The 555,142-nt window shown below is 33.2% G+C and overlaps 9 protein-coding genes across 23 annotated transcripts in view; 6 read left to right on the top strand and 3 right to left on the bottom strand.

Moving 5' to 3' along the window:
- The window catches only part of LOC114345068 (zinc finger protein 271-like), a 58,832-nt gene extending 37,102 nt beyond the window's left edge, over positions 1-21,730 (top strand). For 5 of the 8 annotated variants that reach the window (XM_050646413.1, XM_050646416.1, XM_050646412.1 and 2 more), the window contains exon 7: positions 19,015-21,730. In XM_050646413.1, the coding sequence (XP_050502370.1) occupies positions 19,015-20,321 (1,307 nt within the window). In that variant the 3' untranslated portion in view covers positions 20,322-21,730. Of the gene's footprint in view, positions 1-18,582 lie in introns of all 8 variants that reach the window. The other 3 variants (XM_028295939.2, XM_028295934.2, XM_050646418.1) reach the window with 2 other exon arrangements.
- An 11,849-nt stretch (positions 21,731-33,579) lies between these two features.
- LOC114345149 (zinc finger protein 271-like) lies at positions 33,580-52,196 on the top strand. The gene is made up of 5 exons (XM_050646425.1): positions 33,580-33,669; positions 33,822-33,968; positions 35,291-35,419; positions 40,783-40,902; positions 48,834-52,196. The coding sequence occupies exons 2-5, from the start codon at positions 33,824-33,826 to the stop codon at positions 51,296-51,298; spliced, it is 2,859 nt and encodes a 952-aa protein (XP_050502382.1). The 5' UTR covers positions 33,580-33,669; positions 33,822-33,823; the 3' UTR covers positions 51,299-52,196.
- A 5,053-nt stretch (positions 52,197-57,249) lies between these two features.
- LOC114345034 (MOXD1 homolog 1) lies at positions 57,250-150,938 on the bottom strand. Its single transcript, XM_028295866.2, has 9 exons — positions 150,704-150,938; positions 96,424-97,085; positions 75,065-75,220; positions 70,673-70,846; positions 68,883-69,168; positions 68,170-68,432; positions 67,937-68,053; positions 64,704-65,330; positions 57,250-60,232 (listed from the first exon to the last, which is right to left on the bottom strand). Exons 2-9 carry the CDS (start codon positions 97,054-97,056, stop codon positions 60,032-60,034), a joined length of 2,457 nt encoding a protein of 818 aa, XP_028151667.2. The 5' UTR covers positions 97,057-97,085; positions 150,704-150,938; the 3' UTR covers positions 57,250-60,031.
- Positions 150,939-183,133: 32,195 nt separating this feature from the next.
- LOC114344918 (uncharacterized) lies at positions 183,134-223,612 on the bottom strand. Of its 2 annotated transcripts, XM_050646426.1 has the most exons (8): positions 223,046-223,611; positions 217,102-217,379; positions 209,041-209,412; positions 200,833-201,459; positions 195,251-195,394; positions 191,681-191,841; positions 183,744-184,094; positions 183,134-183,239 (listed from the first exon to the last, which is right to left on the bottom strand). In XM_050646426.1, the coding sequence occupies exons 1-7, from the start codon at positions 223,533-223,535 to the stop codon at positions 183,872-183,874; spliced, it is 2,295 nt and encodes a 764-aa protein (XP_050502383.1). In that variant the 5' UTR covers positions 223,536-223,611; the 3' UTR covers positions 183,134-183,239; positions 183,744-183,871. The 2 variants fall into 2 exon arrangements, with proteins under 2 accessions (XP_050502383.1, XP_050502384.1); XM_050646427.1 differs by lacking the exons at positions 183,134-183,239; positions 183,744-184,094 and having other exon boundaries at positions 191,681-191,837; positions 223,046-223,612.
- Positions 210,736-211,159, top strand: LOC114345024 (mitotic-spindle organizing protein 1-like). The gene has a single exon (XM_028295848.2). The coding sequence runs from the start codon at positions 210,823-210,825 to the stop codon at positions 211,042-211,044; it is 222 nt and encodes a 73-aa protein (XP_028151649.1). The 5' UTR covers positions 210,736-210,822; the 3' UTR covers positions 211,045-211,159.
- Positions 223,613-227,071: 3,459 nt separating the features above from the next.
- Positions 227,072-385,052, top strand: LOC114344906 (V-type proton ATPase 116 kDa subunit a 1). Of its 5 annotated transcripts, XM_050646420.1 has the most exons (15): positions 227,072-227,338; positions 243,117-243,293; positions 248,806-248,934; positions 328,454-328,551; positions 346,919-346,960; positions 349,071-349,197; positions 353,905-354,081; positions 356,953-357,165; positions 362,511-362,801; positions 366,180-366,526; positions 370,337-370,470; positions 372,237-372,472; positions 377,788-378,022; positions 378,278-378,449; positions 384,192-385,052. In XM_050646420.1, the coding sequence occupies exons 1-15, from the start codon at positions 227,222-227,224 to the stop codon at positions 384,295-384,297; spliced, it is 2,601 nt and encodes an 866-aa protein (XP_050502377.1). In that variant the 5' UTR covers positions 227,072-227,221; the 3' UTR covers positions 384,298-385,052. The 5 variants fall into 5 exon arrangements, with proteins under 5 accessions (XP_050502377.1, XP_050502380.1, XP_050502378.1 ...); XM_050646423.1 differs by lacking the exon at positions 346,919-346,960; XM_050646421.1 differs by lacking the exons at positions 328,454-328,551; positions 346,919-346,960 and adding an exon at positions 297,142-297,266.
- Positions 385,053-388,697: 3,645 nt separating this feature from the next.
- On the top strand, positions 388,698-428,294 carry LOC114345014 (poly [ADP-ribose] polymerase-like). Its single transcript, XM_028295839.2, has 5 exons — positions 388,698-390,131; positions 401,964-402,486; positions 413,749-414,566; positions 416,988-417,224; positions 420,863-428,294. The coding sequence occupies exons 1-5, from the start codon at positions 388,820-388,822 to the stop codon at positions 421,060-421,062; spliced, it is 3,090 nt and encodes a 1,029-aa protein (XP_028151640.2). The 5' UTR covers positions 388,698-388,819; the 3' UTR covers positions 421,063-428,294.
- A 5,950-nt stretch (positions 428,295-434,244) lies between these two features.
- LOC114344972 (pre-mRNA-splicing factor Slu7) lies at positions 434,245-455,666 on the bottom strand. The gene is made up of 6 exons (XM_028295793.2): positions 455,228-455,666; positions 451,470-451,660; positions 447,502-447,813; positions 447,127-447,408; positions 445,063-445,210; positions 434,245-434,732 (listed from the first exon to the last, which is right to left on the bottom strand). The coding sequence occupies exons 1-6, from the start codon at positions 455,543-455,545 to the stop codon at positions 434,316-434,318; spliced, it is 1,668 nt and encodes a 555-aa protein (XP_028151594.2). The 5' UTR covers positions 455,546-455,666; the 3' UTR covers positions 434,245-434,315.
- A 12,090-nt stretch (positions 455,667-467,756) lies between these two features.
- Positions 467,757-533,515, top strand: LOC114344984 (glycerol-3-phosphate dehydrogenase [NAD(+)], cytoplasmic). 3 transcript variants are annotated; one of them, XM_028295817.2, is made up of 7 exons: positions 467,757-468,037; positions 468,200-468,377; positions 492,993-493,133; positions 502,455-502,709; positions 506,933-507,270; positions 511,997-512,089; positions 533,300-533,515. In XM_028295817.2, exons 1-7 carry the CDS (start codon positions 467,766-467,768, stop codon positions 533,316-533,318), a joined length of 1,296 nt encoding a protein of 431 aa, XP_028151618.2. In that variant the 5' UTR covers positions 467,757-467,765; the 3' UTR covers positions 533,319-533,515. The 3 variants fall into 3 exon arrangements, with proteins under 3 accessions (XP_028151618.2, XP_028151603.2, XP_028151611.2); XM_028295802.2 differs by lacking the exon at positions 533,300-533,515 and adding an exon at positions 529,177-529,383; XM_028295810.2 differs by lacking the exon at positions 533,300-533,515 and adding an exon at positions 521,145-522,450.
- The last annotated feature ends 21,627 nt before the right edge of the window (positions 533,516-555,142 follow it).

Below are 555,142 nucleotides of genomic sequence, written 5' to 3'. Positions count from 1 at the left end.
AAAGTCTCTGGAAAACTTCTATAATGTTTATTTTATTAAGTTAGTTCTTTAAGTTAGTTATTTTAAGTTCTAGCTGCAACAAACCATTTCTTTTTCTCTTTTAAATTGGCTGGAACGGTCATAAACATCTTGTCAGAACTGTTTTTTGATGTATTTACACACCCAGAAACAAAACACCTATTTGGCTTCATTTTTAATAATCAAATACGTAAAAAACTGCGCACATTCAAATACACTTCGTAAATAAGTATACAAAACTAGTCGTCGATCAAAGACGTTACGACTGCTGACGTCACAGACCGTAGTCTCGCTGCAGGGTACCGTTTTTCTAGCCTCCAAGAAAATCAACATTATGAACTCATTTATCTTAAAAAATATACATTTTTAAACAGTTTTATGATTGTTACGTTTTTATATACCTTGTAATCTATTGAATTTAACTATATTTAAAAATTAGTGAACATCCCTATTTTGTTTATAATGTTAAACACTCATAAGGAATTTTTAATTTATTTTTTACGTGGTTTGTGTGACAAAATAAGACTTTTCATTTAGGTATTCAGTTAAAGAAACGTGTCAATCAAGAGATTTTTATTCGTTTTTGCCCAGGTGAGTTAATTTAATGCAATGATTAGAACGTAAACAGTTTTGAGGTTATATTTATTTTCAACCACTAAGGAATAAAAACCACCTGAGTAAAAACGAATAAAAATCTCTTAATTAACACGTTTCTTTAACGAAATACATACCTAAATGAAGTCTTATTTTGCCACACAAAGCACATAAATGAAAAATTCCTTATGACAATTTAACCTTACAAACAAAATTGTTTGGAGCCAATATAAGCTCCTCCCAATTTTGTGACAGTTGTGACGTCAGACTTAGGCTGTCCATAGGTGTACCTCAAATTTTGTTCAATTATGACTAGCAATTTACGAGATAATTGGCCGTTTCCAGACTTTTGGGACACTCTGTATAAAGTTTTGACTGAAATTCCCAGAAAACGGACCCAAGCAATTTGATGTTTGTAAGGTTAATGATACTCCATTGTTAGGTTATAAACTTATTGTCAATGCTTCTACCAACTATATCAATAGCAGGCAATACACCTTTCCAACATATGGTGAATGTATCGCCTACCTTACACCTCTCTTCCTAAGTCTAACAAACAAAATAAAAGTTCACATGAACAGAAAACACAACCCACAACCCAGATTAAACATATTACAACTACATCATATATTCTTTCAAGTACGAAGGTGTACGAGAAGGTCTACCACTACGAGTATATTTTGTATTTCCTTCCTCTCCCCCAACATCACTACTTACACTTTCAGTCTCTGAGTAATCAGTAGTAGCTGTCGAGGTTGAGGGAAGTTCCAGATTTGAGTTACCGAATCTGGGATTTGGATTTACAGAATTTTTAGCAATTGGTATATAACTGTAACTAAGAGTTTTATTCTTATCTATAAACAAATCGTTTTTTGGATCCTCTGCCGACTTCTCTTGACTAGTATTAAGAATTCTAATGAATTTTCTGTTTCTTACTATTTGTGTACCATTAGATAGCTTTATTCTATATGATCTAATATTAACTTTTTGTAAAATTTTTCCCGAACGCCAGAAATTGTCACCCGGTTTGATTTGTACTTTAACCCTGGAATTGATTTGCAAATCAGGAAGTTCTTTAACACCTTTTTTATCAAAATTAATTTTTTGTTTGTATTTATTATCTTCTAAAAATTTATCATATGTGGATGTGTCGAATTGTTTAGTTTTATCACTAGTTAAGTGTGGCATTCGGTCCCTATTCATTAGAATTCTTGCAGGAGTGTCACTATTATTTAAAGGAGCATTTCTTAAATCTAGTAACGCTAAATATATGTCCTTGTTTTCGGCAGCGCATTTCTGTAAAGTTTTTTTAATTGTTTGAATTTGCCTTTCCACGAATCCATTGGATTGTGGATATCTGGGTGAGCTAGTTACATGAGTAAAGTTCCATTTTTTCGTGAATTCTTTAAATATATTACTTGAAAATTCTGGACCATTATCTGTCATTAGTTCTACAGGAATGCCTTGCCTGGAAAATATTGTTTTAAGTGCTAGTATTACATTTTCACTTATTAAGTTTTTATTTAAGTCGACAATCTCAAAAAATTTTGAATAATAATCACAAGCTATTAAAAATACACTGTTTTTAAAATGAAATAAATCACAACCTATTTTATACCATGGTTTTTTTCGTATGAATGAGGAATCATGGGTTCAGGCTTTTGCGAATTTTGATAAGTTTGACATATGTTACAGTTTAAAATCATGTCCTTTATTTGGTTGTTCATGTGAGGCCAACTATATCAATAGCAGGCAATACACCTTTCCAACATATGGTGAATGTATTGCCTACCTTACAATGTTCACATTCACAATACGCGGAATTCTCACTACTCACCGACAAATCACTGTAGAATGGTGCCTTTCAGTTAAAAATTGTCTTAACTATTACAATATACATATTACCAAAAATTAATAAACAGCTAAACTGTAAACAGTTGCGAAAAGTTATAGCTTCTAAACATTGCTTTTACTGCTCAGAAGAATATACCTACGGCCATAGCCACCTTTACTTTACAAGCCATGAAGAGAAAAAGGCAACGTCGCAATTGATGACGTCCGTAGTCTGACTTTCGGACTACCGCTTTCGAAACTACGATTTTAAAGTACAAATTCTGGTAAAATTTATAGTATTTTTTGAGTCGAACAAGAAAATATTATTAATTGGAAGTTTGTACAAAATAATATTAAAAGTAATTCCTTGTAAGTAACGTTTATTATACAAGAAAAAACCAATAACAAGAATATAAACGAGATTCATTTTTTTCGAATCCTAAGAAAACCAATAAGTATTATTCAAAAATTTAAACGCAGAGTGAAAGATTACGTTAGGACCAAGGATCCAAAGTCCCTGAAAACTTCTATGTTTATTTTAATAAGTTACAGGGGTGAAAAACTAAGAAAATTTAGTGTGATTTTTAGTTTCACATATGTCATTAAAAAAAACTTTTTATTCATTCTAAGGGATTTTTGGCCCTCGGTAATAAAGTAATCTTTTATTCTGCGTTTAAATTTTTCAAAAATACTTATTAGTTTTTTCAGAATTCGAAAAAAATGATTACCTTTAAAATACAGGCGTCAAATTTTTTCATTTTGTTCCTTTCCCCTTAAAGTTTGTCGCACTTATTTAGAAACACCCTGAATTGATAAAGAACAAATCTAGTTGTTAAACATAAGCGAATTAATAAAAAAAAACAGAATATTAAGAAAACCGGAGTCTATAGTTGGGTTTTAATTTCAGTATTTTTTAAATGCCCGGTACACCATAAAAATTCAACTATTTAGCAACAATATTATTACAGCGGTATTGTTAAAGAATTATGCTATAACATATTATAAAAATCACTTAAATCTGCCAACAGGTTTAGGAAATATGAGACAATAAAAATGACAAAATTTTTAAGTGGACGGATTTCTATATGCACGCAAGTTTATATAAAAATATATCATATTGAACTAAAATCATCTTAATAACATACCTTTTAATGTTCTTTATAATTTGGAGCACGAAATATTGTAAAATATTTCAGTTTCTCTGTAAATAAATTGAAAATTATTTAAAAACAAATGAGAACTGTCAGAATTAATCGGTCTACCAATAGATGTTGCCAAGTTTTAACTTCATGGCTTGTTAAGTAAAGGTGGCTATGCTACGGCTCATTGCATAACATCCACTGAACTACTTACCGCGACTGTGCCACAAAATATTTTCTGTTATTCTATGTACTTGTTTGTGATATTTATAAGTTACGTTTTATATTGCTATTTTATATACTTTGTATTTTTGACTTGCTACAAATACATTTTTGTGTAACGTAGTTAAATAAATTTAACTAATTTTTTTCTTTAAAAATGTTTAATGATTTCAGTAATTTTCAAAATGTGTTAATATAAGACTTTAGATATGTTCTTAAACCTAGAATTAATTCATTTAGTCGAGGCAATGAAGCATTTTGGCTCGCAATTTTTTCGTCCAGCATGGATTTCCTTGAAATTTTCACAGAAGGTAGGACATAGTCCAAGGATCATTTTCTATATCATGCTGCTGTACGCTAAAACCTTGGGGGTAGTTGCCACCCCATCTCGGGGGTGAGAACTTTTTATTACATTTTAACCATGTAAATCGATGTAAAAACTAATTTTAAGAAAAAAATGTTTTTTACATTTTCTTCGTAAAACTAATATTTTTCGAGTTATTCGTGGTTGAAAGTAACAGTTTTTCGACGGAAAAATCGACATTTTTAGAGGGTTTTTTGAGAATAACTCGAAAAATATGCATTTAATCAAAAAAACTCTAGATATCAAAATTGTATCTTTTAGTAACACAAACGAAACTGTTTTTCTATATTTTTATGACCAATACAAACCGAGATACGGCATGTTAAAAGTTAGCTTTTTCGTCAAATGCATAATTTGAAATAATCAAATCCAAATAACAGGAAAACTTTGCATTTTTCCAGGAAAACTTACATGATATTTTTTCAAGCATACAATAAGATCTTTCAAAAAAAAATTATAAAAAGTTTCTAGCATGAAAATTGAGCAACTTATGATAAAAAAAAGTCGGTACCTGTTTTTCTCTACGAAAAAAACAGTGAAAACAACCCCCTAATCACCCTTGTAACTAAAAATTGGTCTTCGCCTTTCTGTAATTCCTTTTATACGTATATTATCAATACACTTAAGAAGTTTGACCTATTTAAAAGGCCTAATTTTAGAAAAATTGGAGTTTAAAAAAAATTGATTTTTTGCCCTTTTGCATTTTTTATCATTATCTTCAAAATATCTCCGAAAATACTGGAGATACAAAAAAAATGATAGACTACTAAATTGTAGCTTTTTTAATAGATAAAATTTTCTTATGCCTAGATTTTCATTACAGTGAACAGTTAACGAGATATAGCTGTTTATCTATTTACGAGCAAACATCCCCTTATTCGAGCCCTTTAAACCCACCTCAATTAAAAATTAAGGGATCTTACGGAATTTAATTTACACAGTCTTATTACTCTTTAAAAATCTTACAAAACTATTATTGAAAAAACTTTGTATCACCAAAAATGAAGTAGCTATGTTTATAAAACTAATTTTTTTTTTTTTGGAAAATTCGAATAATCTCCTTATAGAGCATTTTCAATGTACCTATATAATACCACAGAGCCGGTTCTTATACTAGATGACTAAAAAACTATTTGTATGTGTATTTTTATATATTTATAAATTCGTATTTTTGTGTAAATAAATGTTTTTGTAATTCTTTAATTCTACTTTTTTTTCTGCATAGATCTATTAAATTGTCTACTTATAAAAATTGCAATGTTATTAAGGGTGGTTTTTAAGGGTTGAAATATTATGATATTATATCCTAAAGCATAAAATAATCATTATTTAACCAGTCAAAACCAAATATTACCTATATTAAAGTTTACAATGTTTTTATACAGTATGTCCCTGTAAGTTGTATCCATATGGAAAACTTTTTTATTATTAATTTTACGAAAAAAAGTTATTCTTTATAAAAAGCTCTGCATGGTCCAAAACCCAAGATTCAACCATCAGATATCAAGTTTTATGAATGTTATACGAGGTATGTCAAAAAGTTTGAATTTCACTCAAGAGTAAAGTAGCTTTATTTTTCACAATATTGAAAATTGCTATTAAGAAAAGTTGTTTGGAATTAAAAACTATATTCTAATATGCAATTACATCCTTCTAATAATTGAAAAAATTTTTTTTGAAAAATTATGGATAACTAACATTATTTTCAGTTATTTCAATTCTAATAACTCTTTTATTATTAATTTTACGAAAAAAAATGATTCTTAATAAAAAGTTCTGGGTGGTCTAAAATCTAAAATACAACCATATTATATCAAATTTTATGAATTTTATACGAGGTATGTCAAAAAAGATAAATTTAGATCAAAATTAAAGTACCTTTATAGTTAAGAATATTTCAATTAGAAGGATGTAATTACATACTAAAACATAGTTTTTAATTCTAAATAACTTTTCATAATAAAAATTTTCGATATTGTGGAAAATAAACGTATTTTACTCTTGAGCGAAATTCGTATTTTTTGACATACCTCGTATAAAATTGATAAAATTTAACATAAGATGGTTGTATTTTAGCTTTTAGACCATGCAGATTTTTTTATTAAGAATCACTTTTTTTCGTAAAATTAATAATAAAAGAGTTATCTGAATTGAAATAACTGAAAATATTGTTAGTTATCCATAATTTTTCAAAAACAATTTTTTTCAATTAGAAGGGTGTAACTGCATACTAGAATATAGTTTTTAATTCCAAACAGCTTTTTACAATAGCAATTTTCAATATTGTGAAAAATAAAGCTACTTTACTCTTGAGTGAAATTCAAACTTTTTGACGTACCTCGTATAATTTTCAAAAAATTTAATATTTGTTGTTTAAATCTTAGGTTCTGGACCATGCAGAGCTTTTTATGAAGAATAACTTTTTTTCGTAAAATTAATAATAAAAAAGTTTTCCATATGGATACAACTTACAGGGACATACTGTATAATTTTTGACAATAAGGGTAGTTTACACCCCTAAAAATAATCAACGCCCTTGAGCATGATATAGAATATGAAGTACAGGGTAAGATGATCCTAACCCCAAATTTTTATGTAAATTGGGGCAAGCCGAAATTATTCTTTTAGGATAAGTAAACTTTTCATAAATAGCTCCAACAAGGGTGGTTTTAAGGGTTGAAATATTATGATAGTATATCTTAAAGCACAAAACAATCATTATATTATATCTAATAAGAACCAAATGTTGACAATATTAAAGTTTAAAATGTTATTTTGTAATTGTTTACAATTAGGGGTGGTTTTCACCCTTAAAAAGTCAAAAGCGTACAACGGCTCAATATAGAAAATGAACTAGAGGGTGTAATGAGCCTAATCCCAAATTTTTGTACAAATCGATGCTGGACGAAAAAATTGCGAGGTTTTGCCATTTTTCCAGCTTCATTTCCTCGACTAATTATTTACATTTTCATTATTATCTTATATAGTCCAGAAAGCCACTGCGCATCCGCTAGGAAAAATATTCTAATTCGGATTTTTTGCACAATCTTACTCAAAAAGGACTCCTTTTAACAAATTTGCATGTTGCCAGGACCAAAAGGTGGTCAAAAATTTTTTAAACGTTTTTTTTTTGTTTTTTTCCTAAAGTTATTTTTTTTGCATGGAAAAAAGTTTTTTTAGGTTTTCTGGATCATTCCAAACAGAAAAGGTCTTTAGTGACTTTTCTCTAAAAATGATAGTTTTTGACATATAAGCGATTAAAAATTGAAAAATTGCGAAATCAGCCATTTTTAACCCTCGAAAACTATGTGAAAACCGGAAAATTTTAATGTTGCCAAGGTAGGTACATATTCTTTAAACGTCGGTTGATGAAATCCCGAAGAGTTTTTTGCAATACACTATTCAAAACTCCTTTGTTTTTTAATTGCTAATCAAGCGTGCGCGACACTATTTTCCACCGACAGTATGGTGCAAATGAAAGGAATAAAATTCGTTATTTCGTAAACCGGCGACTTTAAGGAAAAATCCCGAAACAGGTCGATTTTTATTTTTAATTTATGATATTATGGCATATATGGTATACTAGTGACGTCATCCATCTGGACGTGATGACGTAATCGATGATTTTTTTAAACGAGAATAGGGGTCGTGTGCTAGCTCATTTGAAAGGTTCTTCAATTCTCTATTCAGTAATATAAACATTTACATAATTATTTATACAGGGTGTCCAAAAAATTTTTATTAAATTAAATTATTTGACAAAAAAAGAAGTAGAAGGACACCCTGTATAAATAATTATGTAAATGTTTACATTACTGAATAGAGAATTGAAGAGCCTTTCAGATGAGCTACCACACGACCCCTATTCTCATTTAAAAAAATCATCGATTACGTCATCACGCCCAGACGGATGACGTCACTAGTGTACCATATATGCCACAATATCATAACTTAAAAATAAAAATCGACCTGTTTTGGCATTTTTCCTTAAAGTCGCCGGTTTACGAAATAACGAATTTATTCCTTTCATTTGCACCATACTGTCGGTGGAAAATAGTGTCGCGCACGCTTGATTAGCAATTAAAAAACAAAGGTGTTTTGAATATTGTATTGCAAAAAACTCTTCGGGATTTCATCAATCGATGTTTAAAGAATATCTACCTACATTGGCAACATTAAAATTTTCAGTTTTTGACATAGTTTTCCAGGGTTAAAAATGTCCGATTTCGCAATTTTTGAATTTTTAATCGCTTATATGTCAAAAACTATCATTTTTAGAGAAAAGTCACTAAAGACCTTTTCTGTTTGGAATGATCCAAAAAACCTAAACAAAACTTTTTTCCATGCAAAAAAAATAAGTTTAGGAAAAAAACAAAAAAAAAACGTTTAAAAATTTTTTGACCACCTTTTGGTCCTGGCAACATGCAAATTTGTTAAAAGGAGTCCTTTTTGAGTAAGATTGTGCAAAAAATCCGAATTAGAATATTTTTCCTAGCGGATGCGCAGTGGCTTTCTGGACTAATAAGTACTTATTGTAAAACTAAAACTACTGTTTTGTGACGAATAAACGAAAATTATTTTATTTTAGTCTATTTTATTCATCATCATTTTTAGGTTTCTTCATTATCATTATTATCTTGGGAGTAATAAGAAGTATTCGCCTTAAAAGTTACAGGCTACGTTAAATATGAAGTAAATGTGGAAGATATAAACTGTTTACTTATTTACTAATTTGATTGATTCTTTAATAATTTATAGAATTTAAAATAATAATAAAAAGTTAGGCATTAAAAAAAACAAAATCATTTAAAGTGATTAGAACTCTGTTAATTCGCGGATAACTTGTCACTTCAACAACTTGGAGTAAGTATAATCGGAGAATACAGAAAGCGAATGATCAGAGAACAACGAACATAAATGGAATGGGATTAGAGATTAATACCAAAGATACCAAATTCATGATTCAATTCAGTTTTCAATTCAGTTTATTGATGTCAATATACATAGTATTTACATAAGTCTCATGATGATCTCCAGAAACTTGGATAAACTTGAAAACTCCACCATAACACTGAATACCAAGTCCACTGAAGGGGTTAGTAAATTGAAATACCTAGGAACGTGGCTTTTTGAAGACTGGGCATCAGACAGGGAAGTAAAATGTCGCATTGAGCAAGCTCGACAAGCTTTCGTAAAATTCAGGAAGGCACTGACCTGTTCAGAGTTCGATCTTCAACTGAGATTAAGGTTTACTAAGTGCTACGAACGTATGGTCGGACGCAAGAAAATGTCCTTGCTCCGAAACGTAAAGGCTGTATGACACTATACATTTTCTTGTATAATTTCTAATATCTTTTCTGATATGTCAAAAAAATGCATAGTGTCATACACAGATACAAGAAACGATACAAGAATTTGAGTCAGACGCAGATTCTTAATTGTATAAGAAATGCGCAAAGAGCAAAAACGTAAAACCTGCTGGTAAAACATCTAAAAAATGTCATAATTACTTACTCATAATGACGGATGGCGGCTGAAATGAAAATGGGATCATGTATTGATGAATTTATTTGTGTTTTTGTAGGTATTATTTATAAATCTTTTATTGATACTTAATACCGTTTGGTATGGACTACTGTTCTACTAATAACCATATATTTAGCTCCTAGTAAAGTTCAAACTATAAATTTAGGATTCATGGTGCATAATTTTTTAATAGACGAAAATATAATAGTTCCTAATTTGGATCAAACTGAAGATAATTCTAATGCAAATATTTTAGCACAAATATCAAAACAAAATAAAAACACAAATAATCAACCTCAAACAGTCAACGTAAAATTCTGGTTAACATTAAAATGTTAATTAAAAGTTTATAAATTTTATAAAATCTTTAAAATCAGCTGTATCTGTAGATGCAGTACTACCATAACGTGACACAGGGTGACAAACAAAATTTCGACCAATCACGTGCCGAATTTCATACAATTTTCGATACAAGAACTTGCATAGTGTCATACAGCGGGCACAAATGTACATACGTACAATACACTGGGCTAATTAGCAAAATACAATTTTTGCTCTATAACTCCAAAGATTTTAACTTTAGACCAAAAACACTCAAATAAACATTCACCGCAATTAAATTCTGCATAGAGACGTGTTTTTTCCGATTTACTTCGACGAAAACTTTCCCCGGAAAAAGCGGGTTTTTCCAACAAAATCTTTAATTTTCAACCAAACTTTTAGATAAGTAGTTGTTAATCAATAATTAAATAACTTGGTAACGTAAAAGCCCTTTCCGTATATATTATAATTCCAGAAGTCTATGGAAATTGAATGAACAGTTTAACAACAATTAAAATGTTAATTAAAAATTTACGGTCGCTATAATAACGACAATAATTATGATGCATAAGAGTAACTATGCTTTTTTCATAAAAAGACACTATACCTGTCTAATGTACTTTATAGAATTGAAATTGGACTATTTAAGCGGCCTCAGGAATATTTTAAAATTATAAACAATTTTTTGGTTTATAAACAAATAGAATATCTCGGGAAATAATTAACTAAATTAAATTGTGAAAACGGTATTCGAAAGACAGCGGCAGGACGCTTCTTTTAAAAGAAAAAACGTTTAATTATAACGAGTGGTTCCTGAGATACAACCGGGCAAAGTTGACCAGAATTTACGGCAAAGATATAAATAATAGGATCATAATTTTCAAACCATCACCTTTTTATTTTTGTCCTCTTTCTCCACACCAATTTTCATATCTTTAAAATCCTCATAACATATATTATTATAATAAAAACTATCTATAATACGTGTGAAAATTGCCAAAAATAGCAAAATTCCAATCAAAAATTAGGTTGGAGAAAATGTAACCATCAAAATCGGTATACGTTAACAAAATGCATTTTCTCGGCTTCCCATGGAGCAATTTCCTTCATTATTTTTTTGTTCCCTAATAACTCGAGTAGAGCCATCGAACTAGTGCATTATTAAATGTCAAACTTGCTTTTGTTTTGTTATAATAGATTAATTTATTTATACGAACAGAAAATTACATATTTTTTCCAGTTGTAGGCTTTTTTTGATAAACTTACTACAAGTGTACCTTTTAAAGTTAAAAACATAAATATTCTCATTTGAAAGCTGTATAATTATTTAAACAATTTTTATTTAAACAAATTAAAATATTAGACTATTAAAACTACAAAACAAAAGCAAGTTTGACATTTACTCACAAGGCTCTACTCGAGTTACTTGGGAACAAAAAAAGAATGAAGGAAATTGCTCCATGGGAAGCCGAGAAAATGCATTTTTTTTAACGTATACCGATTTTGAACTTCGAGGGTTACATTTTCTACAACCTAATTTTTGATTGGAATTTTGCTATTTTTGGCAATTTTCACACGTATTATCGATAGTTTTTATTGTAATAATATATGTTGTGAGGATTTTAAAGATATGAAAATTGGTGTGGAGAAAGAGGACAAAAATAAAAAGGTGATGGTTTGAAAATTATGATCCTATTGTTTATATCTTTGCCGTAAATTTCGGTCAACTTTGACCGGTTGTATTTCAGGAACCGCTCGTCATAATTAAACGTTTTACCTTTTAGAAGAAGGGTCCTGCCGCTGTCTTTCGAATACCGTTTTCACAATTTAATTTAGTTTAATATTTCCCGAGATATTTTATTTGTTTATAAGCCAAAAAATTGTTTATAATTTTAAAATATTCCTGAGGCCGCTTAAATAGTCCAATTTCAATTCTGTAAAGTACATTAGATAGGTACTATAGTGTCTTTTTATGAAAAAATCATAGTTATTCTTATGCATCATAATTATTGTCGTTATTATAGCGACCGTAAATTTTTAATTAACATTTCAATTGTTGCTAAACTGTTCATTCAATTTCCATCGGCTTCTAAAATTATAATATATACGGAAAGGGCTTTTACGTTACCAAGTTATTTAATTATTGATTAACAACTACTTATCTAAAAGTTTAGTTGAAAATTAAAGATTTTGTTGGAAAACCCCGCTTTTTCCGGGGAAAGTTTTCGTCGAAGTAAATCTGAAAAAACAAGTCTCTATGCAGAATTTAATTGCGGTGAATTTTTATTTGGGTGTTTTTGGTCTAAAGTTAAAATCTTTGGAGTTATAGAGCAAAAATTGAAAAAAACACGATTTTCGGGCGCCATTTTGTTTATAAAAAAAGTAGCACACTATCTGCGGACTTTGCATATCTATATTATTAATATATACAATCATAAGATTCGTAAATAACTTTTCCCGAAAATGGCTTATTCTCCGATAATCAGCCCAGACTACAAGAAATGATACAAGAAAATGTATACAAGAAACGATATTAGAAATGATACAAGAAAATGCATAGTGTCATACAGCCTTAAGGCAATCGACAGTGATTAACGACATACATATCTGATACACATTGCAAGACACAGAAAGTTAACGGAAAATTTGATCGCCAACATCCATTAGTGGATTTGCATCTAAAGAAGAAGAATATGCCCTAACGAACTATAAAACATTGATTTGATGTCCATAACAGTCGGATCGATTGGTATTCGCCCTGTTCGAATAGAAAATACCTTAAAGCTCTGCTGTAATCCTTGAAAAAACTTAAATACAATTAAGGTGATAAAGTAGCGATCAACAGGTAGCCAAAACGCGTTCCAAGATTGCGGCTGTAATTTTGAATATTTTTTCAACATATTTGGCACACGCAGTCGTAATATAATAAAGAATGGCGGTACAGAGCCCAATTTGAAAAACATATTAATATGTGGAAATTACTCTGTAATTAAATACAATATTAAAAAAACGAGCCTGTACCGCCATTAAGAAGAACAAAAAAATACACTTTCTTCAAATAAACTTTTTTATCCGATGCCTAGATTTTGTGTCATTTTGGAACTGCTAATGAAATAAAAAATTTTAGTAGTTCCAAAATGACACAAAATCTAGGCATCGGATAAAAAAGTTTATTTGAAGAAAGTGTATTTTTTTGTTCTTCTTAATGGCGGTACAGGCACGTTTTTTTTTAATATTGTATTTAATTACAGAGTAATTTCCACATATTAATATATTTTTCAAATTGGGCTCTGTACCGCTATTCTTTATTATATTACGAATACGTGTGCCAAATATCTCGAAAAAATATTCAAAATTACGGCCGCAATCTTGGAACGCGTTTTCGCTACCTGTTGATCGCTACTGTTTCCTCTTAATAGCCCCAAACGAATTTGAAAACTTTCTAGCTTCTTTCATGATAGTTATGTAATGTACCTATCTTCTACTTTGTGCTAGATAGATATGAAATTTAATTTTATCTTATTGCATGCATACCCACAATGCATCTCTATTTGTATATGCGCAATGGACACAAATATCCTCCTCCAAGTATCTCTGTGCATGTTTGCTTCTCTCCACCTCTTCCTTGACCTTCCCACTGGCCGACGGCGACGTCCCCACTAATTCCACTAAGCGTTCTCGTTCTAGTTGTGACTCTTCCAAGTTGTGCCTTACCTTTTTCGCTTTCCGGTGACACAATTATAATATATCCGCTTGTTTCAATTGCGTTGCTTCACCAGACACGAAGTTAGAAAACTATAGGTTCTCCAAGTCGTGCGTTACCTATTTCGCTTTCCGGTGACACATAATATATATCTGCTTATGAATGTTTTTTTGATATTGATAACTATTTCCGAAGTGAAAGTCGAAAGGTCAAGTAAACTTGATTTCAAACTCGAATTGTGGCTTATGCCCAAATAAAATAGTAAATCTTATTTTTAATACATGTTATTTTTAGTACAATGAACTAACATTTTTTAAAAAGGTCCGCATGTACATTTTTTTATTTCAGCTTCTATTTCCGTTCAGATCGGATTTAAGTTGTTTCTTTAAATTAAATGGTTCTTTATTGAGGATTCCACAATAATGATTTTCCACGGTAAACATCAATAAGTTAGATATTTCCTTCCGACAGTTCCGACCATTCCATTACTAACAAATATTCAACTCATGCCCGCCAAAACCAACAAACCACTCGCATACCCGTCCAAATACGTATTGCGAACCATCAAAGCGTTTGTTGAAAAACCGGCAGAATTTAGATCGGGGTGCGCCATGTGCGTGCCGTTTGTGCGTCACTTGAAAACACGTACTAATCTGACGAATACGCTGCGCGCGAGCGGCTCGCACACCGAGCAGAGCGCATATGTATATCCGCCTTTAAGGTGACCTGTCCATCGCAATTTTTTATTTTTTGCATAATTTGCCTATCAGAAACACTTCAGCTGCCTTAAATTTTATTATGCTTTAACCTTTAGTCTCTCGCCGGTACTTTTAAGTAGGTAAGTACAGTGGAACCCCGATAAGTCGGCCCCCGATAACCCGGAACTCCGGCTAACCCGGACCGATTTTTATCAGACAAACATTTCAACAATAAAAATGTATTGCTGTTACAGAATCTCGTGAACCTAATTCATTCATTTGGTGACGTCAATATACGAACGAAACGATTGATGAATCCGACATTACTGAAAATATCAGGGTGCAGATGGGACCCTGTCGCGCAATTCGCAGCAAATAAAATAGTCGTATGTTTTTGGCTTCATTTTATTTCGGTTATACATACGCATTTTCAAGGTTCACGAGGTTTTGTACCAACTCTATGTAATATAATATTTGAGAGATAATGGAACCGGATTGAACTACATATACATAGTAAAAATGACTCATGGTACACCACATTCATTGTCGAAAACAACATGCACCTGTATTATCCTTTATTTTTTTGAAACTGTCTGTGTTAGCATTGTTTAGAAAAGACTATTAAAATTCTTTTTTTAACAATGGTCTTAGTCATCACTTTTATTAAATAACATAACATCAGAGACGGTATTGTGTGTAGTAAAGTCGTATTATTGTTCGCTTCCGTTTTGTAATCATTCGTAAATTTATTCAGATTTTGTGTTTGCGTGTCTTTTGTCTATAAGGGCAACAAAACGTAAAAATGTTGTAGTGACAATGGAAAAGAAACTAGAAGCATTAAGTAGAATTGATAAAGGTGAATCTTGCAGCATTATATTATGGTGTCGGTACATCTACAGTATCGGATTGGAAGAAAAATAGAACTAAAATCGAAGAATTTTTTTTTTCAAAATGATAACAAAAGACAGTTTAATCGATGCAAAGCTAATAAAGCTAAGAATGAGACTTTTGACGACGCTTTGTATGTGTGGTTTTGTGTGGAATGCGAACGTGGTTTACCAGTGTGTGTGACAATTATAACGGAGTTTATCTGTAAGCATACCATATTTTATTAATTTTTACCATTTTCTCCGGCTAACCCGGATTTTCGATAACCCGGATCGGCCGCGGTCCCAATTAATCCGAGTTAACGGGGTTCCACTGTACCACCAAATTCGGGTACCCTTATATTCGAAGTGTTGAAGTAGATTTTTTTAAGAATAATCAGTAAGCGAATACATCTACCTGGGTCTTGAAAAACCTGAGTGTTGGATCTTGAAAAACACTAAAATAGAACAATATTTATTTAAAAATCAGGGTTTACGATCAGTGTATCCTCCCTATAGCCCGATCAGGAAACGCAAAATTTTACGAAAACCTCCAAAAAAATAAAGGAAGGATGAAAATTTGGCAATAGGTAGTTGAAATTGTCTATTATAATATAAGAAAAATTTTACAATTCTACATCCCCTCCATTTTACAAAAATTGGAAAATACGGGGTGAAAAATTTTTTCTCGGGGGTGAAAAAATATACGTTCAAAATAAGTCCGGAATTGGATAAAATTACTAATTCTAAGTAACTTTTGTTCTATAGAGTTTTTTTACTAAGTCGATACTTTTCGAGTTATTTGCGAGTGAGTGTGTTCATTTTTAACCAAAAAAAAATGTTTTTGGACGGTTTTTCGGAGATAACTCAAAAAGTAAGTATTTTAGAGAAAAAAATAGTCTTAGTAAAAATACAGCTTATAAAAAATTTGAAAAAATGGTGTATACGTGAGGTCTGCAGACCCAGTAGAAGCTGAGTTGCAGCTAATGAAATGTAGGTTCTTCTTCGTCAAATTCCAAATCGAATATTTCAATGTAAAATATCCAAAAAACGGAGCACTTTTCGGGGAAAATTAATTACAACTTTTTTAAAGTGTTTAAAAAAGGTTTATTTTTGTTTTTTAAAACAACTTCTAACATTAAAAGTAAGTGAGCTATGCTCAAAATATTGTTGGTCCCTTTTATTTTTTGGTAAAAAAATGGCGAAAATCACCCCTTAATTAACTTCTCAAATAAAATTAATCGTTACTGCTGTACAAGTTACTTTACTTATGTATTATTTATATTATCTATAAGTTTTATTGGTTCAAAGTGCTCAGTTTTGAAAAAAATTGGGTTTAAAATAAAACATTTTTTTTAAATTTTGATAAAAATCGTAATTGTTTATGGAATTAACTTAAAAACAATTAGGAATACCAAAAATCTCAAAGAGTAATAAAATGTACGTTTTGCTTTTCTGAATATTTTTGACTTTTTGTTTTCTTGTTAGATAAAAATTGGTTATGCTATGGCTGTTCAAAATTTGCCTAAACTCGTGATTAGTTACTCGTTCAAGCCATTTTAACTACAGCTTTTTCAAAACGAAGCACTTTGAACCGATGAAACTTACAGATCATATAAATAATACATAGACAAAGTAACTTGTGAAGTCGTAATGTTAAAATTTATATGTGATGTTAAATAGGGGGTGATTTTCGCGATTTTTTTACCAAAAAATAAAATTGACCAACAATATTTTGAGCGTAATTCACTTACTTTTAATATTACAAGTTTTTTTTTAAAAACAAAAATAAGCCTTTTTTAAACACTTTAAAAAAGTTAAAATGAATTTTCCCCTAAATGTGCTCCATTTTTGGGTTATTTCACATTGAAATATTTGATTTGGAATTTGACGAAGGAGAACCTACTTTTCATTAGCAGCAACTCTGCTTCTACTGGATCTACAGACCTCATATGTATACACCATTTTTTTCAATTTTTATGGGCTATATTTTTGCTAAGAATATTTTTTCGCTAAAATACTTACTTTTTGAGTTATCTCCGAAAAACCGTCCAAAAACATGTTTTATTTTGTTAAACATGAACATATTCACTCGCAAATAACTCGAAAAGTATTGACTTATTGAAAAAACGTTATAGAAGAAAAGTTGTTTATAATTAGTCATTTTATCCAATTCCGGTCTTATTTTGAATGTATTTTTTTCATCTTCGAGAGGGGGGTATTCCCCTCCATTTTTGTAAAATGGAGGGGATATAGAATTGTAAATTTTTTCTTATATAATAATAGACAATTTCAACTACCTTTTCCCAAATTTTCATCCTTCCTTTATTTTTTTTGGGGTCAGAATGTTCTTTGATCGGGTTACTATATTCACGTATGGTTCACAGACGCGTGGACACTCACCAAGGTCAATATGGATAAAATAGAAAGGTATAATGAGCGATGGAAAGATCAATGCTCGGAGTGAGACTTATAGACAAAAAAAACAAATAAATGGATTATAAGCAAAACCAAAGTTAAAGACGCAGGAGAACATGCTGCCAAATTAAAACGGAGCTTCTCAGAACACAATGCTCGACTGAAGGATAAAAGATGGAATCACGAAATAGAACAATGGAAACCGTTATTAGGAAGGAGAAGCAGAGGAATGTCACAAATGAGATGGGCTGATGACATTAAGAAGATTCTAGGACACAACTAGAAACAAGTGGCGCAAAATAGAAAACACTGGATTGAATTGGGGGAGACCTATGTCCAAAGTTAGATTACTTAAGACTGAAGAAGAAGAACACAATAAGATTTATAGGTACCTACTCTAAAGGATCGTTGAGTGAAATGAATGTCGACAACGAATCAAGTAATCTGTTAACATAGGTACTCAGTACCAAACAGGCGACGCTAGGAAAATATTTCAACAATGCATCGCAGATTACCAATATGGAACGCTGTCATTTTGTACTCTAATAAATACAGAGTATGATATAAAACAAAAATGAAAATAATCGGTTTCGTTTTGATTCAATTCCAGTCTCTTGCAATCATCTTCTTGCGAAGCCTCTTTGAAAAAGGGTAGCCCCCGAAACACGGTGTCAGAGGACGGCAAGAAACTCGAATTGAATTAAAACGAAACCGATTATTTTCATTTTTGGACTTAAAAGTACCGTTGGAAAGTAACTGCCAAAAAAAATCTAAAAGTGATGGGAGACTAAGGGTTAATTTGATTATTACATATATTTGTTTTTACATTCAATTTCTCATATTCTTACATATTTATATATATAGTTGGTGTATATTTCAGGTTATCTCCATGAGGAAAACAAAATGGAAATGTTGGAGACACTAGTTGAACATTCATCTTCCGAAGGAAATTATATGGGTCGACATGCTGAAGGAAAAACATTAAATAAAAATATGGAAGTCGTGACTGGACAAAGACCTTACAATTGCGAAATTTGTTTAAACCAGTTTAGTGCAGCCAGTAGTTTGAAAACACATTTGAGAGCGCACACTGGAGAAATACCTCACAAGTGTGAAATTTGTTTTAAACAGTTTAATCAGAAAAGTATTTTGAAAACACACTTAAGAACCCACAGTAGAAAAACGCCTTATAAATGTGAAACTTGTTTAAAACAGTTTTTTACTAAGGGTAACTTGAAAAGACATTTAAAAATACACGCTGGAGAAAAACCTTATAAGTGTGAAATTTGTTTTAAGCAGTTTAATGAAGCAGGTAGTTTGAAAATACATTTGAGAGTGCACACTGGGGAAAAACCATACAAGTGTGAAATTTGGTTAAAACGGTTTAGTATAGCGAATAGTTTGAAAAGGCATTTGAGAAGACACACTGGAGAAAAACCTCTCAAGTGTGAAATTTGTTTAAAGCAGTTTAATGAAGCAGGTAGTTTGAAAATGCATTTGAGAGTGCACACTGGGGAAAAACCATATAAGTGTGAAATTTGTTTAAAGCAGTTTAGTGCACCAAATAGTTTGAAAATACATTTCACAACGCATACTGGAGACAAACTTCACAAGTGTGAAATTTGTTTTAAACGGTTTACTCAAGTATGTAATTTGAAAAAGCATTTGAGAGTGCACACTGGAGAAAAACCATACAAGTGTGAAATTTGTTTTAAACAGTTTAGTGCATCAGAATATTTGAAAATACACTTAAAAAGGCACACTGGAGAAAAACGACACGAGTGTGATATTTGTTTTAAACAGTTTATTGACACAAGTAAATTGAAAAGGCATTTGAAAGTGCATACTGGGGAACAACCATACAAGTGTGAAATTTGTTTTAAGCAATTTAGTGAAACGACTACTTTGAAAAGACATTTGAGAGTGCACACTGGAGAAAAACTTCATAAGTGTAAAATTTGTTTTAAACAGTTTATTGAAACGTATCAATTGAAAGCACACTTAAGAACGCACACTGGGGAAAAACCTTACAAGTGTGAAATTTGTTTAAAGCAATTTAGTGAAGCGGGTCATTTGAAAACCCACTTAAGAACGCACACTGGACAAAAACTTCATAAGTGTGAAATTTGTTTAAAGCAGTTTAGTCAAGCGGGTCATTTGAAAACACACTTAAGAACACACACTGGAGAAAAACCTCACCAGTGTGAAATTTGTTTAAAGCAGTTTAGTGAAGCGGGTCATTTGAAATCACACTTGAGAACACATACTGGGGAAAAATCCTACAAGTGTGAAATTTGTTTTAAGCAGTTTAGTGAAGCAAGTAGTTTAAAACCACACTTAAGAACACACACTGGAGAAAAACCTTACAAGTGTGAAATTTGTTTAAAGCAGTTTAGTCAAACGGGTCAATTGAAATCACACTTGAGAACGCATACTGGGGAAAAACCTTATAAGTGTGAAATTTGTTTTAAGCAGTTTAGTGGAGCAAGCAGTTTGAAACCACACTTAAGAACGCACACTGGAGAAAAACCTTATACGTGTGAAATTTGTTTTAAGCAGTTTAATCAGAATAGTAGTTTGAAAAAACACTTGAGAATGCACACTAGAAATACCCCTTAAATGTGAAATTTGTTTTAAGCTGTTTTCTCACAAACACTGTTCGAAAATATGATAGTTATATAAATATCAAAATATCAGATATACGTACAATAGAACCCCAATTATCCGTACGCGTATTATCCGTGCTGTGATTTTCCATTAGTCAAATTCAATTTGTGAGGGTTTATCGAAATAGCTTCACCATAAATCACTCTAAGGGCCGGTTGTTCGTACGCTAATCAACAATGATCATTATCAAATATTTAATTACTGTCACCAACTGTCAATGTCAACTTTGTTTGGGTTGCTGAAAACATAATTAATTACAATAATTATGAGATTTATTAATCGATTATGTTAATAATTGTTATGTTAATTGATTAACTAATCTCATAATTGTAATCAAATATGTTTTCAGCAACCCAAACAAAGTTGACATTGACAGTTGGTGACAGTAATTAAATATTTAATAATAATCATTGTTGATTAGCGTTTGAACAACCGGCCCTAAGGAAACTATATACGTCGTGAGGGAGACGCATAATGCAATATCGATAGCAACAGTGCTCAGGGAAATAATGTCATCTGCTTGTCATCTGCCTGTTGCTGACTTCCAAAATAGCAATAACTACAGTAAGACACAAAGAGTTATTTTAACAACTGAACAAAAGCTACTAGATTTTAAATAGAAGTGAAAAGGGTTAACATGTTGCATCTTTATCACGAATCTATGAAGTTGGCGGGCAAACAATACCGCATCTCAATAAATCTCTATGAGTTTACAAACATTTTAATCTCAGTTTGACAGTTTTAAAAACATATCTGCACGGAAATCATTGTAAAGATCGACTTTTCAACAAGTCGATAAAGCCCTTTACAACCAAGTGGTTTCTACAGGAAAGAACGGAGAGCGTAACAATCTATGGACCAATGTTTGCTAAGCAAGCTGATTTTCACGAACACTTGAAAATCAAAGAACCTTTTAAACTGATTCATCTGAAAATGAAAGTCGAGACGAAAAAAACGATGTGACGGTAGCGATCTAAACAGCAATTAATTAGGAGGATGAGGAAGCTGCCAATATTATATACTAGACTATTTTGAGTAACGAGAACCTTCAGACCTTGTTGATATTTTGAACTTACGAAGAATATGTCAGAGGACAAAAAATTCTATTATTTTTAACACAGGCCAAACTGACTGTTCGAACCTATAAGATTAATTTTTTCTGTTATGTTTTTATGACAAGTACATAATAAATTTATATGTTCGGATTATCCGTGTTTTTCAATTATCTGTGCCATGTCCGATCCCGTGGAGCACGGATAATCGGGGTTCTACTGCATATCCAAATAATGTTGATATTTATTTTGCACATTCGGTATTATGTGTTTTCATGTAATATGTAATGTAATAAATAATACAAAGAACTTTAAATAATTTTATTACAGTAGGAAAAAATATGTTTTCATTACAAAAAAAAAAACAAAAATTAATTCTAAACTTCTGATTTTGATTAATCAACAGTGTCTGGTGCAGATCCAGTCGAACTTAGAATATTTGGGTCCAGTCACTTGATCGAAATATTTAAATAGGAAAACAAGCTTAGCTGTTTTTTGACACCCCAACCTTTTTCGAAATGGAAAAAAACGCACACATGGGAAACACCATACCAGTGTGAAATTTGTTTGAAACAGTTTAGGCAAGCGGGTACATTGAAACTACATTTGAGGATACACAGTGGAGAGCAGCCTTACACCTGTAAAATTTGTTCTATGAAATTCAGTGTAGCAAGTAATTTGAAAATACATTTGAGACGGCACACTGGAAAAAACCACACAAATGTGACACTTGTTTTAATCAGTTTACTACAAAAAGCCAATTAAAAATACATTTGAGAACGCATACCTACTAAAAAAACTTTTTTTACAACCGTGTTAAAAATGCAATGTTTAGCACTCCCTAGGAGCGTTAAAAATGCTACTTTACAGCACTAGTGCTTTAAAATTTTTAAGGCACTGCAGTTAAAAGTGAATTGTCAAATTGTGGAACGTCATAGCTATTTGTATAACAAGGGAGGAAAGTGCTACTTTTCCTCCCGAGAATGAAGTTTACTGCCCGACGCGTAGCGGAGGGCAGTAATCATTCAAGGGAGGAAAAGGCACTTTACTCCCATGTTATACATATGGTTTTTCCACCTTCCTCAAATAACAAGTAATTTTTTCATTTTTACTTAATTTATTTATGTAACTAACCAACAAAATTTATTAGAACTAAAACTAACAAGTACGTACAATATAACTGTCAACTGTCAAATATAAGTCAAATTAATAATGTAAACATTGTTAAATCAAAATAACAATTTACTGTTTTTTACCATTCTGCACAATACAGAGTGTTTTATAAATAAACGTTAAAATGTATAGAAACTTACGTAATAGAAAATAGATATTGTACAGGGCGTCAATAAGTTACATTTCATGAATGAAATACCATGACGTCACTTTTACTTTTCCTCCCTAGGGAGGAAAAATATTTTCCTCCCTAGGGAGGAAAAGTACAACTTTGCTCCCTACAATCAGGTCCGGAAAAGTATACTTTCGGTAGAGGTAGGTGGAAAAAATATTTATATTTCATTTATTAACATTAATATAAATAGTACAACTTGCGCAATTTGAAAAAGGTGGTTTAAAAGGTTTTTTAAAATTTAATTTAAACTGTATTATTGGATTTTTAACACGTTTGTAGAAAAAACAAGTTTATGTAACGGTATAATATTTTCGCTAAGAATCTTTAGACATTCCCCTCGAGTGTAGACAACCATTTCTACCTTTTACGGGTAATAGGTTTAATGGTTTCAGCAATTAACAAAAATATTGTATTTTATAAATTTATAACGTTTGTAGAAAAATATTGTATAATATACGTGTTAAAAAGTACATTTTTAAGGCACTCATGTGAATTGAAGAATTCGCTTCGCTCATTCTGCAAACTTTCACATGCGTGCCTTAAAATTGTACTTTAACACTTATATCATAAATAACTTTTTCTACAATCGTGTTAAAAATCCAATTTTTAGCACTCCATAGGAGCGTTAAAATGCTACTTTAAGTTAAAAATTTTAAGGCACTGCTGTTAAAAGTGAATTGTCAAATTGTGAAACGTCAAAATATTTATATTTAATTTATTAACAATAATATTAATAGTACAACTTGCGCAATTTGAAAAAGGTGCTTTAAAATGTTTTTTTAAATTTAATTTAAACTGTATTATTGCATTTTTAACACGTTTGTAGAAAAAAAACTATTAAAATTTGTTAGAATATACAACAATAAAAGATGTTATTCAATAGTTGTTATGATTTACGTATTGACAGTATAGGCAGTTTTGATGTGATGTCAAGAAAAATATAAAAATGGAATGTCAGTCAAGTTCAAGTAAAAGTTTTTGTAGATATTGTCCTGTAATTGAGAATGAATTATAATTGTTGATATATAAGACGTTTGTAGAAAAAATATTGTATGTTATACGTGTTAAAGTGCATTTTTAAGGCATTCATGTGAATTGTAGAATTCGCTTCGCTCATTCTGCAATTAAACGTGTACTTTTAACATATATCATAAATAACTATTATAATGTCCAGTTGCACCAACAAATAAACGATTGATTTGCATTTCCCGTTTATTTTAAAATATAATTGTCAAAAAACTGTCAAATTAAAAACAGAAATTTTAACGATTCTCCCAAAAAAATATTAAATTTTAACCTTTTTCGAAAGAAAAGAAAAGTGTTCTGTTATTATATTTGATGGTAAAAAATTTAATATTTTTCGGGAGAATCGTTAAAATTTCTGTTTTTAATTGACAGTTTTTTGACAATTATTATATTTTAAAATAAACGGGCAACCCAAATAAAAAAATCAATCGTTTATTTGTTGGTGCAACTGGACATTCGTGTGAAATTTGTTTTAAGCAGTTTAGTGCAGCCAGTAGTTTGAAAAAACATTTGAGAGTGCACACTGGAGAAAAACCTTACAAGTGTGAGATTTGTTTTAAGCAGTTTAGTGCATCAGAATGTTTGAAATTTGTTTTAAACAGTTTATTGACACAAGTAAATTGAAAATGCATTTGAGAGTGCACACTGGAGAAAAACCATACAAGTGTGAAATTTGTTTCAAGCAATTTAGTGAAACGGGTAAGTACTTTGAAAAGACATTTGAGAATTCACACTGGAGAAAAACCATACAAGTGTGAAATTTGTTTTAAGAGGTTTAGTGAAGCTTGTCATTTGAAATCACACTTAAGAACGCACACTGGGAAAACACTTTCTTCTTAAGGTGCCGAGACCGCTTGTCGATCGTTGGTTCTCATGTGGACCAGCATATGAACGATCATTGTCTTATTTACAGCCGCACGAAATAGTTCAGTGCTAGTTTTCCCAAACCATTGGCGTAGGTTTTTAAGCCAAGAAGTTGTGCGGCAGCCCACACTTCTTTTTCCCATTACTTTACCTTGCATGATAAGGTGAAGTATGTCGTATTTTTCTGGGTGACGCATTATACAGGGTGAGTCATGAGGAACTGTACATACTCCTACCTCGTATAGAGGCCCCTATGGGGAATAACAAATGACCATTAAAAAGTGTCTGCTCCCATTGTTTAATAATATACAGGGCGAGTTTCGAATTTTGACAGAAATTTGTATTCGCCATAATTTTTGAACGGTCAGATCGATGTGTTTCTTATTTTGGTCAATCGTTACACTATTACCACCTATTCAACTGATTTATTCAAAGTAGAAAAAAAATCAGGTCCGGCTTTAAAAAATTAGTTCGATTTGTTTTTGGAAACATTTTCACCCTGTATACGCTTTTTGAAAACTCTAATATAAATTTTACAAATTAGACAAATAGGCAATTAAAATGGCCTATTTATTTTTTTCCCCACACGATTGCTTATTTTTTTATAAAAAAATCAAATTTGACTATGAATTAAAAGTTTGTTAAAGTGAACCATAGATTAAAAAAAATACCTTTTAATACAAAAATTAATTTTTTTTAAACAAATATTTAATTTATGTTACCACCCAATCAACTGATTTATTCAAACTAGAAAAAATCAGGTCCGGCTTTAAAAAATTAGTTCGTTTGGGTCTTAGAAAAAATTTCACCCCGTATACGCTTTTTGAAAACTGTAATATGAATTTTACAAATTAGACAGATAGGCAATTAAAATGGCAACGTTTTTCTTAAAATTAAAAGTTTCACCATTTTTTTTTTCTATAACACGTCTAGATCTAAAACTCCCCATAACACTTTTTTTGGACTCTATAGTTTAACATGGACGTGATCAAATAGATAAATGTTAAATTTTTTCACTTAATTTTTGCGATTTAACTTTGCAATTCACGAATCTGCCCCTTTTATTTTTAAAAATTCATAACTTTTATGAGAAATGGTTTATCTACCGGTTTCGAAACTTATTAGTCTCTCATCAGGAGGCACATATGCTGCTCTCTCTGATCCAACCAAAACAAACACCGGCGTGCAGTCACGGATTGCAACGAACAAAATGGCATAGATGCCCTAGTGGCAACTGCTAGCAAAAGACTAAGTTTTCAATCCAATGGCATATAAAACAACATAATGTTATTCTACACCCCACCAGACTGAAAACAATGGGAACCTTCTCTGGTTACACCTCCGAGGCTTCTACAATATGCAAGCCATACGGATGCTGAGACTAAGGAAGATGAGGGAATTCTACAATTTACAATTCACGTCCCATCTACTCAGCGCGGTAAAGTTCCAACGAGAAGTCTTTGACTTTTGATTGTGACTTTTCATTATTGCCATGTTAATATAAACATGGCAATAATGAAAAGTCACATTCTAATGTTTTGACAGTTCTCTTACGTCAAACATTTTGACCTACGTAATATCGCTTTTGTAGTAAAAATACTATAACACATCGCTAAAGAGTTCTAAAAACAACTGTTTATATATAAAGTAGACTAAGGCCCGGTCTTTTCACCTCCGAATAAAAGTTATTCGGAGGTTTATTTGACAGATTTACATATGTAATCTGCCGGATAAACTTCCCAATAAATAGTTATTCGGAGGTGAAAAGACCAGGCCTAAAAATCTAAAAATTAAAGGAATAATGCAGAAACACAAAAAATCGCCGATATACTTATTAACCTATAAAATGACAGAAGTGCCAAAATTTCATAAATGTCATTAGTGTCAAAATTTAATAACAGTGGAGTCAGGGCCCCCGCAAGGCTGATTGGCGCCCGCGTGCGGGACATATTTTAGCGCCCTTTAATAATGTCAAATATTTAATTCAAAAGAAAAGTTTTATTTATTTTAAGGGACCGTCGGCCCTCGGCAATAACCTTATCTTTGATTCTGAGTTTAAATTTTTTTAAAATACTTATTAGTTTTCTCAGGATTCGAAAAAAATGAATACATTTAAAACACATTGAAAATTTTGGCAGCCGACATTTTGCGCCTTTCCCGTTAAATTTTTTAACATTAGTGAAGCACCCCGCATATTAAATTAAAAATATACATTTAAGTAAATAAATAATAATATTTTGTCATTTCAAAGTTTTCAAACAAATTTTATACACGGTGTCTACATAACTAGGAAACATATGGAAAACTATTTTATTATTACCTATTTTTACGAGAAAAAGTTATTCTTCATAAAAAGTTCTGCATTGTCTAGAACTCAGAATGCAACCACCAAATATCAAATTTTATGAGACTTATACGAGGTATGTCAAAAAATATGAATTTCGGTCAAGAGCAAAGTAGGTTCAGTTTTCAGAAAGTTTTGAAAAGTTATTATGAAAAGTTGTTCAGCATTAAAAACTATGTTTAAATATGCAGTTACACCCTTCTAATTGAAATGAGGCCCTTAGAACACAAGGAGTATAAGTGACAATTTTAGAAAATCGGATTGTAAATACAAAAATGGACTCCCAAACACTTATAAAACATGGTGCATTCAAACTTTCTACATAAACTAACGATCAAAAATGACATGTCATTGAAAACATGCTTAGTAGTTCCTAAACTAAGTCGGTTCGCTAAACTCAGACACAACTGACTAGTGATTTTAGTAAGTAATTTTGCCAATTTGGTAAAATTAGCAAAAAAATAATTACTAAATAGTTAATAATTACTAAATAGTTTGTAATTTTGCCATAGCAATAAACAAAAAAATTACCTAATAAAATCACTAGCCAGGTGTGTCTGAGTTTAGTGAACCCACTATACCTAGATTTTTTAAATTTGTCTAGAACTTTGAACATTGTTTTCTCAAATCTTATCACTTATACCCCTTGTGTTCTAAAGGCCTCAAATATTGTGATCTAGAAAGGTACTTTACTTTTGATCGAAACTCATATTTTTTATATATATCTCATATAAAATTGAAAAAATTTGATGGGATTTGATGGTTGTATTTTATATTTTAGACTAGGCAAATTTTTTTAGAAAAAACTTTTTATCGTACTTTAATTGTACTTTTCAACAACGCCCTTTTCATTTATTAGAAATAATGTGATAAGTGTTTTATTATTAATAATTAGCCCTGTTCAGTTATTACAAATAATGTGATAACTCTCTCATTATTATTAATTAATTAACCAATAACAATAAAAGAGTTACCGCATTATTCGTACTAAATGAAAAGGGCGTTGGGTATCTGTAATTTGACAAAAAAAATTCAATTAAAAGGATGTATTTGCATATTAAAACATAGTTTTTAATTAATCCCAAACAACTTTTCATAATAATTTTTTCGATATTGTGAGATATAAGGTACTCTTGATCGAAATTCATATTTTTGATACTCATAAGATTGACACAATTTTATATTTGGTTCCATTTTAGTTTTTAGACTATATACAAAGCATTTTATGAAGAATAATTTTGTTCCGTAAAATTAATAATAAAAAAGTTTCACATATATAGTTCCAAGTTACGCAGACACAATGTCTTAATTATTTTCTTTTTTTTTTCAAAATAAATTGTAAAAATGTCACTTATGTGGACCATGTCACCAACATTGAGGTCCTACAGCGCATGACAAAAGAAAAAGAAGTGCTTAATTTAGTAAAACAACGTAAGCTTGAGTACCTTGGCCACGTGATGCGGAACGAAGAAAAATATCGAGTTCTTCAACTCGTCATGCAGGGCAAAGTATTTGGCAGGAGAGGACCGGGACGCCGTCGTATCTCGTGGTTGAGAAACCTCCGACAATGGTTTGGGATAAGCTCCGCGGAGCTGTTCGCAGAGCAGTCAACAAAACTATGATAGCCTTGATGATCGCCAACATCCGGACCGGATAAGGCACTGTAGAAGAAGAAGAAGAAGAAATTGTAAATTGTGGATTTTATTAGAGGAAACCCGATTATAACTATTTAAAATGAATTATTACTATTCTATGCAATGATTATGATACTTACCATTTTCAAAATTAATTTAACTTCCACACCACTTAAAATAACAACAACTGTACTCATTTACTGAGTTTTGTACTTTTTTCGTTAACTGTACTCTTTTCAAACCTGTACTCTGAAAGTACTCATTTTTATAATTTTATACTCATTGTGAATGGATAGATGAATGGCTAGTGAACTTTAGAGCATTAAATTGTTTCAAATGGACCCTTCTAAAACTGTAAATTTGTCTCGCACCATTTGCCTCGCACCATTTGCCTCACACCATTTGCCTCGCACCATTCGCCTCGCACCATTCGCCTCGCACCATTCGCCTCGCACCATTTGCCTCGCACCATAATCTAAAGTTACTATATATTATAAATTAACTTTAAATTTCTATAATGTTAATATACTTTGGATGAATACATAAGACAAGTCATGTAATATAAAATAAAATTTTAAACCTTTCACTGCAGGAAACCAACCGTTCACCAGTAATAGTAAATATTGTTTGTGCCTAATAAACGCATAGACGAGAAGGGAAAAGATACTCAAGTCAAATACATAATCACAATTCATAGAGTATTTGTTTACTTAAGGATAATTATTATAAATTCGAGTAAAATATTCACTTTATACGAGTAAAACTGCTTGATCGAGCAAGTTGTCGTTTTTGTTGGAGCAAAACTGCCAAGTTGCGTTTATGGGTGTCAATTTATGTTTCTACTCGTCAAGGAGTGTGATTTGATGTTTATTTGAGTGTCGCTTTAGTTTACAACATAAAATAGATTTGATGGTACGCCAAGCCTAATTCAATCTACTTCAAAGAAAAAAATTAGTAAGGAACAACAAAATGTAATATTTATATTTTTGACGGAGTAAGTTCAACATTTCAGGACGGGAATAATTATTTTTTAGTAATAACACAATATTTGATTTTTGAGATTTCTCTAGCTGTTCGTGAAATAATTAAAATTGTATATAAAAAATGAATATCTCATTTAAACTAGATAGGTATTTCTTATTTACCAAACGTTCGGTTTGGCGCCCCTTTGGGGTTACGCCCGCTTGCGCCGCACGCGTTGCACGCACGGTTACGGGGGCCCTGAGTGGAGTAAACTTGTCTGCGGTTGGACCAATTAGAAACAAGCATTACGCCGCGGTAAATTTAAATCACTCCTCTTGGTTAAAAAACAAAAGGCATCAAATGTTAATGAATGCATAAAGATGAAACATAATTTGAGTCTTCTTTAACCCATAAGATGTCTTAGTGGTAAAAACTAGTGCTTACTTTGGCAAAAAACCCGTGTCAATAATTTATATTCAACGTTTAACGACTTCGAAATCAAATGACAAATTCATTGTTTTCCTTTAGTTATCGTCCATGTTTGAGATTTTGAGCGCCCTCTGTCGGAATATAATTTTGCGATTAGTCACTACAGATTTTGTGGTCATATCAATGAATTCTGCTTCATTTCACTTACGGATGATTGTTCAATGGATTTGGATTTTTATTGTGGGCAAACTTTATTTTTATTGTAATTTTCATCATGATACTATAAATAAAGTTATTTCTAGTATCATGATTTTCATTTAAAACATGTCTTATTTTTGAAAGCGACCGCCATTATCCGTCATTAACTGACAACCGTTTGCTGAAAAAAGAAGAACAGCTGGGTTTGACGTATGGAGACCTGTAACGTTGCCATAGTTATAAAATATATCTTATGAAAAAAATTAACAGATTTTTAATTATTAAATATTTTAACATTTTATTCTTAACCACTTTTACTTTTAACAAAAAATTACTGGTTTGTTTAGTTTGATAGCAGTTTTACGTTAGATATCTTTAGGTTAAGTTTCGTTACATGGGATTAAACTTTTCAAATAAAATTTTTAGACCTTTTAAAAGTTAAAAATGTTAAAATAGGCAGCAGTGGAGCAGTCGAGTAGTGTTGAATTCGGGGCTACCATGTCTAGGGATTTTCCCCGAATCTAGGGATTTTTTGAAGCTTTTGGAGCTCTGGAGGGATTTTTTTTTGAAATCTAGGGATTTATTAAACTGTGCTGCCGCCATTTTTTGTTGTTATTAAATATCTTTTGTTCAAATATTATTATTATTGTCATTATTTATTGTTCCCTGACATAAATATTCCTAAGTAAACATTAAAACATTACCTAATCAATAGAGAGTTATTGCCAACGTCTTTTAAGTCGACCTGTAATAAAAGATCCTTTATTCTGACATATAAGCATGCGCAGTATTGCGTCTTTTATTTTTGTCTTTTAATAAAATACAGGCCGCCTGTATTTAAGGAAAATTAGAGGACACCTTTATTTTAATAAAAGTTCCTTTATTTTGACATAACGTGTCAAAAATGTGAAGAAAGGTCTAACTTCACTTGTATTTTGAATTTATCTTGTCGCTTCTTTGGATTGATAATTTATGTATTGTGGGATTGATATTTGATTAAACTTTCATCATTAAAGTTGTATGTTGGGTTTTATTTATTAAAAACAACTCTAAGTAATATTCTGAGATATAGATTATTGATGTTTTGACCCAAACGAATATAGAAAAGAACATTTTATTGAAGCTTGAGTTATTACAAGAAGTTGTAAAAAGGAATATTACGTAAATAATTTCAAATTGTTACTAATTACAATGATAAGACTTAAAATATCAGTAACTCATTTATTAAACTCAATATATTTTACATTTTTCTATAGAAATAAATATTTATTGAAGATATAAGAGATTGAAGATATAAGATCAATACATTTTAATGAAAGTTAGGATTTGTTAAAATTCTAGATTCAAAACAGAGTTCTATTCAACAGATATATAACAACAGGTTAACAAAATAAAACAAAGGTTCAAGTATTTATTTTTGAAAATTTAATCTTTTATAGATTAGAATCTATAAAGTTTTTAATCAAAAGTATTAATACACTTTCATTTTCATGCCATCTTCTTCTTTTGGTTCTTATCCGTTTCGAATGTTGGAAATCATATAGCAATCGTAACCTTGCTAGCTGCGATTCGAAACAGTTCCATTGATATTCTCCCTCTACCAGGTCTTCGCTTACCTTTGACTGTACCTTGCAATATGTACTGCAGCAGGGAGTAACGGTGCTGATTTATCATATGTGTCCCAGATACTGCAGTTTTATGCGTTTAATGGTAAACACAATCTCCAATTCCTTCTTCATTCCTCCTTGTTCGTGATCCATTTCATGCCATCAGTATTTGTTTATTTAAACATTGCCAAAAAAATTAATAAAAACCAGCATAAAGCTTAATTCTTCTATTATCTTTTTGTATATCGGGAAGTTTATCTGACAGATTAGAGGTCTTTTCATTTTCAGATAACTAATTATTGGGAAGTTTATATAACAGTATCCTTAGTATCTGTCTTTTCAGCTCCGGATAACTAGTTAACGGGAAGTTTTTCTCTGTCAGATATCTATTAGTATCTAATCTGTCAGATAAACTTCCTGATAACTAGTTATCCAGAGGTGAAAAGAAAGAAACAGAGGGCCATAATGGATAAAAGATCAAACGCCAATAGCATGTATGTATATATTTATAAATTTATTATTTAAAACCTGCTAATGATCATAAAATACTTAAAATCAGTCACCAATATAATATTTATATTTATTTATAAATTTATTAACAAACTGCAGTCCAATAAAAATAAAATTAGTTTAAGCGCTAGCTTTAAATGTCGAACAATAATTTTAAACAAACACACACACAATTTAGTCGCATTAGATTAGCTCCTGGTTGAAAATGTACTGCCACAGCTTCTATACTAATATCAACAGCACACTCATTTGCCAGTATTTCAACGTTTTCTCTATTATGTACTACTGCAATATGTAAAACTGAACAAGCTGATATTATTCTTTGAATAAAAGGTAACTTGCATCTCATTACATATGGTAAAATGGGAAATCTCTTCACAATACCAAATGTTCTTTCAATAACAATTCTTGAAGGGATTTGTGATGGATTATAAAAACACAACTTCTGTCTGAAAATTCTGGAATGGTGTCATTCGGTAGTTTTAGTTGAGGAATGGATATCCACTATTCCCTAATAATATATTCTCCAGAAATTCCCCATTACATATACCCATAATGCAAAAGTATTTAAAAACTCCTAAAATAGTATTTCCAATTTATTGCACTTCCATATTATTGAACGATGAGTATTATGGGATATATTATGTTGTTCTCTAAACATCTTTAAATGACAAAATAATTAAATTTAACGTTTTACTCTTCAATTATCTTATTTTAATTTATATCGACAAATGGAATTTTATAGGTTATTTTTATATTTACAAAAATATTTCATGTCATTTGTCAAAATAAAAGATTCTTTAACTGCGTTTGCAATACCACTCTTTTAGACCCATCCTGTATTTGTCCTTTATTAAAGTATCCTGTAATAAAGGATCCTTTATTTGCCGGTGGCAATAACTCTCTAATGATTAAAGTGGATTCAACACAGTGTTTAATAGGTTATAAATTAAATTGACAGCTGTCATCTGTCAATTTCTTCTTTTTTTAGGTAAAATTAATACGATTTAGGGATTTCTAGGGGAAATTGAAGCTCCCGTCTAGGGATATTCTGAAATTTCATCTGGCAACCCTGGTTGAATTATTTATTTTTATTAAGTGTTTCAGTGTTTATGTTTATATTTATATTTATTATTGTGCTAATTTGCTAATGCCACATCATCGACAAAAATTGCAAAAATTACATTAAAATTTTTAAACAATAATACTAGATATTTTTTCATAAACTAATAGTAAAAAATCAGTGATATTATGTTTTGGTTACGTTTTTTTTATTGAGACATACTTGAGATGCATTGAGATATACACTTTAGTTGGATTTTCAGGTAAATATTTTTGGTTATATTTTTTGATAATTTTTTCTTGATATTTGGGCACTTTTACTAGTTTCCCCCAAAGAAAACAGTAACATTTAAGCTTTTTTCACATTAGGCTAAATCCACAAAATTATTCCCTAATTACTCCTAATTTTTATTAGCTATGGCCAACAAAATCCTGGCTATGGCAGTAAAAGCTGAAATTAAGGATCCGTTTGTTGAAGACGACCCAAGATATATACAGAGTCAGTTGTCTACATCCTTGGATCTGGGGGACCTGAAGAATGAAGCAGATTACAATAACTCAGGTAAGACAAATAAGTAGGTACCTAAACAGTAAAACCTTGATACAACTGACCTCTATTTAATGGACTTCGGATATCTCTCTATATTGAATTTCCTCCTTATGGAGTATTGTGCTATCGGACTTCAGATATAAGGGACAAAAAATTTGATCAAATGTAAAAAAATTGAAAACGTTCTGTTAATATTATACATGCTTAACCTGCCCTATACCAAGATACACTGCATATCAGTGGTCCTCTTTGACCCCAAACCCTACATTTTACAAATACTTTCAAAATTAGATATGATGCATTATCTGCCTGTTTCATATTAAAGCTTTAATAAGGCATGGTTCACCTCAGATATTATCAAAAACTGATTTTTTAAAGAATTTATACCTGCAGTGAGAAAATTTCAAGACAAGAAACTGGGAATACCTCCGGAACAGGTGAAAAATGTTTATTGATTTTAGACAACGCTCCTGCTCATCCCTTTGAAAATATTCTACTTTTAGAAGATAGCAACTTTAATTGTATGTTTTTGCCAAAAAATACATCGCTTATTCAACCCATGTATCAGGGAATAATTTTGGCAACCAAACCAATATATGGCATAAAGTCTTTGGATGAAGTAATGGTTGTATAATATGATGAAAATAATGCAGAAATACAAGACAGCAGTGTACCTTGCAAAACTTAAAGTGCTTAAATTTAAAATCAACAAATTTTAATTTAGCTGCAGCATGGAAATATTTGAAAGAGCAAACATTAAAAAACGGGTGGAAGAATTTGTTTGATGGCCAAGATGTAGACATAGATTTAGAAGGATTGGAAGTTCCTGATTGCTGTAGGACAATACATAATAATGCCGGAGAAGAAGTAGCATAGTAAGATGTTTGACAATGGCTAGAAGTAGGTAATAAAATAGTAAAAAATGAGGATGGGAGTGAAGATATCGAATAAGACAAAACAACACTGCCAAAAATTTAGTTCAGAGGTAACAGTACATCACGATTGATGATCTAATAACATTTATTGATTATTAGTCAGATAATAAAGTTCAACTGTATTTATTATACGCATTATCGTTATTTTAGAAAGTTGATTATATAAAAACAACAAACTTCAAAAGTGCACACAAAACTTGATTCTTTTTTCAAAGCAAGATTACCGATAATAAGAGTATTGATATCAAACAGCAACATAACTTCATGACAAATGTCTGAAAATATTATTTACAAAAATTTTTGTTTTTGATTATGAACTTTCACCTTTAACGGACGCCTTTAAGGTTTTACTGTAATACGATCGAAGGAGACAATGTGGTGTAATTCCTATTTTTTTAGTTATGAAAATAAAAGGTAGAATTAAGGAAGAATTCGTTGAAAGCAGCGCCAGATATATAAAAGATCAGTTGTCTACATCTTGCGATCTGCGAGATTTGAAGAATGAGGCTAGAAGTGAAGATCCATCAGGTAAGACAAGCGATACATCATCATTCTCTTTGCCTTATCCCTATGCAGGGTCGACTTTACTAATTGCATTTCTCCACACAATTCTATCTTGGGTCATATCAATGTTAATCTCCCTTACACCAACATGTCCTGCCTTATCATCTCCCCCAGTCTTCTTTGGTCTTTCTCTCCTACTCCTTGAAGGAATCTGCACTTCAGCTATTCTTCGTATTGAGTGATTAATGTCTCGACATTGAACATGAGCAAACCCTCTTAACTTATTCTCTCTCATTTCATATTCATATTTATTGTTAGTAGGATTTCTATTTCAATAAAGAATTTCAATTTTCAATTTGGCATCAATTGGTGCCACACCTAGACTTCCCTAATCCTATTCATTTCTAATTTTATTCTTTTTTGTCAGTCCTGTCATCCATCTAAGCATTCTCATTTCCACCACATGCATTCGTTGTTCCTCTTTCTTTTTCACTGCCCAACATTCAGTTCTGTATCCAAATGTTCATTTCACCATCCAAAGATACCATTTTATTTGTAGTAACTCCATCTTTAAATGAACATTCAAAATACTCTGTTTTTGTCCTACAAAGTTTTAAATTTTTTTTCCTCCAGAGCTTGTCTGTACTGTTCCAGTTTTTGTTCTAAGTCTCTTTCACTATTTCCTATTAACACTACATCATCAGCATACATTAAGCACCATGGAATGTTCCAAAACTAATGAGAATAAATAAGGACTAAGCACCGAGCCTTGCTGCAATCCTACTTTCACATGAAATTTATCAGTCTCTCCCACAACCTGTCCTAACACTAGTCGTTACTCCCGCATACATATCTCACAATATTTACATATTCACCAGGGACTTCTTTCTTATTGAGTGCCCACCACAGATTCTCTCGAGGAACTCTGTCATATGCTTTCATAAGATCAATGAATACCGTATGAGCATTGGTTTCTTTATTTCTGTGTTTTTCCATCAGTTTGTGGGCGTACTGGGAAAATCCACTAACTCACAAAAGTCAAATTTTGAGAAAAACGCATTTAAACATTATTATACCTTATTACTTACCTCTTAAAAATCGGGTACACTGGCTGTTTAAGTTTTAGTACCTGGATATGATTTTGAAGGATGTTAACCACAGGTGGTGTGCACATACATGTACATAAAATTTATTTGGAAAAACATTATTTTATTCATGAAAACTTAGAAAAAGTTAGTTGATTTTCTTTGTCATTGAATGTACCGATTTAAGCAGGGTGGCTGACGAATTAGGAGATATAGGGTTTTTCCTGTTAACATATTGATGTTTGTGGATTTAATGGTATTAAAATGTCAAAATTGAAAAAAGTGGAGTTAGTGGATTTTCCCAGTACGCCCACGAGTTGCCTTATAATGAAAATTGCATCTGTTGTTGATCTGCCCTACATATAGCTAAATTGATTATCGAATATTTCGGTTTCCTCACATATCCGTCTATCAATTACTCTCTCCCATATTTTCATGGTGTGGCTAAGTAGTTTTATAGCCCTGTAGTTTGTACATGGGAAAACCTGGGCGGAAATAAAGATTAGTGCAAAGAATAGGACAGAATGGAGGCAGACAGTTGACGCCCTATGCTCCGCATGGAGTGAAGAGGAATAAGTAAGTAAGTAAGTAGTTTGTACATTGTTGTATGTCTCCCTTGTTTTTGTAATCAAGTAGGTACTAATATACCGCTTCTCCATTCGTCTGACATTTGACCAACTTCCATAATTCTATTAAATAGATCTGCTAGCCAACTTGTTCCTGTCTCTCCCAATGCTCTCCATACTTCCCCGGGAATATCGTCTGGTCCGACTGCTTTTCCTATTTTTATTTTTTGAAGCGCTTGAGCCACTTTATCGTTTGTTATTTTGGTGACCGTTGCTGATACTGTCTCCGTTAACTCCACAGGCTGTCCTGTCAAATTCTTCATTTAATAAACTGTCAAAGTACTTTCTCCATCTCTTTTTGACATCCTTTTCGTGAATTTTTTTATTATTTTCATTTCGGATACATCTAATCTGATAAAAGAATAAGACAAGCGATACAATCAACGAATATATACTCTCCTAGAAGAAGAGATTCATTGGGAGAAATTGTCACGATTATTTGTCACTTCAAAAGACTCCTGTATTTTGAAGTGTCAAAAATCTCCAAGCAAAGGCTTGGGGAAAAGTGGAAAAGGAGTACGAACAGAACGATAACTTATGCACCCAGGGTTAATAAAATTTCAATGCCATTGATATGCTAATTTTTTTTCGCAACAAAATCTTTATTTTTATTATATTAAATTGTTAAATTTATACTTTTAAAACTTGAAAAGGTATGAATACTTCAAAATTAAAAGTATGTTTTTATTAGATACATATAAAAAATTTTATAACTTTGAATTAAAAATGGGTTTGTTCAAACACGAACATATTACGAAAGATCTATATTCATTGATACAATCGTAGGAGATAGTGTCGCACCTCCGTTCAAACAGTGTTACAACTCAAAAAAATAAAAACGATTTTATTGCACCAACATTTTAAAAAAAGTATAAATTCCTATCTCAAAAAGTGTTACGTGTATGGTTCAAGTATTTATCGCTAGATGATACTAGTGTCATTATATGGTTAACTAAAATGAACGATGCACCGAACATAAACAGTGTCACATATTGGCTTGTGCAAGGCAGTTGTCCATCTTAGATCTCTATAAACCATCGTTTGTCGAGATAAGATAGTATATTTGATTGCTTTATTCAAAACAGTCTGCGAATGTGCTCAAGAAAAGTGACACCTTTATTTTTCTTTTTGCGGTATTTTTTATTGAAGTTTGTTACTTATATTTAAAGTTGACTAAAAAGTAGATAATTAAAAAGTATAACCCTGTTAACCAGATAACAATAATGATATTATATTCTGTATTGCTAATGCCCCTTTCATACTTTACGACTTCGGTCGTCAAGACAAACGGTTGTAACGACAGTTTGTCGTATATTCCTTTAGTCCAATAAAGCACTGTACAGAGTCTTTCACACAGGACGACCACGATTAACTGTCGTACCGTTGCTATTTGGCTGTCGTCCACACTTATCGACAGTTAGTCGTGTAGTACCAGTAAATCCAGTGGCACGAACATAATGGAAGAAAATTATAGATGGTGAATTTTTAATTGTGTTGGTACAAAATGGACTGGTGTTGTGGCATAAAGCGGATCACAAATTGAGTTCCATACCTGAATATAATTATTTAACCCATTATCTTTAGTTCCTAATGTTGTGAAAACGCATTATGTATCACTATTTGAATAAAATGTGTTTGCTACATTTCATTTAGAATAGAACATTAAGTGCAAATGTAATAAAATATTTTGAAATAATTAACACAGTAGGTAATTTATTTTAATTTAATAAAAATATTGAAAAAAGTCGAAAATTCCTTTTTCATATTTTTGTCAATGTAATTTCTATAAATATTGATGTTTATATGGGATTAGCTACAGTTATGTTATAATGATAAATACACATTTTTACCTAAAATACTTAAGAGGAAACAGTAGCGATCAACAGGTACCGAAAACGCGTTACAAGATTGCGGCTGTAATTTTGAATATTTTTTCGAGATATTTGGCACACGTATTCGTAATATAATAAAGAATGGCAGTACAGAGCCCAATTTGAAAAATATATTAATATGTGGAAATTACTCTGTAATTAAATACAATATTAAAAAAACGAGCCTGTACCGCCATTAAGAAGAACAAAAAATACACTTTCTTCAAATAAACTTTTTTATCCGATGCCTAGATTTTGTGTCATTTTGGAACTACTAAAAATGTTTATTTCATTAGTAGTTCCAAAATGACACAAAATCTAGGCATCTGATAAAAAAGATTATTTGAAGAAAGTGTATTTTTTTATTTTTCTTAATGGCGGTACCGGCTCGTTTTTTTAATATTGTATTTAATTACAGAGTAATTTCCACATATTAATATATTTTCAAATTGGGCTCTGTACCGCCATTCTTTATTATTACAAATACGTGTGCCAAATATCTCGAAAAAATATTCAAAATTACAGCCGCAATCTTGGAACGCGTTTTGGCTACCTGTTGATCGCTACTGTATCACCTTAAGAAGCAGCCGCTGTCGACTGACTATGATCGTTGATTTGATTGAAATATTATAGGGGTTCGAACGAGATTGAAGTATTCTCCAATACAGAGTGTTCCATCGAAAATTTGACCCCCACCTCAGTATCTCAGAAACCAAGAGTTTTTTCAGAATTAAAAAAACATGTCAATTTGTATTGAGGGGGGGACGAACTTTCATGCAAAATTCGTTCCCTTTCCCTGCCCCGCATCAGCCCCCCAGTTTTTTTAAATAGCAAGTGAAGTCGAGTGGCACATCATTTGAAAGGTATTTGTTTTCTCTACAGGAATAACCTTAAAGATAATTTTGGATTTAACTAATTTATAATATATTTTTTAAGTCCAAAATTATCTTCAAACTTATTACGTAAATTAAAAAAAAATAGTGTCGTTTAGAGAAAAAAATTACCTTTCAAATGATGGGTCACTCGACCACACTTGCTTTTTAAAAAAAAAGTAAGGTCGATGCGGGGCAGTGAGGGGTTATATTTGAGGGCATGAATTTTGCATGAAAATTCGTCCCCCTTCCATTAAAAATTGACGTGTTTTGACTAACTTAGCACCGACGGATTTAGATAGTAATTTAAATTTTGCATTTTTGCCGGGTTTGCATAATAATTCTAATTGGAAAAATGCGTGTTTCTCATAATGTATTAATAGATGAGGAAATGGTGCCATATTTAGGAAGACAGATGTACATAAAAGGAAAACCAATTTGTTTTGGGTTCAAACTATGGTTGTATTTGTGTGTATGTATAAAATTAAATGCCCTATTGCCCGATTCATTGTACGCCGTGTGCTCTCTACGACAATAAGATGAATACTGTCGTAAAGTGTGAAAGTCAGATGAGCACGACAAACGGTCGTACGACCGTTTGTCGTGACGACCAAAGGAGCGTCCACTTTAAAAATAAATAATATTTCGTAGATTTTTCGTTATTTTGTCTGTATAGTGTCACAACTCAAAAAAATATATATATTTTAATATTTTTAGTAGAGTTAATATGTACACTATTTTGTAGAGCTTCAAAAATGTTTGTAACCCACTAAAACAGTAGTTATTGTTCTAATTTTAATAGTTTTTGAATTAAACCTGGAAAAGTTCTAGCACAAATTTTAAATGTTGTTGTCTTGATACTTTGCTTTTTTGACTTATGACACTCTTTAAGCAGAGGTACGATGTGGTGTAACTCCCATTTTGTTTTTTTAGTTATGGTGGTAAAAGGTGAAACTAAGGACGAGTTGGATGAAGGTGATTCAAGATATGTTGAGAGTCAGGAATCCACCTCCCTTGATCTGGGAGACTTGAAGGATGAACCAGATGAGTCAGGTGAGATACGTACAAAATTATAAAAATCTAGTACTACTGCCGCCAGGGGGGTACAACGACCTTCTTTATTTGGATGGACTTACCCAAGTTTGTTTTTTATGTATTTCGACCCCGTAGAACACTAACTTTTTGGGTAACAGTTGGTCCGGATGTCGATAAGATTGTTATAAACAAAAAATTTGCAAAATTACAAAAAAGCGATTTTTGTGCAAAACAAAACAGTTTTTTGTATTTTTTCTTTGTATGTTTTGTATAATTTGACTTGAATTTTCAAATGCTGTAAGCACAATTGCTATTTTATTTTTTAATCAAAAGTTATTCGGGTTAAATAATTGCAATTTTTCGATTTTTTGAAACTTCAACCGCGTTTATCTCAAAAACTATGCATCCTACGAAAAAACTTGTAAGGACATTTTTCTGTAATTTTGCAAGTTTTTTGTTATAACAATATTATCGACATCCGGACCAACTGCTACCCAAAAAAATTCGTGTTCTATGGGTCAAAATACAGAAAAAAACTTGGGCAAGTCCATCTAAATAAAGGTGGCCGTTGTACCCCCTAGCGACAGCACTATAGTTTTATTCTTTATTATGATTTTAAATACACTGAATAAGTTTCATCTTTAAGCACTTGATGCAGACATTAACCTGTTGAAGTAAGAAGTAACAAACTGTAACAACTATAGAGGAATATCTCTACTGAGTACAACATATAAAATTCTAACAGCCCTCATCAAACAAAAACTCACTCAATTCACAGAGAAAAAAAATTAAGGACTACCAGCAAGGATTCAGAGGAGGCAGATCCACTACAGATGCGATCCACATAGTTACACAAACAATCGAAAAATGCCACGAACACAACATAGAACTCCACATTCTCTTTGTAGATTTCAGACAAGCCTTTGACTGTATTGGAAGAAATAAATTATTTATTGAAATGAAAAATCAAGATATATGTACCAGCAAAATTAATCAGATTAACAAAAATGACCATGGATGGATCTCGAGCTAAAGTAACAACAGAAGAAGGTAGCACAAAATCAATTGCAATAGAAACAGGAGTGTGACAAGGCGATTCCCTGTCAACCACATTTTTCAACATTGCAGTAGAAGGAACAGTCAAGGCCAGCAAAATTAAAGGAACTATAGCCCACTCCTCAACACAAATAGTTGCATATACAGATGATTTAGTTCTTATGGAAAGAGACAAGGAAAGATTAAAAGAAGCAGTAACAATCCTGGCAAAAAAAGCACGGAAAAGAGGTCTAGAAATTAACGAAGGAAAAACAAAATATCTACTCTGCTCTAGAAGGGAAAATAACAGGACGAGAGAAATCAAAATAGAAAACTACACTTTGGAAAGAGTCCAACAATTTAAATATTTGTGAATGGCCAAAACAAGAGAAGTGAAGAAGTAACGGAACGAATACTAGCAGGCAACAAAACATACTGGAGATATCATAGGCTTCTGAAGGACAAGAACTTATTCCAGAAATACAAAACTGAAAATATACAGAGTTGCAATCAGACAGGTAGTTACGTACGCAGCCGAGACAATGTGCCTCACGGAAAGAGATGAAGAAAAATTGAGAATATTCGAAAGGAAAATCCTCAGACGGATTATGGGCCCGATAAGAATGGACAACGGAGAATTGAGAAGAAGATTGAACCATCAACTAAGAGACATAATGAAGGGAGAAGATATAGTTAGATTTATTAAAGCACAGAGGCTGAGATGGCTGGGGAACATAAAGAGAAGGAAAAACGATCTACTGATTAAGAAGATCACCAGATGGAAACCAGAAACTGAAAGACCAAGGAGAAGACCCAGAGAGAGATGGGTGGACCAGGTCATGAGAGATATCAAAATTCTGGAAGTGAGAAACTGGAGGGAACTATGCACATATCGAAATGAGTGGAAGAAAATTGTAACGAAAGCCAAGTCATACAACAAACTTTGACAACGTACAAGTGGAATGCGGAGTGATTCACCGCAATAAGCGAATCCGAGAGCTCTAAGTAAGAGCGGCAAACATTCCAACCGGAATGAAAAGCCCTGATGATGATGATTATGTGCAATGCGATCCCCGGCTCACGGGTGAGACGCTGGTCTATGGGAAAAATCGATGTGGCTCGTATATGAGTCGGTTGGTAGCAAACCTGTTAATTTCGAGGTCTTTTCTCTAAAAAAATGATCCATTTTTTTATAATTTGATTATGCATGTAGAATAATGAAAAAAAATTATTTTAAGGGGCGTAATAAGTGTATTTTTCATCATAATCCAACCAATTTACGTCCACTGCTGGACATAGGTCTCCCCCAATTGTTTCCACACTTCACGGTTTTGTGCTGATTGTTGCCAGTTTTTACTAATCCGCCTGATGTCATCTGTCCATCGTGTAGGCGGCCTTCCTCTACTGCGTTTATATTCTCTTGGTCTCCATTCCATTAGTTTTCGTGTCCATCTTGAGTCCTTCAGCCTGGCGACGTGTCCTGCCCAGTTCTATTTGAGCTTGGTGCCACGTTCTATGACATCTGTGATACCGGTTCTTTGTCTGAGATCTTCATTTCTTATTTTGTCCCGGAGGGTTACGCCCAGCAATGATCTTTCCATACGCCTTTGAGCAACCCTCATCCGACGCTGTTGCCTTGGTTAGAGTCAGTGTCTTGTAACAGTCATGCTACGGACCATTTAAAATTAACTACATTGATTTGCTATTAATTCAATTAAAAAATACAGTTAAATTAAAAAAATTCAATTAAAAAAATTCAATTAAAAAAATACAGTTATTGTGGGTCAAAGGACACAGCGGAATTATGGCTAATGAACTCGTGGATTCCTTAGCTAAGCAGGCTCTAAAAGAAGGGACATATACAGTGCGTCCATAAAGTAACGCATAAATTCATTATTTCGTAAACCGGCGACTTTAAAGAAAAATCCCGAAACAGGTCGATTTTTATTTTTAATTTCCGATTTTTTGGAATATATATCAAACTAGTGACGTCATCCATCTGGGCGTGGTGACGTAATCGATGATTTTTTTAAATGAGAATATGGGTCATGTGATAGCTCATTTGAAAGGGTATTCAATTCTCTATTCACTAATGTAAACATTAACATAATTATTTATACAAGGTGTTCAAAAAAACATTTTTTAAATTAAAATAATTGAGACAAAAAGCAGAATGTATGTAATTTATCTAATTCAAAATACGTTTTAATGTTGTCAGAAAACAGGAAAAAATGTTTTTTTGACAAATAAATATTGTTTTTCGCTTAAATTCAATGTTAAAGCTGCCACCCACCTGCCTCTTGCCAGTTTGAACATTTCGTTTAAGCGAAAATCAATGTTTATTCGTCAAATAAATTTTTTTTCTGTTTTCTGACAGTAGTAAAACGCATTTTGAATTAAATAAATTACATACATTCTTCTTTCTGTCTCAATTATTTTAATTAAAAAAATGTTTTTTTGCACACCCTGTATAAATAATTATGTCAATGTTTACATTAGTGAATAGAGAATTGAATACCCTTTTAAATGAGCTATCACATGACCCATATTCTCATTAAAAAAAAATAATCGATTACGTCATCACGCCCAGATGGATGACGTCACTAGTATGATATATATGCCAAAAAATCGGAAATTAAAAATAAAAATCGACCTGTTTCGGGATTTTTCGCGAAAGTCGCCGGTTTATGAAATAATGAATTTATGCGTTACTTTATGGACGCACTGTATTGACTATAAATGTACACCTGAAGAAATTAAAAATATTAGCACTATGTAATATATATAAAATAATCTGGAGCAAAGAATTTGAGGAAATTAAAAAAGGTATAAAAAACCAATACAGAAGTAAAAACTTCGAGATGTATTCTGGTATAAAATCGTTTATTTAAAACTATAAAATGTCATGGAATGCAGAACGTTTTCGTTCTAAACAGAACATCTTCAGTGCATCCTGCCGAGTATTTTGAAACTAGCACACTGTAAATAGTGTTAACATCATCATATATGGTTTACATCATGTAATATGTTAAAATGTTATGACTACAAGTCGATGTTAATAGATAAAGTGGAACACATGCTAAAAGGGTTCAGTTGGTCTGTGCCAATTCAATGGGCACAGACCAACTGAACAATACTAACTTACCTTAGTACAAATATGCACCTAAAAAAAGTTACAGCCCTTTGAACTTACAAGATAAAAATCGATTTTTTCCGATATATCGAAAACTGTTAGAGATTTTTTAATGAAAATGGACACGTGGCATTCTTTTGGTAGGAACATTTTAAAAATAAATTATAATTAAATTTGTGCACCCCATAAAAATTTTATGGGTTTTTGTTCTTTTAAGCCCCCCCAAACTTTTTTGTACGTTCCAATTAAATTATTATTGTGGTACCATTAGTTAAACACAATGTTTCTAAAACTTTTTTGCCTCTTAGTACTTTTTGGAAAAGCTAGTTTTTATCGAGATATTTTGAATATTTGTCAAATCCACCACATATTTGTATACTGTTACGTACGACTGTAGAGACCTGGTAATAATGTGAATTTTTTTTTATAAATTACATTTTGAGGTATATTTTGAACCATATTAGAAAAGAAGCCACATCTCGATAAGGGGTGCCTCATCGGAAAAATACTAAGAAGCAAAAAAGTTTTAAAAATATCCTGTTTAACTAATGGTACCGCAATAATAGTTTAATTGGAACGTACACAAACATTTGGGGGGTTTAATGGCACAGAACCCCCATAGAATTTTTATGTAAACATATTAAAAAAGAAGCCGTATCTCGATTAAAACTCATTTATCGAAAAAATACTAAGAGGCAAAAAAGTTTTAAAAATATTGTGATTAACTAAGGGTACCACAATAATAATTTAATTGGAACGTACCAAAAAGTTTGGGGGGGTTTAAATGATCAAATCTCCCATAAAATCTTTATGGGGTGCACAAATTTAACTATAGTTTATTTTTAAAATGTTCCTGCCATAATAATGCCGCGTGTCCATTTTCATTAAAAAATCTCTAATAGTTTTCGATATATCGGAAAAAATCGATTTTTATCGTGTAACTTCAAAGGGCTGTAACTTTTTTTAGGTGCATATCTATACTAAGGTAAGTTAGGTTCAATCGAACTATTTTTAGTCCCAGAATATGTGATTCAATTTATGACCTGTATTTTTGTTACACCCTGTATATTATCACAAATTAATAATACAGAATTAATGCAATTATTTATAGAACATATTAAAAATATAAAAATCGAATTATAAACTAACTAACGTAAAGACCGAAATTAAAATCTATTATAATATATAAGTAAACCTGTGTTTTTGCCTGATGTGGTATTCCCACTGACCAGTGGTCATTCCTTATAAAGTATGTAGAATAAGTAGGATAGAAAATGTTAAGTAGATAGGTATAGGAAAATATATTGTAAAATAAATGAGCAAAATTGGTGAATCGGCGAATGAGCCTTCAAGGGCCCGTAGTCATACAACTTCAAAGAAAAAAAAATTAAAATTAATAAATAAAATTAACAGTACAGTGGAACCCCGATAAGTCGGCCCCCGATAACCCGGAAGTCCGGCTAACCCGAACCGATTTTCATCAGACAAAACAAACATTTTTATCACTTTGACTGAGTTTTTTACCAAGAAATAAACAATAGATACTGTATACAACTGTAAGTAATATGTAGGTACTGTGCATGTGTATTTCATGTATTTTACTAATTTTTACCGTATTCTCTGGCTAACCCGGATTTTCGATAACCCGGATCGGCTGCGGTCCCGATTAATCCGACTTATTGAGGTTCGACTGTATTAATATCCCTCAATAAATTTCGTTTCGACCCACCAGCGATCAATTTAGAAAGTATTTTTACCATCAGAGGGCTTGTGTCGCCGCGTGTTATTTCTGATACCGGGCAGTACCAGTCAGTTCTGGTCAGAATCGCATAAAGCGCGTGCCGTGTGCAGCAAAAGTTATTTTTTTGTAAGCGACGAAGATCTAGAATCCATTCAAAGATACGCTATTTAAATGGAATAAAAACATCATAAATACTAGCTATCCAAAAACCCAAAGTTTAAATCAACAGTAACCAAAGATATACCAATTTAAGTATTAAAATCACACCGTAATGATGACCAAGTAACAACCGTAAGCTGCACACAGCTTCTAGGTAAACCTTCGATTATTATTTCTTATTGAAAACAGCCTAAATTCATAATTTATGTTGTAACTTTGGTATCTAGTTTTCGAGGAACAGGATAATTTCATGTAGTTTTTATGTAAATTTTCCATTTTAAAATCATTTTTTGTCCATTTACTTATCAGTTTTTTTTTGTATGATCGAATAAAAAAAGATACCAACGGTTTCGAAGTTTTATCGCGCAGATACATGTGAACGCGCATGCTTCTTTAAATGCTTGGACTGACAACTACTCAGTTCGTCACAGATTTAGACATAACCTAATGTTTTTGTTTGGGAAGAATCAGTAATGTTTTGTTTGGTCTGGTACGGGAAAGCTAAACTGTTGCAATTACTCATGAAAACTTTTAAATATTCATTATGTTACTTTGTAGACTTCGCCGCATCCCACAGTCCAAATCCTTGGAACGTTGTAGAGCATCCTAAGGCAAATTGTTGAAGGCCTTACCTATATTTACATATCATATCACCAGGACACCAGTAATTTGGCTTCGTTTCAAACAGCCTTCCAAACACTTTAGATGTTGTAGTGCTAAGAGGATTTCACCCTAAATAGACCTGTCTTCGTGGGAATAACAGTTATTCCCACGAAGACAGGTCTATCTGAAAATGTCTAAAGTGTTTGGAAGGTTGTTTGAAACGAAGCCAAATTACTGGTGTCCTGGTGATATGATATGTAAATATAGGTAAGGCCTTCAACAATTTGCCTTAGGATGCTCTACAACATTCCAAGGATTTGGACTGTGGGATGCGGCGAAGTCTCATAAAAAACTGATAAGTAAATGGACAAGAAATTATTTTAAAATGGAAGATTTACATAAAAACTACATGAAATTATCATGTTCCTCGCATATTAGATACCAAAGTTACAATATAAATTATGAATTTAGGCTGTTTTCAATAAGAAATAATAATCGAAGGCTTACCTAGAATCTGTGTGCAGCTTACGGTTGTTAATTGGTCGTCATTACGGTGTGATTTTAATACTTAAATTGGTATATCTTTAATTACTGTTGATTGAAACTTTGGGTTTTGGATAGTTAGTATTTATGATGTTTTTATTCCATTTAAATAGCGTATCTTTGATGGATTCTAGATCTTCGCCGCTTGCAAAAAAAGAACTTTTGCTGCACACGGTACGCACTTTATCAGATTCTGACCAGAACTGACTGGTATTGCCCGGTATCAGAAATCACACGCGGCGACACAAGCCCTCTGATGGTAAAAATACTTTCTAAATTGATCGCTGGCGTGTCGAAACGAAATTTATTGAGGAATATTAATACTGTTAATTTTATTTATTAATTTTAATTGAATTAATCGAAAATCAATGTAGTTAATTTTAAATGGTCCGTAGCATAACTGCTACATTCTCCCTCATCTCCAGCAAAAAAAATCTCAACCATTGTTGAGTTGGCGCCCTTCTTCTTCTTCTTCTTTCCTTGTTGTACCTTCGTATCATTTGTCTCTAGCATTCTTATCTAATTTCCTTCCATTTTTGTATCAACAGGTCTCATTTTCTTCCTTGTTTCTATCAGTTTATTATCCCATCTATTTGTTTTTATACCTCTAAATCCAACATTCAGTGTATTGAAGCTAGCCCGAATACTCGGACGTTGGCGTGTAAAAGGTTAAACATTGCATTACATGTTTCATTAAAATAAAAAAATATAAATTTTGTTTTTTTTTTATTTCAGGCTTTCTTGAAGAAGAGCATACATTAGAAACTATGAAGAAAACTATATCGGGACCTTCATGTAATAAAGAACAACGTATGAGCCAATCTGTTGAGGAAAAAACGATAAATTGTGAAATTTGTTCTAAGCAACTTGCCCATAAGTCATTAAACCGACACATGTTAGTTCACACAGGAGAAAACCCTTACAAGTGCGAAATTTGTTTTAAGCAATTTTCTAGGAAATTTTGTTTGAAAAAACATTTGAGAGTGCACACTGGAGAAAAACCTCACAAGTGTGAAATTTGTTTCAAGCAGTTTTCTCATAGAAGTACTTTGAAAACACATTTGAGAGTGCATACTGGGGTAAAACCTCACAAGTGTGAAATTTGTTTAAAGCAATTTTCTAGGAAATTTTGTTTGAAAACACATTTGAGAGTGCACACTGGAGAAAAACCTCACAAGTGTGAAATTTGTTTCAAGCAGTTTTCTCATAGAAGTAGTTTGAAAACACATTTGAGATTGCACACTGGGGAAACACCTTACAAGTGTGAGATTTGCTTTAGACGGTTTAATCACGAAAGTAGTTTGAAAACACATTTGAAAGTGCACACTATGGAAAAACCTTTTAAGTGTGAAATTTGTTTTAAGTCGTTTGCTTTGAAAAGTTCTTTGTATAAGCACAAAATGGCCCACACTGGAGAAAATGATCACAAGTGTGACATTTGTTTTAAGCAGTTTTCTCAGAAAAGTGATTTGAAAAGACATCTGAGAGTGCACACTGGGGAAAAACCTTACAAGTGCGAAATATGTTTGAAGGCGTTTGGTCAGAAATTTTCTTTGGATACACACATAATAGTTCATACCGGAGAAAAACACTACAAGTGCGAAATTTGTTTTAAACTGTTTGCTAGGAAAAGTTCTTTGTATACACACAAAATAGTTCACACTGGAGAAAAACCTTATAAGTGTCAAATTTGTTTTAAGGCGTTTGGCCAGAAAAATGATTTGAATAGACATCTGAGAGTGCACACTGGGGAAAAACCTCACAAGTGTGAAATTTGTTTTAGGCAGTTTTCTGATGGAAGTACTTTGAAAACACATTTGAGATTGCACACAGGGGAAAAACCTTACAAGTGTGAAATTTGTTTTAAGCAGTTTAATCACGAACGTAGTTGGAAAACACATTTGATAGTGCACACTGGGGAAAAACCTTACAAGTGTGAAATTTGTTTTAAGCAGTTTAATCGCGAAAGTAGTTTGAAAATACATTTTAGTTTGCATACTGGGGAAAAACCTTACAAGTGCGAAATTTGTTTTAAGATGTTTACTCAGAAAAATTCTTTGGATGCACACCACATTGTTCACACTGGAGAAAATCCTCACAAGTGTAAAATATGTTTTAGGCAGTTTTCTCAGAGAAGTAGTTTGAAAACACACATTAGATTGCACACCGGGGAAAAACCGTACAAGTGCGAAATATGTTTAGAACAGTTTACTCAGAAAAATTCTTTGGATACACACAAAATAGTTCACACTGGAGAAAATCCTCACAAATGTGAAATTTGTTTTAAGACGTTTTCTCAGAAAAGTAGTTTGACAATACATTTGAGATTGCACACTGGGGAAAAACCTTACAAGTGCGAAATATGCTTTGAGCAGTTTACTCGAAAAAGTTTTTTGGATACACACAAAATAGTTCACACTGGAGAAATTCCTCACAAGTGTGAAATTTGTTTTAAGGAGTTTACTCAGAAAAGTAGTTTGAATACACATTTGAGATTACACACTGGGAAAGTACCTTACAAGTGCGAAATTTGTTTTAAGCAATTTAATCAAGAAAGTAGTTTGAAAACACATGTGAGAGTGCACACTATGGAAAAACCTTATAAGTGTGAAATTTGTTTTAAGCAGTTTTCTCAGAGAGGTAGTTTGAAAACACATTTTAGATTGCACACTGGGGAAAAACCTTACAAGTGCGAAATATGTTTTGAGCAATTTACTCAGAAAAGTTCTTTAGAATTACACAAAATAACTCACATTGGAGAAAAGCCTTACACATGTGAAATCTGTCTTAAGCAGTTTTCTATTAAAAGTGTTTTCAAAAGACATTTGAGAGTGCACACTGACGAAAAACTTCACAAATGTGAAATTTGTTTTCAACATTTTAGGGAAGCAGGTACTTTGAAAACACATTTGATAGTGCATTCTGGAGAAAGACCGTATAAGTGTGGAACTTGTTTAAAGCAGTTTGTTACTTCAAGTCATTTGAAAAAACATTTGAGAGTGCACACTGGGGAAAAACCTTATAAGTGCGAAATTTGTTTTAAGCAGTTTTCTGATGTAAGTAGTTTGAAAACACACTCGAGATTGCACACTGGGGAAACACCTTACAAGTGTGAAATTTGTTTTAAGCAGTTTAGTCAGAAAACTAGTTTGAAATTTCATTTGAGAGTGCACACTGGGCAAACACCTTCTTCTTCTTAACTCTGCAGTCGTCTCTTAGTCCCTGCCTTCAAATAAATTAAGTCCATCACAGTAGATTCCTAAAACGAGTCGACCTTTCAGCCTGTACTGGGTTCATTTGCTGACGAGTCTTTGCATGTGCGGTATCAGCTGTTGTTTTCGAAACCTGGTCTCTCACAACGTGGTTGCTACTCACGTGCTAATATTTTATAAGATCACATCCCAGGGAATTATAATATATCAATAATTAATGGCTACCTTATAAAGTACCCCACACAAACCTTATGGAAATTAGATCCCAGTGGATTTCGTTCATACTTTGGGAAAATATTCTTTGAAGCATCCTGATAAAAAGTTCTCATGGGCACAACTGAATCGTATGAACGATTTTCAAGATATAGAGGCACAAATTCGGAAAATTATAAGATTTACTGGATATTCCAATTCCCTGAGTTACTGAGTACTCGTTGCTCCCTGAGCAACGTGTAGAAGTTTGGATCAAGGAAAAGTACTAGCAATCTAGGATTTTTTCCTGGCTATCCAATGTCAACCTTTACTTTGACCTTAACCTTCAACGGACGTTATCTTCGAGATTTTCGTGGGTTTTCGGCATTAAATTGATCTAAACAGATTACTCATGGGTTTTTGGGATCGCTAAACACGAATATGTCATCAGAATTGACCTCCGGGTGACGTGGTGGCCAGGCCCACTGCAAGGGACGTCATCTTCTAGAGTTTCGATGGTTTTTGGCATTTAATTGATGCAAATGAATTACTGGGGGGTTTTTGAGGTCGCTAAACACGAATATGCCACCAGCACCGACTCCCGGAGCACCTGGTTTCCAAGGTCAATGAAAGGGGCTCCTGTAGTTTCGAGGGTCTTTGGTACTATATTAATGCAAACGGATTAGTTATAGGTTTTTGGAGTTGCTGAACACGAATACGTGAACAGCACAGACACAAGAGCACCTGGTTCCTAAGACAGGTTATCTTCTGGAGTTTCGGAGGAATCAAATGGATTACTCTCGTTTTTAACTCCAGAATATAAGCTGTCTTAGGCATCAGGTGCTCCTGTGCCTGTGCTGATCACGTATTCGTGTTCGGCAACCCCAAAAACCTATAACTAATCCGTTTGCATTAATGTAGTACCAGACCCTCGAAACTCCAGGAGCCCCTTTCATTGACCTTGGAAACCAAGTGCTCCGGGAGTCGGTTCTGGTAGCATATTCGTGTTTAGCGACTTCAAAAAACCTTCCAGTAATTCATTTGCATCAATTTAATGCCGAAAACCCTCGAAACTCTAGAAGATGACGTCCGTTGAAGGTCAAAGTCAAAATAAAGGCCGCCATTGGATAGCTAGGAAAAAATCCTAGAATATTAGTAGTTTTCCTTGATCCAAACTTATACATGTTGCGAGGTAACCAGTAACTCGGGGAATTGGAATACCCAGTAAATCTTATAATTTTCCGAGTTTGTACCTCTATATCTAAAAATCTTTCATACGATTCAGTTGTGACCATGAGAACTTTTTATCAAGATGCTTCAAAGAGTATTTTCCCAAAGTATGAACAAAATCCACTGGGACGTAATTTCCATAAGGTTTGTGCGGGGTACTTTTACTGAAGAAGATAATCTTGTATCTCGGAGAACTTTCCTATATACACATATCAATTAACTGACACCTGCACATATGCTCAGAAGGTCAGCTAATATTCACTTGCCTGAGATATCTAATGAGGGAAGGACTGAGAGAACTGACTGGTGCCCCAGAGCCCAATTTACAACCTGAACCAGAGAAACGGGAGCTACAGGTCGTTCTGTAAAGTGCGGCTGAAAAAAAAATAAAATAAAAAACTAGATTCTTTTGTAGCAAGTGTAATGTAAACAGCCTAGTTTTATTTTTTGTTTCATTTTTTTTTCAATTATATGTACATTATTGGCATTTTTACAAGTAATCATATACCTAAGTTACATAAGAAGTTTCATGTATTAGTACGTATAATAAATATTTTAAAAAAGAAAAAAATACGTTTGTTCTTTTTTCCCCAAATAAAAGGTTAAAACAAAAACACGGAATGAGAGACCGTAGTCACGACCGGTGTAACTTTTTTCACGTCACGACTGCAGGATTAGTTTTACCTTTTGCCATCTATTGGCATTTCTTGAAAGCTGTAGAACGTGAACTGACAATGAGAATTGCATTTCCAACAAGACCGAAGTTCAAGGCTGAACCTCAGTCAATTGAACTATAGGTTAACTCGGGTATGAGAAATCGCACCCTGGGGAAAAATTACAAGTGCGAAATGTGTTTTAAGCGGTTTAGTCGAACATGTGATTTGAAACCACATGTAAGAGTACGTATGGGGGAAAACCCTACAAGTGTGAAATTTGTTTTAAGCTGTTTACTCAGAAAAATTCTTTGGATTTACACAAAATAGCTCACACTGGAGAAAATCCTTACACGTGTGAAATTTGTTTTAAGCAGTTTTCTATTAAAAGTGTTTTCAAAAGACATTTGAGAGTGCACACTGAAGAAAAACTTCACAAATGTGAAATTTGTTTTCAACATTTTAGGGAAGCAGGTACTTTGAAAACACATTTGATAGTGCATACCGGAGAAAGACCGTACAAGTGTGAAACTTGTTTAAAGCAGTTTGTTACATCAAGTCATTTGAAAAAAACATTTGAGAGTGCACACTGGGGAAAAGCCTTACAAGTGCGAAATGTATTTTAAGCCATTTAGTCAGACAACTAGTTTGAAATTTCATTTGAGATGTGAAATGACTGTGAAAAGCAATAGTTTTAAGTACCTAGGATCGGTATTACAGAGTAATGGGGAAATAGATGGAGATGCATGCAGTAGAATTAGGATTGGATGGATGAAGTGGAAGGAAGCGAGTGGTGTGTTGTGTGACAGAAAAAATCCAATGAAGCTGAAGGGAATATGCTACAAAACAGCCATAAGAACAGCTATGATATATAGAACTGAATGATGGGCAGTTAAAAAGAAGAGGAATGCATGTAGCGGAAATGAGATTTCGTAGATGGATGAGTGGAGTGATAACCAAAGATAAAATTAAAAATGAGTAGGTATATTAGGGGAAGTCTAGGGCTGGCTATCATCACAGCTATCCGTTCCTTATTGGCGGCTGCTCTGAAAAGATCTACTGAGCTGCAACTATACCACTCTCTTAAGTTGCCCATCCACGAAATTCTTCCTCTACCTATGGATGTTTTACCCTTAAAATTTCCCTGCATTATGAGCCTCAATATCTCATATTTCGCACCTCTGGTAATGTGACCCAAATATTCCAGTTTTCTTGTTTTGATGTTTTTATAACCTTGCAATCCTTTTGTAGCCTTCTTAACATTTCTGCAATTGTAACTCGTTGGATCCATGGTATTTTCAAAATCCTTCTATAGCACCACATCTCAAATGGTTCCAACTTCTTTATATTGTCTACTTTTAGTGTACAACTTTCCGTTCATTAAAACAAAGGGGTGGCACCAATTGATGCCAAAAAGAGAGAACATAGGTTAAGATGGTTTCGCCATCGGCCATGTTTAACGTCGAGACGTTAATCACCCAATATGAAGAAATGCTGAAGTGCAGATTTCTGGAAGGAGTAGGAGAGGAAGGCCAAAGAAGATCTGGGGAGACGCTTAGGCAGGATATGTTAGTAAAGGGGATTAATATATTGATGATACCCAAGATATAGAAACTTATGAAGAAATGTAATTAGGGAAGCCGACCCAGCATAGAGATAAGGCAAAGAGATTGATGATGATGATACGTTCTTGATTTAATTGGATGTGATGTGAGAATTGCTTCCCTGATTCGACCAATCTTACTTACTTACTCCGTGGCGTTACAATCCTTCGTGGATTTTAGCCGATTCGACAACATACCTCCACTCTTCTCTGTCTTAAGTAATCTCTATCCAGTTTTTTGCGCCCACAGCTTTCAGGTCTCGTGCTATACTATTCTTCTTCTTCCCATACCAGCCTTTCCGTTATTTGGTCAAAATGTCTTCTGAGGTGTCCTGCCCACCGGAATCTTCTGGACTTTATTTCTTTTATGATGTTGGCGTCTGGGTAAAGTTCTTCGAGCTCTTTGTTAGTTATTATCGTATATTGTCCTGCTGCTTCATCAAGCACAGGCCCAAAGATCTTCCTTAGGATTTTTCTTTCCCAAACACGTAATCTCTCTTCGTTTGCCTTTGTTATCGTCCACGTTTTGCTTCTATACATCACTACGGATAGTATGATCGTTTTATATAGTATATAGTTGTATCTTTGTACGTCTTGTTAGTTGTTTCGATTTCATAAGGTTTTGAAGTCCAAAAAGACATCTGTTGCCGGCCTGTATCCTATTGTTTATTTCCAGTGATCCGTTATTTTCATTGTTGTTCCAAGATAACTGAAATCGATCATTCGCTTCTTCAATATCTACACATCTACGTCTGTAGTATTCAATTATTTCATTTGCATAAAATTTTAAATGATGAATAAATTAGGCAAGAATTGTAATAATGATAATAATAATATCGTCCTCAAACAAAACAAAAAGTACGAACACACCTCACAAAAGCACCACCCTAAAAGTGCAGTAGAACGAACGACATTACCACGGTATTTAGGAGGAAGAGGACTTATGGATATAGGGGAGCAATTAGATAATCAGATTGCTAATTTAAGGACTTATTTTCAGATGCAGGCTGAGACATCTACTCTACACCGCGCTATTTGCGCAGTAGATGACACAACACGGATCAAACTGAGGGAACCAGAAATGCGCATAAACCACCTTACTAAGGACGAAAAAATGCGCACCTGGATGGGCAAACCTCTGCACGGGCGACATCCGAATGAGGTCAGCCAAGACTATGTCTACTATATGGTGTCGAACTATTGGTTGACATCAGGACAAATGTTCTCCGAAACAGAAGGTTCATTATTGGCCATTCAGGATCAGGTTATACCAACTGAAAATTACCTGAAATATATCGTCAAAGACCCTCAGATCCAGAACGACAAATGCCGATATGGATGCCGAACCCAAGAAACCATCCAACATCTTACAGGGGGCTGCCAGGCATTTGCTGCAACTGAATACAAGGAACGGCATGATGCAGTGGGAAAAATCCTTCATCAAGAGATAGCTATCAAGCTGGGACTTCTCCAAACGGACCATCTCCCATATTATCAATACGTCCCTGAGAGTATGCTTGAGGATGGCAACTACAAGCTATACTGGGACCGTACTGTGCTCACAGAGCAAACAGTGGCACATAATAGACCAGATCTCGTACAAGTTAATAAATTAACAAGACAAACAACACTAATTGATGTGGCGATACCTAACAACAATAATCTACGCAGTAAATTTACTGAAAAGATCGCCAAGTACAGAGATCTAGAAATTCAAATACGAAGAAAATGGAGAATGCAAAGTACCCAGACGATACCTATTATTATGTCTACTACTGGAGTCATTCCGAAGAACCTCCTCGAAAACATAAAAAAGCTGGGTCTAAATGAACACCTTTATAAGACCATGCAGAAAGCTGTACTACTTGCGACGGCCAGATGTGTACGAAAATTTCTGGGAGATACTCCAGCATATCAAGTCACCTAGGGCTCGATAACACGGAAAATGTCCCACCAGAGCTCAATCCTTTTGATACCGTAGGTATCTGGGATGAGTCAATTTTCCCCTTAGATGGAGTGAGATCCTCTCGGACACATTCCGGCGCCATTTACACCTTTGACTCTGTTTCAAGTAACTAGTGTCGATGTACACACTAGCCCAGGGGGACCGACTCTCCGAGGCACGGTGAACAGCTCGTATCATTTTTAGAAATGAAAATGGATTGTCTGTACCGGGGCTCGAAGCCGGGCGCTCTGGCTTATGAGGCCAGTTATCGTGCCGCTGCGCTACGGCTGTTCAGAATTGTAATAAAAAAAAAGAATAGTTCTAATATTTTAATCAAATCTCAAAAGGTACAAAACATATTGGTAATACAAAATATACACACTAAATCTTAGTATAAATTAAGCTTACGGATATAAATAATTACATACGGAGTGATTCATTTTTGTAGAACTAATTACTTTGAAATGTTTGTTTCTTTATATAAGCCTTAAATTCCAGTTGTGATTTAAAAAATATGAAATTTGAAAGATTCTAATGTCGAAAGTGAATTGGATAAAAAGAACGATATATTCATTTGCGATAAAAACTGAAATTGCAGATGTAAAGCGTCGTTTTCACGCTACGTCTTATTGTACGTTTTGTGTGTCATGCAAAACGTACGACAAAACGTACGTTTTGCCCAGTGTATAAGAAGAAATGAAATGAATCGAAATGAAATCCAAGGTCAGATCGAAGATGTGATGTGAAAAGCATAAGCGCCGGACTTCACTTGCGATTTGTAGTCGCGCGATTGTTTTGTTGTGAAGATTGAACACATTGTTTGAAAAACGTTAATATTTATCTATACACTTGATAAAACGTACGTTTTGTCGTACGTTTTGCATGACACACAAAACGTACAATAAGACGTAGCGTGAAAACGACCCTTAATAAACAGTCACGCATGCATAAGTAGGTATAATTTGGTAACTGATCTACTACCGAGATGAAACGGCTCAGGACAGGGATTTGTGAGGTGAACTGCGGGAGGCCTACGTCCAGCAGTGGATAAGTATAGGCTGAATGATGATGCTGATTAATTATTGTAAACCAGAATATTACTTGAAGATCTACAGAAACAAATCACTACGTATGATTAACTCACAGCACAGATTAACTACCTAACTTAGGGCTCTTATATCATAATTGTTTGGTACGATCGGTATGTACAGATTACTTATTTACAATTAAAATTATAAAACGTTAAAAGTTTATCAAAAATATACAAAAGCTAACAATAAATAGATACTTTTATAGTGTAAGTAGTTTTAGTCACATTTTTGTTACTTTTAATATTCATTTTTTCTCAGTCTTGAGTTTACACGAAAACATTAAATGTTTTTTAATTAATGGTTTGACATATTTTTAAATTTCAAAAACAATCAAAGATTGTAGATAAATTGTCAAAGTTGATGTAGGTTATATTTTTGTAATATAATCCCAGAAACAGACGAACCACTCTGTGGTGTTACAAAGTAGCTTCCGATGATTAGGCGTAAATTAAACGTGCCATTCCACACGAGCCATATCCTCGCTGCTAGTGGCATCCACTACAAAATCGTTGGCGCTAAAAAATCGCCTGTCTAAACCACTTTGTGGCGCCACTGAGTAGCTCTGCAGAGTGGCTCGTCTGTTTCTGGGCTAATATACAAATACCTCCAAAAGTATTGGTGTCTCTATTAATTTTTATATTAATAGTTGAGTGCCAAGTCATCATTTTTTACATGTAATATTTTATTAGCTTGTCATAAAATAGGTAGGGGAAAGACGGGCAAAACGGGGTACCCCCTTTTTTTTTTCAATATCACTCGCTCGATCTATACGACGTTAATGAAATTATATTATAGACGCCTGTTTACGCCTTCTGTCATAAAGCAGATATAATTAACTGTTAGTCGATTGTTGTAAACAGTGCAGGTGCGTTTTTAGTTAACCAAGTTATAATATCGGCCGAAAAATAATCCATCGTTATTATTACTAAAACAATTTATTATTTAATATTATTACTTCCAACTAACAGTGAATGTGTTCTAGAGTATTCGTTTGTCATTATGTTAAAAAATAAATACTTGTAATAATTTAAACAGGTCATAATCTCAAAATCTGCTCTTTGGGCAAAACGGGGTACCATAGGTAGGGTAAAATGGGGTACCCTTTTTACCATACCTATTGGTAGTCTTAACCCTTTTTACCATACCAAGTAAGATAGCCGATGATCAAACCAAATCACAGACGAGTAAGAAATCGCAATTGAATAAACTAAAAAAGTAGTCAGATTCAGAAGGCGAAGATAGTGACACTGACTGGCTCTGCGGAAACTTTTATTTAAGTTCCACAGAAGTATGGATAAGCTGATCCAGTTGCCTTAAATGGGCTAAAAATTAATGTGCAGGTGTAGAAGATGAGGATGACGATCAGTACTTGTATGCGAATTTTGTCAATAACTTTTTCTTGGTTTTAATTTGGTACCCCATTTTACCCTATATGACGGGCATAATGGGGTACTTTACATTTTTTTTTTGTTTTTTTATATGATAAGAAAATCTTTTACTTTTTTTTAACTTTAAGTTATATTAATAAATAGTTACTACTATATCAATGGTATTTGGCTTATTTCCAGACCTTAAAAGTTACAGATGTGTTTTAAATCCTAATTTAAACCTTAAGTACCCCATTTGCCCGGGTTTCCCCTACATTTGAATTAAACAAGAGTATTAACCGCCAAGGTGTTGTGCGGAAACTTTTTGGAGTGTGTGTAAAATAAGTACTAGGTGAAAGATATTCATGCACCAAAGCTAACATAAATTCCGAAAAATTATAATAAATTATTTGTAATAAAAAAATGTCCTTTTATTCTATAATTTTCTTTATTAGTAGTACTTTATAGAAGCAGCTAAATATTACCAAAATGTGAACTTGTGCAATTAATCCAAAAATGTGAACCTGGATAAATAAAATCATAACAAAAATATCAAATATCTTAAAGATACTTTTTTCAGACTAATAGGAGATTTATGTTCGCTTTTAAGTGCTTAAAACAAGGCAAACTGTTTAAAAAATTATACAAAACCCGTTATTAATAGTGACACCAACAGTGAATAGTAAGTCAATGTAGCTCTTGTCATCATCCAAACTTTTACAGATGAGGAAAACGCACCATTTTCTTGAGATGTGTACGATGTCTTAGACCTATAACTACATTGGATATTTTCCCTCCTTTCATACTGCTGAAATTCTGGAAGCTTCACGATAAGTTCATTCTGAAAAAGAATTAAAGATATGTTTTAAGATGATAAAAAATGTTTTAGAAACTAAAGAAGTAAGGAATAGACATAATCAGTCTCGACGCTAGTGTATAAGGTGCCCGCCTGCAAAACTAGAATAGGCGTCTTTTTAAATCAGTGTTTTCTGTAACACCAGCAGAAAGAAAGCTCATTTTGGCGCTCAAAAACAGGGGAGCCCACGCAGTGCATCCCTTGTAGGCTCGTTATCGCCGCCCCGTATTTAATTGTTCAAATGATGAATTGATTGCAATTGTGAGTCCATTTCAAAGGGCAAAAAGTACTACATAAACGTATGTGTGATACATTGTGTATTAGTGAGACAAAACTCAAATCAGTTTTGAAAAACAGAAAAAGTTGTAAGTTTGAAATTCGAGACATATTTATACACGGTATTAGTAAATAAGTATGACAAACTTTCAGGGGTAATTCTACATAAAAAAAAGAATGTGTGTGTACTTTGTACGCAGGTAAGAAATTATACTTCTATTATAATATAATTTCAACGAAGTAAATATACCTACTTAACAGTTGCAATACAAAAAATTAACAATAATTACCAAAAATGAACCAAAACTTAACAATGCCAAATATTAAAAAAAAAAAAGAAAAAATATAAATCGTCCGGGATTTGAACCCGCAATCTCGCGATTTTTTGATCTCTGGTCCAATGCTCAACCAACAAGGCCATCAAGCCACATGCCAGTTACCTTTCAGATATACATAATTATACATCACGGTGACAAGTGAAATATAAAAATAGATGTTTTATTATTTTACGCCCAAGGAAGACAAATCCAAAGACACAAAATTATAATAAAAAACCTTTTAAACCACCTTTTTCAAATTGCGCAAGTTGTATTATTAATATTAATGTTAATAAATGAAATATAAATATTTTGACGTTTCACAATTTGACAATTCACTTTTAACTGCCGTGCCTTAAAAATTTTAAAGCATTAGTGCCTTAAAGTAGCATTTTTAACGCTCCTATGGAGTCCTAAAAATTGCATTTTTAACACGTTTGTAGAAAAATATATTTAAAAACACTAATATATTCTTTCCACACCTTTTCTGGACTGATACATACATAAATTAAAACATTTTGAAGTATAACTTCAAAAATATAATATGAAAACTATTCAAAAAGGCAGTATAACTATTAACTAACCTTTGTTGTTTCTCTTCCGACAAATTTTAAAACGCAACAACCATACATAACCGAACCGTCAACCGTCCAAAGTACAGCTGCGCTACAGCTGCCATATTGGATAATTTTTGACATGTCATTTGAACATCCAATCAGAACAAAGTTATAATGCGCATGCGCCGTGATCGTAGGTTTTAACATATAAAAATTCACCCTCATAGCGCGCGTAAAGAAGTATAACTTCAAAAATAATGACAGTTTGTTTTATAAACATATGTCCTCAAATGCTTCATTTCCGAGATGCGGGGCGTTAAAAGTTGTCTTACAAACTGACGATTCATTTATTGCTCTAAAACGGGTTGATTTATGCAAATGAAATTTGGTGGATTTTAAGACGTAGTTATTGCACATTTTTTGACATACAATTAAGAATTTTATATTCATCATTGACGCGTGTACGGGTAATAGTCTGAAATTTTTTAAAGAAAAAAAATAGTGCGTCACTGAAATATTTCAAATTAAAAATTATGTTTGAATTCCTCGTTCAATTTTTGACAAAAAATATATCTTTCCGTTTGCTCATACGACTCTCTGTCTTCATGCAAAAAATAAAACATCTTAACGCTTACGAAGTATTCAACGAAGTTTCTATATAAATGTGTAGAAACTTATTTCAAATACTTTGTAAGCGTTAAAATGTTTTATATCTTTTTTTGTATGAAAACGAAGCGTAGTATGAAAAAAAAGAAGATTGATTTTTTGTCACAAATTGAATGAGAAATTCAAAAATTATTTTTAATTTAAAATATCTCAATGGAGTACTATTTTTTTCCTTAAGAAAATTCAGATTATTACCCGTATGTGCACCAATGGTGAATAAAAAATTCTTAAAATAAAAATAAAAATGTATACCATTTTTATTCAGTTGCAATGCGAAGGCAAGACAATCTTACTTTTCAATTAGAATACGGAGTGCAATCCAGCTCTCTGAATTGCGATTTTCGATTCTTATTGGAATCTCATCGGAGAGAGCCAGGCTTGTTCTCCATATCCTAACTGACCAGCACCGAGAGCTTTTCCCACACATTGCAACTGAAACAAATAGGGTAGGTGACTAGCGTCATCTGGCATTTGAAAGATGAAGTTTTTCAATCCTAATAGCAACATGAATAATATTGAAAATATTAAAAACATTACTAAAAGATTTTTAAATTGAAAAACTTATTGGTACACTTTCCTGGTGACACCTCCAAGGCTTCTACAATTTGCAAGCCAAATGGATGCTGCAGTGAAGACAAAGGGAAGGAATTCTACACTATGCAATTCACATCCCCGTCTGCAGCTTGGTAAAGTTCCAACGGAAAATGCACCTAGTTACTCTACGGAGTAATACGACTATAAAATAAAAATAAAAATGTATACCATTTTTATTCAGTTGCAATGCGAAGGCAAAACAATCTTACTTTTCAATTAGAATACGGAGTGCAATCCAGCTCTCTGAATCGCGATTTTCGATTCTTATTGGAATCTCATCGGAGAGAGCGCAGGCTTGTTCTCCATATCCTAACTGACCAGCACCGAGAGCTTTTCCCACACATTGCAACTGAAACAAATAGGGTAGGTGACTAGCATCATCTGGCATTTGAAAGATGAAGTTTTTCAATCCTAATAGCAACATTAATAATATTGAAGTTTTTCAATCCTAATATAATCTTGAATCTAGAATCCTAATATGATCTTATAAAATTCTTAATTGTATGTCAAAAAATGCGCAATACCTACGTCATAAAACCTACCAAACTTCATGTGAATGCCTTAGTCGGTTTTAGAGCAATAAATAAATCGTCAGTTTGTAAGCAAAATTTTAACACCCCGTATCTCGGAAACGAAGCATTTTCGGACATATGTTTATCGAGCAAACTGTCATTATTTTTTCATGTCATATTTATTTACTAACACCCTGTGTAAAATGTGTGAAAAGAAAGACAGTTTCTATAGAGATGATATTAAAAAAAAAGAAGACAAAAGTAAGTTCTGAAGAGTTTTCAAACAGATTGGGTTTAGGTTCAAAATGGAAGATAATATAAAACCCTTGTATGAAAGGATCGAGTTTTTAAGAAGCTATAATCATGTTAAAATGGCACATGCTTCATTTGCGTTTATTTAAATGAAACGTGAATTTTTGTTAAAGGTGGAATAAAACGAATTTGGCAGGATGAGAGTACAAAATCCATGAAACACACCGATACTGAGGGAAAGAGATAATTTAATATAAAAAAAATATACAGAAGTAAAATAGTAATAAAACCATACAGAAGTAAAAAAAAACCATACAGAAGTAAAATAATTTAATATGGCATGCGAGTGGAAAGTTATTATTAATTATTAAAATATTAACTATTTTTAATGGGAAATAAGCCACAATTTTACTAAAAAATGATGTTATTAACGTTTCGACGTCCAAATCGGATGCCGTTGTCAAAATACAAAAAATTTTAATTATTAATTATTTACATTAATATTTTTTGTATTTTGACAAGGCATCCGATTTGGACGTCGAAACGTTAATAAAATATTTTTTTTAATAAAATTGTGGCTTATTTCCCATTAAAAATAGTTTATTACAAAAATGCCACAAGAAAATAGCAGAACAAATTTAAAATATTATTTGAATAATTATAAATTTAATTATTTAAATTATTAAAATATTTTTTCTACAACCGTGTTAAAAATGCAATTTTTAGCACTCCATAGGAGCGTTAAAAATGCCACTTTCAAGCACTAGTGCTTTAAAATTTTTAAGGCACTGCAGTTAAGAGTGAATTGTCAAATTGTGAAACGTCAAAATATTTATATTTCATTTATTAGCATTAATATTAATAGTACAACTTGCACAATTTGAAAAAGGTGATTTAAAAGGTTTTTTAAATTTAATGTAAACTGTATTATTGCATTTTTAACACGTTTGTAGAAAAAAAGAAGTTTATGTAACGTTATAATATTTTCGCTAAGAATTTTTAGACATTCCCCTCGAGTGTAGACAACCAGTTCTACCTTTTACGGGTCATAGATTTCATGGTTTCAGCAATTATTAACAAAAATATTGTATTTTATAAATTTATAACGTTTGTAGAAAAAATATTGTATGATATACATGTTAAAAAGTACATATTTAAGGCACTCATGTGAATTGCAGAATTCGCTTCGCTCATTCTGCAAACTTCACATGCATGCCTTAAAATTGTACTTTTAACACTTATATCATAAATAACTATGTATTAAAATAACTTTAATACTTACAATAGCTAGAGTGTCGTCTCTCTTCCTGCAGAAAGTCAAGTGCAAACCTTCGTAGAAATATTTTTCCATCGTTTTGGTAAAAATTGTCTCGTTGTAGGGCATATTATGCAAATGTTCCGTGAAAGTTAAATTTCTAAATTCTTGAGGTTCTTTAATAACTAGCTTATCAAAAACAGCGTGCCATTCATCTTGATAACCTTCAATTACATAATCTTTAGCATTCTTGAGAGCAACTATAGCCAAATGGTTGGCTTCTGACGACAATTCATCGCCTGGCTTAGTTATAAACGGATTCAACGTAGATGTAGCTGGTTCCCCGTCGATTCTTCCCTCTAGTAACGCTTTCTCGATTTGGTTCATATCTTTACCATAGAACTCTTTGATTCCTAGATTTTCGAAGAAATATTTAACGGGAGGCATGGAGTAGCAACCAGCAAGCTGGGTCCTTGGATAATGCAACACAAACGCCAAACACATCTCATCCTGGGTCGAGTAGCCTCCTAGAGTTGGTTTGCTTCGGTTCAATGTCGAATAGGTGCACTCCGTTATGAGGCCATCTCCTGGAAGTATCGGGATGTCTTGTGATAAGGATCGTGATTGCTGGTAGTTGAAATCGTATCGGTTATCCTAAAAAATCATGATATCATTCATAGATGCTCTACATATAAGAATAGTATGGTAAAAAACGTTTTACTTAACACATTCACTGCCACTTATACTGTCACTTTCGTATAGTGCCAATACGTAAAGAATCCTATTTAATTCCACATGTTATGAACGCCAAAAGACGTCGATGGCGCCTGACTCAGGCACGCAAAACGCCTTTTGTCGTCAGGTGGCAGCGAATATGTTAATATCAGGCAAAACAGTAAATATATTGTTTAATAAATACAAAAGCAGGGTGAGCCATATGTAGCAGACAAAAGAGGGCAAAATGAAAATTAGTCAAATGCCAATATGCAGTCTCTTCCTGGTAGGACTACTTTATCGTAGTGTGACCCTCTTAGACCGCCGAAGATTCCGGCCTATTTATTATAATTCGAATATTGTAAACAAACCTTTCATTATTACTTCGGTTGATTTATGGGCTTGCCGAATGTACTAGTAAATTTTTTAACACACTAAACGCCACGTGAGTTGTATTTAACTTTCACCGTGATTGGCCCAGGCGTTATGCGAGTTAAATATAATTCATAACATTGAGATTCTAAACATAGAGCCTGAAGGACAAAACAAAAAGTTCCAATTGGGCGGTTAATGTGTTAAGTTATAAATATTGTCGAACCTTTTTCGAGATTAATCGATATTTTGTTTCTTATTCGATAGATTTCTGGAACATTGTAATAGTGCATAAAAGACGCATTTGAATTAGTCAGAGATTCAGTTTTTGTTTTTGTAACGCCGCGGTAGGGTTTTGAAATTATAATTATCAATTATAATTACTGTGCATATATAATATTTGTAAGTATTAAATAAATTAAATAAGTTTGTAAATAAAGAATATGAATCAAGTGTTCTTATTTAAAAATCAATAAAGTCAATTCAAATAATATAAATTATAATCAGTAAAAGTCAGTAGCGTAACACTAGTTTTGACCAAAGCCTTTGAGCAAACCTAAATAAATTATATTTTCCGCTTTTGACTGAAGTGTTTCTAGTCAAACCTAAAAGTTCATAACTTTTCAGTTAAAAGTCACTGACACTATGTATAGGTACCTACTTTAAGAATTGGCGCTTCCGTCCTAACACAAGCAAAACTGAATCCTGTCTCTTTCACCTGTCAACAACAACCTCAACACTCACTCTCAAAACTCACTTTCAAAAGTCATCTTAATAAACGTAGGCGGTAAACTGAGAACAAGAAACAATATAATAACAAAACTTGCTGGAACAACTTGTTGGGGTGTTTCTGCAGATAGACTTCAGTTCAGACCTCTGCTATAGCTTTGATTTTTTCAGTGGCAGAATATTGTGCATCAGTATGGCTAAATAGTGCACATACAAACAAAGTCGATGTTCAACGTAATCAAACCATGAGAATAATCAATGCAATAATAAAATCAACCCCAGTTAGATGGCTCCTTACTTTGAGCAATATTTCTCCACCAGATCCACGCCGTACAGCAGCATTAGTGAGAGAGTATCAGAAAATTATAGGCAACGTACAATAAACTACCAATCCATCTAGATATCATCACAAAAGACAACCAGCGACTGAGATTTAGAAATCCTTCTATCAGAACTGCCCAAAAATTGGCGATAATTATGATATACATTGGCAATGTTCAACAAGATGGATGCCAACAATAGAATCAGACTATATTCAGATATCCACCCCCATCCAAACCAACTCAAGGTTTCATCGGATCAAATCTGCTCAGGTCCATCTAGGTGAGGCTTAATCGCATACATACCGGACATGGTAAATGTGCTGATTCGCTGTTCAAATGGGGCCATGTAGAAAGTCCACAGTGCGATTGTGGATCATCTAGCTAGACAGATCATAAGCTATTGTGTTTCAGACTGCCCAAATCGTGCCTACCGTGGAAACCTCCAGGACTTTGTGGCAATTGAATCGCTGTGTAACTAAGACGTAAATATTTATATGTAAATTTATCGTACTGTAAAAATACATACTCTAAATAAAGTCAAACGTCGAACGAAAAATAATTTGTTTCGGGTTTTGCCTAGATGATCCTAGAAGCGACTGACAGACTTTACTGTACTTGTAACATGTTTAAACAGGTTTATACATATCCTTGGTGTCATTAGCTTTGTTCGTGCAGACAATCCATGACTGGTTTCTGACTGATTCGCATGCGCAGTACCGTTTTCAAGCGCTTGAAAACGGAACTGTGCATGCGAATCCGTCAGAAACCAGTCATGGACTGTCTGCGAATAAAGCTATTATTAAGTGCTGTGAAGAAGCAGTGGAGGATCCAGGGAGGGACGATGGGGACGATCGGCCTCTCTCCAAGCAAGTGATTTAATTATTTTTTTAATTATATATTATAAAGGTTATATTCATTTATTTAACATTCATTTATTTAAATAGAAATTTATGCAATCGACCCTCCCTCTTAACGATGCTGAATCCGCCACTGTGAAGAACTTGTGCATACAGCTGAAGACAGAGAAATGTTTTTAACATACAGGTACGATGTACGATTGTGGAATGCCTAACGCCTAAATGTACGATTGTGGATTTAAATGAATAATATTGTTATATTTACCTCGGCCAATGGTGTTAATTCCTTCATGGCTCGGATATGCCTTAATTTTAACTTTTTAGCTGCCAAATGAGAGTGTAGCATGACTGATACGACATTTATTCCTTCTTTTGGAATAACCTGAAAACATTTTTTTTATTATTTCCCTTAACATCTAAAACACACACATAACTGTATTTTTAAAGTTAACTCCAATAATTAGACAAAAAGATTTATCTTTATGACTTTCTTCTTACCTCTTTAGTGCAATCAATGCTGCAGTATCCAGCAGTCTTATAATCTTTTTGATAAGGAGGAATAAAATGTAAGGTAGATGGCGCTACACCAGTTATCAAGATACCTGCTTCGTTTTCTCTTAGTTCGCTAGTGTAATGTAGCCTTAAACCGGAAGTATCGAGACCGCTCTTCTTTTTCGGATTATCGAAATGAACCTCCAGCATATAGAAAGAATGTTTCTTCTCTGCTAAGGGTACACCGACATGGTTTGGAAAGTTTTCACCTAAAATGAAATATATTTAGTTTTGAATATTGTGACCATAATATACTTTTATCGTCTAGAGTATGCCTATGTATTCAACAAAACGTGTTCTTATACCGTCAATGACAGTATAAAAGACCGAACATAAATTCATTAGTGCATTCTCTGTGTGTTGAACGGAGAATGACTAACCATCGAGAGAGGTGCGCTGAATATATTTCGAAGCCTTCCGAACCCTGTCGATTTGGGGAGTTGAGCGAAATCGACGAATCCCTAACCTATCCAAAGGCTATGCGCGTTGAACGTAGTTATCATTCATTTTGTCATCTGGCGCGTTCAGCCAGATACCTCCTTCATTATACATTTATTTCGCGTTGGGAAATAAATGCGACTACTAATTTCGAACAAATACTGTGGCCGAAAAATTCTATAACAATTTTTTTAAATAGGCTTATATAATGTACTTATTACCTTTTGATCCAATGGCCCAAGCAACCAGAGGCGTTAAACACTTATCCCATAAAGACGCCGTGTTAGAATAGCAAGGTTTGCCCTTCTCTTTAGAAAATTGTTCCCATATAGCTACATCTTCATTAACATCCAATTCACATTCATGCATGACCATGTGGTGTACCAGATTTGAATGTTTATCTCCAATGATGGGTTCGAATCCAACTATGTGGTGTTTTGAATTTAATGTTGGCGCTTTGAAAACTTTGCACCAGTACATAGTGCTTACTTCCTCAGTAATCTTAAACTAAAAATTAAAAAAAGTATGTACAATTGGCATGCTTATATGCAAAATTATTAAAATAATTTCATAGTTTTTAGGACTGTATTATGGGTGTGGTTCAAATTAATTAGGAGAGGTAATTAAATGTCATACAGACAAAAGGATAATCAAGTTTATAAAAAGGATTACCAATTTAACTGTTATTTCACTCGCGCATCGATAATCGTCACGTATGCAGGTTTCACAGTCGGTGGTTTATCGTGGATAAAACCTGGATGTATTTTCTGGCTGCCTGTCGCGGATACACTGTTTGCTTTTTAGACTAGTTGAAAGGAAGGAAAAGAGTTTTTTATTACGAGAGGCGAAATCATAGAGCTTCGCGGTACTGCTTTGTTGAGCTAGTCGTTGTCACTTAGAGACGACAGCACGTATGTTCTTTTTGAGAATCAAAATCAGAGAGATAAATTTGCTTCTGTTCAGTCCGAGAAAAAGTAACACAGAGAGTTTCGTACAGAGTTTTTCTTTTACTGTGTCTAAAAATGTCTCTATTTATGAGTGGGAATTTATTTTCCCTATTTTCCCTAATTAATCTCTATTTATAATTTATTCTCTGTTACTTTTGTATCTTTTTTTGGAACATTAATAAAGACCTTTATTATTATTATCCAGATTTAGCCATACGGCTCACACTCCCTCTAAGGGGAAAATTGACTCATCCCAGATACCTACAGTATCAAAAGGATTGAGCTCTGGTGGGACTCTTACCTTGTTATCGAGCCCTGTAGGTGACTTGGTATGCAGGTGTATCTACCAAAAATTTTCGTACACATCTGGCCGTTCCGAGTAGTACAGCTTTCTGTATGGTCTTCTAAAGATGTTCATTTAGACCCAGCTTTTTTATGCTTTCGAGGAGGTTCTTCGGAACGACTCCAGTGGTAGACATAATAATAGGTATCGTCTGGGTACTTTGCATTCTCCATTGTCTTCGTATTTGAATTTCCAGATCTCTGTACTTCGCGATCTTTTCAGTAAATTTACTACGTAGATTATTATTGTTAGGTATCGCCACATCAGTTAGTGTTGGTTGTCTTGTTAATTTATTAACTAATACAAGATCTGGTCTATTATGTGTCACTGTTTGGTATGTGAGCACAGTGCGGTCCCAGTACAGCTTGTAGTTGGCATCCTCAAGCATACTCTCAGGGACCTATTGATAATTATGGAAGATGGTCCGTTTGGAGAAGTCCCAGCTTGATAGCTATCTCTTGATGAAGGATTTTTCCCACTGCGTCATGCCGTTCCTTGTATTCAGTTGCAGCAAATTGCATTGCTTATTATTATTATTAATAAGGGTTGGATCTTTAATGAAGTAATGATTTGAAATCGAGGTTGGTAATTATGGATTTGATACAGTGACATATATGTCTAGGTAATATTATTTTTCGCATGTGAAAAATTGAACAAAGTATATCGAAGAGAAGAACAAAAACAGACAATACAGTCATGATATACTGGTAGTAATACTTACATCATCAAAAACGACATCCCAATGACTGGAATGACCAATGCTCATTTTTGCCACAGGAGGTGGACCTAGTAAATGAACACTTTGGTGACCTCTGTTTTCACCGTGATAGACCATTTCTGCCCCTCGTTGGGGATCATATTCATGAAGAGCCCATATTATTCGTACAGTATCACCCTAAAAATTACAAAAAATTACTATCTGATTGTAAAATTGAACTTATCATCAATTAGTTACAATATGTAAATGCCAAAAAGATAAAGATCAATAGGTATGTATTTTGTCAATTAAAAAATTATTCTTAAAGAAAACTTTAAATTCCAACATAATTCTAGCACTCTAGGCTATACTAAATCTCCATATCACAATAAGTACTGATGAAATTTGAGTAAAAAATTCGAAATACTAGCTTTAATATTTGTGGATTAGGAAAAGGCCTTTGACCATAAATCAACCAAAAATGTTCAACCAAAATCAACCAAAAGATCAATAGGTATGTATTTTGTCAATTAAAAAATTATTCTTAAAGAAAACTTTAAATTCCAACATAATTCTAGCACTCTAGGCTATACTAAATCTCCATATCACAATAAGTACTGATGAAATTTGAGTAAAAAATTCGAAATACTAGCTTTAATATTTGTCGATTAGGAAAAGGCCTTTGACCATAAATCAACCAAAAATGTGGGAAGCCTTGACAGAATGCCGAATTGACTATCGGTATATAAATATATGCTGAATTGACGATCTGAAGCGTATTGTTGGCAACTGGATGCAAGCCGCACAAAACAGAGAAAGATGGAAAGAACTGAGGGAGACCTATGTCCAGCAGTGGACGAGCACGGGTTGATGATGATGATGATATAAATATAATTAAACACATATTATACCAAAACTCAACAGCTAGTGTTAGAGTGGTTGATCGTCAAACTCAGAAATTCCCGATACAACAGGGGGGATACCTCAGGGGGACACCATATCACGGAAACTGTTCACTATGCTTTTGGAATATGTGTATAATGTAAAGGGGCAAAACTGATCGACAAGGGCATAAACATAAACTGAGAAAAGGTTAACTACCTGAGGTTTGCAGATGATATTGTGCTAATAGTTGATAGGATAAATGAGGCCAAAGAACCTTTACATCAGCTCTTCCATGATACTATAAATAAAGAGATAGTATTTTCCCGTAGCTCAAATACGTCAGAGTTCGCGCATTGATTACGTAACTGGAGACCGGAAGTTGAATTTGAATTCTTGTTAAAGTTAAATGGGATTTGTATGCATTATGTGATGAAATTATTCAATTAGCAAAATAACATTAAACTTCAATGTATTCGAAAAGAATTTAGTGTCGAGATTCCAGTCAAAATAACTGTCAAAGATAAAATTATAAAATACAACCGCGAGCAATTCAAAGTAATCGGATATTACGAATGATTACGAACCATTACGAACTTGCCGGTCTCCAGTTACGTTACGACTTCCGGATGTGCAATATATTAATTACGAACTTGCCGGTCTCCAGTTACGTTACGACTTCCGGATGTGCAATATATTAATTACGAACTTGCCGGTCTCCAGTTACGTTACGACTTCCGGATGTGCAATATATTATCTTGTTATTTATAGTATCATGAGCTCTTCCATTCCTCGTAAGAAGGGGCATTAAAAATAAATATATCTAAAACCAAGATAATAACAAATCTTATACTCAGCGAAGAGAGGAAGTACGAACAAGATCCACAGACCAGGTAATGGTCTATAAATATCTACACTCAAACATTAGAATCGGTATGGTTGTATATTGCAGGCGGGTTGGCTATTCTTTGAATTATCATAAATAAATCCTCCTTTAGTATTCCACAGGAGTTAACACCGATAATCCCCTACAAGTACCTGCCTAATACTACTTTTCACGGCAGCTGCAAGAGCTGCAACGTTGTCAAAAGTCAAAAATATTCTCATTTAGTTTGCATGGGCTATCCTTGTAGACTGCATCTGCATCGCATGTTTGAAACACGCTGTAAGTCACGAAATTTGCGCAGAAAAAGATGACCAAACCATTCAGCTTCTCTGTCGTATAAGAATGACTTAGGCAGCCTTCGGCAAGTTAAACCACGCTGTCAAATCATCCGACATACCAATATGTCTTAAAAGAAAAACCTTAAATCAGTGTGTTTTGTCAGTGTTGATTTACGGAGCGCAAATGTTGACCATCACAAGGAGTACAGTGCAAAAGATCCATGTGGCTCAAAGGGCGGTGGAACGTGCTATGTTGAGCGTTTCACTACGGGACAAGATACCAAACCGCCAGCTACGACGAAGATGAGAAATGGCTTATGCTGCAGAGAGAATAGCCACAATGAAGTGGAATTGGCGAGTCACGTGGAGACTCAGAGATGGTGCCTACCTAAGCTGAGGTCGTCCAGCAACTGGACTGACGATCTAAAACTTCGCTATAGGATGCAAGAGTCACAAGATCGAAACAGATCGAAAATTATCAAGGAGATTTATGTCCAGCAATGGACAAGTATTATATTGTCACCAATGTTGTTTAATCTTTACGCTGAAACAATCTTAAATGAAGTGTTGGAAAACGCAAAAGAGGGAATACTCATTAATGGTATGCTTATGAACAATATGAGATACGCAGATGACACCTTGTTGCTGACTGGATCAATTGAACATCTTCAAGCGTTATTGAACCGAATGGTGGCATTCTGCGCGATATATGGACTCAAACTCAACGCAAGAAAAACAAAGTTTATGGTTATTAGTAAACAGGCAGCCGTAAATAATAATAACTATAACGTAACAATCGGTAATGACTCAATTGAACGAGTAAGTAATCTTGTATATCTGGGTACTCATATTAATGAAAGCTGGAACCCTAGTACAGAAATAAAAAGTAGAATTGCCAAAGCAAGAACAAGTCTTATGAAATTTAAGAAAATCCTGTGCAGTCATGATCTAAATTTGGAACTTCGCATAAGAATGGTCCGATGTTATATATTCCCAGTACTACTTTACGGGGTCGAAGCATGGACACTGACAGAATCGCTTTTAAAAAACCTAGAAGCATTTGAAATGTGGATCTACCGCCGTATCCTGAAGATCAGTTGGGTAGAAAGAGTCACAAACGAAAGGGTTTTGCAACGTTTGAATAAAAGTTGCGAAGTAGTGAACACGGTTAAAAGGCGCAAATTGGAATACTTTGGTCATATAATGCGTCACCCAGAAAAATATGACATACTTCACCTTGTCATGCAAGGTAAAATAATGGGAAAAAGAAGTGTGGGCCGCCGTACAACTTCTTGGCTTAAAAACCTACGCCAATGGTTTGGGAAAACTAGCACTGAACTATTTCGTGCGGCTGTAAATAAGACAATGATTGTTAATATGCTGGGCAACATGAGAGCCAACGATCGACAAGCGGTCTCGGCACCTTAAGAAGAAGAAGAATGGACAAGTGAAAATTGCATGATGGCCGACAATACAAAAGCATTCAAGCGACAAGCTTGAAAACATTCTTTAATAATTTGAGTAAATAGTTATTTATGAAACAGTTCGTGAAGTATGCTTTTTGCGAACGCACGCGTGTTTAGAGTACGAGCGACAGCGGAGCGAGTGCTATACATCGCGTAAGTTCGCAAAAAGTAGGTACTTCACGCACAGTTTCATACAATATTTTATCTACGATAAACAAATAAAAAAAACTGTAACTTTTCGTCACTGGAATTCATTTCTATTCTGCAATTTTTAGACCTTTGACATTTAAAAATTCTAATTTCTTTCAAACCACAAAACTGTCAAAACTTTTGTTGTAATTTATTGCCCAAATGTCATCACCATGACAACGCGAGTTAAGGATATTTGATTATAACGACATACAGTACAGTACATGTCTATTCTTAATTCAGATATATACTTTCCAGTTTACCTCACCTCACCTTTGCAGTGTACGTCAACTTAGGTAACAATAAAAGTTAGGTTATATAGAGATGTTGGTGGTGGACATATACAGCATATTGTTTAATTTTATTTATTATTGTTACTTTTAATTTTGTTAATTTTTTTATTTTTGATTAAAGTTCTGTGTTGAAAGGTTTTGACTGATTTTTTATGTTTTATAATAATCAAAATTAATTGATAAACCAATGATATAAATTCAGATTAAAACAAGACCAATAATTGTGGATCCCTCGTTATGAAAGTGTGCCAAAAAACAGTGCGAAAAAGTAAACCCCACATTGTTACTTCACGCACACTTTAAATCCTTGACGCACTGCTATCTATAATGACAGTTTTCACAAACTAAAAACTTATGCATAATATGAGATAGAGTAGATAAAATATTTTAGCATTATTAAATTAATATGAATAAAAACTTACTGATAAAACGTAATCGTCCGGGTCGCAGGTGTCGAAAGCTCTTCGAAACTCAATGACCGTATGTGTATCATTTTGGAGGCCTCTCATCAATGTGTAATTGTCGATTTCATCTCTGACAGGTGCGCTTCCTTGGCTAGTAGGAACACCATGACAATCCTGAAAACAAAAATAATAATGTATATACATATTTTCAATAATGTGTTTCAGCAAAAATGGTAGGGGAGCCCAAGCGGGGATTTTTGCAGTTACTCGAGCGCGTCAGATTATCATATGGGGAGAAACTTGATACCCTGCAGATGTACCTCTACTATATACCTATTGGCTCTTAACACAGATAAGTTCGTTAAGGGGGGCCCGAAAAAAATATATACTTATCCTTAAAAAAACTCGAAATTGTCAGATTAAGATAAGGTAAGTTAAGTACATGCAAAATAGTGTATATTTAAAAAATCCGACGATTTGAGCGGGGTTTAAAGAAATGGGTGAGTCAAAAAGTTTCACAAAAAAAAAAGAATATTTCGTGAAATGAACGTCAGATCGAAAAACTGAAAAATACGTCTTCAATATTTTTCAAAAATCTATTAAATGATGAATCAGTGGCGGATCTAGACATTTGCCTTGGGAGGGGAAATTTGCCTTAGGGGGAACTTTCAATGAAACACCAACGCAAAGACATAAAAAAAGTTAAACTAAACTACATAAAAGATAGTGCCTATCCGTTTCGGATGTTGGCAACCGTCATGGCAATCTGTACTTTGCACTTCCAATGGAGCACCAACTTAAAGACAAAAACAAGTTAAACTTAAAAACTACATAAAACTACATAAAAGATATCATTAATAAATTATAGGCATTAGGTTTCCTTAATGTTCCTAACACACGGATTTTTTCGGTTAAATTTGTCAATCTGTGGTTTCAGTTTCATGTCAGCTAATATATTATGATGTTTCAACAATTTTTTTTAATGTTGGACCTTGTTAGGGGGGGGATTTCCCCTTTTTCCCTCCCCGTAGATCCGCCACAGTAATGAATCCTTGAAGTTAACCAAATATATTGAAAATTGCTATACGCTCTGAGCTTCGCTGGTGTCGCTCCTAGCGGATTACTAATGCAACTTTGACCGATAATTTTTAAATTTATTATTTAATTGTTATCGCTTAATATTTACAACGCAAAAAAGTAATTAAGTAATTAAATTGTAATCGATTTTTTAAAGATTTTGCTAATCATTTTAACGTTCTATTAATGAAATATTAACTTCTTACTTCGGATACTTTCACAATTATCGTGTAGACGGCGCTTAGATTAATTACATATTACGAAATATTAAAAAAACTTAAATTCAGTATTTAAAACGTAAGTACATATATTTAAGGTAAACATGTACACCACAGCTTTGACCAACTAATATTATTTCCTATTAATGTTTTTAATTTCAATGTTTTAAATTAATAACTTTGACATTTACCTATGTCAAATTTCCAGTAAAAGCTTACAGACTTGTCACTACTGGCACTCGCGAATTTTTAATTATCCCCTCTACCTACGAGCTCATAGCGTATACCTAACATACCTAAAACGTCAATCGGGAAATCACATTTAGTTTATGTATGCAATTCTTATTAGGTTATGCATTTTATATCCGACCTAATTTTGTTATAAATATTAATATTACTTTATGTAGTCAATAAAAATCCGTTTCGATTTCTTTATTGCATCTTCAATCGCATTTTTAATCGCATCAAGCAACTACATACCTACCCGGGCGAATACCTTCTAAATTATCACCACTTTAATAAGCGTAAATATACATTTCCAGCTAAGGTTGGACAGCTTTATGGTTAATAGCTACCATAAAAATAATTTTAGGCATTTGCTACCACAACACTTTACGGTTTTGTGGTAACGCAACGCAACGTAGAGTTGCGGCCGATGAAAATTACTTTTCACCATTTTAAAACGCGATATTGGTATTGTAATAGCTCGATTTATCTTACAATATACTGTGTGAATGTTGTCTGATTTTAAATTGGAATATACAGGGTGGAGAATACACTCAGTGACATTAGAAGTTTCAGTTACACACAGAAGGAATAATTTCTTGAACTTAATTTTTTGGCAAAAGCAAAAGAATGACTATATTAAAGGCATTCTATTATGATAACAATATCAATGGTTTATCTTTTATACCTTTTGTAAAAATAAAGTTTTTTCTTTAAGAGGATCGGTACGTATTTTCCGCTGCAATGCTATTCAAATGGGGATTCATTTTTTTCGAATCCTGAGAAAACTAATAAGTATTTTTGAAAAATTTAAACGCAGAATGAAAGATTACGTTATTAGCGAGGGCCGAAAGTCCCTGAGACCTTCTATAATGTTTATTTTAATAAGTTACAGGGGTGAAAAACTAAGAGAAAATTTAGTGTGATTTTTAATTTCAAATATATCATTCAAAATAAACTTTTTATTTATTCTAAGGGACTTTCGGCCCTCGGTAATAATTTAGTCTTTCATTCTGCGTTTAAATTTTTCAAAAATATTTATTGGTTTTTTCAGGATTCGAAAAAAATGAACACAATGCCGTGGTAATATTTTTCAAAATCTTTGTCTTACAACGCACTCAGCCGAATATAATATTGTCAGTGTCAGCATATATTGTCAGTCAGACACTGACAATCAGTGACAATTTTAAATATTTGACATTGCATCGGGAATATGTTGAGTTATTGATTAAATATTATTGATATATAGTGTATTTGATAAATAATTGATTTAAGAGGTGAACTTAATAAAAAGTTATTTATTGTGTATTATTTGTGGAAGATGCAAGCAAAGAATACATCAGGATAATATATTCTGTGATCCAAGTATTTTGTTGTTAAAGATGTTCAAAATTGTAAGCGTTCCATAACAATATATTATTAAAAAATCACTTTAACACTTTTCCTCTTTTCTCGATTGAGTATTAGTCTTTGTTGTAAAAATAAATTTTTACAATCACTGAATACATAGTGAAAAAATTATCACATTTATTAACTGAATTAATAATTTGCAATTATAAAAATAACAGTTATCCAAGAACATTCAAAACCCATCTCTTTAAATTAATGATGACGTTTTCAAGTAGAATGACATTCTAGTAATGTTTACATATCCATACCAGTGTGAATTTTACTACACGTAATTTGCCGTGTAAAGACAGAAAAAGTAGGGGATACACGTAAAATATTTGCGAATTATGTACCCATAGCCTTAAATGAAAATGAAAGACAGTTTATATTTCATTCCGCTTCAGAAGTAGTGATGTTGAAAAAGTAACTATTCGTTACAAAGTACTCGTTACTTACGAATACCGAAGGTAACGATTACTATACAGAGAGGTAAATCGCTACTTTGATTACTTTGATTACTCTGATTTCTTCGTTACTTCGTACCAATCGTATCAGAGCGAGTGCCTATTTGAGTATGGTATCTACAATCGGTTGATATCGGAATCGGACGGGTATTCCACGAGTGTTCGGTATCAGTACAGTTAATTAAAATTTTATCTATGAAGGACGAAGGCTATGAAGAGTTTTACAGGATTACAGGGCGCTGAGAAGTAGCTGAAACAGACGGAGGTATCTCATTTAACAAAGCATGCACCCAGAAACAGATGTCTATACGATTTGTCGAGGTAGATAATTCACAGAATTTCACAGATGTTAGTTCTTTTGAAAATAAAAATGCAACATATTAGATTTTAATAATAAATACACACTATTCTTATCAGGCCTAGAAAAAAAAATAGCTTAGATTGACCGGAAAATATGTAGACTAATATTTCTAGACTATGATCATCAACTTTAATTTTCCATGTAGGTATGACATTGTTTTTATTAGACAAGGGCATTTAACACTAAAAACACAGGAATAAATCTATTGTTAAATATAGTAGGTACATAGAGACTTGCAACTTTTTGCATTGTATTTAGGATTAGGATGACGTCTGGAAAAAAAGTCTACAATAAAAAAATAGGAGGAAATGCATTATTACATTTTAAAGTGTATAAAACACATCGAAAAATGCATAAACATGTTAAAATCAGTATATTAAGGGCCAGACTTTCTTACCTCGGGGTATTTGGGGTCACTGAACACAAATTTGCAATCAGAACCGACCTCCGAAGCACCTGGGTGCCCAGGGTTACTGCTAAGGTACTCATCTAGAGTTTAGAGGGTTTGTTTTTGGCACTTAATTGATGCAAACAGATTACTCGAGATTACTGATATTGTGGAGCAGCAATGACAGAACAATTACATATCATTTAATTTCTATCCATTAAATAGATCGGTGAAGGTCGTTATATCGGATCTTATACTTATACTTACGAAATACTGCGAAATGCGATTCTCGATATGATTACCGGTGCTCAAATACAAGAGTAATCATAGTAATCAAAGTATCCTACTAATACTAATACAAAATATGTGCTGAGAAATGCGATTCCCGATATGATTACCGGTACTCAAATACAAAAGTAACAAAAGTAATCAAAGTAACGAATACTTTAAATTATTACTTTATACAATAGTAACGATTTGTAACGAATACTCGAAAGTAACTATAATCAACATCACTATTCAGAAGTGAAAATCTTGGAACCGTTAAGAGAGGGTCTATGATCTACTCTGAACCGAAAAGAAAACAAACTGTTTCCTTAAGCAAAATTATACAAATAATTCGCTCTCAGACGAACGATACCTAAATAAGAAGACTAGGGGGAATCTAAGATTGCATTCCATAACCTGTCTATTTATCTAGGTAAAATTTCATCAAAACTTGGTTCCCTGCACTCAGATAGGAGTAAAACTAAACTGAAGTAACACTAAATCCACAAGGGAATAATTTTCCTGTAGCTGGCTGTATACCATTAAGGCGGATTGACATTACTAGTGAATAACGAACGTGGCTCACGCTTACGTAGTTAAAGGCGGGTTGACATTACTAGTGAATAACGAACGTGGCTCACGCTTACGTGTTTTGCCCGTGCTATTGGTAGATATTTTATTATCTATTTTCAAACTTGAGTAGTACATTTGTATTTATGAAATGCATAGATACAAATGTACTGCTCGAGTTTGCAAATAGATAATAAAATATCTAACAATAGCATGGGCAAAATACGTAAGCGTGAGCCACGTTCGTTATTCACTAGTAATGTCAACCCGTCTTAACCCGTGCTACACGACTAATGTAAACAGATGTTCGTGCAGCACGATTGTCTCACGAATGATCTACACCACGCCACGATAGATATTGTGCAAGACTTGATTGACTTTATTTATTTTTAATTACTTACATCTAAACAAATGAAAAACACTGAATTTATATCCTTTATTTTACAAACTACGATATCTAATTTATTTTACACGTTATTACACTAAATCTAATAATTTATCTAATTACAAAATATACCGCGCCCGTAACATCAAACTACACCGACGTTTTCAAATTCACAACTGAACTGCTAATTCCAAAAATCCCTATTTTTACATTATTATAATGCTCTAGAAGTAAATAACAAGATCTCGAATAATATGTATTTACAAGTTTAAAGAATTTTCTCCAAAAGTCGAGAAGAAATAGAACATCATAAATCATAAAAAAAGGTTATTTGGTAAACAAATTCGGGTCTGTTAGGCCAGGAGCTGAAAATAGTCGGTGGGCTAATTATGTCACAATATTAAACATGTTAAATATTTCACGCTCTAAAGACAGTCGTAGAGAGTTAATATTTGATTAAGCACGTGCTTTTACCCTCAAAAATGAGCATCTGCATGAACGGGAAACTTTTATATTATGTTACATTTGTAGAATCTAGAGATCTTGTTAGATCTGTAGAATAGATTTGTACGAACGTGATCCTGTACTCTGGAATGATTCTGACGCAAGGTATAAAATAATGACGCACGAAACGCAGCAGTAGAAAGAACTTGAAATTGAAAATTTTACAGCAAAACATGTACTAGAGAAATGATAACTATTATTTCGCAGGTTGTAATAGTAGCCTCTAATTACTCTAATACAAATGACCATGTCATGTCCACTACTAACACATAAAACTCTTGTGCCCAGTGTAAACACAATAACGTTTCTAACGAAACGTATTGCACAGAAGCGTAGATAACGCTTGTTTTTTAGTGTGAACCACGTTCGTTATTCACTAGTACCTAATGTCAACCCGCCTTTAATCACAAAAAAATTTATTGAAAAATCCTTTATAAAAAGTACCTATATAATTTTATTAAAATCTCTTCAATGCTACTTCAAATCAAAACGTTTTCGATATAAAAATATCATCGTCACTGTTAGAACAGATTAATTCTATGCTGCCTTGGATAGTAACGGGATGTATGAAACCGACATCACTCTCAAATCTACATATAGTAAGGCCTACAATAACTAAAAAAGTAGGCAGCTACCTGGATCTTGGAGTGTCCCGAACATGGTCTATTTCTAACTTATTACCCTGGAGTAATAAGGAATGTTTTCATGAGATGCACGATATTTTTAATATGCGAACATCTTTTATGACAATTGATGACAAAGCCGGTATCGTTTTATTATTACGTCAAGGCAGCTGTGAGATTCCCACGGTTGGAAGTCATTATCGGCCGAAGTCTCTTGCCTTGTCCTACAGTCGTCTTCACCAATAAACGCATCCCTCTGCCGCGGCCGTTTAACGAAAAAACATATGCTGGTTTTCTTCCTCGGGTTCGAGCCATTCTTCAGCAACGGGCCGGTTCTACACCGCAGATGTTTTTGCACCTGGCACCACGTGCCTTTTCGTTTCTTTCCTTTCTCGACGATTTCTAGAACACTTTTTAAAAGTCGGTTACTTCGACTTCTTCAAATTTATGTACTTATTTTTTATGTTACCTAAAGAATTTGATCCCGGACGATTTATTTTAGACAACAGATTCTTCTTTTAACCGATGTAGTGATACCTTTCCGTATTTTAAAATACCTAGTTTGTCCATATTTTAAAATATTGTGACTCGAATTGTGTTTGTAGAGACTTTCAAAGATTGAGCAAATGGAATATGCACAAAGTATATCATTGAATAGAACATTCAATTACACTTTGTAATCATTTTCTTCGTCCTAGTTTATTACTCGTTACTGAATATAAAACCATTGATTATAGTATTAGAGGGAGTACCTCTCCAATACTACAATCAATGATAAAACCCTGATTTTTTGGTTACAGTAAATATATAGGATAGGTATTCTACAATTGAAGGGCTTAATGTGAAACAATGACAAGCCACACATGAGTTCAAAAAGATTTAGTGTTATTTTTGGTTAAAGTAATAGTATAACAAGCCACTAACAAATTATCTCAGCCCTTCGTTAAAGACTGCCCGATAAATCTATGGTCACACTATTGCATAGGCCTAGTTTGTTCTAGTATCTACTCGATATAATGACAAGCCACATCAAAATGGCGAACATTGGCGGAAGCCTTTCGGATAATTATTGAGTTCTGACGATTCTAGAAAGAAAAATAGCAAAGTTGACTTGACGTTCGATGACAGTGACCGTGACCCTGACTATGTACAATCTAGAAGTGACGCAAGTAGTGAAAATCCAGCATTATGTTTTTGACGTTTCGACTTCCAATCCGAAAATCGTTCTCAAAAACGAAAAATTAGAAAATCAACTGATGTTGGATTTCCTTGCAAATATAATCTTAGGTTAATATAAAAATCGGAAAAACGGAAAAAACGCAAAAAACGGAAAAACGGAAAAACTGTAGGTCCAGACGAAATACCTGCAGAATTACTGAAATGTCTAGACGATGAAACTCTACCTGTACTACTGGATCTGCTTAATGAAGTATATAAAACCGGAAAAATACCTCAGGAATGGTTGGTGTCCACCTTTGTAACAATACCTAAAACAATATATGCCAAAGATTGTTCAGACTATAGGACAATATCACTAATAAGCCATACCCTCAAAATATTTCTAAAGGTGATTCATGGAAGATTATACAGAAAGCTAGAAAATGATATGGATGATACCCAATTTGGGTTCCGTAAAGGACTTGGAACAAGAGAGGCATTGTTTGCATTTAATGTCCTCTCTCAATGATGCTTAGATATGAACCTGGATATTTATTCCTGTTTCATCGACTTCGAAAAAGCGTTCGACAGAGTCCGACATGAAAAACTAATAGAATTAGAGATAGACCAATATAAAGATAGACGAACAAGAGTCCGAGAATATTGATATAAAGAGAGGGGTAAGACAGGGTTGTGTACTGTCGCCGCTACTGTTTAACGTGTACAGTGAAGCCATATTTCAGGAAGCGATAGCGGAACTAGGTGATGGAATCTCTATAAACGGAAGAACAGTAAATAACATAAGATTCGCTGATGACACCGTTATAATGGCAGACACCCTTGAGTTGCTACAAGAATTGTTAAATAGAATTAACGATTATTGCATTCGATATGGACTCAAAATAAACAAGAAAAAAACTAAATTTATGATTGTCTCAAAAACACAACATGGAAATGAAAGGTTAATACTAGAGCAAACCCAAATAGAAAAAGTAAAGACATACAAATATCTGGGAACCTGGGTTGATGACAAAAATGACCAAAGCAAAGAAATTAAAGTCCGAATTGAAACTGCAAGGCAAGCATGTATAAAAATGAAGATACTGCTTACAAACAAAGACCTTCAGTTGCCTCTCAGATTGAGGGCTCTAAGATGCTACACATTTTCTATATTACTATACGGAATGGAAGCTTGGACATTGAAAAGGCAACATATAAGAAAAATAGTAGCGTTCGAAATGTGGTGTTACAGAAGAATGTTGAAAATTCAGTGGGTTCAAAGGATTACCAATGTTGAAGTGCTACGACCTTTAAATAAGGAGTTAGAAATTATGAACAGTATAAAAACAAGAAAACTAGAATATTTGGGTCACACTACCAGATGAGAGAAATATGAGCTGCTAAGAGTTATTATGCAAGTAAGGATCCAAGGAAAAAGAAGCATAGGAAGAAGACGCATCTCCTGGCTGAGGAACCTTAGAGAATGGTTTAACTGTAATTCATTACAACTGTTCAGAGCAGCAGCCAACAAAGTGATCATAGCCATTATGATATCCAACCTCCGCTAGGAGATAGAACTTTAAGAAGAAGAATATAAAAATGTAATTATCATTACAACCGATAGTGGCTTAATTCCATCAAAAATATAATTGTCAAACATACAACAAGAAAACAGTTTCTGAACATTTTTATGTTGATTACTTCTTACTATCATATTATTTGTCGACTCCATTATGATATCCAACCTCCGCTAGGAGATGGAACTTTAAGAAGAAGAATATAAAAATGTAGTTATCATTACAACCGATAGTGGCTTAATCCCATCAAAAATATAATTGTCAAACATACAACAAGAAAACAGTTTCTGAACATTTTTATGTTGATTACTTCTTACTATCATATTATTTGTCGACTGATTGAATTTACGTAAAAATGAGAAGAATTCAATTTGATGTCAATTCTTAAAAAAATAACGTATTCAAAATTTTAAAAGAGAATTTTCCCAAAACGTTGAAAATTCGGATGGCCCGGAAGCATTGTCCGGGACGCCGGGACATGACTTCGTAATTCGGGCCATGTCCCGGATTTTTCGGGCTAGTTGGTCACACTATCTATAGATAAAAGGTGCTGAAAACGATGAACGTAACTTAAAAGAGAGGATTTTGAAACGTTTGATCTATTGCCTATTTATATTTATATTTGCTTTATAATTCCATATTAATTTTAAACATATATCATAGCATTTATCAAAAAAAATCTTTCAAAACCACAGCAATAAATTTAAGAGACTAAACTTAGTTAAATTATTTGTAAAAAGCGGACATTCCCATAAGATTTCTTGGTCCAGATATTGTTTAATTCTGTCGTCTTTACAACTCAGGTCTTTAAAAGCCATCCTACGCATCTCACCGCTTAACCGGTCATTTTAATTAATTAGTTGATTTGTAGATTAATATAATAAACGTGTTAAGACTTCAGCTGGCGGCAGCTGTTTTTCCAAGAAATTGGACCTGGCGATGGCGGTCGGACTGACATGCCGTAATTGTTTTTAAGATGAAATTGGTCTTTTTTATTCTATCAAGGTTAAATTTCTTGACATTTTGTCCTACCGTTGCCATGATTTGGTGATAGAAAGAAAAAAGTGAACTGCTTTAAGGAGTTTGAAATGCGGGTGTAATTAACACATATTATTATGAATTATTATGTACTTTGAAATTTATATTTCCTCTTGATGCACTGGCAAGTGTGAAATATTTTCTAACGGTCTTATAAAGTTTGCTATATCTACCCGTAACCGTAACTGCAAGTTGTTAAGATCCTCTGCATGTTATTTTTTTGTGGATTTTAGACAAGTAGGTATAATATGGTAGAGTAGAGAGAACATTTGAGTATATCAAAAAAATTGATCAGACCAGTAAAAATGAGACTAAATAACTCTACCTGTGAACTATACCTGTTACTTACGTAACAGATAACATAATGTTGCCATCATCATTCTCTTTGCCTTATCCCTATGCGGGGTCGGCTTCCCTAATTGCATTTCTCCACACAATTCTATCTTGGGTCATATCTCATATCAATGTTAATCCCCTTTACCAACATGTCCTGCCTTATCGTCTCCCCCAGGTCTTCTTTGGTCTTCCTCTCCTACTCCTTCCAGGAATCTGCACTTCAGCTATTCTTCGTATTGGGTGATTAACGTCTCGACTTTGAACATGACCAAACCATCTTAACCTATGCTCTCTCATTTTGGCATCAAAGTGTTGCCACACCTAAACTTCCCCTAATATACACATTTCTAATAATAGATATACAGGGTGATTGATTAGTGGGGTAAAGCTCAATAGATCCGCTATAGTAATAGTTAGCAATAAAAGTTAATAACAAAAATTTTAGCCACCTTTGAGCTTCACATTAGAAAATTAGTTAGACTGTTGCAGGGTGTTCGATAACACAGTGGCAGACCAAACTTATGTTTTTTTAAATAGAACACCCTATATTTTATTTTAAATTCAAAATCCTGTTGACATCTTCGTCACAAAAATAGGTTTGTTATGTTATACAGGGTATTTACAAAGTTATAACCAATTTTATATGAAAATCGTAACAACTCCCTGTATAAATAAAAATACGCAAAACAGCATTGGTTTATTAATGCCATATTTTTTTATGTAAGTGTTGTCAAAATTTTCAAGAATTAATGATATTGTTAATTTTCTTTATATCAAATACAGGGTGAGTCAAAACGCAAGTACATTATTTTCTCAGTAATTTTAAATGGAACACCCTGTATTTTATATCACTATTGAAAAGTACCATTACCGTAATTTAATTTTCAGATAACATTCCCTTATGTCTAAATTTATAAGTTTTCGAGATATTTTCATTTTTCAATGGACCAGTAGCGTGGCCACCCAAATCACCAGAATTTAATAAACTGGACTGATTTTTTTTGGGATTACGTTAATAATGAAGCTTATAAAATACCTTCAACAACAAAGGATGAGATGAAAAATAGAATACAAAGTGTATTTCGATGTGTTAATTTACAAATGCTTCGTAGAGTAAGTAGCTCATTCAATGATCGTTTTTAGGCATGCATAAGTGTGTTAGGAGGTAATTTTGAACACCTTATGTAAATAAATATTAAAAATATTTTATTAAAAGTAGCTTCTAATTTTTTCAAACATGTTTTTTTTTGCAAAATGTATTACTGATAAATTATTTTTTGTTCTTTATTTGTTTCATTGTTACATTTACATACAAAAGTAGTGTTTAATTGTCTTCACAAAATATTGTATTTTGTGTTTTTTGTAAAATTTATTACTAATTTTCTTTCTTTATTTGTTACATTTACGTAAAAAAGTAGTTCTTTAAACGTTTCAAAAATGTTGCATGTTGTGGTTGTGTTTTTTTTTAATTTATTACTTATAAATTATTTTTATTTCTTTATTTGCTACATTGTAACATTGATTACCAGATTGATAATCAGTAATCGTCAATTGTCAATTCAGTCATGGCTTACTTAAAATTTAGATAAATTTAGACACCTAAAATAATTTGCTCTGAAAAATGAAAATATCTCGAAAATTAATAAATTTGGACATAGGGAATGTTATATAAAAATTAAAGTACGGTAATATTACTTTCCAATAATGATATAAAATACAGGGTGTTCCATTTAAAATTACTGAGAAAATAATGTACTTGCGTTTTGACTCACCCTGTATTTGATATAAAGAAAATTAGCAATGTCAATAATTCATGAAAATTTGGACAATAAACAAAAAAATCTGGCATTAATAAATCATTGCTCTTGTGCTTATTTTTATTTATACAGGGAGTTGAACTTGTTACGATTTTCATACAAAATTGGTTATAACTTTGTAAATACCCTGTATAACATAACAAACCTTTATATTTTTGTGATGGAGAAGTTAACAGGATTTTGAATATAAAATAAAATATAGGGTGTTCCATTTAAAAAAACATCAGTTTGGTCTGCCACTGTGTTACAACTAATTTTGTAATGTGAAGCTCAAAAGTGGCTAAAATTTTTTGTTATTAACTTTTATTGCTATCTATTACTATAGCGGATCTATTGAGCTTTACCCCACTAATCAATCACCCTGTATAATAGAATATCGTATGGGGCGTCAATAAGTTATTTCATCAATGACATACCATGACGTCACTTTTACTTTTACTCCCTAGGGAGGAAAAGTACAACTTTAATCCCTACAATCAGCTCAGGAAAAGTACACTTTCGGTAGAGGTAGGTGAAAAAATACGTTTCTAGATAGGACAAACTCCAAATACATAAATCAGTAATTAGACCCACACTAACATAGGTATTCCTGCGAGGCATGGACATTAAATAAGAGGGAAAAGGTTGGAAAGATGGGAAAGGAAAGAAAGGAAGAAGGAAGACAGAAGACGGGTGGGAGAGAAGAACCAATAACGAATTAATGGCTTTGTACAAAGAACGTACCGTCGCCAGGTTCGTCAATTTGCGAAGGATCAGACGGTTGGAATATGTAGAAAGAATGGCAGCGAACAGAATGCCTAAACTAGTTATGACCAGAAATGTAATAGGTCCCAGAAGAAGAGATGTAGAACCAGAACGAGGTGGATTATTATTAATGTGGATGATTGGACACATGAAGGTGAGGGACGGGAGAAAAATTAAAAAAACAGAAGTGAAGGGAGAAATATTGTTCATCAAGTCCTTCAGAGTAGTTAGAAATTTTGTATATACTTAAGTGTGAGGTTTGTTTAAAATAATTGTAATTAGTTGTTAATCTTATGATTGTATTTTCTAAAAATGCACTAGTAGGTCTGGATCCCGCGTATGAACAAAATGTTGATTAATAGCAAGCTGAAAACTTATTAACAGCTTAAGGGTGTCTAGTTGGATAAACTTTGATATATGGGAACACTGGAACAGGGGCAGTTTTAATTGTGGAACAGGTTAAAAATTTGGAACGGTCAGACCACGAAAACAGCACATTTATTTTGTCCGACAGAACAGAATTAAACTCTCCGAACAGAGATTAAACTCTCATGCAAAAATCAGACTGCTATTTATCACCTGTCATAATTCCTGTCATTTGACATATTCTACATTTTCCAGTCATTGAAACGCCCATTTGATGATAAATAGCAGTCTGATTTTTGCATGAGAGTTTAATCTTTGTTCGGAGAGTTTAAGTCTGTTCTGTCGGACAAAATACATGTGCCGTTTTCGTGGTTTGACCGTTCCAAATTTTTAACCTGTTCCACAATTAAAACTTCCCCTGTTCCAGTGTTCCCATATATCAAAGTTTATCCGACTAGACACCCTTAAGCTATTAACAAATTTTCAGCTTGCTATTAATCAACTTTTTTTTTCATACGCGGGATCCAGACCTATAGATCTTACTAGTCTAGACATCAGATAGGTGTTAACAAAATAACATAATAACAAATAAAAAAAACTGTGGATTTAACTGAAACTTTAAATAATAAATCTACTAATTTTCACAATAAACCAGACACTTTTTGACTGTTAGCCTTTTGACATCCATTAAATTGTTAATTTCTCATAACCTACTTTAGGCTTGTTTATTAAACTAAGCAGAAAATAAGGATTTAATGATGAAAAACATCGCTAGTTATTAACGTACCTAATTTTTTTATTATCCAACATAAGCAAATGAATCAAAAAGGAAAATGTTAATAAAGCCTAAGGCTACAATTGAGTTTTAATTTAAATATTTTTTATATGCTAGAATATTCCACAGGGTGTTCCGAACTTTAAGAAAAAAACACAGTATTATTGTTACACCCGGTATAAAATGACCTTTACCTGTCTAGCAACAATAATATTACATAGATTTTCTTAAATAATAAGGCAAGCAAGCAAGCATAGTGATTTAACCCAGCCTGAGAGACTTGCTCACCCCTAGAGAATGACATTCGGGTGATACAATTCATTGGGGCGAGGAGGATTAACTCCCGTAAGCAGGAATCACTCAATAATAAGGCTATAACATACTAAAAAAATCACTCAAATCTGACAACAGGTTTACTAAATTCGAGACTTCTAAAGTGTAGAATTCAGCAAGTGAGTCGATTATTTTGCTCTCAAGTGTAGTTGGCTCCTAGACTATAACAGCCTGTTGTGCGTATCAATAAAAAATAAAATAATCTCCAAATATTATTTTTGCTAAGATCTCTGGGTCCCTAGAGAAAACTTGTCAGAACGTCCATGTGCATCGGGCGTCTCGAAACTCCAAAATATTATTAACACCGGTGAAGGAAATATAAAAAACGCCAAACCTGGAACGGATACGGCGGCAGGCAGCCGCAGGAAGTGGAAGAAGGTACTATATAATATGTGAAGCTGGTTCGCTGGTTATCTCGTACACCTTGTGCACCATACCGTGGTAAGTACATTTCAGCGGTTTGCTCTTTTAAATACAGGATGTGAGATAAAAAAATAGATATCCGATTCTTTTTACTGGTAAAATAAATACCTGTAATTGGTAGTGGAAGTCTTTATTTAGACCTAATTATTCCGTATTGATTTGATTAAGAAAACGATCTTCTCATGCAAATTGATTGGCTGTAAGGAGAGCAGATAATGGTCCCAACGATTACTGTTGATGAGAAATGTCCTTATGAAGTTGAAGGTAAACGAAAAGTAGAGCTTATTACAATATAAAACAGCAGGAAATTTCAAAGACCAGTTTAATATATATAATCTTTAGACCTTCTACCCTCTCGGGTGTAGGTATGACTTGTGCTCTATTAACAGTGCACAAATCTCTTCCATTGCTTCCTGTCCTGTGCCATAGCCTTAGTTTCGTTCCATGATATTCCTTTTTTGTCAAGAATCCTTGCCGTTACTTCGTTCCATGTCTCTCTCGGCCTTCCTCTACTTCTTTTCCCCTGCACCTTCGTTTCCCATATCTTCTTAACTGGTACTTCTGTCAGTAGTCGTTGTAAATCCCCCACCAACTTAATTGTCTTTTTTCAATATACTCCATCATTGTTTCGGTTTTCAGTTCTTCTCTTATGTAGTTATTTCTTACCTATCCCTTCTAGTGACTCCTTGAACTCTGCGTAGATACCTCATTTCTGCAGCCTGTATCTTACTTTTGTGTTGTCTATTTAGTACCCAGGATTCACATCCGTACGTAAGTACTAAGTACTAAGACCAGTTTAAATTAAAATAAATTTTATGAATAACCGTATCCTCCTTTTAATATTTTTTCCATAAAAATGAGTATCTTTTAGAACTAATTTCATTTTCCAAGAAGCAGTACGTAATGAAAGTTCGACTTTTCAAGATCCTTGACAAAGGATAAGATATTTTTCATATTTCCTTATATTTTTATCTTAGTCCCAGCCTATCTTAGGTTTTGCACCTTTATCTCGTACACTTTGTGCACCATACCGTGGTAAGTACATTTCAGCGGTTTGCTCTTTTAAATACAGGATGTGAGATAAAATAAAATAGATATCCGATTCTTTTTACTGGTAAAATACATACATACATACATAATCGGTTGCCTCTTTTACCATTAGGTGTCGAGGATTCCTCCTTTATATAATACTCTCTGCAAATTTACGCCACTTCTTCCTATCTGCTTCTAAAACTTTTGCTTCTTGCCACGATGTTCCTCTTTTCTTGAGTATTTCGTTTACACTAGTGTTCCAGCTTTTCCTTGGTCTGCCCCTCCTGCTTTTACCCACTGCTTTGGCCTCCCATGTCATTTTCACTTGTCTCTCACCACTCATTCTTATCATGTGTCCAGCCCATTTTAACTTCTTTTCTTCAACTTTTTCGTTGAGCGATTTTACCTGTAATTCATGTCTTATATCATCGTTTCTTCTTTTGTCTAATCTTCTTGCTCCCACCACTTTTCTTAAGTATCTCATTTCTGTAGCTTGTAATCTTTTTTTTGTCTGTCATTAAGTACCCAGTTTTCTGCCCCATATATTGTAATTGGCATATATACAGTTGTTTGGGAAAGTATACAACGTATTTTAGTATTTTAGTTTATTAGTTTTTTATAGTTAAGCATATGACTACTTAATTATGTAATAACAAATACCCTCTTAGTTTTCTTATAATAAATATATACATAGTTTAACTCCATTTTATATAATAGATTTCATAGTTAAATCCTTCTTTGCTACACCACTGGTTGTTCATAAATATTTTCTTGTTGAAAGAGAAAACGCACTCACTTTGACAAAAGTTTGCTTTTTAATAACTTCATCCATAACGGAAATAAATAACAGTGGGCTCAACACTCCACCTTGTCTAACCCCGTCGTTATTAGAAAATTCGCCGGAGATTAAGTTACTTGTCCTGACCTGGTTTTTTGTGTTGACATACAAACTCTTTATTACACTTACAAGTTCTTCATCTACTTCCTTGTTTATCAGGCTTTGCCATATTCCTTCTCTATTGACCATGTCAAACGCCTTTTTATATCTAAAAACGCCAGGTACAGTGTATCGTTTTTTAACAGTGTTTTTTCAGTAATTTGCTGTAGTGTGAATATATGATCTTGTACGCTGTGTGATGGTCTAAATCCACTTTGTATATCCGCCAGTCGAGGCTCAACTATTTCTCGTAGTTTCTTTTCTAGGATAATTTCGTAGATTTTCAACGCTGAGCAGAGAAGTGATATACCCCTATAATTACTGCACTCTTTCGTGTCTCCCTTTTTGTGTATAGGCAGTATTATTGAAATGTTCCAATCCTCTGGGATTTTTTTGTTTGTCCACGCTAAATTTAGTAGGTCATATAATTCTTGTTTACCCTGTTGTCCAAGATATTTCAATAATTCAGCATCTATTCCGTCGATCCCTGCTGCTTTACCAACTTTTAGTTTTTCTAGTGCATCTTCAACTTCTTCCATCTTTATTTTAGTTTCATAAACGTCTTCTTGCCCTCTTTCAGGTGTTTCGTCTGTTATCTGTGTGCGATTCTCTGCAGTTGTATTTTCATTGTTTAAAAGTTCCTTGAAATATTCTCTCCACCTTTCTATAATGGGCTCATCCTCAGTTATTATATTTCCGTTTCTATCTTTTATCTGCTGTAGTTTAATTTCCGTTTTACTTCTCATATTCTTTAATACTCTATAAAATAATTTTGTATTTTGGGTACTATTTTCTTCCATAGTTCTTCCAAATTCTTCCCAGGCGTTCTGCTTTTCTTGTTTTATCCTTACTTTAACTTTGTTGCGCTGTTCCTTGTATTTATCGTATGCCTCTTGATTTCTTTTTTGTATGTACATTTTCCATAGCCTTTTCTTTTCTCTGACTTCTTTTTTAATATCGTTGTTCCACCAGCTTGTCTGCTTTTTATGATTATTTCTTCTGGTATACCCGCAAACTTGCCCTGCTGTTTCTAATAGTATTGCCTTAAATCTGATCCACTTTTCTTCCACATTTCTACTTTGTCTTCTCTTTTCAATCCTTGCAAACTGTTTTTCTGTTTTTTCTATATACTCATTTCTTGTTTGCAAGTTTCTCAGCTTATAGGTTCTTATTCTTCCGCTATAGTTTTTGTTTTGTATCTGTTTTCGGTCCTCGACTTTGTTGTTATTTAATTGTTTATGTTTAATTTAAATAACTGAATATAATGTTGGTTATCGATAATAATTTAAGAAAAATTTTCAATTTTTTTTTAAATTAGAAGATTATAGTTGCATATTAGAATATAGTTCTTGATTCCAAACAACTTTCCTTTATAACAATTTTCAATATTGTGAAAAATAAAGCTACTTTACTCTTGAGCGAAATTCATATTTTTTGACACACCTCGTATAATGATGGTTGACTCTTAGGTTTTGGACCATGCAGAGCTTTTTATGAAGAATAACTTTTTTTGTAAAATTAATAATAAAATTTTTTCCATATGGATACAACTTACAGGAACATACTGTATATATGTACAATACATTATACAATACTATAGTAATAAAATTGATGTATTTTTTGTAAATTCCAGTAATTTCAGGGGGGCAAATGCCCCCCTGACCCTGTCAAATGACGCTCCTGTCCAAGCATTAGAAATCAATTAAAAATATCTATTCCAAACATCCATTAGTTTACGCAATACACGAAGCAACAAATCGTCTCACTTCTTCTGAAACAAACATAATATTATTCTGGATTCCTTCACACGTTGGCATTTTAGGTAATAAAACTGCTGATTTTGCTACAAAGGTAGCAATTACAACAAATCAGACATTAAATTCGTTCAACTAGCAACAGATTTAAAACCACTTTTTAGGTCCCAAATTAACAAATGTTGGCAGAATCAATGGAAGGGATCAAATCTCGAAACTGCACAAAATACAACCTATCATCGAAACCTTTCAGCTACCTAGGTTAGGTAGAAGAAACAAATTAGTCGTTCGCAAGCTAAGAATTGATCGCACACGGCTGACATATGGACACCTCCTGGCTAAGGAGAAATCACCTATGAAAAGTGTAGTGGATCATTAACCGTTCAACATATTCTTAATACACAATGTATCGAATACGACCAAGATCAAAGAAAATACTCTATACAAGGTCTTACGAACTTAACTTTGGTCAAACGATCATACCTTCGAAGTGGTTAACGAATTTAAATATCAAGGAGCAACAATCATCTTCTTCTTTTCTTCTTCTTTTTAGCCTTCTATCGTCCACGTTTGGACATAGGCCTCTCCCAACTCCTTCCATCGGTCTCTATCCTGAGCAACATATTTCCAACTATCCTGAGCAACAATCATCAATGATAACAAAATAGAACGAAAAGTTGAAACGCGAATAAAGGCGGAAAGCAGATATTGCTTTGCAATGCAACATCTAATGTAGTCAAAACTTCTCTCACGAGGTGCAAAAATCTAGATAAGTATATAAGACCATAATACGACCAGCCGGGACCAGCAGTTGCGTATGGAAGCAAAACATGGATGGTAACAAAAAGAGAAGTAAATAAAATGCTGGTGTGGTATAGAGTGATATATGACCCTTTCAGAGATAGCGAGACAAACGAATGGAGCCGCAGACACAACAATGAGTTAGTTTCTCTTCGGAAAGGAACATCTAATCAGATATAATAGGCCAATAGATGGGCAGGATATGTGATACGCAGTAACGACAATCGTCTTAAAAGCAATGTGTTTTGGGAAAGACCAGATGGGAGAATATCTGTAGGACGACCTAGAAAACGGTAAATGCAGTCAGAGAGGATCTGGAGAAAATGGGAGTGAAATAAAGGGAAATACTGGCACAGGACCGACCAACATGGAAAGCAATAGTAAACGTGGCAAACACGAAGAGTTGTTACGCCATTGATGATGAAGATCTTAGAATGTGATCCCCAACCAATTAGAACATCTTCAGAGTTTACTAGATTTTCTTCGAGAAACGAAATTGTATTATAAAATTTAACGTTCTCTTTATTGTTAATTATACTTTAATTTAAAATTTATATGTAGTAACAAAATATGTAACAATCAAATTAAAATAAATGACATCTTGTAATACACGAGTATTCAAAATTAATTTTATTCACATCTTTCCAATAGTCTCAAATTATTTTAAGATTATCTGATGATCCATTTCGCTTACGAATTCAATTTTAATGACACCTATAATAACGGTGGCTTCCGGTGAACAGAGGCGTTAACAGTAAAAGACCCGAAATAAATTTAGGTGATTTATATGTGGTATTGCCCAATAATTGGATAGAATCTGCTCTGAATGGGGCAAATGACCATATACAAAAAGGCAGTTAAAAATAGTTTAAGGAAATCTATTATTTTAAATTCCTAGATGAGCGCTTTTAGCCTTAGGATATCATCAAAGTTATTATGCAATGCAATATACTTTGCAATAATGATTAGAAGAACACCTAAAAGTGTTCAATTTGGATTCAGAGCAGGACTCAGAACGAAGGAAGCATTTTTCAGTTTGCAAGTTCTAATACAGAGAGCCAGGGATGTCAACTGCGATGTGTATGCATGTTTCATTGATTTCGAGAAGGCATTTGACATGAGAAGTACCACACGGGAAACTAATTGTTATCCTAAAAACATCAGGACTCGATGGTAAGGATATAAGACTGATCTCAAACTTATATCTCCAACAAAAAGCAACAGTACAATTCGAAAATGAATTGTCCGAGATCTTCACAGTCGGAGAAGGAGTTAGACAGGGTTGCATACTGTCACCAGTATTATTTAACATTTACTTTAAAAAAATTTTAGAGAATCGGATGAACCAGAAGATGGTATTGCAGTAAATGGCCAACTTATAAACAATATTAGATGCAGACGATACAGTATTGCTGGCAGATAGCGTGCAGGGGCTCAAAAGGATGATGATGTAGAAACATGTAACAAATACATACATAAACGTCAATTTTACAATAAGCGATACACCGTTATAAAGAGTGGAAATATGTTACTTGGGCTGCAACATAAAGGATACTGGAGATCGTAGCTACGAAATACAAACTTGTATTGAAAAGGCCAGAAGCTCTTTTAACGGTTTTAGGAAGATTCTCTGCAACTTCTTAATCATACACATAAAAATTCTTAGATGTTACGTCTTTTGTGTCCTCCTATAAGGACTAGAAAGCTGGAGTCTTATAGAAAATGCCATAAAATGATTAAAGCTATTTGAAATGTGGTGCTACCGACGTATGTTAAGTTATTAATGTTAATAATAATGAATCATTAACAACTTACCATTAATACTGCAACTCCAGTCTTATCGTCCACCCACCCAAGGATAATATCAGCTTTCTCCATCTTCCCATCGGAGCTAAATCCCAATCCAATGTATCCCCTAGTTTTAGCCTCTACTCTGAACAATATCTCCTGATGTCTAGGTTGCCATCTCAATATTATCCTACCTTCTCTATCCAAAGTTTCCGAATGGGTCCAAGCAATGTCACTTGAAGCGTCTCTTTTTTCTCTATGTTTGGATTCTTCGTCTATATCAGGTAGTAAATCAAAATCTTCCACTTCTGGACTTTCTGATCCACTATCTACTACACTACGTTTTCTTAGTAAATGTCTATCATTTTCAGGCTTTTGAGAGCCGCTGTTTTCCTTTGGAAAACTGTCAAGTAAATCAAAGAATACGGTGTCTTCTTGACTTTCCTTGAAATATTCATCAATATCATTGAATCCATGAAGTTTCCTTCTGCTCTTCGGATGATGATACTTTTTATTATACCTTTTATCTAAATTATAATTTATACTATTTACACTTTCCACATGTTTGACGTATTGATCTAGCAAATCTTCTGTAGCATTTGTTGTGATTTGTAGAATGAAAATTAGGAATATTAGAAGATCTGACCATTTAGGTGTCATTTTTGTGACTGAGGACTAGTTGATCATATCTGAAAAATAAAAAAATAGTAAATTTGGTGATAAACTATGATAAACTTTGTCATACTACTACTACTCTGGGTTAATTAGCAAAATGCAAGGAAAAGTTATTTACCAGCAATTTTATTGCTGGAATCAAATCTTATGACTGTATATATTAATAATATAGGTATGCGAAGTCCGCAGATAGTGTGCTACTTTTTATCAATAATTAAATAACTTGGTAATATGAAAGCTCTTTTCGTATAGATTATAATTCTAGAAGCCGATGGCAATTGAATAATCAGTTTAGCAACAACTGAATTGTTAATTAAAAATTTACGGTCGCTATAATAACCACAATAATTATGATACGTAAGAATAATTATGATTTTTGTATAAAAAGACACTGTACCTATGTAATGTACTTTACAGAATTGAAATTGGACTATTTAAACGGCCTCAGGAATATTTTAAAGTTATAATCAATTTTTTGGCTTATAAACAAATAGAATATCTCGAAAAAAATTACATTAAATTAAATCATGAAAACAACACTAATGGTAGGGGAGCAAAGTATGCTAAATGTGCAGTCACTCGAGCGCTTTGGGGACCTATTGGGTTGTGAAGAGTAGGTCCTAAAGCCAAAATAAGTTAAGTAAAGTTTTCCATTTTAGTGGGCGCTTGCCATTTTTTAATTTAATTTTCCATTTCCAACAATTGTTTTTTCCGATTATAACGTCATCTATCCATAATTCGAAAAAATATTTCGAATAAAAGTTACTTATTTTTACGTAAGGAATCCAATCCAAATCTGTAATAAAAAATGAGGGTTCCCATTTAAGATTTTAAAGTAACCCCCCACCCCACCTCCGTGGGGGGTCGTGTTTGGTGCCATTCGATAGATTTTTCAAAAATATTGAATAAGTGTATTTTACAGTTTTTCGATCTGATGTTCATTTCGCGAAATATCGTGGGATTCGTATTTAAAATATTAAATTTACCCCCCACCCCTCTCCGTGGGAAGTCGTGTTTGGTATCATTCGATAGATTTTTAAAAAATATTGAGCACATATTTTTTAGTTTTTCGATCTGTCATTCATTTCGCGAAATATTCGATTTTTTCTTGTGAAACTTTGGGACTCGCCCATTTCCTTACGCCCGGCTTAAATCGTCAGATTTTTGAAATATACACTCTTTTGCATGTACTTAGCTTACCTTATCTTAATCTGACAATTTCGAGTTTTTTTAAGGATAGATTTTTTTTTCGGGCCCCCCTTAACGAACTCCCCTGTGTTAAGAGCCAATATATGGTAGAGGTATATCTACAGGGTACCAGGTTTCTCCCCATATGATAATCTGACGCGCTCGAGTAACTGCAAAAATCCCCGCTTGGGCTCCCCTACTAGTCCAGGGCGCATTTGTTTTGAGATGGACGTTGAGAGGTGACTCAAATTTTTTTGCAGAAATTGCTTGAAAATAACTCAAATAATAATATTTGAGTTATCCTCCCACTCAAAAAGGTCCGGAACATTGTTTAAATAATTAAAATGTAAAAAAATTAAGGAAAAATTTGACTTTTTTCTTCATTTTTTGATTATAACTTTCAAAGTATTCACTTCCGAGAAAAGTTATACTGACATAAAAGTTGCGTAATTAAATTTCCTACAATATAGAATTGGCTACAAATTTTAAAAATTATCACCCTTGTTGCAAAATAGCAATAATTGCGAAAGAAACCATAAAAAACAAGTATTCGCATTTTACGCTTTTCAACCATTTATGCTACACGTAGGACCTTCATATTTTACCCTGAAAAACTTTATGATATAATAAAATAACACTGTAAATTTTATTAAGATCGGTTTAATAGATTTTGAAACATAAATTTTGCAATCCAGCTTTCGCAAAAATAATTCATTTTTTTTTTAATGTTACAGGACTGAAAATAAAGCAGATAGCCAGTTGAATTTTTTTTGCTTATAGAAGTGTATCGCAACTTTCATTTCCAATTTGCAAAATTAAAATCGATTAATTACCACGGCGTCAGGAAATTTTTTAAATAAACATTAATTTTTAGTGCTACGCGCAGGATAGCGGTGTTCGATTCACACAAGTTGATTTCCACCAAAATTTCTTCCAATCTTTATCTAATATATTATTTTCTTACTCTATATTTTGTTGTATTTTAATATTTTAATTCCACAAAAATCAAACTAATTTTATTATTTTTTGTGAAATATTGTTTAAACAATTGCATATTTTTAAAAATAATAAACATTTATTCTCTAAGTTAAAATATATGAACAAAGAAAGTTTTTGCTAAAAAAAGTGTTATTTTAAAAGACAGAGAATGTGTTTTTATTTTGCAATAAACAAATTTATTTATTTATATCGAAATGTAATAAAAATTAAAATGTATTAATCATTATCAAAGGTCATTGGAATGTCCAATCAGAGCAAACTATCCGCTGTCCTGCGCGTAGCACCAATAATTAATGTTTATTTAAAAAAAATCCTGACGCCGTAGTAGTTAATCGATTTTAATTTTGCAAATTTTAAATGAAAGGTACAGTACACTTCTATATGCAAAAAAAATTTCAACTTGATATCTGCTTTATTTTCAGTCCTGTAACATTTTGAAAAAATGATTTTTTTTTGCGAAAGCTGGATTGCAAAATTTATTTTGCAAAATCTATTGAATCGATCTTAATGAAATTTACAGTATTGTTTTACTGTATCATAAAGTTTCTATGAGTGAAATGTGAAGGTCCTAAGTTTAGCATGAATGGTTGAAAAACGTAAAATGCGAATACATGTTTTTGTATGTTTTTTTCGCAATTATTGCTATTTTGCAACAAGGGTGACTATTTTTTAAATTTTGTAACCAATTTTATATCGTAGGAAATATAATTACGCAATTTTTATGTCAGTACAATTTTTCTCGGAAATGAATACTTTTAAGGTTATAATCAAAAATCGAAGAAAAAATCGAATTTTTCCTTCATTTTTTGACATTTTGATTATTTAAACAATGTTTCGGACCTTTTTGAGAGGGAGGATAACCCAAATATTATTATTTGAAATATTTTCAAGCAATTTCTTCAAAAAAATTTGTGTCACCTCTCAACGTCCAAATGTACTAGTATTTTTACAGATGCGCCCTGGTCTATACCATAAGGGGAATCATGCAGGGAGACAGCCTCAGCCCATTTCTATTCAATATGCTAATGGATGAAATAATAGAAGATGTGAAATCGCTATAACTAGGAACTAGGATACAGACTTGGTCACAGTAGAATCAGTATAGTGTGCTATGCGGATGATGCAACTTTGATTGCAGAGGACGAGGATGACCTAAAAAGACAATTTTATCGATTCTACCAAGCATGTCGATGACTCAATATGAAAATATTTACGCAGAAAACAAAATGCATTACCATTGCGAAAGTTCCAATTAGATCGTGGTAGAGGGGAAACCCATAGAACAGCTCATAGAAAGATCCAGTTAGCTCGTGGTAGAGGGGAAACCCATAGAACAGCTAAACCAGTTCAAATATCTAGGTGTAGATTTATGAAGTTATCATGACTCAGTCAGAGACCTAAGGCCGATGCCGCAGTGCAGGAGGTTTGGTAGGATGGTGGATGGTAGATACCCGCCTGGCGACAATCCAGCTACTTATATCACGAATAATACAACGACGGTAGCCGCAGTGGCCTTCCTGTACCATCTACCCATCCGGTGGTCCGCCAGGCGTCTATCCACCCATATCAGTCGTGTTTGATAATCCATCCGGGTAGCCTCGCTATAAATATATTACATATATGGAGGAAAGCGTAATAAGTGCTGTTTATAAAAGAAGGGCAATCATTTTTTGCATAATCACATTTGTAATACACCCCAGAATAAGGTTCAAGAAGTCGCCCACGAGAAAAGTCCAAATTTTTTTTAATCAAATTGCAAAAATTATTATTTTTGGTCCGAACAAACCTTTTTTAACTTTTTTAGAGCATTCTGGACAAAAAAGGTCTCTCGTAATTTTTCTCTGAAGTTGATGGTTTTCGAGTTATCAGCAATTTAAAATTTGAAAAGCGCGAAAATGGCTATTTTTAAGACTTAATAACTCGGTTAAAAATTATTACTATGAAAGTCAGAAAGTGACTAAATCAAATTTTAAAGCCCCCCCTACATGAATTAATGTATTACTAAGCTGTTATTTTTAAGTATTAATAATAAGCCGTAAGATCGTATTGACGCGGCTAAGTCCGAGTAAGATTCCCCATTGGACTGCCGGAATGGTATCTCTCTCGCACTCACCATAGACGGCCGCCTAATACGTGCTGGCGCTTATTATTATTACATAAAAATAACAGCTTAGTAATAAAATAATGACAAAAATTTTTTTTACATTATTTGCCATTATAATTGTCGAAGATAGTAACATTTTTTTCGCAACTTTAGAGAGAGGCATGATGTCTCCTCAGCAGTCAGTTGGACACTGACTTCATTTCACTCTATTCACTGCGTCCAGGATGCAGCGACCCTCCACCATCCACCTTTAAAATCCACCATCCAAGCCACCATCTAGCATCCTGCAGTGCGGCATCGGCTTAAGAGGACAAAAAATAAACACGGCCGATGTCATGTCCGGATGTCTGAGGGATGTGGTCTCGAATAACCCATATAGGACTTATAGGAGAATGGACAGCAAAGTTAAAATTTATAAAAGTTGCATCAGACCTGTTATGACCTATGGTATTGAATCAAGAGAAGACACCAATAAAACCAAAAGCATGCTACGAACAGCCGAAATGAACACACTAAGAGCAATAGCAGAGAAGACGAAGATGGGGTAGGCAAAGACGAATAGAATAGTTCAGTCATGTAAAAAAATGGAGGAGCACAGACTACAAAAAATTGCGCACCGGCGAGACCACCAAAAAGATGGAGAGATAGCTGGCAGTCTACCTCTCAAGAAATACTACAACGTCGGAATTAAAGAGATCGACAGATCTACAACAATTATAATAAGAAGAAGAAGTATTGACGATCTTTCACGATATGAGTACGGGTACTTGTGGAAAGAATTACATCGGTCAGATTTACTTTTTGACATATCAATAGCATTACTTATTATGCAGGACCATCAGAGTCCAGCTGTACATGCCTCTTGAAGCCTATTGAAATACACTGTGCTTTATATACAGACATATATAAGTTAACCTGTATAAGTACTTAATATAAACTTTATATAATTTCTAAAATCCATAATTTCTTCCATTAATTAGGTACCTCATAGAAATACCCCTTGGCTTCGATGTCGATTGGTTTGCAGATATGTATTAAACTGAACGTGATTGTACTTATACATACATACCGTGATTATAAATGTGCATAGAATCTACATTAAGTTTCAATACAATATATCATGAGTCACAGTACTGCCAAACGGTACTAACTACACATATTGCATGTTTGAATGAAGTTCCTGGGAATCAGTACAGTGGAAGTTCTAGTCGAGAATAATAAACAATCATACATTAAATTTGTAGCGAAATAGTTACTGTGTTGTTGAGTTATTTATTATATTCGGTATCTAATAATAAAATGTAAGTTGGTCAATGAAACTGTATAAAAATACTATTGAGAATAACTAGTACCTACATCGTATATCTTATACATACGTATGTAATATCGGTACTGCTTTTTAAAAGGTTTCGTTAGGATCGGCAGTTTTTGCATAATAATTTTTGCAGTCCAGAGTCCGCAAAAAGTTGAAAATTTGCAAAATTATGCTGGCTCAAAATAAGCAGCTGAGCAACACTTATTTAGAGTATATTTCCAAGTAATGCTACAGAATGGGGATGGGGATGGGAGTATATTCAAACAGACCAGGTTCTACTGCCTGGCTGTAGTTGCAAAAAATGTAAAAAAAGAATGCACAAAAACTTGCAGTTGTGTCAAAAATGGGTTCAAATGTTCTGATTATCTACGCTATAACAGTCAGACATGTAAAAAAATTAAGTTAGGTTTTAATAAACTTACGAATAATTTTATACACTTTATACTTACATATGTATGTATTTAATGATAACAACTTAAGTAGATTGAAGGGATATAAGTTTTTCAATAATAAATTATTAATAAGTTTCTGTCTTTGTATTTCAAATTTACTACAAGAATAAAAATGTGATCTATAAGTAAGTAAGTAAGTAAGTAGATATCTTATAGATAAGTCGGAAACCACATTGCAGATTTCATAAAGTTTGGTTCTACACCGATTTTATATAAGTGATGAGGGAAGCAGCTTGCATGTCCGAATTTGGTAAACTTTGATCCGATTGTTGAAACCGGAGTTATAACAAATTTCGTGAAAAATAAATACAAAATATCATTCGATGGGGCTTTTCCAAATATAAGCTTTTATAGGCGTTATTAACTTTCAAACCCCCCTCATTACTGTTTCAGCTTGAAAAAAAAACTTTCCAAAAATTACTTTTAGTCCAGGAAGCGAAGCTTTTCACCTCGCAATTTTTACAGAATGGATCGATTTGCTTGAAAATTTGAGAATAAGTAGTGGAGAGTCCAAGGATCAAAATCTATATGATGCCGAAAGGAGCTTTTACCAAGGGGGTGATTTCAACCCCATCTCGGGGGTGGAAATTTTTGACCGCAAATGTTGATAAAAATATTCATTTTAAGCAAAAAAATGCTCTATACATTTTTTTGATAAAATTAATAGTTTTCGATTTATTCGCTATCGAAAGTTAGTTTTATATCGAAAAAGTCAATGTTTTTTGATAACTAATTTACGATTCACTCAATTTTTGCCGTAGAAAAATTTTTTTCAAACCAAGTTCTTGGGATTTAAATAACCTATAATTTCATATTTAAATATTTTTTCGTATCTCTGATGTTAATCTGTCTATTCTGAAAAAAATGGCATTTTTTACCAAACTACAAAAATTTGTTATTCGCTTTAACTCCAGTTTTTTAAAAACTAATGATTCTAAGCCAGTAAAACTTCTAGAATCTATTAATAGTAAATAAATAAAGAATAAATGAATAAGGCCAATGACTAAAAACACCGCTAACTTACATTATTATGCTTCCAATTGGATTTCTCCCCCTTTTTTTTATTCAAAAAATATATTGACTTTTTAATTGTAACTTTTTTATTTTTTATCTTAAAAAGTTTGTTAAAAAGAATTTTGTAGGGTTTTCCAAGATCTATAAGACTAATAATTTTGAATCTTTTAAAATTCTCAGTCGCAAAAAGTGAAAGAAAGGGTTGGTAAAGGTGGTTTTTGCATGTTATTACAAGTTTTAATTATCAATAGCTCACTCAATTTTTGACGTAGAAAATTTTTTTACAAACTAGGTGCTTGTGAATTAAAGAAGCTACAATTTCATATTGAAACATTTTTTCGTAACTCTGATGCTAATCTTTCTATTCTGAAGAAAAGGACATTTTTTTCCAAACTACAAAAATTCGTTATTCACTTTTAACTCCATTGTTTTTTAAACTAATCATTATAAGCCGGTCAAACTTCTATAACCTATTAATAATACATACAATAAATAAAGAAGAACAAATAAGGTCAATGACTAATTTTAATTAGGGTGGTGATTAGGAGGATGCTTCCGGTCACTTTTTCGCTTAAAAAAATAGGGACTTACACTATTTTCATTGTAAGTCACTTAATTTTTGAGCTAGAGACTTTTTGTTTATTTCTGGAGATCTTTTTAAATACTTTAAATTAGTTTGAATAAGTTATCCTCGAAAAATGCATAGTTTTCCCATCTTTTGACTTTAAAACTACAATATTTAGCATCTGACGAAGAAGAGCTAATATATAATAAAGTATAGCTCGAGTACTGTTGGTCTTAAAGAAAATATAAAAAACAGTGTTTTGATAAAACGGAAACTTTTGGAGTTATTAGCAGAAAACTTATTAAAAACATTGATTTTTTCGATATAGGTAAAACTAACACTTTCGATAGCAAATAAATCGAAAACTATTAATTTTATCAAAAAAATGTATAGAACCTTTTTTACTTAGAATTAATGTTTTTACCAACTTTTGTGGTCAAAATATAATAAAAAATTTCAATCCCCGGGATGGGGTGGCAACCACCCCCATGGTAAAAGCGCCTTTCGGCATCATATAGATTTTGATCCTTAAACTATCCACTACTTATTCTCAAATTTTAAAACAAATCGATCCATTCTGTAAAAATTGCGAGGTTTTTTATTTTTTATTTATCTATATTTAAAAATTTCACTACAAAGTTGCGAATTAATTTATTCATAAGTATTTTAAACAAGGTTAAGGTATAAACTTTGAAAGTTTGAATAATGGAAGTTAAGTCAATAATCAAATTTATTATTACGTATTTTTTTATGGGAAATAAGCCACAATTTTACTAAAAAATGAATTTATTAACGTTTCGAAGCCCAAATCGGGTTTCGTTGTCAAAATACAAAATACTATTAAAATAAAACAAACATGTTGCTAAGTAAAAAAATTCTTCTAATAATTTATTTAATCTGACTCATTTATATTGGCAATTCAGACGTATATTATACATTTTAAAGTAGAAGACTTTAAAATGATATCGCCAATATTTATGAGTTGCGTTCCTGGGACGACTTTACTAAAAGATAGTTCATTCGATTACATGAAATCAATCCCAACTCAAGAATATCCGTCGCAAAAAAATCATAGCATGTGATCTGTCTTTAAAAAGACAACCAAATGCAACGATGACAGTAAAATTCTCGCGTTAGAGATTCCGTAGTAAATCACGAGAGAAAAAGTGAAACATCAAGACCATTAAACGTTAGAATAAGTGAACATCAGTCTTATATTAAAAACAGAGAATTTGATAGATCTCAGATATGTCAACACGCATGGGATAATGAACATAGAGTTCAGTGGAGAGATTCAAGTATAGTCCTGAAAGAATCAGATAGTAAAAAGAGAAAAATCAAAGAAGCGGCTCTAATTATGCTAAATGAAACCAATTGTGTCGCAAATTCCTCGGTAGAATGCAGTAGGATGTGGTTACCCATACTGAAAGAGGAAGTCAATAGAAAGAAAATACCACGATTAGTAAGTCAATAACATATCGAGTTAGTACAAATTTTATATTTTAGTATTACTTATTGTATATCTATGTAATATTAATATTATTTATAATTTAAACATATTAAAGTCAGAATTTGGTATTAGTTTTTTGAAGGTAGATTAAATGTAAGGCCAAATACTTACGATGTCAGGATAGTATCACGAGGTTTTTTTCCTGGTTTTCCCTCGTGATTTACTACGGAATCTCTAACGCGAGAGTTTTACTGTCATCGTTGCATTTGGTTGTCTTTTTAAAGACAGATCACATGCTATGATTTTTTGCGACGGATATTCTTGAGTTGGGATTGATTTCATGTAATCGAATGAACTATCTTTTAGTAAAGTCGTCCCAGGAACGCAACTCATAAATATTGGCGATATCATTTTAAAGTCTTCTACTTTAAAATGTATAATATACGTCTGAATTGCCAATATAAATGAGTCAGATTAAATAAATTATTAGAAGAATTTTTTTACTTAGCAACATGTTTGTTTTATTTTAATAGTATTTTGTATTTTGACAACGAAACCCGATTTGGGCTTCGAAACGTTAATAAATTCATTTTTTAGTAAAATTGTGGCTTATTTCCCATAAAAAAATACGTAATTATAAAAATGCCACAAGGAAATAGCTTCAGAACAACATCAAATTTATTAACACTTTTTATGAATGTTAAATAAAAAAACAAAGCAAAATTGTCTTCACATGATTGTCATCAGCTACCCCTCATATCCTGTTAGAATCTCCAATATCTGTATAAGCTTTTTACGTAAAATCAATAATTTTTTTACGGATAGATTGGTGTATAACCAAATTTGGTCTGCGAATTGTCAACACTCAACTACTTGTTCATGGGATAATGACCAAGGCTAGTCTATCGATGGTAATGTTAAAACACTAGTTATTGATCAAAACCGGTAAAATGTTATTAATATACTGTTTAACAAGTTAATAATAAGGAGTGATCCATGCAGTGTATCATTACAACGTTCTGTATATTATAACGATTTCCTCTTTCGTCAAACTGGTATTACTGCGCATCCGGTCTTTTTTTTTTAGATGTTTTTCTATTGATACCTGAGAAATTGTATTTATTAGAGAATAAGTTATCTTTGCGCCTAATTAGTATAGTTATTAAAGATGAAAACTCAATGAAATGTTACACAGTGTACATATTTGTTGTACAATTTGAATCATAATGATTTTTTTTTATAATATATTATGATAGCATAACGGAGAGAACAAAGGCTTATTAATTTTTCCTCATTTGGAGTTAATTTCTCAATCTATTTTTAGTTTAACTTATACTTTATTTAACTCCGTTTTTCTTCTAACTTCTATCAATTTTGAAATGTTATTAAATCGAGAGACAAAAAAAATTATGCAACATCCTTGCGCCTGCGTCTGTCCATATCGTTCCTTTTCTCTCCAATATTTCCACTATTTCATCCCATGTCTGTCTTGGTTCCTCCTTCTTCTGGTTTTCAATATTTTTGTTTAAGCTAAAAATCACAAAAAGACAAAAATGTACATATAAATATATAAAAACAACTATGTCTTGATTTAAATAAAAATACATACAATAAAGCAAATCAACTGCAGAGTACTGAACTTAGTAGTCTATAGAGTGTATACTGAGACATTTTGCCATTGGGAGTGACCAAGCGGAGAAGAATTGGGAGAGACCATTGGGAGAATTGAAATTCTCATCAGATTGGTCACTCCCAATGGCAAAATGTCTCAGTATACACTCTATAGACTACTAAGTTCAGTACTCTGCAGTTGATTTGATTTATTGTATGTATTTTTACTTAAATCAAGACATAGTTGTTTTTATATATATGTACATTTTTGTCTTTTTGTGATTTTTAGCTTGTAATTTGTAATTGTGAAGACTTTATGTACTGGGCCTGAAGATGCGGCAGAAATTGTAAGCCTCTAAACCGGTTGCCCCATGATTGTGTAACAACTATTTAAAAAATACAAAACTTTAAGATGGGGAGTATTGACTCAATTTCTATATCCAATAGTATAATATAATGGCAACCCTTTTATCATTTAAAAATAATTTATTTACAAGAAATCTAAGATGGGAACAGGAAACTATTGCATTGAATATATTATAACTGAACTTCGTACAGAACAGCTCATTAGATTTATATGTAGTAACATATAGTAACAAGAAACTATAAATTCAAATTTATATTGTTCGCAACTAACGAACAAACTCTGTCGGTCATTGATATGAAAAGAGAATCTTTTGTCTGAAAATCTTCACACCTCGAAAAAAAATCACAACAGTGTTATTCAGAGACACATAATGCAACAATAGAGCAATAAAAGTAACAATAATGAGTAGGTATTGTATTTCTTTGCATGCAGAGTGAACTTCATGGTAGTGCAACTTCCGGTGTAGTGGTAGTGGAATAATCGATGCATCGCATCGCCGGAAGTCGCTACGAAATATTTTGTACTTTCGCGTGGAAAACGAACGTTGAGGGTATATTGTTCTCAATGAGTGTCTAGAAAAACCCACCCATAGTGTGGATATATAGAGTTAACTATAAAATATTATTCTTTTTCTTCATGTGCCATGCTCGATTATCGAGCCAAATTGGTTATAGTAATTTTGTTGAAGGCAACTCAGAAAAGGGATGCATAGGATCTGTTAAACCATTCTCTCAGGTTTTTAAGCCACGCTTAAGGGTTTTTGCCCTATTCTTTAGTTTATCTTACCTTGTATTATTAAATGGAGCATATTATGTCACTCTGGGTGTCGCATAACATGACCAAAATATTAAAGTTTTCGATTTTTAACTGTTCTGACGACTTCCGTGACTTTTTCCATCCGATGCAAAACAACTTCGTTACAAACTCTATCCACCCAACTTATTCGTAGGATCCTCCGATACACCCAGATTTCAAAGGCTTCCAGTTTCTTGAGAAGTGTATCCGTTAAAGTCCAACCTTCGACTCCGTACAAAAGAATAGAGAACACATAACATCTCACTAATCTAATTTTCAGATTCAAAGTAATGTTGTTTTCACATAAAAGTTGCTTTATCTTAAAGAATGAAGCTCTGGCTTTTTCTATAAGTATTCTAATTTTTAGAGCGCAAAATTTTTAGAAATATCTCTAAACCACGACTCATCAAGCTGATGGTTCGGTAGTCACTACATCTTTTCGCATTTGCTTTTTTAGATATGGTCACAAAAGTCGACAGCAGCCAAGCCGTTGGTAAAGCCAGTTTGATAAACTTTATTAAAAAGATGAAGGAGAGATCTTTTACCTGAACTTTCGAAGAGCATTATTATTTCACTCGGTATTTCATCCGGTCCCGTCGCGTCGCTTTTCTCATCATTATCCAGCCCCTTGCGTCCACTGCTTGACATAGGCCTCCCTCATTTATGTCCAATGCGTTCTATTTTGAGCACTTTGCATCCAGTTTTTTGACATTTTCTTGAGATCGTCAGTCCAACGAGTAGGGGGTCTTCCTCTACTTCTTTTGTCTAATCTCGGCCTCCACTCAAGTAATCTCGTCGTCCATCTTTCATCACTGATTCGGGCGACATGTCCGGCCTGGTTCCATTTAAGTGTGGCAATTCGGGAAATTATATCGGTAACTCTTAGCTTTTCTGGTCTTTTGCTAATCTTATTGCTTGTTCAATTTCGTACATAGATATGTCAGATCCTGTAACTACTTCGTTTACAATTTACGAAGCAAATTACGTAACAATTTAAGAAGCGCGAGGCTTTAGAGAAACGTAAACAATTTCAACTTGTTTTATTTTTCACAAAAATCAAATAGTTTGATTGTTAACAAATTAGATATACCGTATTAGGTTTCTCTAACGCTAATAATTACATTGGCGAGTTTTTCACGGTCTTCAGCTAATCAGAATAGTTGTTAGGCACCTCATATTCTTGTCCCATCGTCATTGTTCTTGAGCCATGACATCTGCTTTCTTCCAATTCCTCTTGATTTTACCTATCATGGTAGCTTCTAAGCTGAAGAATTCTGTACCAGCCTCCCCTAAGAACATGCCCTAGGTACGAAATTTTTCTCTATTTAATAGTTTTCAATAATTCTCGAATTGCATTTGCTCTATTTAACATAGCTTAATTGGTTTGCGTCGCTGTCCAGGATATTCAGAGTATTCTTCTATGCAACCACATCTCAAATGCCTCTAGCCGATAGATCGTATCAGCCTTCAGAGTTCTTCAGAGGCATTCAGACAAAGAGATTGGATGGGCTGTGGTGACAGGCGACGGAATTATTTCCTGATGCAGGTGCTCATAGGACACGGGTGTTTTAGGGCCTACCTTACTAGGTTCAGAAAGGCTGACATGGATGAATGGCTATACTGCAGACACCCAGACGACCCAGACACCGTGGCACATACGATATTATGCGTGCAACAGATGGATAGTAGAAAGGAACAGAAGAGAAAGAGAGAGAGGTGTGAATTTTTTGACAGTGAGAGAAATGATTAAGGGCCGGTTGTTCGAACGCTAATCAACAATGATCACTATCAAATATTTAATTACTGTCAAAACTGTCAATGTCAACTTTGGTTGGGTTGCTGAAAACGCATATGATTATAAATTATGAGATTAGTTAATCAATTAACATAACAATTATTAACATAATTGATTAACTAATTTCATAATTGTTCATCAATAATTATGTTTTCAGCAATCCAATCAAAGTTGACATTGACAGTTGTGACAGTAATTAAATATTTGATAATGATCATTTTTGATTAGCGTTCGAACAACCGGCCCTTAGAGAATGATTGAAAATAAATCAAGTTGGACTAGTAGACACAACTATATCCGGGCAGTGATCAAGAAAGAAAAAGAAGAAGAAAGACAGCTGGACCAACGACAAAGGTAAGAGGGAAAGACTTAGAGCATGGAAAATTTTTTCAAAAATTTTTCCATGCTCTAAGTAAGGGGAAAGATGTAAGTTGAAGAGTGATGTCGTTCTAGTTCTAAGAACGATGCATGACTTCCACGAGCTACCTGGAAAGGGGCTCGTTCCTCTCAAAAATATAAATTAAAAAATATTATATAAAAAAAATGCGTGAAGGTAGTGATTCGTGAATGATGCTAGGCCTTAAAGCGGCCATTCTGCTTCCGGATCGCTATATGACAGATGAGGGTCTGTTTTTAGCAGATAGGCGTTCGGCGTAGCTTCGACGACGATAGGGCGTTTTAAAGTACCTTGAGAACTACTGCCTTCACTACGAAAAATCAATCCTGCACTAAAGGTCAGTGAGGCGGCGTTCTGGACTGAAATGTCTTTTGAAGATTCCAGACCCTCTCTCTATGACGACGAAAAAAATAGAGTATTACTGTTATTAATCTTATTAGCAACTTCATTCAGATATCTGGGCATAGATATATCAAGCACCCACGACCCAGTAAAGGACCTGAGGAGTCAGATCAACAAAGCATTGTCAGGACGTCTGCGGGAGATAGTCTGGTCAAATCCGTATATGCTCACAGATAGTAAAATTAGAATCTACAACACTTGCATACGACAGTGAGAAATACAGACATTAGAGAGCAATGTAACATTCAAGATATTATAAGATGGAGAAGGCAGCGCAAGAGGATGTGGTACAACTATGTAAGACGAATGGATGAGAATAGACTCCCAAAAATTGCCCTAGAAAACAACCCGCCCTGTTCAAGACCCCCGGAAGACCACCTTAAAGATGGAGGGATAGTTGGCAATCTAGGCAATCTACCTCCCAGGAAATTAACCAGAGGCAGCTTCAGAATGAAACAGATCGAAAGATCTTCAAGAAGTAAAAGACGAAGAAGCTACTGCACGAAATTTCTTATGCATATTGAACATGCCATGTTTCTTTTCTTAATATTCCATTTCTGAACATCGCTCCGCCATTCGTTTTTCTTTTACCGCTCGTGTTTTTGTTTTATTTCTCATTGTTTTCGTCTGTTGTATTTTGTTCTTTGTTCTATAAGGTCTAGTTGTTCTTCTATCGTCCATTGTTGTTTCTTGAATCTATTAGTTACACTATGTCCTTCTAGTATCTTGGTCATATGTTCACGAAATAATTTCCGTTTTTCAACATTTTCAGTTGTTCTCATTTCCTCCATGTAATTGTTTACATCATTAAATTCTTCATTAAAGCAAATATACTTAATATATTAATCAGAACGGTAAAACTGTCCTGTTTGTAATTTAATTGTGAATGGACATGCCACAACAGATACTCCATACATACACGAATTTTGAAAAGATCGTTTACAAAAATCTCACACACCACTTGTAAACAACTGTCATTATACCTACGTTTTAAGAAATTCAATTTTTATCCCATACATATGGATGATTTCAAAAAACGTTGACTTCGTATTCAAAACTTTAACTATTAACATTATCATTTAATGTAGCTCACGTTTCTTTTCGTAGATACGTACAACAAGAACAGAAGACCCATTATTATGTAAAGGAGGTACCAATTGGAACGTTTAGAATTGAATCTAAATAATTAAACGGAAGTTCATTTGAGTTTATAATTTTTCAAGTAATTCAATGAATGTGTGTGCTTGAAAATAAATCTAGACAACGAGTGAACACCTAAGCCATGCCTTTATATGAAAAATAGCTTTATCGTCGAATCCTGAAGATATCTTATTGTACAGTAAGGGAAAAACCCCTTACTGTATAATATAATATGTATCAAAAAAATGTATATAATTTTAAGTAATTTAGGTTGTTACAAAAAGATATTGTTTCTAAATATGCAAACAAAACGAAGGTTGATTAACGCAGTTTTGTTTATGTAACCTCGTAGAGGCTCACGTATAGTTTACTTTTCAAAGTCCAAATTATAGGGAGATATAAATAGCCCACAGAGGGATTATCATAAACCTACCACGTTACTAATCAGGGCATTTTATTAAGAACAAAAAAAGATAAAGAGCTGTTATCCTCAATAAAAACAGCCAAAATCGAATAGCTCGATCACACAATGAGGAACAGCGAAAAATATGGATTGCTGCAACTAGTCTTACAGGGAAAAGTAGAAGGCCAACGCGGACCAGAAAGGCAGAGGATTTCCTGGCTGAAGAATCTACGTATTAGGTGGTTAAACACTACAACCACAAATTTTTTCAGAGCAGAAGTCTGCAAAGTACTGATTGCCGTAAAAGTCCAAGAGGCAGCGCTGAAAAATCTCTTTCAATTTACTAAAGCTAGATTTTTCACAGTTGATTACTGTGATTGTGTAGAGAAACATACTGCGGTAGGTCAAGCGAAACGTAGAACAGGGGTTACTGAGAGGGTATCAAAGTTGCTTTCCTACGAAGGTAACTACTTCGTCTTCGTAATTATTTCCATTTACTAAGGCTGAAAATCAGTACACACATTCTAAATTAAATATAAATAAAATAAAATAAAAATAAAATAGTAAATTATTATAGTCGGTCAGCTGTATGACGGGACAGAGCCGGTCGGTCGGCCCCAATGAATGTACAGGGTTATTCACTATATTTTGACCCCCTTGTAAACTGCTTTATTTACAGAATTAGAAAAAAATGTAAAATACAAAAGTTATTCGATTTTTAAAGTACGATTTTTTGACATATATATCGTACTAGTGACGTCATCCATTTGGACGTGATGACGTAATCGACTATTTTTTAAATGGGAATAGGGGTCGAGTGCTAGCTCATTTGAAAGGTTATTCAATTCCCTACTCAGTAATATATACATTAACGTGATTAGTTATAAAGGGTGTCCGAAAAATTTTTTTTAATTAAATTAAATGTTTAACTAATAATTCAAAAAAAATTTAGGACACCCTGTATAAATAATGATCTTAATGTTTATAGTACTGTATAGAGAATTGAATAGCCTTTCAAATGAGCTAGCACACGATCCCTATTCTCATTTAAAATAATAGTCGATTACGTCATCACGCCTAGATGGATGACGCCACTAGTACGATATATATGTCAAAAAATCATAATTAAAAAATCGAATACCTTTTTTATTTTACATTTTTTTCTAATTCTGTAAATAAAGCAGTTTACAAGGGGGTCAAAATATAGTGAATAACCCTGTGCATTCACTGGGGCCGACCGACCGGCTCTGTCCCGTCATACAGATGATCGACTATAATAAATTTTATTTATATTTAATTTAGAGTGTGTGTACTGATTTTCAGCCTTAGTAAATGGATTTAATTACCTTCGTTGGAAAGCAACTTTGATACCCTCTCAGTGACCCCTGTTCTACGTTTCGCTTGACCGACCGCAGTATGTTTCTCTACACAATCACAGTAATCAACTGTGAAAAATTTAGCTTTAGTAAATTCAAAGAGATTTTTCAGCGCTGCCTCTCCGTCTATAATGATCGCCAACATCTGAAATGGATAGGCACTACAAAAAGAAGATATAAGTTTACAAGCTAAAACGTGATAAGGAATATGTTCTGTATGTTCAAACTAGTAGGGCAAAAGTTTTAGCGCTAACGAAAATATCGACAAAACAATTAGTTTAACTAAATGAGTGAGGTACGTCCAATGTTTGTTGCTTGGAAACTCGGTAGGGCACTTACAGACAAGAGAAAATGATTTATGAACTTTATTCTTTGTGGATCTTTCTATAAGTCAAGAAAGGCTTAAACAAAAGTTTCGCATAGAGGAGAAACGAGAGAAGAACTTAATATTTAAATTGAAGGAACAAAAATAGAACAAGTTAAAACTTTTAGAATAATAATAATAGAAGAAACAGGATCTCTAGAAGTAGAAATCAATAGCAGAGTAAAGAAAACGTTACAACTGTATAAGACAATGAACAAAAAATTTATATACAGAAAAGAAATATTACGGAATACAAAAATGAAAGTTTTCAAAGCAGTTTATATACCTGTTCTCACTTTTGTTCTAAGTTTTTAAGAAGAGTTACAAAATGGATAGAATAACTAGAATAAGGAACACAGATATAAGGAACGAACTGAAAATACAATCCACATTGGACTTTATACAGACTGTTTAGTTTTAAATTAGATATACAGCCTATATATGGCAACATCGTCGAGTACGAATCGCCGTACCGTCGTACAACCGCCGAGTACGAACTAGACGGTCCCCGTTTCCAACCAAAACGATAAGATAACAGTGTATTTTTTAATTCGCGCTGATTCATTCGGTCATTCGTTATTCTACAATGACGGCAATGTTGCCGATTTTAGCACTTACATCAGTTGGGTATATCCAATCCAAAACTAAATAGCCTGTACCAGTGGCGGCTCGTCAGAGGAGGCAAGGGAGGCTCAGCCTCCCCATACATTTTTTACACACTCTACACTGTTTTGTTTATCATGAATCGCGAAAACAACAAGTACAACTCTCACTATTATACAACGTGTAAAATCCATATTATCACTAATTATCCATACGTACGGAGCATTAGCATTAGAACGCATGATCGCGTCTCAGTTTTATTACATATTATTGTAGGCAGGACCCTGGGTTATCCCGAGATGCATGAACGGAGCACGGAGCCGAGAAGCCCAACAGTCTCCGTTGCTAATGCTCCGTGCAGCGCAGCAGGCGTTTAAGGAGACCCGGTCTCCTAACAGTGGCATCTACGGTGCCATCACACGCTGCCCGGAGATATGCCAAGGGAGGCAGAATAGCTTCTCGGCTCCGTTGCGTGGTTGCGTGCGTCTCGGGACAACGAATTTTAGGGTCCTGACTAAAAATAATGAAAAATCTAAAAGTGCGAATTTTGTTATGAAATTTGGTATGTGGGGTTACAATAATATTTGGAACAACTTGCTCAAATAACTTTTTCCGATATCTCTAACTCAAAGCAAAATATAGGTAATTTATGGTGTTTTTGAATTCGCAGTAGGCCGCGTTTAGAATTAAAAAAATTAAGTTGAGTATCTTAAAAAATTTGAAACTTCATTATGTATGGACTGCAAAACTTCAAATCTGTATTTATTTTGATATACGAGGTATCTATTTACAAATAGATGGAATTGTTAACAAATACACGACACAAACTTTGGTATTAAACTTTTACAATTAGACTAACTATTTTTAAAATGATATGATATCATGAAATTATGAATTAGGATGATATTATGAAATGTAAATAAAAATGGTCAAAAAATGGGGCCTTAAATTACATTTTTTGGCGCATTTTTTTGCTAGTGCAAATTTGTCTAGATATTTTACAGTTAGGTATAGCCTCCCCTATTGTAAAAATCACGAGCCGCCACTGGCCTGTACATATAACAGAGACACCTAAGTTGGTGGGGTCATTTACACCGGATGAAAGACACCACATAGAAGAGTGTGGGAAGCAAAAATATTGTAAAACAACAAAGGGGAAAATCAAGATAGACATGGGATGGAGTAATCGGAAAGATATTGGAGACAAGAAGAGTAACATGGATAGCCGCAAATAGGTTGACACGAAACCGCAAAGAATGGAAGAAATTTGTTAGGAATTAAATTAAATCTTACACCATTATTGAGTAAAAAGCTTTTCGATTATATTATATAGTATTTTTACTACAAAAGCGATATTACGTAGGTCAATATTTTTGACGTAAGAGAACTGTCAAAACATTAGAATGTGACGTTTCTTTATTGCCATTATTTATGAAAAGTCACATTCTAATGTTTTGACAGTTCTCTTACGTCAAAAATTTTGACCTACGTAATATCGCTTTTGTAGTAAAAATACTATTAATATATGGTATCTATTAATAATTTTGTACAACTAACGATATTCTCGTCTTTTCCGGCATTTGTCACTTATTGAATAGGTGTCGGTATACTTTTATAATAATGTTAGGGGAGCCCAAGCGGGGATTTTTGCAGTTACTCGAGCGCGTCAGATTATCATATGGGAGAAACCTGGTGCCCTGCAGATGTACCTATATCATATATTGGCTCTTAACACAGGGGAGTTCGTTAAGGGGGGGCCCGAAAAAAAATCTATCCTTAAAAAACTCGAAATTGTCAGATTAAGATAAGGTAAGTTAAGTACATGCAAAAGAGTGTATATTTCAAAAATCTGACGATTTTAGCCGGGCGTATGGAAATGGGTGAGTCCCAAAGTTTTACAAGAAAAAAGCGAATATTTCGCAAAATGAATGACATATCGAAAAACTAAAAAATATGTGCTCAATATTTTTAAAAATTCTATCGAATGATACCAAACAAGACTTCCCACGGAGAGGGGTGGGGGTAAATTTAATATTTTAAATACTAATTCCGCGATATTTCGCGAAATGAACATCAGATCGAAAAAGTGTAGAATACACTTATTCAATATTTTTGAAAAATCTATCGAATGGCACTAAACACGATCCCCCACGGAGGTGGGGTGGGGGGTTACTTTAAAATCTTAAATAGGAGCCACCATTTTTTATTGCAGATTTGGATTCATTACGTAAAAATAAGTAACTTTTATTCAAAAAATTTTTTCGAGTTATGGATAGATGGCGTTATAATCGGAAAAAACGATTGTTGGAAATGGAAAATTAAATTAAAAAATGGCAAGCGCCCACTAAAATGGAAAACTTTACTTAACTTTTTTTGGTTTTAGGACCTACTCTTCACAACCCAATAGGTCCCCATAACGCTCGAGTGACTGCACATTTAGCATACTTTGCTCCCCTACCATAATTCTTTTCTGTTGACCTTACTTTTTTTTTGTCTTGAGTTTTAACTTCATATTATATTCTGAACTTTTTGTAAGTGTCAATTACATATTATTTCAGGTATATTTAATTATTTTTGTTCCAAATTATTCTGTTAGCATCTGGTAGCATTTTCTAAATATGTAGCTTGAATTAAATATTGTGTAGCCTGAATTAAGACACGAAATAGAAATCAGTTTTCAGAAAGTAGAGATAGCCATAAATTCACTCAAAACCAGAAAGTCACCAGGACCAGACGGAATAACCAACGAGCTTCTAAAATACGAAGGAGAAAGTATAACCCTAGAGATGACAAAACTTATACAAAAACTAATATTGCACTGCAAGATACCAGACACATGGAGAAACAGTATAATGATACCAATGTTCAAGAAAGGAGACAAAGAAGACCCCAACAATTATAGAGGTATAAATTTACTGAACACCGCACTTAAGCTAACCACAAAAGTGCTAACCAACAAAATCAATAAACTAACAACTTTATCAGATGAACAACAAGGATTCAGATCCGGAAGATCCTGCGTATTATAGTTGCCGTATTTGTACTGAGACAAATCACAGAAAAGGCTATTGAGTACAATAAACCAGCATATTATCTATGTTTTATAGACCTGACAAAGGCTTTCGATCGCGTCCAAGTCGAAGACGTCTTACATTTACTGTATAGAAGAAACATACCAATCAATATTATACACATCATCGAAAACATCTATTTTCATAATCGAATACAGGCAAAGATAAATGGAAAACTAACGCCAGTGGCGGCTCGTCAGAGGAGGCAACGGAGGCTGAGCCTCCCCATAATTTTTTTACACATTTTATGTCATATCTGGGACATAATATTTCTAGAATTATTGATGAAATGTCACTGTTTTGTTTATTTTGAATCACGAGAAACAACAAGCGCTCGTACTAATATAAAGTGTAAATGATTGCACACTTTTGTAACTAAACGCATCTGGAATGCATCAATATGCCCACCTGTATGCTGTGAGCAGCTCCTCATATCCCTACCAAGGGAGGTAGAAGCCAGACTCGACTCCGTTGTGTTCTAAGTTACGACAAACGTCTCGAAACCAGCTATATAGTTTCCTATGCGTACAATAATACTCGATAGAGAAACGTAATATTATATCGCTTCACGTCAAACTACCCAGAAATATATGCCAAGGGAGGCAAAACCAGAATTAGGCTCACTTGTGGTTTTATTTATATTCTATAAGGAAGTTAATAGTCAGGGTATTTCTTGGTGTGATTTTATCATTTTATTTCTTTTAATTAGTGTTTGGTGAATTTTTGTATTTCATATATTTTCATTTGTGTTGTTATTGGCTTGGTAAGGTTATTTTTACAATTTACGTACCGTTGTTTGTTTATATAAAATGTATATAAATGAATAATTTTAATACTTTAAGTATATTATAATAAAGCTTATATTATTAAAACCTTAGAAAGACCACAGCCAAATTTAACTATTATTAAATCCTCAGGTAATCGTCAAAATCGTGCATTTAATATTAACTGGTATAATAAATGGGACTGGTTAACCGGGTCTATTAAGAGGGAAAAAGTTTTTTGTGTAAAACAACAAACAAAAAGTTTTTGTGTAACAAAATATAGTAACTGCTTTAGATACAGCTCAAAAGAGGCCATAATTACTTACAATAATTAGGTTTTGGAGAATAGGATGAATTTAAAAAGGCTTATCGATATAACACTATATTTGGCTTCGCAAGAATTAGCTTTTCGCAGACACGATGAAAGTGATGATTATTCCATTAATCGCAGCAATTACAAGGAACTTCTATCATTGTGGGTTAATTGTGACTAAAAATTCGAAAAATTTCGTTAATTTTAGATTTAATCCTGTTTTTATAAAGTTCTTTTAGTAACAATAATATTATTATTAGTTACAAAAGCTATTCTACATCTCAGTTATCAATGCAAGCATGCGGTAATAAAAGAGGGAGGGTCCCCGTAAGGTGAAATGTAAATAAAAATGGTCAAAAACAAATGTAGCCTGAAATTACTTTTTTTGGTACATTTTTTTGCTAGTGCAAATTTGTCTAGATTTTTTATAGTTAGAGCCTCCCCTATTGTAAAACTCACGAGCCGCCACTGACTAACGCAGTTTATACCAGTACAAAGCGGAGTTAGCCAAGGTGACTCATTAAGCCCACTGCTCTTTAATATTATAATAATGGACGAAATAATAGAAACAGTACGTAAAGGTCATGGTTACAGAATGGGGAATAAAGAAATCCAAATATTATGTTATGCAGACGACGCGACGCCGCAATAATCGCCGAGACAGAAGACGATCTCCAAAGATTAACACACATCTTCAATACAACAGCCAAGAGATACAATATGATAATATCAGCAGAAAAAACAAAAGTATGACATCTAAATACCCACTACGATGTAAAATCGAAATTGATGGGAAAATAATAAAGCAGGAAGCAAGGTTTAGATATCTGATAATAGATATAACCAGTTACGGAGATATTGAAGAGGAAGTACGACAACAAAGCTTAAAAGCAAGTAAAGCGGCGGGATCTCTTAATGACACAATCTGGAAGAACAAACACCTAAGACAAGACACAAAAGCAAGAATCTATAATGCAGCAATTAGACCTATATTGACATACACGGCGGAGACAAGACCTGACACATCTAAAACGAGACGACTACTAAAAACAGCAGAGATGAAAATAATCCGACGAATATCAGGGAAAAGTCTGTTGGATAGGGATAGAAGCGAAATCATAAGATCATGCAATGTAGAAGACATAAATGGATGAGTGATAAAACGGAAACAGGAGTGGAACGAACACATTAGTAGAATGACAGAGGATAGTATAGTACGAATAGCACGAGATGAGTCACCAAATGGACGAAGAAGTGTTGGCAGACCAAGAAAAAGATGGTGCGATAACTTAAACAATTTAGGAGGCTAATATTGAAGAAGAAACAGGCTTTAAAGCCTACATACAAGAAGGAAGAAGAAGAAGAAGAATTAAATATTGCTTTCTGTGTACATTTGTATTTTTAAAGGTTTCAAAAATCCATTAGAAATTAAATAAAGACAATAAAGTAGCCCAAAAACAATAAAAAAATAAATCTTCAAGGTATATTATTATCTACTTAGTGTAGACGCATTTATTTAATTAATTTAACTAGCAATTACTTTATTTTAAATGGTCAATTAGTTTTACGGAAGGAAAGGGGCTGAGCGAATGAAGAAAGATGAACTGAGAATGATATTGCAACTTTTGAAGATGGACAAGTCTGAGACCGAGCGTTACCTTTATTATTCGTGTTTCGGGCCGTTTTGTTTATAAACATAAACTCATCACGCAATTTTAAGCAAAAACACACGATAGTGTTTAATTTGCATATATTTTAGCAAAAATTATAGGCTCTCATTCACTAAGAACCTTCTTTTCCCAAGAACAACAGCTCTTCGGATCTGGAAGATTATCGAACTGGTTTTTAAAAATTATGTTTTGATTTTAGAGCTCATACGGGAAGTTTAAAGTTTTAATGAGGATTGCGTGTTAAGAGTCATTTAATAGGACTAAATGTGCATGGTCGTACTAGAAAGGAAATTTTAAAGATGTTAATATTCATGGTATAAAGAAATATTTAGAAAGTGTAGCCATTACAATGTAGTCACATTTCGAAGATACGTCCTACGAGTAATACATAGCAGAATATACACGATATTAGAGGGGAGAATTAGCAATACTCAATTCGGATTTAGGAGTGGTTTTAGTAAAGTATTAATACATAGATGCAGATATATAAATGAAAATGTCTGTACAATCAATTTTAAAAAGGCTTTTGATAAGGTCCGACACAACAAAATGTTAGAAATATTGAAAACAGCTGGATTGAACGATAAAGATTTACGAATAATTACAAATCTATACTGGCATTAATAGTCCTGTCGCCAGGGGGGGTACAACGGCCTCCTTAATTCAGATGGACTTACCCAAGTTTTTTTATATATTTTGACCCGTAGAATACGAATTTTTTGGGTAACAGTTGATCCGAATGTCGATAAGATTGTTATAGACAAAGAACTTGAGGAATTACATAACAGCGATTTCTCGCAACACAAAACATCTTTTTGTATTTTTTGGGTCATTTTAAGCAAAAAATATTCCTACAAGTTTTTTCGTAGAATGTATAGTTTTCGAGATAACCGCGGTTGAACTTTCAAAAAATCGAAAAATTGCAATTTTTGAACCCGAATAACTTTTGATTAAAAAATAAAGTAGCAATGCTGCTTACCGCATTTGAAAGTTTAAGTCAAATTATATCGGTTTTGATTATTTGCATTGCTAAAAATTTATTATTTTATTGTTAAACAAAGTTATAAACACCTAGTATGCGAGTGATGTTTTCAATGATTTCTCATTTAAAATCGAACGAGTAGGTAGAGTAGCTACAAGTGCAAGCAAGGCAATTTCTACGTAGCATGCGTTAAAACGCATGTATTAGGTACGGGAAACGCTATGTGTTTATAGATTTGTTTAACAATAAAAAAATTAATTTTTAGCAATTCAAATAATCAAAACCGATATAATTTGACTTAAACTTTCAAATGCGGTAAGCAGAATTGCTACTTTATTTTTTAATCAAAAGTTATTCGGGTTCAAAAATTACAATTTTTCGATTATTTGAAAGTTCAACCGCGGTTATCTCGAAAACTATGCATTCTACGAAAAAACTTGTAGGAATATTTTTTGCTTAAAATGACCCAAAAAATACAAAAATATATTTTGTTTTGCGAGAAATCGCTGTTATGTAATTCCTCAAGTTCTTTGTCTATAACAATCTTATCGACATCCGGATCAACTGTTACCCAAAAAATTCGTATTCTGCGGGTCAAAATATATAAAAAATACTTGGGTAAGTCCATCTGAATTAAGGAGGCCGTTGTACCCCCCCCCTGGCGACAGGACTATAAGTGGCTAGAATAAAAGTTAACCAAGAACTGTCGGATGAAATAAATATAAAAAGAGGAATGAGGCAAGGCTGTATACTATTGCCTTTACCCTTTAACTAGGATTCAGAGAAAATATTTAAAGAAACCTTAATGGTGACAACAGAAGGTATTATTGTGAATAAAGTATGAACAATATTACATGCTGACAATACCTCAGTGTTAGCTAATTGCGGAGAATATCTTCAAGCCTGATGAACAAAATAAAACAAACCTATGATCAGTATGGATTGTAGACTAACTAGATTTCTAACTCAACGTTAAGAAAACTAAACATATGATAGTTACCAAACAAAATTATATACAAGATGATGATTGGACAGAGTAGAGAAAATCGTATATATTGGCAGTAATATCAATAAGAGCTGGAATCGATCCACAGAAAAGCCGAATAAACAAGCTCGAGCTACCTTTTAAAAATAAGAGTATTTTGCAGCCACGATCTTAGTATTGACCTAAGCATTCGAACGGCCTATTGCTATATCTATCCAGTCCTACTGTATGGAGTGGAAGCATGGAGTCTAAATGAGGCTATACTTAAAAGCTTGGACGGCTTTGAGATGTGGGTATAAAGATGATAATCTCCAGGCGAAGATTGTGTAGTTACTGATGCAATCAAAATCGGAGGCACTGGTCTTCTTAAGAAAATAAAAAACCTTTTTATCATGTGCCTTTTGGACAATAATATACTCGACAAATGGCACAATGCCGAAGTAATTCTATTGTACAAAAAAGGAGATCCCCATGAATTAGAAAACTACAGACCTATAAGCCTTCTTAGTCACTTATACAAACTCCTTGCAAGGGTAGTAACGAATGGTCTTGAGAAAAAACTTGATTTCTACCAGCCAATAGAGCAAGCGGGATTTCGTACTGGATTTGGAACAAATGAACACCTACAGAGCATTAAAACGGTAATAGAAAAGACTATCGAATACAATCGACCACTCATTTTGGCTTTTTGTAGATGTGCGAAGAACGCAACTATGTCGATGAAACTACATAAAAACACGGATCATATCCCAATCGGCAGAGGAGTCCGACAGGGCGATACCTTATCGCCTAAACATTTTACTGCAGTACTAAAATACGCTTGTAAAAAACTTAACTGGGAAGAGAGAGGCCTGAATATTGACGGTAGAAGATCAACAAATTTGACATTCGCAGACGACATAGTTTTGTTCTCTGACAACCTCAAGGAGATATGTACAATGCTACATGAACTTCAGTTAGTGTGTGCCAGTGTAGGTCTTAAAATAAACATCTCCAAAACAAAATTCACGACAAACCTAGTACATTGTGGAAATATTAAGGAAACAACGAAGAAATTGTGGAAATATTAAGGAAACAACGAAGAAGAGCTAGTGGAAAAATACATATACCTTGGACACGAAATAAAGATCACAAGAGACAACCAAACATGCGAAATACGAAGAAGAATAAACCTAGCATAGACAGCCTATGAAAAACTCAAAGACATCTTTAAAAGTTATATACCAATTTCTTTAAAACGTAAAATATTTGACCAATGTGTGTTGCCTTTGATGATTTATGGTACCGAAACTTTGACATTGACAGCTACAACTTCTAAAATGCTGCAAATAGCTCAGAGGAAAATGGAAAGGTCAATGCTGAGTATATCGCTTCGTGACCGAGTTAGAAATAAAGACTTAAGACGAAGAACAGGAGTTACCGATGTAATTTCCCGAATTGCCATCCTGAAATGGAACTGGGCCGGACACGTCGCCCGAATCAGTGATGGGAGGTGGACGAGAAGTTGGAGGCCGAGATTAGACAAAATAAGTAGAGGAAGACCCTCTATTCGTTGGACTGGCGATCTCAAGAAAATGTTAAGAAATTGGATGCAAAGTGCTCAAAATAGAGCACAATGGACAAAAATGAGGGAGGCCTATGTCCAAGAGTGGACGGCAAAGTGTTGGAGGAGGATGATGATGCTGATACAGACGAATACTAAGAATAAGCTGGGTCGACAGAGTTAGAAATGAGGAGGTCCTTAGACGCCCAAACCAAGCAACACAACTGGTCAATATAATAAAAAGACGCAAGCTGGAATACTTCGCTCACATTATGAGATTCCCTGAAAAATGTGAAATTTTACATCTGATCATTTAGAGAAAGATCCAAGGTAAACGTGGTCCTGGTAGAAGATCAACATGGCTGAAAAATATAAGACTCTCTCTCTCTGTCTCTCAAAGATCTCTATCTCTGGTCGTTTTTTTAAATCATGTATAGTTCTTTTGCATATTCCTGTAATTTGGTCGTTCTATCTTGTTGGGGATCTTCCTCGTGATCTTCGGCCTTCCACCTTTCCCTGAAATAATAAGTCTTTCAATGTTTTCTGTGCCATCTCTCATGCATGTTCAAAGTATTTTGATTCTTGGAGATGGACTTCGTTAGAGAGCCGTTCGCTGACCTACAGCTTCTTTAAAATTGAGTTATTTGTCCTGTGATCGTCCCACTGAATTCGTAACATTTTTTACCAACAGAGCATTTCAGTGGCATCTACATTTTTCTTCTTTCCGTTTGTTTTAGTGTCCAAAATTCACATCCGTATCTGAGTAGTGGGAATATTAAGCAGTTGATCAACCTCATTTGTAGAGTTTGTGAAATTTGCGAGTCCTTCCATATTTTGGCCATCTTTCCTACGGCGACTTTTGCTAGATCACATCTACGTTTTATTTCTTCCTGTAGTGACCCTGTGTTTGTGATCAATGATCTCAGGTATAAGTATGAGCTCACAACCTCAAACTGGCCAATTGTGGATATGTGTAGATTGCTATAATGTAGTCTATCCACTATCATGATCTTTGTCTTTGAGATATTTAACTGAAGACTAAACATTTCACTATTGTTTTCAAGCAGTCGTTAAGATCAATTAACTCTTCATGACTTTTTGTAAGAAGGGCTGTGTCATCTGCATCTTTTTGATATACCCTTTTCTCCTTCTTCAAGCGCTCTTCTCATGACATGCTCTCTATAATTGTGGTGACAGTATATATCCCTGTCCGAGACCTTGTTCTGGATGAAATTCGTTTGAGAGTGTGTCAAGCATTTTAACTCTTTCAGTAGTGTGCTCGTATTATTCACTTGTAAGTGAAATTAAGTGGTACGCCTACTTCTTTTAGTCTCTGCCATAAGTGTTGTCATTTGACCCTGTCGAACGCTTTGCGATAATCTATAAAACAAACGTATAGTGGGATACTGAATTGAAGTACAACGACACTGTTATCTTAAAACTTTTATGGATCTACGCCTATGCGAATCAGAATCAAAGAGTTGCTAATCTGAAAAAACACACCCTTTGTCGATATTTACCGATGAATACATAATTATTACTTATAAAGGCTACTGAATACTTAAAATTAAATCGTGCCCTAGGAGGAATTATTCGACAGAAACTATCTAATCAATTTTCAAGTCTAGTAGCTAGAGGAGTAATTATGGTAAATGCTACTGAATTTTTCAGATGCAACAAATTATTTTAAATTATAAGGCTCAGCATTTTATGACTTTCGGCGCTTAATTATAAAATTAATTCGATTAAATCCTGGTGGTTAGATATTCCCAGAAAACACTTTTGTCGTGGTTAAATTTATATTATTATTTGTGTAGAATTCTAGAAAAAGATAGACTTCTTCAACAGTAAATATTATAAATATGACAAAACTAATATTGAAAAAGAGATCAGTCATACAAAGGTCACAATAGCGAAAAGGTTGTTTTGTGAATCTATGATTTAAAATAATAACTTTTCCAAGACAGCAAGATTTCATAAACATGTAAGGCATTTTATGTTAAATTTGAAATGTCATAAAAATTTGGCATGTGCAGGAATGGTACACGTTTATATCTGTTTAACAAATTTAAAGCCTACAAGATTCTAGTCTTGGCTATTTTATATTTCCCACTATAGCAATGTCTCAGAGGGACATAGCTGTAATGGCGTTGTGTCAAAAACTTATGCTAGGTATGAACACTTGGAAAAGCCTAAAAATAGAACAAGAGAAAGTCGCCAAAAAGTAATAACGGCTCGCCACGATCGTTTTATTGTCCAAACAGCTAAATTAATGAGACCCAACAATTTCTCATCTACAGCTCCAAAGGCAGCTTTTGGAACCTACAGGTGTAAGCCTTTTACTTGAAACACTAAGAAAAAGAGTTTGTGTCCAAGAACTATACAGCAGGAGACAATTACGGGTTCTCGAATTATCCAGTTAGTACAAGATTGATCACCTAAACTGGTGTCTTCTGCAACATTTGAAATTAGCAAAATGTGATATTTTCAGATGAAGCCAGGATTTGAGTAAAATCAGATGACCGACGTATTCGTGTACTTGGAGGGCGAAGAAGACATGGAAGAACGGAAACTGACAGATCTGTTCACAGATATAAAGGAGGAAGTGTCATATTCTGGATAAGCAATACGCTGAGAGAAGGAAAAATAATGTTCTTCCTACCTTTGCACAATCTATAGACAGCTAATCTAGAGTAGCTGTCTGTAGATTGTGCTTTGCCTCTGAATCGAAATGAAACATAAATTGTCTTTTAATTCACTTCTATCTTTACTCAGATTGTGAGTAATAAGAATCTTTTTTCGTACCTTTTCCTAGACGAATGAAAGCAGAATGTGACTGCATATTGTAGAATCCTTTCCGCTTTCTATATTCTTCGTCTAAATGCCTTGTAAATTGGGGAGGGCAGAGATTTAGGATGTTAACAGAAAGAAGTTCTAACAAGGAAAGTTTCAGATTTAAATGAGTGTTAATTATTATATTTAATAATGGATTCTGTATCTGGGATTTTCCTGTTTTCTTTAATAGATGTCGCGGCAGCGTTCTAATGGTGGATTTCAATATATTTTTGAAATACCCCTTAAAAAGACAATCTTGTTTCGTTTTGAGTCAGAGGCGGGCAAGCATCTACACTGATGAAGTTCTAAACAGAAACAGCTGTCTGTAGATTGTGTCTTGCCTGTGAATCGAAATGAAACGTAAATTATCTTTTAATTCACTAATAAACATTATTCGTTGTACATTGAAATTTTTTATGGTATCGACTTTAAAACAAATAATTTCAAATTGTTATTTTAAGATTTATTGTTTTCTAATGTACATGTTTTCGTGATTCAATTGCTTAAAAATATACAGGGTGCGCCAAACCTCTGGTATTCTTTGATTACGGCTAAACTATGAGATATACAAAAAAATGTTTATAACAAAACTAATGTGTATCAAAGAGGTCTATATTCTCAAATTATTTTTGATTATACAGGGTGAGTCAGAACGACGGTATGAACTAAAGTTTTATTTTATTAAATTGAACACCCTGTATATTAAATCATTTTTGAATATATTATTTAAAAATATGAAAAATTTGTATAAGGTCTTATAGGCCTAAAGTTAATAATTTTTGAAATATTTACATTTTTATTGAAAAAAATGGTAATATTTATAGGGTTGTGGATTATGGTTCCAAAGAAATAAAAATTTAAGTGATAGGTCAAAATTTTTAAAATATAGTGTTATTTTTAAATAATTTAATATTTTTTACTTTTAGGCATAAAATATACAGTGTGATCACTATTTGCAAATACAAAATTTTCTCATTTTTTTAAATGGGACACCCTGTATATTAGTTTTGTATTTTGTAGTAAATATTACAACCTTTCTTTTGGTATAAGGTTGTATGTACCTAGCATGTTTCGTTTTGTAGATATTTTAAAAAAACTATAGATTTTACGTTTTTGCGGATTTTTTATTTAAAAATTTTTTTGCAAAAAAAATAATTATAATCTGGTTTTAGAAACATACACTAAAATATAAAATATGAAAATAAAAACGTAATTAAAGATTAAAATAAAACGTATGCTAGTACAATTCAATTGAATTTAATAATTTTAAATTATTTTACAAAAAATATTTTACCATTTTAATGAATGCATAAATTAGTTACTAAATTAAATAAACAACCAAATTTTAAATCAACCGTAGTAATTTTTCTACTACAGCAACTTTCCTGTACCAAATTAATTGTTAGTTAAATTGTATTTAGTTAAACTTTTAATTTACCTTTTAAATTTACTTACATACATCATACATCTTGAGAATATAAAAATTATTATAAAGTATTCTTTAAAACAGCTGGTGTCACAAAAGCTGGTAATACTTTTGTAGTTGAAATTTTTGTAACAATTTTTTATATTTTAAATTTTAATTTTTTAACCGAAAATTTTTTGGATATGACATTTGTTTTGGGCGAAACCATTAGAAATTATTACCAGCTTTTGTGACACGAGTAGGTACATAGATACTACTTACTTCTTAATATACTTCTATAACGTTCATTTGTTTCAAAGCATACTTTATACGTTCTCAAGATGTAGGTAAATTAAAAAGTTATTAACTGATCTTACTCGTAAATACAATTTAACTAACAATTAATTTGGTACAGGAAAGTTGCTGCGATAGAAGAATTACTACGGTTGATTTAAAATTTGGTTGTTTATTTAATTTAGTAACTAATTTATGCATTCATTAATATGGTAAAATATTTTTTGTAAAATAATTTAAAGTTATTAAATTCAATTGAATTGTACTAGCATACGATTTATTTTAATCTTTAATTACGTTTTTATTTTCATATTTAATATTTTAGTGTATGTTTCTAAAACCCGATTATAATTATTTTTTTTGCAAAAAAATTTTTAAATAAAAAATCCGCAAAAACGTAAAATCTATAGTATTTTTTTTAAATATCTACAAAACGAAACATGCTAGGTACATACAACCTTATACCAAAAGAAAGGTTGTAATATTTACTACAAAACGCAAAACTAATATACAGGGTGTCCCATTTAAAAAAAATGAGAAAGTTTTGTATTTGCAAATAGTGATCACACTGTATATTTTATGGCTAAATGTAAAAAATATTAAATTATTTAAAAATAACACTATATTTTAAAAACTTTGATCTATCACCTAAATTTTTATTTCCTGGGAAACATAATCCACAACCCTATAAATATTACCATTTTTCTCAATAAAAATGTAAATATTACGAAAATTATTAACTTTAGGCCTATAAGACCTTATACAAATTTTTCATATTTTTAAATAATATATTCAAAAATGATTTAATATATAGGGTGTTCCATTTAAAAAAATACAACTTTGGTTCATACCGTCGTTCTGACTCACCCTGTATAATTGAAAATAATTTTAAATTATAGACCTCTTTGATACACATTAGTTTTGTTATAAACATTTTTTTGTATATCTCATAGTTTAGCCGTAATCAAAGAAAACCAGAGGTTTGGCGCACCCTGTATATTGTTTACCTTCGTATGTTGTTTTTTTAGAAGGTTGTAACTAATAATGGATGTTGTAAGTTCTTAATCTGCAGATATATTTGGTTATATAACTTTCACAAAACTATCAGACTAGCCATTTGCACTGTTAATACTATCTATAGTAATAATTTCCGTAATATTTTAGACAAGGGACACTCAGTGTTAGCCGTTGTAACATTTTTTTCACGTATGTAATTGCGGTAGTCGCCAAGATAGTCGTTCAGTTGCAAAAAAATATAATCTACTACTTTAACAGAAGGTAAGGTTGCGGTGATTTAAACGATAATTAAAGTAGTAACTGCTCGATTACATTGTATTTTCCTGCTTTCTTGGGAATACATTCTTCATTGCAATCGAGCGTCAGATAGCGTTGCCACGCAGATCACGTAGCGTCGATACACATTCCAAATACAAAGTCGTTACCATTTACCAGGATCTAAAATCGGCGACAATTTTGTTTGGATGGATTATTTATGTGAAGAAGTGGCGCTAGCATTCTATCAGTTTCCACAAATCGGCGAAAAATGTTACACAAGGAATATAAAAGACACGATACTGACTGCGTATCATCATTACTCAACTATTAGACCAGGGTATTTAGCACTAAAAACACCGGAATAAACCAATTTTTAAATACAGCACCTAGAGACTTACAACTTTTGGCAGTGTGTTCAGGATGATGTCAGGAAAAAAAGTCTACAATAGAAAAATGGGTGGAAATGCATAGTTGTATTTTAAAGTGCCTAAAATTCATCCAACAGTGCATAAACATATCAAAATTAGCATATTAAGGGACAGCAGGGCCCCCGCTACTATATGTGCAAATTGTGCACATATATTATTGAAAAAAAAAATTGCGAAAAAAAATTATTTTAAAACAAAAGTTGAGAAATTCAATAGGATCAGGTATAAATACACACGGAACATATTTAAATTAAATAACAGAGATCTTTTAAAACATTGTTTTGTCCTTGAAGAATGACTGACAGATCAGGATAATAAGCATATAGAGTCAAATCCTTATTTGTTTAATAAAATTAAAGCGTTAAAGCGATCTTTTTCTGGAAGTTAAACATTTAAGGGCAATGCTTCAAGAAAGATTGCCTGGGTTAGCATAGCAAAATTATCAATTGAACAAGAAATTTTTGATGATATAAATTTTAGTGATGTAATTAATGAATTTGCAACAGCAAATTTTCGTAAAATATTGCTATTACAATCTATTTTTTATATCTCTATTGTACCTATACCCCAGTAAATGAACGTGAATTTTCCTGGTCACCACATAATTGCAAGAAAATTTGGATTTAGGTTCTACTTCTCTTCACTTAAAGTGAAGGGGAGTGAAAGATGCCCCTTTTCGGGTGTGAAAAAATACTAGGTCTAAAATAAGTCCGGAAATGGATAAACTGACTTATTCTAAGCAACTTTTGTTCTATACAGTGGCGGCCGGTCAGGGTCGGCAGGGTCGGCAGTGCCGACCCACACATTTATGGACACATTGTAAATTTTCTAAATATTTAATTTAATCAGAGTTGATGATATTTGTTTCTGTAAAATAAAAAAAAATCTGTGAGATAATACAGACTAAATTTTATTCATTGTTTTTAAAAGAATTCGATCAATCCGATACGTTAAGTGATCCCTACGCGTAAGAAACTTTTCAAATTAATAAATCCCAGCCATGCATCCGATTGCGATTGTGTGAATTCTTATTTATAAGATCTGCTTCGACAAGGACGGCGAGCCGTCTCTAGATTTACGATTTACTTGTAAGAAGTGATGTGGAATATTAGCCGATAGGCAACCAATTATACATTTCACCACAATTTCACCCGTATTTGAATGACAGAGTTCTGCAGTGTACCAATCTGCCGATCGGTGATGGGCAGACACCACAGCAGCAGGCAAGCCACGTACCCTGCTAATAGTACGCTCGATATGAAATTAACTATGAAATAAAGTAGCTTTTGGAATTTTAAATCTCGGTTAGTTTTCACTGTAGCAGATTTTCGTAAACAGCTTTTGGAAGTTTTTAATTTTATTTTATTAATCAAGGCGACAATTTTGCAAGTGATGATATCTCGATCCGTGAAGCAATCGGTTTGAAAACTTTACTAAATAATTATTCTTTTAATATTTTTTTACATATTTTTAACAAGTGTTTACCCAAACTGATGTGATATTCAATGTTGTTCAAAATCAGTCAACTGACATTATTTATTCCAAAAATAGAATAACAAAGCTGGTAAAAAATCTCAGAGATAGTAATTTTCAATATATATGCAGTGACGTTTTGAATTTGCTTGATATTTCCGAACACCCCCAAAAAATACAAAAGTATGACACAGATCTCGAAAAACAAGTATATTTTGAAATTTTTGATACTATTATTACTTGTGCAAATAGATACTCATTTTTTCAAATTTTGAAGATTTGCAAAAATATAAAAGTTACGCCAAAATTTTTTTAAAATATCTATTAGACACGTGTATTAAAACTATGCATCATTCTTTAATCAAATAAACAACTAAGGAAATTAATTAAAAGTTTTATATGCTGATCCAAATATTATCGGAAGATGGGATAAGTTACAAAATATGTATGTATAATTTTATATACTGCAATTCATTGCAACCAACTGTTTCCGAAATTAATAAATTATTATTATGAATTCTCTCATTGCTACCAACTTTTGCCTTAAATGAACGGGATTTATCTTGTCTCAAAAGTGTCAAAACGTATTGTCGAAACACCATGAAACAAAAGAGAATGCTTTTCTCAAATGTCAATAGAAATAAAACTATTAAAATCTCTCCAACACATTAATAAATTTTACGATGATGTTATAACCCATTTTGCTACGTCCAAAAAACATAGACTAAAGTTAGTTTATAAACATGTTTAGTTTAGGTTCTAAATATAAAATATGTGAAAAAACAAAAAAAAAATAAAAAAAATAAAAAAAAAACAAAAATTAAAAATCTTCTATGATAATTGAAGCCTTTTAATTAGATGGTATACCTATCTGAGGAGACAAAAACCTTGCCGACCCTGACCCTAAAGCCACGAGCCGCCATTGGTTCTATAGAGTTTTGCAACTAAATCAATAGGTAGTTTTCGAGTTATTTGCGAATGAAAATGTTTATTTTTCTACAAAAATACCACGTTTCTAGACGGATTTTCCCAAATAACTCAAAAACTAATTAATTTATCGAAAAAATATTGTTATAAAAAATGTAGCGTATAAAAAAAACAAAAAATTGTATATTCATGAAGTCTATAGACCTAGTAAAAGCAAAATTGAAGCTCATAAAAAATACGTCCTCATTCGTCAAATTCCAAATCGAATATTTCATTGTGAAATAACCAAAATATGAAGCACTTTTCGGGAAAAACTCATTAAAACTTATTATGACTTCCAAAGTTTAGTTTTTTCCCTTATTTCAAAAACCTACCTGAAATACCTACCTACCTTCAAAAAAATAAATAAATAAAAATGAACCAAAACGCCTTAAAGGGTGCCAAATTCCTTTTTTGCACACAGGCGCCAGTAGCCCTTACGGGAACCCTGAGGGCCAGACTTTGTTACTCGGGTGTTTATGGGGTCGCTAAACACGTTACGCCATCAAAACCGATCCTCTGAGCACCTGGTCACTCATCGTCAATATTTTGTGTTATGTCCCAATTATTGACATAATTCCCACAGGCATACGTATAAAATTATGTTAAAAAATATGAATGTCATAAAAGTTAAGTAAATCTGATAATTATGTACAAATCGGCAACACTGTCGATTTTCTACATGTCTGTACTACGCACAAAATGGCCGACGATCTGCGCAGTAATAGTGCGCGAACTTTTCCCGCCTACTAGTGTGTCACTGCTGTTGCGTTTTCTATGCTGTGACCTGGTGCTTAGAGTCACTGCTAAGGCACGTTATCTGGAGGTTCGATGATTATCGGATCGGCACTAAATTGAAGCAAACAGATTACTTGGAGGTTTTTGGGGTTGCTGAAAATGAATAAGCCATCAGAACGACACCCGCTGCACCTGGTGTCTAGGGTCACGTCATCTTCCGGAGTGTCGAATGATTTCGGCATTACATTGATGCAAACCGATTACACGGGGGTTTTTGGGGTTGCTGAATTTGCCCTCCGAACCGACTCCCGGAGCACCTGGTGCCCACGGTCAGTCACTGCTAAAGAACGTCATCTTCCGAAGTTTCGAAGGTTTTCGGCACTGAATGCATGCAGATAGATTACTAGGTGGTTTTGGGGTTATACGGTGGTTATACGGTGGTTATATGGGGGGGATGGGTTTGGCTGAATACGAATACGCCATCAGTACTGGCCCCCGGTGCACCTGATGCCCAAAAACCCTCTACACTCCAGAAGATAACATGCCTTAGCAGTGACCTTGGGCACCAGGTGGTAGGGGGGTCAGTTCTAATGGCGTATTCATATTGAACGACCCCAAAAACCGCCTAGTAATATATTGCAGAGAGATGAAAGGGCTGAATAAAATCGGCTAAAATTATTTTTATGCAAAAATACTGATGTGTCACTGAGAAAATCGGAAGGCGTTTTACTTAATCGAGTTCAAACAATGAATGGCAATAAGGTAAAAAAAATGTTTCGAATTGTTAGAAAAATGTTTGAAAGATTATGAACTTTATAACAAGCTCGGGCACATTTTCAACATGGATGAGTTAGTGCTACAACTAAATTGGAGTTGTGTTAGCTGCGAAAGGTTCAAAAAATGTGTCACAACGTTACTTCAACAGAAACAGGTGAAACTATTACACTAAACAATAGCTTGTTGTAATGCAGTACGAAATTTTTGGTCACAAGCCTGCGTGATGAAGAACAAAATAAAGAAAGATGAGTACACCGGCAACATGCCTCTTGAGTCTGAGCTCTGAATGTTAATAAAATCGGCATGCTAGAATACCATTATTTTTCTGGCGTGGCAAAGTATCACTTTCTTTCAAGGAAACCTGATCGCAAAGTTCTATTAGATATCTAATATTGGACGGCCACGCTTCTCATTTAAGTTCGGCTGAAATGCTTGAATTTGCGAATCAACATAAAATTACTTTACTGTGCATTCCGAGCTACACAAACACAACTCACTACCTCCAGCTGCTTCACAGGACTGTGCTTAAGGTTTAAGTCTGTGAAAAAACACTTCTCTGCCTGCCAACTTTGGATGAAAGTGCATCCTGAACAGCGCATCACTCACCAGTTTGGTAAACTTCTACAATCATCCTGGGAAAAATTTGCTACCCCTAAAAACGCTTCCGATGGATTTAAAGCTACAGGGATTATCCTTTCAATCCCAATGAGATTTCTGACTACGCCTTCATGTAGCGGATAATAATGCAGTGTCCTGAAAGACAAGACAGGAATGTCGAATGTTCGACTGATCAAAATCAACAAAACGTCGAAAATACAGGACTACAACTAAGCACATCAAAGCAATCTGATAAGATCGTTTCGCCATTTACAAAAGTCATTTAAGATATTTCACCTGCGCCAGAACCTGTTAACGAAATTAAAAAAGATAAGAAACTTTTAAAAGATAAAACGCCTATAATAGTTATTTATGATATAAGTGTTAAAAGTACAATTTTAAGGCACGCATGTGAAAGTTTGCAGAATGAGCGAAGCAAATTCTGCATTTCAGATGAGTGCCTTAAAAATTTACTTTTTAACACGTATGTCATACAATATTTTTTCTACAAACGTCTTATATATAAACAATTATAATTTATTCATTCTCAATTACAGGACAATATCTACAAAAACTTGCTAAAATTGCAGTTTTAACACGGTTGTAGAAAAAAGATATTAAACACAGGAAAAATGAATCGTTATTAAGTAGTGAAATAAAGAACAACCAATATTTTCTAATAAAGCATCTGAAAACGCAGGTTTTGGTGAGAATGTGTGCGTTGGTTGTGGCGAGGATTATAATTCTATAACAAAAAAAAAAGAATGTGTGTGTACTTTGTACGCACGTAAGAAGTTATACTTCTACTACATATTATGTGATTTTTAAGACAATACCAAAAATTAAAAAAAATAAAAGAATAAAACGCACACAAACACATTGAAAAATTCCACAAAGAAAAAATTATTTCTGAACGATAATAATTGTTGGCAAAAATTTTAAATACGCATTTTCTGAAAAAAAATTATATAACAAATATACTTACAATCATAAAATGCATAAAAAAATAAAAAAATAAAAACTTGCATCGGGAATCGAACCCGTGAATTTCGTGGCGCTTTGATTCGTAATCGAAGCCTAGACTCACTCGTCCAATTCCACATTATTTGTCATGTGGAAAAATAGGGTAACTGAACGTTTTACTGTTTGACAGTTGTTTTGAATATAATTAAATTATGTAGTGTAAATTTTGTGGAAGAAAATATTAAAATATAACAAAACAGTAAGAAAACAATATATTACATGAAGATTGGTAGAACTTTTGTTGGTAATCAAATTAAGTATGTAAATCAAAGCACTACATACCTACTAGACAAATAAATCTACGCCAAAAAATCATAATTTAAAAATAAAAATCGGACCTAATTTGTAAAAAAATAAATGTAGTATTCCAACCTAATCCAAATGTATAATTACAATATGATTATAATAAAAACTACTTACCAAATTAGAATGAGTTTTGCTTGTCCAAAATAGTCCAAAAGTCCAAAAATATAGGTATATGAAAACTATTTAAAAAGGCAGTATAACTATTAACTAACTTTGTTTCTTTTCCCACAAATTTCAAAACGCAACAACCATAAATAATCAAACTACGTACAGCTGTGCAACAGCCGCCATATTGAATAATTTTTGACATGCCATTTGAACATCCAATCAGAACAAAGTTATAATGCGCATGCGCCGGGATCATAGGTTTTAACATATAAAAATTCACCCTCATATCGACGGTAAAGAAGTATAACTTCAAAAATATGATAGGATTCTTTGCGTACGTTGTGAGTTTTGTCATCAACATTACATGGACTTATATAGTCCACAATTTCATTTATTCCATATTGCTATAAGGAGTGAAAAGATGGACTCTCGAAATTATAAGTATGAGGCGTATAGAAGCCCTTGTGATGTGGGTTTTTCGAAGGATGCTAAAGATCTCTTGGACAGAGCACGTGACCAACAACGAGGTGCTGAGAAGAATGGGGACTGAGAGAAACTCCTTCTTCTTAACGTGCCCTATCAAGTCCCCTTGACGTTGGCGATTAACATGGCGAAACTGTCTCTGTCTCGAGCTATTCTAAATAGGTGTTCTGCTTTCTTTATTCCTGTCCACTCCCGGATATTCTTCAACCAAGAGGCCTGCTTTCTACCAATTCCTCTGCGTCCTTCGATTTTACCCATCATAATAAGTTGAAGAATATTATACCGGTCTCCCCTTACTACGTGTCCAAAATAGGCCATCTTTATATATTTGATGTTATCAAGCAGCTCGCGGGTAGCATTTGCTCTCTTAAGGACTGCCACATTTGTCAGCATAGCCGTCCATGGTATTTTCAGAATACGTCTGTGCAGCCACATTTCAAAGGCCTCCAAACGGTTAATGGTGGATATTTTTAATGTCCATGCTTCGACACCATACAAGAGGACTGACCAAATGTAGCATTTAATCATGCGCTTTCGAAGTTGAAGTTGCAAGGTATCATTACAGAAGAATGACCTCATTTTTAAAAATGTGGTGCGGGCTATCTCGATTCTACATTTTATCTCTTTATCTGGATCTAGTTGTTCAGTAATATGGCAACCAAGATATTTAAAACTGGGTACTCTTTGAATTATATGACCATCAACATATAAACGTGAATCTTGATGGGCCAAACTCTCTTCCCACTGTGTCAATGGCATTTAAAAGGTGTTGTAATCCATTCATATCATCACTTAAAATAACTGTATCGTCTGCATATCTGATTGTGTTTATCAGAATTCCATTAACCTTCACACCCCATTCCAAATTATGCAGCGCTTCCTTAAATATTCTATCTGAATACAAATTGAACAACAGTGGGGACAGTATACAACCCTGTCTGACACCTCTTTGTATTTTGCATATTTCTGTTGATTTTCCATTTATGCAAGCTGTCGCTGTTTGACGCCAGTATAATTTTTCTATGATTCGCACATCTTGACTATCAACTCCTTTATCCTTTAATATTTTAATTAATTTGTGATGTTGTACTCGATCAAAGGCCTTCTCATAGTCAATAAATACAGCAAAGACGTCTTTCCTTTGATCTCGGCATTTCTGCAATAACACATTTAGTGCAAAGAGTGCGTCCCGGGTTCCCAGTCCATTTCTGAAGCCAAATTGTGTTTCATCCTGGTCTTCTTCACATTTATCTCTGATTCTACTGTGGATGATACGTAGAAAGATTTTCAAGGTGTGGCTCATAAGGCTTATCATTCTATAGTCGCTACAGTTTTTCGGACGTTGTTTTTTTGGTAGGGTTATGAATTCGGACTTTAACCAATCTTCAGGGATATCACCAGTCGAATAAGAATAAACATCATTGAAAAGTTTGACTAGTATTCCAATGTTTTCCTCATTTATGAGCTTTAACATTTCTGTAGGTATGTTGTCGGGACCAACGGCTTTCTTGTTTTTTGCCAATTTTATAGCATGTTGTATTTCTGATTTTAGTATTTCTGGTCCTTCACCTTCATCTAAAGTGTCCAGTTCTTCGGGTCTATCATCATTATACAGTTCATTTATATAATTATACCAGGTAGTTCGAATTTCGTGTTCATCTATTATCATTTTTCCCGACGAATCGGTTATAGTATGTGGAGTTTTCTTATAATAAAGACCAGCTACTTCTCTAACTTTTTTAAACATATTAAACGTATCATGTTTTTCATTCAACTTTTCTAATTCCTTGCATTTATCCTCCATCCATTTTTCTTTAGCTACCTTTATTTTTTGTTTAATTAGTTTCTGTTTTTCTTTGTATTCTGTTTTGTTATATTTCAGTTTTCTTCTCTGCTCCATCAATTCCAGGATTTCATCAGTCATCCATTGTTGTTTTTTGTGCCTCTGCATCGTTGTTGTATATTTTTCCATTACTTTCCAGGTAAGATCTTTAAACGTGTTCCATATTTCTGTATTGTTTTCATTTGTTGAATTCTTTAGCTGATTATTCAGGTCATTTTCTATTAGCGTTTTGTTGGATGCTGATATATGTAATTTTGGTGTTTTGGGGCTTTCTTCGACTTTTTTGAGCTTCACTTGGATGTCAGCTATTAGAGGGTTATGGTCTGAACCGATATCGTAAATAGAACGTAAATAGTAAATAATACATCGTAAATAGAGAACTCCTAAATATCGTAAAAACAGAAAAATGAGTTATCTAGGACATATTTACAGATGAGAATGATACAACTTTTTACGACTCATAATGGAAGGGAAAGTAGAATAAGGAAGAAGAGGTCCAGGAAGAAGAAAATGCTCCTGGATGAAGAACGTAAGAGACTGAACAGGCATGGACACACTAAGAACCGTTCAAGATAGCAATTTGATGTAATTATAGCCTGCTTTCAGTAATGGAGAAGGCAGAAGGCATCTTAAGAAGAAAATAGTTTATAATTATTAGTAGGAAAATTAAATTTTCGCCGCATGTAGTGAAATTTTCTCAATATCGGCAACATCGGTGTCGGTATTCTCGCTAAGAAATCGTATTTCGAGCTGGAGAATTCCCATTTAGCATCGAGAACTTATAACCACAATAAAATCAAATTCTTGAGATCTTTACTGGAACGAAACCAGTTTGTTAAATACCTTTCTTGTGCATTTACAGCGACCGAAGTTTATAATTAATTGAAGACGAGAGCATACCTCGTTCATCTCAGGATTCCTGCTTCTTTAACTCCGACGACAGAACAGATTTTAGATAATTGGCTGTAACATCGCCTCGTCTGAATCTTCGAAGAACGAAACAAAACGTCCTTTCAAAAGCGAACTATTTTTAAATCTAACGTAAAAATAACATTCAGTGTTTCTGTGAATAAAGCTTTAGAAATGTAGAAAGTGATTTTACACTCCTGGACTAGAGATTTAACATGTCTGAAAAAACGGGAAAAATTGGGAAAAACAGGTTTTTCCGTTTTTTAAATGGGAAAATTTAAATATTTTTTCATTGAGACTTGAAACGTGAAAAAATACCAATTTTAAACTCGTTTAAATATATTTTGTAAAAATAATAATAATAATATCTAAGATATAAGTACAAACATGATAGTCCTGTCGCCAGGGGGGGTACAACGGCCTCGTTAATTCAGATGGACTTACCCAAGTTTTTTTTATGTATTTTGACCCGTAGAACACGAATTTTTTGGGTAACAGTTGATCCGGATGTCGATAAGATTGTTATAGACCAAGAACTTGAGGAATCAAATAACAGCGATTTTTGGCAAAACAAAACAATATTTTGTATTTTTTGGGTCATTTTAAGCAAAAAATATTTCTACAAGTTTTTTAGTAGGATGCACAGTTTTCGAGATAAACGCGGTTGAACTTTCAAAAAATCGAAAAACTGCAATTTTTAAACCCGAATAACTTTTGATTAAAAAATAAAATAGCAATTCTGCTTAGCGCCTTTGAAAGTTCAAGTCAAATTATGTCGGTTTTGATTATTTGCATTGCTACGAATTTATTGTGTTATTGTTAAACAAAGCTACAAACAACTAGTGCGTGAGTGATGTTTCTATGATTTCTCATTTAAAATCGAACGAGTAGGTAGAATAGGTACTAGTGCAATCAAGACTATTTCTACGTTACATGCGTTAAAACGCATGTAAAAGCACGGGAAACCCTACGTGTTTATAGCTTTGTTAAACAATAAAAAAATAAATTTTTACCAATGCAAATAATCAAAACCGATATAATTTGACTCAAACTTTCAAATGCGGTAAGCAGACTTGCTATTTTATTTTTTAATCAAAAGTTATTCGGGTTCAAAAATTGCAATTTTTCGATTTTTTTAAAGTTCAACCGCGTTTATCTCGAAAACTGTGCATCCTACGAAAAAACTTGTAGAAATATTTTTTACTTAAAATGGCCCAAAAAATACAAAATATTGTTTTGTTTTGCCAAAAATCGCTGTTATTTGATTCCTCAAGTTCTTGGTCTATAACAATCTTATCGACATCCGGATCAACTGTTACCCAAAAAATTCGTGTTCTACGGGTCAAAATACATAAAAAAAACTTGAGTAAGTCCATCTGAATTAACGAGGCCGTTGTACCCCCCCTGGCGACAGGACTATGACGTATATACACTCAAAAATTATAATTATTATCTACTAATTCAGTCAAAAACTGAGCTAAATACAGGTTCGGCATTTTTTGTTTCAAACATAAATCATATTGAAAAGTACAGAATCTCAAATTATTGTTCCATTTTTACCGCCGAGTCCTTTGCTATTGAAAAGGCACTAAAATGATGTGCAACTCAAACATGCACGAATGTGGCAATAATTTCAGACTCAAAATCAGCATTACAAGCTATTAGCAGTCACCCAATAAACCAATTCCGAAATGCCTTAATTTTGAACATTAAAAAATTAATTATGGATCTTAAACAAATTAATGTAACTGTTTCGTTTATTTGGACGAAAGGACATTGCGGAGTCGAAGGTAATGAAATTGCGGATATAGCCGCAAAAAGTAGTCACAGTTGCCACCATATTGACAAAGTATTTAATTTAAGATTTGAATAATGCTCTCAAACCTAATATCAGGAGGAAATGGGAAACTGATTACAAAAGAATTGCAAATAGATCTACAAACCATTATTTCAGAATTCACCCTACACTTCCAAAAAATATTCCTCATTTCACCTTTAATTATAATAAAGCACAGATGCCAGTATTAACTCGTTTAAAATTGAACCATGCTCGCTTTGCATCTCACTTATATAAAATTGGAATACTTAACTCTCCTGTCTGTAGTTGTGACAATGTATCCATTGGTGATCTAAATCATATATTTCTAGAATGTTCTCTGAACTCTCAATCTTCTTCAATTCCGTATCAAGAATCAATTCATCACGAGTGTCCATTGCCACTAAATATTACAGCTCTCCTTTCTTCCTCAGATAAAGCGGTACTAGATTCGACCATTAATTTTATCAGAAATTCAAAAATAGCGGTATAGTTTAGAAATTAATAGACAATATGAAATCATTTAATGTACTTAATTAAGAATTTACATGTTTTGTGGCAAATAGATTTTGTCTGATGCCAGGATCTCTCTCACACACACACATCTACTAATTCAAAGTATCAAAACCGAAACTTCAAACGTAGAAAGTACATTATTTGACCAAAGCACTCAGTGGTATATTTTAATCTGAGTCTGAATTTTCAGACCAAGCATATGATTCAGACTCGAACCCTGCCTCATCATCCTGGACGGATAAAACAACATGATTTTTGTCAGTTTTTTCTAAAAGTGGATCTGGGGCCTGTTTCATAAAATTGACATGTTTACAAGTTACACGTTTACAAGTGACAAGTGTTGGCTGACAAGTATTTAAAAAATTTGTTTCATAAAATGATTGTTGACACTAATAGTCAAAAAATATTTTTGACATTTGTTTTCGACAAGTGTAATAATTATTTAACTTCAAACTCACGTCAAAACGTCAAAAGTATATCAAAACGTTATGTTTCGCGAATTGGGAAAGGTAGAATTCTTGCGTGCGATTAGAGAGAAGAAAGACATTTTATTTGGAAAATTTAGTCCCACTTTAACAAAGACGTTGAAAAGTGAACATTGGGGTGAAGTAAGAAAAATAGCGCTTGCAATGGGTCTCATCAATGAAACCAAGCAATATACCTAGTGCCGTGATGTACTTTGGCAAAATTTATGAAATCGTGCAGTGGAGAAGCTGGACAATGCCAGAAAACCAGGCACAGGAGGAGGCGCGATTGCCAAAAAGACGGAGATAGATCTGTTAGTGTACGAGATTTTGGGAAAAGATTCACCAATTTTGAATGGAATTGAAGAAACATCGGCAGAAATGGAACCAATTCCAAACTTTTTTGATAATGTGTCCACCAATAGCCCGGAGCGAAACGTAAATCTTTTTAATAATGGATCTTTAACCGCCAATAGTCCGAAACCAACTGTAATAAATAATGTAGCTTCATCCTCATCCACGGAAATCATGACCAACAAAGGAAAAAGAAAGCGTTCTAGTAAAGAAGATGACAACAAGAGTACTTTAGAAGATTTAAGGAAAAAAAATAAAGCTACAAGTATAAAAATTAAAGGTATTATAAGACATTTTTCTAATTTAAAAAATGATTTTCAGGTTACGTATTTAGAAATCCAAAATCATAAAACCGCACTGGAAATTTTTGCTCTGGAAAAAGAACACGGACTTCAAAAATCTAGATTTACACAAAAGTTTTATAACACAAATGTGCCTCTTGTAGAATATCCAAGCGAAGAAGAATTTTAGTTATGTTTTTATACGTTTGATAGTTTAAATAAAGTTTAGTATTTCTATAGTCTTAACTTTTTATTGAAACAATTGGATTAATTTCATAACATTTCTTTGAAAATTTTGCCGAAAATGATTTATAATTTGGATTAATCGTCCTTCATTAAATATTGGTCCATTGTATGGTTGGACATTATGGTTATCATTTCTAACTTCGAAATTTTGGAGCCAGTTTTCATCGTCAAAACTTCTAGAAATATTGTAGAGAGTAACACAGCATTTAATAATTCTTGACGCAAGTAATGGGTTTACACGTAAATAATTTAGGCAAGGAAATTTTTCTTTCAGAATTCCGAAGCTTTGTTCAATAAATCGGCGAGTTTGCTTATGTCGTTGAACAAAGACTACATTTGCAGGATCGGCAGGATTTCTTAAAATTGGAGGAATTAACCAGTCTCTAAGCGGGTAAGCACTATCACCCAAAATAATAGCCCCAGGAATTGGTCTCCATCGTAAAAATAGTTAATGGGAATTTATTTTATATGCACAGATTTTTTTCGATATTAATAAGTAAGTACCTTGTTCAAATTGTTGAAATATTTGAGAATTTCGAAGTATTCTTGAATCATGGACACTTCCGGGCCAGTTAGAGTTAACATAATAAAACATGTAGTCAGGGCCACAAATTCCCGTAACGTTAATGGAGTGATTTCCATTCCTATCAACAAAGGCTTCTTCATGATGTGTGTGTGCATCTATCTTTACTAAGGTTCCATCTACGCAGCCTACAACCATTGGCATTCCGGCAACTTCGTTGAAACGATGAACAATGTTTATAATATTTTGAGGAAAACGTACTACCCTTGGAAATAATATATCATGTACGACATTCACTACAGCTTTTACACATCTGCAAACAGTGGCTTTGGATATGCCATGCATATCTCCTATTCCATGGTATTGTCCACCATTTCCAAACCAATGCAGTGCAATTTGTAATTGTTGCGAAGGAGACAAGGCATAATTTCTGTTCGTTGGATGTATTAAGTGGGGACCAATTTCTGTTATTATTTCCTCCATTTTTATAGAATTCCTTCGAAATCTTTCGTTGAACTCCATCAATGTATTAGAATTAAAATTTACTCTTTGACAAAATACACGTCTTCGTCGTCGATGTCGTACTAACACGTTGACTTCGTCCTCACTGTCGCTGGACCACATTTTTTATGAGAAAATACGACTGTGACAGGATAATAAGTTCCTGTCACTTTACACTAATAAATTCTAGGAAAAAATGATAACTTTTCATTGATTTATTTTTTATGAAACAAAAACCTACCAACAATTGTAAAACAAACTTGTAAAAATAATACTTATTACTTATCACTGATAATCTACTCTTGTCATTTTATGAAACACAAACTTGTCAAAAGTCTTGTTCGGCACTTGTCCGACAGGAATTGTCACTTTTATGAAACAGGCTCCTGGTCTAGCATCGTAAATGAATATCTGTTTTTCGTTTATAACCAAATTTAAATGAATAGCAACAACTTCTGAATTTTATCCTGTGATAATATATTTCGTTTGCTTGTATAAATGTATGAGGCTGTGTAAAGACCAGTTTCTTTCTGAAGAGGCTGAAGATGGAGATCCATTTAAAATTCGGGAGGCAATTGGCGTAAGTGGCTGCGATGTACATAAACCTAGCCACCATATAACGGGATGAGTATTATTCGCACTATACCATAAAGAATTTAGACCAAAAGAATCCAGTTTTTGTTCTAAATTGGGCCAGATAAAGATTGACTGCAAAGTGAATCTACTTAGAACAAAAATCGTAGCGTTCTTCAACATATTTTAGCAAGCTTTCGATAAGAGAACTAGTCTGGTCAACTTGTTGGAGAATATTTAATATTGTGTCTTTTATAATTAAAGACAAAAGGCACTTATGATAATATGGATCTATCCAATTCTACAAATTTATCGATTTTAATACGGGATGCAGAATTTGTTTAGTATATTGTAACAAATTTCAATTTTTCCGTATTTTTCCTGTTTTTTCCGGAAAAAAACAGGTTTTTTCCTGTACTCAATTTTTCCGGAAATTTTAAATCTCTATCCTGGACACAAAAATCTGGAAACTTGCTTAAGTGTTTTAAATGGGGAGGAAGTAAACATTAATAATAGAAATCGTTTAATTAAGAAAGTAATAATAGGAAAAATAAGTAACCCAAAAGTAATAAGTAACGCAAAAAAATTAACACTGTTCGAAAAATTAAACAAAAGAAAAACCTAAATTTTAATTGCCCACAGTTGGCTGTTCTTTAGGTTTTGTATCGGGTATTGCTTTCCCTATATCTGCGGAGGATTTCAAGATACACCTAGGCATACTTGAAATACCTACGTTGCTGAATCTGTTTTTGCAGTATATGTTCCCATTCTTCATTCAACGCCACAGTCAGCTGTTGAATTGATTCTGACAATGGTTGTCTCTTTCTATCCTTTTCCCTAAAATGTCCCAAATGTTCTAATAGATTCACGTCAGGACTACAAGCGGGCCAATCCAAAACGGAAATTCTGACAGTATTTAGATAGTCCAGACGATTCGCGCATTATCCTGCATATGTGGACGTGTATTATCCTGCATAAATAAAAAAATATCGCCAACCAAACGGACGTAGGGGACATTTTCCTCCAGGCACTGTCGTATGTATATGCTGTTAGTGTTCCATGTTTGATGAAAATTAATTCGGTGCGTCCACTGAAAGAAATACCCGACCATACAATAACATCTACGCCATCAACCCGCGTTCTCGGTGAAATACAGCAAGGTGCAAATCGTTCTCCGGGTCTCCTCCATACACGTACGCGTCCGTCTGGAGTACGTAAGCAAAAACCGGACTCATCAGAAAACATTACAACACTCCATTGCTGAACAGTCCAGTCTCTGTGATCTTTCTTAAATCTCATCCTGTTAGCTCGATGAGCTGCTGTTAATTTAGGACATGCTACTGGCTTATGAGAACTTAACTACTTTAATGCAGGACTCTTACAGTTCGTACAGAAATATGATTTCCTCGAGCTTCTGACAAATGACTAAATTGACGTTAAAGGACGGTTCTGTATCGAAATCTGTAAAAATATTTATTACGCTGATCTCTGCACGATTTTCTGCCTGATCCTGGTCTTCTAAAAGATCTTCTTATAGTGTATTCTCAAGTCTGACGACACTTCGCAAGAGCAGCATGGACGGTACTTTTGGCAATATTCAAATTATTTGCATTTTATAACGTATACAGCGACCATCTTCACGTAATGCCACAATTTTTGCACGCACAAACTACAGGAGTATAAAACTACTTAGTTACATCATGAAAATTTGGGGACAGTCATTGATAGACGGATATGTGAAGAGATCGAAATATCCGATAATCCGTTTATTCAGAGCAGATCAACAACAGATGCAATTTTCATTATAAGGCAGTTGGTGGAAAAATACAGGAATAAAGAAACAACGGCTAATATGTTATTCGCTGATCTTGAGAAAGCATATGATATGAGTTTCTCGAGAGATTTTGTGGTGGGCACTTACTAAAAAAGGAGTCTCCGGTTAAGATGTTAAAATTGTGACAGATATGGATGCAGGAATAACAAACTAGTGCTAGGACGGGTGTGGGAAGGACTGTTAAATGTCATGTGAAAGTAGGATTGCATCAAGGTTCGGTGCTTAGTCCTTTATTTATTCTCTAATTTTGGATCAGATAACAGCGAAACCACTGGGGCGGATCCAAAATTTTTGGGGGAGGGTCATGCATCTTAAGGGTGATTACTTTTCTCTGATGCAAGGTCACTTTTAGTCTTACCACTACCACCAATAGGATAAGTGAGTTTTCAAATATTTCTGGGGGGGGGGGGTCATGACCTCGTGACCCTCCCTGGATCCGCCACTGAGCGAAACTACAGGGTAATATATCCCCTGGTGCTTAGTGTATGCTGATGATGTAGTGCTAGTGTTAGTAAGAAATAGGGAAAGCGACTTAGAACAAAAACTGGGCCAGTGGAGACAAGCTCTGCCTTGGAATAAAGGTTTAAAACTTAGTACGACAAAAACAGAGTATGTATTTGGAATGTTCATTTAAATATGGAGTTACTACAAATAAAAATATTTTTGGATGGTGAAATGATTGTGAAAAGCATACGTACCTATATAGGATTGGTATTACAGAGTAATGACGAAATAGATGGAGATTTATTATGTATGCAGTAGAATTAGGGTTATATGGATAAAGTGGAAGGAAGTGAGTAGTGTGTTGTGTTGTTACAGAAAAATTCAAATGAAGCTGAAGGAAAATTCTATAAAACAACCATGAGACCGGCTATGTGGTATGGAACTTAAGGAGAGAAGAATGCATGGAAATGAGAATGCTTAGATGCATGAGTGGAGTGACAAAAAAGGATAAAATTAAAAATGAGTATATTAGGGGAAGACTAGGGGTGGCACCAATTGATGCCATATTAAGAAAGCATAGGTTAAGATGGTTTGGTCAGGTTCAGCGTCAAGACGTCAATCACCCAATACGAAGAATTGCCGAACTGCGGAACCCTGGAAGAAGTAGCAGAAGAAGAAAGCTAAAGAAGCCCTGAGGGAGACTCTTAGGCAGGATAGGTCGGTAAAGAGGTTTGAAATTGATATGGCCTAAGATAGAAACTTTGGAAAAATGCAATTAGCGAAGCAGACCTCACATAGGGATAAAGACAAAGGGAGATAAATGACTGTGCTTCGATTCACCGATCCAAAAAAAAACAGTTTTATAAAATGTTAATATCGCATAAAAAATATATAAAAACAAATATTAGTAAATATTAAAGAATAAGAGCATTGGAAGAACTAAAGGTAAATATTTTCTTAAACGGATTTACCGAAAATCGCGTATTTTTGGACTTAAGGAAATACCAAATTTTAACGATTTCTAATGCAGCAATCTGCGGATCCGATTTTGGGGGGATTATGAACTTTTTTTGGGAGAGTCTGTGAGAAAATTTCTTAAAATTAGGGTTAGAATGATGAGTTTTAAGTCACTTTTCACGAACTTTTGAGTGCCATAAAGACATTAAAAACTTATCGTTATTAAAGTGTTCTTATATTAATTTGTCTAATAACGAAAAATCAGCATTTTTTTATATTCTCGGGGGATGGCCTGGCCTCCTCTCTGGATCCACCCTTGGCAGCATGTTATAAAAAGTAAGAAAATTGACAAAAAAATTAAATGTAGATTAATTCAAAATTGACAATACAAACAACTAATAAAATACACTAAGCATCAAAATTAACGCACCACCTTAAAAATGGGACATTTTTGATGTCTCGTATTTCCTAAACCTGTTGTCCGATTTTAGTGATTTTTTTAATATGTTATAGCTTTATTCTTCAAGTATATCGATGTAATAATATTGTTGCTAAACAGGTAAGTGTCATTGTATACCGGGTGTAACAATGATAGTGTGCTTTTTCCTCAAAGTTTGGAACACCCTGTGGAATATTCTAGCGGATATAAAATATTGAAATTAAAGCTCAACTGTATCCTTAGGCTTTCTTAACATTATGCTTTTTGATGCATTAGCTTACGTTGGACAATAAAAAAGTTAGGTACTTTAACAACTAGCAACGTCCTTCATCAATACAGGATGTTTCTAAATAAGTGCGACAAACTTTAAGGGGTAATTCTGCATGAAAAAATAATGACCATTTGCTTAATAAACATATGTCTGCAAATGCTTTGTTTCCGAGATACGGGATGTTGAATTTTTTCTTACAAACTGACAATTTATTTATTGCTCTAAAACCGGTTGAGATATGCAATTGAAATTTGGTAGGTTTTAAGAGGTAGTTATTTTTTGTCTGGGTACCATTGGCGTGCATACGGGTAATATGACCCGTATGCGCGCCAATGGTGAATATAAAATTCTTAATTGTATGTCAAAAAATGCGCAATAACTACCTCTTAACACCTACTAAATTTCATTTGCATATCTCAACCGGTTTTAGAGCAATAAATAAATCGTCAGTTTGTAAGAAAAAAATCAACATCCCGTATCTCGGAAACGAAGCATTTGCGGACGTATGCTTATAAAGCAAACGGCATTATTTTTTCATGCAGAATTACCCCTTAAAGTTTGTCGCACTTATTTAGAAACACCCTGTATGGATGAAGAACGATGCTAGTTGTTAAAGTACCTACCTTTTTTATTATCCCACATAAGCGAATGAATCAAAAAGCAAATTGTTAAGAAAGCCTAAGGCTACAGTTAAGTTTTAATTTCAATATTTTATATACGCTAGAATATTCCACAGGGTGTTCCAAACTTTGAGGAAAAAACACACTATCATTGTTACACCCGGTATACAATGACACTTATCTGTTTTAGCAACAATATTATTACATCGATATTCTTGAAGAATAAAGCTATAGCATATTAAAAGAATCACTAAAATCGAACAACAGGTTTAGGAAATACGAGACATCAAAAATGTCCCATTTTTAAAGTGATGCGTTAATTTTGATGCTTAGTGTAGTAAGTTATCAATAGTTATCATAATAATATCAATATATCAAATGTAATATAACAATATTTATAATTATTATCAACAGGAAAGTTAGAGTAGAATTGATTTAAACTGTTTTGTGTTATCAAGAGTTAGTCTATTTTTGTTTATACATACATACTATGTATAAGTAAATACCATGTTATTAGAAAATTGAATACATTGGGAAGAAACAAACAAAACTAGCTACTATTTTATGACTTTCGAATTAAAAAAATATACAATAATATAATTTAATGTAAAATTGTCAAATTGTAATTATTAAATATATTTAATTAATACATGTTCGAAACTTACCAATGCAATACTTGTCTAAAACTAATCCAAAGCACTTCGAAAAATACTTTAACCAATTTAAGTCTTTAATTTTACCGCACTACCGGTTTTATTCAAAATTTATTTATCGAAAAATATCGTTTCACCGCTCAACTCGAAACTCAGAAAACACTCATCCTCTCATGAGCTGAAGAACTGAACAACTGCCAACTGCTTGTCGGTGCGTGTAGTTTCTTTCTGTTCTTGTAATATCTGGCTTGGAGGCCGGTGCCTAGGGCGAACTCTCTTCCGTCCAACCGGCAGTCAGCTACCTATACAGATGGGTTGTTGTGGTCCTCCGAAGTTATTTGCACCAGTATTCTGAAAAAAAACGAATTCAGCGACAAAAAAAATAAAAAATCAATGAACTTTAATGATATAACCATAAAAGATAACAAAAGAGAATTTAACTCTTGCTTTCTTTCCTTCTCGCCTTTCTTTTACCCTATAGCGGTCTCGGATTTGGGCTAGCTATTTTAATTTCAATTTAACCATCTCTTCCATTAATTTTCTGTCATTATTTTCAATTCTTCGAGTGATTTTTGTTTAACTTTTCCCGCCTCTACTACTTGCTGTATCCATTTTTTCTTGGTCTGCCCCTTTTTTTTACGATAGTCTTTGCTTCGTGGACTTTTCTTGTAATTCTGTTGGGTTGCATCCTCATCACATGGTACACGACAATTAGACCGAAAGCAGTAGACCGAACTCATTAGACCGAAAAACACTTTACCGAAACCTCACTAGACTGAACAGCATTAGACCGAAATGGTAAATAAATTTAAAAAGTTTGCAGTAAATTATGCGTAGATTTTGTATATCTGTCTTTTTGTTTATTGTATTTTTTTTTGTATTATTTTGCATATAGACTGTGTAAATTGTTACTCTGTACAGTCCCATATGAAATCATTTTCATCCGTTAAACAAATTAGTGAAGGTAAAAATAAATTAAGGGTAGAGTGACGTTAACACCATTTTATGTTTATAATAACCATCCAAATAACATTTAGTTGTAATAACATTAGTCTTATCTCTTTTACTGAGACAAGTAAAAAAAAACTGCTCTTTGGTCTTCTGCTGTTCGGTCTAGTAAGGTTTCGGTAAAGTGCTTTTTCGGTCCAATGAGTTCAGTCTACTGCTTTCGGTCTAATGATTTCGGTCTCTTTACAGTAAACCTCATCACATGCCTATATCAGTTCATTTGTCTCTTTGCTATTTTATTCACTATTAGTTCTTGGTTAGCCATTCTCCTAAAGGCCGCGTCTCACCATCAAATAATTTGATCAAACAGTTTGAGCAAACTCCGGAAGTACGTCAAAGTGACGTCACAATTGCAGTTTTTTTGAAATTCTAAAAATCTGTGCTCTCACTATCAGTCTAGTTTGATCAAATGTTTTGTATTGAGTTGTCTAACTTTTTTGTCCTTTATTTAAAATTAATTTTTATTTATTTAAAATTAAAATTTTTCATTATTATCCACAATGAACACTCAGGATGTGACGTCACTAACTGTCACTTTCAGTTTGCTCAAACCAGTTTGATCAAATTATTTGATGGTGGGACGCGGCCTTCATAGTTTCGTTGCTTAATCTATCCCATTTTGTCTTAGTCGGTATCACGGTTTCTCGTGTAAGTTCTCTCTTTCCCAGCATTGGGTCTAACGCGTAGTATAACTAAGTTAACAAAATCTCTACAAACAATACTTATTAAAAAAATTAATGGATGACACACGGCATTTTGAAATTGATGGAACAACGTTGACTTAGAAAATCGAATGAAATAGAATGTATACATTTACAGAGAAGAATTAAAAGGGATATAAAATTAGCCAAAAAATGGGCGAGAGAAAGGTGCGACGAAATGGAGGATGTGATATCTAGGAACCATTATAATAGTCCCCACTATAATATAAAACTTTACTTAACCTTTTTTGGTTTTAGGACCTACTCTTCACAATCCAATAGGTCCCCATAGCGCTCGTCTAACTGCACATTTAGCATACTTTGCTCCCCTACCATTATATAAAAAGTCATTTGTGAGACAGCCATATGGAATAAAAATCAACAGTACTACTAAACTAATTAATGTAATTGGATACGCGAACGATACAATACTTCTTTCAGAACATATTGAAGGTCTCCAAATTCTGCTTGATCGTATTCACGAAGTACGAGAGGAAATGGGCATTAAAATAAACTCAAACAAAACGAAATTTCTAGTCTTTAGTCGTAACCAACATCTAGATGCACAGTTTCAATTAAATGGAGTCCACATTGAAAAAGTTCGCAAAATTACATATTTGGGAACTGTGCAATAATCTTTCTTTGCAATAATCATCTCAGTTTAGAACAAAGAAGGCAAAGAATGGTTAAGTGCTATATTTGGTCTGTACTTTTGTATGGTGTAAAAGTTTTGATAGGTACTTAAAATATGAAGCATGAACAGAATTGAAGCACTGGAAATGTGGATTCATAGACAGATGTTAAAAATGCCTTGAACAGTAATAAAGACTAATTAGGAAGTGTTAAGGAGAGTCAACAAAGATAGAGAATAGAGATACTGTTAAACACCGGAAAATGTCTTATCTGGGATATATAGTGATCCTTAAAGGCAAGATAGAAGGCCGTAGAAGTGTAGAAAGAAACGAAATTTCTTGAAATCCATTCTAATACTTTCTTTGGGATTCTGTGATTGGACATCTTTTGTAAATGGCTACACCATATTTTATAATTTGTCTGATTTTTATTTATGAACCTTTCTCGTCTTGATTTTCTCACTGCTGGTCTTCAGTAGTCTATTTCATATTTCTGTCCAATATTGCATCTTCGAGGATTCTATCTTTTCTACATCATTAAGTATTTGTATATTAGCGTCAAGTACGTAAGGTAAGGTACCCAAATACCGTCCCCCTAAGCAAAATCTTAAATTCTGAAATTTGATTTAGAGTTAAAATAATAGAAACAACTGATTTAAGCAACTCAACTCTATACCTAAGAGTTTTGTTAGTACGATGCTAATAAATAAATTTTTGTTAACCAAAAATAAATAAATAATCAAAATAAGGCAAATTTAGGTTATTTAAAAATGGTATCCCAATTCCGTCCCCCAGCCATTCCCAGATAAAATCTATGATTTTTTTTGTAAAACATGATTTAAACAGTATTCATACTGATTTTATTAAATTTATTGAGATAGGAACATGTTTATACATTTTATACATAAGTTATATCTATTTACACATCCAGACATAAATCATAAATACAATTTTTGACTTTGGTTGAAGATGAACTCATCTCAGGACACCACGAACACCTGATTCATTTTTCTCTTCACTTTTCTTGTCAAAAACGTTTTCCACAGCACATGGTGCATCTTCAACACTAGAACTATTCTCATTATCGGTTGACACAGTAGACACAGGAGACGTCAAAGGGGACGGCTATAGGGATTTCATAATATAAAATATGGCTGCGGCTCGTGACGAAACGAGTAGAACTGCATGGCTGTAACAACACAAATATAATATTCAAAGAGCATTTACTATGTATTATCAATTGCTAAATAAGTCAAAACTTACCTTGAAGAGCTAATATAAGTATTTAAAATTTAATACACACTGTAGCAGCAAGTAGCAAGCTACTACAAAAATTATTTATGAAAAATTAAAGAGTAACTGAACAGAACAAAGAATCTACGCCACTGTCACTAGTAAACTGAATCGTTTTGAAGAATTTCCTTATAGTCCAGGGCGCATCTGTTTTGAGATGGACGTTGAGAGGTGACTCATATTTTTTGCAAAAATTGCTTGGAATTAACTCATATTATGGTGTATTCCACGAATATACGTCTGTTTTGGATTATTGCGACAACGAATATTTTAGTGTGCAACATAAGAAGTACGAAAGTATTTTGCTCTAATAATTACTTCAATAAACAACAATACAATTTGCAATTTACTTTCGTTCTTCATATCTTGCACAGTAAAATATTCGTTGTCGCGATAATCCAAAACAGACGTATATTCGTGGAATGGGGTATATAATAATAATTGAGTTATCCTCCCACTCAAAAAGGTCCGAAACATTGTTTAAATAATCAAAATGTCAAAAAATGAAGGAAAAATTCAATTTTTTTCTTGGTTTTTTCATTATAACTTTCAAAGTATTCACTTCCCAGAAAAGTTGAACTGATATAAAAGTTGCGTAAATAAAATTCCTACAATATAGGATTGGTTGAAAATTTTAAAAATTGGCACCCTTGTTGCAAAATAGCAATAATTGCGAAAAAACCATAAGAAACAAGTATTCGCATTTTACGTTTTTCAACCATTCATGTTACACTGAGGACCTTCATATTTTACCCAGAAAAACTATCTGATATAATAAAAATACTACTGTCAATTTCATTAAAATCGGTTTCATATATTTTGCAATCAAGCTTTCGCAAAAAATATTCATTTTTTCAAAATGTGACAGGACTGAAATAAAGCAGATAGCAAGTTGAAATTGTTTTTGCATATAGAAGAATACTGTACCTTTCATATTCAATTTGCAAAATAAAAATCGATTAATTACCACGGCGTCAGGAAATTTTTTAAATAAACATTAATTTTTGGTGCTACGCGCAGGACAGCGGTGTTCGATTCACACAAGTTGATTTCCACCAAAATTTCTTCCCATCTTTATCTAATATATTATTTTCTTACTCCATATTTTGTTGTATTTTAATATTTTAGTTCCACAAAAATCAAACTAATTTGATTACTGTTTGTGAAATATTGTTTAAACAATTGCATATGTTTAAAAATAATAAACTTTTATTCCCTAAGTTAAAATATATGAACAAAGAAAGTTTTTGCTAGAAAAAGTGTTATTTCAAAGGACTGAGTATTTGTTTTTATTTTACAATAAACAAATTTATTTATTAATATTGAAATGTACTAAAAATTAAAATTTATCAATAATTATCAAAGGTCATTGGAATGCCCAATCAGAGCAAACCTATCCGCTGTCCTGCGCGTAGCACCAAAAATTAATGTTTATTTAAAAAATTGTTGACGCCGTGGTAGTTAACCGATTTTAATTTTTAAAATTGCAAATGGAAAGTGCAGTATTCTTCTATACGTAAAAAAAATTCAACTTGCTGCCTGCTTTCTTTTCAGTCCTGCAATATTTTGAAAAAATGAATTTTTTGCGAAAGCTGGATTGCAAAATTTATTTTGAAAAATCTATTAAACCGATCTTAATGAAATTTACAGTATTCTTTTATTATATCATAAAATTTTTCTGTGTAAAATATGAAGGTCCCAAGTTTAGCATAAATAATTGAAAAACGTAAAATGCGAATACTTGTTTTTTTTATGGTTTTCTCGCAATTATTGCTATTTTGCAACAAGGGTGACAATTTTTTTTTAAATTTTAACCACCTCTATATTTTAGGAAATTTAATTACGCAACTTTTATGTCAGTACAACTTTTATCGGAAATGAAAACTTTTAAAGTTAATCAAAAAAGAACAAAAAAATCGAATTTTTCCTTCATTTATTAACATTTTGATTATTTAAACAATGCTCCGGACCTTTTTGAGTGGGAGGATAGCTCAAATATTATTATATGAGTTATTTCCTAGCAATTTCTGCAAAAATATATGAGTCACCTCTCAACGTCCAAATGTGCCAATATTTTTACAGATGCACCCTGGTCTATTAATATCTCGCAAGGTTGCATTACTGTCAGTAGAAGTTACAGTGGGGGACGAATTTAGGACAGGGGGCGGATTTTGGGCACTTTACCTTACATGTTTAATGTTCTGGCCACTTGCTAGTTGTAAATCTTGTTGTATTCCTCCAATGCACATATAAATATATATATTCTGCTTTACCTACGTTGACTTCTAGGCCCCAAATTTTATATTCGTCTACCATCGATCGTCCGGGTCATATATTTTATAACGTTTATACAGGGTGTCCCGAAAAGAATGGTCATAAATTATACCACAGATTCTGTGGTCAAAAATAGGTTGATTGAACCTAACTTACCTATATACAATAGTGCACACAAAAAAAGTTACAGCCCTTTGAAGTTACAAAATGAAAATCGATTTTTTTCAATATATCGAAAACTATTAGAGATATTTTATTGAAAATGGACATGTACCATTCTTATGGTAGGAACATCTTAAAACAAAATTATAGTGAAATTTGTCCACCCCATAAAAATTTTATGGGTGTTTTGTTCCCTTAAACCCCCCCAAACTTTTGTGTACGTTCCAATTAAATTATTATTGTGGCACCATTAGTTAAACACAATGTTTTTAAAACTTTTTTGCCTCTTAGTACTTTTTCGATAAGCTAGTGTTTATCGAAATATTTTGAATAATTTTCGAATCCACCATATATTTGTATATGGTTAAGTACGATTATAGAAACCTGTTAATAATCTGAAAATTTATTTATAATTTATATTTTTAGCTGTATTTTGAAAACGAAGCCACATCTCGATAGAAGGTGACTTATCAAAAAAGACTAAAAGACAAAAAAGTTTTAAAAACACTGTGTTTAACTAATGGTACCGTAATAATAGTTTAATTGGAGCGTACACAAATATTTGGGGGGTTTAAAGGAACAAAACCCCCATAAAATGTTTATGTAAACATATTAAAAGAGAAGGCGCATCTCGATAAAAACTAGCTAATCGAAAAAATACTAAGAGGCAAAAAAGTTTTAAAAACGTTGTGTTTAACTAATGGTATCACAATAATGAATCAATTGGAACGTACACAAAAGTTTGGGGGGGTTTAAGGGAACAAAACTCCCATAAAATTTTTATGGGGTGGAGAAATTTCCCTATAATTTGGTTTTAAGATGCTCCTGCCATAAGAATGATACATGTCCATTTTCAATCAAATATCTCTAATAGTTTTCGATATATTGAAAAAAAATCGATTTTCATTTTGTAACTTCAAAGGGCTGTAACTTTTTTTATGAGCACATTTGTACTAAGGTAAGTTAGGTTCAATCGAACTATTTTTGGCCCCAGAATGTGTGGTAGAATTTATGACCAATCTTTTCGGGACACCCTGTATATTTAAACCTTTTGCTACAATGCTTTGATGACAATGTACATAACGTTGTATCGTTATCTAAAGTTATGCCATGCCCATGTTTTGGCATTTCTTTTTCCCAGTAGTTAATGCTTTTTCCAATTGTTGATCGTCCTGCTTTTAATCTACTTTGTTACTCTGCCCCCTTTTCGTTGTATTAATTTTAAATTTTATTTTTTATTAACTGTCCGTTAATTCTACTTAGTGTATTTGTTACAGCAATTCCCCGGTGATTATCACAGTTTCCTTTGTCCCGTTTTTTGTATATTGTCGATATATAGGATATTTACTTTTCTCTTGGCACTTCCAATTTATTGATCCAATTCTGAAACAGACCTTTCAATGTAGAGTATGGCTTATAGTTCTGTTTTTTATTCGTTTCTGTTTCTTAGAAAGTCATTATTAAATACTACAATTCGTATGAGATTAAAAATTCTATTATGTTTTTCTTTTACAAGAATATACCAAACGATTTTTTTTCTTGGATTGATCTCCCCTCCGCAAGAGAGGTTGTGTGAACCATCTCAAGGCTCGAAAGGATAATACTCATTCATAATCTTATAGAATATATTGCGTTACTACGATACAAACGATTTGATTTACTAATGAATTACCTTTTCAACGAAAAAATCCTCAGAAATAAACTCAGGCTCAGGACATTACTTTGAGTATGTTATACGAAAGACAGTATGAAACTAAAAAAAAAAACAATATGGAATGTTGACAAAAATATTCTAGAAATAATCGGCTAATGGGTTAATACTAAAATTTAGCCATCGGGAAATAGTAAAAGGAAGTAAACGATAAATGTTGATATTAAACTATAACGTAGTTCTTTTTCTTTAAGTGCCGTCTCCTAATCGAAGGTTGGATATTTATCATCATCACTATCTTTACTCTATCTACCGCTGCTCTGAAGAGTTCTATAAAACTGCATTTAAACCAGTCCCTTAAATTCTTCAACCAGGACACTCTCCTTCTTCATATACTCCTTCCTTCTCTTATCTTTCCCTGTATTATCAGTCTTAGAAGTTCATATCGCTGTTCTCTCATTACGTGTCGCAGATATTGTAACTTTTTTGAAGTTATACTTCTTTAGTCGCGATTTCATTGAGGGTGAAATTTTATTAATCTGCGCGCATGCGCACACAGGCAGTATGGAGTTCGTTACTAAATGTTTTAATTTATTTATTGATCAGTCCAGAAAAGGTGTGGAAAGAATATATTAGTGTTTTTAAATATATTTTTCTACAAACGTGTTAAAAATGAAATTTATAGCACTCCATAGGAGCGATAAAAATGCTACTTTAAAGCGTGCTTTAAAAATTTTAAGGCACTGCAGTTAAAAGTGAATTGTCAAATTGTGAAACGTCAAAATATTTATATTTCATTTATTAACATTAATAGATATTAATAATACAACTTGCGCAATTTGAAAAAGGTGGTTTAAAAGGTTTTTTAAAATTGAATTTAAACTGTATACTGCATTTTTAACACGTTTGAAGAAAAAAACTATTAAAATTTGTTAGAATATACAAAAATAAAAGTAGATGTTATTCTGATTTACGTATTGACAGTATAGGCAGTTTTGATGTGGTAATGTCAAGAAAAATATAAAAATGGAATGTCAGTCAAGTTCAAGTAAAAGTTTTTGTAGGTATTGTCCTGTAATTATTGAGAATGAATAAATTATAATTGTTGATTGTATAAGACGTTTGTAGAAAAAATATTGTATGATATAGGTACGTGTTAAAAAGTACATTTTTAAGGCACTTATGTGAATTGCAGAATGAGCGAAGCAAATCTTTCACACAAAACTTTCACATACGAGCCTTAAAATTGTACTTTTAACTTTTATATCATAAATAACTATTATTATATTTTTTGTGTATTTGGACTTGTCTACCTCGGGAATAAGATAATAAGTAATATTTAAAGTATTTTATAATTCAGTTCGTCTGTTTGTCACTATGTCTGAGAAATCTTGTAGCCCGGATAATCAAAAGGGTATAAACACCAGAATAGAATTTTCTGAAGTAGCGGCTCAGTGGTAGAGCGTTGGACTGGAGATCAAGAGGACTCCGGTTCGAATCCTGGTGTTTTTTAATCTTTTTTTAATTTTTGGTATTGTTTTAATAAAAATGTTTGGAAAGTAGTAAGTAAAAATTAATTTAATCTTTAAATAAAATACACATAAACTGTCCGAAAGTATATTTATTTCATTGAAATCATATTTAGAAGTATAACTTCTTACGTGCGTACAAAGTACACACACATTCTTTTTTTTATTTTTATTGTGTTTATTATTTCGCATTCTTTGCCCATTTCCCGTAATACTTCCGTGTTAGTTTTCTTCTGTGTCCATGTTATTCTAAGCATCCCTCTGTATATAATACCGCATTTCAAAGGACTGTAGCTTACTTATTTATGTGTTCTTGCTTCAATGTAAAGCTTTCAAGTCCATATTGCAGCATCGAAAACAAATAGTTTTTGCTCTCATTCTAATCTAAGTTCTTTCTTGCTATTTCTCTCCTGGCTCTTATTTCTGTTGTTTGATCAGTAAGTATTGTCTGAAATCCAGGTTCCTAGGCATTTGTATTTATCAACCATTTCTACCGGTACATTTCCCAAATGTATGTTTGTTTGTATATTTATCTTCTTTGTTATTATCATCATGCATTGATCTTTTTTATGTTCATCTTTTGTTTAGCAGTAACAGTAGTTGTAGTTGTTCAGCAGAGCTTGCCATAATCATGGTGTCAGGTGTCATCTGCATATGTTATGTTATGGAGAAGCCAGTGGCGGCTCGTCAGAGGAGGCAAGGGAGGCTCAGCCTCCCCATAAATTTTTTACACACTCTATACTGTTTTGTGTATCATGAATCGCGAAAACAACAATTACTCTCACTATTATACAACGTGTAAATTCCATATTATCACTAATTATCCATACGTACGGAGCATTAGCATTAGAACGCATGATCGCGTCTCAGTTTTATTACATATTATTGTAGGCAGGACCCTGGGTTATCCCGAGATGCATGAACGGAGCCGAGAAGCCCAGAATTCTCCGCTGCTAATGCTCCGTGCAGCGCAGCAGGCGTTTAAGGAGACCCGGTCTCCTAACAGTGGCATCTACGGCGGCATCACACGCTGCTCGGAGATATACCAAGGGAGGCAGAGTACTTTCTCAGCTCCGTTGGGTGGTTGGGTGCGTCTCGGGACAACGAATTTTAGGGTCCTGACTAAAAATAATGAAAAATCTAAAAGTGCGAATTTTGTTATGAAATTTGGTATGTGGGGTTATAATAATATTTGGAACAACTTGCTCAAATAACTTTTTTCGATATCTCTAACTCAAAGCAAAATATCGGTAATTTATAGTGTTTTTGAATTCGCAGTAGGCCGCGTTTAGAATTAAAAAAATTCAGTTGAGTATCTTAAAAAATTAAAAAATCTTAAAAAATCTTAAAAAATAAAGCTTCATTATTTATGGACTGCAAAACTTCAAATCTGTATTTATTTTGATATGCATAGGTATCTATTTACAAATAGATGGAATTGTTAACAAATAAACTACACAAACTTTGGTATTAAACTTTTACTATTAGAACTATTTTTAAAATGATATGATATCATGAAATTATGAATTAGGATGATATTATGAAATGTAAATAAAAAATGGTCAAAAGATGTGGCCTTAAATTACATTTTTTGGCGCATTTTTTTGCTAGTGCAAATTTGTCTAGATATTTTACAGTTAGGTATAGCCTCCCCTATTGTAAAAATCACGAGCCGCCACTGGGAGAAGCAGTAACCTAGTACCTGTCTACAAAAACAAGGGAGATATACAGGAGTGTACAAACTACAGGGCTATAAAACTGCTTAGCCACACCATGAAAATATGGGAGAGAGTAATTGATGGACGGATACGTGAAGAGACCGACATATCCGAGAATCAATTTGGCTTTATGCAGGGCAAATCAACAACAGACGCAATTTTCATTATAAGGCAGTTGATGGAAAAATACAGGAGTAAAGAAACAAATGCTCATATGGTATTCATTGATCTTGAGAAAGCATATGATAGAGTTCCTCGAGAGATTCTGTGGTGGGCACTCAATAAGAAAGGAGTCCCTAGTGCATATGTAAAGATTGTGAGGGATATGTATGAGGGAGTAACGACTAGTGTTAGGACAGGTGTGGGAGAGACTGATAAATTTCATGTGAAAGTAGGATTGCACCAAGGCTCGGTGCTTAGTCAGTATTTATTCTCATTAGTTTTGGACCAGATAACAGCGAAATTACAGGGTAACATTCCATGGTGCTTAATGTATGCTGATTATGTCGTGTTAGTAGGAAATAGTGAAAGAGACTTAGAACAAAAACTGGAACAGTGGACACGAGCTCTGGAGGAAAAAGGTTTAAAGCTTAGTAGGACAAAGACAGAGTATTTGGAATGTTCATTTAAAGATGGAGTTACTACATATAAAATGGTATCTTTGGATGGTGAACTGATTGTAAAAAGCAATAGTTTTAAGTACCTGGGATCGGTATTACAGAGTAATGGAGAAATAGATGGAGATGCATGCAGTAGAATTAGGGCTGGATGGATGAAGTGGAAGGAAGCGAGTGGTGTGTTGTGTGACAGAAAAATTCCAATGAAGCTGAAGGGAAAATTCTATAAAACAGCCATAAGACCGGCTATGATGTACGGAACTGAATGTTGGGCAGTGAAAAAGAAAGAGGAACAACGAATGCATGTGGCGGAAATGAGAATGCTTAGATGGTTAAATGGATGAGTGGAGTGACAAAGAAGGATAAAATTAGAAATGAGTATATTAGGGAAAGTCTAGGTGTAGCACCAATTGATGCCAAAATGAGAGAGCATAGGTTGAGATGGTTTGGTCATGTTCAACGTCGAGACGTTAATCATCCAATACGAAGAGTAGCTGAAGTGCAGATTCCTGGAAGGAGTAGGAGAGGAAGACCAAAGAAGACGTGGGGAAAGACGATTAGGCAGGACATGTTGGTAAAGGGGATTAATATTGATATGGCCCAGGATAGAATTGTGTGGAGAAATGCAATTAGAGAAGCCGACCTCGCATAGGAATAAGGCAAAGTAAATGATGATGATCTGCATATCTTATGTTGTTAATAGATCTTCCGTTAATTCTTAATCCTTCACTTTGAGATACTAATGTTTTCAAAAATGGTTTCACCATAAACATAAATAGTAATGGAGACATAACTCCTCTCCTGATTTCAATTTATGGACTGCATAAGCGTAACCAGGGGGGGTTTTGGGGGTTATAACCCCCCCTCCATTGAGATGTACTTTGAGCTCTATACGCTTAACACCATACCCCTCGGAGACCTTCCAGTAGTTGTAACCCCTCCTTTTCAGTAGTTGTAACCCCCTCCCTTAGGATTATCCTGGTTACGCCTATGCTGGACTGAGTTCGTTATCTGTTATAATTTGTATTCTTTGATTCCAGTTAAGGTTTGTTATTATCATGTTATATGTTATGTTATTTACATAATATTATTATTATCATATAACGTAGAGTATCAACGTATAAAATAGTTACATATATATAATATACAGTAGAGCGTCGATAATCCGAACTAATTGGTACAGGGGTAGTTCGGATTATCAAATTGTTCGGATTATCGAACATATGTTCAAAATACATACAAAGCTCATAAACATAGTACATAGGTACATATGTTTTAGTTACAAGCAGGCGCGGATCTAAGGGGGGGTCAATGGGGTCAATTGCCCCCTCCTTGAGACTTCGCCTGGTGCCGCCTTTTTTTAAGAAAGAGATAATTACGATTGAAAATAAGTAGTGGGTTTTGTGTCCTGTTGATACCTGAATAACGGAATGAAACATAAAACAGAATTCCTTCTTCAAAGTACGTGTTCTCGGTCTTACTGTATGGTGTCGAGTCTTGGACTGTGAATAAAATCGATCTACTTACCTAAATCGCCTGCAGGCTTTCGAAATGTGGTTCTATAGAAGAATTTTAAAAGTATCTTGGGTGAAGAAGATTCGAAACTCCACAATAATACTAGAACGTCTCAGCAAGACTACTGATATTATAGAAGGCATCAAGAAGAGAAAAGTGGAGTATTTTGGTTATGTGATGAGAAGTTTCAAATAAAGGTTGCTACAAAATATTATGAAAAGTGAAAATAGAAGCAAACGCAGTCCAGGACGAAAAATCAATTCGTGGTTGATTTAGGGTGGCAGTGAATAAAATTAAGATAGCTATGATAGTAACCAATGTTCTGAAAGGACATGGTAAATGAAGAAAAATAAAGTAACTGCCCATACCGAAAAAGAATCCTGCGTACGCGAGTGACGGAAATTTTTTTATTTCATTGCCCCCTCCTTGCAAGGTTGCTGGATCCGCCGTTGGTTACAAGGAATAAAACACCTGCATAATAAACAAATAGGTACCTATATTGTATGTATTTCTGCATAAACAAAACAAAAATCCGCGGTCATATTTTATCCATATTGTCATATTAAATCCAAAAATTCGGTCCGCGATCATGTTTTTTAATTTTGTAATTTTTTTTGCGTTCGGATTAGCGAACGTTCGGATTACCAGGGTTCGGATTATCGACGCTCTACTGTAGTTACATGTATATAATATAGTTACAAAAAACTATAAGTACCCGCAACAAGCCGGAAAGGCCCCGCAAAAATGGATAGATGACGTAGAGGAACATCTTAAAACCATGAACATCCGGCAGTGGCGAAGGAAAGTATCCGACAGGGCAGAATGGAAGAACATTGTTAAGCAGGCCAAGACTCACAAAGGGTTGTAGCGCCATTAGAAGAAGAAGAAGACATTTTTTTACGTACGTAAAACGAACAAGAAAGAGAATTATTGCATGAATTCAGAATGTGACTTTTATTAAGCCATATTATGTCAAGGCAGTTAACCAAGTAAGAAATAAAAATATATACCCTCATTGTATTTTTATTGCTTTGTATAAGTGAAATGAAAATTGCTAATATAAAAACAAACTACATCCACGACTGTACTCTATTGTAAAAAAGTAAAATGCATGCAAGAGCTGGAATTATATTATACATCTCTAATTATAAATATTATTTCTTCAACTTGAGGGCAGCTAATAATAATTGCTATATACAGCAATTAATTCTTGAATGGTTTAATATTTTATTTTGTAATCCTTCGATTATAGGTATCTTTCTCAAAGGACTGCAAGGCCGTTTGACCTTTTGTTCAGAATTAACAGTAAAAACTAAAGTGTGGGAATCTGGTCCGAAGATAATATTACATTGTGTTGTGGGATGAAAGAAGGGTTATTTGTTCCATAAGTGATCCTTTCGACCTTATTGTTGGTACGAAACAAATCTCAGAAACAGGTAGAAACATGATGCTGACAAAGAGTCCCAACGATGAGAAAACAATACCAAAGTTTTTAAGTCTTCGATCAAATTGGTATTATACCTACTGGTGTTTTCCCAGGTCTAGGTCAGTGTTAAGTAATTTAATTCATATTATCTATTATCTGATCCGTATATTATGTTTAATCTGATTTGAAACTGAATACGATACGATCACAGTGGCTTTCCTTTGTATAATGAGATATTTGTGTACCTATTTACAAATAAGTTTATGGGAACTAATACTAGTAGATTAAAAACATTTACCAAGGAAACAAACTTTATTATAGCCAATCAAATTAGTAACAGCGTAATGACAAAAATACTTTTATAAAATTCGCAACAATAGTTATGTACATTATACCTACCACTGGAACTACATATTACGTGGTAGTAACTAAGATACGGGAGAAAACAAAAAAGAAGAAAAAGCCTGATGCAGAAAAGGAAAAACAATTAATAAAACAGAGACTACAAAAATATATAAACTAAGAAACAAAATATGGCCAAAATATTTGAGAAATAAGTTATTCTTGAGAAAGAATCTTAAGAATCTTGAGATCTTGAGAAAGCATATGTTAGAGTTCCTCGAGAGATTCTGTGGTGGGCACTCAATAAGAAAGGAGTACCTGGTGAATATGTAAAGATTGTGAGGGAGGTAAAGGTGTGTATGAGGAAGTAACGACTAGTGTTTAGGACAGGTGTGGGAGACACTGATAATTTTCATGTGAAAGTAGGATTGCACCAAGGCTCGGTGCTTAGTCCGTATTTATTCTCATTAGTCTTGGACCAGATAACAGCGAAACTACAGGGTAACATTCCATGGTGCTTAATGTATGTTGATGATGTCGTGTTAGTAGGAAATAGTGAAAGAGACTTAGAACAAAAACTGGAACAGTGGAGACAAGCTCTGGAGGAAAAAAGTTTAAAACTTAGTAGAACCGTAGGACAAAGACAGAGTATTTGCAATGTTCATTTAAAGATGGAGTTACTACAAACAAAAAAAGGTATCTTTGGATGGTGAACTGATTGTAAAAAGCAATAGTTTTAAGTACGTGGGATCGGTATTACAGAGTAATGGAGAAATAGATGGAGATGCATGCAGTAGAATTAGGGCTGGATGGATGAAGTGGAAGGAAGCGAGTAGTGTGCTGTGTGACAAGAAAATTCCAATGAAGTTGAAGGGAAAATTCTATAAAACAGCCGTAAGACCGGCTATGATGTACGGAACTGAATGTTGGGCAGTGAAAAAGAGAAAGAGGAACAACGAATGCATGTGGCGGAAATGAGCATGCTTAGATGGATGAGTAGAGTGACTAAAAAGGATAACATTAAAAATGAGTATATTAGGGGAAGTCTAGGTGTGACACCAATTGATGCCAAAATGAGAGAGCATAGGTTGAGATGGTTTGGTCATGTTCAACGTCGAGACGCTAATCACCAAATACGAAGAATTGCTGAAGTGCATACTCCTGGAAGGAGTAGGAGAGACAGACCAAAGAAGACGTGGGAGGAGACGATTAGGCAGGACGTGTTGGTAAAGGGGATTAATATTGATATGACCCAAAATAGAATTGTATGACCCAAAGAGAATGATGATGATTTGAGAAATAAGTTATCAAAAAAGTCAGAACAAGAAAAAATAAATGATAAATAACGATATAAACAACCCATGGAACAACTGTAAGATTTTTACCATTGAATGCAGCTAAAGAAGTATGTAAATACTACTATTCCGTGGCGTTACAACCCTTCGTGGGTTTTAGCCGACTCGACAATATGCCTCCATTCCTCCCTCTCTTGAGCAATTTCCATCCAATTCTCCACACCCATAGCTTTAATGTATCCTGGTGTATTATCTCGCCACCGGAGTCGAGGGCGTCCACGTGAACTTCTTCCAGATGGGACTTTTTCCCATACCAGCCTTACTGTTATTTCGTCAGAATGTCTTCTGAGGTGTTCTGTCCATTGAAGTCTTCTGGACTTTATTTCTTTTATTATGTTAGCATCTGGGTATAGTTCTTCAAGCTTTTTGTTAATTATTCTTCGTTTGCCTTTGTTATCGTCCACGTTTCGCTACCATACATCACTACGGGTCGTATGATTGTTTTATACAGTTGTACCTTTGTATGTCTTCTTAGTTGTATCGATTTTATATGGTTTTAAAGGATAGGAGGGCATAAAGACATCTGTTGGCTTATATCCTATTTTTATTTCATGTGATCCGTTATTGTCTTAAGTTATTGTTGTTCCAAGATACTTAAATTTTGTGACGCGCTCAAAGTTAAATTCTTCGATGGTGATGTTCTGTCCGATCCTATCTCTGTTTTGGTTATTGCGGTTGTTGGTTTTTTTGGTTAAAGAAGTATGTGTAACAAGTAAAAAAGACTCCTTGAAGAAACGGACAGCGTCATGGACCGAAGAAATAAAAAAAGCAAGTCAAGTAAAATTAAAGAAAAAAGCATGGATATAATATCTGCAAAAAAACGAGAAATACAATAACAACTATAACAATGAAAGAAAAAAGACTAAATTTTCAATATAATAGCACATAAAACAATATTAAAAATATTACTCTACATCCCACCAGATTGAAAACAATGGGAACCTTCTCTGGAACCTACGAGACTTCTAAAATTTGCAAGCCATAACGGATGCTGAGACTAAAGATGAGGGGATTTTACAATTTATAATTCACGTCCCAGCTGCTCAGCGCGGTAAAATTCCAACGAGAATAGTTCCCTTCGTACTCCAATCAGAGTAAACATGTAAATCAAAAACGAATAACCATTTTCAATTTCGTTGCAACACGAAACTACAGCCGCATCATATTCTAGTTCAATTAGAGAGTGCAGCAAGCACCTCTACTTGTTTCGAAACCTATTAGTCTCTCATCAGGAGGCACATCTGCTCTCTCTGACCCAACTAGGACAAACCCCGGCGTGCAGTTACGGATTGCAATGAACGAAATGGCAGGGATGCACTAGCGGCAACTGCTAGCAAAAGACTAAGTTTTCAATCTCTAGCACATAAAACAATATTAAAAAAAATATTACTCTACATCCCACCAGATTGAAAACAATGGGAACCTTCTCTGGTTACACCTCCGAAGCTTCTAAAATTTGCAAGCCATAAAGAAAAAAAGGTAAAAATATTAATAACATCAGCAACGAGAGATAATGGAGAAAAATTCGGGGATAAAATGGAAGAGGATAGCAAAAGTAAACAGGTGCTGACATAGCTTCCGATCACATTCCAGTTTATGCTGAATTCAGTTTAAATCTAAAACTATCTAAACAGAGCCAAAATAGACACAACATCCATCTCTCTCGTGAGTACCTATATATAATATGTCTCTGTCTTAGTCCTTTGGTGTTTAAATACCAAAATACGTTTAAGACTGCTTATTTGTTCTATTAGTTATTTTAATAGAGGCATTTATAGTTATTTCGTGTTTAACCGTGTTTCGTGTAAAACTCCAAGAAAAATTTATTATTTTAAAAGAAAAAATGACGGAAGCGGAAGTTAACATATGTGCGCATAATATAATATTTATACATATTTAAAATAAATAAATATAAGAACTGCTTTCTCTACAGCATTCCAGTGTGGCACAAACACTACCGGTAAATGTGGCATTATAAAAAGTTATAAGTATATAAGTAATCCAAAGTTTATTTTAAAAGCATATCTAGTAGCTCAGGTAATAAAATATATCTCTTAAAAATCGTTGAAACTTTTTAGTTGGCCTAATTTAAGGAAGAAATATAATGGCTTAAGTTGTGAATTTGAAGGCGTTTATGCTATTTCTGTTCTATGTTTAGAGCATAGGCGCAAAATTTCAATGGGCCAATGTTTTTTTAAATGCATTCATTTTTTTTCGAATCCTGAGGAAATAATAAGTATTGCCTAGGGCCGAAAGTCTCTGAAAACTTCTACATATGTTTATTTTAATAAATTACAGGGGCGCAAAAGAAGAGAAAATTGAGTGTGATTTTTAATTTTAAATATCTCATTCAAAAGAAACTTTTTGTTTATTCTAAGGGACATTCGGCCCTCGGTAATAATATAATCTTTAATACTGCGTTTAAACTTTTTAAAAATATTTATTAGTTTTTTCAGGACTCGAAAAAAATTAATGCATTTAAAAAGAATTGGCTCGAAATTTTGTGCCTACGCTCTTAAATAAATTCGGCTGTAAAAAATCATAATACGAAATGCAAATATTGCATAACAATATTGGAATAAAAATCAGTACATCTTTATTCAGACAAAATAATTATAAATTTTAACAAACTCACAAAAATAGAAGATAAAATCTGAAACAAAATTATTGACAAAAAGAGATCATAAAATATGATTCATTAGATATCTGATCTGGACTGATTATAAAATATATATAAAAGCATGCAGATTTTGAGCTGAAACGTCTTTAACTAAAATAAAAAAAACTGCGTAAAATTTGTACAATTAATAAAACATGTCGTGTCTATTAGGAAAGTTATTCCCACGGGATGTAGTCAATAATATGTTCCCAGGATATCCAGTTAGTCCAAAGAACCAATCGCTTCTTGCCGTAAAACTTCAGCAGTAAATTAGCAACTAATTCCTTGCGGTTCACTATTCTAGTTTCATGTTTCATCGTTCTTGGCCGATATCTCGATTTTTCCGGGGGTGAGTGGGCGCTGAAGTATGATGGGGTAGTTGGGAGGATTGGCCAATGTACCAATCAACAGCAATTAATTAGCAATAAAATATGTCGGCAATTCGTTCTGTAGCCCTTTTCATTTCCGGGATATATAGTCGGAAAAATGAAAGGATACCCATGAACGATCACATCAATCAGATATTTTGTATTTGCTGTTTTTTTTCATAAATAACAAACGAGAAAGATAGATTATTAATAATCTGAATATGTGCTTGATGTGATCGTTTATGGGTATTCTTTCATTTTTCCGACTGTAGCTATGCTAGCTTTACCGTCAAGCTAGCATAACCATTGCGTCTCGGAAACGGTTATAACAATAAATTTTTTCTTTCCGTAATAAACTAGCAATAAATTATAATTTTGGTCTGAATTCGGCCTTATAAAAGGATATAATAATAAACTTTACTGACATGTTTTTAACTCAAACAGAGACTAAAATAAGAAAAAAGGATGCTTAGTAGAAAACTTTAGAAATAGTCAAACATATTTTTCAATTGAATAATTGAGAACTACCAATATAAAATTGGCTAAATAGGTCTGGATCCCGCGTATGAAAAAAAAGTTGATTAATAGCAAGCTGAAAATTTGTTAATAGCTTAAGGGTGTCTAGTAGGACAAACTTTCATATATGGGAAAACTGGAACAGGGGAAGTTTTAATTGTGGAACAGGTTAAAAATTTGGAACGGTCAGACCACGAAAACGGCACATGTATTTTGTCCGACAGAAGAGACTTAAACTCTCCGAACAGAGATTAAACTCTCATGCAAAAATCAGACTGCTATTTATCACCAAATGGGCGTTTTAATGAGTGAAACATGTAGAATATGTCATATGACAGGAATTATGACAGGTGATAAATAGCAGTCTGATTTTTGCATGAGAGTTTAATCTCTGTTCGAAGAGTTTCAGTCTATTCTGTCGGACAAAATAAATGTGCCGTTTTCGTGTTCTGACCGTTTCAAATTTTCAACCTGTTCCACAATTAAAACTGCCCCTGTTCCAGTGTTCCCATATATCAAAGTTTATCCTACTAGACACCCTTAAGCTATTAACAAATTTTCAGCTTGCTATTAATCAACTTTTTTTTCATACGCGGGATCCAGACCTAAAACTAGAGTAACCAAATCATAAACTTGAAAAAACGGGACACATCTAAGGAGGGTTTGGGGGCGATACCCTCCAGCTAAAGGGGGGCCCGAGGAGCCTCTATCGGGACGTAATCGCATTCAATGCTCTTTTTAGCTAATTTGAGACCTATAAATATTTTTCAATTTGCCCATGAATATGTAATTTAATTTAAATTGTGAGGCATATAATAAATAAAAGCAACAATTTTGCAGGGAATACTTATTTATTATAACATACTTCAAAACATCATTAAGTAAAAATCTTTAGGATATTTTTCTTTCGTTCCAGCTAATTTTAAAACCTCTTTCTCTTCCATTAAAAAGTTGTAAAACTCGAATAGTCTATTTTTAAATTTTAGAGAACTTGCAATATTGCAAAAATGGTATCTACTCCCACCTTGTTCCTTTCCTCCGTCCATTGAATGTTCATAAGGAAGCGAAAAGATTCTTTCAGTATTACCATTATGGGCAGGGATCGCAAACACATGCTAGCATATCTTCAAAAATTCAGAGTGTTGTTCTGGCCTCTTATGCGTTTTAAAAAAAGCAACCCCATGTTTCGTGACACAGGTGGTTTTTTAACTTCATCATTCCATTCTTTAATTTTTTCACTTGCAAAATCCACTAATGGTGCCAGTTGATCAAGTAGTAAAGTATCATTTTTTATGTCAATGTTTCATTGAAGTAGCAGTTAACTTCTTCAATTTGTTCCCAACTGGGGATCTCCTTCAAGAGCATTCATTTAAACTTTGGGAAAGTAGAGAACGGTACATTCCATGTTTCAAGATACTGTATGCAGTTTTCATAAAAATCATTAACCCAACGTAAATAAGGGACATTTAGGTGTCCCGGGAGACTTATTTTGGTACCCCGGGTACGATCGTTAAAAAATGGGACAATCCCGTTTTTACGGGACGTTTGATCACCCTACCCTAGACTAAATCCACAGTTCTTGGCTCTAACAAAAACTAAAATACGAAAAACCGATGCTTAGAAAACTTTAGAAAAAATGGTCTACTCATATTTCTTTCATTAATCATTTTCAATTTCAATTGATAAATATTGAAAAGCAATAGGTATACACGCTAAACCCAGCAATACAAGCGAATCATTTATTATTTCATTTTTAATAACTTCCTACTTATATTGGCATTGGCAAATACCGACTCTTACGTCTTACGTCATAGGTGTGTTTCATTGTAGGTAGATACAAGAATGATCTCTGTGAGAACCATACAAGTTTAATCTGTGAATAAAGGTAAGACGAACGATTGATTTGCCAAAAAGAAAAATGCCAATGGGCCATATACCTGGACCCTTTTATGTGTAGTACACAATAACTAGACCGACTTCTTAAAGAAAAGAATTCCACACCATACAGTATGTTGCATGAGAAAACCGGATATTTTAACAAAATTCTGGTAAACTTCTGTCAAAACGTCTTGAAATTTTTAAGGGATTGCTTATATCTGTGAAATTAGTCTAAACAAAACATCCAAAGACAAGGATTTTTTTTTATTCTGTCACTATTTTTCAATAAATTATTCAAGTCTAGAACTGTAGAATGTTTACACATACACTGCCTTCATTATCCTAATGGACTTAATATGGATCCTAATGGAATAAAGTAATAATGGTAAATAGTGCAGCCGATATGTGAAACAATTGTGCGTTTAATGATAGAAGTATATAATTTGGACCACATATACTACACATATAAAGGTTCAAATTTAGATATGAGGCCATCTCAGATTTTGCTTTTTACAAAAATGGCGGGCATTCAAAATGGCGACTATACATATGTGACTAATAGCACGATAACTTTTGAACGAGAGGTCAGATTTCAACCAAATTTGGTATATAGGTTCTTTTTTGATGTATAAGATCGAGGTCTTGAACCGGAAGAATCGGTTTACAAGAAATTGTGTTTTTCCTGGTTTTTATGTAAAAATATGTTGTTTTTTTTTCAATTTTTTCAACCTGTATGTATAAATTTTTCAAAAAGTTAATATCGCCATTGAAAAGAGCCTTAAAAATATTTTTTAGGAAATATTTTGAACTTTTTAGTTATGTTAATTAATTACCATTTAATAAATACATAACGTATCTTCACATGTACCTATGTGCGGCAGATTCGTGCAATTATTATAAGAATTATTGTGCATTTAACGGTAGAAGCATATAATTTTAACCACATATACTACACATATAAAGGTTCAAATTTAGATATAAGGCCATCTGGCCATCTCAGTTTTTGTTTCTTTTACAAAAGTGGCGGGAATTCAAAATGGCGACTATATATATATATATATATATATATATATATATATATATATATATATATATATATATATATATATATTATTTTAATAATTATTATATATATTATATAATATTTTATAATTATTCATTTTATATATATATATATATATATATATATATATATATATATATATATATATATATATATATATATGTGACTAATAGCACGATAACTTTTGAAAGAGACGTCAGATTTCAACCAAATTTGGTATATACATAGGTTCTTTTTTTGATGAATAAGATCGAGACCTAGAACCGGAAGAATCGGTTTACCAGAAGTTATGTTTTTACTGTTTTTTTTTTATGTAAAAATATGTTGTTTCTTTTTCAATTCTTTCACCCTGTATATATAAATTTTTCAAAAAGGCAATATCGCCATTGAAAAGAGTGTAAACATATTTTTTAGGAAATATTTTGAACTTTTTATTTATGTCAAATACCATTTAATAAATGCATAACGTATGTTCACATGTACCTATGGTAGGGTGACCAAACGTCCCGTAAAAACGGGATTGTCCCGTTTTTTACCGATTTGTCCCGGCGTCCCGAAAAAGTCTCTCGGGACGCATAAATGTCCCGTATTTGGGTTGAGTTCATTTTTTTATCTGACTATATTTTCTCTCTTTGATTTTTCTTCAATTTCGGCTTGTTTTCACTTTTATTTCTCCCTCTTTTGTTACATTGTGGCCCAGTATTGTTCTCATTATTTTTCTTACAAATTTCAGAAGGCTATCTTTCTCTTTCTTGTTAATCGTCGTTGTTTTCATCCCATGTAACAACAGGTCTTATTAAGGTCTTATATAGAATCATATTATACTTAAAGTCTTGCTTTTCAGCAGATTTCTATTCATTCCATATGTTTTTGTGCCTTTTAGAATTCTTTTTTTATGTAATTCTCTTCCTCCGTATTTTAATCCACTGTTATTTCATCTTCTCCTGCTGCTTTTCCGTTTTCTAGATTTTTAATATTTGTTTTAGTACGTCTTTTTCTGTGAAAATTTCTACTTCGTCATTATCTTGTACGACCTTACTTCTTCATCGCAGTGTGTTTTCTTCATAGTCAATAGCATTTTTTCGTAATATTCTTTCCATATTCTGCTGCTTTGTTTGTCTTCAAACTCGGTTTCTCTTTTTTGGTTTTTTAGTTCTCTTGTAATGCTGGGCGTATTTTTTGTTGCTCTGACTTTTTTTGTAAAATTGTTGTAATTTGATGGTTTTCTCTGTCTTTTTCAATATGCTCCAGCGAAACCAGTCATTGTTCTTCTTTTTATTTGTTGAGTTGGCTTTGTTTCTTGCTATTTTGTATTCTTCCCTATTTTGTTCTGACGGGTTGTTGATGCATGTCATTCTGTCGGAGTTTTTTAGTTTTCTGTCTACAGTAAAACCTCCCGGACCTCCCCATATCCGGACGGTTCTGCGCCGTCCGGATCTACCGAAATCTACCGAGAAAGGCAGTCCTTTGGACAACGCACTAAAAGAAGAACTAAAAGATGGCGAAATAATGTATTATAGAATCTATAAAACGTGTCTATCGACGAAAGTTATTGACGGCATTGATTACTGGAATGTATCCGGATCGGTCTGTCGTCACATTGATCCGGATATGGCAGGTTTTACTGCATTTCTCAGTCTTGATCGTATGTAAATTACACATTCAAAGGTAAATTGAAAAGGATTTATAGCTCCCAAATTAGTTTAAAGACCATGTTTCCCTCCTTGGGAAAACCCTCCTTGGCAGTGCCGCACCAGGGTGGGGGGTTTGGGGGTTAAACCCCCTTTCCCCAGGACATATGAAAAACATATAAAGAATAGTAGGAAAATGTAACTTGCCTTTCACAAAAAATGCAAAAAAAATTCGACGCCAAAGCCAACCCCTCTCCCCCCCAGAAAAAATTCAAGGTGCGCTACTGCTCCTTGGATGTGTCCCGTTTTTTCAATTTTTATGATTTGGTCACCCTAACCTATTGGCGGTAGGTTCATTTTGAATGCCCGCCATTTTTGTAAAAGACAAAATCTGAGATGACCTCATATCTAAATTTAAATCTTTGTATGTGTAGTATGTGTGGTCTAAATTATATGCTTCTACCATTAAATGCACAATATTTCTTATATTATTATTTGCACGAATCTACCGCACATAGGTATACCTCGTCCAATTTACTTACCGTTGCACGTCATCCGCGCTATAGCCTGTGACACGATACCAACACGAAATATTTAGGCGGTGGGTGTGTTCTTTTTTAGAATCAAAATGATTCTAAAGGGGAACACACCTACCGCCTAGATATTTCGTGTTGGTATCGTGTCACAGGCTATGGCGCGGATGACGTGCAACGGTAAGTAAATTGGACGAGGTATACCTACATGTGAAGATACGTTATGCATTTATTAAATGGTAATTAATATAACTAAAGAGTTCAAAATATTTCCTAAAAAATATTTTTACGCTCTTTTCAACGCCGGTATTACCTTTTTGAAAGATTAAAATATACAGGGTGAAAGAATTGAAAAAATAAACAACATATTTTTACAAAAAAATCAGGAAAAACGCAACTTCTGGTAAACCGATTCTTTCAGTTTAAGAGTTCGATCTTATACATAAAAAAGAACCCGTATACCAAATTTGGTTAAAATCGGACTTTTCGTTCAAAAGTTATCGTGCTATTAGTCACATATGTATAGTCGCCATTTTGAATTCCCGCCTTTTTTGTAAAAGGAAAAATCTGAGATGGCCTCATAGAAAAATCAAACATATATTTTACCTATTGGTCAAATTGCGACATGCGAGATATCTCGTAATATGATTTGGAGAATAAAATACAATGACACATCCAGTACTCAACATAAACCCAAAAAAGGATGGGTTTAACCTCTATCTCAGTAATAAATAATTATTATTTTAAATTGTATATATGACTGTATTAGTTATATAGTCGATTGAAACGGTTATATTCGTACGCGTAGATTCTTTTGATCTGAGCTTTTTGTATATTCATGCTCAACCGAATAAAAGAGATGGACCAAAACAATTTTGTCAACCGATATGATCGTAGCTCAAGTGGAAATCCAGTCGCAATAATTGTATACAAGCACTCAAAAAACAAGTGCACGGTGATTCTGTCCGGTGATTAACAATTGTTTCTTCCCTCCGGTGGGCACGTGCCACCCCATCTGTTCCGTCGGAAGTTTGTGCAGCCAGATGTGTCGGCAGATGTTTAGAAGCCAGAACTGTACCTATATATAACTACTTCCACAGGCGTCGAAGACATTATTTTTAAATTTATTAACGTATCTTATTTCAAATGCTACGTGCAATTTCTAAGACTTCCTAAGCGGATTACCTGGCTGAAAAGTAGCGATTGAATAAGGGAGAAAAATGTGGCAGGCAATCGACAGAGAGACGTATCTATTGCAAAATCAATACTAATTTTAGCAAAAATCTAAAATATTTGTTTGGTTTAACTCAGTGGCGTGCTGGCCATATAAATGAATCGGTGCAATCACCGAGAGGCCGCGGCCTCTTGAGGCCGGTCAAATAGGTTTTTTCACAAAAAAATTTAGACGTAACAAAAGAAATATTTTTTTAATTTATAATCGAATGTTAATTTTGTTAATATAGGCGCTTAACGCGCGTTTTAATAACACACGATTACTAATACGGATGGTGTTCACATGCTAACCCGCGTTTTAAATCATTAAAACGCTCGTTGGCATGTGAACGGTGTCAAGTAGTATGTAGTAAATGTAAGTAAATGAATAAGACTCTACATAAATAGATTGCTACAGATAATCTTTATTTTCATACATACAAGTATGTATATTTATGGTTTTCCAATTTCTTTCAAACATGTATGTATTCTGCAGAATAAAAAACGGAAAAACGTCTTGCACATTTTTGACCGAATTATTGGAAGTATCGAAAAACAATCTGATCAAGACAAATCGTTTTATGATGATATAAGCACTCTAATCCTAGAAGCTTTGATACAATGAAAAATGGTATACAGTGGTACCTCGACATACGAGGGTAATTCGTTCCGCAATCTTGCTCGTATGTCAAAGCAATTTTCCCCATTGAAATTACCTGAAATGTCATTGTTCCGTTTCAGTCCCAAAAAAACACCTCAATAGTTACTCGTACACCTTGCCCATGTTTTTCAATGATTTCACGTTCTTCGAACCCATGGTTATAAAACTAAATGTGAAACAACTTTATTAAAAATACTTCGAAAACAAGCAATGCCGACAGACTGAGGTCTAGGTCTATACATAAAGTACCTTTAACGACATTTAAACCATTTACTGAAAAATAAAAAAAAATTATCCTACCATATCTGCGACTGCAATTAGATAAAAACTTGTGGATTCTGCTGATAAATGATATTAATAATATTATAATATTTAATAATTATTATTATTAAATAATAAATAAATTCTGATAATAAATTTTATTAAAAAATAGGATTTGGCAAAATACTGAAATTATAGAACATCGACTTAATAATGAATATATTCAGTCACAGAAAATATGAAGGATGATATTATTAATCTAAGTGATAATGAACATGAACTAACAAATGACAATTTTGTTGATATCGTGAAAACTTCACCTCCGATATCAGTTATTATTTGTAAGATTGCTTATTGTTAAATAAAAAAAATATAGCAAATTATAAAAAATCATTGAATCCAAAGTTTTATGTTTGATTTAAAAATAATTTGTATTTTTGTTTTTTTGATTTTATAAATAACAAAATAAAACATCCTGATTATAGAAGGTAACATGAGGAAGGGAGGCCGCTTTTCTATAAAATCACCGGGCCGCTTGAAAAGTTCCAGCACGCCACTGGTTTAACTGCAAATCAAATAGTCCAATCGTCAAAGACGAAAATGCCACCAAACCTCTAAAAATCATCTGAACAAGCTGAATTTTGCTGAATGTCAAATTTGAGCCCCCAAAAAATATGCAAAAAAGTTTGCCACTCCTACCCCTACCCCCAGGCTTCCCCTGAATTGAAACCCCGTTTAAGAGGAAAGCCCGAGGTAGGAGTGACAAACTATTTTGTAGGTATCTTTTTTTGGGGTCCCAAAATTAGCATTCTCAACAAAATTCAGCTTGTTCATAGAACAAATCACTGACAAATGGACTAAAAAGAATGTATACTTGCCATCAAGTTATTGCAGAAATCTTATCGGTAGCTCATTACAAAGTCTTTTGTCTATTGTCCCTTTAATTATTACACCTGCTATTCAGAATGTTTACATCTCCAAACTTAAGGACGCCATACAAATTCAAATGACTTGTGATATGATTAAGTTAAAGGTTTTCTAAAATAACTTGATAGCAAGTATACATCATACAGGGGTTGAAATAGATACAATATAAAAAATTTCATGTTTTAGTTAGAAATCAACAAATTTTCTTTAGCTGAATCATGAATATTGTTTCGCGCCTAGGGTCTGTTCAACCTTCAACTTTACCCAGTTTCGTGAGTATTGTCCTTTTCATGATCATTTTTCAGTGCGTAACAAATGATAGGAAAAACGGTAAGTCCGTGATAATACACATTTATGACATTTTTTCTAACATGACATTTTAGTTAAATCTGACAGTTGTCACATTTTATTTTCAATTTGGAATAAAAACAAATCAAATGTGTTTCTTGCATTTATAAAATGGTATTTTCTTTGATTTAGTCTTATAAATTATACAGATTATATTTGTAATATGATTATCTATTAAAAAAAATATTTTTTTATTATGGCGCCATCTATCGACAACTAGAATAACTAGAATAAATGTTATAAAAATGTCACCGACGAAATGTAATCACCGAGGTGCCTTTTTTTCTGTCACATACAATTTAATGCGTTAGAAAGAAATCGAAAAACTGTAACGCACTGAAAGATGATCATGAGAAATACTGTACTTTCTCTACTTAACGAGACCTAATAAACAATGCTCTTTGGACATTAGTTATTCTTAGGTCGATGCCACATTATGCGTTTTGACCGGATGCGGTGAAAACGCATCCGTTTCCAACGCAACCGGACCGACCTGTCACACTATGCGTTTAGTCTGGTGCAGTTTGTAAGCGCGTACCGATGACTCAAAACGCATCCGTTTCCAACGCAACCGGACCGATCTGTCACACTATGCGTTTTCACCGGATGCGGCGGAAACGCATCCGGTCAAAACGCATAAGGCCGATGCCACATTATGCGTTTTGACCGGATGCGGTGAAAACGCATCCGTTTCCAACGCAACCGGACCCACCTGTCACACTATGCGTTTAGTCTGGTGCATTTTGTAAGCGCGTACCGATGACTCAAAACGCATCCGTTTCCAACGCAACCGGATCGATCTGTCACACTATGCGTTTTCACCGGATGCGGCGGAAACGCATCCGGTCAAAACGCATAATGTGTCATCGGCCTAATGTGGCATCGGCCTTAGGAGTTCATTATATTTTAGGGGCCGTTTAAGTATTACGTAACACAGGTTGGGGGAGGGGGGGGTCAAAAATCTTCAAAAATTGCGTTACGTACTACTTAAACGCCCCATTACGGTGCGTTACATAGAGGGGAGGGGGGCTCAAAAATTTTCAAAAATCGAGTTAAGTAATACTTGAACGCCCCTATACATGGTCCACCAATGGAATTCTAAGCAGCCTTTTGAAACACCACATTTCGAAAGCCTCCACACGATTCAGAGATTTTACTGCAACCAGGTCTCACTTTAGTCAACACAGTAACCAAAAATACATTTAAGTTATCATCGCTTCCACCAACAGGTCCTGCAGCCCGTTTTCACAGTCTCCAATTTTATCGTCAGGTTCGGTCGTGGCTCGGCAAGCCAAATCCAAAATTTCAAAATTCCAGCACTCCCCGAACTTCTGAAATTAATTTTGTGCAGATGCAAGGGAAACTGTGGAAGTAACGTGTGCTTGCCGAAAAGCAGGCTTCAAATGCTCTGCAGTCTGACTCAATTATTGTTCTGGTGAAACCTTCACTCTCTGGTGAGTATCATCTTCGAAATATCAAAAATAATAGGAAAATTTGAAGAATTCGAAGATACAATGACGCCAATAATTCTAATACCCGTTCTTCCGCAAACATTCACCTCCGATACTGAATTAAATCCAGAATCGCAACCTAGACCATCAAAGAAAATGAAAATATAATAGCTGAAAAAAAAACAACTTTTTAAATAAGTATCTAGATAATTATGCTCAATATTATCTCGCCTGGAAATTGTCCATGGATTAGGCCTAATGGGGATACCACGTAATAAACGCGCCTCTAGATTCTCTAGCTCAGCGGTGCTCAAACCGTCGATCGTCAAAGTTTTTGAAGTCGATTGCGATTTATGGAAAAAATACACATGGAAAAGGTGGAGACTGCGCTCACTTGTGGATGATACGAAGTGCCATGCACTTCATGAAGTGCATTTACATCCAAGTAAAATTAAGATGAAAAACATATTTAATTACAACTCTCGGTAGTTACAACGTTTTATCAAATAGAAATGTGAAATAAAGTTTTTTTATTTTCAATTTTTTTTTACTATACTCAACGAAAAAGGTACGTAATATCAATAAATATGTTAATTCAGACAACAAACGCAATACTTACAATTTGTCCAATTCTTGGTTTTATTGGAACAGCAAAGCGATGTTTATCAATTCATTATTTTCGTTAGTTGAGCCAATGTATTACGTTTATTGAATGGATGAACATTCATTATGTATACCATAATATCACTTTATTGTTATTACGAATTCTGTTCATTGAGTCAACGAACACTATTCATTGAAACAACGTCGTTAATTGACCGACGAAGACTATTCGTTGTGTCAATAACAGTGTTATTTTTCCTAACGTATTTCGTTTATTTCTACAATTATTTCCGTTTATTCTTACAATTAATTCCTTTCATTCCCACAATAAATACGGTTATTCTTACAAACAATTTTTTATTCAATTTTACAATCAGTTTCGTTCATTCCTACTATGAACGTATTTTATATTAATAATTACTGAATGCATTAGCCCAATGTATGATATTGATTAATAATAATTTTTTAAATCACCATTTTTGTCCTCAACCAAATGGACTTTACACTGTGTGATTTCTCATAATATGAGAAATCATATGATTTCACTTATACGGTGCGCTGGAATAAGTGTTACACCCCCCTCCCCTTATTAACTTATTTATTTTTAGCACATAAGCAAAACGCTCGGACAGGTCGATTTTTAAAATAATCAAAGTATATTATTACATCAATGTTTCGAACTTTACCCTATTACTCTTCAGGTGACAGGCATATCTTTGATTTTTTTAAATGGAAAAGTACATCATGTGGCATCATTTAAAAGTGTTTGAAATAGTGATTCCAAAAATGTATAACACTTTAATCTTTTTTGAGACCGCAGGTGCAAAATTTCGATCGAATTATTTTTAAACGCATTCATTTTTTTGGAATCCTGAGAAAACTAATAAGTATTTTTGAAAAATTTAAACGCAGAATTAAACATTACATTATTACCGAGGGCTGAAAGTCCCTTAGAATAAACAAAAAGTTTATTTTGAATGGTATATTTGAAATTAAAAATCATACTAAATTTTCTCTTTTTCACCCCTGTGACTTAATAAAATAATCATTATAGAAGTTCTCAGGGACTTCAGACCCTCGATAATACTGTAATATTTTATTCTGCGTTAAAATTTTCAAAAATACTAATTAGTTTTCTCAGGATTCGAAAAAAATTTAAAAAGAATTCGACCGAAATTTCACGATAATAGACACACGAAAACTTTCTTCTACTACGGACTACACTTGGAAACGAAATGAAATTATTATTCGGCACTTCGGCAGAGGTAATAGCATTGTTTAACAAAGAATTCTTTTTTAAACAATGGTAACACAGAGAAGCTAGGGGTATCACGATAAGGAAAAGCTGTTACATTTCAAATGGTCAAGCAAAACATTTATTCCCAGAAGAATATTTGTTCAAACATTTTTAATTATTTTTGTTGATACCTTTTTTATTTTCTATCTTACGATAAGAAGTAATCCGAATAAAGTTCTTGAGCCCCGTTTTCCAATATGATGGTTGGGGAACAAGGGTAGCGACCTCACAAACTTGAAGTTAAGCTTATACTTACCCACCTAACACACCAAAAAATGTTATTGTAAAATGATCAGAAAAAAGTTATAACTCCAGAAGAATATTTGTTCAAACATTGTTAATTATTTTTGTTGATACCTTTTTATTTTCTATCGTACGATAAGAAGTAATACGAATAAAGTTCTTGGGCCCCCTTGTCCAAGATAGTGGTCGGGGGACAAGGGTAGCAACCCCACAAACTTGAAGTTAAGGTTATACAGTATACAGGCAAACTTTTTTTATGTGTTAGGGGGGTAAGTATAAGTTATATTTACCCCCCTAACACAGAAAAAAAGTTTGCCTCTTCTGAAAAATGCACGCCAAGGTCTAAAAAATATAAAAAATATATCCCTTCAATGGACTATAATGGCAAACACAAAAGCAGCCAACTCTATATCCTCACCTTATTCTTGTTGTATAATTAATCACACCAATGCTGCACATGGTTGATCTAATTGGCTACAATATTAGAAATTACCTTTCTATTTTTTGAAGCCACCGTTTAATCTTCTTCGCAGTTTACGAACCGCCACTGTTTATAATCAATTAGGAATTCAATTTAAAAAATTTTAATAAAACCTTAGTACAAATTAATGAAACAAAACAAAAAACGTTACTTGGTTTTACTACAAGAATAGCAGGCATCACAATATTCAGAGCTGAAAAATAAAATAAGATTAATTTAAAATGACATGTGGATACACTACTTGTGTCTTTTGAAGAGAACATAATATATAGGTAAAGAAGGGAGTGATTATGATTATCCCTATACAGTAGGGTGCAAATGTATGGAATAAATTCGTTATTTTGTAAGCCGGCGACTTTAAGGAAAAATCCCGAAATAGGTCGATTTTTATTTTTAAATTATGATTTTTGGCATATGTAATATGTATATCATCATACTAGTGACGTCATCCATCTAGGTGTGATGATGGTGTCAAAAAATGCAAGGATGATATTAAATCCCATTTATCTAGGATTGAGGTACATGGGAAATGCAAGCACAAGATCAAGATCGTAGAAGATGAAGGGCTATTATAGTCGATGCGGCGAAGACTTATCCGAGTTGTAAAGCCTATCAAGAAGAGGAAGATATTAGTAATACAGTCAGCAAGTAAATTGAGTAGGTAATGTAATTCCTGTAACTTAACAATTTATCTTACCTGCCCTTTCACAGATTCTCCCTGTATATACACATAAATTTAACATCCTTTGGATCAACCATCTTTTTAGTTGGAAAACTTGATTTTTCTGTTTATTGAATAAATGTATAAACAGCATCGAATTGATACTATCTGTAAATCCATTGATCAGTCTCGGATTCAATGTGACTTTCTCCGAGAAAAATTTTTGAATGTTTTATTTTATTTATGCTCATATTTAAACTTTGGTTTATTAACTGAATATCTGTATCATCTAAGGGAAGTGATCGAAGACTGGGAGCGTAAGGGATGCTTTTGTTCGAAAATTCGTTTAGGACTGCTATTCTCCCACATTTTGCTGGCCGACTAGCCCTAAACAAACAAAGTATGTTTCATTTAAATATTTAATTATAATATTTGTAAAATGAAAGATAGCTTATGTTTCATTTCGGTACAGAGATGATGCATCATCTCAGTGGCGTAACAAAATCCGTCGCCCCCCCCCCCGCAGAATTGGAAAAATGGGGCCCCTTTAAAAAATTACTAAATGCGACATGTGTATCAAAAACTTGTATATGTGTTATAGCCCTTTAAATGAACGTGAAATACGGCGATACCGTGAAATTTTCAATGTCACCACCGAAGTGGTCCAGTCAATACTTTTAGAGTTATTTACGAGAAAAACCACGTTTTCAGACGGTTTTTCTCAAATAGCTCAAAAATTAAGTATTAGTAAGTAGCCAAAAATGTAGCTCATACAAAAATGAAGTCTACCGACCAGGTAAATGCAAATATGTAGCTCATGAAAAATTGTTCTTTTTCGTCAAACTCCAAATCGAATATTTTTACGTGAAATAACCAAAAAATGAAGCCTCTTTCGGGGAAAGTTTTGTTTACTTTTTATAAAAATTTCTATCATCAAAACTAAGCGAGTGACGCTCAAATACAGTTAAAGACTTTTTTGGTAAAAATCATTGTGAAAATCTCCCCCTATTTAGCACTCCAAATAAAACTAATCATTACCGCTTTACAAATTACTTAACTTTTTTTCTATGACCTGTGACCTGTAAGTTTCACGGGTTCAAAGTGCTTATTTTTTGATGGGTTCTATTTGAAAAGGTTCTAACGAGTCCCTTATTACGAGTGTATGCATATTTTGAACAGCCATATCTTAACCAATTTTTGTCTTACAGAAAAACAAAATAAAACAAAAATTTTTATAAAAGCAAAACCTACATTTCTTTACTTTTTGAGATTTTTTGTATCACTAATACTCAAGGGCGGATCCAAGACCGATTTTCGGGGGGCGGGCATGAACTTTTTTTATAATTCATAATTCATGCATAGCTTAGGTTATCTCACACTTTACCTCGTTCAGCACAACCGTTACCACCGTTCAGCACAAAAATAAAAATATTTTTCTCGTAGCAAGCGGGACAGGTGTTTATAAAAACTTTTTTACTATAAAACCATTTTTTTTTAAATAACAACTTCGAACCGATCAAACTTTTACACATTTTTCACATTTTTTTCAGCAAAAAAAAAGGGTCAACTTTATATTGAGCGTTACTTGCTTAGTTTTGATGCTAGAAGCTTGCTATAAAATGCTACAAAAAATGCTATAAAAAATAAAAATAAAGCTCTTTTTTAAACATTAAAAAAATTTCAATGAGTTTTCCCCGAAAAATGCTTCGTTTGTTGGTTATTTCACGTTGTAATATTCGATTTGAAATTGAACAAATAAGAACAATTTTTCATGAGCTAAAACTTTCCTTTTACTGTGTCGATAGACTTCACGAATATGTAGATCATTTTTTTTTGTTTTTTATAAGCTACATTTTTGCTAAAAATATTTTTCGATAAATTTTTGATAATATATCTGGACCTCGGAGGTAATTGAGGTAAACTACACTATGTCGACATGGCGTTTTTCTGAACAAGTTTTTTTAATCCACTAGTTTTATTAGTTGGAGTATAGAAATTGATTATATATTATCATTAAAATATAGACAGATTTGTATTACCATTCTAAGTGCTCTAAACTTTGTTGCAAACACACGCTACCCACATAACAATTTCATGTTCTTAGTAGATTCATAGAACATACTTTTCAGAAAAAGTATATACTTAGAATATGCGTAATTACCATTGCGAATGTGCAGAGCATATACTGAGTATATACTACATTACAGTACTTAAACGTTCTATGTATATACTTAGAATGTACTACCGCACTTCTTTTCAGTATATACCAAGAACATACTTTTTAGAAGATTCTAAGGAGGTGCTATAAACCTTCTATTTATATACTTAGAATGTACTATCGCACATATTTTTAGTATATGGGAAGAATATTCCAAGGAAGTGCTATATACCTTCTAGTTGCATACTTAGAATGTACTAGGGCACATATTTTTAGTATATGGGAAGAATATTCCAAGGAAGTGCTATATACCTTCTATGTATATACTTAGAATGTACTATCGCACATATTTTAAGTATATGGGAAGAATACTCCAAGGATGTGCTATATTTCTCAGAAGTATGTTTTCAACATCACCCAATCTCATCCTAGGTTCTACTAATATATTATATTTACATATTCTATAATTGCATATGAGAATGTATAGTTATTACATTCTACAATATTACGTAAAAAGTAAGTATAAAATATATAAACTTTAGTTAGTTATATAGGTACCTATGTATAATAAATATTATATGGGTAAGTAGCCTATATATAAAATATAAGTAATATATTTAGTTATTATGTGCACATCAAAATAAAACTGCTGCTTATATAATTATATAATTAGTCCTGTCGCCAGGGGGGGTACAACGGCCTCGTTAATTCAGATGGACTTACCCAAGTTTTTTTTATGTATTTTGACCCGTAGAACACGAATTTTTTGGGTAACAGTTGATCCGGATGTCGATAAGATTGTTATAGACCAAGAACTTGAGGAATCAAATAACAGCGATTTTTGGCAAAACAAAACAATATTTTGTATTTTTTGGGTCATTTTAAGCAAAAAATATTTCTACAAGTTTTTTAGTACAATGCACAGTTTTCGAGATAAACGCGGTTGAACTTTCAAAAAATCGAAAAACTGCAATTTTTAAACCCGAATAAATTTTGATTAAAAAATAAAATAGCAATTCTGCTTAGCGCCTTTGAAAGTTCAAGTCAAATTATTTCGGTTTTGATTATTTTCATTGCTAAAAATTTATTGTGTTATTGCTAAACAAAGCTACAAACAACTAGTGCGTGAGTGATGTTTCTATGATTTCTCATTTAAAATCGAACGAGTAGGTAGAATAGGTACTAGTGCAATCAAGACTATTTCTACGTTACATGCGTTAAAACGCATGTAAAAGCACGGGAAACCCTACGTGTTTATAGCTTTGTTAAACAATAAAAAAATAAATTTTTACCAATGCAAATAATCAAAACCGATATAATTTGACTTAAACTTTCAAATGCGGTAAGCAGACTTGCTATTTTATTTTTTAATCAAAAGTTATTCGGGTTCAAAAATTGCAATTTTTCGATTTTTTTAAAGTTCAACCGCGTTTTTCTCGAAAACTGTGCATCCTACGAAAAAACTTGTAGAAATATTTTTTACTTAAAATGGCCCAAAAAATACAAAATATTGTTTTGTTTTGCCAAAAATCGCTGTTATTTGATTCCTCAAGTTCTTGGTCTATAACAATCTTATCAACATCCGGATCAACTGTTACCCAAAAAATTCGTGTTCTACGGGTCAAAATACATAAAAAAAACTTGAGTAAGTCCATCTGAATTAACGAGGCCGTTGTACCCCCCCTGGCGACAGGACTAAATAGCCAAATATATAATATAATATGTATGTAAATTACTAAAATTTATAGGTATCTATATACATTATACATACTTTTACTTACTAGGTATTTAGGAAATATTAAGTACCAATATGAATTTATTATTTTCAAGCTGCTTTTTATGTTCTTAAAATGTTTTAGTCCTTGTAGCTAGAACTACAATGGCTTCGTCCGCACAGGCAGCGTAGACATAAATGCCTTAACTGTACTGGAAACTATTTTCATATTTTGCCTTTTTGTTACCTACCCCCTTCCCTTGTGCAGGTATAAAATATGCAATGCAAGGGTCAGTATAACAATGAATGGCCGTTTCCGGATTCCCGAAAATTATAGGTAAAAATATTTTTATGGTATAAACTCAAATCAAAATGGTGTATTCATTTCAATTGAAAACGAAACGAGAATTTCTCATTTTTCTTCAATAGAATTAAGTTTTAAACTTTTTTACCATACAATTAAAACGGTTTAAAAAATGATGAATTAGAAGGTTCAGTAGTACCTACCAAAATACCTAAATTTTATTAATTATTCTTAACGCGAAGTTGATAATCTATAGGCTAACATTATTCTTCTTCCTATAGGTACATACAGTATATTCTTTTTAAGATATTTTAAAAGTATATACAAGTATGTGTTAAGCATATACTTTTGCATATACTTACGCATATACTAAGAATATTCGATTAAGGTATATTCTAAGAATAAACTTTTACGAACATTTCGAGATACTACGTACACGAATGTGCTCAGTATATTCGGTGCAAGAATATTCTTCGAAGCACATGCAAAGAACATGAAATTTAGAATGTTTTTTATGGTACATGCTATGCTTGTACTACGCATATACTAAAAAGGATATACTTCGACGAATGTTGGCAGGATATGCTTAGAACATGATGCGAACATCATTGTTATGTGGGTAAACACAGTTGCTCGAAATGACATAGTGTAGTTTACCTCCGAGGTCCAGATATTTAATTAAATAAAATACTTATTTTTTGAGTTATTTGCGAAACACCGCCTCAATACGTGGTTTTTTTGTTGAAAAATAAACATTTTCACTCACTTGAAAAGTATTGACTTAGATAAAGAAGCTCTATAGAACAAAAGTTGCTTATAATTAGTCAATGTATCCATTTCCGGACTTATTTGAAACGTATATTTTTCACCCTCGAGAAGAGACTCTCACCTCCGAAGTAAAAGCAACCGACAGGACAACTCCAACATTGAAGTGTAGAATAAGTAGAATCTAAATCCAAATTGCCAAGCAAATACGTCTTGACTCGTGACGCTGATAATTACACTCCAAAACGGTCATTTACTGTGCTATTAGTGTATTCGTGCACTGTTTATGACATTAGACTTTATTACGGTTGTCTTGTCCGACGGTGGTGGGGAGACTTATCATTTTTGACTTTACGTCACAAGAGTTTACATTCCCATATTTTTAAATGATTTTCGATCATTGAATGTGTGTTATTGTGTATATATGTGTATTATTTGTGTTATTATGAAATAATTAGACAAATAGTACACATTTTATCTTATACCGGGTGGTGAATCGTAAAAAGGGCCATAGGAAACTCAATGTAAAATAGTGAATTGTTGAATTCCTGCTTCCCTAATTATTTTACATCAAAAGTCATGAGAGAATACTTGTAGAGAATTAAAATCTGTATTAAAATCAAAAGTTAAAATTGTTCTACGATTTAAATGCATTCCAAAATTTTGAAAAATATGATACATTTGCCACAATAGGTATGCGTGTAAAAGTAAGGCCACACGTTACTATTTAACTGACAGTGCTCACACCATTGACTGAATAAAAAAATCTTTATTATAGGGCTTTTCATTCACAGTCATTTGTTTCGAGCTTCTGCCATGTGTCACATAATATTAATATATCTACGTCATACGTTATTGGTATTGCTATGATACAAACCAAAGACATATGACGTAGATATATTAATATTATGTGACACATGACAGAAGCTCGAAACAAATGACAATTGATGAAAAGCCCTATTAATCCTTTCTCCGCAACTTAGGGTTTCTTATCAACTGTATTGTTTTTAAACAATAGATGATAAAATAAAAATATTGACAGTTCAAAAATGTGAACATTATTGCATTGTGTGTGGCCTAAGTTTGGGCTGAAAACTAAAATGTATTACATTTTTACAAAAATTTGGAATAAATATGTTTAATTACGTAGACCAATTTTAACAGTTATTTCCAATACAGATTTCAATCCTCTACAAATAGTTTCTAATGTCTTTTGATGTACAATAATTATTAGGGAAGCTGGAATTCAACAGTTCAGAATTTTACATTGAGTTAATGCAAAATTTTGACGCATGTCAAAATTCTCAATGTGTTTTAATTGTATTCATTTTTTTCGAATCCTGAGAAAACTAATAAATATTTTTGAAAAATTTAAACTCAGAATGAAAGACTACATTATTACCGAGGGCTGAAAGTCCCTGAAAACTTCTATAATGTTTATTTTAATAAGTTACAGGGCTGAAAATAAAAGAGAAGTGTGATATTTAATTTCAAATATTTCATTCAATAGAATCTGCTTGTTTATTTTAAGGGGCTTTCCGCCCTCGGTAATAATGTAATCTTGCATCCTGCGTTTAAATTTTTCTAAAATACTTGGTTTTCTCAGGATTCGAAAAAAATCATATTACGATTCAAATGACAGTAAACTCTCGTGACGTAATCTCACCCTTAATGTTCATTGGTTAGTCGATTTAGGCAACCGTAGTAATGTCTAAGAACCGTGGTTTATGACAACTTACATTTTTCGTCTTTATTGGTATAGAATAAAATAGAAAGAAAATTAATAAACCACTATATTATTACATAGTATTATTCTATGAGATAAACAACTTTCTTCGGGCACTACTATCAGCGAATATATTTATCTACAATGTTATTAATACATGCATACAATACATAGGTACAGCTGGTTCCTAAAAAAACTGATACGACTCTTAGTAAGATTTGCTCATTTTGAGCAGTGTATGATTGGTCTGACATTATATTATATTTATTATTGCAGACAAATAATAAAATAAACAAACAAACAGCCATTTTTTGAGGTTGAAGTTATCTGACAAATTTTAAGATTTGGCAGTGACAGTGACAGTATGTAAATAATAAGTATTTATCCTTCAATATAATAAAATAAATATAATTAAACTCATATTCCTTATATCACACCTCATCAAAAGCTTTTTACAAGAAGATATGTCAGCGATTTTGATATGGCTTAGAGCCAGACTACATCAAGATCGCTTATAAATCGTGCTGGTAATTGCCTTGCAGCGAGACCAAGAACAAAAAGAAGAAGAAGAAGAAAGTACACTGCTCAATTTTCTACAAAATACGCTTTAAGAGTCGTATCAGTTTTTTTTGGAACCAGCTGTACATACGATACATTGTATCATCCGATGGGCAACTTTATTTTCAATACTGCATTGCTTAAAAAACGTTGCCTATGTATGCGCACAATAATATAACAATAACACATTTTTACATTTATTAGACGACAAGATGGGCCCCTGATATATTGGGGCCCCCCGCAAGCTTCATGCTGCGGGGGCCTTTGTTACGCCCCTGCATCATCTCTATACGTACGTTTCGGTCTCTTCAGACGTCCTCAGTTGGGCTACATGAACACCTCTGGGCCTAGATTCCGTGCACTGTAGATATCTACATGTCGCTTTCTATCGATATTTGAATATCAAAATATTTGAATTTTTAGCTTTAATTGAATTATTTTCTAGTTTTGCTAGGTTGTACTCTAATTGATAAACTAGAGCAAAACTAGAAAATAATTCAATTAAAGCTAAAAATTCATATATTTTGATATTCAAATATCGATAGAAAGCGACATGTAGATATCTACAGTGCACGGAATCTAGGCCCTGAATCGAAACGAAACCAAACTGTCTATTTAAGCTGAATTATAAAAAATCATTCGCGTATCTGATGCTCTAGCGACATCTATTACAGAAATAAGAAGTCCCAGATGTAAACAATAAATCTAAAACTTCTTATGGAACTATCATAACAGCATAACTAAATACCTGATTAAATTGTCAACTCCAATATCGTTTAACCTTGCTTGAACTTCTTCGCTAGGATGGTGCATATCTGTAGTATATAGTTTTGTTTTGATATGATCTAAGTCGATTTCCATGGATGAACAAATTTTTGTGCGGAATATTGGAATTACTTTTTCAGCTACCTTAAAGAAAGTTATACTTTAAGAACATGATTAATAAGCATCTCTTCATCATGAGATTTAAATAAAAGCGCTGAAGGAAAGCCAGATATGGAACCCGAAACTTCGAACTACATACAGTGAAAACCGTTAATAATGGACTCCAAGGGACCTAGAGTTTTGTCTATTATAGCCGATTTCTATTAGAACTAATACGAGTAAATCTTTTATAATGGACTGTCTACTATTCCTAATTTTTATCGTTTGTAATGGACATTCCATTGGGGTTCAAAGGAGTAGTGATGCGCAATACAAGAGGTGTCGCTTGCTGGTAACATCTCTAGCCACTCCTACTCAATTCGTATCCTCACCTCTAAGAAGTGTGACTTAATCACACGGGTGGACCCCGGTAAACCTCAGCAACCCTACCCGAGATTGGGTAACGAATCCCAGTGGAAAGTAGGGTCAGGGTCGACGTGGAAGGGAGAAATGGCCCTCCGAAAAGGAGGTTGGGCGTAGGGCTAACAACCCTAACCTAGAAAACACACATGTTACGAACGTTCAAGGAAAGAAAACCGGACTGATCAAACGACGACGGCTGCGCGAGAAAAAGGTACACGATTTAAGAATTGCGACATGGAACATCCGATCCCTATACAGACCGGGAGCCCTCCAAAATCTGCTCGGTGAACTGAATAGATATAACTTATTAGGTACGTTTGAACGAAAAATCCTCAGACACATATATAAGGGGGTGAAGGAAAATGACGTATGGCGCAGAAGATTTTGAACTATACGCAACATACAACGAACCCGACGTTATAACATCCATAAAGATCGGACGTCTGCGCTGGATGAGCCATGTTGAACGGATGTTGGAGACCGAAACACCAAAACATATAATGAGGCAAATACCAGTAGGGAGAAGATCAAAGGGAAGACTCAAACTTAGATACATGGAACAAGATCTGAAAACACTTGAGATTACCCACTGGAAGAACAAAGCAAGGAACAGAACAGAATGGCGGAAAATCCTAGAACAAGCCAGGACCCAAAAGGGATCTCGAGCTACTGATGATGATGAATGGACATTCCATTATAAATGATTTTCCAAAAATTACACGATGTATGTTCTATTAATTGACAAATGCAAGAATACTAGAAAATCGGATTTGATTGCACAATATGAGGAACAAGTTTTGACGATCTATTACAACCGATTTTTACAGGGGATAGGGGCGGGAATTTGTGTCTATTACAGTCGATTTTTACACTAAAAACGATTGTCTATTACAAATGACTCCTATGCATTAACTCCATAACATTCGGATGGACTGGATTATTTGTCCGCTACAAGTGATAGTCTACTATAACTGATTCTATTATAAACAGTTTTCACTGTAGTTTTGGGACATTTTGAACATAGTTGTGTAAACTTATTTATTTATTTATTAAGCTCAACAGGCCTTGAAGGCCTAGGGCTGAAAGATTTAATGATTCTTTACAATTACTATTACATATCTATATAATGCTATATCCTGTACTCTATCTCTATACTACTATATAAAATATTACATTTGTTTATACATATAAAACACTTAATACTACACTTAATATTCCTTATAGTTTTTCCATACATTTCTTCACCACTTCCTTCCATTGTTTTCTGTCCAAAGCTTTTTCTTTCCAGTTTACAATATTACTTTTTTGTAAGTCTTCATATACGCTGTCCTTCCATCTCCTTCTTGGTCTACGTATTCTTCTTTGTTGTATTGGTTTACGTGATAGAACCATTTTTGGCATTCTTTCCTTTCCCATTCTTTCAATGTGTCCTAAGTATCGGATTCTCTGTGGTTTGATTGACGTCGTTATTTTTGGTTCATTATATAGTTCTTCCAGTTCCTTATTATTTCTTCTTCTTCATTGACCATCTATTTTCACGCCTCCATATATTTATTGCTCTTTGTATTTTCCTCTCCCATCTTTCTAAAAGGTCTATTTCTGATTTTTTTAGCACCCATGTTTCACATGCATATAGGTATGTAGCTGTAGGTCTGATAACTGTTTTGTAGATTCTTATTTTTGTTTTTCTTGAGACATATTTAGATTTCATTAATGGTCGCAACGCTCCATACTTTTTGTTTCCTTTTGCTATCCTTGTTTTTATCTCCTCTTCTCCATGTCCCTTTTCATCTACTTTTACACCCAGGTATGTAAATTCTTAAACTCTTTTAAATGTGCATACATTTTTTCCTTCTATCTCCAATGTGAAATTGTCTTCTTTTTCTTTATCTGTTTCTCCCATTATCATGTATTTTGTATTTTCCTTATTTATGAGAAGACCAAAAATTTTGGCTCGTTTTATTATATTGCTCATTAATTTTGTTAGCTCTTTCTTACTTGTCGATAATAATGTGTAAACTTTAACGAATTTTATTCATGTAGTTATCGTGTGCCTCTTATCCAGTTAGGGTAAATGGCGTCTACGTGATCTTTATATGTTGTCTTAATTTTGATCTTAACCAAACCAGCTTTGTGGCATCTCTACCATCCGATTTACTTAGATTGGTAATATTTACTGGGCGAATTATAAATACCCAAAAATATTAATTTAACAATCAAATAACTTAGTGTACAAAAAGTTCTTAATGTAAAAAATTGCTACTTACAGAATCTAAATTAAAGAAAAGTGGGAAAGTGGCTAGGTTGTCAATGCCGTAGGGAACATCCCAAACTTAGAAATTTGACCTTTAACTTCCGGTTCTAGAGTTTCAACCGGAAATACTGTTTTAAAGACGCCGAAATATTACAAGCGATATATTATTTGACGCGCCTTAGCAAGACGAAAACAAACATGTACTTCCGGTTAAAAAGTTTACATTATAGTCGCAGAAATAGTACATATGATATGTTTTTCTTTCTCCCCTTCCTTTTATCCTATCAGAGTGTCGGATTTGAGCTGGTTATTTTAATTTCCATTCACTCATCTCTTCCATTCTTCCTGCCATTATTTTAAATTCCTCGAGTGAGTTTTGTTTAACTTTTTCTACTACTTACTTGCTGTATCCATTTTTTCTTGATCTGTCTCTTTTTCTTTTTTCGATGTTCTTTGCTTCGTGGACTTTTCTTGCAATTCTATTGGGTTGTTGGGTTTTGACGTCACATGCGGTCAAAATGTTATGACCGGAAGTTGGCAAAAATTTATTTTCGTATATTAGTCGACGCAAAGTTATACGAAGAGTTCAAATATCCACTTCCGGTTAATCCGGTTCTACTTTCGATCACTTTGGGTGAAAACTTAGGACTTGCGAAGTCCAATTGCTTGAAACTTCTGTAATTACGCATTTACTGATGTAGCTAAATTGTCAGCATATTTATTAATTCTAAGTGATAGGTTTATTACTTAAATACAAAAGATATAAAAGCTTCATACCTTAGAATTTGACTGGTTTAAGGATGTTTTTGATTTTTCAACACTTGTTTGTGAATCGGCAAGTATATCGTCAATATTTATAACTGGTGTTGATTTGACCCCTTTTGCTTTTACGGATAAGGAGATTACTAGGTCTTGATTGCACTAAAATATAGATAAATAAACAATCCGTCCAAGTATAATCCACAAGACAATCGAATGCAACAGAGAACCTGATGCTCTCAATAGGTCAGAACCATGCCATTACACGCCCTTCGATTCCAAAACTAAACATAATCACTGTAGTTAAAATATTCTGTAAAGCACCACCTATACATGAAAAGGAAGAATACAGGGTACCGCGTATGGAGAGAAAAGCACTACGTATGTCAAAAGCTGACAAGGGCAACGCAACCGCAATCATGATAAAAGCCAATAACAGAAGAAAATTGAAATGGACCCTACACGAAACCAACAAAAGATCCAACTAAATCAATACAAAACAAAATATACAAAAATTTGCACAGGAACAACTGACAGACCACCAAAGAAGACACCAACACCACACCACAGCACGACACCACACCCATAACAACCCCCAAAAATTCACAAGGAGAAAACGCACACCTGAGACCAAATTTGCAGCAGCAAATTGTTTGGGACTCCGTATGGTTGTGGTGTTCTGCTGTGGTGTGGTGTTGGTGTTTTCTTTGGTGGTCTGCCAGTTGTTCCTTAAATTTGTGCAAATTTTGTATATTATGTTTTCCAGTGATAGGGTCCATTTGTGACCAATTCTTGAATTTCTCCTAATATTGACTTTTGTCCTGCGTAAAGCTTTGAAGCTTTTACGCAGAACTATATGCCAAAAAAGAATTAAAAAAATACCAACTAACCAAATAATAATTCAATTCGAAACAAAAGTAAAAAATGTGAACTCAGAACTCAGAACTTCAATGGGATAAGCAAGGCATAGGTGAAAGTGGCCGTAAAGGAAACGAAAAATAACAAAGCTACAGGTAAAGATGGAGTTATAGCGGAAATGCTAAAATATGCAAGACAACCAATTATTATTAATCTACTCAATCTACTCCAAAGAACAAGCAGGATTTAGGAAAGGTTTTAACACCTGTGACCACCTCTTGACAATGAAGATTCTTATAAAAAAACCAACGAATATAACATACCGATTTCCATCGCTTTTGTTTACTTTGGAAAAGCCTTTAACAATGTTGAGCGCTGGGCTATAAAATGCCCACTACACAGCGGCAGAATAGACTACCGATACACAGAATTAATACTCAACATCTACAGAAATGCTACAACCAAAATAAAACTGCACGAATATAAATATAGTCCGTCAAGAAAGTATCCGGAGTTTTATATTTTTCCTAATTTTAATAGATTTTCTTTTTGTAACATTTTAAGACAAAAGTAATGCATCAAGTAGGTTGTTCCGATAGTAGGTTATGGACACACCATCTGTCAAATATTGTTGTTTGTAAACAGACTTGTGAAATAATAGGTGCGTTCGCGGGTACAGTTGACAAATTGTCGCCGACAATTTCTAACCTCAATTAATAAAAATAATACCGTTAATAGATAAATATACAAGGTTTATTTACATTTAATTAATATTAATAACTAATTATTAAATTATACTAGGTAAATATACCTTGTATATTTATTTATTAACGATATTATTTATATCATTTTAAAGTGCGCATGCGTTTTGCTGCTAATTTGTCGCCGACTAGTCATCGACAGGCACCCGCGAACGCACTTACTGTCGCAAGTAGAAAAAAGAAAAGTGGTGGAATATTTTTATAGAAATGGTGTCCGAAACGTTAAAAAATTAGTGAAATTGACTGAACTGGGAAAAACTGCAGTGTTTGAGACAATAAAGAGGATAGAAAATGGCATAGATATGAGACATAGACCAGTTTCGGGTAAACCGCGTAAGATTCGCGGAAACAATTTAAATGCTTTTAGTGGCTTTATGACGACAAAATCCGCTCCTAGGGTTTCTAAAATTAGCGAACAGATTTGGAAATCAACGAAGAATAAAATTGTGCCCAGAAACTGTCCGCATGTATCTAAAAAAGCAAGGCTACATATCAAGGAATCAAAAAAAATCCCTATAATGTCACCTCTGCAAATGCAACGAAGAATACATTTTTGTCAACGTTTTCGAGAAGATGATTTTAATAATGTCTTTATATCTGATGAAATTTGTTTCCAGCTTGGTGCAAATCATCCAAAAGTCCTATCAAGAGAAAATGTTACCGTTCAAATTTCCAAATTTCCCACTAAAATAATGGTTTGGGGAGCAATATCTCAGCGTGTTGCTAAACCTCTCTGTATAGTTAATGGTACTGTTGATAGTGCGAAATATTGTGGCATCCTAAATGGTTTTCTTCTTGAAACGGCTCATGTTTTATATTCAGAGGGGTGGCGTTTGCAGCAAGATAATGCAAGATGCCATACTTCTGCTTATACTCAAGCTTGGATGCAAGAACACGAATTGACAACAATTCCGTGGCCAGCAGCATTTCCAGATCTTAGCCCCATTGAAAACATATGGGGACTGATGAAGATTGAAGTGGAACGAGCAGTGCCACGAGATAAAGAAGGTTTGATTCGGTCAGTTTTACAGGCCTGGAACACCATTACCGAAAATTATGGCCTTGACCTAGTTTCGGGTGTACCTGGACGTTTAGTTAAGTGTTTAGATTTAAATGGAGGTTGTATAAGTAAATGAGGTGAATTATTTGTTGAAATTTTATATTTCAATTGATAGAAATAAATACCGTAAAATTATAATTCTGCTTTCTTTTTTACGGATACTTTGTAGGCGGGCTATATTATGGGAAAATAAAGGAATCAAAATAAATAGACAATACTTGAGTCACCTTAGATTCGCCGATGATATCGTCCTGATAGCCAACAGTAAAGAAGAACTGAAAGATATGCTCGAAGAATTAGGACACCGAGCAAAAACAGTAGGTTTAAGAATGAATCTAGGCAAAACAAAGACGATTACAAACACAGAACAAGACACTGCTATCACAATTCGAGGAAGTGAAATAGAACAAGTACGATAATATCTTATATATTTGGGGCAAATAATAAAAGCGAGCAGAGAAAATCAAACAGAAGAAATTAAAAGACGTATAAGATTGGCATGGGCGGCATTCTGGTCTTCAACTGGTCTTCAACCAGTGTGTGTTACTGTTACCAGTAATCACGTATGGACACTAACCAAAAATAATATGGATAAACTTATAAAAACACAGAGAATAAACGAAAGACAGATGTTGCAAATGCGCTTGAAGGACAAAAACGAATATAGTGGATTCGAAATATGTATTACAAAGTTGAAAGATATAAGAATAGAAAAGTAGCCGAATCTAAATGGAAATTTGCGGGGAACAATATCAGACACAGAGAGGATAGGTGGATCAAAGAAATACTACACTTGAAAACCATACGAATACAAAAGAAGTAGAGGAAGACCACAGATGAGATAGGTTGATGACTTGAAGAGGCAAGCCGGTCCAAGATGGATGAACTTAGCTCAGGACAAGCACCAGTGGAGACAAAAAGGATGGATAACATGGGCTACATAGATAGATAGATAGATATATTGACTTTAGTCCATGCTTGCGGTTGCGTTGTCCTATGCCCTTGTCAACTGGTGGTGTTGTTGTGGACTCATCTTCTTTTGGAGCTTTAATATAATTGAATTCTTCTTTGCTGATGTTGGTTTCTGATTCAGTGCTTTTCTCCAGCTTATTTTTGCACGATACCCTGTGTTCTTCCTTTTTATGTGTGGAGGGTGTTTGGCAGACTTTTCCACTGCACTGATTATGTAAACGGTGAACTACTCCTATCGAAGACAATAGCAGTAGTTCACCACCCGATATTACTAACTGCGACGGACCCCTAATAACACGCTCTGAGGTAATAAAAGCCATACAATCATCAAAAGATGGCAGAGCGACTGGTCCTGATGAAATTCCAACTGAAATATAGAAGCTTATAAATGGTAGCAATGTTTTAGAGGCTATAACCTCGTTTTTCAATACCATTTATACCAGCGGACAACTTCCTAATGGCTGGTCTAATTCACTGATTATAGCTCTACCTAAGAAGACAACAGCAAAAACCTGGGCTGATTATAGAACCATCAGTTTGTTAAACCATTTATTGAAAATTTTTCTGAAGGTAATACATGGTCGTATCTACAATAAATGCGAGGAATACCTGGATGACACACAGTTTGGTTTCCGTAACGGGTTTGGAACGAGAGAGGCATTGTTTGGAATGAACGTACTTGCTCAAAGATGTCGAGATATATCTGTAGACATATACTGTTGTTTTATTGACTTCCAAAAGGCATTTGATCGTGTTAAGCACTCTATATTGATCGAAGCTCTAAAAGACATTGGCTTGGACGGCAGAGATGTTCGAATAATTGCAAATTTATATTGGAATCAAACAACATCAGTTTTAGTACATGCTGTGGAATCACAGGCTCTTAATATTAAAAGAGGAGTACGGCAGGGATGCCTCTTGTCACCACTGCTTTTCAACGTTTACTCCGAAAGAATTTTCAGAAAAGCTCTTTCTGAAAAACAAGAAGGAATACTTGTGAACGGTGAAGTCATCAATAATTTGCGATGTGCGGACGATACAGTACTCCTAGCTTCTAGTCAAGAAGATCTACAAACATTACTTGATAGTGTCGTTGAGAGTTGTAGGGAGGCAGGTCTGGATCTAAACATACGGAAAACCAAAATACTCGTAATAAGTACACAGAAGCATATAAAACCGTCTATATATGTAAATACATAATACCAAACTTGAGCAAGTTGATAAAATCGTTTACCTTGGACAGCAACTAAATTGTAACGCAGAAAGTCACGGCGAAATTAGATCTAGGATAGAGCCGGCTAGAGCCGCTTTTAGAAGGATGTCCAAGGTGTTATGTAACAGAGACCTAAAATTGGCATTGAGGATCCGCCTACTTCGCTGCTACGTGTTCTCGGTCTTACTTTATGGTGTCGAGTCCTGGACTGTGAATAAAATCGATCTAAATCGCCTTGAGGCTTTCGAAATGTGGTGCTATTTTAAAAGTTTCCTGGGTGGAGAAGATTCGAAACTCCACAATACTAGAACGTCTAGGCCTACTGAGATCATAAAAAGAATCAAGCAGAGAAAGCTGGAGTACTTCGGACATGTAATGAGAGGTCCCAAATATAGGTTGCTACAAAATATTATGCAAGGAAAAATAGCAGGTAAACGCAGTCCAGGACGAAGAAGAATCTCATGGTTGAAGAACTTGCGAGATTGGTATGGTGTTGATACAAGCATGCTATTTAGGGTGGCAGTGAATAAGATTAGGATAGCTATGATGGTAAACAACGTTCTGAAAGGACATGGTACATGAAGAAGAAGACTGAGTATGTCCAGTTTTGAAACTGAAGGGCGTGTAAGGCATGGTTGGGACCTTTTGAGAGCATCAGGTCCTTTGTTGAGTTCGACCATTTTCTGAAAGCAGTTTCAGAACGTTGTTAAAATATTTGTTATTTAAATTTACTCACCTCACTGGTTGTAAGATGTAAATTTACTGTATCGTTAAGTTTAATGTTTGGACCCTCAACTATAGAACGACGTGGTTCCTCCGGATCAAATATAACATGGGAGTGGTTAGATTTATCAAGTTTTTGATGCGAAGGTTCATGAGTAGAGACATGACTTGGATCTCGAGGAGGAGGAGGAGCAACATAACTCGGATCTCGAGGAGGAGGTGGAGCAACATAACTCGGATCACGAGGAGGAGGTGGAGCAACATAACTTGGATCTCGAGGAGGAGGTGGAGCCACATAACTGGGATCACGAGGAGGAGGTGGAGCAACATAACTAGGATCTCGAGGGGGAGGGGGAGCAACATAACTCGGATCTCGAGGAGGGGGTGGAGCAACATAACTCGGATCACGAGGAGGAGTTGGAGAATGATCTATTTCCGCTTTACTTGGTTCTTTAAATGAGTGAACACTTGGTCCAACTGGTTGAACATCTTCTTCTGGTACAGAACCATCGCATTCTTCACTTTCATCAGTCATCACGGCGTGTAGACATTCAGGACACTGACGAATAACAACATGAATGTCGCCATCTTCTTCCGATTTTCCTTTAATACATATTACCAATTTACTTCCAGTTTCTCCCTAAAATATAAATAAAATTAAAAAGCAGGCTACTAAAACCAAAGCGTCTTAATTTTTTTTATAACAATATGAACTTTCTGCAGCCATCACCTTGTACTAAAGGTGCCTCTCTTCTAGTGATGTTGGCGACCACATTGACCCATCTTATTCTATTCACAGTAGCTTGAAATAGATCAGTAACTGATCTAACTGACACAGGAAATTGACTGGTCTAACGATAACTGATATCGTTAGAAAACGTGTAAAAAGGTTGTGTTTTATCACCCACCCTTTTTAATCTGTACTCCGAAGAAATCTTTAGGGAGGCTTTGGATGACAGACAAGCGGGAGTAAGGCTAGGCGGAGAAGTAATCAACAATATTAGATACGCTGACGATACAGCCATTCTTGCTGAAAATTTACAAGATCTTCAGACACTACTAAATCTAGTCAGTGAAGCAAGTTATCGGAGAGGTCTTAAAATCAACATTTCAAAAACAAAATGGATGGTAGTTGGAAAGATTAATATAGATCAGGGTCAGCTTTCTCTTGATGGAGAGGAGTTAGAACGGGTGAATCATTTCAAGTACCTTGGCAGCTGGTTAAATGTAAATTGTGACTCTGATGAAGAGATAATAACTATAGGATCGAAATATCACGGAAGGCTTTTATGATCTGGAAACCGGTTTTATGTAACAGAAACCTGTCGATGAATATTCGAAGGAAGGTCCTGAAATGTTATGTGTGGTCTATCTTATAGTATGGTTGTGAGACATGTTTGGTTGTGAAACCAGTTTTATGTAACAGAAACCTGTCGATGAATATTCGAAAGAAGGTTCTGAAATGTTATGTGTGGTCTATCTTATAGTATGGTTGTGAGACATGGACGTTAAAAACCACAATGCTAAACAAAATAGAAGCATTCGAATTGTGGTGCTATCGACGAATCCTAAAGATATCGTGGGTTTCGCACACTTCCAATGAAGATGTTCTTCAAATGATGAATTTAGAACGTCTGTTCATAAGCATCATAAAGAGGAGAAAAACAGAATACTTCGGCCATATAGTTAGAGGACCTAAATACCGCTTCGCCTTATAATACAAGGAAAAGTTGAGGGAAAGAGATGGATTGGTCGAAAGAAACTTTCATGGCTGCGTAATATTAGAAAATGGTGCAGCTGCACAATAGAAGACTTATTTCAGCAGCCGATAGAGAAAGGTTTCAGGAAATTGTAAACATGATGACAGCCAACGTCTGAATACAGACACGGCACCTAAAGAAGAAGAAGAAGCTTCGACGACAATTTTCCGATATCGTTCTCGATCTTGCGCGGCATATAATAATTCATCTGCTGATAAGCCAGTCCATTGACGAAGTTTTCGGAGCCATGATTATTTCTTCCTGCCAATTCCTCCTTTTCCGTCGATATTTCCGTTGAGTATTAACTGTAGTATCCCGTATCTGCTAATACCTCTCATTATATGGCCCCAGATATTCAAGTTTTCTATTTTTTGTCATCTTCATTAAGTCTTCACCTTGACCTACTCTGTTTAAGACTTCTCTGTTTGAAATCCATTGAACCCATGATATTCTGAGCATTCTACGATAAGACCACATCTCGAAGGCTTCTAATTTGTTCATCATGTTAACCTTCATGATTCAGGTTTCACATCCATATAGTAATACAGGATACACATAACATTTTAGGAACTTGATTCTTAGTTGTAAGTTCAACTGAGAGTTGCTCAGAATAGATCTAAGTTTCATAAATGCTCCTCCTGCAATTTCTATACGAGTTTTAATTTCTTCATCCGGAATTTTGATTCCCATTGTCTCTTTTTTTCCATTCTCAATTTTTCCAACACTTCATTTTGGGTAAAATCAGCTCTCCTCTAGCTTAGATTCCGTACCATTGCCATTTTCAATGACAACCATCACGTGAAGATCAATAATAAGAAAACTTACAGAACAGGACCGCCGCTACCATGTGTGCAAAGTGTGCATCGCACACGGGCGGCCGATTATAGGGGCGGCCAAAAGCAGGCCACTGAATTAAATAGTAATGATTCAGATATTTCTATAAACTCTAATATTCCAAACAATCTAAACAAAAATGCCAGAAAATGTTATTTATTATATGAACTGCCCTTTTGCAGCTGTAGTCATAAAGTAATTCCGGGAATGCTTTTTAGTTCAAAGTGGCTGGCGGTTTTCGGACTTTAGGTAAAGATATTTTTATCTACGTGGCCCATATGCGATTTTTTCAAATTCTGAACATTTATGATTTGTTAAGAGAGTACCATACGACAATAGGATACTTTCCGAGAATTTAGATAAGTGCTTGTTAAGTTGCTCTCATTGAGTAATAAAAAAGTCTTTTTTATTACCAGATGGTTTAAAAAAATATTTTTTATTACTCGACGGTTGCTGTTATGATATTCAGGGCCGCGCCGTCCACGTGTGCAATGTGTGCGGCGCACAAAGGCGCCAGCAATTAAAGGGCGCCACTAGAGTAGCTACAAAGTTACTAGAGTTGACTAAAGAAATACCAAATTTAATTTTCCAGCTTTACAAGTAGAATGAATTCTTTTCATTCATATTAGATTGCACTCCCGATATTGAACATATGAAGCAAGTAAGCATTAACATTAGATTTGTCCACTTAACGACTGCTCTAAAAAATTAAAAATACGAGAACATTTTTTAGCTTTTTGTCCAATTTTCGACATAACAGGTATGGGTTTGAGCTCTTTTATAAAATATTACAGAAATTAAAAAAATTTGATTTATATATCAATAACGTGAGGGGTCAGGGCTATGTGAATGCCTCTAATATGCGTGGCAAAAATAACGGTCTGCAAAAGATTATTTTAGATCTGAATCCACGAGTCTATTATATGCTATGTGCTACTCACACGTTAAATTTAGTAGTTGATGATGCTGTGAAGTTCAATCACAAAACAATCGGTTTTTTTTAGTGCAATCAAAGAATTATATAAATATTTTTCAGCTCCTATCAAGCGTTGGGATATCATAAAACAACACTTCACAAATCTGACTTTAAAACATTTATTTGATACACACTGGTCCAGCAGAATTAATGGTTTAAAGCCATTGTATAAAAATTTGCCAAAAATCTATGTTGCTATATGATATAACAAATTCGGATAAATTTGATCTTGATTCAAAATATCAAGCTAGATGTTTAGGAAATAAAATATCAACATTTACCTTCATATGCTCAGTCCACATGTAGTCTGAAGTTCTGATGAAGGTCTGAAGTTCTGAAGTTAACTTCGTTAGCAAAATATTATAATCAAAAACAATCAGCTGGCCTTAAATGGTTTACATACCAGGGTAAATGATGTTATTACTACAGTTATTACTACAAATTTAATGATGTTATTACTACAGTAAATGAAACTGCAGAGAAACTTGACGTGGAGCCTAGTTTTCAAGCAGCTACACGGTTAAGGTACGGTGTCGAAAAGCAAACGGTTCGATAACGAACATAATAGTAGGGGAGGAAAGTATGCTAAATTTTCAGTTACTCGAGCGTTATGGCGACCTATTGGATTGTGAAGAGTAGGTCCTAAAACCAAAAATTTAAGTTTTTCATAAAGTGGGGGACTTTTCATTTTTTAATTTAATTTTCCATTTCCAACAATCGCTTTTTCCTATTATAGCGCCATATATCCATAATTCGAAAAAATGTCTTGAATAAAATTACTTATTTTTACGTAAGAAATCCAAATATACCTACAATAAAAAATGTGAGCTCCTATTTAACATTTTAAAGTAACCCCCACCCCACTTCCGCGAGGGGTCGTGTTTGGTGTCATTCGATAGATTTTTCAGAAATATTGAATACGTGTATTTTTCAGTTTTTCGATCTGATGTTCATTTCGCGAAATATCGCAGTTTTCGTATTTAAAATTTTAAATTCCCCCAACCCTCTCCGTGGGGTGTCGTGTTTGGTATCATTCGATAGATTTTTGAAAAATATTGAACACGTATGTTTTAGTTTTTCGATCTAACGTTCATTTCGTGAAATATTCGCTTTTTTTAATCTTTGTGACCCGCCCATTTCCTTACGCCCCGCTCAAATCGTCAGATTTTTGAAATGTACACTGTTTTGCATGTATGTAACTTACCTTCTCTTAATCTGACGATTTCGAGTTTTTATAAGATTAGATTTTTTTTTCGGACCGTCCTTAACGAACTATCCTATATTAAGAGCCAAAATCTGGTAGGGGTACATTTACAGCAGGGGTGGGCAAAAGCCGGCCCGCGGGCCGGATCCGGCCCTTTTGTTTATTTTATCTGGCCCATTGAAAAATCCAACAGGCAATTTTTGTTATTCTCTTAGTACTATATAGTATGCGTATAACATCATTTTAAATTAATTTGTAGAAATCGTTGAGCTATAAAGAAATAGCAAAATAAAATCTTTCATTAACTGACTTATTTAATGACCATTATTTTAATATTCTTCTTCTTTTAGTGCCGACTCCACTAATGAAGGTTGGCTATTATAGCAATGGTTATAATAACCATTGCGAATTCGTCTCTATCTTCTGCTGTTCTTAAAAGCGTCCGTATTTTTAACCCGGTCCAGTCGCGAATGTTTTTCAATCAGGATATTACTATCAGGACCGGTTTTTCCTTTTATTCTACCGCTCATAATCAGCTGCAACAACTCGTACTAATCATTTTTAAGTATATGTCTCCAATATGCTGCCTTTCTCCTTTTAATGGTGGCCAAAAGTTATCTATCTCTTCCTATTCTGGACAACACCATATAGTTCATAATTTGATCGGTCCGTGGTATTTTCAAAATTCTCCTAAAAATCCACGTCGCAAAAGCTTCCAGCTTTCTCATTAAGTCCACATTAACAGTCCAAGCTTCAGCACTATAAAGAAGAATATAGTGGATATAAGATTTTACCATCCTATAACGGATTTGCAGATCAAGTCTTTGGTTACTCAAAGTTACTCTTTGGTTACATCTTCAAAAAGGCTAATCTTGATTGCTCTCTTCTTGATCGAATTTCTGATTTCGGATTTAAATCTTTCGTAATCCAGACTAGAAAAGATTTTTCATTTTGCCCACTTGTTAAATATCTTCTTTTTTTATCGGGATTTGTTATTTATAATATAATATCGCACCTTGAAAACCATATGGCAATATCTGCAATTTTTTCATGAAATGACCTTTGAATGCAGTCTAATAGGAAAAAAAATCTATTTTTTAATGCTATATAGCAGCGTCTGCAAAAAATTTTAAGTTCGGCACCAGAAAGATACATCCCTATGGCTTTTGTCAAAAATCGGTTCTTCTTTTTATACCATCAGGCATTATCTGCAGTAGTTGATGCTCTACGGTTCTAAAATTGGAAAAAAAACCCCAGATCTATATGGCAATATGTGCAAAATGTGACCCACGCTCGTAAAATGAAAGCAAGATCTACTAAGGAAACATCCTTTGAATGCAACAAAACAGAGTGCTGCATAGAGATTTGATTGCAACACTGGAAATAAGCGACAAGACTATAACAAATTGATATACAACGTCGCACTGCAGATCCCAAAAGAAAAGCGAATTATAACCGACAGACATTATATAAGCGACAGATTATAATATGCAAGACTTTGATTAAGTGTTAACACTAAAAATTTGTAATAAATAAGTACAATCAATAAAAAAACTGTTATTTTATATGAATTTTTACTCTACCATGTGCGAGAATTGATATATTTTTTAATACCATATGGCCGTATGTGCTAAAATACCTATTTCCTGTGGGAAATTTTACGTACTTCTTAATTCATATAAAAATATGTAAAATTAAAGACAATTGTGCCAAATACCAGGTTTGCAGCTTAATTTTTGGAATTACAGTAAATAAAATTAACTTTACAAAAACTTAAAATGCTCATAACTCAATATTATGATTTTTGCAGTTACTGCCCTATGGTTTTCAAGGTGCGATATAATGGACCATATTTTTTTAAAAATTATGTAATATATTTTAGCGGGCATAAATTATTGTTTGCATGGTTACATCTTCAAAAAGGCTAATCTTGATTGCTCTCTTCTTGATCGAATTTCTGATTTCGGATTTAAATCTTTCGTAATCCAGACTAGAAAAGATTTTTCATTTTGCCCACTTGTTAAATATCTTCTTTTTTTTATCTGGATTTGTTATTTATAATATAATATAATGGACCATATTTTTTTAAAAATTATGTAATATATTTTAGCGGGCATAAATTATTGTTTGCATGTACACCCAAGTAAGACAATAATTTATTATTACTATTATCTATTATTAACAGTCAAATTTCTTTGTCCAAATGCTTTAAAATCATACTAGTAATGATAGTATTTTTGTCAAAAAAATTTCTTGAACAGGGAAAAAACTCCACCAAAAATATTCGTGGGTGCAGTGTATTTAATACACCTTTTATTACATATAATACACCATTATTTATATACACCTTAAAAGTATTTGCCCACCCCTGATTTACAGGGTAAAAGGTTGCTCCCCATGTGATAATCTGACGCGCTCGAGTAACTGCAAAAATCCCCGCTTGGGCTCCCGTAGCATTAACATTGTTTTATTTAACGAGACGATTAAAAAAATTGCCTATTTTTTGGGCGTCATTAAATGTTTTGCACACAGGCGCTACCACATGCTGGCGCGGCACTGATGATATTGTTCCTTTATGCTTATGTATTGTTATGGATAGGGTTATAGTTCAGTCTAAGTTGAGAATTTAATGATTTTAGACACGCTTTTCTTTTGCACACTACTGTATTTCAAATAGGCCTGGGTCCCGCGTACCAAAAAAAAGTTGATTAATAGCAAGCTGAAAACTTGTTAATTGCTTAACGGTGTCTAGTCGGGCAAACTTTGATGTACCGGAACACTAGAACAGAGGAAGTTTTAATTGTGGAACAGTTTAAAAATTTGGAATGTCAGATTACGAAAACGTCCCATGTATTTTGTCGAACAGAGCATCCAATTGATTTGTTACCCTTTCATTAAACTCTCATGCAAAAATCAGACTGATATTACTAACCAACATGATTCCTGTCATTTGACATGTTCTTCGTGTTCCACTCATCAAAATGCCCAGTTGGTGATAAACACCAGTCTGATTTCTGCATGTGAGTTTAATGAAATGGTAACAAATCAATTGGATGTTCTGTCCGACAAAATACATGGAACGTTTTCGTAGTCTGACGTTCCAAATTTTTAACCTGTTCCATAATTAAAACGTCCCCTGTTCCAGTGTTCCCATACATCAAAGTTTGTCCGAATAGACACCCTTAAGCTATTAACAATTTTTCAGCTTGCTATTAACCAACTTTTTTTGGTACGCGGGATCCAGGCCTATATATTTAAATATAGTAACGTCGAGATCAGAGCAATTATTATTCATATACGCGTATGGTGCCCTGCATATTTCTTTAAATACTAGTACCTACGTTGAAACGACTAAAGTGTTGGAAGGGGGCGGTAAATATTAAGTTGCACACGGGCGGTCAACACCCAAGTTTGGCAGCTTAAATATGACAATAATTATTAGCTTACATTCTCTTTCCATGTAAATTCCAAAGGTTGATCACCCGGACAATTCTCCAAACAGCAGCATCCTTCGTGCTGCATATCATAATCAGTTTCTTCATTATACAAATATGTTTCAACGTTCTGTCCAGAAATACCGCCTTTCCTCCCATTGACCGCTGAATAGTCGCCATTCTTCGCATTGACCGCTGCATTGTTGCCATTCCTCGCATTGACCGCTGAATTGTTGCCTTTCCTCGCATTGACCGCTGAATTCGATTTGGGTTTTTCAATTGTCACAGACTGCACGGAATAATCTTTTTCCAGAAAATGACGAACCTTATCCAGATCTGCCATACATTTTACAATAATTTTTTTTGCTCCTGCTGCGTCGACCACCTAGAAGGAAATATAAATTTAATATTAATATAGGTTGAAGATACAATCATCAGATAAATTAGGTCAAAAATATGAAACAAAAAGTCATTAAAAAAGAAACAATATGCATAATAACAATAAAAATTATGCCACCTTCATTCGGTCTTAAATTTCTATGAGCTAACATTGTTTGATTGTTTTCATTGATTGTAAACACTATAGTAAAAGAGGGATACGTTTATTTTCTTGTGTTTCCAAAGGATCTGGTTGAAAAAAAAGAAGAGGTGGATTTCATTACTAAGGTAATGGTAATGTATAACTGAACAAATTTAACTGAAATCCTCAAGGTCACTTGAAACCGCATCAACGAACGTCTGTCTGTCTGTCATGAGTGTCATGTCTTCTCTTCGCGGTTGCAGATAAATGAGTTTTACTGTAAATGTAGTGAAGAAAACGTATTTAACGTATGTAACGTATTTAACACGCTATTATACGGTGTAGAGGCCTGGACTCTCAAACAGACCAACATAAAAAATGTTGAAAATTTCGAGATGTGGTGTTACCGTCGAATGCTGAAGATAAGTTGGGTTGAAAGAATCACAAATCTTGAAGTAACACGAAGGATAGGAAGAGACCCAGAAATTTTGTTATCGATAAAACGAAGAAAACTCGAGTATTTGGGTCACCTGATAAGAGGTCATAAATACGCATTACTTCAAAATATAATGCAAGGAAAAATAGAAGGAAAACGGAATCCAGGCCGTAGAAGAATGTCATGGATGCGGAATTTGAGAGAGTGGTTTGGCTGCACCACTAATGAACTTTTTAGGTCAGCTGTAAACAAAGTCAGGGTAGCCTTGATGATTTCCAATCTCCGATAGGAGTGGCACAAGAAGAAGAAGAAGAAGTGAAGAAAAAGAACTGAGTTTATCGCCCATTCCCCACGGCATACAATTTTCGCCACCAAGAGAAGAACTGTCGAAATGTCTTATTTCTATTTCTAATGAGGGTGGCAAAGAAAGTATGCTCGTCGTGATATACAACACTAAATGCCTGAATGTGTATTACTGGTTGCATAATAATTGAGAATATTTTCGTTAAAGATTCCTTCACAAAAAGATTTAAGCTTCGAATTTAACGTTTTATATTGATATTCATTAAATTATAAATAAGTCGACTTTTTTAATGGAAGAAGAATAACATAACATAACATAACTTTATGATCAGCTTAATGCTACTTTTTGGAATCCCTTAAAAAATACCCATCTCCTAAGCCGCTGAATTCAGATAAACTGTCAAAATTGAAATGACAATTGACAATGACAATATAACTGTCAACTGTCATTTACTTATAATGTCAAATTCGACAAACAGTAAACAAAAAAATCAAAATTAAATCTGTTTTTGTAACGTATTTAAAAATTCTTCAACATGAAAAATAGGAATGTCTCTACTATAAAAGAGGCTAAAGAAACTTTTCAAAGTCTACTTGAATTGTCGAGGTTGTTATGTACGGGATTAGAACCAGAGACATTGGCAATTTGCGTGAGACTTTGTGAATCTGGGGTTAATCCTGAATTACTTGCAAAGGTCATTAAAGAACTCAAAAGTGAAATCCAATCAGCAACAGGAGAAACTATGGACGAAACTTGAGATATCCAGTAATTATTGTAAAATTGATAACATTAAAAAACCTTTAATTTTAGTGTTTAACTGCTTGTTTGTTATTTCAGTATATGGACTAATAAATTGTAAGTAAAATTGTAAATACTGCCTTTATCATATACTGTATTACCAGTGAATATGAAAAACAATTATTTTTATCCTTACTTTTAACAATTAACACAATTAAGTTACAGTAAGGAGTCTAGTTTACTTGTAACCCCCTAAAACCCACGACATCTGTATATTGTAACACGATATATAATTTACTTGCAAATTACATACAGTCGGAAAAATGAAAGAATACCCATGAACGAACATATAAAACACACTGTATTTTCCTGTCACCGTATCACAAAGGAAATTGTCCAGTGCAAGTACATGTAACAATAATTATTACATGTACTCTTGCTGGCCAATTTTTTGTGTGACGCGGTGACCGGAAAATACAGCATGTTTTATATGTTCGTTCATGGGTATTCTCTTATTTTTCCGACTGTATCTAATGAAAAAACATTCTCATATACATTTGAATCCCGATTATCCATGATTCTGGATGCAGCATGGAAAATTGAAAAACATTTCAGTTATAATACCGTAATTTCGGGTGACTTTGGCCCGCCAGGGTGACTTTGACTCATTTTGGGAAAAAGATATTTTAGTAACTAAGGCATTTGTGCAATAAATTATCAAGTAAATTTCATTGTACCGCACCATCAGTACCATATGAACTGTTTGAAAATTTTAATAAATTATGCTAATACCTGTTATGTTACGAAAAAAACGAATTTCTAAAATTTGGTCATTCCACATAAGATTTTTTTTTTTATTTAACCCGCCGTTACACGCGTCTTCAATTGTGACGTGGTTGCACGCGTATGAGCGTCGCCCTCACCTACATAAATTCGACTTATTTCGAGGAAGAATGAATGTCAACATGTAAAAATATAAAGTGGGTTGTACTCACATTATAGAAAGTCTCGTAAACCAATTTTTTTTTATTAATTTAACAAAACAAAAGTAAAAATAATATAGATCAAAAGCAAGTTTTCTTAATTTTCAATTTCAGTAAGCCACTGAAGAAATTAACGTTCTTTACGCGAATTCATTTTACTAAAAATACAAATTAAAATTAAAAACTGTTCTGAAGTTATTTCTTTGTGGCATTTATGTAACTAACTATTAATATTTTGTATTTTGATAACGACGTCCGAGGTGGAATTCGAAACGTCAATAAAATCAATTTTTCAAGTTAAATTGTGGCTTATTTCCCAATTAGAATAGGTAAATTTAAAAATGGGTTCTTAACCAGTGGCGCACCTAAAATTTTCCTCTGGGGGGGGGGTTTGCTTGGGCACCGAAAGTTTTTTGTATTATTTGTGAAAGACAAGTTACATTTTCCTACTTTCTTTATATATATTTCTATATGCTCTGGGTGGGAGTTTAACCCCCAAACCCCCCCTCGGTGTGCCACTGTTCCTAACCTAATCCAAACAATAATATTTTAGTTAAACCTACCTAAATATTAAATAAAAACCTAAAAGTTTCTTTGAGATAATAGAAACGTGATTTCACTGTGATTGCACGCGCAGTGAGGAATTCCCTCACTTGAAGAGGGATGTCTCTTCTTTCAACTATCACACAGCACACTGGCCGCCTGAAATATTCTATAACTTTTTCATACCCTCTCATAAACCATGCTAAAGGCATTCCTGGGTGCTTAAGGTTATCGTATTAGTTTACACAATTTCATTGGTTATAAACAAATATGGTGAGGGATTTCCTCATAGCGCGTGTAATGGCGGGTTAAACAATATAAATACACCTAATCTACAAGATTAATCAGTATTTTTTCTTTAACCTAATTTCCCTAAAAAATGTTTGTAAACTAGATGTCACCTGGTCCATCCTAGCTTTTTTTTACATGAAATGTCCACTTCTTTGTTGTGGCTACACAGCACAGCACTGACTCTGCTTTTCACTAATTGCTCACGTATTTGTTGTGGCTACAATACAATGCACAACACTAACTAAGCCCGGCACAACTTCACACATTACACGAGCTCGAACGGTTTAGTCCTCTTGAGTCTTCGCATCTGGGGTTCGTTGACAAGAAGCTGAAGTGCTTCATGGTTGGGATGCTTATGGAGCCTGTCTTCATGTCTCCTGGCGACTTTCTTGATTTCATTTGGAATAGATTCGATTTTAAGATCTCTACACAAATCATCGTTCCGAACATACCAAGGAGCACATACAATATTCCTTAATATTCGGTTCTGGAGCGTTTCTAAATTTCGGTAATTACTTTTTTTGGTACAGCCCCATAATTGTAGGCCATAGGTCATAAGATTTTTTGACTGGAAAAATTGGTTGGAAACCAATAATTCTTCCAAGAGTAAGATTAATTGCATAGTGGCATATTGAAAATCTGTGAATTCTTAACCTCCGTGCATCGTTATTTCAGTCTAAACATAGACAGTAAGACGGTCGGATATTCTTTTGCAAGGTGCTACAAAATTTAACGGTTTTCGGGTGACTTTGTCCCAGTTTGTTGATTGTTGGATTTTGGTCATTGGTTGCTTCTATATTAAATTAAAGTAAGTAAATGCTGATTTTAAATTTGCTTTTAGCCTTGTAACAACTGCAGGGTTTATTAACTTGCAGATACTTCGTCTAATTCTTCATCTAGTGAGAGCTATAGGGATAATGAAGATCTACATAAGCTTTCCATTGGAGTTGGAGACTTCGTAATTGTATCTGACTACTTTGACAGCTTTCCAGGAAAATTCGATGGATTTGTAAGAGGTAGTAATAACTGTTACGGTTGGGTGCAAGTAATGGTACTGGGTGAAAGAAGTATATGGCAATGGCCCGAAGTCCCCGTAAGAAAATCCTACCACTTGGCTAATGTTGATTTTACTGAGCCATTGGAACTTGGAGATAACCGATATTTCTTTCCAGATTAAAAAAAAAGCTTGTAAATCGTTTTATTGTTCATTTTTTGTTAAGAAATGATCTTTTTTGTTAACCTAGGGTCCTATATAAAGTTTTATGTTAGTTTTAGTTTTTCCTTGTTTGAAATTTAAATAAATTTTTTTCACCTAACAAAATGTTTGTTTCTGATTCATCTGGTAGGGTCCATTAGCCCAAACAATAATAATCACAGAGAATAAATATAAAATGTAGCTTGAGACAAAGTCACCCGACACTAGCGGGTGACTTTGCACACCACATTTTTATTTTTTTTATAATACAGGAAGCGGTTCTTTGTGTTTTCGTGTAATTTTTCTAAAAGAGTAGTTATAGACTCAAATACACATAAATAAAGAAACATACTTTTAAGTATTCAAAAAACTGAAATCTACATTTAAACTTCGAAAGTGAGTCAAAGTCACCCGAAATTACGGTACCAACATTTATTTCTTATACAGTATACTCTCTCTATAACGAACACGAGGTTTCGCTTATAAGAAGGTACATTAGGTGACTGTGAAATTCCTATTGAACTATAACACCTTTATAACGAGGTATACTTGGTTATACATAACGAGGGACAATGAGATCAATGAACATGTTTCTTTACCTGTTTTTGGAGCAGTGATTGCTATAAATAAATATTCCATTTGCCTTTTTACAGTAGGTAATGCCTAAAATCTGTGTGCTTATCGAGACCAATTATGTAATAATTACCACTGCCTGTCAGCTTCATCCTCTTCATCTACCTACTCTTTATCAAAAGCGCCATTCAAGTAATATTTTACATCTTATATTGCTCAGAATGGCTTTACTATAGAAAGTAAGTGTCTTAGAAAACTAGATATTCATATATGTATGTACAATATTATTGTTGTCTGATATAACAAGATCAGCTTATAACCAGGTAATTAGTCTGCCATTTCAGTTCTGGTTACAGTCGGAAAAATGAAAGAATACCCATGAACGAATATATAAAAGACGCTGTATTTTCCTGTCACCGTGTCACAAAGAAAAGTGTCCAGTGCAAGTACATGTAACAATAATTATTACATGTACTTGCGCTGGCCAATTTTTTGTGTGACACGGTGACAGGAAAATACAGCGTGTTTTATATGTTCGTTCATGGGTATTCTTTCATTTTTCCGACTGTATATAGGAGTCATGATACATATGTACAGGGTAATTCACTATATTTTGACCCCCTGTAAACGGCTTTATTTACAGAATTAGAAAAAAATGTAAATACAAAAGTTATTCAATTTTTAAATTATGATTTTTTTATCATACTAGTGACGTCATCCATCTGGGCGTGATGACGTAATCGACTATTTTTTTAAATGAGAATAGGTCTCGTGTGCTAGCTCATTTGTAAGGTTATTCGATTCTCTATTCAGTAATACAAACATTAAGATAATTATTTATACAGGGTGTCCAAAAAATTTTTTTTAGAATTAAATTAATTGCCACAAAAAGAAGAATGTATGTAATTAATTTAATTCAAAAACATCTTCTACTGCTGTTAGAAAACAGAAATAAAAGTTTATTGCACAAATAAACATTGCTTTTTGCTTAAATTTAATGTTTAAACTGCGAAGAGGCAGATGCGTGGCAGCTTAAACATTGAATTAAAGTGAAAAGTAATGTTTATTTGTTCAATAAACATTTATTTCTATTTTCTAACAGCAGTAGAAGATATTTTGAATTAAATAAATTACATACATTCTGCTTTTTGTGGCAATTAATTTAATTAAAAAAAATTTTTTTGGACTCCCTGTATAAATAATTATCTTAATGTTTATATTACTGAATGAAAAATTGAATAACCTTTCAAATGAGCTAGCACACGACCCCTATTCTCTTTAAAAAAATAGTCGATTACGTCATCACGCCCAGATGGATGACATCACCAGTACAATATATATTATTTCAACAAATCATAATTTAAAAATGGAATATCTTTTGTAGTTTACATTTTTTTCTAATTCTGTAAATAAAGCTGTTTACAGGGGGGTAAAAATATAGTGAATAAACCTGTACACACATGCATATTATGTGCCTACTATAAACAGATAACAGAAAAAATAAATCTCATCACTTTGAACTAACTCATAGTTCAATATTCTGATGTATTCTTTGCAAGTTAAAAATATCGACAAGCTGCGAAGGTTCTCGTTGCTCAAGTCTAGTAGAATATTGGCAGTTTCCTCAGCTACCTGATCATTTACTCTTTTGATCGATCCATCCCATCATTTTCTTAGACGTAACTCTCACTTTCATGAGTCATTTTGAAATGTTCTTTTATTCTCAAGTATCTGAAAAATCTTTGTCTCAAGTATCTGCTTTCTTAGCACACATTGGTCCAGAGATTGCTACATCCTCCGATCTTTACTGTAGAAACCACTTAGTTGGAAAGTGTTTCATTAAGTTATCGAAAAGATGATCTTTTTAATTTCGTTGAAGATATGTTTTTAAAAGAGCGAGACTTAGATATGAAATTTTGTAGAATTTTATATTATTTGCTGACTTCTTAGATTCGTGATAATGGCGTCATACTTTCGCCTTTCCACTTCTGTTTAAAATCTCTAATATTTTTCATATAGCATATAGATTTTTTATTGAGTAGTTTAGTTTGCAGTGACTGTGTTTCGATAAAACCTCAAAAATGCAATTTGAGCAATGGTGGAATCGGGGTTCTACTGTACCTGAGAATGTTTCAGTTGCAGTGTGGATGAGACCAAACAACCTTATTGAAATCTGTATTTACTGTAATCACAAATAACACCAATGGAGAATGCCAATAGTTTGTTTGAAAGCACTCGATATTTTGTCGTTAATGGAAGACATTCTTAAGTTAAGCTTGGGTCATACTAGGTTTCTCTGAATTGTTCCAATTTTAGTATATGTACAGCCGAAGTGAGTGCACCTTTATACAATTTGTTGCTAGTCACAGGGGACCCTATGAGAGGTTTAACCATACTATTAGCCTTACAATATCACTACTCAGACCTAATAACTACGCTAATTTTTTTTGAGCAATAAAGCTTATTACTACAAATACATACTTATACATACCTCTTCCATATTACTACTATTATTAGTACTGGTAAATCGTGAGGAACTACTTAAAATTGCTTTCGATCCATTTGTTGGAGTCATTTTTAATGCTGATGGCTTCTGTTGTGATGGAATTTTGGAATTCGAATGATTGGCCATTACTACAAAATCTGTGCTTAAAGGCATTGTTAGTGTTGTCAGTATTTCTTTGGTAATTTTTTCTGGTTCAGATTGACGTAAATCTTCAGAACTTCCTGTTGAAACTGTCCAAGACTTGCACTGTGAGGACTTGTTATCTATAATAAAAAAGTTATTAAGGTTATTAAAATGAATCGAACATGTGTAAAGACTGAAATAGTTTTGTACACACTTATGACTACTGAAGGACAGGGAGAAGCTTACTTTTGAAGTGTGTAAAATATATAAATCCTAGCTGAGAGCTTTCGGCTTATAAAGTCATCTTCAGAGCTATGGTCAATAATTTCAAAATACCCCTATGAAGAGAGAGTGATCCCATGTAAGATTTAAAAAACTTCTTGTTCTTATGCAGTTTTTTATTGTTAGAAAACACTTTGTCTGACTTTTGGGAAAAACTTGCCTAATGGTGTTGTCGGTTGTGGTTGAAACATTGAAGACATCTAATACGGGCACAAAGGACTCTCACACAAAAGATACATTTCAGATTACAGAGATTTGATCATGGTAAGGTCAAAAAAACCTGAACAATTTGCACCTTACTATAAAATACCTAGTACCTAATCCTTTAACACCCAGACTGTATGGTTTATCTAAGATACATAAAGAGGGAATCCTCATTCGTCCAGTTGTTAGCTACATAAACACTCCTGTTTCCATTCTTTTAAAATTTATACTCAATCTTATTAACAACATGACGAACTTCACCCCTCGATTCTCAGTCAAAAACACAAGTCATCTTGTCAACAATCTCCAACAAATCCAGCTTTGTCCAAACATTACCATGCTTTCATTTGATGTTAGCAATCTTTTTACTTCAGTCCCAAAACAAGAAAATATTAATCCGGTACACTCTCTTCTAAGAGCAAGTTCTATTATAGGTACCACATCTACCACCAATTCAATTACTGCAATTTTGGCTAAGAAGAAGAAGATCAGATCAGAAATAAGCACCGCCAGGAAACTCAAAAATGGTCTGGCACAAGGCACGGTACTCGCACCACTGCTTTTTAGCCTTTACATTGTAGACATCTCGACAACATCACCACAAGTTGACTATAACGATGACTGCGGGCTTTATTAATAAAAACAATATCACTAGAAGAAGAGTTGGTATGAAATATAACGATGCGTGCTAGAAAACTAATGCTATTTCTTATACATTTTCTCTGTAATTCCTTATTTAAACTAAACTCATTTATTTTTGAAGTTATACTTCTTTAGGCGCGATTGAGATTGAGGGTGAATTTATATTGATCTGCGCGCATGCGCACACCGACAGTTTGATATTAGTCTTTATACGGGCTCTGATTGGGTGTTGAAATGATCTGTCAATAATTGTTCAATATGGAGGTTATCGGTAAACACAAATGTTGTATAATATATTAGTTTTTATTGTTGTGAGGACAGAAATAAAATCAAATTTATAATTATAGTGACTTTTTAAATAGTTTTGAAAAGCCACAGGTACGTAATTCTAAATGTTTCACTTGTATTCCAATAAAAAATTATCTTCATACCTATTGGGAAAATGTAAAAAAAAATAATGTACTTACCTAGTACTTGCTATGCTATACCCCTAGTAGGCAATGCTTTAATTTACATAATCTGATTACGAACAAACTTTCTACAAATTTTCATCTAATGTATCGTTTTCTTACTCTATATATTGTTGTATTTTAATTCGACAAAAATCAAACTAATAAAAATACATATAAGCAAAATGTCAAAAAGTTGTTCAGTTTGTGTATATTCCCACATGACGTATACGCGAAGGTAGTGCAGTTTGAAATCGCTTCGACTCTCGTACGGCGGGATACACGGGAAGTAGGTTCAAGCCGAATGCAAGTTATATCATTTTTTTATTTTTTTATTAGATTTTATGATTGTAAGTATTTAATTAAAATTTTTGGCAACAATTATTGTTCAGCAATCATTTGTGGCATTTTTCAATGTGTTTGTGTGTGTTTTATTCTTTTATTTTTTAATTTTTGGTATTGTTTTAATAAAAATTTTTGGAAAGTAGTAGAGAAACTGTTTAAAGTATATTGATTTCGTTGAAATGATATAATAGAAGTATAACTTCTTACGTGCGTACGAAGTACATATATTCTTTTTTTTTTCACCCATTTTGAAAAAATGTGAAAACATTGAATTATCCACGTCCGTGCGTACCTACCAAGGAAATTCTAATCACATTTAACAATCAATCATCTAACTCTTCCGTCATTATACTAAATAGAATGACAAAGTAAATGAGGTGTCGAATGAAAGCTTAAAATAACGAATATTCGTATAAAACGAATATTCGTATTCGCATTCGTGAATATTCGCATATTTTTGCATATTCGCATTCGTGAAAGTTGTGCGAATGTTTTGCGAATACGAATATCAGAAAAATATAATTTGAAGATATTAGGTTAATAAATTCAAAATCTATTCACTTCTCATCTTTTATTTTATTGAGAAAAGGTAACTTAATCTCGTATAATCACATTATCAGCCTTCACGTCATTTTATTATTTGGTATTATGTAATAAATCATAAATTTCAGGTTAATTTACACACTATAAAGATCAATTAACTTCTCATTATAAATTTAGAAAACATTACAAAAATACAAACAAATTTTAAAAACTGAATATCCGCATTCGCGAATTTCAGTGGCAGATATTCGCATTCGTATTCGCGAATGTTCAAAAAATGACATTTGTTACATCACTAAAAGCTTATAACCCAAGGATAGTATTAAAGGTGAGAAATTTAACCTAGGACTTCAGGTTTTAGAGTTGCAACCGGAAGTATACTTCCGGTTAAACAGTATACTGTTTTAAATTCACCGGAATAGTATAAGTGATAAATTATTCGACGCGTCTTAGTAAGACGAGAATAAATATATACTTCCGGTTTCATGCCTGTCTGTCCGCGAATATAACCCCTCCGTTATTACCTAAAACAGATAAAATGACAAATAAGGTGTTGAATGAAAGCTTTTGTTGAATGAAAGCAAGGAGGGCATTAAATATGAGAAATTTGACCACGGACTTCCGGTTTTAGAGTTGCAACCGGAAATACTGTTTTAAAGTCGTCGTAATAGTACAAATCATATATTATTCGACGTACCTTAGCCAGACAAAAACAAATATGTTTAAATACTTCCGGATTCATGCCTGTCTGTCCGCGAATATAACTCCTACGTTATTAAATCAGATACTTTATCAGAATAATTACATATTTCCGGTTTTTTATATGACTTCCGGTTAAGAAACGGTAACCGGAAGTGCCACATTATAGTCGTAGAAAGATTAAATGTAATATATGAATCATCGCTTATTGAAAAGTCGAGCTCGAATATTTAGTTGTTTTGATGTTGTTTCCGGTTAAAAGTTATGACCGGAAGTTTGTCAAAAATTACTCAAAATTTATGAAATCGTTTATCAATCGACACAAAGTTATACGAAGAGTTCAAATATCGACTTCCGGTCACGTTGGGTGACCTACGAAGTCTAATAGCTTGTTTTGCAAATAGAATATAATCTGGGATAATGTATGTACAGTAGGACCCCCATCATGCGGAGCTCTATTAACCGGGGTTCCAATTAACCTGGGTGACAAAAAGCAAATTTTTTATGTTATTTTTTATTTATGTATTTATTTTTTTGTACAATAGTGCAAGTGTTTTATACAATATACATGTATATATGTATAATTTTATACATACATACAATAATTTAATATACACATGTAAGTACATACATATATGAAAAAACGTTTGTTTTTTAATAAAAGTGATTTTTCGGATATATTTTTTTAATAGGGAACTTGCACATAAAAATATTTTTGCATAAAATTGTTAATTTATGTTTCAAAATGATAAATTCAAAATATTACGTCTTAACAATTAATAGTGTACGTACAACAACTGATTATAATTCCGCGCCCGAAATTACCGTTTCAAACAACTTTAAAAGCGCGCGCTTGGGTCTGACGTCACCAACCATGATATTTACCACTGTTCTCGTTTGGCTACTGCCTAGTGCCAGACGTGCACTCTGCAGATAATATCTTGTAAAAATTTTCATGCATTCATAATATTATTTTTAGTTTAGGGAAATACATTTTTATTTTACACATAGGTTTCTCAAATGCCAAATTATATTATAAAGTTTGAACAAAATTAAATACCTACATTAATATCATATTTCTTAAAAAATGTAAGTACATATATACTACTAAAAAATTACTTATAAAAAGAAAAAGAAATAATGTTTTATTATAATTTTTAATACATTTATTTTTAATAATTATCAGATCCAAATAGATGCGGGAAAATATTTACACTCCAAAAGTCTTGTGCTATACTGATCAAACTGTCGATAAGATCTGCGTCCTATAGGGCTTTTCATTCACAGTCATTTGTTTCGAGCTTCTGTCATGTGTCACATAATATTAATTTATCTACGTCGTACGTTATTGGTATGTACCAATGATACAAACCAAAGACGTATGACGTAGATATATTAATATTATGTGACACATGACAGAAGCTCGAAACAAATGACAATCGATAAAAAGCCCTATTCTATCCAAATATAAGTAAATTTTGAATTATTTTTAAAGTGTGTATCTGGTACGCAAAATCAACACTTTTTTTTCAAATAGAAACATTATTTGCAACTGTACTTTTGCATTGTACATTGTAACATTGGTTAATTTGGTTGTCTATTGGTTATTAAATGTTCCAAATATATGTACTTCTGGTCGTAATATTTTGTAATAAACAGAACTAAAACCTATAATTTATAAATATTTTAAATTCATAACAAAGAAGAAAGAGAATAAAAATAACTTAAAAATAAACAAAACTTTTAGTAATAAAAGTCAGAGTAACTAAAAACTATTGTTATAAACAATCTACTTATTTGGCTCCTCGCATTTCTCCAATAGAATAACTTTCACTGCTTTTTATAAAATTTGCCACCATGAAGACATCAACTACTGTAGATTGTCAGATTAACTTTTTGAAAAACCCTAGTTAGTCATATTATACATTTAAAAACACTACTTTATAAAGTAGCACTCAAAATTATCAATTTCAGTTTGAAACTAAATATACTCATTATGGAACTATACCTACAAGAACACAAATAGCTTGGAATTTCCAATTAAATAATATGATTAAAATGTAATTAATACAATCCCCAAAACAACCTTTTTTTGAACTTTTATTTACAATCAACTTCTACATGAGAGTTTTAAGTAAATGTGAATGAATTTGTAAATAATTTCGAAATATCCTAGCGGCTTTGTTGTCGACTCATAGAAATCTAGCAGGTAGACGTGGGTCGTGACGTCAGACCCGTTTACGCGCCTCTGAAGAAATTTGAATTTTATAGCTTTTTCAATGTCTCGTAATAAGCCTATGGGTTAACAATATTTGTTTTTTTTGCATGCATGCGTTTTATGATCATGTTACCTTATATTTTTTAATATTATTTTAATATTTAAAAATATATGCAAGTTCCCTATTATCCTTCTTGTCTATCACATTAAGTCAATAAAATAATGTATTTCCATTATCCGGTGTTTTCGATTATCCGTGAACCCCCAAACCCGTCATTACCCCGGATAGGTTCTACTGTATGTATATGTAGATTAAAACGGTAATAGTAATAGCATTACCAAAACCTGGCGGGAGAGAGTTAAAGAAGGTATCGAAATATTCTATAAAAGAAAAGAATTTAGACGTATATAAAACAAAATTTACCAGAAATATCTTCTTTAGAAGAAGTATCATTTCCATCTTGAGGTATTTCTTGCAAAAAATCTATAATTTCTCCTAAAAGTTTGTGAAGATCGATCAACTGCAGCAATATAGGTGTATCTATATATATTTTTCCTCCCTTGTTCACTTTAACTTTGGCATCAAAGTTAAAACTCTGCGTTTTAAAAGACGGTTTCTTTTGTTTATCCAACTTCAGGATCTCTTCGACTTCTTTCAATAGCCGAGCAGCCCACATGGCGTCTTTATATTGATCTATAGTCAAGTAGTAAGACTTCCATTGCTGACCCTGTTTTACGTCTGAGTTCTGAGAAGCTGTTAAAATATCGTTTACGACAGGTTGTAATTTCCTTCTTGCCATATATAACTTACTTGTAACGCTTCTGAAACTTCGAAGTCGTGATTTTGCAATTTTATAAACTCTATTTGAAGAATCTGATGAGTGCTGAGTGCAGGATTTTAAATTTTGATTCATTTTTGAAGTTTTACTTTAATTTTGAAATGTTAATGACCTGGACAGGTTAACTGAGATTTTAATTTTCGTGTCATAATACTTCAGTCGCCAGACTTATTTTGACAGTTGTATCTCCTTTACAGCATCCAAATTTAAAATACGAGGACTCTAATATACAAGAAGAAAAAAACGCTAAACGCCGTAAAAATGAGTGGCGCATAAAATATTCCAGCTACAAAAAGATCTGATATGAATGTTACGTGGCGCGAAATTGAATTTGAGTTTGACGCAAAACAAAATTTTAGTTTTATTTTAAAATATTTTTCAATAATATTTGCTAAATTTGAAAAAAAAACGCGCCACGAAAGAGTAACTTTGATACAGTTTGAATTTTGAAACTCTTTTGTGGCGCGTTTACTTCAAATTTAGCAAATATTATGGAAAAATATTTTAAAATAAAACTAAAATTTTGTTTTGCATCAAACGAAAATCCATTTTCGCGCCACGTAACATTCATCAGATCTTTTGTAGCTTGAATATTTTATGCGCCACTCATTTTTACGGCGTTTAGCGGTTTTTTATTCTTGTATCAGGAGTTTTTCAAAGGTATTTATAAATTAAATGTATGAAGTTGAATGCAATGTTCCTCTATTACACGTCAAGCTTTATAAATTGTCACCTTTGTTACATTATCTCCCAAACGATCTAGTGTCCATCGAATGTACACTAGATTTTTTTCTATTCGAAATAGATTGAAAAAAAAAATATTGAGATGGCCGGTAAATGAAGTCGGATTGCCCGTTGCCAGATCAAATTTAGCGTCGTAACCACTACAACTACATAAACCATTTGGGGAATAATCGTTAATTGGATTATACTTTTGTATCTTAATAACTTCTAAACGGCTTAACCGATTTTGATCAGTAAACATGAGTTTGAAACGTATTAACCAGTAGTATCTGATGGATCTAAGGTCAAGTATGATAACTGAAGCTATTACAGGAATTATTGAGCTTTCGAAACCGTTTTTCCCACAGGAAATAGATTTTATCATATTTATGAAGCCTATAACCTAAAAATTCGAATTTTCCCGGATATGAGGTATACATCGTTAGATTCGTCTTGAGTCCTTCTACAAACCCTAAGTTATTGGCGCAATTCGTACGTTGAAATGTTGAGTAATTGTCGAAAAACCAAAATTTTCAAAGTTTAGTTTTTCAGTTTTTCGGCTATACTGAGCCGTGTATATGTCTGATCCTGACGGCTTAGACACAATTTGAAAGCTTAAGTCAACACTATTGATTTGATGTATTTGCGGTTCTCCTGCCTCTTCGTGATCCGAATATATATACCCCCAAAAAATATGCCGTTTTGTACCTACCAAGTCCTATAGCTGGCTTATGGGTGGTCAAAAGTAACAAACTACACCGGTTCTAAATCGGCCCTGACCCCCTCTTTAAACACACAAAATTATCAAATCGGTTTAACTTTCAAACACACATACATATCCACAAACATTTTCCCTTTTTTAAATAAAAATTGAGTCACATTTCTAAGCTCTATAACTTTTGAGTGGTATAACCGATTTTCAAAGTTAAACATGCGTTGGAAAGGTAATGATCTATGCTATCAGAAGCCGCAAAGGTCGGGCTTAAATTTTTGAAATTTTTGGGAGTTTTGGGGACGAGAACGAAAAACAGGCTTTAAATGGGAAGGGCCGTAAAATCCACACCCTTGGACCAAAATGGAGAAGTAACATGGATGGACGAGTCTTTTCCTAAACTTTAAGATGGGATTTGGCCCAATTTTCAATTCAGTCAGGTTTAGAAAATCGAAAATTTCGTGTACCTATATATAGTGTCGCTTGTAGGGGTGTTGTGCGCCACTGGTGAGAACTGCCGTTCTCTGTGGATGCCATCGGGATAGTGTTTAGATTTATTTGGTTCAAGACAGCAAACGTAGAATATACATGATATATCGGAGAATACTTATAATCCCTTAGACTGAGTCACAAGATTTGTGACATCTAATGAGGAGGTCCTCAGAAAAATGAAAAAGAACGGAGAGATACCAACCACCACCAAATTCGAAAGTTCAAATACTTCGGACATATGCGAAATGAATCCAGATATGGTCGTCCTACAAGCCACCTATGCAGAAAAATTTTTTGGGAAGCGAGGTCCAGGAAGAAAAAGAACATCATGGTCGAAGAACCTTAGAACCTGGTTCAATACAACATCTGTGCAGCTTTTCCGTGCTGCTACCATAGACATAATAAGAATAGACAAGGCATACTGAGAAAAATAGCGTAACGCGCGGGCAGTCGATCGGTGGTCTATCTATCTATCTCTTTTATACAAGCGATCCGCGCATGTGACAGACAAACATGGCTAGCTAGACCACTCAAAGTGAATATTGACCAATCCTTATGACAACCAATCCAAAGTGATCCTTGACCCTTGATGTCGTCGTTACATCTTGATGCACAGAGCGTCCCATACCTTGCCTGGTCTATTTTTATTATGTCTATGGCTGCTACAAATAAGATAAACATTGCCATGATGAACGCCAACATTCGTCACGGATAGGCGCATCAAGAAGAAGAACATAATGATATTAAGGTTATATGGGCCATTCCACGAATATACGATTTTTTTTTATTCTCGCGACACCGAATATTTTTGTGTGCAACATAAGAAGTACGAAAGTAAATGGGTCTAATAATTATTCCAATAAGCAACAATGTAATTTGCAATTTACTTTCGTTCTTCATATTTTGCACAGTAAAATATTCGTTGTCGAGATAATCCAAAACAGTCGTGGAATAGGGTATAGAATATTTATAATAAAATGAAATAAACGACAACAGTTTTACTAAGGGGAAATAAAAAGAAGCTAGATATTAAAATGAGATGAAATCATAGGCAAAGACGAAAAGAATGGTTCAGTCATGTAAAAAGAATGGAGGAGCACAGAGTACCAAGAATTGCGCTAGAAGGAAAACCAGCAGGCAAGCGTCCACCGAGGAGACCACAAAAAAAAAATGGAGAGATAGCTGGCAGTCTACCTCTCAAGAAATACTTCAACGTCGGAATTAACAGATCGACAGATCTACAACAAGACAGAAGCAGAAGATAAAATCATTATGATTATTAAAATGAGATAAAATTAAGAGGAAATCATTTATTCGTAACAGATAAACATGGAACCCATAATTAATTGATATGTAAGAAAAATTAGAAAAAAAAAGTATAAATAACATGCATACCTACATTCAACATAATATGAGAATTGAAATGACTGAAATATAACGGCGGATATTAAAAACATTATTTACGACACTAATACATAAAAAATGTTATTCCTAGGTATAAAAATTATAATAAAGATGTCCCAGATTGATCTGAGGAATTTTCAACTTATTGATGAATTAGTCCCCTGTAATCCCGTTGGAACCTACGCTCATGGTATAGTAAATGTCAATATCTCAAGAACGGTGCCAAGCGCAAAGAGTAAAACGTCAAAGGCGCAAGCTCGAGAGAAAATTTCTTGTACGCGCGCATATACCGATGTCGAGGCCATTGTCATTCGGCTACGGGCCAATAGGGGATGTATGTTTGAGTATTTTTAGTGCTAGTTAAATTTTACTAAATTTTATCCCAATTTGATTATAGTTTAAAGGTCCAGTGTTTAAAAAGATCGGCGAAATGGGCTCGTTATTTCGAAGTGCGGAAATGACTTTGTGCCAACTGTTCTTGCAGAGTGAGGCTGCTTACGCCTGTGTCTCGGAACTGGGAGAACTAGGATTGGTACAATTCAGAGATGTATGTTATACCATTATTTAACTACCTATTTGTATAAACTAGATGATTTGAATGTTTCTATACAATATGTTTTTGCTTTTACCATTATGTGTTAAGAAGTAAAAACATTAAAAGATCATTTTACAAGAAAGAATTGGGGTGTGTACCTATATATTCCATTTTTTGATGATTTTAAAGTCTCAACCAGGCTAATATTGGTTATTTTAAAGAAATTTATATCATCAACATTTGCTATGATAATCTAGTGATCTAATTATCCAGTCTAGTGTATAATTATCTAGTCATTTGCTTAAAAAAACTGTTAATATGTATGTAAAGATTGTAAAACTTTCCCAGCAATTTCTACAGCTGTTGGGCTTATTATAATGTCTTTAATAGAAACTGGTGAGTTATATGCAAAAATGTAAGAAATACCATAAAAATTACACAGAAAATGACAATTTTATTTGATATGTGATAAGGAAAACACCTCCTATAAAAGTGACTCATGAAAATTGTAATGTATAAGAATCTCCTTTCAGCATTAATTATAGATACAAGAATTCCCTTTCAACATTAATTTAAACAACATTTTAGATGTAAAACATGAGGGTATAAGACCATCAAGTTTTCCAACACTAATCTTATTTTAAATGACTAACAATTTACAAAAATAAATGTAGCACTGCAAACTAAAACTTAAGTATTTGGTCCACTCAAACTTAACATTTCTGAACTATTGGAAATGGCAGATTCATAAATGAATAAAAATTAGGATACAGCCATTAGGATACAATTACTTTGTATTTGTAAAGACAATGAAGTCGACTGTACTAAGTAACAAGACATTACCATACACTCTACACATTACACTAGAATCTGATTGCGAAATCAACTGCACTATGCCAATGGCTTAGTTGTTGAGGCATTTTAACTAAATAAAAAAAAAATGACAGATTCTGCTAAATTCAGAATTTTTCTGATTTCTTAAGAGTAAACAGCGATCAACAGGTAGCAACAAAATATAACTTCGGGAGATAGTATCATAAACTTTGGCAACAGTGCTAATCTTTGACATTATCTAAGATTAATATTTTGACAATATCATAGTCGCGCTAAATGGAAGTAATAGAAAACGATTTTATTATTAATAAATAGATATTTATAAAAATAAACCAAAATGGGTGAAAATTTTATGTTAAGATCGGTATTTAGAAAGGTATTTGCATGAAATATCTAATAATAATACAATAATAAATAATCAATTTTTGTTGTGAAGCGAAACAAATTTTCAATTTTCGCATAATTTTGGCACGGTTTTTAATGGACTTTTTCTTGGAAGGTTTCACTTTATTTTTCGTTTGATTTACTTTTTTCCATTTTGTTAAACTATTGATAATATTTTTAGAATAAAAAATCCTCCTAAAACTTTATATACTCACATTAGAATTCGAAATATTTTTACATAAAATATACTTACCTACCTACATATAACTAAAACTCACAATTAACAACAATATATTCTTTCAAAAAGGCCAACAACTTATACAACAACAACAAATATATAATAAATTAACTATCAATAAACACTACTTTCCTATGAAACAACAAAAACGAATTCTTAAATTAACACACTACTGCACTGAACAGATATCGATAAAGATGACAGAACAGATTAGAGAAAATCTGACGCAGGTTTGTCAAAATGACAGTGATAATTTCTCTATGTTGCCTAATTAGTTATTTAGTTATAATAAATATGTTCGATTTCTTGTTAGAAATAACAAATTTTAGTAGTTCCAAGATAACACAAAATCTAGGCATGGGATAAAAAGTTTATTTGAAGAAAGTTTATTTTTTTTACCAAACGATGTCTTATTAAAAAAATCTCAAAAATTTAATTCAATTGATACAACGTCTCAAAAAATGTAATTTTTGAAAACTTCATAGTTTTACAATTACATTACAGTTTTATAGGTGTTTTTTTTTTAAGCTCAGGATGTAGTCTTTAAAATGCACTAAATTATTTTACTTTAGAAATGATATAAACTATTTCTTTTTGAGAAAATTAAGAAAGATAACAAAAATTTAATACAAAAACAGAAAATTACCAGCTAAAAAATGTTTATACAAAGTGATCAAAACTTTTTTCTGTAAAACTTCTCTAAAATACATTTAATAATAAGCTTCAACAATAATAAAAGTTTAACACAAAATTTTTTTTAGCTCTTATACAGTATGTTTGTGTAACTTGGAACCTATTGATAACTTTTTTATTATCAGTCTTACGAAAAAAAGGTATTCTCTATAAAATACTCTGCATCATATATAATCTAAGATGCAATCATCAAATATAAAATTTTATTAATTTTATACAAGGTATGTTAAAAAATATGAATTCCACTCAAGAGTAAAGTACCTTTATATTTCACAATATCGAAAATTGTTATAAAGAAAAGTTGTTTGGAATTAAAAATATGTTTCAGTGTTCAACTAGGTGCATCCTTTTAATTAAAATATTGTGAATAATAAAGGCACTTGACTCTTAAGAAAAATTAATATTTTTTACATACCTCGTATAAAACTGAAAAAGTTTGATATCTGATGGTTGTATCATAGATTTTAGACCAGGTAGAGCATTTTATGAAGAATAACTTTTTTTTCATACAATTGATAATAAAATAGTTACAATAATTGTAATAAAATGATGATGGGTATCCGTAATTTGAGAAAAAATTGAAAATTTTTTTTAGATTAGAATAATGTAATTGTATATTAAAACATAGTTTTTAATTTCAAACAAGTTTTCATAATAGATAATTTTTGATATTCTGGAATAAAAAGGTACTTTACTTTTTAAAACTCATATTTTTGACACAACTCGTATAGAATTGATAAAATTTGATCATCATCATTCTCTTTGCCTTATCCCATGTGGGGTCGGCTTCCCTAATTGCATTTCTCCACACAATTCTATCTTAAGTCATATCAATGTTAATCCCCTTTACCAACATGTCCTGCCTTATTTTCTCCCCCCAGGTCTTCTTTGGTCTTCCTCTCCTACTCCTTCCAGGAATCTGCACTTCAGCATTCTTCGTATTGGGTGATTAACGTCTCGACGTTGAACATGACCAAACCATCTTAACCTATGCTCTCTCATTTTCACATCAATTGGTGCCACACCTAGATTTCCCCTAATATACTCATTTCTAATTTTATCCTTCTTTGTCACTCCACTCATCCATCTAAGCATTCTCATTTCCGCCACGTGCATTCGTTGTTCCTCTTTCTTTTTCACTGCCCAACATTCAGTTCCGTGCATCATCAATTGATAAAATTTGATATCTGGTGGTTGAGTTTTAGATTTTTGACTATCCAGAGTATTTTATGAAGAATAACTTTTTTTCGTAAAACTGATAATAAAAAAGTTTTCCATGTGGTTCCTAGCTACGCAAACATACTGTATAGTCGGTTCGCTAAACTCAGACGCAACTGGCTAGATATTCTAGTCGATAATTTTTTTGTTTTTTGCCAATTTTGCAAAAACTGGCAAAATTACTAACTATTTAGTGATTATTAACTATTTAGTAATTATTTTTTGCCAATTTTACTAAAATTGGCAAAATTACAGTATGCTTGGAACCTTCATAGTGTAAACACACACATTGAAGACGAGTTCATTCATTACAAAGCAATTAGTGAGCAGGTTGTTAACTAGTTGATTTATACAAAAAATAGTTAAGAATCATGGCTTCCGAGAGCAGCGAAACAGAAGAAGAGGAAGAAATGGAAATGGATGATACCGGACAGTGGACAAAAGTGAAAAGGAAAAGGAAAAAACATTTGGATAATCCAGCAAAAAAAAGAATTACACAACCACAACTATCTCAACAGCAAGTGCAAGATATAATAATTGGACCCAGCGTTGCCAGGCTCAAAAAATTTATTTCCCCAAATAGTGTTTTAAAAGTTGCCAGATTTTCAACAGAATTCCCCAGATTTATAAGGTTTGTTCTAACTCGATACAAAACCGCTCTTGAACCGTTACGCGCATGCGCAATAAAGAAAATTTATGCGCAGTTACACATTTCTCGTTACTGCGCATACTCGTAACCGTTCAAGAACGGTTTTTTTAGGGAACCCCAGGGAATATCATTGTTCGCGGTAGTCACAAGTCACCAAACTGTATTGAGTGTGGCCTATATGTGGAATCAGTCACCACGATCTTGTCGTTGTAAAACATTTAATATTCACATAATTACTGGACTTTCTAAAATAACTATTTTTTACTAAATTTAATAACATATTTTAGCTAGTTTGATTTCCCCAGATATTAGTCATTTTAAAAAAGTTTTTCCCCAGTCCCCAAAGTTTATCAATTTTCCCCAGTTCTGGGGAAAATTCCCCAGACCTGGCATCCCTGATTGGACCACAATCTTCTGAAAACATAACACAACAAACTCAGCAAAACTCACAAAAAGATATCAACACTCCAAGTCATCAAAAAAAGGTAACTTACAACAACACACAAAACTATTCACTTCAAATGAAAACCATCAGTAATAAAAACTATAAACAAATTTTTTTTTTAACAACTCATCAAGAATTATCAAGGTTACAGTTGGCTAATTATTGGAGTGTTGGAGATCCAAACTCTTCTGATGTTATAATAAAAACTAGAAGTGGTTTTATTTTAAAAAGTAATCAGGATAATAAACACATTAAAACAAAGCTGAAATCATTAGTCCAGTCAAGTGTGGTCAAAGAATACAAAGAAACAAATTCTAACCAAAATCCATCAACACCACATAAATCACAAAACACAACTTTCGCCTGTGTTATATCATCAGTAGAATTGGATATTGAGGATACACATATAAAAGACCACCTTACCAATATCGGAATAACACACAGATACTGCAAAAGAATTACATCAAGAAAAACCGGAAAACTGACACCTCTGATTAGAATAATTACGGGAGATTACTCATCATTTCAAAAACTATTAAGCGAGGGAGTGTTCTTTAAGAACTACCACTATCCTGTTTATCCCAGTCAACCACCCGAACCTTCTTCTATCCCATGTTCTAAATGCTTACTATATACCCACACTACAGAGAACTGCACCACATCAATAAGATGTAGGAAATGCCAAGGAAAACATTCAACACAAATGTGCACCTCTCCTCTTCCAGAAAAGTGTTTGTCGTGCAACGCCGAAGACCACCAAGCATGGTCACCTAAATGTCCTAACAGACCAACTAAACCTATCGAAGGAATTCCTAATGCGCGAATTAAGTCTATGAACAAAAAATCCTCCGAAATGCCATCAGAAATTACTGGTACGAGCAGAATACATTCACCAATGACATATCATGATCATATTATTGAAACATATACTAACAAACTAAATAATCCTAAAAATAAAGATCGTCAAGAAATCATAATTAAGCTAAAAAAGAGATTTGTACATCTATATAACATTGATACTACCCCAGTATTTAGCGGAAATTGACTATTTATACTCATGTTCGATCTGGAAAAACCAACCAATGACTCACCAACTATGCCACAGGAAGGCCTTGCAATATTTCAGGATAATGGCTCATAAGGTGAGGTTTCTTTATTCAAATATCAATAGTTTTCAACCAAAGAAATATTTAATATACAACTATTTACAAGCTAACAATATCGATAGTTTTATGTGTGTGGAAAGCAAAAATAAAGATTTTATTAACCCATATTGTGACTGGTCTATAATCCAACAAAAAGGAAATATATTAAACCAAAACTTCAGAGGAGGCAGTCTTATACAATCCAGAAAAACATGGAAGATGGGGAAAGAAAATCCTCCACGAATAAACAACCCTCTTAATAACTGCATTCATGTCTCATTTCCTTTTAAAGACTCCAAATTACATATTTTCGTAGTCTATATTCACAATTCCTCACTAATTGAAGAAATTATCTTCATTAAGGCATCCCTTTATGATTATTCAATAATAATTGGCGATTTTAACCCAAAATCAAGCCCCTCACGTATGAAGCAAATCAGAGGTTTTCTTCAAAGTTCTAATTTTTGTCAAATACCTACTCCTCCTACGTTTATAATGGCAGGTAACCCAAGCACAACTCCAGATATATTATTTTGTTCTAAAAATATTATAAATAATATCACAAATATACTTGTAACTCCAGATCTGGGAAGTGATCACTTGGCATTGCAATTTGATTTTAATCTACATCATGATCCTGACCACATTAATGAAATTAATCTTCCCAATATAGCAAAATGTAATGTACAAAATGTAAATAGTAGAATGAAAGAATTTTTGAATATAAGGCATGACATTTGCCCAAATTACATTAAAAATTTCAACACTATGTTGTCTAAATTAATAATAGAAAATTCGCCCAAACAGAAGAAATCACCCTTTAATTACAATCTTCCACCCTTCATTTTGTCTCTGATTAAATTGAAGAGACAGTTACTCAGGCAGATCCAAAAAAATGAGACACATGCATTAAAATCACAATTTAATGAACTAAACCAAGATATTCACAAACTTATATCACAATTTAAACAACATAAATGGATCCTAGCATGTAAAAGTATAAACTCCATGAAAGGAAAAACATACTGGAATGAAATAAAAAAACTGTCTAAATATAAATCGTTTAGACAACAGATTTCAGAACTGATATATGATGGCCAGACATATAGTACAGATGAAGAAAAATGTAGTGCTTTTGCTAGATACTTTGAAGAAACCTACAAATTTGATGAGGATGACAATTTTGATAGAGATACCTTAGAGGAGGTGGATAGTTGGTTTGGAAGTTTTTATGAAGATAGTCGTAATCTGAATGCTCTTCAGGACATCACAGAAGATGAATACGACGAGGCTCTATATAAAGGAAAAAATACAGCTCCAGGCAAAGATTCCATCAATCGTAAAATCCTTAGACAACTAGATCCAGATATTCATAAGGAGATAATGAGCATATATAACTATTGTATCATGAATCATTTCTTCCCTGATGAGTGGAAGACAGGCATTGTAATAGTTATCCCTAAACCTTATACTAACCATCAACTACCCCAAAATTACCGTCCAATCACCCTTCTCCCAGTAATTGGAAAAAATTTTGAGAAAATTATCCAAGGAAGATTATATAATGAATTAAACCAACATATTCCAGCACACCAGTTTGGATTTAGAGAAAAATCATCTACAATCCTTCCTCTTTCAATAATAACATCCAATATACAGGCAGCAACATTGCAAGGACTAAAGGCCGCTGGAGTTTTCTTGGACATCAAGAAGGCTTTTGACTCCGTTTGGCATAGAGGATTGTTATATAAACTTCACAGAATGAAATGCTCCCCTTCTCTAATATGGATTATTGACGAATTTCTTAGAAGACGCAGGTGTATAGTTAAGATCAATGAAACATATTCCCATTCATTTTCAGTGCAACAAGGAGTTCCACAAGGTTCACCACTCTCCCCTCTATTGTATACTCTCTATTGCAGTGACATATGCGACAATAGACTAACCAACACTAATTTGCTACAATTTGCTGATGACACTGCAGTGATATCATATGGAAAAAATTTAATAAAGACAATGGACTTATTGCAGAGGCAGGTGGATGACACAATATCTTGGATGAATAAATGGAGATTAACAATAAATCCTTCTAAAACAAAACTAATAATATTTAACCATAGAATCCAAGATCACTCACCAACTATAAACATATGCGACAATATTATTAAACCCTCCCAAACTGTTAAGTATTTGGGAATAGAAATAGATAACAAATTGACGTTCAACCACCACACAGCAGTTATAAAAAGGAAAATTATAACTAGAGCAAAACACTTCAGAAGTTTAACATACAAGAATGAGGGAATTACGATTGAAACAGCAGCCAATATTTATAAAATGATTTGCAGGCCCATGCTGGAGTATGGTTCTGCAATTTTCTATAATTCTAAAGGCCCTGCCAAAAATAATATAAAAGTGGCTGAAACAACTAGCCTTCGACAAATTACTAGAATGCGTCATCCTGATAATCCACTTCACAATCCATCCAACAGAATGCTGTACGAGCAAACTGGAATTGAACCTATTAATGAGAGACTCAATAAGCTGTTTAATTATCTCTTTATTAATGACAGTAACAAAAATTTGATTGAGCCCCACATTGTGAAGATACCAGAGGACAGTGCCCGTAGATGTCCAGGAAGAACTCTTTTTGAAGAAATCTGCTACACATCAAGACAATAAACAACTTTATTCAAGTCATCATCTGTATTGTAACTAATTGTCAGTGATATTGTGATTACCGCCACATACAAATATTTTTTTTTTTAATTATTGTATTGTATTAATATTAACAAAAAACATATATTGTAATAATGTATATTAATTGTGTAAATTGGCTGAAAGACTTCGGTCGATGGCCTTTTGGTACATTGTATCAATAAAGTATGTCTCTCTCTCTCTTGGCAAAATTACCGAATAAAATATCTAGAAAGTTGCGTCTGAGTTTAGCGAACAGACTATATAAGAGCTTCTGTATAAGAATTTTCAAATTGTAATGCCATATTCGGATTCAGCATAACCAAAAACAAAATAGAAACATATTTGATCAAAGTAAAATGATGAATTCAACAATATTTTTAAAATTATTTATACAAAACAATTGTTATTGTTTAAAAAATTAATAAACAATTAGCGGCCAAATCTGGGAGTAGAACTTTTTACTTTAATATGTATATAAACTAACAAAAAAAGGTTTAGAAAAATATAAGTTTGTTTGAATTATTCCGAAACAATGCATGTTTTCATTCTAATTGCAGTCCCCTACAAAAACGAAAATGGTTATTTTGTGGGGTCAAGGGACACGTAAAGGGGAAAGATTATTGGTCTTGTTGAGCTAGCAAAGTGACTATGGACTTCCTCTTAAGGCAAGGATACGACAAATAACGATGAAAAGAACTCTACAATATCCAGTCACATTTCATGTATTCGTATGGGAATTTCAGCGAAAGTTGGTTCCGTGTACTCACAATCTCATTAAGCCGGGAAAAATGAAAGACAGCTTATATTTCATTTTGATTCAGTGATGGTCAATCCCCTCAGAGGTGTTCATGTAGCCCCTCTGATGAGGTCTGGAGAGACTGAAACATACGTAAGGATATGATTAATCATCTCTGAACCAAAATAAATCATGAGCTTAGCTATCTGGTACTCTTCGGAACTAAAATCGTGTATTATTAGAAAGAAGACAGCACACAGGAGACTTAAAGTGTCCAAGCTGCCAAAAACCAGTTACCTTTACAAACAGTTCTCAGAGCTCCGATCTCAGTCTCAGATACTTGCCAAGCGTGACTATTTAAACTTTACATTGTCTACTGAAAACTCTCTTCCCGGCGGTCTGAATAAGTTTTGGTCTTTTATCAATAACAAAAGAAAATCAAATGGAATTCCTTCTGAGTTATCTCACAACGGTAAAACTGGTTCATCTGGTAAAGATATTGCGAATTTATTTGCTGATTTCTTTTCATCAGTTTACTCCTCTGTTGTTGTTGATTTCCCCGAAGACATCACTTCTTCACCCTTAAACCTATCATCATGTAAACTATCCATCTCTGACATTTACTCTAAATTGTGTAACCTCAATCCTTCTAAAGGCCCGGGACCTGATGGCATCCCATCAAGCTTGCTCAAGTACTGTGCATTTAATTTAGCTCGGCCATTATTTCTCATCTTTAACAAGTCTTTAGCTAGTGGAAGCTTTCCAAATGTTTGGAAGACCAGTTTCCTATTGCCCTTACACAAAACAGGTGACAAAAGTCTTGTGTCCAACTATAGACCTATTAGTATCCTAAACTCTATTCCTAAACTATTTGAATCACTTGTCTGCGATTTCCTTACACCCTCCTTGAACGGTGTTCTATTGGAACAGCAGTTTGGTTTCAGGCGCCATAAGTCAACTGAACTCAATTTGCTGACATATACTAACTTCTTACTGAACGCCTTGGACGAAGGACTACAGGTGGACGCCCTGTACACCGACTTCTCTAAGGCTTTCGACAGAGTTAATCACAATATTCTATTAGAAAAATTGCAGCGATTAGGGATACATGGTTCACTTCTGCTGTGGCTTAGGGAATATCTTCTGGACAGAAAACAAATCGTCAAGCTCTACAGCTATTTTTCCTATGAAATAGTTGTCCCTTCGGGCGTACCGCAGGGATCTCATCTTGGACCTTTGTTGTTTAATGTTTTTATTAACGATATAAAAGACTGTTTCCAATATGCGAAATTTCTTTTATTTGCTGACGATGTTAAGTTTTACTGCCACATTAGGAATCCACTAGACTGTTTAAGGCTTCAGTCCGATTTGAATCGGTTGAATGAATGGTGCAGCAACAATGACATGGTTCTCAACTCCTGCAAATGTTTTCACATTTCATTCACGCGTTCGAAAAGTCCTATCTCTTTCACATACAAAATAGGTGATATAAATATCACAACAGTCACATCTATAAAAGATCTTGGAGTTACACTTGACTCTGGACTATCTTTCAATATTCATATAAGCAATATCATCTCAAAATCGCTTCAACTGTTAGGTTTTATTAAAAGATGCTCCCAAGACTCTAAGCAGTTGAGATCGTTTAAACTGTTGTACTGTGCAATGGTGAGGCCAATCGTGGAATATGCATCTTGCGTCTGGTCACCCGCCTATGAGACATACAACTGTAAGATTGAAAGGATCCAGCACCTATTCCTTAGGTTCGTCGCATTCAAAACAAACCGTAGAGACTGGAATTATATGGATCTTGAACTAGAACTTAACATTGACACCTTATCAAGCAGATGGAAAAAGAAGGACATGTACATGTTGTATAATATTATAAATTCAATTCACGACTGCCCTGAGCTCCTGGAGGAAGTAGGTTTACATATTCCCTCCAGAATCACACGTTCAAGATCTACGTTTCATACTCCCATCAGCAGAACTAACTTCACTGCAAATTCTTTCATCTCAAGGGTTTCTAGACAGGCAAATGCTTGCTCCAATTGTGTGGATTTCTTCGCGATTTTTAAAAACGCTAAAGGATTGCACCCTCTAGTTTTATGTTCTTGAATATTTTAAACTTGTGATTATATATCTTTACCTGTTATTTTTACTTTTTGACTTGCTTTATTGTCGTAGTGTTTATTGTATCTTATTGTATTTTACGTATATTTGTAATATTTTGTTAGTTCTTCATATCTTCTGTAATGTTTTATTGCAATTAGCTTTGCTCGTAAATATATATAAATAAATAAATAAATGAGCTGTCTTTCATTGGCAGATTCCATGTAAATTTGGTTCTGTAATATACAAGTGTAAATTACAAACCCTTGGAATTTTGAGAATCAACACCGATTTTAATGAAAATTTGGATTTAAGCTCAGTTGACCCTCTTTTTCAAAATCTACCCTATGCCGAACTGGGCTTTTGCCCTGGAGGTGAAAACAACCCCATCTAGGGGATGAAAATTTTTTCAATCAAAATAACTATTGAAGTCAATTTTCTTCTATAATTAATCCGTTCTTTAACGGTAAAATATTGCAAAACCTCTAAATTTTAAAGAACCGCTTGGATTGACATGAAATTTGGCATACACATAGCTAACAAGTCAAAGAAAAAAAGTGATATTGTGCCGATATGTGCTTTTGCCCTGGGGGTGGTTTTCACCCCCTCTTGGGGGTGAAAAATATTCGTCCAAAGAAAGTCAGGAAATGGATAAACTGGCTAATTTTAAGTAACTTTTGTTCTATAGAGTTTTTTCACTAAGTCAATACTTTTTGAGTTATTTGGCAGTGAATATGTTCATTTTCCAACAAAATAACCACGCTTTTAGACGGTTTTTCGCAAATAACTCAAATATAGTCGGTTCGCTAAACTCAGACACAACTGGCTAGTGATTTTAGTTAGTAATCTTGCCAATTTTGGGAAAATTGGCTAAAAACAAAGAAAATACTGACTAAAGTCACTAGCCAGATGTGTCTGAGTTTAGCGAACCGACTATAGTAAGTATTTTGTCGACTATTTCACTAGACTGTTTTTAACTGATAAAACGGCATAGCAACGCTTCGTTTCCTACACAAAACTCCTTAACGAAGTGAAACCTCAGCGACAAAATTAGGACAGATAATAAATAAAGATAAATAAATGAAGAAATAAAGAAATAAAGATTATATTTCGTTGATATGGTGCATTAATTGTCTCGTGAAATAGTCTTGTCGAATATCATTCGAGAGAAAATTATTTCCGGCAAAATTTTCTCCTGGTTTCATTCAAGTTCGTTGCCTTTTGGTAATTTTCGCTTATGAAATTTTGACAAAATCACTCGACTGACGTCTCGTGATTTAAGTCAAAATTTAATTCGAGAAAATTGCCAGGCAACAAACTTTCATACCAGTCGAAAATATTGCCGGCAAAATTTTCTCTCTTGTGATATTATATACGAAAAAACATTCTTAGCAAAAATATATCCTGTAAAAAGTTTAAAAAAATGGTGTATAGATCACGTCTCTACACCTAGTAGAAGCAGAGTTATAGCTAATAAAAAATAGGTTCATATTCGTCAAATTCCAAATGGAATACTTTAACGTGAAATAACCAAAAATGAAGCACATTTCGGGGAAAACTTATTACAACTGATTTAAAGTGTTTAAAAAAAGCTTTATTTTTGTTTTATAAAAAAAAATCTAGCATCAAAATTAAACACGTTACGCTCAAAATAAAGTTAGTCCCTTTTGGTTTTGGTAAAAAAATCGAGAAAATCACCCCCTAATTAGTATCTTAAATGAACTTAATCGTTACGACTTCACAAGTTTCTTGACTCGTGTATATATTGTTTATATGATCTGTAAGTTTCATTGGTTCAAAGTCCTTATTATTGAAAGGGCTGTAGTTAAAAGGGGTTGAACGAGTCACTGATGAAATACATGATATTCAGAAAAGCAAGTCTGACTTTTTTTGTTTTTCGAGATTTTTGATATCTCTAACAATTTTTAAGTTATTTTGAAAAAAAGCATATTTTTCAAAATTTAAATTTTTAAAAATTTTACTTTGAAACCAAATTTTTTCAAAAATAAGTACTTTAAATCGATGAAACTAACAGATCATATAAACACAACATAAGTAAAATAATTTATGGAGCGGTAACGATAAATTTCATTTAAGTTGCTAATTAGAGGGTGGTCTTCCCGATTTTTTTTTGCAAAAACAAAAGGGACCAACTTTATTTTGAGCGTAACTTGCTTAAATTTAATGCTAGAAACTTTTTGTAAAAACAGAAATAAATATTTTTTTAAACACTTTAAAAAAGTTATAATAGGTTTTTTCCAAAAAGTGCTTAATTTTTTGAATATTTCACGTCGAAGTATTCTATTTGAAATTTGGTGAATATGAATCTATTTTTCATTGGCTATAACTCTGGTTCTACGAGATCCAGAGACCTAACGTGTAAACCATTTTTTTTACTTTTTTATAGGCTATATTTTTGCTAAGAACGTTTTTTTTTCGACAAGATACTTACTTTTTGAGTTATATGCGAAAAACCGTCTAAAAATGTGGTTATTTTGTTGAAAAATGAACATATTCACTCGCAAATAACTCGAAAAGTGTTGACTTGGCGAAAAAGCTCTAGCTGTATAGAACAAAAGTTACTTAAAATTTGCCAGTTTACCCATTTCCGGACTTATTTTGGACATACATTTTTTCACCCCCAAAAGGGGGTGAAAGTCACCCCCAGGGCAAAAGCACACATCGGCACAATATCACTTTTTTTCTTTGACATGTAAGCTATACGTATGCCAAATTTCATGTCAATCCAAGCGGTTCTTTAAAATTTAGAGCAAAAACCGTGAAAGAATGGACTAAATTTTTTTTTGCAATGTTGATACTTTCCAAGTTATTAGCAATTGAAACTATGCATTTTTCATTGAAAAAACTCACGTTTTATAACCGTTTTTCATGAATAACTTAAAAAAAATTTATTATATATAACAAATCAGTAAGAACAAAATTACAGCTAATAAAAATACAATCCAATAAGAACTGAGTTTTGCTCTTTAAAAGATGGTTATTTTCGAAAAACGTCAAAATGGAGAATCTTCAATGTCAAAGAACTCGAATGTGGTGCAGTTTTTTGGGAAAAATTAAGAGATATCTTTTAAAGTTCATTAAAAAACCTTTCAAATGAGCTCTGATAAAAGTTTTTGCATACGAACTGACGATTTATGAGAAAAATAAAGTCGTTCCCTGCTTTTCTTTTTTTTTTTTTGAAATGTAACAATTAAACCCTTGTCATTACAATCCTAATAGAAATGAATAGCTTCCCACTTAAAATTAACTTTATTTAATTATAATTGATATAGTATTTTTACTACAAAAGCGATAGTACGTAGGTCAAAATTTTTGACGTAAGAGAACTGTCAAAACATTAGATTGTGACTTTTCATTATTGCCATGTTTATTATAAACATGGCAATAATGAAAAGTCACATTCTGTTTTGACAGTTCTCTTACGTCAAAAATTTTGACCTACGTAATATCGCTTTAGTAGTAAAAATACTATACGATCCATGTGATTTGACCCGTTTGGAATGCTTAGTATAAAAAAGATAGTTGATTAAACCGAAAATGACATTTTTATAATTAAAAAAGTGAACTTTTCTTAAACAAATCTAAAAGTATTCATAATATGAAAAAATGTTTCAAATATTAGGTAATTGTAGGATTTTTTTACTGAAAATTTTTATTTTTGTTTTTGTGTCATGAATACTTTTAGGTTTATTTAAGAAAAATGCACTTTTTTTTTTTAAATCATAAAAATGCCATTTTCGATTTAATCAACTATTTTTTCTAAACTAAGGATTCCAAACCGGTTAAATCACATGGATCGTATCAGTTATACCTAAATAAAGTTAATTTTAAGTGGGAAGCTATTCATTTATATTAGGATTGTATGACGAGGGTATAATTGTTACATTTCAAAAAAAGCAGGGAGAAACTTTATTTTCGTCTTAAGTCAGTCAGTTCTTATGCAAAAATTTTTTATCAGAGCTCATTTGAAAGTAAAAGATGTCTCTTAAGTTTTCCTAAAAAATTTCACCACATTCGAGTTATTTGAGATTGAAGGTTCTCCATTTCAAATTACTTCGAAAATAACCATCCTTCAAAGAGCAATAACTCAGTCGTTATTGGGTTTACATAGGTCTTTCCGACGCGAATCTCTTTGGTTTTTTATTAGCTACAATTTTGTTCTTAATGATTTTTTCTATAAAATTAAACTGATTAAGTTATTCATGAAAAACGGTTATAAAACGTGAGTTTTTTCAATGAAAAATGAATAGCTGCAATCGCTAATAACTTGGAAAGTATCAATTTGCAAAAAAAATTATAGACCAAAATTTACTCAGAATTAGTTAATCTATCAACTTCCATAATTTTTATCCCCTAGATGAAAAATTTTCACCCCCAGGGCAAAATCCTGCTTCAGCGTATGGTAGATTTTGACAAAGGTTCTAAATACTACCTAAATCCAAATTTTCAAGGAAATCGACCTTGATTCTTAAAATTCCACGAGAAAATGGCTGTTGACTGGACTATAGGTACATACTTACAGTTTATATTGCAGAAATAAAACTGTACAGAAATATTCAAATCTAAAATGTTTACTTTCAATTTTATTTACTAAAACAATAATATTTGTTCACAGCTAAATCCTGACGTAAATGCTTTCCAACGTAAGTTCGTTAATGAAGTTCGCCGATGCGATGAAATGGAAAGGAAACTCAGGTATCTCGAAAAAGAGATTAAAAAGGATGGAATCCCCATGCTGGATACTGGGGAAAATCCCGAAGCTCCACAGCCAAGAGAGATGATTGATTTGGAGGTAAGTTTTAAGACAAGGTTGCAAGTTAAGTCTATGGATAAAATGAAAAATCACTAATGTGTCTTATAAACTGATTCACAGTCAGTTTAATTGACGGCTATTATTTAATTTAGCATGCTAAAAGAATTTGTCAGTTGGTTGATAAACTACAAAGTAGGAAGCGATTATTTGCATATCTGAAAGAACGGATTGAAATCCGTTCCAAACTGTTGTTGTACATAAGGTGTATTAGCGGAGCAAATCCTGAACTCACCCAGAGGGAGAACACCTACGCAGTACAAAATTGGGCGTGCGCGGAGGTTGAATTTTTCCCTCTGAAAATCTAATGCGCAGGCGTTCTCCCTCTGGGCTAGTTCAGGATTTGCTCCGCGAATACACCTAATGATTCAATTAGGTGGCTAATAGCCTATTCCACTGCGACCTTACGAAAATTTTACGTCAAAGTATTTGGACATTAGTTGTTTGACCCACGATTAGTTTACCGTGAGTATACTTTGCTATAAAATATTACTTTAGCAAATTAAAATAATATACGATGACACTTTTCGATAGAACTCTTTATTGATTGCTATACGTGTTTACAGATCTAATTTTCGCTCGCTACTGAATACTACTAAAATTACAAAACGACTCTCGACCAGAAATCCCTGGTGGTGGGGAAAACAAAAATGTCTATATCTGTCCTACACAATTTCACTTTGGAAAAAACGTAATTACAAAACCGTTCATCACTGTCCTTCTCATAAGGGGACATAACCGCTTGACTCGCCTAACTTTCCAAATACCTACTTTCTAAAGAGGATTATGATACAAGTGACAAATGTTACCCAGAATGTATTTTAATCTTTTAAGAGATTTCTGGAATATAATTTACCCAAGCTTTAAGAATGGTTTGATATGAATTTAGATCGTAAAATAAAATCGAAAAAACTAAAATTAACTAAACTATAAGGAGACGGAACATTAGTTGACAAAGTTGGATCATTGAATGAAAATTCTTTGGAATATAAAAATCTATGCTATTCACTGTTCTTCACTCTGATTAGTTTTAAATCACCCGTTTTTACAAATTCTTCCTACTTCACTAATTTGATAGTGAGTAAAGTCTAGACAAAACAGTCAAGGACAAATTTTATTATACTTGTTTTTGTTTTTATTAACAGATATAATATTGCAATGAATGAATATTTCAATTTTTCATTTAAAAAGTAATGAGGTGTTCTGAACTATTAGTTTATTATTCATGTCAAATTTTTGTTAAGAATTGCTTGTAATTACCTTATACATATAGGGACAACACGATATCTTGATCAATTATTCCAAAGGAGGTAGACATTATCTTGGAATATAAATGTTCAGCCAAGTGAAGGTCGAATACATCTAATTAATCAAGTAAATCGAGTAGTAGTTTGTCTGCTTTCTAAAAAAAAAACAAACACCACAATATCTTGGTTATTTAACTTCGATAATGCGGAGCTAGATATATCAGGAAGATATATCAAAAAAGGTTTATACAAAAATTATCATATCATATCACCATCATCATGGCTGTACTACAGCACTCAGTGGGTCTTGACCTCCTTCAGTATGTCTTTCTATTCTTCACTATCAAATGCCTTTCTTCTCTATCTTCAAAATAAATTTTCAAATGCCTTATATTTTTTTAATCTTTTTGGCGTACTCAAAATAATCCCCTGTTATCCCTTTAAGGGATGTGAATTGTACAGTATATTGTACATTGTGAACAAACAGTGTATACGACCTGTACAATATATTGCCCATTGTGAGTAAATTCTTACGACTTTTAGCTCTTACGACTTTGCAAAACAAAATACAATTAAAAATCGTAAATGTGTAACTAATTATTTATTTGTATGAAATAATAAAAAACACTTGTTTTATTTTAATACATAATTGTGTACATAATTGTTTAATACATAATGAAAGATATTGTTCGATGTTCTGAACATTCTTTTGCATTGGATTTCTTTGGCAGTGTAACGAATGTAGACAGCAGCCACTCTTGAGGTATAATACCAGTATTGTATACTGTGTTAAATAATTGCAATATTATACCTATTGATTCATCATTCAAGAGCTTTAGTAATTCAGCAGGAACCTCATCGGGTCCATTTGCCTTTCCAGTTTTGGAATTTCTAAGTGCCATTTCTACTTCACATTTTAGGATTTCAGGTCCCGCTTCACCATTTACCTTGTCAATGTTATTTCTGTTGTCCTCAAACAATTCTCTTATGTATTCACTCCATCTATTAATTTTTTCTGTTAAGTCTACAATAATATTTCCGTCTTTGTCCTTAAGCAAACTTATTTGATGTCTTCTTTGGGTTCCTGTAAGTTCTTTTACTTTTTTATGTATATTGAATGTGTCATACTTTCTTTCATAGTCTTCCATTTCTACACATTGTTCTTTAATCCATGATTCTTTGGCCTTCTTTATTATTTGCTTTATATTCTTATCAACCTCTCTGTATTTTTCTGAATTATTCTTTGTCATCTACATATGGATTTGTCATCTACATATAATTGGAAAATGACCAAATCCATCCATCCTTACTACTTCTGCTGCTGCTCTAGTTTTTGTTGTTTTGTTTTTTTTCTGTGTCGGAGATGAAGTCGATTCTCTTGTATAGAAGACGTCCGCGTTTTCTGGAGGATACTTTGTCTGATTTCATTTAAACTTAAGTGACGTATGACGAAGAATAACCTTCTTCCCTCTTCCTTGTCATCAACAGCAGAACGAATAACTTCCCCGTTGTCTGTACTGCTTTCCATCAACTCATCAGTACTAACTTCTTCCTCTCTAACCCCCCAACCATAATCGTCATTGTCGTCATCACTAAGTCCGTCAATATCTAATAAGACCGCCTTTCTGACAGCTTTCTTTTACTCATTTTTATATTTCAATACTGCAAAATAAAAGAAGTATAGATAACTGTAAATAATGCATGGTTGTGTACTATACCGGTCGACCGACTCCATATTTATATTCATACTGTACAATATACTGTACACTAATGTTTACTCAAATATAGAAAAAACAAACTAACTGAACGGAACGTGCACTGTAAATGCAGTAAATACAAGTGTGTTTGTCACCAACAAAAATATATCTGAGATTTACAACCAATCTGTAAACTAGTAAACACCACCTTACGTCGAGACACTGAAGTAACCATCACAACAACCTAGTTCTTTGAATTTCATTTTTTTTTACTTAAAACGGCTAGATGGAAACAACGATTTGAAATTAAAACTAATATATGTATGTACACTACAATGAACATTGTGAATAAAGTGGATAGAAACATCGGGTCACGTCATTTGGATGTCAGTAAAGTGATGTACAATATATTGTACACCGTGAACGAAAGGGCTAGATCTTCATCTGGGCCTTCTGTTGCACTCTGTTCCTGGGGATTTATTGTTGGCTAGTTTTTGTATCGCCTGTCGAACTTCATCAAAACTTGACAGATAGATTATTTTGTTAGTTATTTTCTCCGTTTACTGATTATTGTTTTGTCTAGATTGTTCCTCCCAGCAATTCAATATATCTTGCTTCCTTCCCAATAGAGTTTTCCCTGTGGATTGACAATTAATTGTTTTTGGTTCATACCTTGTTCTTGTGAAGGCGAAAAGTCGGTACTGCCACACTCGCCGACCGATGTGATTCCCTATAGGCTATACATAGATCTAATTCGGGATTCAATTCGAAAACAACACTACTGCCAAAGATATTTTTGACCTCCAAATTAGCTCCAAATTTTGCTCATATTCCAATCCACGCTTTTAAGACGCAATTAAAAAAAACAAGTGATTGTTACACATGTGTGAATGAACACAAATTATAACATTATTCGCGGTGTGCAAGTACTTGGAAGGGAAACGAGAAACGACCGTGCGCGAGTCGCGGAGAAATATTGCAACTATCTTAAATAATTCATATTGTCAATTGAAATTGTCAAATTGACGTATATTTCATACCTTCTGTCATTGAAGCAGAAAAATTATATATTGCTCCACAATATTGATATGATATGCAATTATTATATAAAGGTAAATTTAATTAATTGTATTTTGCTTGCAGTACTGCATTTTAATAACTAATTTTATTTACTACATACAATTGTTTACGTTTGCATAACATAACCTGCATCGTATTTTTTCTTCTTATTATTTTTTTGGACTATGGCCTTGACAATTATCCAGCAACCAGGACTAATATAATTGGCCAATATAATTAAAAGTGCGAATAAAAGTACAGAGCGTAGAAATAGAGGTCGCTTTGCCGAACTTGCGAATTAAATGGAATTAAAAAAATAAAATTTTTTGAATCGTTAGATAGTCCTGTCGCCAGGGGGGGTACAACGGCCTCCTTTATTCAGATGGACTTACCCAATTTTTTTTTATGTATTTTGACCCGTAGAACACGAATTTTTATAAACAAAGAACTTAAGGAATTTCATAACAGCGATTTTTCGCAAAACAAAACATTTTTTTGTATTTTTTGGGCCATTCTAAGCAAAACATGTTCTTACAAGTTTTTCGTAGGCTGCATAGTTTTCAAGATACATGCGGTTGAACTTTCAAAAAATCGGAAAATTGCAATTTTCGAACCCGAATAATTTTTGATTAAAAAATAAAATAGCAATTCTGCTTACCGCATGTGAAAGTTCCTGTCAAATTATACCGGTTTTGATTATTTGCATTGCTAAAAATGAATTTTTTTATTGTAAAACAAAGCTATAAGCACATAGTGCTTGAATGATGTTTTTAATGCATTTCTCATTTAAAATCGAACGAGTAGGCACGCCTACAAACAGATTATTTCTATGTAGCATGCATTAAAACGCATGCATTGGGCACGGGAAACACTACTTGTTTATAGCTTTGTTTGACAATAAAAAAATTAATTTGTAGCAATAATCGGTATAATTTGACTTAAACTTTCAAATGCGGTAAGCAGAATTGCTATTTTTATTTTTTAATCAAAAGTTATTCGGGTTCAAAAATTGCAATTTTTTGATTTTTTTAAAGTTCAACCGCGTTTATCTCGAAAACCATGCATCCTACGAAAAACTTGTAATAACAATTTTTTGCTTATAATGAACCAAAAAATACAAAAAAAATGTTTTGTTTTGCGAAAAATTGCTGTTATGTAATTTCTTAAATTCTTTGTTTATAACAATCTTATCGACATGCGGATCAACTGTTACCCAAAAAATTCGTGTTCTACGGGTCAAAATATATAAAAAAAACTTGGGTAAGTCCCCTCCAAAATAGAAACTTATGCGAGAAATGTAATTAGGGAAGCCGCCCTCGCATTACATTTGACAAGTAAAAAACATTGTATTTTGTATTTGTATTTAACAACAAGCGTTGTATTTGTATTTATCAACACGCGTTGTATTTTTCATTTCATATCCATTGGCTTCAATTTGTATGACACATTTTACCCTAGTTTCATCGCGTAACTAAATTTTTTTGTCTTTAGGCCACGTTTGAAAAACTTGAAAACGAACTCCGGGAGGTGAACCAAAATGCCGAAGCTCTCAAAAGAAACTTCTTGGAACTGACTGAACTCAAACAAATCCTACGTAAGACGCAAGTTTTCTTTGACGAGGTAAGTCTACTATTTCTCTATTTCTCTATTTTTTCGAACCATCCCAAATTTCTGCTCACCTAGCATGATAGATATTTTTTTATAGAATCGAATTTAATGTATTTGTGATTTGTGTTGATGATGTAATATTCATATGTCCATTCGTTTACGTTAATTAGAGTATTTAACTGTTAGGGATCAGAGAGTACTTAGAGATCAACAAAAAGCGGAAAATCTAATTCCTTTATCTACTATTCATAAGTTGTGATTAAAGTAGGACATATTGAAATAGCTGGTTGATTAATATGAAAGAAATAATTTGCCAGAGTTAATAAATTATCATATGTACACAGAAAACGCACTTATCCCTTTTAAAATATGTTAATTGGTGGGTAGAGATTCAGCATCGAAGCTCATTGTTAGGTAGTAAATCGGCGAGGCGCGCGTCGTTTGACATCGCGACGGCTAAGAAAGAATCCTTTCTTAAACTCAAGATATGGCTGCTATGACTTATTGCGAAGATATGCCGTTTCATAGGGACAAACTCCCCTTTCCGTGTGGTCCAGTGAACTAGTCCGAAATACTTCGAAGAAAAGAGAGTGTCGAAAAAAATTAAAGCTATTGTATTGCGTATGCAATTCTTCTTTTTCTTCTTAGCCTTCTATCGTCCACGTTTGGACATAGGCATCTCCCAATTCCTTCCATCGGTCTCTATCCTGAGCAAAATATTTCCAATGCATTCCGGCTACTCTTTTAATATCATCAATCAACCCATCTCATATGTCTTTTACTTTTGTAAGGGCTCCAGTGTTGTATTGTTGCGTTCCAACGTTGGTCTTCTTGTCTAGGAGTGTGGCCTGCGAAGCTCAATTTAAGTTTGGCAACTTTTGTTGTTATGTCCTCGACTTTTGTTTTTGGTCTTAACCATTCGTTCCTCTTTTTATCTGACAGTCGTATACCTAACATTGCTCTTTCCATTGCTCTTTCTGTTGTGGGTAGTTTATTCATATTTGCCTTGGTTAGGGTTCAGGTTTGACATCCATATGTCATGATAGGAAGGGTGCACTGGTTGAACACATTCCTCCTCAGGTATTGGAATATTTTGTGTTTTTTAAGTATCCAACTAAGTTTGCCAAATTCTGCACATGCTAGTCGTGCTCTCCTAATAATTTCCGCACTTTGGTTCTCTTTGTCAAGTTTCAGGATTTGGCCTAGGTCTGGGTATTCGTGGACTGTTTCTATTTCACTGCCATTTATAATAATCATCTGTGTTTGTCATTATTTTTGTTTTTTTTTTATATTCATTTTTAGGCCAACGTATTGGGAGCTGCCTGCAAATTCTTCCATCATAATTTGCAGTTCCTCGAATGAGCTCGCTATAATCACAATGTCGTCAGCGAATCTGAGATGGTTTAGCTTGTTGCCATTAACGTTAATGCCATTAGTTGACCAATTAGTAGTTTTGAAGACGTCTTCTAGGGCTAGGTTGAAAAGCTTTGGCGATATTACGTCTCCTTGTCTCACTCCTCTCTTACTGGAGATGGGATTTGTTTTGTATTTTCGTCTAGTTGCATCTTTGCGTATGCAATGCTCTTTTGAAATGCAGTAATTTAGATACGCTTTCAAGAAATGTGATCCTTGTAGAGCGTGGGCTTTCTAAGCAATTAATGGCAAATGGTTCTCTGCACTTGACAACAATTATGACCGTACCAATTTACTGAGAGGAATTTCAGGTATGCTTTAAGTAAAAACAGTTATATTATTTTAATAACGGTGATTTTCATTGCAAATTGAGTGAAAGTTATAAGCTTCTTATTAAACTATTAAAAAACTCTCAAACAATATGAAGCTTTGGTTACTTCATTAATCAATGGATTTGACAGATAATTAATTAACGTAAACTATCAGTAGTTTTATATTTAGATCCATTTTTGGTTTATTCCTTATGTAATATATTTACTTTTTATTGAGACCGGCAGAATGACTATAGTCCAAGCCAAAAAAAAAATTGGTTTTTGTTACATAAGAGCAAGCCCAAGTACATTACGTATTTTAACGTCAATCTAGGATTACTTGTATCCCTAGATAATTCAGCATTATATTCTAAATCGTTATATAATTAAACTTTAATCTCCTGTACCTGTTTAATTATATCTTATTATTCCAAATGGCTTTTTAATTATTTTAATATGCCCCAAGTGTAAAACTGTACATAATGAATATTACAAATTCAACACATGTTATTACCTATTGTTTAGATCATCAGTATAGTTTTATGTTTTTCTAAGTAATTGTTGATGTTTTATATTTTATACCATTTGATGTAAGTTTTTTGACGATTTAGTTAAGAAATTTTGAAGATGCTGTATTTAAAGATATGTTACAATACTAGCAGGATTTGTGCTATCAGTTTTTTTTTCGCTGGCTTCCTGCTTTTTAAAGAAAAATTTTTAAACGGATATTTGATATTTTGGACAGTTTTTGTTTTTGCGTTGTTGTCTAGAATGCTCTTTTTTGGATATAATACAAATGCCTAGCATAATAATATATCCTTTTGCTTAAATCAATTCAAACAAGGTACATCTTCACACAGTGGCGGATCTGGACATTGTCTAAGGGGAGGGTGGGCGTGGGTACTTCCCATGAAACACCAACCAAAAGACAAGTAAGATACACAAAAACAGCTTAAAAGACGTAAATAATAATACGTATTAATTAAGTTCCCTTAATTTTTCTAACTAGCGGGTTTATTGGGTTGAATTTGTCTGTGTCAGGTTTAAGTTTCATGTCAGTTAATATATTTTTAGGTTTCAACAATTTTTTTCTTTAATTTTGGGCCTTGTTGGGGTGGGGTGAATTTTCTCATGTTCCTTCCCATGTATCCGCCACTGTCTTGGCAACATCTATAGTTCTTTATAGTATCGCCGCAAATAGGACAAATATTTGAAGGATAAATTGGTTTATAACAGTTTTTATTTGAACAATAAACTCTGAAAAGGTTCCAATACATTCAAATGTAAACAATAGAAACCTTATTGATCTTGAACTAGTTATGTTCTATACATTTATACACATAAATTTTATACGAATACAGCGGACAGAAAAGAATAAGTAAATTTTGCAATAGGTATGAAGCTATACAGCGCGTTAGAGAAAACAGGCCACCCATAAAATTTAAGAAATTTTTGATCTTTTTGTTTTTTTCTTATTTATTATATCAAATAGCCAGGGAGATAGTGTCAAATTTGACCGGAGCATTTTAGCATGGCTGCTTTCTTTTTATTTAGTTAGGTATTCCAAAGCTTATTAACAAATGATGTGCCAGCTGGCCCAAAACCGGGGATTTTAGACAAGAAAAGGTAAAATATGAAACTTGATGGAAAAACGCTACAACTTATGTCAAATATTTATCTACGTGACTTACAATTCTTAATAGCATTGCTGACTTCTCTCCTAACTTTCACTCAGGCAATCAGGGTTCAAATCCTGGCGTTGAATTTTTTTTTTTGTTTTTAAAATTGACATTTTATTTTAAAAAATAATTATTTTTATAATAAGGGCGTTATTCAGCGGAATACTGGATTTATTGTGTTTTGATTGATTTGCACACTTTCGATAGCTATTTTCTATTGGATATATTCCGTTTGGAAGGAATTGGCTGTAACCGCTGGACATATTTCATGACAAAGTTATTTAGTATTAATTCAACTCGCTCCTCATACAGACCAACATCCAATTTTACATACCTATTATAGAGAACAGGGAAATATTTATATTGCTATTAAAAAATGGGGGTTGGTGATAGATCAGTGAAAAATTAGGGTTGTATGTATCTTTTGGTTCTACATCATATTACATTAAGAATAAACAGTTTGTCCAAAAAATAAAAAAAATGTCGGGAGGGGGTGGGGAGGGCAACCCCCTTTTTCACTTAGATTGGTCGTACTAACTCAGGAAGCTTCAGGGGTTCATTTACAACAACTTTGCTTATTAAGGTCAGTCATAATATTTATGATCAAATGCATAATTCTATTTCATAAGTTCTATGCATAATTCTATAAAAGACATACAGATTTTTTTATATTGTCTCGTATAAATAATACAAAGGTGGTATTATAAAAATAATTATTTTTCAAAATAAAATGTCAATTTTAAAAACAAAAAAAAATTCAACGCCAGGATTTGAACCCGGATTGCCTGAGTGAAAGCTACGAGAGAAGTCAGCAAGGCTATTAAGAGTTGTAAGTCACGTAGATAAATATTTGACATACGTTGTAGCGTTTTTCCATCAAGTTTCATATTTTACCTTTTCTTGTCTAAAATCCCCGGTTTTGGGCCAGCTGACACATCATTTGTTAATAAGCTTTGGAATATCTAACTAAATAAAAAGAAAGCAGCCATGCTAAAATGCTCCGGTCAAATTTGACACTACCTACCTGGCTAAAATTCAATCTATTGTGTATTAAGTCACTTACTATTGTAGCACATAACCCGACATTATCATTAGTAACAAATAGGAAACACGAAAAAATTTGAGAAAATAATGTATTGAAAATTTCGATGTACCATTGCAGTTACAGTTATAACAACAATTAAATTATATAATAGTCAAAAGAGTCAAGAATCACCAGTTTCAATAATGAATGTTGCCACCACGGTTCTGGATGACATTCATCATTCGATTTGGCATAGAACTGATCACGTTTAAATGTTCCTTTGGGGGAAAGTGGTCCATTCCTTGGTACTAGTACACTTTACTTTAGAAGATCTAAAATAATCATTTTTTTCAAGAATTTTTTTCTCAGAACTTTTATTAGAAATGAACATAAAACTTTTTACATATTAATATCTAACTCTTAGAGAGTACAAAAAATATATCTTTTTTCATTTATGCACGTACACTAATATTGTAGAGGGCGCAAAAGTCGAGGCCTCGAAATATGATGGCGGACAGTTAATCTCAGGATTGGGATACCTGAAACAAAAAAATCGTACTGCATTTGAAAAAGGAAGGTTTCTTACGTGACAATTTATCACAATTTGACCAAAAATTAAAAAATAAACATTTCTTAACCATTTAAAACTGAAGACAAATGGGCGATTTTTTTACAAATTTTTTTCAAATTTCCGTAAAATCTTTTTTTTTTGCGGAATTTTTCACTAACGGTGGTAAATTGTCACGTAAGAAACCTTCCTTTTTCAAATGCCGTACGATTTTTTTGTTTCAGAGATCTCAATCCTGAGATTAACTGTCCGCCATCGGAACTACTTTTCTTCGAGGCCTCGACTTTGTCTCCCTCTACATTAGTGTACGTGCATAAATGAAAAAAGATATATTTTTTGTGCTCTCTAAGAGTTAGATATTAATATGTAAAAAGTTTTATGTTCATTTTTAATAAAGGTTCTGAGAAAAAAATCTTGAAAAAAATGCTTATTTTTGGTCTTCTAAAGTGTACATAGTACCTTATAGTCATTCGAAGCTCTTCACTTGTTCTTGGAGCAAGTATTCAACGTCCTACACGTCTTTTGAAGCTCTTCACTTGTTCTTGGAGCAAGTATTCAACGTCTTACACGTCTTTTGAAGCTCTTCACTTGTTCTTGGAGCAAGTATTCAACGTCTTACACGTCTTTTGAGAAGGTTCCATGTATGCTAAATAGGATTAAGGCCTGGACTTTGAGAAGGCCAGTCCATTTTTGGATTACCAACATTTCCAAGATACCTTGTTACAATGCTTGCCGTGTGTGGTCTCACATCATCTTGTATTAGCAAAAAACCATTGCTTATAAACCCAAACCCAGCATATGTCGATTGTCTACTAAGACTATAGTTACAGCTTACTCTTTGACTCCGGTTGATGGACTATGCGATCTATTGTTATCGAAATCAGCTTAAGATCGATTAAGGTCTACAATGTTGCCGTTTTTATTTCAACTCACTTATTAATTTAAATATATTAGATCATTCCAATGCCCTTAAAGAGACTGAGATTAGGTTTTTTAAATACTAACTAATTATGAATATCCCTTATGAAGTTTTCATAATAGTCCAGGGCGCATCTGTTTTGAGATGGACGTTGAGAGGTGACTCATATTGTTTTAGATATTGCTTGGAATTAACTCATATATTAATAATTGAGGTATCCTCCCACTCAAAAAGGCCCGGAACATGTTTAAAAAATCAAAGTGTCAAAAAATGAAGGAAAAATTCGATTTTTTTATTCGTTTTTGGATTATAACTTTAAAAGTGTTCCCTTCCGAGAAAAGTTGCGTAATTAAATTTCCTACAATATAGGATTGATTAAAAATTTTAAAAATTGTCACACAAGTATTCGTATTTTACGTTTTTCAACCATTTATGATACACTTAGGACCTTCATATTTTACCCAGAAAAAATCTGTGATATAGTTAAACAATACTGTAAATTTCATTACGATCGGTTCAATAGATTTTGCAAAATAAATTTGGCAATCCAGCTTTCGCAAAAAAAATTCATTTTTTCAAAATGTTGCAGGACTGAAAATAAAGCAGATAGCAAGTTGAATTTTTTTACATATAGAAGAATACTGTACCTTTCATTTGCAATTTGCAAAATTAAAATCGGTTCACTACCGCGGCGTCAGGAATTTTTTGAAATAAACATTAATTTTTGGTGCCACGCGCAGGACAGCGGTGTTCGATTCACACAAATTGATTTCCACCAAAATTTCTTCCAATCTTTATGTAATATATTATTTTATTACTCTATATTTTGTTGTATTTTAATATTTTAATTCCACAAAAACCAAACTAATTCGATTATTGTTTATGAAATATTGTTTAAACAATTGCATATGTTTAAAAATAATAAACTTTTATTCTCTAAGTTAAAATATATGAACAAAGAAAGTTTTTGCTAAAAAAGTGTAATTTCAAAGGACAGAGTATGTGTTTTTATTTTGCAATAATCAAATTTATTTATTTATATCGAAAAGTACTAAAAATTAAAATGTATCAATCATTATCAAAGATCATTGGAATGCCCAATCAGAGCAAACGTATCCGCTGTCCTGCGCGTAGCACCAAAAATTAATGTTTATTTAAAAAAATTCCTGACGCTGCACAGTGTGTCGTTGAGCCTAGCTAGCTGGACAAAAGTCATGTTCAAAACTAAAAGAATTATTATTTGAATATTGTAAAGAATACATCAAAACATCCTATTCTAATATTTATTTGTGTCTAACACATCCACCGTGTGAGTAATAACGTCCAAAAGTAAGTATTTTGATTGTAATAGAATAAATCAGTTGAATTCCGGACATTATTTCAATCGCACGAAATTAACGTTTCCCCTAATTTATAAAGATTAATTGTTGAATATGAATAATACTTATATTGGTAAGTGCTAATTTTTATTAATTTAACAAAACTATCTGATAACCAAACACTATTAAGAAAAGGTTTTATCTCACAATAAAACACTGAAAAACGTTTGTTTTCTATACTTCCACAAAATTTATTACAACTATGTTATTACTACAGCTGTTTCGGCAAAGTGCCTTTCTCAAGTGATATATTTTACAATGTGTTTGCCTTTTTAAGTCTTTAACTGAAGAGGTTGAGGAGTGGGGAGCTGTTTGTCTCGAGTTGGTCATTCAGAATTATATCTGTATTTTTCAATTTATTAATTTCCATTGATTCTAAAAGTGATAGCTTAAGGCGTTTATTTTGAATTAATAAATTGAAATGGAAATGGAAATTAATAAATTAATGGAAATGAAATGGAAATTAATAAATTGAAAAATACAGATATAATTCTGAATGACCAACTCGAGACAAACAGCTCCCCACTCCTCAACCTCTTCAGTTAAAGACTTAAAAAGGCAAACACATTGTAAAATATATCACTTGAGAAAGGCACTTTGCCGAAACAGTTGTAGTAATAACATAGTTGTAATAAATTTTGTGGAAGTATAGAAAACAAACGTTTTTCAGTGTTCTATTGTGAGATAAAATGAACTTCCATCAAGTAACGGTCGAATCCATCAATTATTTAAAAGTTTTTATGATGAATGAAGGAAATTTTCTTCGTTTTGAAACTTTGGAAGGGTGGGAAATACTTGTACCCTTTTGTACCCGGGCTAAATTTTTTATATGTCATAGCTACACCTATCCCATTGATAATAAGGCCTATTATAAACTGCACACGCTTGCAGATCATTTTTTTTTGAGTAATAGCGTCCAAATGTAAGTAAGTATTTTTATTGTAATAGAATAAATCAGTTGAATTCCGTAGATCATATAAATCACATGAAATTTAAGTTTTCCTTAATTTATAAATATTAATTATTGAAGGTGGATAATATATATGCTAGTAACTGATAATTTTTTCTAATTTAACAAATCTATCTGATAATCAAAGAATATTAAAAAAAGTTTGTATGATGAACGAAGGAAATTTTCTTCGTTTTCAAAGTGTGGAAGGGTGGTAATGACTTGTACCTTTTGTATCCGGGTTAAATTTGCAATTTGTCATACAGTAGACTCCCGTAAGTTCGGCCTCGGTTAGTTCGGTCTCCGCTTAGTCCGGCCGGTTCTCTGAGCATTAGTCACACACTTTGCACATCAAAAATCATTAGAAAAGAAAATTCAGAAAAAAATTACTGACTTTTTTTAAGTGTTAAAAAAGCCAAACCACCAATGTGCAATAATATTTTTAAATTTTATTAGGCCTAGAGTTCTGTAAGTATTGTTTTATAGTATTTTTGTAATGGGCTATCTTTTCATATACATATTATGTTAAATATATGTCAGAGTATTGCTCTGTGTTGTCTTCTACTTAATGTACAAGTGTTTTGTTTTGTGTTTTTGCTGGATCCATACAAACATTAAATGGGCATTTTTTAGATAAGCATCAGTTAGTTCGGCCACTTTTAAGTTCGGCCTAGGGTCCGGTCCCGAGGTGGCCGAACTTACGGGAGTCTACTGTAGCTGCACCTTTCCCATTAATAATAATAAGACTTATTATAACCTGCATACTCGAGCACATCATTTTTTCTAGAGCACTGTCTTCCGAGGAGGGAGTTTTTTGAAGAATGGGTAAAATGCTCAACAAAAGGAGAAAAAAATTGTTTTCTGTTTGAGTTCCTTTCTACAAAATTTAATTTTAGAGACCTAACAGAGGACTCTGACAAGAAAATCAGAATGTGGATAGCAAATTATGCCTCCAAAATTTCTGATAAATGGGTTGCTGCGGGAAGATCAAAACAGCGTTTTTTGGCAACTAATGAAAGTTGGTTGAATGAGCACATCAAATTTGAAGCTCAATGTACTGTGCCGCGATCGTCCATATTATTTCAAGGTTCCGGTAATATAGGAAGACCACGGAAAAATTTTGACGAGGCATCGTTTAAAACAAAAAAACGTATAGTTGAGGACCTCGTTGAATCACGCAGTGTGGGGGAGTTGGTAACTTCTTCAGAAGTAGCAGTTCGTGCAGTAGGAAAAAGAAACGTTGTTAATTCAATTAGGAGCGTAAGTGAATGCTCAGTAGGTGCTACATCTTCTAATTATAAAAAATCGAATAGCTTGCAGGATGGTAGGCAATTAAGTGGAGATGAAGCATTAGCCTATTACATAGACTCCAAATCTACAACGCATTCATACAAGCAGACTAGGAAGTGTCTACCATAAAATATGCATTAAATATAGAAAATCTTTTAATTTTTTTATTTATTCCCGTGACGAAAGCCTCTGATTTAGTCTTTGACTAATAAACATGATTTATTTTATTATCAAATTACTAACTGGTAGATACAAATGTAAATAAGATGAAAATTAATTTTGTCCACCTAGCTTGTTATAAGCGACACACTGTGCGCTGTGGTAGTTTTCAATTTTGCAAATTGAAAATGAAAGGTACAGTATTCTTCTATATGTAAAAAAATTCAACTTGCTGTCTGCTTTATTTTCAGTCCTGTAACATTTTGAAAAAATGAGTTTTTGTTGCGAAAGCTGAATTGCAAAATTTATTTTGCAAAATCTATTGAGCCGATCTTAATGAAATTTACAGTATTGTTTTACTTTATCATAAAGTTTTTCTGGGTGAAATATGAAGATCCTAGGTGTAGCATAAATGGTTGAAAAACGTAAAATGCGAATACTTGTTTTTTATGGTTTTTTCGCAATCATTGCTATTTTGCAACAAGGGTGACAATATTTAAAATTTTTAACTAATCCTATATTGCAGGAAATTTAGTTACGCAACTTTTATGTCAGTGCACTTTCCTCGGAAGTGAATACTTTTGAAGTTATAATCAAAAAACGAAGAAAAAAATCTAATTTTTCCTTCATTTTTTGACATTTTGATTATTCAAACAATGTTCCGGACTTTTTTGAGTGGGAGGATAACGCAAATATTATTATATGAGATATTTTCAAGCAATTTCTGCAAAAAAATATGAGTCACCTCTCAACATCCAAATGTACTAATATTTTTACAGATGCGCCATGGTCTATAAAGGCTGTATGACACTATACATTTTCTTGTATCATTTCTAATATCGTTTCTGATATGTCAAAAAATGCATAGTGTCATACACAGAAACAAGAAACGATATCAGAAACGATACAAGAATTTGAGTCAGACACAGATTCTTGTACAAGAACTGCGCCAATTTCTGCGCAAAGAGCAAAAACGTAAAACCTGCTGGCTGCTGGTAAAACATCTAAAATGTCATAATTACTTACTCATAATGGCGGCTGAAATGAAAATGGGATCATGCATTGATGAATTTATTTGTGTTTTTGTAGGTATTATTTTTATAAATCTTATGTTGATACTTAATATACCGTTTGGTATGGACTACTGTTCTACTAATAACCATATATTTAGCTTCTAGTAAAGTTCAAACTATAAATTTAGGATTCATGGTGCATATTTTTTTACAAAATACAAATAGCTCCTAATTTGGATCAAACTGAAGATCATTCTAATGCAAATATTTTAGCACAAATATCAAAACAAAATAAAAACACAAATAATCAACCTCCAAACAGTCAACGTCAAATTCTGGTTAACATTAAAATGTTAATTAAAAGTTTATAAATTTTATAAAATCCTTAAAATCAGCTGTAGATGTAGATGCAGTACTACCATAACGTGACACTGGGTGACAAACAAAATATCGACCAATCACGTGCCGCATTTCATACAATTTTCGATACAAGAACTTGCTTAGTGTCGTACAGGGCACAAATGTACGTACAAGAAATGATACAAGAAACGATATCAGAAACGATATTAGAAATGATACAAGAAAATGTATAGTGTCATACAGCCTTAATGAAAATACAGTGGTGACGTGTCAGTTGCTCAACGATAGCGTTAAAACATAGGGTTTGACACTTCCACTGGAATATAACCTATGTACATAGTACATAATTTTCAACAGTGCGTTAGTTGGTGGTATTAAAAAAAATCCACATGATCGCTCTCGCTCTCGCTGTTGATTGTCGAAAACCAAGTTCTTCCATTTGATCTTGTTACCGATTTTAACTTTACTTGATTTTTAAATTGATTGATTCTACATAAATTTGCATCATTCTGTTTCTGTTTTAAACATTCCCTCTAGTATTGAAATAACTGTTATTGAATGACTGATAATTCGCCTCATGGAAATCCCCAATATATTGTATTTAGTTTTTTACATTTCTATTTCAAGTGTTTGCAACGTTCATTAATTTATTTTATGGTATTAGCAACTCTCCCAGAAAAATCCTGCTACTATTGTATCGAAAAGAATGTTTTAGGTTCTCATATATAGGGTGCTTAAAACTATATTAATTAATATAAGGTTAACCTTTTGTTCATAAAAGTAATTTAAATGTATGATAGATTTCAATATTTTTTGCTCAATTTCCGAACAACTTTTTTCGAACAAGAATTTTCTTATCTATTTTTGTTTGTTTAAACCTTCTAACAGTGAGTTTTTCGACCTTCGTCAACTTTTGAATTAGAAGACTATACATATTTAGGAAAGCTTTTTTGGATTATTAGCAAAGATCCAGTAATAATTGTTAACACTGACTTACGATTTTCAAAACATTTTTCAAAGTTTTCTTCTTATTCTTCTCTTAATCCCTTTTTCCCTGGGTTTTTTTGGGTCGGATTTTTTGTTTTGTTGGTGTCTATATTCTCTTTTTTCATTGCTTTGTATTTCCCGATATCATTTTCATTTCTGTGTAATTTTTCCTTCTGGCTTTACCTGCTTTTATAATTTTATTTAATTAACTTCTTTTTCGTCCTCCGTTTCGTTAATTTACTCTCTCAGCTTCTAATCTTCTTTTTAACTTTGTCGCCTCCCATCCTCTGTTGTTTACAATAGTACCCCTGTTGGGGAGGGAGTAATGTTTTTGTTTCCTTGATCGAGTTTCCATATCGCCTATTAATTCTTATATACAATTAATAAATCGGCAATGGTCTCCAAGACACCTGGTGTCCAGCAGGTGATTCGTCTTCTGGAGTTTTATAAAACTTCGATACAAGATCAGTTCGGTATGGGCACCAGGTGCCTCGGAGACCATCGTCGACATGATATTCGTGTTCAGCGACTCCAAAAACCTCCGAGTAACGACTTTGTACTATTTCGTATCGAATTTTCACAATTAGACAATAGAATTTAACAAAAAAGTTATTGTACCTTCAGATACAAGCAAAATAAGCTTTCATCAACATTTATTATAATTTTAGAATAGTCGAAAAGCTCACACCAAAAAATAAATTCGGTAAAACAAAGAAAAACAATATCATTGTTGACGTATTCATTTTTAAATCCATTTGCGACTGGTCTATTAATCGATTTTTCCTCTAACAGCTTTAACTACTTTATTTTAATGGCTTGGTTGATATGTTTTTAACAATAATTTTTACAGGCCCAGGGACGGCCCTGTTTTTTTATGTATTAATTATGTAGACGTTTATGCGACAACGAATGTTTATGTATATAGTGGAGTCATATAAAATTTCGTGTTCTCGTGGTGCTCTTCGCTTTAGTGTACAACAAAAGAAAAACAAAAATATATCAAATTGTAGATAACTTTATAAGTACATTGAATAAGCGTCTCAGACGTCTCAGAGGAGTCCCAGCAAGTTTGTTTTTAATTGTTTACCCAAACTGTAGAATTACCTCAGTAAACGACACCGAAAAGCCAGTCCAACCAGAAGTCAATAGAAAATGCGTGCCACTTCGTGGGCATCGAAATTTTTACGTGTCATGGTTTTTTTATTAATATTTAAGTAAGACAAGCGTTAATTATTAAACTAAACGACATAAATATTTGAAACGTATTTCTGAATATGAGTTTTTATGTAGTTACTACAGCGTTTCCCAAATGGTGGGTCGCGACCCGGTACCGGGCCACGAAAGCAAAATGCCGGGTCGCCTGGCTTTGACGAATAAGTTTTTTTATAAATAAAAAGAGAGAATTAATAGCTACCATAAAGAATATGTTGTTGAATTTTCTCAGAACGCTCAATCTGAAAATGTCTCAATCAAAACCTTGTACATATTGGCTTTCAGCATCTCGGATAATATGTAATGAAAAGCAGGAAAAGCAAGAAGTGAATTCGCTGGCTCTATCAAATAATTTGAAGCGCATAATTGTGGAGATGGCAGATAATATTGAAGAAACTATTATATGTCACTTAAAGGACTATAACTATATTTCCTTGCAACTTGATGAAGATGAAAGTACAGACATATCAGATAATGCTAATCTAATATATTTTGTAAGACACGATTTTTAAAATACTATTCACGAAGAATTTCTATTTTGTAAATCTTTGTCAACAAGAACAACAGCTGAAGAAATATTTAATGTGATTTCTAGCTACATTAGTGATAATGGAATTAAATAGAATAAATGTGTGGGACTTAGTAGCGATGGATCACGGACAATGGCAGGCACTCATACTGTCATTTTTCCGGGGATCAAAGCCTTAGCAACAGAATGTATTTGGGTGCATTTAGCATCCACAGAGAGGTATTAGCTGTCAAAAAAATGTCACTGACTTTAACAGAATCTATGAAGGAGAGTTTAAATTTTTTAAACTTCATAAAATCTCGCCCACTGAACTCACAAAGTATTCTCTTCTTTGTGCAGAGAAATGGGAAGTGAATATGAAGATCTTATTTTGCACTACGAATTGCGTTGGCCATCAAAAGGGAATGTTTTAGAAAGACCTATTGAATTGAAGAAAGAAATTTCAATATTCTTAGAAGCACATCCACCAACTTCTAGAGATGCAATGTTTCAATTTAAAGGGAGTTTTCATGATGTCAATTGGTTAATCAAGGTAGCCTACCTTTGTGATATTTTTGACAAATATATCTTGAACAACAATTTAAATATGGGATAACAATGTAGCAATGTAACTGTATTTAAACTGTAGCAAAACTGTACAGTAGCAACTTAAAATTATGTACAAGAGAAGGTGGAAGCTGCAAGAAAAAATTTAATTTGTAGACACGTCGCGCGGAAGCAGGAAATTACAAAGCTTTTGCAAAGCTAACGGAACTACAAAAAAAAAATAATATCGTAAATTCATTGTCGGATGAGATTTCAGCGACTTTCAAGAAACACCTGCTAGGACTGAAAATCCTGCAAAAGGCAAATCCGAAGGAATACTTTCCCCCATCCACAGCAACAAAGCGTGGATAAGGTATCCATTTACAATGGACGTATGTTAAGTCAGTAATTGAACTATCGTGTGATAAAGCACACGCAGACATATTAGAAAAAATACCACTGACAGATTTTTGGCTGTTTTGCCTCCAGGAGTAGGTAACCAGTTTTAGCAGAAAAAGTGGTAACAATTTTAATTCCTTTTGTTACGACTTATAATAAGTGTGAGGTAGGGTTTTTAACACTGCTTTTCCTTAAAAATAAATATATAGGAACCATTTGGAAGTCGAACCGGACCTAATATTTGATTATTATTTTGTTTTATTACATTTGTGTTTGAGCAAATGATTCTTTATTAAAATATATAAAACTGTAATAAATATTTAAATATGTTTTCTTGTACACACACCGTGGCAAAAAATAGTGGGTCACAAAGGATAAGCACAAAAATAACCGGGCCACGGAAAAATAAGTTTGGGAATGATTGAGTTACTACATATATGTGCAAAAGATTTGCCCGATCGGGTTGAACATTTTCATATTCAATTCGTAGTTTTTTCACAATATTGAAATTTATAAAATACCTAAAAAAACTGTCACTCGAAGGAGTGCCGACAGAAGTGAAAACATGTGCTCCGTTAGTACAACGTGTTACCACCGATAGAAAGTGAACTTGCTTCGCAAGCGCCTTCGGGTACACACTTTATGCCTCCTCCAAGCATTATAACTTCGGTCGAACTTATACGTAATTCAACGTATAGTAGGATAAAATATTACTAATATCTCGCCGTAGCGATGACGATCGTGAGTTCAATGCTTTTTCCCCATCCAAAAAGAGGTGGTATACCTATATTATACAGGGTGTCCAGAAAAGATTGGTCATAAATTATACCACAAATTCTGGGGTCAAAAATAGGTTGATTCAACCTCACTTACCTATATACAATAGTGCACCCAAAAAAAGTTACAGCCCTTTGAAGTTACAAAATGAAAATCGATATTTTTTCATATATCGAAAACTCTTAGAGATTTTTTATTGAAAATGGACATGTGGCATTCTTATGGCAGCAAAATCTTGAAAAAAAAAATTAAAGTGAAATTTGAACACCCCATAAAAATTTTATGGGGGTTTTGTTCCCTTAAACCCCCCCAAACTTTTGTGTACATTCCAATTAAATTATTATTGTGGCACCTTTAGCAAACACAATGTTTTTAAAACTTTTTTGCCTCTCAGTAATTTTTCGATAAGCCAGTGTTTATCGAACTATTTTGAATATTTGTCAAATCCACCACATATTTGTATATGGTAAGTACGATTATAGAGACCTGTTGATAATCTGAAAATGTATTTATAATTTACATTTTTAGGTATATTTTGAAAAAGAAGCCACATCTCGATAAAAGGTGACTTATCAAAAAAAGACTAAGGCAAAAAAGTTTTAAAAACGCTTTGTTTAACTAATGGTATCACAACAATAGTTTAGTTGGAACGTACACAAATATTTGGGGGGTTTAAAGGAACAAAACCCCCATACAATTTTTATGTAAATATATTAAAAAAGAAGCCGCATCTCGATAACAACTCGCTTATCGAAAAAATCCCAAGAGGCAAAAAAGTTTTAAAAATATTGTGTTTAACTAATGGTACCACAAGAATGAATTAATTGGAACGTAGACAAAAGTTTGGGGGGTATAAGCTAACAAAACCCCCATAAAATTTTTATGGTGTAGAAAAAATCTCACTATAATTTTGTTTTAAAATGCCTATTTTCAATAAAAAATCTCTAACAGTTTTCGATATATTGAAAAAAATCGATTTTAGTTTTCTAACTTCAAAGGGCTGTAACTTTTTTTATGAAAACATTTGTACTAAGGTAAGTTAGGTTCAATCGAACTCTTTTTGACTCCAGAATGTGTGGTATAATTTATGACCAATCTTTTCGGGACCCCTGTATACGCGTTGCGTGCGTATTTCTTTACAGGGTAGCGAGAAAGTATGGAAACACGGTCATTTCTCGGAAACCGCTAGACCGATTTTTATAGATTTTACATTGTATTTTACATTTTATAGTAATTACATTGTTGTCACATCTTCCGTTTTTCTGGAAATCTAATAAACTTTCTTATTTCAAATGGAACACCCTGTATATTTTTTGCGTTTTAAAGTCCTTAAGAAATACTGATTATGTTTCATGTGATATTCCCTATACCTAAATGCCATAGTTTTGGAATTATTGCTACATTTATTAAAAAAAAAATTGAAACACATTTTAAAAATCACATTTTTTCGGCCCGTGTAGAAATTATTTTAGGTTCTTTAGATCATTGGGAACAAAAAATATCTTTTGTAATTTTCCTCAAAAGTTAATGGTTTCCGAGTTATAAACAATTTAAAAATGAAAAAAATTGAAAAATGACATTATCAAGATTCAAAAACAAAAGAAAAAAAAATAATTTTTGAAATTACAAAGTACCTAAATTCAAGCTCAAACCATCTTCTATCAGCTCCCTATAATGATTTTTGGCATATTTTATTCTAAAATATTGTTTTTTTTTAATTGTTAATAAAGCGCATATGAGAGGACGGGTGATCGGACTGCATTAACAACTAAAAACCAATGTTTTAAAATTACATAAGACCAAATTACTTATCTGTTCCCGATAAAATAAGGTTTGAACTTGAATTTAGACACTTTGTGGTTTCAAAAATATTTTTTACTTGTGTTTTTGAACCTTGAAAATCGTCATTTTTCGATTTTTTTCAGATTTAAATTGTTTATAACTCGGAAACGATTAACTTTTGAAGAAAATTACAAAAGACCTTTTTTGTTTCCAATTATGCAAAGAACCTAAAATAACGTCTATCCGGGCCGAAAAAATTGATTTTCATAATTTGGTTAATTTTTTTTTAATAAATGTAGCAGTAACTCCGAAATTATGGCATTTAGGTATAGGGAATATAACATGAAAAATAATCAGTATCTTGTAAAAACTTCAAAAAGAAAAAAAATATACAGGGTGTTCCATTTAAAATAAGAAACTTCATTAGATTTCTAGAAAAACGGACGATGTGACAACAATGTAATTACCACTATAATATCGGCCGCATTAGAAGACCCGTACCCACCAAAACCTATAAAAATCGTTCTAGCGGTTTCCGACAAATTACCGGGTTTCCATAATTTCTCGCTACCCTGTATACATACACATAATACACTGTGGGCCGAAATAAATGAGTACATTTTTTAGTTGAAAATAACGTTTTTATTTTTTGGGCGATTTAATTTCTTTTTGCAGGGCTAACTGCCTAACATGTCCTCAACATGACTGCAGATTTGGAAGCAAAAATAACGTACAGGGTCGGACTTATAAAAAAACTTATGTAACGGCGGATTTGAGCTCGTTGCAAATGAAAACTATCGTAGCTAAAATTAAACTGATATGCCCTTTTGCCAGGTTAACTATCCAGAAAACTTAATAAAAGGGAAATTTTTCAAAATTACCGGATTCACAAAATATCATTTTTTTATTTAAACAATGTTCAGAACACACCTTCGCCATAAGATTTTAAAAAATCCCAAATTTGTAAAATATTATTTTTTACTTAAATTAGGAAATCTTATTCGAGTACTTTTCTAATATGTTCACCACAACGAAACCCTCTTAACACTAAATTACATCTTTTCCATCGTTTTTGCTTCATATTAGCAGTAATTTTTGTTAATTGTCTTAAGAATTTCTCAAACTCTCAAATATGTCAATTTTACTTATTAAGCCATGACTGCTTAGGTTGCCATGGAATTTGTTTGACATTTATAGTTAAATAAGTAAATTGGCCAGTTCATGATGCCACTTTTAAGCAAAGAGGACAGAATATTAATTAAATATTACCGTGAAAAATATAATTATGGCGCAAGAAAAATTGTAAATGCATTTCCTAAAAAAAGTTGGCATATTGGAGCGAAAGGAAAGTTCTTAAGACATCTAAGGGAAGAAAATATTGCTAGGGTAAGGGTTGTCTTAGGAAATTTGGAACCTGGCCAATCTGTTGAAACAAGGAAAATCTCAAAAGAAACTAGGATTTGCCGCACTAGGATCAGTTCGAAGAATCATTAAAGAAGATTGACATCTTAAATTATTTAAAAAAGTTTATTACTGTCAAAGACTTACTGCCGATGTAAGGGAAAAACGACTGGAAAGATGTAATTTGAGCTAAGAAGATTCCGCTCTCTTGAAGACATTAAAAAAATATGGTTTTCAGATGAAAAAATGTTTTATTTACGACCTCCTAAACATACCCAAAATAATAGGGTGTATTCTGACGTACAATTTAAGAGAGAAATTCCTCTAGAGCATGTTTTAATTGAAAAAAGTCATTTCTCGAAAGGCGTCATGGTCTCTGTTGGAGTATCCATGTTGGGAAAATCTCGTCTGATTTTTGTTGATGCCGGGGTAAAACATGTTATGATTACACTTTCCAGCAGGATGGTGCTTCTTCGCACACTTCCCACATTACAAGGATATTCTTGAGTGAAATTTGCCTGGACTATATTGAGCCAGAGATGTGGCCACCTAATAGCCCAGAATTAAATCCGGTTGACTATTCAATTTGGGGAATTTTCGAACAAAATTTGTATGACGGACAACAATTTGAAATCATCGAAGAGCTCAAAGAAAGAATGCAGTTTGTTTGGAACAATTTTGAACAGGGTATAATAAATGGGGCTATCAATTTATGGCGCAGACGACTTCAAGAAGTGGTAAACAATAATAGTGGCCACATTCATAATATTTTAGTCTAAGTTTTAAAATTATTAACCTGCTTTCATAAATGTGTTATTTGTTAAAATGTTATATTTTTCTAATATAATAAAAATATGATATTTTGCGAATACGGTCATTTTGAAAAATTTCCTTTTTACTGAAGTGTTCTGGATAGTTAGCCTACCAAAAGAGCATATCAGTGCAATTTTAGCTAAGACAGTTTTCATTTGCAACGAGTTCAAATGCACCGTTACATAAGTTTTTTATAAGTCCGACCCTGTACTTAAGTTTTGCTTCCAAATTTGCAGTCATGTTGGGGACATGTTAGGCTATTAACCCTGCAAAAAGAAATGAAATGGCCCAAAAAACAAAAAAGGTATTTTCAACTAAAAAATGTACTCCTTTATTTCGGCCCACAGTGTATATAAATATACTAATATAATTTATTTAGGCGAAGCGATGATGATCACGAATTCAATGTTTTTTCCCCATTCAAAAGTGCACAACGTCGCTGAAGAAGTTTTCACTTCAAAAAAGTCGCTTTTTTGCTTACCTGTTAATAAAAAACCATTAGCCCAATAAATGACCGTTTTGGAGTGTAATTTCCAGGGGCAACTCCGAATTGCATGAAAATTTGGATTTAGGTTCTACTTACCCTCCACTTCAAAGTTGAATTTGTGCCGTTGGTTGCTTTTACTTGGAGGGTGACATTTACCCCTTCTCGGGGGGTGAAAAACGCGTGTTTAAAATGAGGCCGGAAATGGATAAATTGACTTATTTTAAGCACCTTTTGTTCTGTAAAGTTTTTTACGTAAGTCAATACTTTTCGAGTTATTCGCGATTTAAAATGTTGATTTTTCGACAAAAAAACTACGTTTTCAGACCGTTTTTCCCAAATAACTGAAAAAGTAAATATTTTGTCGAAAAAAATATTTTTAGCAAAAGTGTAGCCTATGAAAAAACGAAAAAAATAATGTACCAGTAAAGTCTACAAATTGAGTAGAAGCAAAGTTGTAGCTCATGAAAAATACGTTCTTATTCGTCTAATTAAAAATCAAATAATTCAACGCGAAATCACCGAAGAAAGAAGCGTTTTTCGGGAAAACCTTATTAACATTTTTAAAGTATCGAAAAAAAGCTTATTATTTGTTTTTTATAAAAGTTTACAGCATCAAAAATAAACGAGTTACACTGAAAAAAATGTTGGCCTCTTTTTTTTGGTAAAAAAATCGGGAAAACCTCCCTCTATTTAGCACCCTAAATGAAATTAATCGTTTGGCTTTACCATCTATTTTAACTGTATGTGTATTGTTTATATGATCTGTAAGTTTGATTGGTTTGAAGTGCTTATTTTTGAAAAAATTTGGTTATATAGTAAAAACTTGGGGGGACTGTCACCCCCCAAGTAAAAGCAACCAACGGCACAATTTCAACTTTGAAGTGGAGGGTAAGTAGAACCTAAATCCAAATTTTCATGCAATTCGGAGTTGCCCCTGAAAATTACACGGTATCGCCGAATTTCCCGTTCATTTACTGGGCTACATGACGCAGTCAAAAATTTTTCTAGGCAAATATTCTAGTTGAAAGATATTGTATCAAATTGGTATCAAAGGTATGGTATCAAAAAGGTATTGTCAAATTTTTCTATAGTATCGAGATATCGAATAGCACGGGTTCAGTTATGTCACTTATTCCGCCGATATCTAGTTAGACTCTAGAACCACTCCATTTCAAGATTTTACCACTTTGCTTAGATTATTATCATTATCAATTAATTTATAATTGACAATAGTTTCCAAAATATTTCACAATATTATCACCTAATGAAGTGTTTCACGAAAGTCAAAACTTTATTTAAATTAGTTTTCTTACAATTTACAGTCAATTAACCCTTAACTACTGACGTGGATGTTTCAGAACGTAGACAAGACACTGATGTGCGGTATGTCATACCGTTGCCTATTCTCTTTTGTTTTCAATATGAATTTGTCTTATATTACTGTATTTGTTTTTTACATCAACTACGGAATTATTCTTCACACTGCTGTAAAATAAAATACTGCTCCAAATAAAATAAACTTTATTTTTACAAGCAAATTATGAACGCATGTATAGTATTAAAAAAATGGTGGAGGTTCTTACAAAATCCTTTATAAACTGAATTACAAAAAAAACATGAGTATTGGTATCTCAAAAATAACAAAATTATGCTTTCCTCTTGAAGGTAGAACAGCTGGATTAACTTGCTGCCATACTAATAGCGAAAGAATACACTGGACTCTGCTTTTAACTATAGAAACTTAAACCCTGACATGCGGTACGTGATACCGCAAGAAACGTAGCTCAAAGACTAAACGTGTATTCACATGGGCGGTTTGCCAACGTTTGACGCCGCGGTTTACCTGAAAAACCCAACCGCCGCGGTTCAAGTAACATAGAAACAAATGTAACCGCTCAACATCGTACATATGGAACCGATCCGTCGTCAAACCGCGGCGGTTGTAGGTTTACTAGGGGAGGAATGAGACCGCCAGTCAATCGCTCTCATGTGTATGATGCAAACGTCGGCTAACCGCGGCGTCAAACGCTGGCAAACTGCCCCCACGTAAACAAGCTGTTAACCATACTAAAACTGCAGCGGTTGAGAGATGGTTGGGAGCAGGTACACACCGCTTGAAAGTACACGGGTCTAGGAAAGTTGGTCGAGAGCACTTCGTCGACAACATTTGGTCGACAACATTTGGTCGACAAACAGTTGGCCGAATGCACAATTCGTCGATAGTCCTGTCGCCAGGGCCTCCTGTATTCAGATGAACTTACCCAAGTTTTTTTTATGTATTTTGACCCGTAGAACACGAATTTTTTGGGTAACAGTTGATCCGGATGTCGGTAAGATTGTTATAAACAAAGAACTTGAGGAATTAGAACTTGAGAAAACAAAACATTTTTTTGTATTTTTTGAGTCATTCTAAGCAAAAAATGTTTCTACAAGTTTTTTCGTAGGATTCATAGTTTTCGAGATAACCGCTGTTAAAAGTTCAAAAAATCGAAAAATTGCAATTTTTGAACCCGAATAACTTTTGATTTAAATATAAAATAGCAATTCTGCTTACCGTATTTGAAAGTTCAAGTTAAATTTGATCGGTTTTGATTATTTGCATTGCTAAAAAATTATTTTTTTATCGTTTAACAAAGCTATAAACACATAGTGTTTCCCGTACCTAATACATGCGTTTTAATACATCCTACGTAGATATTGCCTCGCTTGCACTAGTACCTACTCTACCTACTTGTTCGATTTTAAATGAGAAATCATTGAAAACATCACTCACGCACTAGGTGTTTATTACTGTTTATAGCTTTGTTTAAGAATAAAAAAAAAAATTTTAGCAATGCAAATAATCAAAACCGATATAATTTGACTTGAAATTTCAAATGCGGTAAGCAGAATTGCTTTTTTATTTTTTAATCAAAAGTTATTCTGGTTCAAAAATTGCAATTTTTCGATTTTTTGGAAGTTCAACCGCGCTTATCTCGAAAACTATGCATCCTACGAAAAAACTTGCCAGAACATTTTTTGCTTAGAATGACCCAAAAAATACAAAAAAATATTTTGTTTTGCGAGAAATTGCTGTTATGTAATTCCTCAAGTTCTTTGTCTATAACAATCTTATCGACATCCGGATCAACTGTTGCCCAAAAAATTCGTATTCTACGGGTCAAAATACTAAGGAGGCCGTTGTACCCCCCTGGCGACAGGACTATCGACGAACATTTGTTCGAATGGATTTTTCGTCGACAAACTGCTATTTATCTTTAGGATAAAGGGGTTAATGGTGACAAACGGTGGATTATTGGTTTTTTATTTTGTTAACTGGAATATTGTATTATACACATCTAAATTTATTTTTTTGGGGGTTTTGTTAATTTTTTTTCTAAATCTTAATTATTTTTAAATTCAATGAAAAAATTGGCTGCGGTGGGAGAGTAGACAGCAAATATAAACCGATATTTTAATTAGTGATGTTGTACCGTTCTTCTTTTTGGTGTCGGCGCACTTGCGAACGGAGCATTTCCGGACAAGTCAAATTTGGGGGCACTTGTGGACAAGACGAAATTTGCAAGATGCTGAGGTAAATAAATTGTTAGGGAATCGAAGCATTTCCGTACAATGTTTTCGACTGCAATAATCAGTCAATATCAATAAAAAAGTAAAGAAATCGTGAGAATAAACTTCCCTTCACACTTTATCCAAGGCTTAGGACTGGCAATCTATAAAATAATTTTTTTATATGGTACAACGAAATTAACTTTATATATTGGCGTGTTTCCGCCATGTATTATTCCCTTTGGGTCTTTGTCGACGAAAAATCCATTCGATCAAATGTTCGTCGACGAATTGTGCATTCGACCAAGTGTTGTCGACTAATTTTCCGTCGACGAAGTGTTCTCGACCAACTTTCCGACACCGAAAGTACACAGGTGGTGGTGTTCTAGAAATCTTTTATAAACCACGTTTTACAACAAAGTATATTTTCGGAAAGGTATGACATACAGCTTGTCAGTGATTAAAAGTTAAATAAAGTTTTGTAGTATTTTTCTTACATCTTACATCATATTAGTAATTATCGTTGCCAATTCCAAGTCTTCTTTTTCTTTTGGCACCATAACCTGAACGGGTCTTTGCCTGTCATAAGTCGTTCCATTCAGACCTCTCTTGTTCTCTTAGGCAAGCCGCACACCAAAGAAACATGAAACGAAAAACATGAAACGAAAAACATGTTTCATGTAAAGAAAACACTGCTAAACAAATCTCAAAGTCCGCCTACCAATGAAACGTGTGTGATTCATGCTCATGACACATTTTTATTTTCGGAGAGTTTCATAAATGGCCGGACATATATTTGTTTAGCAGTGGTTTATTTCCATGAAACGTAATTTACGTTTCATGTTTCTTTGATGTGCGGCCTGCCTTAGGCAAGCCGCACACCAAAGAAACATGAAACGAAAAACATGAAACATAAAACGAAAAACATGTTTCATGAAAAGAAAACACTGCTAAACAAATCTCAAAGTCCGCCTATCAATGAAACGAGTGTGATTCATGCTCATGACACATTTTTATTTTCGGAGAGTCTCATAAATGGCCGGAGGTATATTTGTTTAGCAGTGGTTTATTTCCATGAAACGTAATTTACGTTTCATGTTTCTTTGATGTGCGACCTGCCTTATTCTCCATTGTCTTACGTTTATAGTTTTCAAGTCGTCTTCCATGACATTCAGCTATTTCGTTCTGGATATTCCTTTCTTTCGTGTTTCTGTCGGCTCCCGTTGTTTTTCTTTGCTATAATGTCGGCTTTTATAATATATTCTCGTCTCTGGACATGTCCCAGCCATAACAGCCTCTAACTTTTTGCAAATCGTACCATATCATGATCTTGATTCAATTCACTAATCTCTATGGGATTATGTAGTAGTTTCTTCTGTTTATCCATGAATTCCAAGTCTAGTTGGTTTTTCTTTGTTGCTTTAATAATCTATTCTCGTCTATGGACATGTCCCAGCTATAACAGCCTCCAACTTTTTGCAAATCGTAGCATATCCTGCTCTTCATTTAATTCACTAATCTCTATGGAATTATGTAGTAGTTTCTTCTATTTCTCCATGAATTCCAAGTCTAGTTCAACAGACTAGAACAACTTGTACTATACTAGTACGTGGTACTACTTAGTTCATAATTCATCAATCAGCCCTGATTTGTCCATTGTTGAACATAGACCTCCTTCCGATATTTCCATCTTTTTCTGTTCTGCGCCTCTGTTATCCAATTATTGGTCACAATTTTTTTGGTCACAAGTTATCGGTCCATCGTGTTCTCTTCCTCGGCTTCACTTGTCTGCCCGTGGTGCCCACTTAGTTAGGTTTAGTTAATTTTATAATTTTGAATATGACGCCATATTATAATAGCTTAAATTATTATATATTTGTCTATATAAATATTTTAATTTAAAGTACGTCACTAAACCTTATACAATATACTTATAAATTATCATATTATATTATCATTTTAGGAGGAACTTTTTTATTGATTACATTTTAATGCTGTTTACATAACAACTATCACATTTTTATTAGTTCTAATGATTCACTAACAGACAAACTATAATGGAATTTGGTTTAGATTAAGTATAAATTATTTTGGTTAGAATTTTTGTGATTATCTCTACTAAGTACCTTGCAATGAAGTGTTTTACGTAACTTACTATAATTGCAATACAAACAATTTCAGTACATATATATTTTATAGTGTATAGAGTAACGCCACGCTAGCAGACACACACGTACCTATGTAATTGCTAGGCTTATGGCTAATCCGGCCCGTTCTCACATGTAACTTTCATATCTGTCATGTCATGTATGTCATGTATTTTATAACTTTTACAACTTTAATACATGACAAAAATAACAACGACAACTATAAAGTTCAATTTACAACTGTTCTATAAACTGTAAACTCTCGATAGGCTTGTTCCAACTCGATACAAAACCGTTCTTGAACGGTTACGATTATGCGCAGTAACGAAAAATGTGTTACTGCTCATAATTATTCGTTATTGTGCATGCGCGTAACAATTCAAGAACGGTTTTGTATCGAGTTGGAACAAACCTTATGTTTATATACATTATCTGACGTTCTAGACGTCACTAGACACTTCTAGATTATTCAATGGCATCTCATATATTCTCCAACTTAATATTTGTTCTTTACCGTCAAAGGACTTTTTCTATGTAGCATCAATCTGTTTACTTCTCGACATAAAAGTAAACAGTGCAACAAGTGAAGGATCCAGGACTGTATTAGCTCAATGTGCATTTGTGTCAACTAGGGTGGCAAAAAAATGTTAATTTAAAAAATAAACATTGCTTTTCGCTTAAGCTTAAACTAAATGCTCAAACTGCTAAGAGACAGGTGGGTGGCAACTTTAATATTGAATTTATGCGAACAACAATATTTATTTATCAAATAAACATTTCTTTCTGTTCTCGGACACGTCCTCACTGTATAATATATAAGGAAGTTGTTAAAAAACAGTTCATTGTAAGAATTTGAGCAAGATAAATTATAAATACTGACCAATATAATATAAATTAAAATCTAAGATTTTGCCGATGAGTGTGTTAGACAAGGGCAGATCTCTTTCGAGGTGGATGTGAGAGGTGACATTCGGATTTTTGCAGAAAAAGTTAGTTGATAACTTGAATAATAAATAATATTTGACTCATCATCCTTCTCAAATACGCCCAGAACATTAAAAATAAAAATTAAAATATTTAAAAATTACTAAAAATATCGATTTTTTCCACTTTCTTTCCCTATAACTTTAAAATGATTATCGATAAAGATGATTAAATTTTCAATGACATATGACTGTTTAAAATGTCTTAATTTATTACGCTTGCTACAAAATAGCAAAAAAAGGGGGGAATTAGGCTGATCTTATTCAATGTTTTTACCACTTGGGTTGCACTTAGGACCTTCGTTATTCGCTTAGAAATTTTTTATAATGTACTTAAGCCGTCCAGCAAATTTCATTAAAATCAACTTAATAGATTTTGCATAATAATTTTGCAATCTATATATTTTTTTTAAGTTGATTTTTTTTAAACTTTTAGAACAAATGAAGAGTACAGGGGAAAAACAGGGAATATCACATTTTATACATATTGAGATAAACACCAATAAAGGTTTAATTCTTGTGATATCTAAAAACTACTTAGGAGATTTTTAGCAGAATTCTAGCAATTGTTAGTGTGTAATATTAATTTATATTAACTTATTAATTTAATAATGCACCACAAAACTGCTAACATTCCTTATTTTTGTCCAGTGGCGTGCGGACAATCCTGGTTCTTCGCCTGGATACAAATTATTAAAAAATTTATATAGACTGATCTTTCTGGTTATTGTTTTGAATAGATAGTCTAGTCGATAGTACTCAATTTTTACTACCACATGGCGAGAAAAGCCAAAATTCATGAAAAAGTGACATTTCTTGATTTTCCCGTTAACTCTTCAAATGTATACTATTTAGAAGTTTGCCAATTTTTTTACATATAAAGAGACACTACATATCTACTACATCTTACATAATAATTGAAATCGGAATATTTAGGCGGCTTCAGCAATGTTTTAAAGTTATAAAGAATTTGTTTGGCTTTCAAACAAATAGAATAGCTCCGTAACTATTATATTTAATTAAATTTGGTAAGACGCTTCTTTTAAAAGAAAAAAAGTTAAATTGCTACGAGTAGTTCTTGAGATACAACCGGTCAAAGTTGATCGGTATTTGCGACGAAGTTATAAACAATAGGATGGTAATCTTTGAACTATTACCTTATTCTTTCAGTCCTACTTCTCCCTACAAATTTTCATATATGTTACACTCATAACACATATAGTAATAAAAACCGTTAAATAAAAACCAAACCAAACCAAAAATACAAAAAAAACTAGGTTGAAGAAAGTTAACTTTTGTTCTGAACGTTTTTAAAAAATTTCAACTTTTTTAAAAGATTTAGATTGGAAAATTATAATGCAAAATCTATTAAGTCAATTTTAATAAAATTTTATGGACGGTTTACTTAAGTAGGTTGTATTATAAAAATTTTCTAACGGAGTAACGAAGGCCCTAAGTGGTTAAAAAACATTAAATGAAAACGACCTTGTTTTCCCCTTTTTTTTTAATTTATTGCTATTTTGCAGCAAGGTTTATAAATTACGACATTTTTAACCAGTTGTTTATGATAGTAAATTTAATTATCTTTATTTGCTCCAAAATGAACGCTGTTAAAGATATAAGCAAATAAATTAAAAAATTGATATTTTTAGTAATTTTTAAATATTTATTATTAAAGTTATCACCCAACTTTTTCTGCAACAATCCGAATGTTACCTCTCACATCCACAATATATGTTCTTTAGCAGATCAGCCCTGGTCTATAAATATATGATTTTAGCGTGTACTTAAGAGCTTGTGGTTATATGGCTTCACTAATATGTTAATTTCGATAGGATTCTCAGGAACATCATTTCACAAATTCGAATTCTACGGCCGATATACAGATTGAGAATCAAACTAGGACTAATCCTAATCGCGATCAGCCTTTCATTTTTTTGTAAGTGAAAACAAAGTTGTTTTTTTCTTTTTCTGAGAGATGTGAGGTTGGTTTTCTAACAATCTTATAAATACAGCATCTTACCCTGCATGGTATGTTTTGTTTTTCTGTTATTATTTTCCGTTTCAAATAATAATAATAACAATAACTTACCAACAACGAACGTAAATGTTTTTGCTGTGTTAACTGTCTCTACTTTCTTTTACTGTCTTCTTGAGCTAACCTAATAGGACGTAGAAAGTAGTGAAGACTTTATACATGATTTTATGTTAGTGTAGTGTATGTAGTGTAGGAACCTATCAGCAAAAAAGCGTTTGTCAATATTTAAAGTCATATTTAACCAAAGTATGTATTCAAATTTTGAGGTAAACACTTAAGTTTTTAACTGATATAGTATTGTGTGTCAATTTGAAACGGTACCACCCTCTATAATTTGATCCCGATAGAACGTATAGAAATATGCAAAACCACGTCAAATTTATTTGAGGGGGTCATTTTGTAAACCAGTTTTCAACTAAATTACATCAACCCTTTAGCGGGAGCGGACACAAACCCCAAAATCTTTAATGGAAAGGGGGGTTGAGTGATACCTCATTTTAAAGGTCGTTCAACTGCCTTTTAAAAATACCACATACAATATTTTAGTACTTTTGGAAAAATCAAATAAAATCATACCTATACTAAATTTACAGTCAAGATGCAGTAGAAATAAACAAACCAAGACACTTTAAATGCTACAGGAGCACTCCCGAATCATAATTTACAATGTATAAACTTTAAAAATCATTATTTGGGATTTACAATGTATATACATTGTAAATTATGATTCGGGAGTGCTCCTAGTAGCATTTAACGTGTCTTGGTTTGTTTATTTCTACTGTATCTTGATTGTAAATTTAGTATAGAGATATTAAGTATCGAGTTCAGAACTCTAAAATTTTTTTGGGGTATGGAACTCCAAATTGAATTTTTTTTGAAGTATTGGAGTACTTTCGAGTATTTTTGAAAAAATCAAGTAAATCCGTAAAGATATTACGCATCGATTTCAGAACTCTAAAATTTTTTTGGAGTATTGAGTGTTGAGTGCAAGATTTTTCCAAAAAAAACTGAAAATAAATATAATGTATGTGGTATGTATTTTTGAATAGGTAGTTGAACGACCTTTAAAATGAGGTCTGCCAGAGGGTTGATGTAATTTAGTTGAAAACTGGTCTACAAAATGACCCCCTCAATTTAATTTGACGTGTTTTTTCTTATTGTTAGATTTTCTATAGGGGCCAAATTACAGGGGGTGGTACCGTTTCAAATTGACACACTGTATATAATGCATTTCCTTTCAATCCGAACTCTCCACCATTATTGTTTGTGTGCGGGTTTCGAGTTATTCAACTCTCACCAGGAACACTTGTGATAGACAAGGCGAAAACGGCCGGTTCGTTGGGAAAAATATTCCTATGAGATTTTTTTTTGCATAATTACATTCGTGCAAATTGCAAAAATCAATATTTTTTGCCCGGACAATTTTTTTTAGGTTTTTTGGGGCATTCTGGATAAAAAAGGTCTCTTATAATTTTTCTCTAAAGTTGATCGTTTTCGAGTTATAAGCAATTTAAAATTGAAAAAAACGAAAAATGGCGATTTTCAAGGCTTAATATAATAACTCGGTTAAAAGTTATTATTATGAAAGTCAGAAAGTGACTAGATCAAAGTGTAATGCTGCCCCTACAAGATCCTGAAGAAATTTTACTCATTATTTTATTACTAAGCTGTTATTTTTAAGTAGCGCCATGCACGTGGTAGCCGGCCGTAAATGCTGAGTGCGAAAGTACTTGCACTCACATTTACTCGCACTCACATTTACGGCCGCCAACCACGTACATGGCGCTCATTATTATTAGTTAAAAATAACAGCTTAGTAATAAAATAATGACAAAAATTTCTTCAGGATCTTGTAGGGGGGACATTAAACTTTGATTTAGTCACATTCTGACTTTCATAATAATAACTTTTAATTGAGTTATTAAGCTTGAAAATCGCCATTTTTCGTTTTTTTCAATTTTAAATTGCTTATAACTCGAAAACGATCAACTTTAGAGAAAAATTATAAGAGACATTTTTTATTTAGAATTGTCCAAAAAACCTACAAAAAAATTGACCGAGCCAAAAATATTGATTTTTGCAATTTGATTAAAAAAAATTGTTAAAAAAATTGAACCACTTTTTACGTGGGCGACTCTTTGAACCTTATTCTGGGATGTCTCACGAATGTGATTATGCAAAAAATCTCATGGGAATATTTTCCCAACGGACCCGCCGTTTTCGCCTTGTCTATGATAGTTCAAACTGAAATGAAATGCAATCAATTTGGACCGTTATAGTAACAAAACAGGCCCGAGTACGCTAGCGGCGACCTCTATACGCCAGCAACAAGAAGCCAGGAGACCTTTTAAGTGAGCAGTTGTATGTAACAAATTTTATATTTTTATTTTCCTCTGCCTCAAAGGAAGATGTACAAACTTCATTTCTTAATATGTATTATTATAATAATTATAATAATATTTGTAGAAGTATAGAGTAACTTATGAAAGTTTATGTTACAAAAAGATGTACATTTTCTGCAGAAATTTCTGCGTTAGTGCAAAAATGAATTTTTTTCGAATTTTCACTTATTAAAAAGGTATTTATTTATACTTAAAAATATAAAAATATTATATCTGTTAAGGAATAGAAAAATCTTCAAAATGGCGCTTGCTAAAATTTTTTAAATAAATTAGTTGCTCCAAAAAAAGCAAAATATAGCCAAATCATTAATTGTTTATACCTTATTTTGTAACAAATTAACTCGCCGTTTTGTGATTGCTCTCAAAGAAGGGTCTTGTAGGGCTCAAAAGTTCAGCTCGATCCATCAATTAGTTTAAAAGTTATCCAAATTGTTTATCCCAGAGGTAATTTTTTGTAGTAACAGCACATAAAATAATGAAGATATTGTAAATCTACGGGAGCTATATTTTCATATAGCACCAATAGATTTACATTATATTCATTATTTTATGTGCTGTTACTACAAAAAAAATGTAACGACTTTTACTTTTACCATGCACAAAAAAATGGGGAGAAAAATATAAGTAACCAAAATTTTTTTCAAAGTTACCTATTGTTATTTTTAACTTACAAAAACAATTAAATAACTTTTCAATAATTGTTTAACTTTTTAAACTATTACTTTACACGAATTTAAACAAAACAAAAAGTTATTCTAGGACCGTTCTTCTAAAAGTAAGGATTTTTTCAATTCGCATCTATTTTGTTCATAATAATAATTAGCAAACGTAATTAGCCTCAGATAAAGACTTAATTTTCCATAATTCCCTCAAAAAACGTATAGGTTTTCTTACTAAATGTATATAGTGAAGGGCAAAATTATGGAATAAATTAATTTTTTTAATTTTTACATGGAATGTTACTTGAAATGTTCATACTGGTGACCACCTGGGCGTGATGACGTAATGAATGATTTTTTTAAATGAAAATAGAGGTCGTGTGCTAGCTTATTTGAAAGGTTATTAAATATTTGCTATTCAGTAATATAAACATTAAAATTATTATTCATATAGAGTGACAAGAAAAATATTTAATTTTTGAATTATGTATGTCATTTATTGTTAAATACAAAATACATTTTACTGCTGATAAAAACAGAAAAAAATGTTTATTTGACTAATTAAAATTTGAAATTTGTTTTTGGCTAAAATTAAATGTTCAAATTTAATTTTGCGATTAAATTTTGCTGATTTCGCTAGAGTAATGAAAAAAGTTAGCACACATTGCTTGATAGCAATTTAATAGGTACTTATACTAGTTATTTGTGTATCAATATTGTCATAACATATCAAAAACATTTATGTACCACCAGATAATATTTTTTCCGATTTATTTTTACTTATTAATGCCATCGTTGCAGAATGTTTTGAATTTTTGTTAATATTTATGTAGATAAAAATGACACTAATATACTTGCTAATTTCAGAGTGCTCCATATTCATATAATTGGCACAGTTGTTTCACCCTAATATTTTCAAAATTTCAAAACATTCCCCATGTATAAAGTCAATTAGGGTTGGTGATGACATTATCTAACAATTTTCTTTTATATTACTAACGCAAATCAGTTTACAGCTGCTTATTGGATTTTTTTTTACTTTTTTTATAAAATGACGCTCGTCAGCCTGGTACCACATTGCCCTTTTTTATGCAAATTATTTATATTGTAATGAATCTATACATACACTCAGTATTTTTCGTGTTGTTTTTGTCTAATATCTGTCGGTGGAGGGACCCAATGTTTGTATTTAACGTATACTGTATGCATACATTTTTTTAGTTACATAAATGTATATTAACTAGTTATTTACATGATGAACTTTTAAGTACGGATTTTTGATATACCTAGGCGATAGAAAAACAAATAAACGTTCGGTTTTATGACTACTATGTAAGTCTGTTAAATTTTCTTATGTAAATATATTTTGACCATCGAATCGGTATTAACGTATTTTATATTTTTTTAATTGCAGAGAATGTGAGAATATTCTGCAAATATAAAAGTTACTGAGTGCTTTTGGTATGATACGATGTGTTTCGATATCATGTCTTTCAAAACCCTTCTTCTAGCTCTTTAACATCTTGACCAACGTGAGACAATTTTTCGTATTGTTTCACTGTTCAGTTTAAAGTCAAGCGTCCACAGACCCGCATCGTACGCAACGGATTTTAGTTTGACAATCGATAATGCGATCCGTACGATGCGGATCAGTGGACGCGGTTACATAAGTTTCTGTACAAGGCAAACTAAAATCCGTTGCGTACGATGCGTCCGATGCGTACGATGCGGGTCTGTGGACGCTTAATGATTTTATACGTTTTACGACGTCTTTGGATTTTCAATCTACAATTCTATCGATCATTCTGTGTACTCCAGATACCTTTATCTTAGCTGCTTATCAGTGCGTTCCTTCTAGGTCTTCCTGTTCTCCGTTACTTCCGGTTTTTTACCCAGGACTTGTTTTGGAATGTAACCTCTATCTATGTATGTGATCTTATGTGCTGATAGCACACCAGCTGTTTGCTTTGGATTTCTTCTGTGATATCTTCTTTAATTTCCATTATTTATAATATGTATTTGCACATTAGAGCATTTCCTATATATCGTAAATAAAGTTGGCGATAGACAGCTCCCTGCTTTAATCCTTTCGTTACTTGTTTTCTGGTGTTAGCTGGTTACCAATAATTTTGATCTTTGTGTGGTACATAAAATTAGTCTTAATACCCCAGGCTGTGGGTGAGAAAACGTGATATATTTCAGGAATTTTTGAAACGTATGAGGTGTTGAAGCCGCCCCTGTACATCCTATGAGTTTTTAACTTGAAGGTTATTGTTGCTAAAGACAAAATAAAGATTCAAAACTAAATAAAAATTTTCTACGACCAACTGAAGCCAAGATAATTGTTTTTGTTTTCTTAAATCGTAGTGATTTTATTTATAACAATTAAGAAATTATTTCACAGTCATTCGCTAAAAAAAGACTTATATTATCTTAAAATAAAAATTATTTGAACCGAAAATTACATTTAATTATTAAAAATGATTTTTAAAGTGTAATGAGATTTATTTTTCGTTACGACTATGATTTATTGTGTCGGTTGCCCTTAGCAACGGCTAGCAACTTATAATACATTGTATCACGGTTTTTGCTTTAAATTTTAAAGCACCGTTTGGATTGACATGAAATGTGGCAAACACAGAAATAACATGTTAAAGAATAAAAATGATATTGGGCCTCTGTGTGCTTTTGTCCTGGGGGTGAGTTTCACCCCTTATGAGGGGTGAAAAAATATATGTTCAAAATAAGTTCGGAAATGGATAAAACGTCTAATTCTAAGCACTTTTCGTTCTATAGCATTTTTTTCACCAAGTTAATACCTTTCGAGTTATTTTTGAGCAAATACCTTAATTTTTCAACAACAAAAAAACGTTTTTAGGCGGTTTTGACAAATAACTCAAAAAATAAGTGTTTTATTGAAAAAAAATGGGTTTTAACAAAAATATAGCAAATTAAAAATTGAAAAAAATGATGTATGCATGAAATCTCTAGACCCAGTATAAACAAAGTTCTAGCTAATGAAAAATATGTTCATATCCGTCAAATTTTTTAAGTGAATTATTTCAACGTGAAATAATCAAAAAATCGTGCACTTTTTGGAGAAAAATCATTTTTTAAAGTATTTAAAAAACATGTGTATCTGTTTTTAAAAAATGTTTATAGCATCAAAAGTAAGCAAGTTACTCTGAAAATAAAGTTGATCTCTTTTTTTGGTCAAAAAACTTTGTCAATCCAAGCGGTGCTTTAAAATTTAAAGCGAAAACCGTGATTCTATGTATTATAAGTTGCTAGCCGTTGCTAAGGGCAACCGACACAATAAATCACAGTCGAAACGAAAAATAAATCTCCACTACACTTTAAAAATCATTTTTATTAATTAAATGTAACTTTCGGTCAAAATAATTTTTATTTTAAGATAATATCAGTCTTTCTTTAGTTAATGACTGTGAAATAATTTCTTAATTGTTATAAATAAGGTCACTACGATTTAATAAAACAAAAACAATTATCTCGGCTTCAGTTGGTCGTAGAATATTTTTATTTGGTTTTGAATCTTTATTTTGGCTTCAGCAACAATAATCTGCAAGTTAGAAACTCATAGGATGTACAGGGGCGGCTTCAGTTCTAAATGTTTATGACGAAATTTGCCCCCCTTATTTTCAAACCCGAAATAAGAGGTTGAAAAATGTTATACGCATTTATTTACATCAGAATAAAATATAAGTCTTTAGAAGGAGAGTGGATCTTGGATTAACTCTGTACGATTTTTTTTTTCGAAAAGTTGTAGCCTTGGACATTTGACCTCTTGGGATAAACAAATTATAATATCTAAGCAATAAGTTCACAAATCGGGCACTACAATTTTTATGTTTAGTAATGAAGGATCTTCATTTTAAAGCCTTAAAAAATACATAAAAGTTATTTTTGCAATAAATAACGCAATTGCAAAAAACGGCAATTTTGGACCTTTGGCAGGCTGTTTTGCAATAATGTATAAACGAAATTAAACTTGCAATAGCTCAAATTGTAGGTTTTTTAATTTACTACAATTTTCTATTTAAACCTTTTTCTCTAAAATGAATATCCTAAGCTGCAAAATTAAAAATCTTTAAAAATTGCAAATTTAACAAATGAAAATCGTCATAAATAAAAAACCGCACAAAATTTTTGGTTACATTTTGGTATAAGTTATTCCTGGCATCGTCCTTTACAACACCTGATAGGTTTCAAAAATTCCTGAATTATATCCTGAAATCGACCTATTTTTCACCCACAGCTTGGACTATAATTGCTCATATGTTAACATTCGTCTATTTTAGTGCCTGCCAAAATTTTACCAGCGGCACAGTGTCATATGCTTTTCAGCGGTCAACGAACAGCATGTGTATTTCCTGGTTTCGTGTAATATTTAAAATTGCTTGAATGAGAGCGAAAATGTGATCAATTTTTCGATCTGCATGCTCGAATATCAGCTTATTGTTCTGTCTCATGTTCTTCATAATCCAGCCTCAAAAGTCTACTGCTGAACATAGGCCTCCTTCTCGTGTTTCCAACCTTGTCTATCTTGCGCTGGCTTCATTCAGTTTTTATTTAGCCTTCTTAAATCGTCAGTCCATCATGTAGGTGGTCAACCGACACTTATCCTCTTCCCTTTTTCTCGATTCCAATAACCTCTTTGTCCACCGCCCATCTCTCATTCTAGCTATGTATCCTGCTCATCTCCATTTTAGTCTGGCTATCCTTTTGATGACGTCAGTCACCTTGGTTCTTCTCCTGATTTATTTGAGTTGTTCCTCTTAAAAATAATAATATAATACATTGCTTACTAGCATTCAGTAACTTCATTATTTTCTGCTGAACTAGGCCTCCTTCTCGTGTTTCCAACCTTGTCTATCTTGCGCTGGCTTCATTCAGTTTTTATTTAGCCTTCTTAAATCGTCAGTCCATCATGTAGGTGGTCAACCGACACTTATCCTCTTCCCTTTTTCTCGATTCCAATAACCTCTTTGTCCACCGCCGATCTCTCATTCTAGCTATGTATCCTGCTCATCTCCATTTTAGTCTGGCTATCCTTTTGATGACGTCAGTCGCCTTGGTTCTCCTAATTTATTTGAGTTATTCCTCTTAAAAATAATAATATAATACATTGCTTACTAGCATTCAGTAACTTCATTATTTTCTGCTGAACTAGGCCTCCTTCTCGTGTTTCCAACCTTGTCTATCTTGCGCTGGCTTCATTCAGTTTTTATTTAGCCTTCTTAAATCGTCAGTCCATCATGTAGGTGGTCAACCGACACTTATCCTCTTCCCTTTTTCTCGATTCCAATAACCTCTTTGTCCACCGCCCATCTCTCATTCTAGCTATGTATCCTGCTCATCTCCATTTTAGTCTGGCTATCCTTTTGATGACGTCAGTCGCCTTGGTTCTCCTAATTTATTTGAGTTATTCCTCTTAAAAATAATAATATAATAAATACATTGCTATTACTAGCATTCAGTAACTTCATTATTTTCTTTAAATTTTCGGATAATCGGATAAAAATTTGAAATAGAAAAATTCTTAATAACAGGTTTACATAATTAGTCTGTTCTTGTACTTAGTTTTTACAAAAATACCTTTTTAGTTTGTTCGTTAATTGAACTTACGTGTTTTTAATTAGAACTTGACTACTACTCACTATTGAAAACTATTATTTTATACACGCCAATTGTATATTATATTTTGACATCACTTTCCATTAGCAGTTCGTGGTTTGGTACATGGTTTGATCAAAAATATTCTACACAAGCCATGTTATTAAAGAGCAACATAGGGCTATTCGAACAAGTTATATTAATATTGCAAAATTTTTAATTGTTTTATCACATCGAAACGTTTTGAAGATATTAATCTTGATCTAAACAAGTTTATTATTTGTGTCACAATTTTGACAACTCTTTGGACAAGTGGAAGGAAAACCATTCCAGATTAGCTCACACCATTCTCATTTCCTAAAACTTGGTTAAGAAACAACATTCTCCACTAACGTATCGGCTTCAATAATGTATCTTCGTGTTCTCAGTGGTTCATCTTGTACAAAAACTAGCTCAGTATAATCTTCGATTTAATATTCAGAACCATACCGTTAGCTATTTTCCCCCATAACTAAAAGTATACTCTATAAATCCTTCCTCCTCTAAACATGTTTCCTTCTTCTTCACTTGCCATGTCAGATTGCGAAACCTTCTCGATCTTCTGTCACGTGGAATTGTCCTGCAATGTTTTTTAGCCAAGATTCCTGCTCTCCTACACCTCTCTGTCCTTCTTTTTTGCCTTTAAAACTTAGATGTAGTATTCTATATCGATTTCCTGTCAATATATGTCTCAGATAAGACATTTTGTGGTGTTTAGCAGTCTTTAATAATTCTCATCTGTGTTGATCCCCCTTAGTACTTCCTCGTTAGTTTTCCTTACCGTCCAAGGTATCTTCAAAATCTGTCTATGAATCTACATTTTTAATGCTTCAATTCGGTGGGTCCAAGCCTAATACTTTTAGGGTCGACACTTCTGCTGCATACCAGAGTATAGACCAAACAGAACACTTATTCTTTGACTTAGTTTTAAACAAATATGGGAGTTGCAACGAAATGTCTTCGCCTTCAGAAAAGTAGGTTTAGTGATTGCTATTTTGCGTTTTATTTTAATGTCTGGATCTAGTTGGTCCGTTACGATAGTTCCTAAATATGTAATTTTGTGAACTTTTTCAACTTAAACTCTGCATCTGAGTAGTTTTAGTCTTTATTTGCGGAAAACGGTTCCATTTTCATGTCTGGAATTTTTTGATCGAACCTTGTATACACACGTGTATACAATATAAGTATCCTCTTAGTTACAACAGCTTAAGTGACCGATCCTCGTTTAAAAAAAGACAAGCTTATGATTAAAATAATAACCTAAACCTAAAATACATACATATAACTAACTATTTCCATATCATTTGTAAATGGTAGGCGATTTTTAAACCAATCATTTCATTTTTATAGATCGACTAATCAGTTATTAACTGCGACAAATTTAATCTCATTATATATCAGAATTATCCATTCCAAGCTCAACAATACTGTAATGATCGAGATAAAGGACGGTTGTAATAATTTCATTTTGAGCGTCTTTCATACCGAATGAATCTGACTCATTCTCAATCAACGTCAATCACTTACGAGTATACCAAAATATAAGTATACTTCTCAAATTCCAACAGGAACTTCAGAACAAAGCACAACCATCACAAGCACAACGCTTGAATCAAGATCTGATTAAATTATCCTCACCACACGATAGATATACAATTTTTGAACGATAGCCACGATAGTCCTAGGTGATCTCAATGCAAAGATTAGAAAGGGGCAAAGTGGAAAGTGTGTGTAGTACTATGGAAATTGCAACCCAAGGAGGTACCGTATATAACAATTTTGCTAAGAGCAGAACTTGATTATTACTATACCCCAGGCTGTGGGTGAAAAATAGGTCGATTTCAGGATATAATTCAGGAATTTTTGAAACCTATCGGGTGTTGTAAAGGTCGATGCCAGGAATAACTTCTACTAAAATGTAACCAAAAATGTTTTGCGCTTTTTTTATTGCGATTTTCATTTGTTAAATTTGCAATTTTTAATTATTTTTAATTTTGCAGCTAAGGATATTGATTTTAGAGAAAAACTTTTTAATAGAAAGTTGTAGTAAATTAAAAAACCTACAATTTGAAGTACTGTAAGTTTAATTTGGTTAATTGGTTATTGCAAAACAGCCTACGAAAGGTCCAAATTGGCCGTTTTTTACAATTGCATTATTTATTGTACAAATATTTTTTTTATTTTTTAAAGCTTTAAAATGAAGATCTTACAATTCCAAACATAAAAAAAATTGTAAAACCAGATTAACGAATTTGTTGCTTAGATATTATAAATTGTTTATCCCAAGAGGTCAAATGTCGAAGGCTATAACTTTTTGAAAAAAAAATCGTAGAGAGTTGGTGAAACATCTAATCTCCTTCTAAAGAGTTATATTTTCATATTCTGATGTAAATAAATGCGTAAAACATTTTTAAACATCTAATTTTTGGGTTTGAAAATTAGGGGGCAAATTTCGTTATAAACATTTAGAGCTGAAGCGGCCCTGTACATCCTATGAGTTTTTAACTTACAGATTATTGTTTCTGAAGATGAATCGAAGATTTATAAAAAAATAAAAAATTTCTACGACCAACTGAAGCCGAGATAATTTTTGGGTTTGAAAATAAGGGGGCAAATGTCGTTATAAACATTTAGAGCTGAAGCGGCCCTGTAGATCCTATGGGTTTCTAACTTACAGATTATTGTTGCTGAAGACAAAACGAAGATTTATAAAAAAATAAAAATTTTCTACAACCAACTGAAGCCGAGATACATAATTGTTTTTTTTTTTCTTAAGTCGTAGTGCCTTTATTTATAACAATTAAGAAATTATTTTACAGTCATTGACTAAAGAAAGACTTATGTTATCTTAAAATAAAAATTATTATAAAATATAGTTACATTTAATTATTAAAAATTATTTTTAAAATCGGTGCTTTTGCGAGCGGCCGAATTTTGCAAATCGACCGGCTCGCTTCAAATCCGCGCCGTCGGAAAATTTTTACGTAACTTGTATTAAATTTTGACAGAAAACAATTTAATGATATTACCATTATAATATACAGTCTATTTACCACTGTATTTGTTTTTCTTGATAAACTTTTATATGTGAAATTTCATTTCTGAAGAAATAATATTACAAAAATGATACATATATATGAAATATATAACTATATTTTTAATTTTTTCATTGTTATATAAATATAATAATAATGTTTTTTCTTACTATAATATACAATATAAAACTTTTTCTTCTTGTAGTGACTATTCTTTTTGGATTTCACATATAAAAGTTTGTCAAGAAAAACAAATACAGTGGTAAATAGACTGTATATTATAATGGTAATATTATTAAATTGTTTTCTGTCAAAATTTAATACAAGTTACGTAAAAATTTTCCGAGCGCGCGGATTTGAAGCGAGCCGGGCGATTTGCAAAATTCGGCCGCTCGCAAAAGCACCGATTTTAAAAATAATTTTTAATAATTAAATGTAATTATATTTTATAATAATTTTTATTTTAAGATAACATAAGTCTTTCTTTAGTCAATGACTGTAAAATAATTTCTTAATTGTTATAAATAAAGGCACTACGATTTAAGAAAAAAAAAACAATTATCTCGGCTTCGGTTGGTTGTAGAAATTTTTTATTTTTTTATAAATCTTCGTTTTGTCTTCAGCAACAATAATCTGTAAGTTAAAAACTCATAGGATGTACAGGACCGCTTCAGCTCTAAATGTTTATAACGAAATTTGCCTCCTTATTTTCAAACCCAAAAATTATCTCGGCTTCAGTTGGTCGTAGAAATTTTTTATTTTTTTATAAATCTTCATTTCATCTTCAGCAACAATAATCTGTAAGTTAAAAACTCATAGGATGTACAGGGCCGCTTCAGCTCTAAATGTTTATAACGAATTTGTCCCCTTATTTTCAAACCCAAAAATTAGAGGTTTAAAAATGTTTTACGCATTTATTTACATCAGAATATGAAAATCTAACTCTTTAGAAGGAGATTGGATGTTTCACCAACTCTCTACGATTTTTTTTTTCAAAAAGTTATAGCCTTCGACATTTGACCTCTTGGGATAAACAATTTATAATATCTAAGCAACAAATTCGTTAATCTGGCTTTACAATTTTTTTTTATATTTGTAATTGAAAGATCTTCATTTTAAAGCTTTAAATAATAAAAAAAATTATTTGTACAATAAATAATGCAATTGTAAAAACGGCCATTTTGGACCTTTCGCAGGCTGTTTTGCAATAACCAATCAACGAAATTAAACTTACCATAGCTCAAATTGTAGGTTTTTTAATTTACTACAACTTTCTATTAAAAAGTTTTTCTCAAAATCAATATCCTAAGCTACAAAATTAAAAATCATTAAAAATTGCAAATTTAACAAATGAAAATCGCAATAAAAAAATAATCGCACGATATTTTTGGTTACATTTTAGTAGAAGTTATTCCTGGCATCGTCCTATACAACACCTGATAGGTTTCAAAAATTCCTGAATTATATCACGTTTTTTCACCCACAGCCTGGAGTACTAACACATCTGTCAAGCTGCCAAACAGACGACTGTATACATAGCGATCTCCCGCAGGTACTTCGGAAAAAGTAGTTAGGAACCAGAGAGATTACATTATGATAAATGACAGATACCGTAATGCTGTTGAAAGTAGTGAAAGCATATCCTGGAGCAGGCGTGGCCTCAGATCACAACCCACTTATCGCCAAGATTACACTCATACTTAAAAACATTAAAAGATATCAAAGAATTCCTACAATAGGCACAAGCAAGTTTAAAGAACTCAACGTAAAAGAATACCTCCAACACGAACTGCATATGAACATATACATCAATGATATTGACGAGCACATAATATATTGGCTCGTATGAATAAAAATGAGCATGTAGTGTATGCTGCAAATGTTTAAGTACATACTTCACTCTACAAGTTTAAAAATTTAATAGAGAGTATCTACTCTTATGTACTGTGAGTAGAAACTCATCACATCAACATATTTTTATTCATATGAAATGGAGTATAAAATTATACTTTATGCTCATACTCATGGGAACATACTCGTGAGTTTATACTCCATTTTTATTCATGCCACTAATTGTCTACTAGAATTGTGTAAAGAAGTACTAAAGAACTCTAACATGAAGTAAAAACCACTTCTATGCAATTGGTATATTTATTAAAATTTAAAAATCCCAATGGATTGAATAAAATGTGTCCAATTCAGAACGTTTTCACACCTATCGGTCCATCATCAGTGAATTTGAATACTTGCTAAATAGCCCCAGAACCAAACAATGGTTGAATTTATAATTCGATTTACGTTATGTCAAATTAATATTGAAAAGGCTAAAAGCCGATGTTAAAAGATATAACCTCCGGGAACATGGTGAAACCCTACCAGGAAACTTAAACAACCATCTTAGACCAACGTTGACTACCAAGTCGTAGGGTTTCACCATGTTCCCGGAGGTTATATCTTTTAACATCGGCTTTTAGCATTTTCAATATTAATTTGACATAATGTAAATCGAATTATAAATTCAACCATTGTTTGGTTCTAGGGCTATTTAGCAAGTATTCAAATTCACTGATGATGGACCGATAGGTCTGAAAACGTTCTGAATTGGACACATTTTATTCAATCCATTGGGATTTTTAAATTTTAATAAATATACCAATTACATAGAAGTGGTTTTTACTTCAAGAGTTTTTTAACTATATGGTATACAGCCAACCTAGGGAACTTCCCTTTAGGAAGTACTAAAGACTTCCGCAAGGAGAAAAGAGGAATGGACGAATGACGAGAACTCAATATGGTGGAACAACGGAGACAATATAAGAACAAAGATGTCAATAAATATAGGGAGAGTAACTACAAGACCAGGAAGATGATAAAACAGGCAAAATAAAAATACGTTGAAGAGAAATGCAGAGGTCGAGGATCTTCAAAAAAGATACGATCTATCTAATCTGCACAAGAAAATTAAAGAAATGGTAGGACTCAGGAAAAAAAACAAAGTCTCACTGGTGCGCTTCTGGATTGACACGGTATCACTATAACACATACGGATGAAAAAAGTACAGGGCTAGATAGAATACACCGACGAACTGACACTTCACTTAATATACTGATAAAAAGGTGTCTGGACGCCAATCTAGATATTATGCATGTTTTATTGACTATAATAAAGCATTCGATATAGTACGGCATAAACACTGATAGACACCATAACGAGGAGAGAATTGATTTAGATTCATTTAGTCTACTTGTAGAAGAATCCCTTATTTTCTGGGATCAAACATGGCCTCATTAACGTTTATTAAGATGTGATAACAATACTTACTGAAATTTTCCTGATCTACTCTATCAAGTTTATATCTTAGCGTTGTTATTTATTGTAAATTCCTGATTTGTTTCCTTTTCTTTGTTGAAGTCTTTTCTTCTGTTTATTCTTAGCATACGCTGATTACATTTACATAATAGGGTGTACTTAAGATGGTGAGCAATATTTCATAGCATTGGAAACGGCGGTGAAATAGGTCGGTCTAGTCATCAAAGGAGACAAAATCAAGTACATGTTGGTGATCCTGTAACAAATGAGGAACGGGAAACAGTCATTGGAAAATCATCTTTGAAAGTGTTGACAGCTTCACATACCTTGGCTCGCTGTTGACTACTACCAACATTACAAGCGAAGAAATTAAAAGACGAATAATTCTTATAAATAGGTCATACTATGGACTTCAAAAACAATGCCAATCAAGAAGCATCCAAAGAAAACTAAAATTGTTGTATACAAAACACTGCTGAGGCCGATGCTCACATATGGGGCAGAAATATGGGCCCTGACGCAAAGGATGAAATACTTTTGGGAATCTTCTTCTTCAAGTGACATCTCCGCGACAGTCTCTCAGGTTGCGCAGTCATATTCTAGGTCTCCCTATGCTTCTCTTTCCTTGAATCTCTCTTTGCATAACCAGTTGGAGCAACTTGTATTTCTCTCCACGTGTAATTTGTCCAAGATATTCCAATTTTATTGTTTTGATTGTATTTAGAATTTCCATTTCTTTACTCGTCCTTACCACAAACTTTTTGTATGTGACCTACTGTCCACGATATTTTCAGAGGTCTCCTCTACCAAAGGGTATATTCGAGCGTAAAATACTCTGCAAAATATTTTGAGCTACAAACTGCCAAGGGCAGTAGATGTAACTTCTAATTATACCAACTCTTCAATGAACCAGACGTAGTAAAAGCGATGGACTGAACACATAATCCGAATGCCAGACAGCCCGATCGCTAAAAAGCTACTAACCACAGGAACACGTGTAGAAAGAAGAAGCAGAACCGACCGCGAGTAAGTGGTTAGATGGAATTGAGACCAACTTAGTGATATTAGATGACAACAGGTCGTCAGAAGCCGAATAAAATGGCGGTGAATCTTATAGCAGGCCAGGATCCACAAAGAATTTTTAAACAGAAAGAATTGGAAATTTGAAAAAAAAAAAAGAAACTAATTTAAAAATGAAAACCAAGGAAGTCATCGTACTAGTACTATGTAACAAAATTATCGAGTGAGTGATTGAATATTGTTCATGGAAAGACACAATGGTGACACATACAACTAAAACAAATCCTAAATTAATATTTCAAATATTTACTTTCTTCTAAATTATTCATTGAAATATTTTGACTGTGATGTATGAGGTCCAAGAACTTCAAGGTGCTAAATAGTTACAAAAACAGGTATTTTTATGACACCTAAATAAGTGGTATTGTTATCACTAATGAGTCAATTTGTACAGTTTTTTTATTAGTTTTACACATTTCTTATTCAAATTACTAAGATACTTTCTTATACACTGCAAAAAATACGTCGATGCCAAATAATGACCCTTCTAATTATTTTCATACATTTTATCGTTTTTGTCAAAGTGTGTGCAAAGTGGTAAATTGGCAATAAGACTACTTAACTGGAAATGGCTTCTGACGCTGTACAATGGTTCGAATGTATCCGAACGAGCCTACTAATCGGCCAGATTCTAGAGCTTCTGATTTTTGTCTAACGCTTTGTAAAAAACGTAAAATAAGAGGGTATTTCTGTTTTTATTTTTATAAACCAAATTATTTATTTTTAACACAATTAACATATTGATTTTCACACAGAATAGGATAATTGGAACATTTGCTATATCTGCCACCTCTATTTTTTTACATATCTTTTTAATTGTATTCTTATGAAATTCTATATATTTTGTCAATCTACGTTTCGGATTTGAACGTTTCGTATTATTTCCTCAGTTTTTATGTCATAAGAAACAATCTCTTAGTCAATCATGTCTTATCAGTGTATCTTCCTTCGGACTATTCCCCCTATGTCTCATATTCTTGGTTTGTGTGACTGTTCTGTTAATTTTTTCTTGCTATTATTGTACTATTAAGGCATGTATAGACCTGGAATCGAGATTTGTAGATTTTATCTACAGGAACCGACAGGTAAAAAAGAGGAAAAAGAACATTTATTCGTGTGCATCAAAATCAGACAGATCGAAAAAAGCGTCTGTTTATTAGTAGGGGCGGAATCAGAGAGAGATTTTTGGTATTGTATCACGTGTTAACTAGTGACTATCACTAAGAGGAGAGAACAAAAACTTCAGTTTTCTACGAAGACGATAATCAGAGAGATGGAAAAAAGCGTTTCAATACGAGCGGCGGAATGAGAAAGAGATTTTTAGTTTGCGTTATCTAAGAAATGTCTTCATTCTGAATTTCTTTGAGACTGATTTTGTTCCTACTTTGTTATTTGATATTTGATTGAAACATAAAGATTGTAATCGGTTAAATTCAAATTTTACACGGGTATTTCCGATCTGAAGGTCACACTCTCGATTTACATGGTCAAGTATTTTTAATCTCATTTTTCACAAAAAATTCATTACTTGCTTCCTACCTTTGTTTTCGTCGTTGTCGATGTTCTCTTTTGGAGTATTCTAGTTCAGTTATCTAGGACTTATTCGATTACAGTTCATTCTAATTAATAAAAAAAGGATCTGATAACTGCATTAGATTTTTACAGTGGACATGAAGTTTTGTCGATGTTTGTCATTCGCTGATAATATAATGTAATGCTTATTTTTGGTTTTAATTGACTAATTTGCTTTGATCGTTTCTCATTTGATAACCAAAACATTGTAATAACCTCTCGACTAATTACTACCATTACTAATTTTAATTGGGTTAGGTGATAACTGCGATAGTCATGTTGCTAATATGGGACTGTAAATAATTATTGTATCCCTCCTTGTCTAGGGCCAACTAGGCCACCCTGGTCTTTTCAATTCTGATGAATCCACGTAAGTTTTTTAATGTATTTTTAGCCGCTGATTACGAATTTCGAGGGTGGATTTCGATCCGAGTGGTCAAACAATTGTTATAAACATAAACTCTTTATAAAGCTCTAGTTCGTAAACTAATAAAGATAAAAAAAATTCAAATGAAATTTGTTACTTGAATAAAAATAAAGAAAATGTCGTTTACTAAACTTCAATCCAATAATTAGAACTCGATATATTGTAAAATTAGTACAAAATTGTACCATTTCGCTGCGAGCCGATCTTGCGCCTCAGAGCGCGCTATTAAAATGTCGATGTCTTATCCAAGAATAAACCTACAAACATTTTCCCACTATCTAAATGTTCCTTTTGAGTTATTCTATCGTTCCTGTTAATTTAATAATTATAAACGTGTATTGCTTAAATTTGCTTAAAACCCTTATAAACAAACAACTTCAAACGGGTATACCTTTAATACAAATAAAGATAAAGTAATTTAACAAATTTTGTTTGAAATTCTATGAATTAAGCTTTAAAATGAGAATTTGTAAAGCTCATTTGCACGAGTAGATGCAGTTACGATCGAAAAAGCTTCGAAAAATACTTATTTTGGCAGCCATATTGCACTAATTTTACAATATCTCAACTTCTAATTGAGACCATGAGAGCCAGAGTGGCCTAACTGATTTTAACATTACTTTACATAATCAAAGAAAATGATCAGAAGCTATCAATGCCCGATTGTTTTAGTAGTTTTTTGTCGACCAATAATCATTATTGGTCAACATACAATTACTAAAACAATCGGGCATTGATAGCTTCTGATCATTTTCTTTGATTATGTAAAGTAATGTTAAAATCAGTTAGAGCTCTGGCTCTGGCTCTCATTACCTCAATTATTGGATCAAGGTTTAGTAGACGCCATTTTCTTTTTTTTTGTCAATGAACAAAATTTATTTGAAAATTTTTTATCTTCTTGTTTACGAGCTTAGAGCCTTACAAACAATTAAATTGTTTAAATTGTTTGACCACTCGGATAGAAAACCACCCTCGAAATTCGTAACCAGCAGCCAAAATTACAAAAAAAACATGGGTAAACGCATTAGAATTAAAAAGGTCACGATACCCCCTATCTAGACTCTAGACTATTTATGGAAATTAATATAATACAGTAATAGGATTTAAGATAAGTTTTTTTTTTTAATTTTTGAGTTATACATTGGTTTTACATATTTATGTTTTAATCTTTATTTTTGTTTAACCCTTGCAAGTACCCTCTTATTTTATAGTCTATTGCCATTAACTGCTTCTAATAACTGGGTCAGCTTAGCTTTTGTCCTTTGATCTTGTACTAACATCCGCTATAAAGCAAAGAATAAAATAGAGAGAAAAAAGTACGATAGTAAAGATTAGGGTAGAAGGCAATGTGTGTTCGTGTGTAACCAGGCTGAACGCGCTGACACGTCGTGTGGCTCTTCCCCGCAGATGGCCGATCCCTCGCGAGAAGAAGAACAGGTCACCCTATTGGGCGAAGAAGGCCTTCGGGCTGGCGGGCAGGCCCTGAAACTAGGGTAATTCTTTGTTTTATAAATATTTTTCGAATATGTAACCGTTTCGTATTAGTCAAAATACCTAGGGGTTCGTAAAAGATGAGAGAATTTTATTTGTATCAGTTAATAAATTAAAATGCAGTTTTAAAAATGGTATATATTTTTTTCATATGTATGTATAAATTTTATCAATTAACAGTACATTCTTCAATTTATATTGGTTGTACCACGTTCAACGGAATTGAACTTTCTGGAAAAACAAATGAGAATTTTAGAATTGTTTAGTAAAAAATAGTTCAATAACCACTAAAGTTTGAAACTAGGTATGTATGTATAAAATTATAGAGATTGAATAATAAATAATTTCAACTTTCAGCCCCACGTTGGGCGCCAAATATATATAGCATGATATTATTTAATCTCAGGGATTTTGGGCTTTTTTACAAGAATGCTATGATGGTGGATAAAGATGTGTATTCGTATATGGTTACCGTACACAATTTTAAACTGATACTGTTTTGATATTTTATCTACATCTGTACACTTTAAATAATATAAACACACCCTAGACAACAAAAAATACATTATTGTCAACACACTTAATAATCCGATAACTTACAGATTGACGATACCCGATACCAAACCTAACCAGGGGTTAGGTTAGTTACAAGTTGTATATTTCTAAATGATTCGTTATAAACGCTACTCAAAAATCATTGCAGCTTATCATCGCTTAGAAATTAATTTTCTAACCAATGATAGGCCCAGACCCAGATGAAATTAAAAATATCAAAGAACTATTAGGACATGGAGTCGAACAAATATGGAACTTAAAAATTATGAAACAATCCCTTACTCATGTTTTTGTTGATTTAAAGAGCAATGGGAATAATAAGATATAAGAAACAAATGAATAATTTAAAAGCTCAAATAAATCACAATAACAGCTCTTCTAATTACAGAAAAAGGGAAAACCATATATTTTGTCGTAAACTGTACAATCACCTCGCTTTTGGCGATCACACAATGATAATTATTATGAATTTTGTTGCTATCCCCTGCGTATCGGAGGGGGGACGTAATAGAAAAAAGACACAAGTCTCAAGCTATATTTGACGAGTAGTAAATTTTTCTGAAAAGATACATCAAGATACATTACAGAAAAGATACATAACAGAAACAGAACAACTGTTTCTGTGATGTATCTAACATTTCAAAAATATTGTTATTTACCTATATCTATGTATAAAAAATACGCTGTACTGTTGTGTACTGCTAATAAGTCAAATGTGTAACATATTACGAGCAAGGGAGTTATGCCACAATTATTTTTTTATCCCAGACACAACATTGGTGCGAGTGGTTTATTTATTCAGTGACAAAACTGTTGGCCAGGTATCAAGAGTTGCTGAAATATTTACGATGAAAAACTATCTAGCAGCCAAGTAAAATTTATTTTTGATTTATACATTTTTTAAATGAAGTAATAATCATCAAAGCTAAAACAGATTTGTAAACTACTTTTAAAATATGACATAAGGAGCCAACTAAAAAAAATAAATGGTTTTTATAACATAGACACTTATTACAAGTTGGGAAATCGTATATAGCTAATAGCAAGTTTGGAGGATGAGAAAATACAGTGCTAACGTAATCACTGATAGACTTTTATTTGGTAGTTCATTCCTTTATTTAGTAGTTTATTTAAACTACCAAACAGCCAAATTTAAAATGGCTAATACCAAAAGTATGATTTGTGTACATCGTACAAAAATAGTTTCCAGTATTCCAGTATATCCAGTGTACCATGGTCTCAATGAAGAAACGAATTGGGCAAGGTAAGCAGGTGACAAACCAACAATTAAACTGCGTGTTGTGAAACACAAAAATCAGAATCTACATGACCATAGTGGAGAGCACAGAGATATGTCAACAATAGATCTGGCTAGTCATATGCCACTCAATGCATCGGGTGTAACGCCGATATCAAGTACGGTGGTCTAGATATCTTTGTCTGTCGTGCGAGTGTGAGCGTATCTACCAAGAGGTGGGAGTAATGGAACGACAGTGACACAGAGGCGGCAGCGATAATATGCTAGAGAGAGAAAGCTAAGCGCCGGTAGAGAGAGATAGATAGACCACCAACCCGAACTGTTCCGCGTTACGCTATTTTTCGGACTGGCCTAATCTATTCTGTTATTATATCTATGGGAGAGCATCGCAAATTATGGAGCTGACGTCGGACAAATGACAGAAGTAAAAAAGTAACTTACTGTCAATGGAAATGGGGTATTGAAGACGTTGGAGTAGGCTGTAGGCTAACACTTAATGAGTGACAAAATAAGAAATGACTAGATTCGGAAAAGACTGAGTAGTGAGACAAAAATAATAGACACCATTGAAGCTAAGAAGTTTAGAGATGTTATGGACTGTATCTATTCATATATAAACCATATGAATAGAACAGTTGGTCAAAGGAAAATGAGTGAAGACCAGCGCCGATAAGAAGAGGACGCCCGAGAAAGAGATGGCAGAAAAGCATCAGACAAGCCATGAACGAAAGGCATCAATAGGATGATGACTGGTGGAAAGGATGCGAGAAGCGAGTATGATGTAAATATAATTGCAATAAACAAACATAACGGGATATGATAGCAAATAAATACCGAAAAAAATATTTTACTAAACTAAGCGAATAATAGTCGTGACAATATTATGTCTAGAATTTGTCAGTATGCCGTCACCTTTTACGTTTGATGTATTTTAATCTAGATTATAAACAGATTAGTTGACATATTTCAATAAACAATTGCAATAAGTTTAAGATTATGGATTAGTTGCTATAAATTATAAGGCGTAAAGTATGATTATAGTTCTAATCTTATATTTGTAATTTCTATGGCACAATTTAAAAAAACGGATAATCTAAAATATGAAGGGATTATTAAAAGACAGACTTATTTATTGTGAAATAAATACTACATAAATAAAATTGAAAATGTTTCATCATAGCAAGGATTCCTGAAATTGAACTAATTTTGATTGAGCGCATTCTGCACCAAGTATTTTATCCATAATCAAATATATCCGAAAGATAAAACCAAAATCTGCAACATACGCATGGAATTCAGAAGAAAACAAGAATTGTGAAGGTTCTCTGCATCTTAAATATGCATAAAACTACTTAACAGTGGCTTGAAAATCATGTACTCGAATTTATTAGTAATGAACATTGGCCACCAGGCAGTCCAGATCTTAATCCACTTGACTAAAAATTGTGGTCAGTATTAGAGGTCGTGTCTGTCACCATAATGTGGAGTTTTCACAGAAGAGAGGTAATGGGCAGAAATAGTCAAACAAATTACATGACGCCACTGCATCCTTCATTATCATGCAACCTCTTCCGTTCACTGCTGGACATAGGTCTCCCTAATTTTTCGCTATCTTTAATATGCATAAAACTACTTAATCGAATTTATTAGTAATGAACATTGGCCACCAGGCAGTCCAGATCTTAATCCACTTGACTAAAAATTGTGGTCAGTATTAGAGGTCGTGTCTGTCACCATAATGTGGAGTTTTCACAGAAGAGAGGTAATGGACAGAAATAGTCAAACAAATTACATGACGCCACTGCATCCTTCATCATCATGCAACCTCTTCCGTTCACTACTGGACATAGGTCTCCCTAATTTTTCGCTATCTTTAATATGCATAAAACTACTTAACAATGGCTTGAAAATCATGTACTCGAATTTATTAGTAATGAACATTGGCCACCAGACAGTCCAGATCTTATTCCACTTGACTACAAATTGTGGTCAGTATTAAAGGTCTTGTCTTTCACCATAATGTGGAGTCTTCACAGAAGAGAGATAATGGACATAACTAGTCAAACAAATTACATGACGCCATTGCATCCTTCATCATCATGCAACCTCTTCCGTCCATTGCTAGACATAGGTCTCCCTCATTTTTCGCCATTCTCCACGGTTATATGCGGCTTGTTGTCATTTCTTGGATATTCGTTTAATGACGTCCATCCAACGTGTTGGTGGTCGTCCTCTAATGCGTTTGTCTTCTCTTGGGCGCCAGTCAAATTAGACAACTAATTGAATTAACACTGCATCCTTACGAAGTATAGAGGAGAATATCCAAATATTATTTGACTTCTCGAATACAGTAGTTTACAAGTAGTATTACTTTCGTTAGTTTTATCAGAAGTTGTCGTGACATCTAATAGTGACAAATAAATGTCTTGAACATTAATAACTGTAAAATTAAAAATGTATAAACATTTTCAATTTCTTTGCAACACGAAATTGCAGCAACTGCATAATACTCTGGTTAAATCGGAGAGTGCAGGAAGTGTCTATACCGGTTTCGGAGGTCTTTTCCCCCCTCATCAGTAGTCCCATATCCTCTTCTCTCCGATTTCTCCAAGCATCACACTTTAGGCCTTTCCGAATTGCAAAGAAAGAAATGTCACGGATGAACTAGAGTTATCTACCGAAAAACAAAGTAAGTAATCAATCGAAGTAGCACAGAAAACGACAATAAATATCGTTCCCATACCACCAGATTGACAACAGGTGGAATACTTTCTTTGGTTACACCTCCAGGGATTTTCAAAATTTATTCAACTTTTTCAACAGGTCACTTTAGCGATTGTTTAAAATGTGCTAAGGTTATTCCTTTATATAAAGGTGGTGACCACGATTTACCTGCTAATTATCGTCATATCTCTTTGTTACCATCGCTTTCAACGGTTGTTGAAAAATTGGTCAAAATCCGAATGATGACTTTCTTACAAAAACACGATTTACTTTCTTCCTGCCAATTCGGTTTCCAGTCATTAAAAAGTACATATGATGCCATCTTCGAATTCATGGAAAAACTATACTTAGACTTAAATAACGATTATGTTGCTGCTGCAGTTTTCTGTGATCTATCTAAAGCCTTTGACTGTGTCAATCACAAAATACTTCTTAATAAACTGGAAAGATATGGTTTTAGAGGCACTACTCTATAGTGGTTCAGTTCATATTTGGAAGACAGATGCCAGTCTGTATCAATCAATGAGCGCTATTCTAGTAATATATTTATTAATTGTGGCGTACCCCAAGGCTCTGTCTTGGGTCCTATCTTTTTCTTGATATATTTTAATGACATAATTAACCTCAATATTAATGGCCAGTTTACTATATTTGCAGATGATACCACAATTTTATGGCAAAACAAGGACTCTAAGCTACTGAACAAGATTATTAGTAGTGATATGCTAAAAATCCTAGAGTGGTGCAAAGCTAATCATTTGACATTTAATTTTTCAAAAACCAAATTAATTTCTTTTAAGAATGATCTAAACAACATTACTCTGGGTAATGAAGGCATTTGTTCTGACACTGTTAACAAATTTTAGGTCTCTATATTGACAATAAACTTAAGTTTGAGCAACACACTGTATATTTAAGCAAAAAGATATCATCGGGTTGCTTTGCTGTCAAATGAGTTGCACACCATTTGGATTTCAAGATTGCAAAAAGTGTTTATGTGGCCCTGATTGAATCTAATTTGAGATACGGTATTGCCTTTTGGGGTAGCTGTTCTCTTCATCATTTTAGTAGAATCTTTATGCTGCAAAAGAGAGCACTTAGATATTTATGCAAGGTCAAGTTTGGTACATCATGCAGGCCTATGTTCCGGAAACATGGTATCTTGACGCTTCCCTGCATATATATCGTTGAATTAGCGTGCTTAATTTTTAAAAAACATAAAGAGGATATTCGGACAGATTCCCTTTATAACACTCGTCTAACTTACGTTATTCCACTTCCAATTCCCTCTACTACACTAATTAAAAAATCATTTATTTACACTGGAAAGAAAGTGTTTAATCACCTACCACTCAATATAAGATCCTCAAGCAATATTTTTGTATTCCGAAGAGCAATCAACAAGTTTTTATTATCTAAATGTTATTATAGTATCGAGGAATTTTTTGAGGACAGTTGCGCTAATTGATGGCTTTTTTATTATATTTTTTTTTATTATGGAAATTTTATAGTTAGTATTTTAATGTATCTTGAACTGTGTTTGTACTATACCACGTTCTCTTTTATAAATGTATACTCATTTTTAAAAACAATAAATTCACAACTCATCTGCTCAGCGTGGTAACACTTCCAACAAGAAAGATTCCTTGATACTCCTACAAAAGAGTAAATGAATTAAAAATGTATAAACATTTTCAATTTCTTTGCAACACGAAAATGCAGCAGCTGCATAATACTCTGGTTAAATCGGAGAGTGCAGGAAGAGTCTATACCGGTTTCGGAGGTCTTTTTCCCCTCATCAGTAGTTCCATATCCTCTTCCAAAGAAAGTATTCCACCTGTTGTCAATCTGGTGGTATGGGAACGATATTTATTGTCGTTTTCTGTGTTACTTCGATTGATAACTTACTTTATTAATAACTGTGTTTGTTTTATGATCACAGCTTTAGTTCATGTGATTATCTAAATAGACGATAGTAGATTTTAGATGGTGGTTAGATATTGGGTCTCCTATCTTGAACAGAACAACTGTATAAGTCTTGAAATAACTGATGAAACATTGTTGTCAATCTAGCTATAGTGGTTTAAACAAAACATGCTTGCCAACAATAGGTCCCTACCAGAATAAATCAAAATGTTCTGACTGTACCAACCTCAAAACCAACATCAAATTCCAATCACAACTTACCAACACTATTTTTTTATGTTAAAAACCAAATTGGTTATGTGTAGGAAGCTTAATTCCTCATAGGAAACCGCAAAAAATGTTTCCCAGAAGTAATAACAATGAATATTTATATAGTAGATATCGGTTCCCATTTTCCATCCTGTTTTACTGACCACGATATTACTTTTTCAATAATTTAAAATAAAGAGTTAATAAATAAAAAATACAATTTTGAAATTTTCTTTGACATTGTCTCAACAGTGATTATATTATTTGAAATAATTTTACCACAAACAGAATTTTGTGGAATTTTCTTCTGAGTATTAAAAAGGATCGATATTCAATAATGATCTTGGCATTCGTCATCCTCGTTTTATTGAGCATTATTGTCAACGAAATTACTTTTTCAACAATTTCAAACAAAGAGTCTGTAAATAAAAATAAAAGTGTGGGATTTTTTTACGATTGTGTCAATAGTGTTTTTGTTATCTGAATTGTCACGACACGGGATAATTTAACAACAAACAACTACACCGTGAACATAATTCCACATAAATAAATATGTGCTAAATAATGGTTTCAACGGTATGAGATAAGTTGGGATATTATCAGGGCCAGAGCAGTAAATTACGTGAACTATTAAACTAATTCAATATCATTTAACTGTACCGCAAGGTTTTCGGCTTGTTTTTATCCCATATATTGTAAAAAATTAAAAAAATTGAATTATGGAAGTGAGGGCATTTTGTCTATCTTAACGGGGGGTATCGTTTGCCTTGGTACTTTAAGAAATTGTAATATACCTATTAAAACTGCATTTCTTCAAAGCTGTATTACTATTTGTGTATCTTTAAAATTCTCTCATTTATTATAGATTATTAGCAACGCGCACAAAATTAACCGAATGAGTTTTTTAAAAATCTGTCGTTCTTACAGCACAATATGCGATTCTACGTAGCGGATGTAACAACTAGCGAAAGGACGACATTGAGGCAAGACCAAAAAATATTGATATTCAGTGTATTCAGTAAAATTAACCTCAATGTTAGAAAAAATTTAACAACCGACTAGATAAATGAATTTGGCCAAGTTTTAGAACCAAATGGGCAATAATAATAAAAATAATGTAGTTTTGCTTATAGACGGAGAGGCAGCGCCGAAAAATCTCTCTGAATTTACTAAAGCTAGTTTTTTCACAGTTGATTACCGTGATTGTGTAGAGAAACATACTGCGGTCGGTCAAGCGAAACGTAGAACAGGTGGTACTGACAGCTTGTCAAAGTTGCTTACCTGCGGAGGTAATTAAATCCATTTACTAAGGCTGAAAATCAGTACACACATTCTAAATTGAATATAAATAAAAGTTATTATAGTCGGTCGGCCCCAATGAATGTACAGGGTTATTCACTATATTTTGACTCCCCTCTAAACTGTTTTATTTACGGAATTAGAAAAAAATGTAAAATACAAAAGTTATTCGATTTTTTAATTATGATTTTTTGACATATATATCGTACTAGTGACGTCATCCATCTGGGCGTGATGACGTAATCGACTATTTTTTTAAATGAGAATAGGGGTCGTGTGCTAGCTCATTTAAAAGGTTATTCAATTCTCTATGCAGTAATATAAACATTAAGATCATTATTTATACAGGGTGTCCAAAAAATTTTTTGAATTATTAATTAAACAATTAATTTAATTAAAAAAAATTTGGACACCCTGTATAAACAATCATGTTAATGTTTATATTACTGAATAGGGATTTGAATAACCTTTCAAATGAGCTAGCACACGACCCCTATTTTTATTTAAAAAAAATAGTCGATTACATCATCACTCCCAGATGATGACGTCACTAGTACGATATACATATATGTCAAAAAATCATAATTTAAAAATTGAATGGGTTTTGTATTTTACAATTTTTTCTAATTCTGTAGATAAAGCAGTTTAGAGGGGGGTCAAAATATAGTGAATAACCCTGTACATTCATTGGGGCCGACCGACCGGCTCTGTTCCGTCATACAGCTGACCAACTATAATAACTTTTATTTAGATTCAATTTGGAATGTGTGTACTGATTTTCAGCCTTAGTAAATTGATTTAATTACCTCCGCAGGTAAGTAACTTTGACAAGCTGTCAGTACCACCTGTTCTACGTTTCACTTGACCAACCGCAGTATGTTTCTCTACACAATCACGGTAATCAACTGTGAAATAACTAGCTTTAGTAAATTCTGAGAAATTTTTCAGCGCTGCCTCTTGGACTATTATTAGACAGTTGGTTTTCGTTTTGATCCAGAGCTGACCACAGGCCTCTTTGAAGAACCCAATAGAGTGAAACGTACCTAAGAGGATGGTGGTTGTCTCGGACACAGAATGAAATATTACCTGTCTTTCATTATTTTTGTTAATTTGTAGCTTAGTTATTGCAAAAATAGTTACAAAAGTCGATTTTTTGAAAATAATTAATGACTTTTCTTAAAATGCATTTAATTTCGTGTGAGAATGGGGAAAATATCACAAACACTTAGTTATAAAAATTTCAAGAGATTTCTATTGATAGTATTGAAATTGTTTATCCCAGAAAGCTTTTATCTACAACGTTATATGCGTTATATTATTATGCGTAGACTATTGGGTTTCACGAATTCTGGAAAAATAAATTCGCGAAAAAGGCTTATGTTATCAAATTAATCATTTAAAAATTAAGAAGTTTATGTTAAATATTGTAAAATAATTTTGCAAAAATACTGTGATTTTAAGCTCATAAACATTTAAAGTAACTCGACGCATCAGCATGTAGTATTTTTACACAAATTTAAATAAACACAATGTTCTACGACCCTTAAACCCGAGTTTGTCCTTTTTTGTCAAAAAATCACCGTGACTTTGTTCTTAAATATTAAGAAATTTCAAAATAATTCCTTTAAAAATGATGTGCTAAAAATAAAGGTTTTAAAAGCGATTTTACTATTTTATTATTTCAAAAACTGAATTCATAACTTCAAAAGAAAAGTCGCAATATCTTCGGTTTTATTATTGTACTTCTTTAAGTCAAAAAATTTGGCCAAATGGTTTATTTCTCGGTTAATAATTGTCGTCTTAAAAAGTAACCAACGATGTCGTAGTTAGTTCTAACCTGAAAATTGATTTTTCCGAAATATTTGCGGAATATCTGTAGATCAAGAAAAATATTTGAAGGACCGTTATGTGCTACTCTATTAACTACAATAGTTGAAGGCAATATTGAGTATATACACTCACCGGCACAAAAAACGGGCACCCCAAAAAATGGGTCATTTTTAATGACTTGTATTTCCTAAACCTGATATCCGATTTAAGTAACTTTTTTAATATGTTATAGCCTTATTCTTTATCAATATCGCTGTAATAATATTGTTGCTAGACAGTTACATTGTCATTGTATACAGGGTGTATGAATCAAACTGTGTTTTTTTCTCAAACTTTGGAATACCCTGTGGAATGTTATAGCTTTTATAAAATACTGAAATTAAAACCCAACTATAGCCTCAGGTTTTCTTAACATTCTGTTTTTTGATTCATTCGCTTATGTTGGATAATAAAAAAGTTGGGCACTTTAACAACTACCCCTGTTTTTCGTCAATACAGGGTGTTTTTAAATAAGTATGGCAAACTTTAAGGGGTAATTCTGCATGATAAAATAATGACAGTTTGCTTTATCAACGTATGCCCGCAAATGCTTAGTTTCCGATATAGGGGGTGTTGAAATTGTTCTTAAAAACTGACGATTTATTTATTGCTCTAAAACGGTTTGTGATATGCAAATCAAAATTTGGTAGATTTTAAGAGGTAGTTATTGCGCATTTTTTGGCATACAATTAAGAATTTTATATTCACCATTGGCGTGCATACGGGATATATCTAAAATGTTCATACCCGTATGCACGCCAATGGTGAATATAAAATTCTTAATTGTATGCCAAAAAATGCGCAATAACTACCTCTTAAAATCTAACAAATTTCATTTGCATATCACAAACCGTTTTAGAGCAATAAATAAATCGTCAGTTTGTAAGAACAATTTCAACAGCCCCTATCTCGGAAACGAATCATTTGCGGGCATACGTTTATAAAGCAAACTTCATTATTTTATCATGCAGAATTACCCTTTAAAGTTTGCCGTACTTATTTAAAAACACCCTGTATTGACGAAAAACAGGGGTAGTTGTTAAAGTGCCTAACTTTTTTACTATCCAACATAAGCGAATGAATCAAAAAACAGAATGTTAAGAAAACCTGAGGCTATAGTTGGGTTTTAATTTCAGTATTTTATAAAAGCTAGAACATTCCACAGGGTGTTCCAAAGTTTGAGAAAAAAACACAGTTTGATTCGTACACCCTGTATACAATGACAATGTACCTGTCTAGCAACAATATTATTACAGCTATATTGTTAAAGAATAAGGCTATAACATATTAAAAAAATTACTTAAATCGGATATCAGGTTTAGGAAATACAAGTCATTAAAAATAACCCATTTTTTAGAGTGCCCATTTTTTGTGCCAGTGAGTGTATTTCATATTTACTATATTTAGCGATATAGACAGAAATGAAAATTAAAAATTTGACTTGTGTTTAAGAATTTTTGCTTTTGCAGGTTAATTATATACTATTTTGTAAACATATTTTGTTAGAACAGAAATTCGAAATATGCTTTGCAAACACTCCTTTTGTTTCATTACTGTCTATTTAAATACATACGTTTTCTAGTATAATAGGATAAATAACTTATTAAAACTGGCGCATTACCCCTATTCCTTCGTGTTTGTTACTATTTGTTCTTTTTTGCTATTCCTTTGTTGCTTCTTACATACTGGTCTTGTCTATTATAAAAGGCTAGGTATTTCCTCTTTATGTACATGTGGTTTTTTCTTGGGTTGTTTTAAATGACTGTACTATTGTAGACTTGTTTTTTTGTTTTGTTATAATCGTCCAAGGAAATAAAATTTGTCATGTGTCACTGACCCGGCCAGGCAAACGACAGTTGTAAAACAAAATAAAAATAGACGGTTTCGTTTTGATTCAAGTCGAGTCTCTTGCCATCTCCTGACACTTGTTTCTAGGTTTACTCGTTATCAAAGAGGCTTTGAAGCGGCAAGTGAAGCATTTGAAACAAATTTAAGAGTAAGAATCGTATAAGTCATATAAAAACCTTCAAAATGGCGTCTTTAAATGTTTCTTTCCTTCTATTTGTTGCTTAGAAAATTGCAAATTAGGTCAAAAAGTTTTAATGTGCCAAATTCGAAAGGATTGCCTTTTAACGGAATCGTCTACAAAGCTTTGAAACTAGCGGCAGCAACTTTGGATCTGTTAACTGTATCGCTGGTTTTGTTTGAGGATTTTGAAGTTTCTTTTTTTAATTTGTATTTACTTTGTGCGTACAGTAGATACGAATATGCATTATTTAAAAAAATACATTGTTAAATAAAACCTATAATTTATTTAATTGTTAATAACTAAATGCAAAAAATCGACTGCAGGAAATATTATAGGTTCTTGATATAGAGGACCATACTACTCAAATTCAAAACAACTTTCGTTTCCCTGGCCGAGTCAGTGTCACAAACAGGGCACTATTGTTGCTGATGTCATTGGACTATAAGTTGTTACTTGAATTGAATTTAAGAAGTAATAGAGTATTAATTTAAAAGGTTCATGCAACAACAAAATGACCTTTTTTTAATATAAATACCGCTTTGAAAGCGTTGTGGACTTTATATTTTTAGTTTCGCTTCTGTTCATATCGTTTGTGGGTCTCGTAGAAACTTAGGCTACACTACTACTGTACAAAAACAGTGTTAGCCCTTATTTCGTACGCTTTTCTTTCTAAGTATAATATTGGCTTACCTCTTACTAACAAATTATAAGATAGTGGTTAAAATTATCAAGGACACGTAGTATTTTATTTTTTTTTTCACGGATGGATAGAGATGCTCGGTACAATCATAAATAGCAAGAAATATTCAAACCATTGAACGAAAACTAGTACGTCATTACTATTTTTAATCCAAATCAAATTGTTCATCTGAATTGTTTCTTTGTAGATTCAATACGGTAGAAATTTATGGATGTAATACAATGGTTCAATTATTTTTTATGAGCAGTAACCGAAAGTATGTTGTTTTCTTTTAATTATTAGATAATTATTTTTAATCTTCTGAGCAATAATTTAGAACTTTAATAAATTTCAAAAGGAGAATTTCAGATTGTGTTTTTTCGCGAAAAGATTTTGCATTTTTAATTTAAAACGGATAATAGATTATCCAAACTGAAATCGGTAACAATCGTGCAGTAATTATTAAGTTCACTTAAAGGGGGTAGGCGCAAAATCTTGGTCCAATGCTATTCACATGCATTCACTTCTTTCGAATACTGAGAAAACTAATAAATATTTTTGAAAAATTTAAACTCAGAATTAAATATTACATTATTACCGAGGGCCGAAAGTCTCTCAGAATAAACAAAATGATTCTTTTAAATAAAATATTTTAAATTAAAAATCACACTCAATTTTCTCTTTTTTTTTCACCACTGTAACTTGTTAAAATAAACATTATAGAAATTTTCAGGAACTTTCGACCCTCGGTAATAATGTAATCTTTCATTCTGCGTTTAAATTTTTCAAAAATACTTATTAGTGTTCTCAGGATTCGAAAAAAAATAATGCATTTAAATTGCATTGGACGAAGGTTTTGCGCCTACCCCCTTAAAAAATCAATAATTGAAGTTTTTTAGACTACTGGTTAGGTTAGAGGTATTCTCGTAAAGCTCCTTTATATTTAGAAGAAATATTTTATCGTTGACCCTAACGAGTTTCGCTGCAAAATTATTTCCATTAAATGTCAAGTGTCAATCCGACGTCAAATTGATACCCTTCATTCCTTGCTGTATTATAAACACTAAAGGTTCCCTGGTTCACTTTATAGAAATAACTTTAGTCTAGCGTAAAACAACGAGATCCTTCAACTTTGTGGTTTTCGTCCATAACGCGCAATGCTTTATTTTTCGTCGTCCAGCTCGAGACATCAGTCAAAATAATCCTGAATAAACTTATCACCACTCTCTCCTAGGTGATTTTAGGCACTGAAGCGGCTCTTGAATTAAGTTTTTGTAATGTTCTTCAGTGCCATGGTCGCATTTGTTTGAATGATCTGTATGGCATCGAAAGGTTATCCTTCGAATGGCATTTTCAGTTTTGGAAACACGTAAAAGTGTCAGGGTGCTTGTCAGGACTGTATTGTAATTGGCAAGAGTGTGTAACCTTTTATTTTGCCAAAAACTGTTGTACAAAGTGCCGTTCAATGAATGTGTTGGGTCATTGTTATAAAGATACCAGTAACCACTCTTCCAAAAATTTCCAGCACTCTCAGACCTCCTTCTAGAACTGCCCATTTCCAGAGTCACTAACACTGATGTCACGTTTTACAACTACAATGGAATGTCCGTTGTCGATCATATCCTATGTAGGTACAGATAGATTACTGGAGAGATTCGATAACCTTTGACCATTTGCCTTTATTAGTAAGTGTCACAATTACTGCTATCTATAGACAAAATTATAGTAAAGCTAGTTGATTAATAATTTCCAACATTTCATCAATCAAAACCTCCCTAAGTTAGATAACATGTCAACAATCAAACAAGTTGACACAGGGATTTCAAAAATTGAAAGTCTTCTTCAAGAAGCTTCATCCCTATAAATACTCCATATACTCCAGTGCTCTCACCAAGAATTTTCGCAAAAATTTGAACAAACCAAAGATTAGTCAGGGCGTATGAAGATTTCGTGATCCCTTCATCAAAACAGACTATAACCGACTCTCGACGTCAATCAGGCTGGAAGTTAACAAGCTGAAACATGAACAGTTGATGCGAGTTAGAGCCGGCTTGACTACCGAGAGGTCAAAAAATTCTGGAACAAACTCAAAATCCCAACCAATCAAAATACACAGCCCCACTCACATCTCAAAGTAAACGTCATCATCAACAACCCAGGAAACAAGTCAGATGCTTTCAATAGCTCATTTCAGTCTGCACTTATCTCCCCATACAACTCTAACTCAATTAGCGACCGAACCGAGAGTGCTGTGGTGCTAATAAAGATATATTCAACAATCCTGTACTATACATGAAAGCCTTCCCTCATCCTATGGTGGCTCCGCAAGAGGGCACCGTCAGGCAGATCTGTAACATAGGTAAAAACACGTCTCCATTATCTCTTTTAAACACGCTAGGTAAAGTCTACAAGATGATCCTCAAGGAGAGACTTGTAGAATTCCTAGAAGAACATCACATTATCACAAACTTCCAATTTGGATTCAAAGCTGAACACTCCATTGTACAAATGAACACCATAGGCATTTTTATAGATGTCCAGACTGCCTTCGGTCAAATCTGACACGCTGGCTTGATTGAAACACTCCACCCTGCTGAAACCACTCCAAAATCCAGATCATTTTATTCAGACATACTCGCGCGAGGAACCAGAATGTGCTCCTTGGATAGAGGCTCAAATTCAGACCATCGGTCTCCTATTTGGGAGTTCATTTTAGTCGAACTCTCAACTGGAACATCGATGGCATCGAAGACACAAGACACTCTAGACAGAATAAGAAAAAGAGCTAATCTGGGTGTATTGTCTGGCAAATTTGGAAATACTTCTTCTAAAATTATCCTGCTTACCTGACAATACATCAGGTAACCTGATAAAAATTATACCTATGTCTGACATATCATATTTAAAATATTTAATCTGATATTACTTCTAAATAAAACAGACGTCGCCTTGAGCTATATTTCTTCTCATAAAGGTAACGGTAGCGGCTGAGTGTTAGTTGTATTTTTAGTTTCTGAACATTAACAAACAAAACACGAATGTAAAATTCTTTTTGTATTTTATTGTTTATTTGTGTATTGATACAATACGGACAATGTCAATCTCAATGTAAATTAGTTTTTTATCATTGCTATTGAAATTATGTTATAAAAATATATAAAAGTAATTTAATTCAAAAAATATCGACTCGGTGCCTTGTTTGGTTTTAATTTTAATAAAGAAATAATATTTATTCTGAAAATATCGAATAAAGAATAAAGGGGATACATTATTTCGGATTGGAATGAAAAGTAACTGAATGGAATGGAAATTCTGAATCCCCGCACATTATGTAGACATTGATTACTAACAGTATAAGCACGCAAGTGGTTGATTTTGAAAGCTTATTTGGTTTACATACATGCTGTTGTTGTGTAATGCTTGTGAACTATATTGATTAATAATTCTTCATCAATTTTAATAAACCTACAAATATAAAACCATGGTAATGTAAAATCAATATTTTAGTTGCTATTTGAATCTATTTCGCCACAGATTCCATTATTTTACAGGAACATCTGCTATGTGTGCGTTGCATGTCTTCGTATACACCTTGAATAGTAGATGGGGCTGCGGAATCATGGAAAAATACGCTCATTGAGCTATCCAAGCGATTATGTTCCTATCCATTCAGTATTGTGTTACGTTACCTGTTTGTTCAAATCCCGCTTCTGACACCAATGTAGTGATTTTAACAGTCTTAATTTATAAATGAATTGGATCAATGATGAAATCACTCAGGGTGTTAGAATTGGGATCTGAATAGACAGGTAACCTAACAATAGCTAAGATCCATGTTAGTCCGCCGTATGATTAATTAACATGATTTTCAAACATTCAGTTTCCTTGATTTCATTCCGTTCTATGATAATGTGCGTTCCTGCTTAAAACTTTGTTGATGATAGTTTTTGATTTGACAATATTCTGAAGTTCTGATTTGAGTGGATGACGTACTTCTACTATTGGGGCTCGATAAAGATAGTCGTAACTTTTCATAAACGAAGCATAACATATTTAAATAAAGTAAAGAAACACAGACTTACTCACAATCATTTAATAATACTTTGACGACTGGTTTCGATTTCTACACTATTCAGATCATCATCAGGTCGGCGTTACAAGTAGTTAAATGCTACAATTAAAAAATCCAGAGTTAGAAGATTGTCTGGTTGTATCAAAATGCAAATAGAAAGCCAAAATTTTGAAAAGTATGCAACTGTTGACATTTCAGAACAACAAACTGATACATACGTATGCACCCGTATGAGAAACAGATACTCATAAGCATTGCGCAAATAGATGTATGCGGTTTATGACTATTTGTTGAATAAGTTTAATTTTAAATTGTTAAAAATTATTATTAAAAACTGATTTCTAAAACATAAAGACTATATAATTTTGATCTACTTACATGCCGTTACAAGGGATGCTTTGTAAGTACATCGATAACATGTTCATACGTCCAACTTATGCCAATAGGATAGCTAGGTAGGGACTAGGCAAGCGGACATGCTTCGTAGGTCAAAAAATAGTGAAATGGAATGGATCCTGAAGGCAGATGTGTTGTGAAACAGAGAAAGATGTTTTAGTAATGAGAAAGACAACGTTCGAGGGGGAATGTTCTTAAATGCAGCTAAGTTCTAAATAGATTTATTGTAAACAATTGTAATATTGTGAAGGTCTTTGCTCGTAGATGTTTTGAGCTATGGGCAGAGGTCAAAGTAAGGAAAATGACAAATAGGAATAAATATTCAAGTTTTTATTGTTCCCAGTCACAAGACTACGGGATGTTATTAGATTAGTATCATTGTAGGTGCCTAACACTTGGAAATCTATGGAATGTAGAGGATTATAAGAAAAGTAGTTAGATAAAAAAGATAGATAAAAAAGATTGTCAAAATAATATTGGTTGAAAAACTGTAAAATATTAAAGGTGATCTGAAAAAGTAGGGGTTTGTTTGAGCTATTGTATGATAGTGTATGTTCAGAAAGAAATCTTGAATAAATAGGGTGTAGGCACATACTTGAAAATTTTTTTAAAATAAATAAATAAATTAACACAGAACACATACGATTTTTATACCTACACAGACAAAACAACAGGTGGTATAAAATTTTGGATTGGAAGTGGCACTACATTTCTATAAATTCACTAAATAACTGATTTTAATTTTATAAAACTCAAATTTAGTTTTTGTGTTACTTCTTTCAGAGGGAATTGTGACAGTATTTAGACATATGGAGGTTAACTGAAATGTCAGTCACTTCTTCTCAAATTTTTGTTAATGGTATTTGAATATTTGTTCCAATTTGTCATTTTCCTTACTTTGACCTCTGCCCATAGCTCAAAACATCTACGAGCAAAGACCTTCACAATATTACAATTGTTTACAATAAGTCTATTTAGAACTTAGCTGCATTTAAGAACATTCCCCCTCGAACGTTGTCTTTCTCATTACTAAAACATCTTTCTCTGTTTCACAACACATCTGCCTTCAGGATCCATTCCATTTCACTATGTTTCGACCTACGAAGCATGTCCGCTTGCCTAGTCCCTACCTAATAGCTATCCTATTGGCATAAGTTGGACGTATAAACATGTTATCGATGTACTTACAAAGCATCCCTTGTAACGGCATGTAAGTAGATCAAAATTATATAGTCTTTAGGTGTTACAAATCAGTTTTTAATAATAATTTTTAACAATTTAAAATTAAACTTATTCAACAAATAGTCATAAACCGCATACATCTATTCTGCCCTACTAGGAAAAAAGACCTTAAGTCCAAAAAAAATTGAGATAAGGTCATATTAGGGTTTTATAGGTGGTTTTCTACCTTTTTTTGAGGCTAGAAAGCGGTAGCTCCACTTCTTCAATGAGAAAAACGCTAATGAAATATGCCTTATGTCCTAAATTGTCTGCCATTCTAGTGAACAAAGCCTCAACTGCAACTTTTGAATAAAGAAAGCCTCAAGTTACAGTCGTTTTTGACTTAAGGCTTTTTTACTTCAAATTTCTATTATTGCAAGAGAAATTGGAACCACGCCTTAACTTACATCAGATAAAAGAAAGCCTTATATCCACTTGCCAGTGGAGTTAAGGTTTTCTTTTCTCTGATGAGTTTCTTTACAAGTGGCTTTTGATGCTGTTTTTCACTAAAACTAACAGGTGTTTCTTTTATGCTCAGCTGTTTCCCTCCATTATTAGGTATATAATTTTGACAGTGATTACTTAGTTACTAACCTCAATTATTCAAGAAGAGTGTTTTGTTATGGTGTCGTGGGTTGTATGAAAGTTTTACGCTTTTTTTTTGTAACTTGTGACATAAATTAATTTACAACGTGACATTGGACATGTGTAGTTCAAGATCAAGTTATATTTTGAGTTTAGTGAAGGATCTAAAAAATCGAAACGAAGATGATCCTGACGATCCGTTGCCGCTAGCAGCTATTATGTCAACTTCAACAACTACTCCTGTTGTTAACTTTGATTGTAATAATAGTGAGGAGCACGACAACAGTTATGTTTTAACTCAGCTTTCACCAGTTCAACTTACTAATTTCGACAATAATTCAGGTTCCCATGACCTCGACGTTCAGGATGGCCTAGGCGTAGGGATTGTTCAGCCTATTAACTTATTGCCAGAAAGCGAAGACCAACCTGCTGAAAATATACAACCGGAAGACACCCGAGAGGTAACTAAAAAAGGGACACCAAGAATTAGAAAAAAGTCAGTTTTAAGCAAACAAGAAAAACATGAACAGAAAAAAGATAAATATATTAAAAAACATGACTTGTATCCTCCTTGCCAAGCTTGTAGACTGAAATGCATTGAAAATATTCCAGAAGTAAGAAGAAAACAAATCAATTCTGTGTATTGCGCAAAAAGTTGGCTAGAGAGAAGAAACTTTATGTTGATTTCGACAACTAGGCATGGGGTTAAGAGGCGAAGAGGCAGTGAAAGTTCGTCAAGAAAGTTTTCATTCAAGTATTATCTAACAAACCAAAATGAAGAAAATGTCCAGGTGTGTAAGACATTTTTTTTGACTACTTTAGGCTACTCTAAAAACAACGACACAGTTCTTCACAATGTGTTGTGTGTTAACAAAGATCCAACAAATATTGCTCCTGATGGTCGAGGGAAATGTACTCCGCCAACAAAAATTGACCGAGAAGTTGTAAAAGCACATATAGAGTCATACAACCCATCCATTGCACACTACCGCAGAGAACACGCTCCACTGAGGCGCTACCTCCCTAGTGATACCACCATAAATAACATGCATCAAAACTTTGTGGCCAGACATCCGAACTTGAAATGCTCCTATGATTTGTATAGGGCTATTTTAAAAGAAATGAATATATCGTTTACCAAATTGGGAAACGAAGAATGTGAAACTTGTGAAGTCTTTATTAACCATAACACTGACCACAGCAAAGAAAAAACACTGACCACAGCAAAGAAAATTTAAACTCCGAATGTAGTACTTGCAACGAGTGGTCTGATCATATTGCAAGAAGTAATGATGCAAGAAACCTCTACAAAACCCATGCAAACACTAATATAGATAAAGACCACATATATTATTCATGTGACCTGCAAAAAGTTATTATGTTGCCTAGGATGGAAGGTTTCAAAACTACCGTTTTTACTAAACGCATAGTTGCATTTAATGAAAGTTTTGTGCCCCTTGGCACTAACTGCAAAAATGGTAGGCCAATTGCAGTAATATGGCATGAGGCCATATGTGGACGAAAGAAGGAGGACATAATTAGTTCCTTTGATACATTTTTCAAATATTTCAGAGATGTTCCCCTCATAACACTCTGGCTTGACAACTGCTCCGCACAAAACAAGAATTGGTGCCTGATGACCTACCTTGTTCACATTATTAACTCTTCGGAGTCAGCCACTCAAACCTTTGAACTGTACTTTTTTGAACCAGGGCACACATTTATGTCGGCCGATTCTTTTCACCATCAAGTAGAGTTGTCTCTCAGTCGCCATGGCAAAGTATATGACTTTTCAGACTTTGAGAATGTTGTTGGAGCAACTTGTTCTGGGAAAACAGTGGTCAAATCAATGCAGCATGAAGATTTTGCAGTATGGCCTTCTTGTGTCTCTAACTACAAGCTGAATAAATTTGTGAATCGACCCTACCTGAATGATTTAGTGTACATCAAAGCCGAACGTGGCAAAGATACATTGTTGTACAGACTTTGCTACGATGAATATTGCCCCCTTCAGGAACTAGACTTTATGACCAAAAAGGGAGCTGAAAAGGCGAAGAGCCCCCCTATTTTCCGAACTGCACCTCGAGGCATCTGCTCTGCGAAGAAACAAGATTTTATTACAGAACTGCTTCCCTTGATGCCTGAAAATAGGAAACGTTTTTGGTTGGACTTGCCTGAAAGTGATGTTCCAGACTTGTGTGTTTCAGACGACATTCCTAGTTGAGAAAAGGGTGTGTGTGTTCCTAACTGTAAAACATATTTTTTTTGTTTTGGCCTAAACTTTTTTATGAACGCATTGTTATATTATATAGATACAGGTCTCAAAATTTTATTCATTTTTAATGTTGACACAAATCCTTGCTAAAGTTGTTTTATTCTAATAACTTATAATCCTGTATTTTTAATGTAGCATACCTTGAATTTTATAGGCCTAATTACAATAGTTTCACTCTAACTCAAGCTAAATATTATGATTTTTTTGTTAAAATACGTTTGTGTATATTTCAATTAGCAAATAAGCACTATTTAACTTTTTAAGAAAGCATTATATTATAACAAACATTTTCAAACAAGACTATTAAATGTAGTTTTAGATTTCAATTAAAAATAGTAAAATGTGTTCTTTCTTAAATAGTCCGTCTCTAAGTATATTTTGAGTAACATTATATAAATAAATTTTGCAAAAACTCCTGGGTGTTTACCTTTTTTAAACCCTAAATGTTTTTTTAGTTTTAAAGTAAAATACATAATGAGCCACCATGGGAGTTAAGGTTTTTATTTTACGGTTTGCACTACTGTTTGGAGGTAACAAGGCCTTAAGTACCATTTTTATGCCCAAAAAAAGCCAAAAACAATTTTTTTTAACAAAACTTGTTTTTTATTTATTTTTATTAAATTATTAAGGCCTTTAAACGTACATTTTAGAGAAAAAAGGTTGTGAAAAAGTATATTTCACGTTTTATTGAATATCTCCGTTTCAAGTAAATTGGAGTTAAGGCTTTCTTCCTAAGCAGGGCAGTATTTGCGCATGCATGCTTATGAGTATCTGTTTCTCATACGGGTGCGTACGTATGTACCAGTTTGTTGTTCTGAAATGTCAACAGTTGCATACTTTTCAAAATGTTGGCTTTCTATTTGTATTTTGATACAACCAGACAATGTTCTAACTCTGGATTTTTTAATTGTAGCATTTAACTACTTGTAACGCCGACCTGATGATGATCTGAATAGTGTAGAGATCGAAACCGGTCGTCAAAGTATTAAATGATTGTGAGCAAGTCTGTGTTTCTTTACTTCATTTAATATGGACTCACATATGCAAACCATTCAATATTTTCATAACATATTTCTATCTGCTAATTCGGTAATATCCAAACAATCCTACTGGAGGAACAACTAAAATTAATAGAATTTTTCACATTAGGAGAAGTATGTATGTATGTATTAGAATATAGTTATTCGTCTACTATGGGTAACAGGCCTCCAAGTTCTGTAGTACTGCATTATACACATTATGACGATTACATCACAAGATCATTCGCTGAAAAGTATCTTTAATGAGAACTGATTTCCTGCTTCTTATCTATAGACCAGGACTAATCTGTAAAAAAACGTCTATTTTTGGATGTGAGAGATGGCATTCGGATTTTTGCAGATAAAGTTAGGTGACACCTTCAATAATAATAATTGACTTATGCTCCTTCTCAAATATGCCCGGAACATTAATAAAAAAATTAAAATATTTAAAAATTTCGAAAAACATCGATTATTTTCTGCTTTCTTTGCCTATGACTTTATAACGATTCGTTTTGGAACAAAGTCGTAGAGAAATAAAATAAAGATAATTGAATTTTGTATGATATACGACTGGTCAAAAATGTCTTAAGGTATTAGCTTTTCTGCAATATAGCAATAAATACAAAATAAGGGGGCAAAATACGCCTGTTGTTATTCAATGTTTCTTAACCACTTTGGTGGCACTTAGAACCTTAGTAATCCACTAAATCCTTACGAAGGAGAACAGATAGAGGAGGAGCAGGTCGTTCCATTCCACTCTTCTGTTTCTTACCCAGTTATTAATGTTGTCCACCTTGCATCTCCGTCGTATATCTGTACTTCTAGCTCTGTCTCATAGTCTTACCAAATATTTTTCGAAGGGATTTCATCTCAGCCGTTTCGAACAATCTTTTTGTCCTCTCTGTGTCAGATCGTGTTTCTTCCACGTATGTCTTTCATTTCTTCTGGTAAATTATACCTTCCATTTTCTTTTCCGATATTTTTATTTCTCCATATTGTGTCATTCAGGCAACCTGCGTCTCTGATTGCTCTATTCACTTGATCTTCCACTTCTGTTTCGATCTTCCCGTAGCTAGATAGTGTGATGCCTAGATATTTAAACTCCGTCACTTGTTTTATTATCTGACCCTCCAGCTCCAATTTACATCTTATTGGATTTCCTGTTATATCCATACATTTTGTCTTTTTTGGGGAAATTAACATGTTAAATTTTCTGGCAGTTATATTAAATTGGAGCAGCATACGTTGAAAATCCTCTTCACTTTGAGAGATTAGTATTGCATCGTCTGCATAGCAGATTATTTTAAGTTGTTTTTCTCCCATTTGGCATCCTTTTTTAGTTCTTATTGTGTTGTTCTGGTAGATATTTTCGATCGTTTTAATTATTCCTAGAGGTACCTCTCTTGAGTATAACAAATGGATAACGTCCTTTAATTTGATCCTGTCAAAATCTTTCTTAAGGTCCACGAAACATAAATATGCTGGTTTGTTGTATTCCAACGATTTTTCTTGAACTTGCCTAATTATAAATATAGCGTCGGTGCATGATCTTGCCTACATAAAACCCTGTTGTTCTTCTGCTAATGTTATAATTTCATTCAGTTTGTTTGTTATCGCTTTGGTTGTTAATTTTAATGTTGTGTTTAATAAGTTAATTCTCCATGTCCGATTTGTCTCATTTTTTGAAGAAAATATTTGATCTCCATTCTTGTGGTATTCTGTTGATTTTTAGTATTAAGCTCATTATTTATCGTACTAGCGATTAACATGAACTATATACTATTTAATATATTTTCAAAATTAAGAATGAGTGATATACCTGTCAAGTCAACTCCATAAATAGGAAATAAATGGATGATGTCAATGACTATATTTGCATTAAGTATGTATGTTTGTTTCCATATCTGCTCTACTTAATACACTTCTTATACTAAGTCTTAATACTCAACTTTTTCTATGTAAATACGTATTTAAATCATTTCCGTTTTTTTATACAATGAGGTCATTTCATTTTAGACCTTGATGAAATTGGAAAGAGCGATTTGCAGCTAAATGACAAAATACAAACTTTTATACAATTTATTCATCATTTAACAGTTAATACGAAATATATATTTATGAGTAAATAATTTCAATAGCAATCTAGTCACTTTATACATATTAGTCTACTACCAATAATACATATCCATAAATGTTAGTTTAATGTTTTTCATCGCTTAATTGACAAAACCTAGATAGTAAGAAACGATTTTGCAATCTTTTTGCTTTTTTTTTCAACGATACGTGATGTGCAACAATTAGTACATCAACAATGCGTGTGCAACAATTGGTACATCAACAATAACAATGCTTGGCGACAAGAATAGCCAACTCGGCGATTGCAATATTGTTCATTCGTATCTAGATATATATGTAAAAGTTATGCAAATAGTAAACTATTAGTGATAGTCCTCATGCTAGGTGTTGTTTTCGTTATTTTTGTTTGCTTGGTGATGGCTTATTTGTTAATTTTATTCTTCTCTTAAATAGGCTAGGGCATTTAGGAAAAAAAAACGATTTTTAAATACAGCACACCTATCGACTTGCAATTTTTTGCATTGTGTTCAGCCTGACGTCGGGAAAAAAATCTGCAATAGAAAAATGGGTGGAAATGCATAATTGAATTTTAAAGTGCATAAAATCCATCCAAATGTGTCAAAATCAGTATATTAAGATCCAGGTTTTGTTACTCGGGGGGTTTTGGCTCGCTGAAAATGAAAAGGCCACCAGAACCGACCCCCCGCAGCACTTGGTGCGCAGGGTTACCGCTAAGGCACATCATCTGCAGTTTTGAGGGTTTTCTCCACTAAATCGATGTAAACCGATTACTCAGGGGGTTTTTGGGGTTGCTGAACATGAATATGACAGATCTGAATATCTGTCAGACCACCTAGCGCTCAGGGTGACTGCCTTGTACGCCATCTTCTGGAATTTTGAATCTTTCCGACACTAAGGCCCGGTACTTTATGTCTCCGTTAAACCTCGGTTAGTTAACCGGGGTTTAATCGGGACCTCTTTAGGATCTCTTGCGTTGTAATAAATGCAATTATAATTATTATCATACTTATTTATAATTATAATAATAATTGTAATTGCATTTATTATAACTCAAGAGGCCCTAAAGAGGCCTTGATTAAACCCCGATTAACTAACCGTTTAACGGAGACATAAAGTACCGGGCCTAATTGATGCAGAGTACTCGAGGTTGCTGATTACGATTATGACGTAGGCCTCTGTAGTATCTGTCTTTAGTGTCGAAAACCCTCGAAATTCCAGATGACGTGCCTTAGCAGGGATCCTGGGCACCAGGTGCTCCGGAGGTCGGCTCTGATGGCGTATTTATGTTTAGCGATCCCCAAAAAAACACTGAGTAACAAAATGTGGCCCTTAATATACTGATTTTGACATGTTTATGCACTTTTGAATGCATTTTATGCACTTTAAAATGCAAGTATGCATCTCCACCTATTTTTCTGTTGTAGACTTTTTCCAGGCGTCATACCGAATACAATGGAAAAGGTTGGAAGTCTCTAATAGTTCTAAATACCCTGGTCTATTCTCTTTCAACTGTTCAAAGTTTTAAAAAGCATGCCTGTTTTCGATACACTTTTTTTGAAAGATAAAATATATAGGTTTAATCATTTTGAATAATGAATTCTAAGAAGAAATATTTGTAAATTTGGGGATTCTCTGATTGATTACCTTGGAAAACACAAGGTTAGGCACGTATAAGATTTGGGTAACATGTAAATCTATTTCTAAATAATACTGTTTGATTTGAATTTGCTACACCTATTGTAAGCTGAAGAATCTTGAAACTAAAATAAACATTAATGCCGAAATTGATTATAGAGAAAATAATACTTAACCATAATAAATTACGTTAATCAATAATGTTATAATCTTTTTTACGGCTCATTATAAAAGCTGTTTTTTTTTAAATAAAACATCTCTATCTCAATTTTATGTCTTGTTTAATATGAATATGCATGTAGTCATTCTTTCGAGATACGAAAAAGGAAATGGCAGCGAAAATATCTCATTATACTAAAGATTACATACAGCATACAGCTATCTACATTCTTTCTTGTTTCTCTTTCGCTCTCCAAATTTGAGTGCTCAGATTTTCATGTATATCACTAAAGAAACTGAACTAGAAGCGAGAATGAAGATCTTAAAGAATAGACGATCGCCAGGTACGGATGGAATACCGAACGAACTGCTGAAATACGACGGTCAGAAACTCACTAATTGTCTCACAACATTGTTTAACAAAATCTTAGACAGAGCAGAGATACCACAAGATTGGCACACCAGTATCACAATACCGATTTTTAAGAAAGGACAAAGATCATGCCCGCACAACTACAGAGGAATAACTCTTAAATACGACAATGAAGTTATTCACAGGCATACTCTAGGATAAATTGGAATCACAGATAAAGAACATAGAAGAACAGCAAGGATTCAGGAAAGACAGGTCGACACGGACGCAATATTTGTCATGAAACAAGTGAAAGAGAAGTCGATAGAATATAACAAACCTGCATATATTTGCTTCGTAGACCTAACGAAAGCATTTGACAGAGTCAGACTTAGCGATATAATAAAGAAAATTAAGCAAAAAAGGATACCGGCAAACATTGTTGAAGTCACAAAACAAATGAACAATAACAACACGACAAAAATTAAAACAAACGACACCACTACGGCCAACATACCAACACCAGAAGGAATCAGGCAGGGAGACAGTCTCAGTCCATTTCTATTCAATATGCTAATGGATGAAATAATAGAAGATGTGGAATCGCTAAAACTAGGATACAGACTCGGCCACAGTAGAATCAGTATAGTGTGCTATGCGGATGATGCAGCCCTGATTGCAGAGGACGAGGATGACCTACAAAGACAACTTTATCGATTTTATCAAGCATGTCGACGACTCAACATGAACATATCCAGGCAGAAAACAAAATGCATTACCATTGCGAAAGACCCAATTAGATGCAAGCTAGTGGTAGAGGGAAAACCAATAGAACAGCTAAACCAGTTCAAATATCTAGTTGTAGAGTTATCAAGTTATCATGACCCAGCCAGAGACCTAAGAGGACAAATTAACAAGACCGCTGTCTTGTCCGGATATTTGAGAGATGTTGTCTGGAATAACCCATATATGAGAATGGACAGCAAAGTTAGAATTTATATAACTTGCATCAGACCTGTTATGACCTATGGCATTGAATCAAGAGAAGAGACCAATAAAACCAAAAGCATGCTACGAAAACCGAAATGAAGACACTAAGAGCAATAGCAGGGAAGACAAGAAGAGATAGAATACGAAACAACATCATCAGGGAACAATGTGGCGTGCAAGATGTAGTCAGATGGGGCAGGCAAAGACGAAGAGAATGGTTCAGTCATGTAAAAAGAATGGAGGAGCACAGACTACCAAGAATTGCTCTAGAAGGAAAACCAGCAGGCAAGCGTCCACCGGGGAGACAACCAAAAAGTTGAAGAGATAGCTGGCAGTCTACCTCTCAAGAAATACTTCAACGTTGGAATTAACAGATCGACAGATCTACAACAAGTATAAGAAGAAGATTTTCATGTTTTTGGCCCAGATATCTTATTTTCAGGCTTCTCTTATATCGCGTTTCTATCCTGCTTTCCTAGGTTATATTTTTTATTGGATCGGTGGCATTCATACACTCCACATGAGTCATCTGTCTGAGTATGCAAGCTTTATAAGCTTTACTACATTACGCTCTCGGTAAACTTCGTTCAATTGTAGTTAATATCGCACACAATGAAAACTTGATTTTCACTTCTGAATGTCGTTTTTGTAGCATCTAGTGATGCCACAAAAAGGTTCTGGGCCTACAAAGGTTCCTCTCGAGCATTGTTTTGCTGACAAATCGCCTCATTCATTCCCATACACCCCCCTTCATGATTCGGCACCCATATTATAGACATTTTATTATCTTTTGCCGGGTTGTTGAGGAGATCTTTGCATTTCCTCACGTTTTGATTTAGATTCCTCACTTTGCATTTCACGAAATTTGACATGTATGTCCAATTTCCAACCTAAGTTCACTGATTTGCCACTACTGAATTTTTCACTTGGGATCTTATTTTGCAGTTCTCTGGATTGTATTCTACGTTGATATCAATCTTATTAGATCGTCGTTCAGTCATCTAATAACAATAATTTATTGCCTATCTTTGGTTCTAAATGCCTTTTTTATCCAAGTGTAGATATGTCGAAAACATATTATTGACGATATATCCATAAATATTGGATTAAGTCTGGAAATAAATCACTCAGAAATAAAGAATTATACAAAAAAAAACATTCAGAATTTATGAATGGTCATATTTATTCAATGACATAAAATAAGCGTGTAAGAGATGAATAAATATTTACTATGACAAATGATATAGTAGATACAATTTTATCTAAATTCTTAAATATATATTGAACTTTTATCTATAAAAAAAGTTTAATTTATTATATAATAACTTAGATTAAGTGCTCATAATTGTTGTTTAATGAAATTGTTTAGCATTGACAGGCAAAATGTGGATATAATACCCTAACTAAGCGATATATTTTGACACTTTAATGCAAACAGCTATTATGTTATATGCTGTAATCCTGAATTTTAGTAGAATACTCCATTTCCCAAATGATTGGGAAAAGGCTAAAATTGTATACAAGAAAGACGATAAGTCATATTGCCAAAATTATATAAAGCAATAATGTATACAACAGATAAGTAATAAAAAACGTCAAGAGAGAAACGCAATTTTGTTTTATAAACTTGGAAAAAACACTTGTTAATGACAATAGAAATACTCCATTGTCAATCTCTTTACCTTTATCCTTAAGCGAGATCGCCTTCCCTAACTGCATTTCTTCATAACTTTCTATCTTGAGTCATACCAATATCAATCCCTTTTATCCACATGTCAAGTCATCTCCCTCCAAGCCTTCTTGGTCTCCCTACTGCTCCCAGGATCTTGCAAATCATCAATTCTTCGTATTGGATGATTAACGGCTCTTCATAGATCTACCCTAATTCTCCTGCATGCATCTCCATCTACTTCCCATAACTTTATAATACCGATCCTTCTTCTCTTCTGCTAGTTCCATGTGTTGGCTACAATATTCGCTATCGTGACTTCGTAATTTCATCTTTAAATAAACATCCCAAATACTCTGTGTTTCTTACTAAGTTTTCTTTACCTTTTCCCTCAAAAACTTGTTTTCACTGTTCCATTGTTTGTTTTACTCCTTTGGAAAAAAAGGTTAGTCCAAGGTACTTGCTTAATGTAATAGGGAACTTGCAAATTTTTTTTATTACACAATGTTGTTCAGTTTTGTTTAAAAATGAGATTTCCAAAATTTCACGCTTCAAAAACTCATAATAACTTAGAAGTACAAGTTTAAAGTCTTCTGTATTTTAAAATAGTTCAAACGACCCGTGACGTCACAATGTTTAACTTAATGGTTATATTTATAGTTATAGTTATATTTAGGTGTATTATTTTCTTCTTCTGTAGTTTATTGGCTTCCACCTACTTGGATATTTGGCCAGCTCATCTTCGCGGAATAAGGGAAAAATATTTATATTCTAATGACATTTATCGTATGTCATTGTAATAAAATATACCATTTTGTTGAGATTGGAGTTTGATACAGTTTTTGAAGGAAAGGAAAGAAGGTTTACTATGGAAAATAAAAGAAAACATCATAAGTGTTGTAATTTATAACATTTTTTTCTAATTTAAAATTTTATGCGAGTTCCCTATTAAAAGCTTATATGTCAAGATAGATAAAAGCAGTGAGACATTGCTGCCTATTGTATTTCCCAATAATATTGGAAAATAAAATATGACCAAGAACTTTATCTTTATAAAAACACCCAACTTCAATCGAAAAATTATATGTTTTAATAAAAACACATTCACACAATAATTTATTTCAGCTAAAGTTACTAAAAAATCTATATTTGTGTGGTGGTGGATTGTAACTAATTCAGGGAAAAGAAATGAGTAGTAGTCGCTGTATTTCTATTCTCAACCCTTGTCGCCGTCTGTAACTGTCCTACCCTTCCCAGTCCTGCAAGTCTCGTTTTCCCATTGTCTCGTCTACTTTATCCCTCCGCGACCTTCTGGATCTGCCTTCTACTCCGCATGGGACTCTAATCTATTACTTTCGATATCCACCTATTCCGACCTGCTCTTCTGACATGCCCATACCAATTTAGTCTTTTTTCTTGTTTATATTTCAGCACATTCTTAGTTACCTCCATTTGATATTGAAATTTTCAAAAAAAAATATGGGTTTCTCGTCCCTTGTATTTTAAAACCATCTTCTAATGTTAATCTTGAACATTTTTGATGACTGTGGTTTTTGCCGAATTCTTCTTTTTTTACAATGATTTCCGTTCCTCTCTACCTTCTGCCATTCTAGCAGATTATGATAATGGAGCGCCAATGGAGGCAAACAATATGGTCCGTGTACTGTCCAACTGTTGGTTGGCTCACGCAGACCAAGATATACATGTAACATACATCGGGTAATTTTACATTACTTTTTAAAATGTAACTAATACTTTAAATCCAATCACTGTTTGGTTCTGGGCCTATTTGGCAAGTACCACAAAGTTCACTGAAGGTGAACTGAAGTCCGAAAACGTTCTGAACATTAATGTAATCCGTTTAGGTTTCAGAATTTTGATTTTAATTAAAATATAGCTATTACAACAGGAGTTTTTACTGCTTTAAAGTTTTTTAAAATATTATTTCTATTAGCTGCATTGTTAGCTAGTGACCATTTTATTTTATGTAAGTGATATCATTGATTTTACCATATTTCAGCTCATTGGTGTAGTTTAATAATATTAAAAAAAAGTGTATCGAAAACAGTGGTGGGGTGTGTGGTAGCAATACAGGGGTTAGCTAATTGTGTTGTGTGTTGTTGAGCAGCACGAAGGGGGTGTTAACCCTACTGAGTCTATGACCAGGGCCCTCATTAGTGACGACTCTATTGCCCGACAAAGCGCCTTAGGCCCCGTCCAATTGGGGTACGTATCATTTTTCCACTTTTATCGACCTTAAACGAATCACGATCACTTCAGATTTATCGTTAAATACAGACCTGTAACACCATCCTTACTTAAACTTCATTTTACCTTAACAATCCATAAAAAACTGAAAATCATACTAAGACCCCGAACACATGAGAGCGTTAGACGCCGCGTTTGCCTCACAAAATGGTATCGTACACATTCTAGCGCACGTTTAACAGATAAACCACGGCGTTAAGGGCTCATGTGTTCGGTACTTTAGTAACTTAAATCCCGTTTAGTAACTTGTCAGGCTAAGGCTAGACAGGCGATAATTTACGGCGCCATAAGAGCAGTAAGAGCGGTAAATGAAGCGGCAGTAGCTGCAGTAAAAAGCATGGCCAGACGGTGATGTAAATTACGGCGTGTAGCGAGATGTAAATACAGTGTTTTGGTCGTTGTGGTGGCTAGGTAAGCAGCTACTCATTTGAACCAGGTCCATTCATTTTCGACACAACGCCGAAGATGTTGCTGCGCGATAATTTACAGCTCAGTCTTGCAATCCACTACACTCACTGTGGGACCCATTTTCGCGCTTTATTTTACTGCTCTTACGGCACTGTAAATTATCGCTTGTCGGGCCTTAGCCTTATGGCGACAATACTAAGGCTAGCAGTAGTTTTTTACGATAAGGAATTTAGATACCACTATTTGTCAAGTCAAATGTCTCCTTAGATGCATTTCGTTTATATACAAGGATATTATGATGTGTAGTTTTTGATGCTATAGTATTTTTACTACAAAAGCAATAATACGTAGATCAAAATTTTTGACGTAAGACAACTGTCAAATCATTAGAATGTGACTTTTCATTATTGCCATGTTTATTATAAACATGGCAATAATGAAAAGTCACATTCTAATGTTTTGACAGTTCTCTTACGTCAAAAATTTTGACCTACGTAATATCGCTTTTGTAGTAAAAATACATAGAGTTAAATATTAGCATAGAGAGAGTGTCTTTCAGAGCGAAGTGACGACACCATCTTTTTTATTTGGATTAGTGCTGTTTCACTCTTACGCATAGTAAAGCTGCTACAGTTGTCCTCCTCTTCCGTGCCTATATTCACACTGAATGTCATCATAGATTTTCGATACAATGTGTTAGAAAGAGATGCAGCAAACCAGTCCATGAGATCTTGTCGTCAGGAAGCGCGGAAGGTAGGCTCTCTCTATGTTAATATATACCTCTATGTAAAAATACTATATGAAAAAATATGACACATTTGCAAGACATAGGCGTTACAATTAATTTTTAAGAGGTGTAACACTTTCAATAATTTAATATTTATTCATAAAAATTAAATAACTATGGGAAAAAATCGTGAATGCTTGACTACTTTATGGGTTATTCCCTATTTAAAAGTAAGTGGTTGCGAAACTGGAAGAGAGGATAAATTTGGATTTGGAATAAAAATCAGTCTGTTTCTGTCACCAAATCTAAAATGTAGATTTTGAATCCCAAAAACTTGGTTTTCAGGTTTTGTGGATTCAAAATTCTAAAAGGAAATGTATCGGTGTGGAAAAATATCTAAATTCCTTTAAAATTACTGCTAACTTATTACCGTGGCCGAAGTTATGAAAGAATATTAAAAATTCATCATGCCATGTAATATAACTGTAAATATAAAGTGTAACAGATTCGAAAAGTTAATTGAGGTATGGAAAATCTAAAAAGTATATGTTAATTAATTCTGTGTTGTTTCTTGCGCAGATGTACAGATTAAGATTAAAAAAACACTATGAAACAAATGATTTTTTCTTTCAATGTCCAACCAACTGAGACTGTGAGCAATTTGGTATGAAAATAATCATTAAGAAAACCAAAGTGATGTCAATTCGAAAAAACCAAAATGTGTATTGTCGGATGTTGAAAAAGTAACTATTCGTTACAAAGTACTCGTTACTTACGAATACCGAAAGTAACGATTACTATGCAGAGAGGCAAATCGTTACTTTGATTACTTTGATTACTCTGATTACTTCGTACCAATCGTATCAGAGCGAGTAACGACTATTGTATCAACTTTGATTACTCTGATTACTTCGTACCAATCGTATCAGAGCGAGTAACGACTATTGTATCTACTTTGATTACTCTGATTACTTCGTACCAATCGTATTAGAGTGAGTAACGACTATTGTATCTGCTTTGATTACTCTGATTACTTCGTACCAATTGTATTAGAGCGAGTAACCACTATTGTATCTGTTACGGTCAATGATGTAAATTGGACATTGACGTTAATGGCCGGGCATTGTCGTGAATGTCCATTTTCCTTGGTTATTAACGACAATGACCGGCCATTAACGACAATAACCGTAGCTATTGGCCAATGTTGTAAAAACTTAACGTAAAATTAGATTTTTCATCAATAACCGGTCAATAACGACAGTGCCCAGAAGCAAATGGCCAATGTTGATAAATCGATGCCTCAAAAGATAATCGGTGTGAGTCAGTAACTGTTTAAAATGAGATACTAAGATGTGTCTGAACGTAGTTGCAGAAATATAAGTAGTTATTAAAAACAAATAAAACGTCTATATTTATCATAATATGGGTAACATATTCATAAATACAAACAAGGAAATAATAATATTTTTATATACAGTGTGGTGCAAATGAAAGGAATACATTCGTTATTTCGTAAGCCGGTGACTTGAAGAAAAAATTCCGAGACAAGTCGATTTTTATTTTTAAATTATGATATTTTGGCATATATGGCGTACTATAGTGACGTCATCCATGTGGGTGTGATGAGATGACGTAATCGATGATTTTTTAAATAACAATAGGGGTCGTGTGCTACCTCATTTGAAAGGTTATTCAATTCTCTATTCAGTAACATGAACACTTACATAATTAATTATAAGGGGTGACAAAAAAATTTTTAATTAAATTATTTAACAAAAAAAAAAGAATGTATGTAATTTATTTAATTCAAAATACATTTTATTACTGCTGTCTTGAATCAGAAAAAAAAGTTTATTTCACAAATAAACAATGGTTTTTCGCTTAAATTAATGTTTAAACTTCCAAGAGGCAGGTGACTGGCGGGAGCTGGCTTGATCATTGAATTTAATCGATAAGCAATGTTTAATGGTGAAATAAACCTTTTTCTCTATTTTTGGGTAACAGTAAAATGTATTTTGAATTAAATAAATTACAGCCATTCCTCTTTTTTGTCAAATAATTTAATTCAAAAATTTATTTTGGACACACTGTATAAATAACTATGTAAATGTTTATATTACTGAATAGATAATTGAATAACCTTTCAAATGAGCTAGCACACGACCCCTATTTCCATTTAAAAAATCATCGATTACGTCATCACGACCAGATGGATGACGTCACTAGTATGACATATATGTCAAAATATCTTGATTTAAAAATAAAAATCGACCTACTTCGGGATTTTTCCTTAAAGTCGCCGGTTTACGAAATAACGAATTTATTTCTTTTATTTGCACCAACGAAATACGGATGGAATGGCCCCGTCCCATTCAAACAGTGAAGCGAGATTGCGACCAACATACAAGAGAGAGGTCCTAGAGAGAGACAGAGAATACCAGGGAAAATTTGACAGGCAACTCAAAATTTCGTTTCACTGGCGCACCAACGCTACTTGTCTTATTTAAAGATTTGAAACTGTGAATTTTTCGTTTGTTGAAAGCATATAGAAGGCATTAATAAATACTATTTTCACATATTTCATTTCTATATTTAATTTTTGCAGTAATTATATATCTACCTATTTAGGTACTTTTTGACTACTTTTTTTACTAATATTTATATATTAAACTATAATTTCATATGTTATGGGTCAAAAAAGTATTACCGGTTACAATAATTTAATTATATATTTCAGCATAATTGATTTAAAATATATTTACAGCTGCAAATATTGGTATTCTTAGCATTTTGATGCTTTTTACAGTTTTTTGGCTAATTTTTATAGTAGAAATCTTCACATTAATGTCCACATGGCAATTTTTCTGATTTTTTTTTCAATTAACCAGTTTTTTTGGTAGTTCTTCTTTACTTATTTTCTTATTTTGTCGTAACTTCCCAAAGCCCAAGAGAATCTATCCATTCATTGTCATATACGTTCTTCTTATACATACTATTTTTTCTACATTCTTTTTATACGCACTACTGTGTACTCTAAAGTGCATTTAAATCCTGTTTTATTACTTATTTTCATCTACTTCTACTTATTCTTATATTTCCTAGTTGTTTTCTTATATTTATTACCCATTTTCTATAGCTACCAAAAATTTAGTTGTTCCGTCGAACTCTCTGTTCGGATGGTATATGGTATTTTACTTATATGCTAAAGATAAAGACAATTTTAGTATTCTTTCCTTTCATTGAGTTATTTTATTATTCTTCTTCTTCTTTACTTATTCAAAATACTAATTTAAACCGTACTTCTTCTATTTGTGTTGAATTTCAAAAATTTTTGTTCGTAAAGCATGATATTTTACAAGCCTAAATAATCTTAAATCGGGGAAATAAACCTTATATTTTATTAATTTCAACGCGAAAACAATACACAATATACACACATGAAGTAAACAATAGTAAAACTACACATAACCTATCTTTTATTCAAAATATCAACATTGACCGATTAACAGCGGGCATTGTCGACATTGGCCGGGCAATGATAGAAATGTTATCAAGAATTTAAAATTATCATTAATGTCCAGTTTCTATGGACAATAACGTTAATAGCCGGCCATTGTCGACAATGACCAATTCAACGGCCATTGTCGTTATTGGCCGGCCATTAACGTTATTGACCGGATTTACGTCATTGTCCGTAACATATCTACTTTGATTACTCTGATTACTTCGTACCAATCGTATCAGAGCGAGTAACGACTATTGTATCTACATCTACAACCAGTACACTTGATTAGTTTCTATACTGACCGGAAAAATGTGGAAATGATAATGTTTTTACAGTTGTTATATCTGTGATAATGTTATATCGGAATACATATACAAAATACCTACCTACTGAGAAACACGATTTTTGATATGATTACCGGTACTCAAATACAAAAGTAACAAAACTAATACTGTAAATGATTACTTGTTATATCGGAATACCTATACAAAATACCTACCTACTGAGGAATACGATTTTCGATATGATTACCGGTACTCAAATACAAAAGTATCAAAAGTAATCATAGTAATCAAAGTAACGAATACTGTAAATGATTACTTTTTAAAAAAGTAACGATTTGTAACGAATACTCGAAAGTAACTATAATCAACATCACTATCCGACAATGGACAGGGCTAAAATTTGAACAGCTAATAAGAACAGCTGAAAACAAATAGTAATTTGCAATTGTAGTAGACAACCTCAATTGAGGAGAGGACACTTAAGAAGAAAAAGAACTGTCTACGATGAAAATAGTAACATGTTTTCCTATATTCGCGTTAGTTAAAATTTACAAAAAATTGATGCAGTTGAGCTATCCTGTCAGTTTCAATTTTTCTGATTTCCCCCCTTATTTTCTCTTATATTTACAAACTTCTTACGTTGTATAGAGCCTTTAATATGATTTATTTAAATGTGTGAAGTCCATTACTCAATGTAACGTGACATTTAGATAACGGATGGATATGGTACATTACAAATGGCGTAATACGACATGACTAGGAACCTCATAAATTTTTTTACAATCAGTTTTTTTTTTTAGTCACGAGAATGTTTATTCCTGTTTTATTGATTATTTATACGAGCAATAAAAACATAATGACTTCTGACTTTTCCATGCCTCATTTGCGAATCTTACTACACATTTTGCTTGAATTTTGATAATAATTCTTGTTTAAAGAAAATTTTTATTACAAATATGTTCTTGACACGTAATTTTCAACAGAGGGCGCTCAGTATTTTTGTATATAAACATATATAAATATATTTGCTTCTATATAAATGTGAACAATGCTATTGCCAAAATATACACCTCAACCTTGTGTGATCGAGAAATATATCCTCGACTTTTGGGCAAAAAATCATTGGTAGCTGCTGTGAAGTTATAAGATACTGTTTAGTTATATGCCACAACCTTGTTTTAAGGAACCTTTAAAATTGCTTATATACAGTGGAACCCCGATAAGTCGGCCTCCGATAACCCGGAACTCCGGCTAACTCGGACCGATTTTCATCATAAAAAACAAACATTTTTTCGGTTTGACTGAGATTTTTATCATGAAATGAACAAAACTGTATACAAGGGTACGTAATTTAGATGTACTGTGCAAATGTATTTCATGTTTTTGCAATTATAATGGAGTTTATCTCAAGTTTCCAACAGAGGCTTTATCAAAACTATTTGTCCAATAAGAAGCAATCACTGTCTGATTCCAGTCTACAAAAGAGAAATAGAACTTGTAGGTAGATAACGATGAATGTTTATGTGGAGAGCTAGCTGATCTACAACATATGCTCTTAGAATGTCCTTTACATTTTATTGAAATATCAAATTTCTATACCAATCTAGTTCAAGTTAATGTACAATTTCCTTTTAATCCCTTTTACAATCAAACAATCTAAATGTTTATAAAATTTTATACAACTATGTTAATTGTTTAAAATTAAAGCTCTGATAAAAATATATATAAAAAAATAATAAAATAAAATAAAAAGTTACTAAGAAGATCTGAACCTCCGAGGTGTTGAATCGAGTTTAGGTCTTAGCGTAGTAAAAAAAATACAAAAAATACATAAAAAACAAAAGAAAAAAAAAACTAAATAAAAAAAATTAATAAATAAAAAATATAATTAAAAAATATAATACAAAAAAAAATAATAAAAAATAGTTCAGAGAAATAAGGAAAAAAATAGCCTGTTGGTGACACAACCCCCTCCAGGCCGAAACCAAATTTTTTGAGTAATATGGACATCTATAATAATAACCTATATATTTCCTGCAGCCGATTTTGATGATATACATAGTTATAAACAAATGAAGATCAAAAAACGGTAAATTTTCGCTTTTTTCGTCTATTACTAAGAAAATAGGCATTTTAAACAAATTTGAGAGTAAGAAGCTCATAAACGGTATAAAAACTTCAATATGGCGTTTGCTTAATATGTCTATCCTTATTGGTTGCTTAGAAAATTGCAAAATAAATCATAAATTTTGAGTTTTTATAAATATTTATAACTTATGTAAAAATTAACTTAGAAGCTTATTACATGGAATGCTGAGACTTATGGTGCTTAATTCATACCCTGAATTTCAAAGAAATTGGTCAAATAGTTGAAAAGTTATTTAATTTGTTTTTCCCAAATTTATTTTTTTTGCAACACTGTAAGTCAGAAAATGATGAAGCTACAGTAATACTTTGGATAGTTTATGGAAGAAGGAAATTTACAGTATTAATTTAATTAAAAAAAATTACAAAAAATAATTATAAATGTTGCAAAATTATTTTGAAAAACCATGTGAATTAAATAAATGGGGGGGCTAACTTTGTCCCTAATTGTCCTAGGACAGTTGTTTTTCTTTCTAAATGTGTATAAAAATTCAGTCTTTCTAAATATGAAAAAATAATTTTTCTACAGGTAACGGTTAAAAAGTTATTCTAATTGTTTATAAGTAAGCAAAAAATCGACATGTTTTAAAAAAATAATTTTACACTGTTATAATTATTTTTTATCATTTATTTTTAATAATGGTAATAGTATAAATATTCTTCTTTCATAAACTGTCCGAAGTATGATTGTAGCCTCATAATTTTCTGACTTTTAGTGTTGCAAAAAAAAATTAATTTGGGATAAACAAATTAAATAACTTTTAAACTATTTGACCAATTGCTTTGAAATTTAAAATATAATTTAAGTACAAGAAGTATCAGAATTCCGTGTAATAAGAAGGTTCTAAGTTAATTTCTACATAAGTTATGAATATTTTTAAAAACTCAAAATTTATGATTTATTTTGCAATTTTCTAAGCAACAAATAAGGATTGACATATTCAGCGAACGCCATATTGAAGTTTTTTATACGATTTATGAGTTTCTTACCCTCAAATTTGTTTAAAGTGCTTAACTTTTTGGTAATAGACGAAAAAAGCGAAAATTTAGCGTTTTTTGATCTTCATTTGTTTATAACTATGTATATCATCAAAATCGGCTGCAGGGAACATATAGGTTAATAATATAGATGTCCATACTACTCAAAAAATTTGGTTTCGGACTGGAGGGGGATGTGTCACGAGAAAAATCTTATTTCTCTGGACTAAAAAACAGAGTAAAAACTTAGTAGTAGTGATAGTTTTAAATTTAGATACTAAGCATATATTTTGTAAAAGAGAGAACTGAAAACACATTGACTGGCCAGTTGGTTGCTTAAACCAGTGCCAATAAAACACAAACACACACACATCTGTAAGTATACCATATTTTATTAATTTTTATCATAATCTCCGACTAACTCGGATTTTCGATAACCCGGATCGGCCGCGGTCCCGATTAATCCGACTCATCGAGGTTCCACTGTATATCATATATCCCTACCTGCGGTTGAAAATTCAAAATATATCCATATAAAATAAAAAAGTTACAATTTTTCCAATTGTTTAAAAGATATTATGGGACTATAAGAGGTTTAAGATTATTGTACATCCACATTTTAAGTCCACTGCAGGGATAAGCCTCCACCATCCTATAAAGGATGCTACCCATACCCATCCATGTGCAATTCTTCTTAATACGTCACATGTTTGGTTATCCTCTTGTCAAAGTTCAAATTATCAGAATGGCGCCTCTGGTAATATTATATTCCGAATCTCGCTGGCATAAACTCAAATTCCTCTAATAATACAGTTTTAAGATTATACTGATGATTAGTTTTCTTTTATTGATCACACGTTCATTACATGTTTACATAGACAGTCTTAATGCGTTTACTTTCATTTTCTTTTGGTGAATCGATGTTTGAAAATTTCGTAGACAGCCCTGTAGAATCTTTGAAGCGATTCTGGATCAATATCCTATGCTAGTATTGCGGTATCACCAGCAAAAATTCCTAAGACTGAATCTCTGTTTGTTAGTAGATCTGTAGTGAATAGTTCATAAAGAAGTGGTCCAAGGATACTTGACACACCAGCTTTTATATCGAAGTTTTTTTTATCTTGTTTCATTGATTCGTACTCTACAGCAGTGATTCCCAACCGGGGGGCGATTTAAGATTTTCAGGGGGCGATAGAGCGAAGGGAGCGATATGGGGGGTGATAGAGAAAAGGGGGCGATTAGCATCCGGGAAACAAGAAATGAGTAATTGAGGAAAAAATACAATGCTTTCGATGGAATATCCATAGGATAATAAAAAGTAAATATGTATACCTATGCAGGCAATAGGTAATAACACAAACATCTCGACTAGTAACAGGGCTATGAATCATCGTATAATTTAATTCAGTGGCGGCTCGTGACCTCAGTATGCGGGTAGGCTACACATATACTTCGGGTAGGCGACAAAAAATATCCTACAGTTTGTAATACATTTTGAGCCGACTTGCAATACTAAATGTAATCTATGAGCGCAACAATGTGTAAAAATTGCTTTTGGAGCATCTACTTTAATTTTTGATTGTAATCCGTTTAAAGAGCCAGCCATTACACTTGCACCATCGTAAAATTGAGCAATTTATTTATTTTTGTAATCATATGGCTCAAGCACGTTTGAAATTAAACTATATAGAGCGTCTGCAGATCTATTATCGCTAACATCAAAAAACTCTAAAAATCTTTCTGTTACCTGACCAACTTTGTTAACAAAACGGATTGTTAAAGTACACTGTGATTTTTCGGTTATATCAGTAGTATCGTCAGCTAGTATAGAAAAAAATTGACTTTCATTAATTTCTGTTGAAATTTCATTTTTTACGTAATCGGCAAGACAATCTTTTAAATCATTTTGTATTGTTTTTGACAAACCCGTGAACACCCCTTCTATTTTTTAACATGATCCTGGATTTCCTGATCGCGTTTAACTACTAAATTAAAAATTTCTTTAAAATTACCCATGTTTGAAGAATTTTGGCTCTCATCACGACCGCGAAATGTAAGTTCTTGTTTTGCTAAAAGAATTGTAACATCAATTTCTTCAACTTCTTCATTATATATCTTATTAGATAGAGAAATATGTCCAGCGAAAGCACTGTCAGTAGTTTGTTTATTTTTTTCTAACCGTTTTAAATCTAAGCAATTGTTTAAATGTTCTTTCGAAGATTCATGTTTTTTTACACTAGCTGATAAATTTTTCAAATCTGAATATCCCTGACTCACTCAAACATTTTGCTTCAAATTTGAGAGCAACAGACAAGGCCAACAGAAAAGTGAATTTTTAAAATAACTTCCGCTTAGCCCTTTATGATTTTCATACCATATTGTTTTAAACGATCTCGAAAATGGTTGATTGTCTTTTGTCTTATCTGTGGATAAAATTGTTAAATTTTGTAAAGGCCGGCCCATTGAAATAATTACTACTCTTTCTTGATTTTGGCGCCTTGAAAAAGGCGTCTCGATCAAACTGCATATTACATCGTTTAAAATATTCTTATTCGATGACTAAAGTTTTTCCACCAATAAAACTAACACACCTACGTTTCAACAACGTCAAATATTACTTATTTTATTTATGTATCAAATAATAATTTACTATTCGAATAAATTGATAAGTTAACAATTAATTAACCTCGCTTTAAATTTTTAATTATCTATATAATCTAATAACACATTATTCAGTTTTCATAAACAAATTTAAATTGTCCTACCTAGTTTTATTCAATACTTAACCTACTAATAACAGCCAAAATCAAAAAACAATTATTTTAAAACAGTTTCACAAGACACAAGAGAAGCAACTGATAAAATTTTGTAGGTCCGGCTATAAGACTCTGTGCCTATCCGCCCGTTCAAAATCGTAGAATTCGGTCGCTACGAGCAGACCTGCAGCAGGCCTGCTCGCGTAAACAGAGAGAGATAGCACGTCAATTCGGTGTTGGCGTCGTTCTATTTCAGGCTACGTTCCCGAGTGCCTGACCAAGGAGAATATAGAATCTATACAGTACTACTGATACTACAAGGAGCGTACAATAATTATAACTACGGAGAAAATTTTTTGGATATTTTTAAAAATAATGTGGATAATTTTTGCTATTTTATTGTAGATATTGTGTCAAAATTTATAAATTACAATTTTGAAATAAGTAATTTATATTAATAATTTATATTATTGTACTACATTTGAAGAGGGTAGGCGGCGCCTACCTTGCCTACCCCGACGGGCCGCCCCTGATTTAATTCTGTAGGTAAGTAATACATTATAATAAGTTCTGTATTTTCCTTTGATCGAGCTTTCGTATTGTGCGAAAATCCGCACAAAAGAGAAAGATAGAAGTGGGATAAGAATGATGAGAGTAGGTACCGACATTGCCGATCTGACTCGAACAAAAAGTGAACGACCGAAGTTGTGTTCGTCTTGTCATAGATGCGGTAAATAAAATTAAAGCGAAACCAAAGAATGATCAAAGATTTCGTACACTCTGTTAAGAAAATGATGAGATATTTAATACATTGCTACTACATACGGAAGTCCGCTGGCTTTCTAAAGGTAGGTACTTGCTTACGACGGTTCTTCAGTCTCATGAATACTGTTATTGAATTTATCGAATGACATCGCTTACTTATCAGATCTTTTAAAAATTAAATGAGAAGAACCTGCAACTACAAGGGAACATGAATATGGCCAAAGCGAAGAAAGTAATCGGAGCATTCATTGACAAGCTATCTATTTTTGAAGAAAATATACAGAGAAGAGATGTGACCAAATTCCCCAACTTGAAATCTTCTTGTGGTGATTTTGGGAATTTTCAAACATATTGCGTCCATCTTCAAACATTGAAAGAAGATCTACAGTCCCGATTCCAATATTTGACTAGACTGTTATCAACTAGTAAATTTCTACGCCATGTCCTTCTGAAAGTCTGTTTCAGGAGTGTGGGTGTGAAAGATTTTGGCCGCGGATAAAAGAAGTGTATCCAATCTTGTGGAATGCAATCAAATTACTATTACATATTAGCATTCCCCACAACATATCTAGTCGAGAAAGGTTTTAGTTCTGTATGTATATTGAAAAACAAACAAAGAAATAGGCTCGACATAATAGAACGAGGGGATTTGAGGTTGCTATTAACCAACGTTGAGCCAGATATAAAGAAATTATGTGAGGGACACCAAGCCCAAGGAAGTCATTATAGATTATTACTAACCAAATGTAAAAATAAATAAATGTTGTACTGATTAATTATTTGTTTCAATTTAATTGGGGGAGGATGGGCGATTATAGTATTCACAACTGGTGAAACCTGTCTCAGGGGGCGATCTTGGGAAAAAAGTTGGAAACCACTGCTCTACAGTACGAATTATTTAATAGCAATGCAGGCTTTTAGTATTTATAAAATATAAGAGATTGGCAGATATTTTTACTTTGAAAAACAGATCTGGATCTGTTCTTGCTAATATACACTCCTGGCCAAAAAAATCGGGACACCTTAAAAATAGGTCATTTTTGATGTCTCGAATCCCCTAAACCTGTTGTCCGATTTTAGTGATGTTTTAATATGTTATAGCCTTATTCTCTAAGAATATCGATGTAGTAATAGTGTTGCTGAACAGGTAAATGTCATTGTATACCGGGTGTAACAATAATACTGTGTTTTTCCTAAAAGTTCGTAACACCCTGTGGAATATTCTAGCATTTAAAAAATATTGAAATTAAAACTCAATTGTAGCCTTAGCCTTTCTTAACATTCTGCTTTTTGACTTATTCACTTATGTTGGATAATGAAAAAGTGTACTTTGAGAACTAGCCATGTTCTTCATCAATACAGGGTGTTTCTAAATAAGTGCGACAAACTGTCAGGGGTAATTCTGCATGAAAAAATAATGGCCGTTTGATTTATAAACATATGTCTGCAAATGTTTCGTTTCCGAGATACAGGATGTTGAATTTTTTCTTACACACTGCGATTTATTTATTTCTCTAAAACCGGTTGAAATGTGCAAATGAAATTTGGTGGGGTTGTAAGAGGTGGTTATTGAGCATTTTTTGACATACAATTATGTATTTTATATTCACCATTGGCGTGCATACGGGTCATATTACCTGTATGCACGCCAATGGTGAATATAAAATTTTTAGTTGTATGTCAAAAAATGTGAAATAACTACCTCTTCAGTTTGTAAGAATAAATTCTACATCCCGTATCTCGGAAACGAAGCATTTGCGGATATATGTTTATAAAGCAAACTGTCATTATTTTTTCATGCAGAATTAATCCTTAAAGTTTGTCGCACTTATTTAGAAACATCCTGTATTGATGAAGAACATGGCTAGTTGTTAAAGTACCTAACTTTTTTATTATCCAACATAAGTGAATGAGTCAAAAAGCAGAATGTTAAGAAAGCCTAAGGCTACAATTCAGTTTTAATTTCAATATTTTTTAAATGCTAAAATATTCCACAGGGTGTTCCGAATTTTGAGGAAAAAGCATAGTATTGTTGTTACACCCGGTATACAATGACATTTACCTGTTCAGCAACAATATTACTACATCGTGATTCTTAATGAATAAGGCTATATCATACTAAAAAAATCACTAAAATTGGACAACAGGTTTAAGAGATCGGATTTTTTTGGCCAGGAGTGTATATATCTGTCAATTGCTAATATAAAAAATAACCGCTGTGAAGTATTTGTCCTTCCAGCGTTATATTGACTTTTTCGTGACTTTTTTTTCTTCTTGATAAGATTGCTCAACATGTCTTCTTTGATCATCCTCTTCTGTTTGTTCCAGGAACATCTGTATTCCTTCTTTTTTTTTTGTATTTCCCACTAATGATTCACTTCCATTATTCTCGGAATGTGATTATTTGCAACGCGATATTAACCTCGCAATCATTTTTCAAACTTCACTTAAATTATCGATAATTTTTTATCGCAAAAATGATTAGCGTTAGTCTGGTAATTTTATTGAGTGGTAAATTATTTAACAACAATTTACTTTTATCTTAAACAAACTTTGATCGGTAATGGGATGTGTAAATGTGGATAATCAATTATTTGTTTGCACAGAGTAAACGCTATTGCCTTGAATTTGCTTTCGTTCACATTATTATTCATTAGATATTAGATTGCTTTAGATTTCGGTTTGAATAACCGACTTTCTACTAATACGAGGCTTGTTCAATTGAAACACATCTTTTAGCACCTTTTTCATTGGCCCAAAGATGTGAAAATCACAAGGCGATAAATCGGGACTATAGGGTGGATGTTCTTATATCCTCCATCTCTTTCGTTGTAGATTTTCTTTCACTACTTTAAAAACTAAGGCCGAGCATTGTCGTGCAGAAGAATGCCTCCATGTGACAGTTTATCTGGATGCTTTCGTCTTATTGCTTGATGGCAAGATAATATAAGATAATCATGACACCTAGATTCGTAGCCAGCAGTGCACCTGGTCGGGGCTTATCATTCATCTCCTGTCTTCCACTATTAAATTTTCAACACTATTCCTTAACAGTTGGATACGAAAAACATGCGTTTTCATACATTACTTGCATTCGCGCATGAATTATTAATGGTTGCAAACCTTTCAACATCATCAGTAGCTCGACAACCCTTTTTGGGTCCTGGCTTGTTCTAGGATTTTCCGCCATTCTATTCTGTTCCTTGCTTTGTTCTTCCAGTGGGTAATCTCAAGTGTTTTCAGATCTTGTTCCACTTGTTCCATGTATCTAAGTTTGGGTCTTCCCTTTGACCTTCTCCCTACTGGTGTTTGTCTCATTATATGTTTTGGTGTTTCGGTCTCCAACATCCGTTCAACATGGCCCATCTAGCGCAGACGTCCGATCTTTATGGATGTTATGACGTCGGGTTCGTTGTATGCTGCGTATAGTTCAAAATTATATCTTCTGCGCCATACGTCATTTTCTATCACCCCCTTATATATGTGTCTAAGGATTCTTCGTTCAAACGTACCTAATAAGTTCTCATCGCTTTTCAACAGTGTCCATATCTCTGATGCATATATAAGGACCGGTTTTATCATGGTTTTGTATATTTTGCATTTGGTTTTTCTCGTGATGTTAGATCTTAGATGTTTAATTAGTCCATTATATGTTTTATTAGCACACTAAAATTGATTGCACGTTGCAAACCTTTAGCACACTAAAATTGAATGACTGCACGTTGGTTATATTTGGAAAGATTGCTCACAACAAACATGTGCATCTGCTCTTTAAGATTCAAAGGAAAGAGGACAAATCTAACTCTTATGTCAGTGATTGCATCAGCTGTACAGCGGCGGATCCAGCATCGTTAAGAGGGAGGGCGATTGGCTAAATTTCTTTATAATAATAATGTCTTTATAATCTTTATGGATAATTAAAAAAATAAATAAATCACTTGGTTTGAGAGCAGAGCTGAAGCAGACGCAGAGAACAAGGATATATTCTATGAACTTCTAGAACAAGAGGACACGGCAGAACTCAAACATGACATCAAAATCGTATTGGACGATTTCAATGAAACACTGGTCAAGGGAAAGCCACATAGTACCTGTCCACAAAAAGAACTGTATGTAAGAACTATGGAGAAATATCGTTAATTCATACAACTTACAAAGTATGTCGATTATTGCACTGTGAAAATTAATTCCGTACGCAGAAGAAATAATAAGTGATTACCAGTGTGGCTTCCATGTTTACGCATCAGAATTGGCAGCAGTACATCAGATGAGTTCCAAATCGAAGCGATCCACTGCCCCTTTGTTATTCAATTTCACTTTATAGACGGAGAGGCAGCGCCGAAAAATCTCTCTGAATTTAATAAAGCTAGTTTTTTCACAGTTTATTACCGTGATTGTGTAGAGAAACATACTGCGGTCGGTCAAGCGAAACGTAGAACAGGTGGTACTGACAGCTTGTCAAAGTTGCTTACCTGCGGATGTAATTAAATCCATTTACTAAGGCTGGAAATCAGTACACACATTCTAAATTGAATATAAATAAAAGTTATTATAGTCCGTCAGCTGTATGATGGGACAGACCCGGTCGGTCGGCCCCAATGAATGTACAGGGTTATTCACTATATTTTGACCCCCCTCTAAACTGCTTTATTTACAGAATTAGAAAAAATGTAAAATACAAAAGTTATTCAATTTTTAAATTAGGATTTTTTGACATATTATTATATATCGTGCTAGTGACGTCATCCGTCTGGGCGTGATGACGTAATCGACTATTTTTTTTAATGAGAATAGGGGTCGTGTTCTAGCTCATTTGAAAGGTTATTCAATTCTATATGCAGTAATATAAACATTAAGATCATTATTTATGTAGGGTGTCTAAAAAAAAATTTTTAATTATTAATTAAACAATTAATTTAATTAAAAAATTTTTTTGGACACCCTGTATAAACAATTATGTTATCACTGAATAGGGAATTGAATAACCTTTCAAATGAGCTAGCACACGACCCCTATTCTCATTAAAAAAATAGTCGATTACGTCATCACGCCCAGATGGATGACGTCACTCGTACGATATATATGTCAAAATCATAATTTAAAAATTGAATAAGTTTTGTATTTTACATTTTTTTTTAATTCTGTAAATAAAACAGTTTAGAGGGGGTCAAAATATAGTGAATAACCCTGTACATTCATTGGGGCCGACCGACCGGCTCTGTCCCGTCATACAGCTGACTGACTATAATAACTTTTATTTATATTCAATTTAGAATGTGTGTACTGATTTTTAGCCTTAGTAAATGGATTTAATTACCTCCGCAGGTAAGCAACTTTGACAAGCTGTCAGTACCACCTGTTCTACGTTTCGCTTGACCGACCGCAGTATGTTTCTCTAGACACTCACAGTAATCAACTGTGAAAAAACTAGCTTTAGTAAATTCAGAGAAATTTTTCAGCGCTGCATCTTGGACTATTAGAGCATGCAGTTAGGAAAGCTCAACCAGAATTAAATGGCTTCGCTGCCCAGGGAGCGAAGGTAAGCTTTTGTTGACGATGTCTACACGATTGGACAATCCACCATAGAATATAAGACCAACTGCATACTGCATGGTAGTGGTATTATAAGAGCCGAAAACAATTATGAAAAAGATTGATGTAACTACTAGGATCATGCGCTGATCATAGCATAAATACAGCTAAAACAAAAGTATACATGTAATTATGTATTTGGAATACAAAACTACAGACGCTTAAAAATATGCGCAAAAAAAATTTAATGCAATTATTATTATATTAACTAATAGGTCTGGATCCCGCGTATGAAAAAAAAGTTGATTAATAGCAAGCTGAAAATTTGTTAATAGCTTAAGGGTGTCTAGTCGGATAAACGTTGATATATATGGGAACACTGGAACAGGGGCAGTTTTAATTGTGGAACAGGTTAAAAATTTGGAATGGTCACACCACGAAAACGGCACATTTATTTTGTCCGACAGAACAGACTTAAACTCTCCGAACAGAGATTAAACTCTCATGCAAAAATCAGACTGTTATTTATCACCTGTCATAATTCCTGTCATATGACATATTCTACATGTTCCACTCATTAAAACTCCCATTTGGTGATAAATAGCAGTTTGATTTTTGCCTGAGAGTTTAATCTCTGTTCGAAGAGTTTAAGTTTGTTCTGTCGAACAAAATAAATGTGCCGACTTCGTGGTGTGACCGTTCCAAATTTTTAACCTGTTCCACAATTAAAACTGCCCCTGTTCCAGTGTTCCCATATATTAAAGTTTATCTGACTAGACACCCTTAAGCTATTAACAAATTTTCAACTTGCTATTAATCAACTTTTTTTTCATACGCGGGATCCAGACCTATAATGGCCTTGGAGAAAATAAATTGAATGAATCTGCCAGTCTAATTTAGGTTTCATATATACGGAGGTGGTATAATTTCATTTTCTGTTATAATTGAAATTACTTTTGAGAATGAATAATGATTACCAAAAAGTTTACCTAAAATATTAACACCAAAAGCTAATAATAAAGATGCACACACATCAGCTACCAATAAATTGCCATTGTCAGATATTTGTCGAACATATTAGGACAATTCATTATACCGCTAGTAAGCCAAAAATAGCTTTGTTTTTCATCTTGCACATATTCGCTGCACTCATCCATTCATAAACATTAGCACAAAATTATACCCTTGATTGTAATAAACTCTATAACATACATACTTTTAATAGTTTCCCGGAAAAACAGTATGACTCGGAGGAATACATGCCATGGTCAGTATTATTTTATTTTTATTTTAGCTAGTGTAATACATCTTTTTTCTATTAGCTAAAGTACTTTTAAGTTTATGTTTTTAATGCTGCCAAATTGTACTGTCACATCTTATTTCCTTAGTCAGCGGTCTCCAATAAACGCCGTATGCTGCGTACAGCGTTATGCCGGACGTTGCATACAGCTGTTGTCGGTCGCCGGCAACTTCTCGTAATCACTACAAAACATCAGGCTATTATTATCAATATAGTTGATTTGCTAATCTGAGACACAACTGTCTACACTACAATCACAATAAAAATGCACTATATAGAAATAAACAAACCAAGATATTATGGGTTTGTCCTGTCTGTATCCCAAATAAAATAAGACACGTTGAATGTCCGAGGAGCACTCCCAAATCATGATTTGGGAGTGCTCCCCGTGCTTGTTTATTTCTAGTGCATCTTTATTGTGATTGTAGTGTAGACAGTTGTGTCTCGGATTAGCGAATCGACTATAAACCGACAGGATGTGGTCTAAAATAGACGCCGTATGCTGCGTTCAGCGTTATGCCAGACGTTGCATACAGCGGTTGTCGGTCGCCGGCAACTTCACGTTGTCACTACAACACATACGCTATAAATGGACTACATACCTAAGCCCTGACGTCACAATAGGCGGATAATTTGAAAACCTTTCCAAACATTTCTTATTCTTGTGTGTTTGTCTCATAAGCTGTTGGAAATACATATTGTCTTTTTTTTAGTCTTTCTCGGCACAAATAATATTTGGACTATTTTTGACTTATACTCTTTTTACCGAGTACCCTAGATTTGTTGTTCGTGAATTTGTGAGGTAAGAATATCAAAGTATTAAGATATTTATTCTCAATGTTCATGTCTTAAGGTTATTTTTTGTTGTATTGTTGGATTAAAATTTAATTATTTTTTTACAGTATTTCAAGGTATTTTGTTGTTTTTATCAGGGTTATTTACAATTAAAGTTTTAATCAAAAGGTAACATAACCTTAAAACATGAAGATTAAGAGTAAATATCTTAATACTTTGATAATAATCTTACCTCCAAAATTCACGAACAACAAATAATACCGATCGCAAAAAATGAATATCCATAATCAAAAGTTCTTATTTACTCTTCCAACAACTAAAAAAAAAGCAATATTTCCAACTACTTATGGGACAAACACACAGGAATTAGTAATGTTTGCAAAGGTTTTTAAATTGCCCGCCGATTGTGACGTCAGGCTTAGGTACGTAGGTACTCCATATTTACGAGAAATTTATGTATTAATTATTATTAATTCGTTAGTTGATAAAAATATATTATTTTTAAAAACTTCCTGGCATATTAATTATTTCACTTATTTTTGAAAAATACTTATACCTATCTTTTTTACACACTAATGACAAATGAATGAATGGAAAAAAATATTTTAAAAATGTGCAAAATGATTTACACTAGTTTAAAATCATTTGTGTTTTTCAAATTGTTTTTATAATTTTTATCGTTGATGTCATAACATAGACCTGCTACTTTTGACCAATTCGATTAACAACTCGTCTTTTTTCTTTTATGAATTAATTGACACATTTCTCAATGTTAAAACGCGTACCAGCCGTACGCTGCAATTCTTGAAAATAACTAAAGACGTTGTGTCCAACATTTGGGCCACGTACAGCAGTGTAAAGCATACAGACGCGACGTATGGCGTGACGCTATCTGCAGCGTACGGCGTCTATTATAGACCACCGCCTGTGAAGTCGCGTACAGCAGTTTCATGCTACGTTCGGCGTACGATAACAGACCGCAACTATTATTTATTGTATTAAGCACACAGACGCGACCTACGGTGTGACGCTGTACGCAGCGTACGGCGTCTATTGGAGACCACCGACTTACCTACTGCTAAATTTTGTGCAACTCTAATGTCTATAAAATTAAATTGTCCGGAATGTGCTGAAAGAACTACAGATTTTGATCAAAATTCGGAAATTTTAGGAACATTTTTATATCGGTATTATATTTGTATATTTGTACAGCTTGCATTCTTTGTTGTTAAGTTTTTCGTTTATATAAAAACAGATATTCAATTGTTTTTTATGTATATAGCTTCGTCGCTGGAGTTATTCTGAGAGAAAGGATCCCGGCGTTCGAAAGAATGTTGTGGAGAGCGTGCAGAGGAAACGTCTTCTTGAGACAAGCTGAGATCGAGACTCCCCTAGAAGATCCAGCCAGTGTAAGTATGCGATATTGATTTACACAACAGTACATGGTGATGGCCAAAAAAATGCAACGCCTAGAAGGACAAATAATATTTTTTTAATATTTATTTATGGAAGTATACATTATATATCATCATTTTCTTTGCCTTATCCCTATGCGGGGTCGGCTTCCCTAATTGCATTTCTCCACACAATTCTATCTTGGGTCATATCAATGTCAATCCCCTTTACCAACATGTCCTGCCTTATCGTCTCCCCCAGGTCTTCTTTGGTCTTTCTCTCCTACTCCTTCCAGTAATCTGCACTTCAGCTATTCTTCGTATTGGGTGATTAACGTCTTGACGTTGAACATGACCAAACCATCTTAACCTATGCTCTCTCATTTTGGCATCAATTGGTGCCACACCTAGACTTCCCCTAATATACTCATTTCTAATGTTATCCTTCTTTGTCACTCCACTCATCCATCTAAGCATTCTCATTTCCGCCACATGCATTCGTTGTTCCTCTTTCTTCGTCACTGCCCAACATTCAGTTCCGTACATCATAGCCGGTCTTATGGCTGTTTTATAAAATTTTCCCTTCAGCTTCATTGGAATTTTTCTGTCACACAACACACCACTCGCTTCTTTCCACTTCATCCATCCAGCCCTAATTCTACTGCATGCATCTCCATCTATTTCTCCATTACTCTGTAATACCGATCCCAGGTACTTAAAACTATTGCTTTTTACAATCAGTTCACCATCCAAAGATACCATTTTATTCGTAGTAACTCCATCTTTAAATGAACATTCCAAATACTGTGTTTTTGTCCTACTAAGTTTTAAACCTTTTTTTCCTCCAGAGCTTGCCTCCACTGTTCCAGTTTTTGTTCCAAGTCTCTTTCACTATTTCCTAACACGACATCATCAGCATACATTAAGCACCATGGAATGTTGTCCTGTAGTTTCGCTGTTATCTGGTCCAAAACTAATAAGAATAAATACGGACTAAGCACAGAGCCTTGTTGCAATCCTACTTTCACATGCAATTTATCAGTCTCTCCCACACCTGTCCTAACACTAGTCGTTACTCCCTCATACATATCCCTCACAATATTTACATATTCACCAGGGACTCCTTTTTTATTGAGTGCCCACCGCAGAATCTCTCGAGGAACTCTATCATATGCTTTCTCAAGATCAATGAATACCATATGAGTGTTTGTTTCTTTACTCCTGTATTTTTCCATCAACTGCCTTATAATGAAAATTGCATCTGTTGTTAATCTGCCCTGCATAAAGCCAAATTGATTCTCGGATATTTCGGTCTCTTCACGTATCCGTCTATCAATTATTACTCTTTCCCATATTTTCATGGTGTGGCTAAGCAGTTTTATAGCCCTGTAGTTTGTACATTGTTGTATATCTCCCTTGTTTTTGTAAACAGGTACCAGTATACTGCTTCTCCATTCGTCTGGCATTTGTCCAACTTCCATAATTCTATTAAATAGACCTGCTAGCCACCTTGTTCCTGTCTCTCCCAATGCTCTCCATACTTCCCCAGGAATATCATCTGGTCCTACCGCTTTTCCTTTCTTTATTTTTTGAAGCGCTTGAGCCACTTCCTCGTTTGTTATTTTGGTGACCATTGCTGCTACTGTCTCCGTTGACTCTACAGGCTGTCTGTCAAATTCTTCATTTAATAAGCTGTCAAAGTACTTTCTTCATCTCTTTTTGACATCCCTTTCGTGAACTAGTATTTTATTATTTTCATCTCGGATACATCTAATCTGAATAAAATCTTTTGCTTTCTTTGCTCTCTGTTTGGCTATTTTATATATCTTCGTTTCGCCTTCTGCAGTCTCTCTAATACTACTGGCCATTTTTCTCTAAATTGTATTAGGGCTTCCTTTCATGTTCCAACACTTTTTTTCTACTATTCTTCTCCTGAATAGACCTTCTTTCTCATCTTTTAGCAGCCACCACTTGATTTTTTGTGGTCCTCTCCGAGATTTTTGTTTAGTTTCGCTTTTTACTTCGATGTCCATTACGTTATACAGGGTAGCGAGAAAGTATGGAAACACGGTAATTTCTCGGAAACCGCTTGAACGATTTTTATAAATTTTGGTGGGCAAGGATGTTCTAATGTGGCCGATAATATAGTGGTAATTACATTGTTGTCAGATCTTCCGTTTTCTGGAAATCTAATGAATTTTCTTATTTTAAATGGAACACCCTGTATATTTTTTGCGTTTTGAATTCCTTAAGAAACACTGATTATTTTTAATGTTATATTCCCTATACCTAACTGCCATAATTTCGAAATTATTGCTACATTTATAAAACAAAATTTTAAACAAATTATAAAAAATAATTTTTTCAGCCCGAGTAGATATTATTTTAGGTTATTTGTATCATTGGGAACAAAAAAGGTCTTTTCTAATTTTCCTCTAAAGTTAATTATTTCCGAGTTACAAACAATTTAAAACTGAAGAACATCTAAAAATTACGATTTTCAACGTTCAAAAACACAAGTAAAAAAAATTAGAAAGTACCTAAATTCAAGCTCAAACCTTCTTGTATCAGATCCCTATAAGAACTTTTGGCATGTTTTATTCTAAAATATTGTTTTGTTTTTTAATTTTGAATGAAGCTCATACGAGAGGACGGACGATCGGGCATTAACAACTAAAAATAATATTTTAAAATAGAATAAGACCAAATCACTTATCGGTATCTGATACAATTAGGTTTGAACTTGAATTTAGGCACTTCGTAATTTCAAAAATAATATTTTTTTGCGTGTTTTTGAACCTAGAAAATCGTCATTTTTCGATTTTTTTCAGTTTTAAATTGTTTATAACTCGGAAACGATTAACTTTTTAGGCAAATTACAGAAGACCTTTTTTGTTCCTAATGATGCAAAGAACCTAAAATAATGTCAACCCGGGCCGATAAAATTGATTTTTATAATTTGTTAAATTTTTGTTTTAATAAATGGAGCAATAACTCCGAAATTTTGGCATTTAGGTATAGGGAATATAATATAAAAAATAATCAGTATTTATTAAGGACTTCAAAACGCAAAAAATATACAGGGTGTTCCATTTAAAATAAGAAAGTTCATTAGATTTCCAGAAAAACGGAAGGTTTGACAACAATGTAATTACCACTATAATATCGGCCGCATTAGAAAACCCCTACCCACCAAAATTTATAAAAATCGGTCAAGCGGTTTCCGAGAAATTACCGTGTTTCCATACTTTCTCGCTACCCTGTATACATTATTATACAGTGAGCACGTAAAGGTTGGAATAAATTCATTTTCTCGAGAATGAACGATTTTGGAAAAAAATCCCGAAACAGGTCAATTTTTATTTTTAAATTACGACTTTTTGGCATATATATCATATTAGTGACGTCACCCATCTGGGCGTGATGACGTTATCGATGATTTTTTTTAATAAGAATAGGGGTCGTGTGATAGCTTATTTGAAAGGTAATTTAATTCTATATTCAGTAGTATAAACATTTACATAATTATTTATACAAGGTGTCAAAAAGAAATTTTTTTTAATTAAATTTATTAACATAAAAAGAAGAATGCATGTAATTTTTTAGTCAAAAATACATTTTACTGCTCTCAGAAAACAAAAAAAAAATGTTTATTTGAAAAATAATCATTGCTTTTCGCTTAAATTAAATGTTCAAACTGTCAAGAGGAAGGTGGGTGGCGACTTTAATATTGAATTTAGGCAAAAAACAATATTTACTTGTCAAATAAACATTATTTCCTGTTTTATGATAGCAGTAAAATGTATTTTGAGTTAAATAAATTACACACATTCTTCTTTTTATGTCAATAACTTTTAATAAAAAAAAATATTTTTTGGACACCCTGTATAAATAATTATACTAATGTGTATATTACTGAATAGAGAATTGAATTACCTTTCAAATGAGCTATCACACGACCCCTGTTCTTATTTAAAAAAATCATCGATTACGTCATCACGCCCAGATGGGTGACGTCACTAGTATGATACATATTCCAAAAAGTCGCAATTTAAAAATAAAAATTGACCTGTTTCGGGATTTTTTTCCAAAATCGTCCGTTCTCGAGAAAATGAATTTATTCCAACCTTTACGTGCTCACTGTATAAGATTCGATTTCTTCGGTTTACATTATATATAAGATTCTTATTATTTAATAACATTATAAACTTTGCAACGTCATTTTCGTCAAAAAATGAGTATCTAATGAATCCTCCTCCTTAATTTTCTATACACTCAGTTACTCTATGGGGCATTGATCGAATTAATTGGTCTATATCATATTGCGGAATACTCATCCAAATTCTTCTTATGGCATGCCACAGGTCTTCTAAGTTTGTTGGAGGACGTCTCGATCGACCTACACATGTTCAATGGGTGACAAATCAGCTGATTTTGATGGCCGCTCCAAAGTCTCTATGCCAGATTCTTGTATGAACTCCATAGTTTCACGAGCAATATGAGGCATTGCCTCATATTGCTCATATTGATCTGTTGAAAGATCGCGTTTGGAATGATTTGTAGGTAGGGATGTAAAACCGGTTGCTGTACTTCACAATATACCGTTGAGCTGTCAGAGTGCCGTTAACAAGAACTAGAGGTGTAGTTTTTTAGCCATCAGTATAATGTATACCTACAGCTGTAGTTGAATTTAAGTCCGTTGCTAATATAATATATCTTTAGGGGGATCAAGCTTACAAATCCGTATTCATAATTTTCTTCCAAGGAGATCAGTTGAAAATTAGAGTGAAGAAAATCTGCGAAGGATTCAGGGCTACTCTCTACCCTTGCCCAGACGCCCCTGCCGATCGCAGAGAGATGGCTATGGGTGTCATGACAAGAATTGAAGATCTCAATACGGTAAGTATTTGTGTTTCTTCCGACTAACAAAAATGTTTTACTAGAAGTAAAGAGAATTTAAAATAAAATAAAAATGTATACCATTTTTATTCAGTTGCAATGCGAAGGCAAAACTGTCTTATTTTTCACTTAGAACAGAGAGCGCAAACCAGCACTCTAATTCGACAATTTTCGACTCTAATTGGAGTCATCATCAGAGAGGCGTAGGTTTGCTGCTCTCTGCCCCAAGTGACGAAACTCCGAGAGCTTATCCCCGCATTGCAACTGACGTTTATGGAGTAGGTGTCTAGCGACATCTGGTAACTGAAGCCATGGAGGTGTTACCAGGAAAATGGTCCAATAAGTTTTCAATTAAATATCTTTTAGGAATATTTTTAATATTTTTCAATATTATTAATATTTCTATTAGGTTAAAGAGAATTTGTTTAACTAAATTGTTAAGTTAAAGAACTGCGTTAATAAAATAAATATTAAACGTCTATAATTTATAATAAATAGAGAAACTATTGACCTTAGAAGAAATCTTGAAGCTGTTGATGAAGCTGTGTCAATCAATGGAATGCACAAATGATAATATAGCATTAATAAAAGCCGTCAATGTACTATACAAACAATGCATAACAAAACTAAAAACATGATTTGTAACATCAAAAGGATTGAAGCAAAGATGTTGCCTGTCCCCAAATACCTCGAATGTGCTTTAAACAGACGGAAACAAAAATGTAAAACAATGAGTGATACCTTACCAACACTGTGGTATATTCGCTCAACTTTGCAAACGATCAAGTAATAGTAATAGTAGATATAAATTTGAACTGTAGGATATCTACAAGCATGAGTTTGGAGGAATAGCTATTTGTATAACAAGGGAGGAAAGTGCTACTTTTCCTCCCGAGTAATCATTCAAGGGAGGAAAAGAGACTTTACTCCCATGTTATACATATATGGTTTTTCCACCTTCCTCAAATAAGTCATTTTTTCATTTTTACTTTATTTATGTAACTAACCAACAAAATTTATTAGAACTAAAATTAACAAGTAGGTACAATATAACTGTCAACTGTCAAATACAAGTCATATTATTAATGTATACATTGTTAAATCAAAATAACAATTTACTGCTTTTTACCATTCTGCAAAATACAGGGTGTTTTATAAATAAACGTTAAAATGTAAAGATACTTACGTAATAGAAAATAGATACAGTAGAACCCCGTTAACTCTGATTAATCGGGACCGCGGCCGATCCGGGTTATCGAAAATTCGGGTTAGCCGGAGAAAATAGTAAAAATTATTAAAATATGGTATGCTTACAGATAAACTCCGTTATAATTGGCACACAGACACTTGTAAACCACGTTCGCGTTCCACACATACAAAGCGTCGTCGAGAGTCTCATTTTTAGCTTTCTTATCTTTGCACCGATTGTCCAAACTGTCTTTTGTTATCATTTTGAAACAAAAACAACATTTTAAGTTTTATTGCCATTACGTAGACAAAAAATCACGCAAACACAAAATCTGAATATATTTACGAACGATTACAGAACGGAACGAACAATGCGACTTTACTACACACAATACCGTCTCAATCGCAACGAACTTATATTATTTAATAAGAGTGAAGACTAAGACCATTGTTTGAAAAATAATTTTTTAATAGTCTTTTCTAAACAATGCTAAGAGAGTTTCAAGTAAATAAAGGATACTACAGATGCCTGTTGGTTTCGATAACACGACAGTGAACGTTGTCTGCCATGAGTCATTTTTACTGAGGTATATTATGTATCAAATTACAAAAATACGCATTATCTCTCATTGTATAATGTGTTTGACATTGAAAATTGAAACGAATGAACTACATAGGAATTCGCTAAAGCAACAAATTTTTACGAAGAAAGTTTATTAAGATAAATAAAATTAGCCTGAAAAATATAAGATATAGTCGGTTCGCTAAACTCAGACGCAACTGGCTAGATATTTTAGTCGATAATTTTTTTGTTTTTTGCCAATTTTGCAAAAATTTGCAAAATTACTAACTATTTAGTTATTATTAACTATTTAGTAATTATTTTTTGCCAATTTTACTAAAATTGGCAAAATTACCGACTATAATATCTAGAAAGTTGCGTCTGAGTTTAGCGAACAGATTATATTAGTATTCGAACAATATGTTTATAAGGAAAGATAAAAGAAAATATTTTAAGATGTTGAAAAGAAATTGGAAAATCCAGCATGAAGGACATACATTTTTATTGTTGTAATGTTTGTCTGATAAAAATCGGTCCGGGTTAGCCGGACTTCCGGGTTATCAGGGGCTGACTTATCGGGGTTCCACTGTACTGTACAGGGCGTCAATAAGTTATATTTCATTAATGAAATACCATGACGTCACTTTTACTTTTCCTCCCTAGGGAGGAAAAATAGTTTTCCTCCCTAGGGTGGAAAAGTGCAACTTCTCAACTCAACAAAAGGTGCAACAAAAGGTGCAACCCCAAAAGTCCGGAAAAGTATACTTTCGGTAGAGGTAGGTGGAAAAATATATTACCACTACAATCAAACAAAACCGTCTGCAGTGGGCAGGACATGTACCCCAGGGCCCGGAATTGAACATCATAAAAAGATTCTAACAGCTCAACCGGTGAGAATGATAAGACGGAGTAGACCAACGCTAAGGTGGATAGAGACAGGGTAACACACGATGCTGAGAAGATCGGTGTTGCCAATTGGAAAATCTAACCATGGAACAGAGCAGAAAAACGCGAAAGCTTGAGAAGGTTAAAGCCTTTTAAGGGCTGTAGCACCGAGATGATGATGAATGTTATCAATTTATGAAATTATAATTTTAATAGGTGTTATTTTTTTATTGCAGGTTTTGGGCCAAACTCAGGACCATCGTCACAGAGTTCTTGTAGCCGCTGCTAAGAATATTAAAAATTGGTTCGTTAAAGTCAGAAAAATAAAGGCCATCTACCACACGTTAAACTTATTTAATTTGGATGTTACTCAGAAATGTTTGATTGCAGAATGTTGGGTGCCAGTACTCGATTTGGAGAATATCCAATTGGCTTTGAGGCGTGGAACTGTAAGTAATACCATTACTTGTTAGCGTTTTATACAGTGTGGAAAGCACTTATGAAATAAAATTATGTCTGTCCTTGTTTAAAAAAATTATAAAAAACGCTGAGACCCGTCGATTTTTAAATAAAAATGTGCACTTTTTAGACATAAATTTAAATGCAGAGGGTGATTCATGCAAGTCTAGCAGAGTCCATAAGCTTCAGTTTTAATGGAACACCCTGTATATTTTTATATTTTTAAAATCTTGATATCAATATATCGTGTAGCGTGTATTATGAATAATACAGGGTGAAAATTTTTAAATTTTAAAGTATGGTAAAAACTCATGGAATAAAATTGTTTATGTGCTTAATTTAGAAAATTAAAGAAAATACTGATAAAATTTAAATATAAATATATAAGGTGATTCACGCAAGTACAGTATAGTTCATGATCTATAGTTTTAATGGATCACCCTGTATATTTTTATATCCTTAGACGCTACTTCACAACCTCATCTTAAAAAAGTGTATTATGTAGGGTCCGTTATGAATAATACAAGGTGAAATTTTGAAATAACATATTTACAAATTTCGTCAAAACTCAATATATATGTTGTAGTCAAAGCCCGAATTTCAGGCACTCCTAGGTTTGACTAGGCAATCCTCAGGTCTGACTGACGGTCTTAGTCAAAGCCCGAAATAAATTACAGTTTCGGTCTTTGACTAGTCAAACCTAGGAGAGACTAAGTTGGTCAGGCAAAGGTCGAAATTTAATTTTATGAAATCGGGGTTTGACTAGTCAAACCCCGATCAGCTATTAAAATGTCGTAATTTGTTAGATTAGGTTTAATAAAACGTCATTTTTTAATTGTAATATTTATTATTTTTATACTGTCGTAATTAAAATAAAAAAATAGAGTTTATTCTCACATATTGATGTTGAGGCATTATGGGATTTAGAGTTACACAATAGATTAGACCAGTGGCTTTCAATTTTTTTGGGTGATGTACCTACCACAAAATTCTTATAATTATTTTTGGTACCACCTAACTAAAATACCTATGGCGGTAGTTAATCTAATTAACTATAAATATGATAAATTTTTGCTGTTTTTGCGTTTTGTGTACCACTGCACATATGTAATGATATGTACCACCATTGTACATGTACCACAGATTGAGAAGCCCTGCATTAGACCTTTTACACTTACATAATTTTGAAGAGCAATTTTTATTGCAGTAGTATTTTATAAAGCCTTGTCCCCCAAATTTAGATCTTTTGTACTAATTTCTCTTAGAGACAGAAAGTCTTCGAAATTAAGAAAATTTTCTTTGCATTCTCTTATTTGTTGAAAAAAGTGTGTTTATTGTTCCGTATTTCGTACCAACTCTACATAAACCGTCAACTGTTTTATCTTGTATGATACCCAAAATTTTTAGAGTATCTCTTTTAGCTCTATCAAAGCTGGGAATAGGTATGGTTAAAGTTTCTCTGATCGAAATTGGAGGAATTTTTTTTCACTTAATTGCTTCGTAGCATTGGCCTGGGCATAAAGACCTTCAATCGCCTTTCCCTTTATTTATTTTAATCTTTTCTGTCTTTGCACAACGCATGTCTTATACCATCTGATTACAAATTATGCTCGAATATGCGTCAGAGCTCTCTTTTTGGCAAATACAACAAACCACACCTGAAGAAGTAATCTGAATTGTTTGACAATTTTCTTCCTCCACTAGTGACGACGGTCCAGGGCCTTCGTTAGTACTATGGTGATCCTTACTTTTGATAGTGCTCAGCCTACAGGTGGGTTGACATTACGAGTGTATTACATTTATGCAATGCATAGATACAAATGTACCTACTGCTTGAGTTTGAAAATAGATAATAAAATATCTGACAATAGCACGGGCAAAATACGTAAGCGTAACCCGCCTTAATGCTATGAAACAATTAAGTGAAAAAAATTTCCTGCAATTTCGAATGGAAAAACTGTAACAATACCTATCCTTAGCTTTGATAAAGCCAAAGAAGGTGCTCGAAATATTTTGGGTATCATAAAAGATAAAACAATTGACGGTTCATATAGAGTTGGTACGAAATAGGGAACAATAAACACACTTTTTTCAAGAAATTGAATAAGAGAATGCAAAAAGAATTTTCTTAATTGTCTCTAAGAAAAATTAGTACAAAAGTTTCTAAATTTGGAGGACAACATTTTATAAAATGCTACTGCAATAAGAAATGCTCTTCAAAATTATGTGTGAAAGGTCTAATGTATTGTGTAACTCTAAATGCCATAATGCGTCAACATCAACATGTGAGAATAAACACTAATATAAAAAAAATTATTTCGACAATATAAAAATAAAATTAAAGATTAAAATTAAAAAATGACGTTTTATTAAATCTAATCTAACAAATTACGACATTTTAATAGCTGATCGGGGTTTGACTAGTCAAACCCCGATTTCATAAAATTAAATTTCGACCTTTGCCTGACCAACTTAGTCTCTCCTAGGTTTGACTAGTCAAAGGCCGAAACTGTAATTTATTTCGGGCTTTGACTAAGACCGCCAGTCAGACCTGAGGATTGCCTAGTCAAACCTAGGAGTGCCTGAAATTCGGGCTTTGACTATAACATATACAAAACCCAATATATTTATACCTACTTTAAAAAATGTATGTCGTTACTGAACTAATTTAAAAAATAATACCATTATTTAAAGTATGATAAATTATTAACTTCAAAATTGTATGTAGGTATTTAATATCTTGACGAAAATTATACATAATTTTAAAATGTCACCTTGTATTATTCATAATGGGCCCTACATAATACACTTTTTTGATGTGGTTGTTTAGCAGATTCTAAAAACATACAAATATACAGGGTGTTTCAATGAAATTAAAAATCTTGGACCATGCTAAACTTGTGTGAATCACCCTGTATATTTAGATTTATGTTTAAACAGTGCATATTTGAATTTAAAAGTCGACATATGTGTTCTTTTTTATAATTTTCTAAAATAAGGACCCAAACAATTTTATTACATAAGTGGGTTCCACACACTATAATTTCAAAATTTCACCCTGTACTATTCTGACTATGTATTTATAAATACACCATTACATGATATGGTTCGTTGAAATCAGGTTGTTAAACAGCTTATAAAAATATATAGAGTGTTCCATTAAAAATAAAGCTTATGGACTATGCTAGGCTTCCGTGAATCACCCTGTACATTTAGATTTAGGTTTAAAAAGCGTATATTTAAAAATGGACGGGTCTTAGGTTTTTGTTAAATGCTTTAAAACAAGAACAGTAATAATTTTATTCCATAAGTGCCTTCCACCCTATATATCCTTAACTTTGTTTTTATCGATACATGATTGGATTTCATCAGGTGGTTTCCCTTCGTTAATCTGACATTCAGTTTCCATTTTTCCTGACCTTTCTCGTCTATAATAACGCCCAGATACGTAAAATGGGCCATTCTCTCGAAATGATATTCCCTTGATTCATTAGATATGAAAGTAAAATGTTTCTCTTCTTTTTCCTCATATTTCTGTATTTCATATATCATGTACTTTGAATTTTCCTGGTTTATTTGTAGGTCAAAATATTTTGCTTCCTTTTCTAATTTTTTACATTTCTTAATTATTTTCTTGTTTTCGTTAGAACAGTAAGATCATCAGCGAAGGCCAGACATTGATGTTCATTGTTGAAGATTGATCTTCAACAATGTGATCTATCACTGATCTATTAACTCTTAAACCGACCTGATACTCACCTAGTTTATTTTCAGCAAATCTGTCGAGTATCTATTTTAGCACTGTGGCTAATGCCTTGTAGCAAGTATCCATCTAACAGAGCAACACCTCTGTACATAATTGTAATTATCGCATGCCAATATATCCCCGTTTTTGTATATGGAGCATAATAAAAAACTGTCTATCCCATATACCCAAGACTGATTCTTTTTCACTCGTGGGTGTTCCATCTTCTTTTTTATTGTAATTCTGGTATCCCCTTTTTAAGTTTTTTTAACTTCTTGATCAAACGACCGTATTTTTTTCTGAAATCTTTCCTCTATTTCTTGTATTATTTTTTCGTTATTTCTTCTTTTCTTTCGTCTACATATCATTCTCATTATTCTTCTTTGATCTTTGTAACTCTGGTTCATAACATCATTATTGTTTGCTAATATCAATTGTTTTAATCTTTTCTTTTTCTCTGCTATTTTCAGGTTTCATCATCAAACCAATTCTTCTTTGGTTTAATTTGACTCTTGCGGAATAATTTTATCATTTGTTAGAGTTATCGCATGTCTTCTAGTTTGTTGCACTTTCTCTATTCCTAGTCTCTCTTCGTCTTTTTGTGATAATAGCTCTTTATCAATTTCTACTTTCCTTTTATTTTCACTCCGCTTTCTATATCGTATCTTGATTTTTCTTCTTTGAATTTGTTTTTCTTATTTCTTTATCTTCTTTTTACCATTCCACATAATTATAGTTCTAACCAGAAAATGGTCCGAATCCATTTCGACTTCTCTAATACTTCTTGCATCTCTTATAGATTTCATGCGGTTTCTTTCCATTAATACGTGATCAATCTGGTTAACCGTCCTTCCATCAGGAGATCTAAGTTCCATTATGTATATTTTCGTTCTAACCGAGTGTTCCTCACCACCATAATTTTTCCATCGCAAAATTGATTAGTCTTTAGCCATTATCACAATGACTACTTCTTGTAATTATTAGAGATGGTCACAGATTATAATTATTTCCAATAGATACATTTATTTAAAAATACCACTGTGGTTCCTACTAATTATGCAACCGCTATACACCGCAGCCACTTCACAACAGGTTTTTATTGATACAGACTGTTTAGTTTTTGATGAGATATAAGAGACCGAAGGAAGCGCCAAACATCGGCAACGTTGCTGTATACTATAATTTATTTTAATTTGTTTAACATGTTCATAATGTATCTACTCATTCCGCTAGTAGCATTATGATATTAAAATCACTTTATCAATTTTTCTCTTTTCTCGGTTAGTATTTTTCATTGCATAGTATAAGTATAAATTTTTGTAATTATGTACTTACAACACAACGTATGGTTAATGAAAAAATAATGCTATTAATTAAATTATTAAATAATTTAAGCGATGATGCAAGTAACGAATGTCCAAGAATATTAAAAAACTAAACGAAATATCCATCTATTTTGTGACGAAATTATTGATACTCCGCCGTCCGACGCGTCGGCAACTAATACAACTACAATACACCTGCTAATGGCAACACTTTACAGTGTTGCCATTACTTTTTTATGCTTTTGCTAAAAATACTTTTTTTTAGGAACGAAGTGGCAGTTCCGTGCCTCCTATTCTAAATCGAATGGACACCGCCGAAGACCCGCCAACATACAATCATACGAACAAATTCACAAGTGGTTTCCAAACTCTTATAGACGCTTATGGTATCGCTTCATATAGAGAAATGAATCCAACGCCGTACACGATTATCACTTTCCCATTTTTGTTTGCTGTGATGTTCGGTGATTTGGGTCATGGTCTTCTAATGGCCGTCTTTGGCGCATGGATGGTATTCAAAGAGAAACCTCTGGCTGCGAAAAAGTCAGATAATGAGGTAAGCATGATAATTTTTAAAATTGTTGATTAATAGTTCTTGCTGTTAAATAGAGTGCCATGGTGGATATAACGTGACCAAGGTGGCACTCTAAGTGTTAAATTAATTTTGTACTCATAAGTAATATTCTTTTTATACAGGATGATTGGATGATTAAGACTTATCCATAACATAGGCCGATATGATTTTTGTGTTTTGAATTTGGCAAGTGTCCTTAGCTAGATTTCCTTCCAAGGGACCTTGATTCTGAATGTGTATTTGGTTTGAGCCCATTACGTCAAAATCACAAAATTAAAAAACCTTGTGAGTTTTCCTATTCCGCCACCTTTTCTTCACACAATCCAACAGCATTCATCATAGTGTAGGAAACAGGGTGAACCTCGCAAAATGGACACAAGTCCGGTTTTATTTTTTTTTTCTGGTATATCAAGGGGTGCTTATTATGAGACTAACTTTTTCTTAAAAAATTTCGTCCCGGAACCCCCCTTTTCATCCCTTTAAAGGGGGTAATTTGTGGTTTTTGCGAAACGTAGCCCTTCCTGTACATTTTGCAAAAAATTTACTATATAGTAAAATGAAGAGGACTATATTTCCTATTATTTATTTCCCGTCAGCATATGTCTATCACCGACCCCTTAGCGGGGGTGGTGCCCCAAAGTTGACAAGTTTTAAAAAATATATTTTTCCCTAACTGTAATGGAAATCAAGAAGAAACCCTGCGGCAATTAATCACAAATAAGTGGCTGATAGTTGCCATTAAGTCATTGGAATGTAAACAACTCAATTTACATCCCACGTGTTGGAAAATTCAATACCTGAGGACATTATCCTTGTTGCCATGTATCCATCCTAAGGCATTTTATTTAAGTATGCACCTCTAATGCATCCATATTATATTTAAAAGGTTTTTATCCGAATATTTCTTTGGTGGCTCAGCTGGCATCCAGTCTGTCTAACATTGATGATGATTTTTTATAAAATCAAAAACCTTTTGTTATGATGTAGCCCTTAAAGGGATTTTTAATAAAAAAAATTTATACCTTTTACAAAGAACTTTTCCAATTTTTGAAATTATTTTAGGTGTCTATTAAATTTATCTAAATTTTAAGTAAGCCATGACTGAATTGACGATTACTGATTATCAATCCGGTAATCAATGTAACAATGTAACAAATAAAGACATAAAAATAATTTATTAGTAATACATTTTACAAAAAAAAACACAACCATAACATGCAACATTTTTTAAATAATTAAAAACTACTTTTTTTATGTAAATGTAACAAAAAAAAGAAAGAAAATTAGTAATAAATTATTTCAAAAAGCAGACAAACACAACTACTTAATTATAACAGATAATAAGATAATAAATATAGATAATAAAATAAATACAGACAATTAAACACTACCTTTGTATGTAAATGTAACAATGTAACAAATAAAGAACGAAAAATAATTTATTAGTAATACATTTTGCAAAAAAAACATGTTTGAAAAAATTAGAAGCTACTTTTAATAAAATACTTTTAATATTTAATTACATAAGGTGTTCAAAATTACCTCCTAACACATTTATGCACGCCTAAAAACGATCACTAAATGAGCTAAACTTACTCTACGAAGCATTTGTAAAATAACAAATCGAAATACACTTGGTATTCTAATTTTCATCTCATTCCTTGTTGTTGGAGGTATTTTATAAACTTCATTATTAACGCAACCCCAAAAAAATCACTCCAGTTTATTAAATTCTGGTGATTTGGGTGGCTACGCTACTGGTCCATTGGAAAATGAAAATATCTCGAAAACTAATAAATTTAGACAGGAAATGTTATCTAAAAATTAAAGTGCGGTAATGGTACTTTTCAATAGTGATATAAAATACAGGGTGTTCCATTTAAAATTACTGAGAAAATAATGTAAAATTAGCAATATAAATCATTCTTAAAAATTGGACAATACGTAAAAAAAATATGAAATTAATAAACCATAGCTGTTTTGCTTATTTTTATTTATACAGGGAGTTGAACTTGATATGATTTTCATATAAAATTGGTTATAACTTTGTAAATACCCTGTATAACATAACGAACCTTTATATTTTTGTGATGGAGAAGTTAACAGGATTTCCAATATAAAATAAAATATAGGGTGTTCCATTTAAAAAAACATAAGTTAGGTCTGCCACTGTGTTATCGAACCCGCTGTAACATTCTAACTAATTTTGTAATGTGAAGCTCAAAGGTGGCTAAAATTTTTGTTATTAACTTTTATTGCTATCTATTACTATAGCGGATCTATTGAGCTTTACCCCACTAATCAATCACCCTGTATAATACACTCATCGGCACAAAATTCCGCCACCCAAAATTTTTAATTAAGTTTGACAATCTATAACTTTCTCATTTGTAATCCGATTTTCAAGATTCTTCCATCAGTTTGTAGGCACATGTATTGATATCGTTTGTTATTATTCCGGTAACAAAAATTTTTTGCTTAGATGGCATTATACGGGGGTGAATGGAAGCGATGTATTTTCTCCTAAGGACGTATCACTAAGGTTTTGTTTTTTGAATTATCCGAATATCTCTTTTCTTATAAGAGCTCTAAATAAAAACCCTGTTTTGAAGGTTTTTTTAATTCAAAATATCAAACGCACTAAAATTAACAAAACAAAATTAACAACAAAACAAAACAATTCAAAACTGGTCGCAATCTGTTTCTTCTTCGCAATTGAATAAAGATGTGTTATCCCGATATTCCTCTACCAGAGCCATAACTGTACCAAATTTTCTGGAGGTGTAGGATGACGGCGAATAGCTTTTTTTAATTCATCCTATAAATGCTCAATAGCATTGAGATTTGGGCTACATGCGGGCCATTCTAATCGTACCAATCCAACCTCTATTTTATGAGTACATTAGTGTTTTTATTTACAAAAAATGGTACAGCTCTTACAAGAAAACAGATATTTGGATAATTCAAAAAGCAAAATTTTACAGATGCCTCTAAGATAATATGACATGACTATGAAACAAAATCAGCTCTTCCATTTTTCCACAGAATTTTTTAAAGTTAGTAGAAAATACAACGCTTCCATTCACCCCTGTATAATGCCATGCAAGCAAAATTTCTGTGTTATCGGAAAAATACCAAACGATATCAATACATGTACCTACAAACTGGTGTAAGAATCTTGAAAATCGGAGCACAAATAATAAAGTTACAAATTGTCAAACTTAATCAAAAATTTTAGGTTGCGGAATTTTGTGCCGGTGAGTGTAGATACTATATTTCCGAACTGCGTATAAATATCCTACTAAATTAAGTATATCTCAATGTGATCTCACATATTATATTTATTCTTCTTTTTTACAGATATGGAACATCTTCTTCGGCGGTCGTTATATAATTCTTCTTATGGGTTGCTTCTCGATGTATACGGGTTTCATCTACAACGATTGTTTCGCAAAATCATTAAACGTATTTGGATCCAGTTGGGAAATTCGAAACATATCGAAATATTTTGACCCTGGTCTGTACGTTCTAGATCCTAAAACTACAGAGAATTATGGAGGAACTCCTTATCCAATCGGAATGGATCCCGTTTGGCAGTTGGCCAAGAACAAAATTATTTTCCAGAATTCGTTTAAAATGAAGATTTCCATCATCTTGGGAATTCTGCACATGTTGTTCGGTGTAGTAATGAGTCTCTTAAACAACATGTAAGTAAATGCCACAACCATGCTATAGTTGTTCCATTTTATCTTTTCCCATGCGTCAAGATTAATTTTCAAATAAGTTAAATCAATACATAAAGTGAAACGTACGTCGATGTATAGTATCATTGATACGTAGGTACTGTCAGTGGTAATAATTAGGAAGTGACTATTATCAAATACTATAGACGTACAACTCTTGACATTTCCAATTAATTTTGTGGCAGCAAACACAATAGCGCCATCTAGTGGTATGTGTTGATAACCACAAACGATGCATTTAAAAGAAAGGTATTTTTATAAGTTAAATCCAAGTACAAATTTCGTTGTGAGCTATTTTCTTTAATTTAATATTGTTACTTTTTAATTTACATACAAACTATCGTTAATTTTTGTTTACATGCGCTTTTATTAAAAGATTAAAATATGTATTTATCTATAAAAGTTTTGTGACAATTTGTACATACATTTTGGAGAGTTTCTTGTAAGTAACATTTAAAATTTAATGTATATTTAACATTTTCAACACTCTTGTATATCTCTTTGAAAATACCTTTTAAATACAATTAATTTTATCTGTAGCTCCCTTTATAAGTTACACCTAAATTTCACACTATCAGGTGTATTAATATTAAAATATTATTAAAAAAATAAATTTTCTATTTAGTTAGACTTCTATATATTTCTATGGTTAGCCTTCTTGTAAGAAGAAATTGCAGCTAAACACCCGCTCATCGGGATCAATCGGGGCAAAGTAATACACTTTTTAAAATGTATAAACATTTTCAATTTCTTTGCAACACGAAAATGCAGCAGCTGCATAATACTCTGGTTAAATCGGAGAGTGCAGGAAGAGTCTATACCGGTTTCGGAGGGTTTTTCCTCTTCATCAGTAGTCACATATCCTCCTCTCTCCGATTTCCCCAGGTATCATACTTGGGGCCTTTCCTAATTGCAAAGAACGAAATGCCGCAGATGAACTAGAGCCATCTACCGAAAAACAAAATAAGTTATCAATCGAAGTAGCACAGAAAACGACAATAAATATCGTTCCCATACCACCAGTTTGACAACAGGTGGAACACTTTCTTTGGTTACAACCTCCCGAGATTTTCCACCTGTTGTCAATCTGGTGGTATGGGAACGATATTTATTGTCGTTTTCTGTGCTTCTTCGATTGATAACTTATTTTGTTTTTCGGTAGATGGCTCTAGTTCATCCGCGGCATTTCGTTCTTTGCAATTCGGAAAGGCCCAAAGCATGATACCTGGGAAAATCGTAGAGAGGAGGATATGTGACTACTGATGGGGAGGAAAAAACCTCCGAAACCGGTATAGACTCTTCCTGCACTCTCCGATGTAACCAGAGTATTATGCTATGCAGCTGCTGCATTTTCGTGTTGCAAAGAAATTGAAAATGTTTATACATTTTAATTCATTTACTCTTTTGTTGAGTACTAAGGAATCTTTCTTGTTGGAACTTTTACCACGCTGAGCAGATGGGTTGTGAAATATTTAAAATTCTCTCATCTTAATTTCTTCGGCATCCTGTATGATTTATAATTTTTGAAAATCTCGGGAGGTTGTAACCAAAGAAAGTATTCCACCTGTTGTCAATCTGGTGGTATGGGAACGATATTTATTGTCGTTTTCTGTGCTACTTCGATTGATAACGTATTTTGTTTAATACACTTTTTAGTTAATTCTGTTGCCCTCCTAGGTATTTGCTGAGAATCCATTTTACCGAACCTATTTTATAAGACATTTTGTGTAAAAATACAAACACAATTTACCAAGATTAGTTAGTTTTAAAAAATTGACAAAAGTAAATTTGTATGTTTACGTTGAAAGAATGTCTTTATCAACTCGAGCCGGCAGAGGCGCTAGTGGCAACGTGCTGCCAGTTTTCTGTAGGAATTTGATGTATTATAGTCTATAGTATTTGCTATTATCCCGTGGACGTATTTTATAAAGTTGTTTTATTGAAGTGTTAACTCTGTCACTTAAAATCATAAACGTCAAAATTCATAATCAGAGTCAGGCAAATATGCAACAGTGCATATGCATATGCATTTGCATATTTTTGTAGTTTCTTTCGAATTTTGCATATACTGGTATATTTAGAAATAAAGTGCATACAATAGGTTTTCAAAGTGAATTTATTTGTTTATTCATGCTTCAAATACCTTCGTACCTGATATTTCTGTGTGGATCAAGGCATCCAGAATTAGTCATTGATATGGGAAAATTATTACGCTCAGCATGTAATAAGTAAATACAAAGTAAACATAAATATTTTAAATTGCATAAAAATAATCAGAAAATCAAAAAATATACATTTTTAATTTAAAATGCTTTAAATAACCCCCGATCTAAAAATTATTTAGTTTACTGTAGGAATTTTTTTGCATATTCCATGCGAAAAAAATTCCAAATAGTCCAGCATTGCAAAACTGCTTTACACACCGGTAAAAAAAAAGAAATTAGAATCGGGAGAGAAAAGCAAGATTCGATATCTAGGTGCTTAAAATCAACTAATCGGAAATCAAGTGAGCAAGAGACATTTAACCATGATTTGTTCGAAGCATTTTTAAGCTAAAATATATCTTTGTCAAAATTTATTATCAAACGAAAATTTGCGAATGTTTCTTGGAAAATACTGCAAATGGAATATTCCAAGTGAAAGAAGCTTAAGAAGAAACAAGGTCGATTCTGTATATTCAGTGGTACTGAGTAAAATAAAATTAGATATAGGAGACAATTATTTTTATGTATTTGTGGATGAGACAATTGATCCTTCTGGACGTTACATCGCACATTTATTAATCGAATCTCTTAAAAATGAGCAAGCTTGTAAATCGCATTTAATTGCTTCCAATCAGTTGAATAAAACCAACGCGCTAAGTAACAGTTTTAAGGTTTTTGCAAGACAGTTTAGCCATTTGTTTCTTCCTTTAACTGTTCCCAACGAAAAATTTTTCTTTTTCTTTCAGATGCTAGGCCTTACATGGTTAAAGTAGGAAACAATTTGAAAAATTTTTATCCACGTTTAGTACATACAGCTTGTCTAGCATATGGTTTAAATAGGGTCGCAGAAGAAATTAGAAATAAATTTCCTCTCGTAAATAATTTTATTTCAGATATGAACAAAATATTTCTTAATTCACCTATAAGATATCAGTTGTATAAAGAACAGTTGCCGAATCTTCCTCTTCCACCAAAACCTATTGTTACTAGATGAGAACTTGATTAGAGGCTGCAATGATTTATGCAGAAATTTTTGCTGAATTGAAGCCAGTAGATTCTTCCTAACCAGTTATACTTTTCAAAGAATTGGTGAAAAATAAAATAGTACTACAGCAACTTTCCTACTTAAAATATTATGTACATACATGCATATTTGACACAAATAATACATGCATATACATGCATATTTGACATAAATAAATGCATATACATGCATATTTGACACAAATAATACATGCATATATATGCGCATATAACTTACTTTTCAGCCTGCATATTTGCCTGACTTTGTTCATAATAAATAAAGTAAAACGAAAAGTTGTATCAGCGACATTCCATATTGTTTATCTTTGTTTAATTTATTGTGGTTTCTATGCACAAGTGGCTTAATTTTGCGATACTAGTTTCTGTAAGTAAATAAAAAACCTAGTATAAAAAGTAATTCGTGAATAATTTCATGCATGGGAAAAGTTAGAGTGAAAGAACTATAACAGTGCTTATAGATTTATAAAAATTTTGGGTAATTTTTTTGTATTGTAATTACTAAATTACTAAATTTTTAACTTTGCAGGTATTTTAAGGACAAGCTCAGCACACTAGCAGAATTTATACCTCAAATAATCTTCCTCGTTTTCTTGTTCTTCTACATGGTTATCTTGATGTTCATTAAATGGTTCCTTTATTATGCTAATGAAGTTGATACTGGTAAGTTAGTTTTGAATCAGAAAATCAATTGGTTGTAACAATAAAACGTTGGGCACCAATGGGTAACAATAAAGCAACCACCTAGGACCTAGGTGATTGTGTGCCAATTGTTTAACAATAAAACGACACCTTAGTCGTGTAACTATAAAACGACACTTGAGATGCCAATTTTATTGCTAGGGTTTCGACTAGCCCTGGAGATAATTGTAAGCTATAGCAGTAGTATTGATCTTGGCTGTAATGGTAGCAGCATTTTTAATAATAGCTGTAGTAGTAGTAGCTAGTATTGTAGCTCGCTATTGTCCTTTTCATGATCATTTTTCAGTGCGTAACAAATGATAGGAAAAAGGGTATGTCCGTGATAATACACATTTATGATATTTATTCTAACATGACATTTTAGTTACATCTGACATTTTATTTTCAATTTGGAATAAAAACAAATCAAATGTGTTTCTTGCATTTATAAAATGGTATTTTCTTTGATTTGTATAGTCTTATAAATTATACAGATTATATTTGTAATATTATTATCTAATTAAAAAAAATTATTTTTTTATTATGTCGCCATCTATCGACAACTAGAATAACTAGAATAAATGTTATAAAAATGTCACCGACGAAATGTAATCACCGACGTGCCTTTTTTTTCTGTCACATACAATTTAATGCGTTAGAAAGAAATCGAAAAACTGTGACGCACTGAAAGATGATCATGAGAAATACTGTACATCCCTTCAATCAGCAGTTGTTGTGGTGATCAATAAGTGGTGTTAATTGGGAAGTTAAAAAATCCAATAAAAAAAACTAGAATAAATTTTCAAGCAAAAGCCCAATAAAAAAATTACAATAAATCTTGTGTTGGAAAATGCATATAGAAAATCTATGCAAAATTTTAGGTGGATCGGTCGAGTAGTTTTTGAGTTAGAATCTCCACCGCTTTGGAAAACCACCGGTTGAAGTTTTGACAATTTCGTCTTTTTTTTGTTTGTAAAATCGTAAAGTGATGCACACCGGAATATGGTTTTGAATCGCAGAGTAATTTACAAGAGAGAAGGGGAACGTTTCTTACTACGCTCAAGCGTGCTGGAGCGAAACCGCGCCGCGGCAAAGTGCCAAACGGCAAACCCGAGTCGAAGATGGGAATATTCAACATGCTGTATCTCTGATAATTTATTTCGATCAATCTAAAATTTTCAGAGAGCATTTTAAAATAATAAAAAAAAAATGAAAATCAAACCATATACCCTCCCCCACCCCCCTTAAAAATATATGGTAAATATTTTTTTGATCCCTAGATTTTGTTACCTAAGCTATGTTTTTAAACCAAGAGGAGTAAACTAAAAAGACAGATTCATACCCAAGAAAGTCACTAGAAATATCACCAAATACATCTTCTTTTTTGGTTGATCATATCGGCCTTTGATGACGGTAATCTATAAATATTATATTATACTAATACGTCGTTAAACAGTTCTACAAACAACTGTTTTTTTATATAAAAACGGACTAAAAATTAAGGACTAACGCATAAAATACAAAAAATTGCTAATATAACCTAATTAACCTATGAAATGCCAATAGTGTCAAAATTTTATAAATGTCATTAGTGTCAAAATTTGATAACAGTGGAGTAAACTTGCCTGAGGTTGGACCAGTTACAAACAAGCTTAACGGCGCGGGAAATTTGAATTACTCCTCTTGGTTTAAAAATAGACTATAGTATGAATAAGATTAAGAATAGATGTAAATGTTTTATTTTTCAGACGAAGCCTTCCGATTGGGTACACGATGCGCTCCAAATGTTCTGATTACGTTTATCAACATGATTCTTCAAAAAGAAACTCCTTTCGAGCCGCGTTGTGGAACTTACAACATGTATTCTGGACAGTTAGGTTTCCAGAAGTTCCTATTTGCTTGTGCTATGTTTTGTGTACCATGGATGTTGTTGGCGAAACCAATAGTCATCATGCGAGAACGCAAACGAACACAACAGTATTCTGTAAGTATCTTTGTAGACTTATTTTTATTATTATTGTTATTTGCCATGTCTTGATTCTTCTTCTTCTTGTGCCTTGTCCGTTGCGGACGTTGGCTATCATCATAGCAATTTTAATTTTGTTTGCGGCGTTTCTGAATAATTCGATCGATGTTATTCCAAACCATTGGCGTAAGTTTTTAAGCCATGAGTGTCTTCTTCTTCTTGGTGCGCGTTTGCTCTCTATTTTACCCTGTATTGTCAGTTGGAGTATACGATATTTATCATGTCTCATAATATGACCGAGGTATTCAAGTTTCCGTTTCTTAATTGTGAAAGAGATTTCTTTTTGTTTTCCCATTCGGCGCAATACCTCTACATTGGTGGCGTGAGTTGTCCAGAACATTTTGGGGATACGTAGGTACACCGTACATGGTACATCCACATTGCGAATGCCTCCAGCTTCCTCATTTATGTTTCCGTTATTGTCCAGGCCTCTGCGCCATACAGCAAGACTGGAAATACATCGCATTTTTCTTCTTCTTTAAGTACCGTGCCCAAATTTTTAGGCGTGGGTAGATTCCATAACAATTTGCCGATATTGTTCTCGATCTTGTGCGGCATGTAACAATTGATCTGCTGATAAGCCAGTCCATTGACGAAGGTTTCGGAGCCATGAATATTTCTTCCGACCAATTCCTCTTTTTTCGTCGATCTTTCCATTGAGTATTAACTGCAGCATCTGCTACCTCTCATTATATGCCCCAGATATTCAAGTTTTCTCTTTTTTTATCATTTTGGTTAAATCACCTTCGCCTTGACCTACTCTGTTTAAGACTTCTCTGTTTGAAATGCGTTGAACCCAAGATATTCTAAGCATTCTACGGTATGACCACATCTCAAAGGCTTCTAATTTGTTCATCATGTTAACCTTTATGATCCAGGTTTCACATCCATATAGTAATACAGGATACACATAACATTTTAGGAACTTGATTCTTAAATGTAAGTTCAGCTGAGAGTTGCTTAGAATAGATCTAAGTTTCATAAATGCTCCTCTTGCAATTTCTATACAAGTTTTAATTTCTTCATCCAGATTTAGTGTCTCGTTTATCCAACATCCTAGGAATTTAAAATGGTTAACTTTTATTATTGGTTCATCACTGACAATTAGTTGCATAGGGCCGACGTCTTGTTTACTAACCACCAGTAACTTTGTCTTTGTTGCATGTTACATCGTATTTTAGCAGCCGTATTTTTAGTGGGAGAGATATGTCGCGATGGGTGAATATATTTCTCATGTTGTTAAATGTTGCTCTGGCCTTTTCAATTCTAGATCGTATTTCGGTTGTTTGATCCCATTTCAAGTTGACGACTGTTCCAAGGTGTATATACGAGTCAATGTGTGAATTAATTGGTTTTTTTATTTTCAATTTTTTGCGTTTTGCTGACCAGCATCCATTTTGTTTTACTTATGTTGAGGTTAAGTCCTCTTCTTCACTCGCTCTTTGTACTCTGTCCATAAGATGATGAAGTTAATCGATACTACTGGCAAGTACGACTGTATCGTCCGCATATCGGACATCATTTGTCAATTCTGTATTGATTTTTATGCCTTCGTTTGCTTCATCCAGTGCTTTTTTTTAATTTGTTCTGAGTAAATATTAAAAAGGAGAGGGGAGAGAACACATCCTTGTCGCACACCTTTTCTGATGTAAATGCTCTCTGTGGGCGAATTGCCAACTTTCACCCTGGCTGTCTTATCCCAGTAGAGACTTGTCACAATTCGGATGTCCTCATCATCAATTCCTATGTTTTGTAGAATTTCAATTAGTTGGTCATGTCTTACATTGCCAAAGGTCTTCGAGTAATCTACAAAGCACATGTAGACATCCTTGTTCATATATTCTCTACACCTCTGTACTAATACTTGCAGGCAAAACACTACCTCCTTTGTGCTCAAAGCGTTCCTAAAACTAAATGGTGACTCGTTGATTTCCGCTTCACGCTTGTTGTAGATTCAGTTATATGTATATGATTTTGGTGCGCACTTTGACGATATGATGCGAATATTCTTGATACGAATTAATTTTGAGTAATAAACATAGACGCGTGATGACCGTCCAACATCGGATGCGATAATAATATACCGTGAAAGAAAACAGCCTTTTATAGGAATCTTACAACACGGGAAACAACGATTTTTCAGCCGTTTTAACGTATTTTTAACCGAACTTTTTTACGAGTTTGTGATTTGGAAGTTTGAAGCAAATAAAGTCGAATATGAAAATCTTTTAGTAGAATTATATAAGCAAAAAATGCATAGGACGGCTAGAATAACGATAAATGGAAATCCGCCTTGGGTTGCTTCAATGGCAGCTAATCTGGAAAGCTCAACGTAGGTGGCGCTCGTGTAGTTGGAGGTCACGTCAACACTTCAAATCAATCTATTTCTAAGTAAATATTGCATATTTGTTTCGCTGTGTGAATTAAACTTGAAAAAATAAAATCCCTCAATGTTGTGCTGTGGATTTGTGCTCACCGAGAACATCAGGACACAGATTTTGATGAGAAAAAAGTGGATTGTAGCAATAAGAAGGGATAAATACAGAGTGACTTTTATGTATGGAAACACTCAATTATCTCGAAAACGGCTTGGAAGATTTTTATAGATTTTGGTAGGTAGGGGTTTTCTAATACGGTCGATATTATAGTGCTAATTACATTGTTGTCATATTTTCCGTTTTTCTGAAAATCTAATGAACTTTCTTATTTCAAATGGAACACCCTGTATATTTTTTGCGTTTTGAAGTCCTTAAGAAATGCTGATTATTTTTCATGTTATATTCCCTATACGTAAATGCCATAATTTCGGAGTTATTGCTACATTTATTAAAAAAAAAAATTTAAACAAATTATAAAAATCAATTTTTTTGGCTCGGGTAAACACTATTTTAGGTTGTTTGGATCATTGGGAACAAAAAAGATCTTTTATAATTTTTCTCTAAAATTAATCGTTTCCGAATTATAAACAGTTTAAAACTGAAAAAAATCGAATAATGACGATTTTCAAGGTTCAAGAACACAAGTAAAAAAATATAATTTTTGAAATTACAAAGTACCTAAATTCAAGTCCAACTCTTCTTCTAATAGCTTGTCATAAGATTTTTTGCCTCGTTTAATTCTATAACATTGCTTTTTAATTTTTAATGAAGTACATATGAGAGGACGGGCGATCGGGCTGCATTAATAACTAAAAAATGTTTTAAAATGAAACAATCTCAAATTACTTATGAGTATCTGATAAAATAAGGCTTGAGCTTGAATTTGGGTACTTTGCAGTTTCAAAAATAACATTGGCAATTTGTGTTCTTGAACCTTGAAAATCGCCATTATTCGATTTTTTTTTTTCATTAAATTGTTTCGGAAACGATTAATTTTAGAGAAAAATTAAAAAGATCTTTTTTGTTTCTAATGATCCAAACAACCTAAAATAGTGTTTACCCGGGCCGAAAAAAATTGATTTTTATTATTTGATTAACATTTTCTTTTTAAATAAATGTAGCAATAAATTCGAAATTGTGGCATTTAGGTATAGAGAATATAACATGAAAAATAATCAGTATTTCTTAAGGACTTTAAAACGCAAAAAATATACAGGGTGTTCCATTTGAAATACGAAAAATCATTAGATTTCCAGAAAAACGGAAAATATGACAACAATGTAATTACCACTATAATATCGGCCGCATTAGAAAACTCCTACTTACCAAAATCTATAAAAATCGTGCAAGCCGTTTTCGAGATAATTGAGTGTTTGTATACATACAACTCACTCTGTATGTGCCGACAACAAATGCACGTATCTGTAATAAACATTTTGTTAAAACAGATTACGTATTGCCCCTAGATTCGACTGTAAAAAATAGAATACTTCATTATAAAATTCAGATCAAAATTTATTATAAACGCAGGGATTAAGATATGCAATTTTATATACATTCACACTGTTGCCACATCTACAATCGCTTTTTATGGATTGAAAATATGAAAAAATTTATATTTGTAATAATAATATAGAAAAATTAGAAATTATTTTCATTTTCTCAATATTTTTGATTGACTAAAACATAACCTGACCAAACCTGACCTAGCGTCATCGAAAATAATATAAACAAGTTAATAACTGAAAATTAAAGTTACCTAGTACCATTCAAATATTCTTTAGTGACTAAAACATAACCTGATCAAACGTAACCATAAATTTTTCTAATTTTACCTTAAATTTAAGATCGCCTTTCACCTAGACAAACACCCAAATAATTATACTTAATTAAATTAACACATTCTATATTTCCATAAGGAATTATAATTCTTTTAAATAAGGCAACATTGCAGAATCAACTGCGCTCAACCCATGCTTAAATCAAATTTACACCAAATTCGCAACTGTCATGGCGGCCATATTTTGAAAATATCACATTTTTAAATGAGATAAACACAAAAATTAATGCTGAGCGCACTTATTTGTGAATTTTAAATTGATAAAAAAGTAAGGCAGATATCATATACACAGTTGTCAGACTCGTGAGGCGCGTGAGTCAATACCAAATAAATACCCTCAGATCTACACCCTCTGAGCTATAGAAATAAAACGTTGAGACGATGATTAATATAGTTTCTCATTCAATAAGGGCTTCCTTTTTTCCAGTAACTCTCGCATTTCTTCTCATCAATTCTTTTTTCAACGCACAAACAGTCCAAGATCCGTATGTTTCGGCCATAATTTATTATTTATTAAATCGTAATCAAAAACACCATATAAAAACTTCACGAATTGTCAAAACGTTGACCTCCAACTACACTAGCGCCGCCAAGCGGGAGCAACGGCGTACATAGCTGCCATGGTGTTCATGAAGCTTGAACCAGCTTAACTTTTGATTCGAATCTAAACAGAAAAAGGATTTTGTAGGGAAGGTGTGAAAGTATTGTCGAGGTAATAAAAATCGTTTTCTAAAAATTTTGTTGATTTATGAGGCAATGCAATAATATCGACCCTATTAATTTGCGATAAAAATACATTTATGTTGCAAAGAAATATGATAAGAGGCCTACTCTGTATTATTAATAGAGAAGTATATTAGGACCGTATTAGGAAAGTGTGTGTTTATGTTTTATTGGCACTGGTTTAAGCAAATAAATATAGGAAATATATATTATATGTATTAGGAAAGAAATATGTTTTTCGGCGATATATTACAAGGTCGTAACACATAGTTTTATTTTTAACGAATTAATATAAATACCAATGGTTTTGAACGTTTAACCTTTTATTACAGGTAACTCACCAACAGATGCAATCAGCTACAGAAAACGGAGACGCCGAGCAACCAATGCACAACAACACCTCACAGCCACCAGCAATGGGAGGAGGCGGACATGGTGAGCACGAAGAAGAACCAATGAGCGAAATCTTTATTCACCAAGCCATCCATACCATCGAATATGTTTTGGGATCTGTTTCACACACTGCTTCCTATCTTCGGTTGTGGGCTTTGTCTCTTGCTCATTCACGTAAGTATCAAGTAGTTAAATTAAATCGTTTTAGTTTACGGCCTTCAAAGTAGATGACACCTCTGGATGCTAACCACTGAGTTGGAAAATATTCTGGAGACAATAGTTGGACCCATTCCGAGTTTGAATTTGTATCAGCCCGAGTTGTCTAAGCGGGGACGCTGAAATAATTCAAATGCGGAAGGTTTGACTAATTTGTGCTCCAACGCCATATTTTTTAATTCGAACGACTTACATTTTTTTTAAACATTTTAGAACTTTCGGAAGTGTTATGGATCATGGTATTGAGCAAGGGGCTGAAAGTTGATGGGTGGGCCGGAGGAGTAGCCCTATATGTAATATTCGCTTTCTGGGCTGTTCTCACTGTCTCTATATTGGTACTCATGGAAGGACTGTCAGCATTCCTGCACACTCTTCGTTTGCATTGGTAAGTTCACGTGCGCAACATTTTTACACAAAAAAGTAATATAAAAAGGTTGTATGGTTTACTAACGGTTTTGTACAGTAATCGCCACGCTAGTAGGCACACGGGCACTTTGAGCTAATACAATCCTGGACCCTTCACTTGTTACACTGTTTAGTTTTATGCCGAGAAGTAAACAGATTGATCCTACATAGAAAAAGTACCTTGACGTAATAGAAGAAGTATTAAGTTGGAGAATATTTTAAATGTCATAGAATAACCCAGAAATGTCTAGTGACGTCTAAAACGTCAGGAAATGTACATCCGCTCTGAGCTCGTAGGTAGAGAGATAATTAAAAATTCGCGGGCGCCAGTAGTGACAATTCAGTGAACTTTTACTGGAAATTTGACGTTCTGCATTAAGAGTTGCATATAATTTTTACTAAATGAATGTCTCATTTAAAAGCCCGAAAGTTCTTTAGAATAAACAAAAAGTTTCTTTTGAATGAGATATTTAAAATTAAAAATCATACTAAATTTTCTCTTTTTTTCACTCCTGTAACTGATTAAAATAAACAGGAATTTTCAGGGACTTTTGACCCTCGATAATAATGTAGTCTTTCTGCGTTTATATTTTCAAATATACTTATTGGTTCTCTCAGGATTCGAAAAAAAGTAATGCATTTAAAAAGAGTTGGCCCGAAATTTTACGTGTACGCTCTTAATTAATTATTTAAGTGCAATAAATGCATAATTTAATATTTAAGAAGTATTATAAATATACAGAGGACCTTACAAAAAAAGAGAGAGAAAAAAATGAAATATCTAAGAGACAAAGCAAGGGAAATGAGAGATAAAGGAAAAACAGTGAAAATTGGGTACAACAAAATTACAGTGGATGGTAAGGAATGGAGATGGAACTACAATGAGGAAAAGGTAGTGGAGGTAGCGAGTCCAAAAAACTAGCAGAGCGACAGAGAAGAGACGAAGTAGATGCCAGACAAGGATCAGAAAACAAGGAAATTACGAATACACTGGACAATGAAAATAAAAGTATAGACTCGATTAGTGATAAGATTAGGTTTAGGAGTTCAAATGTTAAACATAATAATAGAAATAGGATGGGTGGTGGAAATATTGGTAGTATAGGTAGTATAAATAGTAGTAGTAGTAGTAATAACAATAATGGAAAATCAAATACTAGTTTTGTAAATGAAGAATCAGAACAAATAGGAATAGCAACATGGAACGTGACCTCTCTAAATGGAAAGGAAATAGAAATAACTGAAGAAATGGAAAAAATGGGTATCCAAATAATGGGAATAAGTGAAACAAAAAAGGTAGGAGGAGGGCACATAAATCTAAATGAGGAATATAGTCTTTATTATTCAGGAGTACCGCAGGGACAAAGAGCAAAGGAAGGAGTTGGTATAATAGTAAATAAGAGACTAGAATCAAGAATAACACACTATGAAACATTATCATCTAGAATTATAACAATCCAAATGGACCTAAAAGACAAAATAAGATTCATACAATTATATGGACCAACTGAAGGCAGAGATGAAGAAACGATGACAGAATTCTACAATGAACTCCAAAGAGCACTAGACAAATTAAGAGAATCGAGAGAGAAAATCATAATTTTAGGAGATTGGAATTCAAGAGTGGGCAAGGATGTCAACAAAGGATTAGGATGCATTGGAAAATACGGAGAGGAATGTTTGAACAGGAATGGTGTCAAAATGCTAGATTTCTGCCAAGCAAATGACCTACTAATAGGAAACACATTTACAAACCAAAACATCGAAGACAAATATACGTTCGTGGCGGAAGAGAGAAGAGCGAAAAGTTTGATAGATTACATAGTTTATACGATAAACCTAGAAGATAAAATACATAACGTCTTAACTGAAAAGGAACCGGAACTAGCTACAGAGCACAGGATGGTTACTGCAAAACTCGAGGATGAAAAAATAAAGGAGGTGGAAAGAAAAGATTACCAAAGAGTAAAAGTAAATAAGCTCAAATTAGAACAGGTGCGAGAACATTACAAAAAAGAAACAAATAGAAGATTAAGACAACTAGAAAACCAAAAAGAGGCATGGACACTGGAAGAAAGATGGAACGCCTTCAAAGTAGTCATAAAGTCTACAGCAACAGAAATATGTGGAATCAGAAAACATAACAAACTCCATAAAAGAACGAGATGGTGGAACAATGAAGTTAAAACAGCAGTGAAGAAAAAGAAAATAGCATGGAAAAAATACATTGAGACCGAACTGGAAGAAGATAAAGAAGAATACAAAAGGCTGAGACGATTAGCGAAAAACACCATAAAACAAGTAAAAACAAAAACCTGGGAAGAGTTTGGAGAAGAATTACAACAAAACTATGTAACAAATAATAGAAGCTTCTGGACAACAATTAGACATATGAAGAAAGGAAAACATAAAGAAATAACAGCCGTAAGGGATACAACAAACCAAATCCAAACAACTCCAGAACAAATAGCTAAAGTATGGAAAGAATACTATGAAAACAAATTTAGAAATGCAATAATAGATGATAGAAATGAAACATATCAAGATAACGAGAACAAAGAATTGGAGCAAATAAATAGAGAAGAAGTAATATTGGAAGTATCAAACGTAAAAATAGGTAAAGCTGGAGGGGATGATGACATAGACCCGGAAATGGTCAAGTACATGGGAGAAGAAGGGATAAACTGGTTGTTGAAAATATACAAAGAGGCATGGGAAAAGCAGCAAATCCCAAAAGACTGGCAAAGTAACCTTATAGTGCCAATATACAAAAAGGGAGAACACGTCAACTGCGAAAATTATAGAGCAATATGTTTATCATCGGTATGTTTTAAAATATACACGAAAATAGTAGAGAAGAGGCTAAGACAAGAGGTAGAAAAAGAACTGGGAGAAGAACAAGCAGCGTTTAGACCAGAAAGACAGACAAACGATAACATTTACATCATTAGAAATATAATAGAAAGAAGTATTGACTCGGGGGGAAAGCTCATTCTAGCATTCATAGATCTAAGGGCAGCATTCGACTCTATAGAAAGACAAATTATATGGAAATGCTTGCAGAACATGAAAGTACCAAGTACACTGATAAAAATAATTGAAAATATATACGGAGTAGTAAAAGGACGTGTACAGATAGCAGGAGAAAGATCTGAAGAATTCAATTGGGAAAGAGGTATCAAGCAAGGAGACAGTCTTAGTCCGCTACTATTCATAATAGTCATGAATGAATTGACTAGAAATACTGGAGAAAGAACGAACCAAATACAGACAACAATAGGATACCAAAGATTACAGCCAATAAAAATAGAAGCCCTATTGTATGCGGATGACATAGTCCTTATAGCAGATTCCGTGACAAAAATGCAAAAACTCATAAATATATGGACAGAAGAAATAGAGAAATTAAAAATGGAAATAAACATCGAGAAAAGTAAAATAATGGTCATCGGCGAAAAGGAAAAAAATGAAGTAATTATAAAATGCAAAAATACTCAACTGGAAATAGTTACAGCATATGATTATCTTGGAAGTATTATTACCAATGATGGGAAAATAGACCTCGAAATAACAAACAGAACTAAAAAATCAAATAAACTGTACTACGCACTAGCGCCAATTCTGAGGAAAAAAGAATTGCCCCACGAAACAAAAATTAAAATATATAATACGATTGTGATACCGACGATACTGTATACAAGCGAAAATTGGACTTTACAGAAAAAGCATAATAGTAGGATAAATGCAATTGAAATGAGACATTTACGTGCTATAGCCGGAAAGACCAAATGGGATAGAATAAGAAATGAGACAATAAGAGGGATAACTAAACAAGAACCAATAATGAATAAAATAATAAAGAGGCAATTAAACTGGTATGGACATCTGATGAGAATGAAACCTAGTAGACTAGCAAGGAAAATTCACGAAACAAGGAATATTACAAAAAAGAAAAAAGGCAGGCCGAAGAAAAAATGGATACAGCAAATAGTAGAAGCAGGAAAAATCAAACAGAAAACGCTAGAAGAAATGAAACTAATAGCACAGGACCGAAAAGAATGGAAGAGATGGGTGAATATGTAGCTAAATTAAACCCAAATCCGACACCTGAAAGGGTATAAGGAAGGGGAGAAAGAAAGAAAGATAAATATACTATAATAATTATATTAAATTATTATACTTTTTTGGAGAATAAATGTTTTCTAATATTATCTGTCAACCTAAACTTCAAGCCGATAAGCAAAATCTTAAAAATAATCATAATGAATAATAAATTCTGTACTTACTGATATTAATATCGATTACAATCCATTTACTTCTTTACGTTGTAAATATTACACGATAAGAATTAAATAATAAATTTGAAACAATTATTATTTGCTTTTCTCCTTTCCTCTTTAAATTTCCGGCCGAAACAGTAAGTCATCCGCTGGATGGCGATACCAGCCATACCAGCGAAACTCCCAGAGGATAGGCAACACTTTTCTCTTTCCAGAGAAATTTCCAACGAAAGTTGTACTAGTAATCCGCTAAGTAGGTGGCGATACCAGCGAAGCATGTGTAGACATTTTACAGTTTGTAGAACAGTTGTATTTGAAGTTTATGTTATTATGTTAAAGTTGTAAAAGTTATAAAGTATTGTAATAATGTTGGTGTTGGAATAAAGTTATTTTGGGAATCAGAGCAAAATGCAAAATTTTGACGCACGTCAAAATTTTCAATGTGTTTTAAATGTATTCATTTTTTTCGAATCCTGAAAACAATTTAAACGCAGAATGAAAGATTACATTATTACCGAGGGCCGAAAGTACTATAATGGTTATTTTAATAAGTTACAGGGGTGAAAATAAAACAGAAAATTTAGTGTGATTTTTAGTTGCAAAATTTTTCATTCAAAGAAACTTTTTATTTATTCTAAGGGACTTTCGGCCCTCGTTAATAAAGTAGTCATTCATTCTGCGTTTAAATTTTTCAAAAATACTTATTAGTTTTCTCAGGATAGAAAAAAAATGAATACATTTAAAACACATTGAAAATTTTGACATGCGTCAAAATTTTGCATTTTGCTCCGTTCCCCTTAAATCAGAGTAACAATACTATTGTAACTTCACAAAAGGCTGCAATTGTTACCATCATTTTAACAATTATCATGACAGTCACATGTGAGATAGAGATGTTGAAAAAGTATGTATTCGTTACAAAGTACTCGTTACTTACGAATACCGAAAGTAACGATTAGTATACAGAGAGGCAAATCGTTACTTTGATTACTTTGATTACTCTGATTACTTCGTTACTTCGTACTAAGAGTATCAGAGCGAGTAACGACTATTGTATCTACAACAAGTACACTTGATTACTTTCTACCAATCGTATCCCTGAGAGTAACGGACGGGACCGGTATTTTACGAGTGTTATCGAATATCGTTATCGGTATGAAGCGTTTAAAGGGTGTGAGGGTGAGGACTGAGAAATACGATTCTCGATATGATTACCGGCACTCAAATACAAAAGTAACAAAAGTAATAATAGCAATCAAATCATTTTTATCCCTTAAACAGATCGGTGAAGGTCGTTGTTATATCGGAATACCTCTATACAAAATACCTACCTACTGAGAAATACGATTCTCGATAGGATATATTTTCGGCGCATGTACCGCATATCAGTAGTTAAAATATGTTTAAAATTTAAATTATTGATTATTTTCTTATTTTTACAGGGTGGAATTCCAGAGCAAGTTCTACAAAGGTACTGGTTATGGTTTCCAGCCGTTCTCTTTCGAAATCATTCTCGATTCTGCTTCTCAAGCCAAGGAGGAAGTTTAAGAAAACTATACTATATAAATCCATGTTTCCATGTTTGGTGTGTACTTATCCAAAAATATACCCTCAATATAATACATAAGCATGTGCTGTAGCATACCTTAAGTCTAATAGAATAATGTAATATCTCATTTTATCTAAAAAAACAGTTATTGAAGTTTTCTTTAAAGTATTAATGGCTGATTTTAAAAATTCTTTGAAAATTCTTCTTCTCACATAAAATCCTATACGTTTTCCAATTAATTTATTAATTATACTGAGATTATCTAATGAGTAAGATATTTAGAAAAATTTGAAAGGGCTCAGTTTATAATTTCCAAGAGTAACGTTAATGTTTGTCTAGTGTCTTCTTTTGGCATCATAATCCTGGACGGATCTTTGCCTGTCTAGTTATGTCCTTCCATTTAGTTCTCTCTTGTGTCCTTCTCCATCTGTCTAGTAAAATGTGGAATTAAGAAATTACACTATGTAGTTGATTACATTTTAAAAGAAACGTGATCCGTATTATAATAAACATTAGTCATGAAATTTAATCTAATAATAATAAAAACCAATTTAAATAAGGTTGCCAATTTTGTGTGGCAACAACCTAGGATAATGTTTAAAAACATATATATGACGTCTCGTTTTTTAGGTTTTAAATCAGTTTTATCAGTGTATGCTACATTTCTGTAAACAAACATCTAGATGTTAATCTTTTTTTTTATAAATTATTAACTAGTTCTTATTAATGCTTCAAATAAACTGTACAATTTTAAGGCTGTTGTTTTATTTTGAACATCTGACTTTACTTTCATTTAACTAATAAAACGGAGAATCCCAGTGGCTGACTGTATATCATATATAGTTTAAAAAAACTTACAATGAAGTAAACTAAAACGGCCTCTTAAACGAGCAGATTGGTGAATACCATGGAGGATTAAAAAAAAGGCAGATCCACCATATATCAAGTTAATATTCGCATTGGAAATGATTCAGAGCAGTACGTATGAGCAACAGCCAGAAAACAAGCCAGACACAACCTGCGCCGGCGCGGTGGGACGGGTGACCCGTGCATTTATTGCGTTGAGCCCAACGGTGGTGTGTGTATTAGTGTAGGCTTGTTGTATGACAAAACAAGTTGCACTCGATGCTAGGATCGACCGATTTGCTTGTACAAACGCGCTGTTTGACAGCCTGATTTCCCCAACCTAAATCTCGTGTAGGGGCGTGTATAGCGTTGTTGGCCAATCTTCTACTCCGACTCCAACACGGATGAATAATTGTTAATAATCTCTACTGGTGGCTTGTGCCAGGCAGTGGACACAAATTACGTGTTAACAATGGTAAGGTATACAGCATACAGAATACATAATTTATACGTGGTGCTGTATGTTTCATTTTTTGTACACCACATTATGACTATGTAAACGAGGCAGATCTTTTCACGTGGTACGACGAACATAAATCTGAATGTTGAAAGGAAAATGAACGAATGTTGAAAGTATATAGATATTCTTCCTATATTCTCCATGTCAAAGACGTCCAAAAATTATGGTATTGGAGAATCCTCAAAAGAGATTTAGTAAAAGCCCTATAGTCCATGTGGTGAGACCGCTCCCGTCTAAGAATCATTTCTAATTCGGTTTCTCTGCGGATTCATATTCAAAAATGTTCTCTTTAAACTAATCTGAAGGGTGCCGGACGGAATTTTTGGGCAGAAATTGTTTAAACAATTTTTTTAAACAAATACCTAAGATCACCTTTTATTGCTCCAAAAAATATATTTTTAGGTTTTTTGGGTCATTCTAAACAAGAAAGATATCTTGTAATTTTTCTCAAAAATTGACAGTTTTCGAGTTATAGGCGATTTAAAATGCGAAAATGCGCATTTTCGAGGCTTAAAAACTCATAATATGAAAATATTATTTAAATTAGTATTTTTAAGGGTGCCAATAACTTGGATTAAAGTTTAACTTTAACATTCCTTCTCAAGATTCCGAAGAGTGATCGGGTCTAACTTAAATTTAGACCGTAATTTTTTAATTGTTAATTATGCGTGTCCATCCGGTTTCTTGCCCGTGCGGCGCGAACTATTTTCAAAAATCCCCTATTTTCCTTCGAAAAATATTTTTTCTAGAATCTTTGGGACATTTTAAATAAAATAAGTTTCTTGATATTTTTCTCAAAAGTTAATAGTTTTAAAGTTATAAGCGATTTAAAATGCGAAAATGTGTTTTTTTTGTCATTTTTCGGATTTTAAATTGCTTATAACTTTAAAACTATTAACTTTTGAGAAAAATGTCAAGAAACTTATTTTATTTAGAATGTCCCAAAGAATCTAGAAAAAATATTTTTCGGAGGAAAATAGATTTTTGAAAATAGTGCGTACCAATAACGTACGATGTAGATATATTAATATTGTGGCACATGACAGAAGCTCGAAACAAATGACTGAGAATGAAAAGCCCTATTCTGCCAAAATGAAAACTGATATGTATATGTGACGGCTGTATGCCAAAGCGGTCGAAAACTGCAATAATTCAGCTTCTCTACACACCCTCTGGCAAAACAGGAATTATATCACAGACTATATCAAATCGGTCGTATACGACCGCCGTGGCATGTAGTACTTATTGAACTGGCGGTCGTATACGACCGCCTGGCAGTCAACCTGTTAAGCCTCGAAAATGCGTATTTTCGCATTTTTTAGATTTTAAATCGCCTATAACTCGAAAACTGTCAATTTTTGAAAAAAATCACAAGATACCTTTCTTGTTTAGAAATTTAGAATGACCCAAAAAACCTAAAAATATATTTTTTGGAGCAATAACAAAAGGTGATCTTATGTATTTTTTTAAACAATTTCTGCCCAAAAATTCCGTTCGGCACCCTTCACATTTGTTTAAAGGGGACTTTTTTGAATATGAATCCGCAGAAAAACCGAATTAGAATTTTTTTTTTTTCAGACGGGAGCGGTCTCGCCACATGGACTACTGGGCAGTGTAAGCAGTATTTTGAATGAAGTGCAACATTCAGAGCGTTTTCGAAAGGATATACATTTTGTGCTACGATTCATTTTGAATGAAGTGCTGGGTATCAGAAAGCTGTGTTCACAATGGGTTGCCGCATTCCTAACAATGGAACTAAAACACATTCGAATAGGACTTTGTTAGCAACATGCAGAGCGTTTTCGAAAGGATGAAGTAGATTTTGTGCGTCGATTCATCTTCATCACTACGGATGGCATATCCACTATACGCTGTGAGGTCGTACGTAGAGGGGATATTTACAAATTCGCGAACGCCAGTAGTGACAACAATGAGTGACAAGTTTGTAAACGTTTACCGGAAATTTGACATAAATGTCAAAGTGATTAATTTAAAATTAAAATTAAAAAAATTAATTATAAACAATATTAGTTGGTCAAAGCTGTAGTATATATTTTTACCTTAAATATACTTACGTTTTAAATACTGAATTTAAGTTTTTTTAATGTTCCGTAATATCTAATTATAAATAATCTATTATAATCTTAGCGCCATCTACACGATTATTGTCAAAGTATCCGAAGTAAGAAATTGATATTTTATCAATAGAACGTCAAAATGATTAGGAAAATCTTTAAAAAATCTATTACAATTTAATTACTTTTTTGCGTTGTAAATATTAAGCGATAACAATTAAATAATAAATTTAAAAATTACCAGTAAAAGTTGAATTAGTAACCGCTAGGAGCGACACCAGCGAAGCTCACAGCGTATAGTATCAGTTTTTTAGGATTATTGTAACCAATTGTAACCCTTTAGACCAGCTAAAGGACAAAATTTAGCAGAAGAAATAAGACCCAATTTTCTTCAGGACAGTGCACTGTGGCCCGGTCTTTTCACCTCCGAATAACTAGTTATCGGGAAGTTTATCTGACAGATTTGGCCAAAATCCATGAAGTTAGAATTATTGGAGCATCCAATATTCATCAGATTTGGCCCCTAGCGACTTTCATCTGTTTAAATACTTAAAAAAATGCATGAGTGGAAAGCCTCTTTCATCTAATGATGAAGTCATATCAGTTTGTTGTTGTAGCGTATTTTGCAGCCCTTCCAGATTCTATACAAGTCTATACATTCTATACAAGTTATAATAATATCCAGTTGTTTTACCAGTTTCAAAGCAGATAGTATAATGGTTGCCTATACTGTGGCTGTGAATAAAAAATTTCTTATGTAATGCTGATATACTGTTTAATATTAAATGATAATAAAGATAATAAACGTACTTATAAAATTAATTCTACCTCCTGACTCCTGAATATCATAAATATAAATATTAATAATTGGATGACACAGGGATGCACAGAACCCTGTCAATTGTCAATGTCATTGTCATTATTTTAGAGGGAATCTACAAAAGAAAACAAGGTAAACATTTGAAAAAATAAACGTTACTTTTTACTGCGTTCTGCGTACAAAATCTACAAACTAAAAAAGTTTTCAATTATTGTTCAAGTTATAGGTTGTACTTTTTACGTTTTTGTGTTGTGTTAAAAATGAGCTGGTATTGGAAGTGGCGTAGTTATGATTATGATGATTATAGTTATAGATCTTATAATAATTGGGGATACCAGAGAAAACCATTGTCGCAACATCAATCTACATCAGCAGCCTCCGCTAGCAGAAAATATCCATACCTAGCAGAATATTCGATTAAAAGCGTAAAATGCATGGAATGCTTGGCTAGTATTCCAAAAGGTGCTTTACGTCTTGGTGTCATTGTCCAAGATTTAAAAGATGATAATAAGGTCCAACACTGGTATGATTTTGAATGCTTTTTCCGTAAGCAAAGACCAAAAAACACCGTCGATATTTTTAATTTTGAGTCATTGAAACTATCTGATCAAAATAACATAAAGCAAGGTATTCAATCAAATACTTTTAGTATTCTTCCCGACTCAATTCTGCAGAATGCTACAGGACAGAAGCGAGCCGCAGGTACAGATTACTTCCTAAAACAGAAAGCTTTAAGAGACTTTACAATAGAATATGCAAAAACTAGCAGAGCTATGTGCCGTGGGTGTCTTAACAAGATTCTTAAAAATGAAGTACGAATTTCTAAAAAGAACTATGATACAGAAGTTGGAAAAAAATTTGATGGGCAGGATATGTGGCACCACGTTACTTGTTTTGTTGCATTAAGAGAAGATTTAGGTTATTTTGAATCTGCTGACAAATTACCAAACTTTTACAATTTAAAAAAAGAGGATCAAGATTGGGTTTTAAAAGAGTTATACGCTGTCAATCCTGATGATCCAGAAATAAAGAAAAGCAAAATTGATTCTGCTACACCAAGCACATCTCAAAGCCAATTAACCCAGGAAGATGAAAATCAGTATGAAGCCCAAAATAAGATTTTGTTTGACTGGAGAGATAAATTAAGTACATTAACATTAAAACAACTAAAAAATTTACTTTCTCTTAATGCACAGGTTGAGCCTGACGACAAGGGAGCGATGCTAGATAGGCTGGCAGATGGAATGACGTTTGGAGCACTACTCCCTTGCAAAAAGTGCAACGGCCAACTTGTATTTGAAAACGGTGGTTATATGTGCTCAGGTAGATTATCCGAATGGGCTAAATGTGATGGTGCAGAAAGAGAACCTGAAAGACAACCATTCAAAGTATCTGCTGGACTTAAAAGAAAGAAACTGGCTGGTTATGTTTATGAGCCGAGAACTAGAATAATACTAAGTGAAATGCCTAGTACAAGTAAAACTGGAGTCAATTATTTCAAGCCAAGGGTCATTAAGGATGCACCAGCTTTGTATGACATGCTTTTTGTTATTGTGGGTAAACCCCCAAAAGGTGAGACATCTTGTTTAACATATATATTATTTAAAAATTATGTTTAATTGTCTACAATGATTTGATATATGTTAAAAGTACAGTCATCTCTAGAAGGCACCTATTAGTAATTTGTATGGTTGAAGTTTTCAACATTTCATTCTGTCAAAACATAGTAAACAAATGTAATACATTGTGTGTTAGAGAAAACGGTCACCCCAAAAAATGGGTCATTTTTGATGTCTCTTATCTCCTAAATCTGTTGTCCAATTTAAGTAGGGTCAGTCAGGGTAATTTGAAACAGGGGTGATTGGAAACAGTACTCCTTACCACTAGAAATGAAATATTGCAACAATATCACATACACAGAATTACAATTCCATCTTTGCTTATTGTGTGGTGTGTTATTCATTTGTTTACAAACCAAGTGAATGTCCATTATGTGCAATTTAAATTTGATTGTTTTTAAACACATAAATCGATTTAGAACAGTGTCAATATTTTACAAATTTTATCTCTCTATATTAGGTACGTATAGTGATTATATAATTTATAGCTATTACAAGAATATTTATATTGCCTGCAATGTTAATTTGAATGATATTTACTACAAGAAGTCAGTACCATAAGTGTTCACAATTACCCCCTTAAATCTTGAGCATGGGGTAAATGAAAACACCTGTTAGGGGTAAATGGAAAACAATTTTTTATGTTAAGGTTACAGGTCTTGCCATTTTTAAAATATTGAGGAAGTACAGTAGAACCCCGCAAATCCGAACTAATTGGGGGGACAGTCTGTTCGGATTCCGAAAAGTTCGGATTATCCGAAAGTTAGCCTAAGAAGCTAACTAAGATGATTTTTAAAAGATTTGAACTACCACCGATCCCTTTATAAAACTTTATCCGCACGTTTATGCCTCCAATATTCTAAAGCTGAAAAATATTTAGATCACTGAAATATTAAATCGCTAATGCCAGTAGTTTTGTTTCGTCACGGGACATGGGAATTCGGCCATGTAAATGATTCATTTAATTTGTAATCTGGATATTGATTACACTATGTTTCTCATGTTTCTTATTTTTTCAATGTTTTCGTTCATAGTATACCATGGGAAATGTGTATTATGCACATTCCTTTATTGATTGTGTTTAGTCTAACTCGACGCTTTTATTCACCCATTAGTGTTGCAGTGTTTAATACTGTAGCTAGCATCTTACGTAATTATTTTCTCACATAATAAACATGTTTTTAAATTTTTATTTTGAATTTTTAAAATTTTTTTTTCACTTTCCGTTGGTTCAGATTTGCCGAAAGTTCGGATTTGCGGGGTTCTACTGTACTTACGGAAGAGAGAACCAACGAAATACTCTTAAAATGATTTAAAAATGAGGTGTCAGATGTTAAAACAAAAAAAATAACATATAGGGAGGCTGCTGCTTACTGCAGTATTCCACATTACGTTATTTACACCTGCATAAAGGGTAGAAACATACCAACTGATAAGATGGAACTAGTGTGCCTACTGCATGGTCAGCCAAAATTGAAGACCATATTATTATGTGTTTAAAAAGCCTGAGATTGTTGTTTACTTTTACTCCATTTTTTAGTTTTTTTCTTAAAATTTCTGGGGTAAATGGAAACTTTGAATATCGTATTTTTTTTATGATTTTTTCTTACTACAGTGGAACCCACTTATTAGAATACCGGCTATAGGAATATCCCAGTTTAAGAAATAGAAATTTGAGGTCCCGATACTTTTCTACTAGCCACCAATGATCGGGTATTAGAATACCCCGGTTATTGGAATATTTTTCTTGGCACGAATGCTATTTCAATAAGCGGGTTTGAATGTAGTTTTTAAGAAATTCTCCTATAGACTTATCATATAATAGCCAAAGGTTTTATGTTAATATAATATAAAACAGTATATTTTTAAATAAATTTCAAATGCTTAGATCACATGTCATGATGTTTCAAATAAGGTTTCCAATTACCCTGACTGACCCTAATTTTTTTAAAATGTTATAGCCTTATTCTTTAACAATATTGCTGTAATAATATTGTTGCAAAACAGGTAAATTTTCATTGTATACTGGGTGTACGAATCAAACTGTGTTTTTTTTCTCAAAGGTAACAACACCCTGTAGAATATTCTAGCATGTATAAAATACGGAAATTAAAAGCCAACTATAGCCTCAGGTTTTCTTAACATTCTGTTTTTTGGTACATTCACTTATGTTGGATAATACCTACAAAAGTTATGTATTTTAACAACTAGCCATGTTCTTCATCGGTACAGGGTGTTTCTAAATAAGGATGACAAATTTTAAGTGGTAATTCTGCATTAAAAAATAATGACAGTTTGGTTTATAATTGTACCTATGTCTGTAAACGCTTCGTTTCCGAGATACAGGATGTTGAATTTTTTCTTATAAACTGATGATTTATTTATTGCTTTAAAACCGGTTGAGATATGCAAATGAAATTTGGTGGGTTTTAAGATGTAATTATTGCACATTTTTTGAATACAATTAAGAATTTTATATTGACCATTGGGGTGCATGCGGGTAATATGATCGGTCATATTACCTGTATGCACGTCATTGGTGAACATAAAATTCTTAATTGCATGTCAAAAAATGCTCAATAACTATCTCTTAAAACCTACCAAATTTCATTTGCATAAATATCTTAACCGGTTTTAGGGAAATAAATAAATCGTCAGTTTGTAACAAAAAATTCAACATCCCGTATCTTGAAAACGAAGCATTTTCAGACATATTTTATGTTTATAAAGCAAACAGTTATTATTTTTTCATGCAGAATTTCCCCTTAAAGTTTGTCACACTTATTTAGAAACACCCTATACTGATGAAGAACATGGCTAGTTGTTAAGGCCGGCCATTGGTAATGTTACAAGTATAGGCGATCCCATCACCTTTATAAAGTACACCACTCATAATCTAGAGCATATATGTATACCGAAAAATGCTTACCCTACTAACAATATATCTCGCTAATTACAGCCATATTTTTGCTACCCTACCTGTTGTGTATTGTTTATAAAAAAATGTGAAAGTTTTGCTTTTTTCTCAATAAATATAAGAGCGTTTATATCTAAATTACTCAAGTATTTAAATGAATTTCATGATAAAAGTCCGTTTAGCACTAGCCTATATGTAACGGAAGGATGTAACGTTAAAAAAATGTGAATTAATAAAGTACTTTTTGCGTGGTGTACTTTTAAAATAAATTTCTGGAATTAATAGAAATTGGCATGTGAAACGTAAATCTTGTACATATAATACACAAAAAGTATAGGAATCTGTAAGAATCTAAGCTCTGTTAATGTAGCAATTATGTATAAGATGGCGCTACGAAAAAAATTAAATAAACATCAAAAATTCAGGAGCGTAATGGCCCGTTTGAAACTTTCCTTAGGAAATTTCGGTACTTGACAAATATGAGTTTATTAGGGGTCCGGACAAATAATCCCCGGACAAATAATCCCGGACAAAAAATCCCCACAAATTATCCCCGGACAAAAATCCAAGGACAAAAAATCCCCACAAATAATCCTCACAAATAATCCCCACAAATAATCCCCGGACAAATAATCCCCACAAAAAATCCCGGACAGATAATCCCCACAATTTTTTTTTGACAAAATATCCCCGCAAAAAATCCCCAAGAAATATTTTTGCCGAATAAAGTTGTCAAATGAATGCTTATAATCCAAGGATGGTACTAAAGATGAGAAATTTAGACTGTCTGTCCGTCGGTACGTCCGACCGCGCATATAACTACTCCGTCATTATGCCAGGTAGAATGACACATGAGGGGTCGAATGAACGGTTATAATCCAACAATGGTACTACAGATGAGCAATTTGGTCCGTCGGTCTGCTTGACCACGAATATAACTCCTCCATCACTGTACCAGGTAGAATGACAAATGAGGTGTCGAATGAAAGCTTATAATCCAAGGTTGGTACTAAATATGAGAAATTAGACCAAGGCTGTCTGTCCATCGGTCCGTCCGACCGCGAATGTAACTACTCCGTCATTATACCAGGTAGATTGACAAATGGGGTGTCGAATGAACGGTTATATTCCAACGATGGTACTAAAGATGAGCAATTTGGTCCGTCGGTCTGCCTGACCGCGAATATAAGTCTTCCGTCACTGTACCAGGTAGAATGACAAATAAGGTGTCGAATGAAAGCTTATAACCAAGGATGGTACTAAGGTTGAGAAATTTGACCAAGGCTGTCTGTCCATCGGTCCGTCCGACCGCGAATGTAACTACTCCGTCAATATGCCAGGTAGATTGACAAATGGGGTGTCGAATGAACGGTTATAACCCAACGATGGTACTAAAGATGAGCAATTTGGTCCGTCTGTCTGCTTGACCGCGAATATAACTCCCCCGTCACTGTACCAGGTAGAATGACAAATGAGGTGTCGAATGAAAGCTTATAATTCAAAGATGGTACTAAAGATGAGAAATTAGACCAAGGCTGTCTGTCCATCGGTCCGTCCGACCGCGAATGTAACTACTCCGTCATTATGCCAGGTAGATTGACAAAAGGGATGTCGAATGAACGGTTATATCCCAACGAATTTGGTCCGTCTGTCTGCCTGACCGCAAATATAACTCCTCCGTCACTGTACCAGGTAGAATGACCAATAAGGTGTCCAGTGAAAGCTTATAACCAAGGATGGTACTAAAGATGAGAAATTTGACCAAGGCTGTCTGTTCATCTGTACGTCCGACCGCGAATGTAACGACTCCGTCATTATGCCAGGATTAGTGACAAATGGGGTGTCGAATTAACGATTATAATTTAACAATGGTACTAAAGATGAGCAATTTGGTCCGTCGGTCTGCTTGACCGCGGATATAACTCCCCCGTCACTGTACCAGGTAGAATGACAAATGAGGTGTCGAATGAAAGCTTATAATCCAAGGATGGTACTAAAGATGAGAAATTAGACCAAGGCTGTCTGTCCATCGGTCCGTCCGACCGCGAATGTAACTACTCCGTCAATATGCCAGGTAGAATGACTAATGACGTGTCGAATGAATGGTTATAATCCAACGATGGTACTAAAGATGAGAAATTTGATCCGTCGGTGTGCCTGACCGCGAATATAACTCCTCCGTCACTGTACCAGGTAGAATGACAAATGAGGTGTCAAATGAAAGCTTATAATCCAAGGATGGTACTAAAGATGAGAAATTAGACCAAGGCTGTCTGTCCATCGGTCCGTCCGACCGCGAATGTAACTACTCCGTCATTATGCCAGGCAGAATGACAGATGAGGTGACGAGTGTACAGTGAACGGTTATAATCCAACCATGGTACTCAAGATTCACGCACGCATTTCTTTTCCGAAAGTTGCACTTTCACGCACGACTTGCGGGAAAGTCAAATACCTTGTAATATTGCATTATAATATATTATAATACATGCAATAAACTAATACTGAAAGTTTGTTTTTGACAACCTTGTCAAATAATTGATTTGTGTATTTTCACTTCTAAATAAAAATTGATATAACTCTATTTTTTTGTGGCTTTTTCCAAACGTACGGCCCTAGAATAAATATTATTCCTAACTCGTGCGGAAAGTGTGTTCCTCGCACTCGAATGCCTGCCCGAACTCCGCTATCGCGTCGTTCGGGTCAACGACAGTCTCGTGCGTGAAATTATCACTTTCCGCACTAGTTAGGAAAATAACTATTTAATGATGTCGATATTTTCCAAGTTATGGGGGGAAATAGTGACAGTTAGAGGTTAGAGTTAGAGCATAACTATTGAATTGTCTCGTTAATTATGAGTTTTACGACAAAAATGTAGGTACCTATAATACAAAAATAGAACTTAGTAGATAGAATTAACTTTTACATAATTTTGAATTTTGATCTCTTTCATTTTTTTTACGAATATTTAAAATTGTTTCAAATATGATTTCCTACAATTATTTCTTTTTGACAATTTTTTTCGTGCGGTTGATATTTTCCGAGTTAGCGGGAATATATTAAAAAGGGGTGGGGGAGCATAATTATTGAATTGAATCTTGTTTCCGAGCTGCCCCAAATTTTATAATTCTAACCTTTAGGGGAGGTCAATAGTGGTGTAAATTTAAAATTGCGACTGAATTCCGCTGAAGGGTTAGCCATCATATTGATTTTAAAGGAGAACCGTTGATGCTAAATACCTCCACCATTTTCAACTTTTTTGCTCTACTGCTCATTATTTATAATAGTTCCCAGGTAGCAAGACTGTTTAACGCGCTCTATCTGAATCTGCGTTCCATTAGTGTGCAGATGGGTTATAGGTATAGATAGGGCTATTATAGCAATCGCCATTAAACCGGTTTTTGGTACGAAAATAGTGATTAGCAATTAAATTTAAGCATGAATTGTAATTTCGATTACCAAATATCGAATTCCAATTGTGAGTTCTTTCAAAAATCGTGCATGCAGCACTCTGCTTTGAATAACCCTGTTCAAAACATCCTATTTGTGGTGATAATTGCTTGTCCTGAAAACGATAATCTTGATTGTAATACAAAAAAACCTATTCATTTTTGTAATTTCAAAAGTATTTGCTCATCATCATCATCAATGGCGTTATAACTCTTCGAGACTCTGCCACATTTTTTATTATTTAAAATCAATACAGCTGCCCACGATGTGATATTTGATACCGTTCACGTTATCAACACCAGTAATAAAAATTTAATGTGTTTCTCGGTCGATGATCCAAATGCCACATCAGCGACTTGTTAATTATTGTGTTTTGACTGGAATAAGAATGTGAATTTTAACCGAATTTTTAACGTGCTAACAAATTGCACATACAATTTTTTTTTGTTTATGCGTATTTTTTATTATAATAAATATGTTGATTTTCACCCATTCGTGAGCAAAAAATTGGTTGTTTTGACTTCTGAGTAATACCAAAAAGTCAAAAATCGTTATAACTGAAAAAACTCGACAGAGTTATGCTCGATAAACTCATAATACTCATAAAGCTAATAAAATATTTTTGATCTTTTCGTTTCACATGATTCACTGAGCGTTGGCTTATTTTTTAATATTTTTCCTTATTTTTTTTTAATTCATTGAATTATAGCGTTGATTGAGATATTAGAGGCCGTCCAATATATCAATCAACGATTATAGTGAATATGCTTATTTAATTTAAAAATAAAATAATTCTATCCTCTTCTTCTTGCTGTGCCTGTCCGTGACGAATGTTGGCGATCACCATGGCATGGCAATCTTTATTTTATCTGCAGCAATGCAGGAAAGCTTCACATATGCTGAGTTGAACCAGGTTCTGAGGTTCTTTAACCAGGATGTTCTTCTTCTTCCTGGACCTCGCTTTCCAAATATTTTTCCTTGCAGAATGGCTTGTAGGAGGGCATATCTGGATTAATTTCGCATAATGTGTCCAAAGTATTCCAACTTTTGAGATTTGATGGTGGTTAATACTTCTGAAGGTGATACATGGCAGAATATATAAAAAATGCGAACAACAGATATCATGGACGCAGTTTGGATTCCGCGATGCCTTAGGCACCCGAGAGGCTCTATTCGCTGTCCAAGTGCTTATGCAAAGATGCAGGGATGTTGACTGTGAAGTGTATATTTGTTTTATCGACTACAAAAAGGCGTTTGATAGAGTAAAACATGATAAACTCATAAACATCTTGAAAGAAGCGGGAGTAGATGATAGAGACTTGAGAATCATATATAATTTGTATTACAACCAAACTGCCAATATTAAAGTGGAAGACCAATTAACAGAGGCAGTCTCCATAGATAGAGGAGTGAGGCAAGGATGCATCCTGTCCCCGGTGCTGTTTAATATATACTCTGAATGTATCTTCGAGCAAGCGCTGGGAGAACTACAGGAAGGCGTATTAGTCAACGGAGTGCGTCTGAACAACATTAGATATGCCGACGACGCTGTAGTTTTTGCAGACAGTCTAGATGGTTTGCAAAGAATAATGTCGCGCATATCAGATATAAGTAGAGAATACGGACTTGATCTCAATACGAAAAAAACAAAGTATATGGTAGTCAGTAAGCGCGAAATAATAAATACACAGCTTTTGGTTAACCAACAACTAATTGACAGGGTCGACAGCTACGCATACCTTGGTACCAACATAAACAGCCAGTGGGACCACTCAAGTGAAATAAAACAACGCATAGGAAAAGCGAGATCAGCGTTCATAATGATGAAGTCTCTTTTCAGAAGCCACGATTTACCTCTTGCTACCAAAATCTCTATCATCAGATGCTATGTATTTTCTACGTTATTATACGGAGTAGAGGCCTGGACACTTTCCGAGGCTTCTTTGAGAAAACTCGAGGCATTTGAGATGTGGTGTTACAGGCGCATTTTGAGAATTTCGTGGGTGGATCGTGTGACTAATATTGAGGTTCTACGTAGAATAGGCAAGGAATGCGAGATTATTAACATAATCAAAGAGCGCAAACTAGAATATCTTGGCCATGTTATGAGGAATGAACAGAGATATGGCTTGTTGCAACTCATTCTTCAAGGCAAGGTATTTGGAAAGAGAGGACCAGGGAGAAGAAGAATATCTTGGCTTCAAAACCTGCGAAAGTGGTTTAATACATCGACAACCGGACTATTCAGAATAGCAGCAAGCAAAGTTAGGATAGCCATGCTGGTCGCCAACATCCGGAACGGATAGGCACCTTAAGAAGAAAAGAATACTTCTCGGTTTTTCCCCATTCTTCTGTAAGGACCTCCTCATTTGTGACCCGATCAGTCCATGGGATTTTAAGAATTCCATTATAAGTTCAAAAAAAATTCAAAAAAATATGCTTGAAATATTTATTTCAAACTCTAAGCTCACCCCACCTTAAGGATAGCTATGACACGAATTTGATAGGCAAGCCATGCAAGTCGTTTTTGTCTATGTATGAAATTTAATAAAAAAATGTCTCATCCGGAAAGCAGATGGGTGCAGGTCGACCTATATTCGGATCTTAGACTATAACGTATATGTATATATGATATTTGAGTGATATAATTTCGTAGAGTTTTGCTATCAGCCGTTGATGATTTGCTGATGAACGCTACTCGTGTTATTTCTTTCCGTTCATGTTCACAAGAGCATGTGTTAACAAGTAATTGGACTTCGTAAGTCCTAGGTTTTCATCCAAAGTAATCGAAAGTAGAACTGGAAGTCGATATTTTAACTCTTCGTGTAACTTTGCGTCGATTCATATACGATTTTACTAATTTTGGATCATATTCATTTACATTAATATCATACTTTGAGTCACTTTAAAACAGATACTTGCGGTTGCAACTCTAAAACTGAAGTCCGATGTTAAATTACTCATCTTGTGTTAAATTACATACCATCCTTGTGTTATAATCTTTTATTCGAAACCTCATTATTTGTCATTATATCTGTATTAATACGGAGGAGTTGTATGTAGGAGGACAGACGGAAAGACACTCATGAAACCGGAAGTATATATATGTTCTCGCCTTGCGAAGGCTCGTCGAATAATATATCACTTTTACTATTCCGGTGACTTTAAAACAGTATTTCCGGTCCCATTTGTAAAACCGGAAGTCCTTTATCAAATTTCTCACCTTTAGTACCATCCTTGGATTATAAGCTTTCATTCGACACCTCATTTGTCATTCAACCTGGTATAGTGACGGAAGAGTTATATTCGCGGTCGGACGGACCGACGGACAGACAGCCTTGGTCAAATTGCTCATCTTTAGTACCATCCTTGGATTATAAGCTTTCATTCGACACCTCATTTGTCATTCTACCTGGTACAGTAACGGAGGAGTTATATTCGCGATCAGGCAGACCGACGGACCAAATTGCTCATCTTTAGTACCATCGTTAGATTATAATCGTTCATTCGAAACCTCATTTGTCATTTTCCCTGGCATAATGACGGAGAGAAGTTACATTTGCGGTCGGACGGACAGATGGACAGACAGCCTTGGTCAAATTTCTCATCTTTAGTACCATCCTTGGTTATAAGCTTTCATTCGACACCTTATTGGTCATTCTACCTGGTACAGTGACGGAGGAGTTATCTTCGCGGTCAGGCAGACCGACGGACCAAATTGCTCAACTTTAGTACCATCGTTGGATTATAATCGTTCATTTAAAACCTCATTTGTCATTTTCCCTGGCATAATGACGGAGAAGTTACATTCGCGGTCGGACGGACAAATGGACCGACAGCCTTGGTCAAATTTTTCATCTTTAGTACCATCCTCGGTTATAAGCTTTCATTCGAAACCTTATTCGTCATTCTACCTGGTACAGTGACGGAGGAGTTATATTCGCGGTCAGGCAGACCGACGGACCAAATTGCTTATCTTTAGTACCATCGTTGGATTATAACCATTCATTCGACACCTCATTTGTCATTCTACCTGGCATAATGACGGAGTAGTTACATTCGCGGTCGGACGGACAGATGGACAGACAGCCTTGGTCAAATTTATCAGCTTTAGTACCATCCTTGGATTATAGGCTTTCATTCGACACCTCATTCGCTATTCTACCTGGTACAGTGACGGAGGAGTTATATTCGCGGTCAGGCAGACCGACGGACCAAATTGCTCATCTTTAGTACCATCCTTGGTTATAAGCTTTCATTAAATGTTCTAAACATTAATTACATTTTCATTCTAAATTAGACAATTAGACAAATTTGAGTGATATAATTGTTCTTCCCTGGTATAATTTTATAATATTGGGACATGAGAAGTAGGTAACAAACTATGATGAACCAATATGCGAAATAGATTTTTCCAATACTTTTGGTTTAGATTTTACCACGAGATACGAGCACAGTATTTATCCGAGTAAAATTTTCAGCGAGACCCCGTCCTTAAACCTCCTAGAAAACGAAAAGTTCGCACCTCATATATAAAACGATTTCGAGTCATCTTAGCGAGACCGCACCTGCATACCTCTCTGTACTGAAACTAAACTATCAGCTGACTATAAAGTCTGGAGTCCGCGGCTTCGCTTAGATATCTATTGCGTTATTTCTCCGATAGAGGCAGCATCTCTCGGGAAAGAATCTTTTCTCTCTGTTGCACTGTTCTCTCTGCTGCACTGCGACTTGGGGACCTCTCTTTCATACAACGGCCGGCCTTAAAGTACCTAACTTTTCCATTATCGAACATAAGCGAATGAATGAAAAAACAGAATGTTAAGAAAACCTGAGGCTATAGTTGGGTTTTAATTTAAGTATTTTATAAATGCTAGAATACTCCACAGGTTGTTGCGAACTTTGAGAAAAAAAACACAGTTTGATTTGTACTTCCGGTATACAATGAAAGTTTACCTGTTTAGCAACAATATTATTACTGCGATATTGTTAAAGAATAAGGCTATAACATATTAAAAAACTATTTAAATCGGACAACAGGTTTAGGAGATAAGAAACATAAAAAATGACCCATTTTTTTGGGTGCCCGTTTTTTCTGAAGCGCAGTGTATTTAAAAAACTCTGGCGATTTCTGCACAAATTCACATAGAACTGAATACTGAAGTGTAGTATATTTTGATATCACTATGTACCAGTGACCCATTTATAGAATGATAGAATAAACTTTATACTGTCGATTCAACAAATTTATTATTAACATGATTAACAGTATGAGTAACAAGTGGTAAAATTATTTTGACTTCCAAATGGTAAAGAATTTTATGAAACGTTTCTATACAAATCTGTATGTAAGCTTTATGTCTAATGTTAATTAACTTTTCTCTGTAAGTTAACTTGATATGATATGTTGGTTTTTAGGTAAAGATGAAATTAAAAAACTAGTAGTATCCATGGGTGGAAAGGTTATCACAAAAATTGACGAGAAAGTGGCAGCCATTATTTCAACTGAAATAGAAGTGGAGAAAATGAACAAGCGAATGCAAGAAGCAGAGAAGTATGACATTCACGTTGTTCCTGACGATTTTCTAGATGAAGCCAAAAACAATGTTGGTAAAATAGCTGACTTGATTATAGAGAAAAGCATTTGTGAGTGGGGTTCAGATCCTACCAATCGTTTACCAAAAAAGGAAACAAATCAGTACAAAAGTATTTATACTAAATCAGGTCCAGCTAAGGTTACTATTAAACTCAAGGGGGGCTCTGCTGTTGATCCAGAATCAAATTTGGTAGATTGTGCACATGTGTATGAAGAGAATGATACGAAGTATACAGTTGTGTTAGGTCTTACTGATATTCAGCTAGGAAAAAACAGCTACCACAAAATGCAGTTACTTCAACATGACTCTGGCCATTCATATTGGATATTTCAAGCTTGGGGCAGGTAAGCATTCATATTACTAATAAACCAATAGTTTTAATTTTCTGTGTAATCTAGAAAGATGTTATCATCTCTCTCCTATGGTGCTACAGCCCATTGGGCCCTGGTCTCCTCCAGCATCTGTCTTCAAGTATCTCTGTCCCTGGCTTCTCTCCTCCAGTTATCCACTCTCAGTGTCTCTGGTTTTTTTGTTTATACCATACTCTGTATTTATTAGAGTACAAAATGACAGCGTTTCATATGGGTAATCTGCGATGCATTGTTGGAATATTTTCCTAGCGTCGCCCGTTTGGTACTTTAGTAGAAATATTCATCAAGAAATATTCATCATTACGAATCCAATCTGATCCTTCTATTGAACAGCTGTTTGTACGGTTCCACGGCAAACTTATTCTGGGAGCTCTATACATTCCACCTCAATCTCCAGCCTACACCTATCAAGTTCATGCTGACCAACTGATGCTTCTAAGTGAACAGTTTTCATCCCTGAAATTTCACTTATTTGGTGACTATAATCTCCCCTCAGCTAGGTGGAGAGTTGAAGATTATTGCTCTTCTGCAACCTCACAAACTTCATCACCTCTAGCTGTAGTTGATGCCATTGAGGTTGTTTCAAATATGTGTGCTTATCATAATCTTTTTCAATGTAACTTTATATTTAATAGCAGGGGTGTTATTCTGGATCTTATCCTGGCCCCAGAAGAGCTTGTCATTTCTGAAGCTGACGATGCTCTGGTTTCACCTGACTCTCATCATCCTCCTCTGTTAACATCATTGCAGCTTAATGTTTTTGATAGGTCAATTTCTGGTAACGAATATTATTATGATTTCCGTAATGCAAACTTTCCAGCAATTCACCAATGTCTAGAATATATAGAATGGGATAACCTGTTTCGTGGTAGAGATCTTTCCGACATGATCGCTATGTTTTATGACATTATTTACTCTCTCATTGAACATTTCACTCCAGTTAAATATTTTAGTACTAAGAAATTTCCTTGTTGGTATTCTTCTGAGCTTAAGCAATTGTTAAAGGAAAAAATAAAAGCTCATAAAATTTATAAAACCTTAAAGACTCCTGAAAGCTATGCTGATTTTTGTCATCTGAGAACAAATTGTAAAAATCTATCTAAATGCTGTTATGACAATTACATACGTTTCACCGAATTTTCTATACAAAATAACGCAAGGCATTTTTGGAAATTTGTAGGTAGCAAGCGTGAAAACAATTGTATACCTGACTCAATGACCCTGAATGACTCTGTAGCTTCATGTGGCAATGATATTGCCAACTTATTTGCAGATCACTTTTCATCAGTTTATAGTGATATTACTTTAAATTGCAATGTTGACCATATTCAGTCTCAACTCATTATCTCATCATATCGTATCCAGATTTCCAAAATTTACGAAAAGCTTTCATCATTAAGTGTCAACAAGGGTCCTGGGCCTGATGGTATACCACCTAATTTTCTTAAGGAATTCAGTTTTGTACTATCGCGACCTTTGTTTCATATATTTAATAAATCTTTGGATGTAGGTCAGTTTCCGGACTTTTGGAAACTTTCTTATGTCACACCAATATATAAATCTGGTAATAAATCTAATATTAGTAATTACCGCCCTATATCTATTCTTAGTGTTATACCAAAGGTGTTTGAGAGTATTATAACTGATTTCCTCACCTTCGATAGCTCCGGGATCCTAAACTCTCAGCAATTTGGTTTTACTACAGGTAAGTCTGCTGAACTGAGTTTGTTGACCTATGTTGATTTTCTGTCTGAAGCCTTGGAGGAGGGACTTCAAGTTGATTCAATTTATACTGACTTTTCCAAGGCCTTTGACAGAGTAAATCATGAACTCCTGATTCAAAAGCTTAGCTCCTATGGCATAAGTGGACCTTTGTTGCAGTGGTTACAGAGTTATTTAACCGAAAGATTTCAACAAGTTCGAGTAAACCACTTTTACTCACAAACCTTTCCAGTTAAGTCAGGTGTACCACAGGGGTCCCATTTGGGTCCATTACTCTTTAATATATTTATTAATGATATTACCAACTGTTTTCACGATTGTAACGCCTTGCTATTTGCTGATGACTTGAAGTGCTTTAAAGTTATAAAAAATCATTATGATGCTGCCATATTGCAATCAGAACTGAATAACCTCTCTGCATGGTGTTCACTTAACGGTATGAACCTTAATTCAATCAAATGTCATGTAATTAACTTTAACCGTACTCACCACCCAATATTATCAAACTATTACATTGATGGCCAATTGCTCAACACTGTTAATAGAATCAAGGACTTGGGGATTACACTGGAAAACTCTCTTTGTTTCAATACTCACATCATCAATGTCATTCAAACATCTATGAAAATGCTGGGTTTTGTAAAAAGAACAACTCGTGATTTTACAAACATATCCAGTATTAGAGTTCTTTACTTCTCTTTGGTCAGGTCTCACCTTGAGTATTGTTCTTCAGTGTGGTCCCCACACTACTTGGTCTACATTAGGAAACTTGAACAAGTCCAAAATAGTTTCTTCCGTTACATTGCTTTTAAGCTTCATACCTATCAAGATTACGCTGTATGGCAGCATCAACTGCAGGTCCCTTCTCTTGCAAGCAGGAGAAAACAAAGGGACCTTTTGCTATTATTCAAGATCTTAAATGGTATATGCAGTTGTTCTCAACTACTTAATAAGATCTCACTGTTTGTACCACCTCGCACCACTAGACAAGTGCGAACATTTTATGTACCATTCCACAGGTTTAATTATTCACTTTTTTCATTCGTACCCAGAGTCTTGAATTTAGCAAACTCCCTTTGCAATTTACAACTGTTCGACAACTCCATCAGTCGTTTTAAAAGAAATTTAGATGGGATCAATATTTGAGTGAAGCGTCTGTAATTTGTTAACTTGGTTTTGTAATTTGTTAACTTGGTTTTATGATATTATTTCATAGTACATATTTACTTCTAATATTATATTTATATTTCTGTATGTCTGTTTTTTATATTATATTATGTTATTGTTTTTTTTTCTGTACACTATGTATTTTTGTAGAATTGGGCTTGCCCGTAAAATAAATAAATAAATAAATAAATAAGTACCTGGGTTAACAGATTACTTGATTCGTTGTCAACATTCATTTCACTCATTTCATCGTTCCCTGTTGGAGGTCAGTCTAACCATACTCCGGTGTAAATATTTTAATATTGACGTTTTGATTCAAATCAGTCTTCTTGCAAGAAATGGGAAATGGTAGACCCCTCTCTTTGAGAAATGGTAGACCCAGAAACACGGTGTTAGAGGATGGCAAGTGACTCAATTTGAATAAAAATGAAACAGATTATTTTCATTTTTGTTTATATCATACTCTGTATTTATTAGAGTACAAAATGACAGCGTTTAATATGGGTAATCTGTGATGCATTGTTGGAATATTTTTCTAGCGTCACCCTTTTGGTACTTTAGTACCTGGGTTAACAGATTACATTCGACAGTCGACATTCATTTCACTCATATAAATATTTAGTAGCCTTGTTTGTCACTGTCTTGTTATCACATTCTGTTAGACTAAGTGCGTTGTATGACAAAGATAGCGAATGTTCGATTTAGAAAATATCACCACTGACGTAGTGTTAATTTTCTTCGAATCCTGGAAAAACTAATATTTTTGAAAACACAGAATGAAAGATTACATCATTACCGAGGGTAGGAAGTCCGTTAGAATAAACAAAAAGATTCTTTTGATTGAGATATTTGAAATTAAAAATCACACTCAATTTTCTCTTCTTTTCCCTGTAAATTACACCCTGAAATTTATTAAAATAAACATTATAGAAGCTTTCAGGGCTTTCTACCCACTTTCTACCCTCAGTAATAATGTAATCTTTCATTTTGCATTTAAATTTTTCAAAAATACGTATTAGTTTTCTCAGGATTTGAAAAAAATGAATGTATGTATTTAAAAAGTATTGGAAAGAAATTTTGCACCTATACTCTTAAGAAAAATATCAAGATCCATATCCTCTCGAACATACATATTGTCATGATTTGCCCAAAGGTGTGTTTATAATATTTATTTTAACCTTCTCTCTATTTGGACTTACTCTTTTTTAAACAAATAAATATGATATCTCAGGGCTCTTTTACTATAGGAAAATAAATTCTATAGGATACTATGGTATAAATTAATACTCTATAGGAAAATAATTTTACAGTAAAATTATGAAATTACAAAGCAAATGTCATATTTTTAGGAGTAAAAATATCAAATAAACATATATCTACCATATACAATGATCAGAATAATAAGAAAATCAAACATCCATCAAATCATGCACCCAAAATTATCAATAAAGATTTCTTAATTTTATAATTTAAATATATAATTAAAATTTATAATTTATTTTAATTCTCAATAAAAAACCAACAATACAATAACTCTAATTTAACTAGGTGGTCTTGATTGTTAGTCCCTGTTTACTAAAATGACAAAACTAACCTTTTGTCCGCAAAATTGGTGATTTCACCTCACTCTCCTTTGATTGTGACTTGTCCACCTTGCTCGTACTTTTCAGTTTCTCCAAATACTCCTGCTAACTCCTTTGCTCCAAATCTTAACTACATAAACAACTCCTTCTCTCCAGACACAAGGATATCTCAACTAATCGACATGGTCTAGTATAAAACTATACATCTGTTTATTACTTACAGCATGTCAGTTATTTCTTAAATTTCTTCTGTCTGCTACCACAGTTGAAACTCTTTCCATAAACACAAACACAACTTTTCTCAACATATACTTTTTATAAAACTTGGCTAATTAGCACCATCGTCTCAGCAAAACTGTAGTGTTCTCGTCCGGTATTCAAATTACAATGATCTTTCTTTCTGCGGAAAGCTTCATTCAATCCATAAACCTCCCTCTCTCTTTTTTTTTTTCAACCAATCAGACGTACCACCATCCAAACAAATTTTACTGTCCTCACAAAAAAACCCAACTTTCTACTATCAAACTGCGTAAGTCATTCTTACTAAAAACAAATTAAACATTTTCATCAAAAATTATATTCATTTTTGATTTACATGTTTACTCTGATTGGAGTACGAAGGGACCCATTCTCGTTGGAACTTTACCGCGCTGAGCAGATGGGACGTGAATTATAAATTGTAAAATTCCCTCATCTTCCTTAGTCTCAGCATCCGTTATGGCTTGCAAATTGTAGAAGCCTCGGAGGTGTAACCAGAGAAGGTTCCCATTGTTTTCAGTCTGGTGGGATGTAGAGTAACGTTATGTTGTTTTATATGCCATTAGAGTGAAAACTTCTTCCTAAATTCAGGACCGATATTCAGGATACGATTTAGGACACTAAATTCAGTCACTGAAGCTCGCTATTACACTATCCTAAATTTAGGATCGTAAATTATAAACCACAGGGTTTGACAACCAAGTGTTAAAACCACAGGGATTCGGTTTAGGGCAGTCATTGAGAGCAAGACTATGTATTACCTCCGAATTCTATCCTACTGTATGGATTTTAATCAAATTTTAGGAATAGGCTCAACTTATCTCCTTTTTCAAAGTCTACCCTATGCCGATGTGTGCTTTTGTCTTGGGGGCGGTTCCCACCCCTTCTCGGGGGTGGGAAATTTTTTGCTTAAATAACTACGGAAGTTGCTAGAGAACCTAATTCTAAGCAAAGTCTGCTCTATAATTTTTTTTCGAAAACTCAATACTTTTTGAGTTATTCGTAGTTGAAAATTGGCCATTTTCATTGAAACATAACACCTTTTCAAACGGTTTTTTGCGAATACCTTAAAAACAATGCATCTAACTAAAAAAACTATATAAAACTTTTTTGTAGCCTATAAAAAAACAAAGAGATTCGTTTCTTCATAAATCTTCTAGTTATAACACAAAAAGAGATATGATACGTAAGAGAATTTGTTTTTTGGTGCAATCTCAAATCAGTGTATTCAACTTGAAATAACAAAGAAACGGTCGATTTTAGGTGTATAGTGCTACCAATACCTTTTGTTGTGATTGAAACGTTCTTTCAAATAAGCAATATTAAATGTCGATTACATTCAAACTAAGCGAGATATGCTGCAAACAATTGATGACTAACGAATTTTAAGAAAAAAATGAGAAGTATATTTAACCCCTCATCCACAAGAATTTAAATGCATCGTTTTCCTTCTACAATACATTTTATTATAGTATTATTTATATATTCAAAAAGTTGAGCGGCTTTAAAATGAATGGTTTTTGAAAAAAATAAAATCAAATTATAGAGCGCATATTTAAATTTTCTTAAAAATCTTCCTTTTTCTCCATGTAACTTAAAAATGATAAGAGATACGGTTATGAAAAATAAAATTAAAATGTTTATCTAAAAGAAACCTACATTTTTGTATGGCATTTAAGTTACATGGAGGAACAGGAAGATTTTTAAGAAAATTTAAAAATGCGCTCAATAATTTGATCTTATTTTTTTCAAAAACCACTCATGTTAAACCCACCCAACTATTTGAACATAAAAATAACACTATAGTAAAATGTATTGTAAAAGGAAAACGATGCATTTAACTTCTTGTGGATGAGGGGTTAAATATTCTTCTCTTTTTTTTTTCTTAAAATACGTAAGTCATCAAATTTTTTGCAGTTTATCTCGCTTAGTTTGAATGTAATCGACATTTAATATTGCTTATTTTAAAGGTCTTTTCAAGCACAACAAAAATTATTGGTAGCATTATACACCTAAAATCGACCGTTTCTCTGTTATTTCAAGTTGAATACACTGATTTGAGCATGCACTAAGAAAACAAACTCTTTTCACTTACTATATATCTTTTTGTGTTATAACTAGAAGATTCATAAAGGAAAGAATCTCTGTTATTTTATAAGCTACAAAAATATTTTATATAGTTTTTTTAGTTAGATGCATAGTTTTTAAGGTATTCGCAAAAAACCGTTTGAAAAGGTGTTATGTTTCAATGAAATGAAAATAACCAATTTTCAACCACGTATAACTCAAAAACTATTGAGTTTTCGAAAAAAAAATATAGAACAGTTTTTGCTTAGAATTAGGTTCTCTAGCAACTTCCGTAGTTATTTAACCAAAAAATTTTCCACCCCCGAGATGGGGTGGGAACCGCCTCCAAGACAAAAGCACACATCGGCATAGGGTAGACTTTGTTTCTTGAGCTGTTCCCTACTTATTGTGAAAATATCAAGTAAATCGATATAGTAGGATAGAATTCGGAGTCACATACCCTCATTGACTGCCCTAATTTAAGCAGGTTAAACTTTTAAAAGCAGGTAATACAGGTCTCTTCGAATTTTTGGGTACATCCAGTGACATTTTTATTATTTTGGGTGCATAGAAAATGGTACAGGATTGTACACATGTACATCCATCCGATTTACTAGAGATGGCATGGTGGAACTGGAGCAGGTACCTCTTATAACACACAACTTTGGAGAGATTAGAACTATGTATGCTTACTGCGTTAGATGCCGCCTGTAAGAAAGTTTGTTTAAACATAAATTTTGGAAAGACACAAAACATGACAAACCTGGTAATACCAAGCGAAAATCCAAAAGCCGACTTCAATGAAGTAGCATTTGGTCCATAAATATAAATATTTAGGGATGAACTCCAAATTGCCAGACAACCAAACTGCCGAGCTACAAAGAAGGATCACCTCAGCATGGGTCGCATACGGAGCTCTATTAGACATCTTCAAGAGGAACATGCCAAATTATCTGAAAAAGACGTCCGACTAATGTGCGCTTCCAAACATGACTTACGGCGCCAAAACATTATCGTTAACCCAGACCACAACAACCAAACTTGAGTGCCCCAAAGAAGAATGAAACGGTCTAGAGATGGCATGATGGAACTGGAGCAGGTACCTCGGAATAGGTCCCAATCGTCTATTCCACGCACCAGTGACCAAAAAGTCGACGGTATCGGTTTCGATTTCAACGGCGCCGCATCGACCGCAATCCGCAATTTACAATAAACTCGGAACTGGATTCTCGCTCGGAATAGGTTTTAGCACAGCCACATCGAAAGAGCCACCATAGGGTTAGTAGGGAACACATCGGCGACGTTCGTTTCGATTAGGGATGGCACGCTGGAACTGGAGCGGGTACGTCGGAATATGTTTCCATCGACTATTCCACGTATTACACGTGACAAAACTTTGACGGCATCGGTTTCGATTCCAGCGCCGGTCGTACACTTTTCGGAACGACCGGGCAAGAGATTTGAAATGAAATAGGTACGGAATAGGTACCATAGAGAAACGCATCGGCGGCGTCTGTTTCGATTCCAACATCTCACATCTGTTTAATGTGATGGGTTCAAAAGAATTTCAGGTCGATACGGCTGTAACAGATTTCTAATTTATGGCAGATATAGTTGTCATTTAAAACTGTTAAAATTTTGCCTCTTTCGCATTTTGTTTTTATTTATATGACTATAATCTAATCGATCCTATCTTCTATAATAACTTAGTGTCTTCATTTTCCATTTGTCTCGACTTTAGGTAATTTAAAAACACATAATAATTACATGTAAGAAAAATTTGTTTAGTTGTGATATTTACGAATTTAGTTTGTATATTTAGTTGATATATTTACGAATATTTAGTTGGTATATTTACGAATTGGGGGAAAAACATGGTAAGAAATATAAATATATTTAAAAACCAAATTAAATACATGTCATTATCTAGATCACGGGTTCCCAACCTTTTAGTAACTGCGTACCACCTGAAATATTTTGAAGATTTTGGCGTACCACCAAACATTTGGGGGTAGGGGGTCATGGAATGGAAGAATGCCCCCCGATCATATTGTTTTTAGAAACATGTTTATTATCAGAAACATGTCCATTGGCTTGTTTTATAGACACAATTGTGGTGTCTAATTTTAATTTTAATATATATACCATAGTCCAGTACTTAAAACCAGTCTTACACGAGTAATTAGTGACAAATGGCATCAAAAACAGCATAGCTTGTCAGAAGAGCATTGGATACTCGGATTTTAACTCAATCCAGAAGTCAACTAAGGATTTCTCTTTAAAGCTGTGTTTCACAGAACTATTTTCTATTAGATCGATGAATGTTTCCTGCAATTACAACTCATTTGGTGAGATTCCTGCAAAAGGATTTCTGAGCCAGTCAAGTTTGGAATAATCTTCAGAGAAATATTTATTAAAACTTTCTTGAAGAGATTCCAAGTGAAGAATTATGAATTATGTCAACCACTACATCTGGTATTTGAGATATTTCGAGGAATACTGTATTCTGCCACATCCGCAGACAGAGGCCCAGCGTAACAGCTTGTTTCACCCACGCGACGCGTACCACCTGAAATCGTCCCACGTACCACCAGTGGTACGCGTACAACTGGTTGAGAACCTCTGCTCTAGATTAAAAATACAAAATTATTGGTACCTACCAACTAGGTTGATCGTTTGAATGTGATGCATAGGGCTAAAACATTAACTTGTAACTGGCTGAATCACTAATGTGTATGCCAATAACAAAAAAAAATATTACCGAAAATACTATTGTGTTCCATCTCTACGATTTAGCCATTTAGGAAGTCGAAAAACCATCCCAATTAGGATGCTAACTGACTAAATGCGATTACACTATCCTGAATTCAGAACGTTCTAAATATCGGACACTAAATTTAGGAAGATGTAATAGCCCTATTAGTCTAAAACATTTTCAATTTCTCAGGAAAAAGGATAATTACCTACCCTCGATAACAATTCACTAGAGCCAAACCACACGGACCACGCTGCAGCGCTACTCTGTGGATCCACAGAGTGGCTGACGATGATTTACCGTGGGCTCTTATGTAGAGTGGCCGGCGCACCCCACACGAGCGAGTGTAGCCGGCCACAGTCGCTCGCATAAGAACCCACGGTAAACTACTTTTGTGGATCCACAGCGTAGCGCTGCAGCGTGGTCCGTGTGGTTTGAGGGTACGTACGCTTTTATCTAATTCTAGTCTTTTTTCGTGGTACTCCATACAATAGAAAGTTCCACGTCAAATTCTGTTTACAAAATTTGTTTATCTACCTCTAGCCGGTAGAAAAACCAATATATTGTTTCTTTTTGAAGTTATATTTCTTTACCGGCGATAGAGGGTGAATTTTTATAGGGCAAAACCTAGCGACCGGGCGCATGCGCATTATAACTTTGTTCTGATTGGATGTTCAAATGACATGTCAAAAATTATCTAATATGGCAGCTGTATCACAGCTGTGGGACTGTGGTTTGGTTATGTATGGTGTATGGTTGTTGCGTTTTAAAATTTGTAGGAAGAGAAACAACAAACAAAAAGTTAGTTAATGGTTATACTGCCTTTTTAAATAGTTTTCATATTATATTTTTGGACTTATTAACATAGAAGAGATGATTGTTGCTTGCTTGTTGAGATAACAACGGGACGATCTACGCTACGATCTCGCTTATTCAAAGCTAAAGAATCTTACACTGGTAAGTGTTTTAAAAATAGTGGATCAAATTTTGTTATGATATTGTCAAATTGTGAAACGTCAAAATATTTATATTTCATTTATTAACATTAATATTAATAATACAACTTGCGCAATTTGAAAAATGTGGTTTAAAAGATTTTTTATTATAATTTTGTGTCTTTGGATTTGTCTTCCTTGGGCGTAAAATAATAAAACATCTATTTTTATATTTCACTTGTCACCGTGATGTGTAAATATGTATATCTGACACGTTAATAGCATGTGCCTTGATGGTCTTGTTGGTAGAGCATTGGACCAGAGATTGAGAATTCGCGAGGTTGTGGGTTCAATTCCCGGACGATTCATACTTTTTTCGTTTTTTTTTTTAATATTTGGCATTGTTAAGTTTTGGTTAAATTTTGGTAATTATTGTTAATTTTTTGTATTGTAACTGTTAAGTAGGTATATTTATTTCGTTGAAATTATATTATAATAGAAGTATAACTTCTTACGTGCGTACAAAAGTACACACACACATTCTTTTTTTTTTTTTCTGGGAATGGCTTTACCCGAATGCGGTTCACTAATTCCGAAAAACACTTTCTATATCTATGGCTTAATAATACAATATACAGGGTATTGCGATTTTTGTTGGTTGGTGATTTGATTTTTGTCTTAATATTTTCTGTTTTATTTATGAGAAATATGGAAACCGTAATAATATTCATTTCCTTTTTTTTTCTAGAATTGGTACAAATATTGGAGATCGTGAGACCACATCTCATTACTCATTAGACTCAGCCAAGAATTTCTTTTTCGAACAATACAAAAAGAAAACCGGCAATGATTGGAATAATAGACATGACTTTAAAAAACAACCCAATATGATGTATCCTATTGACGTCGATTTTGCCGAAGAAGATTTTAAAAAGTACGAAATTTCAGAAACGCCTTCTGTCTTACCAACGCCGGTTCAAGACTTACTCAAGATGATATTCGACATCAATGCCATGCAAAAACTCATGCTGGAATTTGAACTAGACACCCAGAAGATGCCATTGGGAAAATTGAGCAAAGCCCAAATGGAGAAAGCTTTTGGGGTTCTTAGTGAGCTACAAGTGTTACTCTCAGATAAAGCAGATCGTGCCCATTTCATAGATGCATCTAATAGATTTTATACGTTTATTCCTCATTCGTTTGGATTAGGTACTCCTACAATACTGGATAATGAAGAGATTATTAAGAAAAAAGTCGAAATGCTGAATAGTTTACTGGAACTTGAAATCGCGTATAATTTAATGCAGACTGCAAACAAGGGTGTAGATGATTACTACAAAGGACTAAATACAGAAATCGGGGTACTTGATAGAAACTCTCGAGAATTTAGAATTATTCAAGATTACGTGCAGTTTACACATACTACTACTCATAATAGTTACACGTTGATTGTTGAAGAAGTTTACACTATCAAAAGACAGGGAGAGGAAGAAAGATTTGACAAATTCAAAGGATTGCATAACCACAAGCTTTTGTGGCATGGTTCTAGAGTCACAAACTTTGCAGGTAAGTCCCGTTAAACCTTAAGGCGCATTCTCACGGTTCGATTTTAGTTGATCAACTTTAGTGGATGAACTAAAATCGGTCGTTTTTTGTTTCACACGTTTCAAATAAAATTGATGAAAGTAGTTTTAATAAAATGACGCCATGTGTAGTTATTCGCCATGAGTTTCGCCGGTAGCGCTCTCTCGCGGTTTAAACTTGTACTTTTCTTGTAAAATTGGACAACAGTTTTAGAAAATACGAGCCATCAGACATGTCCCATTTTTAAGGTGATGCCTTAATTTTGATGCTTAGTGTATTACAAAACGCAAAAACACAAATTATGAACTGAAATATTATTGTAAACTGATTACTGAACGAATACACAGAATTAATAGTAAAAGTAATTATGCTTTTTTATTTTATTCATTGTAATTACAATATTTAATACACAACTTCCTGCGACGGGATGACTGCTTTCGCAAGAGCCCATTGAGAAAAAGAAGAAGCTTATGTGAAATTTAAAGGTTACCTGTGTTTTTATTGGCTGTGAGTTTCGCCGGTAGCGCTCTCTCTCGGTTTGAAACTTGTACTTTTTTTGTAAAATTGTTCAAATTATAATGCACAAAACTGCCACTAACGGCGCTGGCGAAAACTACCGGGTGGACCAAAAGTCAGTCAACCGTTTTGTATATTAATAAAAGCAAAAATAACTGAAGTAAAAAAACGTTTATTTTTTATTGTAAATAAGTAGGTACAAAGAAGGTGCTTTAAATTTTATATTCAAAATGTAAACCACCTTCATCAATACATTTTTGGCAACGCTTATACACAGTGAAACAAGTCTTGTTACAGACTTCCAAGTTGGCACGGAGAACTTCAAATTGGTAAAAACTTTATCTTTAAGTACTCCCCACAAGGCAAAATCACAGGGCGTCAAGGGCGCAATTCACTTGATCAATTCTTTTATTGATCTCAGCTCCCTGTCTACCTGTTTCTTCAATGGTTACTCCCAAGTATTCAAATGATTGTACCTGTCTAATGTCTGTATCATCTATCTGAACATGTACATGTACATCCTCTCTTTCTTTGGCTATTACCATTACCTTCGATTTTTCTTTGTTCATAGTCATACCATACTTTTTTAAAACTGCGTTCCATGTTTTTACGCTTCTTTGTAACTCGTCTTCATTTGCTGCTAAAATTACTAGATCGTCGGCAAATGTACAATCTGCTATCTCGGTGCTTTTCAGATTTCTATACCCTATGTGTAGTGGTCTGACTTTTGTTTTTGTTTCTTTTATTATTTCGTCCATAAACGGAATAAACAGTAACGGGCTCAAGCTTCCCCCTTGTCTTACACCTTCAGTTGTTGTGAACTAGTCAGATATATTTTTACTTATCACACGGTTTTTAGTGTCTCTGTATATAGATTTAGTTACCCGTATAAGTTTCTCTGGTATGTTTCTGTTCTTCACGCTTTATTTTTAAACTTTCATAATTTCTGCTACCTAGCATAGGTTTTCGACACAACGCTCTGTGTTACATCTACCACTGCAGCTATATCCCTCTGAGACATTAGACATTCCTTGCTCTACAAGACCAATAATCTTTCCTCTTTGCACTTCTGACAACCCTATATAAGGCATATTTTCGTTTTTTAACACAAAAGTTAGGTTTTTTTATTTTCTTTCAAATTACAATTAAAGCAAATAATCTATAATGTACTGAGCTGTGCTATTTGATTGTCCTCTCGGTTTGGTTATGTTCAATAAAAACCTTTATCTTAGCAACAATAAGCTTTTTCAAAAGAAATAAAATTTATTTAATATTGAAACCATAAAATCCTTTGTTTTTTTAAAATATCCAATGCTCTAGGTACCATTGGGCTCAAATCTGACTTGTTCACATCATGACTGTATGGTGGCAAGTGTCACCATACAGTATCATCAATATGGTGCCACTTGCCACCTTATTGATGATACTGTATGGTGGCACTTGCCACCATACAGTCGTGATGTGAACAAGTCAGATTTGAGCTCAGTGGTACCTAGAGCATGAAACATTGGATATTTTAAACATCCATGTTTAAATTCACATCCTATTTCTATGTTACTATGACGGATTACTTGTAAAGGGTTTTTACCCAAATATTTTTTACTTTGGTGGTTAGCATGTTAGTTTCAAGCAAACACTGATGATGATCGGTCAACCGATTGAAAACTAGTTCTGTTTTTGATGTAGCCTTGTAAAAGGATTTTAACAAATATAGCTTTTATAAAGGATTTTATGTTTTTTTTGTAATAAATGGTATACAGCCAACTAAAGGAAAAACTTTTTTTTCCTTGTGGATTTTTTAAATAAATATTGGTTTGAAATACCTGGTGATTCCATATAAGGTTGGTTGTGAATAATATGTCACCATACCATTTCAAATTCTTTTAGGTATTTTATCGCAAGGACTTCGAATAGCTCCTGCGGAAGCCCCCAACAGTGGCGCAATGTTTGGAAAAGGTATCTACTTTGCTGATATGGTATCTAAGTCAGCCAATTACTGCTTTGCTACCAGCGTAAACCCCGTAGGATTATCTTTACTCTGTGATGTCGCATTAGGAAACATGTATGACAGGTTGGATGCAGAAAATATTAGAAAGCTACCTCAAGGAATGAACAGTTGTAGAGGTAAATTATTTGTTTAAATCTTTAAATTCTTTGTCGGATTCATAATATCATCAGAATCATAATATCATCTATCAGAATATCATAATTATATATAATTGATTGATTCGACCGTTACTTGATGGAAGTTCATTTTATCTAACAATAAAAAACTGAAAACGTTTGTTTTCTATTGGGACCGTGCAAGTTCGGCAAAGCGACCTCTATTTCTACGCTCTGTACTTTTATTCGCACTTTTAATTATATTGGCCAATTATATTAGTCCTGGTTGCTGGATAATTGTCAAGGCCATAGTCCAAAAAAATAATAAGAAGAAAAAATAAGATGCAGGTTATGTTTAGCAAACGTAAACAATTGTATGTAGTAAATAAAATCAGTTATTAAAATGCAGTACTGCAAGCAAAATACAATTAATTAAATTTACCTTTATATAATAATTGCATATCATATCAATATTGTGGAGCAATATATAATTTTTCTGCGTCAATGACAGAAGGTATGAAATATACGTCAATTTGACAATTTCAATTGATAATATGAATTATTTAAGATAGATGCAATATTTCTCCGCGACTCGCGCACGGTCGTTTCTCGTTTCCCTTTCCAAGTACTTGCACAACGCGAATACTTCCACACAATTTATTATAACTATGTGACTACAGCTGCTTCGGCAGAGTGCCTTCTCAAGTGATTTAGTTTACTATGTGTTTGCCTTTTTAAAGTCTTTAACTGAAGAGGTTGAGGAGTGGGGAGCTGTTTGTCTCGAGTTGGTCATTCAGAATTATATCTGTATTTTTTAATTTATTAATTTCCATAGATTCTAATAAAGATAGCTTAAGGCCTTTATTTTGAATATGCAGAGTTTGAAACTCTTCATTAAAAGAATGATTATGATCTAGAAGGTGAAGTGCTTATGTAGAAGTGCCTGTTTTTCTATTTTTGAAAGCCCTTTTGTGTTCTGCTATCCATTTGTCAAAGGTTCTGCCAGTTTGACCGATGTACGTTTTTGGACAGTCACCACAAGTTAGTTTGTAGACACCACTCTGTAGTTGTTTTCTCTTTCGGCTCTTATTGTTCTTAATATATTTTCTTAAGTTGTTAGTTCTGAAAGCTGGTGTTATTCCTTTCTTTTTTATGTATCTGTTATGTTTGTTGTTATCTTGCCAGCATATGTGATAGAGCAGAAGGTACTGGGTTCTTTCTGTGGTGGTGGATATATTACGGTCAATGATGTAAATTGGACATTGACGTTAATGGCCGGGCATTGTCGTGAATGTCCATTTTCCTTGGTTATTAACGACAATGCCCGGCCATTAACAACAATAACCTTAGCTATTGGCCAATGTTGTAAAAACTTAACGTAAAATTAGATTTTTCATCAATAACCGGTCAATAACGACAGCGGCCAGAAGCAAATGGCCAATGTTGATAAGTCGATGCCTCAGAAGATAATCGGTGTGAGTCAATAAGTGTTTAAAATGAGATACTAAGATGTTTCTGAACGTAGTTGTAGAAATATAAGTAGTTATTAAAAACAAATAAAACGTCTTTAGTTTTCATAATATGGGTAACATATTCATAAATACAAACAAGGAAATAATAATATTTTTATAATATACAGTTGTTGTTGTTTATTTGGGTTTATATGACTGCGGTAATATACAGTTGTAGCATAATATAATACTTTAGACTGGGTGTTTTCGTCAACTGGCATAATCAGTCGCTCTTTACCACTTATTGTAATTACATCATATTTACAAACCATTCTCTAGTGCTAGTGCTTTGTTGTTTTTTTAGCACCCGGTGTTCTCAAAATAGTTTTCGCTTTTTTAATTTCACTTATTCGGCTATTGTATTCGCCACAGTTTAAAAATGATTTATTGTCATCACACAATATACACACATGAAGTAAACAATAGACCATTCCAGGGTGACGTCATTTGACAGCGACTGGTGGGCAAAATATTGTAAACAAACTAGGTTAAGTGTAGAAAACCATTGTTTAATTTAAGAATATGATTAAAATACCAGCGTTTTGTTCAGTTTGAAAGTGTTCCAGTAAAGGTAAAAGATATAAAGTAAGTTTTTTTATAATACCAGCCTTATTTAAGACCGAAATGTTTCATTCATGAAACTTTCATTCATTTCAAGTGTGTACAAAACCTATCAGTCTTTCAACTTTCGAAATGTTTTAAATCACTCTAATCACAATACACTGTAAACAGAACGACGATATGGGCCAAGAAAACCGATTTTCTGATTATACCGGGTTTTTGCATCCCCTACGAAGGTGTCCTATATCCAATATTTGAAATTTTTTTAGTTAAAACCACAGATTTTTTATAATAAGGCGAGAAAATAGCAAAAATAACACCAAAAACACAATTTTTGCCCCTCAGCAACGGTGTCGAAAGTCACGTGACCTGGAATGGTCAATAGTAAACCTACACATAACCTATCTTTTAGTCAAAATTTCAACATTGACCGATTAACAACGGGCATTGTCGACATTGGCCGGGCAATGATAGAAATGTCATCAAGAATTTAAAATTATCATCAATGTCCAGTTTCTATGGGCAATAACGTTAATATCCGGCCATATATAAATGAAGTTGAATAAATTCAACCGGCCATTGTCGTTATTGGCCGGCCAATAACGTTATTGGCCGGATTTGTGTCATTGTCCGTAACAGATATTCTAATTTCAGGACTTTCTTATGGAGTTTTTGGTTTAAAATTTTATTAATTGTTTGTTCGTTATAGCCATTGTTTACTGTTATTTGTTTAATGATGTTCAGTTCTATTTTGAAGTTATTTTTTAACATGGGAATTTCTGTCAGTCTATGTATCATGCTATGGTAGGCTGCTAATTTGTGTTGTGTAGGATGGGATGATGAATTGTGTATAGTTGTGTCAGTATGGGTAGGTTTGTGATATACGGAGAACTCATGTTTGTTGTGATAATTCATTTAACGTAATTAACATAAAACAAAATAAAAGAAAATGGAGAAATACATATAGGAAAAATATAAAATTTCTAAATTTTGTAGATGGCCCCTTTTCTCTGACGCTCAGTGTATTTTAATTTCTACAGCAGAACCCCGCAAATCCGAACCCCGCTAATCCGAACGTTCGGCAAATCCGAACCAACGGAAAGTGAAAAAAATTAAAAAATTTAAGACAAAAACTTAAAAACATGTTTATTATACAGAATAAAACCAGAAAATTAAACAATGTAGGATTAATAGAACTTTGGCATTTAAAATTTGTTAAAAATGAAGACGTACTTAATATGTAGTGCTTATTAAGGTTTTTTTTTATTTATAATTGACTTTGGCATAAACCAATTAGCCAGACTTACTTATAAAGGTTAAACATAAACTTACTTCGATTCTCTCGTAGTCAACTTGAGTCCAAAAATATTGTCCACAGTCTTACAAGAACGTTCTGCGACTCAAAATCAACGACAATGAAAGCTTTGAATTACTAGTTAGACTAACTTTCGGATAATCCGAACTTTTCTGAATCCGAACAGGCTGTCCCCCCAATTAGTTCGGATTTTTGGGGTTCTACTGTATTTACTTCGTAATTTGTAGATTCTATTAAAATAACTGATTCATATTTAATTTTTAAAATTTTAGGTTTGGGAAAAACTCATCCTAATCCACAATATATCCAAAAAATAGGTGATATGGTGGTACCGACTGGAAAAGGTGTACCGCAGGAAGCAGCAGCTAAATCTCATTTGCTCTACAATGAATATATTGTTTATGATGTAGCGCAAGTGAACATAAAATATTTGGTGAAGATGCGTTTCGACTTTAAACATCGCCAATATTAATGTTTTTACTGTTAATGAAAAATACGTATCGAGGGATTTTTTTATAAACATAGGCCAAAGTCTGTAAATGTAGTTTTTTATCTGTAACATCATGTTATGCGCTAGAATGCCGGACTAAAACATTATATTGTCCACAGTATTGTTTGAAATGTTTTGTCTATAAAATTGCTAGTGATTTACTACTGCTAAAATTTTATAATGTCAAGATTATTTGGCTGTGCAATACCTTTATCCACATCTTCAAGAAATTAACGCATCACCTTAAAAATGTGTCATTTTTGATGTCTCGAATTTCCCATAACTGTTGGCCGATTTAACTGATGTTTTTAATATGATATAGCCTTATTCTTTAACAGTATCGGTGTAATAATATTGTTGCTAGACAGGTAAATTGCCATTGTATACTATACTGGATGTACCAAACAGTGATTTTTTCTTAAAGTTCACGTGACCCTGTGGAATATTCTAGCATCTATAAAATACTGAAATTAAAACCCAATTATAGCCTCAGATTTTCTTAACATTCTGTTTTTTATTCATTCGTTTATGTTGGATAACAAAAAAAGTTAGGAAGTTTAACAACTAGTCTTGTTTTTCGTCAATACAGGGTGTTTTCAAATCAGTATGGCAAACTTTAAGGGGTAATTCTGCATGAAAAAATAATGACTGCTTTATAAACATATGTCTGCAAATCCCTTGTTTCCGAGATACAGGATGTTGCATTTTTTCTTACAAACTGACGATTTATTTATTGCTCTAAAACCGGTTAAGATATGCAAATAAAATTTGGTGGGTTTTAAGAGGTAGTTATTGCACATTTTTTGAATTTAATATTCACCATTGGCGCACGTAAGTAAGGGTCATATTACCCGTATGCGCGCCAGTGGTGAACATAAAATTCTTAATTGTATGTCAAAAATGCACAATAAGTACCTCTTAAAACTTAACAAATTTCATTTGCATATCTCAACCGGTTTTAGAGCAATAAATAAATCGTCAGTTTGTAAGAAAAATTTCAACACCCCCTATCTCCGAAACGAAGTATTTGAAGACATACGTTTATAAAGCTTATTATCATTATTTTTCATGCAAAATTACCCCTTAAAGTTTGCCATTGGCGAGGAACCGCAAAGTGGGCGACGCCTGGTGGCGAATTTGAATAGCATCAACTCTAGGAAAACATTAAGTTTGTCATTAATTGGTGTACATATTTGCGCTCGGTTTATGTTGTAATTAACTGATTTCGACTTTTGCACATTATTGCAGTGTTCCTCAGTATTCATTCCTATTATACTCTACGTAATGACGTAAACTAATGCCAAATCACACATTTTGTTAATTTAACGTTTGTATTAAACGTAGTATTTTTTAATGTTTACGCGACTGCAAAATTAAATAAATTAAATGTAGTATATATTCTGTGCATATAATGTACATTGTTATGCAAAATATTCCGACCACCTCATAATTTCCAGAACACAATTATTATAAAATAAATTCACCTACTTAGTTTCCAGTTTTTATTTGATTGAAAATTGTTATCTGTTGGTGTAAAATAAATTGTAGTGTACCTATTAACTAAATTAAAAACAAAATTAGAAATTCTAAGATAGATTAATAATTTTTAAAACGCTGTGTGATTATCGGTGGGCCAGATTTTTTTATGAAAAAAAGGTAAAAACAAATCAGTAGTTAGCATAAAATTTTAATGAATTCATACAGATGAAACATAATTTTGAGTCGTCTTTAACCTATAAGATGTCTTAGTGGCAAAACTTAGTGGTTACTTTGGCAAAACACTCATGTAAATGATTTTAATTTAACGTTTCAAAACTGTGAGGTCAAATGACAAAATGAATTGTTTTCCTAGAGTTATCGTCCATCATTGAAATTATGAGCGCGCTCTGTCGGAATTTAATTTTGCGAATACTTATTGTATTTGCCAACATAAGCGAATGAATAAAAAACAAAATGTTAAGAAAACCTGAGGCTATAGTTGGGTTTTATTCAGTATTTATAAATGCTAGAATATTTCACACGGTCACTTTAACTTTGAGAAAAATCACTGCTTAATTGGTACATCCGGTATACAATGGCAATTTACCTGTCTAGCAACAATATTATTATACCGATATTGTTCAAGAATAAGGCTATAATATATTAAAAAATAACTTAAATCGGCCAACAGGTTTGGGAAATTCGAGATATCAAAATGACCATTTTTAAGGTGGTGCGTTGATTGTTTGGAGAAGTGTACTTGTATAGTTTCAAGCTTGTTGTTAGTCATGATATGTTATACTGTTGTATTGTAATATACAGGGTGGGCCAAAAAGAGAGTCCTCGATATTTGGCAGTAGCTTTATTGGATTTTAAGGAAATGCCGAAACAGGTCAATTTTTATTTTTATATTGCAATTTTTTGGCATATATTTCATACTAGTGACGTCATCCATCAGATGACGTAATCGATGATTTTTTTAAATGGGAATTAGGGTCGTGTGGTAGCTCATTTGAAAGGGTGTTCAATTCTCTATTCAGTAATATAAACATTAATATCATTATTTATGCAGGATGACCAAAAAAATATTTTTTGGATTAAATTAATTGACACAAGGAGAAGAATATATGTAATTTATTTAACTCAAAATACATAGTACTGGCGTCAGAAAATAGAAAAAAGGGTTTATTTCACAAAAAACATTTCTTTTCGCTTAAATTAAATCACAAACTGCCTCCCACTAGTCGCACCTACATCTTGACAGTTTGAATATTTAATTAAAGCGAAAAGCAATGTTTATTTGCCAAATAAACATTTTTTTTTCCATTTTCTTACAGCCATAGAATGTATTTTGAGTTAAGTAAATTACACACATTCTTCTTTTTGCGTCAATTAATTTAATTCTAAAATTATTTTTTTGGCCACCCTGTATAAATAATGATATTATTAAAAAGAGATGATATTATTAAGAGATGTCGCTGATTGCGTCCCAAAGTGGATTTTAAACGATCTTTAAACTTCCACATAAATAAAACAGTTTGGTTTCGTTTTGCTTCAGAGGCATGCATGCAGGTCCACTGATGACGCCGTAAGACATAAACAGCTGTCTAGAGATAGTGCATCGCCTGTCAATCGAAAGGAAACATAAACAGTCTTCTTCACAATGATATTATTGTTTATATTACTGAATACAGAATTGAACACCCTTTCAAATGAGCTACCATACGACCCCTATTCCCATTAAAAAAATCATCGATTGCGTCATTACGCCCCGATGGATGACGTCACTAGTATGAAATAAATATTATTATTATCGCGGTTATTTATAGCGTTCTTCGCCTTCCGGTTCCCAGTTTCCAGCTTCGTTCGTCCGTCGTTGCGTTCGCCATGGTGAAGATTCCTTTCCGACATTGCCTTCTGAATGCCGCCTAGCCAGGATTGTTTCGGCCTTCCTCTCTTCTTTCTTTCCCTTGGCGTCCGTTTTAGAATTTGTTTTGGCAGTCTGTCGTCATTCATTCTTTCTACATGGCCATACCAAATCAGTTGTTTTCTTTGAATTTCGTCTATGTCAAAAATAAATAAATCAAAGTCCTCTAAATATATATCAAAAAATTATAATTTAAAAATAAAAATCGACTTGTTTCGGCATATTTCCTTAAAATCTAATAACTACTGCCAAATATCGAGGTGGACTCTTTTCTTTGGCCCACCCTGTATATTGATATTTTACAGACTTCTAAGGAACATATTGTATGGTACATTGTTTTTAAGGTTTATATGGGTAAATATTGCGTGTTTTGGAATTATTTCTTCCTGACATTTCATTTGAAGCTGTGCTAATAATAGTGCAGTCACTGAAGGTGGATATGAGCTATTACCATCGATTTCGTTGAACCTCTATCGATTTGCATGAAAATTGGTGAGTGGTTAGAGGATATCTCAAGGAACAAAGATGACATGGTGTTAACTTGCGCTTTTACCCTGGGGGTGAATGCCACTCCTTCTTGTGAGTGAAAATTATTTTTGTTGTTCTGAAGCTATTTCCTTGTGGCATTTTTATAATTAAGTATTTTCGATGGGAAATAAACCAAAATTTTACCAAAAAAATGAATTTATTAACGTTTCGACGCCCAAGTCGGGTGTCGTTGTCAAAATACAAAATAATACTAAATAAACAAAAATGTTGTTGCTTAGTAAAAAATTCTTCTAATAATTTATTTAATCTGACTCATATCGGCAATTCAGGCATGTATTATACATTTTAAAGTAGAAGACTTTAAAATGATATTGCCAATATTGATGAGTTGCGTTCCTGGTACGACTTTACTAAAAGATAGTTCATTCGATTACATGAAATCAACCCCAACTCAAGAATATCCGCCACAAAAAATCATAACATGTGATCTGTCTTTAAAAAGACAATCAAATGCAACGATGGCAGTAAAATTCTCGCGCTAGAGATTCCATAGTAAATCACGAGGGAAAACCAGGAAAAAACCTCGTGATACTATAATATAATATAATATTTAAACTAAATGTAAGCCCAAATACTTACGATATCGGGATAGTATCACGAGGTTTTTTCCTGGTTTTCCCTCGTGATTTACTATGGAATCTCTAGCGCGAGAATTTTACTGCCATCGTTGCATTTGGTTGTTTTTTAAAGACAGATCACATGCTATGATTTTTTGTGGCGGATATTCTTGAGTTGGGGTTGATTTCATGTAATCGAATGAACTATCTTTTAGTAAAGTCGTACCAGGAACGCAACTCATCAATAAGTCTTCTACTTTAAAATGTATAATACATGCCTGAATTGCCGATATAAATGAGTCAGATTAAATAAATTATTAGAAGAATTTTTTGCTAAGTAACAACATTTTTGTTTATTTAGTATTATTTTGTATTTTGACAACGACACCCGACTTGGCGTCGAAACGTTAATAAATTCATTTTTTTGGTAAAATTGTGGCTTATTTCCCATCGAAAATACTTAATTATGAAAATTATTTTATTAAATAAACCCCAGAATTCGATAGAAAAACAAATTCTAACTAACATTTGTTATATAAAGTTATTAAAATAAATCAAAACTTTTTAAGTTAATAAACATCAAATATTTTAATTTTTCGTTAGAAAAATGCATGTTTTTAACCGATTTTTCATAAATAACTCAAAAACGATAAGTTTTTACAAAAAGGTTATAATTACCACAATTGAAGCTAATAAAAAATGAAATAAACTCCTTACTAGAAATACCTTTTAATTTTAACTAAAAGTGAGTTTAGGTAATTGAATGTATATTTTTTTCGGCGAGTAGCCAAATCTAAGTATTCAAGCTTAAATAACGGGAAAATAGTGCATTTTATAACATAAAGTTATTAAAGATTTGTCAAAGTACTTAAAAATATCTATTAAATGAGCCCCCGAACAAGTTGATAACATTAAAATTTATGCTCCAAAAATGTATCAATATTTATCTTTTAAAAATTTTTCCAAAATATGTTGTTTTTTCTTAAAAACTGTCAATTTTTACGGTATCAGGTTCACCTAAAAACCATTTGAAAGTTAATTCCAAGGGCTATTAAACGTCGAATTTATTCTTTTAACATCCTTACTTTTTTAAAAATAAAAGGTTAAAAATGGCCCCGGTTACATGGTTCTCGCAGCAAAATTTAAGCTTTAAACAAATTTATCTGTTATTTTTTACCCTAGAGAAATAGTGAAAACGGTAAAATATTTGATAAAGAGAAAACTAAAATTTGGTTCAAAATCATTTTTTACGTATATTGAGTATTTTTCGAATTATTATCAAAAGAAAATGAAAATTACGATAATTTTAAAAATTCGGATTTTTTAAATTATACCTTTTTTTCAAAAATATGCATTTCAAACCGCTCAAAGTCGTTGAAATCCTTATTTATGCTAATATAAATAAATTTTTGTAAGGATTACTATAAATTTTAATTTTTGTGAAAATGGCGTATATTTTATTTTTCACTTTTTCCTAAAAAATTCGAAAGGGTTCTTCTATGTTCATCATCTCTTGCTTACTTTTGATGCTATTAACTTATGGAGTTCATTTGATAGGTATTCCGAACTACTTTTACAAGTTCATAGCAGGTATATTTTATAAAATGCATCGTTTTCCCGTTATTTAAGCTTGAATACTTAGATTTGTGTACTCTTCGAAAAAAATATACATTCAATTACCCATAACTCACTTTGAATTAACATTAGTTTAGTTTTTTAATTGAGGAGTGTATTTAGATTTTTATTATCTTCAATTTTGGTAATAATAACTTTTTTGTTAAAGTTTATAGTTTTTGAGTTATACGCCAAAAACAGCTTTAAAACATGTATTTTTTTACGAAAAAATAAAATCTTTGATCTTTAATAACTCAAAAAGTATTGATTTATATTAATAACTTTATATGACAAATTTTGCTTAGAATTTGTCCCTCTATTGATTTATAGTATTATTTTTAATAAAGTAATTTTCACCCCCGAGAAAGGGTGGCATCCACCCCCAGAATAAAAGCGCCAGTTAGCATCATGTAACCTTTGTTCTTTGAGGTATTCTCTAACTACTCACCAATTTTCATAAAAATCGATTGAGATTCAACGAAATCGGAGGTGAAAACCTTCGGTGACTGCACTATAAACTTCACTGTTGACGCCAGTTTGCAAACGGTATACTAATCGTTTGCTTCGTTCATCAATAGTTAAGACATCACGGTTTCCTGACATTTGTCCGAAGTATCCCTGATACGTTTCTTTAATTATTTGTTTTTGTTTGCAAAAAACATTTGTTACTCTTATAATTTCTACCAATTTATTTACCTGATTATAATTGAAATAATGATATGTTAGTGTTAGTTCGTTCATGTTTTATATTTGAGGGCGTTAAAACCTAAGTGGTGTAAGTCATATTTTCGAAATGATGCAAGTCCCGCTTTATAATTTCTATATTATATAGACCTCTTATCATCAGAAAAATCAGTAAAAGTGATGTAAGTCTTTATGGCAATACAGTAAAAACTTACACCACTTTTACTTTTAAGAGGTCTATGTATCAAGAGTATATGGCAAGCCCTACATCATTTCAAAAATATTATTTACACCACTTTGGTTTTACCCTCATTTGTTTGTTTATTATAGTTTCGTATAAATTTTTTGTTAATATGTATTTTTGTATTTTTTGATATGACATTGAATAAATTTAATAAGAAACAGTCTAGATTACTTAATCACTTCCAGTCACTCAGTTCATATCCTGAAACATCTTCCTACTTTATAAATAGGCTCAATGCCTGTTTTACTTCGGTTTTTAGCCTCAATTGACATAGTCTGTCATTTGACGGTCGTCCCAATGATCTTCCATTTGGCGATTTGTCTCTTGCTATTCGTACTATTCTATTTTCTGTCATTCTTTCTATAGTCCAGGGCGCATCTGTTTTGAGATGGACGTTGAGAGGTGACTCAAATTTTTTAGCAGAAATTGCTTGAAAATAACTCGAATAATAATATTTGAGTTATCCTCCCACTCAAAATGGTCCGGAACATTGTTTAAACAATCAAAATGTCAAAATATGAAGGAAAAATTCGATTTTTTATTGGTTTTTTGATTATAACTTTAAAACCATTCATTTCTGAGAAAAGTTGTACTGACATAACAGTTGTGTAAATAAATTTCCTACAATATAGAATTGGCTACAAATTTAAAAAATAGTCACCCTTGTTGCAAAATAGCAATAATTGCGAAAAAAAACCATACAAAAACAAGTATTCGCATTTTTCAACGATTTATGCTACACGTAGGACCTTCATATTTTACCCAGAAAAACTTTATGATATAGTAAAACAACACTGTAAATTTCATTAAGATCGGTTTAATAGATTTTGCAAAATAAATATTGTAATCCAGCTTTCGCAAAAAAAATTCATTTTTTCAAAATGTTGAAGATATATATGTTACATATAGAAGAATATTGTACCTTTTATTTGCAATTTGCAAAATTAAAATCGGTTACCTACCACGGCATCAGGAATATTTGTAAATAAACATTAATTTTTGGTGCTACGCGCAGGACAGCGATGTTCGATTCACACAAGTTGATTTTCAAAAAAAATTTCTTCCAATCTTTAACTAATATATTTTTTTCTTACTCTATATTTTGTTGTATTTTAATTCTACAAAAATCAAACTACCTAATTTGATTATTGTTTGTGAAATATTGTTTAATCAATTGCATATGTTTAAAAATAATAAAACTTTTATTCTCTAAGTTAAAGTATATGAACAAAGAAAGTTTTTGCTAAAAAAAGTGTTATTTCAAAGGATAGAGTATGTGTCTTTATTTTGCAATAAACAAATTTATATCGAAATATAATAAAAATTAAAATGTATCAATCATTATCAAAGGTCATTGGAATGCCCAATCAGAGCAAACTATCCGGTGTCCTGCGCGTAGCGCCAATAATTAATGTTTAATAAAAAAAATTCCTGACGCCGTGGTAGTTAATCGATTTTAATTTTGCAAATTGCAAATTAAAGGTACAGTACATTTCTATACGCAAAAAAATTCAACTTGCTATCTGCTTTATTTTCAGTCCTGTAACATTTTGAAAAAATGAATTTTTTTTGCGAAAGCTGGATTGCAAAATCTATTGAACCGATCTTAATGAAATTTACAATATTGTTTTACTGTTTCATAAAGTTTTTCTGAGTGAAATATGAAGGTCCTAAGTGTAGCATAAACGGTTGAAAAACGTAAAATGCGAATACTTGCTTTTGTATGGTTTTTACGAAATTATTGCTATTTTGCAACAAGGGTGACTATTTTTGAAATTTTTAACCAATTCTATAATGTAGGAAATTTAATTACGCAACTTTTATGTGAGTACAACTTGTCTCGAAAATGAATATTTTTAAAGTTATAATCAAAAAACGAAGAAAAAACTCGAATTTTTCCTCCATTGTTTGACATTTTGATTATTTAAACAATGTTCCGGGCCTTTTTGAGAGGGAGGATAACTCAAATATTATTATTTAAGTTATTTTCAAGCAATTTCTGCAAATAAATTTGAGTCACCTCTCAACGTCTAAATGTACTAATATTTTTACAGATGCGCCCTGGTCTACTATGTGTTGATTCCATTCTATTTTCTCTTGGTCCACATGTTTATTTCTTCTATACCACATCTCGCTCGCATTTCCTCACTTCTTACTCTGTCTCTTACAGTTTGGTTTGTTATTTTTCGTAAGACTTTCATTTCTGCTGTTTCCAGCAGTCTTTGTGTTTTCGCCGTATCTGCTCTTGTCTCCGCTGTGTACGTTATTATCGGTGTTATTGTTGATTTATATATCCTGGTTTTCGTTTCCATTGTGAGGTATTTGTTTCTTTAGATTATGTTGTTGAAACATCCTGCTGCTCTGTTCGCCATGTTCATTTGTTTTAGTACTTCTTCCACTTTTCCGTAGCTTGACAGTTTTATTCCCGAGTATTCCGTTTCCATCACTTGTTTTATTATTTTGTTATTTACGACCAGTTTACATCGTCTCGGTTCCGCTGATATTACTATCGATTAGGTTTCTCTAATAAAAGAATAAAGATAAGAGGCGGAAGGAGTATTCGCGGTGTGCAAGTACTTGGAAGGGGAAACGATAACCGACCCTGCGCGAGTCGCGGAGAAATACATATTGCAACTATCTTAAATAATTCATATTGTCAATTGAAATTGTCAAATTGACGTATATTTCATACCTTCTGTCAATGAAGCAGAAAAATTATATATTGCTCCACAATATTGATATGATATGCAATTATTATATAAAGGTAAATTTAATTAATTTTATTTTGCTTGCAGTACTGCATTTTAATAACTAATTTTATTTACTACATACAATTGTTGACGTTTTCATAACATAACCTGAATCTTATTTTTTCTTATTATTTTTTTGGACTATGGCCTTGACAATTATCCAGTAACCAGGACTAATATAATTGGCCAATATAATTAAAAGTGCGAATTTTAGTATAGAGCGTAGAAATAGGGGTCGCTTTGCCGAACTTGCACGGTCCCAATAGGAAGAAGGAGAGTGTCATGGTTAAAGAATTTAAGGGACTGGTTTAGATGCAGTTCCATATAACTCTTTAGAGCAGCGGTGGATAGAGTAAAGATAGTGATGATGATATCCAACCTCCGATTAGGAGACGGCACTTGAAGAAGAAGAAGGTTTCTCTGTTGAGATCACCATGTTGTACCTAATGAGCGCCGTGTCTTCGAATTCTTTAATTAATTTTTGTAGGTCATCTTCATTTTCGGCTGTTATTATGGCGTCGTGGCAGATTATCTTTATTTCCTTTTCTCCCATTCTGTCCTCTTCTTTTTTTAACTTTCTTCCTGAAACATGATTCCCTCTGAACGTTTTAAACTAAAATCCGTTGGATTTTAAGAATCATACATAATGTTTCTGTTCCATAGACCTAGAGAAAGCGTTTTGATAGAATACAATTAAAAGATGTGATTTACCTACTATATGACAAAAATTGACCACTGGATATCATTAAACTGATAGAAAACATATGGGTATGTAAGAAATAAAAGTCGATATAATAATGACAGAACTCATAGAAGCAAACACATGAATCAGTCAAGGAGATTCACCAAGTCCTCTACTGTTTAACATAATGTTGGATGCAATACAAGTGAAGAAAAAAAAGAGAGTACAAAATGGGCGATAGAGAGATAAAAATACTTTGTTACGCTAATGACACTGTGTCAGTAGCAGAGTGCGAAGACGACCTACAAAGATTACTGCACGAATTTAACATTAACGCAAAAGAAATGAATATGAAAATATCAGCCCAAAAATAAAAAAAAGCTTAATAATAGCGTTGATTGATATATTGGATAATATTTCCCCCTATAATATTTCAATCATCGGTAATAGCCAAAGAACCAATAAGATGCAAATTGTACTTAGACAATCAAATTATACAAGTACATAATGACTTTCAAATACCTGGGAACTAATCTATCAGCCGACAACAATGTCGAAGAAGAGGTAAAGGACCAAATAATTAAAGCCAGTAGAACGGCCGGATGCCTAAACGACACAATTTGGAAAAACAAACACCTAAGAGTGGAACCAAAGGCCCGAATAATATGTCAGTTATTAGATCAGTTATGACTTACATGGCCTAAACAAGACCAGACACAAGCAAAACACAAAGACATCTGAAGACCAATGAAATGAAGATCTTAAAAAGGATTGCTGGAAAAGGACTACAGAACAGGGTAAAAAGTGAGGAAATCAGACGAATATGTGGGTCTTCTTCTTCAGTCCCTTATCCGGTCCGGATGTTGGCGATCATCAAGGCTATCATTGTTTTGTTGACTGCTCTGCGAAACAGCTCCGCGGAGGTTATCCCAAACCATTGTCGGAGGTTTTTCAACCACGAGATACGACGGCGTCCCGGTCCTCTCCTGACAAATACTTTGCCCTGCATGACGAGTTGAAGAACTCGATAATTTTCTTCGTTCCGCATCACGTGGCCAAGGTACTCAAGCTTACGTTGTTTTACTAAATTAAGCACTTCTTTTTCTTTTGTCATGCGCTGTAGGACCTCAATGTTGGTGACATGGTCCACATAAGATATTTTTAGTATTCTCCTGTAGATCCACATCTCGAAGGCTTCAATCCGCTTTTCAGTTGCTTGCGTCAGTGTCCACGCTTCAACTCCATACAGTAGCACCTCACTATCCACATCTTTGTTCCCAAACTGAGATCACTGCAGCACAGCAAGGATCTCAGCTTGATAAATGTAGACCGTGCCATTTCAATTCTGGATCTAATTAATAATATGTGGGGTAGACAATATAAATACCTGGATAAAGAACAGAAAAGAAGTGTGGAATTAACACATAAGCAGGATGCCTTAATCAAGGATGGTGGCCCGATTTTCATTGAAAAGTCCCGGATTTCAGGTACTTTTTTTTCAGCCTTGTCCCGAATTCGACCGGATTGTAGTTGGTCACACATGATAAGTGTTAGTTCTTTAACTTAGTAGTGCTTCCTACCTGTATCTAAATGACGCCGATCGATTCTTCCTGTTAGTTGAATTAGTATAGTCTTAAAGTAATAGAGTATTATTTTTATATAGATAGATAGAATTAATTTGCTTTCCTTTAGTATTAGTCTAAGTATTATCTATGAAATAAAAAAGAATGTTTCAGGTGAAAGTAGGATTGCACCAAGGCTCGGTGCTTAGTCCTTATTTATTCTCATTAGTTTTGGACCAGATAAAAGCGAAACTACAGGGTAGTACTCCATGGTGCCTAATGTATGCTGATGATGTAGTGTTAATAGGAAATAGTGAAAGAGACTTAGAACAAAAACTGGAACAGTGGAGACAAGCTCTGGAGGAAAAAGGTTTAAAAGTTAGTAGGACAAAAACAGAGTATTTGGAATGTTCATTTAAAGATGGAGTTACTACAAATAAAATGGTATATTTGGATGGTGAAATGATTGTGAAAAGCAATAGTTTTAAGTACCTAGGATCGGTATTACAGAGTAATGGAAAAATAGATGGAGATGCATGCAGTAGAATTAGGGCTGGATGGATGAAGTGGAAAGAAGCGAGTGGTGTGTTGTGTGACAGAAAAATTCCAATGAAGCTGAAGGGAAAATTCTATAAAACAGCCATAAGACCGGCTACGATGCACGGAACTGAATGTTGGGCAGTGAAAAAGAAAGAGGAACAACGAATGCATGTGGCGGAAATGAGAATGCTTAGATGGATGAGTGGAGTGACAAAGAAGGATAAAATTAGAAATGAGTATATTAGGGGAAGTCTAGGTGTGGCACCAATTGATGCCAAAATGAGAGAGCATAGGTTAAGATGGTTTGGTCATGTTCAACGTCGAGAAGTTAATCACCCAATATGAAGAATAGCTGAAGTGCAGATTCCTGGAAGGAGTAGGAGAGGAAGACCAAAGAAGACCTGGGGGAGACGATAAGGCAGGACATGTTGGTAAAGGGGATTAACATTGATATGACCCAAGATAGAATTGTATGGAGAAATGCAATTAGGGAAGCTGACCCAGCATAGGGATAAGACAAAGAGAATGATGGAAAAAGAATGTTTCAGAAGAAAATATTGAATTGATATAATGCAGTAAAACTATATAGATTTTTTTATTGTGTTTTATATTTAATAAATATTGATTTTTACAGAGACACTATTTATTTACATAAAGTTGTTCATAGGATCTTCATCCCTCTTTCTCTTTTTATAATATTCCTCCATTTCTTCCTCTGTGGGTTTTTTAGCGTCAAACATACTGTTGTACGGCCTTTTTCTATCGTCCAACATTATTTCCTCGTCTATTTCTGGGGCCTTTTCTTTTTCCTGTTTTTTCTTTAATTTTTCTTTTGCTTTCTTCTCCTTTTTCTTTGCCTTCTTTTCCTTTTTCTTTAATCTTCTCTGTTTCTTCTTCAGTTTCTCGCCTTCTGATGAATTACTGGAACTACTATCTTCGCTTTCACCGTCTGATATCCCAGCTTCCTTTGTACTGCCTGTTTCACCAACGTCTTGATCTTTTGGAATATCTTGGGTTACAGGAGCGTTAACCGCTTTTCCTGCCTCGCCTAGGCAATAGGAATTCTAAAAAATAAGAAGACATTTAAAAAATTAGAAGAAAGCAAAACATGGTAAACTTAAAAACTATGCCTTATTCCAAAAGTTGATCCAGGAGATGTAAATAATAAAAATGTATTGTTTTGATAAAGATGTTTAGAACATAACTGGTATTGAACAACACTTCTCTTTCTTCCGTCGGTTTCTAATCTCGGAGTGCTGAAAATGGCAGAAAATATACCAGAAACACAAAAACTTTGTTAAATAAATGTACTAGGAGCCAAATAGTATGATACAATTGATCCAAAAGATGGCATAACCCAGACATCCAAAGTGACAGTTATCCTCCAACACCAAATTGTTGTATACAGTACACATAATGTTCAGAAAAAAGTCACACCATTTTGAGCGTCGGCTTCGGGGAGAAGGGGGAGAAATCGGCAAATTCGTAGTTTCTTACTAGACCAGGGCGCATTTGTAAAAATATTAGTACATTTGGACGTTGAGAGGTGACTCAAATTTTTTTGCAGAAATTGCTTGAAAATAAATCAAATAATAATATTTGAGTTATCCTCCCTCTCAAAAAGGTCCGGAACATTGTTTAAATAATCAAAATGTCAAAAAATTAAGGAAAAATTCGATTTTTTTCTTGGTTTTTTGATTATAACTTTAAAAGTATTCATTTACGAGAAAAGTTGTACTGACATAAAAGTTGCGTAATTAAATTTCCTACAATATAGAATTGGTTAAAAATTTAAAAAATAGTCACCCTTGTTGCAAAATAGCAATAATTTCGTAAAAACCATACAAAAACAAGTATTCGCATTTTACGTTTTTCAACCATTTATTCTACACTTAGGACCTTCATGTTTCACCCTGAAAAACTTTATGATACAGTAAAACAATACTGTAAATTTCATTAAGATCGGTTCAATAGATTTTGCAAAATTAATTTTGCAATCCAGCTTTCGTAAAAAAAATTCATTTTTTCAAAATGTTACAGGACTGAAAATAAAGCAGATAGCAAGTTGAAAATTTTTTTGCGTATAGAAGTGTACTGTACCTTTCATTTGCAATTTTGCAAAATTAAAATCGATTAACTACCACGGTGTCAGGAATTTTTTTAAATAAACATTAATTATTGGTGCTACGCGCAGGACAGCGGATAGTTTGCTCTGATTGGGCATTCCAATGACCTTTGATAACGATTGATACATTTTAATTTTTATTACATTTCGATATAAATAAATAAATTTGTTTATTGCAAAATAAAAACACATACTCTATCCTTTGAAATAACACTTTTATTAGCAAAAACTTTCTTTGTTCATATATTTGAACTTAAATAATAAAAGTTTATTATTTTTAAACATATGCAATTGTTTAAACAATATTTCATAAACAATAATAAAATTAGTTTGATTTTTGTGGAATTAAAATATTAAAATACAACAAAATATAGAGTAAGAAAATAATATATTAGATAAAGATTGGAAGAAATTTTGGTGGAAATCAACTTGTGTGAATCGAACACCGCTGTCCTGCGCGTAGCACCAAAAATTATTGTTTATTTCAAAAATTTTCTGACGCCGGGGTAATTAATCGATTTTAATTTTGAAAATTGCAAATGAAAGGTACAGTACACCTCTATAAGCAAAAAAAATTTCAACTTGCTATCTGCTTTATTTTCAGTCCTGTAACATTTTGAAAAAATGAATTTTTTTTGCGAAAGCTGAATTGCAAAATCTATTAAACCGATCTTAATGAAATTTACAGTATTGTTTTACTCTATCATAACGTTTTTCTGGGTGAAATATGAAGGTCCTAAGTGTAGCATTAATGGTTGAAAAACGTAAAATGCGAATACTTGTTTTTGTATGGTTTTTTCGCAATTATTGCTATTTTGCAACTAGGGTGACTATTTTTTAAATTTTTAACCAATTCTATATTGTAGGAAATTTAATTACGCAACTTTTATGTCAGTACAACTTTTCTCGGAAATGAATACTTTTAAAGTTATAATCAAAAAACGAAGAAAAAAATCGAATTTTTCCTTCAATTTTTGACATTTTGATTATTTAAACAATGTTCCGGACCTTTTTGAGAGGGAGGATAACTCAAATATTATTATTTGATTTATTTTCAAGCAATTTCTACACAAAAATTTGAGTCACCTCTCAACGTCCATCTCAAAACAGATGCGCCCTGGGCTATACGTTTTTCGTCAATATTTCTAAAACTATGCGGTTTAGCGTGAACAACCCTCTATACAAAAATATCTACATTAAATTTGAAATAAAAAAGGTGCTATATATGAATAATCCTTCTAAAATGAACGGTTCCAAAGTTACGGAGGTAGTATAGTATAATTGGTCCAAAAAAGGCCTAACCCAGACATCCAAAGTAAAAGTTTTCCTCGAACACCAAATTTCTATATGGTTCACATATTGTTCAGTAAAAAGTTACACCATTTTGAGCCTCCGGTTTGGGGGGGGGGGGGGGAGATGGGGAAGAAATCGGTAAATTAGTAGTTTTTTACGTGTTTCGACAATATTTCTAAAACTATGCTTTAGCGTAAACAACGTTCTATACAAAAATGTTCTACATAAAATTTAAAACAAAAAAGATCCTATACATAATCGTTATAAAATCAACGGTTCCAGAGTTACGGAGGGTGAAAAGAGGAGGTTTTAGATACTTTTTATATTTTTTGGGCAATTGATGATGATTTTGGGTGGTGAGGTTGACGTTTCTTCAAGGGCTTATCACTAACATACCATCGGCCACTGAAATAGCAAATTTTATTTACAAAACACAATCCTGTTAAAGAAAATTTCTTTCATCGGTAATAATATTATAAATTGCCCAAAAAATATAAAAATTATCGAAAACCACTTTTCACCCTCCGTAACTCTGGAACCGTTGATTTTATAACAATTATGTATGGACCTTTTTTGTTTTAAATTATATGTAGAACATTTTTGTATAGAACATTGTTTACGCTAAAGCATAGTTTTAGAAATATTGACGAAAAACGTAAAAAAAACTACTAATTTACCGACTTCTCCCCCATCTCCCACCCCCAAACCGGACGCTCAAAAAGGTGTAACTTTTTACTGAACAATATGCGGACCATATAGAACAATTTGGTGTTGGAGGAAAACTTTTACTTTGGATGTTTGGGTTAGACCTTTTTTTGGACCAATTATACTATAATACCTCCGTAACTTTGGAACCGTTCATTTTAGAAGGATTATACATAGGACATTTTTTATTTCAAATTTGATGTAGAACATTTTTGTATAGAACGTTGTTCATGCTAAACCGCATAGTTTTAGAAATATTGACTAAACCCCTAAAAAACTACGAATTTACTGATTTCTCCCCCCTCTCCCCCAAACCCGACGCTCAAAATGATGTGACTTTTTTCTGAACATTATGTGTGGACCATATAGAACAATTTGGTGTTGGAGGATAACTTTCACTTTGGATGTCTGGGTTTGGGTCTAGTGATACCATACTAAAAATACTGGAAAACTAGAAGATGTAAAAGTTATGTTTTATACAAAATCGCAATAAGATGAACATACAGAACTACAGACTCACCAGTCTGTTGTTTCACATAATATATAAATTGCCAAATAACATAATATGAATAAAATAAAAATGTATACCATTTTTATTCAGTTGCAATGCGAAGGGTACATTCCATGTCAAATCACTCAGGCAAAAAATTTTGGAACTCCGATTTGTCTGAAAATTGGTATATAGCTTCTGCGGGACGTAAAAATAAGATATTTAAGGTCAAAAAATCTTCTTCTTTTTTCTCAAAATGTTATTTTATGCGATTTTGCAGTGATGTGGTGTTTATTTAAACAAATTTGCATTTTCTGTCGTAAAGTATCAATGAAAAACATCATATTTTAATAGAAAGGATTCAAAAATGTCATTATATGGCAAGTTATAACAAGTTATTTTGAATCAAAACAAGTTTTTGATCAAATTTTATAGTGTAAAAAACGTTAAAATACCGTTTTTTACATTTTCCTCCATTCCCAAAATACATCATCATCGATTTGGCTGAAAATTTGCCCACAGATAGCCAAAAGATAGGACTTTAAGTGGTTAGAAGGATTTAAATTATATTACAATACCAAAAAAGTTACATGCAGTAATATCAGACTCAAAAGTAGGATTAGTCCAGTCGGGATAGCATTTGACCTTGAATGCCGAGCTGCCCAAAATTTTATTTTTCCGATCTTAAGGAGAGTCAATAGTAGCCTAAATTTAAAATCACGAATGAATTCCTCCGTTACGTTAGCCGCCATCTTGATTTTAAAGCAGAATCTGTTTTGCTCAATATCTCCGCCATTTTTAACTTTTCGACAAAAATGGTAGGAACTGAAATTGTTCCAAATAAATCGTATTTACAATTATTACAATTTAATTTTAACAATTTTTGTCGTGAGGTCGATAATTTCGAGTTAATTGTACTTACAGTAGACGCTTATATTTTTGAACCCGTGTTGAGCTGCCCCCCCCCCCACTTGCAAAAATCAAAAAACAAATAGCCTTGATTTATGAGCTATTTATGAGCTATTTATGAGCTTTCATATTCCGCACACTAAAACTTTTGAGCTCGTTCCACTGAGCAGAAATTTAATACTTTAGTGGGGGGGGGGGGGGGCTGAGTTACTTAAAAATAGGAATATTGAAACGGTTTTTGCGGCAGAATTACGAGCTATTTATGAGCTCTTGAAATTATATAGTTTCGATTTTTGAGCTTATCCCCTTCATCCCCAAACAACCCTTTAATTGATTTAATTTAAGAGAAAAATGCTGAGAAAACTTAAAATATATCGTATTGCGGATATAATTCCTATAGCTTATATACTATAAGAATAAACTACTAAATCACGTGCATTTTGATTATTGAGCTACAACCCCTTCGCAAGAAAACCACCCTATCTTCCCGGCTTAAGAGAAAGTTGTACTTAAAATGCATTAAAATATTTATTTGGCGACTACATATTATTTAATAATTTATAAGCTTCCAAATTACGCGCATTTAGATCAGTAAATTGCAATTTATTTTGTATAGTGCAGTCACTGAAGGTAAAAATCAACGATTACCTTCAATTTCGGTGAACCTTCATCGATTTTCACGAAAATTGGTCAGTGGTTAGAGGATACGTCAAGAAACAAAGGTGACATGGTACCACCTTGCGCCTTTACCCTGAGGGTGGATACCGCCCCTTTTCGGGGGTGAAATTTATTTTGCTTAGAATTTGTCCCTCTCTTGATTTGTGGGGTTATTTTTAATAAAGTAATTTTCACCCCCGAGAAGGGGTGACATATACCCCCGGCTAAGTTGTTATTTGTAATTTTCTTTCTTGGCGTATCCTCTATGCGCTCACCAATTTTCGTGAAAATGAATGGAGATTTACCGAAATCGAAGGTCATAGTTGATTTTTACCTTCAGTGACTGCACTATAGAAAGAAAATGGCAATTCAATAATTGAAATGCGTATATTTTGCGAGCTCATATATTATTAAACGATATCTAGTCGCCATATAATTAATTTAAATTATTTTAAATACAGCCGGGAATATGGGATGGTTTTCTTGCGAAGGGGTTGTAGCTCAATAATCGAAAGGCGCGTGATTGAAGAGTTTATTCTTAATACAAGCTATATGAATTAAACTACGAAAAACCGTTTCAAAACATGCATTTTTTTCACGAATAATTAAAATTTTTGATCTTTAATAGCTTAAAATAGTATCGACTTATTTTAATAACTTTATATAATAAATTTTGCTTATAATTTGTTTATAGATTTGTGCAGTTATTTTTTATAAAATAATTTTCCCCCCGAGAAGGGGCGGTATCCACCCTCAGGGTAAGGACGCAAGGTGGTACCATGTCACCTTTGTTTCATGAGGTATCCTTTAACCACTGACCAATTTTCGTGAAAATCGATGAAGGTTTCTCCGAAATTGAAGGTAATCGTTGAGTTTTACCTTTAGTGACTGCACTATACAAAATAAATTGCAATTTACTGATCTAAATGCGCGTAATTTGGAAGCTTATAAATTATTAAATAATATGTAGTCGCCAAATAATTAATTTAATGCATTTAAGTACAACTTTCTCTTAAGCCAGGAAGATAGGGTGGTTTTCTTGCGAAGGGGTTGTAGCTCAATAATCGAAATGCACGTGATTTAATAGTTTATTCTTAGAGTATATAAGCTATAGGAATTATATCCGCAATACGATATATTTTAAGTTTTCTCAGCATTTTTCTCTTAAGTTAAATCAATTAAGGGGTTGTTTGTGGGTGAAGGGGATGAGCTCAAAAATCGAAACTATATAATTTCAAGAGCTCATAAATAGCTCGTAATTCTGCCGCAAAAACCGATTCAATATTCCTATTTTTAAGTAGTGGGGGGGGGCTGACTCAGCCCCCCCACTAAAGTATTAAATTCCTGCTCAGTGGAACGAGCTCAAAATTTTTAGTTTGCGGAATATGAAAGCTCATAAATAGCTCATAAATCAGGGCTATTTGTTTTTTAATTTTTGCAAGTGGGGGGGGGGGCAGCTCAACACGGGTTATTTTTGACTGTAATATTGCATGTAACTTTTTTGGTAATGTAATATAATTCAAATCCTTATCACCACTTAAAGTACCATGTTTTGTCTATCTGTGGGCAAATTTTCAGCCAAATCGGTTATGATGTATTTTGGGAATGGAGAAAAATGTAAAAAACGGTATTTTAACGTTTTCTACACTATAAAATTTGATCAAAAGCTTGTTTTGAATCAAAGTAACTTGTTATAATGCCATATAATGACATTTTTGAGTCCCTTTTATTAAAATATTATGTTTTCCATCGATACTTTACGATAGAAAATGCAAATTTGTATAAACACCAAATCACTGTAAAATCGCATAAAATAACATTTTGAGAAAAAAAGAAGAAGATTTTTTGACCTTAAATATCTTATTTTTACGTCCCGCAGAGGCTATATATCAATTTTCAGACAAATCGGAAGTCCAAAATTTTTTTTGCTCCAAAATTGAGTGATTTGAAATGGAATGACCCGAAGGCAAAACTGTCTTATTTTTCACTTAGTACAGAGAGCGCCAACCAGCACTCTAAATCGACGATTTTCGACTCTATTTGGAGTCATCATCAGAGAAGCGTAGGTTTGCTGCTCTCTGCCCCAAGTGACGAAACTCCGAGAGTTTATCTCCGCATTGCAACTGACGTTATGGAGTAGGTGCCTAGCGACATCTGCTAAATGAAAGTCAAAGTTTTCAACCTAATAAAAATATTTAAAAATATCCAAAATATTCCTAAAAGATATTTAATTGAAAACTAATTGGACCATTTTCCTGGTAACACCTCCATGGCTTCTAAAAATTGCAAACCAGATGGATGCTGAAGCGAAGAAGACAAGAGGGAATTCAAAAAACTTACAATTCACGACCCCGTCTGTTCAGCTGGTAAATTCTAAAGGAAAATGGTCCTATAATATGAATAAAACGAGTCGTTTGACAGGAAAAGTTGAACTTTATCTATTGGTTGAGTAAGCTGGACATAGAAAAGGCTTTGACACAGTAGGAAATGCAACATCCGAATATACAGTCCGTCTAATTTACTTACCGTTGCACGTCATTATCTACGTTAGAGATCTAAGTTGACATTGTTGCCCAATTACAAAAAATTCTTGAATTCATTTTAAATCAAATACACCACAAAATGTTTGCGAAAGTGGATTATACAGCAAAACAAATTAATATTCAATGTAAATAAATAAAAACTTTAGAAATAGAAAACAAGAATTAAGTTATAATCTTAAGTTAAAGTAAATAATAAAAACAGTAACTATAATGAATAAAATACTTATAGTAAAAAATATAAACAAATATGAAGTGTCATCACCGCAACTGTCAATTAAATGTTACCAATTTATGCCAAAATATCACCTTCGTTCGATTATAGTTACAGTGTATTCCGAACAAATGTGCTTCATAAAAACGCTTTATAATCCATTTATACAAATTAAATGAAACATATTATTGTGTATTTCATTAAGTTAACATTAATAGAAATCTTTAAATATTATTTCTACGCGTATATAATAAAATATGTCTAGTGGCTGTAATGCCAGTGTACTCGGCAAAGTGATTCTAAAAAAGAACACACCTACCGCCTAAATATTTCGTGTTGGTATCATGTGACGTCACGGGCTATGACGCGGATGACGTGCAACGGTAAGTAAATTAGATGGAGTATATATGGCTTTTATATAAACTTACGTGAGAAATCGGCCCACTTAACAATTTGCTCATTTTTGATTACTCGTATTTCCTAAACCTGTTGGCCGATTTAAGTGACTTTTTAATATGTTATAGCCTGATTCTTTAACAATATCGCTGTAATAATATTGTTGCTAAATAGGTAAACTTTTATTGTATACCGGGTCTACAAATCTAACTGTATTTTTTTCTCAAAATTACGCGCAACACCCTGTGGACTATTCTAGCATTTATAAAATACTGAAATTAAAACCCAACTATAGCGTCAGGTTTTCTTAACATTCTGTTTTTTGATTCATTCCCTTATGTTGGATAATAAAAAAGTTAGGTACTTTAACAAATAGCCTTGTTTTTAAATAAATATGCCAAACTTTAAGGGGTAATTATGCATAAAAAATAATGACCTTTTGTTTTATAAACATATGTCCGCGAACACTTCGTTTTATAGATACGGGGTGTTGAATTTTTTCCTACAAACTGACGATTTATTTATTGCTTTAAAACCGGTTGAGATATGCAAATGAATTTTGGTGGGTATTAAGACGTAGTTATTGCACATTTTTTGACATACAATTAATATTTTTATATTGACCATTGGCGTGCATACGGGTAATATGATAGGTCATATTACCCGCATGCGCGCCAATGGTGAATATTAAATTCTTAGTTTTGTGTCAAATAATCGGCAATAACTATGTCTTAAAACCTACTAAATTTCATTTGCATATCTCAACTGGTTTTAGAGCAATAAATAAATCGTTAGTTTGTAAGAAAAAATTCAACATCCCGTATCTCGGAAACGAAACATTTGCAAACATACGTTTATAAAGCAAACTGTCACTATTTTTTCTGTATTGATGAAGAACATGTCTAGTTGTTAGAAGAAGAACAAGTACCTAACTTTTTTAATATCTAACATAAACGAATGAATCAAAAAATAGAATGTTAAGAAAACCTGAGGCTATAGTTGGGTTTTAATTTCAGTATTTTATTAATTCTAGAATATTCCACAGTGTGATGCGAACTTTGAGAAAAAAATACAGTTCGATTCGAACACCCGGTATACAATAAAAATCTACCTGTTTAGCAATAATATTATTACAGTAATATTGTCAAAGAATCAGGCTATAACATATTAAAAAAATCACTTAAATCGGCCAACAGGTTTAGGAAATACGAGACATCAAAAATGACCAAATTTTTAAGTGGGCCTATTTCTATGCACGTAAGTTTACTATCACAAAGCTTTTCATACCATCTAAATCTGGATGATGCCAATGCGAATGTTGACGAAAATTGGGACCATTGGGAATGCCATGATTTATCAATACCCATAACAATCAGGCTACTACGATATCACATCTTTCCTATACTATTGTACGGAGTTGAGTCATGGACTCTCACAGATGCCACCTGCAAAAAAATTGACTTTCGAAATGTGGCTTTATTGTCAAATCCTGAAGATACTGATCAGTACGTTTTAGTAAGAATACACAAAGAATAAGAGCTGTTAACCACAACAAAAACCGTCAAAATCGAATACTTTGGTCACATCATGAGTAATAGCGAGATATATGGATCGCTGCAACTAATTTTACAGAGAAAAGTAGGAGGAAAAGAATTTCCTTCCACAGGCAAAGGATTTCCTGGCTGAAAAATCTATGTATAGTCCGTCCGCTATAACTTTTCCCATGCGGTACGATTCATTTTCAATCAAATTAAGTCAAAACAGAAAGTGAAACGTACGCCGATGTGTGTAGTATATAGTATACAGTATACAAAATGTATATACACATCGACGTTCGTTTCAATTTATGTTTTGACTTCATTTGATTGAAAATTAATCGTACCGCATGGGAAAAGTTATAGCGGACGGACTATATGTGGTTCAATACAACAACCACAAATCTTTTCAGGGTACAGATTGTCATGATGGTCGCCAATATAGTGACATTTTACATTGGAAAAACATTATGTAAAAGGACATTTTCGTTGATACAAAAATTATTGTGTCATATCATAATTTATTTTACCTTTATGAAAGAGTGACAACATTTGTATCCCCATTGTCCTCCTCTCCAATACGATCCCCACACTGATGTGTGGTTGTTTATGTACACATCTTCTTCATATTTGGATCTAATAACTTCTTTTTCCGCTCCAGTAATAACCCTACCAGATCTAAAAAAACAATCTTTCTTATAAATTTGGAAGTAAATGTTTTATATACAGGGTGTTTGGTAAAGAATGGGCCATAGCTTAACCTTAGATTTCTGGGATTAAAATAGGTTGATTTAAGCTAACTTACCTTAGTACGAAAGTTGATAATAACCGAAATACAGGATGTCAAAGTTAAACTTTTATTTATTCTTGAATATTTCCTTACAGACATGGGATAATTACACAAAATCTTGGTAAGTAGGGATTTTTTTGGGACAAGAAATCTAAATTCGCCACCAAAAATGATGTATACCCAGAGGGCGCCACATACGCCTTTCAGCACTCATTTAATAGGTTCAATTTTTTTAAGTTATACTTCTATAGGCACGCGGGTGAATTTTTACATTTCATGGAGCATGCGCACACCGACAGTATGGTATTAGTCGCTACATCTTTTAAGTTATGTAGCGCAAATAAGGTGTGCGTGAAAAGAATATATTATTAGTGTTTTTAGTAAATATATTTATTATAATTTTTATGTCTGTGGATTTGTCTTCCTCCTAATAAGTATTATTGAAAATGTTTATTTTCAATTAATGTATCTGTCACCGTGATTGTAATTATGTCCGAGAAATGATCGACTGAATACAAAAGCGGTGGTAGCTGATTGGTAGAGCATTCGTTTAGGGATCGAGAGGTCCCCTGTTCGAATCCTGACAAAGTCATATCCTTTTTTTTATTTTTGGTATTCTTTTTGTTCTTTCTAAAATTAGTTTAATATTTAAATACAATACAAAAAAACGGTTTAAAGTAGATAGGTATATTGATTTCGTTGAAATCATAATATGAAGTTAGATTATATTAAAATAGAAGTATAACTTCTTACGTGCATACAAAGTACACACACATTCTTTTTTTTATTACCCACTCTACATACTTTTTGAATCAAAACTTTTATTCTCCAAATATTTTTACTTAAAAAAGGTATGCTACATTCATCTCGCTAAACTCGACCGTTTTCGAGGCAACATGATTTTTTGATTAATTAAATATTATTAAGTTACACCTGAAAAATAACTTAAAACCATAAAAATTTACAAAAATGTATTGTAAATTTCCTCAAATGGAATTTGCGATGTAATGACATAAATATAAGAACTGGCACATTTAATATGGTTTCAAGTTTATTTTTCGGGTCTATTTAACTACAATGATAAATATTATGCAATGATGTTGTATCGCAGATTTAAAATGCATTTATCTCGAAAACAGTTAGGTTTAGCGAGATGAATGTAGTATACCTTTTTTAAGTAAAAATATTAAGAGAATAAAAATTTTGATTCAAAAAGTATGTGGAGTGGGGAATAAAAAAAATTGAACGTATTAAATGAGCGCTGAAAGACGTATGTAGCGCCCTCTGGGTAATATATCATTTTTGGTGACGAATTTAGATTTCTCATCCCAAAAAACCCCCGCTTACCAAATTTCGTGTTATTATCCCATGTCTGTCAGGAAACATTTAAGAATAAATAAAATTAAAGTTTATCTTTGACACCCGGTATTTCGGTTATTATCAACTTTGGTACTAAGGTAAGTTAGCTTATATCGACCTATTTTAAGCTCAGGAATTTGAGGTTAAGCTATGACCCATTCTTTACCAAACACCCTGTATATTTTGTTTGCACTCCTTCAACACTCAATTGGAATGAAAAATGTTCTTACATACAATATGAGGCAAGTGTTTGGAACACTGAATTTTGCGTATATGCATTGTTGTCAGATTTCTATTTTCTGATAATATAGGGAATTTTAGTTTTTCAAATGGATTAGCCTGTAATACCATTTTTAAAATAGCTTAGTAGTTTTCAATATTTTTTATGTAACGAATCATGATATAATTACATTAATATATAAAATAACTTTGTAACTACACTTACCTCGAATATTCCACATAAACTTCTGATTGAGCCAACAACAAGCTTTTTGGTGGTGCTTCTAAATGTTCCTGTCCTCCATACTTATCGAGCACACTGCCTTGAATTGTTGATTTGACCTGTTCCTTCTTTTTCTCGTATTCTTTTTTGAGCAGTTCTAGTTTTGTTGGTTCGGCTAAAAGATGAACATCCACACCCTTTTCATACGCTTCCCAAGCAAATAACTGAGCCTTCGCATGATTGGTGGTATCGCCTGTAAAACGAACGAAATTCTCTCCACTGTACCTATAATGTAATATTATTTATAAATCATGTTTTTTGACAACATGCATTATTTTTTATAATATAATGTCAGTGTTTAGTAGTATCAATACTTACGTAGCATCTTTTTCAGGATTAGGGTTTTCCCTCATAGATCTTGTCTTGGGATCATAATAAGCAGAACCTAAATCAAGATTCCTCAAGTATTTTGCAGTGTCTTCTCTTATCCTCAAATTTCTTACAGTAATTCTCTGTTTGCTGTCTACTTTAGTACCAGGCATATCAACTTCATCTACATATTTGTCCTCATCTTTTTCTTCATCGTCAGAAGATTCGTTTGCATTTAACTTATCAGCCTTCAGTTGTCTTTTAGCTTCCTCAACTTTCTGGAACTCTTCTATTACTGCTTTGTGCTCAGATGGGTCATATCTGTAAAACAATATATTTAAATATTAATACAATTATAAATATAGAAAAAAATAAAACTTTTATTTTGTCTTAATATACTTTAAGACTTAAAATGCACTGATCTAGTTAATCAGCCAGTTTACGTTATTTCCTAATGATAGGGGAGAATAAGCAGGGATTTTACACATTACTCGAGCACATCAGAAAATCACATGGGGAGAAATCTTGTACCCTGTAAATACCCTACCATATATATGGACTCTTAATACAGAGGCGCGCATTGGGGAGTCCGTAAAAAAAATCTATCCTTAGAAAAACTCGAAAAACGTTAGATTAAGACAAAGTAAGTTAGGTACACGAAGAACAGTGTATATGTATTTAAAAAATCTGACAAAATTTGAGCTGGGCAGAAGAAAATTTCACAGAAGTCACAAATTTTCACAAAAAAAAACAAATAGGTATTTTGCGAAATGATCAGATCAAAAAATTGAAAAATATGTGTTAAATATTTCTCAAAAATCTATTGAATGATACCAAACACGACCTCCTATGGAGAGGATATCTTTAAAATTTAAATAGGAACCCCGCAATATTATCGCAAATCTATCGAATGACACCGAATACGACCCCCTCGGAGGTGGGTTCTTTAAAATCTTAACGAGGATCGGTACGTATTTTCGGCTGCAATGCTATTCAAATAGGGATTCATTTTTTTCGAATCCTGAGAAAACTAATACGTATTTTTGAAAAATTTAAACGCAGAATGAAAATTACGTTATTAGCGAGGGCCGAAAGTCCCTGAGAACTTCTATAATGTTTATTTTAATAAGTTACAGGGGTAAAAAAACTAAGAGAAAATTTAGTGTGATTTTTAATTTCAAATATCTCATTCAAAATAAAATTTTATTTATTCTAAGGGACTTTCGGCCCTCGGTAATAATTTAGTCTTTCATTCTGCGTTTAAATTTTTCAAAAATATTTATTGGTTTTTTCAGGATTTGAAAAAAATGAACACAATGCCGTGGTAATATTTTCCAAATCTGTCTTTGTCTTACAACGCACTCAACCGAATATAATATTGTCAGCATATATTGTCAGTCAGACACTGACAATCAGTGACAATTTTAAATATTTGACATTGCATCGGGAATATTTTGAGAAATTGATTAAATATTATTGATATATAGTGTATTTGATAAATAATTGATTTAAGACGTGAACTTAATAAAAAGTTATTTATTGTGTATTATTTGTGGAAGATCCAAGCAGAGAATACATCAGATATATCCTGTGATCCAAGTATTTTGTTGCTAGAGATGTTCAAAATTGTAAGCGTTCCAAAATAACAACATATTAAAAAATCACTTTAACACTTTTCCTCTTTTCTCGATTGATTATTAGTTTTTGTTGTACAAATAAATTATTACAATCACTGAAAACATAGTTAGTGAAAAAATTATCACATTTATTAACTGAATTAATAATTTGCAATTATAAAAATAACAGTTATCCAAGAACATTCAAAAGCCATCTCTTTAAATTAATTATGACATTTTCAAGTAGAATGACATTCTAGTAATGTTTACATATCCACACCAGTGTGAATTTTACTACACGTAATTTGCCGTGTAAAGACAGAAAAAGTAGGGATACACGTAAAATATTTGCGAATTATGTACCCATAGCCTTAAACACGACCCCACCACCCACCCCCTAGAGGTGGAGTGTGGGTGGTGGTAACTTTAAAATCTTAAATCGAAACCCCAATTTTTTATTGCAGATTTGGATTTCTTACGTAAAAATAATTAACTTTTATTTGAGACATTTATTAGAATTATGGATAGATGGCGCTATAATCGGAAAAAACGATTTTTGGAAATGGAAAATTAAATTAAAAAATGGAAAATCACCAGGGTTGGCAAAAACCAAGGTTTTTTCCAAAAAAAACAGGTAGTTTGGTTTAAACCAGGTTTATCTGATAAAAACTATAATAATATGTAAGTCTAACTAAATACTTTAAAAATTAATAAATCATTTTATAAAATAGTAGTAATAAACAATGAAAAACATGATTAAGATAACTTTTATTTTTATTTACATACACAAAAAATTAATATAACAAAAAAAAATCATCAAACTTAATAAAACTCATAATAACTAAGTTCAAAAGTAAAAAAAAAATAGAATTTATTTATCTTAATTTTCTTTATTTGCGGCAGCTGTATTAAAAACTAAATAAAAACACCAGTTTGGAGGTTCAATAAAAAACCAGGTTTTTTTCTTAAAAATCAGTTGGTTTAAACCAAGGTTTTAAGCATGTTGGTTTAAACCTGGCAACCCTTAAAATCACCACTAAAATGGAAAACTTAACTTCTTTAACATTCAGTTATAGAGATAAGAGAGAGAGAGGGAGTTAGAAAAGGAAGAATGAGGCACGGAGGGAAAGAGAATCTAGAAACTCATTAATATTTCGCACTTCCACTCAAAGAGTGTCATAACTCAAAAAATTTTAAAATTGGTTTTATTGCACCAACAGTTTAATAAAACTATAAACTCCAATCTCACAAATTGTCACGTATATGGGTCAAATATTTATCATTAGACGACACTAGTGTCACTATACGATTTTCCAAAATCAACGACGCACCAAACACAAACAGTGTCACATATCAACTTGTGCAAAGCATTTGTCTATCTAAGATTTGTATAAAGCGTCGTTTGTCGAGTTAAGACAGCATATGTGATTACTTTATTCAAAACAATCTGAGTATGTGCTCTAGAAAAGTGATACATTTATCACTTATCTATCTTTCTTTTTGCAGTATTTTGTGTTTAATGTTGTAACTAGTATTTAAAGTTACATCAATAAAAAGTATACCTAAGTCTGTTAAACAGATAATAATGATATTATAGTCTGTACTGCAAGTGTCACTTTTGATAAATAATATTTCGTAAATTTTTCGTTATTTTATCTGTCACAACTCAAAAAAAATTGTTTTTTTTAATATTTTTAATATTACACTTAATACACTATTTTATAGAGCTTCAAAAACGATTGTAACTGACTAAAATAGTTATTATTCTAATTTTAATGCTTTTTGAATTAAACCCGAAAATGCTGTAGGACAAACTTTAAACATCATTTTCTCGAAACTTTGCTTTTTTGACTTATGACACTCTGAGCGGAGGTGCGATTTGATGGTTGTGAAAGCCACATTGTGTTGGGCTTTGAGCTAAATAATTAAGATAGATAAAAAAAGCAGTTAAATTATTGAAGTGAATAGTGTAATAGAAATTATAAGAATTAACTATTTCAACGCATTTAAAGTAATACTTAACTATTTTACAATCATTTTACATACTATAAATATCTTACAATCGTAATAAATCAATCAATCTCATAGAACACCAGGATCCGATAAGTTAATTATCCTAAATTCTCTTACATAGTAGATACTGATAATAGATACTTAATTAGCTCCCTAATTACTATAAGTATTTTTTCCATAAATGTAGAAATATATTACAGGGCTGGGATTAAACATAAGGAATAAGAGAGTAAGAATTCAGGGTGGTCAAGATTGGATGCAATGGAATTATTTACGGGAGTCCTATGTTCGGCAGTGGACTCAAAACAGCTAATGATGAGTAACAAACAAATTTCAAAATATACCTACCCACTCCATCGATCTCTTTTTCCATCAAAGCTCAACGCTAAGTTTTTCTGGGCAAATTCATCTGGTGCAATATTTGCCCCGGAAAATTTGGCTCCAACTTTGCGAGGTCTTTCCATACAATCTTTCTTTTTATGAGTCATAGCTCCACAATTTTCACATGCACCTTTACGATATTTAGTAACTATTTTTGACTGCAACAAAAAATTAAAAATTAGTTGTACAATCAAAATTGTTAGATTAAAAACCAAAATATCAGAGATAATTACAAAAAATCAAATGGTGGATGTTAAATGATGAGACAGAAAGTCTACTCAGGGCAAGGATAGTAGAAACAATGTGTTGGAACATGAAAGGATACCCTAATACAATTTGGGGGAAGGTGGCCAGAGAACCAGCCAAATTACAGAGAACCCTCTATAGCAAATTATGCAAAAATACAAAGATTGCGCTAGGCAGGACACCTTATAAGAATGGATAACAACAGAACACCTAGTAAAATACTTAGCAGCACTATGGTGGGACATCGACCAGCAGGAAGACCAAGGAAGAGGTAGATAGACAAAGTGAGAACTAATGCTAAAGAGATATTGAGGGTGGACAACTGAAGAAGAGCAGCTAGAGAGAGATACTTGGAGGCGGATGCTGGGGGAGACCAGGACCCAACTTGGGCTGTAGCACCATAGGAGAAAGAGAGGAAGATGGCGAGTATCATTAGAGATATCTACTGCTATTGTAATACGATTAAAAATGCCAGAAAAGAAGTTTGAGAATAAAGAGACTTGGTGGCGGTCAAACGAAGTACAAGAGAAAATCAAAGAAGAGAGAAAATTAAGTATATAAACGGTGGCAAGAAAATAGGTTGGACACAGATCTTCAAAATTATATGGTCACCAAAAAGGAAGAGAAAGTAGCAGTAGCAAAAGCTAAAGCAGAATCTTATACTTCTAAATCTACATGATCAACTTGATACCAGAGAAGGCGAAACAAAAATATACAAAATAGCCAAACATAGAGCAAAGAAAGCAAAAGATTTTAACCCTTTCAGTCATGAGTTTTTGTTGGCAATTAAAACTTGGAAGTTGAACTATATGATTTTTTTAGAGAAATTTCCCCTATAAACATTAGTATGCCTAGTACAACGTCCAGAGACGATGTTAGTTGAGATGATTACAGTGATTCAACGTAAAAATGGAAATTAGCTATCCTTCGGGCTTAAAAGTTGAATTTCATTTAAACGAACATGATGACTAAAAGGGTTAACAAGTTCAGTCCTAGTGTTATAATTTGTTTTTCATCACTGTAGTGTGGCATCAGAGTGACGCCTCACTGTCATCAGAGTGATCCAGACTGTTTAGTAAGACATCATATTGATGCCACCCGGGGCTGAACGTGTTAATCATATTAGATGTATCAGAGATAATAATAACAAAATACTAATTCGTGAAAAGGATATCAAAAATTAATTAATAATTAATTTTCTGAGATATACTGCTACTAAGATGCATGTATACTATGACTATTCTGTATTAGAGCGCATACTGAACTTAACTCCTCTTGAGGTACGCAGAAAACAAAGAGACTTAATAATTTTATTTAAAATTATCAACGGGCTGTGTAACTACCCCGAGCTTCTCTCCAAAATATCTCTATTTGTCCCCAGTCGTTCGACTAGGCAGGTGCAAACCTTTTATGTCTCTTTTCATAGGTTCAATTATTCTTACAACACATTTATTCCTAGAGCTCTTCGATTAGCTAACTCATTAAATAACCTCGAAATTTTTAATATATCAGTTTCCCGCTTCAAAAACCATATAGGTCTGGATCCCGCGTATGAAAAAAAAGTTGATTAATAGCAAGCTGAAAATTTGTTAATAGCTTAAGGGTGTCTAGTCGGTTAAATTTTGATGTATGGGAACACTGGAACAGGGGCAGTTTTAATTGTGGAACAGGTTAAAAATTTGGAACAGTCAGACCACGAAAACGGCACATTTATTTTGTCCGACAGAACAGACTTAAACTCTCCGAACAGAGATTAAACTCCCATGCAAAAATCAGACTGCTATTTATCACCTGTCATAATTCCTGTCATTTGAAATATTCCACATGTTCCACTCATTAAAATGCCCATTTGGTGATAAATAACAGTCTGATTTTTGCATGAGAGTTTAATCTCTGTTCGGAGAGTTTAAGTCTGTTCTGTCGGACAAAATACATGTGCCGTTTTCGTGGGCTGACCGTTCCAAATTTTTAACCTGTTCCACAATTAAAACTTCCCCTGTTCCAGTGTTCCCATATATCAAAGTTTGTCTGACTAGACACCCTTAAGCTATTAACAAATTTTCAGCTTGCTATTAATCAACTTTTTTTTCACACGCGGGATCCAGACCTAATATTTCTTCCCTAACTTTTTAACTTTTTAATATTTTCGGTCGGAGCTTTTGTATTGTGGTTGGTGTTACATGACATATATGTATTAGATAACTCAGAACCGTTATACCTTGGAACATTTCTGAACTGATTTAGGTGATATATTTTGTTTGTAATTGTACTGACCTATATGTTATCTTATTCTTTTTTTTCTTTTTCTTTTTTGTAACTGTACTACTCATATAATTATTTTCTTTCAAACCACTTTGCTATGTTATGATAATTTATGTTATATAATTGGTTAACATTAATGTTAAGTATATAATTGTATAATTATGTTATATAATTTAGAACACTGTAACATTTATATCTGAATAGGGCTTGCCCGTGAATAAATAAATAAATAAATAAATAAATAAATCAAAAAGAGATGGAAAAAGTACTCTGAAAGTTTATTAAATAAAGAATTTGATATAAAGCCAGTTGAGTTAACTGACACAATTGAATGCTATGCTGGAACAACGTTGTAACCGCCAATACTTTCATATGTGGGTTTTTCATGGAACAACTTTCTAAATGTGCAAAATAATGTACTGCTGACTGTGGGGAATAATATGAGACTTAACTTGCCTGTTTTGGTAGTTTGAAAATTAGTCAATCTTCAACTTTCAGTGTAACAACGTTGTATGTGTTAAAGTGGGTCATCTTTCGTGTCAAATTTTTTGCATGTGTTTTGTAAAGCAACGTTTTCAATTGTGTAATTTGTCATTTCAAGCTAAAATGGATGTTAGTATAACCAATTCAATAATTACCTAAATTAATAGAGGTAAAAAACGTTTCTTTTTCACGTGTACTTCATTTTTTATTTCTAAAACAACGTTTTAACCACCTTACTTCCACATTACGTTTTAACCGACAGGGATTTAACACGTTGTTTTGTATAACCTAAGGTTATTTTTGTTGATATTAATGTTATGCATCCTATAGTCTATCATATTACGCTCATAAATATTTTTTTGTTCAAAATAATCAATTATAAAGTGTCTTTTTCAATTTGTCAACAAAATGTGATTTGGCGTTTACAACGTTGTTTCAGCATAGCATTCAATTGTTGATCTGCAGGTTCCTGGAAGGAGTAGGAGAGGAAGAACAAAGAAGATCTAGCAGGAGATGTTTAGGGATGACATGTTATTGTATGATCAAGATATTGGATAAGACGATAATAGGATAAGAGGATTGGTATTGTATGATCAAGATATCTTGTGGAAAAATGTAATTAGGGAAGCCTATCCTACCTACACAGAGATAAAGGCAAACAGAATTTTAATGAAAATTGTTACGTTAAAAAGATATCACATTTTTCAATTCTTTAGACATAAAATGAAACTTACAGTGTCAACACCCCGCTTGTACCATTCGTCGATGTTTGAGTACTCCTTCTGTTTCTCTTCTTGGGGCCTTTGATGTTTAAGGGTAGGTCCAGATGTGCCATAATACCAAGGTGCATTAGAAATGTACTGTGGAATGTGGGGGTTGATATCTTTTCCTTCTTCATCGACTGCAGCCGGAGCTGTACCAGCTTTTCTGGCTTCTTCAAGCTCCTTGGCTTTACGCCAATCTTCTCTTGATTTCTTCTTTGGTTCATCATCAACCTCACTTTTTGATTTAAGGATACTCGAAATTGGAAGGTTTTGGTGATTGGTAGCCATTATGAAAAATAACAAATAACTACGATGTTATTTTATTTTATTACAATATTTACAATTTTCATTTCCATTTACATCTGTTTTGACATTTGAGTGTGGCTTTTGACTTCACTTTGACTTTGACTTCTTTATTCTCTATTTGACAACTGACAGATAGTGCATAGAATATCATTTTCTAAGTTTATGAACCGACCAGGCAAGATTGGCAACAGGGCATAGAGGTCCCAAGAGTTGATTTTAGTCTTTTATTTGAAATGATAATGGATAATTTGATAAAATCTTCTCAACTTAAGAATTTAAAAAAGACAAAATCTATGTCAGCTTCCATTTTAAGTAATTTAGATTGTAGATTGATTGAGTGAGTTATTTGGATAAAGTCGACTTTACATTACATGATTTATCATGTAATTTGTCATATGATTTGGTCATGAAGTGAAATTTACATTTACATGTTACTGTACTTACATTGTGTGATTTGTCATATGATTTTCTCAAAAGGATTGTGTTTTATCATAAGCATTTGCATGCGGCTCGTCATGGGAAAAGTCATATATGATAAATCACGTGATAAATCATTAAGGGCCGGTTGTTCGAACGCTAATCAACAATGCGATCACTATCATTTAATTACTGTCAAAACTGTCAATGTCAACTTTGGTTGGGTTGCTAAAAACAGAATACAATTCTGAGACAATAGAGCTTTTCATCGATTGTCATTTGTTTCGAGCTTCTGTCATGTGTCACATAATATTAATATATCAAAGTCATACGTCTTTGGTTTGTATCATGGTGGATACCAATAACGTATGACGTAGATATATTAATATAGTACGCTGATGAAATGTTCATTTGGTAGGTAATCGGGCAAGATCCTCGTGTGCATTCGGTGACTTTCGGCTCGATAGGGATGCGTATGAACCTAACGTACCAGCCCGTAACCTTAGGTAATACGTATCGCGATACGGGAGTTCAACCATTAATGCGCAAGCGTATATGTCAAAAAGATGCGTTACGTTTACGTATTTGTGTGCACAAAAACTCCCGATTAGGGAGTATTTTAGTCTATTTGAGTAAATAGATTTAAAATTTTATTGATTTTAAGTTGTCTATTAATAAAGCAAAACAAACAAATCTTGTATTAATTTAAGAAATACAGTGATCACCACAATTAATTAGGGATGGGAAAAACCTACCGGTTTTAACCTAAAACCGGTTTTTTTACTTTGCAATAACCGGTTTTACCGGTTGTTTTTTTGTCCCGGTTATAACCGGTTTTTTCTTTTTAAAGTAAAAACCGGTTATTAGGTTTTTACGGTGATTAGGATTAGGTTAGGTATTATTTTGGATCCCAATCATAATTATTATTCTCAAGTAATTATTTCAAACAAAACCATAATTCTAATTTTATTTTATAAATACAGAAGCAAACTGAAAGTGCAAACTCACATCAGCCAGAAACAATTAAGTTTTATTATAATAAAAATATTATTATATAAGACTAATAAGTCTCGAAACCGGTAGAGGTGCTTGCTGCACTCTCTGATTGGACTAGAATATGATGCGGCTGTATTTTCGTTTTACAACGAAATTGAAAATGGTTATTTATTTTTGATTTTATTATAATATTTCGTAAAAGGTATTTGTAATCATAATATTTACATAAGAAATGATCTGGTTGAAGTAGACCCAAACATCATCTATGTTTCACATTTGAGCCTTGACATTGAAAGTGGGTGAATGACTTTTTCAGATTACCAAAAATAATGTTCTGACTATGAATATCGAATTACCGATTATGAATACGAATCTCCAAGCATTTTCCTACGTTTTCAAAACGATACACCCATACAAGAAGTATTAAATGAGTTAAAATGTACCTATTATACAAATATAAAAACGTGTTACAAGAAATACATGATATATTTTTTTGATGATATTAAAAATAAAAGATAAATTGTATTATCCAATTTATTTTTAAGTAAAATATTTATGTTGATATTAGTTTTTTTAAATCCCATTTGAAAGAGTCTGGGAAATTTTTTATTAAGTTGAAATGGTTGGGTTAAATTGTATATTATTGCAATATCTATATATTAATCTTACGCTATATTATATATAATAATAATCAATAAATATATAATAATAATAAAATAATAAATAAATATAATAATTAATAGAATAAATGGTTTTATTAAAAATTGTGTTTTATTTATATTGATATTGATGTTCGAGTGGAGTATCGCAAACTAAAGTGTATTGTAAATGTAACGTTGTAACCTATTGGATTAAAAAAACCGAAAACCGGTTTTTCCTAAAACCGGTTTTTGTGGCCGGTTATAACCGCCAGGTTAAACCGTAAGAAAAAAAAACCGGTATAACCGAAAACCGGTGTTTTGTCAAAAACCGCCATCCCTACAATTAATAACTAGACAAACAAATTACCTAGTTTCAGTAAAATTTTCAAATAAATATTACCACACTATTTACATTATACCTACTGGAATTCTGATGTAGGTATACAATAATTTACAACTAAAAAGTAGGTATAAACAAAAATAAAAAAATTTTAACCTAAGGAAAAATAATATTTTTATATTTAAATAGAAGCAATTAAAACCATACAATTTCATTATTCATTTATCTTTTTTTACATTCGTATATTAATGGTATTGTGGCGTAATTGTCTTTTTACGCGGTTGACTCTACTATTTTATTGTTTATGTTTTTAGGCACTAAGTTTAATTTAATTGACTTTATTTATTTTTAATAACTTACACTTAAAGAAATAAAGAACACTGATTTTATATCCTTTAATAACACTAATTTACAAACTTAACATTAAAATACTACATTATTTTTATTCGTTACAAAATAACCACGGCTTTATTAAAGATTACACTAAAACAACAATTTATCTAAATGTCTAATATGTACCATTTACATTTACATTTATTTCGCGTCCGAACATCGAAAAATGTTACTCGACCGACGACTACAAATTTATAACTAACTCTAATTTCAAAAATGTCTCTTTATATAGTTATAAAAATTAATCTACTGATTTCCAGAAAAAATCGAAAGATATCTATTATTTACAAAGCAACAAAAGAAAGGTGTATTAGGTGACCTTCTAGATATGCCGATACGTTCGTAAACAGCTGTCTCGCCGACGAACAGGGTTTCAGACACTTCGGCGCCAGAAAGTTCTGGCGTTGACAGGGCTGGCCTGGGACCGTGACATTGCCCCCTCCTCAAAAGATGGTTCCTCCTGGAACCTTGTCGGGACTGGAACTGGATGCTGGTATCTGCAACTGGACCCTCTTTTACAACTCCCAGTTGTATAAAAGTGACAGGGGACGGTCTTCTCTCCGCACCAGTAACTATGCGGATTGCAACAGACTAACACCTGGACCTCGGTGTCTTGGAAAATTTCTTCTACCATACTTCGGATAACTCTCCAGTCTAATTGGCTGCATTCTAACTTTGGCATGGCTAACTTTTGCACGTCGGACTCCAACACGTGCTCTCTCAATTGAATTAATGCATCCCATACATCTTGGTAGGTAGGTTGGTCATGGACAGTGTCTTTTGTTACCAGATAGAATAGGTAACGTGATGCATCTTGGAGTTTCAATGCTTTGCCAGGAGCTGGCAGTTGGCATTGAAGTTCTGCAACTCGACCAAACTTCCTTCGGAAGGCGGATGCCAACCCTCGTGCGTCTTTGATACTGGCCGGGATAGTATGGGCCAGCGAATAGTCATCGGGAAGTGCGAGAAGATCTCGCTTTTCTTCAGTGGTAACACCATGTCTTGCTTTACCGGTACCTCCGTAGGCACCCATGAACTCTTCAAAGGTAAGGTCAGGTATTTCTCGAACTTGGTTGACTTCCACTTCTTCATCTACGTCGTGGTCTCCCTCGTACGGCGCCAACCGGTTATGGTGGACTATCATCGGCTTTCCCCTAGGAATCTTGCTTATTCGGTAGATAACGTCATTGATTTTCTTGACAATGAGGTACGGACCTTCCCAGAATTGCTGCAACTTGGGAGAGCAGCCTGTTCGCTTCTTTGGATTATAAAGCCAGACTTTGTCGTTCTCCTTGAAACATCCCTTTTCAGCTTGGGTATCGTATCGTTTCTTCATTCGGTCGCTAGCGATCTGAAGATTAGAACGGACCAACTCATGTATATCGTCCATTCTTCTTCGTAATTCATTCACGTAATCCTCACCAGCAACATCTTCTCCAGGTCGACATCCAAACTCTAGATCACAGGGTAGACGCATCTCACGTCCAAATAAGACTTTTGCTGGTGTTTGGCCAGCTGATTCATTAACAGCAGATCTATAGGCCATTGCGAAGAACGGAAGGTACTGGTCCCAGTCTCGTTGATGATTGGACACCATCTTTGTCAAATACTTGCCGACTGTCCTATTCATACGCTCCACCATTCCATCCGATTGCGGGTGATAGGCCGTGGTTCTTGTCTTCTTCATGCCTAGTTTATCACAGATTCCTTGAAATAGATCGCTCTCAAAGTTCCTTCCTTGGTCACTATGGATCTCCAGAGGTACTCCAAATCGGCTGATGCAGTCTTTGATTAACACATCTGCAATAGTGGCGGCCTTCTGGTCTGGAATTGCGTAGATCTCCACCCACTTCGTGAAGTAATCCATTATCACCAACATGTATTTGCATCCATTGTCACTTTCTGGAAATGGCCCGGCAATATCCAAAGCTATTCTTTCAAACGGACTTCCAACATTGTACTGTCTCATAGGAGCCTTTCTTTTCCGGTAGGGCCCGTTACTTGTAGCACAGGTAGTACATTTCTTACACCAGTCCTTCACATCGTCGGAACTATTCATCCAATAAAATCGTTCCCGAATTCTCTGAAGGGTCTTCTTTACACCAAAATGCCCTCCTGATGGACTGTCGTGTAACTGACGAAGTACTTCGGCTACTCTGCTCTTTGGAATCACCAACTGTGTTCTCCTCACCGAACCATCATCATTTTCTATTACTCGTTTAAGCAAGCTGTCTTCCAAGATAAATGATTCCCACTGGGCCCAATACGTCTTAACTACTGAGCCTAGGCTTGATATTTCTTGCCAAGATGGTCGACGATTTTCTTCTTTCCATTGTCGAATCTTCTGTAAAACTGGATCTTTTTCTTGTTCTTCCTTGATCTTGGTAGGCGTCCACTCGTCGTTGACCACTGTTGTTCTTAGTACTGCTGCTTCCTTTGACTCTGTTTTGTTGCAATGGGAACATTCTGCTTGACACGGTCTTCTAGATAGAGAATCAGCGTTCCTGTGGCTAACTCCGGCCCGATGCTCGATCTTGAAATCATATTCTTGAAGTCGTTCAATCCATCTGGCTATCTGACCCTCTGGATTCTTAAACTGCATTAACCATTTAAGGGCGGCATGGTCGGTTCGGATTAGAAACTTCCTTCCGTAGAGGTATTGATAGAAGTGTTCCACTGATTTTACTACTGCTAGAAGTTCTCTTCTCGTGACGCAATAATTTCGTTCAGGTTTTGAAAGCACTTTACTAAAATATCCAAGGACTCGTTCCTGTCCTCCTTGGATCTGCGACAGCACTCCTCCAATTCCCACATTGCTTGCATCCGTATCTAAGATGAACTCTCCTTCTGGCAGTGGATACCCTAATATTGGCGCTGTAATTAAATGCCTCTTCAAAGTTTCAAAGGCCGTTTGGCAGTCTCCATCCCAGCAATAATCCCTTGCTTCCTCTGTAAGTCGCGTTAATGGCTTAGCGATATCTGCAAACTTCTTAATGAATCTCCGGTAGTAAGTACATAGTCCCAGGAAACTTCTCACTTGATGTTTATCAGTTGGTTCCGGCCATTCCTTAATGGAATCGATTTTTCCTTTGTCCACGGCCACTCCTTCTTTGCTGACTATATGGCCTAGATAATTGACTTTACTTTGAAATAGCTGGCATTTCTTGGGGTTTAACATTAACTGGGCAGCTTTAAGTCGATTAAAAACGTCTTCTAAATTCTTCAGGTGGTCTTCAAACGTCTCCCCCAAAACGATTATGTCGTCTAAATACACCAGGCACGTCTTCCAAGATAACCCTCTCAACACATTTTCCATAAGCCTCTCAAATGTCGCAGGTGCGTTACAGAGTCCAAACGGCATAACGTTGAATTCCCATAATCCAGATCCTGTCGTAAAGGCCGTCTTCTCTTTGTCCACTGGATCCATCTCTACCTGCCAATATCCAGACTTCAAGTCCAACGTAGAAAACAATTTACTTCCAGCCAATGTGTCCAACGTGTCGTCGATCCGAGGCAGAGGATAACTATCTTTCTTGGTAACATTGTTCAACAAACGGTAGTCCACACAGAACCTCGTAGTTCCATCTTTCTTCTTGACCAGGACCACCGGAGAGACCCATGGGCTCGTAGAAGTTTCTATCACCCCGTCTTTCTTCATTTCTTGAACAATCCTTTCAGCTTCCTCTCTCTTCGCCTGTGGTAATCGTCGAGCTGATTGACGAATTGGCCTAGCGGTACCAGTGTCAATTTTATGTTTGACAACTGTCGTTCTTCCTGTCTTTCCTCCTTTCGGTACGAATATGTCACGATATTGCCTAAGAAATTCCCTTAATTTCCTTTTTTCCATTTGATTTAGAGACTGACCTGCAACTGCAACCATTTGGTCGAACTTGTCGTTGGAATTATCTGATGTTGTCGTCTGACGGATTATGGACGTCACGGGTACACAAGTTCCTACTTTTGTCTCCTTCTTGATGGTCACTGGGTAGTCATTGACATTAATCAATCTCACGGGAATTTCTTTAGCAGAAGTAACCAATTCCTTTCCAATTATGATTCCTCGGCCAACCTCCTCGTCGTGGTTCCATGGCTCCATCATAACAGGCGTTCCTTCTTCTACAGTTCCCTGTAGCCGCGCTACGATGATCGTTTCACTCCTCGCAGGCACAACTGTATCTTCTTTAATGGCTGCTAGCACAGTTCTGTCATCATGTGGATGAAGAAATACCTCCTCGTTGCCAACTTTGATTACCCTATTCTTAAAATCCAATTGAAATCCATGCAAATTCATTACGTCCATTCCTAATATAACATCTTCTTCGATGTCTGCAACTATGACAGTATGGACGAACTTTTCTGCTCCAATCCCTAATTGTATCTGGATTTCTCCATGGGTGTTGGCGTTTTCACCTGTGGCAGTCCGCAGTCGCAACCTCGTTGGTAAGAGTTTTTTACGGCTGTTTAAAACTGACGGTCGTATAATGGTCCTGGTCGCTCCGGTATCCACCAACAATGTATACTTTTTACCATTTATTTCTCCATCCACATATACACTATCTTCACGACATTTCAAAGAAGCTATTAGTATGAGAGGGTCTTTGGAAAAGTTGCGGGTCGAAGCTGCCCCCCTAAGGCCGACCCGTTCTTGTTTTCCTGCTGGTGAGTCTCTTGATTGTTATTGTACCTAGGGTACTTACATGAACCCCGTACGTGTCCCATTTCACCACAGTTCCAGCACCTTATGGTCTTCGTTTTCCTGGATGCAATGTCTTTCATCATATTAACAAGCTGGTCAAGTTTGTCCTCATCCTGTTCCTCTTTCACAGTCCTCACTTTACTGTACCCACCAGAGGCCTGGGTAGCTGATTCGTATTCGAGGGCGGCAGACAAGACATCGACCAGCGTCTTGTGACGAGCTAATCGCAGTGTTCTTTGCATTTCATGATCACGAAGGCCATCAATAAATGTTTGAACAGCCAACTTTTCCATCATGTCTTCGGGAGCTGTTGGATATGCATATCGTACCAACCTGGCAATATCGACCTCGTATTCTTGAAGAGCTTCATCTTTCTTTTGTCTTCGATTTTTAAACTGCGACTGATAGACATGCTCTAAATGTTCGTGCCCGTATCGCATATTCAGTCTCTTTTTAAGCTGCTCGAAGTCATCTGTCTCCTCTACGGCTATGGTCTGGAGGACATCCAAAGCGTCGCCTCGAAGAGCAATAGTGAGGTTTACAGCTTTTTCTTTTTCGGACCATCCGTTCGCTCTGGCCGCAGATTCGAACTGTTTCATGTAGTTGTTCCATGATGACTTTCCGTCGAAATTTGGCACCTTACCACGAGCATGACCTACACTCCCTTCAACTATCGACCGTGGCTCCAATTTGTATTTGGTTTCATCATCTTTAATGTCTGTTAAGATGGGTTCCATCCCTTTGTCTGCTTTTTCCGTTTCCTCCATTTTCTTTTCTAATTCCTTGATCTTTTCCTCAAAAGTAGATTTTATGGACGATATCTTGTCGTCAAAATCCAAAGTGACTTTAGAGATCTTGTCAGTCATCTTGCTTTCAAGGGATGAAATATCACCCGAAACTTTCAAAATATCATTAGAAACTCTATGTTCTAACGATGTAATGTCTGTCGAAACTTTAGAAACATCGGAGGAAACTTGGGAGATTTCACTAGAAACTTTGTTCTCTAACAATGTAATGTCTGTCGAAACTTGGGAGATTTCACTAGAAACTTTGCTCTCTAACGATGTAATGTCTGTCGAAACCCTCGAAATCGACGAGATCACAGCAGCATGCTTGTCTTCAAACAAATAGGTTTCTGGATCTTTACCCTCTTCCTGAAGAGCGTTCTTTAGACGTTCGACTAGATCAGCCTTTTTTCCAGTAGTGTCCATGTCTCTCTCTTCTAACTGGTTGCGGAGCTCCTTAACGATCAATTCAGTGATTTTCTTATGTTGTGAAGACATTGTCACACACTTTATTTATTACGATTTATATTTTATTTATTTTTAAAAGTTCCACACTCTATTTAAACCGAAAATTTACGTTAAATTTATGTATTTCAAGTATCCCACTTCTGCACCATTTGTGGCGTAATTGTCTTTTTACGCGGTTGACTCTACTATTTTATTGTTTATGTTTTTAGGCACTAAGTTTAATTTAATTGACTTTATTTATTTTTAATAACTTACACTTAAAGAAATAAAGAACACTGATTTTATATCCTTTAATAACACTAATTTACAAACTTAACATTAAAATACTACATTATTTTTATTCGTTACAAAATAACCACGGCTTTATTAAAGATTACACTAAAACAACAATTTATCTAAATGTCTAATATGTACCATTTACATTTACATTTATTTCGCGTCCGAACATCGAAAAATGTTACTCGACCGACGACTACAAATTTATAACTAACTCTAATTTCAAAAATGTCTCTTTATATAGTTATAAAAATTAATCTACTGATTTCCAGAAAAAATCGAAAGATATCTATTATTTACAAAGCAACAAAAGAAAGGTGTATTAGGTGACCTTCTAGATATGCCGATACGTTCGTAAACAGCTGTCTCGCCGACGAACAGGGTTTCAGACACTTCGGCGCCAGAAAGTTCTGGCGTTGACAGGGCTGGCCTGGGACCGTGACAGTATATTGTGTGAACATTGTTTTATTTTTTTGAATGTCAACGGAATTTAAAAGTGACTTTACGATTTGCTTTACGTTACGTTAAGAGGATCGGTACGTATTTTCGGCTGCAATGCTATTCAAATGGGGATTCATTTTTTTCGAATCCTGAGAAAACTAATAAGTATTTTTGAAAAATTTAAACGCAGAATGAAAGATCACGTTATTAGCGAGGGCCGAAAGTCCCTGAGAACTTCTATAATGTTTATTTTAATAAGTTACAGGGGTGAAAAACTAAGAGAAAATTTAGTGTGATTTTTAATTTCAAATATATTATTCAAAATAAACTTTTTATTTATTCTAAGGGACTTTCGGCCCTCGGTAATAATTTAGTCTTTCATTCTGCGTTTAAATTTTTCAAAAATATTTATTGGTTTTTTCAGGATTCGAAAAAAATAAACACAATGCCGTGGTAATATTTTCCAAATCTATCTTTGTCTTACAACGCACTCAGCCGAATATAATATTGTCAGCATATATTGTCAGTCAGACACTGACAATCAGTGACAATTTTAAATATTTGACATTGCATCGGGAATATGTTGAGTTATTGATTAAATATTATTGAAATATAGTGTATTTGATAAATAATTGATTTAAGACGTGAACTTAATAAAAAGTTATTTATTGTGTATTATTTGTGGAAGATCCAAGCAGAGAATACATCAGGATAATATATTCTGTGATCCAAGTATTTTGTTGTTAAAGATGTTCAAAATTGTAAGCGTTCCATAACAATATATTATTAAAAAATCACTTTAACACTTTTCTTCTTTTCTCGATTGAGTATTAGTCTTTGTTGTACAAATAAATTATTACAATCACTGAATACATAGTTAGTGAAAAAATTATCACATTTATTAACTGAATTAAAAATTTCCAATTATAAAAATACTAGTAATCCAAGAACTTTCAAAACCAATCTCTTTAAATTAATGATGACATTTTCAAGTAGAATGACATTCTAGTAATGTTTACATATCAATACCAGTGTGAGTTTTACTACACGTAATTTGCCGTGTAAAGACAGAAAAAGTAGGGATACACGTAAAATATTTGCGAATTATGTACCCATAGCCTTAAGGCAGTTACAAAAACTACCTATTTTAACATTCATCCTCTACGACACATTAGTTGCTTTACGTATACGGAGATGCGTACGTTACGTAGCAACAAAAACTCCCTAATTTTATGTGACACATGACAGAAGCTCGAAACAAATGACTGTGAATGAAAAGCCCTATAGTCAATTAATATAACAATAATTATTAACATAATTGATAATAAATCTCATAATTTTAATTAATTATGTTTTCAGCAACCCAAAGTTGACATTGACAGTTTGGTGACAGTAATTAAATATTTGATAATAATGATAATTGGACCGCGTTATGTAATAACGGATTAACCGCCAAAAGTCCAAAATCGAGATAATAGTGCCATCTTGCAGCTAGGGTGCAAATCTATGTATAAAAATATGTTTTTTGTAAAAATATTTAAAAAAAAGCTGTTTTTAAATGTCAGTATTTTTGTCAGCGACATTTTTTATTTTATTAAAAAAAATCTCACACTAGGATTTGTAATATCGAACTAAACGCCAATAATGGTACATAATACATTGTCATAAACAAAAATCCGCATCTTTGTAAGTGTAATAACGAATCAAGCGCCTTGAATAGTCGGTTAATTCTTTATTACAAAACATAACATATTTACTAACGTTTAAGATATCGAATTAACTTTGTCAGGAAACATCAGATTAAGCGCCAACTATGTCTCTTAATCCGGTATTCGGATCTTAACTCATGCATATCTTAAAAAATCATTAACGAATTAAGCGACATTTGATCGAATAACTTTTAAAATATAAATTATTTTTAAAAAAATTTAAACACATGTAAAAGTCTATGTACATTTGCATTAATATATTAAATATGAAACATGTCAGTACTATATTTTAGAAATAGTACCAAAAACAAATTTAAAATTTTTAAACCGATTTATCTCAAAACTACATTTTGGCGCTTAATCCGCTATTACATAACGCGGTTGATTAGCGTTCGAACAACCGGCCCGTAGTGTAAAGTCGACTTTACTTAACGTCATTTGGTAAAAATCTTTCTCACTATTAGGTAGACAAACCTCTTTACACATAGATCCCTTTAAAATTTAAAACCAATTAATAAACAATTTATCCGGTATAATCCGGTAATACTATATTATTTATCTGTGAATTTATCCATTAGGGTTGTTTAGTGTACATAACGAAAAAACTTATATACCGCTTATTCAAGCTATCCGAAAAATGACAAAACATATGTAAATAATTTAAAGCAAACAATATACAATTAAATAAATATTAATTTGAATTGAAGCTGTAATTTATTATCGCAAATTTGTACTGCAGATAAAATCAAATTTGATGTAAGGAATAAATTATATACAATGTATGCATATCTAATTAACAAAAATTAAAGTTTTGTCTTGCGCAGATGATCTTTGCCTTGCATCTTCAAATAGGCATCATCATCTTAATTAAATATAAAAACATGTAAAAATAAACCTTGATTACACTGTAGGTGGGGATCATTATATTTTTATCCTTAAATTTTACCTATCAATCTGATAATAGTATTTTCATACTATTTCAATCAATAAATAAAAATTGCTGAACTTCCATCTTTGTGCGTATAACTTGTAGGATCTATATGCTAATAAAACAACTTTCAACAAATTACATTATAAAAAATGTAGTTGGAAAGGTTATCACAATCACTACAACACGTCACATTAGCGGAGCGATATCGCTAGTTAGCAATTTCAAGTTTAACGAGCACGAGCACGAGCAGTTACATCGCGCCAAGCCTGGCAAGCAGAACTTTAATTTTTTCTCGTCAAATTTCAACTTGCGATACGTCAAAATGGCACACAGCGATTGCACACAACCTAAAAAAATATGTATAGTCGGCAGTGGGAACTGGTAAATAATTATTTGGTTACAATTAATAGATTTTTCATTCATTTATTGCACTTTTAATCTAACCTAACATATTAGGTAATACTAACCTTGAACAGAGTAAAGGTTTTTGTTTGTTATATTTTACTATTAAAGTTCATTCTAAAAATAAAATAAATATTTCAGGGGCTCTGCAATTGCAAAGATTGTAGGTAACAATGCGGAGCGATTGGATAATCTGGATCCTAGAGTCACAATGTATGTTTATGAAGAGATGATAAATGGTAAAAAGCTGACTGAAATTATCAATGAAACTCATGAAAATGTTAAATATCTTCCAGGCCATAAGTTACCACCCAACGTAGTAAGTATCTTCTTATCTGCCATTCTTAACTCAATCAGAACATGTTGAGCATGTACAATATCAGTTTCTTCAAATGTCATTATGCATGGCTTTATTTAACACATTCGCTGCCACTTATAATTCAATCACTTTCGTATGGAGCCAAGACGAAAAGATCCCTATTCAGTTCCTCATGTTATGAACACCAAAAGGCATCAGCAACACCTGACTCAAGTAGCACAAAACACCTTTTGGTGACAGTGGCAGCGAATGTGTTGCCCCTTCAAAAAATATATTTTTGTGATTTAAGCTTTCTTTCTATTTAGCTAGTAGCTCTGTCTGAAATAATTCATACTTTAGATACGATTTTATATTTTGAAAAATATGAATTAGCCAGAGTTTTAGGTTTAACTTAAAAGAGTTAAGAAGGTTAATTCAAGCAACGGTTAATGCAAGAAAAGTCTTAACTTATAAGTCACTGAATCAACAAAGTACCAAGCTACAAGTTTGTCAAAAGCAGAATTTACTGCCAAAAACAAAGAAAAAATAGTATTGCAAAATTTCCAAAGGACCTGTCCTAGTGACTTTAACGGCCAGTTTCACAAGGTAAAGTTAACTTGTGGTTAAGAGATAACCTCAAAATTACCCCAAAATATGCGTTTCAGTCTCATAATTGATACCCTTCTGGGTATACCCATAAGGGTAACCAACTCCAACCTCTGGTTAAAAATTCTGTGAGTTAACCATACTTCGCCGTTGACCTGAAACTAAAACGCATATTTTGATGTTTCTTCTGGTTATCTCTTAACCACAAGTTAACTTTACTCTGTGAAACCGGCCGTAAGCAGTTACTCTAGTGTCATATTCAAGGTCATTGCAAATTGTATGTCTTTCACATATTGTACCTTTTATTGGCCAGATATCGTCGGCATAGGGACACACAAACCTGACTACATTTCGGGTAAGGGCGAACTTCCTATGATAATATCATGAGAGGTAGTACAATGAATTCAGATCATGGGTAGAATTATTGCATAATCCTATAGAACATGAAATAAAATGATATAATATGATATAGTATGCTGAATATGTCATAAAGGCCCGGTTTTTCAGTGAGCAGTTAAAATTTTGGTTAGCTAACCTAGTTTAAATTTTAACCAATATTTTAACCCTTATATCGTTTTTCAGTGCTTTATACCAAGATGTGCAATTCTATAGATTTTTGACAGAAAAATAAACAAAATAGAATTTCATAACCTATTTTATAAATAACAAATAACATAACATTACAAAAATGATTAATGCATTCAAGTTCCGATTCTTCATCTGATGATGAAGATATAATTAAGAATATAATAATACATAATACAGTATTTCCCGCGATAACACAAAATGTCATAATTTAACTAACCTCTTCTGTCAGCAAATATAGATAAACGTCTGTCGGAAAATTCGGAGTTAAACCACCTATGATAGCGAGTATCGGTTAAAATCTTGGTCAACTTAAACGGGTTTAAGCGATAACCTAGTACTGAAAAACTGATTAACCATAAAAATTTCGGTGACCGAAAAATCTGGGTTAACCCAGCACTGAAAAACCGGCCCTTAAAAGTCAGCTCATAAAATCGTTATGCATTTTCCAAAATTGGTCACAAATTTCACCACTCCTGTCGTTTGCCTTCCTCTTAGCATTTTCATATTTTTGTGTTGTGTTTTTGTTGATGATTGGACACCTTTATATTAACTATCTTTTTTGGAACTAAATCACAATCATGATTATAAATATATTATGTATTTGTGTCTCGGTTTTACCACCTTGGCTGCGTTACAAGACAAATAGACCTCGTATTACACTAACAGTTGGCTACATCGAATTTGTTGTAACACACTGTGGCAATGGTTCACTACAGGACATAATATATGCCTTGTATCACACTCAACGTAAGTTTGTAAATATCTCTAAATGCAGCCAAGGTGTTAACTTTGTGTAAATTTAATTCAAATTTTTTGAAAACTATTTTTGAGGTGGAAATCAGAATGTGAAATATAAAAAAAAGAATGTGTGTGTACTTTGTACGCACGTAAGAAGTTATCCTTCTATTATATGATTTCAACGAAATAAATATACTTTCAACAGGTTATTTGTATTTTATTTAAAGATTAAACTAATTTTTACTTACTACTTTCCAAAAGTGTTTATTAAAACAATACCAAAAATAAAAAAAATACAGAACATGGATTTGAACCAGGGACCTCTCGATCTCCAGTCGAATGCTCTACCACTGAGCTATACTCCCTTTGTTTTTACGGACTAGAAGATTTCAATTTATACAAAATTTTAATAAATATAATTACTAAAAACACTAATATATTCTTTCTACACCTTTTTTGGACTGATACATACATACTTAAAGATTTAGCAACAAACTCCATACTGTCTGTGTGCGTATGCGCACAGAATAATAAAAATTCACTCCCAATCGCGCCTAAAAAAGTATAACTTCAAAAATATTATTTTTTTTTTGGAGAACAGTGCCTACATTCTCTCCGATGAGGCTCCAATAAGAGCCGAAAATCGCGATTCAGAGGACTGGACTGCGCTCCGTATCCTAATTGAAAAGTAAGATTGTTTTGCCTTCGCATTGCAACTGAATAAAAATGGTATACATTTTTATTTTATATTATTATTTTTTTGTTTATTTGCAAAAACTGTAGTTAATGAAAAAATTGGGAACCTTTAGATTGATATTGAATAAGATCACTTATTGTCAAGCAAAAAAACATTATTTTTTATCAACAGTACAGATAAAAATATAATTCTTTCCATTGTTTCTAAGAAGACACTCAGTTTTTTCTGTTAATACTGTTGTTAATAAATCCTTATGTCAGTTAACACATTCAGAAAACAGCCTTTTTTTGCCGAAACACCTTGCTTGGCTTTGAAATTACTCCTCAAAAGGATTCCAACTAAAGAAATTGTTTAAAATGTCTAAACCTCCATCTGAAACGTGCCCAAAATTCTTTCCATTTGATTTTGTTAAATGTGTAAATACTGTCAAACCTCCTATTTTTAATGTTTTCCAAACAGATTTACAGCTGTAAGAAATCTGTGTTCTCTTTCTGATATATTAATCCTTTTTAGCTGACAAAAGCAATACTACTATCGTTGATTGATAAATTATAGAGGGTATATCAGTATTTATCAATCAACGCTACTATTCTTAATACTTCTCTCTATGTAGAAAAACTCAAAGAGTGTACTCACTCAAAGACACATCCTGTTACAACATGATCAATTGTGATAATAACCATAAAGATGAATGCAAAATTTCTTATACCATTAAATAATCTGATCTTGTGATAATTTGTAAAATTTTTATCTGTCTCATAATTATTTACAGTCTTCCTAAAAGCAACAAACAAAATACTGTGTCTCCCCATTGTCAATACTATTAAGTTAGTAAACATGCAAAATACTTACCCAACTATTTAAGCCTTATCTCAATTGTTGTACTCTTCCCTATGTCAACAATTATATATAATTATCTTAATTATATATAATTGTAGTTTTGTTGTTCTTTGGAATAAGTTGCCTATGTTTTATTTAATTGTAAGTTATACCAGTGACAATAAAATCTGAGTGAAGTGACTCATGAAATTGTGGGAGCTATTTACCAATTTTCAAATTTAATCAATCTATATTTTTTAAATAAAGAATATAATTGTTTTCTTAAAAAAGCTGAATATTTTGGATTTGAGTATGCCATATTTTATTATTCTCTTCGCCCTTTATTAGAGCTTTCCCTGTTACCTAATCACATAAGTTTCCATTTTGGGCCATATTATGAACTGAAAGAAACTGAAGGAAATTAGAAAATGGTTTCTTATCATCAACATAAACATTCTTCACAAGATTAAAAAATAGCTAATTGTTGATTGTTTTTGAAGTTATTCTTCTTTTGGCGCGATTGAGAGTAAAATTTCATAAATCTGCGCGCATGCGCACACAGACAGTATGGCGTTTAGTTGCTAATCTTTCAAGATAGGTAGATATGTATGTATATTATGTATCAGCGCAAATAAGTCATTAAAAGAATATATTAGTGTTTTTAGTAAATGTATTATTTATTATAATTTTTGGATTTGTCTTTCTCTGTAGTAAGATAATAAAATATTATGTAGGTATAACATTTTTATATGTCTATTTGTCACCGTGTTGTTAATTATATCCGAAACTTACGTGTCACTTAAAAGAAGCTCCGTGGCGTAGTTGGTAGAGCGGTGGGTCAGAGAACGGAAGCACACGGAATGTCGCGGGTTCCAATCCTGGACGATTCATATTTTTTTTTAATTTTTGGTTGTTTTAATAAAAATTTTTTGAAAGTGGTAGATAAGAAAGTTAGTTTAATATTTAAATGAAATACAAATAACCTGTTAAGTATATTTACTTCGTTGAAATTATATAATAGAAGAATAACTTCTTACGTGCATACAAAGTACACACACATTCTTTTTTTTTAATTAGGTAACAAATAATTAAGGAGGCAAAAAATAAAAAAAGCTTTTATCGTTTACACTCTTTATAAATTAATTTCAAATATCACTGAATATCCATTTATAATTTCTAAAACCAAAATTTCCAATTATTGTCCTACTAAATTAAGTAGGTACTTCTTCTTCTTTTTTTCGCATTATATCTTGGAAGGATCTTTGCCTGTGTGGCTATGTCGTTACATTCACAACTCTCTTGTGTCTTTCTCCTCCATTGTGCTACATTCATAGTTTTCAGGTCGCCTTCTACATCATACAGCCATCTCGTTTTTGGTTAATAATTATATATACATATTATATAGAATTAAGCAATTAGTCACAGTAATTTTAAAAAATATTATAGAACATAAAAATACCATGCATATACAATTTATACATTAGCTTTTAAAAAGCATGGTTGAAAGATATGGATAATGCATTTAAGGCTAAACCTGAATACATTATTTATGTTGATGGCTCCAATTGTTTTTGTTATTGTTTATAGCAGGGGTCGGCAACATGCGGCCCTTTGAAACTTTTTACGCTGCCCGTCAAAGCACTATGTAATTTTAGGAAAAATCAACAAACTTATGAAAAATAATAAATTAAAGACAGAAAGACAACAGACGCTTAAGGACAACAGTTGCATGGACCGAAATTCGCTAAAATATAAGGAACTTAATAAGGCAATAAAAAAAAAGAATAAGACAAGACATCAGGGACTAAAATACCGAACAAATCGAAAATATTATAGGGAAAATCAAGAGTATGAAAGTGTTAAAAATTCAGGAAAGACCGACAACAAATACACCTGATAAAATATATACATGGAATCACTATAAATGACAAAAATTATTTAATAAATATTATTGAATATTACTATTTATACAGAATTATACTCGTTCAACATAGAAAAACTAGAAAACCGCGGTATGGAAATATTAAATGTAAAATCTGAACTACCAAAATTACTAACGAGGACGTTATAAATGCCTTAAAATAGACGAAAGATGAATATAGATTAAGATCAACACAGAGGTCTATCGAATAAGCTATGTTAGGACTAAGCTGAAAGGACATAAACGAAAATAAGGACGTGTGACGCAGGATGAAGGTGGAAGATCCAATTGGAAAAATTGCGCAAATAAAATGGAACTGGCCATGCCAAAGCAATGAAATGTGGACGCGAAACATTATACATTGGAGACCACACGAGCCCGGTCATACTAAAGCAAAACCACAAAAACGATGGCTAGACGACGTCAAAGCAAAAATGGGGAGATACTGGCACTAAATAGCACAAAACAGAGAGAAGTGAAGAACTCATGGGGAGACCTCTGTCCAGGGATGGATGCAAACAGACTGAAGAAGAAGACTATTTAAGCTACATTTGAATATGCGGCCCGCATAAAAATTTTTATTTTGAACATGGCCCGCCATCCGAAAAAGGTTGCCGACTCGTGGTTTATAGCAATATTATTTATTTCTTTGTGTGTCACCAGAGTTGTTGACACGAATTATTCAGTATTGACCAATAAAACTATTTTAAATATCACACAGCTATGAAAATTCAGTTAATGAAACAAGAAAGTAGCTCAAAAAAGATCTTCAAGGTGCCGTTTTCTTTCGAAAGTTGGACATTATCATGATTATTTGAAGTCTGCTCACTGCTGCTCTAAAAAGCTGGTTAGACGAGCAATTTATACCATTCTTTGAGATTGCGTAGTCATGACATTTGTCTCACTCCACACGCAAGACGTAAAAAGATGGGAAGACTAACAATGATGTAGACCTGCCAGGGTCATAGTAAAGAACCTTGAAAAGTCAGCATCAAAGAAGTACTTGGGAATGACAAGGAAAAAACTACGCTTCATAGTTGGTTTTTTAACTGGTCATTGTCAACTAAGCAAGCATTATCTTAGAAGGTACCTCAAAATTCCATAGGTCAACCATGTTACAAATGAAGAAATTCTTCTTCTTCTAAAGGTGCCTATCTTCTAGAGATGTCGGTGGCCACATTGACCCATCTTATTCTATTCACAGCAGCTCTAAATAGATCAGTTGACGTTAGACCAGTCCACTTCCTAAGATTAGCCAACCAGGATATACGTCTAGGTTCAGGGCCTCTTATGGTGGTACTCCACCCTCAGGAACGTGCTAGGTTAGTGGGGGTAGTTACCCCCTATGATAGGGGTTTATGAAGTAGACACTATTTGCTGAATACTTATTTATTTACCGACTCTAAATACCACAGTAACTAGTTGGTGTGCTCGAGGTCTAACTATCTAATCAGGTACCTGAATCACGAATGATAATTGATAAAAGAATTATAAAAGAATGATCCGCGCTGTTATTTTGTATCTATAAATAAACTAGAAAAGTGTTGATGTTTTTAATGCTGACTCGGCTTGGCCGTAAATTAAGAATAATATTGAATAGCTGACAAAGCGTTATTGAAACTAGTGCACTTGTAATCGGTGTCACCTTAATTATTTAACAACAAACGTGATGTTTGTTTTGTAAGACATTAAAAAATAAACGAATATGTCTTGCTCTTGTTTTGGATGCTGATAATCCTGTACACTCTCTTGCCTTCAATATTGCCTTGCAGAATCAACGTTAGAAGAAATCCTAAGATAAGCTAATTTTTAGAGTGCTACTAAACACCGAAGTCTCATTCTAATGAGCGATAAATCCAATCTATTGATTGCCATCTTATTCATTATTTTTCTTTCTTTTCGTTCTTTCCTAATTTCTTAGAGACTCATTTAGGCACATTTTGGGGTTGTATAATGTGTTTTGTATACAGTGTGGGACAAAATAATGGAATAATTTATTTTTACGAGAATGGACAGTTTTGAAGACAAATCCCGAAACATATCGATTTTTATTTTTACATTATGATTTTGTGGCGTATACCTATATCGTACTAGTGACGTTATTCATCTTAGCGTGACGACGTATTCAATGAGTTTCTAAATCAGAATAGGAGTCGCGTGCCAGCGTTATTAGAAAGGTTGTTCAAAAGGGAACTTGCACATTTTTTTTATTACATAATAATGTTCAGTTTTGTTTAAAAATAAGATTTCCAAAATGTCACGCTTCAAAAACTCATAATAACTTAGAAGTACAAATTTAAAATCTTCTGTGATTTACAATAGTTCAAACGACCCGTGACCCGTGTATTGGGACCGTGCAAGTTCGGCAAAGCGACCTCTATTTCTACGCTCTGTACTTTTATTCGCACTTTTAATTATATTGGCCAATTATATTAGTCCTGGTTGCTGGATAATTGTCAAGACCATAGTCCAAAAAAATAATAAGAAGAAAAAATAAGATGCAGGTTATGTTTAGCAAACGTAAACAATTGTATGTAGTAAATAAAATCAGTTATTAAAATGCAGTACTGCAAGCAAAATACAATTAATTAAATTTACCTTTATATAATAATTGCATATCACATCAATATTGTGGAGCAATATATAATTTTTCTGCGTCAATGACAGAAGGTATGAAATATACGTCAATTTGACAATTTCAATTGACAATATGAATTATTTAAGATAGTTGCAATATTTCTACGCGACTCGCGCACGGTCGTTTCTCGTTTCCCTTTCCAAGTACTTGCACACCGCGAATAGTTCTACTATATGGTTATGTTTATGGTTATATTTAGTAATTAGGTATATTCTTCTTCTTCAGTTTATTGGCCTCCACCTACTTGGGTATTTGGCCAGCTCATCGTCGCGGAATAAGGGAAAAATATTTATATTCTAATGACATTTATCGTATGTCATTGTAATAATATATACCAGTTTGTTGAGATTGGAGTTTGATATAGTTTTTGAAGGAAAGGAAAGAAGGTTTACTATGGAAAATAAAAGAAAACACTATAAGTGTTGTTTAGTGACATTTTGTAAAAGTACAAGTTTTCTATGCATTTAAAATAGTCCAAACGATAAAAAACACTTGTGACGTCACATAACTGTATTTTCTACTGACGTTTATAATGTCTAATTTAAAATTATATACAATTTTGTTCACTTTGTTGGTGCAGAATGTAAACACACAACCATATGACGTCACGACGCATTTTGGGGTAGCTGCAATAATTTGAATTTAGGGGCCAAACGGAACACAAAAACAACTTTTTTATCTTTGATACTTACATGTTTTAAATTATGTTCTGTTGCGATTTATAACATTTTTTTCGAATTTAAAATTTTATGCAAGTTCCCTATTCTTTATTCACTATAATATATGCAACAAATCACAATTTAAAAATAAAAACAAAATCGAAAAATCTTATCATCGAAAAAAGAATTTATTCCATAATTTTGCCCTTCACTACATATTGTATATTTACTTCAGACCCATTAAGTAACTGCAACGAAGTAATACAGTAAAAAACCACTGTAAAAGTAAAATATATTAATTTTCATAATTTTTTTCCACCTATAGGAAAAACTTATTTCGAAATATCCGCATAGTGACAATACTTTTAATGAAATAAGCCTGTGTAATCTATTTACAGCTATTTTTAGATGGCATAATGATAATGAATGAGATAATTGCATTTAACTTCGTTTTGAAATACATAATTCAATTAAGTAAGTGGTCAATCAAGTGGCGTGTAGGTCACTTTTTCCAGTCTTTATTAAATCTGTGTGCTCATATTTTTGATAACCTATTACTCTGATTTATCTTTTTATAAAATTAGCAAAATTATACCCACTTTCCCGCTGTTTAATACGTTTTCAAGTAAATTTAATGAAATATTTTTCTTTATAAAAGGTATATTTTTTTAAAAACCCTTAAAAGGTCCACAAATATCACAAAACGTTTTCGCTCTCTAAAAAGAGCATCGTCAGTGCTACAGGCTTGACATGCTGAGCCACCCAAAAATAAAGAGGTTAAAACCTTTTAAATGTTCACTAAATGTCTTACATTGTAAAATTAATTATGAAATCCAAAGGATCGATGTAATCCCTAAGGAAAAGAACCTTGGGTACTATATGACTCCCACGAGGCACCTGGGTTGCTAAGTGAAAAATTTCTGTATTTATGGTGGCTAAGCATTTCAAGCCTGTAACACTGATGATGCTCTTTTTAGAGAGCAAAAACGTTCTGTGATATTTGTGGCCCTTTTAATGGTTTTTAAATAAATATACCTTTTTTAAATAAAAATTTTTCATTAAATTTACTTGTAATTAATGGTATACAGGTAGCTACAGGAAATTGTTCCTTGTGAATTTTTAATACGTTTCCGTTTCTATTGATCATGTGTTATTCTAATCTACCAAATATAATTTTACTTAAGTTTCTCTCTTTTTCTCTTTGACTTGTAGCTGCTTAAGAAGCAATATGGCAACATGTTGCTTCTGTTGCAACAAGATCAAAAGCCTGGAAGCGCTTAATCATTTCTTAAATGGATGGTTCGACTTCCACAAAAATACCTTTTGCAATATGAAGATTTGCAATGACTGCGTTCACCAGATGCAAACACGTTCACAAATGTTTGCGCTTTGATTCTAAACTTGTTGACAGCGAGCTGAACGGTTGGTTGTTTAGGTTAAAATTTGACATTTTGCTTGCTTGGTTTGAACGTAACCTAAAATAAATTTTCTCAATAAATACGTTTTTGAATTTATTTTTTTTTTATTAAAGGAAAAAAGAAAATTTATTTAATAGATAATAACGTAGCAGAATGTCTTCAGTAGCCTTTATTTTATATATAAAACCCTTATCAATATATTCTACAATATATACAATTTAAATTCCCGCCATATTTTTTCAATATTCAACACGTTTGCAAAGTTCAACTTAAATATCTTATGTTTGCAAAAATGGCGACCGCTTTCTAAACATGTTTGCCGTTAGCAAGTCGTTCAGAACCATAAAGCGCAAATTGATTGCCAACGTTTGCATCTGGTGAACGCGCCCAGTTATTTTCAACGTTGCCAGATTTACTATTTTTCTGATATCATTAGTCACTTTGGTTTTTTTTTAAATACAACAAACACCCCTTATATTCTACCTTTATTGAAATCTCCACTTCATTACCATGTACAACTAAATTTGAACATAATTAAAAGTTTACTACATTGCTAAATTGATGTCAACCTAATAAGTGTTCAAAATGCCCTCCGTTGTTAATTTGACAGTATCCTAAACGATGGGATGGTAGAATATATCTATTACATTTCTCCATGTTTCTTTAGATTAATATGGATTCATTGATTAGTTCTTTGCTTTAGCTCCGCATTACTTGCTGGTTTAGTTTTATAAATTCTACTTTTCAAGCATCCCCAACCCCAATAAAAATAATCTTTAGGGTTCAAATCGGATCAACGAGTAGGATATTCAATACTACCTAATCTACCAATCTATCGTCTGGATAATGTCTGATCTAAATGACGCCGAATATTTACTCCAAAGTGAGCTGGAGCTCCGTCTTACTGAAACCATAACTCATTAAAATTGATAGGTTTACGGTTCGGTAGAGTGCCTTTCTCACTCAAGTGATGCACTTTACTATGTGTGGGCACTTTAAAGTGTCTAACTGAGTAGGTTTAGGGGTGGGGAGCTGTTTGTCTCAAATTCCATCATTCAGAATTACATCTCTATTTTTTAATTTATTAATTTCCGTAGATTCTAATAAAGATAGCTTAAGGCCTTTGTTTTGAATATGAAGGATTTAAAACTGTTCATTAAAATAATGATTATGGTATAGAAGGTGAAGTGCGTAGGTATAATCTGTTTTTCTATTATTGAAAGCCTTTTATATTCTGTAATATGTTTGACAAATGTTCTGCTAGTTTGACCGAGATGTTAGTTTTTGGGCCTGGATTCCGTTTCGAAGAATGCCATGGTTGCGGAATTTGAGAGAGTGGTTTGGCATAATGAACTTTTTAGGTCAGCTGTAAACAAGGTCAGGGTAGCCTTGATGATTTCCAATCTCCGATAGGAGTGGCACAAGAAGAAGAATTTGTAATCACATCAGGAATCACATCGGGAAGGCCCAAAGTGTGATGCCTGGGAAAATCGGAGAGAAGAGGATATGGGACTACTGATGAGGGGGAAAAGACCTCCGAAACCGGTATAGACTCTTCCTGCACTCTCCGATTTAACCAGAGCATTATGCAGCTGCTGCATTTTCGTGTTGCAAAGAAATTGAAAATGTTTATACATTTTTAATTCATTTACTCTTTTGTAGGAGTATTAAGGAATATTTCTTGTTGGAACTTTTACCACGCTGAACAGATGAGTTGTGAATTATTTAAAATTCTCTCATCTTAATTTCCTCGGCATCCTGTATGATTTATAAATTTTGAAAATATCAGGAGGTGTAACCAAAGAAAGTATTCCACCTGTTGTCAATCTGGTGGTATGGAAACGATGGTTATTGTCGTTTTCTGTGCTACTTCGATTGATAACTTACTTTGTTTTTCGGTCGATGGCTCTAGTTCATCCGTGACATTTCTTTCTTTGCAATTCGGGAAGGCCCAAAGTGTGATGCCTGGGAAAATCGGAGAGAAAAGGATATGGGACTACTGATGAGGGGGAAAAGACCTCCGAAACCGGTATAGACTCTTCCTGCACTCTCCGATTTAACCAGAGCATTATGCAGCTGATGCATTTTCGTGTTGCAAAGAAATTGAAAATGTTTATACATTTTTTATTATATTTGACTCTTATCTTATTGGAGTCCCAAACATATTTCAAGAACATTTACTACCGATTGTAATGCATAATATCTAAACAAGTATTAATTTATCAATGATATAACATATATCAATATTTATTTTATTGCCGATACCTAATTCAAGCGGTATTGGTGGTATCTTATCTCAACTATAAATAATTCAAAATTACTATTTGGGTAAATAATTAATTTTATCATAAATTATTATTATCTTTTAAATGTGTGTTTTTACGAATATAACAAAGTTAGTCATTTTGCTTAACACAATGTGGTGTTCTATGTTGAAAAAATAAATACTGTGCAAAAATATTTATATTCTACTCGAAATCAAATAGACGGTTGTATTCTTATCATATCCTTATTTCGGTTTGGCATATTTCGATCTCAGGCTATCAGCCTCAAAGGCGAGAGCTATAAATCGTTGATTACCAACTTCTGGTCTGAATCGAATCATGCGAACACAACTACATAACGACATGTAGTTTCAACAGGACGCGACGGCGCTACGTGCCGCACAGCTCATGCCACGTTGGACATTCTGCAGGCACGGGGCACTCAGCATGAACTGTGTGCTACACAGTTCATGCCACGTTGGAAATTCTGCAGGCGCTACGTGCCACACAGCTCATGCCACGTTGGTGCTGTTTCACATTGTAAGAATTTAAACGTGCGAGGGTTAGAACGCACGACTACATTCCAATGGTGGCTCATGTAATCATATGGAGCCTTTCTCACTAGACGATGGTTGGAACGTTCGGTGAAGTCGCCGTGTTTATGCCGTCCCTCGCTTTCAACAACAGACGGCAGCCGTGCCGTCTTTACGCACCCAGTAGCATAGGGAACTTATGCCTGGTTGCACCAACAGATCTTAAGTTCCAGCTTAGCTAAGCTCTACTTATAGATAGGGCCACCTTGAGTATCACTTACGTTGCACCATTATTTTAGATTCTTACCTTACTATCAATTATATCTATTATTATATTATGGTATTCTTATTGTAATATATTATAATTATATTATATTAATTCTTATGATATTCTCGACTTAAGCCTAAGTTCTGTTGGTGCAACCGGGCATTAATGCAACCTTTCATATGATACTGTCGTTCAGTCGCACGAAGGTAGTTTCTTTGGTTGTTTGGTACATTATTTTCATTTACACTTTGTGGCTGTTTAAAGTAGGTACATATATTTTATGTTATGATGTCTCAGATTGATAGTGAAATATTAATAACATTAATTGAAGCGAGACCTGTTCATTGGGACAAAACAATAGAAATATATAAAGATAGAAACTTGACGAGAAATGCTTGGAATGGTGTATGCCGTGCACTTAACAGTGCACGGATTAATTTGAATTAATTAATTTGACGAATTAGGTGATAAAGAAAAAAAAAACACATTTTATAAGTACAGCAAAATTAATTATATGTTACTGATAACAACAGTAATTAAAACTGCTAAGTATATTATAATAAACTTTATTTTACATAGTTGCAATTAACGTTGAGTATAGAGGGTGTTTGATCAATATGTGTGAATATAAAAAGATATAAATCGTATCTTTTTGTGTTAATAGGATGGACCCAATGAATTCGGTTCCTATTATTTCTCTTTCTTCGACGATAAAGTAAACACAACGCTATAATTTGATTTCGCTCCATATAAAATATACCTTTTATTCTACGAAATTATATTTAGTTTTATAGGGTAAACAACTCGGTGAAAACTGGAGTCGGGTGGCGGTCACGTTTTGTGTGAAATTATCTAAAAACAACATTTAAAACGAGGGGAACAACATTTAAAAATGAATGGATGACAGAGGGTCTTTTAAATTCTGTACACGAAAAACACAGAGCATAATGTTGCTCTAAAGCTGTTTCCTTGTGGAATTTTTATAATAAACTAGTCTAAATGGCAAATAAGCCACAATTTAACTAAAAATAATAATTTTATTAACGTTTCGACGCCCAAATCGGATGTCGAAACGTTAATAAAATCATTTTTTAGTTCAATTGTGGCTTATTTTCCATTTAGAATAGTTTATTACATATATTGTATGAGCTAATTAGATGAGCTAATCCAAGATCCCACAAATAACTTAGTAGAACAACGATTATAAAAACAAATTAAGGCTTTTAATTAAAAACATAAAAAATAATAACTGACAAAATAGAAATTGCAAATGAATTAAATACGCATTACAGTACATAATAATAATAACATCGTATGGCATTTTTGCCGGGGAGATCCTTTCGGACAGTTCCGGCGCCATTTACATCTTTAACCCTGTTTCAAGTAACTAGTGCCGATGTACACTAGCCCAGTGTGACATGAAATTGGACATTGGACTTAAATTCCATACCTAATGGCATGGGGAAGCCTAGGTAAGGAATACCTAATACATTTCGATGATATCTCATCCACACACTTTGTTTTATTTAAATTTAAAGATAAGCTTAATTACTCATCATAACCCAAGCATTTATAATAAAGTCCAAAAAATATGCCGAGTCATATGTACCAAATTATAAATGGTCTTTGGGTCAACTAGTTCGTACTTTGAGATTAGAAGAGTTATCTAATGTACTTTTTTGAAGAAGAGGAGAACATAGTTGTTTAACTTTTAAAATAGAACGAAACAGGTTAGATTAGGTTTAGCCCGATCAAAGAACAATCTGACCCCAAAAAAATAAAGGAAGGATGAAAATTTGGGAATATAAGAAAAAGTTTACAATTCTACATCCCCTCCATTTTACAAAAATTATATACCCCAAAATAGATAAGTCCGAAATTGGATAAAATGACCAATTCTAAGCAACTTTTGTTCTATAGAGTTTTTTCTCTAAGTGAATACTTTTCGAGTTATTTACGAGTGAATATGTTAATTTTTAACAAAAAAAACATGATTTTGGACGGTTTTTGGCAAATAACTCAAAATGGAAGTATCTTATCGAAAAAAAAAATATTCTTAGCAAAAATATAGCTTATAAAAAAGTGGAAAAAATGGTGTATGCATGAAGTCTATAGACCAAGTAGAAGCAAAGTTGTAGCTAATGAAAAGTAGGTTCTTCCTCGTCAAATTCCAAATCGAATATTTCAACGTGAAATAAACAAAATACGGAGCACTTTTCGGGAAAAACTCGTTACAACTCTTTTTTTTTAACTTCTAACGTTAAAAGTAAGTGAGTTACGCTCAAAATATTGTTGGCCCTTTTTATTTTTTGGTAAAAAGAATCGCGAAATCACCCCCCAATTAGCATCCCAAATAAATTTAATCGTTACCGCATCACAAGTTACTTTTCTTATGTATTCTTTTTATATGATCTGTAAGTTTCATCGGTTCAAAGTGCTTAATTTTGAAAAGCCTGTAGTTAAAATGGCTTGAACGAGTAACCAATCACGAGTTTATGCCAATTTTAAACAGCCATTACATAACCAATTTTTGTCCAACAAGCAAACAAAAAATCCAAAATATTCATAAAATCAAAACGTACATTTTATTACTCTTTGAGATTTTTGGTATTACTAATATATTTAAGTTTTTTTGAAAAAAATATTAAATTTTTTTCAAAATTAAAAAAAAAGTGTTTATTTTAAAACCGATTTTTTTTGAAAAATGTGCACATTGAACCAATGAAACTTATACATCATATAAAAAATACATAAGTAAAGTAACTTGTGAAGTGGTAACGATTAATTTTATTTGGGATGCTAATTAGGGGGTGATTTTCGCGATTTGTTTACCAAAAAATAAAAGGAACCAACAATATTTTGAGCGTAACTCACTTACTTTTAATGCTAGAAGTTTTTTTGAAAAACAAAATTAAATCTTTTTTTAAACACTTTAAAAAAGGTATAATGAGTTTTCCACGAAAAGTGCTCCGTTTTTTTGGTTATTTCACGTTGAAATATTCGATTTCGAATTTGACGAATAAGATCCTACTTTCATTAGCTACAACTCTGCTTCTACTGGGTCTAAAGATGTCATGCGCATACACCATTTTTTTCACTTTCTTATAAGCTATATTTTTGCTAGGAATATTTTTTCGATAAAATACTTTCTGTCCGTCTGTCTGTCTGTGAACACAACTCCTCCGATATTAGAACATCTAGAATGACAAATGAGGTATCGGTTAGAGCATATAATCCAAAGATGATATTAAAGGTGAGAAATTTGACCTCGGACTTTCAGTTCCAGAGTTGCAATCGGAAGTACCGTTTTAAAGTCACCGAAATAGTACAAGCGATATATTATTCGATGCACCTTAGCAAGACGAGAACAAATCTATCCTTCCCGTTTTTATGTCACTTCCGGTTAAAAAGTTATGACCGTAAGGTCATAACTTTCAGTCACGTTAGGTGAAAATCTAGGCTTTACGAAGTCAATTGCTTGTCGATCGTTTGATATTGTCGAAAACGAAAAGATAATAGGTACATATGTTTGTCGAGTTTATATTGTTTGTTCCTACAGAAGTTTCCAACTGTCACCGACTGTCAGACGCATGCGCAATAATAATTTCGCCGTTCCAACAAGATTTTCTCTGATTACTAGTCAACAAAGTACACTGTTCCATGAAATATTTAATCAGTTTGAGATTAGTTTCTGACAGTTTGAAAAGTTTCCGAACTTTTTGCAAACTGGTAATCACGGACATGCGCAATTAGTTAATTTTGATTCACTCACATGTGCTCACACTTCACACTAAATAACTATTTATATCAAATAGGTACCTTTACCTTTGTTTTGGTTATTTTGTTGATTTAAGTACATATTGTATTTTAGTGTTTTATACTTTTTTATAATTTATGAAACAATGAGTGACAGTGAATATTCGTCATTATCCTCTATGAGCGACTCCAGTGATGACTTAGAAGAAATTTTATTGGAAGATAGAATTCGTCCTAAAAATAGTTTTTCGTTTCCCTCGTTTTTCACAATGCTTGCACTGCTCTTAGGTAACTTGCCAGCTCGGTAGAATATTGTTCCAACAAAAATCACAAACTAGTTCGCGGCTGGTTGAATTCGCACATGCGTATTGTGCAGCAGTCAGAAACTGTCATGAACTAGTTTGTGATTCTTTGTAGGAACAAACCTATTGAAACATCAAAATTGTGTATATTTTTTACGTTTCCGTTTCAATGTTGGTTAACCTTAACAATATTCTTTCGAAATGTATTGTGGCTCTGATACAATCATAAATTTACTGATAATAGAATTTGTATCACTTCACGCCAAATTGATTATACCACCAAGTGTTCAAAACACAGATAATTGGAATCCCCAAAATCCAGCAATTATGACAAGTTCACTTCTTGTTTTATGTATGTACTTTAGACAAGGTTGCAAGAATATTTCTAAACGATGTTTAAAAGATAACAAAAATTTACATACATATTTGAATTTATCGCATTTTTTTATGTCTAAATTAGTGTTGTTATTGTTTTTATTAAAATAGCAAATTTATTTCCAAACTAAATTTAGTAACCAGGAAGTAAAAATAAAATAAAAATAATTAATATAAATTTCAATACTTCTCATTAATAATCCATGAGCCCTAACAACAATCTTCTTCTTCATGTGCCATCTTCTCTAAGAAGGTCGGCAACCATCATGGCAATTCGCACTGTCGATACCGCTGCTCTAAAAATATCAGCAGAAGTGCAGTTAAACCAAGCTCTCAAATTGTTTAACAGGAGATGTCTTCTCCCACGACTTCTACCCTGTATCTACCCTGTATTCTTCCTTGCATTAATAATGAACAACTATAACTAACAACTACAGTACAACCTGCCATATCCGGACCTGTCATATCCGGACCTCCCCATATCCGGACTCCCCATATCCGGACGGTTCTGCGCCGTCCGGATCTACCGAAATCTACCTAGAAATTCAGTCCTGCTGTTGGACAACGCACCCTCTCATCCAGACCCAAAAGAACTTAAAGTTGGCGAAATAATGTATTATAGAATCTATAAAACGTGTCTATCGACGAAAGTTATTGACGGCGTTGATTACTGGAATATATGCAGGAGAAAACGTTTCAGAGACTATAAAAGACGTGGTCTTGATACTCTTGATATCCGGATTTTTTCATATCCGGATTGGTCTGTCGCCACATTGATCCGGATATGGCAGGTTTTACTGTATAGAATACAGAATAACAGGACAAAGAAAACATGCGTATCGTCGGCCTAATATGAAAAATGTATAAGTCCAAAATATTCAATTTTAGACTTTTGATGGTATCTGTTAGCATTATCCAAAAGTTATGTACGGTTCTGCTAGAATAATTGTGAAAATGGAATCTGCATAAGTCCATTAATATTGAAAACCATAATAATATGACACCCGCACATGTCCCATAAGTGCGCTCTTGTTAGTGACCAAACCGTTCAAACCATAGGCGTAACCAGGATGATCCTAAGGGGGGGTTACAACTACTGGAAGGTCTCTGAGGGGTATGGTGTTAAGCGTATAGAGCTCAAAGTACATCCCAATGGGAGGGGGGGGGGTTATAACCCCCAAAACCCCCCCTGGTTACGTCTATGGTTCAAACGTATCGGTGCTTTTCTGATGTTTATACAACAAAAAGCCTTTTAAACAGGAAAATAGTTTATAATTTTATATTGTGTTCTATAAATAAAAAAAAACGTGGTATTATAAAAAGTTATTTTTCTATAGTTTAGTTGTATAAGTGTAGTTATTTTATGACTTTTTACGATGCGTGACCCCCCCCCCCCCCCACCGTAAAACACAGCAAAGTTATGGAATCATAAAATTTACAGGATAGTTTGATAAAAATATTTACAATTTACTGGTAATACTTATTTTCTGACAAATTTTTAATAGTTCTCCAGTTGTCGCACGCTCCAAAGATGACAGTTTCATGCATTTTCTCTCTGCCCCCTTCCGCAAATTTTCCGGATTATAGAAAAGTTGTCTGACTCGACATGAATAACTGAATAAACGAAGTCTCGTGAGGGAGGCAATCATGTTTTTTAAAGAGTGGGCCCAAGGTCTACAACATGACAAATTTCTCTAAAAAAAAATTAAAAGTTGATGCTCGTAATGAGCACTAAAATAAAAACTAAAATGCTAGTGTATTTTAGTAGAGATAAACGAATTAAACCAACATTTGAAATGGACCATTTAAGCTGTAGATTATTAAAACAACTACACAATGTGTCATAAAAAATAGATGTGTACAATGATAACAAAAATACTAAAATTTATAAATAGCTCATAGCAAAGTCATGTTCAAGATTCTATTGCAGGTAGAGAATTATGTAATTCATTTCACTTTCTTAGTTTTTGAGTATGATGCGGAAAACGTGGAATAAAGTGCTGCCAAGTATTTTAACTGATAAAGTGACGTGGTCAAATATAAACATTTTATGCTTCTTTGCCAATAAAAGATCTGTCGCATGTAATTAGAATGGTTTTTGACATGAGTAAAACTATTTTTTGGATAAGCTTTATAGTTTTTTTTATTAAAAAATATTGAGAATCGTCTTTTACATATAAACAAAAACCACACCAATTAAAATAAAGTTTTATATGTACACTCCCACGATTCATGATTATTCTTCTTTTTCAATTCAACTCTTATCAACTCTTTCATGAGCAAGAACAAAATATACTTACTACGATAAATATTCTTAAGAAAAGTTAATTTCAAAGGTACATTCTAACAACTGATTATTTAACTTTTTATTTAGGTCCACATTTTCAAAAATTTTTGAAGGTGGGAAATATTTTTCCCACCGCCCAAAACGTTAACATATACCTAAAAAGTAATAACAGACTAGTTCCGTATAATTATTTTATTGAAAAAAACATTCCGAGAAATAATTTACGTTCCAAAGCTCCTAAAATAAGAATCGATGCACAAAGGTACGTGGCATGCCGAATATACATATTTGGCTAATTTTTCTGCTGCTTTAGTGCTACAGAGACTACACCTTTTATAAGTTTTGTCCTTATTTGACTTCTTCTGAAACCACTCGCTTCTTTGATAGGAACAATACAGGTCTATTTCGTTTCCTTATTTTCAGATTGCACTGCACATTGCAGTGCAATCCAGCCATTCTATTACTTGTTTGGTGCAGGGCCGTAACTACCATTGGGGCAACCGGGGCAGTGCCCCGGGGCCCCCAGCCAAGGGGGCCCCGCAGAGGCCTCCTTTTGGTTGACCGTGCATAGATTTTAACGAGGAAAATAAAAATATGTAATTTAAAAGCCGATATCAACGAAATATTTTCAAATGACACAATTTTAAAAAGACAGCAACATAAAGTCTTAATTTTTCACTGAGTAAAATTAGTCTTTTCGACTAAAATGCAATTGGAACAGAACAGGGGCCCTGAGGCTTGAGCTAAGCTGGACCCCCTAGACCTTAACATAAAAATTTAAATTATTAGTTAGGAAATTAATTATTTCGGCGTAACAAAACCTAAAATGCCATTGGAAGAGGGGAACCGGACTAAGCTGGGCCCCCCGAGACCTTTCGTAAAGATATAAATTGTTGCTGAGGAAATTAGATATTTGGCGAAATAAAAATTAAAGTGCAACCGGAATAGGGGCCCCAAGTCCCAGCCCAGCTTCTTTGTCTTAACCAATTTTCCCAGAAAACATCTTGGTTTGTGAAAGGAACCATATGGTACCACATTTTGAAAAGAAGGGTAAGGGTAAGATAGAATGAGCACATTAGGATCAGTCCCACCACTACACTGACCAGCTTCACTGACTGTGTTTGGCTCACATTGCAGTTGCTTAAGGCACCTTAACCTTCGGATGACCAAGCGGGGAGAATTTGGACCCCAGCTTATGTTTTTCTTTAATAAATTCAAAAGTATTTTCAATTTTTAACTCACTATTTTTTTATTTGACTTTAATATCATTCTAGATATCCGCATATTTTGAAAAAAAAATTCCCTATATTTTACGAATAAAAAATATATTCTGAAGTTGTTGTTAGTAAAATACCGTCTATTATGTGTAATTCCAAGTAATTTTACGGTAATGACGTCGACTTTGCAAAGTAACAAGACACGTACTCAACATACACACTACACATGGCACTAATACTCATGTTGTGACTGGCCGAATGACATAAAGTCCATGCCATTAAAAAAAAACTTCATTTTTTTGTTAATTGTCATTTTTTACATTTTTGACCTGGGGTCATTCCCCCCCCCCCCCCCCCTTGGTCATCCGTGTAACAAAAACAGGTTGGTCATCGGAAGGTTAAGGTGCATTTACGTTTGCTTGGTAGTTCGCTTGGTTATTCGTTCGCTACAAAGTTAGGCTACGGCTCCACGGGCGAGAAATTGATGCTAGCAGTAGCCGTAAAACGAACTTAAGGTTCCGCGGAACGGAATAGGAATAGCCGAACTGTACCGACTACAGGACTTGTGCGTAGTCGGTTCAGTTCGGCTATTCCTATTCCGTTCCGTGGAACTTTAAGTTCGTTTTACGGCTACTGCTAGCGTCAATTTCTCGCCCGTGGAGCCGTAGCCTAAGACCATTTACATTGTAGAGTACGAACGCATTCGTTGATGATTCGTCCACAATGTCAGATACAGATGAAGATGTATCCATTAGCGTTGCTAATTTTATAATTATTGCAAGACATGCTGAAAAAAAAGAAAGAAGAGAGTGTGGTGTTCACACAGGAGGGAAAATGCGTTTTAAAGGGGTTAAATATCAAACATTTTTCCGGGCCCCCCCTTGCGCTGGGGGTAGGGGGCCCCCAGATTACGTTTGCCCCGGGGCCCCCAACATCGTAGTTATGGCCCTGGTTTGGTGTCATCATCACAGTCTTGATCGGAAATGTTTTCATTGCCGAGTAGGATGTACACAAGTCGTTTTCAAAAAATATATTTAGTAGTAGTGTGAAGTATGTTTCCTACTAATAGTTCTTAGGCCCACATTTAAAATTATTATTTATGACCACACCGTCGAAACTTTTTGTACTTGTTATTTGGGTGGAGTCGGACAAATTTGGAGCTTAGCGCATTATGGTAGTGGGGCGTTTGTCTGTCAAGCTGCCACGAAGTTGTCAATTTTATGCAAGAAAAAAATGTATAACCACATTGGTCATTTTATTTTAATCAATGGTTTTTATCATATAAACAGCGAAAACAATTTTGTCGGACAAAAATATTGGGCCATATGACGCGTAGGACACGCTAAATATGTCAAATTTATGAAAATAATAAATTTATTACCACATGGCTAATTTTAACAGAATCTACCATAAAACCTTTTTACAATAATGTCGTAACCTTGTCGGAGAATTTTCACGGGGCATATGCGCAGTGGGCTATTACCACAGATGTCATTTTTATTTTGTACTGTTTTTTTTACATGTGAAATGCATATTGGATCACTTGTCGGACAAAAATAATGGGACAAAAATTTTTCCGAAATTTTCCTTCTTGTCGGTTTTTTTTTGAAAATTCGAGAAAAAAACTACAGAACGATGTTTGTCATTCTTCAAGGAGTATGTACACAAATTTTTAAATCAAAATTTTTCCTCTTATCGGAAAATTTTTTGGAAAATTTTGGGTACAATTCTACGTCACGCCCTTTTAAATGTTGTACTTAGTGTGTGTACCAATTTTCAGCTAAATCGATTCAAAAGTAACCGAGAAAAACTGTTTTAAAAATGTTTTTGACAATACCTCCTCTAAGGACGTCGATAACATAAAAGAATTAAGTTTTCTGTTCGTTTGCCCCAACATTTTTGTCAGACAATTACATTTTTTGTTTAAGAATATAATTACTTGTAACCTACTACTTTTGTCGGAAAAATGGTTGTGAAGATAAGGGATGCACGAACTCAGCATAGTTTAAAAGTATTGGGACCGTGCAAGTTCGGCAAAGCGACCCCTATTTCTACGCTCTGTACTTTTATTCGCACTTTTAATTATATTGGCCAATTATATTAGTCCTGGTTGCTGGATAATTGTCAAGGCCATAGTCCAAAAAAATAATAAGGAGAAAAAATAAGATGCAGGTTATGTTAAGCAAACGTAAACAATTGTATGTAGTAAATAAAATTAGTTATTAAAATGCAGTACTGCAAGCAAAATACAATTAATTAAATTTACCTTTATATAATAATTGGATATCATATCAATATTGTGGAGCAATATATAATTTTTCTGCTTCAATGACAGAAGGTATGAAATATACGTCAATTTGACAATTTCAATTGACAATATGAATTATTTAAGATAGTTGCAATATTTCTCCGCGACTCGCGCACGGTCGTTTCTCGTTTCCCTTCCAAGTACTTGCACACCGCGAATAGTTTACTAATAAAAATTAAATTTTTTGTCCGACTGTCGATTTGCCCCAATATTTTTGTCGGACACTTAGATTTTTTGATTTAGAATATAATTACTTATAACCTTTTGTCGGAAAAATGGTTGTAAATAAAAAAATTCCAGGAAATTGACATCTTCGGCGCATCCGACTGCCCATGAGCCCCGTGAAAATTGTCCGACAAGGTTACCACATTATTGTAAAAGGTTTTATGGTAGATTCTGTTAAAATTAGCCATGTGGTAATAAAATTATTATTTTCATAAATTTGACATATTTAGCGTGTCCGACGCGTCATACGTCCCAATATTTTTTTCCGACAAAATTGTTTTCGCTCTTTATATGATAAAAACCACTGATTAAAATAAAATGACCAATATGGTTATACATTTTTTTCTTGCATAAAATTGACAACTTCGTGAGAGCTTGACAGACAAACGCCAGGCTACCATAATGCGCCAAGCTCCAAATTTGTCTGACTCCACCCAAATAACAAATACAAAAAGTTTCGACGGTGTGGTCATAAATAATAATTTTATATGTGGGCCCAAGGACTATAATATATCTCATTATAACTTCTCAAAATTAATTTTATAAACAAGTAATCATGATATATATCCGTTATATTGCATAAAGCGTACAAAATAAATCTTATCTTATTCTTAATATACGCATTTAAATCTCACAAAATTGTACAAAACACACAGCAAATTGATGAAAAAACCACAACTATTACTTGTTGTTGAATGTTAATTAACATCTGTGCAGATTTCCTCTCTAACCATGTAGTGTCATGCAGGACACTTAACAATATTTGATAAGATGACATTACTGATATTCTTTGGGAATTGTAATTCCCATCGCCCATAGAACGAATGTTTATTTTCCCACCGCCTATGAAAGGGGTCCTCGACCCCTTCAATCTACTATATCTTCAATCTCAAATCCATAGATTTTGTTTAATTTTTCTCCTAGTGCACCACTATTTATTTTAATATTATCTAAGAATTTAGATTTAATATAGATTCGATAATCTAACTAGTAACTACATATTATATTCTTTTTTAGGTCGCTGTACCAGATGTTGTAGACGCTGCCAAAGACGCCGACGTTCTGATCTTCGTGGTGCCTCATCAGTTCATCAGGACGTTATGCGCTACACTTTTAGGAAAAATAAAACCTACTGCAGTAGCATTATCACTTATAAAAGTAAGTAGGTATTTTATTCTTCTACTACTGATATATAGTACGTTCTTTAACGGTCAAATATTGCAAAATCTCTAAATTTTAAAGAACCGCTTGGATTGACATGAAATTTGGCATACACATAGCTAACAAGTCAAAGAAAAAAAGTGATATTGTGCCGATATGTGCTTTGGCCCCGGGGGTGGTTCTCAAAAAAATATTCGTCCGAAGTAAGTCCGGAAATGGGTAAACTGACTAATTTTAAGTAACTTTTGTTCTATAGAGTTTTTTCACTAAGTCAATACTTTTCGAGTTATTTGCCAGTTAATATGTTCATTTTTTCAACAAAATAACCACGCTTTTAGACGGTTTTTCGCAAATAACTCAAATAGTAAGTATTTTGTCGAAAAAACATTCTTAGCAAAAATTTAGCCTGTAAAAAATTTAAAAAAATGGTGTATATTTCACGTCTCTATACCTAGTAGAAGCAGAGTTATAGCTAATTAAAAACAGGTTCATATTCGTCAAATTCCAAATGGAATACTTTAACGTGAAATAACCAAAAATGAAGCTCATTTCGGAGAAAACTCATTAAAACTTATTTAAAGTGTTTAAAAAAAGCTTCATTTTTGTTTTATAAAAAAATTTCTAGCATCAAAAGTAAACAAGTAGTATCTCAAATGAACTTAATCGTTATGACTTCACAAGTTTTTTGACTCATGTATGTATTGTTTATATGATCTGTAAGTTTCATCGGTTCAAAGTCCTTATTTTTGAAAGGGCTGTAGTTAAAAGGGGTTGAACGAGTCACTGATCACGAATGTATGCAAATTTAGAAACACCAAATCTTAATCAATTTTTGTCTAACAGAAAAACAAAAAAATTAATGATATTCAGAAAAGCAATGCTGACTTTTTATGTTTTTCGAGATTTTTGGTATCTCTAACAATTTATAAGTTATTTTGAAAAAAGCATATTTTTTAAAATTAAAATTTTTAAAAATTTTACTTTAAAACCAAATTTTTTCAAAAATAAGCACTTTGAATCGATGAAACTCACAGATCATATAAACACAACATAAGTTAAATAATTTGTGGAGCGGTAACGATTAGAGGGTGGTCTTCCAGATTTTTTTTGCCAAAACAAAAGGGACCAACTTTATTTTGAATGTAACTTGCTTAAATTTAATGCTAGAAACTTTTTATAAAAATAGAAAGAAAGCTTTTTTAAACACTTTAAAAAAGATGAAAAAGATGATGATATTTTAATATTTTCTAAATATTATTAATAATGCTATTAGGATCGAAAACTTCATCTTTTAATTGCCAGATGACGCTAGTCACCTAATATTTTCACTTCAGTTGCAATGGGTGGGAGAACCTCTCAGTACGGATCAATTGGGGTATGGAGAACAAGCCTACGTTCTTTCCGATGAGGCTCCAATAAGAGCCGAAAATCGCGATTCAAGGGACTGGACTGCGCTCCGTATTCTAATTGAAAAGTAAGATTGTTTTGCCTTCGCATTGCAACTGAATTAAAAATAAAATTTTTATTTTATTTTTATATTGGTCTTTACTCCTTCGAGTAACTAGGTCCATTTTCTGTTGGAATTTACCAGCTGAACAGACGGGGTCGTGAATTGTAAATTTTTTGAATTCCCTCTTGTCTTCTTCGCTTCAGCATCCATTTGGCTTGCAAATTTTAGAAGCCTTGGAGGTGTTACCAAGGAAATGGACCAATAAGTTTTCGATTTAAAAATCTTTTAGTAATATTTTAATATTTTCTAAATATTATTAATAATGCTATTAGGATCGAAAACTTCATCTTTTAATTGCCAGATGACGCTAGTCACCTAATATTTTCACTTCAGTTGCAATGGGTGGGAGAACCTCTCAGTACGGATCAATTGGGTATGGAGAACAAGCCTACGTTCTTTCCGATGAGGCTCCAATAAGAGCCGAAAATCGCGATTCAAGGGACTGGACTGCGCTCCGTATTCTAATTGAAAAGTAAGATTGTTTTGCCTTCGCATTGCAACTGAATTAAAAATAAAATTTTTATTTTATTTTTATATTGGTCTTTACTCCTTCGAGTAACTAGGTCCATTTTCTGTTGGAATTTACCAGCTGAACAGACGGGGTCGTGAATTGTAAATTTTTTGAATTCCCTCTTGTCTTCTTCGCTTCAGCATCCATTTGGCTTGCAAATTTTAGAAGCCTTGGAGGTGTTACCAAGGAAATGGACCAATAAGTTTTCGATTTAAAAATCTTTTAGTAATATTTTAATATTTTCTAAATATTATTAATAATGCTATTAGGATCGAAAACTTCATCTTTTAATTGCCAGATGACGCTAGTCACCTAATATTTTCACTTCAGTTGCAATGGGTGGGAGAACCTCTCAGTACGGATCAATTGGGTATGGAGAACAAGCCTACGTTCTTTCCGATGAGGCTCCAATAAGAGCCGAAAATCGCGATTCAAGGGACTGGACTGCGCTCCGTATTCTAATTGAAAAGTAAGATTGTTTTGCCTTCGCATTGCAACTGAATTAAAAATAAAATTTTTATTTTACTTTAAAAAAGTTATAATGGGGTTTCTCCAAAAAGTGCTTAATTTTTGGATATTTCACTTCGAAATATTCTGTTTGAAATTTGGTGAATATGAATCTATTTTTCATTGGCTATATACCTTTTGTTCTACGAGGTCCAGAGACCTAAGGCGTACACCATTTTTTTTTACTTTTTTACATGCTATATTTTTGATAAGAAGGTTTTTTCGACAAAATACTTACTTTTTGAGTTATTTGCGAAAAACCGTCTAAAAATGTAGTTATTTTGTTAAAAAATGAACATATTCAGTAGCAAATAGCTCGAAAAGTGTTGACTTGGCGAAAAAGCTCTATAGAACAAAAGGTACTTAAAATTAGTCAGTTTATCCATTTCCGGACTTATTTTGGACATATATTTTTTCACCCCCAGGGCAAAAGCACACATCGGCACAATATCACTTTTTTTGACATGTAAGCTATGCGTATGCCAAATTTCATGTCAATCCAAGCGGTTCTTTAAAATATACAGCAAAGACCGTGAAAGAATGTACTAATAGGTCGGTTCGCTAAACTCAGACACAACTGGCCAGTGATTTTAGTAGGTAATTTCTTTGTTTTTGGCCAATTTTGCCAAAATTGATAAAAATTACTAACTATTTAGTAATTATTTTTTTTGCCAATTTTACCCAATTGGCAAAATTACTTACTAAAGTCACTAGCCAGTTGTGTCTGAGTTTAGCGAACCGGCTATAAACATTTTTATTCATAATTATCTCAGCTACATTTCTTGTTTGAAACATTTTTTTCTACAATGTACCGATTCTTGGTAAATCGATGTTTTCCATTTTCCCCCGTTCGAGGGAAAGATTTGATTAATCATACATTTTTTGATTTCTTTATGAGATAAACTTCTTTAATATATTTTTCGCGTTTTGTAACTAATATATCGTTTAATTGTATGTGTATTAATTAAAAGTGAAGTTCGTTAGCATTTTGAAAAAATATCTTATTTCTTCGTATTTCTTACATTTATTAATCTACATATTATCTACAATATATATTCAGTATCTATACAAGTTAATATGGGGTTCTGGCAAATGTAAAAAACACTAAAAGTACGCGCTAATCTGTTACATCATAAATACTAGGTATTAAGGAACACCGCTGCGCTGACCTTAGCTACACGTTTCTCTACTTTATGTAATGAAATTTTAACATACCCTAAGTTAGCTCCTTCATGCATAAATTCTAATACGGAGCTGATTATTTCATAACTTTGCCAGGAAGCTATTACCTCCTTTAGTCTGTAATTCCACAAAAGTATGTAACAGTGGGATATAATCAGAGCGGTTAATAAATTGAACTAAAATTGGAGAAGACAAATAATAAGTTCGAATGTAAATACAGGGTGAGTCATGAGGAACTGTACGTACGCCTACCTCGTATAGAGGCCCTTATGGGGAATAACAAATGACCATTAAAAAGTGTCTGCTCCCATTTTTTAATAATTTACAGGGCGAGTTTCGCATTTTGACAGAAATTTATATTCGCCATAATTTTTGAACGGTCAGATCGATGTATCTCTTATTTTGGTCAATCGTTACACTATTACCACCTAATCAACTGATTTATTCAAACTAGAAAAAAATCAGGTCCGGCTTTAAAAAATTAGTTCGTTTGAGCCTTAGAAAAAATTTCACCCTGTATATGTTTTTTGAAAACACTAATATTAATTTTACAAATTAGACAAATAGGCAATTAAAATGACATATTTATTTTTTCCCCACACGATTACTTAATTTTTTATAAAAAAATCAAATTTGACTATGAATTAAAAATTTGGTAAAGTGAACCATAGATTTAAAAAAAAATTAACTTTTATTACAAAAATTATTTTTTTTAAACAAATATTTGATTTATGTTTCCACACAATCAACTAATTTATTCAAACTAGAAAAAAATCAGGTCCGGCTTTAAAAACTTAGTTCGTTTGAGTCTTAGAAAAAATTTCACCTTGTATACGCTTTTTGAAAACTCTAATATACATTTTACAAATTAGACAAATAGGCAATTAAAATGGCATATTTATTTTTTTCCCACACGATTACTTAATTTTTTATTAAAAAATCAAATTTGTCAAAATCGCAATTTTACCATAAAAATAAAAAAAATTAAACGTTTTTCTTAAAATTAAAAGTTTCACCATTTTTTTTTCCTATAACACGACTAGATCTAAAACTCCCCATAACACTTTTCTTTGGACTCTATAGTTTAACATAGACGTGATCAAATAGATAAATTTTAAATTTTTTCACTTAATTTTTGCGATTTAACTTTGCAATTCACGAATCTGCACCTTTTATTTTTAAAAATTCATAACTTTTACGAGAAGAAGACTGAAAGTCTACAACAATTGTCATAGTCTTCACAATGGTAAGAGGGATGTGCTGTTAAAATTTCAAAAAAAAATTTAAAATGGAACGTTGTAGCGAGTTAAACCGTGATTTCACCTTTTTTTTTTCATTTTTAGGTTAAAATTCAGATTTTGACAAATTTGATTTTTTAATAAAAAATTAAGTAATCGTGTGGGGAAAAAATAAATATGCCATTTTAATTTCCTATTTGTCTAATTTGTAAAATTCATATTAGAGTTTTCAAAAAGCGTATACAGGGCGAAATTTTTTCTAAGACCAAAACGAAATAATCTTTGAAATCCGGGCCTGATTTTTTTCTAGTTTGAATAAATCAGTCTATTGGGTGGTAACATAAATTAAATATTTGTTAAAAAAAATTAATTTTTGCAATAAAAGTAAATTTTTTTAAATTTATGGTTCACTTTACCAAAATTTTAATTATTATTCGTAGTCAAATTTGATTTTTTTATAAAAAATTAAGTAATCGTAAGGTAAGACCCAAACGAACTAATTTTTTAAAGCCGGACCTGATTTTTTCTAGTTTGAATAAATCAGTTGATTAGGTGGTAATAGTGTAACGATTGACCAAAATAAGAGACACATCGATCTGACCGTTCAAAAATTATGACGAATATAAATTTCTGTCAAAATGCGAAACTCACCCTGTATATTATTAAACAATGGGAGCAGACACTTTTTAATGGTCATTTGTTATTCCCCATAGGAGCCTCTATACGAGGTAGGAGTATGTACAGTTTCTCACGACTCACCCTGTATAAAAGCTTTTCAGTTCAAAATAACATGCTGATTTCATGAATTGATCTTTCTCGATGTTCCTCCGTGACTGTCTTCTCATTCTTGCAAATTTTGAGATTGGAGATTGGACATTCTGATATTGGAGCTCCTATGTTACAACCATGTGATTGGTATCTTCGTTGAGAGGTCTACTTTGACTTCTTTTATCTTTCACCTTTCTCTGAAGATTTTTCTCGGAAATTATTTCCAAAAAATACCTTTATTTGTTTTATTACACGTGTCTTTAGATACAGTTTCCATATTTTCATCGACTCAAGGAATTGTCAAAATAGTATGCTTTGTTTTTAAACCAGGAAGAGTAAACTAAAAAGACAGATTCACACCCAAGAAAGTCACTATAAAAATCACCGAATACATCTTCTTTTTTGGTTAATCATGTCGGCCTTCGACGGTAATCCATAAATATATTATACTAATACGTCGCTGTCGCTACATAGTTATAAAAACAACTGTTTTTTATATAAAAGCAGACTAAAAATCTAAAAATTAAAGGAATAACGCAGAAAACACAAAAAATCTCCGATATAACTTAATTAACCTATGAAATGCCAATAGTGTGTCACAATTACAAAAATGTCAATAGTGTCAATATTTCATAATAGTGGATTAAATTTGCCTGAGGTTGGACCAATTACAAACAAGCATTACGGCGCGGTAAATTTGAATTACTCCTCCTGGTTTAAAAACAAAGTATAGTTGATTGAAGTTCGTGACAACACGTATGCTTCACTACACAACAAATTTATTGTGTTAAGAACATGTTCATAGTATGAAGGTAATTTTTTTTCATACTATACAGGGTGTTAGTAAATAAGTATGAAAAACTTTAAGTGGTAATTCTACATGAAAAAATAATGACAGGTTGCTCTATAAACGTATGTCCGCAAATGCTTCGTTTCCAAGATACGGGGTGTTGAATTTTTTTTTTCAATCTGCGAATTTTTTTATTACTCTAAGACCTTTTAAGCTATGAAAATTAAATTTGGTGGGTTTCAAGAGGTAGTTATTGCGCATTTCTTGGCAAACAAATAACAATTTTATATTCATCATCGGCGCGCCTACGGGTAATGGTCTGAATTTTTTTAAAGAAAAAAAAGTACGCCACTGGGATATTGCAAATTAAAAATTATTTTTATATTCCACGTTTAATTTATGATAAAGAACCTTTCATTTTTTTTTCATATGGTGCACCGTTTTTATGCAAAAAAATAAAACATCTTCGCGCGTATTTTTCATTTCGTAATACATTATCAAGAACTCTCCAATATAATAATGCCAAACTAGAACAATAACAAAAAATATTTCTAAAAAGATTCTAACTATGTGCAAGGCTACAACAAATGTTCAAAATTACCTCCTTTAAAGGTGATAGAGTAATTTTATATTCACCATTGGCGCGCGTACGGGTAATGGCCCGAATTTTTTAAAGCAAAAAATAGTACGCTACTGAGATTTGTCAAATTAAAAATCATTTTTGAATTCCTCGTTCAATTTACGACACAAAATCGTTGTGTCGTTTTTTCATATGAAGCGCCGTTTTTATGCAAAAAAATAAAATATCTTAACGTTTACAAAGTATTGGAAAGAAGTTTCTAAGCATATAGAATCTACCTCGAATAACACGTAAGCGTTAAGATGTTTTATTTTTTTGACAAAGACAAAAATGATTTTTTGTCGTAAATTGAACGAAGAATTCAAAAATGATTTTTAATTTGACGTTTCTCAGTGGCGTACTATTTTTTTTCTTTAAAAAATTCAGACCATTACCTGTACGGACGCCAATGGTGAATATAAAATTATTCTGTCACCTTTAAAGGAGGTAATTTTGAACATTTGGTGTAGCTTTACACCTAGTTAAAATCCTTTTAGTAATATTTTCTGTTATTGTTCTACTTTCGTATTATTATATTGGAGAATTCTTGATAATGTATTAAGAAATGAACAATTTTCGCATAAAAACGGTGCACCATAGGAAAAAAATACAAGAAAGGTTCTTTTTCAATTAAACGTGAAATACAAAAATAATTTTTAATTTTAAATATCTCAGTGGCATACCATTTTTTTCTTTAAAAAAAATTTAGACTATTACCCGTAGGCGCGCCAATGATGAATATAAAATTGTTATTTGCTTGCCAAAAAATTTGCAATAACTACCTCTTGAAACCCACCAAATGTAATTTTCATATCTGAACCGGTCTTAGAGCAATAAAAAATTGGCAGTTTGAAATAAAAATTTCAACACCCTGTATCTCGAAAACAAAGCATTTGCGGATATACGTTTATAGAGAAAACTGCCATTATTTTTGCATGTAGAATTATCCCTTAAAGTATTTCATACTTATTTACTAACACCCTGCATAAAAAGTATTTCACCAAGTTGCAGTCCTTGATTAAAATATAAAATTATTCTGAACGTAAATTAAATTAATAATTATTATTACCCAAAAATGGAGTGAAAAGGAAGTGCAATTTGTTAAACCTTTAAAAATCTTTTCGGTTCCTTGAACTTAACTAAATATAAAATGAAATATGATCTTTAACTCAATAATACCAATACAATTATTTTTATTTCATTATCCATCCATCCAATGGCACTACAGCCCAAATCGAGCCTTGGCCTCCTTCAACAAGCTTCTCAAATCATTTCGATTTACCGCTGTTCTTTTCCATGAAAGCGTTCCCAGGAAGTTCCTGGTATCCTCATCGACTTCGTCTTCCCATCTCTTTTTAGGTCTTCTAACAGGTCTTTTCCCTGCATTCTTGCATTTAGCAATTTAGCATTTATTTCATTATATTCAAAGAAATTCTATCGCTAAATACAAAAATGGTAATGACGCATTAAATACTAACTACCTTAACAATTGAACAGTCGACTAAAAAACATAGGGCACTAACCGTTCAGTATCTCGAATAGAATAAGTAAAGAGAGACCCTTCTGGTAGAGAGCAGAATGCAACAATCAAACCGCTTTCGGGTAAGCAGAAGAAAAACGGTGATGAGAGGAATTTCCAAATGCGGGCCCAACGAAAAACCCTTTAAGAAAAGAAAAATACTTTTAATAGCATGTTTAAATGAATTAGAAAAATAATTGGAACTTACCACAGCATGGGTTTTTTCACTACTCAAACAACTTATTTACAATAAATTTACATCTGCAGCCATTTCGACAACAAACAGAAATGAAATCAAATCGTGGGTGTTTGACTATTTATAGTTTCGGCTAGTAATCGAAGGGCATTTCAAAGGGGTACTTAAAAGAAAGGATTGCACTAGAATATAATTACGTACAGTCGTTTTTAATTTAGGGGAAATTTGAAAATAGTGCGTAGTTTAGGCATAAGTATACACAATCTTCCAGCTAGACTAAACATACGCAAGTTAACGATATAAAACTCAAGGAATAACGCGACTCCGTACAGGTCTAACCAAAATTTTAAATTCAAGAAAATGCTACAAACTTACCATTTATAACTCATGCTTGTGTTATTACCTGATGTACCCGAATAATCTATTTTTAGCGATCTATATTTTTTTCGATTAATAATAATAAATCTTATTTTTGCAGGGATTCGACCGCGCAAAAGGTGGCGGTATAGACCTAATTTCCCATATCATCACACGCCATTTGAAAATTCCTTGCTCGGTCCTTATGGGTGCCAATTTGGCAGGAGAAGTAGCCGACGAAAAATTCTGCGAAACCACGATAGGATGCAAAGACGTATCACTTGGGCCTCTATTAAGGGATATCATTCAGACTGACTATTTCAGAGTGGTCGTTGTTGACGATGAAGATACCGTTGAAGTTTGCGGTGCTCTTAAGGTAAGCAGAAAATTATTGATTCTTAATGCAGAGGAAAAGCTTAAATCTATTTGATTTTGCTTAATTTTTCTCCATGACTATATTTTTTTTATTAAACAACTTTTTTATTTAAATCGCTTTTATTTGGACTCTAGATAGCAACTCAGTTTGCTCGGTTCCATATGCAGTTTCGAATTTTAGAAAAATGGAAAAAGTGCAATATCCATTGTAGTAGGGGAGGAAAGTAGGTCTATGCTAAATTTGCAGTTACTCGAGCGTTATGATGACCTATTAGGTTATGAAGATTAGGCCTTAAAACTAAAATAAGTCAAGTAAAGTTTTCCATTTAAGTGGGGACATTCCATTTTTAATTTAATTTTCCAATTCCAATAATCTTTTTTCCGATTATAGCGCCATCTATCCGTAATTCGAAAAAATGTCTCGAATAAAAGTTACTTATTTTTACGAAAGGAATCCAAATATGCAATAAAAAATGGGGCTCCTATTTAAGATTTTAAAGTAAGCTCCCACCCCTCCTCCGTGGGGGTCGTGTTTGGTGTCATTCGATAGATTTTTCAAAAATATTGAATATGTGTATTTTTCAGTTTTTCGATCTGATGCTCATTTCGCGAAATATCGTGGGGTTCATATTTAAAATTTTAAATTTACCCCCACCCCTCTCCGTGAGGGTCGTGTTTGGTATCATTCGATATATGTAGTACATTCTTTCACGTTTTTTGCTCTAAATTTTAAAGAACCGCTTGGATTGACATGAAATTTGGCATACGCATAGCTTACATGTCAAAGAAAAAAAGTGGTATTGTGCCGATGTGTGTTTTTGCCCTGGGGGTGACTTGCACCCCCTCTTGGGGGTGAAAAAATATATGTCCAAAACAAGTCCGGAAATGGATAAACTGACCAATTTTAAGTAACTTTTGTTCTATACAGCTTTTTCGCCAAGTCAACACTTTTCGAGTTATTTGCGAGTGAATATGTTCATTTTTCAACAAAATAACTACATTTTTAGACGGTTTTTCGCAAATAACTCAAAAAATCGAAAAAAATGTTCTTAGCAAAAGTATACCATGTAAAAAAGTTAAAAAAAATGGTGTACGCGTTAGGTCTCGACCTCGTAGAACCAGAGCTATAGCCAATGAAAAATAGATTCATATTCACCAAATTTCAAATAGAATATTTCGAAGTGAAATATCCAAAAAATTAAGCACTTTTTGGGGAAAACCCAATCTAACTTTTTTAAAGTGTTTAAAAAAAGCTTTATTTATGTTTTTATAAAAAGTTTTTAGCATTAAATTTAAGCAAGTTACGCTCAAAATAAAGCTGGTCCTTTTAGTTTTTGCAAAAAGAAATCGGGAAGACCACCCCTAATTAGCAACTTAAATGAAATTAATCGTTACCGCTCCACAAATTATTTTACTTATGTTGTGTTTATATGATCTGTAAGTTTCATCGATTCAAAGTGCTTATTTTTGAAAAAAATTGGTTTTAAAGTAAATTTTTTTTTAATTATTTTAATTTTGAAAAATATGCTTTTTTTCAAAATAACTTAAAAATTGTTAGAGATACCAAAAATCTCGAAAAACAAAAAAAGTCAGCATTGCTTTTCTGAATATCATGTATTTTTTTGTTTTTCTGTTAGACAAAAATTGATTAAGATTTGGTGTTTCTAAATTTGCATACATTCGTGATCAGTGACTCGTTCAACCCCTTTTAACTACAGCCCTTTCAAAAATAAGGACTTTGAACCGATGAAACTTACAGAGCATATAAACAATACGTACACGAGTCAAGAAACTTGTGAAGTCGTAACGATTAAGTTCATTTGAGATACTAATTAGGGGGTGATTTACCCGATTTTTTTACCAAAAAAAAGGGACTAACTTTAGTTTGAGCGTAACTTGTTTACTTTTGATGCTAGAATTTTTTTTTAAAAAACAAAAATGAAGCTTTTTTTAAACACTTTAAATAAGTTGTAATAAGTTTTCCCCGAAAGGTGCTTCATTTTTGGTTATTTCACGTTAAAATATTGCATTTAGAATTTGACGAATATGAACCTATTTTTAATTAGCTATAACTCTGCTTCTACTAGGTATAGAAACGTGATATATACACCATTTTTTAAAATTTTTACAGGCTATATTTTTGTTAAGAATGTTTTTTCGACAAAGTACTTACTATTTGAGTTATTTGCGAAAAATCGTCTAAAAGCGTGGTTATTTTGTTGAAAAAAATGAACATATTCACCGGCAAATAACTCGAAAATATTGACTTAGTGAAAAAACTCTATAGAACAAAAGTTACTTAAAATTAGTCAGTTTATCCATTTCCGGACTTACTTTGGACGAATATTTTTTTACCCCCAAGAGAGGGTGAAAACCACCCCCGGGGCAAAAGCACATATCGGCACAATATCACTTTTTTTCTTTGACTTGTTAGCTATGTGTATGCCAAACTTCATGTCAATCCAAGCGGTTCTTTAAAAATTAGAGGTTTTGCAATATTTTACCGTTAAAGAACGTACTAATAGATTTTTAAAAAATCGTGAACACGTATTTTTTAATTTTTCGATCTGATGTTCATTTCGCGAAATATTCACTTTTTTTTGTGAAACTTTGTGACCCACCCATTTCCTTACGCCCCGCTCAAATCGTCAGATTTTTGAAATATACACTGTTTTGCATGTAAATACTTAACTTACCTTATCTTAATCTGACAATTTCGAGTTTTTCTAAGGATATATTTTTTTTCGGACCCTTTAACGAACTCCCCTGTATTAAGAGCCAATATATGGTAGGGGTACATTTACAGGGTACAAAGTTTCTCCCCATATGATAATCCGACGCGCTCGAGTAACTGCAAAAATCCCCGCTTGGGCTCCCCTACCAGTGGTGATTCGACTCTTGTTTTTGGAATGAGCTGCCCTCAAAGAGGGCTGGATGCTGTCTGCGGTGCCTCTTGCCATTCGATGTCAACCGTCAAAATCGGTTTGAGTTTCAGCGTGCTCGCACGTCGGTTATTCATGAGCCACAAAACGGTTACCACGGAGAATAACGTGACAAAAATCCACGATCTCGTATTGGCAGACCGCCGACTGAAGGTGCGCGAGGTAGCTGAGACAGCAGGTATCTCAATAGACCGCGTGAGTCATATCCTGCTTGAAATTTTGGACATAAGAAAGCTGACGGTGCGTTTTGTGACGTGTTTGCTCACTTCTAACAACAATCCTAATAACACGTTTCAGTGAGGCCACTTCAGCATTTTGTGTTTAAGAGTTTCTACGCCGTTTCGTCACCTTCGACGAAACATGGTTCTACTGGCAAACACAAGAGACCAAGGAACAGCTGAAACAGTGGACTTCACCCACTAACGTGCTCCGAAAATGGCGAAGACTGTCCTATCGGTCGGAAAGGGGATGACGTCTGTTTTCTGGGAATTCACAAGGTGTGATCTACATCGATTACCTGGATAAGGACAAAAGGGTCACGGAAATATTGGGCCGATTCGATGCCGAAATGTAGAAAAACGGTCATTATTTGGCGAAAAACGTGTTATTTCATCATAACACCTTAGCTAGCTCATATCTTCGCCATTGCCAAGGCAAAATTGGTCGAATTGAGCTACGAACTACAGCCCCATCCTCCTTATTCTTCAGATTTGGCCCCGTGTGGAAAAAACGTATTTTTTAGACGGGTTAAAGAAGTTTCGGGCCTCGCTGGGTCTTAACTTATATTTTACTTAACTTCATTTATTATGGCTTGGTACTTGCTAATTTGCTTATAACACCTTTTTCATTTTATTTTTTAACTTTTATAACATATTAGTGGCTAATAAGTTAATAAAACATGTTTATTTATATTCTTGTGTTACTCAACACATTATTTTGTTTTTTAAACAAGTAGATCACAGAAAATTTTTAAGGGGTGCTATGAGCACCCCACGTGGCAGTTGGCGCCTTGCAAAGCCACGTGGCAGGTGCCGGGTTAAAGAAGTTTCGGGCCTCGCTGGGTCGGGTGTATTGAGCTATAAGGAGACTGAGAAATAAATAAATAAAATAAAATAAATCGCCTCTGTTCCACAATTTTCATTCTTCTTTTGTAGACTAAGTACTTATCGGAACGCCCTTGCATAACGTTACAGGCATTTTAACAATCTCTTTAGTGCGTTTTGATAGAAAAAATGTTATGAATTCGTTTAACTAACTAAAATGTAAACATTTTTCTTTTTAGAATATCGTAGCTTGTGGTGCTGGTTTCGTGGACGGTCTCGGTCTAGGAGATAACACAAAGGCAGCTGTCATCCGTCTAGGTCTGATGGAAATGGTTAAGTTTGTAGACGTATTTTACCCTGGCGGAAAACTGGCAACCTTCTTCGAAAGCTGCGGTGTTGCCGACCTTATCACTACCTGTTATGGAGGTAGAAACCGAAAAGTCAGTGAGGCCTTCGTTAAAACGGGTAAAACTATTAAGGAACTTGAAGACGAGATGTTGAACGGACAAAAACTCCAAGGGCCTTTCACAGCAGAAGAAGTCAACACTATGTTAAAGAGCAAAAACATGGAAAATCAGTAAGTAAAGACAAATTTATTATTTTAATTAAACTAGTCTAATTACGAAATTTTTAAAGACATTTAGCAAAATATTATCCTACGGTTGTTTGTAAAAATACCTTTTTACAAGTTTCCAAACCTCCTCAAAAAGTTTTACGATGGACATACGTCACAGAACACTAGTCATCATTATTATCATGTAGCCGTTACTGTCCACTGTTGAACATATTCCTCCTCCAAGCTTCTCCATGTCCCTCGATTGTGGGCTAGATTTCTAAGTTCCCTTTTTCTTCTTGTTTTCACTGCCACATTAGGTCCACCATACACTTGGTAGTCTATACTGTTCATTTAATGACGAATAAATGGATGATTTGCTTCCTAGAGGTTCCAGACTAAAGTTGCCACAGGAAACCGTTGAATTAAGGAACACTCTGTTAGCTTTGCCCCTAAAAGGAGACCATTGGACATGTTTAATTTTGTTGATCATGAGAGATAAACCGGGAATTAAGAACACCATAATACAGTTCCTTCAAAAATAAAAACACAAACACTTTCAAAGAAACACGTATGTGTGCCCAAGCAACGCCTTTATCGCTTTTACCGAGGTGTTGAGAATCCGGTGCGATACATACCGCCAAAATCAGAACCGTCTTTTCCTTGGATATTAAGCTGCATCGACGCGCATTCGTCCCCGCTATGGTGCACAGAACTCACTTTCTATTCTGCGTTCCGCAGTCACTTTGCAGTGTGGGCAACACATCCCAATATGAAACTTATATGGAGCCTTGCAGCTCTGTGTTGCCGGTTTTAAGCAGACGAACTTAAAGTCCGTCTAAATAGAATATTCCAGAAGTCCAAAACATCTTGATTTGAAAATCTGTGGGTTTTATTATTTTTAAATAATTCATAGATAGTGCGGCAGATTCGTGCAAATATTATAAGAATTGTGCATTTATTGATAGAAGCATATAATTTGGACCACATATACTACACATACAAAGATTCAAATTTAGATATGAGGCCATCTCAGATTTTGCCTTTTACAAAAATGGCGGGCATTCAAAATGGCGACTATACATATTATGTGACTAATAGCACGATAACTTTTGAACGAGATAACAGATTTCAACCAAATTTGGTATATAGGTTCTTTTTTGATGAATAATATCGTGCTGTTGAACCGGAAGAATCGGTATACCAGAATTTGTGTTTTTACTGTTTTTTTTATGTAAAAATATGTTGTTTCTCTTTCATTTCTTTCACCCTGTATATGCTAATTTTTCAAAAAGGTAATGCCGTCGTTGAAAAGAGCGTAAAAATATTTTTTAGGAAATATTTTGAACTCTTTAGTTATATTAATTACCATTTAATAAATGCACAACGTATCTTCATGTGCGGCAGATTCGTGAAAATAATAATATAAGAATTATTGTGCGTTTAATGGTAGAAGCATATAATTTGGACCACACATACTACACATACAAAGATTCAAATTTAGATATGAAACTATCTCAGATTTAGTCTTTTACAAAACGGCGGGCATTCAAAATGAACCTGCCGCCCATAGGTACATGTGAACATACGTTATGCATTTATTAAATGGTAATTAACACAACTGAAAAGTTAAAAATATTTCCTAAAAAATATATTTACACTCTTTTTAATGGCAGTATTACCTTTTTGAAAAATTTATATATACAGGGTAAAAGAATTGTAAAAGAAACAACATATTTTTACATAAAAAAAACAGTAAAAACACAAATTCTTTTAAACCGATTCTTCTGATTCAAGACTTCGATATTATTCATAAAAAAAAAACAACCTATATACCAAATTTGGTTCAAATCTGACGTCTCGTTCAAAAGTTATCGTGCTATTAGTCATAAATGTATAGTCGCCATTTTGAATGCCTGCCATTTTTGTAAAAGGAACAAAAACTGAGAAGGCCTCGTATCTAAATTTGAACGTTTATATGTGTAGTATATGTGGTCGAAATTATATGCTTCTACCATTAAATGCACAATAATTCTTATAATATTTACACGAATCTGCCGCATATAGGTACGTGCGAAGATACGTTTTGCACGTTATTAAATGGTAATTAAGATAACTGAAAAGTTAAAAATATTTCCTAAGAAATATTTTTACGCTCTTTTCAATGGCGGTATTAAGTTTTTGAAAAATTAATACATACAGAGAATTGAAAAAAAACAACATATTTTTACATAAAAACCAGAAAAAACATAACTTCTGGTAAACCGATTCTTCTGGTTCAAGACCTCGATCTTATACATCAAAAAAAGAACCTATATACCAAATTTGGTCGAAATCTGAAGTCTGGTTCAAAAGTTATCGTGCTATTAGTCACATATGTATAGTCGCCATTTTGAATCCCCGCCATTTCTGTAAAAGGCAAAATCTGAGATGGCCTCCCATCTAAATTTGAACCTTTATATGTGCAGTATATCTGTTCCAAATTATATACTTCTATCATTAAATGCACAATTGTTTCACATATCGGCTGCACTAAGATAGGTACTATGAAAGATATTTATACGATATTAAAGATATATCATTTGAATATTAATTATAATTAGCCTGTGATTAATATTATATTTAATAGTTATTTATGATATAAGTGTTAAAAATACAATTTTAAGGCACGCATGTGAAAGTTTGCAGAATATGCGAAGCGAATTCTGCAATTTACATGAGTGCCTTAAAAATGTACTTTTTAACACGTGTACTTTGTACGCACGTAAGAAGTTATACTTCTATTATATGATTTCAACGAAATAAATATACTTTCAACAGGTTATTTGTATTTAAAGATTAAACTAATTTTTACTTACTACTTTCTAAAAATTTTTATTAAAACAATACTAAAAATGAAAAAAAAGTTAGATAACACACGTATTCGAATCAGGGACCTCTTGATCTCCGGTCGAACGCGCTACCACCGAGCTAAACTCCCTTTGCTTTGACAGCTTACAAGATTTCTCATACATACTGACAAATTTAATAGACTAAGTGAGGTATAAAAATACTTTAAATTTATTTAATATAAATATTAATATCTCTTGGCAACACTGTTCTTCATAACAGTCTGTACTGAAAGGTGACCGTGGAACGCAGTATATATACATTTGCAGAGGCATATCATAACAACACTTTAATTTGGCCAGCGGCATTTGTCAATGTAAATAAACAATCTGATTATGTTTATGCTTGGTCGAAAATAAAATGCCGTTCTAAATGATGTTCAGACAAAAGAGAATCTATGTGTACTTTGTACGCACGTAAGAAGTTATACTTCTACTACATATTGTGTGATTTTTAAGGCAATACCAAAAATTTTAAAAAATAAAAGAATAAAACGCACACAAACACATTGAAAAATGCAACAACGAAAAAATGATTTCTGAACGATAATAATTGTTGGTTTAAATACGCATTTTCTGAAAAAAAAATTATATAACAAATATACTTACAATCATAAAATGCATAAAAAAATAAAAACTTGCATCGGGAATCGAACCCGTGACTTTCGGGGCGCTTTGATTCGTAATCGAAGCCTAGACTCACTCGTCCAATTCCACATTATTTGTCATGTGGAAAAATAGGGTAACTGAACGTTTTACTGTTTGACATTGTTTTGAATATAATTAAATTATGTAGTTTAAATTTTGTGGAAGAAAATATTAAAATATAGCAAAACAGTAAGAAAACAATATATTAGATGAAGATTGGTAGAACTTTTGTTGGTAATCAAATTGAGTATGTAAATCAAAGCATTACATACCTACTAGATAAATAAATCTACGCCAAAAATCATAATTTAAAAATAAAAATCGGACCTAATTTGGGATTTCTCTCTAAAATCCCCATTCTTGAGAAAATAAATGTACAGTAGAGCGTCGATTATCCGAACGTCGATCAACCGAACGACCGCTTATTCGAACTATCGACTCCCGCGTCCCGCACTCGAATACCGAGCAAGCGTTAGTAATTGACGCTTAAAATTTCTTCAATTTTCTTCAATATTGTATCCAAAAATAATTATGTTGTTGCAAAGACTGCACTTTTTTGTTTAGTTGCTAGTTGTCATTATCAAAATATAAATAAATATGTAGGTATATAAATATGGCTTTTATTCACTTGTGGATAAATATGTATGACTATAAATATGTATCAATATATTGTAGTTCGATTATCCGAACAAATCGGTTTTCCGAACACCTATGTCCCCCAATTAGTTCGGATAATCGACGCTCTACTGTATTTCAACCTAATCCAAATGTATAATTACAATATGATTATAATAAAAACTACTTACCAAATTAGAATGAGTTTTCCTTGTCCAAAATAGTCCAAAAGTTATAACTATTAACTAACTTTTGTTTGTTGTTTCTTTTCACACAAATTTTAAAACGCAACAACCATAAATAATCAAACTACAGCTGTACCACAGCCGCCATATTGAATAATTTTTGACATGTCATTTGAACATCCAATCAGAACAAAGTTATAATGCGCATGCGCCGGGATCATAGGTTTTAACATATAAAAATTCACCCTCATATCGCCGGTAAAGAAGTATAACTTCAAAAATGGTAAAAAAATTCGCACACTGTCTGAATGGAGAGACACTTTTTTGTTAAGAATTACCGCTCTATAAACATCTATATTCGTTGAAACTAATGTAAAAAAAACTTTTATTCATTTAACCGTACTATTTTTACAGGTTCCCCCTATTCACATCGATTTACAAGATCTGTGATGGCCAGCTTCCTCCAGCGGAGTTCATCAGCTGTATCAAGAACCACCCTGAGCACATGTAAGTGTGCGTTGTTGACTTTGTTTTGGTCAAAGTTTGCATATATAATATACGAGATTTTTCTTTATATTCATCATCTCGAAATTTTTGTAAACACGTAATTTTTTTAAGTAATGCTCAATCATTTTTTGTTTCTGCTAATTTCTAAGGGCTTGTCCATATGTGGGCGGTTTGTCAACGTCGACTGCGCGGTTTACCTGTTTTCCCCCTGTTTTTCTTGGTATTAGGGTGAAACTTCAAAGGCGGCATTAGGGTGAGATCAATTAAAACAGGTAAACCGCGACGTCGACGTTGGCAAACCGCCCTATATGAACAAGGCCTAAGCATAGAGGTTAAATCTCGTATTTTGTTTTGACTTGTACAAACGAGTTTTGTTCCTGATTGGTATTTTAGTTTTCGGCACGATTTTGGTGTTGAGATCTGTCTTGATTCTATGTTTGCTTAAAGTTAGTTTAGTGTTAAATATAACCAACAAGGATATGAGGATCTAATGATACGTAATGAAAATAATAATGCACGAATAATGAAATAAACACATGTAGATAAATCTAGATAAGACTATAAAAATCTATAATTTTGATTTATTAACTAACCACTAATGACATTAAAACGAATGTAAGAAATTCGAAAAAATCAAATGTGATTTTTATCCACAGGTTTTAATTCATCTATAAATTATTAAAATTTTTAATTATAGGATCAAAAAATTTTCGTTTTTCTTGAAAATCTTCAGCTATTACTTCTTTAAAGTTATTTTAAGTAACATTTGCACCATCTATCAAATCTTACTAATTATTTCAAGGAACAATCTGCGATGAAATGATGAAACAATTTCAGGCAAAACCAGTTATTTTATATTCCTGTCCTATTTTGAATTATTCTAGAAAACTTATTTCTTATTAATTTATATATTTATATTAATAGTAATGAATAACAAGGTTAAAACGTAAACTTGCTCAAAAACAATCTAAATAACAAATGAAGCAGCTCGTCAAAACTAACTGCCAATTCAGGTTCTCTACAATAAATTGTATACAACATTCACCTTATCCTTACCTCAACTTTTATTGCTGTCAGTCACTTTTCATCTGTCAAAGTCATTTGTCATTTGTCAAAGTCACTTGTCACTTGTTAAAATCGAAGCTTTACGTAATTCCAGTACAGATTCGGATTTATTAAGAAACTTAAACAATTTCTATTTTTAGTTCTGGTTTGTCATAAAGAGCATATTTTTGAATATATTTAATTGCCATAGGAAAAAGAAATAATATTCTAGATTAAAAACCATGGATAAAAGTCACTTGTATGCTAAAGGTTATACGTACGTTAAATAAAGTTACTATAACGAATAATTCCAATTTACGTGGGAATAAATTAATATGTGCAATAAAAAATTCAGCGGAATGTTGCAATATTTAATATTCTTATAATGTATTCGTAAATAAAATTGTAAAGTATTAAGATTTATGCAGAATTTGCATTTTATCGCTAATTTATTAATTAATACTGAAAGTTACGAGGCACAAAAAATTTAAAACTTTTGGGAAAGTAGGTAAAGCGTTTATTGAATGGAAAAATATATAAAGGTAGTAGAATTATAGGATATATTCAAACAAATGAAAATACTATTTGTCTCGAAGTTGTAGCTGTTTACGATATGTTTGCATAATATTTGAAGTACTTCTTTTTCTGCAAGTTTCATCTTCTTTACATTTCGCTTTTCTCGAAATTTGCCTTGCATTATAAGTTGTAATAATGAGTATTTTTGTGTCTGTGATCACATGTACTAAGAACTCAAGTTTTCGTCTTTTGATAGTTCATTTCCACTTCATTTCCTATTGTAGTTACTTCCACGTTTGGCATTCTTTGAATCCATGACGTTCGTAGGATTCTTCTGTAGCACCTAAATTGAAAGGCAGCCAACTCATTCTGATGCACTTGTTTTAGTGCCCACGCTTCCAAGCCATAAAGAAGAATAGATAACACGTAACACCGAAGTATCCTTAGGCGTAGTTCTAACCTTTTTTCCTGACAACAAAGGACTTCTTAAGTTTAATGAATGATGCTCGTGCTATTTCAATACGTGTCTCAACTTCTTTGCTTTGGTCTACATTTGATGTTATTTACGTTCCTAAGTGTTTGTAGGTATCCACACTCTCAATTACAGTATTTTCTGAAATCAATTGGGTGTTTCTATCTGCCGATTTAGTTATGATCATGCATTTAGATTTCTTCAAATTCTTCTTCAGTCGGTATTGATTGATAGGTATACCTTCTATTAAATCTGTGTTACGGTTCACTTTTTACTTTGCATATATTAAATAAATAAATAAAATCAGCAATAGAATATAATTATAATAACTTATAATAATAAATATATTTCATTTAATATAGTAATAAAATAATTAATTTTATTTTGAATAATTTTCATCCTTGCTACCCATTTTGCCTAGGTAGTTTCCCAAGGTAAAAACGGGGGTAGCAAATTAGCGTGGGGCACGAACCCACGACCCTGAGGTTAAGAGTCTCATGCTCTACCGACTGAGCTAGCCGTTTTTACCTTGGGAAACTACCTAGGCAAAATGGGTAGCAAGAAGGATGAAAAATATTCAAAATAAAATTAATTATTTTAACAGTTTTATACTACCGGCTAGACTATTATTGAATTTATTGAATTCGCGGTGAGTGGGTGGGTAAAAGATTTTTAGTTCAATATTAAACGTTCGATCTATATTATTTATAATTTACATGTTTACAAAAATGACAATAATAATGATTGATACCCTCTGACTATATTTAAAACGCGGCACTTGTCTAGTCCAAAGTGCATATTAATATCATTAGAGAATGTTTCTACTGTTTTTACAATTTGTTCTAGATTGTCTCGAGTAGAAGCCATTAATTTCAAATCATCCATATACAACAGATGACTAAGCTTCGCTACTACAGTATTGTTGTTTTTAATGCTAAAACCTGAGTCAGTGGAGTTTAATAGCTGTGATAGGGGGTTCATAGCCAAACAGAACCACAAGGGACTCAGCGAGTCTCCTTGAAACAGGCCCCGGTTGATTGCGATATTTTCCGTTTCGATATTGTTTTCACCAGGTATTTGGAGGTGAATTTTAGTCTTCCAAGTTGTCATTATATGCCTTAAAAAAGTCACTATGTTATCATCGACTTTGTATATTCTTAACATATCTATAAGCCATTCATGCGGCACTGAATCAAAGGCCTTTTTATAGTCAATAAAGGCAGTAAAGAGGTTCCTTTTTTTGGTGAATGCCTGGTTCTGTATGATTGATACCTTATAGTGTTGTTATATACAGAAAAGAGGTTACGTGATTATTGTTCCTCAAAAGTACTTTTGGGTTTACACTGGTCTATTGAAAATGATTTGATATTATACTTAAATGAATTCGAAATACAAAAAAGATATAAATATTATGTTTAATAAATAAGGAGTAATATGTCAGGTAAACCAAATGTTTCTCACTAATTTTCACTATGTAAGCGTAGGTACAACACACTGTATATCTCGTAATATTGATACAATAGATAAACAAACAGGAAAGATCTTACTTGAATTTCTGATGTTTCTACATTGATTGATTCCTTGCTCAGACTCCTGGTTGAACAGCTAAGTCATCCACTGCGACCATAGACGGTGTTGAACTTAGATTTTATTGTGGTATGACGGAATATCCTAGAGGCTGTCAGAAATATACTAGCTAGCTATATATAGGCTCTTGTAGAAGGTGGTATTGTAAAAATCGGTAGTTGGTACCGGAACAAAAGAAAGAATAGAAGAAAAAAGGTCTAAAAAGCAACAATATTTTTATACACTCTGTCGTTACAAACGTGGCTCTAACAGTTTTACGATAGATTAAATCTAAAGGACTTACCGTAGATGGTGTGTGACCTATATGTGGGGTTTTTAAGTCGATCGGGAGTTTATATCCATGAACTCATGAACCCTATAATATCCAGGAAATTCTCGATCTGCTTTTCACTTAAGTCTACAGATCCATAAAATATATGAAGGTAAAATCTAAATTTTACAATGCGACTTAAGCCTCCAAACGTGACAAAACCAAGATGGATTCACCTGCCGGAAGTCACCTGTTGTAGCGGTCTTGAGAGGTCAGTAACGGATTTTTGACATTTACTCTTTGGGTCATGGTCAGAGAGGTTGACTGAACGTTCAAACAGATAAGACCATTTTGAACTGAGCAAAAGATTGAGCGTTTTAATATAATTATTTCTGTATTAAATGAAATATATTTATTATTTTAAATTATTATTGTCCATTTAAGGGTGGTGATGACAGCACGCAGCCCTGGCGGACTCCTCTGTGTATTTTGATATCCTAGGTGTTCTAGTTGGCGCCTGTCAAAGTCTTTGTTTTTACGTATGATTCATACTCATTTATCCTTACACTTTGTAGTCTTGAGGCTTCGTCGAGATAAAAATGTATGCATTTACAAGGTATTTTATCAATTGGCTTTTATTAAAATAGCTTTTGAGTAGGCCTGGGTTATCCTGGACATACGGGTATACGTATTTGCATACTCAGTGAGTAGTTCAAACATGATGTCTGATTCAAGTACCAGTTCTACTTGGATTGCATCAGTCAAATGTACATGCGAACTACAGGTTAATATGGATTCCAAGGGGAGGTATTGTCTTTACAGAACAGTTTTCCTTATCTCAACGACAAAATTACAGGATTTTGTCGTTGAGATAAGGATAAATTTGTTTTCCTTTCATGGGAAAGTGAAATTACTTTAAAAATTGTTATCAAACATGTTTTAAATGGGCGTACAAATTTATCAAAGACACCGTAGGAGCTTATCTTAACAAATTAGGTGTTCAAATATATTTAGGAAAGTAGAGAGTTATTGAAATGAAGAGATATATAAAATTTATCCAGTTAGAATGTTCCTATTTGATTGAATATTATGAATACTTTATTTTATTATCATTATTAAAAATTGTTTAATTTTCATATATATATTTTTATATTGTTGAAGTTTATTTATGAGATTTTAGAAATCTGTATATGTTTAAGTTAAACATAACGCAAAAGGAAATAAATATAAACTATACAGGAAGATATTGACATATTAACAATAGTCCTAATAAAACATAATGTTGATACACACATTCTTCTAGAAACAATGCGAAATTTGAAACAAAATATATTTTTTGACAAATACCATTGCTTAATTTTTAAAATACTTACATTATTTAGTGGTAATTTTGACACCACCAAAATTACAAAATTATTGTTATTTCTAGATTAGTTTAATTATATCTGTATAGTTATTTATTATTCATTCCCGAAATTAATTTTAAAACCGCATACCGAAATAACTAATAAGCAAATTAGTAATTTAATACAAGCAAACAATTTATGTAGATCTACATGTCAAAATACATATCACGGCGAACATAATTACTTTCACATTATGAAAGCTTCAGTAAAATACTTTTTCCCTCCAAAGCCGGACTTTTGACTATATTTATCTTATCAGCATTATTTTGTACAATTCACATCTAGGTTGCTATTTTTGTACTTAACTACCTTATTTCAATTTGTTATGTAAAAATTGAAATTGCGCAAAAATTTGTATATATTACAATATCAATTATTTACTGTGTTGATATAATTGTATAGAGTTTAATTAGTGCAGTCACTGGAGGTGGATATGAGCTATTACCTCCGATATCGTTGAACCTCCATATATTTGCATGAAAATTGGTGAGTGGTTAGAGGATATCTCAAGGAACAAAGGTGACATGGTGCCAACTTGCGCTTTTACCCTGGGGGTGGATGCCACCCCTTCTCGGGGGTGAAAATTATTTTATTAAAAAAAACCCATAATTCGATAGAGGGACAAATTCTAAGCAAAATTTGTTATATAATGTTATTAAAATAAATCAAAACTTTTTGAGTTATTGAAGATCAAAGATTTTAATTTTTCTTGAGAAGAATGCATGTTTTTAACCGATTTTTCATCAATAACTCAAAAACTATAAGTTTTTGCAAAAAAGTTAATATTACCAAAATTGAAGCTAATAAAAAATAAAATGAATCCTTTACTAGCAAAACCTTTTAGTGTTAACTAAAAATGAGTTATAGGTAATTGAATACATATTTTTTTCGGCGAGTAAAAAAATCTAAGTATTCAAGCTGAAATAACGGGAAAATGATGCATTTTATAACATAAACTTATTTAACATTTGTCAAAGTACTTAAAAATATCTATTAACTGAGCCCCCGAACATGTTGATAGCATTAAAATTTATGCACCAAGACTTTTTCAAAATTCATTTTTTTTAATTTTTCCAAAAAATGTTATTGTTTTTTTTTAATAACTCCGTTTATTTTTAAGATATCAAGTTTATCTAAAACCCGTTTGGAAGTTAATTCTAAAGGCTATTTAACCACGTTGAATCTAATCTTTTAGACTCCTCACTTTTTTAAAAATAAAAGGTTAAATGGCCCCGGTTGCATGTTTTTCACAGCAAAATTTAAGATTTAAACGTTTCTATCTCGGTTATTTATTACCCTATGGAAATAGTAAAACAGGTAAAATATTTGACACAGAATAAACTAAAATTTGGGTGTTTATCATTTTTTACGTATATTAAGAATTTTTGGAGTTGTTATCAAAAGAATATGAAAATTACAATAATTTTAAAAATTATGATTTTTTTAAATTATATCTTTTTTTCGAAAATATGCATTCTAAACCGGTCAAAATTATTGAAATCATTACTTATGCTAATATAAAGAAGCTATTGTAAGGATTATTATAAATTTTAATTTTTGTGGAAATGGCGTATGTTTTATTTTTCACTTTTTCCTAAAAAATTCGAAAGGGTTCTTTTATTTTCATCATAACTTGCTTAATTTTGAAGCTATTAACTTGTTCTGAAGCTCATTTAATAGGTATTTCAAAGTATGTTGACAAATGATTAGCAGGTATATTTTATACATTGCATCGTTTTCCCGTTATTTAAGCTTGAATCCTTAGATTTGAGTACTCGTCGAAAAAAATACACATTCAATTGCCAATAACTCACTTTTAACTAATATTAGTTTAGTTCTTTAAGTGAGGAGTGTATTCAGTTTTTTATTATCATCAATTTCAGTAATAATAACTATTTTGTAAAAGCTTATAGTTTTTGAGTTATACGTGAAAAACCGATTTAAAACATGCATTTTTTTTAGGAAAAAATAAAATTTTTGGTCTTTAATAACTCAAAAATTTTGATTTATATTAATAACTTGATATAACAAATTTTGCTTATAATTTGTCCCTCTATCGATTTATGGTATTATTTTTAATAAAATAATTTTCACCCCCGAAAAGGGGTGGCATCCACCCCCAGGGTAAGAGCGCAAGTTGGCATTATATCACCTTTGTTCCTTGAGGTATCCTCTAATTACTCACCAATTTGGTTCGACGAAATCGGAGGTAAAAACCTTCAGTGACTCCACTAAATACTATTGTTAAAATTTGAACTGCGACGATAATATATATTTAAAAAAAGGTATGATACGTGGTTTTTACAATATTGTAGATATCTAAGACCGATATTTGTGTTTGAAAAATCGTTTCACATAAAAAATCTCAGGCATCCATAAAGTATTACGAAAAAATCCTATTACGAAAAATCTTTAATTAAACTCTAAACTGAAACTAAACTAAAAGTGTACACTACTAGAACAAATTTACGAACACGTTTTCATTACAAAAGATTTGGTGTGGTAATTAAATATGTAATTAAACATATTAATTTTTTACTTAGGTACAGTCGGAAAAAAGAAAGAATAGGGCTTTTCATTCACAGTCATTTGTTTCGAGCTTCTGTCATATGTCGTATAATCCGTGTATATTAATATTATACACAGATTATACAACATATGACAGAAGCTCGACACAAATGACAATCGATGAAAAGCCCTATACCCATGAACGATCACATCAATCACTTATTTTGTATTTGCTGTCTTTTTCTATAACAAACGTTTGTTATTTATAGAAAAAGACAGCAAATACAAAATAAGTGATTGATGTGATCGTTCATGAGTAATCTTTCATTTTTCCGACTATATATACCGTTAAAGCAGGACATATCGTATGTGCTAAAATTAATTTTGACCATTATTTATCTACATTTCAGCTTACAAGGTACAAGCTACCCTCTTTCCGCATGCTTGCATTGATAACTGATGTAGAATAGCCGTTGACTATTCTTTGGCTTTCCATAACTGCTTGACGCTTATTTATTGTTGTAAATTTAATCCCATTTTCTTTATCCAATTTTGAAGAGTTTTCACACAGCAGTTCATATTCCAACCGGTTTTTTCAAATTAATTTCTTATTGTAGGTATTTCATTGCTTCTGTACAATCGTATATTGTGGTTTTCAATAGTTCAATAGCTTCAATATAAGTGAAGCATCTGTAGGTCTTGAAAATTTGTAGTCACATCGTTTCTTGCGATTATACGGTTCATTTTTAGCAATTTTGTATACAGTTGAAAGTTGAATTTCTGTTAAATCAGAAGTTGCTTGTACCAACAGTTGTTGTTCATTGAAGCCGAATTTATTGAAACATATTTACTGTGTTTCAGCATTTAAGTGCATTCGAATCTTCTTTGGCACTGTCACTTTCTAAAAAATTAGTGTTGTTATTTTACACAACATTTTCAACCACATTGTCCCCCTGATGTCACATCACTATTAAAAATAATTAAATTACGGCCAACAACACTTTACACTTTACCAAGGAACTACAGTAGGAAAAATGAAAGAATACCCATGAACGAACATATAAAACACGCTGTATTTTCCTGTCACTGTGTCACACAAAAAATTGGCCAGCGCAAGTACATGTAATAATTATTGTTACATGTATTTGCACTGGGCAATTTTCTTTGTGACACGGTGACAGGAAAATACAGCGTGTTTTATATGTTCGTTCATAGGTATTCTTTCATTTTTCCGACTGTACTAAATCACTACTCAAAATAATTACATTTCAGCAACCAACACACTACACCTACACTCGACTGAGGAACTACTTCCCAACGAAAACGATTAGTACAAATAACCGGTTGGTTGAAAAAAGAAGGGATCAAACGTGGCGGCTTTTAAAGTGTTCTACAATATATGTTACCGCAACTATACCACACCTTTTTATTTATTATATAAATATATATTATTTCTATATATTTTATTATAAAATATTTATTATCTGCAGTAGTTCACCATATGTAAATATCCTATTAATTTGTCTTAAGCTTATTATTTAAGCAAGGATACAATTTTTTATTATTTTATATTTAGAAATGAATTTACACATTTTTTAAGCATTTTTGGTTTATACAGCAGTAACAGTTTTAATAATTCATAACATATATAATTGTTTTTAATTGAGATTCGGCATTAGCTGTGATTTCTTAACGTTTTTAATAAACTAACCCATCAGAGAAGGATATTGCAGGTGAATAATATTTATTTTTTAACTTTCTTCCTTCGTAACTTTACTTTGGAGTTAGCATTATTGCTTCTTTTGTATATAATTAACCTGTTTAAGTTATATCTCTTCTTCTTAAGATGCCATATTGATTTACTGTCCATTCCCTTATATTCTTTTGCCATGTATTCTTTACCCTTATATTCTTTTTCCCATTTCCATTGCTTTCATGATATTTGTTTTTGCCTAATTCTTTTACATTTTAAATTAGGTAGTAAATTTCTAGTCAATCTTATTTCTAAGTCACTTGTTCTTCATTGAACATGTTTGTAGATAACTAATGTTGATTGTTATCTTTTTAGTAGTTATCTATTAATCTCTAAATCTTCTTATACACGTTCAATAATTACTTTGGCATACACAATTCTTATATTGCTATTTATTGTTATTGTTTTAAAGTTTAAAGAATGTTGTTAAAATTGTTGATGCCCCTTATAACTTTTTCTTTGTTGTTTCACAAACAATTCATAACGAAATATTGATACTTAAACAACTGTTTTTTCTGTTTGTATTAAAAATATGTGTAAATTCTACAAAAATTGTAATTAACATTGTTTATAATTCTTTGTTTGTTAATAACGTTTGTTTTTGATATGAAGTGATTTTTGATTATTGTTTCTAAAGTGTCATACATACCCAATAAAAATATTCATTTTTTGGAAACTAACACTTTCATTATTTTCAGATACATTCCCAAATTCATAACCTTCACCTGAATCCACCCTCTCCCAATAACCTGATAAAATCCAAATTATGGGAACAGTAAATTTATTGTATTTTTTTTATTGCATTGAATAAATTTGTATACAGTGGTTGTTTGTTACTTTTCGGTTTAGATAATCTCCACATTTTGTTTTTACATAAATAGTTTGATATTGGTTAGCAAAAATATGTAACAGCGCTGTAATATAAAGCCTTTTTCCTTTATCAAATATATAGAGCGCGCTGCTGAATCTTGTAGAAGGACTGGTGTAACTGATGCAATTTGGCATTAAGATGCAAATATGCAAGGTTTGATGCAATTAGTATTAACTTGTAAATGTACGTATCCATACGTTGGTGCTCCGTGTAACAGCTCCACATAGTGGATACGTTGGTGTCCGCCGCTCGGCGCTCACCCTCTTCGATTCAACCGGTTTGCGGTTTATATGTAGGGGTGCGCATGCCGTATTCATTTGAGCAGCTACACGGAGCACCAACGTATGGATACGTACCTTAATGTTTCAGGCTTTTACTAGAGGGCGCTGTCTCCAAACCCATAAATTTCCCTATATTAAAAAAAGAAATTGAAGGATTTATGTTTTTATCATGACTTGTGAAGAGCTTACGATAACTTAGGAGAAAGTGTAATGATATTTTTCTTCGTTTTAAAGATATTAAAAAAATCCCATTTGGCAATAATTTCCCACTCTACCCTACTGAATAACAATAAGTCGATTGTGGGGTAAGTGGGAAATTATTACTAAGGTTACATTTTTTTCTAATATCCAAAACGAATCAAAATATTAGTTCACAGTTTTCACTGACATTTGAACCTATTTTAGCCGTTTAGAATGACAGAAAGACCCATCCATTAAAATTTTTGAAGAAAATAATACATATACAAAAATTCATCCTTAAACCCCCCTAAACTTTTGTGTATGTTCCTATTAAATTATTATTATACTACTATTAGTTAAACACAGTGTTTTTAAAACTTTTTTGCCTCTTAGTACTTTCTCGAAAAGCCAGTTTAAAAAAAATAATACATATACAAAAATTCACCCTTAAACCCCCCTGAACTTTTGTGTATGTTCCTATTAAATTATTATTATAGTACTATTAGTTAAACACAGTGTTTTTAAAACTTTTTTGCCTCTTTCTCGAAAAGCCAGTTTTTATCGAGATATTTTGAATATTGTCAAATCCACAAAATTTATTTATAATTTACATTTTTGGGTATATTTTGAACCATATTGAAGAAGAAGCCACATCTCGATAAAGGTGCCTTATTGAAAAAATACTAAGAGGCAAAAAAGTTTTAAAAACACTGTGTTTAACCAATGGTACCGCAATAATAGTTTAATTGGAACGTACACAAACATTTGGGGAGTTTAAAGGAGCGAAACCCCCATAAAAATTTTATGTAAACATATTAAAAAAGAAGCCGCATCTCGATAAAAACTGGCTTATCGAAAAAATACTGAGAGGCAAAAAAGTTTTAAAATAATGTGTTTAGCTAATGATACCACAATAATAATTTAATTGGAACGTACACAAAACCCCATAAAAGTTTTATCGGGTGTATAAAAAAATCAATTTTCATTTTGTAACTTCAAAGCGCTGTAACTTTTTTTGTGTGCACTATTGTATACAGGGTAGCGATAAAGTCTGGAAACACGGTAATTTCTCGGAAACCGCTAGAACAATTTTTATAGATTTTGGTGGGTAAGGGTCTTCTAATGAGACCGATTTATAGTGATAATTACATTGTTGTCAGATCTTCCGTTTTTTGGAAATCTAATGAACTTTCTTATTTTAAATAGAACACTCTGTATATTTTTTCCGTTTTGAAGTCCTTAAGAAATACTGATTATTTTTCATGTTATATTCCCTATACCTAAATGCTATAATTTCGGAGTTATTGCTACATTTATTAAAAAACAAATTTAATTATAAAAATCTATTTTTTCGGCCCGGGTAGACATTACTTTAGCATCTTTGGATTATTGTAAACAAAAAAGGTATTTTGTTATTTTCCTCTTAAGTTAATCGTTTTCGAGTTATAAACAATTTAAAACTGAAAAAATTCGAAAAATAACGATTTTCTAGGTTAAAAAACACAAGTAAAAAATATTATTTTTGAAACTATGAACTGCCTAAATTCAAGTTCGAAGCTTATTGTATCAGCTAGCGATAAGTGATTTGGCCTTATTTCATTTTAAAACATCGTTTTCCCCATGCCCGATCGTCCGTTCTCTCATATGCGCTTCATTAACAATTAAAAAAACAATGTTTTGGAATAAAACGTGCCAAAAATTTTTATAGGGAGCTGATAGAAAAAGGTTTGAGCTTGAATTTAGGTACTTCGTAGTTTAAATTTTTTTTTTCTTTTGAACCTTAAAAATCGTCATTTTTCGATTTTTTTCAGTTTTAAATTGTTTATAACTTGGAAACGATTAACTTTAGAGGAAAATGAAAAAAGACCTTTCTTGTTCCCAGTGATCCAAAGAACCTAAAATAATATCTGCTCGGGCCGAAAAAAATTGATTTTTATAATTTATTAAAAAAAAAATTTATATGTAAATGTAGCAATAACTCCGAAATTATGAAATTTAGGTATAGGGAATATAACATGAAAAATAATTAGTATTTCTTAGGGACTTCAACACGTAAAAAATATACAGGGTGTTCCATTTAAAATAAGAAAGTTCATTAGATTTCCAGAAAAACGGAAGACTTGACAACAATGTAATTACCACTGTAATATCGGCCTCATTAGAAGACCGTTACCCACCAAAATCTATAAAAATCGTTCAAGCGGTTTCCGAGAAATTACCTTGTTTCTATACTTTATCCCTACCCTGTATAGGTAAGTGAGGTTCAATCAACCTATTTTTGACCCCAGAATCTGTGGTATAATTTATGACCAATCTTTTCGGGACACCCTGTATATCTAGAATCTAGAAGAAATAAATGCCCAGTTGATTGTGACATTATACCATAAATTTTAGCGATGTATACCTAATTGACAGACTAAGTTAATTCCATTTTGTACCAGTTAGGTAGATGATGCCTACGTATTTATATCTTCGCCGTATGTGGCCTGCGTTTCTCTCTAGTCCATCACTCTCCTAAATGAAGATTCACATTGCTGTTAGAATTCACAATGCTGACATTGCTGTTAGAAAAAGACGCCTTTGGACCTTAGACAAAATGAAACACAATAATACGCTGTCTGCGTAGCACTCAAACTTTTAATGAAACTAGTGTCAATTTTCTAATCGTGAATAAATAAATAATAGACTCAAGAGATATTCAAGTATTTATAATCAAAAAATGAATATTTTAAAATCCACTTCATAGTAATTAAGAACGTACTTTTTATACTTCTGTAATTAGGAGAAAACTATATAGAAATGAAACTTAAAATTTTGTAAATACCATTTCTTCTAATACAATTAACATTGCCATTGCAAGCATTTGTGTTTGATAGCCTCGATCACTACTCTATCATTACCAGGAGATTTGCTTTATTTGTTATTTTTCCTCACTTTTTGAAAGTGTCGTTTTGACTTCTTATGGTATCATTTCTGGCATTTCTTCGGATTCCTGGTTTGTGGTTTTGGACAGGGACCGATATTGTCTTTCGTTGGCCTTTTCATACATTTTTCGATAAAGGGATTCGTCAACCTCGAGTATTTCGGTTCTATTCGTAGTGATGTTTCCACCTTTGTTTTTTATTCTTTACATATTCGTGTTACAATGTTGTTCACATCTCGTCTCAAAAAACATTAAATTTTTCTTATTATTTTTGTTGCCCTTGTATTATTTTCTCTCATGTCCTTTCGGATTGATCGGTGGATATCTTTGATTAATTTTTTCGTTATTATGTAGGTAGTTGGAGTCACATTTTTCGGTCAGCTGTCTTATTTTTTATGATTCACGACTGTCGGGCGACAGCACTCGTCTTCCGTTTTTTTTAGTACCTTTGCTATGACATTATTTGCTTGTTCAAAATCTTCTATGTCAGCTGTCTTCTTTTTCTTCTTCTTACTCTCTTTCTTGGCTTGCATACTTGTGCATCTGCCAGTACATTTGATCATATTGCAGCTCGTCTTGCTCTAAGCAATGCTGCAACACTGAAATGAAAACCTAAAAATGTTGCCTTGATTTACCAAGTAACCAGGGGAATATTGGGGGACGTAAGTGCGGGTCGAAGTATTTTAAATTCATAAATTCATTTTGTTAATATTTAAATGAATAATCACTGCCTCTAGTTATTCATGAGTAAGATGTTGCAATATATTTTGAACATTGGAATTCTTTGGTACTCCTAATTTTGTAAGTTCGGTTCTCAGATTAAACTGCTTGGATACTCTTATTGGACACTGTAGAAGAATATGATCTAGATCCTCAATTTTTCCGCATTCACAGTAAGGATGTTCTTTTACTTTTAATCTACATATATAGGTGTGAGGTGTAAGCTTGTGCAACAATGTCCTGTTCTCATTCTTATTATATTTGTCAAATGCCATCTATCTTTGTATGGGAATTTGTGAAACCAGGGTTTTTCTGGAAATGTTACTTGTATTTCTGAATGCCATTTTCCTTTAATTTGTACTTTTGACTTCCAATAATGATTGTGTTCATTTTTTATATTATCTTTTAGAATTTGCCAATGTTCTGTATAGTTTATTTTTATCTCCTGGTGAATCTTAAGACACCTGCCAATGTTTGCCAAATTATCCACATGTTCATTGCCCTCTATTCCTGAATGACCTGGAATCCAGCACAGTTTATAGTTTCTGCCGATACAATTGACCTCGATAATTATTTTTTTGTTTCTAGTGCAATATAATCACTTTTTGAATTAATACCTATTTTTTTATGATTCACGACTGTCCGGCGACAGCACTCGTCTTCCGTTTTTTTAGTGCCTTTGCTATAGTCCGTTCGCTAAACTCAGACACAACTGGCTAGTGATTTTAGTAAGTAATTTTGCCAATTTTGGTAAAATTGGCAAAAAATAATTACTAAATAGTTAATACTTACTAAATAGTAATTTTGCCAATTTTTGCAAAAGTGGCAAAAAACAAAAAAATTACCAACTAAAATCTCTAGCCAGTTGTGTCTGAGTTTAGCGAACCGACTATATGACATTATTTGCTTGTTCAATATCTTCTATTTCATTTTAAAAGTCTGTTTAGTGTATCTTCATATAGGTCCTTCCTATCGAAAATTTGTTCAGCACTTCGATGTCTTTCCATATTTCTTTTCTGTTCATTAATGATAAAAATCTATCTCATTTTTGACATTACCATCTGGTCTTATCCATGTCCATCTACGTTGAGGCTTTTGATTGAAAAAAGGGTTCATCATAGCTGTATAAATATTTTATGATTAATTTGACTAGAATTAGATGATATGTATCTGATTTATATGATAAACAGTACTTACCTAAAAATTTAAATGTATTATTTTCATTTGGTTCTCTACGAAGTATAAAAATTACGAAAAATCTAAGAAAAATACTAAAATATACGAAGTATAAAAACTATGCTCTGATTTTTTTCTTCAGTAATTTGATATTGATTGATAGATTATCTAGTATATATTTACTACTAAATTTGCATGCGGTTGCGGGATTTAAAATATTTGGCCAGGGTAGTAGTTTAGTAGAAAGAATGCTATTTTAATAATTGACAGTCGGATAACTACTTATATTTTATATCTTTTTATACGTATAGGATGGTTCATTAATATCGGGACAAACACCAAGCGTAGATTCTCTGTATGGTCAACATATTACGATTTTGATCAGCAGACGTCGTAGAGTGATAAAAATCAATTGCAATAATATAAAGTGGTTTTAATCGAAATTTGTATACAGTACCTATGGTACAAGTTAAAGGAATAAATAATTCATTTTTTCTTAAGCCGACGACTTTAAGGAAAAATCCTGAAACAGGTCGATATTTATTTTTAAATTATGATTTTTTGACATAATATGTATTACTAGTGAGATTTTTTGAATGAGAATAGGGGTCGTGTGCTAGCTCATTTAAAATAATATTCAATTCTCTATTCAGTAGTATAAACTTTTCCTTATTTATTCATTCAGGGTGTCGAAAAAAAGAATTTTGAATTAAATTAAATGCCACAAAAAGAAGAATTTACGTAATTTATTTAATTCAAAATACATTTTAGCGCTATCATAATTAAAAAAAATATATGTTTATTTGAGAAATAAACCTTGCTTTTCCCTTAAATTAAATATTCAAATTGCCAAAAGGCAGGTGGGTAGCAGCTTGAACAATTTAAGCGAAAAACAATGTTTATTTGTAAAATAAATTTTTTTTCTGTTTTATGTCAGCATAAAATGTATTTTGAATTACATAAATTTTTTTGTCAATTAATCAATTAATTTATTTCAAAAAAAATGTTTTTTGGACACCCTGTATAAATAATTATGTTAATGTTTATATTACTGAATTGAGAATTAACCTTTCAAATATAGAGAGAATACACCTTCCAAATAAGCTAGCACACGACCCCTATTCTCATTTAAAAAAATCATCGATTACGTTATCACTCCCAGATGGATGGTTTCACTAGCATGATTATAAACGTCAAAAAATTATATTTTAAAAATAAAAATCGACCTGTTTCATGATTTTTCATTAAAGTCGCCTGCTTACAAAATAACGAATTTATTCCTTTCATTTGCACCATACTGTATAAGGAGTACAAGAATACGTTTTTACTCTATATCGACTTAACGCACCATCCAATACTCATTTTGTTTAAATAACTTTTTGATTAAATTTTTGTTTTAGGGATTCTAAATTAGACCGCATCGATTCCAGAAAACCAATTCATCTCAGTAAAATATAATTCCCAATCTCCTTAACAATCATTTATCATTCGTTTTTATTAAAAAAATTTTGCATGCGTTTTTTTTTACTTTTTTATGTGCATGGTGTTATTTTTTATATGTTTAACGTTCAAGAGAGTTATAGAAGCAATAAAGTGAATTGTCAACATGTGTCGTATTTTTTGTGAATATTTCCTTTAGGACCGGATCACAAAGATAACACAACAAAGATCCCTCGATTGATACTTTCCGGGTATCAATCGGTATCAATAGAGCCTTACAACGTCGCTCCAGCATATCTCTGCATCATCAGAGACTCAGGCTGATACGAATTCACAAACAGACGGCCGAGAATGTCTCTTGCCATCTCCAACTTTAAATGGATAGCTACAAAAGTGCCATCTACTCTGACGGCCGTTTTCTGTACCTACTTTTAAGCTATCGAAATTTGCGGATTTTAGGAAGCGTTTTGTTATCACTAACATGCATTTAAAGCCAAATATATGACGCAAAAGCATAATTTATCAAACCTTCCGGGCTTGAATCGATATGAATTATGAAGATAAGGGATAAAATATCCACTAAACTCTTCACTCTCACACTTACAGATGTTTTTAAAGAATTAGAATGGGACAATCTATATATAAGATTCGAGGCCTATATCGAAAAGATAGAAAACGGCTGAACAGGAAGCAGAAGAATAGGTATACATAAATGTATAAATGTATAGTATCTATTATCGCTAAATGGCAAAAAATTCCGTACTTTTCGGATATGCGATGAATCTCTTGACTAAAGAATATGAAACATGGGACTGACAAAATGAATGATCGCAACGTCCAATAACGTTATGGTAGGTACTATAAGAAGAGGTTAATTTTAGCATGCTTACTATATGCCCAGCTTCTCTGTCGTACTCTTACAAAAAGCAACAAAAAAGTTACCCAATAGTAAGTATGTACATTATTTCATTATGTTTTTTAAGTGAAAAAGTATCTTAATTATTTAAATATACTTACTCAATTGACATATATTACCACAGGAAGAGTATTTCATATTTATATTGTTAGTAATAATCAGATAAGCTGCTAATATAAAAATATTGCAAGAGCCCATTAAAAATCAAATAAACGGTTATAATAATAATAATAATATTAAATATTAATAATCAAATAATATTCAGATTAGGTTGTCTTATGGTAGTAGATTAAGCGATGATTTTGCGCGTTACTCGACTCGAGCGCGTCAGAAAATCACATTGGGAAAAACCTTGTACCCTGTAAATGTACGCCTACCACATATGGACTCTTAATACAGGGGCGTGCGTTGTCGAACTCGAGCACGTCAGATTAAGACAAGGTAAGTTAAGTACATAAAGAAGAGTGTATATTCCAAAGGATGACGATTTGAGGGAGCGCATAAAGAAATTGGCGAGTCACAAAGTTTCGCAAAAAAGCGAATATTTTTCGCGAAATGAACATCAGATCGGAAAACTGAAAACTACTCGTTCAATATTTTTCAGAAATCTATCAAATGACACCAAACACGAATTCCCACATTTTCTCGAATTATGGATAGATGGCGCTATAATCGAAAAAAAACGATTTGTAAAAATTTATACCCGCTGACCCCCCCTTAGACAAGGAAAGAGAGAGGACGAGTAATCCTATGACCAAAAGTGAAGCCAAACCGTCACCAGAGATTTTGATCATCGACGTATCTTTGGGGTGTATTGTTATGCATTGAGTATTAAAAATGAAAAATGAAATGAATTTAAAATGAAGAATTTGTGTACGGTAAATGTTTTATTAAGTTGCTCATATTACGTACATATGTTTCAATACATACATATGTTTTTATTACGAATTTTAGATGAGGATTTACTTTATTTTTTATGAAATTTTAACCTTCAACGAACACCCACCACTGGTAACCCATTGTTATATTTGACGTGACCGCCATGTTTTTGGTGACAAACAAACCAAAAACTGGCTTCACTTTTGGAACATATGTGTATTAAATGAGTGTTACCCGTCCTCTCTCTTTCCTTGTCTAAGGACCCCCCAACTAAAATGGAATATTATTATCACATCCTGTTTGGTTAGTTTTAAGTCTCTCTTAATGGCTTTTTTGCAGTGAAACCACAATGGCTTAGTTTCAGTCATTGCGGTGAATGGTGATTTCCTATATTTTTAAAAGCAACGTACAGCTGGTTCCAAAAAAAACTGATACGACTCTTAAAGCGTATTTTCTAGAAAATTGAGCAGTGTATTTTGAAGGATAAATAATTATTATTTACATTCTGTCACTGTAACTGCCAAATCTTAAAATGCGTCACATAACTTATTCTGTTCAACGTCAAAAAATGGCTGTTTGTTTGTTTATTTTATTATTTGTCTGTCATAATAAATATAATATAATGTCAGATCAATCATACACTGCTCAAAATGATCAAATCTTACTAAGAGTCGTATCAGTTTTTTTAGGAACCAGCTGTACATAATATATATTATCCGGCATTAGTAGGGACCTAAGGAGTGATATTAGATATAATAAAGAAATATACGAACAATATAGCGAGCCAACACTAGCACAATCAGTGGCTTAACAAACTTCGTCGCCCCCCCCACCCCCCGCAGAATTGGAAATAGCAAACCTAACAAAAACTTATATGTGTTATAACCCAGTAAATGAACGTGAAATACGGCGATACCATATTTATATAATTTTCAGTGTCACCACCGAAGTGGTCAAGTCAATACTTACTTGATCCAGAACAACTCGTCTACCTTTCGGTGTGAGTTATTACGGAGTTAGGTTCTTCGTCGCTTTTTTCCACATTTCCTTCCATTTCCTTCTATCCAAGGCCACTGCTTTTGTTTCCTCCCATTTTATTCCTCTCTTGTCGGCCGCTTCCCTCACTTCTGTCCACGTCTTTCTTGGTCTTCCTTTCTTCTTTCTTCCCATATCTCTCGCTTCACATATCTGTCTTACTATTTTTCTCTCCTCTTCTCAGTACATGTCCGAGCCATCTAAGTTGTCCTTGTTCGATTGTTGTTGTAACTGGGTGTATTTTCAAATTTTCTCTAAAGGTTTGATTTCTAATTTTATCTTTCCTTGTTTTTCCCTCTATTGTTCTCAAAAATCCCATTTCTGTGCTTATTAGTCTATTCTTTTGCATTTTGTTAATGCCCAAGATTCACAGGCATAGGTTAGAGTGGGTTTCACATTCACAATCTTTTTTATTATTTCTGTTTTTATATTCTTATGTATAGGTATTTCTTTCTTTTTTAAAAAGTTACTCTTAATAATATTCTACAGCTTACCAGTCTTTGCAATTCTGTCATTTATCTCATCCTCTAGTGGCGCCCCTTAATTGCTGGCGCTTGTGGGTGCCGCACACATTGCACACGTGGACTTCGCGGCCCTGGCGCCAGGTGCTCTGTTCTGATGGTGTATTCGTCTTCAGCGACTCCAAAAATACACTTATATTGACGTGATGGATGCATTTTATGCATTTTAAAATGCAACTATGTATTTCCACCCATTTTTCTATAATATATGTACACCGGGGACACCCTGTATAACTACTAACCAGGACATTCAACACAAAATAAATCTATTTTTAAATACAGCACTTAGAGACGTGCAACTTTTTGCATTTTGTTCATGGTGATGTCAGGAAAAAAGTTTAATATTATTTAACTTATATTATTAAACTTTTTTCCTGATATCATCATGAACACAATGCAAAAAGTTGCACGTCTCTAAGTGCTGTATTTAAAAATATAATTATTATGTGTTAAATGCCTTGGTCTAATAATCAATAGGCTAATAGTTGCTAAACTTGCTATTTTAACTAAATAGTCATATCTTATGACTATTTTGTTTTTATTTACAAGTTAAATACATATTTGCTTTAGGAAGAACTTAAAAAGTTGTGACTGGCTGAATGGTAAAAGCCTGTGTCAAAAAAAAGTTAAATACATTTTTCATCACTATTTCTTCATTTCATTTAGTTTAGGAGCTTCATGTTGGTATTTTAATTTATCGTTATCTTTACTAACATCTTCAAATTTTTTCAGGGTAAAAGTTGGACGATAAGAATTAATAAGTTCGAGCTTAGTCTTCTATGATAGAAAATGTTGTATGTACTGTGTAATGAAGATGTGAAATATTATCGAGATTGAATGTATTACTATCTCATAGTTGAAAGTGAACTCCATACTGATCATTATTACGTACCTACCGAAGTATTTTAAATTTAATTGTACAGTTAATAAAATATAGGTTGTAATTTATATTGTCTTTTATTTCTTGTAAAGTCTTTTTAAATGAAATTGAATTCGACTAAATTTGACAAAAGACTTAGCCAATTTTCAAAACGAATATCATAAAATTTCAATTTTTAGTTTTGGCAACAAATAGGTATTTTTTGTTGCCAAAAGCAATTGGAAAATAGCCCGCGAATAATGATTTTTGATTGATTTCTAATGAAAATAAAATAAATCTCCAGGAGGCGAGGTCCCCCCCTGAGCACCACGTACTTGGCACAAGAATAATCGTCGATATTATATTCGTGTTCAGCGACCTCTAAAACCTCCGAGTAATGCCTTTCGACTGATTTGAATGAAAATATAAAACTTCAGGAGACGAGGTCCACTCTGAGCACCAGGTAGCTCAAGGACCATCGTCGTTATCAAATTCGTGTTCAGCGACCTCAAAAACCCCCCTGAGTGATGACTTTCGACTGATTTTGAATCAAAGTAACATAAAACTCCAGAAAACGAAGTCCACTGTGGACACCAGGTAGCTCAAGAATCATCGTCGTTTTCATTGAGTTTAGCAACCTCGAAAATCCCCGAGTAACAAAATTGAATTCATTTCAGTCGATATTTTTCGAGTTGCACTTTGGAGATGCTTTTTCCTTCTGCACAAAATGAAATTGTGTAGGTTTAGTGCTTCATTTCCTCGCCTATTGTCAACTCCGTTAAAATTGGGCGGTTCGGTTACCATATACAAAAACAAAAGTATACCTAATAAAAAACATCTTATCTTCTTTTGGCATCATAATGTAACGGTTAACCGTTACCCCTTAAAAAATTTTGCTTCGATCCGCCTATGGCGAGCTTTGCAACCGGCACAGAGGCCGCCACTTAAGCCAAGCGTCCACAGACCCGCATCGTACGCAACGGATTTTAGTTTGCCTTACAAATGATTGCCGATAATGCGATCCGTACGATGCGGATCAGTGGACGCGGCGCGGTTACATAAGTTTCTGTACAAGGCAAACTAAAATCCGTTGCGTTCGATGCGGGTCTGTGGACGCTTGCCTTTAAGCTGCTTTTTAGTGCAGAGAATAAATCATACTTAAGTCAGCACGCCGAAACGAGATATATTCTCGCCTTTTAAGTGATGGATTTGGAAAATATGCGATGGAAATCAAAATTAAATATATCTTGGGACTTCTCCACATAGAAGAATAATAACGCCGGCGGCAATATTCTTCTATGTGGAGAAGTCCCAAGATATATTTAATTTTGATTTAGTAGCTTTTTTGCAAATGGTATTGGCTGATGTTTGCTTTCCCTCTAACTATATGTATTCCATTTCCATCCCATATTTTCCAAATCTGTCACTTAAAAGGCGAGAATAGATCTCGTTTCGGCGTGCTGACTTATGAGTTATTCTTCTTGACCAACTAAAGTTCTCCGCTTTCGCATCGCGCAAAGTAACTTAAGTGGCGGCCTCTGCGCCGGTTGCAAAGCTCGTCATAGGCGGATCGAAGCCAAATTTTTGAAGGGGTAACGGTTAACCCTTACAATAACCCTGGATGGGTCTTTGCCTGTCTGGTTATGTCCTTCCATTCAGATCTCTCTTGTGCTCTTCTCCTCCATTGTCTTATATTCATGGTTCTCAGGTCGTCTTCCACGTCATCCAACCATTTCGTCGTGGGCCTTCCTTTTTTTTCGTTTTTCTACCGGCTTGCATTGTAATATGTTCTTTGTCGTTTTCGTATTTTCTTGTCGCTGAACATGTCCCAGCCATGACAGTCTTTGAGTTTTTACAAATCTTACAATATCGTACCCTTCATTCAGTTCATTAACCTCGTCGTTTATCCTGATTCTTCATATGCCGTCATCCTCTTGCACCGGGCCATATACTTTTCTCAGTATCTTTCTCTCGAATGTCGTGAGTTGGGCTTTATTTTTTTTTTTCGTCATTACCCAGGTTTCACAGCCAGAAGTTACTACGGGTCTAATCAAGGTTCTGTAGATAGTCATTTTGGTTCTTTTGTCTAATAATTTCGATGTCAACAATCTTTTATTAGCATCTTTTAATTTCGCTACTTACGGAATTCTTTTGATTTATTTTTGTGCCCAGATATGTGAAGGCATCCACACGTTCAATAGTATAGTTGTCTATTGCTATATTATTTTCATTCTCAGGTGTTCTTTCTTGAGAAACAGAAAAAGAACACCTGAGAAAAAACATTTTATTAAATTGATAAAAACGAGATAACTGTATGATCTAAATTAAAATATCATATACCTTCAATCTTCAGTGGTCGTTAAATTTCTCGTTGTATTGATGAAAGTATTGCTGAAACAAACAATTGTTGAACGTATTTTACGCAGAGGAATTGGTAGAAAACAGGCCTCTTGGTTGAAGAATATCAGGGAGTGGACAGGGAAGTAAAATGTCGCATTGAGCAAGCTCGAAAATCTTTCGCAAAATTCAGGAAGGTATTGACCTGTTCAGAGTTCGATCTTACACTGAGACTAAGGTTTACTAAATGCTACGTGTGGTCGGTGCTGCTATATGGCATAGAGGGCTGGACTCTGGATACTCAAAACGAGGGATATAAACAGATTAGAAACCTTCGAAATGTGGCTTTATCGCCGTATCCTAAAGATACCATGGACGTCGAAAGTCACAAATGTAGATGTCCTTAAAAGAATCAGCCAAGAACGCCAGCTTTTCGAAAACATCAAGAAAAGAAAAACGGCATATTTGAGCCACATCATGCGAAACGAAAAATACCAGTTAATTCAACTTATAATTCAGGGTAAAATTGAAGGCAAGAGAGGAATAGGACGCAAGAAAATGTCCTGGCTCCGAAACATATGTAAGGCAATGGACAGGGATTAACGACATACAATCTCTCATACAGATTGCAAGAAACAGAGAGTTAATGGAAAATGTGATCGTTAACATCCATTAGTGGATTTGCATCTGAAGCAGAAGAAGGACAGGAATAAAGAAAACATGTAGAATAGCTCGAGACAGAAACAGTTTTGCCATGTTAATCGCCAACGTCAAGGGGACTTACTAGGGTACGTTAAGAAGAAGATTTTACGCAAAAAAAAACCACAAAATATGTGAATTGGCGGTATTTTATTGCACTGTTTTTTTTTTATTAAAAAAGGGTTCAAATAAATTTATTTATTGATCTAGATTTCTAAATACAAAATATAAACTTAAATATCTAATGTTAAATCAGTCGACCTTTTGACACAAAACAATAAACAGTGTCCCAAAGGACCATCAAATTCCCCTATAAAATTTGTCAGAATTGTAGGGGTAATATTTGCGCTCTTCCTGAATTCACGGTTTTGCAAAGTAATAAATGCGTCTAGATTTAAACACATTTATACGGTAAAGAATGGGCCATAGCTTAGTCTTAGATTCCTGAGCTTAAAATAGATCGGTTTAAGCCAATTTACCTTAGTACGATACGAAAGTTGATAATAACCGAAATACAGGGTGTCAAAGTTAAACTTTTATTTTATTTATCCTTGAATATTTCCAGACGGGCATGAGATAACAACACGAAATTTGGTGAGCAGGGTTTTTTTGGGATGCGAAATCTAAATTCGCCATCAAAAATACTGTATTACCCAGAGGGCGCCACATAAGTCTTTCAGCGCTCATTACGTTCAATTTTTTTTGTCCCCCACTCTACACTAGGGATGGCGGTTTTCAACAAAACACCGGTTTTCGGTTATACCGGTTTTTTTTGCTTACGGTTTAACCTAGCGGTTATAACCGGCCAAAAAAAACCGGTTTTCGGAAAAACCGGTTTTCGGTTTTTTTAATCCAATATGTTACAAAATTACATTTACAATACACTTTAGTTTGCGATACTCCATTCGACTCGATATCAATATGATCAAAATTAGTACTATCGAAAGAACATGATGTATTACTTTTAACACGTTTGTATATATGTAGAATAGGTACATTTTAAGTCATTTAATACTTCCTGTATGAGTGTATCGTTTTGAAAACGTAGCGAAATTCTTGGAGATTCGTATTCGTAATCAGTAATTCGATATTCATAGTCAGAGCATTATTTTTGGTAATCAGAAAAAGTCATTCACCCACTTTCAATGTCAAGAGTTAAGTGTGAAAAATAGATGATGTTTTCGTCTAATTCAACCAGATCACTTCCAATGTAAATATTATGATTACAAATACCTTTTCAAGGAAATATTATAATAAAACTTAATAATTGTTTCTGGCTGATGTGAGATTGCACTTTCAGTTTGCTTCTGTATTTTATAAAATAAAATAAAATTTGAATTATGGTTTTGTTTGGAATAATTACTTGAGAATAATAATTAGGATTTGGATCCAAAATAATACCTAACCTAATCCTAATCACCGTAAAAACCTAATAATCGGTTTTTACTTCAAAAAGAAAAAACCGGTTATAACCGGGAGAAAAAACAACCGGTGAAACCGGTTATTGCGAAGTAAAAAAACCGGTTTCAGGTTTAAACCGGTAGGTTTTTCCCATCCCTACTCTACACACTTTTTGAATCAAAATTTTTATCCTCTTAATATTTTTACTTAGAAAAGGTCTACTACATTCATCTCGCTAAACTCAACTGTTTTCGAGATAAACGCGTTTTAACATAACTGCGATACAACATAATTTTTTGCATAATATCATTGTAGTTAGACCCGAAAAATAAACTTGAAACCATATTAAGGCTATGGGTACATAATTCGCAAATATCTTACGTATATCCCTACTTTTTCTGTCTTTACACGGCAAATTACGTGTAGTAAAATTCACACTGGTATGGATATGTAAACATTACTAGAATGCCATTCTACTTGAAAATGTCATCATTAATTTAAAGAGATGGCTTTTGAATGTTCTTGGATAACTGTTATTTTTATAATTGCAAATTATTAATTCAGTTAATAAATGTGATAATTTTTTCACTAACTATGTATTCAGTGATTGTAATAATTTATTTGTACAACAAAAACTAATACTCAATCGAGAAAAGAGGAAAAGTGTTAAAGTGATTTTTTAATAATATATTGTTATGGAACGCTTACAATTTTGAACATCTTTAACAACAAAATACTTGGATCACAGAATATATTATCCTGATGTATTCTCTGCTTGGATCTTCCACAAATAATAAACAATAAATAACTTTCTATTAAGTTCACGTCTTAAATCAATTACTTATCAAATACACTATATATCAATAATATTTATTCAATACCTCAAAATATTCCCGATGCAATGTCAAATATTTAAAATTGTCACTGATTGTCAGTGTCTGACTGACAATATATGCTGACAATATTATATTCGGCTGAGTGCGTTGTTAGACAAAGATAGATTTGGAAAATATTACCACGGCATTGTGTTCATTTTTTTCGAATTCTGAAAAAACCAATAAATATTTTTGATGTTGTTCTGAAGCTATTTTCTTGTGGCATTTTTATGATTAAAAGCCTTTGAGCATGGGATCATACATGTTCATTAACTCGGCCCATGGAGAGTTAGAGCCATCTTCTCTAACACTCACATGGGTAATTCGTACCTGACGCGTCCATGTCGCGGGGGTGGGCACCTCTCACTTCAGTAGGTCGGAGTGAACAGGTGGCGAAGTTCAGGTAGGGACCCAGTTCTGTGGGGTATAACGCGGACCCCTGCCCAGGGATACGGGTGAAGACCACAACGGCGGAGACGGCGTAGAAGAGGATCTTCGGTTCGGCGTCAATGGCGGAAGTGGCAGGCCTGTTTTTTCGGCATACCACTGCAGAATCGGATCTAAAATGGGCGGTTGTGGATTCTGGTTGACGAAGAAACATCGACGGCGAAAGAAAAGGAGCAGATTGGGCTCTTTAGTCCTGTAAGACAACCAATCTAAAGGAAGAAAACCTTGATTACAAATTACCCGGTCCTCCAGGTAGGGGGTTAAGACGTCAGGCCGGTTCCCTGTCACTTGTAAAAATTAGAAAAATACCAAAAAGCCTAAAGATTGCCTCGGAATCTCGGACGGATTAAATAATAACCGACTTCGGCGACGGAAAAGGATTATGAACATTGGCACCTGGAATGTGCAGAGTATCAGCGGAAAGATGGAAGAAATAACTGAAGAAATTAAAAAACTAGATATGGATATAGTTGTCTTAACCGAAACAAAGAAGAAAGGAATAGGTATAGAAAAAGTAAACAATTATGTACATATATTCAGCGGAGTTTCAAAACACGAGAGAGCGAGAAGAGGAGTATCCGTTCTAATACACAAAAAACATAAACATAAAATCACTGACTTTGAAGCAATAGACGAAAATATAATAAGAGTAAACATAACGATAAAAGAAACACCTATTACAATACTTGGGATTTATGCAATCAGTGATGATGAACCTTACACAAACAAAGATGAGTTCTTTGCTAAAGTTAACGACGAAATTACGAAAATTGGAAATAGAAGAGAATTGATAGTTATGGGAGACCTGAACAGTAGAGTAGGTCGTAAAGTAGATAATAAGGTGGTAGGTCCCTACGGAGAAATAAACCAGAATGATAATGGTGAGAGGCTAATTGAAATATGTGAAAACCATCAATTAAAAATAACCAATGGATTTTTTAAACATAGAGATGTACACAAGTACACCTGGACCCAAACTACAAGAAATTTAAAATCAATTATAGACTATGTCATCATAAAACAAAATACTAATATGCAAGTACAGGACACAAGAGCATACAGAGGAATAACATGTGGTTCAGATCATTATGTCGTAAAATCAAAAGTAACCTGTCCATTTAAATATAAAAAAACACATAATCAAACAAATTGTCAACCCCAACAAGAAGAAACTTTGGAAAAAAGAAGTTATAATTTGGATAGTTTGACCCAAGAGAGTACAAGAATACTATATCAACAAAGACTGGATGGCAAACTAATGAATATAACAGAAACATCAACAGTAGAGGAGGTATATAGAAACGTAGTCGTTAGCGTTAAAAAAGCTGCAGAAGAAGCACTCGGCTTTAACACTCAAAGACAAAGTGAAAAACTATGGTGGAACAAAGAAATAGAAGCACTCGTAGAAGAGAAAAAGCAAGCGTATATCAGATGGCTGAGCAGTAAACAACAAAAAGATAGAGATGAATACCTGGAACTCAAAAGAATAACAAGAAGAACAACAGTAAAAGCAAAAAGAGAAATGTGGGATAAGAAGTGCCATGAAATTAATACCTACCTGGGAGGCAGAAAATGTACAGAAACATGGAAGTTCCTCAATAAAATAAGAACTAACGAAAGGAAGAGCACAGACATTCAATTAATATCCACACAAAAATGGGAAAAGTACTATGGGGAACTACTGACAGAAAATAGGGACGAATACTTAACTCAATCACCAACAGAGGTTAACATTGAAGGAGAAGATATAACAATACAAGTGACAGAAATTAGAAAAGCTATAAAAGAACTGAAAAACGGTAGGTCTCCAGGACCAGGGTATATCCCAGCCGAACTAATAAAATGTGGATTACAAAAATTGTTTGAAACCGTCACTTGGTGCATAAATCAATTTATAAATGGTTCTCCCGTACCCGACCAGTGGAAAATTGCTTATATTTCGTCGATCCATAAGAAAGGAGATAAGCTTAAATGTGAAAACTATAGAGGGATATCAGTGACTAGTACATTCAGCCGTTTGTATGGACGAATAATTAGAGACCGCATTGAGAAGGAGTACAAAGACCAAGAGGAAGAAGAACAATCCGGTTTTCGAACAGGAAGAAGCTGTACTGATAATATCTTCTGCCTCAAACAACTAATAGAAAAAAAATTAAGCACAAATCAAGAAACCCACCTCATGTTTATTGACTTGCAGAAGGCGTACGATACAGTTCCTGTAAACAAACTCTGGAACGTGTTACGACAGACGAATATTAGTGTCACCTTAATAAAAGCCTTAAGAAATTTGTATGAAGGGTCAACATCACAAATAAAAACTGGAAACAGATTATCGCAAAGCTTCCTGGTTAATAAAGGTCTACGTCAGGGGTGTTGTGTATCACCGACCTTATTTAAAATATATGTTGCAAAAGCATTGAAAGAGTGGAAACGAAAATGCAGAGGCATGGGCGTAGACCTTGGAGAGATTTGCTTATATACATTGCAGTTTGCTGATGACCAGGTTGTTATAGCAAACGATAAAGATGATTTAGAGTACATGGCAAGGAAATTACAAGAAGAATATAGAAAGTGGGGACTAGAAATTAATACAGAAAAAACAAAATACCTGCCAATAGGTACCGAACTATCGAACATCACATTAGAAAATAATGAAATCATCATGCCCTGCGACCATTACACATATCTAGGAATCGTTTTTGACACAACGGGGAAAGATGATGAAGAAATAAAGAGAAGAATAACACAATCCAGAAAAACAATAGGTTGTCTAAACAGCGTACTGTGGAATCATGAAATAGGAAAAAGAAGAAAACACAATATCTACGAATCTCTTATTAAAAGCAGTCTATTGTACGGAGCAGAAACTTGGCGGATAACCGAAAACAACAGAAGAAAACTGGAGGCAGTAGAAATGGACGCTTTTAGAAGATCAGTAGGAGTGTCACGCAGAGAGAGAATACGTAATGATGACATAAGACAGCGAATGGGGGTTGACGGCTCTCTAACAACAGACAGAAAGAAAACAGCTGATATGGTACGGACACGTCCAGAGGATGGATAACTCAAGACTCCCTAAAATAATTATGCAATGGGTACCACCAAACCGCAGAAAGAGAGGAAGACCCAAGATATCTTGGAGAGAGGGAGTAACGAAGGCGATGAGCGCAAGAGATCTTAGAGAGGGCCAATGGGATGATAGAGTGTCATGGAAATTAGGCATCGGACAACGTCGCAAGACGTTTTAAAACCGATTGATATATATATATTTTTATGATTAATTATTTATGTGGGAAATAAGCCACAATTAAAATGAAAAAAATAATTTTATTAACGTTTCGACGCCCAAATCGGGTGCCGTTGTCAAAATACAAAATACAAAATATAGTAATATTTTGTATTTTGACAACGGTACCCGATTTGGGCGTCGAAACGTTAATAAAATTATTTTTTTCATTTTAATTGTGGCAAATAATTTTATTAACGTTTCGACGCCCAAATCGGGTGCCGTTGTCAAAATACAAAATACAAAATACAAAATATAGTAATATTTTGTATTTTGACAACGGCACCCGATTTGGGCGTCGAAACGTTAATAAAATTATTTTTTTCATTTTAATTGTGGCTTATTTCCCATATAAATAATTAAATATTTTTGAAAAATTTAAACTCAGAATGAAAGATTAAATTATTACCGAGGGCCGACAGTCCCTTAGAATAAATAAAACATTTATTTTGAATGAGATATTTGAAATTAAAAATCACACTAAATTTTCTCTTAGTTTTTCACCCCTGTAACTTATTAAAATAAACATTATAGAAGTTCTCAGGGACTTTCGGCCCTCGCTAATAACGTAATCTTTCATTCTGCGTTTAAATTTTTCAAAAATACTTATTAGTTTTCTCAGGATTCGAAAAAAATGAATCCCCATTTGAATAGCATTGCAGCCGAAAATACGTACCGATCGTCTTAATTGTGCCAGGTCTCATATTTATGTCATTGCATTGCAAATTCCATTTGAAGAAAATTTGCGATACATTTTTGTAAATTTTTATGGTTTTAAGTTATTTTTCGGGTGTAACTACAATGATATTATGCAAACAATGATGTTGCCTCACAGATTTAAAATGCGTATATCTCGAGAACGGTTGAGTTTAGCGAGATGAATGTAGTATACCTTTCTTAAGTAAAAATATTAAGAGAATAAGAGTTTTGATTAAAAAAGTTTGTAGAGTAGGTAATAGAAAAATTGAGCCTATTAAATGAGCGCTGAAAGGCGTATGTGGCGCCCTCTGGGTAATACATCATTTTGGTGGCGAATTTAGATTTCTCGTTCCAAAAAAACCCCGCTTAGCAAATTTAATGTTATTATCCCATGCCTGTTAGGAAATATTCAAGAATAAATAAAATAAAAGTTTAACTTTGACAGCCTGTATTTCGGCTATTACCTATCAACTTTCGTACTCACTGGCGGATCCAGAGGGGTGTCACGGGGGTCATGACCCCCCCCCATAATTGTAAACCCACGTATCCTAGGGTTGGTAAGACTAAGTGACCTTGCATCAGAGATAGGTAATTAAATCACCCTCAAGACCCGTGACCCCCCCCCAAACAAAATTTCTGGATCCGCCACTGTTCGTACTAAAGTAAGTTAGCTTAAATCGACCTATTTTAACCTCGGGAATCTAAGATTAAGCTATGTCCCATTCTTTACCAAACACCCTGTATAGTGTTCATGAAGAAACAACCTTTCAGGTTGGTCACTTGAAGATTTAATAAAAAAGTATATACCTACCTATTATAAAAAGCCATAACAGTTGTTCCATTTAACACACTCCCACTCCCATCTTTTCAAAACGAGGTTCGTTAAAATGCGAATTTATTTAAATCAAAATAGGTACATTTTACTGCTGCCATCATCATCATCACAACATTTCAATCCTAGTCGATTATAGCAATGCAAGTCGATATAAAATTCCAAATCCAATTCTTTTTCCAGGTGGATTATTCTTGTTTGTTTTTTTTTATAGATCCATATATGTCTTTGCAGCTTTGGTTATTTATTTCCAACCTTCTCTTTCTGCATCTTGTCTTCCAGTCTTTTATTTTCATTACTTTTACGTCTTCCTCTATCTGGTTCCACCATCTTATCCTGGGGTTTGTTTTTCTTGGTCCCAGGGGTGTCCAGTTCGTAATTCTTTTTATCATTTCTGTGGGTGCTCTTCTCATTATGTGGCCTGCCCACTGCTGTCAGAAATAAGAAAAAAAATGCTTATTTGACAAATTAACAATTATATATCTACGGGGTTCCTACAGCCTCTGCCGCATCCCGCATTTCGACCTCCACCTTTTTCGGTCGGTCCATTCTTCCTCATTTATGGCTCTATCTCTCATTATTCCTCTGATTCCTTCTCTCCATTCCAGTGCTGGTCTTCGCTTCCTTCTTCTATTCCATGGAACATAGTTTAAGACAAATCAACATTGCCTTTCGCTTAAATTAAATGTTCAAACTGCCACCCACCTGCCTCTTGGCAGTAATTGAAACGATGACGACGATATTCTTGAATATATATCATCCTCAGTGATTTCTTAAAATGATTTGAAATGCATGGGAAGCAAATTAGTCTTTAATTTTATCTAGTATTAAAACACTTAAAGAAGTTTATTAAGAAATTTTTAGTAGGTACTGATGTTCGTTCTACTAGTAAGTATGAAAAGACAAAAATAAATTCCCATACTAGCCACCTAAATAATGAAAAACTAAAAAAAAAAACTGTAGCAAAAGTCTAGTTTTTAAACATCGAGTTAGCTTGGGTCAAATTTGAGTCAGTTCTTTGGGTTTTCTTATAAGGATTAGTTTATGTAATTTATTTAATATAAAATATCCTAATACGCCTATCACATAGTTCATTATTAGTAAAATGGAGGAGAAATTTTGAGAAACTGGACACGTAGTCCTGTCGCCAGGGAGGGGGGGAGGTGGGGTACAACTGCCTCCTTTATTCAGATAGACAGAACACGAATTTTTTGGGTCACAGTTGATCCGGATGTCGGATGTCGACAAGATTGTTATTAACAAAGAACTTGAGGAATTATATAACAGCGTTTTTTCGCAAAACAAAACATTTTTTTGTATTTTTTGGGGCATTCTAAGGAAAAAATGTTCTTACAAGTTTTTTTGTAGGATGCAGAGTTTTCGAGATAAACGCGGTTGAACTTTCAAAAAGTCGAAAAATTGCAATTTTTGAACCCGAATAACTTTTGATTAAAAAATAAAATAGCTATTCTGCTTATCGCCTTTGAAGGCTCAAGTCAAATTACACCGGTTTTGATTATTTGACTTCCTAAAAATTAATTTTTTTATTGTCAAACAAAGCTATGAACACATAGTGCTTGAGTGATGTTTTTAGTGCATCTCCCATATAAAATCGAACGAGTAGGCGCTACTACAGACAGACAATTTGTACGTAGCATGCATTAAAAAGCATTAAAACACTATTTGTTTATAGCTTTGTTTGACAAAAAAAAATTAATTTTTAGCAATGCAAGTAACCAAAACCGATATAATTTGGCTTGAACTTTCAAATGTGGTAAGTAGAATTGCTATTTTATTTTTTAATCAAAAGTTATTCGGGTTTAAATATTGCAATTTTTCTATTTTTGAAAGTTCAACCGCGTTTTTCTCGAAAACTATGCATCGTACGAAAAAACTTCTAAGAACATTTTTTGCTTAAAATGATCCTGTTCTGAAAAAAATCGCTGTTATGTAATTCCTTAAGTTCTTTGTTTATAACAAACTTATCGACATCCGGATCAACTGTTACCCAAAAAATTCGTGTTCTACGGGTCAAAATACATAAAAAAAACTTGGGTAAGTCCATCTGAATAAAGGACGCCGTTGTACCCCCCCTGGCGACAGCACTAACGTGAAAGATGTTGCAAATGCTGGACGTGTCCCAATAAAAGGTAATAATATAAACTTTGATCTATTAGTAAGTGTGGCAGAGAATCCTCAAATTAATTCAAAGTAAACTGCAGCTGATACAAACATTTTTAAAAGGTCTGTTTTATGTATACTAAAAAAAGTGAAACATCGTATAAAATTTATAGTGTCCAGGACATCGATGAGGATGATTCAGATTGCCGAATGCAGTTTTGCGAAATAATGCAAGATTTATGTCATCAAAATCCACCACACTACATTCGCTAACTCCTTTTTCTGATGAAGCAACCTTGTGCGTACCAATATGGAACAGTAAATCGACAAAACTGCAGATATCGGATCATCTCCAAACATTACACTACACGACTTGAGTTTTTCTATGGAGTTAATTAAAAAATTTATAAGATTTAAAAAATATAATTAGATTTAAAATTCGTAATATATTTAATTCCAGAAATGATCCATAACGTTCAAGAAGCTTATCGTCCTCGGTTCAATTACTCCTAAGATGCAGGTGGGAGGCAATTCAAAAACAAATTTGAATTAGCCACATATCATTTTTTTTGTTTTATATCAGCAGTAAAATGTATTTTGTATTAAACAAATTATGTACATACCTAATTCAAAAATTAAAGATTTCTTGGCCACCCTGACTAAATAATTGAAAACCGATGCTGAGGTAAGAAAGAGATATTGAGGGTGGTTAACCGGAGGAAAGCAGCCAAGGAAAGAGATGCTTGGAGGCGGATGCCGGGGAGGCCGTCGCCCGACTCATGGAATGTAGCGTCATAGGAGAGAGAGTATAAATGATAATTATGTTAATCTTTATAGGACAATAATATGATACCAAAGATTACAGCCAGTAAAAATAGCCTTATTGTATGCGGATGACGTATTCCCTATAGCAGATCCCGTTGCCAAAAAGGAAAAACTTATAAACATGCGAGCAGAGAAAATAGAGAAACTAAAAATGGAAATTAACATCGAGAAAAGTAAAATATGTAATGGCCATTGGCGAAAAGGAAGAAAATGAAATAAATATAAAATACAAACATACTCAAATGGAAATAGTTACCGCACATATGACTATCTGGCAAGTATAATTACCAATGATGGAAAAATAGACCTCGAAGTAACAAACAGAACAAAAAATCGAACAAACTACACTACGCACTAGTGCCAATTCTAAAAAAAGAGTTGTCCCAAGAAACAAAAATGAAAATATACAGTATTGTAATACCGACGATACTATGTACGAGTGAAAAGCACTATTTGGGAGAATAGTTGGATAAACGCAATTGAGATGAGGCATCTACGAGATATATAGAGTGTCCCAAAAGTAGTGGAACGGTCGAATATTTCGCGAACTAAACATCGGATCGAAAAACTGAAAAATACGTGTTCAATAATTTTCAAAAATCTATCCAATGACACCAAACACCAATCCCCACTACACCCCCTGGAGGTAGGGTGGGGGTTAACTTTAAAATCTTAAATGGAAACCCCCAGTTTTTCTTGCAAATTTGGATTCGTTACGTAAAAGTAGGCAACCTTTATTCAAGACGTTTTTTCGAACTGTGGATAGATGGCGCTATAATTAGGAAAAACGATTTATCCTGATACCATAGGTAAATTATAGAAACGGTCTAATATCTCACGAAATACACTTCCAAATGAGAAACCAAAAAACAGATTTTTAATCTTTTTTGAAAACCTATCGAATAACACCAAACATGACCCTCCAACCCACCCCCTGGATGTGGGGTGGGGGTAACTTTAAAATCTTAAATAGCAACCCTTACTTTTTATTGCAGATTCGGATTCGTCATAAAAAATTAAGCAACATTTATTCGAAACATTTTTTAAAATTTCTGATAGATGGCGCTAATAAATCGAATTTTTCCAATTAAGGCGCCATCTATTAACAATTCTAAAAAATGTTTCGAATAAATGTTACTTAATTTTTCATGACGGATCCGAATCTGTAATAAAAAGTGGGGGTTGCTATTTAAGATTTTAAAGTTACCCCCACCCCACATTCAGGGATGGGTTGAAGGGTCATGTTTGCTGTTATTCGATAGGTTTTCGAAAAAGATTAAAAATCTGTTTTTTAATTTCTCATTTGGAAGTGTATTGCGTGAGATATTAGACCGTTTCTATAATTTACCTGTGGTATCAGGATAAATCGTTTTTCCCAATTATAGCGCCATCTATCCACAGTTCGAAAAAATGTCTTGAATAAAAGTTGCTTACTTTTATGTAACAAATTAAAATATGCAAGAAAAACTGGGGGTTTCAATTTGAGATTTTAAAGTTACCCCCCACCCCACCTCCAGGGGGTGTAGTGGGGGTTGGTGTTTGGTGTCATTGGATAGATTTTTGAAAATGATTAAACACGTATTTTTCAGTTTTTCGATCCGATGTTTAGTTCGCGAAATATTCGACCGTTCCACTACTTTTGGGACACCCTGTATATAATGGAATAGAATAAAAAATGAGACCATAAGAGGGATAACCAAACCGAAACCAATAATGAACAAAATAATTAAGAGAAACTTAAACTCGTATGGACATCTGATGAGAATGGAACCCAGTAGACTAACGAGGAAAATTCACGAAACAATAAATATCACAAAAAAGAAAAAGGCAGTCCGAGGAAAAATGGATACATTAAATAGTAGATGCAGGAAAGATTAAACAAATAACGCTTGAAGAAATGAAAATAATAGCACAAGACAGAAAAGGAAAAGAATGGAAGATATGGGTGAATATGTAGCACAACTAAACACAAATCTGACACATGAAAGGGTATAAGTAAGGGGAGAAGAGAGAAAGTTAATATTTATATTACTGAATAGAGAATTGGATATCCTTTCAAATGAGCTGACACATGACTCATACTCATAAGTATTCTCATTAAAAAAAATCATCGATTATGTCATCACACCCAAATGGATTACGTCACTAGTATGATATACTTACTGTGCCAAAAAATTATAATTTAAAAATAAAAATCGACCTGTTTCTGGATTTGTTTCCAAAATTCGCTCATTCTGTAAAAAATGAATTTATTCCATAATTTTTTCCCTTACTATAATATAAATGTGTGTGATAGAGTCACTATTGAAAAGCGATTTAGTTACATAATTAACTTCTCAAATTTTCATTCACGTAGTTTTGTTTCACATTTCGTTATTTTCGCACTTTTATTAATATCCTTCCAAGTGTATTATTTATACCTAAATTACTGAAATTCATATCTTATATATAAAAAAACTCATAATCCTGCATTCATATACCTGTAAATAAGCTATAAAATTAAATTAATCCCGTATATCCTTCAAAGGGTTGGTCTTAAGCTCCTATACTAAAACATTGGGAATATTCGGGCACATCCATATGACGGGACACCAGACGAGGAAGACGGAGACAGAAATAAAAAGAAAGGGGATTAACGAGATAAATGGTAAATCGAATGAGTGAACAGTCGCGTACAACATTGAATAGAAACGTATACAAACGAAAACATACTCGCATCACCCCTTCTCTCTCGTGGAGTAGCATTTAGTACCCGCCCCTTAACGTTGGGCATTGATTTGATATTCGGTGGCTCTCCCTGTTCTGTTTTGAGACTAGAGATCGAAAATCATGTTCTTTTGAAACTCCAGTGAAGCATAGCAGGAATTCAACTCTCCACAATGGAGAGTTGGATTCCTGCGACTGTTCTACGACCTACGATTATTCTAAGTGTGTAAATTGGTCTACGCATGATCAGAATGGTATGAATTCAATCTGTAACTGTAACTAAACATATTGTTTATTAATTTTCGACAAGCATATGATACAATAAATAATGGACATATATCTAATTTATAAACACATTAAAATATTGTTGTTTCAGTAGGGATGGGAGAAACCTACCGGTTTAAACCTAAAACCGGTTTTTTACTTCGTAATAACCGGTTTTACCGGTTGTTTTTTGTCCCGGTTATAACCGGTTTTTTCTTTTTAAAGTAAAAACTGGTTATTATGTTTTTACGGTGATTAGGATTAGGTTAGGTATTATTTTGGATCCAATCATAATTATTATTCTCAAGTAATTATTCCAAACAAAACCATAATTCAAATTTTATTTTATTTTATAAAATACAGAAGCTAACTGAAAGTGCAATCTCACATCAGCCAGAAACAATTATTAAGTTTTATTATAATATTTCCTTGAAAAGGTATTTGTAATCATAATATTTACATAAAAAGTGATCTGGTTGAATTAGAGGCCAACATCATCTATTTTTCACACTTAACTCTTGACATTGAAAGTGGGTGAATTACTTTTTCTGATTACCAAAAATAATGCTCTGACTATGAATATCGAATTACTGATTACGAATACGAATTTCGCTAGGTTTTCAAAACGATACACTCATACAGGAAGTATTAAATGAGTTAAAATGTACCTATTCTACAAATATACAAACATGTTAAAAGTAATACATGTTCTTTCGATAGTACTAATTTTGATCATATTGATATCGAGTCGAATGGAGCAGCGCAAACTAAAGTGTATTTTAAATGTAACTTTGTAACCTATTGGATTAAAAAAACCGAAAACCGCTTTTTCCAAAAACCGGTTTTTTTGACCGGTTATAACCGCCAGGTTAAACTGTAAGCAAAAAAAACCGGTATAACCGAAAACCGATGTTTTGTCAAAAACCGCCATCCCTATTTCAGATCCATAAGTGAGCACTGGAAGTACGCACTGGTTAAATGCTTTTCTTTTTAGCTTTCTTAAGATGTTTTCCTTGAACACGTCTTTTAGTTTTGCCATACGCTGCCCATCCTAAAGCTATTCTTCTAGATAATTCGCATGTTTTCTTGTCTCTACCTATTTGTATTTCGTGGCCCAGATAGATGTATTTGTCAACTGTTTCGAAACGCCAGTTTTCTAGTTTAAATGGTCCGCTAGGTACTAAATTGGTCATCATTTTAGTTTTCCCAAAGTTGATTTCCAACCCTACTTTTTGGGAAACTCGTTGCAGTTTTTGCAGAATTTCGTGGACCTCCTTTAAGTCATCGGTTATTAGAAATATGGCATCTGCAAATCGTAGGTGGTTCAGCCTTTGGCCATCGACATTCAAACCTCTGTTTCCCCATTCCATATCTGAAATGTATGCTGCATTACGGCATTGAATAGTTTTGGTGATATGTTGTCTCATTTTCTAACTGCCCTTTTTAGTTTTATTTTTTTGAGTTTGGGTGTGGAGGTTTATTGCTGTTATGGTATTTGCATATATATTTGAAAAAAAAACAATGATACTACGGTTATTCGACCAATTTATTCGATTAATGGCCGGTTTCACCAACGACAAATAGTAGTTTATTCTATGAATAAAGTTATTCGACCAATAAACTGACATTTCTCCATTTTACTAACGTCAAGTAAGACTTATTTTATTAATTTATCAAATTAATACTTACTCTTCGAATAAATTGGCAAGTTAATCTCGCTGTAAATATTTATAAGGAAACAAATTCGCCAGTTTAACTTTAAATTATCAAAATTAGATATTCATTGATTTATTTGTTGTTGGTGAAACCGGACCTTAGTGTATCTGATGTTTCTATAGTAACGGGTCTACATGTCTGTACCTATCTATAATAGTGTGCAAAATAAGCCAATTAAGGTCCAGTTTCACCAACAACAAATAAATCAATGAATAGCTATTCTTCTAGATGTTATTTTGTTTCAATATAATTTTGATTATTTCATTCATAGGAGATTCTGACCAATAGAAAGCTACAGAAATCTAAATTAAACTGATAATTTTTGATAATTTCCCGTCGTCAAGTATATTACGTCAGATGCCCTTCGTTGCTACGAAAAAATACATTCAGTGACATTAATGACAATTAATGTTTTAAAAACTATAAAAGTTATGACTTTCAACCGTGAAATATTGACAACTGTGTGTTTAATTGTACTAATTTTGTACTTACATAAATAAATTACAACAAAATTTTGGTTTTGAACAGATTTATTCATGAAATAATCGCAACAAATTGCACTCGATCTCTAAAATTAATATAGAATTTATATCCTCGTGACACTTTGACATAATTTCACTCGCCTTCGCTTCGTGAAATTAAAACTGTCAAAGTGTCACTCGGGAAAAATTCAATAATTTTAGAGCTCTTGTGCAATTACTACTGATAATTTAAAGTTAAACTCGCGAATTTTCTTTCTTTTAAATATTTACAGCCAGATTAACTTGCCAATTTACTCGAAGAGTAAGTATTTTTTAATAAATCAATAAAAAAAAGTCTTATTTGACGTTAGTAAAATGGAGAAATATCAGTTTAATGGTCGAATAACTTAAATCATAGAATAAACTACTCTTTGTCGTTGGTGAAACCGGCACTAAGGGCCGCCCATTTATCAAAAAAATACTTACTCTTCGAGTAAATTGGCAAGTTAATCTGGCTGTAAATATTTAGAAGTAGGGGCGTAACAGAGGCCCCTGCAGCATGAAGCTTGCGGGGGCCCCAATCGATCGGGGGCCCCATCTTGTCGTCTGATATTATGTAAAAACCTGTTATTGAGATATTATTTTACGTTGTGTGTTTCAATTTAAGAACGTAAATTTATCAATATGCTATGTTCGGCAAGTGAATTATCTCATATCTATAAACTTAATCCTTTCGGGTTTTCTCAACTTTTATGCTGACGACAATAAACTATAGGTAATGCTTTGTACGTGACCATTGAAAGATTTGCAATTTGCCGAATTTTAGAACAATATTTCTAAATCTAAAAATGGGTCTTTACATTTAGTATTTCGATACAATATTATCGGCAGTAGTTTACAGAGGCGTAACAGAGGCCCGCAGTATGGGCTATCAATATTGCGTCGTCTGCATAACAGAGTATTTTTACTTCTTTGTTTCCCACTCTGTATCCTCTGGCTTTGTAGATGTTGTTGGCGATTTCATTCATGATTAAATTAAAGAGAATTGGCTCAATGAGTCCCCTGCCTTATTCCGTTGCCTCTCTCTATAGGTTTTGTAAGTTGTCCATCTATTCTACAGAAACTTCTCTATTATACAGAAGATGGATTACATGTTTGAGTCTTAAAGCTTGAGGGGACCATAATATAAGCACTTTGAACCAGTGAAACTTACAGGTCATATAAAAAAAGTTAAGTAGGTAATTTGTAAAAGCGGTAATGATTAGTTTCATTTGGGGTGCTAAATAGGGGGAGATTCTCACGATTTTTTTTACCAAAACAAGGGGTTAACTTTATTTTGAGCGTAACTCGCTTAGTTTGGATGCTAAAAACTTCTAAAAAAAATAAAAATAAAACTTTTTTTAAACAAGTTTTTAAAAAAGTTTTAATGAGTTTTTCCCGAAAATTTTTTGGTTATTTCACGTTGAAATATTCGATTTGGAATTTGGCGAGTAAGAAGAATTTTTCATAAGCTACAACTTTTCTTTTACTGGGTCGATAGACATAATTTTTTTATTAGCTACATTTTTGCTAAGAATATTTTTTCGATCAAATACTTAATTTTTGAGTTATTTGCGAAAAACCGCCTGAAAACGTCAATTTTCTTGTTGAACAATAAACATTTTCACTCGCAAATAACTTGAAAAGTGTTGTCTTGACCACTTCTGTGGTGACACTGAAAATTACACGGTATCTCCGTATTTCACGTTCATGTACTAGGCTATAACACACACATAAGTTTTTGTTACACAAGTCGTATTTAGTAACTTCTTAAAGGGGGCCCCATTTCCAATTCTGCGGGGAGGGGGCCGACAGAGTTTGTTACGCCACTGTTTAGAAGAAAGTGAATTCGCGAGTTTAACTTTAAATTATCAAAATTATATTGAAACAAAATATAAACTTAAACGTCTAATAAATTTTATTCGACAAATATTCATTGATTTATTTGTTGTTGGTGAAACCGGACCTTATCGTATTATTCCCAACTAAAATAGTCAATTGATATGACACAGTATTAATTTTTAAAATTAAAATAATTCTCCTGATTTTTGCCTTTTATTTACTTTGTAAAGATTTTTTTGCTGGCACTGTATATCTAGATGTGGGTAAACAATACCATAATCTTTTCTCAGAAGGGTTTGCACACAATGATAACAATTTTTACAATGTAAATAAATCGTATAAATCAGAAGAATTATTATTTTAATTTTACAAATTAATACTTTGTCTTTGTCATATCAATTTATTATTTTAATTGGGAATAAGCCATAATAATGGCTTGTTTTCAACTAAAATAGTAAATAGAGATAGAACAAAGGAGTTTTTAATTAAAATAATAATTCTTCTTATCTATGCGTTTATAAACGCTATTATAGACCGCATACTAAAGTAGCACCATTTGTTTGATTTAGTTTATTCATTAAAAAATATGCGATAAAAAATGTTGTGCCAAAACTTTTAATACATAAGTTAACATAATAAACGCCTGCAAAAAATATTGTACGTAACACAAGCCAAAAGTAATTTTACGGAATTCGCAGGATTCCAGAACTGGCCTGTTCTCCTGTTCAAATGCGAAAACTGAATTCTTTTCTGATACCACTCTCTTGACCACAACCGTTTTCTTTGTTTGTTTCTCAAGTGGTCTATATAGTTACAAGTTTTTTTCTAGGCAATATAATTTCACTAACTTCCTACTTACAACGTTTTCTATTAAAATCTATCTAAAAATGTGTTAAAGCTCCAATCCTACACCACCAAACATTTCAATCAATCTTCTCAGCATACACTTATCGATACGGGGCTCCTTTTAGAACTTTAGAGCATCCGGCAAACAACCCTTACAAATTTTAACCGTTATTTTTTAAACGATTCGTCCTACCTCTAGCAATATCTGGCTCGCGGTTCGGGATGCTCTTAGTTTGCCCCTAGTTTGCCCCCACTACTACCCCTGAGTAGATCCTGCACTGCACAAGAAAGCTGTTCTTGCTCACGGCCCATCCGCAGCG

Source organism: Diabrotica virgifera, chromosome 3, assembly GCF_917563875.1.
Source record: "Diabrotica virgifera virgifera chromosome 3, PGI_DIABVI_V3a".
In the NCBI taxonomy this organism is placed as follows: Eukaryota; Metazoa; Arthropoda; class Insecta; order Coleoptera; family Chrysomelidae; genus Diabrotica; species Diabrotica virgifera.
This window is presented reverse-complemented; position numbering and strand designations above follow the sequence as displayed.

Coding starts and splice junctions, on each gene's coding strand:
- LOC114345149 (XM_050646425.1), top strand. CDS start 33,824: ATGGCCAACAAAATCCTGGCTATGGCAGTAAAAGCTGAAATTAAGGAT. Junction 35,420..40,782: donor TAGAAGTGAAGATCCATCAG/GTAAGACAAGCG, acceptor TTGTTTTTTTAG/TTATGGTGGTAAAAGGTGAA. Junction 40,903..48,833: donor GGATGAACCAGATGAGTCAG/GTGAGATACGTA, acceptor TTTTTATTTCAG/GCTTTCTTGAAGAAGAGCAT.
- LOC114344906 (XM_050646420.1), top strand. CDS start 227,222: ATGGGCTCGTTATTTCGAAGTGCGGAAATGACTTTGTGCCAACTGTTC. Junction 349,198..353,904: donor CCCTAGAAGATCCAGCCAGT/GTAAGTATGCGA, acceptor ATATATCTTTAG/GGGGATCAAGCTTACAAATC. Junction 370,471..372,236: donor TGCTAATGAAGTTGATACTG/GTAAGTTAGTTT, acceptor TTTATTTTTCAG/ACGAAGCCTTCCGATTGGGT.
- LOC114345024 (XM_028295848.2), top strand. CDS start 210,823: ATGAAAAATAGGAATGTCTCTACTATAAAAGAGGCTAAAGAAACTTTT.
- LOC114344984 (XM_028295802.2), top strand. CDS start 467,766: ATGCTAATAAAACAACTTTCAACAAATTACATTATAAAAAATGTAGTT. Junction 468,378..492,992: donor ATAAGTTACCACCCAACGTA/GTAAGTATCTTC, acceptor ATTCTTTTTTAG/GTCGCTGTACCAGATGTTGT. Junction 493,134..502,454: donor TAGCATTATCACTTATAAAA/GTAAGTAGGTAT, acceptor TTATTTTTGCAG/GGATTCGACCGCGCAAAAGG.
- LOC114345034 (XM_028295866.2), bottom strand. CDS start 97,056: ATGACACCTAAATGGTCAGATCTTCTAATATTCCTAATTTTCATTCTA. Junction 75,221..96,423: donor CTGGAGTTGCAGTATTAATG/GTAAGTTGTTAA, acceptor TTTTGTTTTCAG/GATTGTCATGGTGTTCCTAC. Junction 69,169..70,672: donor GGGATGTCGTTTTTGATGAT/GTAAGTATTACT, acceptor TTTAATTTTTAG/TTTAAGATTACTGAGGAAGT.
- LOC114345014 (XM_028295839.2), top strand. CDS start 388,820: ATGAGCTGGTATTGGAAGTGGCGTAGTTATGATTATGATGATTATAGT. Junction 402,487..413,748: donor ATATTTCAAGCTTGGGGCAG/GTAAGCATTCAT, acceptor TTTTTTTTCTAG/AATTGGTACAAATATTGGAG. Junction 414,567..416,987: donor TAGAGTCACAAACTTTGCAG/GTAAGTCCCGTT, acceptor AAATTCTTTTAG/GTATTTTATCGCAAGGACTT.
- LOC114344918 (XM_050646426.1), bottom strand. CDS start 223,535: ATGAATCAAAATTTAAAATCCTGCACTCAGCACTCATCAGATTCTTCA. Junction 209,413..217,101: donor ATAGTAGTAATATGGAAGAG/GTATGTATAAGT, acceptor ATTTCCTTCTAG/GTGGTCGACGCAGCAGGAGC. Junction 184,095..191,680: donor GGAGTTGACAATTTAATCAG/GTATTTAGTTAT, acceptor TTGTTTGTTTAG/GGCTAGTCGGCCAGCAAAAT.
- LOC114344972 (XM_028295793.2), bottom strand. CDS start 455,545: ATGGCTACCAATCACCAAAACCTTCCAATTTCGAGTATCCTTAAATCA. Junction 445,211..447,126: donor GTTTATGTGGAATATTCGAG/GTAAGTGTAGTT, acceptor TTGTTTTTTTAG/ATCTGGTAGGGTTATTACTG. Junction 434,733..445,062: donor GTTGTCACTCTTTCATAAAG/GTAAAATAAATT, acceptor CTTATTTTTTAG/AATTCCTATTGCCTAGGCGA.